Source organism: Staurois parvus, unplaced genomic scaffold (assembly GCF_062004578.1).
Source record: "Staurois parvus isolate SC_StPar_1 unplaced genomic scaffold, SC_StPar_1.0 ptg000023l, whole genome shotgun sequence".
NCBI classification, from domain to species: Eukaryota; Metazoa; Chordata; class Amphibia; order Anura; family Ranidae; genus Staurois; species Staurois parvus.
The window spans coordinates 266,818-802,500 of NW_028317819.1; the positions used below are offsets into that span (position 1 = coordinate 266,818).

The 535,683-nt window shown below is 42.1% G+C and overlaps 1 protein-coding gene and 1 pseudogene across 3 annotated transcripts; both read left to right on the top strand.

Annotated features, from left to right (window-relative positions):
- The first annotated feature begins 53,501 nt into the window (after positions 1–53,501).
- ARHGEF25 (Rho guanine nucleotide exchange factor 25) lies at positions 53,502–482,933 on the top strand. Of its 3 annotated transcripts, XM_089692599.1 has the most exons (17): positions 53,502–53,845; positions 140,143–140,383; positions 370,543–370,862; positions 405,918–406,016; positions 423,835–423,962; positions 432,156–432,222; positions 438,241–438,344; positions 442,272–442,341; positions 443,976–444,065; positions 447,830–447,922; positions 449,269–449,319; positions 455,450–455,527; positions 457,080–457,271; positions 465,504–465,684; positions 469,080–469,294; positions 472,152–472,301; positions 474,832–482,933. In XM_089692599.1, the coding sequence occupies exons 1-17, from the start codon at positions 53,741–53,743 to the stop codon at positions 474,934–474,936; spliced, it is 2,289 nt and encodes a 762-aa protein (XP_089548725.1). In that variant the 5' UTR covers positions 53,502–53,740; the 3' UTR covers positions 474,937–482,933. The 3 variants fall into 3 exon arrangements, with proteins under 3 accessions (XP_089548725.1, XP_089548727.1, XP_089548732.1); XM_089692601.1 differs by lacking the exons at positions 53,502–53,845; positions 140,143–140,383 and adding an exon at positions 214,895–215,211; XM_089692606.1 differs by lacking the exons at positions 53,502–53,845; positions 140,143–140,383 and adding an exon at positions 288,247–288,422.
- A 44,060-nt stretch (positions 482,934–526,993) lies between these two features.
- LOC149472080 (U2 spliceosomal RNA) lies at positions 526,994–527,156 on the top strand (annotated as a pseudogene).
- Positions 527,157–535,683: the final 8,527 nt, after the last annotated feature.

Below are 535,683 nucleotides of genomic sequence, written 5' to 3' on the forward strand. Positions count from 1 at the left end.
TACCAGGGCTTGAAAATTCCGCTGGCCCGCTCGCCAAATGTGAGGTAAAATCCCTTTGTGGCGAGCACAGATGGAGCGGGTGGCTTGCAATGGAGCAGGTGGCTTGCAATGTTATCCCCAGGCCCCGGGGATCGATTTGCGTTCCACTTGCACTCCAAGCCTCATTGTGAAGCCGACTGCTGGTTTCTGATTTCTGGTTTCCGACTTCTGGTTTCTTCTTTGCCGCTGCGGGGGACATGAGGCCCGCTCTCCACCACTTTGGGGGAAAATGACTTGTGTATGGCCAGCTTAAGATGAGCTGCTTGCATGCACACTACAGGTCGTTATTCATTATCACAGTTAGAATGGAGCACCACTCAATTGTTTGAAGTTTTGTATAGAGAGAAAGGGCTAGAACCTATGTATTTTACTGTTGTCTGTGTCTGGGCTGGTGAGATTACGAAGACTAGGAAATTGGGTACAATGCCCCACCATTTACACTGTTTTTGCCAACATCCCAAATATTGAAACAGACAACTATGGAAATATCCCCTGGGACTTTGAAAGGCAAAAAAAGTGTGTACACAGGTATAAAACAATAAATGTTTATTGCAACAAATTATTTTTTGATAAAAAGAATCAAAAGACTCAGTGAGGTTGAGCTGCAGTACAACAATGTATGACTTAAAAGTAGAAAACATACACGGTGTGCATATCCTAACAGTCTGTAATTTGTTACAGACTGTCCGGATATGCACACGTGTATGTTTTCTACTTTTAAGCTTTAAAGGGCATGGTTGGGGGCTGGGGTGGGGTTGGGGGATGGGCCGGGGGTGGGGGTGGGGGACGGGCCGTTGTGGGGTTGGAGGCGGACCTGGGCAAGGTTGGGTGGGGCAACTGGTGGAGACTAAGGTTTGTGCCTGGCTAGTAGGTCTAGACTCAAAAATTTAAGCCCTGAGCTATACGAATTTTAGCAAAATGGGACTTTATTTACCACAGTAATGGCTAAACTAAACAGTATTTACACTGTCCAAACTGTTATAATCTAACAGTATATACCAATTGCATATTTTAAATGGGTAGGTGGGAGAGCCGTAGAGCCATACCTATACTCTAATCCCTCCAAAAAGGAGGTCCATTTCAGTGTTTAGGCCCAAGGGGACCAGTGTCCTCAACTTATATACCCACCATTTCTCTTTCTTAAGCACAATATTAAAGTCCCCTTGTCACTGGGACAATTTAAGGGCATAAATATCTTTAATTATAATACCTTCCAAACTACCCCCATGAAATTTGCGGAAGTGTTTTGCTAATGGCTTTTCAAGACTTTTAGGGTCTTTTTCATTTATCTCTCTCATATGTTCACCTACACAGATTTTTAGTTGTTTTTAGTTTTACCAACGTAAATTTTATCACATGGACAGGTGATCATATAGATTACCCTAGTGGATGAGCAATTGATTAGATCTCTGATTTGAATCCTTTTTTCCTTAAGGGAATCCACAACTTCCACAAGGGAACATTCCCTTGGCTCTTGGAAAGTCTGAGAGCCAAACACTAGCCGGTTTTTTGACAAATTCAAAATTAATTAAGATATCCCCAAGATTCAGTGCCATCTGAGCTACCATTTGGGGGGACTCTCCCACAATTTTAGGGAGTCCTGGGCTATTAATAAGGTATTCCTCCTACATTATCCCATTGGGAACCAAAAGAAGTAATTAGCCTTACGGGGCCAGACAGAGTCATTACCCCCTTTGTGGTGTTTTTGACAATCATAGCTGGCAGCTCTTCGTTTGGCCCTACGTAACAGTCTATGTGAGTATCTCTGTTCCCAAAACCGAGAATAGAGATCTCTTTCCTCCTATTTGTAAACACTAACCTTAGTGCAGTTCCGCTTAATACAAAGGAACTGACCCACTGGTATTACATTTTTAAGCCATATTGGATAGTGGCTGTCAGCATGTAGTAGAGTGTTCACAGCAGTCTCCTTTCAAGAAGCAGGGGCCATTAAAGATTCTTGTTCCACCGAAATCAATAGATCCAAAAAGGAAATTTCTTTTCTATCAAAAATATAGGTCAAATGAATATTTCTGTAATTCTTATTCAGATGACCTATAAATTGATGAAGAGTTTCAATCTCACCCTTTCAAATGACAAATACATGAGGTGTAGATATCCTGTTCTTCCCACATACCCAAATGGAGGCACGCATAGGTCAGAGTCCTTGGTGCGCTCATAGAGGTTCTCCACTTTAACGTCCGGATGTTCAATTAGTGACATTGTTTTTAATGCATTTGTTGTGTGATGCACACTATGGGTATTGAGCACTGTGTGTTTATGAACTTACATGGAAATTAATTTTTTATCTTTTATACTAATGAATACTTTTTGATAATTAAATATTGCCTGTGATAGAAACCCACAGTAAGTCTATGGGTGACGTCATTGCTCAGTTATTGCATCCATTGTTGCTGCTCTCTCTCCTCTCCCCTGAATGAGACTGGACCAGAACATTCTAAGAATAGGTAAGTATAAGCATCTTCCTTTAACAGGGTAGTTAGTATATGACTTAGAAGGGGATAGGAGAAGATTTCGGCTTAGTTGGTACTAGCCTGGACCTCCACTTAAAATGGAAAATGCCACATGTATAGTACAAAACTCTTAATGCAGTGGAAAAAGTGGGACAGGGAGATCATATTGCTTGAGCAATGCTGTTTTAAGACATTGGTGTGTCCGGGACAGTCTTGAATGGGCTACCAGTAAAAACCAGTCATGGGTGGGTCCCATTCCCTGTGCTACCATTTCAGTGGAAAAATTTAAGTTTAAATTATGATGCCTGTCATATGTATTTTTTAGCAACGTAGACAGCAATGCTAGAAAGAGTTGCCATTTTATCAGAGGCATCTGCATTATGGATGAGAATGCCAAATAAACTCCTAAATCAAATGGCCATTCATCAGAATGTAGAACCTCACTGCATAAAGGAGGTCCATCCAAAAGGGGATGTTCCGATTTAAGGACTCTTCCACCATCCCCCATTAAAGATTGGCACCTTTGGGGAGCAGGGGGGGTGGGGGGGCAGGTACCCAATTTTAAAAGGTACTCGCTTCTACTTCTGCTCAGCCTGCCTAAGCGGTCTGAAGCAGAAGTTCTCCTCTGCCCTCCCTCTGCAGTCTTTTGGGACATGTGACAGGTCCCAGAAGATTACAGGACCATTCACAAAGCGCAGCACTGCTCAAACTTGCGCAGTGGGCACCTGACTGTGAAGCTGCAAGCTGTCCCACACTTAACCCCTTGACGCCGACGTAACACAAATATGCGGCCTCACGGACCTGGGCTTTTTTCCGTGGGGCCGCATATTTGCGTACCTGTCTTTGTGCTGGGAGCGTGCCGCTCGGCGCGCTCCCAGCACCAAGACCGCGGTGTCACTGAGAGCCCCGGGTCCCGTTCTAACGATCGGGACCCGGGACTCCCGATTCCGGGTCACGTGATCGCTGTGATAGCCTCTGATTGGCTATCACAGTGATCAATCACTGTGCAGCCCGGCCCCCTTGTTTTCTCTCTCTCTATGAATGGAGAAGAGAGATACATTGTATCTCTCGAACTCCTGACACAGAGAGAGAAAAAAAAGTTTGTAAAAAAAAAAAAAAGATAAATAAATATTAAAAAATAAAAGAAAAAATAAAGAAAAATACCTAGATCAAGGTTTGATCTAGTTCAGTACCAGGGTTAGTGTTTGGGTCAAGGTCAGGGTCAAAGGTCAGGGTCAAAGGTCAAGGGCAAAGGTCAGGGTCAAAGGTCAGGATTTAAAAAAAAAATTGGTATCAGTGTCAGTTAGTGTTAATGTCAATGTCAGTGACAGTGTGTTTTATATAAAAAAAAAAAGACAAAAACAAAATGCGCACTGTTGTTTCTGGACTGTACTACGGGTACAAACAACAAATAACATACACATATGTGGTATCGCTGCGATCGTCAAGAACTGGAGAATGTATTTTGAGTTGTTCTTTGGTGGTAGGTTATGGTCGTAACAAGAAACACACAGTTAAATTTAAAAAAATTATTTTTTTTACTATTTTGGCCCAGTTTTCCTTTAATAATAGAAAAAAAATTAGGAGCTATCCATGACCATTTACCACCAAATGAAAGCCCAATTTGTCCTGAAAAAAACAAGGTATAATCCACCTGGATGTACAAAGTAGTTGTGACGATATGTATGGTTTTACTAACACGTCAACGTTGCAGAATTGTGCTTAGGCATTTAGATTTGTTTTACCCTTAGGCGTAAAGGGGTTAAGATGCCGGTGCCAAGGACACAGGGTGGCCAGTGATCCCAGCTGCAGTGAGCACACATGGCTGGATCAAGGGACAGGGTGGCTGTTTTTTAAAAGTCCTCAACAGTTTTTGTATAGTTTATTTTATTTTTCAAAAGGAGACTGGAGCTCCGTTTTAACAAGCTAAAAGACATATTTCCTTCAAATGATGTGATTATAAAAATGCTCCAATAATGTAGCAACATATTTCATTAAAATCATACATCAAAGAATGAAACCTAAAAGTTGTCAAGGAAGGTTTGTGGGCAGGACCTACCCAGCCCTGTATGCGGAGATACCTTTTGCATGTGTGCACAATCATCAATGCCTGGGACCAGGTGGGGCTGCGTGTGGAAGTCAACATTATGGCGGTACCCTGCATTGTATGTTGCATTTAGGGGGGGGCACTGCTGAGCCTGTGCCAAGCTATAGAGCCTCTGCACCACGGGTTTTGTCCCAGACATTTTCAGGGGAACCAACCGCTAGGGAGGAAGCCAAAACACCAACCCCCTCGCTATCAGAGGACCCGTCACCACGACAGGTACCACACTCATAGATAGGCTGCTGTTCTCTCTCCACCAGTTCTTGGTTACCCACAACAACTGTCCTCTTTCTCTACTGTAGTGGCCTAGCTTCTGTACCCTATGTGTGCTTTATAGGCCCTATTCTTCCCATACAGCAGAGACCATCATGCACTATTTAGAGTAACTTCAGACTAGGATTAGGAACAGTTTAACAAACTTTACTGTAACTTTTTGTAACAGTACAGGATAAGGTATGACATAGTCCAGATCCCTAACTAACTACGTTGTGAGTGCTCGCATGGTACCTGAAAAGTCCATGCATGGTGTTGTCCAGTTCTGGTGATCTCCCTGCAGAACTTAAGATCTTTTTCAGCTTAAATGATGCAGCAGCCCTACTTCAGCAATCCCATGTGTCGGCTTCTCCCCCCTGGACCCCTGCCTTCCCCCTATTTATATCTGGACTGGGAAAGAAGGCAGGACCTGAAAAGCCCAGGAATCTGGCATTTAATACTTAACCCCTTTCCAACCTAGGCAGACTAATTAGCTGGTTTACACACAATCATCCCCCTTGTTGGCACCTGCCTACAGACTTACATAAAATGCTGTCACCTGAATAGAGCCCAACAGGTTGTGACTTCAGTATGCAAAGCTCTGTCCATCCAAATTATAGTGTTAGATCACCTTTACCAGAAACCTTCCTTTGCAGATAAGGGGTTCCTGTGGATAATAACAAACTGCGTGTCTCTGACTAAAGTTCAATAATACCCTTGCTATAGGTGTAGGCCAATTATGTACCCCATGAAGCCTGACTAGAATACTCCAAGGACGTTGCTAGGACATTGCTAAAGTGAAGCGTAGTCATTACTGCTCACCTCCACCATCACAGGAGTGAACATTTTCTTTGATTCAAACCCCTTCTCTCCCCTGATGCAGTAGCTCTTAACTCAGAGTCTGAGAGTTTTCCAGTCAGGCTTCAGGAGGTATGTAAATGTCCTACACCTATAGCAAGGGCATTATTCAAGTTTAGCCAGAGCTGCACAGTTTGTTTTTATCTACAGACACCTCTTATCTGCATAGGCAGCTTTCTGGTAAAGGTGAATAATCCCTTTAAGTCTCATTCCTAGCACATCAGCTTTGTTTTATATTAGTAGCATCCTCCTAGATATCTAGGATGAGATAGAGTTAATTGTTAGTTAGAAGGGCTGAGTAGCAGCCTGGGTGTGATAGCTAGCAGGGTAAAATTTGGGTCAGGACTGAGAGGCTCTGCAGACTGGCTCTCTGAGTCTTCCCTCTTACACTAGAATGTTGGAGAAAGTTCTAGAAGCAGTGGGAGGGGGGTAAGGAGTGGCTAGTCTGCAAGGGATACTGGCCAATCCCCAACATGAGGCTTGGCATGGGACCAGGACAACCCTTAAGAGTGTCAAAGCCTGCTCAGCAGCAGGAGAGTTCGGGTGGAGGATGGATACGAAGTGAGAGGCTGGACAGCAGGAGCCTGGGAGGGGGCCCAGATGGAAAGGGTCTCACCTACAGGCAGTGGATCTAGGTAAGAGGAAAGTTTGGGACCTCACTGGCCCTCAGAGCAAGGACCACCTATGCAGCATGGAAGGAGCGGCCCAGCAGAAGGCCTGAGAGCCACTGACCCAGCAGCAGCATAGGAGTAGGACTGAGTGAGTAGACCTGCACTCCCTGGGCCAGTAAAGGGAAGGAGCACTCTGATGGGAAACTAGATTAGCTGCTACACGAAACTGTTTCACACTGCAGTAGCAGGCACCAGAGTTCCTGCCCAGGGATTCACCCAGTACAGCTGGATGAGGAGGGGATTCATCTAGGGTCTGAGGTGGTACACCAGGACATACTGGCTAACTCTCCAAAAGAGAATGTTTGCTATATGAAGAGAGAAAATTCCAGGGAGGCTGTCCTCGGTTGCCATTCCCTTTGGGCATCCCATACACCCCTTACCCCATCAAAGTTGAAATAAAATAATAAATAAAAAAAGAAGGACTGGTTACTGTCTCCTGGATGCAAGTCTGTGTGGAAAATATGTGTTGCCTGGCTGTGCAGGACTATAGGGGGCCCCAAATATCTAATGACTCCTAAGGGAGTAGTGCTACATATTGTTCAACACAGGGTTACATATATCATTCCTTGTTGCAAGTAGCTTTTAAAACAAAGACTGAAATAATAGAGTGGCCACTGTTTGATTCATAAGAATCCCATTTCTATGGCAGAGAAAAAACAATTTTCCATCAAGCACTTCTATTAATGTACACCTAGAAACACCAGAATTCCTCCATTATCTCAGCAGTTAGTAAACATAACTTGTAATTAATATGATTGTATATATAGGTATAGCAAAGCCTTTTCTAATCTATGGAAACTGCCTAAAACTGACTTGTTTTGAAGTCCCAGGACTGCACTCTACCTTCTGAGTTTGCAGGTTACTAACAGATTTGAATACAACACATTCATATCTGATGTCTAGTGCAAGAAATGCCCATACTTACCAAGTCAGTGACTCACCAAGAGCATTTTCAAATCTATAGCAGCTCCCATATTTCTAATCAGACATGTTCTTTAGAAAATATGCCACTGGTAAAGAAAACCTGTCATACACCTAAAATGGTGCAGTCAACATAACAAGGTAAAAGCAGACAAGGTAGGTACCTGTGCATAACTTGTTTGTCCTATTAAGGGCCATGTCACATTTACAATTTATTTGGAGTATTCCTTTCCAATCCTTCTTCTTTTTTTTTTTTAAGCTGCACTCTGAGAAAGAAAACTTTACCCTTGCAGTGTGTTTCTCCCCATGCTGCAAGTACTTAGGGGATGATGAATAAGGAGATATGATTACCTTAGCTTTCACTCCCGCAGGCCTCCGTTGTGCTGTAAGACCGGTCCTTGGAAGCCACTTCTCGTTGCTACCTGACCAGTTGCATCTCTTTGGCATCATCCTGTGCAATGCAGGACCAGCAGTACCATATTGTATCTGAGGTTACCATGGATCCATTCACAAACCAGGACATTGGACAGCTGCTGGGGGAGTGAGGAATTATATAAGTATTTTACATTAGTCATCATCCCCTAAGCAAAATGAGCAGCTAGCAGTGTGGAGTGGGCTCACTGCATGGGTAAAGTTTTATATTCCCTAGAGTTAAATTTTAAACAATTTCTCAAATGGAAATCTTAGTTATTTTCTATGGAATGGCTAACTTGCTAGTTTCACAGCAATTCGTAGCTCAGTTGCTTAGCAATTGAGCTTGCACAGTTGTTCATGTCAGCGTCAAGCTTGCCTGCAGCTATCACTGTGCATTCACCTCTATGGCTTAAGCTGGCCATACACGAGAAGGTTTTGAAACAGTCAATGACTTAGTTCATTCGCTGACTTGAGGAATCTCGTTTTAAAACGTCTGTCTTTAACAATTGATTTTGGAGTGAATGGACTTTCCTGAACAAAAACCACGTAGACAGTCAAAAATTTGCTCATTCAAGAAAAATATTCCATCCTGCTCCTTCAAATGTTCTCATCACTACATTAAAAAGTGGACATTGATTTGACCACACTAACAATTAGAAACTTAAAGGAATATTCTCAAAATGGCAAATTTAGAATGAAATTCCACTAGTGTAGAGCAAGATTTAGCTACAAATCACTGAAGGAGAGCAATTTGTAGCAAAAACCACTAGTGTAATTATACAGCATGACTGTGACCCACAGCCATGATAAATCACTTCTTAGAGACATTTTACCAGCAACTTTCAGTATGTAAATTTGTGACTTTTATTTCCAAAGTCCAAGACCCTCCCTCAATGCATGGTTTTTCCATAAGTCAAGTAAGAATAGCTCATTAGAGATATGAGGGACAAGTCAGAGCTCTGGCTTTGGAGCTGAAAGTTACAGTTTGCACATTCAGGGCCAAGGTTTGGAGATTCAGGACTCGTTCACACCAGGTGCATTGAGCTGCGCTAATCAACATTGACCAATGCAGGCTCAACACACAACAATGTGTTACAATTCACCACAGCACACTGTTGTACATAGAATTAAGGCAGTAGTAAACTCTGCTGGTACACTTGTAATGAAGCTTACCTGTAGGTACAAGGAATATCTCCTAAACGTGCACTGTTGACATGTTCACTGTTTCTATAGCCTTGCGCATGCGTTCTGAGAACAGTATACTCATGCCATCTCTTCAGAGTTTTGTGCCTCAGCTATGACTTCTGTGCATATGTGCGGATGTGACGTCATCGCGACTTGCCCATTCAAACAGCTGGAGCCTGCAAACCCAAAAAAAAGACCAGGTGAAAATGGAAGCCCTGTCAGTGGTGACAGCGTAAAGCTGGATGGCTTCTTTTTAACCACTTGTCTACTGGGCACTATTACCCCCTTTGTGCCAGGTCAATTTTCAGCTCTCAGCGCTGTCACACTTTAAATGACAATTATGTGGTCCTGCAACATTGCACCCATATGAAGTTTTTATCATTTTTTTCACACAAATAGAGCTTTCTTTTGGTGGTATTTTATTCCCACTGGGAGTTTTATTTTTTGCACTATAAACAAAAAAAAAGCAAAACATTTAAAAATAAAAGGTTTTTCTTTGTTTCTATTATAAAATTTTGCAAACAGGTACTTTTTGTACTGATGTGCGTTGATGAGACTGCACTGATAGGCAGCACTGATGGGCACTGATAGGCTGCACTGATGAGGTGGCAATGATGAGGCTGCACTGGTGGGCATTGATGAGGAGGCACGATGCTGCACTGATATGCAGCAATGATGGGCACTGACTGGCAGCACTGACTGGCGGCACTGATGGGCACCAATGGGCGGCACTGCTGAGCACTGATGGGTGCAACTGCTGTGCGGCACTGATGGGTGGCACTGCTGTGCGGCACTGATGGGTGGCACTGCTGGGAGGCACTGCTCGGCACTGATCATCAATGCCATGATGATCGGTGCAGATATCCTTTGTGTCATTTGTCGGTTATTGGCAGTACTTTCCTCATGCTGTGACTAGCGTTTTAGTAGTGTTCAGAAACGTTTAGGAGCGTTTAGGAGAGTTAGAGTTTTATTAGTGTTTTTACAGTACATGTAGAAAAAAAACTAGAAAAAAAGCTGTTAGTAGCGTTTTAGGATCCATGCACACTAGCTCAGAACACACTGGAAAAAGCGGGATAAAAAACGCTGGTAATAGCGTTTTTTAGTAGAGTTTTAGTAGCATTTAAGAGCATTTAGGAGTGTTAGCATTTTATTAGCATTTTTACAGTACATGTAGGGGAAAAAAAAAGTTAGAAAAAATCTGTTAGGAGGGTTTTAGTAGCATTTAGGAGCATTTCGGAAAGTGTAGGAGCATTTTGTGTTTTTTTCTGCTCGAAAAACCTTCCAAAAAACTTTAGAAAAACAATTCTTTTTCTGCTAATAGACACTGAAGCTCAAAAAATGCTAATAGCCTAAAGTAGTGTGCATGAACACATGGGGTAACACTATTTAGCTTCCAAGAGCAAAAGCTTAAAAAAAACGTAGTGTGCATGGAGCCCTGATTTGCCTGGGTTCTTCCCCAGTGGATTTCCCTGCAGCCAGGCACACAAACACAGTCACTCTTTTCCCTAATAACCAGTCTAGAGGTGTTCTGTTTTTGTTGTATTTATTTTTGGGAAAACTTGGATAAAGTTGGGCATTGATTGGGATACCCCCAAAACAGAATCTATGTACAAATTGAGGACAGTGAGCTCCTTTCCATAAAGCTGAAGCCCTTGTACATAGAAATCTGTGAACTTGACTTGTAGTAGAAATAGTTGAATGCAGAGCTGAAGCAAACGTCTTTGCATGTAGCAAACTGTGGACTTGGCTTGTAATAGAAGCAGTAAACATATACCAAGCGTCTTCTTTTACAGCAAGGGTCTCCAAACTTTATAATCAAAGGGACAGTCTACTGTCTTTCAGACTTTAGGGGGGCTGGACTGAGGTCAGTAAAAGTAGAAAATGTCCCAGTGTCAGAAGGACTAAACTTTTTCTTCAGGCTTGGGGGTCAGTAGGAGTAAAAAAAAACCTACAATGCGCATGTGGTTTGTAGGAGGAGGGATAATGCTCCACCATTGAGAACGCCCTGTGGGAGGGGCGAAACGCGTTGTCGAACTTCCGGTCTGCCATCTATACGCCCTGCGTCACTTCCGGTGAGTGGAACGAACGCTGTCCAGTGCGTTCCAGGCGGCCATTTTTTGCTGTTTGAGTTGTGTCTGATATCCTCTGCAAACCAAAGGCTGTGAGGTTTCTGGTCTCTGGATTGGATTGAAGTAATACGGAGTTGTGTGAGCCAATGGAGGCAATAAACCAATGCTTTTATCTTTCTTTGAACATGTGAGTGGCCTGGTATTATTTAGTACTATAAATGATATTAGCAGTATTACACTATGGTATTTTTCTTTTATGCACCATTATGGAGCTTCTATTGGGAGTAAGTGGAAGGATTACATCAAGCCATACAAAGTGAAAAGGAGCTATGGAAGATTTAGAGGGGGTGTAGGATCCCTAAAATCTAAAGGCACAACACTCACTAACATCGGTTGATGCTGATTTCACACTGGTGATTGGTGGAAGCACATTTCTTTTGGGAGAAGATCATTTTTGATTTTTTATGGGAAGAAAGAATTTTTATTTATGTATACATAATTTCTTGAACAAATTTTTTCATATATTTTATATATATTTTTTGGACATTATTATCACTATTTAATTTATCACAATTTTTAGAATATAATTTTGATTATGTGGTAAGGAGGTTGATTTGCGCTGTTTATATATTATATATTTTATTAATGCTCCACCATTGGTATTAATAGGAGGAATAGTGCCCCATCATTGCTATCAATGGAAGGAATAGTGCCCCATCATAGGTGTCAGTTTGAGGAATAATGCCATATCATTGGTATCAGTAGGAGGAATAGTGCTCCATTATTGATGTCAGTGGGAAGAAAAGTGCTCCATCATTGGTGTCAGTGGGAGGAATAGTCTCATTATTGGTATCGGTGGGAGGAATAGTGCCCCATCATTGGTGTCTGTGGGAGAAATAGTGCTTCATCATTGGTTTTGGTGGGAGGAATAGTGCCCCATCATTGGTATTGGTGGAAGGAATAGTGTCCCATTTTTGGTATTGGTGGAAGGAATAGTGCCCCAGCATTGATATTGGGGGATGAATAGTGCCCCATCATTGATATTGGTAAGAAGAATAATGCCCTATCATTGTTATCAGTGGGAGGAATAGTGCCTCATCATTGGTATCAGTGGGAGGAATAGTGCCTCATCATTGGTATTAGTGGGAGGAATAATGCCCCATTGTTGGTGTCATTGGGAGGAATAGTACCCCATCCTTAGTGTCATTGGGAGGAATAGTGCCCCACTGTTGGTGTGCCTCATCATTGATGTCAGTGGAAGGAATAGTGCCCCATCATTGGTGTCAGTGGGAGGGATAGTGCCACATCGTTGATATTATTGGGAAGAAAAGTGCCCCATCATTGGTGTCAATGGAAAAAATAGTGCCCCATCATTGGTGTCAGTATGAGGAATAGTGCCCCATTGTTAGTGTCATTGGGAGGGATACTGCCCCATTGTTTTTTTCAGTGGAAGAAACAGTGCTGTATTGTTGGTGTCAGTGGGAGGAATTATGCCCCATTACTGGTATCAGTGGAAGGAATAGTGCCCATACCTTGTTGACAATGGGAGAAATAGCGTTTCCTATCATTGGGAGCAATAGTGACCCAAGGGCCAGATAAAGGCAAGCAAGGGGACACATCCAGCCCCCAGGCTGCAGTTTGGAGACCACAGCTTTAGAGCAACAAGAGCAGAGTCCCTTCACAAAGAACTAGGTAGAATAAGCTCTTCAGAACACCAGCTGATGTTCCCTTCAAAGAAACACGCAGCTGACTTTTGCACAAGAGGGGTGGCAGCAGCCCAAAAGTCTCTAAGATCTCTCACAGCAGTCTGTGCTCACAAATGCCCAGGGAAAGTTGGTTAGCCTCCTTCCAACCACCATGCAACACCTTTTTTCTGTGATACCGGACTAGATCTTCAACAGACAACCCCTCATCAGCTCTTTGTAGCTTCAGCATCCAGGCAAGCACATGGCAGCATTGCCCTGGAGGGCAGCAGCCCCCCTAGGTTGGACTGATCCTCAGCAGGAAGAGTCCCAGAAGCTCAGTCTCTCAGAGTATTTATGCAGTTAAGTAGATGTCTTCAGGGCCCTGCTCCCTGGGATTGGCCAGGGCTGCATAAATATTTACACTGCCGACTGCAAAGATACACATAGCTCTGAATTCTATCTCTCTATGGAAGCAGAGTGAGCAAACAGATTAGCAGCAGCTGAGAACACTGAACTGACCTAATTAATCAATTGCACTGTGTACAGTGAGCACAGCTAGATTTACCTAACACACTAATTACAGCCACACTGGTTACACACACAGCTTCACTGAACACAGAGAGCCAGCACTAAATTTACCGAATCCTAGCATGTATCTAGGAAGGTGCTACACACCCCTTTATAATTCCTTCTCAGCACCATATACACCACTACAAACAGCATATATGCTGATCTCCCTAGGGACATGACTATAAATCACAGGGCCCCATAGCAATATTTTGGTGGGGCCCTTATCCCTTGGTAAACTTCTTCTGTGGAATCCACAGTGGTCAGCAGCCTATACTGCAACTGAAATAAAAAAAAACCTTTTTCTATGGATTGTCAGTGGAACTGCCCCTCTGCATTGGCTTTTAGTATAATTTTCCCCTTTACAATAGTTTTTGGTGAAATTCCACGACCTGTAATAGGATTCCTACTTCTATCATCTGGGGATGGTTTTCATGAATTACATATATGTATAGCTGCTGCAGGTACTCAATCAACTAACCAGGTCTTTAAGATCTTGCCACTTATGAGAGGGTCGATTTGCCCTTCACCAATGGGCTGTTCACCTTAATGATTTGGACATCTTATTTAGGTGATTATCTCCAGTTCCTAGGGGGTCTTCTTCCCGCTGCACCACCATCCAGCTCATACTGTATGTTTGGCTCCTTCTGGGTGCCCACTGCACTCATCTAATTTTGTCTTCATCTGGCTCTTCTTTCCTTGGGTTGACCATGTAATGTGGATAACCATCAGTATAGTGCTTCCCCCTCTTTTTGAACCCCTGAAGAAGCCTATCCAGCGAATTGCATTTGGTTTACCACCTTCCCAAATTTCTACATGTCCACTAAGACTATAGTTTTTCTTTACCATTTCTTTGAATAAAGAAGGTGGATTGGGGTCTACTGTGCTGAAGGGATATATTATTGTTTTTATGGAAGGATGAATTACCTTTTGCTTTTATATATTTTTTGAATTTTTTTTTTTCTTTACATCTGTGTGTCTGAGTGTATCATCCTGAGGGAACTATTGCACCTTTAAAGCCCCACATATTTTCTCTTCTTTATTTTTGGAATACTCAGTCAGGGACGTGGTGCAGATGGATCAACTATACCTGTTAATAGGTTTTTGGTGGTAAAAGGGCTCCGCTCACATGAGCTGTTCAGTGGTTAAAAAGGATTCCTTACATGGGTCTTCTGTGGTTAAAAGGGCTGTCTTTACACAGTTGTTCAGTGGTTTAAAGGGTTCTCCTTACACGTGTTCAATGATGGAAGGGCCCTCTATTCAGGCAGTAAAAATGTCCTTTTTTCATTGGTGTCAAGGTGTCTACCCCAGCACTCCACAGTAGAGCTGCTTGTAGTGGGCACTCTGTTTGACAGAGCATTGTATATCATAGAATTTACTAGGAGTCTCATTTCTAATTTGGAGTAACAAAAAATGTAATTCCTTTAAATAGCCAGCAGATGGCACTATTTGCATTTAAACAAACGTAGAAGTCATTGGGTAACGTGATTGTGTCAGTGCACTGGAACAGGACTATATGTGATATTTTATATTTGGACAGTTCAACACAAGCTTTACACAGATATTATTATTATAGAGTATTTATAAAGCGCCAATGGTTCAATCAGCGCTGTACATTACAAAGGGGGACAGAACATGTGACAGAACAATACCAATACAATGCAAAACATGAGGGGATCGAGGGCCCTGCTCTTTCGAGCTTACAAGATATACTGTCTTTATTCACAATCAGTATTAATTCACAAAGCTTTTGTTTTTTTTTCAGGATTGACCCATGTATAGCTATATGTTTATTTAATGGACTAAAATAACTAGAAATTTAAATAATAGAAATATAAATGTTTGAATCCTAAATAATTACAAATTATCACCAGACCAGTGCAGCCAGCCACAGTGTCCAGATCACCACCACACCAGTACAGAGTATCACCAGACCAGTGCAGCCAGCCAGTGTCCCTAATTGCCGCCACACCAGTACACAGTATCACCAGACCAGTGCAGCCAGCCACAGTGTCCAGATCACCACCACACCAGTACACAGTATCACCAGACCAGTGCAGCCAGCCACAGTGTCCAGATCACCACCACACCAGTACACAGTATCACCAGACCAGTGCAGCCAGCCAGTGTCCCTAATTGTCGTCACACCAGTACACAGTATCACCAGACCAGTGCAGCCAGCCACAGTGTCCCTAATTGCCGTCACACCAGTGCACATTATCACCAGACCAGTGCAGCCAGCCACAGTGTCCCAGATCACCACCACACCAGTACACAGTATCACCAGACCAGTGCAGCCAGCCACAGTGTCCCATATCACCACCACACCAGTACACAGTATCACCAGACCAGTGTAGCCAGCCACAGTGTCTCTAATTGCCATCACACCAGTACACAGCGTTACCAATCATAGTCCAAAATATCCAAATATAAACGCTTAAGGGATAATCACATGAATTGAAGTGTCACTGTGCTGAATCCAGGATAGGAACTACCAAATGAGTCTCTGTGACACCAAACTTGTATTGCAAAGCTTAGCGCCTGAACATTGTGGTACACGACACAGTGCTACCAGACCAGTGCAGCCAGCCACTGAGGCTTACCTGACATATTAAAGGAATAGAATGCACAATGTAGAATTTTAAAATGGATTCCCCTCCAGTTCTCACTTAGGATAACTTGCTTGGTGCATAGCCAACTCTGTTGCATAGTTTGCAGAGTCACGTGAGATGTAAGAAGTTTACTGATTTGTTAACAATGTTGGGGCAATGGGGTGGGGGACTCAGAATATGTAGTTTTCCATAGGGTATAGGCAGGGCTTTTTTCAGAAGGAACATGGGGGAACACAGTTCTGGCACCCCCAGCACTGGATGTAATGGCAAGGGTTGCTGGGGTGTGCTGGAGAATCTATTGATGCTTGCTGCTAGAGGATCTGTTGTTGCTGGAGGAAATCTATTTTGAAAGGGGGGGGGTTCTAATGCTTCTGGGGGTTGTCATTTGTTGCTATGCGCATGGCTCTGTTTCCTCTTGTACCCAATTGTATTGTAACTGTAATGTCTACCTTCATTTTGTAAAGCACTGCACAAACGGCTGGCGCTATATAAATCCTGTATAATAATAATCTACCATTGAGGGAGGGGTCTATTATTGCTGGCTGCTGAAGGGTTTAGAGATCTGTTGTTGCTGTCGGGGGTCTATTGTTACTGGAGGATCTATAGTATTGTTGCTGGGGAGATCTAGTGTTGCCAGGGGGGTGTATTGTTGCTGACTGCAGGGGATCTACTTTACGGATTTTCTTGTTATCATTACCAAAATCGAAATTACTTTGCACAGCAATATGATACTTGGTTCTGTATTCTTCAAAGTGGGCAGTACTTTGAGGTGAGCAGGAGGTGGAACCAAGGGATGGTGCTCGGAGGTGGGTAAGGGGTGGAGACAAGGGTGACTCAGAAGGGGGGAGTTCCTGCACCTATTCTCTGATAAAACAAAGCCCTGGATATAGTAGAACCATAACAGGTTGCACTTCTCTTTTGGATCCTCAATGACTCAAAAGAGACCAGCCCAGATGTTAGGGTGAATTTTAGATCCCAGAAAATCTCCCTAACCTGGTCATTTTGAGAAATGTGCATATGGGAGATATCATATTTCTGTTGCAGGGAAGATTATGGCAAAATATTGCCATCATTAACAGCATTTTCCCTTTGAAGTGGAGATAAGCCTGGTGCCAAAGAAGGAGATACAGCTCACTCTCACCACAGATCTTTTTTCTTAGGGTGTAGGACTCAAAAGAAAAAAAATCTACAGTGCTCTCCATAAATTTATGAACACACGCTGACGTCACACCGTCATTTCCGGATTTGGAGCTGGCGGTCATCTTTGTAAGTGCACTTTGTATATGATCTGGTGTTCGCTACTTTCTTGGCAGCTGGATGCTTTTTATTTTTATGTGAAAATTGGGTCATTTTTAAATAAACAGGCTATATACAGTCCCCTAGTGTGGCTCCATGCAGTGAGAGCTTCTCTTCCATACAGGCAATTTGACTGTCTCCGGTGGTGGAAGGTGGTACTACCAGGCAACTTCAGTGTATAGGCGGAGCTGGATGACCATATGTGAGGGACTGGAAACTATTTGATATAAACACGCTGTTTGCTGCTCTCCTTTGGCAGCTTTGGAGCTGGTGAGTGCGGCAGTGGTGTTGGTCACAAGCGGTGGTTTGGATCCTAAAAAGGTGGAAATCACTGACACAAGTGGACACAATTGATACTAGTGGAATTTATTTACTTTGATTTAGTTTGTTTTCATTTATGTTATTTACACATTAATTTTGTGGTATAATATTATTATTTGTAGTTTAGGTACTGCACTATTATTTAATGTTGAATTTAGTCTGTAGTCAGCCAATGCCAATATAGGGTGTGGTTTGCTCAGCTTTCCTCTAAATTCAACCTGGCTGTCAGTTCTCCCTTCTGTCAGTAGGTGGCAATGTCACCTCAGGCATTAGTGTGAGATCACACAGTGGGTACAGATAGGGACAGAATGGGGACCCAGAGGAGGATCCCACTGGAGGTGTCTGGAGTGCTTTTACACTGAAACTTCACAAACCTAAACATGCACAATTTGGGAGATGTCTGTAGCAGCCAGTGATGTCACCGGCACACTCAAGTGTGCTGTCCATTCAGACCACTGTGCAGTGATTGCGGCTCCCATGCACATGTGATGGCATTGCGGCTTGGCCATTCAAATGGCCAGAGCGTGCAAACCCAAAAGAAAGACTGGGTAAAAATGGAAGCCCTCTCAGTGGTGATAGCATGCCACTGATGAGATCCGCTTTATAGGTATGTTTGCCATAATGTGCTAGTGTGCGGTGCATACTAGTACATTATGACATTAACCTACAGGGGGAACTTTTTTTTATACAGACGTATCTACTGCTTTAACCCTCAGGACAGTTGAGGGTAGCTAAAGATGGTATTAAGGGGGCCCACGACAGTAATAGGGGGGGCCCAGGACAGTAATGGAGGGGTTTCAGGACAGTTAAGGGGAGGAGCTCAGGATGGTTAGGCGGGTTCAGGACAGTAACGGGGAACTGACAACAGTAATTGGGGTCTCAGAACAGTAATGGGTGCTCAGAACAGTAGTGGGGGGACTGAGGACAGTAATGGGGGGGCAAAGTGTAGTAATATGGGGGCTCAGGACAATAATGCCGAGGGGCTTAGGACAGTAAGGAGGGGTTGAGGACATTAATGGGGTCACTGAGGACAGTAATGGGGAAGTTCAGGGCAGTAATGGGAGGCTCAGGACAGTTATGGGGGGCTTAGGACAGTTATGGGGGGGCCGAGGACAGTAATGGGGGAGCTCAAGGCAGTTAAGAGACAGGTTCAAGACAGTAATGGGGGGCCTGAGAACAGTAATGGGGGGCTCAGGATAGTAATGGAGGGCTCGGACAGTAATGGGGGCTCAGGACAGTAAAGGCGGGGCTTAATACATTAATGGGTCACTGGGGACAGTAATGGGAGGCTCAGGACAGTAAGGACGGGCTTAGAACATTAATGGGGTCACTGAGGATAGTAATGGGGGGCTAAGGACAATAATGGAGGGGCTCAGAACAGTTAATGGGGGCTGAGGACCGTAATGGGGGGACTAAGAACAGTAATTGGGGGCTCAGGACAGTAATGGAGGGGCTGAGGACAGTAATGGGGGCTCAGAGCAGTAATGAGGGGGCTCATCACAGTAATGGGGGGGGCTTAGGACAGTAATAAGAGACTGAAGACATTAATGGGGTCACTGAGGACAGTAATGAGGAGCTCAGAGCAGCAATGAAAGGCTCAGGACAGTAATGGCAGGGCTTAGGACAGTAATGAGGGGCTGAGGACATTAATGGGGTCACTGGGGGCAGTAATGGGGGGCACAGGATAGTAATGGGGAAGCTTAGAACAGTAATAAGGGGCTGATGACATTAATGGAATAACTGAGAACAGTAAATAATGGGGGGGTCCTAGATCAGTAATGGGGTCACTGAGGACATTAATGGGGTCACTGAGGACTGTAATGGGGGGAGCTGAGGGTAGTTGTCAGGGATCTCCTCGATCCCCGCCGCGATGGTACCGGCGCAGGTGCAGTGCACCGCCCTGTGCAGGGACACGGGCACTAGGTCCGGGCCGGCCACGGCGTTCAAGTTCGCGCATGCGCAGTAGAAGCCGCGGCCGCCCGCTGGGCACCAATGGCAGCGCACGGCGGGATATTTAAATCGCCCTGAGCTGTCATTCAGTGCCTTCTGGTCTTTCCTGCATCCTGTGATTCTGCGAACCTGTACCCTGTAAGTTATTGACCCGGACTGTACCTGACCTTGCTGTTTTCTCCTATTCTGACCCTTGCTTGCCTGACCTCTCTCCTGGATGCCCCCTATTGGATTTGACCTGCTGTTGCTGACCTGGCGTGTGACCCGACCATTCTATGCCCGCTGATTTACCTTACCTTACTGTCCTCTTTGTTACCGACCCGGCCCGTCTGACCATGCTCATCCATCCATCCATCCACCCATCCCTCACAGTGGGGTCTTCTGACCTCCTCATATCAGACTCTTTCCCGTGGGAGCCCTTGGCGCATACCACTACCACTGACGGACGCGCCCAGTAGCCACGACCTGGTCTCGGGGGGCTCCAAGTCCATCCCCACCATCAGGGGCCCTGGTGAACAAGTACCCTGGGACTTAGATTCCGTGCGCTGGGAACGCCTATTCAGTGGAGTGCTAGTGGTACCGCCAGGCGGTCCCTTACAGTACCAGAAGGCCATGACTGAGTCTAGAGGAGGGCCCTCTCTGCTTGAGGAGATCTGCAGGCACCTGTCTAATTTGACACAGGCCATATCGGCCCTGCAGGACGGATGTCTGCAGATTGAGAATCAGTTCCAGACCTGCACTATATTCGCTCCTGCCCCACAGGCCGCGGTCCCTGCACCCCCGGCCGTAGCAGCCCCTGTGCCAGCTTCTGGGGCTTCCGCACCACTCCCGGCGGCCGAACCCCGAGTATCCTTACCAGAACGTTTCCACGGGGACCGCACACGCTTCAGGTCGTTCCGTGAGACTTGCCTTCTCTATTTTGAGTTACAACCACGGACCTTTGTGACTGAATCCGTGAAGGTGGGGTTCGTCATCTCCCTTCTACAGGGTGAACCCCAAGACTGGGCCCACCGACTGCGGGGAAAAAATGACCCTCACCTTAGTTCGGTTGACAATTTCTTTGACGCAATGGCCATCCTATACGACGACCACAGCGGGCAGCTTCTGCCGAAGCTACCTTGTACACGCTCCGGCAAGGCCGTCGAGCGGTGGAGGAGTACGCGTCTGAGTTTAGGCGCTGGATGGGGGACACACGCTGGAACGAATTTGCACTTCTGCATCAGTTCCGTATAGGCCTATCAGAAGGCCTGAAAGATGAGCTCGCCCGGGTGGAGGTGCCTGAGACTTTAGAGGACTTAATTGCACTGACCATTAAGATCGACCATAGACTGCGGGAACGCAGGTTTGAGAGGTCCGGTCAGGGTCATGGAAATCCCTGGGGGTCATTTCAAGGTCCCAGCCAAACAACTAGGCCAAACATCCAGAACCGGCCACCTGGAGATATCCCTGAACCCATGCAACTCGGCCTGGCACGGCCTAAACTTTCTCCAGAGGAACACCAGCACAGACGATCCCAGAACCTGTGCCTCTATTGTGGTGAAGCTGGTCATATGGTACGATCCTGCCCGCAGAAACTGAGTAAGTGCACCTCTTCTTCCTTGTCCATTGGCAATGTTAGTACATCCCAATACTTAGTGGTGCCCCTTTCCTTTCAGCTTCCAGAAAGGACCGTGGAGGTGTCGGCCATAGTTGATTCGGGGGCATGCAGCTACTTCTTGGACATTAACTTTGCTCACCAGCAGGGTATTCCCCTCCAAGTAAAACAGAAAGGGTTCAATATTTATTTGGCCGATTGTTCCCGGATAAAATCGGGGGTAGTGAACCAGGAAACCCCCTCCATCGCCACTGTCATTGCCGGCCAGCACCAGGAACTCCTCCGCCTGGATGCTATAGCTTCACCCCTTTTCCCAGTCATTTTGGGGCTCCCATGGTTACGGGCCCATAACCCCCAAATTGACTGGGAGACCGGAGTAATCTCGTTCCCTTCCCCATACTGTCGGGTACACTGCCGCACTTCGGGCCCGGGGTCCCCCAAATCCTCCTGTGCTCTGAGGGGGATGCCGAATTAAAACAAGTAATCCCTGCAGCCTACCATGAGTTCCTGGATGTGTTCAGCAAATGGGGAGCCGATACTCTACCCCCCCCCCACCGTCCATATGATTGTCCCGTTGACCTGTTACCCGGCTCAGAGATTCCTTTTGGGCGAATCTTCCCCCTTTCGGAGCTCGAATTGGGGGCCCTGAAGGAATATATCGAGGACAGCCTCCAGAAGGGGTTCATCCGCCCTTCCACTTCACTGGCGGGGGCGGTAAATTTCCTTTGTTGAAAAGAAGGACAAAACCTTAAGGCCGTGTATCGATTACCGGGAGTTGAACAGGGTCACAATAAAAAAACGTTACCCACTGCCGTTAGTACCAGAATTATTCCAAAGTTTAAAAGCAGCAGTGGTTTTTACAAAGCTGGATCTGAGGGGAGCGTACAACTTGGTTCGCATAAGGGAGGGGGACGAGTGGAAGACGGCATTCCGCACCCGCTTCGGCCACTTTGAATATTTGGTCATGCCGTTCGGGTTGTGCAATGCTCCGGCCACTTTTCAACACTTTGTGAATGATATTTTTAGGGACTTCCTGGATGTCTTTGTTATTGTCTATTTAGACAACATTTTGATTTTCTCCCCTTCTTTGGAGGAACACAGAATTCATGTAGCAAGGGTATTGGGGTGATTGCGGCAGCATGGGTTGTACGCCAAGGCAGAGAAATGTTGCTTCGAACAATCCAGCATTGCTTTCTTGGGCCTGATTATCTCCACCGCGGGGGTCGCGATGGATCCTCAGAAAGTCGCTGCAATACTGGATTGGCCTGAACCCACGGACAGGAAAGGCGTCCAACGGTTTATCGGTTTTGCAAATTTTTACCGGAAGTTCATCAAGAACTTCTCGGGTCTGGTCTCCCCCATTACTCAGCTAACCAATCTTGGAACCCGGTTCAGATGGACACCAGAGGCTCGGGAAGCTTTTGAAGCCTTGAAGAAGCTGTTCACCTCGTCACCCATTTTGGGTCACCCAGACGCCGCCCTGCCCTACACCTTAGAGGTGGATGCATCGGAGAATGCAGTAGGTTCCATCCTTTCCCAGCGGAAAGGCACCAAGGAATTGCTCCATCCTGTAGCGTTCTTCTCACGAAAGCTTACCCCAGCGGAGAAGAATTATGATATCGGTGATCGAGAACTACTGGGGATCAAAACGGCGTTAGAGGAATGGAGGTACCTGCTGGAAGGCGCTGTGCACCCCATCTTAATATTCACTGACCACAAAAACCTGGAATATCTGAGGACCGCCAAGCGTTTACGCCCACGGCAGGCAAGATGGCCATTATTCTTTTCAAGATTTCACTTCCACATTACGTACCGGCCTGGATCGAAGAACACAAAGCCAGATGCGTTATCGCGTATGTACAAGGACGCCAAGGAGATCCCAGTGCCCGACACCATCCTGTCCTCGGGTAACTTCTTGGCCCTTCAGTCGGACCTTCGTTCCAAGATAATGGAGGCGTCCACAACCGTCTCTACCCCAGTTGGAGGGCCCCTCCAGAACAAGGGGGGACTCCTATGGAGGGAAGATCGGATTGTGGTGCCGAAGGAAGCCCAAACCCTGGTCTTGGGGCATTGCCATGACCACCCGATGGCGGGGCACTTTGGCTCAGAAAAGACCCTGGAACTTCTCCGACGCTCCTTCTGGTGGCTGGACATGGCCAAAGATTGTAAGGGCTATGTAAGATCCTGTATCACCTGCCAGAAGAACAAGCCATCAAGGAACAAAGTGTGGGGTCTGCTGCGACCCTTACCGATTCCTGAGCGACCTTGGCAAAAGATCTCGCTAGACTTCATAGTCGAACTTCCGCCATCGCTAGACCACACGGCAATCCTTGTGGTCGTGGACCGCTTATCCAAGATGGCCCACTTTATTCCGTTGAAGAAAACCCCCTCGGCAGCCGAGACGGCGCTAGTCTTCATTCGTGAGGTGGTAAGGCTGCATGGGGTCCCCGAAGACATTGTCTCGGACCGGGGGGTCCAGTTTACGTCAAGATTTTGGAGGGCACTGTGCAAAGCCCTGGACATCAAGTTGTCCCTCTCCTCTGCGTTCCACCCTCAAACTAACGGACAAACCAAAAGGACAAACCAGACCCTAGAGCAATACTTACGATGCTACACATCGTTTACTCAAGATGACTGGATGCCACTTCTACCCCTAGCGGAATTCGCGTACAACAACGCTTGCCATGCAGCGACGGGACAGTCCCCGTTCTTTGCCAACTATGGGTTTCACCCCTTCTTACTCCCGGATTTGATCTCGGAATGCCCAGTTCCAGCAACGCAAGATGTGGTAACATTTTTCTCCGCGAACAACAAGAAACTTCAAGAGGCCATCAGTCGGGCCCAAGAAGACTACAAGAAGGCATTCAACAGGAAACGGAGGGGAGATCTGGTGTTGCGGCCTGGGGAGAAGGTTTGGTTAGCAACATGCAATTTAAAGATGCTTTGCCCTTCAAAGAAATTGGGGCCCAAATTTATAGGCCCTTTTTGCATTAAGCGGATGGTCAACGAAGTAGCCTACGAACTCGTCCTTCCTGACACACTCAAGATCCACCCAGTCTTCCATGTGTCCCTGCTGAAGCCAGTGATCCCAGATGCCTTCCTTGAACGAGAATCTAGACCCCCGGAGGCCATAACGGTCGAGGGAGAAGAAGAATTTGAGGTAGAAACAATCCTGAAGTGCCAAAGGAGGGGGGGCCAGACCCAATTCCTTATCAAATGGAAGGGCTATGGCCCTGAGGACAATTCTTGGGAACCAGCCCATAATGTCCATGCACCCAGACTTGTCCGGAGGTTTTTTCGCGATCACCCGTGGTGGAGAGATCGGGTGGGCATCCGGAGGTTGCCCGTGGGGGGGGCAATGTCAGGGATCTCCTCGATCCCCGCCGCGATGGTCCCGGTGCAGGCGCAGTGCACCGCCCTGTGCAGGGACACGGGCACTAGGTCCGGGCCGGCCACGGCGTTCGAGTTCGCGCATGCGCAGTAGAAGCCGCGGCCGCCCGCTGGGCACCAATGGCAGCGCACGGCGGGATATTTAAATTGCCCTGAGCTGTCATTCAGTGCCTTCTGGTCTTTCCTGCATCCTGTGATTCTGCGAACCTGTACCCTGTAAGTTATTGACCCGGATTGTACCTGACCTTGCTGTTTTCTCCTATTCTGACCCTTGCTTGCCTGACCTCTCTCCTGGATGCCCCCTATTGGATTTGACCTGCTGTTGCTGACCTGGCGTGTGACCCGACCATTCTATGCCCGCTGCCTTGTACCTTACCGTCCTCTCTTTTACCGACCGGGCCCGTCTGACCTTGCTTATCCATCCATCCATTCGCCCATCCCTCACAGTGGGGTCTTCTGACCTCCTCATATCAGACTCTTTCCCGTGGGAGTCCTTGGCGCATACCACTACCACTGACGGACGCGCCCAGTAGCCACGACCTGGTCTCGGGGGGCTCCAAGTCCATCCACACCATCAGGGGCCCTGGTGAACAAGCACCCTGGGACTTAGATTCCGTGCGCTGGGAACGCCTATTCAGTGGAGTGCTAGTGGTACCACCAGGCGGTCCCTTACAGTAGTAATGTAAGGGGGAGTTGAAGGTAGTAATGTGGGGGGGGCTGAGGGTAGTAATGTTGGGGGGGGGAGCTGAGGGTAGTAATGTGAGGGGGAGCTCAGGACAGTAATGGGGGGCAACGGACAGTAATGTAAGAGGGGCTGAAGACAGTAATGTGAGGGTGGCTGAGAACAGTAATGTGGGGGAGGCTGAGGACAGTAATGTGGGGGAGGCTGAGGACAGTAATTTGAAGGGGGATTCTGATGTGAAGGGGAGTGACTGTGATGTGAAGGAGGGATTTAGGATGCTGATGTAAGAACAGGATTGTAAAATGAGGCTCAATTCAGATTTGTGCATGTATGTTGCAGATAGGGCAACTCATTCATTTTAATGGGCTGCCCTATTTGTGAGAGAAGCAGAGACCCAACCTTTTTTTTGATCACTGATAGATCCAGGGGCGGACTGACAACTCATGGGGCCCCCGGGCAATAGGGGATCATGGGGCCCCTGTGTCCTTGCCCAAACTCAAAAAAGCCTATGAAAAAGGTACCAGGGGCATCTCATGGGGCCCCCTACTGACCCCGGGCCCTCGGGCAGTGCCCAAGTTTCCAAATGGTCAGTCCGCCCCTGGATAGATCATATGGTACTGTATATACACACACACAGTATGATTACCACCCCCTATCTCTTCCAAGGGCAGCTGATCTCCGAACAGCAGGAAATGTGGGTAGGGGGTGGTAATCATAGTGCGTGTGTGTGTGTGTAGGCAGGCTCTCCTCCTGCTGTCTGGGCCCCCTACAGGAATACTGGTGGTATCCCTCTGATGGCGGCCCTGCATGGCTCAGTCCGCTGCTGCTCACCAGGTCCCTTCTTGGGGGGGTTTGTGCCACCCCCTTAAAATTGCCGCCCTTGGCAAATGCCTTGTTTGTCTCACGGTAAATACACCACTGGCTGTAGGTGCTGATGTGTGGGGATGCAAGTAAGAATTAATGGCACCCCCATGTATCTGCTAAAGTGCAGCTTCACACTTGTTCCCCAGTCACAGAGATGTGAACCTACCCTAAGAAGAGAGGGGAGCTGTGATGTGAAGGATCCCAATCATAGGATAAACATGCGATTTAGACCTCTGCTGGAAGAAAGTTTTACTGACTGGCCCCCTGATCTTCAGGTTCATGGCTAGGGACCATGAAGTAGCATGAGGACAGGTAAAAGGCAAATTGAAACAGTCTACAGGTAATTGGCTGTGGATCATGAACAGGGGCGGACTGACCATTTGGAAACTCGGGCACTGCCCGGGGTCAGTAGGGGGCCCTATGAGATGCCCCTGGTACCTTTTTCATATGCTTTTTTGAGTTTGGGCAAGGAAACAGGGGCCTATGATTCCCTATTGCCCGGGGGCCCCATGAGTTATCAGTCTGCCCCTGATCATGAAGTTGCTTGAGCAAATTTAACAGTGGTTCTACTCACAAGATCCTGGCACATAATTATTGCATAAGAGCACTCTCTTGTAAAACAGTTCAGCATCCAGTCCAAAGGGCTCCAAGGGTAAGCTCTCCCTCATCTCAACTCACTGCCAAACAGCACTGTCCAGGGGTTCTGCTCCTACAAGCTTTAACCAGTGCTCTACTGAACACTGATAGAAGTCACAAGACTGTACTAACTGCTGATGAAAAAAAGTATTTAGCAGTTTGTATTTACTAAAATAATTGCATTTTCATGTAGTGTGTACTGTGGGAGACCAGAGGGAGTGAATTCAGGGTCCTGGGTTTAGTAACACTTTAGAGCTAAAATATATTTTATATATTATTTTCGATATAGTAAGTAAGTAGCTCAGGGACAGGACTCAAAAGGGCAAGAAATTAGAATGGGCAGGCACACACACATGAAACTGACTCTCACGGTGACACTGATAGCAGTGTGCAGCAGCACAGTTAATATGACACCTCACTGATATGACGTGTCCGCTCCTGAGTCACAGTGACAGTCTCTCTCCACTCCAGGGGGTCCCTTCAGCCCAATCCAGTCCAAACAGCACAGACAGTCCTGCTTTCAGCTTGCCTTGCTCCCGTTCCTCTGACCCACACATGAGGCTCCAGCCGCTTCGCTCAGCTCCCATTCACCATGACATTACACGACATGCTCCGCCAGACCTGCCTCTCACTGGCACCACCCAAACACAATGTAGGAGTCACACGTGTGGTCTCGGATGGCTCCAGACCAGAACTGTGCATTTGCAGTTCTGAGCCATGCGTCACAGCCACATTTTTAACTGCCAACCTTTTCTGGTCACTCAGAGCCAGTTGAGCAGAGGCTAGCTGAGATTCGATTCATCTATGGGCAGGCTGATTGTACCCAAATCAATACATTGATTGACTAAGGTAAAAACAAGCATGTCTGACTTTTAGTGTGCCATTATTGCCATAGCAGCTAGCAATAATCACTGTGTTCTCCTGTGTTCTGTGAAGGAAACAAGCAATTTTCAGGGTCTCAGGAAAGAAAATCACTCTAATCATTACAGAACTATCTACAGTAAAAAGAAGAAAAATAAATGCTACAAGAGATAGTGTGGTCCCCGAACAGCCCTGATGTCATCCTTGAGCCACAATATGAATAACTGAAACAAACAAGAGGCAAGTAAAGCTAGCCATACACTGGTAGAGTTTTATTAAAATGTTTTTATTTTAAAAACGTTCCTTTGTTTTCTAAAAGCTAGTGGGGTCGAATTGATGTTCGTTTTTGACTGTAGTAACAAGAAAATTCAAAGGAGCAAGATGAAAAATGTTTCTCAAATGAGCGAATTTATAAAAGTGCATGTGGTTTCCATTCATTCCATTACATTAATTCCAAAACTGAATGTTAAAAAGAAACAAAAATTTGAAGTATTTTGGAATGATATTCGTCAAGCCATCAAATGTACTAAGAATTTTGTACAAATGTTTTTACAAATATTCATAGGAACAAACAAACAACAGGCTGGTTGTAATGAAGTCGATCAGTACAACCAGCTTGCCCTTCCCAGCTGTTGCTGAACTTGTTAAATTTCGATCTGTCTATGGGCAGCTTAAAAGAACTGCTGTTGTTTTTTAGGTTTTTTAGGGTTGTCACATAAAATATTGACTTAGTTTATGTTTCTGGACATTCTATGGAATTTATCAATTGATAAAACTATTCATGGCATAATTTTTAAAGCATTTCCACTTTAAAGCATGCCTTAAGTTGACTATACACTATACTACGTAATACAAGGACCTGCCAGAATTGATACAAATCGAATATGCTGTTTGGGTTGTTCTCTTATTACATAGTTATGGTAAATCAAATGCTTTTTTTTCTAAAGCAGGAACGCGGGGGCACCTTCAATACTGAATGTATAATATGTAATGTAAGGGAGGCTGGAGGGTCTATTGATGTAGCTGCTGGAGGATCTATTTTTGCATTGTGGTCTATTGTTGCTGTGGAGGTCTAATGTTGCTTGAGAGGGATCTAATGTTGCTGGGAGGTCAGTTGTTGCTGGAAGGGATCTACTGTTGAGGGAAGGGTATATTGTTGCTTTCTGGTGGGAGATCTGTTGTTGCTGCTGGGAGTCTATTGTTGCTGGAGTGAGATTTTGTTGTGGGGGTCCATTGTTGCTGGGGGAATCTATTGTTCCTGGTTGGGCTATTGTTGCTGGCTACAAGGGATCTATTTAACTGCTTTTCTTCTTATTATTAACAAATTCCAAACTAAATAATACTCTGTGTTTTCTTTTCCCAGTCATTTTGGGGCTCCCATGGTTACGGGCCCATAACCCCCAAATTGACTGGGAGACCGGAGTAATCTCGTTCCCTTCCCCATACTGTCGGGTACACTGCCGCACTTCGGGCCCGGGGTCCCCCAAATCCTCCTGTGCTCTGAGGGGGATGCCGAATTAAAACAAGTAATCCCTGCAGCCTACCATGAGTTCCTGGATGTGTTCAGCAAATGGGGAGCCGATACTCTACCCCCCCCCCACCGTCCATATGATTGTCCCGTTGACCTGTTACCCGGCTCAGAGATTCCTTTTGGGCGAATCTTCCCCCTTTCGGAGCTCGAATTGGGGGCCCTGAAGGAATATATCGAGGACAGCCTCCAGAAGGGGTTCATCCGCCCTTCCACTTCACTGGCGGGGGCGGTAAATTTCCTTTGTTGAAAAGAAGGACAAAACCTTAAGGCCGTGTATCGATTACCGGGAGTTGAACAGGGTCACAATAAAAAAACGTTACCCACTGCCGTTAGTACCAGAATTATTCCAAAGTTTAAAAGCAGCAGTGGTTTTTACAAAGCTGGATCTGAGGGGAGCGTACAACTTGGTTCGCATAAGGGAGGGGGACGAGTGGAAGACGGCATTCCGCACCCGCTTCGGCCACTTTGAATATTTGGTCATGCCGTTCGGGTTGTGCAATGCTCCGGCCACTTTTCAACACTTTGTGAATGATATTTTTAGGGACTTCCTGGATGTCTTTGTTATTGTCTATTTAGACAACATTTTGATTTTCTCCCCTTCTTTGGAGGAACACAGAATTCATGTAGCAAGGGTATTGGGGTGATTGCGGCAGCATGGGTTGTACGCCAAGGCAGAGAAATGTTGCTTCGAACAATCCAGCATTGCTTTCTTGGGCCTGATTATCTCCACCGCGGGGGTCGCGATGGATCCTCAGAAAGTCGCTGCAATACTGGATTGGCCTGAACCCACGGACAGGAAAGGCGTCCAACGGTTTATCGGTTTTGCAAATTTTTACCGGAAGTTCATCAAGAACTTCTCGGGTCTGGTCTCCCCCATTACTCAGCTAACCAATCTTGGAACCCGGTTCAGATGGACACCAGAGGCTCGGGAAGCTTTTGAAGCCTTGAAGAAGCTGTTCACCTCGTCACCCATTTTGGGTCACCCAGACGCCGCCCTGCCCTACACCTTAGAGGTGGATGCATCGGAGAATGCCGTAGGTTCCATCCTTTCCCAGCGGAAAGGCACCAAGGAATTGCTCCATCCTGTAGCGTTCTTCTCACGAAAGCTTACCCCAGCGGAGAAGAATTATGATATCGGTGATCGAGAACTACTGGGGATCAAAACGGCGTTAGAGGAATGGAGGTACCTGCTGGAAGGCGCTGTGCACCCCATCTTAATATTCACTGACCACAAAAACCTGGAATATCTGAGGACCGCCAAGCGTTTACGCCCACGGCAGGCAAGATGGCCATTATTCTTTTCAAGATTTCACTTCCACATTACGTACCGGCCTGGATCGAAGAACACAAAGCCAGATGCGTTATCGCGTATGTACAAGGACGCCAAGGAGATCCCAGTGCCCGACACCATCCTGTCCTCGGGTAACTTCTTGGCCCTTCAGTCGGACCTTCGTTCCAAGATAATGGAGGCGTCCACAACCGTCTCTACCCCAGTTGGAGGGCCCCTCCAGAACAAGGGGGGACTCCTATGGAGGGAAGATCGGATTGTGGTGCCGAAGGAAGCCCAAACCCTGGTCTTGGGGCATTGCCATGACCACCCGATGGCGGGGCACTTTGGCTCAGAAAAGACCCTGGAACTTCTCCGACGCTCCTTCTGGTGGCTGGACATGGCCAAAGATTGTAAGGGCTATGTAAGATCCTGTATCACCTGCCAGAAGAACAAGCCATCAAGGAACAAAGTGTGGGGTCTGCTGCGACCCTTACCGATTCCTGAGCGACCTTGGCAAAAGATCTCGCTAGACTTCATAGTCGAACTTCCGCCATCGCTAGACCACACGGCAATCCTTGTGGTCGTGGACCGCTTATCCAAGATGGCCCACTTTATTCCGTTGAAGAAAACCCCCTCGGCAGCCGAGACGGCGCTAGTCTTCATTCGTGAGGTGGTAAGGCTGCATGGGGTCCCCGAAGACATTGTCTCGGACCGGGGGGTCCAGTTTACGTCAAGATTTTGGAGGGCACTGTGCAAAGCCCTGGACATCAAGTTGTCCCTCTCCTCTGCGTTCCACCCTCAAACTAACGGACAAACCAAAAGGACAAACCAGACCCTAGAGCAATACTTACGATGCTACACATCGTTTACTCAAGATGACTGGATGCCACTTCTACCCCTAGCGGAATTCGCGTACAACAACGCTTGCCATGCAGCGACGGGACAGTCCCCGTTCTTTGCCAACTATGGGTTTCACCCCTTCTTACTCCCGGATTTGATCTCGGAATGCCCAGTTCCAGCAACGCAAGATGTGGTAACATTTTTCTCCGCGAACAACAAGAAACTTCAAGAGGCCATCAGTCGGGCCCAAGAAGACTACAAGAAGGCATTCAACAGGAAACGGAGGGGAGATCTGGTGTTGCGGCCTGGGGAGAAGGTTTGGTTAGCAACATGCAATTTAAAGATGCTTTGCCCTTCAAAGAAATTGGGGCCCAAATTTATAGGCCCTTTTTGCATTAAGCGGATGGTCAACGAAGTAGCCTACGAACTCGTCCTTCCTGACACACTCAAGATCCACCCAGTCTTCCATGTGTCCCTGCTGAAGCCAGTGATCCCAGATGCCTTCCTTGAACGAGAATCTAGACCCCCGGAGGCCATAACGGTCGAGGGAGAAGAAGAATTTGAGGTAGAAACAATCCTGAAGTGCCAAAGGAGGGGGGGCCAGACCCAATTCCTTATCAAATGGAAGGGCTATGGCCCTGAGGACAATTCTTGGGAACCAGCCCATAATGTCCATGCACCCAGACTTGTCCGGAGGTTTTTTCGCGATCACCCGTGGTGGAGAGATCGGGTGGGCATCCGGAGGTTGCCCGTGGGGGGGGCAATGTCAGGGATCTCCTCGATCCCCGCCGCGATGGTCCCGGTGCAGGCGCAGTGCACCGCCCTGTGCAGGGACACGGGCACTAGGTCCGGGCCGGCCACGGCGTTCGAGTTCGCGCATGCGCAGTAGAAGCCGCGGCCGCCCGCTGGGCACCAATGGCAGCGCACGGCGGGATATTTAAATTGCCCTGAGCTGTCATTCAGTGCCTTCTGGTCTTTCCTGCATCCTGTGATTCTGCGAACCTGTACCCTGTAAGTTATTGACCCGGATTGTACCTGACCTTGCTGTTTTCTCCTATTCTGACCCTTGCTTGCCTGACCTCTCTCCTGGATGCCCCCTATTGGATTTGACCTGCTGTTGCTGACCTGGCGTGTGACCCGACCATTCTATGCCCGCTGCCTTGTACCTTACCGTCCTCTCTTTTACCGACCGGGCCCGTCTGACCTTGCTTATCCATCCATCCATTCGCCCATCCCTCACAGTGGGGTCTTCTGACCTCCTCATATCAGACTCTTTCCCGTGGGAGTCCTTGGCGCATACCACTACCACTGACGGACGCGCCCAGTAGCCACGACCTGGTCTCGGGGGGCTCCAAGTCCATCCACACCATCAGGGGCCCTGGTGAACAAGCACCCTGGGACTTAGATTCCGTGCGCTGGGAACGCCTATTCAGTGGAGTGCTAGTGGTACCACCAGGCGGTCCCTTACAGTAGTAATGTAAGGGGGAGTTGAAGGTAGTAATGTGGGGGGGGCTGAGGGTAGTAATGTTGGGGGGGGGAGCTGAGGGTAGTAATGTGAGGGGGAGCTCAGGACAGTAATGGGGGGCAACGGACAGTAATGTAAGAGGGGCTGAAGACAGTAATGTGAGGGTGGCTGAGAACAGTAATGTGGGGGAGGCTGAGGACAGTAATGTGGGGGAGGCTGAGGACAGTAATTTGAAGGGGGATTCTGATGTGAAGGGGAGTGACTGTGATGTGAAGGAGGGATTTAGGATGCTGATGTAAGAACAGGATTGTAAAATGAGGCTCAATTCAGATTTGTGCATGTATGTTGCAGATAGGGCAACTCATTCATTTTAATGGGCTGCCCTATTTGTGAGAGAAGCAGAGACCCAACCTTTTTTTTGATCACTGATAGATCCAGGGGCGGACTGACAACTCATGGGGCCCCCGGGCAATAGGGGATCATGGGGCCCCTGTGTCCTTGCCCAAACTCAAAAAAGCCTATGAAAAAGGTACCAGGGGCATCTCATGGGGCCCCCTACTGACCCCGGGCCCTCGGGCAGTGCCCAAGTTTCCAAATGGTCAGTCCGCCCCTGGATAGATCATATGGTACTGTATATACACACACACAGTATGATTACCACCCCCTATCTCTTCCAAGGGCAGCTGATCTCCGAACAGCAGGAAATGTGGGTAGGGGGTGGTAATCATAGTGCGTGTGTGTGTGTGTAGGCAGGCTCTCCTCCTGCTGTCTGGGCCCCCTACAGGAATACTGGTGGTATCCCTCTGATGGCGGCCCTGCATGGCTCAGTCCGCTGCTGCTCACCAGGTCCCTTCTTGGGGGGGTTTGTGCCACCCCCTTAAAATTGCCGCCCTTGGCAAATGCCTTGTTTGTCTCACGGTAAATACACCACTGGCTGTAGGTGCTGATGTGTGGGGATGCAAGTAAGAATTAATGGCACCCCCATGTATCTGCTAAAGTGCAGCTTCACACTTGTTCCCCAGTCACAGAGATGTGAACCTACCCTAAGAAGAGAGGGGAGCTGTGATGTGAAGGATCCCAATCATAGGATAAACATGCGATTTAGACCTCTGCTGGAAGAAAGTTTTACTGACTGGCCCCCTGATCTTCAGGTTCATGGCTAGGGACCATGAAGTAGCATGAGGACAGGTAAAAGGCAAATTGAAACAGTCTACAGGTAATTGGCTGTGGATCATGAACAGGGGCGGACTGACCATTTGGAAACTCGGGCACTGCCCGGGGTCAGTAGGGGGCCCTATGAGATGCCCCTGGTACCTTTTTCATATGCTTTTTTGAGTTTGGGCAAGGAAACAGGGGCCTATGATTCCCTATTGCCCGGGGGCCCCATGAGTTATCAGTCTGCCCCTGATCATGAAGTTGCTTGAGCAAATTTAACAGTGGTTCTACTCACAAGATCCTGGCACATAATTATTGCATAAGAGCACTCTCTTGTAAAACAGTTCAGCATCCAGTCCAAAGGGCTCCAAGGGTAAGCTCTCCCTCATCTCAACTCACTGCCAAACAGCACTGTCCAGGGGTTCTGCTCCTACAAGCTTTAACCAGTGCTCTACTGAACACTGATAGAAGTCACAAGACTGTACTAACTGCTGATGAAAAAAAGTATTTAGCAGTTTGTATTTACTAAAATAATTGCATTTTCATGTAGTGTGTACTGTGGGAGACCAGAGGGAGTGAATTCAGGGTCCTGGGTTTAGTAACACTTTAGAGCTAAAATATATTTTATATATTATTTTCGATATAGTAAGTAAGTAGCTCAGGGACAGGACTCAAAAGGGCAAGAAATTAGAATGGGCAGGCACACACACATGAAACTGACTCTCACGGTGACACTGATAGCAGTGTGCAGCAGCACAGTTAATATGACACCTCACTGATATGACGTGTCCGCTCCTGAGTCACAGTGACAGTCTCTCTCCACTCCAGGGGGTCCCTTCAGCCCAATCCAGTCCAAACAGCACAGACAGTCCTGCTTTCAGCTTGCCTTGCTCCCGTTCCTCTGACCCACACATGAGGCTCCAGCCGCTTCGCTCAGCTCCCATTCACCATGACATTACACGACATGCTCCGCCAGACCTGCCTCTCACTGGCACCACCCAAACACAATGTAGGAGTCACACGTGTGGTCTCGGATGGCTCCAGACCAGAACTGTGCATTTGCAGTTCTGAGCCATGCGTCACAGCCACATTTTTAACTGCCAACCTTTTCTGGTCACTCAGAGCCAGTTGAGCAGAGGCTAGCTGAGATTCGATTCATCTATGGGCAGGCTGATTGTACCCAAATCAATACATTGATTGACTAAGGTAAAAACAAGCATGTCTGACTTTTAGTGTGCCATTATTGCCATAGCAGCTAGCAATAATCACTGTGTTCTCCTGTGTTCTGTGAAGGAAACAAGCAATTTTCAGGGTCTCAGGAAAGAAAATCACTCTAATCATTACAGAACTATCTACAGTAAAAAGAAGAAAAATAAATGCTACAAGAGATAGTGTGGTCCCCGAACAGCCCTGATGTCATCCTTGAGCCACAATATGAATAACTGAAACAAACAAGAGGCAAGTAAAGCTAGCCATACACTGGTAGAGTTTTATTAAAATGTTTTTATTTTAAAAACGTTCCTTTGTTTTCTAAAAGCTAGTGGGGTCGAATTGATGTTCGTTTTTGACTGTAGTAACAAGAAAATTCAAAGGAGCAAGATGAAAAATGTTTCTCAAATGAGCGAATTTATAAAAGTGCATGTGGTTTCCATTCATTCCATTACATTAATTCCAAAACTGAATGTTAAAAAGAAACAAAAATTTGAAGTATTTTGGAATGATATTCGTCAAGCCATCAAATGTACTAAGAATTTTGTACAAATGTTTTTACAAATATTCATAGGAACAAACAAACAACAGGCTGGTTGTAATGAAGTCGATCAGTACAACCAGCTTGCCCTTCCCAGCTGTTGCTGAACTTGTTAAATTTCGATCTGTCTATGGGCAGCTTAAAAGAACTGCTGTTGTTTTTTAGGTTTTTTAGGGTTGTCACATAAAATATTGACTTAGTTTATGTTTCTGGACATTCTATGGAATTTATCAATTGATAAAACTATTCATGGCATAATTTTTAAAGCATTTCCACTTTAAAGCATGCCTTAAGTTGACTATACACTATACTACGTAATACAAGGACCTGCCAGAATTGATACAAATCGAATATGCTGTTTGGGTTGTTCTCTTATTACATAGTTATGGTAAATCAAATGCTTTTTTTTCTAAAGCAGGAACGCGGGGGCACCTTCAATACTGAATGTATAATATGTAATGTAAGGGAGGCTGGAGGGTCTATTGATGTAGCTGCTGGAGGATCTATTTTTGCATTGTGGTCTATTGTTGCTGTGGAGGTCTAATGTTGCTTGAGAGGGATCTAATGTTGCTGGGAGGTCAGTTGTTGCTGGAAGGGATCTACTGTTGAGGGAAGGGTATATTGTTGCTTTCTGGTGGGAGATCTGTTGTTGCTGCTGGGAGTCTATTGTTGCTGGAGTGAGATTTTGTTGTGGGGGTCCATTGTTGCTGGGGGAATCTATTGTTCCTGGTTGGGCTATTGTTGCTGGCTACAAGGGATCTATTTAACTGCTTTTCTTCTTATTATTAACAAATTCCAAACTAAATAATACTCTGTGTTTTCTTAAAGGAGTGGTACTGGGAGGTGAACAGTGGGTGCAACCAAGGGACGTTGCTCGGAAGTGAGTAGTGGAAGTGGAAACAAGGGGTAGCTCAGGAGAGCGGGGGGGGGGGGGGGGGGGGTCCTGCACCTATTCTCTGAGAAAAAAAAAGCTCTGGGTAAATAAATTTCTAAATTTCTAAATGAAATTGTGTACAATCAGATTGTTTAATATATGGTCAGTTTAGGACCTTTTGCGCAGTACTATAAATACTATAATACAGGGTGGTCCTGACTCACAAAGGCAATGATCTAGGTGGACTATATATGTACAAGTTGTATATGTAGTGAGCAAGTAGCAAGGAACTGCTGAATAGTTATATACTGTACTGGGTTTAAATAAAATCAATGGAAAGACAGTTAGTTCAGGGTACCAAAAGATGGCTCTCACTGACCCATTCCACTTACTGATGCAGAAAATTTGTTGTGAACCCTAGCAAAGTGATATGCAATATTAATCTGATGACTGTTTTGGCATTGTCCAATTAGACAGTGATTCAAAGACCTTTTTGTCAGGGTGTCCAGTGTTGCATGGACAGTAAGCCTCTGGCAATCAAGTCCTTTTCAGTGATAATATGTGTAGGATTCCTCCCCAGCCTGTCAGGCTTGCATCTCATGTAAGGACCTGGAGTTGGATGACTCCTGGGCTGTGGAATTCGAGTTTAGGAGTAGGGAGTCAAATGATTTTTTCCTGGGGAAGAAAAACTCTGGCTTGGGCTATGTCTACACTCACATACTTCATTGTGATGTGTCAATTCCAGCACTGACTTCAGAAGTTTCAGGATCCAACCCAACCAAATCTAAATCTAACATTCTGGACTGCCCACGTAGTATCATCAATCAATATACGCACTGATTTATCCTTCAGTAGGAAATAATCCATGTAGCAAGGGTGCCAGTACCCTGGTAAATGCATGGGTGGGAAAGATAGACCAAATGGTAGGGCTACAAATTAGTAGTGTGCTCCCACAGCAAAACAGAGGTAGCATTGATGCATTGAAAATATGGGGGCATGAAAGTGCACACCTTTGGGGGTTTATTTACTAAAGCTGGAGAGTGCAAAATCAGGCTCACTTCTGCATAGAAACCAATCAGCTTCTAACTTCAGCTTGTTCAGTTAAGCTTTGGCAATAAAACCTGGAAGCTGATTGGTTCCTATGCAGAAGTCAACCTGATTTTTGCACTCTCTAGCTTTAGTAAATAAACTCCTTGGTGTCCACTGAAGCCAAAAAAGTCTCCTTGATAAATGGAGGCTATGACAGACCTGCTGGATTGCATGAAAAAATGTTGGTCTCAAATTAAGATATTTAAAGACTTCAGATTGTAATTGGGTTGAATGTCCCCTTTAGTTTTAGAACAGTGAAAAGGTTGGCGTGAAAGCCATAAAACCTTTCTGCTGTTGCAACAAGGACAAGAACGTCTTGATTTAGAAGATACAAGCAACATGGTGGCCTGCTAGTCTGTGACACAGGTTGGTTGAAGTGGGGATGGGGCAGAGAACAGAAATTTAGTTTGTAGCCCCTGGAGACCACATCTCTCACCCAGACATCTAAGATGCATTCTGATCAGGTGTCTGCAAAGGCCAGGGGTGTCCCTTCATGTTGAAGAGGACTTGTCTGAAGGGAGATTTAGGGGCTCCTGGTTTGGGTCTGGTCTTGGATGTTGAGCCTAGGAGTAACAAAAGTCTTACCAGTTTGTGGATTAGGTTTCTTCAGCTGGGGTAAATGAACAATGCTTAGGATCAAACGTGTTTCACTGAAGGGACCCCTGTGCTAGGGATCCAACTTTTTTCACTGATTAACATAGGCAGGTGAAAATGAGTTACTCACAAACATGCTCCTGAGAGCAGAAGGTCAAAAAGATATAAGCAGGACACTGATGGCAGCAGCAAGCACAAGTTAAGGTGAAACTGCATGCCTTTTGCAAATAGGAGCAATGGCGGAAAGACAATACCTTATACTGCAAAGGGAGGAGCAGAGTACACACTAGTGCCACAGCACTTACTAGCATGTTAATCATTTTGGCGGAGACTAAGGGAAAATGAAGAAATTGATGGCACTCAATGTATAAAATAATTAATTGTGAAATGGAAAAATGCCTAAGAAAAATTGATAACCTTTTCTTAAGAAAAGACATCCATCCTCCTAAGACACTAGCAAACAGAAGCATGCTAATAGTGGGAGGAATCTGGCTGGATGACAGATTTTTTGGTTGATCGGTGTCCTGTTCTTCCTGTTGGTGTCAGTATAACCCAAACATCTAAGAATAAATTAATCTTGTGTCCTTTACCGAACAAGAAAGCATCACATTCACTTTAATATCTAAAACACTGAACAAAAACTATACATTGTCTTTTAAATATATTTCTTCTTTGATAAAAAAAAACAACAAATAAAATGATAGGTGAATATTGAAGTGCCAGACACTAATATAGTTATGATGAAACACGGTAGAAGTTACCTTTCACTGTTAGCAGATATATTTTCTGGACCTTATTTAGTGAGGTAAGGATTAATATTGAATGTACAGTAATCTATGAAAGTCAGTCACCTCTTTTTGTTCAATTTTTACCTGATGAAAATGAATTCTCATTGGCTTTTAGTTTGTTTTTTCATTTAGCACATTATGATTGGTCTTTGATCTGCCTTCCTTTAAAAGCATGAGACATCTTCCCATAGGACATGACTTTTATTATTTTACACACCTCTATAATTTCTTTCTTTGTTCTTGCTTTGTCTTCTCAATTTCTTTCACTGAAAACAGGAAGCTTCTAGCTACAGCTCTAAAAAAAACGCATGAATATGTATTTTTTACTTCTTGTGTAGCACTACCCTCTTGAGGGCTACTAGATTTGTTTTGGTCTCCCTAAGCTCTGCATGGCCAAGCTACATGCATTTTCCGCACTTGCACATTCAGAGTCAGTGAACAGTCCTTGGGCTGTTTTTTTTAGTTGTTTTTCTTAAGGGGTTAACAACTTGGATGGGATCTAGGAACTGTAAACTTGAGGACAAACTTCTTAGCAACAATACTGTACAAGAGAAAGTAGATCAAAAATAGCAACTAACTCTGTTAAGGAGCACTGAAGTCCCCTTGGTGTACCTCTTCAGACCCCAGACGAATCCTTCTCTGCACCCAGCTGCACTGAGGGTTTCCCTGGGAAAGGGATTCCAAGATCTAACAATGAAGTAGTCCCGGATGAGAACTAGCTGGGTCTCACACATGACCGCCCTCTCCCTTTATCTGGGCCCAGGGGGTGTATAAGTACTCACACTGTCCTGTTAGCTTGGTGGGTTGGTGGCTGCCTTCAGGCCTTACGCTGAGCTGGCTCCTTCCCTGATGCACAGGATGTCGTCCTTCGGAGACTTTGGGCAGTGGAGACACTCCTTTTTATCATCCTGCCTGTAGGTAGGCTCCCCTGCCTCGGCCACCCTCTCAGGCTCAACATTCCAGCCTTCTCTCAATCATCTTTCACCCGACTCACCTGATGTTCAGGCTCTTACATATTTAAGGGTTGTCCTTGGTTACCATGCCCAACGTCCTGCCTGGGGATTGGCCAAGTTCCATTAAGCATGCAGATCTAAGCTTTCTTCCCTCCTCCGCTGCTCTTCCAGAAAGTTCAATGAGTTTTTGGAAGGGTGAGAGGGCTCCAGAAGCCCTGACATGTAGAGCCTCCCAGTCTGTACTGAGGTGAACTCCTGTCTCACTCCCAGGCTGACTCATCCCAGGCTGCTACCCAGCCTCTAACTACAAAACAATAAACCTAGCTACCTAGAGGGCGCTACACTTGCACTAATAATTAATAATACAAAATTGTTATTGTTGTAAGTAAAATAAATATCAATACTAATAAAAAGGATACATATTAGGAATATATGGGGTACAGGTCTGGGAAATTGACTGTAATAAGGACATTAAAAGAATCAATGATGTAGATGCAAGTAACACTAATGCCAAAACTTTTTTGTGGCTATATAGAAAATATCTATCTAATATCAACTTTAAAGAGCATCTGTAGAGAAAAACAAACAGTGCAGTTTTGACCAAAATTGAATAATGCCCTTGCTATAGGTGTAGACCAGGAGTCCTCAAACTACGGCCCGCCAAAGACATTAACCTAGACCACCGGGCCAGACAAAGAAAAAAAAATTTTTTAAAAAACTAGACGGCGCCAGCAAATAGGTAGGCTGCTCACTGGGTTATCAGCCGCAAGGACCCAGGGAGCAGCAGCCTGGAAGCTCCGGATTACACCTGCTGCAGCCAGAGGAGAAACAGGAGAGGAGGAGAGGACACCAGGCTCCAGGTACAGTGCATTGCGGTGTCCAGTGTATCAGTGTACAGTGCATTGCGGTGTCCAGTGTATCAATGTACAGTGCATTGCGGTGTCCAGTGTATCAGAGCACAGTGCATTGCGGTGTCCAGTGCATCAGAGTACAGTATATTGCGGTGTCCAGTGTATCAGAGCACAGTGCATTGCGGTGTCCAGTGCATCAGAGTACAGTATATTGCGGTGTCCAGTGTATCAGAGCACAGTGCATTGCGGTGTCCAGTGTATCAGTGTACAGTGCATTGCGTTCTCAAGTGAGTTACAGTGTACTGCGGTGTCCAGTGCATTACAGTGTACTGCAGTGTCCAGTGTGTTACAGTGTACAGTGCACTGCATTCTCAAGTGCGTTACAGTGTACTGCGGTGTCCAGTGTGTTACAGTGTATTGCGGTGTCCAGTGTATTACAGTGTACAGTGCATATTGGTGTCCAGTGCATTACAGTGTACAGTGCATTGCGGTGTCCAGTGTGTTACAGAGTACAGTGCATCGCGGTGTCCAGTGCGTTACAGTGTACAGTGCATCGCAGTGTCCAGTACGTTACAGTGTACAGTGCATCGCGGTGTCCAGTGCGCTACAGAGCACAGTGCATTGCGGTGTCCAGTGCGTTACAGAGTACAGTGCATTGCGGTGTCCAGTGCGTTACAGTGTACAGTGCATTGCGGTGTCCAGTGCGTTACAGTGTACAGTGCATTGTGGTGTCCAGTGCGTTACAGTGTACAGTGTGTTACAGTGTACAGTGCATTGCGGTGTCCAGTGCGTTACAGTGTACAGTGTGTTACAGTGTACAGCGCATTGCGGTGTCCAGTGCGTTACAGTGTACAGTGCATTTTAAATATTGTATTGTTTTTTCCTTTTTTTTGCACTACAAATAAGATATGTGCGGTGTGCACAAGAATTTGTTCATACATTTTTCAAACTATAGTCCGGCCCCCCAACAGTGTGAAGGTCCGTGAACTGGCCCCCCGTTTAAAAAGTTTGAGGACCCCTGGTGTAGACCATTTACATACCTCACGAAGCCTGACCTGAAAACTCCCAGGACATTGCTCAGCAACACCCAGCTCTTACTGTTCACCTTTACTATCACTGAAGTGAGCTCTTTCTCTGACACAAGCCCCCTTACATGCTCTTTCTCTGACACAAGCCCCCTTACATGCTCTTTCTCTGAGACAAGCCCCCTTACATGCTCTTTCTCTGAGACAAGCCCCCTTACATGCTCTTTCTCTGAGACAAGCCCCCTTACATGCTCTTTCTCTGAGACAAGCCCCCTTACATGCTCTTTCTCTGAGACAAGCCCCCTTACATGCTCTTTCTCTGACACAAGCCCCCTTACATGCTCTTTCTCTGAGACAAGCCCCCTTACATGCTCTTTCTCTGACACAAGCCCCCTTACATGCTCTTTCTCTGAGACAAGCCCCCTTACATGCTCTTTCTCTGACACAAGCCCCCTTACATGCTCTTTCTCTGACACAAGCCCCCTTACATGCTCTTTCTCTGACACAAGCCCCCTTACATGCTTTTTCTCTGACGCAAGCCCCCTTACATGCTCTTTCTCTGACGCAAGCCCCCTTACATGCTCTTTCTCTGACGCAAGCCCCCTTACATGCTTTTTCTCTGACGCAAGCCCCCTTACATGCTTTTTCTCTGACACAAGCCCCCTTACATGCTCTTTCTCTGACACAAGCCCCCTTACATGCTCTTTCTCTGACACAAGCCCCCTTACATGCTCTTTCTCTGACACAAGCCCCCTTACATGCTTTTTTTCTCTCCCCTGATGCAGTAGCTTTGAGCTCAGAGCTGATTTCTGTGCTGATGAAGATGAGCAGTAATAGCTAGAGCTGAGCAACCTATTAGCAATGTCCTGGGAGCTTTCAGGCTAGGCTTCATGAGGTACATAAATGGCCTACAACTATGGCAAAGGCATGATTCAATTTTTGTCAAAGCTGCACAACTTGTTTTTATCTACAGACATCCCCTATCTGCATAGGCAGTTTTTGGTAAAGGCGATCTAACCCTTTAAAATATTAATAAACTTTGTATATTTTTTTTTCAAACTGTGTCCCAATGTGGATATTTGCCTTTACTTCCTGTCTGATAAACACAAAAGAAAGAGAGAGTAAATCTCTCTTAGACAGCTGCACACTACCGCCATTCTAGTGACAACTCTAGCTTTTGGATTTTCCTCATTTTCAGTTGATACCCAGTACAGATAGAGAGAGTTATGCAGGCCATAGACGGGTCGAAAATCGGCCGATTTTTGCAGCGTTAGTGGGTTAATTGGTCGGCTGTTTTTCGGGGTTTTGGCACATTTTTTTTATCGGTAAAGTTGGAAAATTTGCGGCCCATTTTGACAATTGGCCGATTTTCCCGGCAATAATGGGCAAATCGGCCGATTGTTTTACCGATAAAAAATCTGTGCATGAGCCGTGACCTGCAAGAAGAAGAAAAAGAAGAATAAAAAGAAAAAGAAGAAAAGAAAAAGAAGAAGAAGAAAAAGAAGAGGAAGAAGAAAAAGAAAAAGAAGAAGAAAAAGGAGAAGAAAAAAGAAGAGGAAAAAAAGAAGAGGAAAAAACGAAGAAAAAAAAGAAGAAAAACAGCAGAAAAAGAGAAGAAGAAAAAGAAGAAGAAGAAGGAGAAGAAGAATTCCAGTCCACTATTATATTTTATATGAAAAGTCTAGCGGTTGCAACAATGTATCTATTTGTATCCGAATAAAAACATCTGTATCCGAAATGGATACATTGTTGCAACCGCAAGACTTTTTCATGTAAAGTATAATAGCTGAGCTCTCTGCAATGGACAGAAGTAAAAATGCCGATTGTAGATGGGACGAAAATCGGCCGATTTTTTTACCGTTGGTGGTAACATCGGCCAATTGAACGACCGATTTTCTGGTTTTGTTTTTAAAAAATGGACAATTTTCGACCCGTCTATGGCCTGCATTAGGGTGCATTCACACCTGCGAATGCACCTTACACTGATTACATGTGAGGACCCCAGTGGGGGTACTCTGTGATTAGCTGCAGAGAGCAGATTCATTAAAGCAATTGGAGGCTAATCATGGCCACTCACATGTAATTGCTCATACAGTGATTGCATGCAAATGATCGGCCCTGGATGCAGGCAGTCTGTGTCCAGGGTTGATCATTCGCATGTGATCTCTGCATGAGCAATTACATGCGAGTGGCTATGATTAACTGTGGGAGCTGGCAGCCTCCTATTGATTACAATGAGGATGCCTCCTGCAGCTAATTGCCAGGAACCCCCCTGAGGGTTCTTCTATGTAATCAGTGCCTTTGTAGTTGTGAATGCACCCTTAAATTCCCAGACCATGCAAACAATAAAAACAGAGGTTCTAATCACTCCCCACTCTGTTCAAAATGGAAAAATAAAAGATTTGACTATAAACTTGAAAGTGTTACTAAACCCAGGACCCTGCATTCACTCTATCTGGTCTCCCACAGTACACACAACATGGAAATGCAATTATTTAGTAAATATAAACTGCTAAATATCTTTTCTCATCAGCAGTTAAAGCAGTCTTGTGACTTCAGCATAGCACTGGTTAAAGCTTGTAGGAGGAGTTTTTTTTCTGCTCTAGGAGGATGTGAAACCCCTGACCTCTGTCTGGACAGTGCTGATTGGCCCTGTGCTGATCACATGCACTCTCCAAAGAAAAAAAAAATCTCTCTAGCAATATACAGCAAACCGAGCATGTGCACGTGACTACGGATTCAGTCTGTATCAGGTGGTCATTTCAACAAGAGGAGGGACAGAGAAGAAAGGATCAAACAGCCATTTTACACAATGCAGAGGATTAACCCCTTAGGTTCCACAGTGAGTATAGCAAGCATGCTTTAATGCATATACAGACTGATTTTACTGTTGTGGGTTTAGTAACACTTTACCTACTAGGATGATTAAATCCATAAAAAGTTACATTTGAAAATCACATAATTTTAATCTTTGGAATGGAACAATGAATGACCCCAGTGCGTCCCTAGGGTTGGTGTCACCCGGTGCGATAACACTTGGTGACACCCCCTCCGACTATCCCTGCAGAATGGATCGGATCTGCGGATTGAGCATAATGGATTGGAGTCCAATCCATTATGCTTCCCAATCCACATATCAGATCCATCCTGCGGGGATCGTCGGCTTGCAACCTATACGGGGTGACACCGGACCCGCTCCACGAAAAGGTAAGTTGTAAAGCAAGCCGACAATCCCCGCGGGATGGATCGGATCCATCCTGCGGGGATTGTCAGCTTGCTTTACAGCTTACCTTTTCATGGAGCGGGTCCGGTGTCACCCCGTGTGGTAGGTGTCACCCAGTGCGGTGCGCACCCCCCGCACCTGCCTCGGGATGCCACTGAATGACCCATTAGTATAAAACTCATGAAATTAATCTAAGTGAAACAACTGATGTTCCAACTAAATTTTTGAACAACCATCAAGTTAATACATGATAGACAAAAGAATTGACAAAAGTATGACAACTAAATAAATAAATATTAAAATTTGTTAAAACACTTTTTAATGCACAACATAAAATACATGGTAGCTGAAAATCGAAAAAACTATTTTACAATGATGCAATAGCATAGTAAAAAAAAGCGACCCCATTTGGCCTCATGCGACAGAACATTGTTATTGTTACTGGAGTAAATTCAGCGAGTCAATACTGCAGGACAACCAAACACTGTAATAAAAAAACATATCGGATATGAAGCAGTGAAAATTATATTCTGCAAAATAACAGGCCTCTTTGTGATGATATAAATATTTATATTCATGAATTTACATTAAACAGACATGTCTGCTCAAAGGTCACAGAGAGTTGTTGGTTTAGGGAAGAACCAGCAGGTGGTCTTCTTAAACCTCTGAAGCTGAAGATGATGAGGACTGGAAACGGTATAAAGACACTTGAACACAGGCAGAGCAGGTGTTTTCTTTTTTTTGGAGTTTTGCCCCCTGGAATAAAAAATAAGATTTTTAAAATGTTTCAGTTTTTTTAAGAAAAATCTTCTTAGAATGTTAAATATTTTTTAGAGAGTCAGAAGGAGAGAGTTGTCTGCCTAGTCTCATTCATACTGATTTTGCATATGCCCAATAAAACTACCTAATTATTTGTAGAAGGGAAACATCCAATGCTTGCTTAAATGATAACTAAGCAATTACATAACTAAGAACAAAAATGTAATATTTTTCCAACACTGCCCCATAACCAATCCTATTAGGCTTTTATCACCTTACCTTGTGAAGCCAGATATGCTCACCTATGTCCCGCCTCCAGAACCCTTGCTGCCAGGTGTGGAAAATGTAAATCCAGAAATGGTCCCCTACCATGCCCATGTGATGAAGACAATTCTCTTCTGCATCCTGAGAGAACTCTGCCCATGTGATGATGACAGTCTCTTCTGCATCCTGAGAAGACTCTGCCCATGTGATGAAAACAGTTTTCTTCTGCATCCTGAGAGGATTCCGCCTGTGTGATAATGACAGTTCTCCTCTGCATCCCAAGAGGACTCTGCCCATGTGATAATTACAGTTCTCTTCTACATCCTGATAGGATTCTGCCCATGTGACGATGACAGGTTTCTTCTGGATCCTGAGAGAACTCTGCCCATGTGATGATGATAGTTCTCCCTTGCATCCTGAGGGAACTCTGCTCATGTGATGAAGACAGTTCTCCTCTACATCCTGACAGAACTCTGCCCATGTGATGAAACCAGTTCTCATCTGCTTCCTGAGAGGATTATGCGCATGTGATGATGACATTTCTCTTCTTTATCCTGAGAGGATTATGCCCATGTGATGATGACAGTTTTCTTCTTAATCCTGAGAGGACTCTGCCCATGTGATGATGACAGTCTCTTCTGCATCCTGAGAAGACTCTGCCCATGTGATGAAAACAGTTCTCTTCTGCATCCTGAGAGGATTCCGCCTGTGTAATGATGACAGTTCTCCTCTGCATCCCAAGAGGACTCTGCCCATGTGCTAATCGCAGTTCTCTTCTCCATATTGAGAGGATTCTGCCCATGTGATGATGACAGGTTTCTTCTGGTTCCTGAGAGGACTCTGCCCATGTGATGATGACAGTTCTCCCTTGGATCCTGAGGGAACTCTGCTCATGTGATGAAGACAGTTCTCTTCTGCATTCTGAGAGGATTCTGCCCATGTGATGATGAGTTCTCTCCTGCATCCAGAGAGGACTCTGCTCATGTAATGATGACAGTCCTCTTTTGCATCCTGAGGGAACTGTGCTCATGTGATGAAGACAGTTCTCCTCTGCATCCTGACAGGACTCTGCCCAAGTGATGAAAACAGTTCTCTTCTGCTTCCTGAGAGGATTATGCCCATGTGACGATGACAGTTCTCTTCTGCTTCCTGAGAGGATTATGCCCATGTGACGATGACAGTTCTCTTCTGCTTCCTGAGAAGATTATGCCCATGTGACGATGACAGTTCTCTTCTTCATCCTGAGAGGACTCTGCCCATGTGATGATGGCAGGTCTCTTCTGCATCCTGACAGGACTCTGCCCATGTGATGATGACAGGTATCTTCTGCATCCTGATAGGACTCTGCCCATATGACGATGACAGGTCTCTTCTTCATCCTGAGAGGACTCTGCCCATGTGATGATGACAGTTCTCTTCTGCATCCTGACAGGACTCCACCACTGAACATCCAAATGGAGGTGTCTACATCATGTACACACCCGATGAAGAATTCATGCAGGAAGTAAAGAGAAGCATATAAGACCTGAGGCTGCGGCCTCATGTGACCATGGGTTAAGATAAATAAAAAAGGGCGTTTAGATAGGGATATTTATTTGATCCAGCTAGAAGGGAGGTGGGAGGGGTGTGTGTGGGGGGCAGGGATTTATCCCAGAGAGGGGCTTTCATTTTTTTTTTTTCAGGCTAAGAATGTTTTCAGCAAGTAAAGGGAATACCTGGCGATCTTGTCAGAGATGCAATGTCCTTGTCAGTTCCTAGGAGCTGACCTAGAAGCATACAATGTTATCTTATTATTATTATGTATTATTATTATTATTGTCCCATTATCCCCTCATACTGGATATGTACAAATGCAGATGTGTTTGAAGCTCAGCCTGAATGGCAACTATGGCTCCCTGCACAGTTACTGATTTGTGCAATGTATTTATGTCTGACACCATCATTACAAGGATACCATCAATACTCCCATTGACACCATGGACACAGGGGCATTTTTTCTTCATACTGCCACCACCTACACATTATAGACTCAAGAATTTTTTTTCCTTTACCACTGTTGACCTTATTTTTTTCCAGGAGACAATATGTACACCACTATTTAAACTTTGACTGTGGGACCCAAAGCATAACACAACCCCTACCATCGCATTGGTACTGTGCAAACCACAGCATTCATTCTTCCAGCACAATGCACTCCTGCCCCCTGCCCTGCCACCAGTCTCAAGCAGTGTGAATTAAATGTTTTTGATTGCACCACTTCATGTTACATGACCCTTTCAAGGGTACAGAAGTTTAAGAAAATGCATGTAATATGTGCATTTCCTTAAGGCTGGCATTTTTTTTCTTACCAAAAAAGAATTTTTATTGGAAGGAAAACAACATGGCACATACAATAAAGCCATACACATAGCATACCAATGACATCATTGGATGGTCAAAAGACAGATATAACACATCCACACAGGGGTGGATAAGAACATATGTGCATTTTTTTATTCACAGCAGGAGCCAAAATACATTATTTTTATTTAATAATGTGTGCTGCAGTTCACTGTGATGCACTGTAACATGTTGCAGTGATTTGTGTTGTGTTTAAACGCAGCATGTTCCATTTTCACAAAGCACATACTAGCTCAACACATTGGTTGAAGCTTGTAATTTCAATGGGCCTGTGTTGAGCAACACAACCAAAGGCTCATAGTGGAAATGAGCCCAGGTGATTTTACATGCTTCAACAAATTCAACATACATTTACATTATTACAATTTTGTATTTTGTATTTTGAATAGACCATCATCCACAAAATAGGCTCTAACGCACCTGCAGCATTTTTGGCAACACAGTGCACCACAACAGTGGAGTCTCTTTATAAAAGGAATTCTGTGTTAATGTATCAGCATTTGCACAAAAGTCACAAATAATACCTTTGTGAATGTTTGTGAATGTATGTTCAAAAGGTCATTTTCTGACATTTAAGTTGTCTCTTGAAGGGCGAATGTAAGTTTCATTTGGCGAACCCTGTTTGTTCCATTATTGTCAAAATCAAATGTATCTAGAATATGACAGCTATTATACATGTTATTGTATAGATTTGTCTGTTGCATGTAAACAGTACTGGATGCAACATATTCTAGGAATATTTAATCCTACGAGAATTAGATCAAAAGAGAAAATAGCCTATGAGCTTTCAATCAGAAGAGCTAATTCCCTTAAGAATATTTATTTTCCCTTTCATACAACAGCCACAACTTACACATTGTGCAAAAATCCATTAAAACTAATGAGTGAACACTGGGTATTTCATATTGGGCAAATGTGAATGTAAATGCAATTTCACTGGATGAATAGCTATGCATTTTTTTTATAAATAGTCCCCTATGGGATGCATTGTACTGTAAGTGTAGTGTCACTGTGGTCAGTGGGGGCAAAAATATCCAGCATTTATGTCAATGGGAAGAAAAAATATCTGGTATTGATGCTCACTGAGAGGAAGACAATGTTTGGTGTCAGTTGAAAAAAAAAATGTCCTCTAATGGTGGTTGGAGGAAGGATACATTTCCCAGACTTGGTGCCAGTGGTAAAAAACCATTGAAATCTGGTGGAAAAAAGCATAGTTGTCCAGTGGCCATACTCTTCCTGTCTCAACATTGGAACTATGCAGATTGTTGGGCAGGAGCTCGCTGGTATAGATTGGCAATGGGACATATCCTGGATTTTGTTGAAATCTTGAACAATCTTGTGGGATTTATGGAGTGGGGGTATGTTATGGTGCCTTCTATGGGAACATGCTATATCTAGTGTAGCACTACCCCCTTAGGGGTTGCTGATGAATTGGGTTCCCTTATAGTCTTGCGCAGCCAGGGAATCTGCATTCTACACAGAAGCTTGCAGAAATCAGTCCTTGAGCTTTTGTTTTGTATTTCATTGAGGGGATTTAACTGGGATAGGGTAAGGGGGGGTATAGGATGCCCAAGGGAACCAATAACCGAGGACAAACTTCCTGGAACTACTAACAAGCTTCTTGTTCTGCAACACAGTCTCTGTTGGAGAGCTAGCCAGCATCTCCTAGTTGTACCACCTCAGACCCTAGATAAAATTCTCCTCTTTACCCAGCAATCTGGAGACTTTTCATGAGCAGGGGATCTGGCCCCTGTCTCTTTAAATGAGGTGAACAGTCACTAGAAGGGGGCTAATCTGGTTTCTGCTTCTACCCTTATCCGCCCAGGGGGTGCAGGTGTACTCACTCAGATCCTTTCCTGTACAGCTTGTGGAATGGCTGATGCTTCCAGGCCTATTAGCTGGGCTGCTCCATCCCTGCCATACAGGTGGTCCTTGCTCAGGAGGTCAGGGAGCGCCAAGTATTCTGCATTTGTAGCTCCAGGCTTGCAGGCAGGCCCCATCCCACTGGGCCTCCTGGCAGCCTTCCTCCTCCAGTCTCACATCTTCCTACTCCTTCTTCCAACGACTCTCCACAATCCTGCTATTGAGCAGGCTCCTATACTTTTAAGGGAGTCCCAGCCCCTTGCCAAGCCTTCTGCTGGGGATTGGCTGAGGTCACTCAAGAGTGCAGCCAACCACTCCTCAGATCCACCCACTGCCTCCAAGGCCCTCCTCCGAAAGCCTTAGAGCAGGGAGAAATTCCAGAGGTCTCTCAGCTCTGACCACAATTTGACCCCTCTGGCTATTACACCTGAACTCTTAACCAGCTCCTGTCTAACCATTAGGATCTAGCTCTCCTAGCTGAACTAGGAGGGTGCTACACTAGTAGGGGCAAACTACTGTCTCTCTTTAAGCTGAGGTATGTCTGTGTATTGGTTAAAGCAGAACTAGATTCACATTCAGTGATGTGACATCACTCCCACACATGCATGGGAGTTCAGTCAGATTCGGCATTGCAGCTCACTGTACGGGGGTAGACAGGCAGGTAAGTAACTTTAGGCCTTTGCTAGCCTTTATCTGGCCCTTAGGGCAATATACCTCTGAAAGATACAAGACATGATTCCTCCTACTGATACCAATGATGGGGCATTATTCCTCCCACTAATACCAATGATAGGGCATTATTCCTCCCACTGACACCAATGATGGGGCACTCTTCCTCCCACTAATACCAATGATGGGGCACTATTCCTCCCACTAATATCAATGATGGGGCACTATTCCTCTCACTAATACCAATGATGGGGCACTATTCCTCCCACTAATACCAATGATGGGGCACTATTCCTCCCACTGATACCAATGATGGGGCACTATTCCTCCGACTGATACCAATGATGGGGCACTATTCCTCCCACTGATACCAATGATGGGGCACTATTCCTCCCACTGATACCAATGATGGGGCACTATTCCTCCCACTGATACCAATGATGGGGCACTATTCCTCCCACTGATACCAATGATGGGGCACTATTCCTCCCACTGATGCCAATAATGGGGCACTATTCCTCCCACTGATACCAATTATGGGGCATTATTCCTCCCACTGATACCAATGATGGGGCACTATTCCTCCCACTAATACCAATGATAGGGCACTATTCCTCCCACTGACACCAATGATGGGACACTATTCCTCGCACTGATACCAATGATGGGGCACTATTCCTCCCACTGATACCAATGATGGGGCACTATTCCTCCCACTAATACCAATGATAGGGCACTAATCCTCCCACTGATACCAATGATGGGGCACTATTCCTCCCACTGATATCAATGATGGGGCACTATTCTTCCCACTAATACCAATGATGGGGCACTATTCCTCCCACTGATACCAATGATGGGGCACTATTCCTCCCACTAATACCAATGATAGGGCACTATTCCTCCCAATGACACCAATGATGGGACACTATTCCTCCCACTGATACCAATGATGGGGCACTATTCCTCCCACTGATACCAATGATGGGGCACTATTCCTCCCACTAATATCAATGATGGGACACTATTCCTCTCACTGATACCAATGATGGGACACTATTCCTCTCACTGACACCAATGATGGGGCACTATTCCTCCCACTGATACCAATGATGGGGCACTATAACTCCCATTGATACCAATAATGGGGCACTATTCCTCCCACTAATAACAATGTTAGGGCACTATTCCTCCCACTAATACCAATGATGGGGCACTAATCCTCCCACTGATACCAATGATGGGGCACTATTCCTCCCACTGATATCAATGATGGGGCACTATTCTTCCCACTAATACCAATGATGGGGCACTATTCCTCCCACTGATATCAATGATGGGGCGCTATTCCTCCCACTGATATCAATGATGGGGCACTATTCTTCCCACTAATACCAATGATGGGGCACTATTCCTCCCACTGACACCAATGATGGGGCACTATTCCTCCCACTAATACCAATGATAGGGCACTATTCCTCCCACTGACACCAATGATGGGACACTATTCCTCCCACTGATACCAATGATGGGGCACTATTCCTCCCACTGATACCAATGATGGGGCACTATTCCTCCCACTAATATCAATGATGGGACACTATTCCTCTCACTGATACCAATGATGGGACACTATTCCTCTCACTGACACCAATGATGGGGCACTATTCCTCCCACTGATACCAATGATGGGGCACTATAACTCCCATTGATACCAATAATGGGGCACTATTCCTCCCACTAATAACAATGTTGGGGCACTATTCCTCCCACTAATATCAATGATGGGGCACTATTCCTCCCGCTAATACCAATGATGGGGCACTACTCATCGTTCTAATGACCACCAACCCTGAGGTGATGTTTATTCTAACTGATCCGGGACATTTTCTACCTTCACTGTCCACAATCTGGCCCCCCTCAAGTCTGAAGTACAGTGAACTGGCCCTTTGACTGAGAAGTTTGGAGACCCCTGGTTTAACCTAAAGTTCCACTTTAAGATAACTCATAATGTGACATAAATAGTAACCCATATCCACAGGAAAACCATCTTCCAGCTTTCATCTGACTAATAAACCGTCAAAATACGCCAATTGATTGGTCGCTATTATTATCACTGTTTGCATTGCCTTTTTATATAAACCCAATGATCAGAAGAGAAATTTCAAGGCAGGTTTTGTCAACTTTCATCTAGTTGTGTTCCTTATCATGTGACAGCCGAAAGCTTGCTACCAAAATAAACACAAGGCCAGAAGATTGTTTTGTAAAGTAATGGTACTCTAGTGGATGGCTGGAGAGTTATCTACTCAGTGGGCCAGACTCCAATATCATCTTCATCAGAAGAGGCTCCGTAAGGCAGCTCGGACATTGCACTAATACATCAGTGTTTATCTGTTAACACAAATTCCAAATATACAGAGGGATTCCCTGGATGTGGACTAAATATTGTGTAACCCATCCATCACTTTTTTTTAAAGGGTAAGTGACAGCATTGATGGTGAGAGAGAGGCCTTAGTGCAGACATTCCTGGCAGTAAAAGTGTTAAGCATCTGCTCCTAATCCCAGCTGTTTCTTGGGATGTTACGGTAACTTACACCAAACATATGGCTGCCTTCCACAACAGAGCAATGAGGCCAGTGAGGCTTGCAGAGGGGAGTTGGTGAAAGGGACTGGCCTTCTAGCTATTGCTGAATTTATCACTGTTTAGCTTGCTGTGCTCAGTGCCTCTCCCAGCCTCTCAGCAGTCTGCTCTTCTATCACAGGCAGCGCTCACACACTCTACAGGCTCTGCTAGGTGACTCTTTAACCTGTCTTCTCCACAACTTTCCAGATTAGACTGCTGCTGACTGCCACTTCAATGGCTGCAGCCCCTGCCTTTGGCTGAGACTGGATCTACTGGACTACAGAACAACAAAGGAACACCTAAAGGACTTGGATGTATAACATGAAGACCCCTCAGCGACATGTTGCCCGGACGGATCAGATGCTTGGAGCTATGGCAGATATCCTGGGATCCTTAGTACTTCCAAGCCACCAATGGGTAAGTTATATATTACCATTTCTCATCTTTATAGGCATTCTGGAAAAACACACAGCAAAGAAAGTCTTACCCACATACTTGCCTATAATAGAACAGTGCCAAAAAGTAAAAAGTACTTAAAAAGCTTTTAGGAAAAATGTGACATTCAAATATAAAATGTGGGGGCTTATTCGTGGAAACCAGAAAAAGACAGAGCACAAAATTGGAGTTATTGCTAATAGCAATCAAAAGTTAAACAGAAAATTCTGATTGATGGTTGTGATCAACAACGTTTCCTTTCCCCAGGTTTCATGGATCTGGCCCATAAAGTTTTACTTAATAGCAGACAGCAATGATGTAGGGCTGTTCATAGAAACCAAACTGATACCAGCGCTAGAAGTTTAGGGTAGTCATGGCATATTATAGCTGTTGTTTGGTTGCTCTCAGTTACCGCACATTTTGCAAATTCAGAATACTCAGATTCAGAATACTTTATTAACCCCAAAGGAAAATTATTGCTAAACAGAAATTATTACATCAGTCTTGAAGATTTGATTACTCTACAGATTGCAAACTAGGGTTCTCTTAATTTCTTTTTTACTTATTGCATTGTTATCCACAACTATTTACACTGTCTCAAAGATAGTGCAGCATAGATGCAAAATAATGATGAAATTAAGATCATTTTTAACCATTGCATTGTTTATAAATTAAAATATCATGTTGAATTTAACAGAAGAGCAGATGATTGTTATAGCAAAGTATTTTTGCTATTTATTTATTCATTTTTGTGTAATTCCTAATTTCATTGTTATATGAGCAGATTTGAGAGAGTTAATTTTTTAAGGTACTTTTTTTTGTGTTTATTTATTTTATTGATTGATTTTATTTATTTATTATGTGTATTGGTATAAGAATAGTATGAAGGAAAAAAAGGCCTTTTTTATTATAAGAAAATACATTTTATATAAGTGTTTAAAAGTCACATTGGTAAATTAGTCACAGACACAAGGATTGTTATGATTTTGTAGAAGTCTTATATAAGCCCACTAATACAGGCTCAATGGTGGAATCATCTGCAAAATAAGATACACACAAGTACAGTTTTTCTTTTAATCTAATTTTTAATATTGTTTTGCTTATTATACATGTACCCCTACATGCACTAATTTTAGAGCTTGCTTGCAATAGAATTAATGTTTATTCACTAATGAATGTGTGCTTAAGCCAAAAACAGAAAAAATAACATTTTACAATACAAAGAGCTCTTAAGATTTTGGCTACTTGGAAAAAAACAGAAAGCAGAAATCCAAACATAGAGCAATGCATGCTAACAGACTTGAATTTAAAGCGACATCACTGAGAACTTGATAGGACATTTTCATAAAGTCTCCTGTATGTGTGCTAGCTATGTGGGAACATATAGGGTACCTTGTGAACAGAGAAAGGTATGCTGCCACCTCTGCATGTTTTTTTCAAGGTGGAGCCCCTGGCATTTAAAAAAAAAACACAATTTAAGGCAGTATTATTAATACATTAGTAAATGCATTTTAAGTGCAAGCAGTGTAAGTAGATTTCACCTGGTAGCCACCAGCCTTTTGCAGTCTCTGTACAGCAAAGCTCTGACTGGAAGAGGAAGAAGCTGCAAAGTGATCCAATCAGTTGTGCTGCAATGCTCATGTGCTAAGAAGGGTCATGCTGATGGGAGAAAACTGCAGCATGACAGAGACGTTAGCTCATCATTCTGCTGCTTCTACTTTCACTGTTCAGACACAGGCTGGGGAAAGAACAATACATGTAAGGGTTAAGTAAAGTGTATGCCAGAAAAAAATAGAAAGCAGCATTCAGTACATTTCTCCAATACATGCGCATTTCCCAATTCCATTAAAAAAAGCTGCAAATAGAGAGAAATACCTGTTACATAGTTACATAGCTAATCTGGCTAAAAAAAAGACAAAAGTCCATCCAGTTCAACCATTAAAAAAAAGTTATAATCCTACACCCACAGTTTATCCAGAGGAAGGCAAAAACCCAGGAAAGCATGATACAGTTTGCTCCTGCAGGGGAAAAAATTCCTTCCTGATCCCCTGAGAGGCAATCGGATATTCCCTGGATCAACTTTACCTATTATTATTATTATACAGTATTTATAAAGCCCCAATAGTTCGCTCAGTGCTGTACATTACAAATAAATGTTAGTATCCAGTTATATTCTGTGTATCCAAGAAAGAATCCAGGACTGAGCTGGCCAGAACTAACTCTTCAGGGAGTCTATTCCACATTTTCACAGCTCTTACTGTGAAGAAACCTTTCCGTGTTTGGAGGTTAAATTCCTTTTCCTCCAGATGTAAAGAGTGTCCCCCTTGTCCTCTGTGATGACCTCAGGGTGAATAACTCTACACCAAATTCACTATATGAACCACTGATGTATTTATACATGTTGATCATATCCCCCCTTAATCTCCTCTTCTCAAGAGAGAATAAATTCATTTCCTCTAATCTTGTTGATCTGCCTGAAATTCAGCAAGCTGTTTCTTCCCACAGAAACAACCTAAAAGATATGCTCTAGGGTCTAGAGAGACAGGGAGGTTTGCAGACAAATATGGGTAAGGCTTGGACATACACCTTAACCCCTTGCCTACCGTGTACTTTTACCCCCTTCCTGCCCAGGTCAATTTTTAGCTTTCAGTGCTGTCGCACTTTGAATGACAATTGCGGGTCATGCAACACTGTACCCAAACAAAATGTTTTATCTTTTTTTTGAGACATATAGAGCTTTCTTTTGGTGGTATTTAATCACTACTGTTTTTTTTATTTTTTGCTAAACAAACTACAAAAGACTGAAAATTAAAAAAAAATAAAGTTTTTTCTTAGTTTCTGTTATAAAATTTTGTAAATAAATAATTTTTCTCTTTCACTGATGTGCGCTAAAGAGGCTGCAGTGATGGGCACTGATAGGCTGCAGTGATGGGCACTGATAGTCAGCACTGATGAGGAGGCACTGATAGGCGGCACTGATGGGCATTGACAGGCATCACTGGTGGGCATTGACAGGCATCACTGATGGGCACTGAAAGGCAGCACTCATAGATGGCACTGATAAGTGGCACTGACTGGCACTGATAGGCGGCACTGATTGGAACTGTTAGGCGGCACTGATGGGCACTGATAGGCGGAACTGATGAACACTGATAGGTGGCACTGACTGGCACTGATAGGCGGCACTGACTGGCACTGATAGGCAGCACTGAGTGGCACTGATAGGCAGCACTGAAAGGCAGCTCTGATGGGCACTGATATGTGGTATTGATGTGCACTGATGGGCACTGGTATGTGGCATTGATGGGCACTGACAGGTGGCACTAATGGGGCTACTCAGATTATCAGGCACTGATGATCAGTGTACATGTCCCCTCTTAGGAATGCCGTTACCCTGGGACACAGCGCACCACTGATTGCTGCGCCCCTGGGGGAGCGCATGCGCAGTTAGAGTGGGAGCACATCATATGTCATCCCCCGAGGAACGAGAGAGCCGCTGCTCTCCTGTCATTTCTTTGTATGGTGGGCGGTTAAAGCGATTCTAAAGGTTCTTTTTTTTTAAATAACAAACATGCTATAATTACCTGCTGTGTGCAGTAGTTTTGCACATAGCAGCCTGGATCCTCCTCTTCTCGGGTCCCCCACAGGCTCTCCTGGCTCCTCCTTTCTGTTGGTTGCCCCCACAGCAAGCAGCTTGCTATGGGGGCACCAGATGCTCTGTGTGTCCATTGGCTGGCTGGCTGTGATTGACAGCAGCGGGATCCAATGGCTTTTTCTTGCTGATCGCAGCCAATGAGGAGGCAGAGACCCGGGACAGCTGAGGCTGTTGTTCACATCGCTGGATCGCAATGAGGCTCAGGTAAGTATTGGGGGGGCTGGGGGGCACTGCTGCACGCAGGTTTTTTACCTTCATGCGTAGAATGCATGAAAGTAAAAACCTTGAGCCTTTATAACCACTTTACCTTCAGCAGAGAAAAATCAGGTCTGTCCCTCCAGACAGGTCTATGCTGTCTGGGAGGGTTGTGGAAATCCCAGGACTGGATGGAAAGAAAAATAATCTCTTGGCAGGTAAAGAAACCCTCATATCCATCTTTTCTGTGAGTTTAGCTGCTTGTCTGGCGTTCAGCTTTAAAGCTCACAAAATCTTTCAGTTAAATATATCCCTAAAGCGGAGTTTCAGCCATTTTTGTGTTTATTAAAAGTCAGCAGTTACAAAAACTGTATCTGTTGACTTTTAATAAACACACACTTACCTGTCCAAGGGTCCAGCAATGTCTTCACCCGTGCTGTCTCTTCTCTCCATAGCGCCGGCATCTCAACTGTGGGCACCAGGATGTGACAGCTTATGGCTTCACAGCCTGGTACTCATAGCGCATGCATGGGTTGCGCTGCGCATCCTGATTGGTCCAGCAGTCTTCTGGGACCTGTGAAAGTTCCCAGGAGACTGCGGGAGGAAGGAGAGGGCAGAATTTCCATCTCACTTTGCCGCGGCGAACTGAGCCAGGAGTGGGAGAGGGTACCTGTCAAAACTAGGTACCCGCTCCCTCCCAAAAGGTGCCAAAGATGACAGTGGAGGGGGGAGTTGGGCAAACAAGTGGAGCTTCCACATTTTGGTGGAACTCCGCTTTAAATAGATATAAATCCACTTTGTGTGCATCAAATGCCTTTGCAGTCAAATGTTAATTGGAAAAGTAGCAGTGGCATCATTACTGTACTGAACAATGAGCAGAGCTGTGGGAGGGGCCCAACAGGCTCCACCTACTGCAGGTTGGCTGCAGAAAACTACAGAAGGGGCGGAGACAGGACCAGTCATCGTGCACAAAAAGGGAGAGCAGCTGTGACTGGATTTTATTACAGGAAGATCTGGAAGAAATACACAAACACTCTAATATTTAGGTAAGAACACACATGCCTCTTGTATGTTGAGAATATTTGTTCAGTTTTAAGGCTGCACACTCAGTGCTGTCATCCTAGTCCTGGCATCTCTACTTTGTAAATTGCTGACCTGGCAGATTTACTGGTTGTCTGACTGGTTCAATGTTTGTTGATTAACCACTTGCCCTCCAGAGGATTTACCCACCTTCCTGACCAGGCCATTTTTTGCACTCGCTGCATCTGACAGGTCTGACAGTTGCCGGTCAGATGTAAACAATTGGGCGGAGCTAGTGGTGATGTCCAGGGGCGGACTGACAACTCATGAGGCCCCCGGGCAATAGGGGATCATGGGGCCCCTGTGTCCTTGCCCAAACTCAAAAAAGCCTATGAAAAAGGTACCAGGGGCATCTCACGGGGCCCCCTACTGACCCCGGGCCCTTGGGCAGTGCCCAAGTTTCCAAATGGTCAGTCCGCCCCTGGTGATGTCACAGACAACTCCACGCTATTGTGCTGTGATTGGCCAAAGCATTGTACCTTGCTTGTGGTGACCTTACCATTCATGTGTTCCCTGAACACATTAATGGACGATGTTCAAGTCGAACTTACGTCCGACTCAAAGATCAAGCCCATCTCTAGTGCTGGGTGACCGAGGTGTGTCATCTTCAGGTGTGCAGAGAAACTGTAAAACAATTCAGCGGTTTCTCTGGAGGGTAGAGTTACAGATGCAAAAAAACACCACTGATCTTGTAGAAAGCTTGTGATCTGATAACTTTCTCTGCTCTCTACCTCTGCTGACGTTTATGAGTTAACATTGTTTCCAGCTCTTTCTGCGGACTACAGAACACCTCCCCATATCATAACGAGAATGGAGGTGTTCTGTAGTCCTAAACCTTTTTCTGTCCTAGGGTGACAATGCTACATCTCCAGAGACACAGTATGGAGAATAAGTGGTCACCCTAGGACAGGAATTGTGTTACTAGTAGGATCACCAGGTGCAAATAAGGAAAAAAAGTCTGAAAAAATCTAATGCAGTCACCACATCTAAGGACTGGTAAGCTACATTACATAATGTTTTTGTTTTTTGGGTCAGATATGCTTTAATGACTTGCCCTCAGGGGCGTATTTGCCGTGAGGCAAACAAGGCGTTTGCCTAGGGCGGCACTTTGTAGAGCAATACAAAACAGCATGCTGGTGCTGACAGGGGAGAGATCTGTGTTGTTTACGCACAGACCTCTTCCCTGTCACTGTTCCTCAGCGATCACTGGGTGCTGGCAGGGAATCTCCGGCCGGGACCTGGTGATCGACAGCTGATGGTGGTACAGGTAGGGCGGCACATGCAAGCCCCCTACCTGGAAATGCAAACTCACATATATACATATACCTGATTTTGTGCAGCCCTAAATATATTGCTATATGGCTGCGGGGAACCAGTTAAAATAACTGATATACAATAAATAAAAGGGGGATTCCCAGAGAGTAAGGTTGGGGAGGAAAGGGCTAGATGAAGCTGAATGTCTTCCAGCCAGGAAATGAGGTGGGCTCCATCTGACATGCTGCACAGTGTGCAATTTAATGCGCACAGTGTGCAATTTCAGTACAGGAGGAGTACAGTACAACTGTGCAAGTCTGAAGGTAAAGCTGGAGTTGTTGGCTGTCCCTCCTCTACACTGAAGCCAGTGCTGAGACCCGATTATGTGACTGGACCAGAACGACTTTACAATAGGTAAGTATAGACATCTTTTCTTTCACAGGGTAGATAGAATTGCTTAGAATGGAGGTGGGAGTGTTACTAAACCCAGGACCCTGCATTCACTATATCCGTTCTCCCACAGTACAGCCAACATGGAAGTGCAATTATTGTAGTAAATATAAACTGCTAAATACCTTTTCTCATCAGCAGTTAGAGCAGTCTTGTGACTTCTATCAGTGTCCAGTAGAGCTTGTAGGAGGAGTTTCCATTCTGCTCTAGGAGGATGCAGAATCCCTGACCTCTGTCTGGACAATACTGATTGGCCCTGTGCTGATCACATGCACTCTCCCAAGAAAAAAAAAACCTCTCTGGCAATACACACCAAACTGAGCATGTGCAGAGTGTCTCTACATGATATGTCTAATTAAGAGAGAAGAGGAGGACACTGGAAGAAGTGGGGATGAGAGAAGGCAGGATCAAACAGCATTTCTAAACAATGCAGAGGATTAACCCCTTAGGTTCCACAGTGAGTATAACAGGCATGCTTTACTGCATATACAGACTGATTTTACTGTTGTAGGTTTAGTAACACTTTAAGCTTAGTTAGGTTTGGACTTGCCTTCTAATTTAATGCAGCCACCACATCTAAGGACTAGTAAAATGAAATGTATTACACTTTTGTCCTTGGATTTAAGCTGAGATTACATCAAAGGGAATATTTAAATGGATAGAATGTGCCCCTGCTTTTAGAGTCATCTAGGTAAATTGACTTCTGTATTTCAGCTTCATATTGTTAGGCAGGTGTCTACGCAGTACCTTTTAAATTTCTTCTTCAAGGCTGTACTATTTTTCATTTATATTTTATTAGCTTTCTTCTGTGTACAGTCACAAAGCAGACAGCAACATGCAGTGTGGAGGAGTGATGTAAATGAGTATGCATTATGTACATTATCTTCTTGTAGACTTCCTCCAAGATACAATATACAGACTTAACTATTACCAGCTGTACCGTCCCCGCAGTTCCAAAACAGAAACAGTCATATGTGGAAATCTTGGAGGCAGTTGCATCACCCAAAAAAAAAGTTTATTTATTTTTTTGACTAAGTAGTTGGCTGTCTTCAGAGCTAAGACACTGAGACAAAACAGAGAATTAGATCAGGGGGAGGGGAATGGAGATCCAGATAAGCACTTGCTGTTCTTGCAAATTAACAACTTCGGTGCTGGCTGAGACACTGGCAGATCTTACAGGGCTGTTGCTGCAATGCATCCATAGATTTCCCATTATAGGGGGATCAAGCACCCAGAGGACTTTTCTCCAACTAAGACAACATTTTGATGTGACTTAGTCAAGGGATTAGTTCTTGTAATGCAGAAATGAGAATTGTTGGAATACAGTTTTTATTTATTCAGTAGAGATATATTCTTCAATCAGTAGATGGCAGTGTTTATAATTTTGTAGCTGCGTCTATGGTAAACTAAATGTCTTTTCTCTGAGTAAGGTCTCCTGTTTCCTTGTTGCAGTGAAGCAGAAAAGCACATGTGGACTGCGCACTGTCTGTCCTGCAGGGCTATATACAGAACAAGAATAAACATTGAGAAATGGCAAAGATTTTGCAGCATATCAGGACACCTTTCTGTGAGATGAGCATAGGTAGGATGAATGCCTTTTAAGTTCAGAACTGGTTTTTACCACCTGGTAGGCAACCCCTTATGTAGCTGTGTTGTTAAGGTGGCCACACACTCTGGGCTAAACAGGAGAAATATGTACAGTGCCTTGAAAAAGTATTCATACCCCTTGAAATTCTCCACATTTTGTCATGTTACAACCAAAAACGTAAATGTATTTTATTGGGAAGTGCGACATGCATTTGTATTCAGCCCCCTTTACTCTGATACTCCTAACTAAAATCTAGTGGAACTAATTGCCTTCAGAAGTCACCTAATTAGTAATTAGAGTCCACCTGTGTGTAATTTAATCTCAGCATAAATACAGCTTTTTTATGTATTCTTCATGCATTTTTATACTACTGCATATTTTGGTCAGAAGGACACTGTAAGCTGGTTGTTAAGGATCCTTAACCACTTCCCGACCGGCCGTTGTGTATAAACGGCCGGACGGTGGCAGTGCAGGGTCGGGTGGCCATTTATAAACGGCCTCCCTGCCCCCTGCTTGTGCGCGCTCCCTGGGAGCTCGCAGCACCGTGATCCGGTGCCCGCTGTGTCCTCCCGATCATGTGATCACTGATTGGCCAATCAGTGATCACATGCAAAGAAGTAAGCAAGATGTCACTTGTGACATCATTGCTTACTACGTGTGAAATCTGTGAATGATCACAGAGGTCACATGGTACAAGGCTATTCACAACAGCCTTGTACCATGTGACAAGCTGTGACCAATCACAGCTCACTCAGTACTTCTCAATGACTGCAAGAATGCAGACAGAGAGAAAGAGAAATGATTGCTTTTACATCCTATATGGGTGTAAAAGCAATCAGTGTAAAAAAAAAAAAATCTTCATCACACCCGACAAGTAGTACAGTGTCACCATGGTGACACTGTACTGCTGGGGCGACAGTATGTAAAAAATAAAAAATAATAATATAAAAAAATAAAATAAAAATGTAAAAAAAAATGTTTACAAATTATTTGTAATTTTTGGTTATAAACTAATTTGGATTTTTTTTTTATACTAAAAAGATAACAGAATAAATGTTGGCCAAGATTTATGATGAAATATTATTTATTTGCAAAATTTTATTTAAAAAAACACTTTTTTTCAAAATTTTTGGACATTTTCATTTACATAGCAAAAAAATAAAAAACCCAGCGGTGAATAAATACCACCAAAATAAAGCTTTATCTGTCTCAAAAAAATGGTAAAAAATTCATTTGGGTACAGTGTTGCATGACCGCGCAATTGTCATTCAAAGTGTGATAGCGCTGAAAGCTGAAAATTGCCCTGGTCAGGAAGGGGGTAAAAGTGTCCGGTCTGGAAGTGGTTAACAACCTGCAAAAATTCATGCACATTTTGTATTTTTGGTGCATTTCCATTGAAATCTGAAAGAACCAAAATTGAACTGCAATTGCACCAAAGTAGCACAGAGCCTTTTTCCAAAAATGCACAATGCTGTGCTGCATTGCTGTGAACAGGCATTGTCATACAATTCTTTGCAACTCACGTCGTATGTAAAATTGTACTAATATGAACCAGGCCTAAGACTGTCCTCTCCTTACCTTTCGGCAGCCTGCAGACATCCTTCTCCTTGCTTTGTATCGTCAGCCAATTGCCGCCAGGATCTATTCAGACTCAGCTAAAATGGCTGCCCCCTGCACTGGAGACACTTCACAGACGAGCATTGCAAAGTGGTCTTCTTGAAGATGACTGCTGCACTTCTGCATGAATTAATATTTGGTTAACCCTGTCCACATTGCAGAAGGATAATACAGCAGCAACAAAGGAAGAAGTTACACAGCAGTTAACAGCTGTAGTTATAGGTTACACACTTATCAAACAGATGTAACAAAGCACTTTCAATGTTATATGTAAAAGACTAAAAGTAAGCAAATAAGATCATTTTAAGAAATTTAACAAGCATACACTAAATTGCTGCTGTTTTTTAAATTTACACATGGATTCCCATCAGTTCCTATTTCCAAGTGCCAAGAGGGATATATCACATGAGCATCACATGAGCAGTCTCAGTATTGCATACTTGCCAACATCTTTGTCCCAACCTCCAGAACACTGTCACCCTTGGCCAAAGCCTGCACATATCAAGCGCTCATTACGGGTGATCCTGACCACTTTCTGTATGGTCCCAGCCAATCCATACCTACTTTCTCTGTAGTCCCAGAAAATTCATGCCCACTTTCTACATGGTTCCAGGCAATGAATGCCTTCTTTCTGGGTGATTTCAGCCAATTCATGCCTACTTTATCTTTAGTCCCAGAAAATTCATGCCTACTTTCTACATGGTTCCAGCCAATTAATGCCTTCTTTCTGGTTGATCTCAGCCAATTCATGCCTACTTTCTCTGTAGTCCCAGAAAATTCATGTCTACTTTCTAGCTGGTTCCAGCTATTTAAAGCCTTCTTTCTGGGTGATCTCAGCCAATTCATGCCTACTTTCTCTGTAGTCCCTGAAAATTCATGTCTACTTTCTAGCTGGTTCCTGCCAATTAATGCCTTCTTTGTGGGTGGTCTCAGCCAATTCATGCCTGCTTTCTCTGTAGTCCCCAAAAATTCATGCCTACTTTCTCTGTAGTCCCAGAAAATTCATGCCTACTTTCTAGATGGTTCCAGCCAATTAATGCCTTCTTTCTGTGTGGTCCCAGCCAATTCATGCCCTCTTTCTGGTTGGTCAAAGCAAATTCTTGCCAACTCTCTGGGTGGTCACAGCCACTTCATGCCTATTTTGTACAATCGCTAATTATGCAGAAACCACCCACTTGTGACCATGAACCACTCAGTAAAACCCTTTTTTGAGCAAATGCATGCTCAGTCACTCAAATAAGAGTGATGCTGTGATCTTGAGGCACGGCTCAATTGGACAGAGCACATAGCTGCAGGACTTTGCCAGAAAATAAGGGACGGTTGCCACCATTGAGTAGGAAATGTCCATTTTAGGGGAGTTTTATAAAAAAAAAGTTGTGTTTTTCTCTCATGGTTCAGGCATGATCTGACTTCTTTCAGCATAGAAAAGCAGATGACAGAGCTAGAGAGGGGGGAAGAGCCAGTAACAGGAGTGGTGCCATCTTATCAATGGTAAACAATAGCAATTAGTATAGGTTTCCTAACCTGCACAATAAATTGTTTCCCGCTGAACTTAGTACTCAGCCAGCTAAAAGGACACAGATACCTAAATAGAAATTGATGAATTGGATGATTGTCATACAATGCCTGTGAGTACCCTAATTTTTCTCTAGATGATTCAGCAGAAAAAAAAGCTTTTTGTTTAGTTTTGGATAAAACAGGGAAGGACTAGCACTAACTTTACATTTTGCCATTTGTGTCTAAGTTGAGGAGATGTCCCTACAATTTGTCGACAAGGAGAATCTCTTCTACAGGGACACATACAGGTTTTATCAATAGAGTGGGGATAGTTTAAAATCATGTGTCCCCTTGAAGGTAATCTACTTGTATCCTGTTGTGTCACTAAAGCGGAATGTGGTGGTAAATCTCTCCCAAAGGCACAGACAGCAGTAAAAACGTTTGAATGTTCTATCCCTTTCCACCCTATCCAACATTGGAAAAAATGTTTGCATACTGAAGTTCTACAATAAGCTTAGATCATCAGGATTCATTGGGGGGGGATTTACAAAAGCAATGAGACTGTGCTCTTTGCAAGTGCAGTTATGCTCGTTTTTCTTAGTAAATGTGGTAATGATTCACTTTGTAAAGAATACTCAATCAGGTACAAAAAAAATAAAAAACAAACAAAAAAAGCATTTTTGCTTGCATATGAATGGATGATGGAAATCAGCAGAGCTTTGCCACATTTACTAACGTCTGGGGAAAACCGCATTTGCAAAGTGCACAGTCTATTTGCCTTCAGTAATTTCGCCTCATTGTTTCCCAGTAGACAATTAGCACACATTCCCATAGGAGGCTGTTCTAAGGTGTTGTCTTCTCATGAACTTTCATACACACAGCCCTTGGGCAAAGTATTTTTACAAAGACTTACCAAAGCCAGCAAAGATGTTGGAAAGAGATATGCATACAAAAAAGGTGGTGAAGGAGGAATGCTTTTTATGGACTGCATCCAAGAGGAATTCTCACAAAATGGTCTTTTAAGGAAAATTGTGATTATAACAGGGATTCCTTCCATAGAGATGAAGGTGTTCTTGCTGCCTAATTAGTGTTTGCTTTCAGATGGACACAGATATGTACTAGGAGCTGTTCTAGCCTCACATGACTGCAACAACAGGAAATATATTTTCTTTTCCACATATGCATTTATATAGTATGTCTTTTTAAAGTGTTGTATGGGTAAGCACAGGCACTAATCCACAATATTTTCATGCTTATGGAAGGAGCAGTTCACTAATAAAGAATGTTGCATTGTAAGTAATTGATAACTGTTGTGGTGACTTCACGGCAGTAGCATGGTCATATCCCGTTAAAGTGCTTTTAAAGGCAGAAAGTCTTTTTTACCTTAATGCATTCTGTTCCTTAAGGTAAAAAATCTTTTGCATGCAGCTCCCCTTCCCCGATACTTACCTGAGCCCACTCTCGATCCAGCGATGTGCACGAGAGCAGAGGCTCTCTTGGCTCTCAACCTCCTCATTGGCTCAGACACAGCAGTGGAGCCATTGGCCAGTAGGGACCTGCCATAAATTGATCGTAATCTGCTGAACCTGTTGAATTTCGATCCATCTATGGCCGGTTTTAGGCAGGCTTTCTCAACCTTATTGCACAAGAAAAAAAATAACAGGTCCAGTTGTATGGCTCAGCTCCTCATCCCAAAGCCGTAAAAAGAATAAACCAAAAGAAGAGTAATCGGGATTTTAAACAGTGCTGAAAATATCCTCCCAGAAAACACTCAAAAAGACAATTTCATAAAAACAAGATTTTTATTGCAAAATATAATTAAAATATTTCAGGGGACACTCCCCTAAATTATCCTCTAAATATTTTATTACAAAATATAATTAAAATATTTTGGGGTACACTCCTGTAATGGAGGTCAGAAATATTGGATTTTTATTTTGTTATGAAATTGACAATCTCTAATACAAGATGCAGTGTGTAATGCATATCACCTATCTTCTGCTCCTGTGTCCCCAACAGGGTGCGGGGGGGGGCATGATTTTAATGATATTTTGTAATAAAAATCTTGGTTTCATGAAAATGTATTTTTGAGTGTTTTATGGGGGGGAGGTTTTCAACGTCATTTAAAATCCCGATTACTCTTGTTTTGGTTTATTTGTCAACCTTTTTAATACTGGAGAACCATGGAAATAACTTTTTGATCTTAGGAACCCCCTGTTAATAATTACTTTAACTACAGATCACTGTACATTAGCATGATGGTCGGTGGGAAGAGTGCTCTCTACATTTGTGGACAGTGAGAAGAATTCCCATCTTACAGATAACTAAAAAGATTATTTATGAGAATAGTTACTTAATGGTTACAGCAATCTCTAGAGCAGAATTAAAATTTACAGAGGTCCAGTCAGCAAAATTTCTTTCCAGGAGAGGTCCAGATCTCGCTAGCGCTATTGCACATCATGATCCCCCCGTACATTATCGTTGTAAGCGTACCTTGCACATTGTAGTCCCCTTTACATTACAGTCCCCCTTTACATTGCAGTGCACTTTACCTCGTAGTGCCCCTTAACACAACACAGCACCCCTTAACACAACACAGCACCCCTTAACACAACACAGCGCCCCTTAACACAACACAGCACCCCTTAACACAACACAGCACCCCTTAACACAACACAGCACCCCTTAACATAACACAGTACCCCTTTTAATGCAAGCCTCCCCCTGCTCATTCCTATAGTACATTTGGCAGGGTAGAGGCACTAATCCTCCTGGGGTGTTCTCTCCCAGGCCTCAGCCCACCACCGATGTCATCCTCACAGTAGGCAGGGGGTGGGAGGAACTGCAGATCAGGACTGAGGTGGGGGGCTGCCCAATTTATCATGTTAATAATCGGGTGATTACATTATCCCGATGTGCAGATAGTGGACGTCTTTTCATAATAACAAGCGGGGTAATCACCTGCTTTTTTTAACATTATAACTTTTGCAGCTCTTCCCCCTCAGTCCCGATCTGAAGCTCCTCACGCCCCCACTCACTGTGAGGATGACATCGGTGGTTGGGCAGGAGGCCACCCAGCCATGGCAGTGGCACAGTCGTGATCCGGACAGGACTGTCACTCAGACCGGTTCGGGACCGCGGTCCGACATTTAGTAACCGCTGCTCTAGAGGAGCACTAGGGTTCTATAGAAACCTTGCTGCTCTAAGGCCTCATCCACAGGGGCATAAACATCAGACATTTGCTTTGCATTAATAAAGCTTTCCAAACATTGAGCAAAGCAAAAACTTCTCCTTTACATGAATGTCAAACAACAATGTTTGCATTCATTCACAATGATTTTGAACTTGCCTACCACATTTGTCAGATGTTTAAACTTACATAGCTTGCCAAATGCCTCAATTCAAGTCAATGGAAGCACACTGCAAACAGAATCTAAATGTTCCTAAAACATTTTGTGTGCGTTTAAGGAGCCCTAAGACAGGGCTTTTCCCTTTTTCTCCCACACTCAAAAAAGGCATTGAAAACACAAACTAACACTTTAAGCTTTTCACAGGTGTTTTATTTTCAATGTCCATGGAAACTTTTAGTGGTTATAAAGGTAGAAGGTTGTTTTACCTTAAAGTGGTTGTAAAGACTCAAGGTTTTTTACCTTCATGCAAGCTATGCATGAAGGTAAAAAACCTTCTGTATGCAGCCCCTCCCCCAGCCCCCCCAATAGTCACCTAAGCCCCCTTTCAAACCAGTGATATGCACTGGAATCTCAGCTATCCCAGGACTCCCTCTCCTCATTGGCTAAGACAACAGAGGGAGCTATTTGCTCCCGCTAATGTCAATCACAGCCAGTGAGCCAATGTAAAGAGAGAGGGGACGAGACCGAGCCACAGCTCTGTGTGTGACTGGACACATGGAGCAGTGGGTGCCCCTGTAGCAAGCTGCTTGCTGTGGGGGCATCCGACAGGAGGGAGAGGCCAGAAGAGCCTGCGGGGGACCCAAGAAGAGGAGGATCCAGGCTGCTCTGTGCAAAACCACTGCACACAGCAGGTATATATAGGCATGTTTGTTATTTTTAGAAAAAAAAATTAAGCCTTTAGTATCCCTTTAATGTATTCTCTGCATTAAGGTAAAAACATTCCAATGTCTGTGTTCCCCTCCCCCCCAACACTTACCTGACACCACTCTTGATCCAGCACTGTCCCTGCCGGCAGCCTCGCTCTGCCCTCTTCTAATATTTACTGAAAGCAGCAGAAGCCATTGATTCCTGCTGATATCAGTCAAATCCTGTGAGGAGGGATTGGGGGGCAGGGCCAAGCCAAACTGTGTGCGTCTATGGACACAACAAAACCGAGCTTGCGAACGTGCCCACCTGAGTGTCTCCATAGAAAGTGGCATAGAAAGAAGGAGCATACAGTGCCAGTGGGGGACCCTAGCAGAGGACGTTTGGGGTCACTCTGTGCAATATGATTGCACAGAGCAGGTAAATATAACATGTTTGTTATTTTATTCTAAAAAATGTAAATTTTTTTTAGCCTAAGAAGTTAAGATACTAAAAGGAGTAGAGAATGTTTGCTTAACAAACTAAAGCTCTTTAATTATACAGTCGCATGCAATGCAAATTCTTGACTCTTTTCTAAATGCAGATTTTGTATATGACAGCTGAATGGTCAATTGATAAGTGTTCTGCTGTTGTGCAGAAAGGGTTAATTTATTACATGTAGCGCTCCAAGAAAGAACGAAGGTCTAGATTTGAGATAGTCCACACTTTGGATAACTAGGCTTGTACTGTATGATATTGAAGGGCAATAATATATAATACAAAAAAGCTGAGTACTAGTCACGCTGCTGATAATCAGGAAAAAAATAAAAATTTAATAATTAAATATACCACTTAAAAAACAACTAATGGGTTCTTAAAAACAGTCCCGTTGTTGTGTAAATTGAGAAAAGGTTATTCATTCTATTGATAAGAAAATAGTTCCACTAAGTATCACCATTTGAGAAAAGAAGTCATGTGTCTGAAGTGTATGAAAGTGATATCCTCATACACTGAATATTGCACAATGCCTCTGTCCACAACATTTAATAGAAACCATATGTTTCTGGTATCTCATAAGTTCATTGTATCAAGCTTTTTTCAAGAGATGTTTTTAATAATAAAATACGATCACACTTCTTGGCTGGTAATCCAGGTATGGACATAAATAGCATACTGTAACTTTCCAATAACTCCAGGGAACCAGTGGACGTTATCTGTTCCTTCTGTACTAGTACCACGCCTTATTGCAGCCATCTGACTAGAGAGCTAGGAACAACCAACGTTTGTCTTGGCTCCAAGCACTTTTCCAAGGAAAGCAGCGGCAAGAGGAATACATAGGGAGGCGTGTCAGTCTCCCATCTCTCTTGCCGCCGATTTTCTCGGGAAAGTGCTTGGTGCCGAGAAAAGCAGATGTTATGAAGAGGCCATCTCCTTCATAGCTATGTTGTTGGAGGGGCACCAAGTCCAATCTAATAGCTAGACTTAGGAAACATCTAGGAACATGTGATAAAGTACTATGTGCAGTTTGTCCCATCGGGGATAGAACAGTGAAAAATAATCTTATAGATGATTCTTTTTTAAGTTGTAAGTGGTAAAGAATTAGTATACTACTAGGAGCAGGGGCGGACTGACAACTCATGGGGCCCCCGGGCAATAGGGGATCATGGGGCCCCTGTGTCCTTGCCCAAACTCAAAAAAGCCTATGAAATAGGTACCAGGGGCATCTCATGGGGCCCCCTAGTGCCCGAGTTTCCAAATGGTCAGTCCGCCCCTGACTAGGAGTAATGCTCCAACCAAAAAATGACTTTCTCCATCAAGGCAGGTCAGTTGTCAGTTTATGTCCAAAACATTGTTCAGTTACCTTGCTGGAAAGATACATATAGCTGGGTAGATACTGACTGGACATGTTTTTAAGCTACCATAAACAAGAAGAGAAGGAAAACAGGCACAGACATTTCTAAGAAACAAGAAGCCTGCATTTTTAGCAGATAATCTTTTCATCACTGCGGATAAGACAAAGATGAATAGACATAATTTGGAATTCCTGATTACTTTCAAGGCAGTAATGTGGAGACCCTACCAACATGCACTGATTAGTGGATGTTCATGGTGGGTAAAAGAAAGATGAACTGAAGGTCTGATCGTTTATTGCTGTACCATCAAATTCTGTTGTGTATAGCCACTTTTATTCTGATTTTTTGAACATACACCCATCACTGTTTGTGTTTGAAAAGTTATACAAGCCCCTCTGAGGGTGCAAGGGCCACATGTTAGGTCAGCTTTAAGTTATCACGTTTCTCATCAGTGAGCTATGTGTGACTGACCTCCAAGCACTGATGTCTGGACTTGTTGTGTTAGGAATGGTTTGTTTAAAGTGACAACCAGCACAGATCTGTTTAACCACTTCAGTCCCAGAGCCTCTTACCTCTTATAGTCCAAGAGTGGGCACTTTGTTTACAGAGATGTCTCGCAATCACAAATACACTGTATATACACATGTTTGTATCCTAAGGTTTAAAAAGGAATAAATACAGTAAGATTAGAAGAAAAAAATGCTTTCCTTTCATTTTTCCACATGGACATTTCATGAGCTTCATGCATGTCCAGATATTTCCTAAAAAATGTAGTAAACACACTTGATATATATATATATATTTTTGCAATTTAGGAAACTATTTTAGCCCTGGTCAACATTATATTTGTTTAAATTGTACCACATAATTTTAAATTGGGTTAGTATGGACAAAATTTAGAACAAGGACAATATTTTTTATAGGTTTGCTAAAATTCCATATGACATTAATTAAAATGACATCCACAGTATGTGATATTTGTACTGGGACCTACTGTAGATAATAAAGGGGATTTTTAATATGTTTATTTATTCTTTGTTTACCTAGGGATCCTGCCAGTAACACATTTCCTGTCCTAGCCACTTAAAACGATAGTAAAGCTGAAAAAAAAGGTTTTCCCCTTGCAAGGCAATATCATAATGTGCTAGTATACATTGCCAAGATGAAGTCACTCCCGCACCAAGCCATGATGACGTTATTCCCGCGCATGAGTGTGAGAGCTTCCGGCATGGCACAGAGCTCTGAAGAAATGACACGGGTATGCTGTTCCTTCAGAGTGCCTCGCCAGTGACGAGCTGCTGCTCGCTGGATTATCTCCTAAGTGGTGCATGTTTAGGAAATATTCATTCTTTATTATAAGCTTACCTGTGGGTAAAAATAACAAAAATTAGTTGACTTTCACTTTAAGGACCAGGCCTATTCTAATACTTCTCACCTACATGTAAAAATCAGTGTTCTTTTGCTAGAAAATTACTCCCAAATATTATATATTATATTATATATTATATTTTTTTTTTTAGCAGAGGCTCCAGAAAATAAAGTGGCGGTCATTGCAATTGTTTTTTTTTTGTTATTATTTGCATAAAAGTTTTTCAATCGCAATTTAAAAAAAATACCCTTTAATGAATTAACAAAAAAAACCCAATATGTAATCAAATCTTTTTGCAAAATATGAAAGATGATGTCACGCCAAGTAAATAGATACTTAACGAGTCATGCTTTAAAATTGAACACACTCGTGGAATGGCTTAAAACTACGATACATAAAAATCTCTATACGCAACGCTTTAAACATTTCCAGAGGTTACCAGTTTAGAGTTATAAAGTAGGTCTAGTGCTAAAATTATTGCCCCTCGCTCTGACGCTCACGGCGATACATCACATGTGTGGTGCGAACAACGTTTACATATGTGGGTGTTACCTACGTATGCGTTCACCACTTGCGCAACAGCACAGGGGGGACAGGGAAGCTTTAAAATTAAAAAAACCTTTTTTACACTGTTACTTTGATCACTTTTATTCCTATCACAAGGGATGTTTACATCCCTGTGACAGGTCCTCTTCATGGAGAGATGTGGGGTCTTATAGACCTCACATCTCTCCTCTGCAATGAAAAGCATTAGATAAAAAAAAAAACATTGATCTAATGCTTTAAAAAAATATGGCATTGTTTACTATGGGCCGGAACTGGAAGTAATGTGATGACGTTGCTTTGGTCCTCCTAGCTCACAGAGATGAGTGGAGGCTGTCTTTCCTCCGCTCTCCTCTGTGGCGAGCCACTGCCAGTGCCGAATCGGTTCCCTGGCTCACCAACCATCCAGGTGAACCCAAGAACCGCCAGAAAGAGGCGGGGGGGGGACCCCTCTTATGTCTATTAAACATGACACAGTGGCTAATTGGCTGCTGGGATCACTTTTGTCAGAAAGACCAGCGCCTGAGGAAAACTTTTATATTGTGGTTATGGCATCTAGCTGCAGCCATAACCCTGGGATTAAATGTCAAAATCATGACGGATTATCCCAGTTAGGTTGTCGGCAAGTGGCTAGGGTGACAACGCTTGCTCACTCATTGTAATGTATACATGACGGAGCAACATTTTAATCATAGGACAGAAGGTATACTAGGGTTCCTATCCCCCTCCTCCTCTCTATAACATAGTGGGAGGTGTTCTGTAGTCTTAATATACTTCTTGATAACTTTGTTTATGATACCACATCAGAGGGCACAGGACAGCACTTAATTTTTGGCAATTACGTATTTCTTTGCACTTCTTGAACAAATATAACAAAAATGTAATGGTATATTTAGCAGACCAAAAGAGAGCAAATAGGAGAAATTAGGGTTTACACCCTAATAGTGGTTTATTGTTCGTTATTATCAGCAGGGCAGGCGAAGGGAGGGCAGGGCTGTACTTATATCTTTATATAAGTTAAGACTGGTACACACAGGTAGTTTTTTTTTCATTGAACCCAACGAGTTGAAAAAAAAAACTGAGGAGCTTGAGAGGAGCTCACTGTAATAACAGCTGTTGTGTTCTGACAGGGGGACAGTGCTCACAGTCATTGGTTGTTGGTTTTCTAGCATGCCCGTTCCACAGAGGCTGGCATCTGTCAGAACAGGCTGCTATACACACTGGCCGAATGTCGAACTGGCCGAATGTCGAACTGGCCGAATGTTGAACTGGCCGATATTCGGCCTGTGTGTACCAGCCTTTAGGAGATTTATTTGCAAATATTACATTAAAAAAGCCAAGGTACAATGAACATAATTCATTGTTTTGAACCTGGAAATGACATTATGTCCACAATATAGTTTGTAATGCCATGCAACCTGCCCACAACAGCTTCTGGGCACTGGAGCAGCACAAACATACACATCAAACCTCAGTGGAGAATTTCAGGAAGGATCTTTGTCTCTGTTTTATCTGAAAACACCACATGAATTTGTTGTTATCAAAATATGCATTTAATGTGGCTTTTGATTTATTGGAACTGTCCATTTAAACTAACATATGATTCATCCCCCAGCTTCTTGTGTCATTCAGGGATCACATTAACAAATCTCTGAAAGTCCATCAACCCCGTCTGTTGAAGTAGAATTACCTCTCCACACTCCACGCTTTAATGCCTGTTCTCTTGTATCAGTATAACTAGACAATTCCTGAAGTGCCAGTTTCCATTCTCTGTATGTAGTTGTAAAGTCCAGCTGTTGGAGCATCATAACAGTAATGCTAAAAATGCAGAAGGACTGAAACTGCCTCACATGGGCCCAAAGCAACAGAATCTTACTGCAGATGTCTCCAGGTTGTGGAGGACAGTTCTCCAGCCCACTTCTCCAGCATCCCCCCGAAAAGAGATTTGTTTAGGGTACACTGACAATTTGAATGCGGTCTAATACTTTTTGCTGTGATGATTAATGTGGGCAAATTCTTTCTAGTTGTGCATCCTGAGGTGGTCCAGATGTATTCCTATATCTCTGTTCAGGTCACACATCTAATGAAGATGCTTTTCGGGTTTATAGGGTTTCCAGAGTTACTGTTGTAGGTTTGATTCATGCATTAATATTATACAGGACTTACAGTCAGGTCCATAAATATTGGGACATCGACACAATTCTAACATTTGTGGCTCTATACACCACCACAATGGATTTGAAATGAAACAAACAAGATGTGCTTTAACTGCTGACTGTCAGCTTTAATTTGAGGGTATTTACATCCAAATCAGGTGAACGGTGTAGGAATTACAACAGTTTGCATATGTGCCTCCCACTTGTTAAGGGACCAAAAGTAATGTGACAATTGGCTTCTCAGCTGTTCCATAGCCAGGTGTGTGTTATTCCCTCATTATCCCAATTACAATGAGCAGATAAAAGGTCCAGAGTTCATTTCAAGTGTGCTGTTTGCATTTGGAATCTGTTGCTGTCAACTCTCAGGATGAGATCCAAAGAGCTGTCACTATCAGTGAAGCAAGCCATCATTAGGCTGAAAAAACAAAACAAACCCATCAGAGAGATAGCAAAAACATTAGGCGTGGCCAAAACAACTGTTTGGAACATTCTTAAAAAGAAGGAACGCACCGGTGAGCTCAGCAACACCAAAAGACCCGGAAGACCACGGAAAACAACTGTGGTGTTTGACTGAAGAATTCTTTCCCTGGTGAAGAAAACACCCTTCACAACAGTTGGCAAGATCAAGAACACTCTCCAGGAGGTAGGTGTATGTGTGTCAAAGTCAACAATCAAGAGAAGACTTCACCAGAGTGAATACAGAGGGTTCACCACAAGATGCAAACCATTGGTGAGCCTCAAAAACAGGAAGACCAGATTAGAGTTTGCCAAACGACATCTAAAAAAGCCTTCACAGTTCTGGAACAACATCCTATGGACAGATGAGACCAAGATCAACTTGTACCAGAGTGATGGGAAGAGAAGAGTATGGAGAAGGAAAGGAACTGCTCATGATCCTAAGCATACCACCTCATCAGTGAAGCATGGTGGTGGTAGTGTCATGGCGTGGGCATGTATGGCTGCCAATGGAACTGGTTCTCTTGTATTTATTGATGATGTGACTGCTGACAAAAGCAGCAGGATGAATTCTGAAGTGTTTCTGGCAATATTATCTGCTCATTTTCAGCCAAATGCTTCAGAACTCATTGGACGCCACTTCACAGTGCAGATGGACAATGACCCAAAGCATACTGCAAAAGCAACCAAAGAGTTTTTTAAGGGAAAGAAGTGGAATGTTATGCAATGGCCAAGTCAATCACCTGACCTGAATCCGATTGAGCATGCATTTCACTTGCTGAAGACAAAACTGAAGGGAAAATGCCCCAAGAACAAGCAGGAACTGAATACAGTTGCAGTAGAGGCCTGGCAGAGCATCACCAGGGATGAAACCTAGCGTCTGGTGATGTCTATGCGTTCCAGACTGCAGGCTGTAATTGACTGCAAAGGATTTGCAACTACAGTAAGTATTAAAAAGTGAAAGTTTGATTTATGATTATTATTCTGTCCCATTACTTTTGGTCCCTTAACAAGTGGGAGGCACATATGCAAACTTGTTATTCCTACACCGTTCACCTGATTTGGATATAAATACCCTCAAATTAAAGCTGACAGTCTGCAGTTAAAGCACATCTTGTTTGTTTCATTTCAAATCCATTGTGGTGGTGTATAGAGCCAAAAATGTTAGAATTGTGTCCATGTCCCAATATTTATGGACCTGACTGTATAAAGCGCCAACAGTTTGCTCAGCGCTGCGCTTTACATTATCCTAGCAAAAAAATTTTATATAAGTTTACAGAGTATATGAAATATTATGGAAATATAATCTATTTCATTTAGCATTACCAGGTGCCCTTTGCTTGGGACACATTGAGAATATGTAACACAGCGTTAAACAATAGGGTGTTTCCCACGCCTGTCTGACATGGATATATTTGGTCTAGGATAAACAAGGGGCTGTTAGCTGTCACAGCTGTCATAACATGTCACCATCAACAAGGCTGTCATGAAGGAAACATTAAAAATTTGCCCTTTCATAGGTAGAGACGTCCCTACAGGCAAAATATAATTGTCAATTTTCTTTGTGTGAAACAATGGAAGACTTACAAGTGTGATGGTATAGGAAGAGTGTTGTTTGGAATCACCACCTCTAGAGTAAATGTATTAAGTTCTACCATGATTTATGTTTCATATTCTTTCTCAGGGGGAGTTGGTAGCTGTTCTAGTAGAATTATGACCTCTATATTTCCAGCTTTTCTTTGATTGCTTTCTCAAGGACAGGAAGTATTTGTGCTAAGAGATTGGCAATAAAACCCAACACTGACTGCTGCAGTTGAGAGGGTGGCCACACACAGCTCAATGGTTGTAAGAGATATGCTTGAATCTTTCCAGCCTATTTACTTCATCACACATTTCCAAGCTGGGGAGAATACAACTGGCCAAACACGTGGAAATTTGAAAAGCCGACTAAAATATTCAGCTCCATTTTTTGGCAACATTGCAAGCTTGTCAAAGATATTAAATGGTGGTTTTGATCAACTGCAAGGAGATGTGATGAAAATGTCCTCAATTGAACACCTGGGAAAAACCTGATAGCTTTTAACAAAATTGCTCTCCTTTGTTCCCATTTCAACTGCATTTCAGTTCGATCTCTCACTAAACTGAATTGAAGATGTCCATTTATTGCTCAGTTTTGACTTCACCATCAAACAAATTGTGTAGTCAGTCGAAATTCATGAGTGGTTTGCATCGTTCTTTGGCAAATACTTGCACTTCCCAGTGGCTTGAAGGTTGTAAAATTGAAAGCTATCCCCTTGTTTAGCTTGCGTAAATCAGAACAAAGGCTATCAATTAACTGTTTCCCAGAACAGTCATATTTAGGGTCCATGCACACTCGGCATAAAAAATCTAGGCGTTTTGCATTGTTTTTTCTTCAGCCTGTAGAAGCTCTATGTTAGCCTATGTCTCCATGCACATTAGGGAGTTTACAGGCATATTTTCAAAGGAGTGTTTAACCACTTGCCTACAGGGCACTTATACCCCTCCTTGTCCAGGCCAATTTTCAGCTTTCAGCGCTATCACACTTTGAATGACAATTGCGCGGTCATGCAACACTGTACGCATTTGAAATTTTTATCATTTTTTTGAGACATATAGAGCTTTCTTTTGGTAGTATTGAATCACCTCTGGGTTTTTTATTTTGTGCTAAACAATCCAAAAACAACTGAAAATCTTTAAAAAAAAAGTTTTTGCTTAGTTTTTGTTATAAAATTTTGTAAATAAGTGATTTTTCTCCTTCACTGATGTGCGCTAATGAGGCTCCAGTGATGGGCACTGATAGGCTGCACTGATGGGCACTGATAGGCACTGATGAGGCACTGGTAGGTGGCACTCATGGGCACTGAAAGGCAGCACTCATATATGGCACTGATAGGTGGCACTGGTAGGCCGCACTGACTGGCACTAATAGGCGGCACTGACTGGCACTGATAGGTGGCACTGATAGGTGGCACTGGCTGGCACTGTTAGGCGGCACTGATAGGCAGCACTGATAGGCGGCACTAATGCGCACTGATAGGCAGCACTGACTGGCACTGATAGGTGGCACTGATTGGCAGTACTGATAGGTGGCACTGACTGGCATTGATAGGTGGCACTGAAAAGCAACTCAGATGGGCACTGATATGTGGCATTGATGTGCACTGGTAGGCACTGATATGTGGCATTAATGTGGCACTGATGAGCACTGGCACCTGGCATTGATGGACACTGAGAGGTGGCACTGCTAGGGCTACACTGATCATCAGGGCACACCACACGGATCATCAGGGCACACTGATCATCAGTGCCCTGATGATCAGTGTAGATGTCCCCTCTGAGGAATGCCGATTACTGGCTCTCCTCTCCTCACGAGCTGCCAGTGTGACAGCTCGTGAGGAGAGAAATGCCGATAATCAGCATTTCCTTATTTACATGCGATCAGCTGTGATTGGACACAGCTGATCACATGACCGAACCGATGTTTTCGGCTCTTCCGTTGACCAGTGATCCACTGTGTCTGAGGGACACAGCACACCACCGATCGCCGCGCTGTGTGCCCCCGCAGCCGCACACGCGTGGTTAGACTGGGAGGACGTCATATGATGTCCTCCCAGAACAAGAGAACCGCCTTGTGCCCGTCATTTCCTCATATGGTGGGCGGGAGGCGGTTAAGGGCAGAAAAAAAACCTAGCAGAATCACATCTTTGGGAGGAGATTTCAAAACAGAAAAAATGCTTAATGCTCATAAAAGCGCATAAATTCAGCGTTCAGAAATGTTCGGTGGTTTCAAGTGCATATTAAATAGGGAAGGGAATGTTTTGGAAAAAAAATGTATGTAAAAGCAATTGCCTATAAACACTCTTGTGCAATATGAGCCATCATATGCTACTTTTTCTGCCAGAGATTCTGGCATTATTTCTGCCCCTAGTGTGCATGGACCCTTAAGGTATGCTGTGAATGGTAATTGTTCAGTTACTTGTGTGCTCAAATGAACTGTTAAACCATCAAATGGCTGGTGTCATAACTTATCACATGTGCAGTACCATGGCAACGCAGATCAAACAGGCCAAGATGTCAGCTTCCTTGGTTGTAAAGGAAGGGAAGTTTAGTTCCGCTTTAAATGCTCATAAAGACAGATGTTGCTTTCCTGCATTTGACATACATTTGAAAACGATTGTCAAATGCTAGTCAGCATATTCCCTTTTACTTCAATGGTGTAGTTTGATGACAGTTTTGAGGTTTTTTTTTACCTGATTTGCTTAAGCTGGTCATATTTGTATTCAATTTCCAAAGATGGCAACACACAGATTGATAATGTTGATTTATCAATTGACTTCTGTCAAAGATGCCAAGTGGAAAATTGTTGGCTGAACAGTGCCTGCATCCAGAATATGATAGCCAGTGGCAGGAGATCAGTTTGTCCATGCTGTTTAGTATGAATGGAGGAACCTTCTAGAACTCCCCATGTGTTTGGCTAACCTTAAGGTCACATTTGTTTGTACACAGTAGGTCTTATTGAAAGGTTTGCATTGCAGGCAAATCAGGTCATATGCAGAGGTTTGCTGCATCTTGCCTTCCAGCAAGTGGGTATAAGTAGTGACACGTTTGCATGCAATACAACACCATCATTCTACATGGGCTCTTACAAGAGACATCTCAGTGTTCCAGAGATTTAAGTGAAGACAGACATATGGTCATTCACAGTGAGAAATATTCTGATATATGGTTAACAATATAAAACAGTTAGGAAGTAAACTCTATAGTTAATCCAAATTTTTCTTCTGTTCCAACTTTAGTCTGGTTAGTGTCAAGGTACCTCACAGTGACCTTTGTAGCTGCAGGCACAGTGGAGCGATTCACTCTAAAAGTTCACCATAGAAGCAGTGAAGTCCTTCAAGTCTTGTGTAAGCACATTCCTTTCTCACCTCTTCTCTCTGCTCCTTTTCTGTGTTTACAATAAAATGTAGAAGTCTGGCAGGTTTCCAACTCACTGCTGACGGGGAAGCCAGCTGCTACAAGAAAGTGAAAGTAAACTTGGCTGCAACTACAGAGGTCAGTGAAGGCTTGCTTACAATTTATTCTACTGCCTGATAATAAATATGTAAATACCTGAATGTGCATAGCCTGGCCACAGTTACACTTTAAATTTTCCTTGCAGCGTTCAAGGCTTTCGGACTCGGTGGATGCCTTTCTGCCCCAGTTATCTTTTGTAATGACTCCATCCAGTTTCACATACAGTATAGCATACAGAACAACCCCTCCTGCTATCATTACAAGGAGGGTGTCAGGGCTCCCAGGTATGACCAGAGATGTGTGACTGACGCTGGGAAACGCAGACTTCAGATATGGGATAAACAATATAATTTATTAACACTAACAATACAAACATAAACGCAGTGCAATACTAAACATAATACAGTGCAAACAAACCAAACCAACCACCCACAGATAACAGTACATACAAGCAAGCGTCGTCAGGCAGGCCGGGTCAATATCAATTGGGCAGGTAGGTACAGGGGGAGCAAGCGGAGAATGGTCGGGGTCACAGGCCAGGTTCAGCAGGTAGCAAGCAGCGTAGTACAGAGGGTCAAGCAGAGGGATGGTCAGGGTCACAAGCCAGGGATCAGAACAGGTAGCAAGCAGCGTAGTACAGAGGGTCAGGCAGAGGGATGGTCAGGGTCACAAGCCAGGGATCAGGACAGGTAGCAAGCAGCGTAGTACAGAGGGTCAGCAAAGGAACAGAAACAGGATGCAGGACAGATACAGGGCCCAGGACAAACACACATCAAGGCAGAGTCTGTGGGTCTGGCCATCCCTTAAATACCCCAGCATAATCAGTTCCAGGTGTTAGCTGGCTGCAAAGTTGAGTCTCTGATTGCTGGGAGCACCCGCTGGCCAGCCCTGGTACTGCAGATCAAAAGGCAGGTGAGTCCCACCATTGCTGGCCAGTCCATTCCTGACAGAGGGAACTTATAAGGTTTTAACATCATTTATTAAAAACAATGGTCTGTGTACCAGTTATTTATGTTTTATCAAGGAACATTACTACCAAAAGGATGGAAAATACAACATTTTATATTTAGGTAGTATTGGATTGCATGTCAATAAAAACTGTGTCAAATGACTTGTTAATCATACAACATAAAATTCACTTTCTGCCTTTCTCAAACTTTTAACCCCAAAGGAAAACCATTTTCAGGTCTTGGGGAACCCTTACTAAATCAATTCATCTATAAAACACAAAATATATGAGCGCTGGGTTAAGGTAAGAGTGAAGAGCTGCCAGCATAAAGAGGGAAACCTCAAAATCTTCCAAAGAAAATATGTAAACAAGTAAAAATATGCAGCGCTAGAATAGCATTGATGAGTAAATAAATGTACATGTAGAAAAGTAGGCAAAAGAGATGCTCAAAACTGGCATATAACACTGTTAACAGATAAGAAGACCAGTTTGAGGTATAATCTCACAGGAGCAGATAATGATAATCATACTTTAGTCCTTATATATGCACATATATGAGAGTAGACACAAATGCAGTAATAATCAGAGAAATGGCGTTTAGCAATGCTACGAGGTGAAAAAGACCAGTCTAGGATATCATCTCTTAGGTGCAAATGGTGACAATAGTGCTCTAGTCCCTATAGTAGATAAAGCAAATAACCGTGATTGCTGTGGCTGTGAGAATAGGTGTACAATGCACTAACCAGATAGCACAAATGATTGTGCATTGGAGTATATAAGACCTACCCGGTACTCCTTGGTACTCAGGGAATGGAACCTTTAACACGGATGAAGGCATCAAGGCTGGATCAGCCACCAGGGGTCATCCATCCAGGACAGGTTACCAGTAGCCAGCAGTATGAATCACAGCCATCAGGACATGTCAGCAGTCTCCAGCAATACCGGTCTCAACCATCGGCGGGGATCATGCAAATATGCATAGGTCAGATATGAAGAAGCACCTTAAGAGAGGGGGGGGGGGGCCCGCCAGTGGAAATAACTAGCCTGAGAGAAAAAAGCTCCAATAGTGTAGTAGTTTTAATGCTTGAGATAAAAATGACATCAGAAAACAAAAAATTCCAAACACTTACATCAATCAATAAAAACGTTGTCAGCCATATGGGAGGCCGTGTGGTGTAATGGTACAGGTTAGGGGCACCTCCCTAAGGCGTTTCGTGTAACACACACTTTGTCAAAGGGAGAGTGCCCTGTAAAATTGCCCCATATAAGTACTAATCGGCGCGCAAGCGCCCTAATCTGTTGCCGCGTTATCGCGGTATTTTCGCGCAGTACAAGTGAGCGGTGGCCATTTTGTTGACTCCGGTCACTAGATACCGATCACCATTCGCGCATGTGCGGTGAGCGCCGGTGGCGTCCATTTTGTTGTAGTTAAAGTATATACATCCTAAGAAGGGAGCACACTGAGTGTGCTATGATGGAGCAACATTCTAAACTGTATAAATACATGGCCAAAAGGAGTCTATACGTCTAACTGGCAATATTGGGTAATAGGGGGGACATTAAAGTAGTAATAAGTGTTAAATATCACATAGTCATGATAATTAAAAAAAAAAAATTAGAAAGAAAAGTGCAATAACAATCCACAGACAACATAGTAATCGCCCCCTATTGACCAAAAACGGTCAGGAAGATATGTGGTTGCTCCATTCACTATAATATATGTACAGTGGGGATCGAAAGTTTGGGCACCCCAGCTAAAAATGTACATAAAGAAGCCAAGGAAAGATGGAAAAATCTCCAAAGGGCATCAAATTACAGATTAGACATTCTTATAATATGTCAACAAAAGTTAGATTTTATTTCCATCATTTACACTTTCAAAATAACAGAAAACAAAAAAATGGCGTCTGCAAAAGTTTGGGCACCCTGCAGAATTTATAGCATGCACTGCCCCCTTTGCCAAGCTGAGACCTGCCAGTGTCATGGATTGTTCTCAATCATCGTCTGGGAAGACCAGGTGATGTCAATCTCAAAGGTTTTAAATGCCCAGACTCATCTGACCTTGCCCCAACAATCAGCACCATGGGTTCTTCTAAGCAGTTGTCTAGAAAACTGAAACTGAAAATAGTTGACACTCACAAAGCTGGAGAAGGCTATAAGAAGATAGCAAAGCGTTTTCAGATGTCAATATCCTCTGTTCGGAATGTAATTAAGAAATGGCAGTCATCAGGAACAGTGGAAGTTAAAGCAAGATCTGGAAGACCAAGAAAAATATCAGACAGAACAGCTCGCAGGATTGTGAGAAAAACAATTCAAAACCCACGTTTGACTGCACGATCCCTCCAGAAAGATCTGGCGGACACTGGAGTTGTGGTACACTATTCCACTATAAAGAGATACTTGTACAAATATGGTCTTCATGGAAGAGTCATCAGAAGAAAACCTCTTCTACGTCCTCACCACAAAAATCATCGTTTGAACTTTGCAAATGAACATATAGACAAGCCTGATGCATTTTGGAAACAAGTTCTGTGGACCGATGAGGTTAAAATTGAACTTTTTGGCCGGAATGAGCAAAGGTACGTTTGGAGAAGAAGGGGCACAGAATTGAATGAAAATAACCTCTGTCCAACTGTAAGTATGGGGTTGGATCAATCATGATTTGGGGTTGTGTTGCAGCCAGTGGCACGGGGAACATCTCACGAGTAGAAGGACAAATGGATTCAATAAAATTTCAGCAAATTTTGGATGGTAACTTGATGCCATCTGTGAAAAAGCTGAAGTTAAAGAGAGGATGGCTTCTACAAATGGATAATGATCCTAAACACACCTCGAAATCCACGGGGGATTACATCAAGAGGCGTAAACTGAAGGTTTTGCCATGGCCTTCACAATCTCCTGACCTCCACATAATTGAAAATCTATGGATAGACCTTAAAAGAGCAGTGCGTGACAGACAGCCCAGAAATCTCAAAGAACTGGAAGACTTTTGTAAGGAAGAATGGGCAAAGATACCTCAAACAAGAATTGAAAGACTCTTTGCTGGCTACAAAAAGCGTTTACAAGCTGTGATACTTGCCAAAGGGGGCAGTACAAGGTATTAACTCTGCAGGGTGCCCAAACTTTTGCAGACACCATTTTTTTGTTTTCTGTTATTTTGAAAGTGTAAATGATGGAAATAAAATCTAACTTTTGTTGACATATAAGAATGTCTAATCTGTAATTTGATGCCTTTTGGAGATTTTTCCATCTTTCCTTGGCTTCTTTATGCACATTAATACAAATTTTTAGCTGGGGTGCCCAAACTTTCGATCCCCACTGTATATTAAACATAGACATATGTATAAATAAAACGGTAAATTAATAAAAATGGATAACAAACACATGGAAAATATATAATAAAATCAAATCCAGAAAGTGAGATCCCCTTGATTATATAAAAATGTATATAATATATTCGATAGATAGAATAAAATTACATTGTAAAGGGTTATGGTGTATCATGATGATGTGGCCTAGTTGTCACAAATTGGAAATGGAGAATGTATATCCATACTAAAATGTATCAATAAAATTAATATAATTGATAAAAATTATTAAATTAAATATATGAACCTCACTCTATTCCTATAGAAATATAATAAATAATTACATTAGTATGGATAGTATGGATAATGATAAAATTGCATAAAAAATTCTCCGTATAAACTATAATATGGCTAAAATCCCGGAGTTATATTAAAAGCCTCACTCGAGTATATGATAGTTCTATAGTAAAATTGAGCCTCACAAAAATAAAACCATAAAGTAACATAGAACATAGGTGGGAAATTGGTCTAGCTGGTGTCAATAAAACAATTGATTGTCTAAATCAATGTTGAGGCTTTGTGAGGAGAGCGTTTGCAATAAAAAAAATCCACTTTGTTTCCAGCATGGAAACTGCCCTCCTTTTAAAAAGACCTCTCCAATGATTATTAATAACATCAATAACTGTGAATTTTAAAGAGTGGGGGTTTCTGTGATGTTGTTGTCTAAAATGCATAGACAAGGAGTGCTCCTTAAAGCCTTTTTTGATGTTGGACAAATGCTCACGTAGTCTGTCCCTAAGTCTCCTAGTCGTTCTACCCACATATTGCTTGCCACATGTGCATTCCAGTAAGTAGACGACATGTGAGGTATTGCATGTGATCGTGGTTTGGATATCAAAAGTTCTACCTGTTATGTTAGATCTGAAGGATTTCACTGGGTTTTTATGTATACCGTTGTGTACGCACAGCATGCACCTATTGCAAGGGTGAAAACCTTTGCGATTGAAAAGGAAGGACAATTGTTTAGGAGGGTTAACTATATTTGGTGCAAGCTTATTCCTTAGTGTGGGTGCTCTGCGGTAAGTGATTTCTGGATAATTAGGTAGTGCACCCCCCAATATGGGGTCGTTTTTCAAAATGATCCAATTTTTCTTGATAATTCTGGCTATGTCCTTGTATTGTGTAGAAAAATTGGTCACAAAAGGACAAAATCTTTCAGTCTGGATCTTGCCTATAGAAGTGAGAAGGTGGTTTTGATCTAGGTCTCCAATCTTTTTTATCTCTGTTTCTAGTATTGTAGCGTCATATCCTTTTTCAATAAATCTATTCTTGTGAATACTAGATTGAATAGCAAAGTCTTCCCTTTTTGCACATTTCTTATGAATGCGTAAAAATTGCCCTCTTGGGATGTTGTCCAGCCATCTTGGTAGGTGGCAATTCATCAGGGATGAATGGAAAACAGCTGCTTACATTAGTGGTCAATTTGAAGAATGCAGCACTTAAAATTATATTAATCCCTCATTTTTAAGCACTTTCAGCATCTGAATTAATCACTTACTAAATATTCAGCTTCTTTATCTTTTAATCCCCGTCTATGTTCCAGTTTAAGCTGGTGTCATGGCTACTGCACTAGGTTTCCTGTTTCAGGGTGACTTCTTTCTCTTGCAGCATCCTATAGAGATACCCTACATGCAGAGCCTAAACTTGTGTCTCACTACACTGTGTACATCAATAGAAACACACAGCCATGTAGCCTAGCATTGCAAGGCACTCCCCTGCCCCCTACTTTGTCCACTGTTAACTCTTTCCTCTAAAGACTGAAAGATCAGGGAAGCAGCACTAAGAAAGCAGGAGCCAGTGGGATTAAAAGCCGCAAGGCCAAGTACCGGGGTAAGCATTTCAACAGTTTCCTGGGGAATGTTTAATTTATTTTGTTCAATGTTTCAAGTTAAAAAGTGTTCAGGGTTTAATACTACTTTAAGTAAGCCATGCTACTGTTGGATTTAATTTAGCAGATTCCCCCATTAATGACATACAGTGCAGATTGAAGAAATTTCTGGATAATCAGGTAGTGCCAGCAGACACCGCTGCTTCTGATTGGATGCAGCTGCTTTTCAGCTGACTATTCTCTGTCCGACAACTGCAATTTTTCAGTTGAAGGATGTTGAGCAAGAGGGTGGTGAAAATGCTACCCATGAACAGTTCATCAGGAACTGGATGAAATTTGCATAGTGGATGGACAGCTTAACAGTGGCAGTCAGAATATCATTCATACTGGAAATTGGAAAGATAATAGCTGTCATGCTACTGACTTTGCCAAGTGCCTTTGGCCCTGGAACTGTGCAAGTACCATCAAATGGGAGTCGCAGCTCAAGTAACCCCTAGCAACCTCTAGAGCAGTCATTCTCAACCAGGGTTCCTCCAGAGGTTGCTAGGGGTTCCTTGAGCTGTGGTTGATTATCTTCCCATCTGATAGCTCCTGCATAGGTTTTTGGACCAGAACCACTAGACAAAGTCAAAAGCATGACACCAGTTCATCTTTTCAGCTATCAGTAATGGTGACATTCTTACCACCACTGTAAGGGTTGTATTCTTCCTATTGACCACCAATGTGGGGGGCATGTTTCCCATTAACCCCCAATAAATTGGTTTTAGTAAGGGTTCCTCAAACTGAAATTTTAGAGGTTCCTCTGGGGGAAAAAAGGTTGAGAAAGACTGCTGTAGGAGAAGGGAATTGGCAGACGTAAATACAAAGAAACTGTAAATTTTTTTTAAAAATGTTCAAAAATGGTTTTACAAATGTTAAATGAAGATGGGGCATAGTTTGTTTTTATCTATGCTGCTTAGTAGAAAAGTACTATGATTTTTTCACTGAAATCAAGTAGGTGTGGCCCTTTGTAAACATAATAATAAACACTTAAATATTTATTGCAGTCAATTGAGTATGACATGCCTGGTCTAGTGTTTTTGAAGAGTCCAATTTTGTAGCACTGATCACAGAATTCTGTCAGCATGTTTGAAAAAATTCTGTAAATCAAGAGCTAGAGGTAAATAAAACTGGAGATGCTTTGTTGAGCAGCACCATGGATAGATAGAGAGGGTAAACAGCAAGTAGAACCTATTACAAACTGCATATAGATGAGCTGTTCAAAATATAGTGTAGACATTTGTGAGCAGGGCCAGGACAAGGGGTGGGCAGAAGGAATACCTGCCCTGGGCATGACTTTATTATGTGGGGGCACTGGGAGCTTTCTGCACAGGACCCGCCATCTTGCTTACAGGTCAGTTTGTGCCTTACACTTCACCCCCCACAATACCGATCCCTTGTGGCTCCCCTACAGCTGCTGGTTACTCTTCACACCAATTTCAGGGCATTGCTCCCTTCACCTCTGTTAGCCAATATATTTCTGCAAGACAGAATGTGCATCACTATTAAGTTCTTGAGTTCCCTGTGTGTGCCGCAACCATTGCATACTTTTCAGCTTGGCACTGCACACAGTTTTTAGTCCATCCACTACTCCGCCCAGGGGTGCAAGTTGACATCTTTGCCCTGGGTACTGGATGAACTTGTCCCGCCACTGTTAATGAGTATACAAAATAATTACATGGTAAAATGGTTAGCACTTCTGCCTGGCAGCACTAGGGTCATCGTTTCAAATGTCAATCACGCCACCAACTGCCTGGAGTTTGCATGTTCTCCCTGTGCCTGCATGGGTTTCCTCCGGGTACTCTGGTTTCCTGCCACACTCCAAAGATATGCTGGTAGATTAATTGGCTCCTGTCCAAATTGACCCTAGTACATGAATGTGAGTACCTTAGATTGTACGCTTCTTGAGGACAGGAACTGATGTGAATGTACAATATATATGTAAAGTGCTATAAAAGTATCTGTAATAAATAAATACATAATATTTAACCACATGTATGCCATGCTATAGCCGAATGATGGCTACAGCGCGGTTGTCCAGTTCTGGGAGGGTGTCATATGACCATCAGTGCCCATCCGTACCGCCTATTAGTTCCTATCAGTGCCACCGATCAGTGCAGCATCATCAGAGCCTCCTCATCAATGCCCACAAGTGCTGTCTCATCAGTGCCACCTCAGCTGTCTCATCAGTGCAGCTTATCAGTGCCCATCAGTGCTGCCTATCAGTGCCCATCAGTGCAGCCTCTTCAACGCACATCAGTGAAGGAGAAAAATTACCTGTTTGCAAAATTTTATAATAGAAACAAAGAAAACTTTTTTGTCCAATTTTTTGCTCTTTTTTTGTTTATAGTGCAAAAAATAAAACACCCAATGGCGATTAAATGCCACCAAAATAAAGCTCTATTTGTGTTAAAAACTGATAAAAATTTCATATGGGTACAGTGTTGAATAATTGTGTGATTTTCATTCAAAGTGCGACAGTAGTGACAGCTGAAAACTGGCCTGGGCACAAAGGGGGTACAAGTGCCCGGTAGGCAAGTGGTTAAAGCTGAACTCTAGGCAAACAGCAAAATACATAAATAGCTATTTTTTCTGCCTGAAAATTTTCAAGACAGAAGACTTGATTACCCAATAGTTTTTAAGACAGAGGACTTGATTACCCAATAGTTTTTAAGACAGAGGACTTGATTACCCAATAGTTTTTAAGACAGAGGACTTGATTACCCAATAGGTTTTAAGAAAGAGGACTTGATTACCCAATAGGTTTTAAGACAGAGGACTTGATTACCCAATAGATTTTAAGACAGAGGACTTGATTACCCAATAGTTTTTAAGACAGAGGACTTGATTACCCAATAGTTTTTAAGACAGAGGACTTGATTACCCAATAGGTTTTAAGAAAGAGGGCTTGATTACCCAATAGATTTTAAGACAGAGGACTTGATTACCCAATAGTTTTTAAGACAGAGGACTTGATTACCCAATAGATTTTAAGACAGGGGACTTGATTACCCAATAGTTTTTAAGACAGGGGACTTGATTACCCAATAGTTTTTAAGACAGGGGACTTGATTACCCAATAGTTTTTAAGACAGGGGACTTGATTACCCAATAGTTTTTAAGACAGGGGACTTGATTACCCAATAGTTTTCAAAACAGAAGACTTGATTTTAATCTTCTGCAGCTAAGTGAAACTAAATTCGGCATCATGGTGGTGTCCTGCTGGGGGTACTGTAATGAGGTTTGGAGACACTGCTTTAATGCATTCTCTGCATTAAGATAAAAAAGGCCCCAACACCATTCTATGAGTCCAGTCAGTCAAATTGTTGGTAGGAGGACTGTGGCTTGCCAGGCGCTGTGTATGTCTATGGACCTACATAGCACCAGCTGGGAGTGTGCACACACAGGAGTATCTTTAGCAGCTGGAAGCTAAGGAAATGGTACAAAGAAATAAAAAAGTTATTTAAAAAAGAAGAAGCCTCATTTACAATAAGCCAAGACCTCTTCATTTAAAAAAATAAAAATTAAGGGTTTGTTATCACTTTAAGTAATTATTACAGATCTCACTCTTATCCCTTGATCATCCTATGACAGGACAGGAAAAGAAGAAACAGCAGAATGATATGCTCATCCATCTGTAATTCTGCTTTCTCCTCTTATCAGCATGTCAGCACAGCTGAATGGCTCCGTGTGCTGGTTCTCCTCCTCGCAATCTGTGCTCTGCTGTACAAGGGATTGCAAGAGACTGTGCTGCCAGCTACTAAGTGCCAGATCAGATCTTTTTGAACTGCCCCAAAAGACCCCAATGTACATGACTGGCATATCATTCTAACAAAGGCTTTTAAAGGCTGACTTTCTCATACGGTGAAAAGTACCATCACATCCTTTAAGCGCCTAAATATGCTACAACTTACAATGCCAGCCAGTAAATGATAACTGTCAAAACTGAGGCAACATGAGCTGTGAAAATAATACATAATTCACTATACAGTATAGGGAACTAGTGATCAGGGAGATGGCAACATAACTGTGCAGGCAGGCATCTGTAGAACATGCTTCTTTACAATGGTTCCATGGAACGCACCAGTTGGCTCTCTCAGTAGAGAATCTATACTCAACATCTGCAGATCATTAAGATGACATCCAGGATTGGAGTATAATTTTGTGATTGTGGTGTGCCAGGTGCTGGTTAGAATCCAATTATGGCTCTCTAAATTCACTAGAGCTTCCTGAGCCTGGACACCAACATTGTCACTGCAACCAGTGTTGTGTTTAGGTTCTGTGCTGCCCTAGACAACACAAAACACCTGTCACACCCCGGCCACCCAAACCTTCACTGCCCCCCCTTCCCGGGAAAAAAGGAGAGAGACTCACCATCAAAGCTCTCCAGAATCCTGGCTCTCTTCCCGGAGTGTCACGGACGTTCCCCTGGCTCCAATCACTCCACTCTTCTGAAGACAAACAAATGAAACCAGCGCTCAAATCTCCATGCAGACCAAGAGGAATTCACAATGGCAAACGAAGAGGTGCAGCCCTTCAAAGATCGGGAAATCCGGGTACTGATGAACAAAAACGAAAAAAGGGCGCACTCTCATCGTGCATTACCGTGGTAAACCACATATAGTCCACAATGGACTATTCTGAGCTCTGAGGAAGGGGGTTCGTCTCCCGAAACGCGTCAGATATCCCCAATTGGGGCACAGCATTGCATTGATCAACAATGCGGACTATTCATACTGCTTATATTATCCTTTGGTGTGTGAGTATATATCTATTTGATTATACAATAAATACATGGTTTATCACGGTAATGCACGATGAGAGTGCGCCCTTTTTTCGTTTTTGTTACTCCGCTCTTCTGCCTGCCGCCGAGCCCCTGTTTCCCCCGGAGCCTCCTCGGCACGACATCACCACACAAGAACTGGATCAGCACAACCAGCGTCCCTTCCTCCAGGGGGCAGGGGTGCCCCTCTGCAAAATGCCGCCCAAGGCAAATGCCTTGTTTGCCTTGCGGTAAATACACCCCCTGACTGCAATTCCAAGGGATGCACAATCATAAAAGTACAATACTGACTGCAAGTTTAGTAAGAAATAATCACATTCAACTGGACTTATTCTGTAATATTGAAGATATTTTGCAGTTGTCCAAGCCACGTTTTTGATTCTAAAGATTATCAGAAAAATACTTTGACTATTAGGCTCCATCCACACTAGCTTAAAAAATGCTCCTAGCAGCAGATTATGAGCATTTTGTTCTGCTTCTAGAAGCAAACAGTGTTATCTTATGTGTCCATGCGCACTATTTTAGTCTAGAAGTGTTTTTGAAGCTTAAGCTTCTAGAAGCAGAAAAAAAAACTTTTTTTTGTCATTTTTGGGAGTGATTTGCCAGCAGAAAAAAAAGCTGAATGCTCCTATGTGCTGCTAACTTCTGATAAAGCTGGCATAAAAATGCTATTATGAGCTTTTTTTATCCAGTGCTTTTCTGGCATTTTTTTGGTTTATAATGTACATGGAGCCTTTAGAATAATTGGCTCAACCGAGTGCACCCAAGAAAGCTGCCTTATCTCCTAAGGCTTGAGTGTCCAGGGAGAAAAATTCTAATGAAATACATACTGTATTGAAAACAAAGTCAAAATGTACAAATCACACCACGACTTCATCAAATGGCTGCAACATTATGCATCATCATTGGCCTTTGCACCATCATGTTGCATATCTATCTATCTATCTATCTATCTATCTATCTATCTATCTATCTATCTATCTATCTATCTATCTATCTATCTATCCATGTGTTTAAATTATATATCTAAAATCCTTTTTTTTTTGGTTTTGGATAAAGTAGTAAAGGTCTTGTTTATACTTGTGGTTGAGAGGTGTAAAGACAAATGGTTGAGCTGCATTTTTAGCAGGCAGTACCGCTGTTGAATGCGACCCATTCAGGTGAATGGGGCTGCCACAATTGCCCTGCAATTGTGTGAAATGTCCATGGTACTACATTTACAGCTTTAAAAAAGGCTGCCCTTTTGCAGATCGCTTTTCAGAAGTGTGGTAATGTTAACCATATGTCTAACATAGCCAAAGGGTTAAATGCCTAAATATCCTGTCTTTTTTGTTTGTTTGTTTTTATTGTCATTGTATCCCATGGAAAAGTTTTCACTTAATTTCCTTTCCTTCAAGTTCGGTTCTTACGACAATGACCATGACCCCCAAAACATAAAAACCTAGCAGGGGTTCTAGTCCTTCCCTACTCTATCGGTTTTCAATAAGTTTTATGTTCTGTTTTGTACAGGAAACAGATCCTCTTCAACCTTAACATATGAAATAATTCCTTACTCTTATAGTATGTGTATCTCACTTAAAGATGCTATTTTATAATTATTTTCATTAGCGTTGGAAGACTTGTTTTCCAAAATGCCACCTGAAGGAAATGAAGAAGAAAATAACAGGAACATTAAACTCATGCTCGACCGTCTGTAGACACTGAGTAGTAATAGAAACAGAGATAGAGGGACCAATGAATTGTGGAGGAGAAAGTATACTTACAGTAGATATATCTAAAAGTAGTCACTGAGGAATTATCTGGAAGAAATTTATTCTCCTTTCATGTGCAATTCAGAGGTGGGACCTAATTACATGTATGGTTTCATGTTTGACACTAGAACGCTGAGTATATCCCTTGTTTAGGAAACACACTGACAGCAGTGTTGTCGGCCAATACAGTGCGTCACTCTTCAGTGTTTACACACAGCTCTGAGCTTCATGAACCATCTTCTCTTTAAATGAGGTTATTGTACTGATTTTCATTTTTTTGGTAATTGGGAGATGCCGATCTAAAAATTACTGGAGGAGGAGAAACTTTGCAGTACAGGTCATTTTCCAATTCCCCTTTAGCTTCTCATCTTCCAAACATTAGAAAACTATGTATTTAGGCAGTTAGGGACTGTATTTGCCAATACAGTGCGTCACTCTTCAGTGTTTACACACAGCTCTGAGCTTCATGAACCATCTTAGCTTTAAATGAGGTTATGTTACTGATTTACATTTTTTTGGTAATTGGGAGATGCCAATCTAAAAATTACTGGAGGAGGAGAAACTTTGCAGTAAAGGTAATTTTCCTATTTCCCTTTAGCCTCTCATCTTCCAAACATTAGACAACTATGTCAATAAATCTGCAGCGCTATAAGATGATAAAAATGAGGAAAAAACCATACAATATGACAAATGAAATGTTAAAATAATAATAATAAAATGGTAAATTTGTAGATTGTACGCCCCTTGAGGGTTAGGGACTGATGTGAATGTACAATATATATGTAAAGCGCTGCATAAACTGACAGTGCTATATAAGTACATGAAATAAATAAATAATAAATAAATAAATGCATAAAAAGAGGCGCTAGGGGGCGCCAAAAATGACAATAGCATGATTTACGTAAGACGGTAATCACGGTGTCAGTGGGAGGAATAGTGCTCCATCATTGGTGTCAGTGGGAGGAATAGTGCCCCATCATTGGTATCAGTGGGAGGAATAGTGCTCCATCATTGGTGTCAGTGGGAGGAATAGTGCCCCATCATTGGTATCAGTGGGAGGAATAGTGCCCCATCATTGGTATCAGTGGGAGGAATAGTGCCCCATCCTTGGTGACAGTGGGAGGAATAGTGCCCCATCATTGGTATCAGTGGGAGGAATAGTGCCCCATCCTTGGTGTCAGTGGGAGGAATAGTGCCCCGTCATTGGTATCAGTGGGAGGAATAGTGCCCCATCATTGGTATCAGTGGGAGGAATAGTGCCCCATCATTGGTGTCAGTGGGAGGAATAGTGCCCCATCATTGGTGTCAGTGGGAGGAATAGTGCCCCGTCATTGGTATCAGTGGGAGGAATAGTGCCCCGTCATTGTTATCAGTGGGAGGAATAGTGCCCCGTCATTGGTATCAGTGGGAGGAATAGTGCCCCATCATTGCGTAAGACATTAATCATGCTATTGTAATTTTTGGTGCCCCCTAGCGCCTCTTTTTATGCATTTACCATTTTATTATTATTTTAACATTTCATTTGTCATATTGTATGTTTTTTCCTCATTTTAATGATCTTATAGCGCTGCATATTTATTGATTTATTTATGTGAAGGATTTGAGCTTTACCTTTATGCTGGCTTCTTGAACTTTACCTTGCACTCGTTTGCTTGCTGTTTTTGAATGAGAAAACTATGTAATTAGGCAGTTAGGGACTTTGGTGTTTTCTCATTAAGCTAATTTTACAGATATTTGTTATGTAAGAGGTGGTTGGGGTTAATTATTCTGTTGTGGCAACATATAGCTATAATCGGGGGTGTTCTGGAGGGTGGAGGGTGGAAAAATGTGTGAATGGCATTTCTATATTTGCTATATAGGAAGTGGTCAGCATACTGTGAAAGGTTGGTCATGTCAGAATGTCCCAAAGACTAGGTGGTGATGAAGGGATTCAAGCCTTAAAAGAAAGACCTGTATGGTGAACAACAGGGCAGCTGACCATGGCTGGCCTTTTTTAAAAGTAGCCAGATTCATTCTGTTTTTACCAGGTCTACCCCCACATGAAGAGCAGAGAGATCATAACAGAGATGTTATTTGTGCAGCCAACTCAACCTGCCAACACACATTAGGGCAGAGAAGACATCTGTCACAGTTTTATCCACGTGTCCGGCAGAGGACTGCAATTTGTATTGGTATTTGAGCAGCAACTTTAAAACCATGTCTGTTGGAGATCTTCTGGAAAGTTTTTTGATAATAGTAGTCACACTTCTGCATAAAAGGGTCCATTCAGGTGAATTGAACTCAGCCAATTAACGCATTTCACTCACAATGAGCTTAAATGTTGAGTATATATATAGTATATTAAAGTAGAAAGTAGAGTTTATTCATAGAGTATATACAGTCATGGCCAGAAATATTGGCACCCCTGCATTTCTGTCAGATAATCAGCTGCACAAACTGTTGGTGCCATATAAATCCTGTATAATTATAATAATAATAATAATAATGCACTACCTTAGCTCAAAACTGTCGCAATTACAAATGTTTAGGCATTCTCCTGTTTATTTCTTTTGTTTGTATTGGTATGACACAAAAAAATTGGAGAAACAAAAAGCCAAATTTGACACATTCCACGCAAAACCCCAAAAATGGAGTGGACAAAATTATTGGGATCCTCAATGTAATCATTGCTAGCACATCCCTTGGAAAATAACTGAAATCAATCGCTTCCTGTAACCATCAATGAGTTTCTTACACCTCTACTGGAATTTTGGCCCACTCTTCTTTCGCCAACTGCTGCAGGTCTCTCAGATTGGAAGGGTTATTTTTCCCAACTGCTGTTTTGAGATCTCTCCACAGGTGCTCTATGGGATTGAGATCTAGACTCATATCTGGTCAGTTCAGTACTCTCCAGCATTTTGTCTGAAACCATTTCTGGGTGCTTTTTGACGTGTGCTTTGGGTCATTGTCCTGCTGTAAGACCCATCACCTCTGATGGAGACCCAACTTTCTGACACTGGGCCCTACATTGCACCCCAGAATTCTTTGGCAGTCTTCAGATTTCATAATGCCATGCACACGGTCAAAACGTCCAGTGCCTGAAGCAGCAAAGCAACCCCAAAACATCAGTGAATGTCCACCATGTTTGACTGTAGGGACTGTATTATTTTCTTTAAAGGCCTCATTTCTTTTTCTGAAAACAGTAGAATGATGGGCTTTGCTAAAAACTGTAATGTTGTTATGTCTGTCCACAGCAAATTCTTGCAAAAGGATTTTGGCTTCCTCCAGGTAAGTTTTGGCAAACTCCAATCTGGCTTTTTTTTATGTTTCTGTGTCAGCAGTGGGGTCCTCCTGGGTCTCCTACCATAGTGTTCCTTTTCATTCAGATGGTGATGTATAGTGAGAGCTGACACCATTGTACCCTGTGCCTGAAGGTCAGCTTGAATTTGTCTGGAAGTTGATTGAGGTACTTTATCCACCATTCGAATAATCCTGCCTTGTAATCTTTGATTATTATTATACAGGATTTATATAGCACCAACAGTTTGCGCAGCGCTTTAAAAAATGAAGGTAGACATTACAGTTGCAATACAATTTGGTACAAGAGGAAACAGAGGGCCCTGCTTGTTGGAGCTTACAATCTAGGAGTCAATTTTTCTCTTTTGTCCGTGTCCAGGGAGATTAGCTACAGTGCCACAGGCTGTAAACCTCTTGACAATGTTGCACACAGTGGACACAAGAACATTAAGATCTCTGTAGATGAACTTGTAACCTTGAGATTGTTTATGCTTTTCTACAATTTTTGTTCTCAAATCCTCAGACAATTCTTTGCTGATCTTTCTCTTCTCTATGCTCCATGTGGCACACAAAGGCACAAAACAGAAAGGTTGAGATATTTTTCACCATTTTAACTGGTTGCCAGTGTGATTTCTATATTGTCAGTGCCTGTTAATTGATACAGGTGAGATTAATTACAAATTGCAGCAGCATCACAAACTTGGAATGCAGTTATTTCTTACAATTTTGAGAAGGTGCCAATAACTTTGTCCAGTCCATTTTTGGAGCTTTGCGTGGAATGTGTCAGATTTGGCTTTTTGTTGCTTCACTTTTTTGTGTCATACCAATACAAACAAAATAAATAAACTTGAGAATGCCTAAACATTTGTATTTGCATCAATTTTCTGGGTGAAGTGGTGCATTATCTGATAGAAATGCAGGGGTGCCAATATTTTTGGTCATGACTGTATTATAATAGAATATGTCTGTAGTAGAGCCTCACCTCTTTTGTATTGTGTCTGTATGAGACCTTGGCATCACCAATCCTAGCTACATAGTTGGCAGGGCAGAGCTCAGTCAAAATGCCTAAACTCTATGGTCATTACATGTACACATACTTATTTTTTTTCTTATTCTCAACCAGGAATTCTAACTAAAGAACATTAGTTTCTTGATTGATCGATTACCATATCTCCAATTGGAATGAAGCTCCAACTTACCTGCAAGTTAGCTGATCCTTTATTAATCTTCAGCATGCTTTCTTCAAAATGTACCATGTCAGCCAGGTCCCTTCACCAAAAGAAAATACGTTATCTTTGTGCTTGTGTTCCAAACCATCTGTTTTCTCATACATAGTCTTACATAATTGTACTTTCAAGTATATTTGCAAAAGCAAAGTACCCCAGCAGGGGACCTCACTCTTTCTTTTTACGCCTGACACTCCATAGTGGTGGTGGAGCCAAGAATTTCAGAAAGAGGATTTTGCTTGCAGAATCCCTCAAAGATATTAGAAAGCAGAAGGCAAGCCTGTCCCTCCGAGCATATTTCATATAAACTCTGAGATCGTAAGGTGTCTTCTTTAAAGTATATGTAAAGTCAACACCTATATGGTATAATTTGGGTAGAATAGGGAATGGTTAAGATTAATAGTATTAATTAACTTCTGTTAGTGTCTGTTTAGTATGTAAAATCAATGATTTTGTTATTGTATTTAATGACACAATTAAATAATATGTGGATAATGTTTTGGGTCACTCGCTAAAGAAAATTTGAATGACCTTGCCTTGAATATGGCATCTTTGATGTGTTATGATATACAGGCAGCAGGTTGGTGCCTGCAGGCAAAGCTGACAGGGTGTATCTATAACTGATGTCATGGGTGTGGAAGATGCACACTTGTTAGTAGGGAATATTAGAGGCATCCTAAGCTCCCACTAGCCAGGCTGTACATCTGTGAAGGGAGTGGCTCTGCTTTATGGGGATTTCAGATTAGGTGGGATGCTGTTAATTCACTGGTGAGAGCATTAGGGTATTTCAGAACTCCCTTATAAACTAATACATTTCTGTGCATTGTCTAGCTGAATCTTCTGGTAATTAAAGTGGTATTAAACCCCAAAAAAACTAAAATTTAATATATTTTAGGGATAAAGGTTTTACATAAATAAGTAAAAGCATATTCATTTTAAGCACCCCTTACGGTGTTACATGGTTTGTTTAATCTCTGTAACTGATATATTCTGCTGGAGAGTTTTTTCTTTTGACAAACAACAGACTTACTGGCTGGATTACCAGATGAAAGCCTAAAAAACGAGAATGAACACAGTCGTCATCACATATAATGGTCAATAAGCTGCAATATATTACATTTTTAGTTTTGGGTTTAATACCACTTTAACCTCCCTAGCGGTCTGATTATGTCTATATTTCTGTGCTCAAAGCAGTACTTTTTTGCATGGAAATATGTATTTTTTTTACTGTAGGCCTGTAATTTTTAGGAATAACTCACTGAAATCTGTCCGAACAAGAGTCTAGTAAACATCCCGGGTATGATAAAATTTGAAACACAAAATTATAAATTATAATTTAATAAATAATCATAAAAAATAATAATATAATAATAAATTTAATTCAATAATATAATCAAACCAAAAACACTGAAATTTGAAATATAGCGCCAAGTTCGCACATCACTGAGCAAAGTCGCAAAATTTTTTTCAGTGTCTGATGATGAATTTCCCCACAAATCATTATCACTCAATTCTGCAAGTGGTTGTAATTTACTATCGCTGTTCTCTAGCTGGTCTAAAACCGCTTTTGACCTAAAGGGACGCTTTTTGGACGCCATGGACATTTCTTAGTTTCCAGGCAGAGAGAACAGTAAAAATGCAGGCAGGGCACAGGACAAAGCACTCGGGACAAAATGTATGTGAAATGGTTTGATACAGTAATGTTTCACTATGTGATTTTATTGTATTTAGTGAATGTCACTTTTTGTCATTTTCAAATTTCCCACCGTTCCGTCCCCGTACGTCCCGTCGTTGCAGGGGACGGAACCCAGAAGACAGATGCCGGCATCCGCCGGAGGACATTACAGGGGACACTGCAGGAGGGACATCGCGGGAGCGCAGGACAAGGTAAGAGAAGAACAGATCCCGGAGCAGCGCCGCATGGTAAGCCCGAGTGTAGCTCGGGGTTACCGCTTGTGGTACTGAAACTTTACCCCGAGCTACACTCGGGAATACCGCCAGGGAGGTTAATAACATGTATGGTACTGAAGATGGCAATGTGTGCTCTTATAGAATTCCAGCCTAAATCCAAAACTCGTCAGGTGGATATGCCACTAGGTTTTCATGAAGATATCATACATTAAACAATACCTGACTGAAGGGGTGTTATGTGGTCAAAATAATGCTCAAAAGCATTCCTTTTTAAATCATTTTCAGAACCCTGGGATACCCCACTCACATCTCCAGACCATTCAGAAAATATTCAATTAATCACTGTGCTCTGGATGCACCCCTGCAACCAGTTTCCTGTCCAGGTATGTACCATGCCATCAATGCCAAAAGACCCCAATTTATAGGTTGTTTGTCGGGTACTGTATCAAATGCCTTAGCGAAATCTAGATACACTATGTCCACAGGACTTCCTCTATTCAAATTACAGCTCATCTCCTCATAGAATGTTAAAAGGTTGATCTGGCAAGAATTTTTCTTCATAAATCCATGTTGGCTACTACTAATGATACCATTTCATCAGACAATTCTTGGATAGGGTCCCTTATCTTTCCTTCTAATAGTTTACATACAATTGACAATAGGCTGACTGTAGTTACCAGGTATACAGTATATCTCGGCCCTTTCTTTAAATATTGTTACCACGTTTGTGTTTTGCCAATCACCTGGTATCATTTAATTTAGTAAGCCGTCCTTAAAGATTACAAGTAATGATCTAGCTATAACAAGTCATGAGTACTTGTGAAAATGCTCCCGATACCTGAAATCGATACTCTGTGGTGTTATTTGCGTAAATGGACGCAAATTGCCCCCCAAAGAATAGCATGCGATTTGAACAGGAATGCGGTACTATTCCTGTCCAAATCCCATGCCGTTTCCCCATTGCTCCTGTATGAACCCAGGCTTGTCATAGCCTGAGTTCACACAGGAGCGGTGCGGGAAGCTGCCCTGCACCAGACCCATGCTGTTACAGCACAGATACAGTGATCAGCATGGGAGGCTGCAACCTCCCCTCCATGTATTCTCTGGTGGAGATCTCTTTGTGAAGGGAAGGGGCAGGGGGATGGAGCACAAGCCTGCAGTGTCCTTTCCAAGTATCATCTCTACAAGTCTGGGGATTTGAAATCCCCCCCAGCTTTCTCTCCTCTCAGTGCAGGGATGACAATATGGGCTAGATGGCTTTTGAGTGGTTAGCACAGTCACAGTGTTGACCAGTCAGAAGCTGTCTAGCCCCTACTGTCATCCCTGCAAGGATAGGCAAGCTTCACTTTACAAAGAATACCCAATCACATGCAAGGAAAAAAAAAAACTGCATTTTTGCTTGCACATGATTAAATGATGGTAGTCAATAGAGCTCCCCCCTCATTTATTAAGCTCTGGAGCAACTTCACTTGCAAAGTGCCTTTAGTAAATCAACCCCATTCATTTAGTATATCCACCCCATTTACATGATGTAAAATGTTCGTATTTTCTCCTGTCATTTTGCCAGATTTTTTAGAGACTTTTTTGTGAATATACAAGAATATACAGTGGATATAAAAAGTCTACACACCCCTGTTAAAATGTCAGGTTTCTGTGATGTAAAATAAGGAGACAAAAATAAATAATTTCAGAACCCATTCCACCTTTAATGTGACCTATAAACTGTACAACTCAGTTGAACAACAAACTGAAATATTTTAGGTGGAGGGAAGAATAAATAAAAAAATAAAATAATATAGTTGCATAAGTGTGCACACCTTTAAACTAATACTTTGTTGAAGCACCTTTTGATTTTATTCCAGCACTCAGTCTTTTTGGGTATGAGTCTATCAGCATGGCACATCTTGACTTGGCAATATTTGCCCACTCTTTCTTGCAAAAACACTTCAAATCTGTCAGATTGCAAGGGCATCTCCTGTGCACAACCCTCATCAGATCACCCCACAGATTTTCGATCAGATTCAGGTCTGGGCTCTGGCTGGGCCATTCCAAAACTTTAATCTTCTTCTGGTGAAGCCATTCCTTTGTTGATTTGGATGTATGCTTTTGGTCGTTGTCATGCTGAAAGATGACATTTTACTTCATGTTCACCTTTCTAGTATAATCCTGAAGGTTTTGTGCCAATATTGACTGGTATTTGGAGTTTTTCATAATTCCCTCTCACTTGACTAAGGCCCCAGTTCCAGCTGAAGAAAAACAGCCCCAAAGCATGATGCTGCCACCACCATGCTTCACTGTGGGTATGGTGTACTTTTGGTGATGTGTAATTTTGTTTTTGTGCCAAACATAACTTTTGGAATTATGACCAAAAAGTTCAACATTGGTTTCATTAGACCATAACACATTTTCCCACATGCTTTCGGGAGACTTCAGATGTGTTTTTGCAAAATTTAGCTGGGCTTGGATGTTTATCTTTGTAAGAAAAGGTTTCCATCTTGCCACTCTACCCCATAGCCCAGACATATGAAGAATACAGGAGATTGTTGTCACATGTACCAACACAGTCAGTACTTGCCAGATATTCCTGCAGCTCCTTTAATGTTGCTGGAGGCCTCTTGGCAGCTTCCCAGACTAGATTTCTTCTGATCTTTTCACCAATTTTGTAGGGACATTCAGTTCTTGGTAATGTCACTGTTGCGCCATATTTTCTCCACTTGATGATAACTGTCTTCTCTGTGTTCCATGGTATATCTAATGCCTTGGAATTCTTTTGTACCCTTCTGCTGACCGATACCTTTTAACAATGAGATCCCTCTAATGCTTTGGAAGCTCTCTCCAGACCATGGCTTTTGCTGTAGGATGCGACTAAGAAAAGGTCAGGAAAGACCTATTAGAACAGCTAAACTTTACCTAGATTGTATGCTCCAAGGAGCAGGACCCTCGAACCCCTCGTGTATCGCATTGTATTGTTTTTGTACTCTCTCATGCATTGTCTCCCATTTTAATGTACAGCGCTGAGCGAACTATTGGCGCTATATAAATACTGTATAATAATAATAATTTGGGGTTAATCAGCGGCACTTTAAATGATGGCAGGTGTGTACTGACTCCTATTTAACATGATTTTGAATGTGATTGCCTAATTCTGAATACAGCTACATCCCCAGTTATAATAATGCAACCACATTATTTTAGTTTTTTATGTTTACTTTTCCCCCTAAACATCACTCTAACCATAATACAATGTACATTGTATCACAATGTGTATCACAATGGTCTAATCCCTTGGTACAACATATGTAGTGAGGATACTTTACTTTTTCACATTTATTTTTAGAGATTTCTTTCTACAGACATGTTCCCACTGACATCATTGATCTTTTTAGATATCTATAAGGGGGTAATTATTCCCACTGACCATCACACGAATGTATCGTGAATTGTAGATATAGTCATTTTTATCAGGGTTTTCCTGAGACTGGAAAGTTACTTCAAGGCTTCTTCTGTGTTGAAAAGGTTGAGAAAGACGGCTTGAAAGTGTAACTATGTGCAATTCTTTTTTTTCATTTTGGATAGAGTAAGGGAGGGTTATAACCCCTGTCGGTTTTTTTTTATGTTTTTGCCATCTGTGTCCCCATTGGAAGATGTACCCTCTAATTTGTTTCTAGGGATAAACCCAAATTTAGGATTTTCTTTTCATTTCACTTTCAATAATAATGACAGGACAAATAGAGGGGTTGAATGTCCCTAATGGGAACAGACAGAAATAAAAAAAACCCTAAAAGGTGTTCTAATACCTCTCCACACTATCCGAAACAAAAAAAAAAGTTTTTTTTCTTCAATTATACTGTGAGTAAATACAAGATATATTTCTAAATGTCAAATATTGAAAGAAAATAGTATAAAAAAATCACACACATACTGTATATAAATACCCTTCTTCCACCAATAAAAAAGACAACAAGACAGCATTGTAGAAAAAAAAGGGTATTTACGATATGTGTGTGATTTTTTTATACTATATTTACTCATTTGACATTTATAAAGATATTTTGTATTTACCTAATTTAACTTAGTTGTTTTTGATACACCACGGGTGTCCTATGGAAGCAGCTTCCCTTTTATTACTATTCTAGTCACCTTTTTTCTTTTGTACTAATACATACTCAGCAGGGACCGACTTGAATCAACTTCAGTACAAGCAACGTGCCCATGGATGGATCAAATTTTAGTATTTAATCCCTCTATGGCCAGCTGAAGTCACAGCAATAGCCACACACAATGTACTTAAACTGTTAACACACAAACAATTCTAATTTCTTGTCTTTATTGAACACACCCATTAAACATTCACAGTGCTGGTTTGGCAGTGGGGTTTGATTGATAAAAGACGCTCAAATATTTTAAGACTGCTGTTCATAAGAAGCATCAGATGATATGAACCCTGACTCACAAAAATAAGCTTGTTGAGGACATATGATCAAGAGTAGTTGATATGCATAAGGCTGGAAAGGGGTACAAAGCAATTTCAGAGTGCTTATGCTTCCATCAGTAAACAAATTGTCTATAAATGAAGACAGCACTGGTCTCTTCCAGGTGCTGGTCATGCATCTTTTCATATGTATACTGGACAGTGTTTTTTTTTCAAGCATTACATAGTGGTCTCTGATTGGATGAGGTGGAGAGGAGAGACAGATAATGCCATGTTCTCTACCTTGTTTAATCAAATAGCACCTTGTATTGCTTCAAGATGGTGGCATAATAAAGTAATTTCCGGAGAATGGAATAACACATGGAAGATAGTTCAGATATTCTGACTCATTACTTTAAGGGGACTTTTACTGGGGTGTGGGGGAGGAGGGTGTAGGTAAGGAATGTTGAAAAAGAAATGAGGCTCTCAACCAGGCTTCGCTTCAAGTCTTTTTTTTCTTTAGTCTGTCATTTATTTCAGTATTGCCTTGTGTTGTTGATCTTGTCTTTTTTATACCCTTCCAATTTCCCTGCATTTCAATCAAGTAGTATGCTTTGTCTGTTCTGTTAACCATCTAAACTTCTGGTTTGTGTTAAATGTTGTGTGATCTCTACTTTCATGACCTACTGTCCCACCTAATTCGGTTTACCATTTTATCTTGCCTATCGGGTCTCTGTTATCTTAACAATATCTCATTCCATATCTCCATCTCTCTCTTTTATGTATCTATTAATCTTCACATCTGCTCAGTGTTCATGACATTTGTTTACTTTTTTTACGGATCACTTTTCAATCGGTCATACATAATATGTACATGCTTCATATTATAAATATTTCATCTAAAAGCTTTCCCATTAACTTGATCATGAAGTCACCTTGTCCAGTCTTAGTATCTATCATCTTTTAGCACAATTTCCATCTTTACTTTCAATAGATTTTTATTAAGGTTTTAACAGAATATAATGAATAGCCTTCAATAATTCCAGTAATGTATAACATAGGATAACAAAAGACAAGGAGCACATAATGAATGCAAAGGAGTACATACAATCCACAAATGTCTGGTTATAACTTATAATTTCAAGATAAAAGCTAATGGAACCATGGTCAACATCCCCTAAGCATCACGTAATAATCTCCCTAAAAGGGAATCTCCTGTACCAGACACCTCAAGCACTCCTTGTAACTGGTAACAGTCTACCAGAAAGAAGGGAGAAAAAGAAAAGAAGAGGAGAAGAAAAGGAGTCACATAGATAGGAAGAAATGCCCGGAGCAAGACAATCAAATGACATACAAACGCTGGCCCCATCAGTCAGTTATAAAGTAATTTTCATAAAATCAGCCCAGGGTTCCCATGTACTTTCAAATCTAGCAACGGTATCATTAAGTATACTAACAGTGTTTTCCTGAATCATATTCCAAGTGATCTTCTTCGCCTGGGCTACTGAAACAGAGGGTTGCTTCCATGCCCTAGCAATAGTTATCTTTGCTCCCAGTAGAACAAAGAAAATCTAGCATTGTAGATGTTGAAGGGCATCCTTCACTCCTGCATTAGGCAAGGCTACTGATGGAATAGATAGCGCTGTGACTCTACGTAAAATAGCAAATATGCCATTTCAAAAGCCTGTGAACCGTGGACATTCCCATCATATATGAAACATGGATTCAGTCATGTCCCATCCTCTAAAACAGAGAGGAGAAGCCAAGGGATACATTTTAGCTAGCCGTATGGCAACCAAGTACCAATGGGTAATTAGTTGAACATTAGCTTCTATCAAAGATACATTCATAATACCAGAGTATGATCTTAAAAAATGTTTGTGCCAAACCTCAATCTCGGTCTCCTCCCCAAGATCTTGTTCCCATGCAAACATATAAGAAAATTCAGAAGGAGAAGTCAGTAGCAGTCCATATATGACAGAAATACCATCTCTATGGCCAGTGTCTTGTGTCTACCATTTTTCATAAGCAGAGACCTTGTATTGTTCCGACTGATTGGGTATGAGTGACTGCAAAAAATGTGAGATTTGAAAAAAATGAAACCGGTCGGTTTGGAGCATTTTTAAAACCTCGATATAACGTAAAGGGTCCTGTATGGGTAAAAAATTGCCCAATCCGATATAGCCCTTTATCAAGCCACCATTTAAATCCCTTAATATCCTATCCCAGCAGAAAGTTTGGATTATTGAAAATATGGGCTAGTGGAGAAAATGGGGAGACCAATGCAGAGTTATCCTTGAGCCTGTCCCAAAGTGAAACCGACTGGGAAGGGGTCGGAGCAGGGGCGGACTGACAACTCATGGGGCCCCTGGGCAATAGGGGATCATGGGGCCCCTGTGTCCTTGCCCAAACTCAAAAAAGCCTATGAAAAAGGTACCAGGGGCATCTCATGGTGCCTTCTACTGACCCCGGGCCCTCGGGCAGTTCCCGAGTTTCCAAATGGTCAGTCCGCCCCTGGGTCGGAGCGAATATTGGTGGACGGCTCCAAAGGGGACACCATTGTAAATAGTCTAGCATAAACCCTAGGACTGCCATTCTTTCCATATAGACCCAATCTGGTTTATCCCTTCTCCTGTTGACCACTGAAACAATTTTCAGCTTTAACCCTCAGATCAGACTCTTCCATACACTAATCTCCTTTGGGCTTCAGCTCCTACTTGATATATTTCAGGCACAGTGACAATGTCTCACGGTCTTTCTACTCACAACTCATATGTAGTACATATCAATGCCAACTTCTTAGTTCCCACATGCTACCTATATATTGTCTTTCAAGTATAACCTCAAAGCTAATTTTATTCTCATTGAAGAGTTATCTATTGATCATTTTTATTTGTACTAACTTTATTGTTCAATTATGAATTTGCCACACAGAGGTGTTCAAGTTTTCCCTGTCTTTACTCTTTAGACTAGCCCTCTCTAGGCTGGAACTCAGTTCTATATAGTTATATGTATATATCCTGATACAACCCTCCCACCTATTTAAACTGACATGCACCATTTTATTTTACCCTTACTATTTTTCCCTTTTCTTGGTCTGCCTTTTTGAAGTTAGGTCAGTCAGTGATTGAATATGTCCCACAGACAACTTTAAACAAGTCACATTTATTTGTATATCTAGTAAACCATTAGAAAAGAAGTTAAAATATGTTTAACCCTCCCGCTCAAATTAAAAAATGAGATCCAAACCAATTACTAAAATCTCATCTAAGATTTAACATTATAAATGTGCGTGTCTATGGAGTGCGGCTCTGTGCGCACACAGCTTGAGAGTGAGCAGACACTCTGTGCCCCCATAGCAAAAGGCTTTCTATGGGAACACACGAAGAAGAGAAGAAGCCAAGATTGCTGGCGAGGGATTAGAGAAGAGGAGGATCAGGGTTGATCTGTGCAATATCACTGCACAGAGCAGGAGAGTATTACATGTTTGATATTTTAATTAAATAATTAGACTTTAGTAACCCTATAAGTCTGCAGCTTTTATTAAAAGAATACCTGGAGATCCTGACATGAAGATCCTAGTTAGAGCACTTTCTCTCAACTTTTAGGCAACAGCATTCTCTCCTTTATGATCCTGATGGAGCTCATGCATTTTTTCCCCCTCTTACTTTGTCTGCTGGCTTATCCTCAAAAAACATATGTATGGAAATAAAAAAGAAATGTAACTGTCTGATTATGTTATGGGAAAGAGTGTGTTAGGTATTGGAGGGGGTGATGGGCAAGAGGAAAGTTATGGAAAATCATTGAAGAGGGTAAAGGTCCACTTTAATATTAATATATGGAAAGGACCTCTACACAGTACCTTGACTGCTGTGTGGGTTTTCCTCTAATAGACCAAATAATAATAATAATAATAAACTTTATTTTATAGAGTGCCTAAAAAGGTAGCTCCTCATAGCACTTTTCAAAGAACCACAAGAAATACACAGGATAAAACAAAAGAAAAAAGGGACCATTAAGTGAAAGCTTTTCTAAAGAAAAAAAACGTTTTTAGGTTTGATCTAAATGAGTTTAGAGAAGATGACTCTCTGATGTTCCTTGGAAGTGAATTCAGAGTTTTGAAGCATAGCAGGAGAAGGCTCTGTCTCCCATCGACTGTAGTAGGGAGGATACACAGAAGACCAGAATTTGAGGAGAGGAGGTTACGAGGGAGGGAGTAAGTTGAAAAATGTTCAGACAGATAATGGGGTGTCAAGACATGAAGGGTGAGCAAAAGGATCATAAAGTCTATGTGAAACCTGACCTGTAGCCAGTGCAAAGACTCCAGGATAGGGTAATATGGTCGCTTGTACTAGACCTAGTGAGGATTCTGGCTGCAGAATTTTGTACATATTTTAGTCAATTAATAGTGGATTTAGGTACATGAGCTGCTGAAGAGTTTCAACAGAAAGAATATTGATTTTAGGTCGGCTTGTACCTAGTCACCAATATTAGTAGACTCTTAGAAATTGGTGATTTGGTGTATAGAATTAGACAACAAATTAGCAACATTTTGTCTTTTCTTTAGACACTTGCAGGATTCTCTGCTCAAACAAGTGATTTTGAATGTCATGTACTGTATCATAAAACAAGAATGTTATGAATGCTCGGAGCTAAAATAACCATCTATGATTTGTGGCATAGTGAACTTATAAGGGCAAAGAATAAAGAGCATAATGATCTTTTAATAAATGAATCCTTTACCGGATGTTGAGGAATTCTGTTGTTTCCATCTGTATTAAAAAAGTAACAACAGAGCATTAAAATTTCATTTAATCTGCCATTAAGAGAGTGAAATAATTTTCCAATGTATTTAAACATACAACAGAAATATTTAATTCAATAATCAGTTCTTATATCACCCCCTACCTGGAAATGCAAATCACGTATATATATATACACGTGATTTTGCGCAGCCCTGCCGCCCTGTAGCAGTACTTCTGCTATAGAGCGGCAGGCAAGTGGTTAATCATGTATGCTCATTCGCACAATATTACATGGATGCCATGTCCTAGTTTCCAAAAATCAAATGGAGTATGTGTGATATTTAGGTGCACTCTGCTTGTATTGGAATTTACTCAACTTGAATAATTAACCTACCTACTTCTTTACAGTTTTAAACAGATGTAGCACCCTCCAAGATAGGTGCTAGTTGTAGATAGATTTAGTTTGTATTTTGATAGGTAAATTTAGTTGTCCCATTGTAAGCAGTATGGATGTAATTGTTGCTAGGTAAAAGCATAACTTGCATGCTGTAATCATTATTTCTGTGTTCTGCTAGTTACGTCTGCTGAGTTTTCTTATGCTGCTGCCAGCCTGATAGTTCACTCTGTGTCCAGACAGCTTGAGATGTTTCTGTATAATAGGTGTGGAGCAATGCAGGTGGCAGTATGAATATTGATACAGCCTCAGCCTATCCCAGAGAGATTGGTTCTGAAGGCATGCTGGGTAACTGTATATATTCAAGGAGCAGACTGAGTTCTGAGTCTTTCTTGCGTAGACTTGTTCCAGCCTGGAAGAGGTAACTTTGCCCTCCCAGGCAACTGTGACCTGAGGGCCTGAATTCTGGGACCAAGCTTCTACTGAATCTGACTGAGGGCCGTCTACTTAAGATGTGGTCTGTTATCATGGAGGAAAGCATCCATATGCTCTTGTGGGTACAGACACCCCTAAAGGATCTTAGAGACTGCGTGCTCCTTAACCCCCTCTGATGCTATGAAGTCAACTGTGGGTCTGGGCTAATGCTGACTGGCTGGTGTTCTGAAGAACTTTGTCCATTTAACCTCTTGCTACAAAAGGAATGTACTCAAGCTTGCTACTACTTTTACTACTACTGCCTTAAAGCTGAAGGCCACTGTTTGCTTCAAGCATGGACTTCGTCATAGCTCATTCAAGAGACTACTTAAAATTCTCAACTGTACATAGTTCTTATTTCTGGAGTATCCCACCTAATTTTCCATCCATATCCAAGTTCTGCAAAATAAAAAAAACAAAAACCCCTTTCCTAGACAGGTTATTTGAGAAACATGTGAATGAGCCTATGTGCTTGGCTGTGGGGCAAAGTATTTGGGAAAGATGTGGACAGTATGTATGTGGCTCCTACGGTAGTAGTGCTACATAGACATCCCCCAATTCACAAGATCAAAGGCTTAGGAATTTTTAAAGTTTGTATGTAGTGTTTATCTAGGCATTATCCAAAGTTACCCCAAAAATTCCCTCTCCTGTCTACAGTATGTCTTAGTATTATTTATGTTTTTATTTTACTCTGTCCCTCTAAGGAGAAACCACTCTTATTTCTCCTTGTGATGTCATCACCAGGCTTGTAAATTCTTTCAGCAGTAGCTGCTGGGAGTTTATTTCCTATCGACATAGAGACATCCCCAAATATATTGGTACCCTTTCATTTCTGTCAGGTCATGCACCACTTTGCCAGAAAATTGTTGCAGGTACAAATGTTTAGGCATTCACATGTTTATTTCTTTTGTTTGTATTGGTATGACACAAAAAAGTGGAGGAAAAAAAAGGCAAATCTGACTCATTCCAAACAAAACCCCAAAAACTTTGTATAATGCCATATCCCCCAGAACTGTATCTTCCAATGGCCTTCTTTCCATACACAGTGGGGTTGATTTAGTAAAGTAAATAAGCTTTTTACTTTGTAAAGGAAATTGCACTTTGTAAGGTAATTTAATCTTAGCTTAGATAATGTATTGAAGCTCTGCTGACTTCTATCATCCAATCATATGCAGGCAAAAATACTCTTTTTTCATATTTTCCGTGCACGTGATTAGGTAATTTGTGCAAAGTAAATTTTCCCCGCTTTCACTAAGCTAAGGTAAAATTCCATTGCAAAGTGAACAGCCTGTTTACTTTTAGTAAATCAATCTCGATGTGTGGACAGGCTCTTGGGAGTATTGGCAGCACAATTTTTTTGCTAGGAAAGAAGTTAAAGTGATTCTAAATCTTTGTTTTATTTTTTTTTAATAATAAATATGTAATACATAATATTAATACTTCTATGCAATGGTTATGCACTTTCCTATGGATCCTTTCTTATTAGCGAGTGCCCTCAGAGCAAGCTGCTTGCTATGGGGGTGCTCATGTGGGCTCAATCCCAAACCACACTGCCTGCGTCCATAGACACAGACAGCGCATCTCAGCCTTGCCCCCCACTCCCACATCACATGATTTGATTGACATCAGCATGCTCCCCCTGCTGCCTCTCTGTAATGTAAGGCAGAAGAGAGACTCTGCTCTAGGGCACAGCACTGGATTGAGATCAGGCTCAGGTAAGAGTTTTGGGCTCTGAGGAAGAGGCAAGTCCTCGAAACACGTCAGCCTTTTGGATGTCTATACTCCCTATTGCGGACTGTTACTCAGCACGTTGTTGACCCTGCTGTTCTTTATGATGTGCCTTGACTATATTGTCGTTTGTGAGTACAACACATACTTTATTTTTTATTAAACATTTTTTATGGTAATGCACTAGGCCTGTGCGCCCTCTCTTTGTTCTTTCCTCAAGAGTTTAGGGGGTGCTGGGGGGATCTGGATCACAGAAGGTTTTTCACCTTAATATAGAGAATGCATTAAAGTAAACAAAAAACCCTTAAAGCAGAGTTCCACCCAAAAGTGGCCTTCTCCCCCCCCCTCAGGTGCCACATTTGGCACCTTTTGGGAGGGAGGGGGGAGCGGGTACCTGATTTTGACAGTGCAAACTGAGCCGGAAGATTGGACTCCCCTCCTACCCCCCACAGCCCTCAACTTTTGATAGTTTTACGCTATAAAGTTCCCTCTTCTCTTCCTTTCATATGGTATATACATGTATGAGGATTCATCCATAAAGGTTGACAAGCTATCAGCATTCCTGCAGATCGTTGCTCCTAGAGTCACTGCTCATTAGCTGGATTATAACATTACCAGCATAGAGCTCTGGTGAGTTCATTTAATTTGGCTAGTGGTGGATTTGTCACTGTGTGTTGGTGTTTTGATAAGAAGCATGAATATTTATGAAGATATCAAAACTGAAAAGGAGATATTTTGCACATTTATATATGGACGTTTTAAAAAAAGGATTGATAATATTGTATGGACACATTGTTATTCACATATAATAGCGATCACGGATATATGACACGTATGTGATAATATTGAAGATTTTTGTTTTTCATTTGTTATAGGATATTATTTCGTAAGTTTCTTTTTGGCACAGTGAGAATATAGTAAGGGGATATGGTCTGTTTATTGATATGATATCATTCATACTCCGAGGGGCACTTGTCTAAATACATTTTTACATTGCTTTTTTCTTGGTTTCAAAGAAATTAGATAGCTGCTCCGCTCCCCTATTTTTTAAATTTTGCTTTTTATTTTATATTCAGGTTCATTGGTGCAGTCCGTTAATAAGGAAACATAGTGTAAACAAAGACAATTTTTAAGCATTAGACCAATGATTTTTTTTTTTTTTTTAGCTAATGCTTTACATTGTAAAGGAGAGACGTTGGGTCATATTGGCCCCAGATCTCTCCATAAAGAGGACTTGTCACTGTTTACATCCCTTGTGATAGGAATAAAAGTGATTAAAAAATGTAATAACATACATTTTAAAAACATTTAAATAGTCTCTGATGACACACAAGTAATTTCCGTGCTCTGTCAAAATAGAAAATGACAGTAGACACAAAAAAAATACATTCCCAAATGAAAAATGTTGATTGCCTAATGGATCTATTGGCAATATATGACTCAGATTTAGAAAATACATATTGTTCCCATCTACACTGAGTGAATGCTGTCATCAGCTGAGTAAGTCGGCTCACCATTCTGGAATGCTGATGAATGTCTTCTAGGCTCCAAATATCTGTTCCAAGTGAATAATACATTCAAAGAACATGTTGTTTTAATAAAAAGATTATCCATTGTTTATGAAATCACCTTTAAAGAGCTACTTATGTTTGAACTTGAGTGAGCTGCTTCTGATTTTGCAGTTCTGATGTAAATGTTGCATTCTTTTTCAGCAAGCCTTTAATTTGTAAAAATACGACTACCATTTGGATCACCTGGACGCTAATTCATATTCAGTATATGAGATTTGTGAGATATATATACTATATATATATTCAAATTCATTACGGCTTATCTCCATTGTGTCTCTATTGTGCTTTTTTCCCTGGTTTTGCATTTTCTCCTCTTGGATGTGCCTGTTTTTCTCTTAGTATTTACAGTTACTTAGCCGGGTTGAAAAAAGAAAAAGTCCATTTAGTCCAACCATCAAGTTTCATTTATATTTTGCTATTTGTGTTGTCCCTCCTTCTCATTTTGCTTTTACTCATTTGCTTTTAACAGATGTGCACAACGTTTGGATTTTAGGGGCCCTTTAAATGATCCCCACATTTAATTTTTAGCTTTTCTCACAAAAAATTGCATTCAGATTTAAAGTGTAACTACTAGCAAAATGTTTATTTTAATTTTCTCGTTTTTTTCACTCATGTTTTGTTTCTGAGGCTTTGTTGGGAGAATTCTCCTTTCTTCCTGTCTTATGAACAGTCATCCAGATAGGAACTGTGGGAAACAAACAGCAATGAGATTATCAGTGACTGCAGACAATGAAATAGAGATTGCCAGAGACTGCGGATATAATACAGGAGAGTGTCAGAGACCGCAGACATAATACAAGAGATTGTCAGAGACTGCAGACAATGAAAAAGAGATGGCCAGAGACTGCGGACATAATACAGGAGATTGTCAGAGACTGCGGACATATTACAGGAGATTGTCAGAGACTGCAGACATAATACAAGAGATTGTCAGAGACTGCGGACACAGTACAGGAGATGACCAGAGACTGCGGACATAATACAGGAGATTGTCAGAGACTGCGGACACAGCACAGGAGATGACCAGAGACTGCGGACACAGCACAGGAGATTGTCAAAGACTGCAGACATAATACAAGAGATTGTCAGAGACTGCAGACAATGAAAAAGAAATGGCCAGAGACTGCAGACATAATACAGTAGATTGTCAGAGACTGCAGACATAACACAGATTGTCAGAGACTGTGGACAATGAAAAAGAGATGGCCAAAGACTGCGGATATAATACAGGAGATTGTCAGAAACTGTGGACATGATAAAAAGAGATGGTCAGACACAGCAAAAATGATATAGGAGATGGTCCAAGACTTTGGATACAGTACAGAACATGGTCAGAGACTGCAAACATGACACAGGAGATGGCCAGAAACTGTGGACATAATACAAGAGATGGTCAAAGACTGCGGACATGATACAGGAACTGGTCAGAGACTGTGGCCCTGCAGGAGACTTTCAATGACTGTGAACATGCAGCAGGAGACTCTCAGAAACTGTGAGCCTGCTATAGGAGTTGTTGACTAAGGACATGCTTCATGAGGCAGTCATAGACATATTACATGGGACTACTAGAAATTGTTGCTATAATAGGGCAATAGGGAAACACGGATCAGTGTTTGCAGGGGCCAAGAGGGTCACACAAAAGGTGGCAAATGCACTGGGGGACGGGGGACGTAAGCCTCTGTCATGTTTTCACTGTTGTCTGTGTCCTAACTAGGAAAACTCACTCTAATTGGCCTTGTGCTTATTGCTCTGGGACAAAAAGTGCTAAAAAAAAAAATCAAAATTTTTGAGTCATCTTTGTTACTAGAATAGACAATGTAGACACTTGTTTGCCTGACAACTGACTAAGACTGGAACCTCCCACTTATTTTGCAGAGATGTCCTTTTTACTTCCTGTTGTGTCTGTAGAACAGGAAGTGAAAGTAATTCTCAATTTGAAACAAATGACAAGAAAAAAACAAACAAACTAGCAATGGTTTTAACAATTACTATCATTTAAAGCTGAATTCCAGGGACCAATGTAACTATGTATATACCATTTCTGGCCGTTGCCCCTGGAAGCTGGGAGAACTATTATTTTTCATTCAATGGTCAGTACTGCTGCCTAATACTACCCATTAGGTAAATGGAGCCACACCGCTATTGCCCTGCAACTGTGTGCAATGACACATTGGTGCAGCATTTACAGGATTAAAACAGGTACAGAGGCAGTGATAAATTGAATCCTCACCACCTTTCAATTGCGACTGAAAAGCGTTCCACTGTAGATCGATTTTCAAAAGGGATGTCAAAGTCTGCTACATGTGTAAACTAAAACTGATAATACATGGATCAAATATTGGTTGGTTCAGCAGGAACTGGCCAGATGTTGATCCATGTATGGGCTAGCTGGTTGTACACAAGTTGATCTGTCGCTAAACTTGTATAGAACCAGCCTGTTAGGTTTTTCCCAAATGATCAGGGCCACCAGCTATTGCTGGCAACACTGATCATTGTATTTTGCCAGCGTGAAGGATCCCCGCCAGTCGATTACAATAGCTCAGCGGAAGCGATTCCTCCATCCACACTAAATAAGGGTCATATATGTGCTGTTTTAGCCTTTCTCTTCCCTACAAGAAGATGTTGTTATTCATTTATGTGTCCCCAAGGGGTGATTTTCCTTACTTCCTGTCTCAGGTGACACAAATCTTCAAAATTGATGGACACACACAGCAATAACAGCTTGTGAAAAGTTTCTAACCTTTACTATCCCTATTTCCATGACATTCCTTTTGAATAAAGTAGCGTGCAAATGAAAGAAAAAAAAAAGATTTCTGGACTACAGTGCAGACTGGGAGAGTTACTTGAATAGGCCATAAGGAGCTCTAAATAGACATTGATACGATGTCTTTTCTTTTTTTTTTTTTAATCCAGCCTTCAACAACGGTTTCTAGATTATCACCTCTCATCAATGGAAAATACGGAACAATGGATGGAGTAGATTAGAATTTACACAGCTGCCTATGGAAAATGAAACCCCTATGTATAGCTGTGTCTTGTCATCGTTCTGTTGATTCATATTCAGGGACGGACTGACCATTTGGAAACTCGGGCACTGCCCGAGGGCCCAGGGTCAGTAGGGGGCCCCATGAGATGCCCCTGGTACCTTTTTTCATAGGCTTTTTTGAGTTTGGGCAAGGACACAGGGGCCCCATGATCCCCTATTGCCCGGGGGGCCCCATAAGTTGTCCCTGTTCCTATTTAATATCCTTACCTTTTCTCTATCTCTTCCTATTTGTTTTATTCTGTCATTAACAGTGTATTGCTTATTTAAGAGGTCTGTGGGTTACTCAGTGTTATATTAAATTAGATTGTGTTTCATTCAATTACAAGGCAATAACCTGTGTAATAGGAGTGCTGGAACTGTAATTGATGCAAATAATACAAAGCTAACATTTTGCACTAACTGATCGTCAGATTTTATTTGATATCTTTTAACTCTTTAAAGCTGTTTAAAATATTTTAGGGTGAACCAAAAATAAAAAGTGTAATGCTCCAGTGTACACTTCAGTGTTTTTTCAGATAAATATTTTATTTACAGTAACTTGCAATGTTCACATGGTTTTCTAATATCGCATAAAAGTGGACCTGGACTTACATCTCCACCAGAAGGCAAACTCTGGTATTGCAGCCTGACCCAGTCTGTCTGAATTTTACCAGAACTATAGTGGAAAAACACATGGAAGACATGGGCCGTTCATACACTCCTAATGAACAGATTTATAAGCTGGCGCAGGCAATTCTGTAAGGGTGAAGATCTACCTGAACAACATGGAAGAAATAAAAGGATCACAAGAGTGCAATGCGCTTTTTTTGTTTCAAGATATCCTATCTAGTTCCTATCCCTATCCCTATTAAAAATTAAAAGACTAACCCGCGTTGAGCCCACCCCACTCATGCCACCCCACAGCTCATTGCTGTGGTACACACAGGCCCAAAACATCTCCCATTCTGCCATCTATTTCACTATACAGTTTGTTATGCTCACCCAAGAAGAACATTTGCCATGTTTTCTATCCACTTTAAGACCAGGCCTATTCTAACACTTTTGTTACATGTAAAAATCAGCATTTTTTCTAGAATTTATTTTTAACCCCCCATTATTATATATTTTTTAAGCAGAGGCCCTAGAGAATAAAATGGTGGTTGTTGCAATTTTATTTATATGTCATACGTTATTTGCACTTTAATTTTAATGCACAAAAAACACAATATAATACCCAGTTGTTTGGAAAAATATAAAAGATTATGTTACGTCATGTAAATAGATACCTAACATGTCAAGCTTTAAAATTGTACACTCTTGTGGAATGGCGCCACACTACAGTACTTAAAAATCTCCATAGGCAATGCTTTAAAAGCCTTTAGAGGCCACCAGGAGGTCTGATGCTAGAATTATTGCTCTTACTATAACGTTCCCAGTGACACCTCACATGCGTGTTGTGTTTTCCATTTACATATGCATGTGCAACCTACATATGTGTTCACCTTTGGGAGCAAGCATGGGGAGACAGGGGCGCTTTACATTTTTTTTATTACACAATACCAAAATCAGAATTGACTAAGTACTTTTCGCTTTAGGTTTCAAACACCATAGAGATTATCGGGAATGTTCTGGTCCCCGTTCACCTCTATGGTAAGCCAGCAGAACTGCCATCTTCAGTGAGGGGAGGGGAAAATCTGGAGAGGCATTGGGGGCAATGTGGGGGGACCCCCTTCTACTGCCTGTAAAAGCAATTCAGTACTGAGTCAGATCTAGAGTTCTCTAATCAGTGGGGAAATTGGCATTTGCTGAAACCTCTACTTTCCCACACAAAGTAAGGCTTCCACTCTGAAACTGTTGACAGGGACAGGCGTTTCTACTCAGGTTATGGCTGCCTTAGAAAAAAGACAGTGAACATCTTTTGTTTTGATGCACCTGTAGTTTATTTAGCTTATTTCACCTGTAATGTATTTACTTGATTTAAACTAAAGGTTCAGTTGGGCTTTAACCACTAGCCGCCAACCCACAATTATTGTACTGCGGGGGGGGGGGGGGGGCAGCACAACCAGGCTAGGCAATGTACCTGTATGTCTCCTAGCACATGTGCACTAGTACCCCTTGGGCTCCTGTGTCCAGGGTATCATGTGATCGCAATCATAGCAATCACATGATATTTATGTAGGCAAACTGTTATTAATATCTTTCATTCATGAACAGCTTGCTTACTGTTGTGATGCTGTGATTGGCGACAGCTATCATATGGTACCTGGCACCCTGTACCATGTGATTAGCTGTAGCCAATCACAGTATGTCAACAGTACGCAGCTGTCCTAAATGGAAAGCCATTTATGACAGTTAACTATAGCTTATAAAAGTGATAATAACTGTTATAAGTAAAAATCCCTAATCACCCTCCCAGCACAAATCCTCAGGCAAGCATTGCACAACCCAGGCTTTATGTTTTTTACTCTTGCCTTGTGGTGAAAGGGTCTTCGTTTTGAAGGGAGAGTGTATGGCATGTGTATATTTTTCAGGTTTCCCAAAAACCAAAAACACGTTTATTGGTTTCTATCCAATTAAGTGTGTAGGTTTGTCTATATGACTTTAGAAGGTACATTAGAATGTAAGCTTTATTATATGTACTATGAAAGCACCATATAAATAAGCAACATTGTAATAGCTGATATACTAAAGGAGTTGAGAATCTCCATGCAATAAATGGTGGATGATGGGTGCAATCTCAGGTTCCTCCAGACTTTTCCTCTAGTTTTCCGCTCATACCTCTATACAGGCTTTAGGCTGGAGAGCTGTCAATGGACTATGAGTGCAGTAATCAATGAGAACTACAAGTCGGTCTGCCGTGGTGGCAGAGCCCTGCAGAGGTACATCAACTTCAAATTTGATAGCTGCTGTGGAGGGAGGATTGCTTAGCAACATGTTACATGTTACACCCTAAATACATAAATACAACCATATGACATGTTGCTAAAAGTGGAGTGAGCCTTTAATATTCACTACAGCTTTTGAAGATTATTATTGTGAAGATTTGGTACCCCTTTAGTAAATCAACCTCTGAGTGCCTAAGTGGAGTAGTAGTCATTTTCTCAGACTCTTCAAGGTTTCAGTGGAGTTCTGCTTTAAATTGACTTGTATTTTTTTTCCGTAATGTTTCATATGTGTAAATTGTGGTACTTTTGGTCTGTTTTATATACTCAGATTCATTATTCAAAGCTTTACTCTTCCTATGTTAACTAATAAGCGCTGAATTGCTTTTCTTATAAAATAGGTAGTAGTGGGGCCAGTAAAATGCATTAGGTAGTGATGAGAGAAATCCATGTAAATGGCCAAAACCTAGACTCTTGATTTCCTCTTGAAGTATTCTGTAATGATGTGTATGATACATTCCAGCTTCTGTTTGACTGGTATATGCTTTTGCATTATGACAATGTATGCGTAATTAGTATTAATACCACTGTAAGCTGTGTGGGAAAATGAAAGGTCTCCAGGTTGCCACCAATGTGATTGCAGAGTCCTGGAACTCCCCAGCTTCCGGTCTTTCTCCTTCTCGTAGAACATTTTCTTTTTTAGGTCTGTTTTATACACTGTCCCCTCCCACATGAAGCTTTTTCCCATGAAAACCCAGACTGCAGAGATGTACTCAGCCAGGCCTGTACGCTTTGGGTTGCTGTTCACAGAGCAATGATCAGATACATTTAACCCTTTCTTTAAGCATAAGTATTTAAACTAAACACATGAATTAGGATATTGGAGAAAAGGTTATGGATAATTGGTGTGATTGCATACTGGATCTATGAATAGGTCGACAGTTTTAACCTTTCTGTTTTAAAAAGTAACCACCACATGCAATTACAAACTAGAATTTGCTATTTTGAGACATCTGAAATAGATTATACACAGAACTTTTAGACTAATGGGTATATTGATACTCTATTCAATAAATGATGTGAAAGCAAAAATCCTGTTTTATTTTTGTATTTTTTTCTTGAACATGATTGGCTATTCAACATGAATCCAGCTTTACTTTATTCACTAACCTAAGTAAACATCCACTTTGAAAGTGAACATTTGTTCCCTCTTTAGTAAATAAACCTAAGTGAGTATTTAGTACATTCACATTCCAAACAAATGCGCAATGTAAGAACTAGTTATTATTGTTATGCACATTTACAATCTGACTGGCTTCAGGTGCCTTTGACAGCTGGCTGAGTGTTCATGTTTATACCCATGGAAAGGGTTAAGTGGAACGATGGCAGACACTTCCAGCGAAGGCATATCTCAGGGTACATTCATGGCCTAAAAAGCTTTTCTTTCGTATGGTAGTAGGTGAACTTATTTATGATGTCCCTGGGAGGACCCTCAGACCTCTTCGAACCCAGGGCCCGATGAATGCAATCGAACTCCATGCGGTCTATCGGTATCGCCAGATCCAACTCTTGAAAAAGCGCATTAGCAGTGGACGTGAGGTCAACGATGGCTTCAGGCAGGCCACGCAGGCAAAGATTACCCCGACGGGACTTATTCTCAAAGTCTTCCAGATGCAAGAAAGCCGTTTCAATCTCTTTTCTCAGATCTGAAAGGTCCTGCTCATGATTTTCTATCACCATAGCCGTGGCGTCCATCTTATTTTCAAGAACATCAGTGCGGCTTTCCAATTCTCAAATCTCCTTAGTGAGATGAGTCGCTAGTCTGGAGGTGGCGGTATGAAGCTCCTGCTGAAGCATGGTCTTAAACCTGGCCAGGAGGTCTGCGTCCCGCAAAGGAGGCTGTGGGAGGTCTGCAGGGATGTCAGGCAGACTCTCCAGGTCCGAGGGTGCATCCGGGTTGCCCGAGGGAAGCTGCCGAAATCGAGGCTGAGGCTTCTGGAGGCCGGTAGGCCACATCACTGGACCAGTGATGCAATCGAGCGCTGGAGGCATGGGAGGCTGCTGATCACTTCCTCATAGGTGGCGGGGGGGGGGGTCAGCGGAGGAGGAGGGCGAGGTGGAGGACAAAATGGGCTGATGTGCCTGGCGGTGGAGGATCGCGGTCACCAAGCGGCCATCCTCATGCGCTGCTCACGAGCGCCCCTCCTAAAAAGCTTTTCTAACTTGTATGATGACCTTGTCACACTGTTTACCTCTTATATTTAGTTGGATCTGTCAGCTGAAACGACGCCCCTCAGTTATCAAAACAGAATCGCTGTGCCGAAGTCTGGCAGCCAATTAGAGTTCATTGTAGGACAATAACCTGCACAGCTAGTGATGAGAATTATTTGAAGAATAAAAAGGAACAAAAAGGATAGAAACAAATTGCTCATTCCATTCTCTGTGGTCTAGAAATCCTAAATGGTTTCCTTTTTTTTTTAAATTGAAAAATAGTTTAAAAAGAGCATTTAAAAAAAAAAAAAATATATATATATATAGAAATGCTTCCATAATAATAGCATCATAATGGGCCCGAAGAATGAAAAATGTGCTACAGGAAAACATTCCTGCTTGCCAACTGTTATTTCTACATGCCAGAATTGCACATGAAACAAAGGATGCTTTCTAGATAAAGTGCATTTTTCCTACAGCATACTTCTCATACATCAATATAAATATATAAATAGTATACAGTTCTATAGAATTTGTTGTCATTACATGGTATCCATCAAGCCTTTTCCTAAAGTACACCTGATTAATGCAGCCCCATAGATTAATAAGTTTTTTTTTCATTCACCCAGCAGGTTGAACTGAAAAAACTGACGCAATTCTTCCATCCACACATTGTGAGTGGATTAGGGAAAACTACCCTGCCTTCAGAATACACAGATCAGTGCTGCAGTCTATAGCCTGCAGCGCTCAATGAGTGGGGGAAATCCAGCAGGGTAGTTGTACATAAGTAGCTTGACTATTGTACAACCATAGGGCCCATGCATGGATCAAAATTTGGCTGGTCCCTGCTGAACCATCTACATTTTAGTCTTGCTGTGGGCTAAAAACACTGCTTTTTTTGTGGACTTGTGGTGTCAGCCCTGTATAGTGGTCTTTTGCTAAATTACTCAATACTATTCTATTGTTTACAATAGACAGGCTTAATCTGTAGTCTAAAATACGAGCAAGAAGGGCTAAATAGGACACTTGGGATAATGCAGGGAATGTGTACAGGACATTTTCATGATATGATCCACGGGTATTTTGTGCACTTATTGAACAGATACAACAGCATGCTTTCATTGGTATACATATTTAACAGACTAAAAGAAAGCTAATGAGGGATTGGGGCGGACTGACCATTTGGAAACTCAGACACTGCCCGAGGGCCCGGGGTCAGTAGGGGGCCCCCATGAGATGCCCCTGGTACCTTTTTCATAGGCTTTGAGTTTGGGCAAGGACACAGGGGCCCCATGATCCCCCATTGCCCAGGGGCCCCATGAGTTGTCAGTCCGCCCCTGTGAGGGAAGTTAATTGGTAGGGTTTACATGGACTTCACATAAAATGCTAATGCTAGTCTGGAGTGTACATGTTTTATTGCTTATTGGACAATGTAGAGGCTGATTTACTGCAGATTTTTTTTTATAGTCCAATCTGTGCTCACTTCTAATGCACATTGAGGTATAACAATAGAGATTACTGCTGATCCCGAGCTGATATTTGATGTGAACACAAGGTGAGGTGAACTTTCTTCCTTTCGTAAATCAGCAGCTTGCTTGGCTTTGTATTATTTGTGACAGGCTGTAAGTATGATTGAGATACCCCCTGCTAGTCATAATGTCTGAATTCAGCACTGTACTGAGATTTGCTATTGGGAGATTATATTATAGGAAGCAATCATCTGCATGTCACCTTGCATCAGCAATCCTTGTGAGAGATTGCATTCAGCGCCACAGCTTTTGAAAGAAATGTAAATTATCTTCACTGTGTAGTTTAAACCAAAGCAGCCAACAGAATTCTGGTCCACTGTTAGATTTTTTTTCCCCTAAAAATACATTTTAAGGGGTAGTTGCACTATACTTACTTTGCCATGGGTCCAGGGGTATAACGTTGTGAGTACAAATTAAAGGCTCTGGTGGTGTGAAAACAAAACACATTGTAGTCATAGTAAAGTGATATCTATATGCTCCATAGAGTCATTTGGTGTCATTCACTCATATTACAGGTAATTTTATAGTGTATGTTGGGGCAATATAAAAATAAAAACATATTTGGTACGTTGATGGTCAAGGGAGGAAAAATGTCTGTCGTCAGTGATCAGAGGGAGTTAAAAAATCCCAGTGTTGGTGGTCAGAAGGAAGTGAAATACCCAGCATTGGTGGTTAATAGGAGTAAAAATGTCTGCCATCAGTGGTTGGGGAAGAAAATAATTCCCAGTTTTGGGGATCAGGGGAAGGAAAAATACTTGAATGTGAAAACCTTCTGAGCTGCTATGCAATCATTTCTAATTTGAAAGCTGCTAGCACCAAACACAATCCCATGTATTAATGTGCATAAAATACCAATAATGTGCAGCACTATTACTATTCTGAAAACACAAAAGTGGATACTCTGCCTTAAAACCAATATTGTAAGGGAAGAGTGACTGAATCTTTGCAGCATATAGAATAGAGGAGAGATTGGAGATTATTCTGGAAGTATCGTCCCTGTGGGAAAAAAGTGCTTACTGATCATGCTATTACAGTGAGATCAGATGCATCCAGGTGAGAGCACACCCAGCGGGGGAAATCACAGTTCTAACACAGTAGAAGAGGACTGCTTGGTGATTTTCACTTATATGAAAAAGAAGAAACTCTATGATTTGAAGCACTGAAGATTTACTTGGGACTTTACCACAAGGACGTGTTCTTTGAGGAATTTTGTATTTGTGCATGCATATATTTTTTGAGTGATGTATTTTGATTTTTGGACTTTCATTTTATTTATTTTAATTCATTTGGTAATAATATTACATTGTAGAATAGTAGGAGCGCGGCACATTATTGGTATCAATTGAGGAAAAATACTTGCTTTCAGTAGACTGCGGGAGAAAAAAAAAGACAGGTGTAAGTAGTCAGTGGGAGAGAAAATGCCTGGCATTTGTGGTTAATGGGAAGAAAGAATACTTGGAGTTGGTGATCAGCAGTAGGAAGTAAAGACTGAGTGTTGATGGTCAATGGAGGAAAATGCCACAGTGGTGGGAAAAGAGGGCACTGGTGCTCAGTGGGGGGTACTGGTCCTTAATGGAGGAAAATGCCCCAGTGGTGGGAAAGAGGGGGAACTGGTGCTCAGCAGGGGTTATTGGTGCTCGGTGGGGAGGGGCATTAGTGCTCATTAAGGGGTCATTGATGCTCTATGGAGGGAAGTGAGGGCCAATATTATGTAGGGGGAAAAGTGGTGCACTTGTATTCTGTGGAGGAAGGGAGGGGCACTGGTACTCTATGGAGGGAGAGGGGGCAGTGATGATCTGTGAAAGGAAAGGGGCACTGGTACTCTATTGGGGAATGGGGAGCCCTGGGTCCCTGTGGAGACAGAGGGGGCACTGACATTCGGTGGTGGAAAAGGGGCACTGGTACTCTGTGGTGGCAAAGGGGAACTGGTACTCTGGGAGAGAGCGGGCACTGATGCTCTGTGGAGGGAAAAGGGGCATGATGCTGTGCAGAGGGAGAGGGGGCATTGATGCTGTGTGGAGGGAGACACGGACACTGATGCTTTGAAGAGGGAGATACTGGTGCTCTGCAAAGGGTGAGGGAAACTGCACAGCAACTAGCAGTTGTTTAGACAATGTACATTTTGGTCAAATATATGTCATGTATGATATAGTGTATATAGTGCAGGCGTCTGTAAGACACAGAGAGCAGGGGTCAGGGATGTGTAATCCCAAGGCTGCAAGGGTCAGGAATGTGTAATGTACTGAGTACAGGGGTCAGAAATAAGTAACACACAGAGTGCAGGGGACAGTACTATGTAATGCACAGAGTGCAGGGTTCAGTAATACATAATACTCAGAGTACAGGGGTCAAGAGTATGTAATGCACAAAATGTAGGGGGCAGGTGTGTGTAAGGTACCATGTGCAGGGGCAGGAGTGTGTAAAACACAAGCCGCAGGGGTCAGGAGTGTGTAATGTGCAGAAGTCAGGAATATGCAATGCACAGAGTGCAGGAGTCAAGAGTACAAAATAAAGAGCATGCATGAGTAGGGGTCAGGAGAGAGCAACCCAGATCTGCAGAATGTTGGGATATTATTATTATTATTATAATACAGGATTTATATAGCACCAACAGTTTGCTCAGCACTTTATAATATTAAAATCCTTGGACAGTCCCGTGTAATCCAGAACTGTAGGAGGTATACTAAGTGTCTACCACGAACCAGACAGCACCTGTTTTGCAAGTATGCCAACACTAATACCTAGAGATATGTCCACATCAACACCATTTGCGCTTTTTTAAATTTTATTCTAATAAATCACAGCAGTCTGTGAGAGAAGAATGAGATTAAAATATATTTTAAATAATGGTTATTTCTTTACTGGTGTCAGAAGGGGGTGCCAAAATAGTACTGAAAGTGGTGGAGAACTATGCGTCTCCCAGTGATGTGCCTTTATATGCATCTTTGATCCTGAAGTGCACAATTGTTCCTTTTCCAAGGATTATGTGTAATTATCACCTCCCTTCCCAAACACTATAAGATGTGTGGCCACAGACCTTTAATGTAAAGCCTGATACTGCTCAAATGTAAAACCATCCTTAGCAGTAGGGAGAGCTCCATGGAAAAGAGAGAGAAGAAGTTGTCATGGCAGCCACAATTACAGTATTGATACATGTCATACGAAGGGCATAAACATACAGCTCACACAGTGACAACAAATGAGAAACGCCACTGACTACTTTCAAACAGAAAAAACCAATGTGTGTGACACAAGTACAAATATTGATTTTAAAAATAATCTTCTAGACTCTTTAGACTATATTTTGAAAAATTACTAATATAACAACATGAAAAATATTTATTTATTGCAGGTATTTATATAGTGCCAACAATTTATGTGGTGCTTTACATATACAGTATCTTCAGATATATACAGTATACATACACACTGATCAGCCGAAACTTTATGTTCACTAACAGGTTAAAATTATATTAAAGCATAATTTTTTATTTTACATACAGTGAGGAACAGAAGTATTTGAACACCCTGCGATTTTGCAAGTTCTCCCACTTAGAAATCATGGAGGGGTCTGAAATTCACATTGTAGGTGCATTCCCACTCTGAGAGACAGAATTTAAGAAAAAAATTCAGGAAATCACATTGTATGATTTTTAAAGAATTTATTTGTCTTGCACTGCTGAACATAAGTATTTGAACACCTAAGAAACAGCAAGAATTCTGTCTCTCAAAGACCTGTTACTGTGCCTTTAAAAAGTCCACCTCTACTCCACTCATTAATCTAACTTAGTAGCACCTGTCTGAGCTCTTTAAAGACACCTGTCCACCCCACAGTCAGTCAGACGCCAACTACTACCATGGGCAAGACCAAAGAGCTGTCAAAAGACACCAGAGACAAAATTGTGGACCTCCACAAGGCTGGAAAGGGCTACGGGGCAATTTACAAGCAGCTTAGTGAAAATAGATCAACTGTTGGAGCAATTGTTAGAAAATGGAAGAGGCTAAAAATGACTGTCAGTCTCCCTTAGACTGGGGCTCCATGCAAGATCTCACCTCGTGGGGTATCACTGATGATAAGAAAGGTGAGGAATCAGCCCAGAACTACAAGGGAGGAGCTGGTCAATGGCATGAAGAGAGCTGGGACCACAGTTTCAAAGGTCACTGTCGGTAGAACACTACGCCGTCATGGTTTCAAATCATGCATTGCACGGAAGGTTCCTCTGCTCAAGTCATCACATGTCCAGGTCCCTCTGAAGTTTGCCAATGACCATCTGGATGATCCAGAGGAGGCATGGGAGAAAGTCATGTGGTCAAATGAGACCAAAGTAGAACTTTTTGGTCTAAACTTCACTCGTCGTGTTTGGAGGAAAAAGAAGGATGAGTTGCATCCCAAGAACACCATCCCTACTGTGAAGAATGGGGGTAGTAACATCATGCTTTGGGGTGCTTTTCTGCAAAGGGGACAGGACGACTGCACTGTATTAAGGAGAGGATGAATGGGGCCATTTATTGTGAGATTTTGAGCAACAACCTCCTTCCCTCAGTCAGAGAATTGAAGATGGGTCGTGGCTGGGTCTTCCAACATGACAGCGACCCGAAGCACACAGCCAGGATAACCAAGGAGTGGCTCCGTAAGAAGCATATCAAGGTTCTGGAGTGGCCTAGCCAGTCTCCAGACCTAAATCCAATAGAACATCTTTGGAGGGAGCTGAAACTCCGTGTTGCTCAGTGACAGCCCCGAATCCTGACAGATCTAGAGGAGATCTGTGTGGAGGAGTGGGCCAAAATTCCTGTTGCAGTGTGTGCAAACCTGGTCAAGAACTACAGGAAACGTTTGACCTCTGTAATTGCAAACAAAGGCTTCTGTACCAAATATTAACACTGATTTTCTCAGGTGTTCAAATACTTATGTTCAGCAGTGCAAGGCAAATAAATTCTTTAAAAATCATACAATGTGATTTCCTGAATTTTTTTTTAATTCTGTCTCTCAGAGTGGGAATGCACCTACAATGTGAATTTCAGACCCCTCCATGATTTCTAAGTGGGAGAACTTGCAAAATCGAAGGGTGTATAAATACTTCTGTTCCTCACTGTATATGTTCCATAAAAATACATCAAAGTAATAAGCCTAACCTTTGGTTGTAAAGCTGTGTCTTTATAGTATTTTTTTGGCTGCTTTTTATTAACTTCCATCAGTGTTCTTTACTAAGTGCCCCCTTTCCTGTGCCGATCCAATGGGGGCACCTGTGCGTGCACACTTCCAGGCATAGGACTACTATCTAGTGTCCTAATGATGCCTGTGCCCAGGCTTTCTGAAATCGGAGGACACCGCAGGATCTGTCTACATTACAACAGAAGCCCCACCTACTGTATGTACCACTTGCTGTGTTGCGACCCACAGTTCTGGCTGCATCAGAAGCACAGAGAAGGGGGGGGGGGGTTGGAAATGGGTGTATCTGGAAGGTGGTGAATGGGCATACCTGGGAAGTGAAGCATAAAAGTTGATTTCTTCTGCTGAGTGAACAGGATGGGTAACTGCGCTCAAGTCAGCTTGTTTAAATAAACCGCAAAGGCTGCTGGGGCATGTAGTCCCGAAAGCAGGCTAAAGTAGTACCTGGGAGCACACTACTCCAAGCAGAAGTTGTGTGAGTTTTGATATAAGTTTGAAGAGGATGCAGACTAAATAGTATGGAATAAATGATGTTTAGAAGATCATTTAAAAAAACTAGTGTAGCAACCGCTAGTGCACTACTAGAATAGTGTATGTTATAGGCAAAATCATTGTGGTTGACTCATGGTAGTTGTGTGAGTCATGTGATTAAGGTCAGGTTATTGCAGGTCAGCTTGATGACTCAACAGGTTATGGCTCTATTGCCTCCTTCTGACTCTGGAGGACCATAGAACCTTCCAGAAGTTGGTAAGAAGGAAGGGGGGTCCGGTCAATCCCAGGTTTGGAGGCCCTGGTAGAGTGGTGGACTGGCCGATAAATATGGGAGAGTCAGGCTGACAGGGGAGTCAGGTGGAAAATGGAGTGCTGCGGAGACTGTCGGTGCCTAGGAGGGGTCCCCTCGTTCTGGGGGGGAGACCGACCTCTAGGTTGGGCTTGGGCTGGCTTAGGAGGATACATTTTGCAGAGAGGCGCTTATGGGATCAAGGCCTGGAGCAGCAGGGAGCAACAAGGACAGTGTGAGTACAGCAGCACACTTTGGGATCTACAAAGGTAAAAACTGCCAATTGTAGCAAGCTTTCTAAGAACAGCACTGGGCTCAATCCTTGATCCTTGTCCCAAAGATCTTCCGAGAAGCCAGGAGCTCTGGTAGTGCATGCAGGCTATTAAGCTGGTAGCAGCTCTATAAGAGGAGAGATGTCTCTGCATGTAGCTACAATTATTATTATTATTATTATACAGTATTTATAAAGCGCCAACAGTTCGCTCAGCGCTGTACATTACAATTGGAGACAGAACATGGGACAGTACAATAAAAATACAATGCAATACATGAGGGGTTCGAGGGCCTACAGAAGTAAAGTGATTTTTGTGGGGCTGCTAGTACCTTGCCTGTAAAGGGAAGCTGCTACTGATCTGCAATGACTGATAGCTTTCTGGAAAAGAACAGTCCAGGATCTGCTTTTGTACATAGGAGGGAAGTATCCCCCTTTTCATTGATTCAAGCCAAATTGGGCATCCCATAATCCTTATTTCCCTATCCAAGTTGAATTCCCCTAATAAAACAACCAAACCAACCACATGGACTGGTCTTTGTCTCTGGATGTAAGTCTGTGTGAGAAATACGCGTTGCCTGGTTGTGCGGAGAGAGGCTTAGGGATACCCACAACACAGCGGCCCTTATGAGGGTAGCGCTACACTATACTTACCAGATATACAGTCATGGCCGAAATTGTTGGCACCCTTGATATTTCTCCAGGAAATCATGTATTTCTCACGAAACGTATTGCATTAACACATGTTTTGCTATACACATGTTTATTCCCTTTGTGTGTATTGGGACAAAACAAAAAAAGGGAGGAAAGAAAGCAAATTCGACATAATGTCACACAAACCTCCAAAAATGGGCTGGACAAAAGTATTGGCACCCTTTCACAACTGCGGATAAATAAGAATGTTACAAGCATGTGATGCTCCTGTAAACTCACCTGGGGCAAGTAACAGGTGTGGGCAATATAGAAATCACACCTGAAAGCAGATAAAAAGGAGAGACGTTCACTTAACCTTTGCATTGTGTGTCTGTCTGTGCCACACTAAGCATGGACAACAGAAAGAGGAGACGAGAACTGTCTGAGGACCTGAGAACCAAAATTGTGGCAAAATATCAACAATCTCAAGGTTACAAGTCCATCTCCAGAGAACTAGATTTGCCTTTGTCCACAGTGCGCAACATTATCAAGAAGTTTGCAACCCATGGCACTGTAGCTAATCTCCCTGGTCGTGGACGGATGAGGAAAATTGATGAAAGATTGCAACGCAGAATAGTCCGGATGGTGGATAAGCAGCCCCAAACATGTTCCAAAGACATTCAAGCTGTCCTGCAGGCTCAGGGAGCATCAGTGTCAGCGCGAACTATCCGTCGACATTTAAATGAAATGAAACGCTATGGCAGGAGACCCAGGAGGACCCCACTGCTGACACAGAGACATAAAAAAGCAAGACTACAGTTTGCCAAAATGTACTTGAGTAAGCCAAAAGCCTTCTGGGAAAACGTCTTGTGGACAGATGAGACCAAGATAGAGCTTTTCGGTAAAGCACATCATTCTACTGTTTACCGAAAACGGAATGAGGCCTACAAAGAACAAAACACAGTACCTACGGTAAAATATGGTGGAGGTTCAATGATGTTTTGGGGTTGTTTTGCTGCCTCTGGCACTGGGTGCCTTGACTGTGTGCAAGGCATCATGAAATCTGAGGATTACCAAAGGATTTTTGGTCGCACTGTAGGGCCCAGTGTCAGAAAGCTGGGTTTGCGTCCAAGATCCTGGGTCTTCCAGCAGGACAATGACCCCAAACATACGTCAAAAAGCACTCAGAAATGGATGGCAAAGAAGCGCTGGAGAGTTCTGAAGTGGCCAGCAATGAGCCCAGATCTAAATCCCATTGAACACCTGTGGAGAGATCTTAAAATTGCTGTTGGGAAAAGGTGTCCTTCCAATAAGAGAGACCTGGAGCTGTTTGCAAAGGAAGAGTGGTCCAAAATTCCGGGTGAGAGGTGTCAGAAGCTTATTGATGGTTATAGGAAGCGACTGATTTCAGTTATGTTTTCCAAAGGGTGTGCAACCAAATATTAAGTTAAGGGTGCCAATACTTTTGTCCAGCCCATTTTTGGGGTTTTGTGTGACATTATGTCATATTTGCTTTTCTGCCTCTGTTTTATATTTGTTCCAATACATACAAAGGGAATAAACATGTGTATAGCAAAACATGTGTTAATGCAATACCTTTTTTGTGTGAAATACTTGATTTTCAGGAAAAATATCAAGGGTGCCAACAATTTCGGCCATGACTGTATTAACTGTAAAAGATGTAAGGCTATATACTGTAATCACTTGAAGTGAATAACATTGATGATCTAATAACAATGGCATCTGAAAGACTTTGAATATATTAAGCAGCAAGAACATGTTGTCCCTAAAGTTGATGTATCAAAAGCAGAAACAATGAGCATTGCATTTTTTTTGCATGTGGTGCTGTGTAGCCGCAGGCCATGTCCACTACTAAAAGCTACTACAGTAAGCACAGGAGCAGCATAAATGGACCACAGAGCAATGGAAGCAGGTGGTCTGGTCTGGTTAATCGCATTTTCTTTTACATCATTTGGATGGCCAGGTGTGTGTGCATCACTTACCTGGAGAAGAGATAGCACCAGGATGCAGTATGGGAAGAAGGCAAGCCGATGGAGGTGGTGTGATGCTTTGGGCAATGTTGTGCTGGGAAACCTTGGGTCCTGCCATTTCTGTGGATGTTACTTGACACGTAACCCCTACTTAAACATTGTTTCTGACCAAGTACACCTCTTCATGGAAACAGTATTCCTTTATGGCAGTAGCCTCTTTCTGCAGGATAATTGCGCCCTGACACACTGCAAATATAGTTCAAGAATGGTTTGAGTGAAGAACACAACAATGAGTTTTTCATATATACACGCGTACATACCCTGCTAGCATCCCTGAGTCTTCAGACTGCTATCTATCTGCTGTACAGTTGTAAGTGGCTCCGGATGGGTAAGCCTCTCCGCCGGACCTGTTTGTACTGTTGACCTACTGTTTCAATACATTGTTCCTCTTTGCAAATTGTGATTTACTAAAGGCTGGAGAGAGGAAAATCAGGTTCACTTCTGCATAGAATCCAACTTCCAGGTTTTATTGCCAAAGCTTAAGTGAACAAGCTAAGGGTAGAAGCACAGGTGCACCAGATTCTGAGTGAACCAGCTTTAGTAAATCTCCCCCAGTGTGCTTGCTGCTCACCACACCATGCCGCAGCTATCCAACGAGTGCATTAAGGTAAAAAAAAAAAACCTCCTGCCTTTACAACCACTTTAAGCATGTACCTGAATGGGAAGGGGGGGGGGGGGTTGATTAGCTTAGTTTATGCAGCTAGGGAGAGGGGCTGAACAATTTTCTTCCAAAAGTGTAGCTGTTTTTTAAGGCACTGGTGACACAAGGAGGTGCACAACTGCTCTGTTGTTTAGTGTTGTCACTCTTCAGGCTATACAGCATGGTTTAGGTGTGTGAAGCATTAGTGCAGATGAACAGATTTACTAAGTACAGGTGAAACTCGAAACATTAGAATATCGTGCAAAAGTTCATTTATTTCAGTAATGCAACTTAAAAGGTAAAACTAATATATGAGATAGACTCATTACATGCAAAGCGAGATAGTTCAAGCCGTGATTTGTCATAATTGTGATGATTATGGCTTACTGCTCATGAAAAACCCCAAATCCACTATTTCCGAAAATTAGAATATTACATGCAATCAATAAAACAAGGATTGTACATAGAACAATATCGGACCTCTGAAAAGTATAAGCATGCATATGTACTCAGTACTTGGTTTGGGCCCCTTTTGCAGCAATTACTGCCTCAATGTGGCGTGGCATGGAAGCTATCAGCCTGTGGAACTGCTGAGGTGTTATGGAAGACCAGGAAGCTTTAATAGCGGCCTTCAGCTCTTCTGCATTGTACATTCTCATGTCTCTCATCTTTCTCTTGGAAATGCCCCATAGATTCTCTATGGGGTTCAGGTCAGGCGGGTTTGCTGTCCAATCAAGCACAGTAATCTCACGGTCATTGAACCAGGTTTTGGTGCTTTTGTCAGTGTGGGCAGGTGCCAAGTCCTGCAGGAAAATGAAGTCAGCATCCCCATAAAGCTGGTCTGCGGAAGGAAGCATGAAGTGCTCCAAAATCTCCTGGTAGACAGCTGCGTTGACCCTGGACTTAATGAAGCACAGTGGACCAACACCAGCAGATGACACGGCTCCCCAAATCAACACAGACTGTGGAAACTTCACACTGGACTTCAAGCATCTTGCAGTGTGTGCCTCTCCATTCTTCCTCCATACTCTGGGTCCTTGGTTTGCAAATGAGATGCAAAAGTTGCTCTCATCAGAAAAGAGGACTTTGGACCACTGAGAAACAGGCCAGGTCTGTTTTTCTTTAGCCCAGGTAAGACGCTTCTGACGTTGTTTGTTGTTCAGGAGTGGCTTGACAAGAGGAATACGGCATTTGAAGCCCATGTCCAGGATCCGTCTGTGTGTGGTGGCTGTTGATGCACTGACTCCAGCCTCAGTCCACTCCTTGTGAAGTCCCCAACACTTTTGAATGGCCTTTTCCTGACAGTCCTCTCCAGGCTTCTTTCATCCTTGCTTCTTGTGCACCTTTTTCTTCCACACTTTTCCCTTCCACATAACTTTCTATTAATGTGCTTTGATACAGCACTTTGGGAACATCCAACTTCTTTTACAATTACCTTTTGAGGCTTTCCCTCCTTATAGAGGGTGTCAATGATGGTTTTCTGCACAACTGTCAGGTCAGCAGTCTTTCACATGATTGTGATTCCTACTGAACCAGACTGAGAGACCATTTAAAAGCTCAGGAACCCTTTGCAGGTTTTTATGGCTTAATTAGCTGATTAGAGTGGGACACTTTGAGCCTAGAATTTTGCACCTTTTCACAATATTCTAATTTTCTGAGATTGTGGATTTGGGGTTTTCATGAGCTGTAAGCCATAATCATCACAATTGTGACAAATCAAAGCTTGAACTATCTTGCTTTGTGTGTAATGAGTCTATCTCATATATTAGTTTCACCTTTTAAGTTGCATTACTGAAATAAATGAACTTTTGCACGATATTCTAATTTTTTGAGTTTAACCTGTATATGGTAAATAAACAGTTCACAAGCAAGTCTCCGACCTATAACAACATAAAGGCAAAGAACCCCAACTTCACCAGCTGTATACTGTGTTCCTGGCAAGTGAACCTAGAGAATCCAACAGCCAAGCAGATAGCATTTTCAGAAGTGGATCAGTCTAAACCCTTTTTGTCACTGGAAAAACACACAAAAGAGCACACACTCCTTGTGCATTACTGTGATAAATACATTTTATTCCTTCAGAGCAGAGAGGAAGGGAGTACAGCTCCGGAAACGCGTCAACATCTACAACCAGTGGGTTCTAGGACAGGACCCCATGATTCCAAACTGAAGCACTTTTGATATATGCCTGTTTATATGTTTAGCTTGTAAGTACCCATATGTCATCTATTTGTAATAAAACATATTTATCACAGTAATGCATGAGACGTGTGTGTTTTTTTAGTGGTTTGAGGATTCCCCAATCTGAGGAGGGCTGCACCAACACGAGTGATTCATTCCGTGAAACTGTATCCAGCATCCTTATGCAAGTGCTGATGTGATTTGCATGGATAAACCCTTTTTGTAATATAGGGGTACATTTTGTTAAAGAGATTTTAGAGTCCCCTTTTCTATAAATATTTCTATAAAAACAGAATACTTTATAAAATAGAGTACTGCTTGGACCTTGAAGAAGGGGACACACCCCAAAAGCCTGTCCTGAAAATCTGGATGTTAGTGCAAATACAAAAAGTATCATGGGCAGTACTCAGTTGTTCTTGTTGAAAGTGCACTAATACGGCTAAATCACCTCAAGTATAAAAGTGTGTGAAAGAACTGTCTGTTTCCATCATCATCTTGGTGAGATCACACATTCAGTTATTAATATCATTAAGTGTCATCTACATGGATAGTATTTCTCCAGAATAATGTCAATGGCATATTCATAATTTCTGTGACTGTATTCATTAATACACCTTTATTGCTGGTCATCTTCTTTTCCCTTTGACTTTTCCAAGCATTATTGGCTTTTCAGTTGGGTCAAGTTGTTTTTCCTTTATTACATGTCCAAATAAGACAGCTTTACTTTAATACTGGGCTTCTAAGGCCCCTTTCACACATAGGGTCCGATCGGGTCCACCTGTTAGTTTTTCAGGAGCACCTGACCAGACGGTCGGTCCATTCACCTCTACGTCTTGGACTTAGAGGTAGGCAGGTGTAAACATACACCGAGTCTGATCCATTCCACTAAAAAAAAAAAAATGGAAGAGGTTCCACTCCCCTATGTCTAGGTGGTTCAGACTGGAGGACAGTCTGGTTTAAACAGAATGCAGAGTCTGTTTACTCCTGGCCACCCATAGAACACTGCGGGCTCTGTCTGTTTCCGCTCTGCATAAATTGAATGGATACAGACTTGTCATCCACCCACTCTGCTCCAATCAGCAGGGGATTAGTGGACAGATCTCCTGCTGATCTTATCAGTGCCCATACCATTGGAAAGGAGCCTAATGAAAAAATGGGCTTGATTTGTATGTTAAAACATACGAAAACAGTCCTATGCATATTGTAAAGCATTGCATTAAATGTCTACACTATAAACCTATCAGAAACAAATAATAAAAATAAGTAAATACAAAAAAGGAAAAGTAGTAATTGTTTACAAGGTTGAATAGTGAAGCTTAGGCTGATGTCAGACAAAAGAAATGATGGCTAAGAACTGAATTGTGACACTGCAATACTACTATTATTTTTTGTGTCTGTGTTTTTAGATATATTTAATTCCTGCACTGTTCAGTATTTACTTGTATACCTTGTGCTTTATTGCTTCAGGAAACTCATATGTTTGGTCTGTTTGTACTTTGTTACAGTTTTGCTTTTAAAAATCTGCATGACAACTATCTCTATAGTTTAACATTTTAACAGGCAGTGTGTTTTTTACTAAGTAGAATTGTTTTCTTTATGCTATTGAGGAGTATGTTTTTTTATGTTTAGGGTGTTTGCAACATTAGGCCACCCCTTTACTCTCTCTTACTTAGTAGGGATGAACAAATCTCTCCACCTAATGTTGGGAGTCCATCCATGTGCTACTGGCTGCCAGGGCCTGATTTATACTTTTTTTTCTAGGCCACCTGTGTTGTTCTCCCTCTCATTAACACACAGATTGCAGAACCAAAACTTATTCACCAGCACACAATATTATAACCAAATGAACACAATCACAAGCTGAAACACGTCCATGGAGACACAAAAACATGATCAGTATCGTACTGACACAACCAGAAATACATACACAGAAACATAAGTGGTACCATACTGACAAAACTATAAACATGTCTGGTATTCATTCATTTGCTTACTGACATAGCTATAAAATTATCTGCCAGTATAATCAGTACCATATTAATATAACTAAAATAATGTCCACAAAAAACCTATACAGTGGTGCTCAAAAGTTTGCATACAAAGGATTATTTGTGATACAAAGAAAAACACACAGGTAACCTCAAGAGAGATAAAGGTTGCTCTGAAAAAAGACGTCTGCTTGTTACACAATACAACGATAGTTGAACAAAAGTGAGCTGTTTAGTCAGCTTGCCAGAAATAAGCCTTTACTGTGCCAATGCCACAAAAAAGCCAGACAACACCTGGACACACCTAATAGCTTCTGGCACACTGCAATCTGGAGTGAGGAGACCAAAATAGAGCTTTATGGTCACAACCATAAGCACTATGTTTGGAGAGGGGTCAACAAGGCCTATAGTGAAGAATTTCCACTGTGAAGTATGGTGGTGGCTCACTTATGTTTTTTTTTTTTTGGGGGGAGGGGGGGGGGGGTTGGGAGCTCTAAAGGTACAGGGAATCTTGTGAAAATTGAATGTCAAGGTGAATGCAGCATGTTATCAGAAAATACTGGCAGATAATTTGCATGCTTCTGCACAAAAACTGCGCATTCGACATTCTTGGACTTTCCAGCACAACAATAATCCTAAGCACAAGGCCAAGTTGACCCTCCAGTGGTTAGAGCAGAAAAAGGTGAAGGTTCTGGAGTGGCTATCACAGTCTCCTATTCTTAATATCATCGAGCCACTTGGGGGAGATCTCAAACATGCAGTTCATGCAAGACGACCAAAGACTTTGCATGACCTGGAGACATTTTGCCAAGATGAATGGGCAGCTATACCACCTGCAAGAATTCGGGGGCCTCATAGACAACTATTACAAAAGACTGCACAATGTCATTGAAGCTAAAGGGGGCAATACACAATATTAAGTACTAAGAGTATGCAGACTTTTGAACAGGGGTCATTTCATTTGTTTGCTTGTTGCCATGTTTTGTTTTAGGATTGTGACATTCTGTTATGACCTACAGTTGAATATGAATCCCATAAGAAGTAAACGAAATGAGTTTTGCCTGCTTACTCATGTTTTCATTAAAAATGGTACATACTGTATACAATTCCCAAGGGAGTGCAAACCTTTGAGCACAACTGTAAGTATTCTACTGACACAAGCAGAACGATGTCCATTGACCTCACTGTAATGTGCAGTCAGCATCATAATGACAGTAGCAATGTCCAGTCAATACCATATTTACAACAGAAATGGATGCAATCCATGTGGTACCTATGCTACAAAAATCCATCTGCGGGCTATGCTGAGCATGTGGGACATGTATCGATGTTGAATAGGTGACACATGGATTGTTGAAGCATGCACTATGAATTTTTAATTTATGCCAATACATGAATTTATGGTAACATTTGTTTTAAATGGCACTGGTTTAAATCTTTGGGCTACATTGACAGACAATGGCTGTTTTATTTATTTACATGCTGTCACCTGTGAAGCTCAAGATCATTAGGCAACCACGTTGGTAAAAGCAATCAATCCATGTTTATTACAAACAAACAGGCACACAGAAAACACTACTTGTCTTCAGCAAACAAAAATAGTCCATACTCAGGTTCAAAATTGCAAAACAAGCTAAAGGCACACCGCCACCACCATACCAGTCCCACTCTGGGGCTTTGGGGTTTCTTATTGGCTTCAATAAGGAGGAGATTATCTCAGTTTAGCAACCGAGACCCAATCTTAAACTCAGTCCACCCTATGCACACAGAAGTCCTGCTTACCCCCCTACAACCAGTGGCCAACTGTTTCCTCTTCCTGCTCTGGACTATGAGGCAATTAGGTTAACCCCTTCCAGACCTAAGGGCCTGTAATCAGTGTTTGGATGTTCTTCCCACCCAAAATTCTTCCAACCTCCAAAATTCTGGGTCCCTAAAAAGGACTATGCAATCCAGAGAATACTCAAAACCACTCCTTTCCTCTCCTGCCAGACTACCCTGGAACCCTTGACCCTGAATGGGTGAGAACCCTGAGTTTATAACATTACCTTCAAATCATCCCCCTCAAAGGGACCACAACCCAAATAATGAGAAAACATGCCTGCCATTCAGGACCCAACCCTGACATCCTGTACAATGCATTATAGGGCCTATAAAAAACAATTGCAGCACATGAAATCATGATCGTTAATAATGCGCATACAAATGCATTAAAGTGCACACAGAGAGATGTAAATCCAGCCTTAGGGAGATTCATGCCTGTAGGAAACATAGAGGGAGATTCAATAAAACTGGAGAACTCAGATTCTGGTGCTGCTGTGCATATTAACATCCAGCTTCTAACTTCAGCTTGTTCAGTGAAGTTTTAACAATAAAACTTGTGCGGGGTCTAAGCCCCAGTCTGCTTGTTCACCAGAGTCCTTGATGGTGGGGATGGACTTGGAGCAGGCTGAGACCAGGTCGCGGCCCCCGGGTACACCCAACCGCGGTAGAGAGGACCGCTGGTGGAACGTAGCTTGGTAAGAGCCTGATGTGAAGAGGCAGGGAAGACCTGAGTGGTAAACGGATAGATCCGTGCAGGATGGATGGATGCGGACACACCGTGAAGCAAGTAGCGGAGACAGACACGCCGGGTTAGTAACCGTGGAGGCAGAACGGATCAGAGCAGCAGGCAAAGGATAGTCGGGTCACAAGCCAAGTTCAGCAACAGGAGGTCAAAAAATCAGGAGCAGGCAGAAGAGTGGTCCAGAGGCAAGCCAGGGGTAGGGCAGGAGACGGTCAGCAGTAATCAGGAGCAGGCTGGGTTCGACAACAAAAGCACACACAGGATCAGAAACACAATCAGAGGATTAGGACCATACAGCAACTTGGATATTGTAATGCCCAGTTTAAATAGCCCGCTCTGCGCCGTCATTGGTGCCAGGCGCGCACCCGTGTGCACGAGTGCGCATGCACGGACGCGAGTGTTGCTGTGGGCGCCTATGTCCTAGCGCCCACATGCTTGTCCATATCGGGATTCCGCGCATGCGCAGATTCGTGCGCCACGGTGATGCTCTCGTTCCCTGACAACTGCATTAGGGTTTCTCTAAGGGGACATTTTGGATGTAAACACAGCTTCCTGAAGCTCTTTTATAAAGCCATATATTTTTACGTGGTAATAGATGTTCCCAGGTGAAGGGATGCTTGATATTAGGGTAGCTGAGCAAGGGGAATACAGTAAACACTGGCTTGCAGAAGGAGATATATACCAATAAATGTAAAAGGACAAGTTCACTTCTCACAGTACTGCACAGCGGAGATTGCCGGAATGTACTCCTTTGCAGCAGCACCCCCTCTCTAAGGGAGGTAAGTATTCTACAGGTCATGCTACATTCAGGGGTGGGATTTAAAAGTAAACTTGTCCTTGAAGAAAAACTGCTGTACACTATAGTCACCAGTCTGTTGTTGCTCCCTGTATGTATTGTACATTTTGTTCTGGTTACACTGTCCTTGGAAAGTCCACACTTTTTGCTACTGTATGATTGCTTGGCTAATTTCTCCCTCCAGGTCACTGGTTACATTGGCAAAAATCAACCCATGGCCAAAACAGGCACACATTTGCTACTATTTTTTATTTAATAGTGATGTATCACTACAGCTACTCTATTGTAACATTTTATATTTACATTTTATCCACTCTACTTAGATTTCAGAAGCCTGTTCAGAGGATTCTGTGGCACCTGAACACAGCAGTAATGAGGAGAACATGGAGGAGCCAGAAACCACAGATGTGGAGGAAGAACACAGTGTGGAGCTCTCAGACACAGCAGCCAGCCAGCTCACCCCTCCCGAAAACACATGCCAAGGAATTGGCAGGACCCGACGCCTCTCAGATTTTCGAGCATGGTTTGCAGAAAGTTTTCGCCACTGCTCAGAATCAGAAGAAGGTAAGCCACTAACATTTCTAGATATGAATTTTGTAAATTTCATTATATGACTTGATAGGCACAAGGTATCAGGGTCTATTTAGATCGAGACTGAGGTAGCCTATTGGTTAGTGAAGCCAGTTATGACACTAGCAAACCAACTGGGAGCCAAGGGTGAGGCCAAGCTTGACTTTAACAGGAAAATTCAAAATGTTCCTACAACTTCAGCTACTTATACCCTTAGATCTAGTGATTGTTTTAAAATGTAGTTTTCTTCTAAAGTAAACCAAATCCTCCTCCTTGGAAACAGGGAACCATAAGGGGCCAGAGATACCTTTACATAATCTGGGAACCTCTTTGAAAAACCCTCCGGGGTATGAGGAAAGTAGGCACACCTCCCTCCCTCACGTGACCAGCAGCAGGTAATGCCTAACCCTATGCACATACCCACACTCAATATATGCATGGAGTATTTGAGAGGTACAGCATAGTTCGACTGTGAGGGACAAATTATCTAAAGATACCTAATCATTCCTTGTATCTGTGGGATATTGGGGCGGTCAAATGAACAGTTTAATTGCCTAGCACAAGTTTATTTTTGAGTGACCTTACACATTTTTGTTCATTATTCTTAGTATGAATTGGCAAGGATGTGATAAATATTATTTTATCTTTTATCTTCTTCACACCTCCCTTTTTATGCTTTAGTAATAGGAATCCTAGCCCAGGTCCCTCTCCATTTACTTTATTAATCATTGGTGTGGGATCTCTTTGTTTTTAGTGTTTTAGAGTTGAAAATAACTTTAAAAAAAAAATTTGCATGGGTGTATCATCTCAAAGCACATAGTATGGTGTGTTTCAGGGAGTCAACAGATCACAAATCACATTTGGAATATATCATTTTTAAATGCATCTCAGTAAAATTATGTGCAAACTTATATGCTTTTCATAAACCCCCACTTTTTCTTGTATAAAACATACACATGCTAACCATATAATAAAGTGCCAGTTATACTGCCTCCATATTTATCCATCCAATATACTTGTCCCCCATTTCGTTTTATCAATCAGGTCATCACAATTTCACTTAGAGGATAGCTGATGGAAAGATATGCAATCAAAAGTGATTCATGATCCCTCTTTTTTGTTCACCTTTTTTCAGTGGAAAGTATACTTTTATCATAGTTAGGCCCCTTTCACATGGGCAAACCAACTGGGTTCACCTGTCCATTTTATTGGTGGATCTAATTGGACCATCCATTACCCTCTATGGAGCTGCGGATGTCAACGGACACTTGCATGCATCTGATCCAATATGATTTGATAAAAACAGATGGATGGGGGATCCGTTACCTATCTGTCCAGCAGATCGGGTCAGATGACAGTTGAATGTAACTGGACAGGTGGGCACTGTCCACTCTGCATAAGCAGACCTGTCATCCACCTGCTCAATGGGGATCAGCGGACAGAGCCCCCCACTGAGCAGGCAAATCCACTTGCTAAGTCTACCTGTGTGAAAGGAGCCTTAGGCTAATTTACTAAAAGGTGTTTTAGAATTTTGCAATCAAAAAATGTGTGAATACTCACTTCAACTATTCATGTGAAAAGCAGATTTTCATTCACCCAATCATATACAGATGCTTTTCAAATGAATGGATAACTGAAGTCAATAATACCCAATTTTTTTTTAATGAAGATTCTTAACTCCTTTAATAAATCCATAAAAGAAGTCGTGGGATCACTGTTTTATTGTGCATGGTTTTCAGAAATTAGACATACATAATAAAGCTTTGAATTCTCCCCTGTACGTACACTTTGTATGGTATGTGGGTGCAGCAAGGGTGTGACATCAAGTAACACAACCAGTGTTATTCTGTAATACAAAAGGGAAAACAAAAGATTGTGCTTGTTCCTGTTTAAAGGATGTTTCACTTTTGGCTCTTAACCTGTAATTAGATGAAATTATAGCTCACTGGGGATTTTAAAGCCACCACATTAATGTCTGACCTGGAATATACCCTGGATTTTATAGCAATAGTAATTACACAGTTATTGTGGTGACAGTTCTTGCTTAGGTATCAATATACAGGCATTGATTTTGGTTTCATGCATGTTGTACTCATTTTGTACTGTATTCTCTGTAAAAAAAATATGTATGCACTACATTTTACTAAATAAGATAATGTTGTTCTGTCTGTATGGGACCTGTGGTGGTCACGTTGCAATTTGTTTCATTACAAATATGTGTAATATATATGTAAATTGGTAAAAATAATTTCTCCCTTGACCCATGAGTCCACCATGAAACTTGGTAGTAATGGGACTTGAATTATGAGGCTGTAAAATAGCTCATATAGTTACATAGTTAGTCTGTCTGAAAAAAAGACAAAAATCCATCCAGTTCAACCATTAAAGGTTATAATCCTATACTCACAGTTGATCAGAGGAAGGCAAAAAACCCAGCAAAGCATGATCCAATTTGCTCCTGCAGGGGAAAAAATTATTTCCTGATTCCCTGAGAGGCATTCAGATACTCCCTGGATCAGGGGTGGACTGACAACTCAAGAGGCCCTGGGCAATAGGGGATCATGGAGCCCCTGTGTCCTTGTCAAAACTCAAAAAAGCCTATGAAAAAGGTACCAGGGGCATCTCATGGGGCCCCCTACTGACCCTGGGCCCTCGGGCAGTGCCCGAGTTTCCAAATGGTCAGTCCACCCCTGCCCTGGATCAACTTTACCTATAAATGTTAGTATCCAGTTATATTCTGTGTATCTAGGAAAGAATCCAGGCCTTTTTTAAAGCAATCCACTGAGCTGGCCAGAACCAACTCTTGAGGGAGTCTATTCCACATTTTCACAGCTCTCACTGTGAAGAAACCTTTCCGTGTGTATATCTTAAAGGGTATGTAAAGCCAACATTTCATATTCCTGATATGTTCCTGCTGTACCATGTACTTGTATGAAAAAGTATCCTGTGCTCTTTGTATTTTTTTGTTCACTCTTTGTGTGAAATCCCTTTTGTTACTACCAGTCCTTCTACTTTCCTATTAAAAAAACGAGCACACTAGATGTGAGAACACAGCAAGGTCAGTTCTCTAGCTGTGCTGGAAACTCAGTGTGCTCTCCTTCAATGATCAGACTTCTGCTGACAACCCCCCTGTCCCTGCACAGTCATTCACTAAGAAGATCAGTGTACTGCTATTTCTCCTCCTTCAGCTTTCTGTTCTCAGCTGCATAAGGAGCTTAGAGTGTGATAAAACAGAAGAAACAAGTATTTATAATGGTTTATATATGTATACACAAATGTTTTGCCTTTCATTTATATTTTAAACTGAATTAGTTGTTTTACAAGGAGTGGTTTTACATATACTTTAACCCTCTGCTACACTAGAAAAGAATAATAGTGTATTTTCAGTGACCATATTTTTTTTGAATCATTACTGCACTATTTAACTTAAAGTAATTTTAAAGTACATTTGCATTTTTCCAAGCTTACTCTTTCATACTTTTGTGTTATAGTATAAATATAGAGAATTGTAGATTAGCCACTAAAGGGAGGATTGCAATTGTTCTTTCTCTTTCCTAACTCTTTCTCTTTCTCTAACTGTCGAGAAAATATATCAGCCACATAGGAAGGGTATTGTTTGTAATATGCCAGTTGACTCTGAGATTAGCATCATCAGAAAAACCATCAAAGTAAAACCATTGTGTTTCTCTGCACTGCAGGATGCAGAGCCTGCATATGTCATTGGCAAATGTGGCTGCCCCATGCACATATGCAGTACATTATAGAATTTTGTTAAAACAATAGCATATAATGGTAACAGTATTTAGATCAAGCTGATCTTTTTTACATACATATCTATACATTCCTTATATATAGGAAAAGCTGTCTTGTTCCATTTATAATCAAAGTAATCTTCAATTCCATTAGTCAAACAAAACACATACATTGATGCATGACTAATCCAACGTTTCCTGCTAGAGATCCTAAATCAGCAATAACATGTTTGCCTCTTTGCAGACACTTAGGGGGAGATTTACTAGGGAGTGAAAATCTGGTGCAGCTCTGCATAGAAACCAATCAGCTTCCATCTTTTATTGTCAAAGCTTAAGCACTTGACTACCGGGCACTTATACCCCCTTCCTGCCCAGGCCAATTTTCAGCTTTCAGCGCTGTCACACTTTGAATGAAAATTGCGCGGTCATGCAACACTGTACCCATACGAAATTTTCATCATTTTTTTTGAGACAGATAGAGCTTTATTTTGGTGGTATTTAATCACCTCTGGGTTTTTTATTTGTTGCTAAACAAACCAAAAACATCTGAAAATTTAGAAAAAAATTTTTTTTTCTTAGTTTTTGTTATAAAATTTTGTAAATAAGTGATTTTTCTCCTTTACTGATGTGTGCTAATGAGGCTTCAGAGATGGGGACTGATAGGCTGCACAAATGGGCACTGATAGGTGGCACTGATGGGCACTGATGAGGAGGCACTGATAGGTGGCACTGATTGGCATTGACAGGCTTCACTGGTGGGCACTGATAGGCGGCACTGATAGGTGGCTTTTTCCATTGATCGGTGATCCGCTCTGTCCGAAGGACACAGCGCACCACCGATCGCCGTGCTGCGCACCCCTGGAGCTGCACAAACGCGGTTAGAGTGGGAGGACGTCATATGATGATGAGAGAATCGCTTTGTGTTCGTCATTACCTTATATGGTGGGCGGGAGGCGGTTAATCAAAAAAGCTGAAGTTAATAGCTGATTGGTTTCTATGCAAAAGTGAGCCTGATTTTGCACTCTCCAGCTTTAGTGAATAAACCCCTTACTGTCTACATGGCTTCATGGAAATTCTCAGGGAGGTTTCCTGAGGGTGACAACATTGGACCATGTCTAAATATTGTGTGTTGTAATGGCCATTTGCAGTCTACATCGGAAGCACGGGTTATAGGGTGATAATGCAGGAGCACAATTGAGAGATAGGGACAGAGTGCTGTAACCCTATGACAGAAATTGTCCTGAAAAGGCCCTCCATGGCAGGGTCACTGGGTACTATTTTAGAGAGTTGCAGTTTTTAAAATACAGGCAGTCCCCGAGTTACAAACATCTGACTTACATACGACTCATACTTAAGATCGGAGGCAGCGTGATGTCACACTGGTCCTCTAAACCACCAGCCATCTTGCTGCTCACTGCATGCTGCCACCTACTGTCTGATGGACCTGTCAGCAATCCCACATCACTGCATGGTCAGTTAACCCTTAGCTATGCTATCAAAAATGTAAAAATAATTAAAGGCCATATGCATATGTTTATGTCCTCTCCTTGTTTGTTTTTCCTTCAATAAAGTTTGTTTTTCAATAAAAAAAAAATTAATTAAAGGCCTACAGGACCTATCTTGTTCGTAACCCAAGGACTTTCAAGGTGATTATAAGCCCCGGTTCACAAATATGCGGCCGTGAGGGCCGCGTTTTGCGTGGGCACGAGAGCCCATTCATTTGAATGGACTCCCGTGCCCCGTGACACGCAGAGAAGAAGTCCCTGCACTTCTTCCGAAAACGCAGCCTGCACGGGAACCTTGGTTCCCGCTATGGTTGTGTTTTCCAGTGCGGGCGGCATGCCATTAGAACTAATGGCACCCGCCCGTGGGTCCACATTCCTCTGTGTGGGTGAACAGATGTGAACCTAGCCTTAGTAGCCCAGTCCTCACCATTTGGGAATGTATCGGTTCATTTTGGTCTAAGTAATTGCAAGAACTTCCATTTGTTAAAAAAGGATGTTATTACTAATGGTAATTTTCCAACTTGTATTATCATGCATTCCTTCCCTCTTAGGGACAAGAGGAAAGGATGGTGTTAAAAGCATGTGGAATGGGCTGTAGGAGAAACATTGATGGCTCCTAGTTTGTGGGCTGTTGTCTCCCTGCCATTGTTTTCAGGTAGACAGTGGCCAGTCCATCATTATCCTTATGTCTTAACTGTATTTCCACATTTGCAGTCTCTGGGCAGACTCAGCTCTGAAAAATTTCACGCAGTGAGTCTATGCCCACACATATTGGGGACACACTGAACTCCCCCTCATTAACATATAGCACAGAGGACCATCTTCTTGCTCTTTAACACATTGTTAGGAAAGACAAGTGTTCAAAGCTAGTTTACAACTGATAATGAGACTTGCCAGTACAGTACAGATAGGGTTTATTTTGGTAAAGAATAACTCCCCCATAAACATTACAGAAAAAGAAAATGAAAGTGGCAAAGGCTAAGGTTTTTTTTTCCCTTAATGCACTCTCTGCAGTAAGGTAAAAAACTTTTATGTAAAACTCCGCCCCTTTCCCAGCCTCCCTAAATACTTAGCTGAGTTTAATCTCAATCCAGCAATATGCCTAAGAGCAGCGGTACTGCTCTTTCTCTTTCTGCCACTGGATTCACTGAGAGCCATTGGCTCCTGCTGCTGTCAATCCAATCCAGTGTTGAGGAAGCAGAGAGCGGGGCCAAAGACACACACAGCCTGGCTCGGGATCAAACACACACATGTGCCACCATAGGAAGCTGGTTCCTGTGGTGGCACACAGAGTAGAGGAGGAGCCAAGAGCACTGGCAGGGGACCCTCAGAAGAAGAGAATTGGGGCTGCTCTGTGCAAAACTATTGCACAGAGCAGGTTAGAATAACATGGTTTTTATTTTTATTTTGTTTTAAAGAACCTTTACAATCACTTTAACCTCTTGCCGACCGCGCATAGCCGAATGACGGCTTCACCGCGGCCGGCCAGTTCTGAGTGGACGTCATATGACGTCCTCCCAGAACGCGCTCTCCTGCGCGCCCCAGGGGGCGCGCACCCGGCGATCTCCGTGATCGCTGTGTCCTACGGACACAGCTGATCACGTGATGTGGTGAAAGGCCGATCCCACCGGCCTTTTACCACGTGATCAGAGGTGTCCAATGACACGCTGATCACAGGGAAATGCAAGTGCCGGTTCTCGGCTGCACTTTCCTCACGCTGTCAGATCGTGAGGAAAGTACTGCCGAGAACCGGCAGTTGTCAGAGCGGGGATCGGCACCGATCATCAGGGCACTGATGATCAGTGCCCTGATGATCGGTGCCCAGCAGTGACACCCGCAAGTTCCGCCCAGCAGTGCGCCCACTAGCCCCGCCCACCCGTTCCCAGCAGTGCCCCCACCTGTGCCCAGCAGTGCCCCCACCTGTGCCCAGCAGTGCACCCACCTGTGCCACTCTGCAGTGCCACCTACCTGTGCCCAGAAGTGCCACCTACATGTGCTCAGCAGTGCCACCCACCTGTGCCCACCCACCTGTGCCCACCAGTGCCACCCACCTGTGCCCACCAGTGCCACCCACCTGTGCCCACCCACCAGTGCTGCCCACCAGTGCCACCCACCAGTGCAGCCCAGCAGTGCTGCCAGTCAGTGCCACCAGTCAGTGCCCAGGGGTTGTGCCAGTCAGTGCCGCCAGTCAGTGCCCAGAAGTGATGCCAGTCAGTGCCGTCTATCAGTACCCATCATCAGTGTCACCTATCAGTGCCGCCTATCAGTGCTGCATATCAGTGCCGCCTATCCGTGACCCCTAATTAGTGCTGTCTATCAGTGCCGCCTATCCGTGCCACCTCATTAGTACTGCCTATCAGTGCCCTTTAGTGCTGCCTATCAGTGCCCATCAGTGCCGCCTATCAGTGCCCATCAGTGCCGCCTCATCAACGCAAATCAGTGAAGGAGAAAAAATACCTGTTTGAAAAATTTTATAAAAGAAACAAATAAACTTTTTTTTTTTTCAAATTTTTTGCACATTTTTTAATTTATAGCGCAAAAAGTAAAGCGCCCAGTGGCGATTAAATACCACCAAAAGAAAGCTCTATTTGTGAGAAAAAAATGATCAAAATTTCATATGGGTACAATGTTGCATGACCACGCAATTGTCAATCAAAGTGCGGCAGCGCTGAAAGCTGAAAATTGGCCTGGTAAGGAAGGGGGTATAAGTGCCTGGTAGGCAAGTGGTTAAGCAGGTTTTTTCAAAGACTAGAATTTTCAGAAAATAGAATTTAAAACTGTAAGAAGCCATTTTGAAATGCCTTTTTTAATGAATGGTATGTGAGGGGAACATGTAACAAATATATAGTAGGTATTATCCCAATTTGGCTACAAAACTGCATATACACTTTAAAGAAACAAATAGGGTTCAGCCTGGTGATCTGAAGGCCCTCTCTGTTCTCTGCAAATAATTAGAAACATACAGTCTCGTTCTTCCTTCCCTAGCATGGTTCCGCTCTGTCCTCCCTCCAGGATAATTCTCATGGTATTCCTTTCTCCTATCTGTACATCACTTCTCCTTTTCTTGGTCTCACCAGTGGGCCTCTGCCTTTTTTATCACATTCTACATCTGCCTCTGCCTATAAGGAACATTCCTAAATTTTGTATAGCCTGAAACCAAGCACTTTATGCACTTTGTTGGAAAGATGCATACTAATAAACCTTACATAAATTGTTTTTTTTTTTAAAGATGACAGTTTCTCTATAATATAGAACATGTGCTTCAATGTTTTTTGCATTTTGGAAAAAAATATATATCTAAGGGCAGTTGTTGTCTGGTTTCTTTAATGGTTTTCTCTTTCACACGCACATCACATCTCATTTACAATTCAACAAATCCCGATTTGCAGGGAGAGTTCCTGGAAACGTCCTGGTTTTCAAAAATGGCCACAGTTACCATACATTCCAACTTTTTTTGCATGTAACAATCAGATTGCATGCCATGTGTTCATTTAGAATGTATATCGACTAGAAGAGGCAGCTACCATTATGTAGACTGTAGTAAATCCTATTTTGTAAAATGTCTCTGTAGACCATTCATGGAGTGGTATTGTATTGTGTATGTTTGTGCACCTGCATGTTGAAGTTCAAGCAGTAGACGGTGTATAAGATTCTGTATGTTGGTGCTTGGAATAGAGAATCCGGTTATAAGAAATGAACATACACTGTCTTTTTTCCTATGACAGCAAAGTATTCGAGGCTTTGTTAGGCTCCATGTACACGGGACGTTTGGAAAACACCTCTGAACGATGGAAACTGACTGCTGGAAAACATAGGTTAAAAAACATCTGTTTAGCCGCGTTTGCATACAGTGTTTATGCGCATTTATGAGTGTTTGCATTTAGAAGCGTTTTTTTAAAGATAACCTCAGGAGACCTTCCAAAATGCCCAAAATGCTTTGAAAAACAGTAAAAAATTAACTATTTCAGACATTTTGAGATAAATAGAGAGAGCAGAAGCAGAGAGAGCAGTATGTGTTGAGATGCCCTGTCTTTTCTGGTTGTATTCACTATGGATCCCATCATGAGCATAATGTGGCGCTTTCTACCATTTTTTCCTTCACGTAAAACCTGGAACTGACTGCGCTGGTGTACCGGGTCCATTTGAATACATGGAAAACACTTTGCATGCATTTCTGTTGATGAAAAAAGGCTCTGGACAGCATCTGGATATGGAACAGTTAAAAAACGCTTCTAAACGCGGTTAGCTTCGTTTACAAGCGTTTGGCGTTTGAAACGCTGATAAAATCTACTCCTGAACGCAAGTTTGGTGCATTCAGAAAAACGACTGCAAACTTAACTGCCTGTAAATGACTGTAAACGACGATGGGGACATGGACACATAGGAAAACATTAGGGAGAGTTCAGGGGCTGCTAAAAAAAAAAAAAACTCAGAAAAGCGTTAGTTGTTAGTTAGTTTTTCAGCTGCAGTGTACAATAATGTGCATTTTCTTTAGTGAACCCTATAGGACTAGAAGGCATTTAAAGTGGTATCAAAACACAAATCCAAAACTGTTATACATTGATGCTTACCAATCATTAGATGTGGTGGCTGCATTAGCTTTCTTTTTTAGGATTTATTCCCTCTGTTTTCACCTGGTGATCTGGTCAGTAACAGTGTATTAGAATGCCCCTGCTGTGGATGAATGAGCATAGGGGGTACAGCAGACAGCAGCATAGCTAGTTTGGGGGGGTAGTGTTAAATGTACTAGCAGATTTAAATACACAAACAGAATGAAGCCAAACTCCAGCTTACACTTTATAATCAGCGGTTTGTTTCCCTATTGGGATAAAGGTTTCACATCAATAAATAAAAGCTGATCTTTGCCAGTGTTGAAGGGTTAGTCTTGTTCCTGTAAACTGATACATCTGGAAGACAGCTTGTTCTTTTGAAAAACAACAAACTTACTGGCCTTATTGCCAGTTGTAAATCGAAGACATAAAGCCCAAGGGTCCATGCGCATTGGCTTAAAAAAATGCTGTTCCTAGAGGGTTTTAGAGTATTGCATGAAGAAGCAGCTCGATGTTATCCTATGTATCATATACTTCAGGACATTTAGAGGCATATTTTAAGCGCAGCATTTAGAGACAGAAAAAAAACTTCTGTTTTGTATTTTTGAGAGCATTTTTTGGCAGAGAAAAAAAAAACGCTAAACACATCTAATCGCAAGTACAAAATTAGCTCTTTATGCTGCCAAGAGCACTGGCATTTTTTAAGCCAGTGTGCATGGATCCTAAAAAAGAAAACTAATGCAGCCATCACACCTGTGAGTTGGTATACTGCAGTATAATGCATTTGCTTTTTGGTTTAATACTGCTTTAAGCAGTATCCACACTGAATATCAGTGTATGATCAGCTAAATAAATTCACTGATATACATATCCATGTGCACATGCGTACCATAACAGTTTAACCCTGTTTTTGCTCATTTGTTTTAGTAAATGAGACCCATTCTCTGTTTCCTTTATATACCATAAACCAAGCCTAAGAATCCAATGGATCCCAGCGGTTCAGGATGCAGTGTTCAGCTTTATTACGTTATGTCCTTTTAAATGTACTATGCTACCTTTCGCAGCTGGATTATATTTTTTAATTTAAGGACAAGGCGGTTTTTTTTCTGTATTTCATTGACAGTATGCCCAGTCTGCCTCCTGGTGGTAGAATACATTTTTGTATTAATCTGTGTGATGAGGGATTACAGGATGCTTTTTGCTCATGTATGCAAGTTGAGTTTGTATGATCTTTAACATCATTTTTCTAAAAACTTGAACTAACTATAAACTGCGTAGTGAATATAACCATGTTTATGGTATGCACAGTACACATCACTTTTTAGTTAACAAAGAATAACAAGACTGTTCCTCTGTCCAGCATATAAGCAGTCTGAAATTTCTGCCCATCCTTCGAATGATAATAGTACACTAGAAAAAAAATAAATAAAAAAGATTTAGGATCTTCACCAGTTTTTACTGTTAAACTGAAACTCTAGAAAAAGAGAGGTTTAACCTTTACCTACTTATCCAAAATTAAAGAAAAAATGGTTGGCTTGGAGTTACACTTTCAGGGGAGTTCAAGGAAGGTGTAATGCATTGGTAAATGTACCATAGGTACAAGCAGACACTTCCAGGCCTACAAATGGGTTAAGGATAACCAGGGGACTCAATGTATTATTTCTGCATCTGATGAGCAGACATCATCCAATGACAACCAAATACTGAAATATTAGTGAAAATATAAGGGCCTTATGCACACTGGACTTTTTTGCTAGCATTCCTGGATGCAGTGGCGTCCCGAGGCAGGTGCGGGGGGAGCGGCCCGCACCGGGTGACACTGACCGCATGGGGAGACTCCGGACCCGCTCCATGAAAAGGTAAGTTGTAAAGCAAGCCGACGATCCCCGCAGGATGGATCGGATCTGCAGATTGAGCATAATGGATCGACACTAATAGGTGGCACTGATGAGCTGGCACTGATGATGGGTACTGATATTCGGCACTGATAGGCGGCACTGACTGGCACAACTGCTGGGCACTGACTGGCGGCACTGCTGGGAGGCACTGACTGGCGGCACTGCTGGGCTGCATTGATGGGCACTGGTGGATGGCACTGGTGGGCACTGTTGAGCACAGGTGGGTGGCACTGCTAGGCACAGGTGGGTGGCACTACTGGGCACAGGTGGGAGGCACTGCTGAGCACCGATCATCAGGGCACTGATCATCAGTGCCCTGATGATCAGTGCTGATCCCTCCTCTGATATTGCCAGTTATCGGCAGTACTTTCCTCATGCTCTGACAGCGTGAGGAAAGTGCAGCCGAGAACTGGCAGTTGCATTTCCTGGTGATCAGCGTGTCATTGGATACGGCTGATCACGTAGTAAAAGGCCGCTTTGATTGGCCTTTTACCACATCATGTGATCAGCTGTGTCTGGCGGACACAGGGATCACAGAGATTGCCGGGGGCTCGCCCCGGGGGTGTGCAGGAGAGTGCATTCTGGAAGGACGTCATATGACGCCTATGACGCCCACCCAGAACTGGCCGGCTGCAGTGCAGCCGTCATTCGGCAACTAGTTAAGTGAGTTAAGTTCTGCATTAATAATATAGATTCAAAGATATATTTTTAAAAAAATGCATTGGTATGGGAAAATATCATGAGCTGAGGACATACTTTATATTTATGAACAATGTTATCGGCCAAAAGATTTAAAAATTCTATTCAGCTAGTATTCCAGGCATCATTTCTACAAAATGAGTGCTGGTGAAGAGCTGGACCCAAATGTAAGCATAAGTTTGCTTGCCAGTTTCAAGAGAGAGCTTGTATCATGCAAGAGAATTGCTAAGAGACCCTGGAGTTGACAGTGATAGAAGCAAATACTGGAAAATGAAAGCAAATGGTTTAAGCTTAGAAGAAATGGGCACTGCAATACTTGTGCGCATTAGGCACATAGAAGGTGTAGGCGACATCTTGTTTAGGCCAAGTTTTTTTCATGAGTCCAGCGATCTTACCCCCTCCCTCCTTCTGCAATCTACAGAATCCATAGACTTAACTTTTAACACACTTCAGAAGAGCCTGTTATCTCAACTTAGAAACAGTAGACACCAGCACACAAGTCTTGGACAGAGCTGTAAACAGCTAATTGAGTCCTGGCAGGATGCCTGTTAGTTTCTAATGCCCATAAAACCTCTACAGATTAACACTTCCCTCTGACCTATCGTAAAACTATGACAAAAGTTGTCAGTTCTGTCATGCATGGTTTGTAGGGCAATTAAAGCACTAGGAACATCTAGCATTCCATAAAAACGTTTACCCAGAAAGCAACCAGGCGTGGGGGCGGCCTCTCCGAGACCTCTGCCCAGTTCACAACTTAACAAAATCCACACACAATTCATAAAATCTAACAGGACCAAGACACATTAATATTAAATACTGTATATATTTGAATGGGGAATATCATACTAAACAAATCAAGGTCATACATGACTAAGCTAGCACATATGAAAGGGGAGAAAGCATTCTCCAACCTCCTGGGTGACAAACCCATCTGAAATACTCCTTGTTTGGTATCCCTGGACACGAAATATAATGCTGAACAATAATCTAACAGTTTCCAGAATGCAACCTGTATGTAGTGGAAGATATTATTATTAGTATTAAACTGAGTGTAAGGGAGGGCCATGACACAGTTATAAACATGGAGACCTCCCAGCCACCACCCCTTAAACTGAGTAATTGGTCAGATGTCTCTGTCAACACCACTTTGATACCACAGAAAAAGGAAATGTCAGGACCCCCTGACAGCTCTCGTTTAACATCAACCAAGGAACACCTAACCGGACTTGAGAGCCACTGTACCATTTTTGCTTGAGCAACTGGACTCTGCTAAAACTAAGGATTTCACAATTCTTCATTTTGACTCCTTTTTAATTCTCTGTTGCTTTATTGTCTCTTTGTTTCCTTGTAACACCTTTTTTCTGTAAATATTTTATTTGCACCATTTTGTCCTTTTCATTATTTAACCCTAAAAAAGTGTTGAAAGTGTCTGTAACTGCGCTAATACAAACTAAAGAATCCCTGTCTCTTGAAGTGCTACTGTATATGACGAATCTCTGAACATACCTGTCTGTGGTGACAGACTGTGTTGCAGACATTTATTTTTCATATTTTTTCTTGCTAATATTGTGAAGGGTTGATAAGCCCAAAGCTGTCTGGTCTAGTGGTAGTTTGGAGTGTAAAGAGTTAATTGCTTAATTAACTTGACCCAGTGACAATTGCTCTCAGACTGCTGGCATCTAGATTGTGGTCCTGCAAGCTGGAAAATATTTGTGCAGGGTGAAGATGAGAGTGGCATTGTTATGTAAGTGACAGCGCAGTGTGAGATTGGCCAGTTCTTTGTCATTAATTGGTGAGAAGGACAGGGATCGGGTACCGCTTTTGTCACAGGCACCAGTGGTGTAAGGCCCTTTTCACACTGGAGATCAGTTTTCCAGGCAGACCTGATTGGATGGTCCATGCATCCCTATAGACAGGCGGGTCTAAATGGACTTGTGTCTGTTTAAACCCACCAACCTCTGGGTCTGATTGGGTCTGCTTAAAAAAAAAAGAAACAGAAGGGGATATGTCCACTTCCGTTTAGGTGTATCAGATCAGAGGGCAGTTGGTGTAAATGGACAGGTAGAGCCCCATAGAGCAGGGTGTGCTCTGTCCTTATCAGCTCTGCATAAACTGAGCAGACATGGATGTGCCATCCACCCATTCTGCTCCAATCAGCAAGGATCTGTGAACTGATCCCCTGCTGATAAGAATGGATTCCACCCAGAATCTGCCCTGTGCAAAAAGAGCCTTAAACTGACAGTACTATGCAATTAGGAAACTATCATAAAACTAGTTTCAGATATTTATATGAACCAGGGGTGGACTGGCAACTCATGGGACCCCCGGGCAATAGGGGATTATGGGGCCCCTGTGTCCTTGCCCTCACTCAAAGCACACCCAAAAAACCTATAAAAAAGATACCAGGGGCATTTCATGAGGCCCCCTACTGACCCTGGGCCCTCGGGCAGTGCCCGAGTGCTCAAATGGTCAGTCCACCCCTGATATGAACTTTACTTAAATTAGTTATTTTCTTCTTTTAATACATTCGTGGGTTACTTTTTTTTTATATCTTGCCAGCAAAACAAATGTTTTTAAGTGAATACAACTCAAGTTTAATGACTTAAATTCTTAAGATGCTTTCTTTAGCTTAATAATATACTATGTATGGCCAGGAATCTCTGACCTGAAAGCTAAACATTTGTCTAAACGAGGACAATAAAACTTCACCAAATACCTTGTTGTTTACTGAGTTGTTTGAATACAAAAAATGCTAGTGGACTTTGGAAAGTGATAAGGTTTTACGTAACGTCTTTAAGAACCCATTATTATTGTGTTCTCTCTACATTTTAGGACATGCTTTTTTCTTCTCTTTAAAGGTATTCAAAAAATGCTAAAAATGTGGTCTCTTATTCAGTGTCATTATTAGGTAAAGGCACATCATTCACAGTGTGACACTTATCTTGATAAACACATTATTTGTTGTCTTTCTTCTTTGTTATCTCCAATTCCTGCTATGTAATTAATTGATCTAAAGATGTGTGTAGTGCTAACTCCTCAGGGGTCACTTGATGATGCTTGTCCTCAGTGGTTGTCCTGACCTTGCAAGCCTTTTGACACTCTGGGTTCAAACATATTTCAACAGTATAGCATAATAATGCAAGAGGCAAAATTCTTTAGTAACACCTCTATATTAGACTTGTTCAAAAGAGTAGGCTACAGGAATAATGGGTTTAGGTTATATAACCCCAGTTAACACATAAAAGCAGAACACTGGTAAAATAGGAATAATCAGTTAGCAACGTTTAACAAATTATACAGTCATAAGTAGTAAGCTTTAACTATTTAATTGAAACACCAGCAGCATGAAGGAGAAGAAAAGGCTTGTTGACCTATCAGCTCCCTCTGTGCCACTGGTGCCGCAACGGGGCATACAGAGAATTATGTAAATGTATACACTGGCATAAATAGATACAAGTACCCTAAGTTGAATAACAACGGCCGTAGAAGAGAAAAGGTCCCTTTAACTAGAGATAGTGACTTGAGTCCTGTGATGTTTAAAGTTCCTGATATGGTGGTATCCACTGTCTTCTGCTAGCAATAGTGGGGCCCGTAAGCATTAGTATATACTGGTAATTCAATGAAGTTATATAGATAAGTCATGGTAATGCTCAAAGCAATGGTGTTCTGGTACTGAGGTGTAAAAGTGTCTGCATGCAGTGTCTCTAGAGTGATGGCAGAAAGAGGTTAGGCCTCTGCCTGCTCACCAATCCCAAGGATAGCATGGCCTCCTAGGAACAGAGTTTTTGCAAAAGCTCTTGGTTTTATGCATGGATGTACAGAGTTACCACCTGACAGCTTGTGAGCGCAGTGAGATGTCTGTGTTAAGACTGGATAGTGACAGTCCCGATGTAGAGAAGACTGATGCGATCCCATGTGTGGCGATCAGCGTCACTGATGTGCAGAGTCCCACAGCAGTTTGCCAGCACTCTGTCTCTGAAGAAGAACGACACACCCTGCGTTCAGTTCTGTGTCCCCCACCAAGAGAGTGTGTAACAATCTGTAATCCCAAAGAATGATAAATAGTGCCAATAATATTATAGAGTGCCAAAGACTTGTAAATGGATGCTGTGCTATACACTTAAAGGTTTTCCACATCACCTAAAATAAGAATAATCAATAAACATAAGGCAATCATATAAACAAAGTGTCCATCTTTTACCCATGTGTTAAAACAAATGGCTACATGTAAAAGAAACATCATGTGCTTGGAGAGGCTACCCAAAGAGGTATTAAGCCCAAAACTAAAAATGTAATATATTGCAGTTAACCAATCAATAGATGTGGTGGCTGCAAGGGTGGACTGACCATTTGGAAACTCAGGCACTGCCCGAGGGCCCAGGGTCAGTAGGGAGCCCCATGAGATGCCCCTGATACCTTTTTCATAGGCTTTTTTGAGTTTGGGCAAGGACACATGGGGCCCCATGATCCCCTATTGCCCGGGGGCTCCATGAGTTGTCAGTCCGCCCCTGGGTGGCTGCATTAGTTTTCTTTTTTAGGCTCCCCCTCTGTTTTCACCTGGTGATCCGGCCAGAAACACACTTTCTGTATTTGAGTCTCCCCAATGTGGATGGAGCACAGCAGACAGCAACAATGTCAGTCTTGGGGGAGGAGAGTATTAAACGTATTAGCAGATTTAAATACACAAACAAATTGAAGTCAAACTCAAGCTCACATGTTATCAGTTACGGCAAACTTTTTTTTTTCTAGTGGGATAAAGGTTTTACATGAATAATGAAAGCTGATCTTGTAAGTACCCCTGTCAGTGGTAAATGGTTTGGCTCAACCCTCTAACTGCTACATCTGCTGGACAGCTTGTTCTGTTGAAAAACAACATACTTACTGGCCAGATCACTAGGCAAAAATAAAGGAAAGAAAGCCAACAAAATTAATATTGCCATCCCACTGAAGAATTGGTAAGTAAAAATAAATTATTATTATTATAATACAGGATTTATATAGCGCCAACAGATTGTTCAGCGCTTTACAATATAACGGGAGACAATACAGCAGCAATACAGTTCAATACAAGAAGGTTAGCAGGGCCCTACCCCTTGGAGCTTACAATCAAATGTTTGCTTTTAAGCTTTATACCGCTTTAACGGCTTCCCGTCCGCCCATTGCCTATAGATGGTGGACGGGAAGCTTTGACAATGCAAGCTAACACACCTGTATGTAAGTCCGCATCGGTGGCTCCTGCGCAGCTCACAGAGCGTGCACCCGGGAGCCCGGCGATCACTATATCGCCTGGACTCAGCAGATCACATGGTGTTTTACCAATCACAGCACGCGCATTGTAAACATTGAAAGTGAAAGTAAAGATCACTTCTCTCTGCTCCCAGTGGGAGAGCAGAGGGAAGCGATCCTGCAGCTTGTGAATGTACAGCAGCCTGTCAGGCTACATGTACTCTTACAAACTGCAGTGCCAGCCACCCAAGTGTCCCAGTTTAGTGCCCCTCTGTCCCTGATCACTGCCCCAGTATATCCATAATAAATAATGTAGCCAGCCATTGTCACCTGTCTCAGTGTGCTCAAAAACACTGCCATACACCAAACCAAGATCCTGATCACTGCCATTATCAGTGTCCTGGTCACCACCATACCCCAGACCAATGCCCTGATCACCGCCATACCCCATACCAACACCCTGACCACCGCCAACCACCATACCAGCACCCTGATCACCGCCAACCACCATACCAGAACCCTGATCACCGCCATATGTCATGCCAGCGTCCAGCATTTTAGCATCTCAACTGATCAATTTTCAAATATATATTCCATAGTTTGTAGACTCTGTAGCTATCAAACAGACTAAATATATACCCCAAAAATATAGCAGAATACATTTTGGCCTAAATGTATGAAGAAAAATTATTTATTTACAAAATTTTATAACAAAAACTAAGCAAAAAATGATAAAGGGGAACTGGAGCTTCGGGATGATGTGACCAGAGCAGAGTAAAAGTAGGTAAGTACATACAACGTTTTAAATACAGGTTAGGCAGGATAGGTAGGAGAAAGGATGAAACATTTTTAAGAATAGTTATGGTTAGGTTTTTTTCCACTTTAAAGAGGAACTTCAGTCCTCTTTGTACTGGCTCAGAACCCCCCCTCCTCCTCCCTTAGCACCGCGAGGGTGCTGCCAGGATTTGTGGGACCTGGCATAGCCCTTCTGCACATTTGCACAAGCACAGGAGATGAACTGCTCATTAATAGCCCTTCTTTGTGCTTGTGCAGGAAACCCGTGCATGCGTAGATGCTCAGGGAAACCTATGCATGCACAGATGTGCTGCAAGGCTCACCCAGGACCTGGAACCTGTGGCACACTGAGCGGGGGGAGTGTGGCCAGGGACTCAAACATCATTCTCGCCTAAGTGTGGAAGTGCAGAAAAAATAACTGTCATACAACACAAAAGAATAATATATTTATATCCAATTGTGAAAGAGAGAGTGGGCAGGAGGCAGGGCAATATGACATGTACAGCATAGTGAAGGTCTGTTTTAATCTTCTACAATGGAATTACTTTAATTAATCAAAGTTCTGTCCCCACAACACTGGTATTCCAGAATTGGATGAGTACAGAGCTATTTTAAGCTGGCCATTGTCAAAAAGAATTTCGTTCAAACTTTGTTTCCAAGGGGATCCCACAGGTATGGCACATACTTACTTACAGTGGCCAAACTGTACCAATGGAACTACGGTATGTAAAAAGAGTAACTACATAAAACTGCCATACCTGAACTTCAGCTTTACAGTGATTCTAAGGCTTCATGTAAACTGCAGCTGATAAACTCGTTTAGGAGCTTTTCTGCATTTTTTTCAGCAGCCCCTGAACTCTCCCTAATGTTTTCCTATGTGTCCATGTACACATAGACATTTACAGTCATTTACAGGCAGTTGAGTTTGCAGTCGTTTATTTGAACGCACCAAACTTGCATTCAGTAGATTTTAGCAGCGTTTCAAACGCCAAACGCTTGTAAACGCGTGTAAACACAGCTAACCGCGTTTATAAGCGTTTGGAAATTTTTTTTAACTCTTCCATTTCCAGATGCTGTCCAGAGCAGCAGTCAGTTTCCATCGTTCAGAAGTGTCCCGTCTACATGGAGCCTAAAGGTTGCAATGCTCGATTTTTAATTTTAATTTATTTTAACCCAGTATAAGGCACAACACTGCCTCTCTACCTCAGCTGATATCTTCAATAAAATGGCGGCCGCACGACCCGCACATGCGCATTTGGGAGTGATCTTACAGGACTTTCTAACCAACAAAATGGCGGCCGGAACACTCGCGCACACGCAGTGTGACACGCGGTGGCCATTTTAGAATTAGGAAATCACCAAAAATATGGCGCTCGCGCATGCGCAGTACGCTGCACTTCGGCAAGATGGCGCTGGCGCAATTGGGTGCATTTTTACCCTATATATATGAGCAATGTGACGTCCGGCCTGCATGGCATCACCCCTACAGCAGACGTGTGTTTACACGAAACGCGTCTAGGAGGAGCCCTTGCACGCCTTGATGTTAGGAGCTCGGGCGGCCCCCCCATGATTTCTACTGGTCAGTGCTTTTCAGGTGCTTTTATCATTATCTACAAGCAGCTTTATACCACTACCTACAGTCATTGTCAGTGTGTATACTCTGCTTAACTCGATTTAATAAACCTTTTATTAACATTACTACACTATGAGCACCTTTATTCTCTATACCTGGCACTGAGCCTCCACACCTCAGCCCCAGTATTTCAGGCATTGGTGCAGACCTGAGGAGTACGTACGTTATGACCACACCAGTATCCTTCCTACACACCATTGAGTGACCATCAGAGGATTGCACCACCAGGCAGCACCCACCCAGGATCCCCAGCTACATGTGATCTTGATATGCGCATTGAGATTGCGCTTCTGGTGAGTAGGCAATCTACCTGTATCTCTACATCAGGATACCAGATCATACCCGCATTGATTGAAGTCGCCTATACATTTTTTGGAATATAATTTCTTTGGACTATCCATTTCACTTGCTATTATTGTATTGGACATTAGTTATTTAATTGCTGAAGATAGGTTCAACTTGTTCATGACTCTTTGTAGCGCTGCACTCCCCATTGATTGATGTTATACTTACCTGCTCTGTGCAATGTTTTCACAGACCAGCCCTGATGCTCTCCTTTTTGGGTCACCCACCTGCGGTCCTGACGCCCTCTCCTGCGGAGTACATCCAGTAGCAAGCCACTTAATCAGGCTTGCTCCCCAGCCAAGCTCCTTTGGATTCACACACAGTGTGGCTCAGCCCTGCCCCCCACTCTCTTCTCATTGGCTCACTGGCTGTGATTGACAGCACCAATGGCTCCTGCTGCCTGTGCAGGCCAATGAGGAGAGCAAGACCCAGGAGAGGCAAGGCTCTTAAGCATATCGCTGGACCGAGATGGGGCTCAGGTAGGGATATGGGGGTGTGAGGGGGGAGCTACACCCTGAAGGTTTTCTACCTTAATATATAGAATGAACTAACGTAAAAAAATTCTCTCTTTAGAACCACTTTAATCATAGATTGACACTTTAAAGAAGAACGGTATCTTAAAAATGGCATATCTCTCATGTAAACTATTTTCATTTTTACACAGCAGATTTTAGGAAAAATGTTTGCCAGGAGTTCTGCTTTAACATTTTGCCCTCTGTCTATATTACAGGACAATATGAGACAATTATCCCTAATAAGTTCTCTCCTTGGCCTGCGTGGAACTCGACTTGTTCCAAAACATAATTATTAGAAGTCGAACTCTAATCCATGATTAACGAACAAACAGTACAAATCACGTGGGCCTTTCCACTAATATGCAGATGGCAATGAATCATTCTTTACACTGCAGTGACTCTACTGAGATAAATTACTTGTCATTGTTGCTTTGATAGGTATGTGCATTTTGCTAAGTCCTCTCAAGACCGTAATACCATACTACCTATTTCAATAATTGTCAAATTACTGCTGGATAAATATTGTTTTGTTGCGGGTTGAAATACCTGTTAATGGACAGACATCATTTTCTACTGTATATTGACACACATCCTCAGTGTTCCTGCAGGCAGTACAATACAAACATGCAGCAATACACAAAGGTTTCATAGCTCATAACAAGCTGTTCCGGATGTCATGCTCATTGATTTGAATAGGATTTATATCTGCAGCAGCTGTGTTAAGGACCCTTGCTCTGCAGTAAATTACCCCCAAATGAGTTGGTTGCAGCTCTGAAACTATCTTTCAGGGGGTTTTATTAGTTTGCCACCTATTTAAAATGGGATTATCATTAAAATTCACAATTCCCATGAATTAATGGGACACATATCAGTATGATTAAATCTCATTATTGTTTTTAATTTAATATAATGTATATTATATTATTGGTCCTGCCCTGCTGTCATCCTGAGCAACCAAGTAGGGTTTCAACCTCATCCCTTTAAACCCGAACACATATTATTTAGAGGTTCTGAGGCTGATTTAATGCAGTTAAAGCACTAAGTGATTTTAATTACCACCTTAATCAGCCACAGAACCTGTGTAATTAATATGTGTTTGGGTTTAAAGGGATGAGGTTGCAACCCTACAACCAAGCCAATCAACTAGTCATTACTGTAGAAAGTCTGTTGTTTTCAGCAATGAGTTAATGCCTCCTTCATATGGTGATTAAAGGCCTACATCAGATTTGAGAGGCATGAATCAGCGAACAGTGGGGGCCGATCATCCTGTAAAAAGTAAATGCTGTTCCCATATATCTACACATGCAGTGGATACCTGTCATTAGCGAAGGATATCCTAGTCTGCATCTTGCTACATCCCGTGGTAATCATCCATCCCTAACAGTAGGCAATCCCTGCATGTGCGTTTTTTCCACAGACAGCCATGGCCAGTATCAGCTTGTTATTCATTCACATAGTCGACTGCAGCTAAACTTAAACACAGGTGATTCCGGCTGCAAGAATCCACTGATTCTTGGCGCCAGAATTTGAAGATTGGCCCTAGTCGCTCGTGTGAATGAGGCCTAAACGTCTGCACTTTGTACATAGATAACTATTCCCTATACATAAAAACGGGTTTTACATTTACAAACATTGATAGGAGTGTTTGTACTAAAAGTTATCTATTGCACACAAATATTTAAAAAAAATTAAACTATCTACAGTTCACTAAGAAGCTTTAATACCCAAATATAAAAATGTTTAAATAATGGGGGGCCACTGGTGATAGATGGTTCTTCCAAATTAGTGCAGAGGCTGCCCGTTCCCACAAGCACCAGTCCATGTCCACTGGCTCCAGTAACTCAGTCTAAGGGTTGTCTCTTCAATATTTAATGCTTAAAGAACTTTAACATCCTGGTCACATCGGGTGTGACTTGACATGCGTGTTACATGCCATGCGTCTGGCAAATTGTATGCCAAGTCGCACGCTATTGTCCGCAATTAGAGCAGTCAAATTGGTGCAATTCCGACTTGGTTGGAGCCGCCCTGATTTCTAAAGTAGTACATGTACTACTTTTGGTGCGATTTGCATAGACATCTGTGTCAGATGGCTTGCAAATCAAATCTGAAATCGGCATCTCACCTGACTTTGAAATAGTACAGCTTCAATGTAAGTCGCACGATTTCAAAGTCGGGCTTGATGTGATCGGGGGGTAAACAGGAGAGGGGTTAGGGCATAGGATACTCCAAAAATGTTCAACTAGTTCTCTTTTCACATCTGTGCAACTACCAATCCCCAGTAAGATCCTCACTCACCATATCCCTGGAGCTGTCTGCCACCCAGCCTCCATAAATAGATCCTTAATGAGGTGAATTAGTAAAAAAAAAGTCCAAGTATGTTTTCACACTGAGGCGTTGTGCTTAAGGTAAAAACTCCTGCTTGCAGCATGTTTGGGGCATGTTTGGTGAATTAAAAAAAAAGCCCCAAAAATGTCTCTTTTCATTGAAATCAATGGAAAGTGCCTGAAAAACACCTGAAAAGTGCCTAAAAAACGCCTCATAAACACCCCTTGGAAGCGTTTTTGGAGCAGTTTTTAAGTCACATGTCCTTTAAAAACGTTTAGAAAGCGTGTGAAAAACGCGGTAAAAACTCCTATGCATTTTTGCGGCAGATCAGTGTGAAAGTAGCCTAAGAGCTGCAAAGATCACTGATAACACTGCCTGGGATTTTAGAGCAGTGTAGTCACTGTATTGTTAGCTCCTTATAGAGCCGAGTACATTTCTGGGAGGGTCGACAAGTATTTTGGGGTATTTGCAGTGTTTTTAAAGGGATTAAAATGTAAAATACTTGCATGGCACATGGATGTACTGAATATGTTTTTTTACTTTAAGATAAATACTGCAGTAATATCCTTTGAAATTTGCTAATAGAAAATACAATGTACTTTCTATTTAACCTACCAGTTCCCAAAATTAATCTGAAATATTAGTTTTGGGTAGAGTTGCTACTTAAAGAGGAACTCCAGCAGTTTTTAGAAAAATGAACAGTTAACAGCTACAAATAATGTAGCTTCTGACTTCTAATAAACAGGTACTCACCAGCCCAGGGATCCAGCACTGTCATCACCCAGGCCACTTCTTCACGAGTCTAGAAAATCGTACGAAAAATTTGGTGGAACCACTGATCGAACAATTTTCTCTTTGTTGATGAGCAGGATGTTTTAACCAATAACAATATTGTGAATTAAAAAATCTAATTAAACAACAGTGAAAAATGTTGTTGTTTCACATACGAATGACCGATTTTCTATGCGGTGGTATGACGGTTGTACGAAAAAAATCTATCAAGCGCTATCATGCATGAGCGGAAACAGAAGATAACCCGGATTTTTATGACCAAGGAATCTTCGTAAACACAAATGAAAAATCCAAATGTTAAAAGTAGATTGGCCTAATTAGATAATGAAACCAGAATGATGCATATTATATTTTATGTATGACTATTTATGTACAGTTGTGTTCAAAATATTAGCAGTGTGTTGAAAAAAGTGAATAAAAGCTCAAAATCCTTCTAATAGCTTTTATTTCCATACACACAAATGCATTGGGAACACTACACATTCTATTCCAAATCAAAACATGAAGAAAAATATATCAAATTTGTGTTGTTCCTCTAAAAAAAATTGAAGAAAAGTGAATATTAGACTGTTCAAAAAAATAGCAGTGTTTGTATTCTTCTTTACAAACTCAAACATTCACTATATAAACTGAAAAATGTTTGAAGATTTTGCTTTCCTTTGAATCACTTAATTAATATTTAGTTGTATAAGCACTGTTTCTGAGAACTGCTGTACATCTGTGTTGCATGGAGTCAATCAACTTCTGGCACCTGTGAACAGGTATTCCAGCCCAGGATGATTGGACTACATTCCACAGTTCTTCTCTATTTCTTGGTTTTGCCTCAGAAACTGCATTTTTGATGTCACCCCACAAGTTTTCTATTGGATTAAGATCCGGGGATTGGGCTGGCCACTCCATAACGTCAATCTTGTTGGTCTGGAACCAAGATGTTGCACGTTTACTGGTGTGTTTGGGGTCGTTGTCTTGTTGGAACACCCATTTCAAGGGCATTTCCTCTTCAGCATAAGGCAGCATGACCTCTTCAAGTATTCTGATGTATTCAAACTGATCCATGATCCCTGGTATGCGATAAATAGGCCCAACACCGTAGTATGAGAAACATTCCCATATCATGATGCTTGCGCAACCATGCTTCACTGTCTTCACAGTGCACTGTGGCTTGAATTCAGTGTTTGGGGGTCATCTGACAAATTGTCTCCGGCCACTAGACCCAAAAAGAACAATCCTACTTTCATCAGTCCACAAAATGTTGCGCCATTTCTCTTTAGGCCAGTCAATGTGCTCTTTGGCAAATTGTAACCTCTTCAGCACGTCTTTTTTTCAACAGTGGGACTTTGCGCGGCTTCTTGCAGATAGCTTGGCTTCACATAGGCGTCTTCTAATTGTAACAGTATTCACAGGTAATTTTACACCTTCTTTGATCTTCCTGGAGCTGATTGTTGGCTGAGTCCTTGCCATTTTGACAATTCTTCTATCCATTCGAATGGTAGTTTTTCACTTTCTTCCACGTCTTTCAGGTTTTGGTTGCCATTTTAAAGCATTTGCGATCATTTTAGCTGAGCAGCCTATCATTTTCTGCACTTCTTTATATGTTTTCCCCTCTCCAATCAACTTTTTAATCAAGGTAAGCTGTTCTGAACAATGTCTGGAACGACCCATTTTCCTCAGAATTTCAAAGAGAAATGCACTGTAACCAGCATGTACAACATTTGCTGCCTTCCTTCCTTAAATAAGGGCAATAATTGCCACCTGTTTTTCAAAGAATGAATGACCTCACTAATAGAACTCCACACTGCTATTATTTTGAACATGCCCCTTTCAATTAATGATTCAATTACACCGAATCAGCAGCATGCATCTTATGACTGTTGGGTCTGTTGGATTTCTATTACTCTACTACACCTGCTAGTAAATTATTTGCCATGTAGAAATATCATTTCTACCAAAAACAGTGATTGACCAGGTTAGTGATGTCTGACTGTTATTATTTTGAACACAACTGTATATGTAATAAACTATAGGTAATGTAATAAACTATATTATACGCATTGTATTATACGCATTGCTGTTAATTGTTGTGTATATCGCTCGTTCTGGCTGGAAGGGCGTGACTACAACCGACGAACTATTTTTTCGTTAATGTGGGCCACGATTTGGACCAACAAACGAACGCCTCTCGGTTGTCGGATGACCGATCGGTCGATTTTATAATCGTGTATTCCCACTTTTAGGGTCCCCGGAACCACCATATTGAGTGTTGGATGCCTGCTGTGGCTTACAGCCAGCTCCCCACTGTGCATGTGGAAGACACACTGAACTTTCTGTGCCATGTCCCAGGAGGTTGTAGGCAGAGAGCAGCCCAGCGGCCCCCCTGCTATTTGAACATTTTATTTTGGGGTATTAAAACTTCTTAGTGAACTGTAGATAGTTTAATATTTTTTTAGATATTTGTGTGCAATAGATAACTTTTAGTACAAACGCGCCTATCAATGTTTGTAAATGTTAAACCCCTGTTTCTATGTATAGGGCATGGTTATCTATGTACATAGTGCAGAACCTCTGCTCAACTCGCCTAGGTGAGTCAAGCAGAAGTGCCTGCCAGAAAAAGGTGCCCACGTCCAAGAGAAAAAAAAACCCCTTTTTTCTACATTATTGGCAGAGGAGGGGAGAAGACTTTCACAAATGTATGTAAAGTTCCAGTTGAAAGCTTATTTTTTTTTATATTAGACTACATTCTTATTATCAACATTGCCTGACCATTGTAGAGAGTTTTCTAAAATACGTAAGGTATCTTTGTTCCAATTTTTTTACACGCCCCTGGTTAAAGTTTTTTTCATTAATGAGAATCTGCTGAATAACGAGAAATTATTTATTTATTTCAGGTACTTACATAGTGCTGTCAATTTACGCAGCGCTTTACATATATATTGTACATTCACATCAGTCCCTAACCCTCAAGGAGTCATTCACACCTGTACAATGTGTTGCACTTCAGCCATCGCTCAACAATGCACAACAGTGGTGCAGCAGATCAGCTTCTAACTTCAGCTTGTTCAATTAAAGGAGAAGTACAGCCATGTTCTTTTGACTGTACTTCTCCTGTGAAACATAGGAGTACAGTCAGTTCTGCACTCCTGTGACCCGTTTTCAACTGACAGTGGGCTGAAGCTCATTGTCAGCTGACGTCACTCAGCCGGTGCAGGCTGGGGAAGGATCCCAACTTTAATGTCGGGTTCCACTCCAGAGTCTGGAGCGACTCCTGGCTCTGCCTCTCAGTGATCCTCTGAGAGCATGAACCCGTTGCTTCCCCCCCCTCCACAGCCCAGGCTCCAGTGAGCGCAGGAAGGGAGGGGGGTAGGGTTGCCACCTCATCCCTTTAAAACCGAACACATATTAATTGCACAGGTTCTGTGGCTGATTTAATGCAGACAAGGCACAAAGTGAGTTTAATTACCACCTTAGTCAGCCAAAGAACCTCAGAAATGAATATGTGTTCAGTTTTAGAGGGATGAGGTGGCAACCCTAGAGAAGCGTGAGAAGTTAGTGGTCAATGGTCATGTAATTGCTATGTTATTTATTTATTTTAGCTACTTATATAGTGCCATCAATTCATGCAGTGCTTTACATATATATATTGGCATACAGTTTATATATATATATATATATATATATTCACATCAGTCCTTAACCCTCAAGGTGTGTACAATCTAAGGTCCCTGACTTACATTCATTCATACACATACTAGGGCCAATTTAGACAGGACCCAATTAACCTACCAGCATGCCTTTGGAGTGTGGAACTAAACCAGTGTACCCGAAGGAAATCCATGCAGGCACAGGGAGAACATGCAAACTCCAGGCAGGTGGTGCTGTGGTTGGGATTCGAACCAATGACCGTAGTACTGTCAGGCGGAAGTGCTAACCATTTAGCCACTGTGCTACCCACCCTTAGAGCTGGGGGACAGGAATGCAGCATCGCTGTGATGCTGCATCCACCTGAGTAAGTATGATTTTTTTAAAATTAAACCAAAGTGTTATATTTCTCTTTTAGGGTTCTTTCACATGGGGCTGACGTGTTTACCGGATTTGCTTGCTCGGTGGGGGACCTCTCCGCTGATCCCCGCTAAGCAAGCGGATGACAGCTCTGTATCTGCTGCAGAACGGACATCAAGTTGCTCCCTCTCCTCAATGGGTGTTTGGATGAAAACAGACTGCCTGTCCGTTTTCATCCGATCTGATCTGACGGACGGAAGGGAAATTGGATCCCCATCTGTCCCTTTTTGACAGATCGAATCAGATATTGGGAGTGTAAACAGACACATGTCCGTTTACACCCACCACTCCATAGTGGAGAATGGAGGTTCCAATCAGGTCCGCCTGAAAAACGGACAGGCGGACCCAGTCAGAACGTTCGTGTGAAAGAGCCCTTTGACAATAAAATCTGGAAACTAATTGGTTTTTATGCAGAGCTGCACCAGATTGCGCACTCTCCAGTTTTAGTAAGCCCCCCGCCACATTGGGTGCGATTTGGTACGCGATTTGCATGCCAGGCAACTTACAAATCGTATGCCAAGTCGCACCCTATTATCCGCTATTAGAGCGGTCATATCGGTGCAATTCAGATTTGGTCGGAGCCACACCAATTTCTAAAGTAGTACATGCACTACTTTTGTTGCGATTTGCATAGACGTCTGTGTCAGATGTCTTGCAAATCGCAAGGAAATCAGCAGGTCACCCGATTTTGAAATCGTGAGACTTCATTGTAAGTTGCACAATTTCAAAATCAGGTTTGATGTGACCGGGGTGTAAACTAACCCCATAGATTTCAATGGGAGTGCATAAAAAACACATAAAATGTACATAAAATGCTAGACACTTGTAAAAACACATGAAAATGCAGACGCATAAGGGTGAACCTAACCAAGATAATTTCAGTAATCAGCAAACTGTAGAGTGCAAAATCTGGTGCAGCTCTGCAGAAAAACCAATCAGCTTCCAGGTTTTATTGTCAAAGCTTAGTTGAAGGAGCTGAAGGTAGTAGCTAATTGGTTACTATGCACAGCTGAACCAGATTCTGAGAGCTCCAGTTTTAGTAAAGCTCCTCCAATGTGTCTGCGGAAATGATTTGAATATTTCATGTCTAGTTTCCTAGTGCAGTACAGCCTAATTTCCACAGAAAGCATTCTTGCTTTTACACCTGCTAATATCAATTTACACCAATTAGCAGCTGGTAGCACCCACTAATTGCAGGGAAGGGCAGTAGAATGATGAAAAGGATGAAAAGTGTCTTTGTAATTGATACTGAGAGCTAACCAGTGTGCCACCATCCCTGGTGCTTTCAAAGCTGCCATTATCTTAACTGACATGTGCTACTAATTAACTCATGGGTGTGTTCCAGTTTGATGTCATGCCACACATTTCCTCGAAGAAATATTTTTTTACACGATGTGATCCCGGCGAGGTTACATAACACAGTGGAAGCTGTGGACGTGTCAGTGACCACTTAGGCAGGCTATTGTATAAAGAGGGGGAGATCACTTTAGCTCTTCTTCCTCTTAAGATCGTGTTGTTAATATATACACAGACAAGCTATGTTTTTAATATTTTACTTGCCACTCTAAGCAGAGTTCATGGTAACAGGATCGATCCATAAACACTAGAGGAGGAAAAATATCTGTGTTTCTGTTAACAACTAATCAAGTGCAGTTCAAGTGCGGACCAGTTATCATAGGCAAGACAAAATATATTCTTTTTTACCCAGCACTTGTATATCAGTTGTGCTGTCAGCAAGTTGGAGGTAGGGGTTTATGGAAGATTATCTTCATGGGCATTGTTCTAAAACAGTGGTCTCCAAACTGTGGCCTGGGTGCTGGCTGTGGCTCTTTGCTTGCCTTTATCTGGCCCTTGTAGCATCATTCTACCAACTGACAAAAATTATGGGGCACCATTCCTCCTACTGACACCAGCAATGTGGTACTATTCACCTCGCTTATATCAACACTGGGACACTATTCCTCCCATTAAAACCAATGATGGGGCACTGATGCCAGCGCATTTTCTGCTCCCACTGGCCACAGTCCATCCCTCCTAAAGCCTGAAAGTCAGTAAACTGGCCCTTTGCTTGGAAACTTTGAAGACCCTTGTTCTAAAAGGTTGGCATCATAACAAAACCAATTTTGGGCCATTTGAAGATTGCCATACACGTTACAATCTGTACAGTTTTCTCTAGATATTCCAAAAATTCCACAGTGTTAGACCTCGCATAAACCTCACAAAGTTTTACCTTGTAATATACAGTATCTCACAGAAGTGAGCACATCCCTCACATTTTTGTAAATATTGTATTATATCTTTTCATGTGACAACACTGAAGAAATGACACTTTGCTACAGTATTAAGTAGTGAGTGTACAGCTTGTATAACAGTGTAAATTTGTTGTCCCCTCAAAATAACTCAACACAGCCATTAATGTCTAAACCGCTGGCAACAAAAGTGAGTACACCCCTAAGTGAAAATGTCCAAATTTGGCCCAATTAGCCATTTTCCCTCCCCGGTGTCATGTGACTCGTTAGTGTTACAAGGTGTTATCACTCTCTCAGACTGGTCACTGGAAGTTCAACATGGCACCTCATGGCAAAGAACTCTCTGAGGATCTGAAAAAAAGAATTGTTGCTCTACATAAAGATGGCCTAGGCTATAAGAGGATTGCCAAGAACCTGAAACTGAGCTGCAGCATGGTGGCCAAGACCATACAATGGTTTACCAAGAGAGGTTCCACTCAGAACAGACAGACTCAAAGTTGAGTGCACGTGCTCAGCGTCATATCCAGAGGTTGTCTTTGGGAAAAAGACGTATGAGTTTTGATGCTGGTTGCTAGGGGATCTATTGTCATAGGAGAGGATATATTTTTGCATAACAGTCTGTTGTTGCTGGGGGGGTCAATTGTTGCAGGAAGAGATCTACTGCTGAGGGAGGGGTCTATTGCTGGCTGTTGGAGAGACTATTGATGCAGGCTGCTGGGAAATCTTTTGTTGCTGCTGAAGGTCTATTGTTGCTGGAGTGGTATTTTGTTGTGGGTTTTCATTGTTGCTAGGGAAATCTGTTGCTTCTGGGGGGAAATCAATTGCTGCTGGCTGGGGGGGATCTATTTAACGGCTTTTCTTGTTATCAATAACATATTCCATAACATATTCCATAAGATTACTACTCAGTCCTCACCTGTAGGCGTACCCTGAAAACCTATCTCTTCAGGGAAGCCTACCCCGCCCTCAGCTAATTACTGAACTCCTCCACTCTTCCTACCACTCCATCCCCCACAGCTATTTCCTCCTGTACCACTCTCCCCTCCCTCCTAGATTGTAAGCTCCAAGGAGCAGGGCCCTCGAACCCCTCGTGTATTGAATCGTATTGTTACTGTACTGTCTCCCATTATAATGTACAGCGCTGAGCAAACTATAAATCCTGTATAATAATAATAATAATACTTAGCACCACAAAATGATACTTGGCTCTGAATTTTATAAAGGAAGCACACTGGCAGGTGGGTAGGGCGCAAAACCAAGGGGCAGTGCTCAGAGGTTGGTAGGGAGCGTAGACAAGAAGTGATTCAGAAGAGGAGATTTCCTGCACCTATTCTCTGAGAAAAAAAGCACTGTCCAGCAGTATATATATATTATAGATATATCTTCAAACATGTTTGTCAAATTATTTTGTTACCTAAAATAATTACACTGTTCAACAAATTTTAATTTTTTGCCAGTTTTGGAAACAAAAGGATCCATTTCTTAATGAATTTCACATTCTGAGTTCAAATATAACAATGAAATTTGTCAATTGGCTCTAGTTTTTCTGTAAACGGAAAGTTTTCTACTATAGACGTAATGACTACATAATGCACAATAATTATATAGATAGATGTCTTTCCACAAATATAAAGCAAGTGATATTGACTACATAACAAAGCCTAAATGGCATAATATATTGCATAGGATTACCAAGAAAAATTATAGCCATAAGCTAAGTTGAATCATTTTAATACTTAGGATTCTCACTAGTTTTGTCTTCAGTTTGTGTCGGTTTTGCTTCTCTTGGCTTTTCTCTTGTATTCGAGGAAAGGGCTATCTCTTACAACTGCACGTGACTACACGCTTCAGGTTCTTCCTCACTTGACTCAACCACGAAGGATTCTGGTGCTTTAGGAATTGGTAGCCCCTCTCCATGAGGAACTGGACGTATTGCCGATGGAATATTTGGATAGTGCACAGATAACTTTTTCTTCTTATTTAGCCCTTTTGTTGGAGGCACCATACAAAAGTAACAATTACTAACAAGATCTGTTGGCTCTCTCCAAATCATTGGCACAGCGAAAGTGATAGATGCCTTTTTTCCATTCAACCATTGCTCCAGTGCCGTCCCACAAGAATTGCAGCATATATGTGGTGCCCAGCTCTTGTCCTGGTCTCCTATCTTGCAGCCAAAATACAAGTTGTAGGCTTTCTTAATCATTCCTGTTATCCTCCTTTTTTGTGAGATAAAAGTTATTTCACCGCAGATATAGCAGAAATTATCTGCTTTATTCACACAAGTTCGAGGCATTACTGAGTAGCCTATATAAGCATAAAACGAAATGTAAAGACGCTGTCGAACTACAATCAGCTACAGATACTGCAGCTTTTATGCAGTGAAGTGATGCAATTAAAGGCTAATATTGCATCATCTCAGTATACATGCAATTTTCTATTGGTCACCAGTATCAATTGCGCAATATGCAGCTGAAGTTGCATCATAATTTTGAATGGCTTACATCATTAGATGGGTGAATATATCATGGAAACTAGAGCCAATCAACATTTTTTAGGGTCATTTTCGTTTTCAGCACCCCAAAATTATGTAAGATTAGCTAATTTTATGCCCAAAACGTTTTACCTGTTGAACAGTGTTATTATCCAGTGACACATCACTGGGCCATTCTGCTGTTTAGCCACATAACAGTTGCACTGCCTGTGGCTGTAGTTATGTCTTTGATTAGTTTAAATCCATAGAGCTACTGAACTTTTGTGGTCTCAAACCTTGAATGCAAAATTTTCTTTAATTATTTAAAGAAGTGAGCAAATAATGAAAAACCTGTTCCAGCAACAGTTCAGCAGATCCATGTGCGTTCAGCTCAGAAAGCACAGACTTAATTTTAAGGAAAGATTACTCCAGTCCCCAGTCTTCCACACCCCATTTACAATTGTGCGACTTGTCATGCAACTCTGGACATCAAGACAAGTCATACCCCATGTTTTCGAATGATAACCATTCATACTGTATATGTGCAACTTAAAGTCGCAGCTACTTCAAAGTAGTTCATGTACTACTTTGGTCCGACTTGAGGGCCATAAACTTCAATGTTAACCCTCAAAAGTTGCAAGAAAGTCATACCTGAATGTTTTGCATGCAACAGTGGTGCAACAGTGGCTCCGACTTTGCAAAAGAACAACAAGCCACATCCAAGTTGCACCCATCCAAAGTTGCGTCAAAGTTGCACTAGTGTGACAAAGTTCTTATTCAAATTTTGAGAAGATTTCATAAAACATTCCATGAACTGGAGGACCTCAGCTATGAGGGTCAATTACAGTTATTCATTACAATGTACAAATACAGTATAATGTGATAAACTGTTTACCCCCTGAAGAGGACATGCGGACACGATTTGAGGTTAGAAGAAAAGAGGCTTAACCCTATACTAAGGAAAGGGTTCTTTACTGTTAGAGCAGTTTCAGGACCATTTGTTTGTTTTTCTGATTATTGGAGTCAAAAGAATGTTCATTTTCACCTGCAGTGATGAGAAAATTCAAAGAAGCAGGGTGGATAATTTGCGTTGAACTAACAAATTACTATGCATGAATGTGGTTTTCATTTGAAAAATTACATTCATTCCAAAATCAGAGTAAAAGCAAATTAAAATATGAAGTGCTTTCAAACAGTATTTAAATGTACTGTGAGAATTTTCATATGAACATTTGTTGGAAAATCTACCAGTGTATGCCCAGCTTTCAGGGGCGAACTGACCATTCGAGCACTAGGGCACTGCCTGAGGGCCCGGGGTCAGTAGGGGCCCTATGAAATGCCTCTGGTACCTTTTTATAGGCTTTTTTGAATGTGGGCAAGGACACAGGGGCCCCATGATCCCCTATTGCCCGGGGGCCCCATGAGTTGTCAGTCCACCCCTGCCAGCTTTAGAGACTGCAGAGGATCATCTTGTACTGTAAGACAGCCCAAAACGTCAAAACGTTACCTTTTTTTTTCTTGTTCAACCAGCAGGTTGAAAAAAAAAAAAAAGATCAGATTCCTCCATACACACATATTTGATTTGGATGGAGGGAATAACTCCTGCTGTGCTATTTTGTTCTGATGGTGGGGAGTCTTCCCCACCTTCAGAATGCATGATCAGTGCTGCCGGCTATAGCCAGTAGAGATGAGCGAATTTCTCAAAAATTCGATTCGGCTGATTCGGCGAATTCCAGTGTGAAATTCGATTCGATGTGAATTTCTTCGCTACGAAGATGACTTATAAAAAGGGTTTCTAGGCTTCAGAGAGCCTTTAAATTAGTGCAGAACACTGTACCTTTAATTTAAATGCCCTTGGAGATGAGGAAAGAGAAGGAGAAGGAGAAGGAGAAGGATGAGAAGAAGGAGAAGGATGAGAAGAAGGAGAAGGAGAAGGATGAGAAGAAGGAGAAGGATGAGAAGAAGGAGAAGGAGAAGGATGAGAAGGAGAAGGATGAGAAGAAGGAGAAGGAGAAGGATGAGAAGAAGGAGAAGGATGAGGAGAAGAAGGATGAGAAGAAGGAGAAGGAGAAGGATGAGAAGAAGGAGAAGGATGAGAAGAAGGAGAAGGATGAGAAGAAAGAGAAGGATGAGAAGGAGAAGGATGAGAAGAAGGAGAAGGAGAAGGATGAGAAGAAGGAGAAGGAGAAGGATGAGAAGAAGGAGAAGGAGAAGGATGAGGAGAAGAAGGATGAGAAGAAGGAGAAGGATGAGAAGAAGGAGAAGGAGAAGGATGAGAAGAAGGAGAAGGAGAAGGATGAGAAGAAGGAGAAGGAGAAGGATGAGAAGAAGGAGAAGGATGAGAAGAAGGATGAGAAGAAGGAGAAGGATGAGAAGAAGGAGAAGGAGAAGGATGAGAAGAAGGAGAAGTATGAGAAGAAGGAGAAGGATGAGAAGAAGGAGAAGGATGAGAAGAAGGAGAAGGATGAGAAGGAGAAGGATGAGAAGAAGGAGAAGGAGAAGGAGAAGCAGAAGGAGAAGGATGAGAAGAAGGAAAAGGAGAAGGATGAGAAGATGGAGAAGGAGAAGGATGAGAAGAAGGAGAAGGATGAGAAGAAGGAGAAGGAGAAGGATGAGAAGAAGGAGAAGGAGAAGGATGAGAAGAAGGAGAAGGAGAAGGATGAGAAGAAGGAGAAGGATGAGAAGAAGGAGAAGGATGAGAAGAAGGAGAAGGATGAGAAGAAGAAGGAGAAGGATGAGAAGAAGGAGAAGGATGAGAAGAAGGAGAAGGATGAGAAGAAGGAGAAGGATGAGAAGAAGGAGAAGGAGAAGGATGAGAAGAAGGAGAAGGATGAGAAGAAGGAGAAGGATGAGAAGAAGGAGAAGGAGAAGGATGAGAAGAAGGAGAAGGATGAGAAGAAGGAGAAGGAGAAGGATGAGGAGAAGGATGAGAAGAAGGAGAAGGATGAGAAGAAGGAGAAGGAGAAGGATGAGAAGAAGGAGAAGGATGAGGAGAAGGAGAAGGATGAGAAGAAGGAGAAGGATGAGAAGAAGGAGAAGGAGAAGGATGAGAAGAAGGAGAAGGATGAGAAGAAGGAGAAGGAGAAGGATGAGAAGATGGAGAAGGAGAAGGATGAGAAGAAGGAGAAGGAGAAGGATGAGAAGAAGGAGAAGGATGAGAAGAAGGAGAAGGATGAGGAGAAGGAGAAGGATGAGAAGAAGGAGAAGGATGAGAAGAAGGAGAAGGATGAGAAGAAGGAGAAGGATGAGAAGAAGGAGAAGGAGAAGGATGAGAAGAAGGAGAAGGATGAGAAGAAGGAGAAGGAGAAGCAGAAGGAGAAGGATGAGAAGAAGGAAAAGGAGAAGGATGAGAAGATGGAGAAGGAGAAGGATGAGAAGAAGGAGAAGGAGAAGGATGAGAAGAAGGAGAAGGAGAAGGATGAGAAGATGGAGAAGGAGAAGGATGAGAAGAAGGAGAAGGAGAAGGATGAGAAGAAGGAGAAGGATGAGAAGAAGGAGAAGGAGAAGGATGAGAAGAAAAAGAAGGAGAAGGATGAGAAGAAGGAGAAGGATGAGAAGAAGGATGAGAAGAAGGAGAAGGATGAGAAGAAGGAGAAGGAGAAGGATGAGAAGAAGGAGAAGGATGAGAAGAAGGAGAAGGATGAGAAGAAGGATGAGAAGAAGGATGAGAAGAAGGATGAGAAGAAGGAGAAGGATGAGAAGAAGGACAGTTCTGTGACAGTTTCTGTCTATTTCTGACAGTTCTGGGACATTCACTCCATACAGCTGTTTCAACCGCTGTATGGAGGGAATGTCATGGAACTGTCAGAAATAGACTATTAATGACAGTTCTGGGACTGTCCTTCCATGCAGCGGTTGAAACATTGTATGTATTTGTTTCCATAAATGGATCCATTTATGGAAACAAATAGATACAATGTTTCAACCGCTGTATGGAAGGACAGTTCCAGAACTGTCATTAATAGTCTATTTCTGACAGTTCTATGACATTCCCTCCATACAGCGGTTGAAACAGCTGTATGGAGTGAATGTCCCAGAACTGTCAGAAATAGACTATTTATGACAGTTCTGGGACATTCCCTCCATACAGCGGTTTCCGGCAAAAAGTGTATGTGCAGAGTTCCTCTATTCTGCAGATACACTTAGAGGAGCTCTGCAGATACACTTAGAGGAGCTCTGCACATACACTTTTTGCCGGCTTGGAATTATTCTTATTTTCATCCTACTTCTTCTTCTTCTTCTTCTTCTTCATCCTCATCCTCATCCTCTTCTTCTTCTTCTGAGGATGAGGATGAAGAAGAAGAAGAAGTAGGATGAAAATAAGATTAATTCCAAGCCGGCAAAAAGTGTATGTGCAGAGCTCCTCTAAGTGTATCTGCAGAGCTCCTCTAAGTGTATCTGCAGAATAGAGGAACTCTGCACATACACTTTTTGCCGGCTTGCAATTATTCTTATTTTCATCCTACTTCTTCTTCTTCTTCTTCTTCATCCTCTTCTTCTTCTTCAGAGGATGAGGATAAAGAAGAAGAAGAAGAAGAAGTAGGATGAAAATAAGATTAATTCCAAACAGGCAAAACGTGTATGTGCAGAGCTCCTCTAAGTGTATCTGCAGAGCTCCTCTAAGTGTATCTGCAGAATAGAGGAACTCTGCACATACACTTTTTGACGGCTTGGAATTATTCTTATTTTCATCCTACTTCTTCTTCTTCTTCTTCTTCATCCTCATCCTCATCCTCAGAAGAAGAGGATGAGGATGAGGATGAAGAAGAAGAAGAAGAAGAAGAAGTAGGATGAAAAGAAGAATAATTCCAAGCCGGCAAAAAGTGTATGTGCAGAGTTCCTCTATTTCTGACAGTTCTCTCACAGCTTCTTCACATGTACAGCGGTTGAAACATCTGTATCCTAAATGGAAACTAATAGATACAAATTGTATCTATTAGTTTCCATTTAGGATACAGATGTTTCAACCGCTGTACATGTGAAGAAGCTGTGAGAGAACTGTCAGAAATAGAGGAACTCTGCACATACACTTTTTGCCGGCTTGGAATTATTCTTCTTTTCATCCTACTTCTTCTTCTTCTTCTTCATCCTCATCCTCATCCTCTTCTTCTGAGGATGAAGATGAAGAAGAAGAAGAAGTAGGATGAAAAGAAGAATAATTCCAAGCCGGCAAAAAGTGTATGTGCAGAGTTCCTCTATTTCTGACAGTTCTCTCACAGCTTCTTCACATGTACAGTGGTTGAAACATCTGTATCCTAAATGTAAACTAATAGATACAATGTTTCAACCGCTAAACATGTGTTCCTTCTGTCAGAGAACTGTCAGAAATAGCGGAGCTCACTGCAGGGACACTTTTACCGGCTGATCGGGAAATGTTCGATTCGCGCACCCGAAGTAGGCAAAATTTCGGTTTCGCCGCGAATCGAATATTTCCTGAAATTCGACTCGAATTCCGGTTCGCCTGGTTCGATTCGCTCATCTCTAATAGCCAGCAGCACTGACTGATCAGAAAAAATTTAACAGGTTGGTTGTACAGAAGTTGATCGGTAGATCGACTTCTGTACCACCAGGGTGCCAATACATGGATTGAAATTCGTCCGCTCCCTGCATAAGTGGCTGAATTTCAATCCATATGTTGCCAGCTTTAGAGGAGCATCATGGCACAACCAGAAAGTACAGCCTATACATGTAATAAGCAATGAGCTCCCATGTGTACATGTATAACTACAAACACAAAGTTTTTGAATTAATATTACACACTTATAACCTTATTTACGTGGATCTAATTTGCAGTTAAAAAAAGCATTAAAAAGCCTATAGTTCCTTTTTGAGATTTAATAGGAAGATTAGCATCCACTGTCAACATTCTTTATCAGTACATTCCAAAGATAAATAAGATAAACTGTTGAAAGGAAAGAATGTGTCCAAGTTCTTAAGTGTATGGTTGTTTTTTCTGACATATGTAATATTTTCAAGTAAAACTGCAGCAACTGTAATCAAAGCTTCAAAAAAATTGGTTGGAGTCTAGCTTTCAGACAACACAGTGAAACAATTAACTTTGTAATTAATATACATTACCTGTTTTGTTTCATTATCCCAGCGACAGACTGGAGTATTCACTTTGCCCAAAGGCAAAGAAGCGGGTTACGGTCAAGCTAATTTACATTTACATGTGTCTATGGAACCTGTATAAATGAAAAATAATTAATAAATTGTTTTTTTGGACTGATTGTGTTGGTGCCCTGAACTAAGTAAAACATTTTTCACAAAGATAGGAATGATAAATAATATGAAAATAACTGGAGTGATGTTCAAAACTAATCTTAGAAAGTATTACTTTAATGAAAGGGTAGATGATGCGTGGTATAGACTTCTAGCATAGATAGTGGGGTTGATTTACTAAAACTGGAGAGTGCAAACTCTGGTTCAGCTCTGCATAGAAACCAATCAGCTTCCACTTTTTATTGTCAAAGCTTAATTGAACAAGCTGACTTTAGAAGCTGATTGGCTACCACGAACAGCTGCACCAGATTCTGAGTGCTCCAGTTTTATATAGACCCCTTTCAAGCAGGCAGAACCTCTCTTCTCTATGGAGCGGTGGGTGTAAACAGATATGTGCCTGGCAGTACTAGGGTCGTTGGTTTGAATCCCAGCCACAGCACCACCTGCCTGGAGTTTGCATGTTCTCCCTGTGCCTGCGTGGGTTTCCTCCGGGTACTCCCGTTTCCTCCCACACTCCAAAGACACTCTGGTAGGTTAATTGGATCCTGTCTAAATTGGCCCTAATATGTGTATGTATGAATGTAAGTTAGGGACCTTAGGTTGTACACCCCTTGAGGGTTGGGGACTGATGTGACTGTACAATATATATGTGTAAAGCGCTGCGTAAATTGACGGTGCTATATAAGTACCTGAAATAAATAAACGTGTCCGTTTACACCTGCCGATATCCAATCCGATCAGCCAAAAAGAGGTGAATGGGGATCCATTCTACTTCCGTCCGTCCGAAGCATCGGATGGGATGGCAACAGACAGGCGATCCTTTTCCATCTGACCGCCCATAGAGGACAGCCAGTTGTGGCCGTGTCTGCTCTGCAGTACCGGAGCGGACACGGAGCTGTCATCTGCTTGCTCAGCGGCGATCAGAGAGAGATCCCTCTTTGAGCAAGTGGATCCGCTGACAGATCCACCAGGTGTGAAAGGGGCCTAAATCAACCTCACAGAGTCAGTCAACAGTAAATGGTTTCCAACATGCTGCAGACAAACATAGATCGATGCTCAGACAAAACAGTTAACAGAAAAAAACCAACAAACAAAAAAAATAGAAAACGTATTATAAAAAACAAAAACGGCAGACTCAATGGATCACTTGGTCTTTTTTCTGCTGTTGCTTTTCTATGTTTCTTTGGGTTGATTTAATAAAACCTGTGCAATATCTGGGTCAGCAGTACACGGTAGCCAATCATCTTCTAACTTCAGCTTGTTCAGTTAAGCTTTGGCAATAAAACCTGCAAGCCAATTGGTTTCTATGCAGAACTGCACCAGATTTTGCACTCTCCAGTTTTAGTAAATTGACCCCAATATTTATATGAAATATAATGTCGGACAAGGGTGAGATGCCATTATAGCTGAGACCCTGATGGGCTGTTATGCTGTGGTCTGAGGCACAGGGATACATGCAGAAAGTCTTCCGAGTATGCAGGGTTAGGTAGGTATGTGCTTGTGGTTTGGACACATCTCTGGATTCAGTCTAGGCACATTGCTTTCTTCTCCATTCGGCATCAAAGTGGTTAAATCTAAGTTAGCTAGAGCTGTTTGGAGGCAGAAATTTTGGCAAGAACTTGCATAGTTTCCAGCAAGGCCCATTATAAAAAGATTCTCTTCCTGCTGCTTTTTTTAACATTGGGTTAGGGTTTCACAGTTGAAAATTGTACATTTTGCGGTTTGGAGTCTGCGTCTTCATTTCATTGGCTTTATTCCTGCCTGTGAGCCATTCACAAGGCTTTTTATCTGTTACTTCTAAACCATAGAGTGCTCTCTGGATCCTGGATGTAAACCTACTTTGTGTTCTGGTGTTAGCTGTAGAGGTGTGGTTGAACAAGACACCTAGTTGTCTGCCCAGAACGACTGTATTATACTTGCTGCTACATGGGGAGAGCAAATGACTTGTTAAAGTGTAACTCCAGTCAAAACAGTTTTATTTTTGTATATAAAAGGTAAGGGTTAAAACCTCTGTAAGGCTTTTATTGGTGTTTGTATTTTCATTAGTGGAATTTCCAAGCAATGAGAGAAGATCCCACCATTGTTAAACTGGCCATACAGGGATTGAAATTCAGCCAGTTCAGCAGGGACCGGATGATTTTTGATCCATATATGGGCACCCTATTTGTACACAAGTCGATGTATTGATCGACTTGTGTACACCAGCTTGTAATTTTTTTTCCTGAACGATTAGTGCTGACAGCTATAGCCAGCAACACTGATCACTGCAATCTGTCGACAGGGAAAGATCCCCACTGGGAAAACACAATAGCGCTGCTGGAGGGATTCTCCCATCTGTGATGGAAGGAAAATAAATTGGATAATCTATGCCCTGCCTTGGTTGTCAATGGTCCCAATTGAAAGATTTTCATCCTGAAGCCATAAAAATCTGTATTCTCCTCAGCAGGGACACACACAACAAAAAAAACAGAGGATTTAAACCTTCCCTTGTCAATATAAATCTAGAAACAATATGCTTTGGCTGGTCTATATCAGGAGAGAACCTCAGACTGTGCGTGCTATATATCTACATCCCGGCAAATCATGCAACCATGAACAAAATATGTAGTCATGTACTTTGTGTGGACATACAGAAGAGAAACTGAGTATCGTAAAAACTACTTTATTATGTACCATTAAAAATCTATTAAACAACATTAAAAATTACTCTCTAAATATGGGTTCACAACATACAAAGATTCCAATTACAATTCACATGTGGGCTAGATGCGTTTCGGTAATCCTTCTTCAGGAGTACATGTGACAGTATAAGTACACAGGAACCCACTTCTAGTCTTTTATAGAGTAATATAAATCAGTAGGGTAGACAGGATTCATAGCATGAGCATATGTCAGGATCATGCCTGGACTGGCACAAAAAATAGGCCTGGACATTTTAGACTGAGCAGCAAATTTTTCTGGGGGGGGGGGGGTGCAAGAGCATTCACAGGGCAGTTGGTGATGGAATATTTAGGGAGTTGCGGAGTCAGTCCTCCGCACTGTAATGTAAAGGAGCACTGTGATATAAAGGGGACTGCACTGTAAAGGAGCATTGATTGATTACAGTGCCCCATTTACAGCGCAGTCTCCTTTGTATCATAGTGCCCCTTTACATTACAGTGCCCCTACAGATCTAATCACAGTGCCCCCTATATGTTCAAAGAGATGGCCCAATCTAGCAAAGAGACGGCCTAGTCCAGCAAACAGACATCCCCATGTAGCAAAGAGATAGCCTAGTCCAGCAAACAGACATCCCCATGTAGCAAAGAGCCAGCCCAGTCCAGCAAACAGACATCCCCATATAGCAAAGAGACATTTGGCCCAGCAAAGAGACAGCCCATCCAGCAAAGAGACAGCCCGTCCAGCAAAGAGACAGCTCATTCAGCAAAGAGACTGCCCATCCAGAAAAGAGACATCCTGCCCAGGAAAGACACAGCTCATACAGCAAAGAGACAGCTCATCCAGCAAAGAGACAGCCTGTCCAGCAAAGAGACAGCCAGTCAATACAAAGACAGCCCGTCCAGCACAGAGACAGCCCATCCAGCAAAGAGGCAACTCAACCAGCAAAGAGACAGCCCATCCAGCAAAGAGACAGCTTAACCAGTAAAGAGACAGCTCAACCAGCAAAGAGACAGCCCACCCAGCAAAGAGACAGCTCATCCAGCAAAGAGACAGCTCATCCAGCAAAGAGACAGACCGTTCAGCAAAGAGACAGCCTGTTTAGGTAAGAGATATTCTGCCCAGCAAAGAGAGAGCCCGTCCAGCAAAGAGACAGCCCTATCCAGCAAAGAGACAGCCCATTCAGCAAAGAGACAGCTCACCCAGCAAAGAGACATCATGCCCATTCAGCAAAGCGACTGCCAGCCCAGCTAAGAGACAGCCTGTCCAGCAAAGAGACATCCTTTCCAGCAAAGAGACAGCCTGTCCATCAAAGAGACAGCCCATCCAGCAAAGAGACATCCTGCCCAGCAAAGATACAGCCTATCCAGCAAAGAGACAGCTCATCCAGCAAAGAGACAGATCGTTCAGCAAAGAGACAGTCTGTTTAGGTAAGAGACATTCTGCCCAGCAAAGAGAGAGCCCATCCAGCAAAGAGACAGCCCATCCAGCAAAGACACAGCCCTATCCAGCAAAGAGACAGCTCACCCAGCAAAGAGACATCCTGCCCAGCAAAGAGACAGCCCAATCCACTGCTGAGCTGTAACAGTGTGCTGGCGGGTGAAGGAGAGAGGCCGCCTCTGTCCCTTCAGTGCGACTTTGTGTGCAGTGGCCAGTCAAAGAGGTGTTTGTGTGTCAGCGGCGCTTCCTGCTTGTCTCTGGAGCTCTCACTGATGCTCCTTCTGTCAGCCCTCCTTTGGGCATAGCTGCACAGCAGGAGGTGAGCGGTGCCCGCGGTCTGTGATAGCTCTGTCCAGATTGGGGTCACCGCTTACCTCCTGCTGTGTGGCCCAGTCATCAACAGGCTGCTCTTCTTAAACCCGGCGGCCCTGGTCCACCGGGCAAATGCCCGGTGTGCCCTATGGCCTGTCCCGGCCTGGTCAGGATCCATAAACCAGGTGGAGACAGAAAGTGCAGTTAAAATTGCACCTTTAATGAAATAGCAATAATAACAAAGTTTAGGAACGTAGTCAAAACTGAAGCCAGGGTTTGGATGCCAGAGCAGGTAACCAGATAAGCCAAGGTCAGGAAACCAGAAGTCAGCATAGTGAGGAGCCAAAAATCATGAACAGGAATTGGAAGATAAGTCAGGAAGACCGAGCAGTGCACAGGAACGCAGGCAGGAACACACTGGAGATCATAGACCATGCAAGGAGGAAATGAGCTAAGCTGCTAAAATAGCAAAAAGGGCTGGCTGTAGGCTGAACTAATGAGGCAGGTGATTGTATCCAGGTGAGTCACTCTAGAGACAATGAGTGGCTGGTAATTAACCGACAGTTGTGCAGCTTCTGAGCACTGAAAGAAAAGAGTTGCTCGTTAAGTAGCAGGAGCCCAGCCCTGACAGCATGTTGCCCATATAGGTGCAAATAAGTAGACCAAGGTGAAGCCACTGTCTCTCAGGTGGGAAATTCTGGTACAATTAGTAAACAGCCAATGGTCTTGTACACATAATCTTAAATTAAAAGGACCAACTTCCCAAAGGGGAACCATCCAGACCCAATGTAAGTAAGTCACCATCAAGACAGCATGGTAGTCAATATACATATATTCTAAAGAGGGAGCTATTGATAAGTATCTTAAAAGCAAACTCAATTCACATCAATCCAGCCTTTCACAGACAGCCGCTCTCATGGTCAGGGGCGGACTGACCATTTGGAAACTCGGGCACTGCCCGAGGGCCGGGGGTCAGTAGGGGGCCCCATGAGATGCCCCTGGTACCTTTTTCATAGGCTTTTTTGAGTTTGGGCAAGGACACGGGCCCCATGATCCCCTATTGCCCGGGGGCTCCATGAGTTGTCAGTCCGCCCCTGCTCATGGCACATGGACAGTACCTGCATGTTCTAGCACAAACAAGTCCAGGGTCAGATAAACACATGTAGCCTTAAAAATAGTCTTTTGTTTGCGTGTGACATTGCCATTAATTGGAGCAAGGAACATCAATATAAAGTACTACAGTTAGGTCCATATATATTTGGACACAGGCACAATTTTAGTTTTTTTCAGATATTTACCAAAATATATTCAAGCTATAGTTATATAATGGATATGGGCTGAAAGTGCACACTCTTAAGGTTAATTTGAGGGTATGTACATCCACATTGGAGGAAGGGTTTAGGAATTACAGCTCTTAAGAGTAGCCATCCCCCCTTTTTCAAGGGACCAAAAGTAATTGGACAATTGAATCAAAAGCTGTTTCATGGCCAGGCGTGGGCTGCTCCGTCATTATTTCTTCATCAATTAGGCAGGCAAAAGGTCTGGAGTTGATTGTAATTGTGGTTTGTGCATTTGGAATCTATTGCTGTGAACTTACATCATGTGTTCAAAGGAGCTGTCCATGCAAGTGAAAAAGGCCATTGTAAGGCTTCAAAAACAAAACAAATCCATCAGAGAGATAGCAGCAACATTAGGAGTGGCCAAATCAACATTCTGTGGAAAGAAGAACGCACTGTTGAGCTCAGCAACATAAAAAGGCATGGACTTCCACGGAAGACAACAGTGGTGGATGATCGTAGGATCCTCTCTATGGTAAAGAAAAATCCATTCACAACATCCAAACAAGTGAAGGACACTATTCAGGAGGTGGGCATATCATTGTTAAAGTCTACAATGAAGAGAAGACTTCACGAGAGCAAATACACAGGGGTTCACCACAAGGTGAAGAATAGAAAAGCCAGATTGGACTTTGCCAAAAAACATCTAAAAAAGCCAGACCAGTTCTGTAAAAGCATTCTTTGGATGGATGAAACTAGGATTAATCTGTACCAGACTGCACCCAGTCCCACCCTATCCATAACTAGACACTGTTGGTTTTAAAAACAAAAAACTCTCCTGCATTTGCTATCAGGTGATTTCTTCTCATCTTTTCCAGGAGTGGCACCTTTTTCAGTAGTGGCGACCAGTGATCGGGGTATGCTCTCAGATGCTTGGCTGACTGGTCTTTTGAAATTGAAAGCTTCACAACCTTATATGGACCCATTTAGGACCCTTTGAGGGCTCCATTGAGGATCCAGTGATGGATACTTGTGGCAGCAAATGGGCATCATCCACATAAAAAAAATAAAATCGAGCATGTTACATGACCAGGTATTTGGGGCAGTTAAATAAAAAGGATTGGTTAGGTAAAGGGAGTGGTGGAGTAAAAGAGGACCTTTTTAACCTGCAGAGATTTTAATGGCAAAGCATTGAATGACTTATTTTGCTGAGTTGTACCAGCTCTCTATAGGAATGAAGTTCTCTGTTTGCTTTGTTTTTAAAATTTGATCACTCACCTACTCTCATGTGACAATTATTTTCTCTGCTGAGCAAGGAAAAACATGTACCACTTTTCTGTCAAGAAAAGCAAATCTGACCTCAACCAAGTAGCGTTTGGTAAAGTGTCAGGTGATTTTAATTAGCGAATGGGAATGTCAGAAACAGAATGTTTTATTGTTTTATGGGCTGACTTTTGGGATATGCTAGTATAGACACTTTAAATCTGCCATGTCAAAATACATGCCCACAGCTGACTGCTTTATTACATTAGGAAATATGCTTATAAAGCAGATCTCGGAAAGAACATAATGTGCGTGGATGTTATAGGCCTCATAAAGAAAAATGTTTTCTTTTCATTTTTCCATTTTATCCTCGACTGTACATTTATTCTGAACTACAGTGGCTAATGTCTCTGATTTTCCTATGAACTGCAAAATCTGAAACATTGTACCCATACCTCTTGGCATTTGATGTATCTGGATTTTAGGTTGTACCTACCCGTGTAGATGTGTGGGAACCACCTGAGACCTTACTTACAAAAGGCAGAGGTATGCTTGAGTGCAGCTCAAGAGACTGATAGCAGATGTAGTTGTGTTCCTCATTCTTCCTGCAGGTAGCTTGTACCTTGTTTCCTATTAAGTATTTAGGGTCTGAGCATATCAGCACCAACATTCAGTACATGTAGGATCTAAACATTAAAAGTTTTATATTTGTATACTGCCAAACAGACAGCTGTAAAATTGTACAGGAAAACCAAGACAAATATTAATTAGAAAGATGTAGGTTATTATTAGCATTGTGATTTTCTTAGGTGGGCTAAACAGCATGCAACATGTGCAGGCCACAGGTCTAGATTCATCATAGCTTGGGGCAATTGGGCCATTTAAGAGGTTAACTCCCAAGCATTTGTGAAAGCTGGGAGTTTTATATCTTCCAAATATTTTCTATGTTGGAAAATACATGTTATTAATGAGTGTTTTCTCCATAGAAACTGCAACAGTTCCTTCATTATGTATGCTCTCCACCTGAGGACAGCTATGGTGCTTCAGTGATCTTTTGCAGTATGATGATCTGATCAGAGTGGGCACATTGCTTAGAGCGATCTGCTGCAGGCGGATCATGACAACTACAAATTAGTCAGTTGGCCCAAATCTTTATGCAAATGGCCAAACCTACCCAATCTAGTCATAAAGCATACTTTGCCAAACCTCCAGATTGTTCAGGAGATAAAGCAAAATGTACACAAAATACACCAAAAGCCTTCACTATGGTTAATAAGTGAAAAGGTTTACATTTAAATAGACATAAAAAATGTGAAAGAAGTCTGTCTTGGGGTGTCCACTCCCCCACATGTGGCCCTCGACCTCAGACTGAATGTTGGAGTTTGGTGCACCACACACGCATGATGATATAATAAAAGTCTATGTCAAAGCACAACTAACCCACAGGAAAACTGCGGGTGCACTGTGCTGCATCCACAGTGCCTCAGCGTGATAGCAGCCTTATTGGGGGCTCAGGACACCCCCCCAACCACTGATGTAGCACCAGGGGTCACTGATTCGCTGTATGCCCAGTGCATCAGCGTGATAGCAGCCTTATAGGGGGCTCAGGACACCCCCCCAACCACTGATGTAGCACCAGGGGTCCCTGATGCACAGTATGCCCAGTGCATCAACGTGATAACAGCATTATAGGGGCCTCAGGACACCCCCCTCAACCACTGATGTAACGCCAGGGGTCGCAATGGCGACCTTGCCCCATGCTCCATGGAACCCATGTGGCCTCCCTGCCACAAACTGTTTTATGTTTTTAAGGGAACCAGTCTTCCATTTTCCTCCTGAACTGCTGAAAGCAGGCTTCTCCTCTCCCTCCCGCCAGCATTCAGCGGCTGCAGGAGGAAATTGTTCATTATGCTATTCAAAATGTAAAAAATTGAAATTCTGAACCAATTAATTTTATTGTGGCCCACTATCAGTTACCAATCACTTACGTGGCCCTCACTCTTCAAAAGGTTGAGCACCCCTGCACTACAGAATCCCTCCCTGTCCCCTCATCATCACATCATAGTGGTAAAGCGTTTGTAGTCCAAGAAAAGACCTGTAAGGGCTGCTTACATTCCTTGAGATAACAGGAATCCTGCAGAGGACAGAGGGCAGCTCTGAATTTCTGACAGGATCAGTGGCTATTTTTGGCACTTGAAAAGCTATACCAAAATGTTTCCAATGGTAAATTTAACAGACCAAAAGCAAGCAAATGATAGAAGTTCACTGTTTAGTACTTCCATACACTTTAAGGACAGTCAGATATCTCCTATCCATGGCCTCCCAAATACAGGCAGAAATATATCTGATGTCCTGTCTTTACCAGACAAGTAATTGATACAAAGGGGGAGATTTACTGGTAGCCAATCAGCTTCTAACTTCAGCTTGTTCAATTAAGCTTTGTCAATAAAACCTGGAATCTGATAGGTTTCTATGCAGAGCTGCACCAGCTTTTACACTCTGTAATTTTAGTAAATAAACCACAAGGTGTTTTTATTCTGATGTAAGCGACAAAAGAAGACACAAACATTTTGGAGAAATACTGTAGCTTATTTGTTCAACTACTCTAGTTTGGATGAATCTTCTAGTAGATAATATCGCGGTCAAAATTGTGTAATCTTCTGGGGCAACCCCCTTTATTTACTGTTGTTTGCCTTCATTTTATCTCCTATGCCTTGGTGTCCTTATAACAATCCATCAATGTCATCTGCCAACCTCTCATCATTTCCAATTGCCAGCACGCTGATTTTTTCACTAATTGTTTGGCACAAGATACTTCCAAAACCTTCACGTCTACTCCCGGAGCATTATCTCCTAATTAGAAATGCTGCACGCTTTTTAAGTTATTAATAATAGTGATAACTTTACATCATTTTCTTGTCAGCTTAGCCTATACTTTTCTAGCACCCATCCATTTAATATTATAAAATATTAATACTTCAATTTGTACTCTTCTCTAGAAGAGTTAGCTGTGATATGAAATTAGATGGAAATATTCCAGCACAGCAAGGGTTATTTACTAAAGTGTAAAATGTACCCATTCGCGCATGCATGCAGCCATCTGTGTATCTCTGAGTCCGGAAATGCTTAGGCATATGAATTTGCCAAGAGTTTTGTCCATATATAACAGTTTTGTCCCTGGGATGTGAAAGGTTAAGAAGATTGCAAGCATTCCTTTCTTACTCTTGAAGGGTAAGTCCACCCAAAAGTTTTTGGTAAATGTTGGAGAATTAAAGTATAACGAAAAAGCAAAACTTTTTTTTTTAGTTTTAGATAAGAGTGTAGATGGGTTTTACCACCTGTCATTTTTAATTGCTGTCTGTGTCCCTGTTAGGGAGATTCATCCTCTCTCATTGTCCTGTTTACCATTATCATTGAAAATGAAAGTAAAAGAAACCACAATTTTTGGGGAGTCCCTGGAAAAGTAATAGAATGAACATTTTCCAATGGTGACCTGGGTGTCCCCAAGGAACTCCCTATAATTTGCAGGGATTTTCTCTCACTTTTTGTTTCGGCTATAGGAGAAGTGGTGAAGGTAAATCCCCCCAATGAGACAGAGATGGCAAAAAATAAACTGGCAGGGGTTATAACCCTCCCTTACTCTATCCAAAATGAAAAAGCTTTGCCTATAGTTAAACTTTAAGTCAGCTGACAGTTTCTTACTTCTCCCATGAACTGTATTAATAAGATTTCTGTGCTTGGGTTCCTGGGTCTACATACTTGCTGTGGCAATTATGATGGGTTTCTATTCTTCTTGATTAATGTTTTTTTGTGTTATGAAAGATGCAACAGAAGATGCTGGGACATGCAAAGCGATGGTGGCTCAGACCACCAGGTTTAACGTAGAGCTTAATCCCTTCTCATCTGCCATATGAAGATATGTGGCAGCATGGAGTGGGCCTTATTGCTGCATTGCTGCAGCACTGTGACATCACTGCCATCAACAGCTCCCAGTGACATAGTAGCCATTGGGAGCCAGCAGGACAGGTTCCCAATCATGTGATCCCTGTGACAGCCAATCATATTGAAGCCCATGAATGCAAAATGTTGTGCAATGTGGTTTCTGGACTCTATTATGGGTACAGAGAACAAACAACACATATGTACTATCCCCATACACATCAGGAGCAGAAAAATGTTTTTCGGGCTGTTTTTTATGTATGTTAATGGCAAGAAATAAACAGATAAAACTAAAAACAAAGTACACCTTTGAGCCACTTTTCCTTTCCTTCTGCTACTATAGCTCTTCCAACCCACCGGGAGACCTGTGCAATCAGCCGGTGCATCCGCTGGCTGGACGGACAGCTGAACAAAGCCGGGATCAACTTTGATCAGCTATTCACTATAGTAACCCAGAAGAGATGACCTGACATCATGTCCGGTTTACTCGGTACTAAACAGCACCCTTTTAAAAAAATTAAAGCATTCACACAGATCTTGGTGTTTTGGATGCTTTTAAGTACAGGAGGGATTTTGGGTCTTTTAGACCCCAGATTCCTCCATAAAGAATACCTATCACATGTCTATTGCTGTCACAAGGGATGTTTACATTCCTTGTGACAGCAATAAAAGTGATCCAAGAAAAAAAACTATTAAAGCCACAGTGTAAAAAAAAAATAATTTTATAAAAAAAAATAAAGTGCCCCCGTTCCCCCTGTGCTCGCGTGCAAAAAGCAAGTGCAGACGTCGGTCCCTCCACGCGCAAACAGCGATTGTCCTACACATGTAAGGTATGATCACGACTGTCAGATCATGGGCAGTAATTTTAGCACCAGACCTCCTTTGTGAATCTAAAGTGGTAACCTGTAAAGGCTTTTAAAGAGACAACTTTGGAATGCAAAATTTACTTTGTTCGTAAAAAACTGGGTTATGTATTGTGTTTTATTGCATTAAAATTGAAAAATGTGTATTTTTTGCCAAAAAATTTCGTTTGAAAAACCGTTGTGCAAATACCATGTGACTTTAAAAAAATGCCAAACCCACCATTTTATTCTCTAGGGTCTTTGCTTTAAAATATATATTTAATGTTTGGGGGTTCTAACTAATTTTATAGCAAAAACATTGGTTTTTACATTTAAACAAAAGTGTCATAAAAAGGACTGGAGATCAAGTGGTGAATGTAAGACATGGGCCTTCCTGTGGCCATAAACATGAAATAGCTGTTGACAAAACAGGGCAGCTTCAGGCAAGGTGACTTATGTCTACAGGCTCCCATTTAATATGCCAGACACCCCTGCCTAACTGATCTTGAGAGAAAAATAGCTATCTACCATGTTGGATAATTTTAGATGAAATATTTCTTCCAATAAGAAGGAGGTTGTCTGGATGTACTCCATCTCCTGTCTCTCTAAGCTTACATTGAGTGATCAGAATGTGCATAATCATGTGATTTTGGTAAGTCAGATTGGTCTTATACTTTTAACCACCCTAATGTCTATTGTCAGCCTTCAATGGATGAATGAATTCCAAGGATTGAAGAAGGTAGACTGATGGAATAAAAAACCTTTACAGACACTATAGACACTCGCCGACCACTTTATTAGGTACACCTTGCTAGTACCCGGTTGGGCCTCCTTTTGCCTTCAGAACTGCCTTAATTCTTCATGGCATAAATTCAACAAGGTGTTGGAAACCTTCCTCAGAGATTTTGGTCCATATTGACATGATAGCATCACGCAGTTGCTGCAGATTTGGTGGCTGCACATCCATGATGCATATCTCCCATTTCACCACATCCCAAAGATGCTCTATTGGATTGAGATCTGGTGACTGTGGAGGCCATCGGCATACAGTGAACTCATTGTCATGTTCAAGAAACCAGTTTGAGATGATTTGAGCTTTGTGACATGGTGCATTATCCTGCTGGAAGTAGCCATCACAAGATGGGTACACTGTACTCATAAAAGGATGGTCAGCAACAATACTCAGGTAGTCCGTGACATTTAAACGATGTTCAATTGGTACTAGGGGGCCCAAAGTGTGCCAAGAAAATATTCCCCACACCATTACACTACCACCACCTGTCTGAACCGTTGATACAAGGCAGAATGACCCATGCTTTTGTGTTGTTTATGCCATATTTGGACCCTACCATCTGAATGTCGCAGCAACCAGTCTGCCCATTCTCCTCTGACCTCTGACATCAACAAGGCATTTTTGTCCACATAACTGCCTCTTACTGGATATTTTATCTTTTTCGGACCATTCTCTGTAAACCTTAGAGATGGTAGTGCGTGAAAATCCCAGTAGATCAGCAGTTTCCAAAATACTCAGTCAAGCCCATCTAGCAACAACAACCATACCATGTTCAGAGTCACTTAAATCCCCTTTCTTCCCCATTCTGATGCTTGGTTTGGACTTCAGCAAGTCGTCTTCACCATGTCTACATGCCTAAATGCATTGAGTTGCTGCCATGTGATTGGCTAATTAGCAATTTGTGTTACCAAGCAATTGAACAGGTGTATCTAATAAAGTGGCCCGTGAGTGTGTACACACACCTATCAATGCCATGTAGATTGAATGCAACAATTAAAAAAATATTTCCTAGCAGTTGTTATCTCATCCGTCTATTTGTAAAGCGCTTGCTTTTTCCTGAACACTCTTGCCCTGAAGTATAGGGCTGTAGAGTTTGCTTTCCACCAGGTAATTTGATTACTGCTCTCAGTACAAAAACATATCGCTATGTTAACTGACTTCCTTTAGTTGTAGCCCTAGTGTGTGTCTATACAACTGTGGTACAGAGTCTGGATTGTCTCCTGCATGGGATGATGTGAATAATTTAGTGTTCTCTGTAAGTACTGCATAATCTGTGTGAGCAATATAAATGAGTCATATAAATAAACCAGTTCTATTAGTGTCCCCATACTGTTACTGATTTACCATGGAAAGCATGACCACAACATCCAGGCTGCAGTAACTTCTTTGTATAGTCAGCACCTTGCCTTGCCTTGCCTCCTGCTGTGTGCTAACTATACAACTGCTCTACCATATCTATGCTTCCAAAACTTTCAACTGTCAACGCAACTTATAGCGAAACTTTACTTCAAGGAACATACATTCCATTATAATAATTATGCTACCAAAATGAGGGTGCGCTGCATGCCTCCAGCATTGTTCCTGTTTCTTCTTGCTGGAGGCTGCCATTTTCGCTAAAGTCCAGGGCCCCTGAGCAGAATTAAATCTTTAGGCTATCAGCAGATGGGTCTCTAGTGGCTCTGATTTTAGGCACGGTGCCGAAAAATAGAGAGCAGGGTTACACAGTGTATTACTAGATTCTAAACAGTATAGGCCAGTGGTCTTCAAACTGCAGCCTGAAGGCAGATTGTGGTCCTTTGCTAGCTCTTATCTGGCCCTTGGGGCACTATTGCTCCCACTGATTTGAGACACTATTCCTAACACTGACACCAATGATGGGACACAGTTCCATCTACTGACACCAGAGATGAAGCAATTTTCCATTCACTCACATCAACGATGGGGCACTATTCCATCCCCTGATACCAATGATGGGGCACTATTAAATCTAGTGACACCAATGGTGGGGAACTATTCCATCCACTGACATCAATGATGAGGCACTATTCCATCCACTGATACCAATGATGGGGCCCAATTACATCCACAGACCACAGAGATAGAGATGAAGCAATATTCCATTCACTGACACCAACAATGGGGCACTATTCCTCCCACTAATATCAATGATGGGGCACTATTCCATCCTGACACCAGTGATGGGACACAGTTCCATCTCATGACACCAATGATGGGGCACTATTTCATCTACTGACACCAATGGTGGGGCACTTTTCCATCCACTTACACCAGAGATGAGGCACTATCCTATCCACTGACACCAATGATGGGGCACTATTTCATCCACTGATACCATTGATGAGGAGCTATTCCATCCACAGACACCAATGATGGGGCACTATTCCATCCACTGACACCAGAGATGGGGCACTATTTCTCAGCCTACTGACCACAGGCACTATGCAACTGAACACTATGCCTGAGGCATTGTTTACTATCACTGATGCCAGGCCTAGGACATTTTCTCCCCCCACTGGCCACAATCCGGCCCTCCCCCAAAGTCTAAAGGACAGTAAACTGGCCCTTTGTTTGGAAAGTTTGGAGACGCCTGGTATAGGCACTTATGTTCAATGTCAGTCCATTTAACATGGTTTCCTATAGGAAGTGTTCACATTTGTTTTTCAACCCCTTTTTTGGAAAGGGTCAGGGACTATTTAAAGGCAAAAAGCAGCATTTTTGCTACAATAGAGTTCAATTAAGATGCTGCTGAAACACATGTAGTGCATTTTTGCCATGTTTTGAATTTTTATTCTGCCCAGCAATGAAAAACATTACCGCTTTAACAAAAAACAACAAAATAAAATACAAAATGCGTGAGCAAAACCACAAAGCAAAATGCAAAAAGCATTGCAAAAACGGATCAAGAGCAAACTGCGTTAGAGTGAAGCAGGCCTTACCTGCAAAAGGGGCCAGCCTGAAGTGATCTAGCAGGACTTCATTTTCTGACTAATGTTCCACTTTAAAGTACAATGCAATAACTGACAGCAACTAATCAGAATTTATACTTCAGTGATCTGTCATAAGGAAAAAGAATTAACATCTGCATGGAGTTTGCATGTTCTCTCTTTACTTGCATGAGGGTACACCACACTCCAAAGACATGCTGGTTGGTGAATTGGCCCCAGTATGTGTATGTATGTTTGTGAGATAGGGATTTTATATTGTAGCTCCTGAAGTACAGGGCTGATGTGAATGTATGTGAATTGGCGCTGAAGAAGGGTAATGTATAACTGCTTACAGGAAAGTTTAAAAAACTGATTTTTTAAAATCAAAACTTGCTCTACATTGAAAAAAAAACCCAACTAATTGACTTCATGAACTATTTGTACTAATGGAATACTTTGAATATGTTGAAAAAAAAAAAACTCACGTGACAACATCAATACAACCCTCTGGGTATGTTGATGGGTTTTTTTTATGCTTTTGTGGTACAAATTGAATCTCTTGCCATGAATAAAACAAAGCCTTTATGCTTCAAGATGTCTTTGTTGGTTGAGTGCAACAGTTTATGGCAGTTATGCATTTACTAGCAAATGGCAAGAGAATTCTTCAATCACTAAGGCTTGGGAAGTTTTGGAATGGTTCCAGAAAGTTGAGAAAATTCTGCCTGATGGAGTGGGCTGACAAATTTTTTAAAGGAAAATGTATACCGTTATTACAGACAATGGTGAAGACAGAGGCAATAGCATATTGGCCAACCATCCCAGATTAACAGAACAGACTACAGTAAAAGAGACAGTGTATTGCATGAAAGTGGGCAAAGTTAGTAAGATACCCCAACATTCCATATTGCTGATATCTGCCTGCTGTCCCATGTACTTGTGCTAAAACATGTTTTGTTCTCTTTGTATTGCTTCCTTTGTGTGAAATACCTGGTGATCCTGCCAGTCCCCCTGCTTTCCTATTTAAAGCTGAACATGCTAGGCATGAGGGTACATCAATCGCAGTATGATCGATTTTCTGTTTGTAAGGGGAGCCCAGCCTGCCTGTCCTCCAATGATCAGACGTGTGCTGACACGTCCCCCTGTGCAGTTATTCACTGGGAAGATCGGTGTACTGCTTTCTCCTTGCCTGCTAGTGACACAGACCCCTTGCAGTCTCAATCCACAGCTCTCTAAGCCCCTTATGCAGCTGAGAACAAAGGTCATGTGATCACTTATAGAAAAATTGAAAAGGCTTTTATAATTTTTGTATATATACTGTGCATATACAGTTGCAAGAAAAAGTATGTGAACCCCTTGGGATTACGTGGAGTTTTGCATGAATTGGGCATAAAATGTGCTCTGAACGTCATCTAAGTCACAACAATAGAAGAACACAGTCTGCTGAACATAATACTACACAAACATTAGATGTTGCCATGGTTTAATTGCACATAACATGTAAACATTCACAGTGCAGGGAGGAAAAAGTATATGAACCTTTGGACTTAATAACTGGTTGACCCTCCTTTGGCAGCAATAACCTCAACCAAACGTTTCTTGTAGTTGAAGATCAGACCTGCACAATGATCTGGAGTAATTTTAGACCACTCCTCTTCACAAAACTGTTTCAGTGTAGCAATATTCTTGGGATGTCTGGTGTGAATTGCTCTCTTAAGGGCATGCCACAGCATTTCAATCGGGTTGAGGTCAGGACTCTGACTGGGCCACTCCAGAAGGCGTATTCTGTGCTGTTGCAGCCATTGTTTTGTTGAATTACTTGTATGCTTTGGGTCATTGTCCTGTTGCATCACCCATCCTCTGCTTCAGTTGGAGGACAGATGGGCGTACGTTTTCCTGCAAAATGTCTTGATAAACTCTGGAATTCATTTTCCCATCAATGACAACAATCCGTCCAGGCCCTGAGGCAGCAAAGCAGCCCCAAACCATGATGCTCCCTCCACGATGTTTTACAGTGGGAATGAGGTTTTGATGTTGGTGTGCTGTGCTTTTTTTTCTCCACACATAGTGTTGTGTGTTCTTCCCAAACAACTCAATCTTGGTTTCATCTGTCCACAGTATATTTTGCCAGTAGTGCTATGGAACATCCAGGTGGTCTTTTGCAAACTTCAAACGTGCTGCAATATTCTTTTTGGATAGCAATGGCTTCCTCCGTGGTGTCCTCCCATGTATTCCATTCTTGTTTAATGTTTTCCTTATTGTAGATGTGTCAACAAAAATGTTAGCATGTGCCAGAGATTTCTGTAGGTCTTTAGCTGACACTCTGGGATTCTTCTTTACCTCATGCAGCATTCTGCGCTGTGCTCTTGCAGTCATTTTTACAGGACGACCACGCCTAGGGAGAGTAGCAACAGTGCTAAACTTTCTCCATTTGTAGACAGTCTGTTTTACCGTGGACACATGAACATCAAGGCTTTTGGAGATCCTTTTGTAACCCTTTCCAGCTTCATGCAAGTCAACAATTCTTGATCGTAGGTCTTCTGAGAGATCTTTTCTGCGAGGCATGGTTCACATCAGACAGTGCTTCTTGAAACCAGTAAACCCAAAACAGGTGTGTGTTTTTTAAGGGCAGGACAGCTGTCAGCAACACATCCAATATCATCACACTGATTGGAGTCAAGGTTGGCTCACTCCTGGCTCCAATTAGCTCTGGGAGAAGTCATTAAGCTAGGGCCTCACATACTTTTTCCTTCCTGCACTGTGAATGTTTACATGTTATGTGCAATTAAACCATGGCAACATCTAATGTTTGTGTAGTATTATGTTCAGCAGACTGTGTTCTTCTATTGTTGTGACTTAGATGACGTTCAGAGCACATTTTATGCCCAATTCATGCAAAACTCCACGTAATCCCAAGGGGTTCACATACTTTTTCTTGCAACTGTATATATATATATATATATATATATATATATATATATATATATATATATATATATGTATATATATATATATATATATATATATACACAGTTGTGTTCAAAATAATAGCAGTGTGTTGAAAAAAGTGAATAAAGCTCAAAATCCTTCTAATAGCTTTTATTTCCATACACACAAATGCATTGGGAACACTACAAAAAACATATCAAATTTGTGTTGTTCCTCTAAAAAAATTGAAGAAAAGTGAATATTAGACTGTTCAAAAAAATAGCAGTGTTTGTATTCTTCTTTACAAACTTAAACATTCACTATATAAACTGAAAAATGTTTGAAGATTTTGCTTTTCTTTGAATCACTTAATGAATATTTAGTTGTATAAGCACTGTTTCTGAGAACTGCTGTACATCTGTGTTGCATGGAGTCAACCAACTTCTGGCACCTGTGAACAGGTATTCCAGCCCAGGATGATTGGACTACATTCCACAGTTCTTCTCTATTTCTTGGTTTTGCCTCAGAAACTGCATTTGTGATGTCACCCCACAAGTTTTCTATTGGATTAAGATCCGGGGATTTGGCTGGCCACTCCATAACGTCAATCTTGTTGGTCTGGAACCAAGATGTTGCATGTTTACTGGTGTGTTTGGGGTCGTTGTCTTGTTGGAACACCCATTTCAAGGGCATTTCCTCTTCAGCATAAGGCAGTATGACCTCTTCAATTATTCTGATGTATTCAAACTGATCCATGATCCCTGGTATGCGATAAATAGGCCCAACACCGTAGTATGAGAAACATCCCCATATCATGATGCTTGCTCAACCATGCTTCACTGTCTTTACAGTGTACTGTGGCTTGAATTCAGTGTTTGGGGGTCGTCTGACAAACTGTCTCCGGCCACTAGACCCAAAAAGAACAATCTTACTTCATCAGTCCACAAAATGTTGCGCCATTTCTCTTTAGGCCAGTCAATGTGCTCTTTGGCAAATTGTAACCTCTTCAGCACATGTCTTTTTTTCAACAGTGGGACTTTGCGGGGGCTTCTTGCAGATAGCTTGGCTTCACATAGGCGTCTTCTAATTGTAACAGAACTCCCAGGTAACTTTAGACCTTCTTTGATCTTCCTGGAGCTGATTGTTGGCTGAGTCCTTGCCATTTTGGCTATTCTTCTATCCATTCGAATGGTAGTTTTTCGCTTTCTTCCACATCTTTCAGGTTTTGGTTGCCATTTTAAAGCATTTGCGATCATTTTAGCTAAGCAGCCTATCATTTTCTGCACTTCTTTATATGTTTCCCCTCTCCAATCAACTTTTTAATCAAGGTACGCTGTTCTTCTGAACAATGTCTGGAACGACCCATTTTCCTCAGAATTTCAGAGAGAAATGCACTGTAACCAGCATGTACAACATTTGCTGCCTTCCTTCCTTAAATAAGGGCAATAATTGTCACCTGTTTTTCAAAGAATGAATGACCTCACTAATAGAACTCCACACTGCTATTATTTTGAACATGCCCCTTTCAATGAGTGATTCAATTACACAGAATCACTGCTATTATTTTGAACACAACTGTATATATTCACACGCACATACACACACACACACACACACACACACACACACACACACACACACACACACACACACACACACACACCAGTTTTTGCCTTGCATATCTTAAACTGAATGAGTTGTCTTACAAGGTAAACACACTTTTTTAAAGCAAAACTGAGAGGATGTAGTTGTCACAGCCTAAGATCTACCCAACCGTGGTATCAAAGCTTTTGGTGGATGCTGGAAATGTAACCCAATTTAGATCATCCTATATCTCTCAGTGGGCTCCGTGAGGGAAATCTCAGTGCTTGATTTCCTAGAATCTGTACACAAGCAAGTGTCATTACAATAGTACCTGTTGGGTGGTATTAGATTCAATTTGCACTAGGTGAATATAGCAGAAGTGGAATTTCCCTTAGGTGGGCTGTAATAAAGCCGGAAACAAAAATGGGTAAGACAATGCATAACATTCAGATAATTCCTACTAAATCAGCCATAATTCGAGCTGTGGGTGGGCCTGTCCGCACCCCATCCCCCTACAAAAGTCGATTATTTAAGTGGCTTTTATGGAAGAAGTGGATTCAAAACCTCTTGGTTAGACAGCACTTGCATACAATCGGATGCTGAAAGCAATAGTTTAGTGTGATCTAGGGGATTGATGGATTTCTGGATGAACTGAACAAGGCAAATTCAAAGTGTCTATGATCAACCTAAAGTGGAAGTAAAGGCAAATCCTAACTAACTCCAAGGCCCCAATCATACCTGAGCATTTTGTAGCGCAAGGTTCGAAGCTCCAAAACTCTCAGGGAGAAAAAAAATCAACATTACCCTATGGGAATGGTTCACATCTCCACTCCAAGATGCCTGAAGCTCAAAAAAATTTTGGAGCAACTTTTGTAGATCCATTAGGGCAGACCGATGCATTTTTGGCGCATTTTCATTCCCATAGAAATACATGGAAACGTGCATTTTGTGCACTTTTTTTGGCATGGCAAAACATGGCCACAATTGATGGCACAGATGATTTTTTTTTCTGTTAGCTAATACAAAAATACCAGAACTCAAAAATCCCCAAAACACCTGAGCAAATTGCGTAATAAACGTTTGCAAACAAGCATAAAAAACGTTACAAAACACATTAAAAAATGCACAAAAATGCTATACTCAGGTGTGTATGGGGCCTTAACCTACTCTCAGCTACATTCTATGCCTAATCTACTGTATCTAGCCCTGTAATGGAAAAATCGCTATACTTACCTGTTCTGTAGCCACTCTGATCTGGTCTCCAGTGGTGCCCTCTGTGTGCAGGAGAAAGCTGACAATGGCTGGGAAATACCTGGGTTGTGACGTCACCCACAGAATTACTATGGGTCTTCCGTTGGGCCTGCCTCTCCTGCACATACCTACATGCTGAAGCTGCTGCTGACAGCTCAGTATGGGACTGGACCGGAACTTGTAAATATAGTAATTTTTTTCTTTTCTTTTCTACAGGGCTAGATAGATTAGGCTTAGAATGTGGCTGATAGTAGGTTTAGAGTTAGTTAGGATTTGTCTTTACTTCCACCTTAAAGCCTAACTCCAGCTTTGTTATCACTTTAAATAGTTTGTTTGGGCCAAGCTGGCCTACATAAGCTATTTCCTATATGCTCCATTCACATCTAGGTATTTCTGCCTGCAATCCCAAAATTCTCTGCAAAACTGACAAATCACACCTTGCTTGACCAGGTGCCATTCATTTTCAATGGCACCTAAAACACAGTGTGATTCTGCCACAATTGTTGCACGATAAATCACGCTGCAATCTTGCACACCACATCATGGGAAGCTCGTCAGCTCAAAAGAAGCTCCTGCTCATTTTTGGGCCACAACCTTTGCTAGATGCACTTTGTCGTGCAGCGGAATCGCACTTTAGGTGCCATTGAAAATGAATGGCACCTGAACAAGTGTGTGCGATTTGTCAGTTTTGCAGAGCACTTTGGATCGCGGGCAGAATCGCACTTTAGGTGCCATTGAAAATGAATGGCACCTGAACAAGTTAGTACGATTTGTCAGTTTTGCAGAGCACTTTGGGATCGCGGGCAGAATCGCACTTTAGTTGCCATTGAAAATGAATGGCATCTGAACAAGTGTGGTGCGAATTGTCAGTTTTGCAGAGCGCTTTGAGATTGCGAACAGAATTGCTGTGATTTTGCCCATGATACAAAACACCTAGATGTAAACGGAGCCTTACCAATATGTGTTGCCGCTGTCAGCACTGCATAAACACTAAGTGGCATGCAACTACATACAGTATACAGTGCACTTTCGGCAGTGGTACAGGTACTTTCCATCCCACTCCCAGAACAAAATTGATTGATTGGCTTCGGGCAGGCAGATGACGTCTGCCTCAGCCATTCAGAGGAAGCCTTGCATTCACTGATAAAAATACAAAGCTTCCTGTGAATGGCTGAGCACTGCTCAGCCAAATTAGATGTTGTTCCAGGAACGGGACAGAAAGTTTCCATACCGCTGCCATAACACTGCACTGTACTGTATATTATATGTAGATGATGCTACATCCAGTTTATACAATGCTGACAAAAATTGCATATGCTAGAAAAAGAAATAGTTCATTTGGACCAACTTGACGCAAACTAAGTAAAGTGATAACAAAGCTGGAGTTAGGCTTTATGACAGGGATCTCACCTATGGGCTTTTTAAGAGACATCACAGGTTTAGCCAACCAAACTCCTCCTAGTGAAATATCATGTTGGGTGAACTGACCATTTAAACAGACTTAGAAGTTCACTTTTCAATTTTGGTACATATGTTGGAGCTTGCAATGGGTGGAAAAGTAGGCATTGGAAACTATGGATGCTGCATAGTTTTTTCTGGTAACTATAGATGCTGCATAGTTTTTCTGGTAACTATGGATTCTGCATAGTTTTTCTGGTAACTGTGGATGCTGCTTAGTTTTTCTGGTAACTATGGATGCTGCATAGTTTTTCTGGTAATTATGGGTGCTGCATAGCTTTTCTGGTAACTATAGATGCTGCATAGTTTTTCTGGTAATTATGGATGCTGCATAGTTTTCTGGTAACTATGAATGCTGAATAGGTTTTCTGGTAACTATGGATGCTGCATAGTTTTTTTCTGGTAACTGTGGATGCTGCATAGTTTTTCTGGTACTTATGGGTGCTGCATAGCTTTTCTGGTAACTATGGATGCTGCATAGCTTTTCTGGTAACTATGGATGCTGCATAGTTTTTCTGGTAATTATGGATGCTACATAGCTTTTCTGGTAATTATGGATGCTGCATAGCTTTTCTGGTAACTATGGATGCTGCATAGCTTTTCTGGTAACTATGGATGCTGCATAGCTTTTCTGGTAACTATGGATGCTGCATAGTTTTTATGGTAACTATGGATGCTGCATAGTTTTTTTCTGGTAACTATGGATGCTGCATAGTTTTTATGGTAACTATGGATGCTGTATAGTTTTTCTGGTAACTATGGATGCTGCATAGTTTTTCTGGTAACTATGGATGCTGTATAGTTTTTCTGGTAACTATGGATGCTGCAGTTTTTCTCTGGTAACTATGGATGCTGTATAGTTTTTATGGTAACTATGGATGCTGCATAGTTTTTTTCTGGTAACTATAGATGCTGTATAGTTTTTCTGGTAACTATGGATGCTGTATAGTTTTTTTCTGGTAACTATGGATGCTGTATAGTTTTTATGGTAACTATGGATGCTGCATAGTTTTTTTCTGGTAACTATGGATGCTGTATAGTTTTTATGGTAACTATGGATGCTGTATAGTTTTTATGGTAACTATGGATGCTGCATAGTTTTTTTCTGGTAACTATGGATGCTGCATAGTTTTTCTGGTAATTATGGATGCTGCATAGCTTTTCTGGGAACTATGGATGATGAATAGTTTTTCTGGTCTGCAGTAAACAAATAACATTTGAAGATGTAGCTGTATTTTTAATCCGTGAAAGCATAGACTGTAATTTAATGAAAGGACTAATGAGAAGAAAAAAACTAAACACATAGTAATCACCAAACTTAGAATGTACAACACTCAGAACCATATAAACACGGAACATTCCTTTCATACATAAGATACAATTTAGCCAAAAACAAATAAATAGGAGCAATAAAAGAATGACACTGCTTCTAAACAAAACCAGCATGGAGCCACCACTGGTAATGCATCTCATAATAGAGTCAGAGCCATGCGAATACTCCATGCCTGCCATAACCCGATGTGATGAATGCTGTGTAGGCCCTTTTTAGTGATGAAGCAGTCACATGCTATTTATACTATTTCCTAACTTTCCGATCCTTGTGTACAGCTAGAAGATTCCAGGCCTACTGTAGGAGGAACAGATGTCTGGTAAAGCACTAGTACTATGAAGAATACTAAAGCAAAATAATTTGGAGGACCACAATGCATTGGGTATAATTCATGTAAGGGTCCCGCCACACCGGAAAGCTTCAAGCAGTCATGTACAGAAGAAATAAGAAGACAGGGATTTGCTTTTTAATTGAGTGGATATGAAAGTGAATCTTCAAAGTTATTGCATGAACATCCTCAGTTCCTTTAGTACATCAGCCTTATTTACAGGGCATTTATTGACAGCTAGATAGAAGCGAGCAGTTTCTAAGTTTATGTAATAGCAGAGAGGGATCCCAGTGCCATTCTGACCCACATCTAATAAAAATAGACCCCTTGGTTCCAGGGGCCCCTTGAGCTGCTGCACAGTCTCAACAAATGGTATGTCTAACCCTTTCCCGCTCTATACTGACTCACTTTATGTATATTTTCAGGGCTTTTTATCACTTGAACTCTGTAGGCTCATAACTTTCGGCACCATAATACCTTATGTACACTTGCGGCCAAGGTGTGGTAAAATTAGGCGGTTGAATTGCAGTTTTACAGCCCTCCGTGACTACCCACCTTAAGCTAATTTTGTGGCTGTGGTACACATGCCATAGCAAAAATAACATCCCACGTTGCATTTGGCGGTTAGTACTGCCACCAAACAACCCATTCAAGTGCGCTGCTGCAAGCCTTCAAGGGTCAAAACAATCATCCTCTTGAAGATTTTTCCCATTTACCTTTACTACTTCTTAGGTTCTAAACAGTGGTAAACACAGAAGTAAAAGCACAAGCAGTCAGATAACAGCTTTCAGTACTAGTAAGTACTAACTCAATAGAGGTATCCTCTGTATGGCCATATGTGGTCAATGATGTCACCAGAATTCCCACTGCAGTTAGGGGGTGGGGATTTCCCTAGCCACAGCTATTTGGTTCGGTGCCCTGCCGAATTTGTAGAGGCCGATCTGCTGAAAGCCTAAAGATTTACTGCTTCTCAGGGGCTCTGGGCTTCAGCAAAAAGGCAACAGCCTCCAGCAAGAAGAAACAGGAACAATGCTGGAGGCAATTTACAGCGCACAATAATTTTGGTAGCATACAGTTATTATTAATGTGGGGTATATGTTCCTTGCTAAAGTGATAAAGTGGCTTGTTCAGAGGATATCACAGGTAAAAATACCTCCAGTGGAACACCGGGTCACACCAACAGATGCTGAAGACTCTTCTGCTAGGAAGCCAGCATCAGAAGATAAGAGATGTGATCAGAGATTGAATGTTCTGGAGTGAACAATACAGCAACCATGGGGTGGACATGTACAAGAACATTCCCAAAGTATAGCAAGTGAGGAATGGACTTGAACCCTGGGTATAATTACATGGTAGGTAGGTAGAGTAACTCTACTAACATTTTTTGGCTCTCATACCTCTTCATCGGAGCTGAGAATGAGGTACTATGGTAGCCTTTTACTAGGCTAGGGGAAAACAAAAACGGTTCCAGAATGCTGGCTTCCTAGTGACAGTGTATTCAGCATCTATCTGCCGGTTGTGGTCTGGTGTTTTTTTGTAAGTACAATCAGGGCCAGGACAAGGAGGGGGGGCCAAGAGAATACCTGCCCTGGGCGCTGCTGAGTTGGCCACTCGTTCCGCTCCTTACTGACAGGAGTGACTGCAGTGTCACTCCTGCTGAAAGGAGAAGCGGCCGATAGCTGCTGCAGAAGGGAGGATTCGGCTTTCTCCTCTCTCCAGCCTGCATGGGGCAAATAAGAGCTGGCACTGAGAGAGAGAACTGTCCTCAGTCTCCGTGCGGTACTAAGGAAGGAGGACAGACTGTGTCCTTTGTCCTCACTCCCTCTGTCATGTAACATGTCACATGACTGGAGAGAGGAAGGAGACACTATGGGTATCTATCCGCCAGTACAAGGGGGCAAGGGGGGGGACCTGAACTCAGAAGCATGGGGACACCTGATGTAAAGAGGGACTCTACTGATGCAAAGGGGGACTCTACTGGGGACACCGGATGTAAAGGGGGACTCTACTGGGGACACCTGATGTAAAGGGGGACTCTACTGGGGAGGTCTGATGTAAAATTAGACTCTACTGGGGACAGCTGATGTAAAGGGAGACTCATGGGGATACATAATGTAAAGGTGGGCTCTACTGAGGACACCTGATGTAAAAGAGGAACTCTACTGGGGCACACCTAATGTAAAGGGGAACTCTACTGGGCCACATCTGATGTAAAAGGGGAAATCTACTCGGGCACACCTAATGTAAAGGGGGCCCTACTGGGGGCTCTACCTAATGGGGGGTGCAATTCACCATTTTCACACTGGACGCTGGATGACCTCATCCTGGCACTGAGTGCAATTTTACCTTTCCAGTTTATTAAATAGTACTTATGCCTTGGCCATAGCAGTATTACAGGTGTATGGATTATTCAAACAGAAGAATATAGCTGATGTGTGTGGATGGGATCGGTGCTGTGATGGGGGGGGCATTGTATGGAAGGTGATGTGTGTGGATGGGATAAGTTGGTGCGGGATCAGTGCAGTGATGGGGGGGGGGGCACTGTAAGGAAGGTGTTGTGTGTGGATGGGATCGGAGCAGTGATTGGGGGGGGGGCACTGTGAGAAAAGTGATGTGTGTGATGGGATAAGTCGGTGCGGCATCAGTGCAGTGATTGGGGGGGACACTGTATGGAAGGTGATGTGTGTGGATGGGATAAGTCGGTGCTGGACTGGTGCAGTGATGGTGGTGGGGGCACTGTATGGAAGGTGATGTATGTGGATGGGATCAGTGCAGTGATGGGGGGGGGGACAAACTGTATGGTAGGTGCTAAAAAAACCCCATTCAGGAACACTCACAGTATTCACACATGCAGCCTATGGCTACCTGTATACCACTTCCCTGAACTTATGGTCACTTCATAGATCCCCTGATCTCCCTGTTATGTCCATAATTCCAAGGGTCACCATGGCCACTACACCTACCAGTCCGTAAGTCGGTGCGGGATCAGTGCAGTGATGTGGGGGGATGGGGGGGGACTGTATGGAGGGTGATGTGTGTGGATGGGATAAGTAGGTGCTGGACTGGTGCAGTGATGGTGGTGGGGGCACTGTATGGAAGGTGATGTATGTGGATGGGATCAGTGCAGTGATGGGAGGGGCACACTGTATGGTAAGTGCTAAAAAAAACGTTCAGAAGCACTCACAGTATTTAAACATGCAGCCTATGGCTACCTGTATACCACTTCCCTGAACTTCTGGTCACTTCATAGATCCCCCTGATCTCCCTGTTATGTCCATAATTCCAAGGGTCACCATGGCCACTACATCTACCAGTCCTCCCTGGCCACCTGTGCATGATGATGCAGGCAGAGTTATGGCATGGGCTCATCGGTGCAGTGATGGGGGGGCACTGTATGGAAGGTGATGTGTGTGGATAAGATGAGTCAGTGCAGGACTGGTGCAGTGATGAGGGGGCACTGTATGGAAGGTGATGTGTGTGGATGGGATCAGTGCAGTGATGGGATGGGGGGCACTGTTTGGAAGGTGATGTGTGTGGATGGGATCAGTCGGTGTGGGATCAGAGCAGTGATGGGGGGGCACTGTATGGAAGGTGATGTGTGGATGGGATAAGTTGGTACGGGATCGGTGCAGTGATGGGGGGCACTATATGGAAGGTGATGTGTGTGGATGGGATAAGTTGGTGCGGGATCAGTCCAGTGGCACTGTATGGAAGGTGATGTGTGTGGATGGGATCGGTGCAGTGATGGGGGCATTGTATGGAAGGTGATGTGTGTGGATGGGATCGGTGCAGTGAAGGGGGGGGGGGCACTGTTTGGAAGGTGATGTGTGTGGATGGGATAGTTGGTGTGGGATCGGATCGGAGCAGTGGTGGGTGGGGGGGTCACTGTATGGAAGGTGATGTGTGTGGATGGGATAAGTTGGTATGGGATCGGTGCAGTGATGGGGGGCACTGTATGGAAGGTGATGTGTGTGGATGGGATCATGCAGTGATGGTGGGCACTGTATGGAAGGTGATGTATGTGGATGGGAGCAGTGCAGTGATGGGGGGGGGGGCACTGTATGAAAGGTGATATGTGTGGATGGGATAAGTTGGTGCGGGATCGGTGCAGTGATGGGGGTCACTGTATCGAAGGTGATGTGTGTGGATGGGATCGCTGCTGTGATGGGGGGGGGGGGCATTGTATGGAAGCAGATGTGTGTGGATGGGATAAGTTGGTGCGGGATCAGTGCAGTGATGGGGGGGCACTGTAAAGAGGTGCTGTGTGGATGGGATCGGTGCAGTGATTGGGGGGGGAGGCACTGTGAGAAAGGAGATGTGTGTGGATGGGATATGTCGGTGCGGGATCAGTGCAGTGATGTGGGGTGACACTGTATGGAAGGTGACGTGTGTGGATGGGATAAGTCGGTGCTGGACTGGTGCAGTGATGGTGGTGGGGGCACTATATGGAAGGTGATGTATGTGGATTGGATCAGTGCAGTGATGGGGGGGACACACTGTATGGTAGGTGATGTGTGTGGACGGGATGTCTGTGCGGGATCTGTGCAATGATGGGGGTGGGTGGGGGGGGGGCACTGTATGGAATGTGATGTGTGTGGAGTGTGGATGAGATAAGTTGGTGCGGGATCGGTGCAGTGATGGGAGGGGGGACACTGTATGGAAGGTGATGTGTGTGGACTGGATGTCAGTGCGGGATCGGTGCAGTGATGGGGTCGGGTGGGGGGGGAGCTGTATGGAAGGTGATGTGTGTGGATGGGATAAGTCAGTGAGGGATCGGTGCAGTGATGGGGGGACACTGTATGGAAGGTGATGTGTGTGGATGGGATAAGTCAGTGAGGGATCAGTGCAGTGATGTGGGGGGACACTGTATGGAAGGTGATGTGTGTGGATGGGATAAGTCGGTGAGGGATCGGTGCAGTGATGGGGGGGGGGGGGGCACTGTATGGAAGGTGATGTGTGTGGATGAGATCAGTCAGCGTGGGATCAGTGCAGTGATGGGGTGGGCACTGTATCGAAGGTGATGTGTGTGGATGGGATCAGTTGGTGTGGGATCGGTGCAGTTATGGGGAGGGGGGGACACTGTATGGAAGGTGATGTGTGTGGATGGGATCAGTCGGTGCGGGATCGGTGCAGTTATGGGGGGACACTGTATGTAAGGTGATGTGTGTGGATGGGATAAGTCGGTGCGGGATCGGTGCAGTGATGGGAGTGCACTGTATGGAAGGTGATGTGTGGATGGGATCAGTCGGTGCGGGATCGGTGCAGTGATGGGGAGGCACTGTATGGATAGTGATGTGTGTGGATGGGATAAGTCGGTGCGGGATCGGTGCAGTGATGGGAGTGCACTGTATGGAAGGTGATGTGTGGATGGTATCAGTCGATGCGGGATCGGTGCAGTGATGGGGAGGCACTGTATGGATAGTGGTGTGTGTGGATGGGATCAGTCGGTGTGGGATCGGTGCAGTGATTTGAGTGCACTGTATGGAAGGTGATGTTTGGATGGGATCAGTCGGTGCGGGATCGGTGCAGTGATGGGAGTGCACTGTATGGAAGGTGATGTGTGGATAGGATCAGTTGGTGCGGGATCGGTGCAGTGATGGGGAAGCACTGTATGGATAGTGATGTTCCCAGATTGTACGCTCGAAAGAGTAGGGCCCTCTTACCCCTCGTGTGCTGTTCGTAGCTGCTGTAATGTTTCATGTATTGTCCCCCCCTCTATTGTACAGCGCTGAGCAAACCCTTTGGCGCTATATAAACTCAATGTAATGTAATGTAATGTAATGTGTGTGGATGGGATAAGTCGGTGCGGGATCGGTGCAGTGATGGGAGTGCACTGTATGGAAGGTGATGTGTGGATGGGATAAGTCGGTGCGGGATCGGTGCAGTGATGGAAGTGCACTGTATGGAAGGTGATGTGTGGATGGTATCAGTCGATGCGGGATCGGTGCAGTGATGGGAGTGCACAGTATGGAAGGTGATGTGTGGATGGGATCAGTCGATGCAGGATCGGTGCAGTGATGGGAGTGCACAGTATGGAAGGTGATGTGTGGATGGGATCAGTCTGTGCGGGATCGGTGCAGTGATGGGGAGGCACTGTATGGATAGTGATGTGTGTGGATGGGATCAGTCGGTGCGGGATCGGTGCAGTGATGGGAGTGCACAGTATGGAAGGTGATGTGTGGATGGGATCAGTCTGTGCGGGATCGGTGCAGTGATGGGGAGGCACTGTATGGATAGTGATGTGTGTGGATGGGATCAGTCGGTGCGGGATCGGTGCAGTGATGGGGGGGCACTGTATGGATGGTGATGTGTGTGGATGGGATCAGTCGGTGCGGGATCGGTGCAGTGATGGGAGTGCACTGTGTGGAAGGTGATGTGTGTGGATGGGATCAGTCGGTGTGGGATCGGTGCAGTGATGGGCGTGCACTGTGTGGAAGGTGATGTGTGGATGGGATCAGTCGGTGCGGGATCGGTGCAGTGATGGGGAGGCACTGTATGGAAGGTGATGTGTGTGGATGGGATCAGTTGGTGCGGGATCGGTGCAGTGATGGGGAGGCACTGTATGGATAGTGATGTGTGTGGATGGGATCAGTCGGTGCGGGATCGGTGCAGTGATGGGGAGGCACTGTATGGATAATGATGTGTGTGGATGGGATCAGTCGGTGCAGTGATGGGAGAGCACTGTGTGGAAGGTGATGTGTGTGGATGGGATCAGTCGGTGCGGGATCGGTGCAGTGATGTGAGTGCACTGTATGGAAGGTGATGTGTGTGGATGGGATCAGTTGGCGCGGGATCGGTGCAGTGATGGGAATGCACTGTATGGAAGGTGATGTGTGAATGGGATCAGTCGGTGCGGGATCGGTGCAGTGATGGGGAGGCACTGTATGGATAGTGATGTGTGTGGATGGGATCAGTCGGTGCGGGATTGGTGCAGTGAGCAGTGATGGGGGGAAGAGGCACTGTATGGATAGTGATGTGTGTGGATGGGATCAGTCGGTGCGGGATCGGTGCAGTGATGGGAGTGCACTGTATGGATAGTGATGTGTGTGGATGGGATCAGTCGGTGCGGGATCGGTGCAGTGATGGGGAGGCACTGTATGGAATGTGATGTGTGTGGATGGGATCAGTCGGTGCGGTATCGGTGCAGTGATGGGAGAGCACTGTATGGAAGGTGATGTGATGTGTGTGGATGGGATCAGTCGGTGCGGGATCGGTGCAGTGATGGGGAGGCACTGTATGGATTGTGATGTGTGTGGATGGGATCAGTCGGTGCGGGATCGGTGCAGTGATGGGAGTGCACTGTATGGAAGGTGATGTGTGGATGGGATCAGTCGGTGCGGAAACGGTGCAGTGATGGGAGTGCACTGTATGGATAGTGATGTGTGTGGATGGGATCAGTCGGTGCGGGATCGGTGCAGTGATGGGGAGGCACTGTATGGATTGTGATGTGTGTGGATGGGATCAGTCGGTGTGGGATCGGTGCAGTGATGGGAGAGCACTGTATGGAAGGTGATGTGATGTGTGTGGATGGGATCAGTCGGTGCGGGATCGGTGCAGTGATGGGGAGGCACTGTATGGATTGTGATGTGTGTGGATGGGATCAGTCGGTGCGGGATCGGTGCAGTGATGGGAGTGCACTGTATGGAAGGTGATGTGTGGATGGGATCAGTCGGTGCGGGATCGGTGCAGTGATGGGAGTGCACTGTATGGATAGTGATGTGTGTGGATGGGATCAGTCGGTGCGGGATCGGTGCAGTGATGGGGAGGCACTGTATGGATTGTGATGTGTGTGGATGGGATCAGTCGGTGCGGGATCGGTGCAGTGATGGGAGAGCACTGTATGGAAGGTGATGTGATGTGTGTGGATGGGATCAGTCGGTGCGGGATCGGTGCAGTGATGGGGAGGCACTGTATGGATTGTGATGTGTGTGGATGGGATCAGTCGGTGCGGGATTGGTGCAGTGATGGGAAGGCACTGTATGGAAGGTGATGTGTGGATGGGATCAGTCGGTGCGGGATCGTTGCAGTGATGGGAGTGCACTGTATGGATAGTGATGTGTGTGGATGGGATCAGTCGGTGCGGGATCGGTGCAGTGATGGGAGTGCACAGTATGGAAGGTGATGTGTGGATGGGATCAGTCGATGCAGGATCGGTGCAGTGATGGGAGTGCACAGTATGGAAGGTGATGTGTGGATGGGATCAGTCTGTGCGGGATTGGTGCAGTGATGGGAGTGCACTGTATGGAAGGTGATGTGTGGATGGGATCAGTCGGTGCGGGATCGTTGCAGTGATGGGAGTGCACTGTATGGATAGTGATGTGTGTGGATGGGATCAGTCGGTGCGGGATCGGTGCAGTGATGGGGAGGCACTGTATGGATTGTGATGTGTGTGGATGGGATCAGTCGGTGCGGGATCGGTGCAGTGATGGGAGAGCACTGTATGGAAGGTGATGTGATGTGTGTGGATGGGATCAGTCGGTGCGGGATCAGTGCAGTGATGGGGAGGCACTGTATGGATAGTGATGTGTGTGGATGGGATCAGTCGGTGCGGGATCGGTGCAGTGATGGGGAGGCACTGTATGGATAGTGATGTGTGTGGATGGGATCAGTCGGTGCGGGATCGGTGCAGTGATGGGGAGGCACTGTATGGATAATGATGTGTGTGGATGGGATCAGTCGGTGCGGGATCGGTGCAGTGATGGGGAGGCACTGTATGGATTGTGATGTGTGTGGATGGGATCAGTCGGTGCGGGATCGGTGCAGTGATGGGGAGGCACTGTATGGATTGTGATGTGTGTGGATGGGATCAGTCGGTGCGGGATCGGTGCAGTGATGGGAGTGCACTGTATGGAAGGTGATGTGTGGATGGGATCAGTCGGTGCGGGATCGGTGCAGTGATGGGAGTGCACTGTATGGATAGTGATGTGTGTGGATGGGATCAGTCGGTGCGGGATCGGTGCAGTGATGGGGAGGCACTGTATGGATTGTGATGTGTGTGGATGGGATCAGTCGGTGCGGGATCGGTGCAGTGATGGGAGAGCACTGTATGGAAGGTGATGTGATGTGTGTGGATGGGATCAGTCGGTGCGGGATCGGTGCAGTGATGGGGAGGCACTGTATGGATAGTGATGTGTGTGGATGGGATCAGTCGGTGCGGGATCGGTGCAGTAATGGGGAGGCACTGTATGGATAATGATGTGTGTGGATGGGATCAGTCGGTGCGGGATCGGTGTAGTGATGGGGAGGCTCTGTATGGATTGTGATGTGTGTGGATGGGATCAGTCGGTGCGGGATCGGTGCAGTGATGGGAGTGCACTGTATGGAAGGTGATGTGTGGATGGGATCAGTCGGTGCGGGATCGGTGCAGTGATGGGAGTGCACTGTATGGATAGTGATGTGTGTGGATGGGATCAGTCGGTGCGGGATCGGTGCAGTGATGGGGAGGCACTGTATGGATTGTGATGTGTGTGGATGGGATCAGTCGGTGTGGGATCGGTGCAGTGATGGGAGAGCACTGTATGGAAGGTGATGTGATGTGTGTGGATGGGATCAGTCGGTGCGGGATCAGTGCAGTGATGGGGAGGCACTGTATGGATTGTGATGTGTGTGGATGGGATCAGTCGGTGCGGGATCGGTGCAGTGATGGGAGTGCACTGTATGGAAGGTGATGTGTGGATGGGATCAGTCGGTGCGGGATCGGTGCAGTGATGGCAGTGCACTGTATGGATAGTGATGTGTGTGGATGGGATCAGTCGGTGCGGGATCGGTGCAGTGATGGGGAGGCACTGTATGGATTGTGATGTGTGTGTATGGGATCAGTCGGTGCGGGATCGGTGCAGTGATGGGGAGGCACTGTATGGATAGTGATGTGTGTGGATGGGATCAGTCGGTGCGGGATCGGTGCAGTGATGGGGAGGCACTGTATGGATTGTGATGTGTGTGGATGGGATCAGTCGGTGCGGGATCGGTGCAGTGATGGGGAGGCACTGTATGGATTGTGATGTGTGTGGATGGGATCAGTCGGTGCGGGATCGGTGCAGTGATGGGAGAGCACTGTATGGAAGGTGATGTGATGTGTGTGGATGGGATCAGTCGGTGCGGGATCGGTGCAGTGATGGGGAGGCACTGTATGGATTGTGATGTGTGTGTATGGGATCAGTCGGTGCGGGATCGGTGCAGTGATGGGGAGGCACTGTATGGATTGTGATGTGTGTGGATGGGATCAGTCGGTGCGGGATCGGTGCAGTGATGGGAGAGCACTGTATGGAAGGTGATGTGATGTGTGTGGATGGGATCAGTCGGTGCGGGATCGGTGCAGTGATGGGGAGGCACTGTATGGATTGTGATGTGTGTGGATGGGATCAGTCGGTGCGGGATCGGTGCAGTGATGGGAGTGCACTGTATGGAAGGTGATGTGTGGATGGGATCAGTCGGTGCGGGATCGGTGCAGTGATGGGAGTGCACTGTATGGATAGTGATGTGTGTGGATGGGATCAGTCGGTGCGGGATCGGTGCAGTGATGGGGAGGCACTGTATGGATTGTGATGTGTGTGGATGGGATCAGTCGGTGCGGGATCGGTGCAGTGAGCAGTGATGGGGGGAAGAGGCACTGTATGGATAGTGATGTGTGTGGATGGGATCAGTCGGTGCGGGATCGGTGCAGTGATGGGGAGGCACTGTATGGATAGTGATGTGTGTGGATGGGATCAGTCGGTGCGGGATCGGTGCAGTGATGGGGAGGCACTGTATGGATTGTGATGTGTGTGGATGGGATCAGTCGGTGCGGGATCGGTGCAGTGATGGGGAGGCACTGTATGGATAGTGATGTGTGTGGATGGGATCAGTCCGTGCGGGATCAGTGCAGTGATGGGAGTGCACTGTATGGATAGTGATGTGTGTGGATGGGATCAGTCGGTGCGGGATCGGTGCAGTGATGGGAGAGCACTGTATGGAAGGTGATGTGATGTGTGTGGATGGGATCAGTCGGTGCGGGATCGGTGCAGTGATGGGGAGGCACTGTATGGATTGTGATGTGTGTGGATGGGATCAGTCGGTGCGGGATCGGTGCAGTGAGCAGTGATGGGGGGAAGAGGCACTGTATGGAAGAGCCGCACTGACTCCTCCTAGAGCTCAGCTCTCAGTGACAGCTCTGTACAGCTCTGAGCTCCTCTCCAGCATTAGGGCAGCAGCTGGCTCGTCTCTGGGCTCTAGTGGAGATCAGTTGGCGCTCCGCTCCTCCCTGCGCTCCGTCCCTCCCCGCTCCTCTTCTCCAGGGGGGCACAGCGGGGGCGCATCCTCATCACCGGCATGCTCTGGACCGGGGGGCTCGGCATCGCCATGCCTGGGGAGCAATGAGAGGGGGCAAACCACGCCACGGCTGTGCTTGCCAAAACCTCTTCCGCAAAGTCTTGTCTCAGTGCAGCTGCTGCTACGCCCGGGTGAGAGGTTAGTGCAAGCCCTGCTAGATCACTCCTCTGTCTGTGTGTGTGTGTCACCGATCTCCAGTGTACCCCGATCTCCTGCTGTACCCCGATCTCCTGCTGTACCCCGATCTCCCAGTGTACCTTGATCTCTGATTGTTCCCCGATGTCTTGGTGTACCCTGGTTCTGTGCTCTTCTAGTGTTCCCAGACTTTCTCCCCCCCAGCAGTCTCTGGTGTTTTCCTGCTGATGTCTTTATAACATTCCGATGTGTGCATTCTCTATGAAGCTAGCAGAGCTCCAGCATGCAGTCATAAATAGATCTACATGATGGAATAGTTTCCGACTTGGATTGCACAGAGCCGAGAACTTGCATTGTGTGTTGCCCTGTCTGTAGTGTTTGGTGTGATGCTGGCTGTGCTGCTGCTGGCCCCTGTATACACTTTACAATGTCTATATATGTATGATGTTGCTGGGATGTGTACATTTTCCCATGGGGATCTAAAGTGTGCAGACAGACTGAACCCCTGGATGGTCAGTGCCCCCCCCCCTTCCCCTATCATAGTCCACTAGCACCCCTGATCATTAGGATGCCAAGTGACCATCAATGATGGAATCGCCATCGCCAACATGATAAACCAGCCCCTTCTACAAATGTCACATTTTTCTCTCTCTTATGGGAAGGAGGTTGGCTGGAAGCAGTGATTTCCCTTGAAAGGAATTTGCATTGTCTACATCCATCACTGAATATTTTTATGTGTGTCAAATGGGCCTGTGCTGGGGAGTAGACCATGGGGAACCATCAAGGTGTGGAGGGTTGATGGGTCTGTACAGGCTGAGCTCATAGCCTGTACAGACCCATCAAGATTAGCCTGAAATTATGTTTGGCATCAAGAAGTAGGTTAAAGTAGCTGGAAATTAGTTTGGTTGAAGGATGTCATCCAGCAGTAAGATAGTGGTGTGATGGCAAAGAACATAGGTTATGATGGCATCAAGGAGTAGGAGCTGGAAACCAGTTTGGTTGGAGGATGTCAACCAACAGTAAGATGATGGTGTGATAGCAAAGAACGTAAGTTGTGATGGCATCAAAGAGTAGGAGCTGGAAACCAGTTTGGTTGGAGGATGTCATCAAACAGTAAGATGGTCTTGTGATGACAAAGAACGTAAGTTGTGATGGCATCAAGGAGTAGGAGCTGGAAACCAGTTTGGTTGGAGGATGTCATTCAACAGTAAGATGATGGTGTGATGTCAAAGAACGTAAGTTGTGATGGCATCAAGGAGTAGGAGCTGGAAACCAGTTTGGTTGGAGGATGTCATCCAACAGTAAGATGGTCTTGTGATGGCAAAGAACGTAAGTTGTGATGGCATCAAGGAGTAGGAGCTGGAAACCAGTTTGGTTGGAGGATGTCATCCAACAGTAAGATGATCTTGTGATGGCAAAGAACGTAAGTTGTGATGGCATCAAGGAGTAGGAGCTGGAAACCAGTTTGGTTGGAGGATGTCATCCAACAGTAAGATGATGGTGTGATGGCAAAGAACGTAAGTTGTGATGGCATCAAGGAGTAGGAGCTGGAAACCAGTTTGGTTGGAGGATATCATCCAACAGTAAGATGGTCTTGTGATGGCAAAGAACGTAAGTTGTGATGGCATCAAGGAGTAGGAGCTGAAAACCAGTTTGGTTGAAGGATGTCATCCAACAGCAAGATGATGGGTTTTCAGCTTCTGCACACCCAAAGATTTTCCACAGTTATCTGGGGATGTGATTGAGGTAAATTTAGAATCAGTTCTCTACACCATAATATTCGAGTCCAAAAGATAGGTTTATACCAGATATATTGTATGTGAATGCCAGTGCATTTTTGGGTATCTACTTCATCTCCTTCAACTGAGCTTGATAATAGGGTATGTCAATGGCATGAACCAATTGCTCACTGTTGCTGTGCCAGGCCACTGATGGTAAAACATGTGCACTATTTCTTGAGTCCACATGCCTTGTTTCTATCTTTATATCTTCAATTCCAGTTGAAGGGAGAGGAGTATACAATGATATATACAATTTGGAATAAACCTATCCTTTGGATTTGAGTATTGTGGCATGATTCTTTAATTCTAGATTTACCTACCATGTAAGAGTTGTCTGAAGGCTGGTCTGGAAAGGCTCTGTGTTAGCTCTTTTCTTGTAAATTGTGACTTGGACAATTTAAAGAAACCTGTCCCCAAACTAAATAAAATGCAGGTAAAAGCACAAAATAGAAGTATTTTCAATGCTTACCTACAGCATTCTTCCCTTCCACAAATATTTTTTTATTCACTTGCAGTGTGCTTCTGAATTAGCAACTGCTTCACTTTCCTAGCACAGTCAGCATAACCATCTCCTGATAGAAGGGGAGTACTATAGACCAGTGGTCCCCAAACTGTGGCCCATGGACCAGATAAGGCCCTTTGCTTGCCTTTAACCAACCCACACATTCCTCCCACAGATATAAATGTTGAAAAGTTATTTATTTCACTGGCAGTTATGAAGGGGCATTATTCTTTACACTGATACCAATGATGGGGCACTACTGCTCCCACTGACACCAATAATGGGGCACTGTTCCTTCCACTGACACAGACGATGAAGCACCATTTCTTCTTCTGACACTAATGATGTTTCCCTGTGGTTCTTGGCATGTCAAGGTTGTCTGAGAATAGGCCTGGAAAGACTTTGTATTTTCTCTTGCTCTTTTCTTGTGAATGGGTACTTTTTTTAAGTGATGTGTATCTGTGATAAAACTTCATGGGCCTTGTTGCATTCATTTTTCTGGCAATCAAAACTTGATCAAACTGAGCCAACACACTAGTGAATACAAACAACTTCTCTACTACTAGTTTACTTACCCTGTGATATACATATATGAGACATGGATATATGGAGAATACCCTGTAGATCATATTCTTAGGCTTGGTGTGTATTGTTGTAATTAGTTTTGTTTGAGAATGTTGATGCTGTAATACTTTAAAGTGGTTGTAAACCTCAGACATGACATATGAACAAAGCATATACCTCTATAGTGTATATTTCTCAAAATTCAGGGCACTATATGTAATTTCTGTCTGCTGCCTCATTCTTCTGCTATTTGCATGAGTCACTTCTGACAAGTTTTCCTGACACCAAGAGAAAAAAGGTGACAGGGGAGGGACCTCCAGCAGATTGACAGCATCAGCTCTGTTCCTGTGAGCTGTGTGGTAGGGATGTGTTTCTTCCCTCCAGTCAGAATTTTGCTCACAGTTGTAACTTCAGCTCCCCGCCCCCTGCTTTTTGGAGCTGAGAGATCCTGTGTAAGTTCTGGAATTTGAACAGCTCTAGACAAGCGATGATTGCAAATAAATAGGTACAACTTGCGTAGAATGATTTGTTTCATCTTTGTGTATCACCTGGCCAATCACTTCACTGGGTATATGTAAGGGTTTACATATACTGTAAGTGCCAGTTCACACTGATGCAGTGCAAATCTGATGTGGTTTCACAGTGCAGTATCACAGTTCCTGCTGTGACAGGTTCAAATTGAATGTGATTTCTGAGGGGACTGGGCATTGTAGGCGATGAAAATCACACCACACCCATACTAAACTTGAAGAGCACCCTTTTTTGGGCCGGATAAAATTCACCCTGCATGTATGTGAACAGCCTGCATTGGAAATAATGCTTTTGTAGATTACATGCGAATCTATGCTTTTCGGATTGCATTTGCACTAAGGCTAGGTTAACTTTTTCAACCAAATTGCCTTTCCAGGTAAGGCTAGGTGCACACCCGTGCAGCTGTGCAGGCCGCAATTTGCGCAGGCACAAGAGCCCATTCTTTTGTATAAATAGTAGGTGCAGCGCTAAACCTTGAATACCATAAAAATCAATAAAGTACAAAATGAATCAAAAGTGCTAATGCGGTTATGGAAGCATAACCCCAAAAAACCATATAAACAAAATATAAATAAATCACTGTTTCAAATGATAATCAACATGACTGCTATTATGTATAAAGTGACCATGTAATGATGACACCTAATATGTCCATAAAGTGACAAGGTGGTTGTGATGACACTATATACTGTCACTGAAAGGTGACTAATAGTGCTTAATAAAGTGACAATTGTGATAAATATAAATAAATGTCCAAAAAGAAGTGATAAATTGGAGATCCAATGTTATGATCTCAGAGGTTGGTGATCCACACTTTACATCCAATGGTATGGTGATGTGCCAGGTAATAATAGAATTACGCACTCACCAGATGCACAATTAAATCACGCATTTGAGATATATACTCTCTGTGGTCAGCCGGAGGTCCATTTAAGGATATTGACAGCCTGGTCTGGAGCCCCCTCTCTGAGTCGACCGCAGTACCTCTGCCTTTCTCCTTATAAAGCTCTGTGGGTTAGAAAGCTCACAAAGAGCCCAAAGAAAGGATGCCAATAGTGTGATACTGCTTCAAAACGCATTTATTCCTTCCAATTAAGTGAATAATACAGAGAAAGACACTGACCATATAGGAATCCAAGATGGCCACTGGACCTCCTCGAGGCTCCGGCGGCGTGACGTCTCGACGTTACAGCTCTGCCCATTTATTTGAATAGGCTGCCATGCCCAAGGACACGCAGGAAAGAAGCCCCTGCACTCTTTTTTAAATCGCAGCCCCCACGGGAACCAAGGTTCCCACTACGATTGCAATTTCCAGTACAGTACCATTAGGATTAATGGCACCCACCTGCAGGTCCCACAATCCTCTATGTAGGTGGTTGCGGCTGCCAGTATTTGTGTGGGTCCCACAGTGGCACCACCCGAACAGATGTGAACCAAGCCTTAGGGCCCCAGTAGGTACAAAAAACCCAGTGTATCAGTGATGGTCAATGTAATTGCTATACCTGTAGGCCATATGGTCTCTGAACCCCCAAAACCTGGCTGAAACCAACTGTAGTTAGCATTCCTTTGCCCGATCTTGCTGAGAAGCTCCAGCCATTGGGTGCTTGGCTGTCTTTCTTGTTCAAAACTCTGCGCCTGCTAGGTGCACTCTCTCTTGCCGTAGCAGCGGCCTGGCTTTGCTGCAACAATGGATAGGCAGGACAAAGGAGAACACTTACTGATGCGATACTGGGTCCAAGCACTCAATGGATGGAGCTTCCTAGCAGAAAGAAAAGATGAAGGAACTAACTCTGAGGGCTTTTCAGTCAAGCTTTGGGAGTTGGGGGGTTAGGGGACCAAATAACCTACAAATATGGCAGTTGCATTAATCAACATTTTTTGCATAGCCAGAAATAACTTCCTTTCAGAAAGCAGTGATATAACTAAAAAATTGGAAAATAATGTGAGTGTGTAAACATAAACCTAAGTTTTTATATGCAAGCTGTATATGCCGTCCACTTGTTATTGGTATCTTGTGCACAGACATTTTAATCAGATACTGTATAATGCATTTACGTAACCTGTATACTGTGCTGTTTGTCTTTCATCTAAAATGTCTTCTGTGGTTTCAACGAATTTTATCAAGGTGCTTTCAAGATGGATGCAGGATGCTATGAAAGTCAAGGTCCTATTTATAAGACATTAATGAAGTCACATGCTTTAGTTTTACCTGACCACTAAATTTTAACTTAACGATGGCCACGGTTTTGGGATTATTTATCAAACATCTCAAGCTGGCCATACATACAGAAGATTGAATTTCTGCCCTGATGACATCACCAGGCTCAAAGTCAATTGACTTTTCTAGAAGGAGCTCGTAAGAAAATCCTAAACTGAACAGCACCTGCATTCAGGGCCAGTTCACACTACATGCATTTCAGTTGCTTCTTTTCTGCATCCAAAACGCACAGAAAGTAGGTTATATGGTTGTTAATGTCATAGTTCACATTCGTGCTTGCAGTTCCAGTGCATTCCAGTTGCAGAAAAAGTAGAACCAGCTGCATTTTTCCTGCACAGAACCGTACTGAAATGCGGTAAAACGCATAAAAAATGCACCGAACCGCACTGGAACAGACATGTCCCTATTTAAATAGAAGAAATAGAGGGGGAAAAAATGAACTGGAATGCATAAAAAAGCACTGGAACGTGTAAAAAATGCATCAAAAAAGCACCGAAACGTGTCAAAAACACGCATGCAAAAAGGCATCCAGAACGCATCTGGACTGCGTTTCTATAGTGTGAACTGGCCCTCAGTCCTAAGCAGGCACTCTGCGCATTCTGACAGCCACAGGTACTGGCTCTTAGAATACAATAGCCTATATTGCAGATTTATCCATCGGCACTGTTTAACATGGGTAGGGGGTTTAAGTGACTGAACTCATTCAATTCACAGGCTAAACAAGAGAAATCCCAATTTATATGACCAGCTTAATTCAAAGACATAATTTTCAGACAAGCACGGTGAATAGATAAAAAACCAACCTTTTTACTTTGATGCTCTTGGCAGCTTTTTCACAGGATGTACCCTTAAACAATCAACTGGAACCCTTACGCCTAGTTTACACTTCTGGTCAGTGGGCAGTAAAGATAGGCAGTTGAGATGTGTTTTTATTTAAGCGATTTCTCGGCAAAATAAGGTATGGGGACATGGATGGATGAGAGAGTTTGCTTTGAATTTTAAAAATGAATTAATCAGCGTTTTTGGCTTGTGATGCTCAGATGCAGTGCAGGTCCACTTTATAAGTTAATTGCAATATCCCTAAAGCTAGAGTCTAACTAGAATTTTCAAGGGCTGATTTTAGTGGTTGTGAGGTCCAAGAAAACTGGTCATATGTGGCAATTTAATTCAATCTCCTTCTATAAAATCTCCTTTAGATTTCCCAACAAGTCTGTAACCCAAGAACCTCTTTGATAGGATATAAATTGAAGAGTATAATGTGAATATTATAACCAATTTTGTATACACCTTTACACTGTATTCATATTTATGATAGCCGTATACACAAGTACAGTAGTACATAGCCATTCATGTCAATGACAGACTGTACACTGCAGCTGCTTGGTATAGGATCTGGAATCCCGAGGCAATCACTGTAGTAGCCGCAACTACTACAGTGAATCTCTGCATCCCCAGCAGTCTCTCAAGTGTGTCATAGGCATAATTACATTGATATTCATACTTACATTGATCTAAGTCAACATAAATATGTAGTCAAAGCCATACCTGGAATTCAATTTGTGACACAGAACTGACAAGTGAATAGCAAACCTCTTAAGCACTGCTGAAAGATACAAGAGCCTGCATTCAAAAAGAAATCAGCCTCTTAATGGTAGTAACTGCTCTGTAATCTGATAAATGGGAGAGGTATCTACTTGGGTGAGTTTGGAGGAGAGAGCTCTGAGTGGGCAACACCAAGTACAATGATTGGAGAGAAGTGAAGGAAATCAGTGAATGAAAATGATTTTATTTCTCCCAAATCCATTCATGCAGGTACATCAAATCTGCTGAGCTTTGTGCAATGCGTGAATCAAAATTGTCTGCATTCCTGACTTGTATAATTCTCCACAGAGCAGACAGATGGAAGTGGCTTACTGTAAAATTTTATTCTCCATAATATCCATGCAGATCTGCCTGATGGACAGAGAATCAAGTAATTCTCTAATCCTCAAAATCATGATTTATAGATTATATGATTTTCAAAAGAAGTCTTCATGAATACATTTAAACAGTTTCTTTAAAAAAAAAAAAAATCAATGCACCTGATTTGCAAATCAGTTCACTAATTCAAATGACGGCCATAAGGAGTCCAAAGAAGATGGGGCAGCTGCATGGAGTCAGGAGAATGAAATATTCTGAATAATATTATGATCCTCTTGTTATGTAGACGTTTGGTTTATAACAAGTGTAGGTGCATTGCAAGGCAAACTGCAGGTAAAAGTTACCATGCTTTTTGTATCACCTTTGCATTTAGCTGTCTGGTTAGAGGTGCCTGCTGAGACCTGGACTAGACTAGGGGTTCATAACAGGATATGAATGCCTACAAATAAAAAGTGGTCTGAAAGAATTACCTGAGCAATAAGAATTTGTGTCTAAGGCTCGGTTCACACTGCTGCAACTTGGGATCCGACTTGTGAGACCCCAAGTCGCATGACACATGAGATCCCATGTTAGTCTTAATTAGCACTGAAGTTGCTCCGACTTTAGAAAAGGTTCTGTACTACTTCAGGGAGACTTCTTTCCGACTTGTGCCCATAGACCTTAATGGAAGTCGCCTCCATGTCGGATCTTCATCTATATTGATGTGATTTAGATTCGACATTACAGTAATATTTATTTGTTTATTACAGGTACTTATATAGCACCATCAATTTACGCAGTGTTTTACATATATATTATACATTCAGTATCAGTCCCTAACCCTCAAGGGGCGTACAATCTAAGGTCCCAAACTTACATTCATACATACACCTACTAGGGCCAATTTAGACAGGATCCAGTTAACCGACCAGCATGTCTTTGGAGTGTGAGAGGAAACCAGATATCCGGAGGAAACCCACACAGGCACTGGGAGAACATGCAAACTCCAGGCAGGTGGTGCCGTGGTTAGGATTTGAACCAACGACCGTATTACCCAGGCATTCCCTGAAAGTCACTTCAAAGTCACATCAAGTTGCATCAAAGTTGTACTCAAGTCGCCAGGAAGTCTCCTGGCAAAGTCACACTGTAAGTCACGCGACTTTCAGGTTGCAGTACTGTGAACCGAGACTTATATTTTGCCAGATCTTTTTGATTGCAGAGAACATTGTGTAGCGAGGCAGTACAGGGTCCTGTAGCAGTTGCAAGGTCTTCTATGGCAAGTCATGCCCTTTATTAGGAACTGAGGTGCAAAAAGTCCTGTGACTGTGTTTGTACATATTAGGGATGCACCGAAATTTCGGTGGCCGAAACGTTTTGCCGAAAACACCCCTTTCGGCTGTCGGCCGATACGAAAAAAAAGCACCGATACAGGTGCTGAAAAAACCCCACCCCTCACCGCCGTCGCTGCCACCCCTCGCTGCCGCCCGCCCGCTGCTGCTGCCACCACCGCAAGCTGCTCGGTAGTTCTCAGCCTTACCTGAGAAACCATTGAACGATCCCGACTCTGGGCATAGAGATTAGTGAAGGAAAGATGGCCTCCACTCATCTCTATGCCCTTGGAGGCCCCGAGCAATGTCACTTTTGGTTTCGGCCATTTTTTTTTAAAGCACTAGATCAATGCTTTTTTTTGATCCAGTGCTTTACATTGACCCCATATCTCTCCATAAAGAGGGCCTGTCACTAATTATTTCTATCACAAGGGATGCATGCATTTCTTGTGATAAAAATAAAAGTGATTACATTTTTTTTAAAGAGACAATGCAAAATAAATAAATATAAAAAAAAAGTTTAAAGTGCCCCCAGAGTTTACAATAGCATAAGTATGCCCTAGTATAACTAGCAACAAGGGGTGATTGTCATAGAAAAAAAACATTTTTGGAAATACATGTCAGTGACCAAATCCTAGAATGCCAAATGAAAGTAAGAGATTCTCTGTAGTGGTGAGGTTGCACCTTGGTAGACTAAATAACCATAAGATTGGGGGTTATTTACTAAAACTGGAAAGTGCAAAACCTGGTGCAGCTCTGCAGAGAAACCAATCAGCTTCCACTTTTTTTGGCAAGACTTATTTGAACTAATAACTAGACTCTCCGATTTTAGTAAATCAACCTCTATGAGACTAAACCAACATGATCCAGGGGATAAAGAGGCAAGACTGTCTGAGCTGGAGAAGCAGATTCAGCAAGGTGGCCAACAATTATAAGCTGTACTGGGTGATAATCAAGAGACTAAATCAGGAAACAGGCCTGAAGTGGACACCAGGAACCTCTAGTACAAGGTCATTTTTGTTCCTAAAAAGGTCCCCCAAGTAGTTTTAAAAACAAGTGAGGTTGTAATACTCACCTTCAGTCTGGAGCTGTCCCCTTCAGTCGTCTGAGTTGTATGGTGCCTACCATTACTTAATCTTCAAGACTAGAGACATACTGTGAATGCAGGGCATTATATCACCACTGCATCCGTGTTGTGATACGGTACTGCGGACATCATCCTGCCAGTGCTACTTTCAGTGGGAACTGCCCAGCTGGGACAAGAAGCAACGAGGAGGAAGACCCTAGACTCTAGCTACTTCAGATTGTTCATCACTGGTGTCCAGAATGTTGACTTATACAGAGAGAGGCGTATGGCTGGGCATCATACCTTGTAACCAGACTACCTTTATTGAAATCTCAATGTCACACATACACCAGGAGAAGAGTTTAGGATTCTGTGCATCCTGTGCTAGTGATATTTTTGTTATTTTTTACGCGTCCTCAAGTGATTAGAGGCCAAGAAAAATGGATCAGAGATGTATTTATATAGCACATTCAAGACCACCAGACTGGAGAGAAATTTTTAATATGATTTCCTACATGCTGTTAACAAGGCTCTCTACAATTCAAAAGAGGTGATGGTTCATGCCTTTGAAATAATGACTTTACAGTTAAACAACTGTTAGCTGAATACGAGAGGCCCATGAAAATGGATAGTAGGTGGTAAATATTATTGTAATCAGAAACATATTTCACTCCCTATACATCATATACAGACCTTGGCACAAATATGGATATGTAGCTTGAAAAAATGGAATCAAGGACTCCAGTTGCTACAGCTCTGCGTCCTGTAGAGTTCAATTTTAGACAGAAGTATATTTTGTTATTTCAGGTACTTATATAGCGCCATCAATTTTACACAGCACGTTATATATATATATTTGTACATTCACATCAGTCAATAACCCTCAAGGGGTGTACAATCTAAAGTCTCTAACTCACATTCATGCATACATGGGCCAATTTAGACCTACCAGCATGTCTTTGGATTGTGGGAGGAAACCCGAGTACCTGGAGGAAACCCACGCAGGCACAAAGAAAACAAGCGAACTCTAGGCAGGGGGTGCTGTAACTGGGATTTGAACCAACAAACCTAGTACTGCCAGATGGAAGTGCTAAACATTTAGCCACTGTGCTGCCCAGACTGTTTTGCCATGTTTTAGGTGATCTTTGCTTTTACTGGTTCTATTTCTGCACTTATTGTATGGTGTACAATGACTGGCAAACCAAAGATATATATATATATATATATATATATATATAGTCCGGGCCACTGTGAGTGACTCCTGGGGGTAATCAGGACTATCCTACCTACTGTTTCTCTGTTGGGCACCTGAGTCTCAGGCCTAGAACAATACTATGCGTGATTGTCGCTCCAAAGAAGCTCAGGGACCAAATTTTGGCCCTATGTCATGTACCATTTTACACCCTTGTTTTTCTGCCATTCTCGTGCTATTTGTCATACGAGAGTCATAGAAAATCTTGCTTTGTTTGGCGCGCAATTCAGGATGAATGGTACCCAAATACACATCATGCGTTTTGCTGTGATTTGGAATTCGCAGTGATTCTGCCCGTGATTCTAATTGCCCATATGTGAACAAGGCCTAAGGGAAAATCTGCAACAGGGATCCAGAAATATAAGTCTACCATGGTCTCCAGCCTTCCCCTACTCTACTGAGTTCATGTTGGCTTTGGAGATTTCCCCTTCACTTCCTATGTGGTGAATCAGCTGCCTGTCAACTAGCAAGTGAAGGGAAGTCTCAGATAGCACTAAAACTCAACAGAGGTTTCAACCTATCCAAAATTAAAAAAAAAAGTTTTGAAAGCGACTTGGAATAGCATCAATGACTAAGTTCCCCCTGTGTTCTGTGGGGGGGGAGGGGGAGAACTGGATAAATGGATGATTGAGTGTGGGGGGTTTATATACACCTGCTCTGGGGGGTTAAAAACGTAATATGTGACTGCTGTTTTAGGAAGGTGTGAGAAATGTATTTGTGGCTGCTCTACTTGTATGGGAGGGGGGTTCGTGGTGGGACTGTTGTAGGGGATGTTGTTAATCCTCAAAAATATGAAGTTTGTAGGTATATTTTCATTTTAGTTGAATTTTTTCTTTTTTTAAGAACACAGTAGAGTTGATTTACTCTAGGCAAACAGACTGCGCACTTTGCAAGTGCAGTTGCTACAAAGCTTAGTAAATGAGGGGAAGCTCTGCTGACTTCCATCATCCAATCGTGTGCAAGGAAAAATATTTTTTTTTCATTTGCCAGAGTGCAACTGAACTTGCAAAGTGCACAGTCAATTTGCCTTTAATAAATTCACTCCAATGTCACCTCAAAAAATGCAAGTAAAAGCACAGAAAATAAAAGCTCAATTGCAGTGTTTTTTCTTTTTCATGTCTGATATTTCATTCACTTGCAGTGTGCCTTTGAACTTGCTAAAAAAATTGACTAGTCAGTTCTGTAGCACAGCCCCCTCCCTCCTTGCACATCATAGCCCTCACTATTTCCGGATGTGTCTAAGTACTATCTGTGCTGGCCAGGCTCCTCTACCCCTCCCCTTACCTTCTTACATAATCTTTTATGTAGCTGCTGGGGCAGAATCAAAGGCAAATATTATAATGTGTCACTTGGGTGACAATGGTCTGATGGGTGCCCAGCCGCAGTCTCTGGCCTTTTAGATGTGTACACAGGTGAGGATTTTACAAGTAAAATGCATGTATAAAATATGTAGAATGCACATATACCCTGAAATTCATAAAGACTGGCACAGATAGATTTTGCAAAAGTGTGCCAAAGTCATATACCTATCTAGAACTTTTAGAATTCCACTTTTAGAATGCATACAAGACACTTTTGCAAAATCTACCTCTGTACATTGGTCGTAATTATCTCCCCTTTCGTAAGATACAAACTGTCGGAATTTTACTTTGAATTTGGCTCAGGTGTTGCACAACTTAGGCCGGCCATACATGGGTCGAAATTCAACCGATTTTTCGTCCGAAAATCTCACCTAAGAATAATTTTCGCTTTGTTAGTGGGTCAATGGCACTGTCCGATTTTCGTAGTTTGTCCCCTTTCGGTGATTGGGCATGTTGGAAAATTTATGAAAAACGACCGATTTTCGACTCAATGATGGTCAAATCACATGAGCCATGACCTGGAAGGAACAGACGTTTCGCCTGCTATATGGGGTGAACTTTATGAATTGGTCGGAAGATTTTAGAAATCAATGATGGCGCCATCGGATTACCGAGCAAATGATGTTTTCGATTTTTGGACGAAAAATCATTTGGAATTTGAACCATGTATTTTATAAGTGATTAAATTAGAACTACCTGAATTTGGAGCATGAATTGCTGTCAGATCCGAAACTGTTGCAGATGTTTTTTGAATTAGGAGCCAGAAAAGTGGCGCAGCAGCTTTATCAAATCCCCCCTCATAGCCTTTTAGAAGGATTTTTGTTGAAATGAATAGTCTGGTGACAGATAAGTTAGCAGATACATGTTTTGTGGGTAAGTTACTGTAGCTAGTGCTACATATAATTGCTCGTGAGTAAAGCATGGATTTCCAGAATCAAGTTTGTGCCTGGGATTTGTCTCCGTACTGTAGTTGCACAGGGAATAGTCTTTTACACTATATAAAGTAATCTGAGGGTATTAATAGTATCCTTTGGATGTGCATTGTCTGGGCTGCTTGCCTCCCTCCCTGTCTGCTAATGCTGCTCCTTATCACACACACCCAGCCCCCATAAAGGCAGTTTGCTCCCACACACATTTCGTCTGGTCTGTACAGAATGCAAATAGGGAAACCATGCACAGAGACATGTGTAGCATTGCTGGCAGACATCAGTTCCCAATATTTTATCAGTATCTCACTAAAGCCTAGTGCACACAATCAGAAAATTGTAGGAAAATACCGCTTTCAAAGCAATTGTTCGATAATCTGATTGTTAGTACACAGCTTTCGTCTGAAATTATTTAAAGGGACAAGCAGGGAAAATACAATACCAGATCATATGATTTTAAACCATTCCTGTTTTGTGGGTTATCTCATTGTTGCCCATCTAGTGCACCTGTTGTTAATTTCATTATCTCCAAAGCAGCTGAAAATGATTAACAACCCCCTCTGCTACTTAACTGACCAGATCAATATCCCAGGAGTTTAATTGACTTGATGGTGCAATTTTTTTGAGCAGTGTGTAATATATATTATTATTATTATACAGTATTTATAAAGCGCCAGTAGTTCGCTCAGTGCTGTACATTACAAATGGGGGACAGAACATATGACAGAACAATACCAATACAATGCAAAACATGAGGGGATTGATGGCCCTGCTCTTTCGAGCTTACAATCTAGGATAGATATATATATATATATACACACAGTACATATACATGCACACACATTATTTTAATAGTGTATATGTTTGGAGGCCTTCAAGGTCATGTAATGGGAGAACACATCATGTCATGTGAATCCTGGTGCCTATATAGTTCGTGATTGTGTTCATAAATGTCTGACACTAATTTACAGTGTTGTAGTCTGCTCACTAATAAAAATAAAAAGAACTCTCAGCGCACTAATGGCTTATATCCAGTATAACAAGTCCATAAGTCCCAATGAAGTCAATAACTTGATAACTGCTTTAGGTGGCAGCTGTCCCAGAGTGAGCCAACTCTATATGCATGCTAAGGAAAAAAGAGAGGCGCCTTCTAAGTGCATGTTTGTGCCTCCCTTCTGTCTGTCGAGCTTCCTCCTGCGTGAAGTCATGTCCACCCGGTTTGGAGTTCACAGGTACTTCTGGTTCCGGTCGGACAACGGTGCCTGGGACTCCTGACTTTCCACAGTAGTCTGAGACCCCCTCTACCACCTATGACAGCCATTACCCCATGGGACGGATCCCTGCAGGACGTGGATAACAGCATTTTTGATTAGCTTTTTTAATACTTCCACATTGTGAGTTTTACCATTTGTGGCTCATTAAATATCTTTGTAATACTGCACTTAGAAGGTGCCTTTCTTTCTTTCCTTAGTCTGCTCACTAGAAGACAGGATTTAATTATTTAAGTTTTGGATAGAATGCATAAGGGCCATGTTTTTGTTTCTGTCTGTTATCCAATTGAGGATATTTGTCCAATTCTTTCTACCCTGTAATGTACATACAAGAAATGAGGGTTTAAGTTATCATGGGACAGAAAGGCGCATACCACAATAAGAACATTGTCAAAAGTTTGAAAACATGTTTTTCTGTGAGGGAGATTTCACATGACTACCTGTCCTGTCAGGAAGTGAAGGGAAACTTTTTCAGATAAGAATGAAGACAACAATTAAAACCTGTACAACAGAGATAGTAGTAGAAGCAACCGTTCTATTTGCTGTTCCTGTAAGTTATACAGTGGATATAGAAAAGAATCGCCCCCCTTTGAAATAATCACATTTGTTGCTTTGCAGCCTGAAATGAAGACAGACACAGTTTTTGTTTTATCCAGCTGTATTTACTCAGTGCAACCTATAACATTCTAGTGAATGACATAACACCAACATGTCAGAAAAACAAATAAATAAAAATAATCACCCCCTTGCTGAACCACCCTTTGCTTTAATTACAGCTTTAGCACATCTAGACTTTGCAATGTTTGCCCACCCTTCTTTGCAGAACTGCTCAAGTTCGGTTACATTTGATGGTGACCATTTGTGGACTGCAGTCTTCAAGCCATTCCACAGATTTTCAATGGGGTTTAAATCTGGGCTCTGACTAGGCCATGCAAGGACATTCACCTTTTTCTCCTTCAACCACTGTGTGGTCATTTTTGCTGTGTGCTTTGGGTCATTGTCATGTTGGAAGGTAAACCTTCTTCCCCTTGACGACTTTCTAGCAGAGGGCTGAAGAATTTCCTCAACAATTTTATATTATTTTTTCCCATCCATTTTTCCTTCTATCCTGACAAGTGCTCCAGTCCCTGCTGCAGAGAAACACCCCATAACAGGATATTACCACCTCCATGCTTTACTGTAGAAATGGTGTTATTTGTATGGTGAGCTGTACTGGTTTTCCACCAGACATATTGTATAGTGTTGAAGCCAAATCATTCAATTTTAGTCTCATCTGACCTGAACACCTTTTTCCATGTGGCCTCAGAATCCTCAAGGTGTGTTTTAGCAAAGCTCAGTCGTGACCTTTCTTGAGGAGTGGCTTTATTCTTGCAGTCCTCCCATACAAGCCACATTTGTTGAGAATGTGTGAGAATTTGTTTCCTGCAACTGCTTCAGAGTTGCTGTAGGCCTCTTTTTAGCCTCTCTGACCAGTTTCCTCCTGGCTCTTTCATCCACTTTGGAGCGACGTTCTGATCCAGGGAGGGTCTGTATTGTACCTTCCACTTCTTAATAATAGACTTCACTGTGCTTGTAGGCATTGATAAAGCCTTTGAAATTGTTTTGTATCCATCTCCTGACTTGTGCCTGTCCACAACTTTATCCCGGAGATCTTCTGACATGTCTTGCCACCCATAGTTGACTGTTTGCCTCAGTTGTGCTTCTAGGAACTGAAATGTTCCAGGAAAGCTCTTTTCATGCTGAGCTAATCAAAATGACCACAGATGATCACAGTTGAAAGTCAAATGGTTTTGTGTGCCATTGAGAAGATGATTAGCTACACCTGATTGCCTTTACAAGTTATTTCTAGGAGGGGGCGATCTTTTTTCCAACTCAATGATTCTGTTTCTGAATTAAAAAAAAAATTCTGGCATGTTGGTGTTATGTCTTTCACTTGGATGCGTAAATACAGCTGGGTAAAACAAAAAACTGTGCCTGTCTTCATTTCAGGCTGCAAAGCAACAAAATGTGATTATTTTAAAGGTGGGTGATTCTTTTCTATACATACTGTATATCAAATGAACTGTATTAGGAGCTCCTACAGAATAGACTATAAGGCCTCTTGATGCCTAAAAACGTAACATTTGTAGGTATACATTTTTTTTACTGATGTAAATGCAGCCATTGTTTTCAATGTGCCTGTACATACAGGACCATAAACATGTGCTGTGTATAGATCAGTAAAAAAAAAAAATACAAAACTCTGCATTGCTGGATAGTATTTTAAATTTTTTTCTAAAATAATCATTTTATTCCTACCTTCTCTTTGCAATATTATTGCATGCAGCGGTCCCAAACCTCCTCTTCTTGTGTTCCCTGGCAGCGCTCTAGCCTTCTCTCCTTAGGGTGCTCCTGTGCGCTTGCTCCCAAGCCATGCTGTGTGCGTCCATAGACACACACAGTGCAGCTCGGTCCCATCCCTTTGCTCTCTTGCCACAGGATTAAATTGACAGCAACTGGAGTCAATGGCTCTCGCTGCTCTCACTGACTCCTGTGAGGAGAGAGAGTGAAAGATAGCAGAGCTGCTGAACTCTGGCATAGCGCTGGATTGAGACAGACCTCAGGTAAGTATAAAGACAGGTAAGAGGGTGATACAAATACTGAGATAGTTTTTACTTTAATGCAGAGGATGCATTAAAGTGGAATTTTAACTATAACATCTGGATAAAAAAATAATGTTCTTTAGCAAGGCACATACATTCCACATTAATAATCATGCTACCAAATGTAGTGTGTGCTGTAATGGGCCAGCATTGCTCCTGTTTCTTCTTGCTGGAGGCTGCCATTTTGCTGAAGCCCATAGCCCATGAGCAGCAGTGAATCTTTAGGCTGTTAGCAGATCAGCCTCTACATTTTTACAACAGGGCCAAAAAATAAAGAGCATCTGAGCATGTGCAAAGCAGGGAGAGACAGTGGGGTAGATTTACTAAAACTGGCGCACTGTGCTTTGTTGCCAATCAGCTTCTAAGGTCATCTTGTTTAATTAAGTGCTGGCAATAAAACCTGGAACCTGATTGGTTTCTGTGCACAGCTACCCCAGATTTTGCACTCACCAGTTTTAGTAAATAAGCCTCAGTGTATTGCTGGATTTTAAACATTATAGGCACTTATTTTAATGTTGTATTTAGCTATACCATCAAAGAAGGGCCAGCTTGAAGTGATCTAGCAGGACTAAATTTTCTGACTAAAGTTCCACTTTAAGGTAAAAATTGTCCTGCCTTTAAAACCACTCCTGGACCATTCCAAACATGAATTGCACTATTACATGTCACACAAATGATGAGCTGCACCATTGTCAGCATTTGGTGCAATGTAGGTGTGTAGAATTGTGCCAGGAGGATGACGTTGCAATAGAGTCCAGATTTCGGTTGCTGTACCTAGTAACCTATACACATTGTGACATAATATTTTATGTGAATTGCAGTGTGCCACAATTGGATGTGACGTATGACACTTCACATTCCTCTACCACTGCCAATCATAGTTTATCTGGCCTGTTATGTTTTATTAGTACTGCACTTGGAGCTAACACCCTATTTAATTCTATCTCTTTTACACAACCATAAATCCTGACAGTTCGGTTTGAAACCTCCTTATTCTATTTGAAGCAAAATAAAATATTTTATCTAGAATTGGGCTTCAAGCTCAAGGATGGCTTTGAATTTCTAAAAGGTAGAGATTTAAAAAAAAATAATAATAAATGAATAATAAATAAAATAATTGCTGTGTATTGTGACATGTTAGGAATGTTATGTTAAATTACAGAGAGGACCAGTTGTGCACAAAGGTACACTTATCCTTTTTAAACAGAGTAATTACATGTCCTTCTTGTAAAGAATGAAGATATTCAATTTAGAAAAGCCTTGCTTCAAGTATATATGACAGCCACAAAATACTTTATTTTTACAATCAGCCAGCCCTTTGTTATGCCCTTGTCAGCTTTATCCTGAATCCTGAGGCTCCTTTGAGCTCATGTTTTAGAGGAACTCAGCTCTTCTTCTCAAACATTATTTATTTCAGGTACTTATATAGTGCTTTACACAGCATTTTACATACAGTCAGGTCCATAAATATTGGGACATCAACAGAATTCTAATATTTTTGGCTCTATACACCACCACAATGGATTTGAAATGAAACAAACAAGATGTGTTTTAACTGCAGACTGTCAGCTTTAATTTGAGGGTATTTACATCCAAATCAGGGGAACGGTGTAGGAATTACAACAGTTTGTATATGTGCCTCCCACTTGTTAAGGGACCAAAAGTAATGGGACAATTGGCTTCTCAGTTTTTCCATGACTAGGTGTGTGTTATTCCCTCATTATCCCAATTACAATGAGCAGATAAAAGGTCCAGAGTTCATTTCAAGTGTGCTATTTGCATTTGGAATCTGTTGCTGTCAACTCTCAAGATGAGATCAAAAGAGCTGTCACTATCAGTGAAGCAAGCCATCATTAGGCTGAAAAAACAAAACAAACCCATCAGATAGATAGCAAAAACATTAGGCGTGGCCAAAACAACTGTTTGGAAAATTCCTAAAAAGAAGGAACGCTCTTTAGGAGCTCAGCAACACCAAAAGACCCGGAAGACCATGGAAAACAACTGTGGTGGATGACCGAAGAATTCTTTCCCTGGTGAAGAAAACACCCTTCACAACAGTTGGCCAGATCAAGAACACTCTCCAGGAGGTAGGTGTATGTGTGTCAAAGTCAACAATCAAGAGAAGACTTCACCAGAGTGAATACAGAGGGTTCACCACAAGATGTAAACCATTGGTGAGCTTCAAAAACAGGAAGGCCAATTTACAGTTTACCAAACAACATCTAAAAAAGCCTTCACAGTTCTGGAACAACATCCTATGGACAGATGAGACCAAGATCAACTTGTGCCAGAGTGATGGGAAGAGAAGAGTATGGAGAAGGAAAGGAACTGCTCATGATCCTAAGCATACCACCTCATCAGTGAAGCATGGTGGTGGTAGTGTCATGGCGTGGGCATGTATGGCTGCCAATGGAACTGGTTCTCTTGTATTTATTGATGATGTGACTGCTGACAAAAGCAGCAGGATGAATTCTGAAGTGTTTCGGGCAATATTATCTGCTCATATTCAGCCAAATGCTTCAGAACTCATTGGACGCCGCTTCACAGTGCAGATAGACAATGACCCAAAGCATACTGCAAAAGCAACCAAAGAGTTTTTTAAGGGAAAGAAGTGGAATGTTATGCAATGGCCAAGTCAATCACCTGACCTGAATCCGATTGAGCATGCATTTCACTTGCTGAAGACAAAACTGAAGAGAAAATGCCCCAAGAACAAGCAGGAACTGAAGACAGTTGCAGTAGAGGCCTGGCAGAGCATCACCAGGGATGAAACCCAGCGTCTGGTGATGTCTATGCGTTCCAGACTTCAGGCTGTAATTGACTGCAAAGGATTTGCAACCAAGTATTAAAAAGTGAAAGTTTGATTTATGATTATTATTCTGTCCCATTACTTTTGGTCCCTTAACAAGTGGGAAGCACATATGCAAACTGTTGTAATTCCTACACCGTTCACCTGATTTGGATGTAAATACACTCAAATTAAAGCTGACAGTCTGCAGTTAAAGCACATCTTGTTTGTTTCATTTCAAATCCATTGTGGTGGTGTATAGAGCCAAAAATGTTAGAATTGTGTTGATGTCCCAATATTTATGGACCTGACTGTACATATATTGTACATTCACATCAGTCCCTAACCCTCAAGGGGTGTACAATCTGAAGTCCCTAACTCATATTCATACATACACATACTAGGGCCAATTTAGACAGGATCCAATTAACCTACCAGCATGTCTTTGGAGTGTAGGAGGAAACTGGAGTACCCGGAGGAAACCCATGCAGGCACAGGGAGAACATACAAACTCTAGGTAGGTGGTGCCATGGTTGGGATCCGAACCAGCAATCCTAGTACTGCCAGGTGGAAGTGCCAACCTTTAAGCCACTGTGCTGACCACAAACAGAATTGTAGTACATTGTATGTACAAACTTCGTAGGCTGCCTAAACATCCCTCTACCTATTTCATACTTTTACACAGTTGATTAAAGCAGCCCATAGATGAGTCATTTTTGGAATGTAAAAAAAAAAAATGATTTGATTGCCCTCATCCACATATTTGTGCATGGGGGAATCCTGCCCGCTGAGCTATTGTGTTTGAATAATGGGGAGACTGCGCCATCAGAGTATATTAAGCAGCACTGCAGGCTATAGCATGAGACACTGATCAAGGGTGGAAAACCTGACAGGGTGGTTGTATAGAAGTCAATTAGTAGTCCATCGGTTGGTGTTTGTTGTGTAGGGGTGGTGCTTTGGGTTGTTACAAGGCATGGCACTGTTTACTTTTTTTTTGTTTTACGTGGGGTACACACTATAAGAAAATCAGACGACTGGTCGTCCAATTTTCATGGAGGTGCATATGATGATGTAACCGACAATGGAATTATGAAAATTCTTGAACGGCAAAGGCAACATTCTTTCTTGTGTATGGTTTCTATGTTCGTTGCCACGTTCTTCTGGGTCATTCTTTGCTTCTGATCATGTGGGTTTTTCTCTTCTCCATTATTTATGTATGATTACTGTACACATTGAATGAAAATTGGATTGTGTGTTCACATACAGTAAAAAAATTTCTAGTTTGAACCTTTGCTTTTTTCCATCTGAAAAGTCAGAATCGGCTGTCAAAAGCACTATTCTAACGATCATATAATCATCCGATCGTTCCTCGTATGGCATTTTTCTTCCGATTTTCTTATAGTGTGTACCCAGCTTTACTTTATTGAAGTGTCACAAAATGTAACATGCCTGTATGTGTCCTTGCATTGTGCAGCTCAATGGAGATGGCGTGAATGAGCTCTAATAACCCATTCAAAATGGCCACATTAACAAAATGGGCCTCAACACTCAAAAAGCATGTAGGTTACAGGGTACACAGGTGATGAGGGTCTCACAAAGTAAAGAATTGCCAATTGGCAGGCAATTTGATTGTCGTGCAACTTGCAAATCACATGCCAAATCGCAATTATAGTGGTCAAATCGGTGCGGTTCCGACTTGGTCAGAGCCGCACCGATTTCTAAAGTAGTACATGCACTACTTTTGGTGCGATTTGCATAAATATCTGTATCAGATGTCTTGCAAATCGCACCTGAAATGAGCAGGTCATCCGACTTTGAAATCGTGAGACTTCACTGTAAGTCGCACGATTTCAAAGTAGTGTTTGATGTGACCCGGGGGTAAAGGTTGTGAGATTTGTTTTCTCTCTAAATCTCTGTTAGGGTCATAATTCCCTCCTCCTTGTCTGTCTCACACAAACACCACACATGTTGACACACTCACTGACATGTACAAACACACACTCACTGTCTGCGACAATTACAGAGAGTGTGTAAACACTGCCAGCTATTTATTTACTGATGCAAGACAGCGTGCTTGAAATCCGCACTAGGCTTTTATGGGAACAGAATTCTGCTAATGACAGAGATGTTCCTGCCATTGTTATACCAAACCAACAAGGATAACAACTCATGTAATATTGGAAGAAATGTAACACGTGTCTGACCTCGATTTTTAAAGTGGAAGAAAAGTCTAAAGCTGGCCAGAGGTAGAGCAATTTTCTTTCCTGCAACCACTGACTCTGTTGATAGGGGAATCCCTCCACCGGAGCCATTGTGTTCTCCTGGCAGGGTGGCGAGGGGAGCCTCCCCCACTGGGAAAAACAGTCAGAGTCGCTAGGAATATATGCATGTAAAATCCCACAGACTGGTTGCACCCAAGTTGATCGATCAATCAACTTGGTTACATTCAGCTTGCCCATACATGGTTTGAATCTCTGCCGGTTCCGTCTATAGCCAGCTTAAGTGTAACTAGTCTTAACCCCTTGGCGCCGTCGCCTCCCGGCCCTTTAAGAGTTTCAGAAGCCTGGAGGTGGGGCGGGGCTGTAGGGTCATGTGACCGCTGTGATTTGCCGTCACGGCGGTCACATGATCGGGAAAGGTCACAATCAAAAGAGGAGATCGGGACCTTTCTGTGAGTACCGGACATGTGTGCTGGGAACGCGCGCTCTCAGCACATTTGTTTTTCTTAATTTCACGCAAATGTGCGGCTGCTCGGCATCAAGTCCCAGACGCCGTGAGGCTGCACATTTGCATGCGGCCAGCGCCAAGAGGTTAAAAATGATCCCTCCTCTCTTCCTACCTATCCTGCTTAAAGGGTTAGTTCACCATTACCAAAAAATGCATATAAGGGGTGTCTGTAGATAAAATTAAGCTGTGCAACTTTAACTAAAGCTGAATAATGTCCTTGCTATAGGTGCTGGTCATTTATGTACCTCCTGAAACCTGACTGGAATATTACCAGGACTTTGCTAAGAAAGGCCTAGACATTACTGCACATCTGCACCATCACAGGATCCAGCTCTCAAACGCTGAGCTCAGAACTACTACTGAGGAGAGAAAGTGCACATGAGGGGGTCTGCATCCGAGAACAAGCTCACTCCTGTGTTGGTGAATGTGAGCAGTAATGGTTAGGCCTCTCTTTTGTCCTAGCAATGTCCTGGGAGTATTCCAGTCAGGCTTCAGGAGCTACATAAATGGCCTACTCCCCTAGCAAGGACATTATTCAACTTTAATCAAAGCTGCACAGTTTGTTTTTATCTACAGGTGCCCTTACCGGCTGAGGCATTTTTTTTTTAAAACTGAACTAACCATTTAACTCAGCCTTTCTCAGTCTTTGCAGCACGGGAGAACCCCTAAAATAATGTTCCAGTCTTAGGGAACCCCTGCTAAATATTTTATCTACAACTCCTAGTACATTAGTGTGATAGTGGGAAGAATGCTTCTTTAACTTGTGGTCGTTGGGAAAAATGACCTCCTTACAGATAGCTAAAAAAATCAACGGTGTTAGTGGGAACTTATCTGAGAAGACGAAATTGCTCAAGGAACCCCTATCAACCTCTGGAGGAACCCTGGTTGAGAATCCCTGCTTGAACCTGTATGAAAAAGAAGTTTGTATCCATTTTTAATCTGCTCAGGTCTGGTCTTGTGATTCTGCCACTCTGGGTCAGGGAGCACTCAACAATAGCTGGGAATTCCAAGAGCAGTGACGTGACCCATAGGTTCCAATGGCCCAGCCATTGTTGGTGCTCCTCTCCCTTGCAGCTGCTGCTTACTGACAGAGGAGAGCCAAAGCTGCAGGATCACATGACCAGACAAAATGGGTAAGTACACAGATCTTTTTTTGTATATGTTAGGCAGAATAGGTAGGAGGAGGTGGAAGAAACATTTTTTAGAATAGGTAAACTTATGCTTTTCTTCTACTTTAACCACTTCCTGCTGGAGGTACACATATATGGGGCCAATTGGTGGGTGGGCTATAACTCCGAGAGGCTTCATAAATGTGGCCCTATGTAAACACTTTTCTGTGCTGGAAGCACGCGCCCTGTGCACTCCCAACACAGTTGCCAGTGGGGACCGGAAAGCTCTCAATGTATACTTCCAGTAGGGAGCTTTCTGATTATGTGACTGCTGTGACTGGCAATAACAGCAGGTACATGATCGGAATGCCCTCCTCCACCTCCCGACATTTAAAACCTCTTAAAGGGCCCGGAGGCGGTGGCGAGAAGGGGTTAGCTGGGTAAAAGGAAAACTGTATATGTTCCACATTGGCTTTTTAGGATAGATGAGAAGACTGACAGGTAGAGGGAAAGGACTAGTCACCTGTATTGCATGAGTTACAATGCCTTGTTATGCACTGTGTAGAGGCAGCCATCTTGGCAGAGGCAGGACTTTGATTCGTGTCAGAGCCTCCAGTAAGGAGAACAGTGAGCAGCAAATTAGTGACAATGCTAAATCTCCTGAGACTAGCAGTCAGAGAAAGCAGTGCCATAGATCTCTAACTGCAGATATACAGCTATAAGGTTGTAGGCACAGGAGTGCCTAGGCACCCTCACATACCAGGAAGTGCTCTGATGTTTCAGGAGCAATTCATGACAAAAAATATTTTTATCCTGGATACTGCTTAGGCACAATAACATTTCTAAATGTTTCATGTAACATAATAAATCTTTACTTTTTGAGTTCACTTCCACTTTAGGATATACCTTTAGCCCTTATCCACACAGGCCTCTTCAGTTTGTTTTATGTAAAGGCAGGTGAAATAGATCCAGGATCTGGTCTTCATACATCTCAGAGCCATTTCTCCTGTGTTTAAATGTACTTGTGCGTACATGCGTTCACATGCATAAAACCAGGCTACATGGTCCTGGGATGCATATATAGCTTATGTGAACCCAGCTAGACTGAATGTACCTGGATGCTGCTAAATGTCTAGGTGTGCATTCAGCCATAGAAAAGCATTATGTGTTTCCAGATGCATTTGGTAATTACTGGTAGCTTCAAACATCTGGATACATGTATTTTGACACCTATATGTATGAAGACTTAATCTAAAATATACACTTGCTATGCTCTTTGTCTTACTCTGAACACTCTAATATACAAATATATTTGCATAATCTTGTTTCAAGCTGTTTCCAGCGCTTTGTTCCACCACCATAACATCTTACTGCAAGTTTGTGGATGTCGTGTGATGTGCTCTATCTTTGCTGCTACAATATAAGTGCCACTCTTGGTGCTCTCATAGAATAGGATGGCGAGGTAGAGAGGTGCCATGATACAGCAAGCAGCTGGCACGTGTTTGGAAATGTATGCAAGTGACACATTTGTTTGTTTCCACTTCAGCTCTTGGGCCTCTTCACTCCTTGTGCATCAGCATAGTTTTCACAGTTCAGTTATTGATTTACTAATAACTGTCATTACTTTTATATATATATATATATATATATAATTTTTTTATTTATTTACAAGGACAAGCAATCAACAAGGCAAACCAAGGTGACTGCCTCAAGTGGCATTCCATGTGATGCTGCACTGAGGCCAGAGTGTCTGCACTAGATTCTTGTCCTCACTGCAGCTCAGTGCCATTGCCCTGTTATTACTGAGCGGATTGCTAGGATGCTGGTGCCACCTACACCATAACATCCAATGATACTGTGCATGGCTTAGCTGCCTGCATCCTAGCAACCAGGGACATTGTGCAGAACAGCATCCTAGTAACCAGTGATGCTGTTCAGTGTCTTTGGTTGCTGGATGCTGGTGGCTAGACCACAGCGTCATTTGTTGCTGTGTCAGCATCCTAACAACCAAAGGGGAATGGAGGAGGGGAGCAAAATAGCTGCATTCGGTGACACAAATAGGGTGGCATCCAGAGTGTCCATAGGACACAGTATAGCCAGTATGAGCTCCTGTGGGTATCCTCCATGACAACTCACCTAACAATGTTTCTGCTTGTTGGGGGTTGGTTGCTGTCCGCTCAGTTGGTCCCTGCAAATGTTACATCACCAAAAGTCCAGGATCCAACAAATAAAATAAACATGAAATTAAGGACACTTACAGGCCTCGATAAGCATGGGCTGGGACCCACTATAATTTCAGTTGATGATGTCTTTATTTATTTAACATTTTTTTAAGTATGGAGTGTATATAAATATATATATATATATATATATATTGTGACAGGACAAGACTCACTGTGAAACGTGTCAAAGGACACAGGGTGTGCACATTAGCTGAGTGCAGGGCTATGGAGTATAGCTGTTGAGTGTAGAAAACTGCTTTTGCAGCTTTCTCCAGGTTTGGTATTCTTGAAAGGGACTCTGTAGTTTGGAGATTCCATTGTGTGTTGGGTGGGATGGAATCTCCAACCCAGTGTCTGGATTTTGTGGAGGAACCGGCAGGGTGTGGACCCAGGTGCTCACAGCCCTTATAATGATGGTCTGCTGAGAGTTGCAGGGGGGAGTGGAGTGCAGCTGGAGCAGTAGCTGCCATTGAGAGTCTCTGCATGAGACAGAAGCTGTGTGCGTTAAATGACTCAAAGCTGTGTGTGTTAAAGGGCTCAAGGCTGTGTGTGTTAAAGGGCTCAAGGCTGTGTGTGTTAAAGGGCTCAAGGCTGTGTGTGTCCGAGAAGCTTGAAGCTGTGTGCCTGGAAGAGCTGGTCGTCAGAAGGACCAGTATCTATAGCAGCAGTGCTGCTGAAGAGTAACCAGGTGGGCTGGTATTTTCATTTTACTGGAGAAGAACCCCTGCATGGGAAACCTTATTTTGGACTTTTGTTTTTGCCTTTTCCTTAAATAAAAGTGGGCTACCAAGCCCTGAAATATACTGTAGTTCCTGACTGGCATGCACTCACTTGAAAACGCATCTACCACTAAACATACATATATATATATATATATATATATATATAAAAAAAAAAAAAAATATATATATATATATATATATACACATACACTGGCCACATGGTAGCAACTCAATGCATTTAGGCGTCTATACGAGGTGAAGACGAATTGCTGAAGTTCAAACTGAGCATCAGAATGGGGAAAAAAGGGGATTTAAGTGACTTTGAGCATGGCATGGTTGTTGGTGCCAGGTGGGCTGGTCTGAGTTTTTTAAAGACTGCTGATCTACTGGGATTTTCACGCACAACCATCTCTAGGGTTTACAGAGAATGGCCCGAAAAAGAGAAAATATCCAGTGAGTGGCAGTTGTGTGGACAAAAATGCCTTGTTGATGACAAAGGTCAGAGGAGAATGGGCAGCCTGGTTCAAGATGATAGAAAGGCAACAGTAACTCAAATAACCACTCGTTACAACCAAGGTATGCAAAATACCTTCTGTGAATGCACAACACTTTGAACCTTGAAGCAGATGGGCTACAGCAGCAGAAGACCACACCAGGTGCCACTCCTTTCAGCTAAGAACAGAAAATAGAGGCTACAATTCACATAGGCTCACCAAAATTGGACAGTAGAAAACAAACGTTGCCTGGTCTGATGGGTTTCAATTTCCCTAGAGATGGTTGTGCTTGAAAATCCCAGTAGATTAGCAGTTTTTTAAATACTCAGACTAGCCCATCTGGCACCAACATCCATGCCACATTCAAAGTTACCTAAATCCCTTTACTTCCCCATTCTGATGCTCAATTTGAACTTCAGTAAGTCGTCATTACCATGTCTAGATGCCTAAATGCAATGAGTTGCTGCCATGTGATTGGCTGATTAGCAATTTGTGTTGCTAAGCAATAGAACAGGTGTACCTAATAAAGAGGCCAGTGTGTATATATATATATATATATATATATATATATATATATATACACAGAGTTCCAAGACAGCCTGAATTTTCTTGGGAATTGACAAATATAAGTCTTGGATGGTGGATAATGGAATCTGATACCCCTTCCAGTTCTCACAGATGCCGGAGGTGGAAAACAAGCATGGACCGTGTCCTCCTAAATTTACCATAGTGGCTCTATGATATTGAGGTCCAGTGATTGTGGCACCCAGGGAAGGTGCAAGACTTAGTCTGCATGTTCATCAAACCATTATTTGACAACACCAGTTGTGTGAACCTGAGTATTATTGTCTTAAATGGCGCTGTCTTTGGGAAGCAATGTCTGCACCATGGGGTGAACATGGTCGGCAAATATTTGTACAGTCTCTGGCAGTGACTCTACCTTTCAAGGTGATGATGGGGCCTGCAGAATACCAAGATGTGGCTGCTCAAACCGTGATTGTGTATCACCATGATTTACCGTTGGCACAAGACAGCCCTGGTCGTAAGCTTGGGATGGTGTTCGCCACACGTAAACACATCCTGTGGTTGGGAACAGTGTGAAGCTCTATTCATCAGATCATATTACATTCTTCCATTAATTATTAGTCCATGATTTATGGGTGTTGCTCAACTCTTTCCTCTTCTGGACATTAATATCCATCACTAGTGGTTTGGCAATTGCAGCTCGCCTGTGAATGTTTTGCTTATGGGCTTTGCGAGACTGAGATTGAGCTCTGGAGTAACATTTGCAGCAGTTGCTCTCTTATTCTATCCTGCGCAATGTCTTTTTGTCTCTTTCAGTCAGTTGGCCATGTTGACTACACTTGTGCTTATCACACAATGTTTTCCCAGAAACTGTATATGCTGTCATAACCTTTAATACTGTAGTGCAACTTCAGTAACAGAGGCACCAGCTAAGCGGGCACCAACAATTTGCCCTCTTTGAAACTCAATAAGCTCTGACATGACTCCGTAATACTAGCAGTATACGAAATGAATGGAAAAAGTGAGGCTTCCCACCTGTTAGCTAGGTGTCTCATCACACAGCGGAAGCAAAAAGAATGTTACATCACTTCCGCTTCCAACGCAAAACATGTCGTCCCTGTCTCACCTGCAAATCATTTAGCGTTACATAATTTTGTCCAACCCCTTGGCTGTTAAAAAATACATATTTTCTTCTAACACAGAACAACACAAAAGTGCAGGTATGAACAGTAAGGGTCCATTCATACAATACGTTTGACAAGCGCCCTGTGTGATTGGATCCTAAAACAAAATAAAAATAGCCAACAATAGTATAGACAGAAATTATATACATTAACAAATCAATTAGCCTATCTAGGCAAAACATATAAATAATCTGGAATAATTTAAACAAAAACTTTTTATTGAAGGGCTTTGCTGCAGCTGATGGTCAGAATAGGGAAGAAGTCTGAGAGCTACAGTTGTAACAAGTCCGTTACAATGACTGATAATTGTAACTGTAAATTGTTACATTGAAACATGAGCAATCTGAGATTGGCTTTTGCATACAGATCAGGGCTCTGGCTGTCAAACTGAAGGAAGTCCTGGCAGGAGCTGTGGTGATGGTTGGGAGACAATCCTAGGGCATACATATACCCTGGAGGTGTGCCATAAGTGAGGCAGGGTTTATATATAGAACCCTACCCAAATTTAAAGTGAAACTTTACCCATTTTTTCAAGGTCCGCTGTCCTGTCTTCTCCCCCTCCCTCTTAGAGCCCATTCACACTACAACACTCATAAAAACGGGCCTTCATTTAATTGCACTTCCATGCATTTTATGCACATTTCTAGTGTTCGACTCGAACATCGGCCATTCGTGTGTTTGGCAGACACACGAACGGCAAGGGCGTTCTGTGAGCGAAAACGCTCTGACAGTGCATTGTGATTGGCCAAAGCAACGCACCTGACCATAGGTCAAACATTTGAAGAGGGGGGACCACCTATGTCCCAAAGCACCCCCCCCCATATTGAAGGAGCCCCGCTGACAGCTGAAACATTAAAGAATGTTTTTAGTATCTGTGCGATAACTTACTGCATACTCTGATGCAGTAAGATACTGCTTTTTGAATTGTCCCCTCTGTTCGAAGTTGCGGTCAAACTTTTGTTGAGTTCAAATGTTCGATCGCGAACCTAACGGGGGTGTTCGGGCCATCACTATGCATTTCCATGAGTTTTTATGTGCAGCACGCTGTGATATTATGTAAGCATGTTGCATAAAATTGTACAGCTATAGAATGCAGATAGGCACTACATTCTAGTTTGCTTTCTATGTGTCATTGCAGTTATCTGTGTTTTTCCTCATGCACATAGTGAGTGCAGACCCTTACGCATTGGCCCTTTTTTTTTTTTTTTTAAGCAAAAATTTTTTTATTGTTTGTTTTTACTTCCTAAATCCCTTCCTAGGCCAGGATGATGTCACACATCCAAGTCCCCCTCCCCACCTTCACCCCTTACCCAACCCAGGAATTGGTGGATCTGTTGCATGCACACACACGCTGAGGATAATGGTGCATATGGGGATGATGTTGGGGATATATGCACAGATGGGGGATCTGATGTATGTGCACACATTGTGGGCATTTCTGTCAGCCATGTTTCCATTAAAGATGGTGGTGTTGGAGAAGAGGGGCAAAGGGAGAACTTTTGTGTTAACCACTTGCCCTCCAGAAGATTTACCCCCTTCATGACCAGGCCAGGACTGCGGTGGCCATTCTGACACTGACTAACTGCCACTGACATCCCCAGTGACAATAATAAAGTGATCAGTGCTAATAAAAAGCACTGACACTGTACTATTGACACTGGGCAGGAAGGGGTTAACATCTGGGGCAATCAAAGGGTTAACTGTGTGCTGTGTTATGTTTTACTATGTGGCCTGTGTGTGTTTTAAGTTGTAAGCATGCTGCTTTGTATTGCTCTGCTATGCTGGAGTTGACAGGGGAGAGATCTGCATTGTTTATATACAGACCTCTCCCCTGTCAGTGTTCCTCAGCGATCGCCGGGCGCTGGTGGAAATTTCCGTCCGGGACCCGGTGATCAATACCTGTAGCCGCCAATGGTGGCGTGGGTAGGGCGGTGAGCACTATAGCGTTTGGCAAGCATTGGTCCAGCGTTTGCGAAGCATTTTTGAACACACGGCAAACGCTCCGCAAACGCCGCATGCACGGTTTAGCGGGGGTTGCTAGGTGTTTCCCGAGCGTTAAAAACGCCCCACAAACGCCTATAACGCAGTTTGAATGGTGTTAGCACTCCGCAAACGCCCCTCAACCACACCGCAAACGCCGGCCAGGCGTTTGTGGAGTGGCACTATAGACTAGAATAGGAGGCTTCAACACCTCCTGACTCGACCAGAGGCGTCCATTTTGCCGCGATGCAACGCGATGTAACGCAAACGCTCCTGTTAGAACAGCACCATGTGCTGTAACGTGCAGAATTGGCAGAGGCGTTTGGGAAGCGGTGCCGCCTGCACACAATGCTAGTGTGAACGTAGCCTTAGGGAATTTTATTTAGGGGGGTGGCTGTGGTGGGGATTAAGCAGAGTGAAGCTCCACTTTACTGACATACAAGGTTGATCTCTTATGTATTGTTTTCTACAGCTGGTGTGCTTTATATGCCAGGGTTGATTTTGCTCCCTGCCTGGCTCTGATCGTTGCTATGTATGGTGGAAATGGGATTTTCCTGCGGTCTATTTGCTCCATTTGGAACTGTAGAAACATAAAACAGATTAGTGATTCTGAAGCTGGCTGTAATGCACTTCATATAGCTATTCATTGTTCTAAATACTGCTCTCACCTTGCAGATATTTATCCAGCCTGTCACTGTTCGGACTGGTCTTAAATCAGGGCATAAGGACATTGTTTTATAAACACTAGATCAGTGGGAAAAGCTTTATATAGATGTGTGTGGGATGTGGATGGGGGTGGAAGGGAAAGTACAAACCAAAATTACAAAGTACAAATAGAGTCTGTAAATGTGTCTTTTGAATTGGAAGGATCCAATATATCTAACCTGGTGGAACAGATATAAACACTACATAGACAACAGCAAGGGCTAAATAGTAATCACACCTCAAGCTGGGAAGGAGGGTTACAAACTTACTGACACCATATGAGACATACAAATGCACAGCGTCTAACAGGTTAATATAACCAGCATGCTGTATGAACATAAGAGTACCGAGCTGGCAGATGCGGGGCTGTGCTGAGTCAGTGGCCATTGATCTCAGAGTAGCTTCCTGCTGATCTCATTCTGAATGCCATCCAGGAATCACCACCTAAACAACTGCCAAATCAATGGCCACTCATTTGACAGCAAGTGAGGAAAACTGTCAATATCACTGTTTACTACAGTTCAATTAATGTTCACTACCTGCAGGTAGACTGAGAAAGTAAAGGTGTAGTCCACTAGAGTGGCTTCAGGTGGTGGGGGTTTACAGTCAGGAGCAAGGGCCCCTCTGTGAAAGGTGGAAGACGGCTGCTTGAGCACAGTCTGTGAATGAGATTACTGTGATTCTATAGCATAGCATGTTCCTTAGTCATTATAAAATGGAGCTTTTTCCGGAAAACACAGTGGAGGCAGCTGTTTTCTGTGCTTGACCTTTATTCTGATAATTGCTTTGATTTATTAATTACCAGTACTTATATAGTGCCGTCAGTTTATGCAGCACTTTATCTATTTTGTACATTCGCATCAGCCCCTAGTCCTCAAGGTGCTTAAAATCTAAGGTCCCTGTGACGGACCCAACTAGGACAGGGGCTTTTGGAGGGGACTGCAGGCTAGCCTCTTGCCTACTGATCATGGCCCTGGCATCTGAGGGGGCTCTATCCTGTGGGAGGTGTGTGCCTGCGGGGTTCTTTGGAGTAGTTTAATTCAGATTCAAGCCCATGTCTCCCCAAAGCACACAGATTCTGAGAACTGGAGGACCAGGATACAGATTTGGGGTCTCTGTGCCCAACCCAGCATTGTCTGCTTCAGCTCCTCTTCCTAGAATCATAAACTCTAGGAAGATGTTGATATAATCAGCTCAAGACAACCTGATGCTGAGGACTCTTGGTGTAATCGGTTTATTAAGGTGTTATGTGTTTACTGTCTTTCTACCATCGTGTTCCTCCTAGGTGTGCATTCCCATTGTTAAGTGAGTTACCTATTGTTTCTGCCTGTCTGCTAGTCCTCCTGGAGATGTGATTAGTATTATGTCCACTTTACTTTGTTACCAAACCGTCGTGGGGTGTTTATCCTAATGTATAATATTTGTTTTATTGTTCATGTGGGGACTGTCCCTATTCCTGAAGTATAAACAAATTGGTATTTCTGTTCAATAAACAGTTCCAGTTGTACCTCAGCTAGTGTCACCTAGTCTTGGGTGCAATGCTATAATACCCTGGTCCTGTGAAGAAGCAGTTCTCTGATGAAGTCACCCAATTGGGGTGACAGGCATTCTGTCACAGTCCCTAACTCACATTCATATATATACATACTAGGGCCAATTTAGATAGGAGCCAATTAACCTACCAGCATGTCTTTAGAGTGTGGGAGGAAACCCAGCCGCAGGAAGAACATGCAAACTCCAGGCAGGTGGTGCCATGGTTGAGATTCGAACCAACAACGCTAGTGCTGCCAGGCAGAAGTTCTAATCATTTAGGCACTGTGGTGCCCAACCATTAAGTCACTGTGCTGCCATTTAGACTTTTTATACATGGGCATTAACGGATATGCAAACCCAGTTATTAAAATAATCAGGAAACCTACCCTGACAAAAGCCAAAAGGCCATACAGCTATCACTGGGGTGCAGGTAGATTAGGAGGGGCTGTAAAGAAGCTGCAGGGGATTGGTAGAAAATGTGTTCTTTAGTCCAGCAGGGAAGAACTGGTCAGAGCTGATAGCTCCTCTTCTGCCTCTGATATGAGACCCAGAGTAGATGTTGATTCTTTGCTGAAGAGGTGAATTCATTCTTAAATGTTATTAATAATGGAAGAAACTAATGACTGCTAGATTAACACTAAGCATACAGTTCATGGGCACAGATAATGGGATGTAAAATCTCTGGAGGGGTAAAATATAATTAGTGTGATTTCTTCTGTAGTGTCAGCTCTTAAAGAAGATTTGTCATTATAGGAAATGAAAGCCAGCAACCATTACTACAGAAGCTATTTATCACTGAATATCTGCCTTCCTTCTCATACAAGTAGCATCATCTGGGGTCCCAAATTCTGCAACATGGTTGGACCAGGGGACTCCAAGGAATGGAATATGTAGGGACAGTAGGAGATTATTATTATACAGGATTTATATAGCCCCAACAGTTTGCGCAGTGCTTTACAATATAAGGGAGACAGTACAATTACAATACTTTCAGTACAGAAGGAATGTGAGGGCCCTGCTCGTGGAGCTTACAATCTAAAGGAAGGGGGAGGTGATACAAAAGTTGATGGATGTGGGGGATGATCTGGTGGAGGTGATTAAAGTACAGTTCTTAGGTGGAGGTGGGGTAGGCTTCCCTGAAGAAGTGAGTTTTCAAAGATCGCCTAAAGGCACACAGGGTGGGGTCTGACCGGACATGCTGTGGTAGGGAGTTCCAGAGGATGGGGGAGGTTCTGGAGAAGTCCTGGAGGTAAGCGTGGGAGGAGGTGATCTAATTTGCTCTTTGCACCAGCCCGGTCTGCTCTGAAGCGTGAAACGAATGTGCGTTAATGTGTGCTGTGTTAGGGCGGGCCATGGATTTAAATGGGCTGCCTAGCACACCACAATAGACAAAAAAGGTTCAAGCGGCACCAAAATGCATGCTAATTTGTTGCTGCACATTGCTCTGCAACCCCAGTGTGCTGAGTAGGTGCCATTCAGATTGAATGGAGCCACCTCGCATCAACTTCTGTAAATTGCATTACTGTGTTCAACAAGCTATGGCTTGAATGGTCTCTAAGGCGGCAAGTGTTCCTGCTGCACAATAAAACATGATGCCACCTGGGTAGAAATCCCTCACTGGAGTGCACGATGGTAACTGCATGAAATAATATTACAAAAGTTCCTCTCATTAGTGCACACATCAGATTGTGGGATGACATAGGTGTGCGCAAGCTCTGACTTTCTAAAAAGTCTAAATTTTCATATGGATTTGGGAGACTCCCAGCATGCAGTGTGATGAAACATCAAACCAATAGAGAAAAAAATATATATGTTTGTGTGACTTGCGAGCCAAACTAAATTATTTCAGATGGATCGCCAACGTTAAACACATAACTTCAACTGTGCACAAAAAATAATATACCTTTAAATGTTGCGCTCCTTAATACCACAATATCAAAATATTATATTCTTCCTATAATGTGACACCCCTTAAATTTTAAAGGGATCAACATTCATAAGTGACCAAGTTATATAAAAAATATATTATACCATCAAACCAATTTAATATATATAATAATAGTCCCATCAATCAAATATAGTCCAATATTTGTGACAGAGTGATTATCAATCTTCAATTTGTGACTTTCAGTGAATCCTCCAATTTGTAAAGATGTATGCTCACCTCCTTTAATGCTTGTAATTAGGCTATACACACTTGTGGTTCACCCTCCTTGGAACCTGCCACAATTAACTCTATATGGATAAGTTGTAACAGCCTTCCTTTTGGATTAATACAGATATCCTGTGTGGGCTGCTTATCCCTGCAGGGATTGATCCCTCCTTTAGCTGTAATATACCACCTATTGATCCTCTTTATAAGTTCCTCCGCATGTAATATTTTGATATTGTGGTATTAAGGAGCGCAACATTTAAAGGTATATTATCAAACCAATAGAGGTCATACAGAACTAAGTATACACACACCAAGATTATTTTTAATATTTGCTTTTTTGTCAGGTGCACTTTATTATACTGGTATAGGCAGTCTGTTAGGAGTGGAACATTATTGTCACTAAAGAACAAAGTGGCTTTCACACGTTGAGCTAAATTTGTATTGTAGACAATTTTTAACAATGTAGCAACTGCTTTACCTTTTATATTATGCTGCTGTTGCCGAGTTGGAGATTCAGCACCTTGTAATTAAGCTTTTGATATGAAAGCCGCATGGAGTCAGAGGTTCTTGACATCACTGGCTCATGGTTCAGCATTATGTTGTAAAGCAAGTCTAAATACCGTTTCTATCTCTGCTTTAAAGAAACCCTGTCAATTCTCTTTACTCTTTCCAGTCCCCCAGCTGACAGCCAAATGGGGCTAACTGGGACATTGTCACATACATGACAGCTTCTCAGCACATACATGCCCCACTCTGAGCGCTGGCATACCTCTGAACTTAGAACTGCTCTTAATTACTGATGTTTTCCTAATCTGCAAACTGGTAGAAATTCTTTAGGAATCTGTTGCTACCAAAGCGATAAAGTTGTTAAAGTGGAGGTAGAAAGAAGTCCCTGAATTTGTCTCATATGTTGGTAATTTTACCAGAACTGCCTGAATCAGGTGCAGGTAGTTTTTAAAGGCGTTGTTAATGGTTTATTGGCATCCCCGGACTGTACGTGTACAGCTGTTTGGGGCATGGCAGTGCCTACCTTTTTAGTTTTGGGATTAATACTGCTTTAGGATGAATTTTCCCCAGAAAACATAACCTTTCCCATCCTTTTTTGGTAATTTATCCATAGATAAGGACCACAAAATCCCAAACATGGATATCTGTAGACATAGCTCCTGAGCCTGTCTCTCCACCCAGTCCCACGAAACAATATGGAGCAAACCCTGCACACTAGATTCAGTCTTTACTCCACATGGAAGAATTCAGTGATCACCCCACCAGGAATCCTGAGAGAGTAAAGCCCCGTACACACACGAGTAGAATATTGTCTGAAATCAGCCATTACAGTACAAACCGACGGACTTTAAGCACGTGTACAGCTGCTTGTCCGACAACAGGCAATCTCACAACTGGCTTCTGTCAAATGGGCATACTGGAAAACCAGCAGCTGATCAGCATCTGATCAGTACTCTCAGCCAATGGCTGCAAGTGTTTTGGTGGGGGGCAGTCCCCATGTCAGAACACAATAGCACGGCAGGGAGATCGCTGCACTAACATCGCATAGTTAGTACAGAGAGCTCCTCGTTTTTTTTTACCACCCCGCTTAGTTGAATGAATAGAAGAAAAAATCAGGTATGTACCAGGCATAAGGATCCCAGGTGGGCCAAAACTAGATTCCACATGGAAGACATATTAAACTGAACCTGGTGTGCAGTATTTGCTCCATATTGTTTGGTATATTATTTTATCTCATTAGTAAAATTGTGTATGTTAAAGTGCTTTTTTGTTAGAGAGTCCCCTTAAAGAGGTATTAAACCCAAAAGCAAGCATTTATTTTATTACAGCTTACCAATTCTTAGATGTGATGGCTGCATTCATTCTCTTTTTTGGCTTTCTTTTTTCCATTTTAATCTGGCCATTAGATTGTAAGCTCCATGAGCAGGACCCTCTGTTTCCTCTTGTACCAACTTGTATGGTAACTGTAATGTCTGCCTTCATTTTGTAAAGCGCTGTGCAAACTGTTGGCGCTATATAAATCCTGTATAATAATAATAATTAAAGCGATTGTAAAGGCTCAAGGTTTTATTTATAAATAAAGGTTTATACCTTCTGTGTGCAGCAGTTCCCCCAACCCCCTCATTACTTACCTGAGCCCCATCGAGATTCAGTGATGTGCATGACAGACTCAGCTGTCCCAGGTCTCTGCCTCCTTATTGGCTGAGACAGCAAGTGGGAGCCATTGGCTCCCACTGCTGTCAATCACAGTCAGTCAGCCAATGAGGAGAGAAGGGGCGGGGCCAATCTGCGGCTCCGTGTGTGAATGGACACACGGAGCAGTGGGTGCTGCCATAGCAAGCTAGGAGAGTCTGCAGGGGGACCCGAGAAGAGGAGGCTGCTCTGTGCAAAACCACTACACAGAGCAGGTAAGTATAGACATGTTTGTTATTTTACAAAAAAAAAGAACCTTTAGTATCGCATTAAGGTTCCATGTACACTAGCATTTTTTTAAGCTCCTAGAAGCTGTTATTAGCATTTTTTTCTGCTCCTAGATGCTAAATAGTGTTATCCTATGTGTCCATGCACACTACTTTAGACCGTCAGCATTTTTTGAGCTTCAGCATCTAAGAACAGAAAAAAATTAGTTTTTGTAGAGTATTTTGGAGCATTTTTCCAGCAGAAAAACTCCTTAATGCTGCTACACGCTACTAAAATGCTCCTAACAGCTTTTTTTCCCCTCTACATATACTGTAAAAATGCTAATTAAAACTCTAATGCTTCTGAATGTTACTAAAATGCTACTAAAAATGCTATTACCAGCATTTTTTCCAGCATTTATTGAGCTTAAAAAAACCAAAATGTGTGTGTACATGGAGACTAAGCCCTCTTTCACATGGGCACTTGTTCTGCCACTTGTAAATGCAGGTTTTTTTATTTTGAAATTCCAACACTCCTGGCACAGAGATCACTTGTGTTTGTATGTGCGTTTGCATGCAGCTGCGTTTAGCTGCGGTAGTAAATTCTTGCCTTTTCTAATGCAGCTGTTTACTTATTTTCTCTGTGTACTGCGATTAACTGCATTTATGTACAGATAGCTGCGGTACATCGCTCCTGGACACAGTCAACTTTATTTTTCCTAAACGCATAAAACCGTATGTTATGAAAACGTTGCTAAACGCAGTGTGTGAAAGGAGCCATAGGAATGCACTGTCTGCATTTAGCTGCGGTAAGTAAGTTCCTCTAACTGCAGCTAAAAGCTGAAATCTAACTGCCCGTGTGAAAGGGGCCTAAGTCTGTTGTTTTTCAAAAGAACAAGATGTACTGTCCTGGAAAGTTTAATGTTGGTGCAAATAAAAAGTATGAAGTATTGAGTATTAGTATTCAATTGTTTTTTTTCTTTCAAGCGGTAGTAGAAATAATTTTTTTAACTGCAGCAAAGATTATACTCGGGCAATATTGTTGAAAGCTCATATTGTAAATGTACAAATAAGTCAGTGTATTTGCTTACAGAATTTTAATTTACAGGAAATTGTGAGAATGGGTTACTAAGTAAATTTGAAGAAAATGTAAACAGCTAATTATCTGCTACTTCACACCTTTCAGCAGCAGAGATCTTTGGAACACACTGGAGCATAGAGTTTACACTATCAATTAAGATGCTTGAATGCTTTGGGATGTAAGTTGGCTGGAATTATCTGCCACTGAACAGATGGCCATAGTAATATTATATGCTCTACCTTTGCTAAGGCTGGCCATACATTATACAATTTTCTTCAGAATTTTGCTTTAGATTTACCAAAAACCATATAATATGAGGTCAAACCTAAACAACACTTTCAATTGTATCCAATTAGGCAGGCCCTTGCTCTACATAGTTGAGGGTAAATCTAAAGGTAATTGGGCAGAAATTGAACAGAAAATTGTAAGAAAAATGTATAGTGTATGGCCAGCCTAACACTTCAAAAGTCATTGTATAGACCACCTTTACTGATGAGCAGCAGTTACATTGTACATGAATCTATTTGGATAGCGCAGCGGTCTCCAAACTGTGTTCCACAGGTCAGATGTGGCCCTTTCCTTGCCTTCATCCAGCCCTTTAGGCATTGTTCCTTCCGTTGATACAAGGCACTACTCCTTCCACTGACACTCACCATGGGGCACTATTCCAATGACACCAACAAATGGGATCTGTTTCTTTCACTGACAACAACAAATGGGTAAAATTTATTCCACTGATATCAACAATGGGCCACTATTCCTCCTCCTACTGACCACTTTGAAATTTTTTTGACCACCAAGCCTGGGACATTGTCTACTCCCACTAATCCAGGGGGATTTTCTACTCCCACTGGCCACTGTCTGGCCCTCCTAAAGTCTGGAGGGCAGTAAACCTGCCGTTTGTTTAGAAAGTTTGGAGACCCCTGGGATAGCAATTCAGAATTCAGGGGTTGATTTTACTAAAACTGGAGAATGCAAAATCTGGTGCAGTTGTACATGGTGGCCAATCAGCTTCTAACTTCACCTTGTTCAATTAAGCGTTGACCAAAAAACCTGGAAGCTGATTGGTTTCAATGCAGAACTGCACCAGATTTTGCACTCCCTAGTTTTAATAAATCAACCCTACTATATCCATCTCTGCTTCAGGCCGTATGCACACTGGGCATTATAAAAACGCCAACAGTGTTAGCTGCAGAATGCCGTGTTAAAAATGTCAAATTTTTTGCATTCGTGTTTTTTGGCATTTTAGGAAAACTATACCCCCACAAAAGCCTGAGGCTCAAAAACGCTCATAAACACTGAATAGCCACATTTTTCAGTGTTTTTACAGCTTCAAATACAGTAGATCAGTAGCCTGAAAATGCCCCTGCCAAAAACACCGATAAAAACCTATGTGTGCATAAACACATAGGATAATATGCTGGGGAGTTTACTGGCTGTAGAAAAAACGGCCTGACACCCAAAACGACAAAAAACTGTAAAAACGTCCAGTGCGCATGAGACCTTAGGGCCGGTTCACACTATAGAAATGCAGTCCAGATGTGTTCCGGATGCATTTTTGCATGCACGTTCTGGTGCGTTTTTGACGCGTTCCAGTACATTTCATGCAATCCAGTTCATTTTTTTCCCTCTCTTTTTCTTCAATTTAAATGGGGATAGTGCGGTTTTTAGTGCGTTCCGGTGCGTTTTTGATGCGTTTTACTGCATCCCAATACAGTTCTGTGCAGAAAAAATGCAGCATGTTCTACTTTTTTTTCTGCAACTGGAACTCACTGGAACTGCAAGCACTGATGTGAACTATGACACTGACAACCATGTAACCTACTTTCTGTGCGTTTGGATGCAGAAAAAACGCAACTGAAATGCATGCAGTGTGAACTGACCCTAAAAGAAACCCTGTCCGTTCTCTTTACTCTCTAATCTCCCAGCTGACAGCTGACTATCTTTGCTGTTAAGCAGAAGTTGCATTGTACATGAATCTATCTAGACAGCACAATGGTCTCCAAACTGTGGCCCGTGGGCCAAATATGGCCCTTTGCTTGCCTTCACCTGGCCTTTGGGGCACTGTTCCTCCCACTGATACAAAGCACTATTCCTTCCAATGACACCAACCATGTAGCACTATTCACCTATTCATTTCACTGACACCAACGATGGGTTACCACTCCTTCCACTGACACCAAAAAAGGGTATAGTGTAAGGGAGGTTACTTTTTGGGTTACTTTTGCTACATGTGTCCCATTGGAGTGATTACCCTCCACATCCTGTCCCATAGTCAAAACAGAAAGTGAGTGGAAAGCCCTGCAGAGTATCCATGGTAGTCACCAGAAATAATGTCTACATAATAAGAATTCCTTCTATTCCTGTTCTGGTGACAACCCAAAATGTGGGTTTTCTTTTACTTTTACTCTTGGTGATAATGTTAAACGGAACAAATACTGAGAGCAATTCTCCCTAATTGGGACACAGGCAGCAATAACAACCACTCTATCCAAAAATAAAAAGGTTTAGCCTTTAGTTATACTTTAAAGCCAAAGCTCTCTCTGAAATCCAGCTTTTTTTTATGACTCTAGATAGCCATCATACTGACACCAACAATATCCAGGCAGTCCCCAAGGTACGAATATCCGAGTTACGAACAACTCGTACTTAAAGAGGAGTTCCTCCCCCTCCTCCCAAAAAATAAAAGTCAGCAGCTATATTGTCCAGGGATCCAGCGGTGTCCTCACCCCAAGCCAATTCTTCAGTTGGGTGCTGGCACTGCTATCTTGACTGAGGGAAACTGGCAGTGAAGCCTTGTGGCTTCACAGCTGGTCTCCTACAGTACATGCGTGAATCGCACTGCACTTTATGAATGGGCCGCAGTCCTCAAATGGAAAGTGGGAGCGGGTACCTGTCAACCCTCTCCCCAAAAGGTGCCAAATGTGGCAGCAGGGGGGGGTTAGAGGCAGATAAGCTGAGCTTCGACTTTTGGGTGGATCTCCACTTTAACAATGAAGGGAGAAACAAGTAGTGAGAGGAAATCTACCCCTAGAAAGGGAAATTCACTCCTGTAAAAGTTATCAAGGGAAAAAGGTGTCCCCACTGAGGGTTTATCACCAATCCTTGTTTCCATGGCGGTGTCCCCACTGAGGGTTTATCACCAATCCTTGTTTCCATGGCAACCCAAAATGTTCAAAATCCAATTTTCACAGGGACATAAAGTGAGGTGAAATCCTCTGAACAATAGCACAGACAGCAAAATAAAAGTTACAGGGGTGTTAAACCTTCCCTATGCTATCCAAAATACTTAAAAATAGTTTTTTTCTTGGCTTGAGCTATGTACCTGTTCCAACTTACATTCAAATTCAACTTAAAGGGGAGTTCCAGTCATATTGTGAAAAAATAACATCAGCGGTTACAAAAACTGTAGCTACTGACTTTTAAAAAATAGCCACTCACCTGTCCCTCGGTCCCATGGGGGTTTATTTACTAAAGCTGGAGAGTCCAAAATCAGACTCCCTTCTGCATAGAAACCAATCAGCTTCTAACCTCAGCTTGTTCAATGAAGCTTTGGCAATGAAACCTGGAAGCTGATTGGTTTCTATGCAGAAGGGAGTCTGATTTTGGACTCTCCAGCTTTAGTAAATAAACCCCATGGTGTCCTCCCCGCAGCCCGTTTCATCCGTGTTCCCAGCGCCAGCATCTTCAGTGTGGGTACCCGGCTGTGACAGCTTGCAGCTTCATAGCCAGGTGCCCACTACACATGCGCAAGAAGCACTGTGCTTTGTGAATGGTCCCGTAGTCTTCTGGGATCTGTCACATTTCCCAAAAGACTTCGCAGAGGGAGGACAACAACTTCAGCTTCTGATTGCCTAGGCGATCACAGGGGAAGTGGGAGTGGGTACCTGTCAATTTTGGGTACCTGCTCCCCAGAGGTGGCAATCCTTACTGGGGAGTGGAGGACCAGTCTTCCCAGAACTTCCCTTTTTGGGTGGAGCTCCACTTTAAGGACAAACCTACAGACTTTATCATGTTCATAACCTGGGGACTGCCTGTAAATAGCAGCAAAATAAAAATAAAAACATAATCAGTAAATCTCTTCAATACATATACATTTCCCCTCTTTACAAATGATGTAAGTAAATAAAAATAACTGTCAACCCGCCAGATCCACTGAGCGACTAACGACAGGTGCGCTTTGTCAGTGCAGGCGATGTACTGAAATCTCAAGCAGTGTTTTCAGCAATTCCTAAGTTACCCCTGTGGACTACAGAACACCTCCCTCTATGCTTTGTTCTGTAGTCCTAACACACTTCCTGTCTTAAGCCTGGGATCATATATGTGCGGTGTGGTATATCGCATGTGATTCGCACAGGAACCGCACCACATTCCTGTGCAAATCACATGCGATTTGTGTGTGGTGCGATTGGAGCCATACATTTTGTATGGCTCTTATCACACCGCACCCGCACCAAAAACGTGCAGGACCCTTTTTTTGGTCCGCACTAGAATCGGATCGCATAGGTATTCACACCTATGCGATCTGATTCTGTACATCGCGCCGCGTTTAGCGGTCTCTTTCAGGGTGTTGTTAACCATTTGCCGCCCGCCCTATGGCCGAATGGCGGCCGGCAAATGTCATCAGCGTTCCGGGTGGACGCCATATGGCGTCCTACCGCACATGCGCAGATTGCACACCTGCAGAGCGGAGCAGCGGCGCGATCTGTCACCTCAGACACGGCCGATGACAGATCTGAGTATCGGCCCCCGTTACCGGTACCATGTGACCTGCTGTGACCAATCACAGCAGATCACATGACAGTTGTATACAATGGATGGCTTCATTCATGCCATCCATTGTATACTAGTGGCTAGCTGTGAATGGTCACAGCTAATCACATGCACATATCATGTGATTAGATGTGGCCAAATCACAGCTAAGCACACAAAAAAAAAAAAAAACCCTTAATGAATCGATGTCATTCAGGTAAATGCTTGCTTATAGCAAAGTAATTCTTTGCTATAAGCAAATTGTGTAAAAAAAAAAAAAATACTGATCACTTCCCCAAAGTAGTACAATGTTACTATGGTAACATTGTACTAGTTTGGTCATAGTGAAATATGAAAAAAAATCTTAAAAAAAAGAAATAAAAATTAATAAAAAATAAAAAAAAACACCGCCATGCCAGTTATATGATGACGCTGTACTGCACTGGTGACAATATGTAAAAAAAAAATAGTGAAACTAATTTTTTTAATTTTTTCATTTTCCGAAAAATTATGACAAAAAAAATACAACTTCAAAAAACTCGCCATACCTCTTATGAAGTACGTCTCACTGTCTACTCTGCAAAAAGGGGTCATTTGGGGGATATCTGTACTGTTCTGACATTCTTGGACCTCAAGAAATTAGACTGGCTGTCAGTACTTCAGGATTGATCAATATTCAGATCTATACCATAGTTTGTGAACTCTATAACTTTCCTGCAAACTAAAACATACGTCCTAATTTGGGTTATTTTCTCCAAAGACATGTAGCAGAATACATCTTGGCCTAAATTTATGAAGAACAATTATTTATTTGCAAACTTTTATAACAGAAACAAAGAAAAACGTGTTTTTTTCAAACGTTTTGGTCTTTTTTTGTTAATTTAGCAAAAAATAAAAACCCTAGCGGTGATTAAATACCACCAAAAGAAAGCTCTAGTTGTGTGAAGAAAATGATAAAATTTTAGTTTGGGTACAGTGTTGTATGACTGCGCAATTGTCATTCAAAATGTGAGAGCGCTGAAACCTGAAAACTGGCCTGGGCAGGAAGGGGGTAAAATTGCCCGGTATTGAATTGGTTAAGTTAACATACACACCCGCAGCAGTTCGCATGAACTGGGTGTGATTCTGATGTGATGTGGAATTTGATCAGAAAACGTTGCAAATTCCACAACGCATCATTGTGAACCCAGGCTTAGAATGACAACACTGCTCCTCCATATGCTGCCCAATACACACCGTAAAGTGGTTGTAAACCCAGTGAAGTGACTGGCCTCAGGTGACACACAGAGTTGAAACAAATCCTCCTACATAAGTAGTACTTGTCTGTCTGCAGTCTTCACTTCTCTGCATCATTCAAAATCCAGAATTTATAAAGCTTGTCTAAATTGTCAGAAAAAGAGGGGGTGGAGAGCTGATTTGAGAGAAGAGGCACACCCCCTTCACACAGCACACAGGAACAGAGCTGGGGCTGTCAATCTGCTGGAGCTCCCTCCCCTGTCACCTTTTTTTCTGTTGGTGTCAAGAATACTTGTCAGAAGTGGTTCATGCTGATAGCAGAGGTACAAAGCAGCAGACAGAAATGACACTTAGTGCTCTGAACTGAGACAAGTAGACACTATAGAGGGATATGCTTTGTTTATATTTCATATTTGAGGTTTACAACCACTTTAAATGTCAACTGAATCCTGTTGATTCAGCCAAAATTTGCCCCATGGCTCAAGATACTTTGATGTAAAAATCAAAGAAGCTAGGCGGAAAAATTCATTCTTGAACAGTGACTGCAGCCATTCAGATGCAGTCACTGTTTGGACATTCTGACAGCCAAGGGTGCCAGCTGTCAAAGTACAATAGCTGGAATTTCCTGCATCCATATTTAATATGGATGGAGGCATCTGTTGAGCTAGAGAAATCAGAACGTATATGGCTAGCCAAATATAAAGTAGAGGGAGTAAACGTTGTCACTCTAGAGCAAGAAATGTGTAACTTGTAGGATCACCTGGTGAAAATAAAGAGAAAAAAGCCTCAAAAAAAGAAAATGAATGCAGCTGCCACATCTATTTACTAGTAAGGTGCAATATATTATGCATTTATTATTGGGTTTAGGTTTACTTTAACAAAACAGTATGTACATAGTTGGCTGGAGAGAAATGTAATTTTCACTTGAAGATTAAAACATTTGTGCTGTGAACTGTAAAGAAAAGCAATAGAAACAATGTTACTGGAATTTAATTTGGAGTGACAAAATGAAATTAACAGATATTCTTCTCTCTTTTCAACTGCAGGCAGCATACTGAAAGTGTGTTCCTTTATATCAATAACCACTTGTATATCTGTTAATCTGACGTATATTATTAGTCAATTTGTAGTCTGATAGGAGATGAGCGACTGCAGCGAGTCATTGCTCTGGCTCATTCACTATCTCATTATTGAACAGTTTAAAAAATTTCAGCCAAAAGTATGGACAAAGCGGAAACACATGAAAAGAAGTGCCCACCTGTTGGTGCAAAAGGAGAATATAAAATAGTAACGTAAACCTTCATATTTACCTACATATATTTTTATATTACATTTTTTAAAAAATGTACAAAGCCATTAAACATTTCCTCGCACCAGATATGATTGAAAATCATACAGTATCGTGTGTGATTCAACATGTCGATATGTTGAAATGCAATTTTGAATGTCAACACCCTCAAAACTGCAATATGCAAGACATTTTCAAACTTAGTCACTCTACAGCACCAGGCGGCTGATCTATACGCCTGGCATTGTTGTATGCACTGACATGTTGCTGTGCCATTCATTTTAAATATCATCCAAATGCACGTACCATAATGCATTGCTTTAAAAAATGTTTTGGCATGTCTGACTTTTGTGATGTTTTGCTACATTGGCAGATCATTATTTTAATCATTTTAGCTTTTTGGATGTACAGCCCATGGCTGCAGTGGCAAATGCACTCCTGTGATAGAGCATCTTTTCAAAAGATTTGTGATCCTTCGTTTTTCCAGGATTTTGCAATACCCTTGCATAGTCAAAGAGGGCAGAAACCAGGCTGTAAGATGAGTAACTTTTACTTTTTTCTTCTAGGCATTGCTTTTTCTTTCTCAATTTAACTGTGCAATTTTTATTTAGGAAGGAGGGCCTGCAAGATAAGTGAATCTTTCATTTTCATGCAATGTCCCCTTTAAATGATAACTGCATGTGTAATCCACATGCTGTAAATATCCTTGTCCTTGTAGCCTGATGAAGTAATAAGCACTACTTACATTACTTGGCTGTTTTACTAACGCTTGCCAAATGCCCCTATAGCGTTTGGCAAGCGTTGGTCTGGTGTTTGCGGAGGGTTTTTTAACGCTCGGCAAACGCTCCGCAAACGCCGCATGCGCGGTTTAGTGGCTGTTGCTAGACATTTGCCGAGCATTAAAAACGCCCCACAAACCCCTATAATACAGTTTGAATGGTGTTACCGCTCCACAAATGCCCCGCAACCACGTCGCAACTGCACTGCAAACGCCAGCCGGGCGTTTGCGGAGCGGCACCATAGACTAGAATAGGAGGCTTCAACGCCTCCTGACTTGACCAGAGGCGTCCGTTTTGCCGCGACGCAACGAGACACGATGCAAACGCTCCCGTTAGAACAGCACCATGTGCTGTAATGTGCAGAATTGGCAGAGGCGTTTGGGAAGCGGTAAAAACGCTTCCCAAACGCCTCTCTGCCGCCTGCACACAACACTAGTGTGAATGTAGCCTTAGTGTACCACCATGGCTTTCAACCTCCTAGGGCACACATGTCGAACACAAGGCTCGCCAGGCCATGTCATGTGGTCCTCATACCTCTTCTGCAGCTGTAGCACCCTCCTCTCTGTGCAGCTACAGCACCCCCTTGTCTCCACCTCCCCTGGTGTCAACATTTAGCAGACTACAGCAGATGACTCCAGCCCTCCTCTGGTCCTCCTCCAGACCCTGCTCTGGTCCTCCTCCAGACCCTGCACTTTCTGCTTCTAAGCTTCATCCCCTGTTACCAAAACTAATTTTTTAAGAAATTGTACAATAGCTGTACAGTTAAATATCTGCTTGCCATTGTTTTTACTAGACGTCTACTTTTAGAGCTAGTTTTTACTTAAAGTGTTACTAAACCCAGGACCCTGCATTCACCATATCCGGTCTTCCACAGTACACAGAACATGGAAATGCAATTATTTTAGTAAATTTAAACTGCTTAATATCTTTTCTCATCAGCAGTTAGAGCAGTTTTGTGACTTCTATCAGTGTTCAGCAGAGCACTGGTTAATCTTGTAGGAGGCGTTTTCTCCTCTGACTGTCCTGTGAGGCTGCATGACCCCTGACCCTCTGTCTGGACAGTGCTGATTGGCCCTGTGCTGATCACATGTACCCTCCCAAGAAAAAAAAAACACTAATGATACATACCCCACTGAGCATGTGCAGCTTGCCCCCAAAGCTCAGTTCTTTCAGTAGATGGATTGGGGACAGTAGAAGAAGGAGGAGATCAAAGAATAAACTGAGCATGTGCAAAATGCCTATGGTTCACACTGTCTTATCAGGAGGAAACACGTGAACATTTGAACAAAAGGAGGAACAGAGAAGTCAGGATCAAATGTTATTTTTACACAATGCAGAAGGTTAACCCCATAGATTTCACAGTGAGTATAGCAAGCATGTTTTACTGCATATATAGACTGATGTTACTGTTGTGGGTTTAGTAACACTTTAAGGTATTACTAAAACCAGTGATATTCAAATGCAGAGGCAATTATTTAATGATAAAGAGTAGATACATTTATATCTCCAAGATTGTAAGCTCCATGGAGCAGGGCCCTCCTAACCCTCTTGTATTGAACTGTATTGTTGCTGTATTGTCTCCTGTTATATTGTAAAACGCTGAGCAAACTGTTTGCGCTATATAAATCCTGTATAATAATAATAATATAGTCTTACAGATACAACCAGCCCTTCGAGGGCAACCATAATGCTGATGTGGCCCACCATGAAATTGAGTTTGATATTCCTACCCTAGGGACTGTTTGCTGCTGGAAAATCTGTCCATTCAGTCCTTCTGTTATTTCTCTTTAATTAGAGAGAATGTGGAAACTTCTGTTTTGACTACTGCTCCTGAAAATGCTGGCTGCCTGGATGTCATACCAGTCCATTGGCTTTAGTCATTTCTGGATAGCTAACCTAGAAAAAGTATGCAGATTAGGATTTTGACTTTCTAATGTGTATGCCTGTATTGATGCCAAAGACAGATCTTCAACTACGGGTCGGAGGTCCGCAATTTGTCCAGAGTTTTTTGGAGCTTAGGTACCCAAACCTAGTTTAGCAGTGCTGGTATGCATCAGTAAACTTGACAATAAATATGACCAAGGCTTTGTATAGACTTGTGGTTGGGGGGTGGTAAAAATGCACAATTAAGCTGCGTTTCCACTGCCTGCCAACTGCCCCTTCCCCTCCTTAAGCTGCAATAGACAGCAGAAGAGGGTGTTTATATGCTGCGTCCACAATGCTTTCCTTCAGAGACAAAGTTCACCTGAACATTACATAGTCTAGCAAATGGAGAAGTGCCGCAAACGCCCTAGAACCATGTGCAATACACACAGTTAGGGCGTGATTGTGGGCAGGGGCGGACTGACCATTTGAAAACTCGGGCACTGCCCGAGGGCCCGGGGTCATTAGGGGGCCCCATGAGATGCCCCTGGTACCTTTTTCATAGGCTTTTATGAGTTTGGGCAAGGACACAGGGGCCCCATGATCCCCTATTTCCCGGGGGCCCCATGAGTTGTCGGTCCACCACTAATTGTCGGCAAAAATGGGGTTAAAACAGGTGGTGAGGAGGCGTCACACCTCTTAACGTCTTTCGGTAGCCTCTGGAGTGCAATCAGAACACAGATCGGGCTTCAGAGGCAAGGGAGGTTTAGACGCAATTATCTGATTGACAGCGGGTCTGAGAACTGGGAACACACACAACTGCACATTCTTAGTTCTTTGCTGCAAGGGTAATTAAAGGTCTTTGGACTTATAAAGTCATACTGCTTTTACAAGGGGGTAAGTAGAAGTCAGTAGTGGCTGAAAATGAAAAAGGAAACAAATGCCTAGCTGATGCAGTCCATGGTGTACTAATGCAATGATCTGGCAAACTAAGATAAGTAGCACCATTTACTTTCTTCTCAGCCTGCAGGGCAATTTAAGTGATGTGCACTATAAATACCAGTTATCCATCAAAACTTTTTTTATTATTTATTATTGTTATTATTATTATTATACAGGATTTATATAGCACCAACAGTTTGCGCAGCGCTTTACAAATTGAAGGTAGACATTACAGTTACAATACAATTTGGTACAAGAGGAAACAGAGGGCCCTGCTCGTTAGAGCTTACAATCTAGGAGGAAGGGTGGAGTGATACAAAAGATAGTAGCTGTGGGGGATGAGCTGATGGAGGAAATAAATGGCAGTTTACTAGGAAGAAGCAAGATAGGCTTCTTTAATGAGAAAGGTTTTCAGGGATCGTCTAAAGGTGGATAGATTAGAAGAAAGCCAGACAGATTGGGGTAGGGAGTTCCATAGGATGGAAGAAGATTGGGAGAAGTCCTGGAAGCAAGCATGAGAGGAGGTGACATGGGAACTAGAGAGCAGAAGGTCTTGGGAGGACCGAAGAGAGCGGTTTGGTTGATATTTTGAGACCAGGTTAGTGATGTAGCTTGGGATGTGGATATGAGTTGTTAGTATTTTGAATTTTATATGCTGGGCGAGTGGAAGCCAGTGGACGGATTGGCAGAGAGGGGTAGCAGACACTGAACGGTTGGTAAGGTGGATGAGTCTGGCAGCAGTATTCATGATGGACTGTTTTGCGGTCATGCTCCAATTATAGCAAATGAAAGTGGTTCTAAAGCCTGAAAGTTTTCTTTACCTTCATGCATTCTATGCATGAAGGTAAAAAACCTTCTGTGTTCAGCTCCCCCCTCAGCCCCCAATACTTACCTGAGTCCCCTCTCAATCCACCGACATGCACAGGAGCCTTGGCTATCCCGGGTCTCTCTCTCCTCATTGGTTGAGACACAGCAGGGGGATGATTGGCTCCCACTGTTGGCAATCACAGCCAGTAAGCCAATGAGGAAAGAGCGGGGGGTGTCTTATGGACTCATTGAGCGGGGCTCGGGAGCGAGCACTCACCAGTGCCCCCATAGCAAGAAGCATGCTATTGGGGGGCACTGTTCAAGGGGGAGGAGCCAGGAGCGCTGGCGGGGGACCTGAGAAGAAGAGGATAGGGGCTGCGCTGTGCAGTATGACATGTTTATTTTTGTAAAATAAGTAATCAAACCTTGAATATCACTTTAAATACTTGATGGGCCATTTTAATTGTATATGTATCAGGACTCCTCTATTCCATTGTGAAGAGGTCCATTGTTTGCCTTTTTCATAGCTCAAATGCTTCTTGAGCTCCCAGAGATGCTTGGACATTTCCCATTCAGTACAGCATCAGACCCTGAAACCTGTTGCTTTTCTGTTAATAAACGTTTTAAATAAAACAATATCTTTGGGTTCATTCTATAATCAGTAAGCATGCTGCAAAGTCTATTAATCCAACAAGGCAACAAGGCATTACATTTCACTGACCCGAGTGGTCACTGTGTTGCTGTACATCATTGTTCGTATTTTTCGAACAGTTGTAATGAATAAAGCTGATTGTGTATGCACCCTCCCAATGTGAGAAAATGCCATCCGGCATGTCACATCTTCTTTCTTTGTCATTTGATTTCCTCGTGACACTGCACTTAAAATGGGAACATATGATTTTGTGTTGTTCCTGGCCTTTTTCGCATTCCCAAGGTGAGGGAAGATCAGAATACAGTATCTGTCCACACATTATAGGCACATCTGGTTTAGATTCAGCACATTGCAGCAACATTGAGTCACACCACCCCATCATCTAAGGAATATATAGATCCTTAAAGCTGAAGTTTAATCTATATTTGCCTTTCATGGTTTCAACTTTCCACCCTAAACAACATGCTGATAAAATATTTAAATAAAACCTTTCGATTTTCATGACATACCTTATTTAAGACCAAGTAACGTGTCTCTCTACTTTTCTGTGCAATTCAGGCAGATAATGGCTGGTGGGAGCAGCTGGTACATAGCTTCCTGAAAACTTCTCATTATTCAGTACTCCACTCAAGAGTCTGTAGCCCTGATGCAAGCAATGGGCTGATTCTTGAAAATGCTTTGATGGGTAGATGACAGTCTGGAGGAGTGGACAATCCTAGAAGACCGCATTTGCATGCATACTGCCCTTGGTAATGACCACATGTGAATCAGAACTGAAATCTCACAAATGAAGGGACAGGCCAGGGATAAATAGGAAGGGGAGGAAAAGGCTAGATCAGGGTTCTTAACCTGGGGATCCCCTAAGCAGTCTATGGATGTTTCAGGGGGTCTGTGAGGGTCAGATACAAATATATAAGTCTTGGAGAATTCTGGTGTGCGTTGACTCAAGCCTACCCTCGTTTGGTAGAGCGAGCTATGAGTGTTTCCCTTTGCCACTACATACCTTTGTGAACAAGGGTTTTCATCAGGGCCACTGCCAGAATAACGCTGCTTAGGCAGCTTCTTTAGGGCGCTAGAATGGGGGATCCAGATTCCCAGCCACTTGCTATGGATTTAGATTTTATCCACTTTAAGTCCAGCACTGTCTGCAGACATGTTTTTTTTTTTACATACTCCTGACTACTATACCAGCCGAGATTGTGTGTATTTTTGTAAAGCCAGCTTTCAGCTTTCAATGTGGAAGTGATAGTAGTGGCTTCAAAGTCGCCAATTCCCCCCCCCCCTCATGTTTATCATGATCCGCGGGCCTGGTGTGGACATTGTAGGTGTCACTAGGAAGGGCGGTGGGAGCTTAACAGACATCTGTCCTCTGAGCCTCCCTCCTGGGCACAGACCAGGAAGTGACGTGTGTGACGTCACTTTCTGGATCGGCACTGTCATTCTCCATTATTGGTGCCTGAGGAAGTGGCTGATAGCACACAAATTGTGTTCTATCAACAAAAAAATGTAAAAATTGAAAACAATTACTCTAGGACTCAAGTGGTTAAAATACCTGCCTAACAGCACACCCTCTCCTGCTGGGCGCAGCATGGAAGTTTCACTTTGCCTCACCTGCCAGCTGCCTGTAGCTAGTAAGGTGAAGCGAGAAATGCATAACCCTCCCCACGTGACTGGCATAGTACCACTGGATTGGTGTAAGGCCAATGTGGTGTCAATATTTAAAAAGGGGTTAAAATCTTTACCAAGTAATTACAGACCTGTTAGTTTAACTTCTATAGTTGGGAAGATACTGGAGAGTTTAATAAAAGACCACAGAGATGAGTTTTTGCTGGAAAAAAATATTTTAAGCAACAGACAGCATGGATTCATGAAAGACAGAAATTGTCAAACAAATCTGATTTCTTTTTATGAGGGGGTGAGCAAAACCTAGGACAGGGTGGTGGCGGTGGATGTTGTATACTTGGATTTTGCAAAAACGTTTGACACAGTTCCCCACACATGGCTCATGTGTAAGGTAAAGTCTGCAGGCTTGGAAAAATCTGCATGTAAATGGTTAGAAAACTGGCTAAAAGATCGTATTCAGAGAGTAGTGGTTAATGATTCATACTCTGAATGGTCTGGGGTCATCAGTGGTGTACCCCAAGGTTCAGTGTTGGGACCCTTACTTTTTAATATATTTATAAATGATATAGGGTCTAGGATTAAAGATCCCATTTCAGTCTTTGCAGATGACACCAAGGTGTGCAGTGGAACTGGATAGACTTTTGTCTTTTTTCAGCCAGACTATGTAATTATGTAACTATGTAATTACACACTGCCATTGGGGAGGACAGTAGTGGGCAGCAAAATGCACCTTCACTTGTATAGAAAAAAATCCTTGAACCAGCCATGGTTTTTAGTACTTGTTTTTACTAAAACGAAAAGTCTAAATAGATTGGATGTCAAAGATGACATGCGTGTCACCTTGTCGAAAAAGTTTAATATCCTTATTCAAGGCAGAAGAACAACCTTCTCATTGATATAGACTAGATAACGGGACGGAGAGAAAGAGGGCGGAGAGCGAGAGTAGTAGCAGTAATGGTAGTAAAAAATATAGTAGTTACTAGTAGTAGTAGTAGGTTTCAACAGAATTAAAATGATTTTGTTTAATTTGCACAAGGTGATTTTGTAAGTGGCCATTACTTTTTGCATGAGGTGTGAGTTTTTTTGTTAGGCTTGATTCTCACCTTTGCGGGTTTTTTTATAGCTTTTTGCAGAAACGCACTACAGTCCATTTAACATGGTTTCCTATGGAACACATTCACATCTATACGTTTCTCAGCCACTGTGTTTTTGGAAAGAAGACTTTTTTTGGTTTCAATAGACATGTGGCAGAAACACATGCAGTGTGTTTTATTATACGATTTGCGTTTTTAACTTGCATAACAACAACAACAAAAAAAGAAAAAGGCATAAAAAAACACAAGTGCAAAAAGCAAAGCGCACTGCAGAAATGGGTCGAGCAAAGTGCACAAGTGTGAACCAGACCTTAAAGTGGAGTTCCAGCTCCAGAGTTCCAGAAATAAAAATGTCAGCAGCTACAAGAACTGTAGCTGCGGACTTTCAAAATACAGTCACTTACCTGTCCCTCAGTTCAGCGGTGTCCTCACCACGGCTGGTTTCACTGGACATCCTCTCTCCCTGGTGCCGGCATCTTCAGTGTGAACACCCGGCTGTGACAGCTTGCGGCTTCACAGCTGGGTACCCACTGCACATGTGCGAGGAGCGCTGCACTTTGTGAATGGACCTGTCTCATGTCGCAGAAGACTACAGGGAGGGAGGGGGAGGACAACTTCCACTTCCGATCACCTAGGCGATCGCAGCGGAAGTGGGAACGGGTACCTGTCAAATTCGGGTACCCACTTCACAAAGGTGCCAATCCTTAATGGGGAGCGGGGGACAAAGCATTAAAGCGGAACTTTTCCTTTTTGGTGGAACTCTGCTTTTATTATTATTATACAGGATTTATATAGCACCAACAGTTTGCTCAGCTCTTTACAATATAACGGGAGACAATACAGCAACAATACAGTTCAATACAAGAGGGATTTGAGGAACCTGCACCTTGGAGCTTGCAATCTAGGAGGGAGGGGCTAGTGGTACAAAAGGTAGTAACTGTGGGGGATGTACTGGTTGGAAGAGTAGAAGATTCCAGTATTAGCTGAGGGCAGGATAGGCTTCCCTGAAGAGATAGGTTTTCAGAGATTGCCTAAAAGTGAGCAGAGTAGGCGATAGTCTGATAAATTGGGGTAGAGAGTTCCAGAGGATGGGGGAAGCTCTGGAGAAGTCCAGGAGACGAGCATGGGAGGAGGAGACAAGGGAGCTAGAGAGTAGAAGGTCTTGCGAGGAGTGGAGATTACGGTTTGGGTGATATTTAGAGAGAAGATTGGTGATGTAATTTGGGGCAGAGTTATAAATGGCTTTATACGTTATTGTTAGTGTTTTGAATTTTATCCGTTGGGCAATGGGAAGCCAGTGGAGGGATTGGCAGAGAGGGGTGGCAGATACAGAACGGTTAGTAAGGTGGATGAGTCTGGCAGCAGCATTCATGATAGACTGAAGAGGGGATAGCCTGCGATTAGGTAGGCCAATGAGGAGGGAGTTACAATAGTCAAGGCGAGATATAACACGGGAGTGAATAAGTTGCTTAGTGGTTTCCGAGGTTAGGAACGGGCGTATCTTGGAGATGTTGCGGAGGTGAAGTCTACAAGATTTGGACAGTGATTGGATTTGGGGGTGAAAGGACAGATGGGAGTATAGGATTACACCTAGTAACTTAGCGTGAGGGGTGGGGCTGATGGTTGTGTTATTGATCTTGATGGAGAAGTCAGGGGAGGGGGCACGGGCTGGAGGGAATACTAAGAGCTCAGTTTTGGAAAGATTGAGTTTGAGGAAGTGGAGTGACATCCATGCCGATATGTCACTTAGTAGGTTAGTAATGCGAGTGGAGACTGAAGGGGTGAGGTGAGGGGTAGACAGATAGATTTGTGTGTCATCAGCATAGAGATGGTACTTAAACCCATGGGAGTTTATCAAGTGACCAAGGGTGTAGATGGAGAAGAGAAGAGAAGGGGTCCAATGACAGAACCTTGAGGGACCCCTACAGAAAGAGGGAGTGAAGAGGAAGAGGCAGCGTTATAGGTAACACTGATCGTTTACTTTGTTCAAAGTTTGTGCGTGTCATATACTGTATGTATGAGACAAGCAAACATCAATAAAATAAAGTACATATATGCAAAGTTGTTTTTATGGAAATATTTCTGGGAAGGGGGTCCATAGCTGTCATCAGATTCTCAAAGGGGTCCACAACTCAAAAAAGGTTAAGAACCACTGAGCCAGATAACGCTAGGTGTCCTCCAGCCAGGAAAGGAGGCAAGTTCAATCTGACTTGCTTCAGCTTCTATTGGGAGAAGCTCACAGAGTGTAGTGGAATGGGAGTAAGCAATTTCAGTACGGGGGGGAGCCCCTGCACAACTGTGCAGGACTGGAAACAAGGCTGGTGTTCAACTTTGACACATTCAAGGCATACATATGGGGCACTGTATACCTTGCTGCGCTGCAACAGTAGTGTCTGGGGGGGTTAAATGCTAAAGAGTAGTACTATGGATGATGCCGGTGGCTGATGCACTAATTGCACAAGTGATAAAAAACAGTATATTTTGCAAAAGGGTGTTTTCCTGCAGTAATTTGTTTTTGGGGAACATGCCAAATCTGTCTCTTCATCACTCCTCCCCCTGCTTTCTTCTCATCTCAGGCTCCCTGCTGTTCTCTGTGTTTATATAACCCCTACGCATTGCTAGCCTCTCCTGTAGTGGAGGGGGGTAATTTTCTGCTCCCATGTGCTGCTTCTACACAATATCATATGTGAAGTCATCTACAAATTCACACCGGCTCTATGCTGTGAGATGTCTGTTTCCTATTTATGTTTTTTTTCATTGTTTTTGTTTTCTTATCATTCTCTTTTGATATAAACAAGCTGTGGCCTACCTAAATCCCCGTATACACAATAAGAATATCAGACGAATGGTCATCTGTTTTTTTGGGCATGCTAGTCTCATATGGAAAGTGAAGAGATTACTAAACTTACGAAAATTCTTGTATAAGAATCAAAAGTGATGTAATGTATTTGTATTGTATTCTCGGGACAAAAAATCTCGGGAACCTTAAAGTTTTACTAAACCCAGGACCCTGCATTCACTATATCTGGTCTCCCACAGTACACAGAACATGGAAGTACAATTATTCTAATAAATATAAACTGCTAAATACCTTTTCTCATCAGCAGTTAGGGCAGTCTTGTGACTTTTATCAGTGTTCAGCAGAGCACTGATTAAAGCTTTTAGGAGGAGTTTTCTTTCTGCTCTAAGAGGATGCAAAACAGTGCTGATTGACCCTGAGCTGATCACATGCACTCTCCCAAGAAAAAAAATACACACTAAACTGAGCATGTGCAAAATTCCTATGGTTCACACTGTCTTATCAGGAGGTAAGACGTGAATATTTGAACAAGAGTAGGAACAGAGAGGTCAGGATCAAATGGCCTTTTTACACAATGCAGAGGATTAACCCCTTAGGTTTCACAGTGAATATAATAAACATGCTTTACTGCATATACAGACTGATTTTACTGTTGTGGGTTTAACACTTGGAAATGTGGAAATGATGGGAAAAATTTATCCCATTAAAGGCAGAGACAATAAAAAAAAACATTTTTACCAGAGTGTGAAAGTAATTTTTTGTTATTATACTGTGTGTTTCCTGTCCTGTGTCCTTTGCCTTTTTTTGGTGTCCTGGTGTCACAGGGGAACGAAAAGCAGAAATATCCCCAGTGAGAACCTGACAAACGTTCTGGCCCTTCCTCATGGGAGGATATGTACTTCTTAGTAGCTGTATCCAAAGATGAAAGTTATCTTTTATTGAAAAGCCATCTTCACAATACTTCATTGATTGAAGCTAATTATGAGGTCTTCATGCGATGGTATCTGGTGCCCTCCCGCTTGCCTTCCTTTGTTCAGGGGGCCTGTTTCCGAGGTTGCGGACAGGAGGGCAGAGTTTTCCATATATGGTGGACCTTTAGCAAAGTCAAGCGATTTTGGATTCGCACATACTTTCGTACAACATTATATACTCACTGACTCAGGTCAATCTTACCAAATCACCACTCAAGGCTCTCCTGGGGTAGCCGGTGGAGGGTGTACGCAGACATGTGAAACGCCTGATCGCATTTATATTTACTGCTCGCAGGATATCTATTGCACACTCTTGGTGATCCCCCTTGGTCTCCCTTGATCTTCTGAAGGCTAAGTTGACTTGGATAATGGTCAACGAATGTTTCACCGCTATTCTTTAAGACAGGATGGTATATTTTGAAAAAACCTGGGAACCTTGGATGCAATATCTTTCAGCATCATCCTTGGATGGAGGATACTTGACATGGGATGTCGATAAACATAAACCGTCTTGCTCCCTGCACCCGACTGTTGGTCGGACCCTTCTTCAACAAGCGTCCTTTGTTTCTTCCTTTTTTCTTTCCTTTACTTCCCCTATCTCTATTCTCACTCTTCCCTTTCTAGTTTAACTCGCCTCCTCTTTCCCTTCCCTGGATTTATCTTCTATCTACAGGTTCCTAAGGGACCCCTTTGGTTACCATCAACAGAGATTTATTTTTCTTATTGGAACATTGTATTCTGCGCATTGCCTGTTCCGGCCCGAATGGGCTGCAGTTTGTATGGGATGGAGGGGGAGCATAGATGTATATCTTCTCTGTACTGATTTGTAATTTCTTATGAAAAACCGAATAAACACTATTGGAAAACAAAAGCCATCTTCACTAAAACTGGCAAAAGGCTATATGTTATATCATCTTATAAAAATACATTAGATCAGATTATTTGTTGTATGTACTGGTATATCCTGTAATTTCTCAAGGCTGTGCTGGAATGTGCTGGAATGTATGTTAGTGATATATAAAAGGAACCATAAGTGTAATAAAAACTAGTGCTTTAATTATTTTAATAGAGCCATCTGTATTTTAAACTGTTCCCTAAGGGAATGCATCAGTGATTATTTAAGTGGCATATAGCATTTTTTAAAGCTATGATAATGAAAGCACATGCTGGGACAACCGCTAAGTGAAATTACTTTTGCTGATCACATACTTACCTAAGTGGTTTTGCGTCCTGATACTAGGAATATGCTGTGGTTGCCTTCTTTTGATGCTTGTGTGTCCAGGCCATCCCAGTTTAAAGGATATGTGAAATTTCCGATAAAGTACACTTATCCAGTCTCCACTGCCACTGGTCACAACTGGGTTCTTCTTCTGATTCTGGAGATGCTCAGGAGACTGTCCCATAGATGTCAAAGAAATAGCAGGTTGGAGTCTTGTTAGCGTCAGGTTGACTGGAAAGTTAAAAGTTGACAGCCCCCCCCCCCATCCCCGCCATGTATTCCAGACTCCACTGACCCTCTGTGTTCAATAAGCAGCAGGACAGCCCCTTGGCATGGGACCCAGAAGCTACCAGCAATCACTGTGGTAGAGGTGACTACTGTAGTGATTTCCAGCTTCCACGGAATTTAGGTTTAAAGTGTAACTAAAGGCAAAACTTTTTTCCTTGCGTCAACATGGCAGCATACATGTGGTAGTATAATACCATGGATTGTCACCAGGAAAGGAAAATTACAGTGAGCATTTGATCCAATTTTCAGGTTTTTTTTCATTTTGGATAGGGTCAGGGAGGGTTATAATCCCTGTCCATTTTTTTGTTTTTTGTTTGCCATCTGTGTCCCATAGGAGAGATTTCCCTTCCCTTCCTGTTTCATCACCAAAAGAGAGGAAGGAATTCCTTCCAAATTGAGATAATCCTGGAATGTCACTAGAACTAGCGTCCCATTAGAAGATTTTTTCTCTGTTACTGTGTTGGTGTCAACCCAAAATTTGGGATTTCCTTTCACTTTCAATGATAATAGTAAAGTTTTTGCCCTTAGTTAGGCTTTAGTTACACTTTAAAGTGGAGTTCCACTCACGCTGTCAAAAAATAAAAGTCAGCAGCTACAAAAACACACACTCACCTGTCCCTCGGTCTCGCAGTGTGTCCCCTGCAGCCCGTTTTATGTCTTCCATCCCTGGGTGCTGGCATCTTCAGTGTGGGCACCAGGCTGTGACAGCTTGCGGCTTCATAGCTGGGTGCCCACTGCGCATGTGCAAGAAGCGCTGCACTTTGTGAATGGCCCAGTAGTCTTCTGGGACCTGTCACGTGTCCCAGAAGACTATGGGGAGGGGGGGGGGGACAACGTCCGCTTCCGATCACCTAGGCAATCGCAGCGGAAGCAGGAGCGTGTACCTGTAAAATTTGGGTACCCGCTCCCCAAAGGTGCCAATCCTTAATGGGGAGCGGGGGACAAAGGCTTAAAGTTTTGGGTGGAGCTCCGCTTTAAGTACTACTGTAGGTATTTCTCCAAGTATTTGCTGCCTGACTTCGGGGAATTATATGACACAGTATTGTAGTGAATTGAGCTCAGAAACACCACCAGATTGGTTTGTGGTTACAATAAATCCTTGTGATCTAACCTTTTATTCACAATCTGTACAATACTTGAGGGGGCACTGCAGTAGTAATTGCCTGCAGCACTTCCTTTTCAACATTTCGTCATGTGAGAATTAGAACGGCAAATACATTTTCTAACCAAGTGCATGTCATCCTTTACCGGTAGAGAGATCTTCCTCACTACAAGATATGTCAGAGGTGTTTCTGCAGCCGCTGCTGGTAATTGGCTCTACAGCTGGTATTTCTTCCTATTTAGCAGTGCCAGTCTCAATAATAACATTTAAATTTCACTTGACAGAAAAAGGGTACAAGACTTCCACCCACTCAATGTTCCCCGAATCAATACTAATTGGAATAAGCTGTCCTTCCTGTAGCACACAGACAAAACATTGAGGTGATGGCAAACAAAAAAAGCTATTTTCACTTTTCATAAAGGTGTTTTCCTTGGAAAAAAAAAAGTAAGGCGATTTTCTGAGATGAAGGTAGCAGCTGAAATATGATATGATGCAGGAAATCTAAGGACCCTCATCTAGTGTGAGCACTCGGCATTTCCCATGCAGAGATATCGATCTGTATGGTAAGGGCATTTTCACTGCTCACTGACACTTGTTTAAAGTGTGAACAAGGCTGTATTGGCTTGTTTTCCATAGAGATCAATATTGTCTATTTTGGCATCTTTTAAAGTTGCAGTCATCACTGAGCGTGTACTAGTGTAGAAGATGGTATGTGTATATCAACATACAGTTTTTTAGCCAATTAGTTATATCCCAGGGAGTATTACTGACGGATACATTTTAAGTAGGGGAAAAAAGTGATCCAAGAGAGAGAATTTTAGTATTCTTCTTTTTTTTTTTTTAACATAAAGGGTTGTTTGAAGAACTGCAAGACACAAGGAACAGAGGGTGCACCAGCCTAGCGCATTATCTCAGCAGTACCTTTAAAAACAGATATATACTCACAAGCAACATAGATTTAATGGCACATCGATCAAACAATGAATAAGAACGACCTGGTTCCCTGTACAAATCCATTTAGAGGATAGGTGATCCAAAACGCTGACTCGTTTTGAGGGGTGATCCCCTCTTCTTCAAAGCCTCAGAGGTGGCTCTTTATTTTAACACCCCCCCATATTCACCTATGTGTCCATGCACACTAAGGCGTTTACAGGAGTTTAGAGGCAAAAAAAAAGCCATCATTTGTGCATTCAAGAGAGGAGCATTCTGGTGGCTTGTTTCAAAACGCGTGTAAATGGGCCTAAGCACTAGGCTCGTTTAGCGCTTGAGCTTTTGGGCATTTTTTTTATTTCTGTGGCCAAAATAAATTATTATTTAGATCAGTTAAATAAATACCCAAGTGCTTGATGTGCCTAAAAGCATTTGCAAAAACACAGCTTATGCACGTTTTTTAAGCATTTACAAAAGCCTCAATGTGCATGAAGGCTAACAATGATGCTTATTTGGTGCCTTTTGATCTGATAAATAAATAAATGGGTTCTGCTATATCTGTTTAATAATTGCAAAACATAACCTGTTGATTCTAAAAGACTTGTCAGCTAATAACTTCTTGTACTCTCTGCCTGTGCTGTATTCTTATCAGTTAAACCATTCCCTTTATATTGTGGAGTAGTTTATAGTCCTGTCCTATGGTGACAATTCTGCTTCTAAATAGAAATGGTATGGTAAATTAGCATTGTCACCCTAGCACAGGAGGTATGTTACTGGCAGGATCACCAGAAAAATGAAAGAAAAAAAATGTGTTGGACAATCTGTTAATGTGTTCAGGTCCACCTATCAGTTTTTGAGGCAGACATGATCAGATCCATTCACCCTTTTGGACTGACAGGTGTAAAAGGAATTTTGTCTGTTTATACCTTCTGACCTCTGATCCGATCTGTTGAAAATGTAAAAAAAAAGAAATATATCTGTCCTCCTCCATCTAGGCAGATCAGATCAGAGGGCAGTTGGGTGTAAACAGACAGCTGGTCTGTTTACACCCTGCCAACCATAGAGCAGGGTGGCCCTGTCTGTGTTCACTCTGCATAAATTGAGCAGACACGGACTTGTCTTCCCCTGTTCTGTTCTGATCAGCAGGGGATCAGTGGACAGATCCCCTGCTGATCATAACAGAGTCCTCCCATTGTGAAAGGGGCCTAAGCCCTCATTCACATCAAGCCTGACTTTGAAATTGTGTGACTTACAGTGAAGTCGCACGATTTCAAAGTTGGGGGGATCTGCCGATTTCAGGTACGATTTGGAAGACATCTGATACAGATGTCTATGCAAATCGCACCAAAAGTAGTGCATGTACTACTTTAGAAATCAGTGCGGCTCCGACCAAGTCGGAACCGCACCGATATGACCGCTCCAATTGCGGAAAACAGGGTGCGACTTGGCATGCAAGTCGCAGGGCGTGCAAATCGGATGCCAAGTCGCACTGATGTGAACGGGGGGTAAAGATTGCACTAGTAAAGGTATACAGGTGTACATAAAGTGAAATCAAAGGCAATTAAAAAAAATAACAAACACATCTTACTTACCTGTTCTGTGCAGTGGTTATGCACAGAGCAGTCCTGATCCTCCTCTTCTCAGGTCCCCAGCTGGCAGTCCTGGCCCCTCCCTCCTGCCAAGTCCCCCCACAGCACCCAAGCAGGCTTGCTCCCGAGCCGCTGCTCTGCGTGTCCATTCACACACAGAGCTGTGGCTTGGCCCCACCCCTTTCCCTCCTCATTGGCTTACTGTCTGTGATTGACAGCCAGTGGTTCCCACTGCTGTCTCAGCCAATGAGGAGGGAGAGTTGAGGCCCTTGGGCACATCACTGAATCCCAATGGGGCTCAGGGGGTTGGGGGGTCTGCTGCACACAGAATAGAATAGAATGCATGAAGGTTAAAAAACCTTGGGCCTTTACAACCACTTTAAAACAACCCAGTCTCCACATCAAAATGTCAAGCTATAAAGCTGAACTTCAGCAATTATGTATTTTGCAAATTTAGTTTGGGCAAGCTTGGTAAGTATGCATATAGTATGTGATCTGATTGGCCTCTGTGGGGGCTGTAAATCACTGTAGTAGCCTGAGCTACTACAGTGATGGTGGCGATCTTCTTTAAATAGTAACCACATGGGGCGCTTGCTTTGGCACAGCCACCATTCAGAACATGCCTTGCATTTTTCTCAATTAATGTAAAGCTTTCTGGAATGAAAATTACATATACTGTTAGAAATTCCTTCCTTCGAGAAAAACAAATTACACCCTGCACCTAATTTTCCCATCACTATGACCAAAAACAAACATGATTTGACCCCACTCATGATTAGAAAATTGAACAAATGTTCTTAAAACAAGAAAAAAATACTGAACTTCTGCTAGTGTATATAGCCAGTTGTTTTTCCATCTCTAAGTGTAGAGGTGACAGTTAATGGTAGACAATTGTCACCAGACCATTCCGATCTCATATCTAAGTGCACTGTCATACCGCCAAACATCACCTGGCTCACTGATCTTGGGGAGAGAATCGATTGGCCATGATGGATTTTTCTATCCAAGCATTATTGTTTCTCCAAGGATGATCTGGTGCTGCCAATGTCCTACTCTTCTCCTGCCCTTCTAAGACAACATAAGCTCCCAGTCTTTGCCTTTTGGAGCTTGCGTGTTCTGAAAAGAGTTTTTCAAAGACTGATCTTTCTACCTCTGTTTTGTGCAAGCATTTCTGGCCTACATCTGGTGTCTACTACAAACCCAACAGAGTTAGTAAGATTTCAATGAATATATTTTTGTGCCTCATCCTAAGATTTCAGCAGGTAGAAAGAACCTACAAATGTGTATATGATACACAGTCATGAATTTATGAAACAGAATGTGTTTGGATGAAATTTTAAAATCCAGATTATTTGTTATAAAGGCTAGTTTTTGAAGCAAAGGGTGGTAACTCAAGGCAGATGCAGATTTTTCTTTTATGTTGGCCCTATAATCAGAATAATTGTACAGTAAGATGTGTTCAGACAATGTGGCTTGTTTCTCAAAGGTGTGTAGAGTAAAGATGCATAAAATATTTAACAAGGTTTTATAGAATATACTATATACTTGAACTCACTGAAGTCCATTTAATGCCTACCAGTGTTTTAACCTAATGCTCTCTCAAGTGAACCAGGAGATTTTACATTTTTTTTCATGCTCCAGGTGAGCTCAGTTCACAGTGATATAGCCTCTCTTCCACTCTTCCAAATTTCCATTGATTAGCTGACTGCCTGCTTGTAGTATAGCCATCTACAATGGGGATGCTAACAATGTGTCAGAGCCTTGAAAATTCTTGTTTTTGGCCTGTAAACATTATGATTCCCCTATTCTGTTACATTTTATCCACAAGAAGAGAGAGAAAACTAAATATATTGCCAACTGACAGTGGTGGCTTGATGGCATCAAAGTACATTGTATGTACATATTCTTAAAAAGCAATAAAAGAGCTTTAAAACAAGTCATCACTGACCTCCATAGCAGCAGGCACCATGGAGCAGTTTATCCTCAAACTTTACAGCCAAAACACGCACTGTTTTCTCAGCAGCTCCAACTTCCCATGCCCCTCCCCCCCTTCCCCAGTAATTACTTGAAAGCCTACCAGCCTTCTAATGTAAACACAAAGCAGGAGCTGGGCCAGAAGGCTGCCAGTTCCCTGTTGGTAGGTGGAGTAAGATGAACTAAAACTACTGACAAACTGGCTAGAAGTGACTGCTGTGCCGCTGCTATGAACTTTGAGAATGAGTTACTCCACATTGCCTTCAGCTACAGAGGTCAGTGAGAGCTTGTTTTAAAGTTAGTTTACTGTTACTGCTAATGATATGTAAATGCTTAAAGTGTTACTATACCCAGGACCCTGCATTTTCTATATCTGGTCTCCCACAGTACACAGAACGTGGAAGTGCAATTATTTTAGTAAATAGAAACTGATGAATACCTTTTATCATCAGCAGTATATAGCAGTCTTTTGACATATCAGTGTCCAGCCGAGCACTGGTTAAAACAAGAAGGAGGAGTTTTCATTTTGCTCTAGGAGGATGCAGAACCCCTGACCTCTGTCTGGACAGTGCTGATTGGCCCTGTGCTGATCACATGAACTCTCCCAAGAAAAAAAAAACCTCTCTAGTAATACACACCAAACTGAGAATGTGCAGAGTGACTCCACAGGATATGTCTTATCAGGAGATAAGAGGGGGAAACTAGAAGAAGGGAAGGATCAGTGAAGTCAGGATCAAGCAGAGTTTTTATACAATGCTGAGGATTAACCCCTTAGTGAGTATATCAAGCATGCTTTACTGCATATACAGACTGATTTTACTGTTGTGGATTTAGTAACACTTTACATGCCCATAGCCTGGCCACAGGTTTACTTTACATTGTATCTTTGCATTCTGCATAATATATAATAATAAATTATGAATGGAACAGGGACAATAAGATGTCCTTATATGACTGGGGTATGTGCAGATTTAGGAGATCACGAGTTGAGATTTTGCTGTTGAAATACTTGAGATAGATAAAAATTACTGTTAGGTTATTTTAAGGCATAGTTCAAAAAACTGCCTGTGCAGGTAAGGGGTGTCTGTGAATGGAGGAGGAACTGTTTAACGCCAGGACATTTACCGCCATTCACAGAATGTGATGCACTGTGGGAGTCTAATAAGATTAGTCCTGTGAATGGCAGAGTGGCGAAGCTTTTCTCAGTAGCAACCTCGGCTGTTCATTTTCATGGCACAGGAAGACGGTGACTATGAAGGAGATGCTGCAAGGAAGAGTTTTAGCAAAAGCAAACACCTGTAGATAATGAGATACATACCATTACACATAACTAATGTGTTTGGTGTTGTGTCCCCCCCCCCCCCAAAAAGATTAAAATAAACTTCAACTTTATGCAAACTGGGTTTTTTGTAAACGCTTTCCTCCTAGCAGGAAAAAAGAAGCTTCAAAAATGCTGCGTTTTTGCAAATGTGTATAGGCACGCCAAACACTTGGGCATTTGTATTTATTCTGACCACTGAAATTAAAAAATGCTCAAGCACTAAACAGGCCTAGCGCTTAGGCACTTTTAGATGTGTTTACACGTGTTTAGACGCGTCAGGAGTTTTATCTGCCCAAAAGCTCCTCTCCTGAACGTGATTTTGGTGTGTTCAGATTGCTGCCCCTAATCACCCCTGCTTCTAAACTACTCTAAACGCCTATGTGTGCATGGACACATAGGCTAACATAGAGGGCATAATGGCAGAAATAAGGGGCAGAAAAAGAACAAAAAGTCATACACCCTTAAAACAGGCATTTGACAGCTGCAGTGTTCATGAGGCCTTAAGCTATGGTTCAAACTGGTGCGGAATTCGCAGCGTTTTCAGTGCAAATTCCGCACCGCATCACAATCCCACCCCGTTCATACGAACTAATGCGGGTGTGTATGGTAAGCTAACAACACCCAGACATCGGTCCACAAAACGTGGTGCAATGTGCAGAATCAGATTGCATAGGTGTGAATACCTATGCGATCTGATGCTAGTGCGGACTAAAAAAGGGTCCTGCACGTTTTTGCTGCAGGTGCAGTGCGAATAGAGCCATGCAAAATGTATGGCTCTAATCGCAACGCGTTCAATGTGCATGTGATTTGCACAGGAATGCGGTGTGGTTCCTGTGCAAATCACATGGGATTTACCACACCGCTGTAGTGTGAACTTAGGCTAACTCACATTTTGGTTGAAAATGCCAGTTCAAAAAAAAAAAAAATCCAATATCACAGCACAGTGGCTAAATGGTTACCACTTCCGCCTGGCAGTACTAGGGTCATTGGTTCGAATCCCAGCCACGGCACCTCCTGCCTGGAGTTTGCATGTTCTCCCTGTGCCTGCGTAGGTTTTCTCCAGGTACTCTGGTTTCCTCCCACACTCCAAAGACATGCTGGTAGGGGAATTGGATCCTGTCTAAATTGTCCCTAGTATGTGTATGTATGAATGTAAGTTAGGGACCTTAGATTGTACACCCCTTGAGGGTTAGGGACTGATGTGAATGTACAATATATATGTAAAGTGCTGTGTAAATTGATGGCGCTATATAAGTATCTAAAATAAATAAATTAGGCTATATTCTGGCAGGTTGAATCCAAGGAATGAGAATGGCTGTAGGTAGGACAGATTAGACAGAAATGTCAGCAGGGAGATCTCACCTCTAAAGTCCTTGAAAGATATGGGTAGCCAGTCAATGATTCAAGCCACCACCATCTCTCTATTGCCGAACAATCATCCTTTCCTTCTCCTGTGTCTGCCTCAGCTTAATAGCGATGAGAATAACAAATACGGTCTTGCAGAGGAAATGATTATCCTTTATGCAGTTACAGCTGCATACAATATCCAAGAGAAGTTGCAGTACCACCATTGCAATGCTCTTTTCTTTATCGGAACAACGTACTAACATAACAGGCAATATTTCATCTCTATGTGAGTCTTAATAAAAGTATATGTTTGACTTGAAAAGACCCATCGGGGCTGAAGTGTTGTCTATTATGCCTGCACCCCCTTTCCTATTATTAGGCCACATAGCTCATTTAATATCATTTCTTTCTGTCTACAGTTTCAGGTATTATTAGTGCAATAATACCGCTGTACTTGCCCACACACCCTTTTATCTGATGTATTATTACAAAGATGTTAAAGGACCCTAAATCCTTTAACAGTGGGAAATCTTAAACACTCTTTAGTAAGTTTATTCATTGTGCTCTTATTCCTCCATCTCCCCGCTCTCAGATGTACACAACATAAATATGAGAAAATGCTCCCAGGTTAGAGCAGATAAAGCAAGAATGAAGTGGGAAAGAGAGAGTTCTTAGTACACAGTGTATATGGGGTAGAGTCATTTCATCTTAATTAGGATCTGTCTACATTATTCCCATGTGCGACTATTATAAATCTTCAGGAGTAAATGAAGGCATTTAATCACAGCTGTATTGATGGGTCCCTATAAAAAGAATAAAAAATACAGATCTGCTCAGAAAGATTGCACAGTATATCCTACAGATAGAAAAACACATTAATGGTTAAAAGCAAGGGCTACACAAGCAATTAAAGGCATAGTCCCCATTTTGAAAAAATGAAATATATGTGCCTACATTAATAAAGTCAAGCGTGCATTTATTACATTTTTGGATTGGATCCCGCAGAGCATTGCAACAGCTATCAGTGGGTTGTGGATGCAATGTACAATCTCCTGCAGAATCTTCCCCTAGCCCTTTAGTATTGACCTTTGGTATGGGGCTGTAGAAAGTTGACAATGGAGTACAATTGTGGTCACGGCACTTGTGCTTGACTGCAAACTATGAATTCTTCTAGCAGTGGTAGATGGGGATTGTAGTCTTTCAATTCACACATCTCTTTGAATGGATGACTCAGCTCTGCAAGCCAAAAACAAATGTAATACATTAGCAGGGGTATCAAACACCTTTCATCATGGGATGAATCAGCATTATAGTTGCCCCCAAAGAGCCGATTGTATCTGTAAGACTATAGAAATGTATCTTCTCTTTATCATAGTAAATAATTGCCTCTGCGTTCAATTATTACTGATTTTAGTAATAAGAATTCGGCTCCATGTACACTGCAACTGATAAACTCACATTTAGGGAGCTTTTCTGCGTTTTTTTCAGCAGCCCCTGAACTCTCCCTAATGTTTTCCTATGTGTCCATGTGCACATAGTCGTTTAGAATCGTTTACAGTAGTTCTTTTTAACGCACCAAACTTGCGTTCAGGAGTAGATTTTATCAGCGTTTCAAAAACCAAACGTTTGCTAACCGCGTTTAAAAGCGTTTTCATTCGGAATTTTTTTTTTAACTCTTCCATTTCCAGATGCTGTCCAGAGCCTTTTTTATCATGAAAAATGCATACAAAGTGTTTTCCCGGTACTCAAATGGACCTGGTACACCATACTTTGAGGTTTCACATGAAAGAAAATATGCTGCAATAATTTCTGCACAGAAATGAGCTGGAACACATCCAAACACCACAAAAAAAAGACAGCTAATCTTAACAAATACTGCTCTCTCTGCTTCTGCTCTCTCTATTTCTCTCAAAATGTCTAAAATAGTTAATTTTTTACTGTTTTCCAGTGCATTCTGGGCATTTTCGAAGGTCTCCTGAGGTTATCTTTAAAAAACACTTCTAAACGCAAACACGGATAAATGCGTATAAATGCGGTATGCAAACAGACGTTTTTGAACCTACATTTTCCAGCAGTCAGTTTCCATCGTTCAAAAGTGTCCTGTGTACATGGGGCCTTAAGGTGTAAAGGGCAGGTGCAGATCAGCATGCAGCCCACTCACACTCCTCTGGTAGACGATGCAAGCTTGAAATTGAGGATCACGCACCGCTGGTATCATCCACAAGAAGCTTTATTGGCATCTGCTGTGAAAGAACATGGGTCTGCTATGGTGTTCTGTCTGAGCAGTCTCCAATAAAGTTTCATGTGGATGATATGTGCAACCCTCCTTTTCAGCTGGTATAGAATTGTATTATTCCCATAATAATTATAAGCAGATGTCCAGAGCTCCCCTTATGTCAAGATCCCCCCACCACCATCAGAAGTCAAAAGCCCCCTGTCACAGAAACCACTGTGACTTGGGCCCCTGGAGGGACCTGGGAGCCAACCTCCTTCCCACTGACTATGGACCCAGGACTAAGGAGACCCCCCCTCTTGGGGTTACAAGGAACCTTTTCCCCAAGAGGAATATATCACTTCCCTGGGCACTTGACTGGCTGTGAATTATACTAGCTACCCTTTCCATGCAAGGGCTGGAGGGACTGTTTCTGGGACCCCTAGGCATACTGGGCATAGTAGAACTACACCCTGTTCCAAATTATTATGCAAATTCTATTTAAGTGTCACAAAGATTAAATATTTTGTTTTTCAGTATAACTCATGGATGGCATTGTGTGTCAGGGCTCTTTTGATCACTGAAAACAATCTCGGACACCTGTGATAATTAGATTGGCCGGTGAGCCCAATTTAAGGAAAAACTACTAAAGGAGGGTGTTCCACATTATTAAGCAGAACACCATTTTCAAGCAATATGGGGAAGAAAAAGGATCTCTCTGCTGCCGAAAAGAGTGAAATAGTTCAATGCCTTGGACGAGGTTTGAAAACATTAGATATTTCACGAAAACGTAAGTGTGATCATTGCACTATTAAGAGATTTGCGGCTGATTCAGAGCACAGACGGGTTTGTGCAGATAAAGGCACATTGAGGAAGATTTCTGCCAGATCCATGCATCGGATCAAGAGAGCAGCTACTAAAATACCATTACATAGCAGCAAACAGATATTTGAAGCTGCTGGTGCCTCTGGAGTCCCACGGACATCAAGGTGTAGAGTCCTCCAGAGTCTTGCAACTGTGCATAAACCTTCTATTCAGCCACCACTAACAAATGCTCACAAGCAGAAACGGCTGCATTGGGCAGAAAAATACATGAAGACTAATTTTCAAACAGTCCTGTTCACTGATGAGTGCTGTGCAACCCTGGATGGTCCAGATGGATGGAGTAGCGGATGGTTGGTGGACGGCCACCCTGTTCCAACAGGCTGTGACGTCAGCAAGGCGGTGGTGGAGTCATGTTTTGGGCCAGAATCATGGGAACAGAGCTGGTCGGCCCCTTTAGGGTCCCCGAAGGTGTAAAGATGACCTCTGCAAAGTATGTGGAGTTTATGACTGACCACTTTCTTCCCTGGTACAGAAGGAAGAACTATGCTTTCTGTAATAAAATCATCTTCATGCATGACAATGCACCATCTCATGCTGCAAAGAATACCTCTGCATCAATGGCTGCTATGGGGATAAAAGGAGAGAAAGTCATGGTGTGGCCTCCATCCTCCCCTGACCTCAATCCTATTGAGTACCTTTGGAGCATTCTCAAGCAAAAGATCTATGAGGGTGGGAGGCAGTTTACATCCAAACAGCAGCTCTGGGAAGCTATTCTGACATCTGCCAAACAAATTCAAGCAGAAACTGTCCATAAACTCACAAGTTCAATGGAAGCAAGACTTGTGAAGCTGCTATCAAATAAGGGGTCCTATGTTACAATGTAACGTGACCTGTTAAAATGTTTAAAAAGTTAAAATGTTGTTAAAAGTTTGATTTTAGCTTTTGATTTCAGTAAATATGCTGCAAACACAACAAATGACAATTTTCAGTTCTTTACAATCTATAAAGTGTTTTGAAACTTACTGTGCGTAATAATTTGGAACATTGCATTGTAAGTGTTTTATGTTTAAAAAAATATACTGTTATCATTAGTGCAGGCTCTCCCCGCTCCAGACCATCCTGAACTCAGCTGCCAGACTCATCCACCTCACCACCCGCTCCACCTCTGCCACCCCCCTCTGCCTCTCCCTCCACTGGCTCCCGATTGCCCAACGCATCAAATTTAAACTCCTAACCCTGACCTACAAAGCCGTTCACAACACTGCCCCTGACTACCTCACCAACCTGATCACCAAGTACCACCCTACCCGTACCCTTCGCTCCTCACAGGACCTCCTTCTATCCTGCTCCCTGGTCTCCTCCTCCCATGCACGACTGCAGGACTTCTCCAGGTCCTCCCCCATCCTCTGGAACTCACTGCCCCAATCCATCAGACTGTCGCCTTCCCTATTCACATTCAGGCGCTCCCTCAAAACCCATCTCTTCAGGGAAGCCTACCCCACCCTCACCTAACGGCCATCCTCCCTCATTCCTCCCACCACTTCATCCCCCTCAGCCACTTCCTACTGTACCTTTACCCCCTCCCTCCTAGATTGTAAGCTCGTAAGAGTAGGGCCCTCTTACCCCTCGTACGTTGTTTGTTGTTGTACTGTGCCATGTATTGTCCCCCCTATTGTACAGCGCTGAGCAAACCCTTTGGCGCTATATAAACTCGTAGTAATAATAATAATAAGTAATAATAATTAGGAGGTTTGTTCAATAAAATTTGCATTGTACTCTTAATAGTTGATAACATGAGAATTGTGCTGACTGTTATTTACATCAATTATTTAGGTAAATGAGAAAAATATCATTTGCATAATAATTTGGAACATGATGTATGTGCAGGGTGTAAATTCCAGCATATGAGGGGTTAAGAAACTTTATTTTCTGTGACAGGTTTCATGGCATCAACTATTGTTTGCTATTTTCGGTTTAGGTGATAAGGTCTCACTTTGTTTAATCACCTCCAGAGTCCAGACTGCTAGGTGCCGGGAAGCAATCCATTGTTTTCTTGTGTTTGGTTGTTTATTTATGTAATGTCATTTTCTCCTGGGACTTGTAGTGTGGCCCATACCTGTCTAGGGGGAAGGTTTTTGTGTATAATTGTAATAACCCCTGTATATTGCCTGCATATTTTTCTCAGGCAGGGTAGGGATTGTGGGCCACACCCTGGCTGATTATTCGTAAATATAGGGATTGGTAAATTTGGAGCATTTCAGTGCACAGAATTGATGCTGCAATAAAAAGAAGCCTCTTCTGTTCTTTTCATGTAAACATTCTGTACTTGAAATATTATAAGAGACTGTATATGTTACATGAGACATGTAGCGCAATACAGAATCCATTGTATGTGAGGTTGTTGCTAGGATACTAGAGGAATCATATACAAATTCTCTGATCCCTCGCTAACTGAGCTCGCTCTGCAGAAGATGACAGACACAGCAGACAGTTGGAGAATTCCCCTTTTATCAAGTGTTGAGTATGAATGAATCGGACAAGCCTAACTGGGGATGACCCGGAGAGGTATGTCTGAAGATCTCGGAGGAGGGAGCAGGATCCAGAGCAACAGCAGCTGCTATGGCAACAGGTTAGTTTAAATATTTAACTCCTACACATCCAGTGGGATATCATACAGCTAGTGCTGGTACTGAGGTGGGAAGGTGAAGGCTATATGTGTCTAGCAGTGTAACGTGGATATCAGATTTTAGAAGGTGTCACTGGGTTTGGGTCAGCCCGAGTGTAGTTTGCCAGTGGGGTTCCCTCAATGTTAGGTACTTAATGTTTACTGTCGTATTGGAAGATTGCTACAGTGCTGCTGGCGTATTTAATAGAGTCATACGGGTACAAGTAATGAGGATACATAAAATGGGAAAATCCACTGGTCTCATTGTATTGCTAGGGTTGGATTCAAGGGGTATTTGTGCTTGCTAAAAAAATTGTTGTAACAGTTCCTTAGAATCTGAACTCTTGCACTTGTTTACCATGAGCCCATTCAACACAAAACTGTGGTGTAATTCCCCCTCCTGGGAAGCCCTGGGGTACAGCTGCCCAGTGATATGAATGGTTGTACACCGCTAGACTTGGGTATATGCTGGTCTCCTAGATTGTAAGTTCGAAAGAGCAGGGCCCCCGAACCCCTCGTGTATTGTATTGTTACTGTCTTGTCTCATGTTCTGTCCCCCTTGCTATTGTACAGCGCTGAGCAAACCCTTTGGCGCTATATAAATACAGTATAATAATAATAATAATACTATCGTAAACGCTCGTATGGTGTACAGGCATATTATGAAAATGTGCTATATTTATTCATTTCAGCTACTTATATAGCGCTGTCAATTTACGCAGCGCTTTACATATATATTGTACATTCACATCAGTCCCTAACCCTTAAGGAGCTTAAAATCTCAGGTTCCTAACTCACATTCATACATACACAAACGGGGTGCAATTTCAACAGGATCCAATTAACCTACCAGCATGTCTTGAAATGTGGGAGAAAACCAGAGTATCCAGAGGAAACCAACACAGGCACAGGGAGGACAGCCCCAGTGCTTCTAGGCAGACGTGCTAACCACTTAGCAACTATGCTATTTGAGTGTATATCACATGTGTACCAAAGTACAGCCATGCACAGCCATTCATGTCACCCCTTTCAGTAAATATTAAATCATATAGCACAATCTATAGTCTCTATAAATGTATGATATATTGTGTGTATATATATATATATAATTATTATCATTATACAGGATTTATATAGCACCAACAGTTTGCACAGCGCTTTACAGAATGAAGGTAGACATTACAGTTACAATACAATTTGGTACAAGAAGAAACAGAGGGCCCTGCTCGTTAGAGCTTACAATATAGGAATATTTATATATATATATACACTGTATACTATATAAATTAAAATCTATACACATTTTTATGTATATAAATGTTACAGAACTATAACTAACTAGTTATGGTTATTCACAAACACTGTTTGGGATAACAATGAACATGTTAGGGTTTATTATTAAAGGATAAACACTGGGTTTTATAAAAGTGGGCATGCTTCAAAGAATACTTGTTTTATTGAAATGCTAGTTGCCTGGCTGTTAGGCTAACCCCCTGGCTCCAGTGTTTTGTAATGATAGTTGCCTGGCTCCTGTGCTAACCCCTGGCTTTAGTATTGTAAATCATTGACTAGGAAGAAGTGTGCCGATCAGCACTTCTGATTTCCCTAATTGGCATGCTTGTTTCAGTTTAGTATCTTAGAAAATGCTGATGCCAGAGGGTCATCATAATAGCTCTTTCTAGCATCTTTAGAAGAAGGCCGGCAATGGCCGTGGTTCCCTCATGACAGGTTTACTTAAAGTGGTTCTAAAGCCTAAACATTTTTTACCTTAAAGTGGTTGTAAACCTCAGACAAGAAATATGAACAAAGCATATCCCCCTATAGTGTGTATTTGTCTCAATCCAGAGCACTAAGTGTCATTTTTGTCTGCTGCTTTGTTCCTCTGCTATCAGAATGAATCACTTCTGACAAGTTTTCCTGACACCAAGAGAAAAATGGTGACAGGGGAGCGACCTCCAGCAGATTGACAGCCTCAGTTCTGTTCCTGTGTGCTTTGTGAAGGGGGTGGTTGTGTCTCTTCCATCCAATCAGCTCTCAGAACTCTCCTTACTGAGCTCTGCAGTGTGTGATTTCAATTATACACCCTTTTTTTCTGAACTCTCAGACAAGCTTTATAAATTTTGAATGGATGTAGAGAAGAGAATACTTCAGATAAACAGGTACAACGTATGTAAGAGGATTTATTACATCTCTGTGTACCACCGGAGGCTAGTCACTTCACTGGGTATATGTAAGGGTTTACAACCACAATGCATTTGTTGCATGAAGGTAAAAAATATTTAGGCATCAATATCCCCCCTCACCCCTATACTTACCTGAACCCTCATTCGATGCCGCACTGCGCCTGCCTGCAGCTCTTCTCTTCCCTCAATTCAAGATCTATTTGCCATTGCTAAGGCAACGGGAGCTATTGGCTCACACTGCTGTGAATCAAAGCTAGTGACGAGGGAGCAGGGGGCAGGGCCAAGTCCCAATGTCTGTGCCAATAGATGCAGACAGCAAGGCTTGGGAGCAAGCCCACACAAGTTCCCCCACAGAAAGTGGCTTTCTATGGGGAAACTTGCCTGAGAGGAATAGCCAGGAGCACTAGTGGGAGACCCAAGAAGAGGAGAATCTGCAATTCCACTGCACAGGGCAGGTAAGTATAAATCTGTTTATTATTGAAAAAATATATACATTTGCAATCACTGTAAGTAAGCCCAATAATAACCTATAGGAACCAATCAAATTTTGGTGTGCTAAAGACATTTTGATATGTTAAGAGACTAAACAGGAGCAAATAAGAGACATTCCTTGTTAGGATTTACATAATGTCTACTAAACCAGGCATGACAAACTCGAGTGAAAGAGTGGGTCAAATTGAGAGGACTAAATCTTCAAGAGGACTGCATTATGACTATTGGTGGTTGCACCTTCTGATTTCCAGAAAAATCATTATGACACTAGAGAAGGGAACATTTTAGTAAAGTTGCAACTCAAAACATTTAATTACCAAGAAAGGGGCTATGCAACATTTCTGGATGTACAAAATATGAGAGAAATATATTTATCTGCTCGAGATTCACTGGGGGCACATTACATTTTTCTTCTCTTTAAACCAATGAGAGCTGAATATGGTCCAATAAGCTCCAGTTTGCCATGCCTGCGTTAATGGGGTTTTTTTTGTTTTTTTTAATTTCATATGTGTATCTATAGGACTTTTTCACCTTCAGTGAATTGCCATTTAATAAACTCTTGCTTAGTGCAGTGTGTAATATACAGAGCACAGGGATTAAGACCATGTAATAAACAGAGAACAGGGATCAGGAAAGCAGAACACAGAGTGGAGGGGTCAGGAGGATGCAACCCACAGAGTGCAGGGATCAGGAGTGCTTAACACAACGAGTGCAGGGGTCAGGAGTGTGCAACACACAGAGTGCAGGGGTCAGGAAAGCAGAACACAGAGTGCAGGGGTCAGGAGGGTGCAACACACAGAGTGCAGGGGTCAGGAGTGTGTAACACACAGAGTGCAGGGATCAGGAGTGCTTAACACAAAGAGTGCAAGGGTCAGAAGTAACACACAGATAAGGTCTCATATGGGCGTACCTATCTGTACATTTGTGCCAGAGGTAGTTTTTTCCCACATTGCGCGGTTGTTCCATACATCCACGTGCAGGCAGTTCCATTCATATCTGTTGGGACGCAGTGGATGCATGGACACAACCATTGGTCCCAATTTGACAGTCATGTGGGTGCATGCTCCTTAAAGGGTAAGTTCACCTTTGGGAACATGTTTCATGTTCCACCCTTTTTTAGCATGGAACATGTTCCCACCGCTGCCCAATCCCCCACCCCCATCCTCAGTGTGACAGCAGTACGGGGAGAAGTTCCCTATACTAGCTGTCACTTTCTGAAAACAGCACGGATGGCCGCGAATGAATGAGAATGAATGAGAACTACAAGCCATTGCAGCTGTCGGCATGTAGTTCTCAATGAACTACCATGACGCTGTTGAGCACCGTGGTACTTCATTGAGTCTTCCAGTCAGACTGCATCTGCTTGCCTGTATGAGATGTACAGGCACTGTCAGTTTGCAGGAGTCCTGTATGGCACCAACAATCTGCACATGCACATTTTTACCTATAAAAAAAGGATTTTTTTTTTAAAGTGAGCTTATCCTTTAAAATGGAATCTCGGCTCAGCCATTCAAAGGACCGGAGCTAGCAAACCCGGAAGGAAGAACGGGGGCAGACATGGCTTCTTTCTTTCTATGGTAAGTATTTTATAATGTGTTAGTATGTGATGCATACTAGCACATTATGCCATTTCCTTGCAGGGGATTTTTCTTCTCTAAAAGGTTTACTAACGCTTTAACTCACACTGTCTACTTTTTTTTACATTTTATTGCATCACAGAGATTACAGGTCAATGACTGACCTTAGTTCACACTTCCTGAAGACTATGAACATTTCTAGCTGCCCAAGAAATTGATAAAACTATAAATATAAAATGTTGGCCTATCGAAGACATTGTACAAGTGTACACTGGGTGCTCATACTTGTCATTATTATCTTTTGCTATATTGTGGTGTGTAGGCATGGCAACTGAGCCTTCTAGTTGTCGACTGGATGAGAACAAAGTGTACAATGTATTCCAGCTCAATTGATATAAACCTACCTATCGATTCTGTGTGAGGTATTCAGAAAATCGCAAAAATACACTACTGTAGTAATGAGACTGGATATTGCTTTTTACATACAGATGAGGAAAGTTTGCTATATTTTACGTTTTTTTTGATGAGGGAAGCAATTGTTTACAAAAACGTTTAGCCTGCCTTTCCATTTTTATACTTTAATTGCCAAAAATATGTCTGGGGCCTGTATACACAAAACACCATACACTGCATCCTAATAACATATTCTTCTTATACTGAAATGCTGCTGTGGTAGTAATATTAAACACTCAGCATTTTTTAAGCCTAAAGCTGAAAAGGATGCAGTGGTTTTGCACAGAGCAGCCCTGATCCTCCTCTTCTCTGGTCCCCCGCTGGCGCTCCTGGCCCCTCCTTCCTTCAAGCAACTTTCTTTGGGGGCATCCAAATAGTCTTGCTCCTGAGCTGCTGCTCTGCGTATCCATTCACAATCTAGCATTGTTTGGCACGCCCTTGCTCTCTTCTCATTGGCTCACTGGCTGTGAATGACAGTAGCAGGAGCCAATGAGGAGGGAGATTCCCAGGAGAGAATCTGCTTTCGTGCACATCACTGGATTGAGAGGAGGCTCAGTTAAGTATTGGGAGGGGCTGGGGCTACTACACACAGAAGGTTTTTTTGTACCTTCATACATACAATGCTTAAAAGTAAAAAAAACTTTAGCCTTTACAACCAGTTGAAGTTTTGCCATAAAAAAAAATTATTTAGTGACATAATTTGCCTATAATGAAGTATGTCCCTTGTTGTGCAGGCAGCTGGATCCTGTAGAAATATTTCCCTCCTCCTCCTTCTCCTCCCTCCAATAAAGCATAGCACCACTCAACAGGGGAAGTTCTGCTTTAAGGCCTCGTCCCTAGCTCCATGTTAAGGATGGGCACCTTTGGGGTTTGAGGGGGAGAGTAGGTACCCAATTTTGACAGGTACCCGCTCCCACTTCTGCTGCGATTGCCTAGGCCAGGGGTCTCCAAACTGCGGCCTGAGGGCTGGATGTGGCCCTTTGCTACACTTTATCTGGCCGTTGGGGCACTATTCCTCCCACTGAGAACAAAAACGGGGCAGTACTTCTTCCCATGAAACCAATGATGGTGTACTATTCTTCCCACCATGACCAATTGTGGGGCACTACTCCTCCTCCTACTGACCAACAACCCTGAGGCCATGTTTATTCTTACTGAAGCTGGGGCCAGGATATTTTCTATCCTCACTAGCCCTAATCTGGCCCTCCTAAAGTCTGAAAGACAGTATACTGGCCCTTTGTTTGTAAAGTTTGGAGACCCCTGGCCTAGGCGATTGGAAGCAGAAGATTTCTTCCCTCCCTCTAGTCTGGGACACGTGACAGGTCCCAGAAGACTGCGGGACCATTCACAAGTCACAGCACTACTTGCGCATGCGCAGTGGGTACCCAGCTGTGAAGCTGCAAGCTGTCACAGCTTGGCTCCCACACATAAGATGCTAGCAAGAGAGGACAGCTGGTGAAACCGGCTGCGGTGAGTACAACACTGGAATGAGGGACAGGTTGATGTCAGTTTTTAAAAGTCATCAGCTACAGTTTTTGTAGCTGCTGACTTTTATTTTTTTAGATTTTGACTGAACCTCCGCTTTAAGAAATGTTCTTCCATTGCTTTCACTGCATGTAACATGATCTGTGAATAGGGGAGAGAATCTTGTGGCTCATCATCTTCCCCCTATTCACAGATGGTGTCATAGGCAGTGAAAGCAGTGGCAGAATGTGTATCATTCAAGGAGGAGGGGTAGGGTCCTTGTCAGGAACTTTTTTTATAGCTGTTTGCAGTTGGGTTATTCCAGTAGTGGCAAGACCAGCCTAAAGTGGTATACAATAAACATTCCCCAATAAACTATTTATTAAAATTCTTACCCCAGGAGTGGGAGGTGCTAAATGTCCTTAGACCTGTTGCCCCTCTTACAGTGGTAGTCATAGGTATGTCTTTACTGTGCCGTATGATCAATCTGCCTCCAGTTATATAAGCCGATGGCTTTTATAACTATTTATATCACACTGGGCAGAAAGTGAGGGAGGATGGATGGCCTATACATACATCCAGACATCGTATTCACCTTGAGGACCGTTGTAGTGATCTCTCATGCTGTTCTGCCTTGTTGCATTGTCTGTGATCAGTAGCTCATTGTTCTGTGGTTTGTGCTTTGCCTTTACCCTACATACAAATTTATTTCATAATCTGTTCCAAGTACAGTAACACATAGCAACAATCCACAGTGGCTAAGTGGTTAGCACTTCTGTCTAGCAGGACCAGGTCACCAAATTGAATCCCAGCCACGGTACTACCTGCACAGAGTGTTCATGTTGTCCATGTTATGCTGGTAGGTAAATTGGCCCTAGTATGTGTATGTATGAATGTGCATTAGGGACCTTGTTGAAGTTCAAACTGAGTGTCAGAATGGGGAATAAAGGGGATTTAAGTGATTTGAACGTGGCATGGTTGTTGGTACTAGACGGGCTTGTCTTGAGTATTTCAAAAACTGCTGATCTACCTGAATTTTTATACACAATCATTTCTAGGGTTTACAGAGAATGGTCCGAAAAAGAGAAAATATCCAGGGAGCAGCAGTTGTGTGTACGAATGCCTTGTTGAGGTCAGAGGAGATGGGTAGACTGGTTCAAGATGATAAAAAAGCCACAGTAACTCAAATAACCACAAATGTTGCCTGGTCTGATGAGTCTTGATTTCACTTGCAACGTTCAGATTGTATGGTCAGAATTTGACATAAACAACATGAAAGCACGGATCCATCTTGCCTTATATAAGTGGTTCAGGCTGGTGGTGTAATGGTGGATATTTTCTTGGTACACGTTGGGCCCCCTAGTACCAACTGAGCATTGTTTAAATGCCAAGACCTGAGTATTGTTGCTGACCATGTCCATCCCTTTATGACTACAGTGTACCCATCTTCTGACGGCTGTTTCCATCAGGATGATGCCCCACGTCACAAAGCTCAAATCATCTCAAACTGGTTTCTTGAACATGACAATGAGTTCACTGTACTCCAATGGCCTCCACAGTCACCAGATCTCAATCCAATACAGAACCTTTGGGATGTGGTGGAACAGGAGATTCACATCATTGATGTGCAGCCAACAAATCTGCAGCAACTGTGTGATGCTATCATGTCAATATGGACCATGAAGGCAAAAGGGGGTCCAACCCGGTACTAGCAAGGTGTACCTAATAAAGTGACCAGTGTGTGTATATATTTACATAGACGTTACCTGTAATAAATAAATAACCAGGGTTTAACTTAAAGGTTAGATCGTGATCCACAACTGTAGGTACTACACTGCTTTTCTTTCTCTTTTTCAATATATAAGCCTGTTGGGCCTCATTTACACAGATGCATTCAGGAGTCCAGTGTAAATTGCAGGCACATTTCCGTACTGGGAGGGACAGCTCCAGCATACAGCAGCCTATAGTTATGATTTCTGCTTATGTGTGTTCAGGGATTTACTCCCATGTGTGAATTTATTCAAGCATAATTTATACCTGTGAACAGCTAGCGTGTAGGCAGGTTGCCTACTGTAGGAATTTAGTTATGGCTGCCTCACCCGGGGGAAGCAGTTGATGTTTTTACTGCCTTACCTGGGCTAAGGTCTCAGTTTTTTGGGAGGTCCAGCCCATCTGTTTTATGTGATTATAAATAGGAGAAGGGGATTGAATCCTGAAGAGAGTCTTCCACTGAATGCTTAGGGAACCGCATGAATACCATCATGTAGACGATCTGCTGGGATTTTTAGTCTGCTCTGAAGGCAGCGACTCGTCGGGACACCATCATCATGGACCACTACCACTGTGGACTTGCCATTATTGGACTCCACCTATGCAGATATGTGGGGGTAGCCACAGTCAGTTAGATAAAGACTCATTGCCTATTTAAGTTGTTATGCTGAAGTTTTCTCAGTAAAGGCTTTGAAACATTGTCCTGCTAGACCTGAAGTTATTCTAAAGAGTAACGAGCGACTAGTAACCAGTACAAGCAGCTTGTCATGAAGCTTGGTACCTGTGCTAGGTGAGATGTCATCCGGTAGTGAGAAGTCTCTGTATTGGGCTCCTTCCCCAGTGGTCCGTCTCCCATAGCAACAGGTGCAGATCAGCATTGGCAAGGCCCTTGGCCTGGCCATCAAGTATGGAGAGTAAAAAGAACATAGTTCACGCTTGAGGTCCACACTATGTGTACGGCTCATCATGTTCTTCCTAATTGCCAACAGTTAGGGCTCACACTTGCCTCAACTTTAACACACATTAAAGTGCCTGCCTCTTCAACATGCTTTTTGTATGTGTTTGTGATGCTTCTGTGATGCTTCAGTGATGTTTCGATCATGTTTCGATAATGCTTCAGTGATGCGTTTATGAAGCTTTAATAAAGTTTTGCAAATGCCCTGTGTGTGTTGATTTTCAATTTGTTTTAAAGGGGCCCAATAGAACCCAAGCTAAGTAGCACCCCCCACTCAGCAGATCCCCAGCTCATTTGTACCAACATTCAGCAGATCCCCAGCTTATTAGTCCCCTCATTCAGCAGATCCCCTGCTCAGTAGTACCCCACTCTTCTGATCCCCCACTCAATAGTAAGCCCCAGCTCTGCTGATCCTCTGGTTTGCTGATCCTTGTCTCTCTCCAGTCCCTGCTCACCTCCCACTTTATTGCTCCCATGCTGCGTGCCATATGTAATATCTTCTAGTTTCTCCTGCTCTGGTTCCCCAGCTCTGCTGATTTTGTGCCGCTGAGTCCTCTCTCCCTGATCCCCACTCACCTTCCGCTACTGCATTCCCATGTTGCACATCATAAGTGCCATCAGCTAGTTGCTCCACTCCAATCCGAACTCTGCTCACCTTCCTGCTGTTCCACGCTGCACACCATATGTGACGTCTGGACCAGACACTTCCAGAATATATATACATGAACCAGAAGTGACTGCTAATGACGTCTTTCCGGTTCGCTTGTTGGTTTACTGGTGCATCCTGGGATATCTCATACCTGCAAAACCTATAAAACAAAGTGAAGCTAAAACCGAATAAAAGCCTTGCAAAAGCTGCAGGTGCTGTAAGCAAGCTTTGTCTTAGACTTCTATGGAGTCCTTTAAGATGCTTTGAAGCACCAAGAAAGCGACGTGGTATAATATTTGAAGCGAAGCAAAGCAAACACAACGTTTAAACAGGATTGTAAGCTTACCTGTTTATTTAGCGACAGAGGCTTTAACTGGCATTCAAAGCACTTCAAAAGAGTGTGTCCAATGCTACATTTTGAAGCATGTGTAAATGAGCCCTTACAGTCAAGTTGTGCATTGATACAGTACCAGAAGGTTAGATGGAATTCAACTTATTCACTCAAAGTATACAGTGTACAGCCCATCTCTAAGTTGGAGTACCACTTTAAGGTTGACTTCCCCTGAAAGTCGTCCCGGGGCATTGATGAAAATGGCACAACAGTTACCCATTGTGCAGGGCAAGTGACCCCATTCACTGTGCCTATCATGGCTCAGAAGAACCCAACCTAGGGTAGGCCTCTTATGCCACCCTACAACTTGGTGTTCAATGAAGGGGACATAAGACCCACCACCACCAGCCCACTGTGGGTAGCTTCACTTTGCAGCTGTCCCTTCCTGGCAGAGAATTATGCACAGAAATTTTGTCCGATGCTCGTAAGTATCTGTATGCATGAGGCCTTAGAGTTGTTTTGTGGTTTTAAGTTACTTTATACCATTTTGCACTCTTGTTTGAGGAAAATCTGTAATTAGAGAAGTAATTAGAGAAGTATGGAGATGGCAAATGCTGACCCGCCTTTTACTGACCCTGAACAACTATTGAAGCAAGAGAGAGACAAAGAACTAGGATCTTCAGGAAGAGGTCACCAATGGTAGCCCCACTTATTTATTTCTTTCAGTACAGGCTTGTTAATTACATGTGCAAGAAGTGCAAAAGTACATATTTCATATATTGCATTTCACATGTCTGTAAACTAAACTAGATTTTTTGTGCATTTGTCTTTTAGTGGCAAAACTTGATTGATTCGACATTGGTCCAAGGTCCAACATCGCATTCAACATTTTGCTAGGCTCCATCATTAACTTTGTATTTCTGAAATGTTTTTATATATTGTGGCCACTTTCTGTCACTCCTTTCTTGTCATATTTCTGGTTGCCTAACATGAAACAAACTATGTTTTATATTGCATAACACATAGATTCTGTAACCTTTACAAGTGTTGAGGAATGGAATGATTTTTCTTTTTAACTTACATTTCACCATTACCAGCTGTGATGAGTTGATAATTATCTTTGATCAGGATGTAACATACTGAGAGATGCATTTTTATTTCCACCAATATAATTTCTGTTGACATCAGTTTCCTTTGTTTTGGAATGACAGTATGTCCCAGTTCATCATTAACCACTTGAACTCCGGGAGATTTAACCCCCTTCATGACCAGGCCATTTTTTGCTCTTCGGCACTGCTTTACTTTAACTGGTGATTGTGCAGTCATGCAGTGCTGCACTCATACAAAATTTATGTAATGGTTTTCACACAAATAAAGCTTTTTTGGTGGTATTTGATCACTACTTTTTTTTTTTTGCCAAACATTTTGAGAAAAAAAAATACTTTATGGTATAAAGCAAATTAAAAAAACTAATTTCTGCATAAATTTTGACCAAAATGTATTCTGATACATGTTGTTGAAAAAAACAAAATCCCCATAAGTGTATATTTATTGGTTTGCGTGAAAGTTATCCAAACTATGGTATATATACTGGAATTAATTTTTTTTATACTACTAATGGCGGCGATCAGCGACTTATAACAGGCCTGCAATACTGCGGTGGGCAATTCTGACACTGACATCACCAGTGACACTAATACAGTGATCAGTGATAATACTATACACTGTCACTGTACAAATGACACTGGCTGGGAAGGGGTTAACATCTAGGGCAATCAAGGGGTTAAATATAAGCCTAACTATTTGTAATGTGTATACAGTGTGCTGCTTTTACTAGCTGATCTCTCAGTTTCCCATGCCTGCATTGCAGTATAGAAAATGCCTAATGATCCTGGCAGAAATGCACTCAGGTACTAGTTTTCATCTTGTGAGCTGATAGCACAGTGTCTTTTCTTGACTGAAATTCTAAGAAATGGTGTCAGTTCTGTCCAGTTTTCTCTTGCTAAACTACATTATACCTTCCCACCTCCTCATCTCCACAACATGGTGGGGGGGGTGAAGTATTTTGTAGTCCAAGATAATAACTGGGATAGCTGATTAGACTCTTTGAGACAACACAGGGAGAACAGGTAACAGGACAGCTCCAAATTTCTGACAGAATGAACGATTATTTTTTAGTACTTATTGAACCAATATAACAAAATGTTTTCAACTGTATATTTAACAGTTTAAAAAGAAGAGAAGTCCATTTTGGGGTTTATATACACTTTAAATGACCTTTATACAGAGATAAGTACAGTTATTTATGGGGAATTTAGTCTAATAAGTTCATCCCTTACACTAGATAATATTTTATCCTTTAATAGGTTTAAGAAAAGTTGTTTAAGAGTTGTATATATAGAAAGTTGGTGATGTAATCTGCTGGGATGCCTGGAGATTTGCTGGCATGCGCAGGATTAACTATTTCCATTTTCCACTGCTTAACCACAGTCATCAAATGTACTTTAACTGGGGGTCCTGGCGGTCCAAAGTACATAATGCACACACGGTGTAGGGATTTGAGCTAATCGGGTACAAGGCGGGTTGCTTTAGTGTGTACTATTAGATCACAGATGTAGGCCTTAGTAATGAGTATTTCTGAATGACGATAATAATAAAATAGTATTGTATGTGTGATGTATGTATCCTAGTGATCATAGCATTCATAGATAAGTGGATTCAGAAGGAAGGGTCTAAGACCAGCTTTACATTCTTCTACAGTACTGCTGCCACATTACATAATGTTAACTTTCTCATGAAAACAGCGAGACCAAATTAAAGATGACTGGTTCTACAGTTCACTCCTCGGGATCATTTCACAGGCACACTCGCAATATAAAGTAACTGGAAAACCTTTACTATAAACCAGTGGGTTTTGCCTGTGTTTTTTATATATAGCTTTAACAGCCTGGATTCAACACAGAGATTTACAAAAGAATTTAGGAGTGAAATTGGAAATAGAGTTGCAACATTTAATACCTGCCACTTCTGCATTAACTCCTCTGTAAACCAAAAAAGCATTTATTATGGTTTTTTTAGGTTAAAGTGATTGTAAAGGCTCAGCTTCTTTTTAATTAAAATAACAAACGTTATACTTACCTGCTCTCTGCAATGACTTTGTACAGAGCAACCCTGGACCTCCTCTTCTGGGGTCCCCCACTGGTGCTCCTTCTCTTCTGTGTCTGCCCCCATAGTAAATGGTTGCTATGGGGGCAGACATGTGGGCTCGAACCCGAGGTGGACAAAACAGTGCAGCTTAGCCCTGCCCCCACTCCCTCCTCACAAGATTTGATTGACAGCAGCAGGAGCCAATGGCTTCCCCTGCTGCCTCTGTGACTATGAGCAGAGAGAGAGGCACAGCGGTGGATTGGAAGAGAAGCCAGGTAAGTATTTGGGGATTTAAGCCTATGAAAAGCAGGCTAGTCTGTTTAATGGTTTCAGCACTGCCCTCTCGCTGAGCTTAAAGTGTAAGTAAACTCGTTTTTGCATATTTTACTTACAGGTAATCCTTTAATAAGGCTTACCAGTAGGTACTGTAAATATCTCCTAAATGTGCACCGTTTAGGAGATATTTACTCTAGAAGCGCCAGTGATGTCACCAGCACACATGCACTGCACTCTCAATGGACTGCGTGTTGTCTATTGAGAGAGCCGTGCCACGGCCGAAACTCCCTTCACGCATGTGCAGGAGTGACATCTTCACGGCTCGGCCAATCAAATGGCCGCAACTCGTGAACCCAGAAGGTAGTCCGGGTGAAGATGGAAGCCTTGAGGAGCCATAACAGCACTCTGCTGGAGGGCTTCGTTTTCAAGTAAGTCTTTCATAATGTGCTAGTATGCGATGCAAGCTAGCACATTATGCTATTAGCTTGCAGAAGATTGCTTAGAAGATTTTTTTAGAATTTTTTTTCAAGCTTAACTACCGCTTTAATGTAGCTTCAACCATTTATATATGAGCAAGAGAGGGTGGTTGCACAGTGCAGAATTGCATAAGATGCTTTAGTCTCTGCCTAAGCACCTGTGATGATTACAGAATTTGACAGCAAGAATTTATATAAAAGGCTAATATACTTCTTTGACATAAAGCCTAACTAAGGGCAAAAATATTATTTTTTTTTAATAAATCGAAGCCATGTCAGGTTTTTAAAATAGGAAAAAAACCACCCAAACTGTGAATACCGACTTTCAATCTGGAGTTGTCTTGTGCAGGAGCTCCTCTTTGTTTGGCATGACTCAAGTGAGAAGACTGAGTACTATGAGTGAGGGTTGTCATGCACTTTCCACCCTTTATTCACTATGTAATAATTCAAATAGCAGCACTTACATCTACATTGCTCTTTGCATCCTTGAGGACCACCCACTACCGGTAGAAATCTGAAGAGGACCCAGTAAGGTAGGCCATAGTTTATGTGATTTGCAGGAAAGAAAATAGTTTGATTCCCACTGTTCACTGATTGTGTTGATGGGAGAATTCCTTCCGTGGAGCTATTGTGTACTCCTGGTGGGGGGGCGCGGGAAGCCGTTCCTTGCGGGAGAACACAGTGATTACTGCTAGCGGCTATAGCCACCGACAATAATTGCATGCTAGAAATCTGACATGCTGGTTGTACCCAAGTCGATCCATCAATTCAGCCTGCACATAGATAGATCAAATCTCAGCTGGTCCCTTCTGAACTGGACGAGATGGGGGAGAAAATCAGAGCAACTGTCATTTTTGGGTCAACTTTAATTCTATTTTGCCTGAAGTTGCTGTTTGAATTAGAAAAAAATATCCTTCTGCTAGCTTGTGTCATTTCACAACTCCTGTTTGCCATATGCCAGACTTCTTGGTTGTGTTATCTGTTTGTGGAAGGTGCCTGAATATAGTATGTACAGCCACTGCGTGCCCTTCCTGTTCCAGCTTTGAGCTTTAGCTGCATGCAGTGTGTCTGGAATTTACGTCTCTGTCTGCTGAGCAGGGAACATAGTAAGGTGATAAGAGACGGATATTAAACAGACAGCAGTGCTGCCTTTTTTTACGGATAATGTTCCAGAGAAGGGTAGCCCCCTGTAACTCCCTCATTCTAATTCAGAAGTTATGTAAGCTTGAAATAATATACCATTCCACACTTTGTACATGAAGTGCCTTTTATAAATACTGTTGCAAGTCCACCAACTTTATTAATGGTTTATATTATTTTTAAATAATTTTGTGTAGCTCCCAACAATTGGATGAACCTTTGCAGCAAAGGCAGGTTCCATCCTTCCCAGGGGAGGACTGACCATTTGAGCACTCGGGCACTGCCCGAGGGCCCGGGGTCAGTAGGGGGCCCTATGAAATGCCCCTGGTACCTTTTATAGGCATTTTTGGGTGTGCTTTGAGTGCGGGCAAGGACACAGGGGCCCCATGATCCCTTATTGCCCAGGGGCCCCATGAGTTGTCAGTCTGCCCCTGATCCTTCCCCTGCATTTTTGTAAGGTGATTTGCCTGTGTTGTGGTTCTGTGTCTGTTCGTGGTATTAGAGGTACATCTAAGCTGGAAGATCACAAAGATCATATCAACTGCTCATAATCAAAGACAGATGTGATGATAATCAGAAAACAATTGATATACTACAGGATGCAAATATGTCCTTTTTCCAGTATGCCCAACCCTTAAAGGAAGTATCACCAGCTCATGTTTTTGAGTACAAAGCTGGTATCACCATACCAGGCCAATGAATTTGAGCAAGCAAATATATAGCAATATATAGCAAAAAGATACTGTATATAGATAGGAACATATAACATATTTACTTGTTTTTAACAATTTTTTTACATTTCTTTATGTACTTGGCTTGACTTGGCTTATTGCCTAGGCAAATGATTTCATACATCCCTGGAGTCTTCTGAAGGGGAGGAGGGGTTTTCCCAGCTAAGCCCACCCTCCTGCTTGTATGCCTGAACTAAGGGCAAATGGATTCCAAGAAGTCAATGCTACATGAATCATCTGCCTTTACTCAAAATGGCCCAGGCCAGAAATGCTAGGGAGTGTCTTGAAAAGTGATTTCTCAGCAAAATAAAGCATGGAGATATAGCTGGATGGGGAGTTTGCTTTGAAAAATTAAAAATGAGTTAAATAACATTTTGCTTTGTGGTGCTCAAATGCAGTGTAGTTCCGTTTTAAACTAAGGATCATAAAGTTTTGAACATGCAGAAGTCTACATATAGGCTGGATTCACAACAGTACATTTTTGGTTCACTTCAATACAATTCATTCTTAATGGCACCCTAGCATACCAATGCAACTGAACTTCAGTATATTACAGTATATTTTCAGTATACGGACCGACGTATCAGTTTGGTTGTCACACCACTACCTCAAATTCAATCTATTCAAAACCATGCTCCTAATATTTCCCGCACCATGTGTCCTTTCCCCTGACTTCTCTATCAAGATCGATGGCACAACTATCAACTTGTCCCCCCATGCCAGGGTGCTATGTGTAATCCTGGATGTGTAATCCTGGACTCTGAACACTCCTTTCAGCCTCACAGCCTATCCTGCCTCCACCTAACAACTTTACATGTATTTTCTCCATTAGCTCATCACAGTTATTACCTTTTGTATCACTTGACCCTCCCCTTTTAGATTGTAAGCTCTAAGGAGCAGGGCCCTCTGATTGCTCTTGTATTGAATTGTATTGTAACTGTACTGTCTGTGGTAAAGTGCTGTGCAAACTGTTGGCTCTATATACAGGTGAAACTCGAAAAATTAGAATATCAATCAAAAGTTCATTTATTTCAGTAATGCAACTTAAAAGGTGAAACTAATATATGAGATAAGCTCATTACATGCAAAGCAAGATAGTTCAAGCCGTGATTTGTCATAATTGTGATGATTATGGATTACAGATCATGAAAACCCCAAATCCACAATCTCAGAAAATTAGAATATTATGAAAAGGTGCAATATTCTAGGCTCAAAGTGTCCCACTCTAATCAGCTAATTAAGCCATAACACCGGCAAAGGGTTCCTGCGCCTTTAAATGGTCTCTCAGTCTGGTTCAGTAGGAATCAAAATCATGGGAAAGACTGCTGACCTGACAGTTGTGCAGAAAACCATCACTGACACCCTCTATAAGGAGGGAAAACCTCAAAAGGTAATTGCAAAAGAAGTTGGATGTTCCCAAAGTGCTGTATCAAAGCACATTAATAGAAAGTTATGTGGAAGGGGAAAGTGTGGAAGAAAAAGGTGCACAAGCAGCAGGGAGCACCGCAGCCTGGAGAAGATTGTCAGGAAAAGGCCATTCAAAAGTGTTGGGGACTTTCACAAAGAATGGACTGAGGCTGGAGTCAGTGAATCAAGAGCCACCACACACAGACGAATCCTGGACATGGGCTTCAAATGTCGTATTCCTCTTGACAAGCTGCTCCTGAACAATAAACAACGTCAGAAGTGTCTTACCTGGGCTAAAGAAAAACAGACCTGGTCTGTTGCTCAGTGGTCCAAAGTCCTCTTTTCTGATGAGAGCAACTTTTGCATCTCATTTGGAAACCAAGGACCCAGAGTATGGAGGAAGATTGGAGAGGCACACACTGCAAGATGCTTGAAGTCCAGTGTGAAGTTTCCACAGTCTGTGTTGATTTGGGGAGCCATGTCATCTGCTGGTGTTTTTCCACTGTGCTTCATTAAGTCCAAGGTCAACGCAGCAGTCTACCAGGAGATTTTGGAGCACTTCATACTTCCTTCCCCAGCTTTATGGGGATGCTGACTTCATTTTCCAGCAGGACTTGGCACCTGCCCACACTGCCAAAAGCACCAAAACCTGGTTCAATGACCGTGGAATTACTGTGCTTGATTGGCCAGCAAACTCGCCTGACCTGAACCCCATAGAGAATCTATGGGGCATTGCCAAGAGAAAGATGAGAGATATGAGAACGAACAATGCAGAAGAGCTGAAGGCCGCTATTGAAGCATCCTGGTCTTCCATACCACCTCAGCAGTGCCACAGGCTGATAGCTTCCATGCCACGCCGCATTGAGGCAGTAATTGCTGCAAAAAGGGCCCAAACCAAGTACTGAGTACATATGCATGCTTATACTTTTCAGAGGTCCGATATTGTTCTATGTACAATCCTTGTTTTATTGATTGCATGTAATATTCTAATTTTCTGAGATTGTGGATTTGGGGTTTTCATGAGCTGTAAGCCATAATCATCACAATTATGACAAATCACGGCTTGAACTATCTTGCTTTGCATGTAATGAGTCTATCTCATATCTTAGTTTCACCTTTTAAGTTGCATTACTGAAATAAATGAACTTTTGCACTATATTCTAATTTTTCGAGTTTCACCTGTAAATCCTGTATATTAAATACACTGTTTTGGGGGCTGAATGGAATGCAAATGAAAGATCAAACTTAAAGTGTATCGAACGCCAACACTTTTTTCACTTTTGGACTGAGTGAAGATGGGGGGGGTTTAGAATCCCTGTTCAGTTTTTATTACTGCCTCTTTCCCAGTTAGGAAGATTCAGTCTCTCAATTTGTCCCAATGACCATTGTCACGGGGACTGAAAGTAATGTGAAATCTAAAATTTTAGGTTGTCACTAAAAAAGGAATAGAAGGGAAATCTTCCAACAAGGATACTTGTTCTAGTGACAGCTGTCGAGGTACACACATCAGCTAGAGAGTGCTACGTGAGTGAACAAAATAGCCGTTAGTGCTATAAGAGTGCTAGTGAAAAATACAAAATAGAGTGATCTGCTACTAGTTTCAACACTTCCAGGAAGGGGAGAACCACTCTCACCAGTTTTAGTAAATCAACCCCATAGAGACTTTTTCTGACGTTGATTGTCTTGTTGGCTACTTACTGTATCTTGAAGTGTAGGTATACAGCCAGTCATTTGTTAGGAAACCCTTATGAATTCTAACTGGAGATTTAAACAGAGACACCTGTGAACCAGACCAGTGGATTTTCTGTACCTTAGATTCAACTTGACATCATTACTGAAGCACGAGCACAAGCTGAATAGCAAAGGATCGTTAAATTGCAGAGAACATTTAGATGCAGCATAATACTAAAAGTTCCACTTCATGTATGTATTTCTCATTTAGGTAATTGCACATCCCTATCAAACTTTTTGACAGTGTCTGAGAATTAGAATTGACTAGAAATGCTTAGAATGTCTAAAATACTGATATTTCTTTCTATTACACGTGCATGTTCTGAGTAGGCTAATCAGCCAACATTTGTATCGGCTGCCAAGGAGTCCTAAGGGATAGTGGAAAAGTAATTCTCAAACTTAATCCTCTCTGGAGTCAAATGACACATAAATAAATCTCGTTCTGCCTTCCACATTGTTTTAACTCTTCTGCTGGTGCTTCCTTTGTCTTCAGTATTTAATCCTTGCCTCTTTTACCACTTATCACATTTTTTTGTCCTTCACTGGCACTAATGGAGGTAGTGCATGATATTCATCAAAGTGCACACACTGTGTAACCATTGACCTCGCTTTGTTGAGCCGTGTCTGATGGGAATTGTCTGCTAGAACAGTGAAGTTTCTGAACACTACTCTGTCAGCAGGGAACTTTGAGTTCATGTGGTTTTATTCAGTAGGCAAATCAGGGAGAGATATGTAGTTATCCATACAAACCAGTTAGTAGTCATCTCTAAACTGAGCTGACTGCAGTAATCTGACGTTGATTGATGATAGTGGGCTAGTGGCTGTGGTTATTGTACTGCTTGACAGAATAATTTCCACTCATATTCCATGTTTACAGCCACTAACACATTTGAGTACCAGAGTAAAATAGACATCAACTGTAAACAGACATCCTGCAAGAAATGTAATGGCTTACTGCAAGGGTAACATACTTAAACTGTCACATTGTAAACATTTTGAATCACCTCCTCTGGCTCATCAGCCATTGTCAGGGGTGTTTATTTTTAAGAAAGAATACACAATGGCATAGAGTAGAAAACCATTACAACATCAGATCCCTAAAGTAAATCTGATGCATTAGTAAACAAGCTGCAGAGGTTCTTTCTCATAACTTGTAGAGCAGCTAGAAAGGTCAGAAATCTGAGGAACTTTTGTTTTTGTGCTCACCGACTCTAGCTGTCCTGTTTCTGTCTCCCATGCTTTTCTGTTGGTTTACACCAGTAGTCTCCAAACTTTCAAAACAAAGGACCAGTTTACTGCCCTTCAAACTTTAGGTGGGCAGACTGTGGCCAGTGGGAGTAGAAACTGCCCTGGCATTGGTAGGGGGTAAACAGTGCCATAAGTTTGGTGGTCAGTGGGAGTAAAAAAATTACATCATTGGTGTTAGTGGAAGTAATAGTACCCCATCACTGGTGTCAGTGGGAAAATTCATTCCAGATCTCTGGTGTCAGTGCGAGGAATAGTACCCCATTGTTGGTGTCAGTGGGAGGAATAGTGTTCCGTCTTTGGTGCTAGTGGAAGTAATAGTTCCCAAAGACCAGATAAAGGCAAGCAATGGGCCACAGTTTGGAGTCCCCCGGTCTACGGTGATACAAGGCCTTGCTGCTCAATAATAGGACAGTGGAAGCTGGCTAATAATATTATATAGATTCCAACTCTGGGTAAATGTTATTCCTCATTCCTCTTATAGCCACCTAAAAACATAAGATATATCTAAAGCCCTTTTTTTAACGTACCTGAGTCCATTGTCACATGAGTCTAGGCATTACCTCTTCTAGAAGCAAAGACCAGGAATCCACCAATGGGGTTCATGCATGCCACTGACCATAGGTGTTGCTGATCCTCATCTTGATATCATCACACTGCCACTGGAGTCTTCAGTTCATGTGAAGACAGTCCTGATAGCCAATGGGAAGTGTCCACATCCCCGGGCAGCAACTTTGGCACCTGAAAAAGGACCCTCCCACTCTCACTCCCAGAAGACAAGAGGACTTGGGATTTGGTACATCACGCAATAACATATTCAGTATTTATAGTATATTTTTCTAGGGTATTACCTAGAGTGGTTGGGGGATAAAGTTTAGCGGAGGTGGGATATTGGCTGGAGATCAGCTTTGGTAAACTAAAGTGATGCTTAATAGTACACTTCAGATTACATGGCTTTTAGTGCACTAAACTACATGCAATCTTTACTCAAAGCCTGCTTTCCATTTATACTCTTGGTTTACTATTTCTTAAGATGACAGTAGGTTTACTAGAATTGAGAATGCAAAAGTTCACAATAGCTGACCAATTTGAACTCAGCATGAAGCAACTTTAAGAAATCATCTTTAACCATTATAATAAGTATATAAATGACAGATTTATTATGAGCAGCTCAATTTTGACCTACTGGATTTCCAGCATTTTCAGCTTGAGGCTAGGAGACAACAGGGTTAAAGTATGAAGGTCTGGCACAGACTTTTATACACAGACTAGGTCATATCCTGAGGGGAGCAATCAAGCAAGATAAAACTGCCTTCCCTTTCTAATTCCATTAAATTGGAGTAAGACAAATGCCACTGGCACTGGTAAGATAGATTGTCCTGTATGCCCTGGTGACAGCAAGTGGCATGAGAAGAAATAGAACTGAACAAATATAGAACAAAGGGGCACAAGTCGGGGCTCTGCAAATACAAGGAAACAGATTAGCTTTGTTTCATATGTTCATGATTGATTCAATATATTTTTGATTGGACCGCCATGGCTGCATGGAGTATTAAATTGACCTGCTCTTAATGAAGGTTTGACAGGTGTCTCCTTTTGTCCTTCTAAACAAAAAATGTTTGGATAGTTTGAATTTGAATCGCTGTCCTGATTCAGTTTAGTAGATTAGCTCATGTTGTCAGTTATTGGCTTTGCTGCTTGTGCTTGAAATTATTCAGAACTAACTGAAAACAACGAAAGAGTATCAAATTGTAAAAAATCTGGGTACGCCAAAATTCTCTAAAGCTGACCATAGATGGTTCGAATCTTGGCTGGTTCAGGAACTGGTCAAGATTCGAACCATCTATGAGCAGGCTAATTGTACCTAATTCAATAGTTTTACAACTTGGGTACAACCAGCCTGTTGGATTTTTCATGTGATTGTTGCCAGCATCTATAGCTGCTAGCAATAATCACTGTGTTCTCCGGCTGGGATGACTCCCCCCCCCCCCCCCCCTTGAGCCCCCGTGCCGGGAGAACACCCTGACTGTGTTGATGGGGGAATAAAGCAATTTTGCATCATCTATGGCTGGCTTAAAACAAAGCCCCTAAAAAGACCATCCTCGCACATTATATTCACAGCCTTATCTTCTCCATAGCAGTTTGTTTTCTGAGACTTCTTAGGATGTTCTCCAGATTAAAGTTGCAATACACGGCTCAACTCTTTCTTGTTCAGTCCATAGGTTGAATGGGAGAAAATAAGTTGATTCCTCCATTTACACTACACAGCGTAGAAAGAGTCTTCACTATCAACTACTATATTCAGGCAAATGCAGCACATGCAGCTACCTGAATACAATGGCACTGCTAGACAGTACCTGAATCTGATGGGACGAACACAAGTAACATGTATGTCTTTGAAACGTCCAGACAAATACAGCTACAAACCACAGCCAATGCTCTACTCTTATTACAAAGTTCAATAATAAATATAAAGAAATAAGAAATATAATCTCCAGACATTGACATATACTTTCCATGACCTCTCTCCTCAAAAACACCTACTGGTAACATTACCTAGAATTACATTCCATAGAGCAGGGGTAGGCAACCTTTGAGAGGTAAATCACATAAAAATCCTCCTGCGCTCTTATGGTGAGTGGTGAATAAAGAACTAAAAAGCAGCCAGCATCTGTCCCATACCAAATAAGGGCAATATGAATAGAATGTAAAGTTGATGCAGCGCTAAAAGACTAAAACCTAAATGCAGTATATAACCAGATAGTGAGTAATAACATGACCCAAAACCACCTAGGGATACACAGAAAACAATAGCCCTTAATAGACTAGTAACAGTGGTTAAGTGGTTAAGTGCAGGATAAGGTGTCCATAATAAATACAGGGGTGTAAGTGAATCACAGCACACTTCAAGGAACGTGACCCCGGGCAGTCTTGCTGCAGTGGCCTCTCACCTCCACTCTACGACCCTACAGGGCCATAAAGCGTAATGTAGATCACCACGGAATCCTCCAATTCAGGATTCCGGAGAATCCGGTGCACCTTTTTGATCCTGCTGTACACCCAGCATTGCATCTCCATACAAGCCATCTGTTATGTAAGTGGATTACCTTCCCTCTTTGTTTGTTGCCTGTATTCAAATAAAACGGTAATACACTATGAGGATTGTGTTTATCTCCTCATTTATGGGCATATGAGCGGCTGTGACATCGGAGGAGAGTGCCTTCTATTCATCCACTGGCCTGGAGGAATTCTGTCCCTGTTTATTTATCCATCTAAAGAGTCCCTGAATTGGAGGATTCCGTGGTGATCTACATTACGCTTTATGGCCCTGTAGGGTCGTAGAGTGGAGGTGAGAGGCCACTGCAGCAAGACTGCCCGGGGTCACGTTCCTTGAAGTGTGCTGTGATTCACTTACACCCCTGTATTTATTATGGACACCTTATCCTGCACTTAACCACTTAACCACTGTTACTAGTCTATTAAGGGCTATTGTTTTCTGTGTATCCCTAGGTGGTTTTGGGTCATGTTATTACTCACTATCTGGTTATATACTGCATTTAGGTTTTAGTCTTTTAGCGCTGCATCAACTTTACATTCTAACCTTTGAGAGGTAGAGATCTACCTGAATAACATGAAAGATATCAAAGATCACCGGGGTTTGACACCTGTTTTTTTAAGACATTAACTAGCAAGGCCTAACTAAATATATAATAAATATAATAAAACAAATGTCACTGTGTAAAAGTATAAACTTAAACTACTTTAAAAGTGGACAGTGTTAGTCAGTAAAGCAATGGACAGTGTCAGTAGTGTAAAGGAAGGTTCTGAATGGACACGATCACTCCCTGTGTTCATTCATAAAAGAAAGAGGCCGGTAATTGACATATTCACAGGCCCCTTCCCCTGTTCTCCATCCTGAAATGATCCCCCTGAAGCATCTGGGGGACAAGGAGAGGATGGAAAGCCAGCAGCACTGCGGGGGTGGGTGTCGGAGGGGAGCACACAGGGGGACCCAGGCAGCAGCAGGAATTGGCAGCTGAAATCTGGCTTCTCCTCCTCCTCCTAGTAAATGCTGCTCCTGTCCAGGTTCTGGGGGTCAGCAGAGAAAGGATGCAATCTACCCATTACCTGTCTGCAATCCATGAGTAGGTAGCGATTGATAGGTTGCCAACCCTTACCCTAGAGCATCAACAATGAAGAACCTATTGGCTCCCTCTTCTGACACCCTCTATTGTCAGATGTTTTAAATGTGGAACCACCAGATGTCTGAGTTGCCAAACACTCAGATAAAAGACCACTAGTATCACCTCTGATCGAGTGAAGTCATTGGTGTTTTCCACCCATTTCAGCTGATTATTAAATCGACTTTTGTCAAGCTGGGTGATGCTTGCAGGGCCACTGACAGCTCAAACCTTGGCCAATTCAGTAGGATTGAGCCAAAATTTGAGCCAGTCTATGAGGGACCTTTAGTTGTTCCCTATAGTTGAATTGTAAAATAATAAGTGAAATATACAGATACCTGCTAAAGCTTATACTTTGATGATGTTGTGTTAATTTACTTCTTTTATAAAACTTTATGCGTAACTGTATTAGTAAACGTTTGTGAAAATCTCTTGCACCATATTTTTTTTTCTGTTTATTTTTTTTAGTATGTTACTTTTATGTAACATACGTTTTATCCTTTTTTCCTCTAACTTGCTAGGCTTATCCAGTCACTGGGAATAACATGCTTTAGTTTTATACAGGGAAGAAAAAGAAGTATAAAGTACATTCAGTGTGAGTCTTTTGCAGTCAGCCAATAATGTGATAGCCAGGAGTTTAGAAGAGCACCATGCCAATGGATTTACAGTCCAGAATAATTTATTTCATCCTGGATATCCATGGCAAAACTGCTAACTCATATTGGGGGTTTGTACAGTCTCTGTTCATCAAGACCTGAGAAGCTGTTTGTGAATAAAAATGTTGACTCTGTGGGGCTTAGAAATGCTCCACATTAAAGCAGTCATTTGTGAAGATCATACCCTTTTGGTTGTGTTTATCCTAGATATTTGTGATTAAGTAAATTGTTCTGAAATAGAAAAACATTGTCTCTTCTGATCTCTTGGACTCTACGCAAGGTGCTGTTGAAAGAATGGTAATGATCAAGAGTGGCCAACGGATGTTACCATGCTCTATACCAGTGTTTCTCAACCTTTTTTCAGTCAAGGCACCCTTTAAAAATATGGACAGTTTTGAGGCACCCCATTCTAAAATAGGGTGCCTCAAAACTGTCCATAATTTTAAAAGGGCAACCCATTCTAAAATGTGAAAAACTTTTCTAAGAGTTTTATATAACGCAGCAACATCCACACATGTAGGACACCCAACATTCGAGGTGATTTATTCTTCCAAAGCAAATACACTTTTGCACACTGGTACTGAGCAGTATTCCAGTGTTTCTCTGGTCCCTCAGTTTTTATCCGTCACTGAGCTAATGTGACCCCAGCACTGATGGAGAGGAGCAGGGGAGGGTCATACTAGGATTGCTGTACAGGCAGCTGACATCTTCTTTATCAACTGATGATGTCATTAGTTGTAAGAATGCCAGCAGATAGAAGGGCGTAATTGTGCACAATGAAAAGTTATGGCTTTGTGTAACTAAGAGGCAGGCTTGTTCCACCCTCTGGCTTGTATACAGGTTTTGGGCAATTTATAGACATTTTGCCAAGGCACCCCTGAAAAAACCTCAAGATACCCCAGGGTCCCTGGGCACCCTGGTTGAGAATGGCTGCTCTTTACAATAATCTCCACTTTACACTGAGCAATGATGGATCCATTGCCTCCCATCAATATCTTTTGAATAGTGTGAGGCTGGTAGGAAACGTGTATCCCCTCAAAAAGTCAACCCTGCACTGAAAGTTATTTTAAGGACTGTGCTAACAGGTTTTTATTCAAGGCAGAGGGGTTTTGCATTCTCAAAGACAAGTATAGGGATGCATAACCCCTCTGCCTTGAATACAAACCTTGAAGCCGGTCAGAAGAAGGCCAACTGTAGATGAAATGTACCAGTGATTCAAATATGAATGATCCCAGAAGCATCTCAATCTGATGGCATCGAAACAGGAGTAAATTCTGGATAGGCACAAAAGGAAAATGTTCTCTTCTAAAAATCACGTGTGCATTTGCTCATTGTAAGAGAAAATATCAGATATGTTATTTTTCGTTGTAAATAAACTTTCTTTTAAAGTTGAAATGCACCACAATGTCATGTTAAGCTGTAACTTTTATGAATAATCTTTTGTGATCACTCCTCTAGCACTGTACAGTAACATACTGTAAGTAGAAGTTACAGCTTATCTTGGAACTCCAAACTTGGTAAATCCTTTACTCTTGGAATAAGTTGCCACATTTTATAAGTAGTTTCTCAGACTTTTTCCACCCATTCCTAAGAATAGCTAAGTACATATTTTAATTTTTTTTCCCCACTATTTTTAAAGTCCAGCTCCCTTTTTTAGCATTGGTGGTTCTTTAAATAGTATATACTTATATGAAGTTTGGAAAGAATATAGCTAAAGAGACAGACTGTGCTATACTGAATATGGTGAGGAAAATACATTTGTTATGTCACAAGGGATGTGGACTATGTTGCTTGCCCTGCAGCTTTGAATCTGGTTGGTGCCTGTGAGGAAATAAATCCAGTGTTTATTACTGACACCTTGACAAATCACACCCATGGTTTTTTTTTTCAAAAATGGAAGGAAGAGTAGGTGTATTGCCAAACACAACCAGTCAGATTCACTTTATTTTTCTAGGTAAAGTTTTAAAATGTTAAAATGTCATCTGCGTGTTACTAGCAGTGCAGATACTTTAGGGTAATTCCACCTAAAACATACACTGTGAAACACACAAGTGATTCTTGGATTTGATTACCTGCTGTAAGATGCCTTACTGTAAATACAAGTTCCAGCAAGTAGCACATATGAGTGTAGTATATTGTTTTTTCCACCCAAACTACTGTTATTAGAGTCAGGAAAAGTGCTGGACTTTTCGCTGGACTACTCGCCATAGATGGATCAAATTTTGGCCGGGTCAGCAGGGCTGTGAGCAGGCTGATTGTATTCAAGTCTATCCATCGATCATACAACCAGCATTTCAGCTCTTTAGCATGCTATTATTGACAGTGGCAATAGCCACTAACGGTAAACGTTGTGTTCTGCCAGCTGGGAAAGCTCCCCTCCAAAGAACACAATAGCTCCATGGGAAGGATTCCCCCATCAACAATGACTGTGTTGATGGGGCAATCGAAAGATTTTCTTTCCTGCAACTCATGGTTACAGGAAATAAAATCGCATAATCTGTTTCCTGCCTTACATTTCTCCAGCAAGGAGATGTCGGCCCACCCATCTTTGGCATGTCTTTGAGAGACCAAGGTTTTTATCTGATTACATAGGTGAGACCTATAAGTACAGTGCCTTAAAAAAGTATTCATACCCGTTGAAATTTTGTCATGTTACAACCAAAAACGTAAATGTATTTTATTGGGATTTTATGTGATAGACCAATACAAAGTGACACATAATTGTGAAGTGGAAGGAAAATGATAAATAGTTTTCAAACTTATTTACAAATAAATACAGTATGTGAAAAGTGTGGTGTGCATTTGTATTCAGCCCCCCTGAGTCAATACTTTGTAGGACCGCCTTTCACTGCAATTATAGCTGCAAGTCTTTTTGAGTATGTCTTTACCAGCTTTGCACATCTAGAGCGTGACATTTTTGCCCATCCTTCTTTGCAAAATATCTCAAGTTCTGTCAGATTGGATGGAGAGCATCTGTGAACAGCGATTTTCAATTCTTGCCACAGATTCTCAATTGGATTTAGGTCTGGACTTTAATTGGCCATTCTAAAAAATGAATATACTTTCATCTTAACCATTCCATTGTAGCTCTGGCTGTATGTTTAGGGTCGTTGTCCTGCTGGAAGGTGAATATCCACCTCAGTCTCAAATCTTTTGCATACTCTAATAGGTTTTCTTCCAAGATTACCCTGTGTTTGGCTTCATCCATCTTTCCATCAACTCTGACCAGCTTCCCTGCCCCTGCTGAAAAAAAGCACCCCCACAACATGATGCTGCCACCACCATGTTTCGCAGTGGGGATGGTGTGTTCAGGGTGATGTGCGGTTAGTTTTCCGCCACACATAGCGTTTTGCTTTTAGGCTAATTTTGGTTTCATCAGACCAGAGCACCTTCTTCCACATATTTGCTGTGTCTCTCAAGTCATTCTCGCTAACTGCAAACGGGACTTCTTTTAGCTTTCTTTCAACAATGGCTTTCTTCTTGCCACTCTACCATGAAAGCTAGATTTGTGCCGTGCACGACTAATAGTTGTCCTGTGGACAGATTCTCTCCCACTTGAGCTGTGGATCTCTGCAGCTTCCCCAGAGTTACCATGAGCCTCTTGGCTTCTTCTCTGATTAATGCTTTCCTTGCCTGGCCTGTCAATTTAGGTGGATGGCCATGTCTTGGTAGGTTTGCAGTTGTGCCATACTCTTTCCATTTTCCAATGATGGATTGAACAGCGCTCTGTGAGATGTTCAAAGCTTGATATATTTTTTGATAGCCTAACCTGGCTTTAAACTTCTCCACAACTTTATCCCTGACCTGTCTGGTGTGTTCCTTTACCTTCCTGATGCTGTTTGTTCACTAATGTTCTCTAACAAACCTCTGAGGTCTTCACAGAACAGCTGTATTTATACTGAGATTATATTACACACAGGTGGACTCTATTTACTAATTAGGTGACTTCTGAAGGTAATTGGTTCCACTAGATTTTAGTTAGGGGTATCAAAGTAAAGGGGTTTAGATACAAATGCACGACACACAATTTTAAATATTTATTTGTAAAAAAACCATTTATCATTTTCCTTCCAATTCACAATTATGTGCCACTTTGTGATGGTCTATCATATAATATCTCAACAAAATACATTTACGTTTTTGGTTGTAACATGACAAAATGTGGAAAATTTCAAGGACTATGAATACTTTTTCAAGGCACTGTAATGCTATGCTGAGTTTCTATACAGTGTATTGTATGTGTGCCACAAAGAAGGCATGGTACAACATAGCAGTACTGGCACAGTACTTGAAGTCTTAAATCAGTTTTGTTCTGTTCTCTGCTGGGCCTCAAGCCCGTATGGAACTTTTCAGATTTTTTTTTTACTCTTCTAAAAGTAGACTGTTTATGTAATCCTAAAATCAAGCTTTCTGTCAGAGCCATATATAAACACTGTGTAATGAGAGAAAGGCTTGAGCGAACTCCCATCAGGGAAGTCAGGAAAAGGGACTGTAAAATTTTATACAGGGCTACCTTGCAAAGTTCATATGTAGTTTCAGAGCTGCTGTATATTAAAATTATACTTCACTGGACATTGGAAACAGTATATCTGGTAATACATTGAACAAGTGTAGTTGAAGGAGATTTTCTGCTTAAATAAATAACATGGGTGATACGCCCTGCAGGTAAAGTTTATTTTTTTCAGCTGTTGAAATAAACTGGATATAAATCACATGTGCACCTTGATCCTAGGTTCACACCTAAGCCTTTTTCGCAGTGTTTTGCAGAAATGCACTACAGTCCATTTAACATGATTTCCTATGGGACACGTTCACATCTCTGCATTTTCACTCTGTGTTTTTTCGAAAGGATCAAGGACTTTTTTTAATGCAAAAAGTTGCGTTTATGGTTCTATAGACATCAATGTAAACACTGCAGAAAAGCATGTGGTGCGTTTTTGATGCATTTTAATCTACCTAGCGACAAGAAAAAAAACACAACGCATCAAAAACTCATGTGCAAAACCGCACCGCAAAAAGCACTGCAGAAATGGCTCATACGCAAACTGCATAGGTGTGAACCTAGGCTTAGACTGTGTAGACATGTTTGTGTGGATGTCAAAATATATATCAAAACAAAACAATGTTTGCAGTACATCTCTGCAATACATGCACTTGTTGACCTAGAAATACACTTTCCTCCTACATCCTATTTTGGACTGTCAACACACAGGGGGGGATTCATCAAAACTGAAGCAGACAGAAACTGAAACAGCTGTGCATGGCAACCAATCAGCTTCTATCTTCAGCTTGTTCATTTAGGGCTCGTTCACACTTGACTAATTTCGAACTCTTGTCAAATGCCCTTACAGCATTTGACAGGAGTTAGACAGGCATTTGGGAAGTGTTTTTAACGCTCCTCAAACGCTCCCCAAACGCCCTATGTGCATTTTTGAGGCGTTTGATAGGCGTTTTCCAAGCATTACAACTGCACCACAAACACCTGTAATGAAGTTTAATAGTATTAACGCTCCGCAACCACCTAGCAAATATTCCGCACAAGTGTGCGTATACACAGTGGTAAATGACAGCTCACTCCCTTCCTCCTCCATACCCAATAACCAGCAAAACACAATGAGGGTGGGATACATGCAGATTGATGGAGGCTTCACCTCCCTCTTATTCTAAGACACAGGCTGGAGGGCCGTGACACAGCCTGTGACTGGCAGAAATCCGCCCACATTATGTTATTGCCCAAAAATAATAAAGATTTGATTTCAAATATATATTTGTATGACAATTTAAAACAGTTTATTGATATTAATTATTTATTTTTACTCTATATTCCAAATGCTGTTTTTTGTTATTTTGAACATGTGACCAGTAGCAGAGGACTAGACGTTCCTCCTGCTTATGTTTCCCTGCAGACAGGCTGGAAAAGAGCTGGATCACGTGACAGCTGTATATCAATTAGGAAAAAGGTACTTAGATGGGGTTTTTTAAATTAAAATAACTACAGTGCGATCACGTACAGAAATAGAAGTGACAATGTAAATTAAACAGTGTGTGTGATTAGTATCACTTTAAGTTGTCGTTTAGCCAGGCAAAAAAAAAACACCTAAAGCGAATTTCCAGTTTTGCAGTCAAATTGGAGAAAACTCCACTATTAAGTTCGTTATGCTTTCCTATTCACACAGCATGCTTAAATATGTTTAAAAAAATATTTATCACCTTTTAGATGTTTCTCAGCAGAAGGTGTCATGGCTGCACAATGTCAGAATAGCCCTGTCTTAAGTCTGTTTACATTAACCTCTTCCCTCCAAACATACACATATATGTGGCCTCATGGAAGTGGACCTTTATCCGTGGGTCTGCACAAACGCATACCTGTTCTTGTGCTGGGAGCGCAATGCACAGTGCCCGGAGAGTCCGGGCTCTCACCAAGCTCACTGGGTCTCGTACTAACAATGAGGACCCAGGACTCGTGGTTCTGGGTCACCTGATCACCATGATAGCTTCTGATTATCTGACTATCACAGTGATAAGTCACCTTGCAGCCCGCCCATTTGTATACTTCCTCTTCTAAAGGAAGATACATTGTATCTTTCTCTCCTTGTAGGAGAGGAAGATGTAAACAAACAAAAGTGTAAAATAATAATAATAAATATAAAAATGAAGAAAAAATAGCTAAATCAAGGTTTGATCTAGGTCAGTGCCAGGGTTAGGGTCAAAAGTCAGGGTCAGTATATTTAAAAAAAAAATAATTAATTGGTATCAGTGTCAGTGGGATTGATACCAATTAATTTTTTTTTTTAAATATACTGACCCTGACTTTTGACCCTAACCCTGGCACTGACCTAGATCAAACCTTGATTTAGCTATTTTTTCTTCATTTTTATATTTATTATTATTATTTTACACTTTTGTTTGTTTACATCTTCCTCTCCTACAAGGAGAGAAAGATACAAAGAGTATACAATCTAAGGTCCCTAACTTACATTCATACATACACATACTAGGGCCAATTTTTACAGAATACAGTTAGCCTACCAGCAAGTCTTTTGAATGTGAGAGGAAATCAGTATCCGGAGGAAACCCACGCAGGCACAGGGAGAACATGCAAACTCCAGGCATATAGTGCCATGGTTGGGATTCAAACTAATCACCCTAGTGCTTCTAGGTGGAAGAACTAACCACTTAGCCATTGTGCTAAGGGCTCATTCATACTTGCAGCCAATGATCTGCATTGTGAAGGGAGTAATGCTGGTGCTTTAAAAATGATGATATTGCACTTTTTTCTTTATCATTCATTTATATACAGTGCAGCAAGTTGTGACGTGGTCTACTGCTTGGTAGTATACTGCACTGAGAAAAAATACAGAATGCCTTACTTTTTTTGCACAGTGGTATGAACATTAATGTGAACTAAACTAATAGGTCATAAGGAATATTGCCTTGTCTATGTGTTATAACTGCATTGGACATGGCTGTCCATCGCAGCCCTGTCTATATGGTGCAGTCCAACCCTAAAAGTGTTACTAAACCCCGGACTCTGCATTCACTATATCTGGTCTTCTTCAGTACACAGAACATGGAAATGCAGTTATTTTAGTAAAAATAAACTGCTAAGTACCTTTTCTCATAAGCAGTATATAGCAATTTTGTGACTTCTATCAGTGTCTGGTCAAGCACTAGTTAAAGCTTGTAGGAAGAGTTTTCATTCTCTTCTGACTGTCCTATAAGGCTGCATAACCCCTTACCCTCAGTCTGGACAGTGCTGGTTGTCCCTATGACGATCACATGCAAACAGAGCATGTGCAGAGTATCTCCTAGGGCTCTGTACTATCAGCAGATGGATTGGAGGCTGTGGAAGAAGGGGAGGATCAGAGCTCTTTACACATTGCGGAGATTTACCTCTTAGGTTCCACAGTGAGTATAAGAAGCATGTTTTACTGCATACACAGACTGATTTTACAGTTGTGAGTTTAGTAAAACGTTAATCTGGAAACTGTAAAGGAGATGTGTTGTCATGTGAAGTTACTGTCTCTTTCAGCTTTAGTAATTATATAGTATAATATAGTTTTCAGGGAAAGCTTGCACCTGTTTCATCTGACCTGTGCTCGTATCAAGGATAATCTGCAACTCATGCATTTGTATATTCTTTGAAAGATGATGACTACATATAATACGTATAAATATACCAGTTCTCTGATAGTATACTTTGAAGCATCAAATTAGTCATAGTGCTGACTACAGACCAGCATATGGGCAAGTATTTGGTCCATTACCTTTGTCTTTCATGTACAATGCACACAAATCTAAAATCTAAAATGTACAATGCACACAGAACAATTCTGTTGTATAAAAGAAGGCCTATATCATTTTATCTTTTTTTTATTTGTAAATCTGAAAAAAATCAGTTAAATTTAGGTAATCTTTTTACTGTGTGAATGTGTTTAAAAAACATTTTCCTATTTACAGTTGTATTTATCTAGGTAAATTTGGGCATCCATATTTACTCATTATGTAAGCAGGCTTTGCTTCCTGCTGATCCTCTTATCTTTTGATGGACAAACAATGGACTGCAGTCTCAACTGGTGTCAAAAGCTACAATGCATCTGATAGTCACTAACCATGTTACCTTTGTCTAGGTTGTAAGTTACAAAATGGAACTCAGACTCAATAACATAAAGTAATTTGGTAACTCACAGGTGCCAAATTGGGTTATTTGAAGTGTGATTTTAACAAAAGGTCCACTTTAAAGTTGTTTACAGAAATCTATACTACTTGAAATAAAATCAGTACGAAGAGGGGGAGGAAAGTACTTTTCATGTCGATTACTAGTGCAAAGCTTCTGCAATAATACAAAATGACATCTTTACTAGAAGTGTTGCTAAGCTAATTTGGCAATAATGGCGCATGAGAAAAATTCCAGCATATACAGTACAATGTTGCTTTCAAACATTTCAAAAGTATTAAAACTGTATATTTGCAATATACTGTTAGGTCCACATATATTTGGACAGAGGCACAATTTTCATTCTTTTGGCTTTGTATGCCACCAGAATAAATTAAAGCAAAACAATCCAAATGAATTTGAAGTGCAGACTTTCAGCTTTAACTCAAAGGGTTGAACATAAATAGCAAGTACAAATTTTAGGAACTGCAACCATTTTTATACACAGTCTCTCCATTTTCAGGGGCTCAAATGTAATTGGACAAATGAATATAATCATAAATAAAATGTTCATTTTTAATATTTTATTGAGAATCCGTTACAGGCAATGACTGCCTGAAGTCTGGAACCCATAGACATTACTAAAGACTGGGTTTCCTCCTTTCTGATGCTTTGCCAGACTCTAACTGCAGCTGTTCTTTGTTTGTGGGTCTTTCTGCCTTTAGTTTTGCCTTCAGCAAGTGAAATGCATGCTCAATTGGGTTGAGATCAGGTGATTGAATCAGCCATTGCAGAATATTTCACTTTTTTTCCTTCAAAAGCTCTTTGGTTGCTTTTGCAGTGTGTTTTGGATCATTGTCCATCTGTACTGTGAAGCGCCATCCAATCAACTTTGCTGCATTTGGCTGAATCTGGGCTGACAGTATATCTCTAAACACTGCAGAATTCATCCGGCTGCTTCTGTCTTCTGTCACATCATCAATAACCACCAATGACCCAGTGCCACTTTAAGCCATGCATGCCCATGCCATCACACTGCCTCCACCATGTTTTACAGATGACGTTGTGTGCTTTGGATCATGAGCTGTTCCAAGCTTTCTCTACACTTTTTTCTGCCCATCATTCTGGTACAGATTAATGTTAGTTTCATCCATCCAAAGATTGCTTTTCCAGAACTGGTCTGGCTTTTTTAGATCTTTTTTGGCAAAGTCTAATGTGGCTTTTCTATTCTTCAGGCTTATGATTGGTTTGCACCTTGTGGTGAACCCTCTGTATTTGCTCTCGTGAAGTCTTCTCTTGATTTTAGACTTTGACAATGATACGCCCACCTCCTGGAGAGTGTCCTTCACTTGTCTGGATGTTGCGAATGGGTTTTTCTTTAGCATAGAGAGGATCCTGCGATCATCCACCACTGTTGTCTTCCGTGGACGTCCATGCCTTTTTATGTTGCTGAACTCACCAGTGCATTCTTCTTTCTTCTTTAGAATGTACCAAACTATTGATTTGGCCACTCCTAATGTTGCTGCTATCTCTCTGATTGATTTATTTTGTTTTTTAAACCTTACAATGGCCTGTTTCACTTGCATGGAAAGCTCCTTTGAACGCATAATGTAGGTTCACAGCAATAGATTTGAAATGTAAATACCACACTTGGAATCAACTCCAGACCTTTTACCTGCTTAATAGATGAAATAATGGAGTAGCCCACACCTGGCCATGAAACAGCTTTGATTCAATTGTCCAATTACTTTTGGTCCCTTGAAAACAGGGGGATGGCTACTCTTAAGAGCTGTAATTCCTAAACCCTTCCTCCAATTTGGATGTACATACCCTCAAATTAAACCTGAGAGCGTGCACTTTCAGCCCATATCCATTATATAACTATAGCTTGAATATGTTTTGGTAAATATGTGAAAAAATCTAAAAATTGTGTCCAAATATATATAGACCTAACTGTATATGTTGTTAAAGCAAAGGGAGATGTGAGATGCATTATACATTAGAGTACAGTTTATATTGCTGTTGGTATCCATCCACACCATCTACATATGTCTTTTGACATATTATAAAATATATATATTATTTATAAAATAATCACTCACGGGGATCTACAATATAGTAAAGTAGATAGAAAATTGCTCGATTCCCCCATCAACACAGTCAATGTCAATCCGGAAATTACTTCTGCTGTGCTATTGTATTCTGACAATGGGAGGTTTCCTAATCTTCAGAATACAGTGAGCACTGCTGGCGGCTATAGCCAGCGGCAGTGATCAAATGAAAAAAAAAAAGACATACATGTTGATAGATCTACTTCAGTACAACCAGCCTGCCCACAGATGGATCGACATCTAAACTACAGAAAAGTAAAAGGCACCATAAGGCGCATGCTTTTGCCTTACCTTCACCCAATGTGCCACAGATGGTCTCCAAAATGTTTATGTAAAACTATTAAGGTTCTGAACACATGGTTATTCACACTTGCTCACATGTCAACACTCGGACTTGGGGATTGGCCACTCAAGCATGCAGTATAAAATTGTGAAATGTCCTGTTTCCCCATCTAAGGTAGAACAAGCTCTCCTTACCTTTGGCTACGGGGTCTCTAAACCTTGCAGTGCCTGCTGCCATGCTGCCACGTGACTTTCTTTGCAGTAAAGAGCCACTTTAAAGGAGTCTCAGATGCACTGGACGTCACATGGATCTTCAATGCTTTGAAACTCCCGTGAAGACTGAGACTGAGCTCTGCAGTCACTTTTGCAGCAGTTGTTTTCTTATTCCAGGTCACAATCCTGCACAATTTCCTTTTGTCTCTTTCGGTCAGCGGACCATGTCGACCACGCTTATGCTTATCAGATGACATTTTCCCCAGAAACTGTATATGCCGTCATAACCTTTGATACGGTACCTCGCGAAACAGCAAATAAATTGGCAACTCAGTCACAGAGGCACCAGCTAAGTGGGCATTAACAATTTGCCCTCTTTGAGGCTCAGTAAGCTCTGACATGACTCCGTATTACTAGCAGCGCACGCAGTGAATGACAAAATTGAGGATTCCCTCCTGTTAGCTAGGTGTCTCATCACACAGTGGAAGCAAAAGACTGTTACATCACGTCCGCTTTCAATGCGAAACATGTCGTCACGTTCACACCTATAGCTCATGTAGTGTTTCCATTTTCTTATCTAACCCGTGTGTGTGTGTATGTATGTGTGTATATATATATATATATATATATATATATATATCAATCATATTAATGTGAGTCATGCACAGCTGCAACTTGAGGGAAAGTTGGAGCAGGTAAAAAAAAATGCCTATCCCCAAGGCTATTGTTTGCTTCTCTGATAAACCTTCTCCTTCCTCTATGCACTAATTTGATACTGTACTACACAGACTACACACGAAATCCATGGATTCCTTTGTACATGCTAAACAGTGTGGGTGGAGGAATCTGTAATACTTACTATTGCATTCTGACTGCTGTGGATTGGCTGCAGTCAATGTTTGGCCGAGAACTTTCCACCCGACTCCTTCAAATCTCAGATCAAAGGATGATAAGCCAGATGGTATTAGCAGGACCACCCAATACATCAGTTTTGATCAATTCATCAGGAAACTGCCGAAATTCAAGACATGTATAGCCAAAATAACAATAGCCTAAGCTAATGGTGTCAGTGGCTGTTCAAATTATTCAACTACCATCCAATCTCTATTGGCAGGCTTCTAAAATCTGTCTTTGGGAAAGAAACATGTTTTATCCTCCTTCTATTATTGATTTATTAACACATATTTTTCTGTTAAACAGTGACTTGTATTGGCAATAAATCAACACCAATCACTATGAAAGCCTATATATGTCTTTGTATATAAAATGTATCTCATTCAGTGGCTTGTGAAACCAACATCAGGCATTTCATACCAAAGGCTGAAAAATATAATTTATGCGTATTAGTGAGATCTTTCTTTAACTTTATCACTGCCTGTTTTCTGATTGGCTGTTCATTAGAAGGCTTGCTTTTGCTTCATGCCCCATAGGACTGAGCAGTTAATCTTAAATATGCTGCTAAAGTATAAATATCTTCTTTGTTTTATCGCGGGTTAATTGGAGAACACCATTAAACATGATTTGGATCATTTAGAAGGCTCCACATGGAATACATTGCATGCTTCAGTGGTGTTCTTGGTTTTGATTGTAAAATAAGATCTCTCTTCACAATCATAATGGAAGACAGATGGAACATTGTATACTCTTTAGGATCATAATGTTCTTGTTATGTGCCAACCATCTTATCAATGCACATGTATCCCTTCTGTCTGTGGCAGTGGTCACTGTATGTCTCTTTTTTACATCAATGTACTAACTGACCATGGTAAATTAAAATGGATCCACCACTTGATGTATAAGATAAAGCTTTTCCTGGAACAAATCAGAAAGTAGAATCTCAGTCTTTCATTTTATATTGGTCATGTGATAAAATTACATTACTGTGAATTAAAAAATGCAATTGCTGCTATTGATGATACAAGTGCCATTATTCGTTTTCTACCATATAAAAGACTGAATCTTTAGCTTTTCTGTGCCTTTATGATAAAACCAAGACAACATTTAATTTATTAAAATATATTTGTTACTTTCTGCAAAACGAAAAATAAATTATTTTTACTCACCATCCACACATCGGGGAAGCAGCTAATATACAGTTTTGTGTTTGGCACCCTCTCTGCTTTTGGACTTATCTAATGAATGACATGTACAACGTTTTATGTGCTGTCCCCTAAGCAATATATTCTATCTTTACTATACATATATACAAAACAGGAATTTTATATTCAATGACACACGTTGAAAGGAGTGTGCTTAGCAATCTAATATAAGTATCTGAATATATATATATATATATATATATATATAAACTTTGAAAGGCCATTCACTTTAAACAGGGCAGAAGTGAAGCAATAGCCAGGCTTTAGACTAGCAAACCTATGACCTGCTGAAGAGTCACGTATGCCCCTGTTACACAATTCCACATATATTGCAGATTATGGTCAACAGTAAATTTTTTTCTACTTAATGTGTTTTCTCTATTCTAAAAATTTTATAAGGGTTACAATATGTTACCAGTTAAGTTTTTAAGGGTGCTTAGTGGAGGTCTTTTTCTTTAAATGTATTTTATCTACCATTGGTTGATAGAATATTATCACCCCTTCTCCAGAGCTTCATGTTCTTGCCAGTTAAGGCAGCTATTAAGACCACCATAGATCGTTCGAATCTCGGCCAGTTCAGTTGATTTATCGATAAGGCTAACATTCTAAACCAAGTTTACAAAGATTTCAAGAAGAATATATATATATATATATATGTATATATATATATATTGTTATTCAATATTTTTTATTTATTTTCTTAAGAAATTACAAAAATACCCAAACATTTCAGACAGGTTATCTTAGAGACATACAAATGTGTCATACAGGGCGAGGCCACTTTATTAGGTACACCTTGCTGGTATTGGGTTGCACCCCCTTTTGCCTTCAGCCTTTGCCTTAATTCCTCGAGGCATAGATTCAACAAGGTGCATGGATTTTGGTCCATATTGACATGATAGCATCACACAGTTGCTGCATATTTGTTGGCTGCACATCCATGATGTGAATCTCCCATTCCACCACATCCCAAAGCTGCTCGGTTGGATTGAGATTTGGTGACTGTGGAGGCCATTGAAGTACTGTCTACTCATTGTCATTTTCAAGAAGCTAGTTTGAGTTTATTTGAGCTTTGTGACATGGTGCATTATCCTGCTGGAAACAGCCATCAGAAGATGGGTACACTGTAGTCATAAAGGGATGGACATGGTCAGCAACAATACTGAGGTAGGCCGTGGTGTTTAAACAGTGTTCAGTTAGTATTAAGGGGCACAAAGTGTGCCAAGACAATATCCCCCACATCATTATACCACCATCACCAGTCTGAACCATTGATACAAGGCAGAATGGATGCATGCTTTCATGTTGTTTATGTCAAATTCTGACCCTACCATATGAATGTTGCAGCTGAAATCGAGACTCTTCAGACCAGGCAATGCTTTTCTAATCTTCTATTGTCCAATTTTGGTGAGCCTGTGCGAATTGTAGCCTCCGTTTCCTGTTCTTAACTGACAGGAGTGGCACCCGATGTGATCTTTTGCTGCTGTAGCCCATCTGCTTAAAGATTCAACGTGTTATGTGTTCAGAGATGGTATTCTGCATACCATGGTTGTAACAAGTGGTTATTTGAGTTACTGTTGCCTTTCTATCATCTTGAACCAGGCTGCCCATTCACCTCTGACCTCCTGACATCAACAAGGCATTTTTGTCCACAAAACTGCCGCTCACTGGATATTTTATCTTTTTCAGACCATTCTCTGTAAATCCTAGAGATGGCTGTGCGTAAAAATTCCAGTATATCAGCAGTTTTTGAAATACTCAGACCAGCCCGTCTGGCACCAACAACCATACCATGGGCAAAGTCACTTAAATTTTGTTTCTTCCCCATTTGGATACTCAGTTTGAACTTCAGCAAGTCATCTTTATCATGTCTAGATGCCTAAATGCATTTAGTTGCTACCATGTGATTGGCTGTTAGCAATTTGTGTTGCCAAACAATTGAACAGGTGTACCTAATAAAGAGACCGGCGTGTGTGTGTGTTTCTTGCATGAGCAATGCACATCATCCAAAACATTTTAAGGACCTTCCAGGTGAATTTGGGAGGATAGAGTGATTAGAGGGGTTCCCCTATTCATGCAAATGCAGCTGTAAAGTGGGCTGGTGGTGTATGATGAGCAGTGGGTCCGCCCATTACTACTGATACTGCTGAGGAATGAGATAGATATATTATCATACATTGATTGCATTGCTGCAAAGTTTTATCAAAAGTCACCCTTTCACTCAAACCTGTCATGGTCGTTTCCATTGTTGTTGACTGGCATTTCAAAGTGGTGGATAAAGTCATTCAAACACCCAATAGTGTCAGCTTGAGCCATTATTTACAGGCACTTTATTACATATATAAAAATAGGAAGTTATTGTATTTTCCTATATTCCAAATGGACTACATCCAACTCTGGGTTGTTGCAGCAAAGAACTATTATTTGTATATTGTTACCTTGAGATGGATGACGCATGCTACACTGGTGCTGTGTAAATGCCTTTAGGTCTAGGCACATTTGTGTATGTATATACTGTTTCTGTGTCTTAAATGTAGTCATAGAATGTGCCAGGTGGGAAGGGGGTGGGGTAAAGCTCATGGGAGATGAGCTAGAAACAGTTCACAATAAACCATTCTCTACTGCGGATTGCTTGGGAGACTGGGAACCGGTGCTCTAGCCCAAGTGCCTTTGAAATGTAGCAATAATCCTCTGATACAATTAAGCTACTTGGTTGTTTTTACTGTATCCTGCTATGTAGGCAATAAAGAATTGTTCAGTTGGATGACACTGAGTGACCGGCTTCATTGTATCAGAAGATCAGCTAGAGAGGTGAGGATGACTGAAAGGTGGAGTGGGGGGGGGGGGTAGAGGAGTCAGGTTGTCCTTCAGGTGGGACCCAGAGTGCATTTCTAGGATTCAGAGACTTCTAAGAAGCAGGGCATTACCTTCATCGGAGAGCATGAATTAAATCCAGTAATATCACATTGATGTCATGCTTTTTATGGGAAGAGGGAATCAGATCCTCTATCCTTGTGTAACCAACTGAGATATGAATATTTCCATTTGAGGGGTATGCAAGGATTTGGCAGCATTTAGGAGGTGATGGAGGATGCATTGCTTTTGTGCTTTGATGGGTATAGTTGAATGCTGCAGTTAAAAAACAAAAACAAAAAAAAGACCGGTTTTTGGGAATAGTAAAGTTTGTGATTTTTTGGCAGGTTTCTATGACCCTATTCAAAAAGGTCCGATTATCGAGCAGGACCAGAAAATATCTAAGTTGCAGCACCAGCATTTGTCGGAGGTCTCTGGATAGAACTTTCCCAGGCCAAAGGAATGCAGAAAGAGGAGGCTGACAAACCCCCCTCATCCTCTGCATTACTCTTATCTCAGGAAAGTGCTCAAGACAAGCTGTAGTTAAGATGAATCCGTCTCCTTCCAAGTCGTTGTCAGACTTGCAGTGTTGGCATGGGATGGGGCAGATCGGACATCATAACTAGATTTAGGAAGCACCATACACTGAATCCAAAGTATGTCTTATTAGCTATACCTTATTTGTGTTTTCACATAGGACTTAGCATGGATACAAAAAGCTCAAGGAAATAACATTGGCTTTTTGACGATAATTTAATGTGCAGAACAGGTTAAAAGTACAGGCACACTTTAAATCCTATTTATTCAAGTAAGCATATAATCTGAGCTAGGTTATTCTCTTCATCAACCGAAGAGAAGATGATTTAGTTCATATCAAGAGTTAACAGTCTAGGATGATAAAGTTGTCTTTTCATAGATACCTATGGATAGGAAGACCGAATCACCAGGTGACCATAAAGGATAAAAGCCAGAGGAAAGAAAAAAATTGTTTGTATCTGCCCATAGTCCACTCTGAACTCCTGTTTCTACTTCTTGTTCCTCTACTTTGTAGCTGTGAATAGGAAGGGCCCTCTCTCCTATTGTTCTGTGTTATTGCTATGTTTTGGTAAACAACTGTTTGCACTAGTTTTTGGAACATTCTTTGTACTGTATCCCTTGCTCCTCCTTCCTTTGTTATTTCTATTACTTTGTACAGAACACTATTGTTTGAATTCATCATCATTATCATCTTGGTGAAAAAAAGGCTATATTAAAGGGTTAAGTGTAAGGGTCAAATTAAATGCTAAGGGTTAGGTTAAAGGTTTAATACCTAGGGGAAGATAATGGTTAAAGATTTATATTAAGTAATTATAAAGGTTTAGTGAGGAAGACAGAACAAACTTGCAATTAGTTTTAAAGCTGTAATTTTCCCACACTCTCCTATTGCTCTGTTCAGCTGCCCAGAGAGAATAAAGTACTTGGTACTCCTTGTGACAGTGCTGGGACTATCACCAAGCACCAAGGTTTTCACATGGGAAGATTCCATAGCCCTGTATAAGGTATGACTTGAAGGACTCATAGCTTAAACGGGCAGATTTTCCTGCTTCTGGTAGCTGAACAGAGCTGTGGTAGGTGAGAGGTTAGGGATATTTTATTGGAAATGCTAATGTACCAGCAGAGGTGGGCGAGGAGTGCAGTATTTTACAAAGAAGACATCAAATTAGCTCCAGAACAGGCACAGTAGCAAGTCACTCATTTTTCCTTCAGCTATGAAAACTGCCGATGTCTAAAGAGAAGACACAGGCAATAAAACATAATGCATATAATTGCTCATTGTTTAAAATGAAAACAGTACAATAACCTGATTTATACATCCGTCAGCCATAATCTGCTGTAAATTCTCTCTGATTCATGACTAACAGGAAATGGCCTAAACCTCACTGGAATCCTACTGCTGAAATGATTTGCATAGGCTAACACATGTTTTTTTCAGAAGCTATATGCAGTATTGAAGTGTTTATTATAATTCTTTCTTGTTTCTCCATATCCTGTGTCTATTATTTGGTTCCAAAGGACCTGTCGGCCTTTTTCAGTTATGGGTGTATTCTGACATTGTCTAAACTTTACTGGCTCTTCATATCTCCCCTAGGTTTCAGGCAGGGGCTAGATTCCTTTAACAAAGTTTCTAGTGGACATGAGATAAGTCTCACGGTCCATCTGTTTTTGGTCAGATCTGGAGAAGATTTTTTTGACTGTCATTAGCAACAAACGGTGCTACCCAACAAATCTTGAGGAAGAAGTGATTGGACAGTCTAGGAAATTATGTCCATTTTGATTGTTGCCGGCCTCATTATTAGGTACATTTGTTCAATTGCTTGGTCACACAAATTGCTAATCAGCCAATCATATGGCAGCAACTCAAAGAATTTAGGCATCTAGACGTGCTGAATACGACTTGCTGCAGTTCAAGTTGAGCATCAGAATGGGGAAGAAAGGGGATTTAAGTGATTTTGAATGTTGCATGATTGTTGGTGCCAGACGGGCTGATCTAAGTATTTAAAAAACTGCTGAGTGCTGATCTACTGGGACTCTCACACACAACCATTTCCAGGGCAGAATGGTCCGAAAAAGAGAAAATATCCAGTGAGTGGCAGTTGTGTGGACAAAAATGCCTTGTTGATGTCAGAGGTCAGAGGAAAATGGGCAAATTGGTTTGAGATGATAGAAAGGGAACAGTAACTCAAATAACCACTTGTTAAAAGGTATGCAGAATACCACCTCTGAAAGCACAACACATCGAACCTTGAAGCAGATGGGCTATAGCAGCAGAGGACTACACCGTCTTGATATTCAATGCACTGACTCTCTTTCTTTTGCAACTTCTGCTGGCATCACTCTCTGGGCTGCTAAACAGGTCCAATGTGAAGTGCACTTGGTATCAATCTGCCTGGGACAAGAGCCTGAGCTACAGAGGAAACACCGGTTCATGCGGCTCCTGCTCCATCTGCAGCCGCCTGCTACCTCGGCTGTCGGTTCTAGCTCCATACACTTCATTGATTGTGATCTGGGCTTGCAGACCCACCATCCCAGAGCGTAGGCACACACTTCCCTGGTTTGAGGTCATAAACCAAATCAGAGGGCTTGAGCACACCTGCCCCTGCTTTAAGCAATATCTGCACCCTGGAATATCAATTATTAGTTTTTACCTGACATAGTAATTGTTGAAACTATTTTGTTTAGACCTGGTCCAACATTATGAAGAAAAACCTCCTGTCATTTATACTGTTTAATAGTCCACAAAAAAAATCCCTGGTTCACCTCATTTGAACAAGAAACTGAGCATGAAGTGTGGATGTACTAAAGGGACTTGAATGTATTTTGGTGTTAGAACTTATATTTGTGGTGTATTTTACAGCAAGCTAGTCACAGTTCTTTTCTGAGTCTCTTGACATGAAAAGATGTGAATTTTGCCTCGACTGTTCTAGTAAGTGGAGACGCACTGCATGGAATTATCACTGTTTGCAGCCTGTTTTACAGAAAGGGTTTTTTCCCCGGTTTCTTTTCTGCATGTGATTGTGGGGAAGCAGTGTTAACTCTTGCAGCAATTGTTAGAATGTTCATGATAAGTAATACTGTGTTGATGGGCTTATGTTTATTTCAGAGCTGCTTCTATCCCTATAGAAGTCTATTGGAGTGTAAAAACAGCTGAAGCAGGTCAGATGCTTATCAACTAACTGCACACACCTGCCATTAATTCTGAATGATCTGAGAAGTCAAAAGTACTCTGCATTTGTCCATTCATGGCCATGGAGACAGGCCATTACAGTGTCATGCAGTTGTGACATTTTGGGATGATGGGAAATATAATAGATACTAGGACTTGTGGCTTGGTGGGGCCTGTGCTTCTAATTCCTTTGGCCTGCTTGGGGAAAAACCAGACATGGATAGACCTCTAATAAATGGGCCCTAATGGTTCTGAGGTGAACATAAGCCACCAGATGTCTAAACTTAACAAAGGCATCAATTTAGAGGCTGGGTCAAAGATTTAATGTGATTTTAAAGTTAAAAAAAAAATAATATGTCATACTTACATGGTCTGTGCAGTGGTTTTCCGCAGAGCATCCCCGATCCTCCTCTTCTCAGGTCCACCACTAGCACTCCTGGCTCCTCCCCCCTGCCGAATGCCCCTGTAGTAAACCTCTTTTTATGGGGGCACTTGTGCATGCTCATTCCAATGCTGGATCTGTGTGTCTATTGGTACGCAGAGCATGGCCCAGCCCCTCCTCCTCCTCACTGGCTGTGATTGACAGCAGTAGAAGTCAATGGCTCCCACTGCTGTCTCTCTGTCCAGTGAGGAGAGAGCTCCGGCAGAGTCGCTTCTCTCGTGCAAATCACTGTAACGAGATCAGGCTCAGGTAAGTTTAAGGGGGGGGGGGGCTGGAGGAGGGAGTTGCTTCTAGAAGGTGTTTTACCTTAATGCATTGCATAGAATGCATTAAGGTAAAAAAAACCCTGCTGCCTCTAGAATCACTTTAAAGTGGAATGAAAAGTACATTTTTTATAGATGTGTATCTACATCAGAGAGGAAGATGAGGGGGAAAGAGGGACAGAGGAATTTGTTCCCCAAAGAGGGATAGTCCCTCAAAATTAGGGACAGTTGAGAGCTACATACAAGTGCAATAGCAACATTTATTTTAACCACTTACGGTATATAGGAACTAATTGACAGAAACCATTGAATCATTTGATAACCACAAAACAACTGACAATGTTATGTCTCTACAGATGTATGCTCACAGTATAATGTACATTTCTCATGTCCTTTCCTGGTGTCCTAGGGACACAAATTTAAGAAAAAATTCCCAAGTGGGGTCACAGACAGCAATAAAAACACTTTCCCACACTATTCAAAACTAAAAAGGAAATGTTGCCTGGAGATCGGCTTAACTAAGTAATTAGATTTTTACTAATATATCCAATATCTGTATATATTATATATAATAATTGTTTAGTAGAGATGTGCATGTAGTATTTTGGATCGGCTTGACAGCCCATATGGGAGAGAGTATAGGATGCAAGTACAAGCTCTTGGCAATTAATATCTGTAAATGTACTAGTGGGAGGGAAGCTCCCATATGTCTAGCCATTTCAAATGCTTCGCTTGGTATTTCCTCCAGGTTTTTATTAACATCTGTAAAGTAATGGTTGTGCTGAAAAAGCTGAACCTTTATAAATAGAGTGCTGTTACTTCCGCTGAGAAAACTGTTTATTTTTATTTGTGAAGGCACCTGTGATATAAAAGCACATGATATGTTTAATTGGAGAATCAGCAAAGCAAATAAAATAAAAGGCTGTTGTTTTTTTTTTTTTTTTTTCTTTAAATAGAAGAGTCAAGTACGAGATACCCTTTCTTGGTTACTTTAAGCTGTTAAAGTCCAGCTCCACTTTTTTTATTTTACATGTTCTTCATTAAGGTTTACATTTACTTTAATCTACTGACTACTTACTGTAACTCTGTAAAACTTCATTGGAGAGGTATCCCCACGAGAGTTCTCTACAATTCCAGAGACCATTACAAACGAATTACTGTATAGTCTACTACCTGCAGTGGATTTTGTATATTGTACAACAGCCTTTCTAAACATTTTTACCACGGATGGAACCCTTGAAAAAATGTTTCATTCTTGGGGAAACCCTAATAAAAATGATTATATTTACAGCTAATGATAGATACACCAATGTGATTAGAAATTTATTGTAGCTATAATAGAGAATAAAAATTGTGGGACATCTAGAGAGAGGCTTTGTTAACACACCCCTGCTCTGTAGGAAAAACATATTTTCTGTAATACTCAAGAAATGAATAATAAATTACAATGAAAATGTTATCACTTTACTTGCTGTTCAGTAGAAAAATGCCAAACTTCTTACATCGGGGGTCCATGTATTTCTTTCTTATCCTGGTTGTCAAAGGATACTGTGTTCCCTTACATTGGTGATTAGTGGGAGACTTATCTCCTTTGGTAGCCACTGGGGAAAAAGGCCCCCTTACATTGGTGGTCATTGAAAAGAATGCCATGATACATCAGTAGTCTGTGGGAATATGCCTCCCTTATAGACTGCTAAAGCAATACTATTTTCATTGTTTAAAGAAAGAGGAGAAAATTAACTGGCTCCATGCCACTGGCTTTGGGTGACACGCTGTTGGAGCTGCACTGGCTTGTTCAGGCAGAAGATAACTCTGCCATTGCTTACTACTCAAGAAACCCTTAGCAAGTCCAGGTGAAACCTGACACATGGCAACTTTTAAATAAGTTCAACTGCTTTTGATTGATTGATTTCAATCAAGCATAGGAAAGTGGTCGCCTGAAAATAAACAATTTACCACCTGAAAGTTTGATTGATCACCTGAATTTGATTAATTGGTCTAACTGCGCTTTAAAAGCAATGTTTAGCAAAAGTTTTTTTTGGCTTTACTTCTCTTGTGGATCACAGGAGTGTACCTACTTGTGCTCTCCTGTGACCCAGAATCAGCCACGAGTGGGCTAAAGTCAGCTTCCAGCTGATGTCACAGAGCCGATTCAGGCTGTGGAAGGATCCTGACAATATTGTTGGGATCCTCCAAGATGCCTCATTGCCAGTTGGCATTAGCCTAGTACACAAGTACATATGTTTTTTTTTTCTTGTTCAACCCAGAGGACTGAAGAGAAAAAAAAATTGAAAGGTTGCCATACTATGTGATGTTAGTGCGTCGATCTTCCCCCACTGTGCTATTGTGTTCTGACAGGCCAACTGCCCCCCTGCCAGAACACACTGATCAGTGCTCACAGCCATTAGCTGCCAGCATTGATCGGCTGCTGTTTAGATGCTGGTTTTCCAGCATGTCCCTTCAACATTAGTCTCTCTGAGTCAGGTACTCCCGCCTCCTTTCCTGCCTGGTACTCAAATGAGCTGACAGTCACCAATCTCTGTTTAGAATGGACCGAGAACTGAATAATCAGCAGTCATGTGAGCACTCAGTTCTTGGGCTTAGAGCTGGCAGGGGACAGCTGCAGCATCATACTGGTGCTGCAGCATGGAGGTGATTATGAATGGTTGTTTTTTTAGTCACCCCAAACCTCTCCTTTAAATTGACACCTTCAATACAGGTTTTTGTAAAACAAAAGATCAAAATAAAAAAAGCAGCAATTTCAGCTAAAGCTATTAGATTGCTTTAACAAATTTAATCAAGGCAATTTTGATCTCATTTCCATTTAGTCAATTGAAACCATCAATTTTCATGTTTAATTGTATAGTATTTTGGTTCAAGCTTAATTGAAATTGGTTGAAAATGCTGGAAAGCTGACCAATTCTAAGGCCAGCTTTAGGGTGCCATGAAAAGCTAGTTGTGAACGATTGGTGCAGAATGAACACATAATTTCAGATCCCAATTGCAAGAGTGAGAGCAATTTTATAGCCTTGTGCAAATTGCATAGAAACAAACTACTGCAGGATGCCTCATAAAAGTGTCGCCCCAATTATGCATAACCTCTACAGTTAAGCTCAATAGGGGTTACATGCATTAGAAGGTTGTGGCCACAGGTATGGACTGTCCAGGTAGTCAACTTGAAAAAATATAAAATACAGTGTGTGATGTCATCAATGTGTGGCTTCGCTTTCGTGTTTGCTGCACTATGCTGAAAAAGGACAAGCTTCCTGAAGATGGTACCTGGCTCACTGTGAACCAGAGATACACATGAGGTATTTGAGTGCCGCTGAATCTCTGAAATTCCTATTGCAGGGCAATCTTGCATTTGGAGTCTTTAGGAATAAAAGAACCCAAAATAGAACCAAAATCTCAGCTTTGAGTAAAGTTGAACTTTTAGAGCTTTTTAGAATGTATTTCTTGTCTCTTAGTAGTAAAAAGGGGGTTAATATATGTTTTACTTCTTCCACCTACTCATAAAGACACTGTGGAATGATTATACGAGAAACTGTGACCCAGAAAAGTCACCTGCTCCAGAACAGAATAGCTAAGTAATATGCGGGTGTGTTCCTCCTGTTAAAAATCCCAGCCTTTCACAAAAGCCAGCTTGCTAGATAAAGAACGTCACTGCAGGAGTCAAATGAACATACCAAAGTAATACTAATGAAAAGATGCTTAGTGTAAGTGCTGCATTTTCACCTGGGATTTCACACATAGAAGAAGATGCTTGACAAATATTGAATGCAATACTTTTCTAGATAGAGAAAGAGCTGTTGGTAATTGGTACAGAAGTGATACATTCTTGAGTCAAGTATAGTTGGAGAATCAAATTGTGCACACAGCTACTCTGGAACATTTGTCACAGAACCTTGCTTGAAATTTGTTGTTGAAGCAGAATACTGCTTGCAGAGGGAGCTCTTTGAAATACTTGTGACTTTGCTATTGATTGTTATGTTGTCAACATTTGTGTCTTTTTAGAATGGGAACATTTCTTTGTAAAATTACCTACTGAATTCTACAGAATACAGAAAAATGAATCATTAATAAATTTTAATTATTCTCCCTAAAAGAAAAAGGCTTTTTAGTCCAAATGCCATTTTTGGCTGTATGAGTTCCAACAGTTAGTACAGTCAGGTCCATAAATATTGGGACATCAACACAATTCTAACATTTTTGGCTCTATACCCCAACACAATGGATTTGAAATGAAATGAACAAGATGTGCTTTAACTGCAGACTGTCAGCTTTAATTTGAGGGTATTTACATCCAAATCAGGTGAACGGTGTAGGAATTACAACAGTTTGCATATGTGCCTCCCACTTGTTAAGGGACCAAAAGTAATGGGACAGAATAATAATCATAAATAAAACTTTCACTTTTTAATACTTGGTTGCAAATCCTTTGCAGTCAATTACAGCCTAATGTCTGGAATGCATAGACATCACCAGACGCTGGGTTTCATCCCTGGTGATGCTCTGCCAGGCCTCTACTGCAACTGTCTTCAGTTCCTGCTTGTTCTTGGGGCATTTTCCCTTCAGTTTTGTCTTCAGCAAGTGAAATGCATGCTCAATCGGATTCAGGTCAGGTGATTGACTTGTCCATTGCATAACATTCCACTTCTTTCCCTTAAAAAACTCTTTGGTTGCTTTTGCAGTATGCTTTGGGTCATTGTCCACCTGCACTGTGAAGTGGCGTCCAATGAGTTCTGAAGCATTTGGCTGAATATGAGCAGATAATATTGCCCGAAACACTTCAGAATTCATCCGGCTGCTTTTGTCAGCAGTCACATCATCAATAAATACAAGAGAACCAGTTCCATTGGCAGCCATACATGCCCACGCCAGGACACTACCACCACCATGCTTCACTGATGAGGTGGTATGCTTAGGATCATGAGCAGTTCCTTTCCTTCTCCATACTCTTCTCTTCCCATCACTCTGGTACAAGTTGATCTCGGTCTCATCTGTCCATAGGATGTTGTTCCAGAACTGTGAAGGCTTTTTTAGATGTCGTTTGGCAAACTCTAATCTGGCCTTCCTGTTTTTGAGGCTCACCAATGGTTTACATCTTGTGGTGAACCCTCTGTATTCACTCTGGTGAAGTCTTCTCTTGATTGTTGACTTTGACACACATACACCTACCTCCTGGAGAGTGTTCTTGATCTGGCCAACTGCTGTGAAGGGTGTTTTCTTCACCAGGGAAAGAATTCTTCGGTCATCCACCACTGTTGTTTTCCGTGGTCTTCCGGGTCTTTTGGTGTTGCTTAGCTCACTGGTGCGTTCCTTCTTTTTAAGAATGTTCCAAACAGTTGTTTTGGCCACGCCTAATGTTTTTGCTATCTCTCTGATGGGTTTGTTTTGTTTTTTCAGCCTAATGATGGCTTGCTTCACTGATAGTGACAGCTCTTTGGATCATCTTGAGAGTTGACATCAATTTCATCTTGAGAGTTGACAGCAACAGATTTCAAATGCAAATAGCACGCTTGAAATGAACTCTGGACCTTTTATCTGCTCATTGTAATTGGGATAATGAGGGAATAACACACACCTGGCCATGGAACAGCTGAGAAGCCAATTGTCCCATTACTTTTGGTCTCTTAACAAGTGGGAGGCACATATGCAAACTGTTGTAATTCCTACACCGTTCACCTGATTTGGATGTAAATACCCTCAAATTAAAGCTGACAGTCTGCAGTTAAAGCACATCTTGTTCGTTTCATTTCAAATCCATTATGGTGGTGTACAGAGCCAAAAATGTTAGAATTGTGTCGATGTCCCAATATTTATGGACCTGACTGTATGTAAATATGTCAAAAGAACATGCAGCGCTAATAAATTCAATATTACATGCATATATTCTTAAAGTGCATATTATCAAACAATGGTATTGTGAGCACCACTTGATCATAGGATTGATCTAAACATATCTAAACATCCAGAAATGGTGATAATGGTAAATAAATATCTCCAACAAGAGTGTTCTTGCGGTGCATCGTGCAAAATTGCAAGGCAAGGTGGTAAAAAAATGTATTAGTGACTTCTGTGACCGTATTCCTCCCACAGAGATGAGTGTAGATTGCACTAACCAGAAAGCGCAATGGTACTGCGCATTTGAGTGTTAACCAACTCCTGGTCATCCGCCTATTGAAACTGGATCACAGAGAGGGTCGTCTGGCCTACGTCAGCTGGGCAAGTATCGCAACCTCAGGGTCTCCAGATATCAGGGGATATGCAATCGTCTCATCAGCAGGGGGAGTTTAACCATTCCTTATGTGGCCACCAGATCATCCCAAGCAAGCCTTGAAGGAGGGGGGGCTCGGAAGTAACGAGCCAGAACAACAGAAAGATCTGATAGTGGATCTGATAGTGTAGTACTTTATTTCCCACAGGGGTAAAACATACAGAGTACTTGAACTAGGTACTCACATGCAGTAGTAGGCAGTTGATGTTGGGGAATTCCAAAATGGCCGCCGGCCGTCTACAGGAGCCCTGCGTGTGACGTCACAGGATGTAGGGCACCTCCCTAATGCGTTTCGTGCGCTTGGTTAAACTCCCCCTGCTGATGAGACGATTGCATATCCCCTGATATCTGGAGACCCTGAGGTTGCGATACTTGCCCAGCTGACGTAGGCCAGACGACCCTCTCTGTGATCCAGTTTCAATAGGCGGATGACCAGGAGTTGGTTAACACTCAAATGCGCAGTACCATTGCGCTTTCTGGTTAGTGCAATCTACACTCATCTCTGTGGGAGGAATACGGTCACAGAAGTCACTAATACATTTTTTTACCACCTTGCCTTGCAATTTTGCACGATGCACCGCAAGAACACTCTTGTTGGAGATATTTATTTACCATTATCACCATTTCTGGATGTTTAGATATGTTTAGATCAATCCTATGATCAAGTGGTGCTCACAATACCATTGTTTGATAATATGCACTTTAAGAATATATGCATGTAATATTGAATTTATTAGCGCTGCATGTTCTTTTGACATATTTACATACAGTCAGGTCCATAAATATTGGGACATCGACACAATTCTAACATTTTTGGCTCTATACACCACCATAATGGATTTGAAATGAAACGAACAAGATGTGCTTTAACTGCAGACTGTCAGCTTTAATTTGAGGGTATTTACATCCAAATCAGGTGAACGGTGTAGGAATTACTTATATGCACTTTAAGAATATATGCATGTAATATTGAATTTATTAGCGCTGCATGTTCTTTTGACATATGTACTTTGGAGGCTCCTGGTGTTCGCCTTTCATGCTAGTCGCTTTTTCATTTTCATCCAGCGCTCGTATCATTTCTTCTTTTTTGAGTTAGTATGTAAAGGCACACATCAGTCAGAAATGCAGCCCTACAATACATACACACAGGGGATGTTTTACTAAAACCAGAGAGTGCAAAATCTGGTGCAGCTCTGCATAGAAACCAATCAGCTTTCAGGTTTTTTTGTCAAAGCTTAATTGAGAAAGCTGACGTTAGAAGCTGATTGGCTAGCAAGCACTGCTGCATCGGATTTTGTACTCTCCAGTTTAAGTAAATCTACCCCACAATGTACAATGTACCAGCTCAGAGCTTCGATAATCTGGTGTTCTGGAAACCTGTTTTGCTTATCTGTAATGCAGGAGACACATATCCAAATATAACCACTGCAGGCTTCTTGCTATCACTCACATAGAGAAAACCTGACAAAGTTGGGTGCCTATGACAGACATTAGCCATAAACCAGTAGAATGCCCTTTGAATGTTTATATGGAAATTCTAACAAAATCATTCACTAGAGCACTTGATCTTGTCATTATTGAGTCAGCGAATTTAGTTCAAAAGCTCCTAAAATTTAGTCCAGACCTGCTACTTCAATAGTATCCCAGATGTAGTAAACAAGTTATTAAATGCCCAGACCCATACACATTACAAAGCACAAACTGCATTTACAGTTAGAATTTAATTTGTTCAAGAAAAATTTTACATCCAGCTCCTTCATATTTCCTTGTCACTGTCTTCGAAAAAGGTTGTCGATTTGACCCCACTAACAATTAGAAAATCAAACAAACATTCCTAAAATAAAATTTTTCTAACAAAGTTGTACTGGTCTATAGCCAGATTAGATGCTTGTTCACACCATACATGCAGAAAAAGTGATGGAAACCGATGCACAGAATTCATTTGCAGAGACATCAGTTTACATCAGTTTTCATGCATGCTTCAATGAGTTTTATACATGTTGCAGATTCCTGCGCAGAAAAAAAATCTGCACGTAATACTAGTGTTATGAACAGGACACGTTGAGAACAATTGATTTCATTGTGCCCTTGCAGAACGCATGCAGAAAAACTTACCATGGTGTGAATGAGCCCTTAGTCATAGCCATCTATCAACTTTATGAACAAATCAGAGTGGTAGTTTTGTGTAGCTTTGGGGATGTGTAAGACACCTTTTCTGCTGCTCCGTTGGCTGCTTACTTCCAGTTTCTGTACTCTGGAGGCTGGGGAATCCCTGTCGAGTTCTATGGGTCTGAGTACTTCAACTTTAATGATATAAAAACAAAGTGCTGGGATCAGACGTCAGTGGGCACCATGGTAACAAATTGGACAGCTAAAATATGAACAAGTATGCCTGTTTTGTATGGGCAATCTTTCTTTGGGCCTCAAATCCTACTATCCCTCTTTAAAGCCCAGCTCAGACCTCTACTCTCTAATCATTAGTCATGTGATATGTTGAGTCCACTTCATCAACTGTTCTTTGTGCCTAGGGCAGTGCTCTGGTGATGTAAAGAATCCATCACATTAGAGCCTCAGGGGGCAGTCCCATGATGTCCTACATTCATAGTATCGGTCCTTGGTCTTGCAGGCTAAGACCCAACGTACACAGGACGTTTCTGAACGATGGAAACTGACTGCTGGAAAACTTAGGTTAAAAAACGTCTGTTTAGCCGCGTTTGCATAACACGTTTATGCATGTTTGCATTTAGAAACGTTTTTTAAAGATAAGCACAGGAGAACCTCCCAAATGCCCAGAATGCTCTGAAAAGTGGTAAATTATTAACTATTTCAGACTGTTTCAGAGAAATACACAGAGTAGAAGCAGAAACAGCAGTATGTGTTGAAATAATTAGTTGTGAGTTGCTCCTTAACATTTCTTTTGTTTCCAAGGGTGTCTGGTGGAGTGAGTCATTAAGTCCACCTGGCAAGGGGTCTTAATGAAGAATTTGAGGTGTGAATGGGCATTAACATATCTTTTGTTTCCAAGAGTGGGAGAGGTCTAAGGTGTGAATTGATCAGTACAATGTGTGACAAGCTTGGTAGGAACATCCTGTGTGCAGTGTTTTGTCCATCTGAGCACCTTGAAAACTCTTTGCATGCATTTTTCATGATGAAAAAAAGGCTGTGGACAGCATTGGGAACTGCAAGAGTTAAAAAAAAATTTCAAACGCAAATGCTTATAAACAAGATTTGCCCTGTTTAGCCTCGTTTACAAGCGTTTTGTGGTTGAAACGCTGATAAAATCGACGTTTGTTGCGTTAAAAAAAATGACCGTAAACTCAACTGCCTATAAACGACTGTAAATTAAGGTGTGTACATGGACACATAGGAAAACATTAGGGTGAGTTCAGGGGCTGCTGAAAAAAACGCTGAACAGCTCCTAAACGTGAGTTTAGCAGCTGCAGTGTACGTGAGCCCTAAATGATGCCCAGCATCTTTCAACCTGGAAGACTGAGGCAATCTTATGGCTAAAAGGAAGTACTTCTATTTTATTGAATACACACTGGCTGGGGGTACTATTATATAAAAAAAAATGCTCAGTTTGGCACTTAAGCTCTGGTGTGCACATCTTTAAAACGATGTACTGTTTATAATACCAAGGTGTTTATTGCTCGTAATTTTATGTATTTAATTGTACTGCTTTGCTTTATGCATTGCTTTGCCTGTCTTCAAACAAGTAGTGATGTTGCTTACAGTTCAGTTGTTGAGTTGGTCAAAAGTTTGTGTCCATATATAAATGTTCTCCAGAAGCAAAATAAAATTTGCGTATGGCTTACACAACTACTTATAAATTATCAGCAAAAAAAAATTGAATGGTTTGTTTCCGCTATTACCTGTTGTAAGTGCCAGTAAAAAGATAAACATATTTAGTTTGTATATTACAGAACGCCTGTCATATAAAAAAAAAATGAATCTAGACATGTATTGTATCTGTTTGATAAATATAATTCAATGCATCTATTTGAAGGGCAGCTACCCCCAAACAGCTGGTCACACAATTAAAACACATAGACAGGGACTGTTTTACCCTCCGAACTTGAAGCGTGTATATAGTACCCCCCTTACCCCTGGAGGCATGGTGATACCTCCAAAGACGGGTGGGCCAGCATTTCACGCCAGGACTGGCTAAAAAAGGGGATTGGAAGAACACTGGCAGCAGTCACTGTCTTTTCCAGGGTTTGATTGGTCATCACACACAAGGAGGAGAGGGTTAGGGATCCCAGATACTCAAGCATATCACTTATAGACTTCTCCAGATCCATGTCCAGCTTTACAGTGTCAGAACCTTTAAGCCAACTCAGCAACACTGTAGGTAGCACCTCAGCTGGTTCACAAACTTCTTCCTGTCTTGCTGGTTCCAGAGCCCTCTGTACTGTTGCATAAGCCTCAATGACTCCTCTCCTAGAGAGGCACCAGGCCCTTCTGAGAAGCCAGTCTTCATCCTGGCTTTCTCCATCAAGGTCCTCCTCCTGTGTCCCGATCTTGCAAAGCTTCCCCCATCAACAGGCAGGGCAGCCTCCAGGACCACTATAGGCCTATCTCCACATCCAGAGCACATAGTAAACCCCATACAGTCAATGAACCTAACAGGATAGATCAGTCCAGCAGTGACTCGCCAGGCCACAGCCTGAGGGAAGGGAAAGACCACATGGCCTGCCCCAAATATTTATTCCTATCCTGGCATGCACCAGTGGCAATGAACCTTGTACTGGTTGACTGAAGAAAATATAAATATTCATAATTCAGTCTTGCTGTGGAATTTCATACTGTTTCCAGAGGTACAGTGACACCTACTGGCAGCAGTGAGAAACAAAAGAAAATATTCATAGGGTGCATCTGTGGAGGAGACGGTGGATGAGGAGATGACAGCCAGGTGTTGGTAGTAGGATGGAAACGTGCACTGGGCAGCACTTCTGAGAGTATGAAGCAAACTCTGAGTGAAGGAGAGAAGAGACAAGAAGGCGCTTCTAAGTGCAATAACTCCAAAGTTGGCTTTAATAGGTACGGTTAAAAACACTTACAGAATAGAAGAAATAACAGGCTCATAATGGTACATCAATGTGCAGGGCTCTATCCACTGTATAGCATCCCGCTGTGCTGACCAGCAGCTTCAGGGGGAGCTCAGGCTGAGGTGCCAAGATGGCCACCACTCTTTCGGGAACGCTGTAGCGCACGCTGGAACGCACGCTATCCAGATGGAACCCAAACCAGAAGTGACATGAGCGTGGGGCGGTGATGCATTTCAGATCACGCGTAGTTCTCCTTTTTCAAGACCCCTGAGCTCCCCCTGCAACTGAGCTCCCCCTGCAGCTGCTGGTCGACACAGCGGGATGCTATACAGTGGATAGAGTCCCACACATTGTCGTACCATTATGAGCTTGTTATTTTTTCTATATTGTAAGTGTTTTTAACCGTACCTATTACAGCCAACTTTGGCGCGCCTTCTTGTCTCTTCTTTCCTTCACTCAGCGGTGAGAAACAACAGTTTCTCTGAGTTTATGGGAAAATCAAGTGATGAAATAAACTACAAAATTCAGCTTGGGCTGACTACCACCCTGGATAGCTAAATTTAGGTAGTAGTCTTTGTTAAGGAGTGCTACACATACACATAATTCTTGCTGGGTCTTATGGCTGTCCAGATTGAAGCTTGTTACATTTTTCAGAAGTTAGTGATTGTGCCAATGGCCCACCACTTGTTCTTTGACACACAACGTCCTCCCCTCCCTGAACTCTTGTCTCACATAAGTAGCTCTACTACCTGCATGTCAGATGATACAGTTAACAGTCCCATTCCAGGCTTGCTTCTAATTTCCAACTGTTGTGTGGCAAAACAATATAAATCAGATTTCAGGTAATTATATTAGGTGAACTGGAAAATGATGTACTGACTTTAGCAGGAATAGAAAATCGAATGATGTTGCTTATATTTGCACAGATTTCTTTGATGTGGTTTATAACCAGCTATTAGATGGTAAGGCTGTGTACTGCAATGTGGCAATCATCTGTACAGAGCAGAATATGTTTCTGATCCATTAAAATGACACCTAATTCATTTTGTTCCAAATTCATGACATTATTGAAGTCATTCATGTCAGAGATGATAGTATTGTGTAATCTGGAGGAGTGAGGGGAGATTTTCTCATTTGTTCAGATTAAAATGCAAAGCTGCCTTATTGCCTAATGCTATGACATTCCCTTCCGTTAAATGTACTCAGTGTAATGAATTGAAGACAAGTGTCATTTTCCTTTTTTGTATAACTAATCTATGCGGGTTATCCGCTTTGTGATCACCAGTATGCTTTCTTTCCCTGGAAGTCTGGCACAGACTCTGTTCACGATTTGTAATTCTGGCAAATGGAATTTTCCATATCTACTCTTCTGTAATTCATAGAACGTCTGGCAGTGGGCAATTGAATCATTTGCCCACAGAGCCAAGAAAACAGGCCCTGTATGGCACAATATTAAACTGAGTTTCCAGTACCATTGTTAATAGTCAGGTCTGCCGCATGCTGCTTGTAACTAAGGTAGCAGAAAAAAGTTTAGCACTTAAATAAAAAGAACCAATGGCTTTAAGATCTAACCCCAGCCAAGAAAGGAGATGTGAAGGCTAACAGTGCTGAAATCTCTCCACTTCCTGTCTATTTCCCAGTTGGAAGACACAACAGGAAGTAAGGGAAAATCTTTTCAGAAGAGCTGCAGACCACATACATAACCTGGCAGCCGTTCTAAGACTCCCTATATCCAAAACAAACAAATATTTAAACAAGACTGTAATTTTCTCATAATGTATTTTTGGTTCTGTTTTTTCAACTGTTACTTATGAAAATATAGCTAACCAGTTTTGGATGCCATTCACACTTGCGTTTGAGCATTTTCAGGCAATTTTGAAGCATTTTTTTAAAGCTTGAGCAATTTTGTTGTAGCTAATGGAAAACAAATTATTAGGAGGAGGAGAGACAAGAAATTGTGGAAAAAAAATTCTATACATGTTTTTTTTTAGACGTTCTCATTCAAGGCTATAGAGGCCAAAACTATTTGTATGCCCCAAAGAAGCTCACGTACATTTTTGAGCTTCAAGCAAGAAACTTCAAGCAACAAAATGCTCAGGTGTGAATGGACACCACTGAATACAATTGGAATCTTGATGTTAAAAGAGAAGTATGGGAATTGAAAAAACAAACTTACATGCTCACCTAGGTGGATACTGTATCTCTCCCGAGAACCGAGTGATCAAAGACTGCTGATCTTCAGTGAGCAGAGAGTCGGTGACTTACAGTCACCGGCTCTCTGCTCTGCCCCTCCAGCTCTGCCCCTCCTCTCACTGGAAAACCAGGCTGAGGAGGGGGCGGAAGCAGCTGGCTCAGTCTCTTAACAGCTGCCAGTCAGACATCTGGGTGGATCCTGACATTAATGTCTGGATCCCTCCAGAGTCTGGACCAGTAAATGATGTCAGCCAATAGCGGACCTTAGCCCAATGTTGGCTGAATACCGGTCACAGAAGTGCAGAACTAAGTGCACTCCTGTGACCCACAGGAGAAGTAGGGCCATAAGAGCTGCGGCCCTACTTCTCCTTTAAGCATTGAAGCACTTCAGGAAACACACTTCAAATCACTCAGGTGAGAATGGGGTCTCAAGATCCAGAACCTGGCAACCCCATCCTAAATGAACCTTGTATTAATTTTTCCTAAAATTTTGTTTTATCGTACAGATTTAGATCTGTAAGGCAAGCCTTAAAAAAGGTTGAAGATCCATATATTAGGCCCTTTTTGGAAGGAAAGGACTCACACCTGTGATTCATTAAAAGCAAATGTTTAAAAAAATAAAATGTTTTAACAAAAAATGTTTTAAATCCTTCTTTTTTAACTTTATTTCCTAGGTCACATGATCTTTTTTTACAGCTTATCATGTCAGGGCTAGGCCTTAGCATGTCACATGTTTTGGGGTCATTGCTTTACCTTTTAATTGACCCTCCCCCATCCCACCACTCTGCAGAATGTAGTGCGCTGTCAGTCAAACATCTGATCCGCCCCAAGCTGCAGGTGGATCAGATGCTTGACTGACAGAACACTCTGCTCTGCATGGCCAGCATGAAAGGTGTGAAGCGACATCACCAGGACAAGTGATGCACTGAGGTTTAGCCCAGCCCAGGATATGATCTGTAACAATGAAACAATTCTTACAAGAAGAAATGGAACATGCACACTGTGATTTGAAAAAACCCTGCAGAGTTGCTATGAGCCTGCAGATCATTGCCACCAAGAATAAATTATGGCTGGCAGAGTTAAAGCAGTTGCAAACCTTAATTTTTTGTTTCCTAAAATACAGTGGGAAAATAAATATTTGACCCCCTGCAGACTTTGTAAGTTTGCCCACCTATACAGAAATGAAGGGTCTATAATTTTTATCATAGGTGTAGTTTAATGATAGAGACAGAATATCAACCAAAAATGCAGAAACAAAACACATGATACAAATGCTATAAATTGATTTGCACTTCAGTGAGTAAAATAAGTATTTGATCCCCAAGCAAATCATGACTTAGTACTTGGTGGAGAAACCCTTGCTGACAAGCACATAAGTAAGATATTTCTTGTAGTTGGTTACCAGGTTGGCACACATCTCAGGAGGGATTTTGGTCCAATCTTAACATCCTTAAGGTTTCTTGGTTGTCGTTTGGCAACTCAAAGTTTCAGCTCCCTCCATAAGTTTTCTATAGGATTAAGGTCTGGAGACTGGCTAGGCTACTCCATGACCTTAATGTGCTTCTTCTTGAGACACTCCTTTGTTGCTTTGGTGGCATGTTTTGAGTCAGTGTCATGCTGGAAGACTGTGGTCCCAACTGCCTTGAGATTATTCACAAGCTTCTCCTGTGTAGTTCTGGGCTGATTCCTCACTTTTCTCATGATCATCCTTACCCCATGAGGGCAAAACTTCACATGGAGCTCCAGACTGAGGGCCTTCTCACCAAGCTTCTTGCTGATGGTCTTGTAGCCCATTCCAGCCTTGTGCAGATCTAAAATCTTGTCTCTGACATCCTTTGACAGCTCTTTGGACTTCCTCATGGTGGTGTCGTTTGAATGGAAAAAAGAGATTCTGTGGACAGGTGTCTTTTATACACATAATGAGTTGTCATTAGGACCACCTTCTTAAATTGACAGGACTAACCTGTGTACCACATGAGTACATAGCCAGTCTTTGGGAGCCAGATTTATTGTTGGTTGGTAGGGGGATCAAATATTTATTTTACTCACTGAACTGCAACTCAGTTTATAACATTTGTATCATGTGTTTTCTCTGGATTTATGGTTGATATTCTGTCTCTATAATTTAAAATACACATATGATAAAAATTATATTTTTTATTTCTTTGTAAGTGGGCAAACTTACAAAATCTGCAGGGGATCAAATAATTATTTTCCCCACTGTAAAAAAGATGTTATACTTACTTGCCCTGTGCAATGGTTTTGCACAGAGCAGCCCCTTACCTTTTCTGGCATCCCCAGCCAATGCTCTCTTCCCCTCCTTTTCTCTGAGTTTGCTTGTGTGAGTGTGCTCCCGAGCCAGGTTGTGTGCGTCCAAAGACACACAAAGTGTGTCTTGGCCCTGACCCCCCCCCCTCCTCACCGGACTTTATGTATTCACAGGACCCCAGCTGCTATCAGTGCCTCCTGTGATTAGAGAAAGAGCTACTGCAGACAAAACAGTGCTGGATAGAGTAAAGACTCAATAGTTTAAGGTAGGTAGGACTAGGGGGAACTGCTATTAAAAGGTTTCTTACCTTAATGCAGAGAATGCATTATGGTAAATACGTTTGCCTTTAGAACCACTTCAACGGGTACATTGTATAAGAGGAAAGCTTAAATTTAAAACAGCATGGTTTGCGTTGCACGTTTTGACGCGTTTTTGACTGCTACCCTTGTTTGGAGTGCCATTAAGAAATAATGGCACCGCAAGTGAGATATGCATTTTGCTGTGTTTTTTCACGTGTTTCTGGAAACGCTGGCAGAAACGTGCATTTCTGCCTGTGTTCTTGGAATGCTTAGGTGTGAATTTAGCCTTAATGATTTTATGAGGGAGGTTTACAAACATTTGTCTTGTGAAAATCAACTTCACTACAAAACTGTGTCATTTGTGACATACTCTGTGCTGTCTCATGCTTGAAGTTGCTCATTTTGACATCAGTTTCACATCAGTTTTCACCTTCCTCTATGTAAGGGTGTCCATACAGTTGCAGATCAAATTATCACATGCAATTCATGTTGAACTTTTTTGTTAGGTAGAAAATAGCCATGGTCCTTCATGGACCATATACCTTTGCTGATACAACTTACATACTACAGCCAGAGAGATGTCAGAATAACCCAATTATTGGCACATTAAGTCTACAACTGCTAAACTGCCCGATAAAGTGTTTCCATTTTGTAGGAAAACTTCCATTTCCTAACGATTCTTGACAAGTATTGATCCCATTGTTTCCTTTGTTTGATAGGACAGCATTAAATATAAGCAATTAGCTCATCTCCTGTTCTATACTTCTTTGTTTCACCAGTCCCAGCACAACAGGATGCATCCACTCAGCTGTGGTAAATTCAATTTGCAATTAAAATATTAGATTTCATAGCATTTTACCATATTCAAGATTTAACATTCATAAAGGGAAAAATGCAATGAAGAGCCTGTTTTATATCTTAGTTGATTTTAATTAAATATCTTATCATAAAATATGTGTGTGATCCTTATTATCCTGCAGTGACCTTCCCAAAAATGACATCCACGGCATTTTGTTACAGTGACGTGTATGAAAAACATCATTTCAGATTTAAAGTAAACCCTTTCTATGAGAAAAAGTGAGTTTTTGTCCTTTTTACACAAGCACCTATGCCAGCAGAATCTTAGTACTTGATCCTAGCATCACCTTTCCTATCCTGGATTGAGGAATGCAGCACTATGTTTATGTATTAGGTGACCAATTCCAGGTACTTGTTTGTGAAATAACTAATTTTAAGCCCCTGCATTTACTGAATGTTTATTTCTGCATTAAACTGTGAGCACAGAGACTTTTGTAAATCCTGACGTGTAAAGAAATGACATACAGTAGAACCTTAACCTGGTAAAAGACAAGGCCAAATGGAAAGCAATGCCCCCACTTCCATTGGCCATTCACAGAATGCCTTGTATGCTATGAATGGGTAACAGAATACACAGCCTTCTGTGAATAGCCAAGGGGGAAGGAAGGAAAATCAATACTAATACTGAAGTTTGTGAGACCAGCAGCATTCGTATATGGATTGGGCTGGAAGTGCAAAAGGAGCTCTACCCTCCGGCAGAATGAAAAGTGTTGATTGTAACAAATTTTGAAGCAATCTAGTAATTTATTATAACTTAAGAAAAGATAACTTCTTTACTCACCAGAATTTAAAAAAAAGCTCTGTGCCTGGTGTTGCACTTTAGTGTGTATCTAAAGCCAAAACCTCTTTTACATTTTTGATCAGAGGGGAAATCTTCTGATGGGGACACTTGGTCCAGTGAAAACTCTGCAAGAGAGGATTTCCTTGAGTTTGGAAAGTTTTTTCTCATTTCCTATTGTGCCTATGGGAAGGAAGTGAAGGGAGATCTCCTCAATAGGACACAGATACCAGACAAAAATTATGGGTTTTAACTCAAATCTAAAACAAAAAAAATAATTTAGATATACTTCATTGTGACATCATCGCAGTACTCAGTACAACAGCTCCACCTATCAAGTACCTTTGGTTTTCTTTTTGTCCTCAAACCTGTCTCTTTGTGGAGTTTGCAGTTGCTTTGGTTCATAAAAAAAATACAAAAAAAAACAGACCATCTACTTGGTCTTAGTAGATGCTCTCCAGTAGAGAGATGTAAGAGGACCAGGATCTGGCCCCCTGTGGTGGTACATTCCTAAAATTGCTGTCCCAGTTAAGAGAATCTCTATTGCATTGTCTTATTTGGATATAAAAATGTCTAACTACAAAGAAGCTTATTATCGTAACATCTCATAGTGCTATTTTAGTTCAACATCAGCTAAAACATTTTTATTACAAGACAATGGGAAAGAGTTAGAATCCTTGACAGTTCTGTATTGCTGGGTCTCCATTGGGGAGATTCACCCTCACTTCCTGTTCCAAAGACAGAAGGACAGGAATTGACTTATAAGCATAAACACAGCAGCAAAAACATTCTTAGTAGAAAATAGGAGGGTTCAATTTTCTGTTACTTGATAGGGACTTGAGGGCTATTGCCTAGTGGTGTAGCACAAAAGTTGTAGCTATTTCAGTATCTCCTGGACCCCATGGAGTCATTGGAGTTGTTCTGTTTCTTTTTTCTGGTTTTTGCCTCTGACTTTTTGTTTAGTCAGTGGACCTGCCTAGGCCCAAAGACCAGTATTTTGCCTTTTTATGCATATATTTTTAATTTGTTTTTTCTTATTTCTGGGTTTAAAAATGTATATGCAGAGGGGTTAATTAATTTCTTAATCAGTCACCTGGAAATCTCATATTCCAAGTATTGAGATAGATGTTCCCCTAATTCCAGTGACTTATATTTTTGGAAGCTGATCCAAAGCAGAATGAAGTTAAATTACACATATTCAAAATCTAATTATCATGGTGCAGGACAGGACATATTGGCAAATTGACATTGGCCCCCTAATGATGAGGAGTGGTCCGATGTTCTTAATAATGTAGGACAACTATCTCTTTCTCAGAGACTTACCCAACGTTTTATTATACATTGTGCATATTATACTCTTCAGAAACTTTTTAAGTGGCACAAGAGGGGTATGCCTTTATGTCCACGATCAAGGATGTGGACATTGTTTTTAAAAACTACTTGTCCAAGTGACTAAAGTGGGGTCCCAGTCTACTTGTCCTGATATAAACATTTTTTAACCAAAACCATATTTAAATCTAGAGTGCTTTTAGAAATTTCTGGGGCTTTTATAAACAAAAGGGGCTTTATGGCAACTTAAACTTTTAATATGTTTAACATTGAATTGTTTCTGTCCTTATCACCTCCGTAACTGTCTCCAGCACTGCACCTGGGGAATAGCAGGGAGGGGAGAGACCTTGCAGTGTGGCGAGCAAAGATTGGGTGCTCGTCTGGAAAAGGGAATGTCGGGCTATCTTAACATTCAGCAGAAGCTCATCTGCTGAGCACCCCAATGAGAACAAAAAAGCACTTAGGTGCTCGGTACAAGCATAGGCTGAGTAGCCAAATCAAGCTCTGGTGTCCGCGCTGTTCACCTTTTTAAAAAAATATTAAAAATGCAATTTTTTTTTGCAGGTAAAAAAATGTGTATTTACGGTTTTCTTTTTTTTAGAAGCCTTGAAAGCATTGCACCAGCAATCAGCAGATCGTGGGTGTAATGCAAGGCTCCTGCAGACTGTCAGTGTAATCTGTCTGTGTAATCTGTCTGCCTATACATCGTACATCATACATTGTACAGGCAGAGAGTTTCAAACTGACAGGAAAACTCAGTGCACTACTGAGTTCTCAACAGCGCCGTCGTAGTTCACAGAGAGCTACAAGCCGACATCTGCAAAGGCTATCAGTACTTGTAGTTGATTCTGTGATGATCGCTGCGTCAGACCCCAGCCCCCACCAAACTCGTGACCGAAAGACTAGCCAATCTAAAACCGCGTGTTTTAAAATTCATTTTAGGCCTGAAGATTATATAAAACCTCCAAAATGTTATATATTTTCTGAAAGCAACTTACTCTTTATGGGTAAAATCAGTAAATGAAGTTTTACAAAGAGAACACATGGTTTATATAGGGAATAGTTTACATAGGGAATGGTTGGACACTCCAGAATTGATCCTGTCACAGATAGGTTTTTAGGGTGCAAAATGGGATACTGCCTTTTTGGGAGGGAATAGTATACAAGTAGAGTTTATGGAAACTAAAAGATGTATTTTTTGTAGGATTATCACTGATATAAAAGGGGTGGTGGGATAGGTTACACAAGGAGGTTATATTAATCAATGAATACCAAATGGAATATGGCAAATTATGGATAATCTCTCAGATATTTAGAGAGTCATAAATAGATGGTGTATTTATAAAAGGAGACAGTTATAAGAGGGTATATATATATTTGTAAGTAGATTATTGTTTATAAATATTTAAATATTCACTGTATGTTAATGAAATGTCCAACTATTAAGATAACTGGAGACAAGAGTTTTGTTTAACAAATTATACTGCATGTATGTGTTGTGTAAAAAGGAAAAAGGAACAAGAAAAGTTTAATAAAGATTATCATATTTACAAAAAAATCACAAATAATTATTAGAGATGGTTGCATGATAGCTTGATGGAAACAAGTAGATCTAGTTGGATTGGTGCAGGAGGTCCAGAGCTACAGTGGTTGTTAACGCTGCTCTGTAGTGGATGAATGCTTAATAAGAAGTGGTTGACAGCGCCATCACAACAAGAGCGTAGGGAGGGGGTGTCAGCCAGGGGACAGAGTGGATGGAAGTAGAAGAGGACAGAGTAGGGGAGATGGAGCAGAGGGCATCAATAAAATAACAAGTTATATTTCATTATACACTGTTCTGGAGTAATGGTAGGTGTGCACAGAGGGGCTCCAATGGCTTTATTATTTTTTAAATGTTTTGATCTGGAAAAAGTATCATTTTATTTTTACCATCTTATCTGCATGCTTGTTTAGAGAAATATAAAATCTGATGTGTTCCTCTGTGCAATTTTTACACACTTGCTCCAGTTTTATTTATACAATTCTTTGTGAATCAGTCCCACAGTATAACATTTGTAAATGCTGAAAAACTCTCACGCACTCAATACCAAGCCTGTACTTTGCTTTTTCTTTTGTTGCTTAGAAACCACAACTGCCGTCAGCCAACTAAGAACACCATTGAAATGCATTTATGGGAACAGTTTTACCTATGAAAAGAATTTGTAATTTTGTTCTGCAAGTCTTGTGATCCTGGAACCCCTGCCAAACAGTAGAAGGAAGTCCTCACCTCCTTATGACTTCTGAAGATTACACTAAAATTGAGCAATAAAGCCTGGTGATGGCCTGCCCTAATCTCTGAATGGACAATGAATGGGAAGTAGGACATTGCTGAGATTATCTCTCTGCAACCTGCTTTTAGAACTCCCTGGGCCTCATTCACTTAGGCATAAAAATAGGAGGTTGGGTCCCATTTTTACCAATTCCAGACCACCTATCAACATCAGCTACAGTTGTTAAATGGAGTAGATGGAGGTGTAAGCATGACATCAGTAGCATTGCCTCGGGGCATGGAAAAAATAGTTTTGCATGCAAAGTTTGACAAGTGTCGCACCATAGGTAAAATAAGCTTTGCAACCAGCGCTATTCACTTCAGTCAACCCTTTGATCACCCCAGATGCTTCCTGCCCTGTGTCATTAGTACAGTGTCATTGCTTTTTATTAGCACTGATCACTGTATTAGTGTCATTGCAATGTCAGTGACAGTTAATCAGTTCCCCCACCCAGTGTCAGAATGCCCGCCGCAGTCTCTGATCGCCGCCATTACTAGTATTGAAAAAAAAAGTCCAGTATATATACTGCCGTTTGTAGACTCTATAACTTTCCTGTAGACCAATTAAGTTACACGTATTGGGATTTTTTTTAACAAAGACATGCAGCAGAATACATTTTGGCCTAAATTTATGACAAAATTTAATTTTTTTACATTTTTTTACTGGATATGTTTTATAGCAAAAAGTCAAAAATATTGGGGGATTTTTTTTTCAAAATTGTCGGGTTTTTTTATAGCGCAAAAAATAAAAAAAGCACCACCAAAATACCACCAAAAGAAACCCCTTTTTGTGGGAGAAAGGACATAAATTTAATTTATGTACAGTGTTGCATGACCGCGCAATTGTCAGTTAAAATAACGCAGCGCCGTATCGCAAAAAATAGCCTGTCAGGAAGGGGAAAAAAAAACCTCTGGAGGGCAAGTGGTTAATGGCACCCCAAACATGGTCAGCAGTCTGTAAACGTGATAAAATCAAATCTCAAAAAACGTGCTTGGCTCGGTGCCAAAAAAAAGTCACGCGTTGGGCAGCCCATTCAAGTGAAAAAACTTGGTAAAGTTAAAGCAGGATATTCATGTTCAGTTTTTTTTTCATTCAACCAGTGAGTTGGACGAAAAAAAAAGACTGATAGATCCCTGCATCAACACAAATTATATGTGAAGCAGGGATTTCCTTTGCGCTTTTGTATTCTGACACGGGAGACTCCCCCATCAGGATACCCCATCTATAGCTGAAAAACTGGTTGCTTTTATTATCTGCATGGAGCTCATATTAATATAAACTACAGAAAGTTGATAGCAATAAATATTAAGCTAATCATGCGTCAGGTTACGGCAGGTCTGTACATCAGAGTGAACGTTGTTCCACCTAGCAGATCCACTGCAAAAATAATCACAAGCAAAACTAATGTGCTTAACAGTCTCCATTTAGAAACCGGATCTAATGAAGACCATTTATGAGTCTTTTGGATCCCGTGAGGAACATTGCTGTTGCTGACAGCTTGGCAGTTTTCATCTTTCATTACCCAGCTTCACAGAACAGTTTTATAACATCAGTAAAATGGGCAGTGAATCACTAACTAATTGAATGTTCTCATATCATCTTTTGGCGGATGTTGCATTCCACATACACGCGCCTGCATACTCACCCAGCACACATCCTTTGCACTGAGAGGCGTTTTTGAGATGAGATTTTTTAAGGATGTGATTATCAAAACATATCTACAGCAATCCATCATTGTACTGTATATAATGTGCACACACAATACAGATTTGGGGTTACAACAATCTAGAGGTCACGTTATAAAACAATGGGTGGTGTTAGGGAGTATCTGTGTCAGGAATGGACTTGCCAATAATGGTGGGACTCACCTGCCTTGTGGGCTGCAGTACCAGGGCTGGCCAGCGGGTGCTCTCAGCAATCAGAGACTCACCCCTGCAATCAGACAAACACCTGAAGCTGATTGCAGGGGTTGTATTTAAGGAATGACCAGACTCACAGTCAGGGCCTTGGTGTGTGTTTTTCCATGGGCCCCTGTACCTTGTATCCTGTATTCCTGTTCCTGTCTGACTTGTTGCCGACCCTGCCTGATCCTGACCTCTGCTGACTTCTCCTGCTTGATCCCTGGCTTGGGACCCTGACCATTCTCTGCCTGACCCTCTGTACCACGCTGCCCGTGAGTTACTGAACCCAGCTTGTGACCCTGACCACTCTCCCGCCTGTTCCTGGTACTCCGTTTGCCCGTTTGCTACTGACCCGGCCTGCCTGACTACTCTTTGTACTGTATGTATTGTTATCGGTGGGTGGTTTGGTTTGGTTTGTTTGCACTGTGTTTATGTTTAGTTTTGCACTGCGTTTTGTATTGTTAGTCTTAATAAATTATATTGTTTATACCATATCTGAAGCCTGCATTTCCCTGTGTCAGTCCACACACCTCTGGTCATACCTGGAGACCTGACATTCTGGATGCATTTGTGCATATTATTGGTTACAGTCAGGGAAGCCAATATTAGGACCTAGATATTGTTGATTAATGTTCACAAAGTACATGTCTGTGTATTGTAATTATTACCTTTTGTGAATGCATGGTCCACCCTGTATGGGTTCTTGCTTCTTTTGATTGGAAGATTTGCACATCTCTGCTTAAAGGAGAACATAAGCAAACTCCAAGGATTCAGCCACTTTGTAAAATGTAAAAAAAGGCATACTGTGAGTTAAACCCAATGAGGTACATGCCACATCCTGGACCTATCACTTTTATTTACATCTGACAGTTTTTTTTGATCTCCAGGAGGATAGCTATTACTAGACTCTGGGTCACTGACAAGTGAGTTGCTGCTTTCTTGCACACAGCATCTCTGCCTATTCCTCCCCTCCACTGTTCATTCACAGAAGCCTTTGTTTTTTGTGAATAGGTTTACATAATATAAAGCGCTCTGTGAATGGACAGGAGGAAGGGAGTTTCAGGCACAGCAGCTGCTCTCGGTGAAGGAACTGGGACCAAAAGCTCCCGTGCCAGAGCTTCAGAATATAGCAATAGCTATCCTCCCAGAGCTCTATAAAACGGTCTGTTTTAGGGCATACCCACATGTGTATTACACTTTGATTACACTCTGTGCTGATGATTGGCCTGCTTTAGTTACTTTGTAAGGACTAAAAATCATTAATGCTTACTTTTATTAAAAATAGCAATGGGTGAATGGCGAAGATTTTGTAAAGATGCCTGATAAAATGCCCTTGATACAGTAGTTTTTAATTGCATTTGGTGAAGATTTAATGTCTGTAGGGCAACCATAGACAGCCTAGCATTATCGTTTTTAGGAGAGAAAGCAATTTGAAAGGTTGGAGAACATTGTTCATGTACTTTTGTTTTCCCATGAGACAAGCTGGTAGTAGGAGTGAACATGTCTCTATTGCGTAAACTTGGAACACTTTTTGTGACTCAAGTCTTGCAATTTAGGGCAGAAGCTGTGACTCTTGACAATGTAAGGCAGTCTGATCATGCATGCACATCTTACCATTCCGTGAAGACATCAGGGAGTCTCAATTATCTCATGTTTTGTGCCCGGTTCACACCTATGTGTTTTTTAGTGCTTTTTGTGTTCTGCAGAAACTCACTACAGTCCATTTAACATGGTGTCCTATGGGACATGTTCACGTCTATGTGTGTTCAGTTGCTGCGTTTTTGAATAGAGTCAGGGACTTTCTTTCCCGCAGCAGATTGCAACATACACAGGCGTGAGCCAGGCAAACCCAGTGACTTTAAATAGAGCTGTGTTTCCCATGTTAACCAAATGTGATCAGTTAGTTTTACATTAGAGCCCTGCACCTAATTCTAAATTAAGGGATCCAATGCAGTGCTACAAGTGAAACTCTACCTAAAACCAAATGTGATAAAAATAAAAAAAATAATACATTTATAATAATTATATACTTAAAAAAAAACAAAAAATAAGTCCAAAAGAATATATCCAAAAAATATATCTCAAAAAAATATTTCTATGTGTTTTCTTCTTAGTGACACTCTTTTTCTTCTATAATAACCAAGTACTTCAAACACAAAAGGGCATCCTACCACCACCAGATGTCTGCTCATCTCCAGCAGTGTGACCTCACATAATACTATGTTTTGGTCTGACTGCACTTGTGATTCCACAATGGACTCTGAAGATCACTTAATGGATTATCAGTTGTAATTCCCACCTCGTTCGGGATGTTAGATCTCACCGCCAATTCACCTCATCAATGAAAAAGTCCAGAGTGCGTAAAGCTTTATAACATTTTAATATAAAAAATAATATACAAATGCACACTCACATCTAAATGGTGCCTCACCACACCAGGTGTGTACCGCTTTTGGTTATAATAGCTTGGCAATCTGAGAAAACTATGCCATGAAGAGTCAGCTGTATCTGCCTACAACAGTGTGCACTTCAATATTGACAACCTTCCAATATAGGAGTAACATCCACTGCCGATTCCACATCTGGTGGTGGAAGGATGCACTTTTGTGTTTTAAGTACTTGGTGATTATAGAAGGAAAAGAGTGTCACTAAGAAGAAAACACTTTTTTGGGATAGATTTTTTTGGACATATTCTTTTGGTCTTATTTTTTGTTTTTTTAAGTATTACATTACATTGAGTTTATATAGTAAGTATATAATTATTATAAATATAATGTTTTTTTTTGTATTTTTATCACAATTGGTTTTAGGTAGAGTTTTCTCTTGTAGCGCTGCATTGGTTTACTTATTCTTCACATAATCTTTTGGATTATTTTTTGTTTTTTTAAGTATATAATTATTATAAATATATTATTATTTTTGTATTATTATCATAATTGGTTTTAGGTAGAGTTTTCACTTGTATCGCTGCATTGGTTCACTTAATTTATTCAATATGCCTTATATGAGATAGGGGTTTTGTGAATAAGCGGCTACATAATTGCATATGTTATATTAATTAATTTTCACTATTTATCATGATTTGGTTTGTTGTTCATAGAAGCATGCAAGATTTATTGTTAAAATTGACCTGTTTAATTCTAAAATCATACACTGACATAAATCCACAACCTGACCTATACCTGCATCCTACTGAATTCCACTTTAAAGTGGTAATAAACTCCGAACCAAAAATGTAATATATTGCAGCTTACCAATCATTAGATGCATTTGTTAGGCTTTTTTCCCTCTGTTTTCACCTGGTGATCTGATCAGTAACACACCTCCTGTGTTAGAGTGCCCCAACTCTGGATGAAGGAGCACAGAGGCACTTTTGGACAGCAGCATTGTCAGTCTGGGAGGAGGGTAGTGTTAGATGTACTAACAAATTCGGTCTAACACTTTAAAAGCAGTTACAGCAACAGTTGTGCTCCTTTCGTTATTAAGGTTGTACATAAATAAAAGCTGACCATTGTAAGCACCCCTGTCAGTGGTAAAAGGTTTGTCTCAGCCCTTTAACAGCTATAGCTGCAGGTTAACTTGTTCTGCTGAAAAACAACAGACTTACTGGCAGGATCACCTGGTGAAAAAAGGAAAGATAGCCTTAAAAAAAGAAAACTAATGTAGCCACCACATCAAAGAATTGGTAAGCTGCAATATAATAAATGATTGTTTTTGGTTTAATACCTGCTATGTTATAAAAGACAGCTGCAATTTTCCCAAGTACAGTAGACTATACTACAATTGGACCTGTGATCTGATTTATAGCCTATGTTGTACAAGATACATGCTCTGTATTGCAAATAACCTACCAGTGACTTACTTGCTGCAGAACCCTATTACGTTTCCCTGTATAATAAAATAAAATTAATACAAACCCCTCATGGGAACCAGTCAGAAGGTTTAATACTAAGCATATATTTCCCCTATTTTCTTCTCAATCATTGCTGTTCATGTTGAGCAGATTACAGGAGATTACATAAACCTTAAAACAAACATTACATAGCGTAATGTGAAAGACCTACTAGAAATATTCACAAATATAAAAGTACTAACACCGTCCTTTACAGAAATTGAGATATCTGATACTTACAAAAGTATGTCGTACAAGTTGTTGTATGTTAGGTCTCATTTTTTCACTATAAGAAGGAAAAAATAAATTTACTTTACAGTTTGTGGTACTACTTGACAGGAAGTAAACTGGGTGTTTAAAAATATTTGGTATGCCCGCAGGAATTTTCTTTTAGCTAGTTTGGATGAGGAAATAGCCATGAAGTTGTGCAAGGGGGTTCACAGGTTTGACAAAATAACAGATTCTTTGTCGGAAAGTGTATTCCCATACACTGATCAACACTACCCCCACATCACATTGTCATATCACATCTCTGTTTGCATCCATTGCGATGTTGACAGATGCTAGCAATGACCAAATTGAGGGGATGGAGCTGGCTTCAAAAGAAGTCTGATGCTGGGTAGTAGAGTTCTTGGAGCAGCAGTGGACTCATACCATAAGACAGGGAAATTCAGTTTCGAGACTATTTTAAACACCTTACTCATTACTACTATATTAACCTTAAAGGCTAAGTCCACCTTCTTATGAAATTAAACTATGCAGTTGTTACAGGAGTATTGGTGATCTGAGTGTGAGGTATGACAAAGATGGAGCCTGCAGTATCTTTACCAATGAGGAGAGTACAAACACATGTTGATCGCTTGCTTATTCCAAGTTTAATGTGTTAAACAGAAATATATCACATTACACAAATAATTACTTTCTTTATAGTGACAGCACAGGTCACATGGAAAAGTCCATCAATTTTTATTAGAGAATTACTATTACTAACATATAGGATACTAAACAGAGAAAGTGAATGTCAGAACAAACACAAAACTGAACAAATTTAGCCTAAACAAAGTGTGACTATCCTGTCTTAAGAGAAGAACAGAAACACATTGCTCACTTTTTCTGAGTTCACTGTGAGCTTGTTGGTATTAGTCTCCTGAAGTCATACTACAAATCATTAGCGCTCTCTTTAGCTGCAGCCTAGCAATAGTATTACTGGGAGGCTTATTCATTTACTTGCTACACAGTCTAGGGGCTCCATTGTGTTGAAAACACTGGGCAGTATTGCTATATTGTTCTTTAGACCATGAGGTACATCCCCAAAACCTGCTAGAAAAACTCCCACTGATGTGATCTGCCTGTCCTGCCAAATCTATGAAATTCCAACCATTAGGAGATTGCTTCCAGCATCTCGAGAGAGTGAGTGTGCTTCCTTTTAGCAGTAGAGGCTTGGGGAGATTGCACTGAGTGCGCTCCTGTTTGGAAAGCAGAAGTGTGCTCGCTACTGGGACAGTGAGTGAGCTCCTAAATATGTCAGAATGTCCCAGAATTTAGTCAGGATGGGTTGATCCTCACAGTGAGAGTTTTCTGCCAGGCTTTGGGGATGTCCAACATTACTAATAAGGCTTTAAACTAGGAACAATATTGTAATGCCACACAGTGATTTTAACACACTGAGGCCCCTAGTCTATTTTCTAAAAATGTTGGTGGACTTAGCCTTTAATTTTGAAGAGCTTTGGTTTTTGTATTCTGGCACTTAGCCATACGTTTCCATGATCCTTCTTTTAATTCCTGTTTAGTGGCCCCAGGGTTACAAGACTTTTTCCCACTGTTTTTAGCTTCATTGTCCATCATTGTTTCACGAGGTGTCATCTTTTCCCCTGCTGGCTGTCTAGTCTATCTAATCTTTCACTGTCTTTCCATCACTATCTGGATAAATATTACATGACAGCAGCATGCTGTGCTTGATGCTTAAATGTCCCTTGTCATTCTCACCAGTGATGAACACATGGTACTTCTCCATCGTCACTGGTTACCATGGAGATATGTTTCTTGCAGTGGAATTCAACCCACACAGACATGAGTCAGTCATTTCATGACCCAGGCCTGGCACCCTGTCCTTTAACCCCATTAAGTTTGTATACTACATGTGCATTTAAACATCCCACGTTTTGTGATTCATTTCATAATTGCTCAAAGTTTTCTCAGCTTTAGCTATTAAAAAAAATCAATTTCTTCTTTGTTCATTAATGTTATACCAGGTGGTATGAAGGGTGGCAGTACCCTGAAGCATTGAGGTGTACTGGAGCTCAGTGTACACAAGGCTCTCTGTTTGTTATACAAAGCTAAATAGTAGTTTATGTACATATGTCTCATCTCATATATATTTTGGTATTGCACTAAGCATAGTTAAAGCGGTATTAAACCCCTAAATAAAAATGTAATATATTGCAGTCTACCAATCCTTAAATGTGGTGGCTGCATTTGTTTATTTTTAGGCTTTTTTCCCTTTAATTTAACCTCTTGATCCAGCCTTAGGGTGTCTCCACTCTGGATGGAGGAGCAGTGGAGACATATTTGGACACAATGGACAACAACAACATTATCAATCTGGCAAGAAAGTACTGCTAGATGCCACCAGATTTACAGCACAGATGACCTTGACTTAATGAATTAAAGACAAATTTCAGCTCACACTTTGTGAGCGGTTACAGCAGCAGGTTTTTAAAGAAGTTCATAAAAGTTGACCATTTTGAGCATCCGTGTTAGTGTTAAAGTGGAACTAAACCTTCCTACCCTTTACAGCCAAGAAAGCTGCCGCCTTAGCCTCTGTTTGATCTGCAGTTGCCATGGTGCTGCACATGTGATCAGTTATGACATCAGCCATTTGATGGCTTGACATTTCAGTTGACAGAAAAAGCAACTATCACTTTAATCATTCACAACATGGCTTGACACTAACTGGTTTGGGAAATAGTTAAATTCATGAGTTTAGTTCAGTTCCACTTTAGACCACGCTATGCGGTGTGGGTTACCGCATGTAATTTGCACAGAACTTGCACCGCATCCCTGTGCGAATTACATGCAAATGTCTGTGCGGTGCTATTTGAGCTATACATTTTGTATGGCTCAAATCATGTCACATCCACACCAAAAAGGTGCCGGACCCTTTTTTAAATCCGCACCTGAATCGCATCGCATGGGTTTTCTGGCAATCACATTGCGTTTTGTAATCTGTTTTGGGGTGTCATTAATTTATCATTGACACCCACACCAAATCGCATGAACGTGATGTGATTGCAATGCGGTGTGGGAAACACACAGGATTCGCAGAGTTTCCTGCACTGCATTTGTGTGAACCGGGCCTTAATGGTTTGTCTCAACCCTCTAACTGCCATTTTTGCTGGACAGTTTGGACTGTTAAAGGAAGTTGAATATGAACAGATTACTGGCTGAATCACCAGGTTAAGATAAAGCAAAATAAGCCTAAAAACAGAAAACTAATTCATCCACCACGTCCATGAATGAAAATAATATTAATATAGTAAACTTTTAGTTTTGGATTTAATACTGCTTTATAGTAGTATTTGTAGTTGCGAGACAATTCCATTATTTACCGTTAGGTTTGTTTAGGAGTTAAAGTGTTAAACAGTTTGACAAAAAGTGATGTTAAATTCAACAACTTACAGTTGTCACCAGAATGGAAAGGCGTATTTTTCCCAAATGCGAAAACTGACAACTGTCCAAAGAGGGTTTCTTCTCTCAATACGTTTGTGTTTTGTGGACAGAAAGTGAAGTTAAACAAAAATTTTTGGTTTCACAGATACACTTGTAGGTGGTGTAAAGTGGAATATCCTATTTCCTTCCAATACAGAGGGCTCATTTCCTATTGTTCACTAGCAGCAGGTTCATAGCTTTTTAAAGTGTATCTAAATTCAAAAACAATATATACTGTATTTTTCGCTCCATAAGACGCACCTGACCATAAGACGCACCTAGGTTTTAGAGGCAGAAAACAGGAAAAAAAATATTCTAAACCAATGGACTGCAGAAATAGTAGAGGAGATGACCAGAGACTACGGACATAGTACAGGAGATGACCAGAGACTGCGGACACGGTACAGGAGATGACCAGAGACTGCGGACAGTACAAGAGATGACCAGAGACTGCGGACAGTACAGGAGATGACCAGAGACTGCGGACAGTACAGGAGATGACCAGAGGCTGCGGACAGTACAGGAGATGACCAGAGACTGCGGACAGTACAGGAGATGACTACTGACCTTTGGGGAGGGGGGGGAGCGGGTCCCTGAATTTGACAGGTACCCGCTCTTACTTCTGTGGAGTTGTTCTTTGGTTATTGTGCGCTCTGCAGTCCGCTCTGCAGTAGGACCTTACCTGTTCCTCTATCCAGCGCCGCGCTGTCTTCCCGGCTTCTGTAGTGTGGGCGCTCAGCTTGACAGCCGGGTGCCCAGTGAGCATGAGCGAGAAGCGCTGCGCTCTGTGATTGGTCCGGCGGCTTCTGGGACCTGTCATGCGCATGCGCACTGGGCACCCAGCTGTCAAGCCGAGCGCCCACACTACAGAAGCCAGGAAGACAGCGCGGCGCTGGATAGAGGAACAGGTAAGGTCCTACTGCAGAGCGGACTGCAGAGCGCACAATAACCAAAGAACAACTCCACAGAAGTAAGAGCGGGTACCTGTCAAATTCAGGTATCTGTGAAACCAAAACTTTTTGTTTAACTTCACTTTCTGTCCACAAAACACAAACGTATTGAGAGAAGAAACCCTCTTTGGACAGTTGTCAGTTTTCGCATAGAGAAACAGGTAAGGTCCCACTGCAGAGCTGAGCAGCCGGCCCTGTATTCTGACACGGCGGCGGTGGAAATACCGGACCGGCCGCTCCATATTCGCTCCATAAGACGCACTGATATTTCCCCCCCTTTTTGGAGGGAAAAAAGTGCGTCTTATGGAGCGAAAAATACGGTATACCATGAAGGAAATCAGTATTTTATCCCCTGCTGAATTTGAATGTTTGCCCACTCACAAAGAAATGATCAGTCTAAAAATCAAATGGTAGGTGTATTGTAACACTGACAGACAGAATAGTAACAAAACATTCAAACGAAATGCATGTCTAACAAATGATGCACTGATTTGCATGTTCATGAGGGAAATAAGTATTTGATCCCCTTCACAAAACATGACTTAGTACTTGGTGGCAAATCCCTTGTTGGCAATCACAGAGGTCAGACGTTTTCTGTAGTTGGCCACCAGGTTTGCACACCTCTCAGGAGGGATTTTGGCCCACTCTTCTTGGCAGATCCTCTCCAATTCATTAAGGTTTGGTGGCTGACGTTTGTCAACTCAAACTTTCAGCTCCCTCCACAGTTTTTCAATCGGATTAAGGTCTGGAGACTGGCCAGGCCACTCCAGGACCTTAATGTGCTTCTTCTTGAGCCACTCCTTTGTTGCCTTTTGGGTCATTGTCATGCTGGAACACCCATCCATGACCCATTTTCAATGCCCTGGCTGAGGGAAGAAGATTCTCACCCAAGATTTGACGATACATTGCCCCGTCCATCGTCCCTTTGATGCAGTGCAGTTGTCCTGTCCCCTTAGCAGAAAAACACCCCCAAAGCAGAATGCTTCCACCACCATGTTTGACAGTTGGGATGGTGTTCTTAGGGTCATAGGCAGCATTCCTCCTCCTCCAAACACGGCGAGTTGAGTTGAGGCCAAAGAGCTCGATTTTGGTCTCATCTGACCACAACACTTTCAGCCAGTCCTCCTCTGCATCATTCAGATGTTCAGTGGCACACTTCAGACGGGCCTGGACATGTGCTTTCTTGAGCAGAGGGACCTTGCAAGCACTGTAGGATTTCAATCCTTGTCGGCGTAGTGTGTTACCAATTGTTTTCTTGGTGACTTTGGTCCCAGCTGCCTGGAGATCATTGAAAAGATCCTCACGTGTAGTTCTGGGATGATTTCTCACTGTTCTCATGATCATTCACACTCCACAAGGTGAAATCTTGCATGGTGCATCAGACCTAGGGAGACTGACAGTTGTTTTGTGTTTCTTTCATTTGCGAATGATTGCACCAACTGTTGTCACCTTCTCACCAAGCTGCTTGGCGATAGTTTTGTAGTCCAGTCAAGCCTTGTGTAGGTTTACAATCTTGTCCCTGACATCTTTGGACAGCTCTTTGGTCTTTGCCATGGTGGAGAGTTTGGAATCTGATTGTTTGATTGCTCTTGTGGACAGATGTCTTTTATACAGGTAACAAAATGAGATTAGCAGCACTCCCTTTAGGCGACTGCTTCAAATCTCAGCTTGTTACCTGTATGGAAGACACATGGTAGCCAGAAATCCTGCTGAATGATAGGGGATCAAATACTTATTTCCGTCATGAACATGCAAATCAGTGTATAATTTGTTCGACATGCATTCCTTTTGATTTTTTTGTTACTATTCTGTCTCTCAGTGTTACAATACACCTACCGTTTGTTTTTTAGACTGGTCATTTCTTTGTGAGTGGGCAAACATTCAAAATCAGCAGGGAATATACTTATTTCCTTCACTGTGTGTATATATATATATATATATATATATACACACACACTGTATATTTCTTTTTGCCAGTCCTTAGATTAGATGCCTATATTATTTTTTCCTTGATTTTCACTTGCAAATCATCCTGCAAAACACTTCATGTGCCTGGGTGGCTACTCTCACTTCACTGGACATGAAAAATTAGACCTTTATTTATCTCCATTACACTAGGGCAGATGGGATTAGTCATTTATAAAAGAAAGTTAAGGTTGTTTGTATTTTCATTTTAGCTCACAAAAAGTGACAATCACACTGTGCTTTTTTTGTGATCAAAATATATTTTCTGTCGATAATGTTTTTAGCACACAAAAAAGGAAATGAATGCAGCCACCACACCTAAGGACTGATAAACCACACTATCTCACAGTTTTGTTTTTGGCATTCCAGTATATTCCATAACATGTTACAAGTACATACAATTAGCCAAATCAGCCTCTGCTTATAGTCTAAAGCAGTAGTCTCCAAACTGCAGCCCGTGGGTAGAATGCTGCCCTTTGCTTTGCCTCTATCCGGCCCTCGCGGTACTATTCCTCCCACCCAACAAGGAGCCACCGTTCCGTCCACTAGCACCAACTATGGGGCATTTTTCCTTCCACTGACACCAATGATGGGGCACAATTCCTCCCACTGATGTAAACAATTAGGTACTATTCCGCCAACTAATAACGAGGATGGGGAACTATTCTTTCCTCTGGTACCAATGATGGTGCACTATTCCTCCCACTGACACCAATGATGGGGTACTATTCCTGCCACTGACACCAATGATGGGGCACTATTCCTCCCACTAACGCCAATGATGGGGAACTATTCCTCCCCCTGCCACCAATGATGGGGCACTATTCCTCCAACTGACACCAATGAGGGGGCACTATTCTTCCCACGAATTCCAATGATGGGGAACTATTCCTCCTAGTAATACCAATGATGGGGCACTGTTCCTCCATCTAATACCAGTGATGGGGCACTATTCCTCCTAGTAATACCAATGATGGAGCACTATTCCTTCCACTGATACCAATGATGGGGCACTATTCCTCACACTAATACCAATGATAAGGCAATATTTCTCCCACTAATACCAATGATGGGTCACTGTTCCTCCAACTAATACCAATGACTGGGAAATATTCCTCCTCCTGCAACCAATGATGGGGAACTATTCCTCCCCCTACCACCAATGATGGGGCATTATTCCCCCCAAGAATATCAATGATGGGGAACTATTCCTCCTAGTAATACCAATGATGGGGCACTGTTCCTCCAACTAATACCAATGATTTGACACTTTTCCTCCTTCCACTGTCTACCAGCACTATGTAATTGTTTTTACTCCTACTGACGCTGGGACATTTTCTACTCCAACTGGACACTCCAGCCCTCCTAAAGTCTGAAGGACAGTAAACCGGCCCTTTATTTAGAAAGTTTGGAGACCACTGGTCTAAAGCATACAGTAGATAGCTAAAATGTTGTTGATGGTTAAGTAACCAGAGGCAGAAATAACTCACTGCTCAGGGAACTCCTAGCAACCTTTGGAGAAAACCTTGGTTTTTATGAAACCCTGGTTGAAGATGGCTGGTCTAAAGACTCAAGACACCCTACCATTGTTATTTGGTCACTAAGTGCAGTATGAGTAGAAGGCTATTAAAGTATATGTAAACCCTCACCATGTAAAACAGCTCATTCTGTTTAAAATAGAAATAGTATTTAAACATTTGTGTATTGATATAAAAAGCAAAAATAATACCTTTCCCCCCTTTTTTTATAAGTGATCACAAATCCTTTGATCTCAGCTGCATAGAGAGGTGAGGGGGGAGAAACAGCATCAAGTTTGATAATTAAAGGAGAAAAAACTGAGCTAACAGCTCTTCTGCCTAGTGTAGTCAGTTTTTAATAGGAAAGCAGAGGGACTGGCGAGAAATTCAGGGACTTTAAGCTACCAATATATTGTTTAGATTCTAGGAAGAAATTGAAGCCTGGTCTCCCATTAAAAGTACAAACATGGGGAGAATGTACATATTTATTGCAGATAATGTTCTTGGTGTGAACAGAAGTCAGGACCCTAGTGCTGCAAGACAGAAGTGCTAATGACTTAATGATTTACCTTCAATTTGAAAATCTTTCTCAATGCTGGACAAGGTGAAATACGCACCTGTTGAGCTTATTTGATAAAGCAGGGAAAATGACAGTTATCCTTAGTAAAGTTAGTTAGAATTCTGTTTAGAGAATGCATTTTAGAAACAGAGTCTAATGTAATAATACCAGGAAGAGTGGCAAAGTGAAGGTGATGTTCAGAGCAGTCAATCACTTTCTAAGCTGAACTGGAAAAACTGTAGTTTGATTGTAACTGGTTGCCCTGGGTTGGTGGTATAAGCTAATACATGGCCACACGTTATCAAGCTAATGAGCTACATGGTGTTGGATCTAGATTTGGCATTCTCCTTCACTTTACATGTATTAACCTACTTACTTAAATATGATTAGGTAAAGCAGTAGTTCTTGTTGGCTATAGGTAGAACTTATAGGATTTCTGTGGTGTTCAGCCTTTGAAGAAAGTTGCATGTTATAAATACGATCCTGCAGCTGTCAGACTAACAAGTACTTTTGCTTATGACAAAATATCAACCAATATTTTGATTGGTTCCATAACACATTCTTCCATACAACCAACTGTCTAATTTTTTCCTCTAAACTCTGGGTAATACAGAAGTCATGGATGTGTTAAATAAATATTTTAAAGCTGTTTATCAATTAAGAAAGTAAAAAAATATTATAAAAGAGCCAATTCATGAAAAATTACGTTATGGGCTAATACTGATATCTATTTTTTTCTCTTCTAGAATCCTATTCTATTGCTGGCAGTGATGGCAGCATTTCAGCTTCCGTGGCTTCCATCCAACCTCAGCCCTCCACTAGCTCTGCACCTAGTTCCCCTGGATCCAGGAGGTCTGTCAGTACTCTGAAGAAATGGCTGACAAATCCAGTGAGAAAACTGAGCAGCGGCAGCCGCCTTGATCAGAGGCAAAAGAAGATTGAAAGTCGGCCAAAACGAGGCTTACCTGGCCGAAGAAGGAGTGCGGATGATGGCGGCAGGGGGAGCTTTGACCTTGGAGTGTTGCGGAAGATGGAGGACTTCACCCGGCCAGAAGATAAGAGTTTGGTTAGAGCATTTCTGTATTTATATCTTAAGAAAAGCAAGTGTAACTCGTTTCTGTAGTTTCTTTATTTTGTGTTACATAATTATATGTTGATGTCCCACCAAACTTTTATTTGAGTGGAGAAACATTAGAATTTTACAGCTGTTTGTTTGATTCCTGAGGAGATTCACCTTTTTGTCCTGGTGGCAATTGTCATCAAAACTGGACTTGAGGAGGAAATCATGAGTCTGTTTCTTCACCCTGAAAAGCAGGTAGAAAAAACAGCCAGTTTTTTTTAAGATTTTTGTAAGATTTGTAAGTGAAAGTAGCACATATTACACACATTACACTTGCTAGGCACACAGTAACCTCTTTGAGTGCCCCTAGATGTTAACCCCTTCCCAGCCAGTGTCATTAGTATAGTGTATAGCATTATCACTAAGAGATTGTATTAGTGTCACTAGTGACATCAGAGTCAGTGTTTGTTTCTGCCACATTGCCCACCACACTATCACAGTCCCACTGTATAAAACTTTAGATTGTGCGCCTCTTGAGGGTTGAATGATAATAAAGTTATATTGTCAATAATACAGAGAAGTATAGATTCATTTTTAAGGTATAACCGTCATTCTACTAACATGTTGTAGATGTGAAGGTCAAGGATAAGTGAAAGGGAAAAGAAAAAAGAAGGGGAGGGCCAGAAAGGAATGGAATTCAGGAAGGAGGACCAAGAGAGTGGACATCAATAGAGCAAGTAATTAGATCATAAATATAGCAAGAATTTATCAAAGTCTCGTGGGAAGTATGACTTAATCCAAGGAGACCAGATTTTCTCAAATTTATGAGTTTTATCTTGAAGAATGGCAGCAAGTTTAACATTGGTCATATGCCACATCATTTTGTTCTTAGCTAAGGTAGAACTAGCCAACCTGCTCTTTTCCTATTAATTTGTTTATATCAGTATTTAGATGGGTTGCTAATATCTTAGCAAAAATTGTAGCGTCATAATTAAGTAAGGAGGTTGGATGGAAATTAGACCATGATGTAGTGTCACTATTTGGTTTGTGTATCATACATATAGAGGCAAGGAGTATATTGGAATCCCAAGTATCCCTTTTTAGTAGAGCATTGTAATAAGATGATAAATGTGGAGCTAAAATGTCTGCCAATTTTTTATAATAGAGAGCAGATAGGCCATCCGGACCAGGTTTTTTTTGTATTTTGAATGATTTAATAGCCAATTTAATATCGACAATTGGCACTGTATTGGGTTTTCGAGAGTTTGATAATGTGATTTTGGTAAAGCATGTAATTGTATTAAGGTAAAGTATTCTTCAGTAGTAGAGGCCTGGTAAAGTTTAGCCAATTGGTTTCGGAATGTTTCTAAAGTTATAATTGGATTACTAGTCATGTTGGATGAGTTGATCTTTAATCTAATTGGTTTAAATATAGGGTTAGATTTGTGTAATCTGTTAGCTAAAAGAGTATGGGGTATATTACCAAATATGTAGAATTAGTTTTCTTTCCATCAAAGATATTATTATTATACAGTATTTATATGGCGCCAGAAGGTTTGCTCAGCGCTGTACATTATAGTTGGGGACAGAACATGAGACAATACAGTAACAATACAATACACGAGGGGTTCGAGGGCCCTGCTCTTTCGAGTTTACAATCTAGGAAGGAGGTGATAGTGGTACAGGAGGAGAAAGCTGTGGGGGATGGAGTGGTAGGAGGAGTGGAGGAGATCGGCTGTTAAGTGAGGGTGGGGTAGGCTTCCCTAAAGAGATGGGTTTTCAGGGTGCGCCTAAAGGTGAGGAGGGTAGGTGACACTCTGATGGATTGGGCTAGTGAGTTCCAGAGGATGGGGGAAGTCCTGGAGAAGTCCTGCAGTCGGGTGTGGGAGGAGGAGACCAGGTAGCTAGAAAAAGGAGGTCTTGTGAGGAGCGAAGAGTACGGGTTGGGTGGTATTTGGGTATCAGGTCGGTGAGGTAGTTTGGGGCAGTGTTATGGATAGCTTTGTATGTCAGTGTTAGTATTTTGAATTTAAGATATTTTTCAGCCTGTGCGGATAGGCACAAATTTAATTGCGTAATCGTACAAGACACTGGATTTTTTGAATGGATATCTTTTATAACAGAAAGTAGAAAATATAATTGTTTTCAAAATTTTTGGTCTTATGGTTTATATAATAAGAACAAAAAAAAAATCCAATGGTGATCAAATACCAACAAAAGAAAGACCTATTTGTGTGAAAAAAATGATATAAATTTAATTTGGGTACAGTGTTGCGTGCAATTGCCAGTTAACCTCCCTAGCGGTATTCCGGAGTGTAGCTCGGGGTAAAGTTTCAGTACCACAAGTGGTAACCCCGAGCTACACTTGGGCTTACCATGCGGCGTTGCTCAGGGATTGCCTGCAGCACTTACCTTGTCCTTCGCTCCCACGATGCGTCCCCTGCAGCGCCCCCTGGCCATCTCCTCCGGCCGATGCCGGCATCCGGCTTCCGTGTTCCGGTCCCTGTGACGTCAGGACGTACGTGCGCCAGAACCGGCGGCAAATTTGAAATTTTTTTAAAAATTTCATTTTTTAAAAAATGATTATTACATAGTAAAACATTGCTGTTTCAAAATATTTCACATACATTTTGTCCCTACTGCTTTGTCCTGTGCCCTGCCTGCATTTTGACTGTTCTTTCTGCCTGGAAACTTAGAAGAGTCCATGGCGTCCACAAAGCGTCTCTTTATGTCAAAAGTGGTTTTAGATCAGCTAGAGATCAGCGATAGTAAATCAGAACCACTTGCAGAATTGAGTGATAATGATTTGTGGGGAAATTCGGCATCAGACACTGAAAACGATTCTGCGACTTTGCTCAGTGATGTGCGAACTTGGCGCTATATTGCAAATTTCAGTGTTTTTGGTTTGATTATATTATTTAATTACATTTATTATTATTATATTATTATTTTTTATGATTATTTATTAAATTATAATTTATGATTTTGTGTTTCAAGTTTTATCATATCCGGAATGTTTACTAGACTCTTGCTCGGACAGATTTCAGTGAGTTATTCCTAAATTACAGGCCTTCAATAAAAAAAAAATACATATTTCCAGCACCAAAAATCTGAAATAATCATACCGCTAGGGAGGTTAAAGTAGCACAGTGCTGAATAGCAAAAATGCCCTGGTCATGAAAGGGGTAAAACCTTCAGGAAGTCAAGTGGTCAAACTCTAATAATACGCTGTCTCACCCCGTTTTGTACATGCTCAGTTGCTCTCTGTTTTTGGCTTTGTGCCGAAAAATGTAGAGGCCAATTTGCTGACAGTTTAAAGATTTACTGCTGCTCAGGGGCTCTGGACTTCAACAAAATGGCAGCCTCCAGCAAGAAGAGACAGTAACAATGCTGGAGGCAATTTACAGCACACACTCATTTTGTAGCATAATTATTAATGTGGAATGTATGTTCCTTGCTAAAGAACATCATTTTTTTCAAGTTTTTATGGGTAAAGTTCTGCTTTAAAAATAAGATATTCATGCAAAATAAGCTGTTAGAATGACTAAACACATCCAGTTAAAGAAAAAAAAACCTGACCAGTCTTCATTCCTTGCAGTGGAAGAGCTAATATCCAGCCCACTATCTAAAACCCTTAAAATGTGTCTGTGCCCACCCCCTTCCACTACATCATCACGTAGTCAGTGTACTCAGGGGCGGACTGACCATTTGGAAACTCGGGCACTGCCTGGGGGCCCGGGGTCAGTAGGGGGTCCCATGAGATGCCCCTGGTACCTTTTTCATAGGCTTTTTTGAGTTTTGGCAAGAACACAGGGGCCCCATGATCCCCTATTGCCCGGGGGCCCCATGAGTTGTCAGTCCACCCCCGAGTGTACTCAGATCAGAGAAACCCCTGTTTCAGCTCCTCAGTAGCAGCTCATTTTTTTTCCTGGTTCCAATCTGCTCACTGACGACAACATATAACCATATTATGTACTGGTAGGAGAAAGCCAAACTCCAAATTTTCAGCCACATGGTTTTCAGCTAACATGAACATTTGAGTACTGAGAATGTCTGCTCCATCTGTGACCAAAGTATTCATGTATGGTTTATTCTATAATGATAGGACACAGACAATGACTATAAAAAGGGAGTACCTTTCTATAAAGACGTGTCTTTCTGACACAGCTGAAATGTTATGTGCTTTATACAGCGCCAGTAGCTATTTATACTTGGCTATTTCCATATCTGCAGATATGAACGTGAAGCTTTCCTGTCTGATCCCAGAAGACAGAGGATTAGGGCTAGTCATCTTCTAGATGTTTGAGATATATTTAATATGCATATGCACAAGTTTACCATACATTTTCAGATGTGTGTGCCATACATTCTCATGGGCGTGTATGGAGCAATAAAAGCAAAGCACAAACCCCACACTGAAGGAAACTGATCTCCAAAGTCCATATACCTAAGGCATTGTAGATGATTTCCATGTGCTCATACCTTTAACCACTTTGTGCCAAGAGTACGCATATATGCAGCCTCTCGGCAGGTGGGCCTTGACATCAAGAGGCCATATATATGCATACCTAAATGTAAACAAACCCGTGCCCCACCCGGCACAGTTCTTGGCGCCTAACGGAAAGCTCTTGAATGCTACTTGCAATCGGGAGCTTTCCGCTCATGTGACCGCTGTGACACCCAATCACAGCGGTCACATGATCATAAACCCGTCCTGCCTCCTGCCATCAGAAGTCCCTTAAAGGGCCAGGAGGCGCCTGCATTAAAGGGTTACAAATCTGCTCCTTCTAGTTGCCTTTGGCTTTTATAATAATTTTTTGTAAAATAAATTCTTCTCTAAAGTCTGGGGAAGCATAGTTGCTAAATGGTTAGCACTTCCACCTGGTAGTACTGGGGTTGTTGGTTTGAACCCCAGCCACGGCACCTCCTGCCTGGAGTTTGCATATTCTGCCTGTGCCTGTGTGGGTTTCCTCTGGGTACTCCGGTTTCCTCCCACACTCCAAAGACATGCTGGTAGGTTAATTGGATCCTGTCTAAATTGGCCCTTGTATATGAATGTGAGTTAGGGACCTTAGATTGTACGCTCCTTGAGGGTTAGGGACTGATGTGAATGTACAATATATATGTAAAGTGCTGCATAATTTGATGGCGCTATAGAAGTACCTGTAATAAATAAAGTCTATATAAAGAAATTTTTGGATAGAGTATGGAAGGATTAGAGTATGTTTAATTTTTTTACTGCTGTCTGTGATCCTGGTAGGAAGATTCATCCCTCTTTTTTGTCCTGATGTCCATTGTCACTGACACAGAAATTTTGGGGAAATAAAGAAATCCTGTAATGGGGACACTTTTTTCCCGGGACTACTTTCTTTTGTTCACTCTTGAGAGATTTCTTCTAACTTCCTGCTGCATCTCCTGGAAGAAAGGGGAAATCTCCCCTACAGGACACAGACAACAAAAAATATCATGGCTTGAATTTGAACCTTTATTTATATAAAGCTAAAATTCATATACCTTAGAGGGATAGTAAAGGCTCATTTTTTAAAAAAAAAATAGATGTGTCATACTTACCTGCTCTGTTTTACACAGATCAGCCATGATCCTCTTTTCCTCAGATCCCCCCCACCCAGCTGTCTGGGCTCCTCCTCCACCCTCACTGAGTGCCCCCATAGCAAGCCGCTTGCTATGTGGACATTCGTGTATGTTTGCTCCCCAGCCACGGGGTGTGTCTCGCTTCTCACTGGCTGTAATTAACAGCAGAGGGAGCCAGTGGCTACCGCTGCTGTCTCTGAGTCATTGAGGAGGGAAAGAGCCAGGACAGCAGCTGCTCTTGTGCACATCGCTGGATCGCGATCAGCCTCAGGTAAGTACAAGTGGGTCTGCGGGGGAAAGCTGCATACTGAAGGTTTTTTACTTTCATTCATAGAATCCAAGAAGGTTAAAAACCATCAGCCTTTTCAACTATTTTAGCCTAAATTTTTTATGATTCTGATCCTAGGTGTGCTGAGTTAAGATTTCTCATAATCGTTTGCTTCTCCCTAGGCTAGTATGGTATCCTGTACTCATTACTGTACATATAAGTGATTCTAGTACCGTAATGGCTGTAGATCCAACAACACCAAAAAACTTCACGGGGAGCATTAGATGTACTAGCAGATTTAGAGACACAAATTAGCAAATTGAAGCTAAACTCCAGCTTACACTGCAGTAGCAGCAAACAGTTTTGTTCCTTTTGTTATAAACAGGGGCGGACCGACAACTTATGGGGCCCCCGGGCAATAAGGAATCATGGGGCCCCTGTGTCCTTGCCCACACTCAAAGCACACCCAAAAAACCCTATAAAAGGTACCAGGGGCATTTCATGGGGCCCCCTACTGACCCCGAACCCTCAGGCAGTGCTCGAGTGCTCAAATGGTCAGTCCGCCCCTGGTTATAAATAAATAAAAGCTGATCACTGTAAGCATCCCTGTCAGTGGTAAATGTTTTTTCTCATCCATCTAACTGCTACATATACATGACAGCTTTTTCTGCTGAAAAACAACAGACTTACTGGCCAGATCATCAGGTGAAAATAAAGGAAAAAATAATGAATCCGTCACATCTAAGTATTAGTAAACTGTCATATAGATTGTATGCTCTGAAGAGCAGGGCCCTCTGATTCCTTGTGTACCAAATTGTATTGTAACTATAATGTCTGCCTTCATTTTGTAAAGTGCGGTGCAAACTGCTGGCGCTATATAAATTCTCTGCACTAATAATAATATAGTGAATGTTTGCTTTTGGGTTTAATACCACTTTAAAATATTTTGAAGTGCTGAACATACAGTATACAGCATATGTAGCCATTTGCAGCCAGATAATAATAGAAATGCCTTTACCCTTCCAGTGCACAGTACATTTTCTTTTTTACGGCTACATTTAGTTACTGGCATATGAATCTCATTGCACTAGCTCTGGCACTTCTGCATTGTTTAAAAACAATTCATGTGGAATTTCTCTGGAAGCATCGTGCTGTGGTTTTTTTTCCACAAAAAGGAAGGGGGGCTTTTTAGATCTGGGCTCCAGACAAACTGCTAAAGACACAGATGAAATAAATACAAAGAAGCAGTTAAACCAGCCAAAAGATTTGTATTTCTGTCCATCCGATCCTGAGATTTAAACAGCTCTGCCACACAGCCAAGCCCTGTCTGTCAGGGGAGGGGACATGATTTCTCTCTGCTGCAATTAAAGCATATTTAAACCCGAGAACAAAAATATAATGCATTGCAGCTTACCAGTCATTAGATGTAGTGGCTGCATTTATTTTCTTTTTTCAGATTTTCTTCCTATTTTTTTTTTAATACCTACTGATTCTGCCAGTGACACACTTCCCATCCCTGGATGACAACGCTCACTCTCACCCAGGGGTGGACTGACCATTTGGAAACTCGGGCACCGCCCGAGGGCCCGGGTCAGTAGGGGGCCCCATGAGATGCCCCTGGTACCTTCTCAACAAATGCAGTGCTCTCTGATCAGATGAGGTGAAGATGGTGAAGTCACCGCCCAGCCTCTCCACCTCATCCAATCAGAGAATGTTTTGCATTCATTGAGAAAATCTAAATTGTTCCCTAAATGGCGCTTATGCTGAGTGAGCAAGTTCCTGTGGGCAAAAAACATCAGGGCAGCCTCTTTGCATGGGACCCAGAAGCTAGCAGAGATCACTGGAGCAGCAGTACCTATTACAGTGATTTCCAGCTCCTAGGGGCATCAGCCAGGTATGGCACATACAGTACATACTTACATTGGTCCAAGCTGAACCAATGTAACTATGCAAAAATAGCCATACCTGGGGTTCATCTTTAGTCCTCATGCACACTGGACATTTTTACAGCGGCTGTTTTTGGCTTTTGGTGTTTTTTTCTACAGCCAGTAAACTCCATGCACATGGGCTTTAATCATCGTTTTTGGCAGAGCCATTTTTTGGGTGGAAAAAACTCCCCAGAACTAGTGGGTTTTAGAGGAGTTTTTTAGCTGTACAAACGTTCTAGCACTTTGAAATGCAGTAAAACACGGCAAACTGGCGTTTATGGACTTTTTTTGAGTAAAAAATATTTTTGGGTGTAAAAAAATGCTAAAAAATGCAGACGCAGAAAACGCGACTAAACGCTAATGCAAAAACGCTAAAAAACTCAAGTTTTTAATGCAACTTTACACAGCTAACGCTACCAGTACTATACATTCACAATCTGACCATACAACCTTAGTGCAATCAATGTAATATAGGGACCTACCTAAGCCATCCAATCAATCAATCTGTATCTAAACAGACAGGCTCTTGCACTATTGTACAGTCAGATAGTAAGACGTATGGTGAGCTTTAGAACCCCTGTCAGGTTTTTACTGCTCTCTGAGGCTGTTTTAGAGATATTATGCTTCAATTTCTGTCCTGCTGACAAAGTCTCTATCTGCAACACAGACAGAATTAAAATGGTTTTCAGTAGAGTAGGGGAAGGTTACAACCCCAGTCAGATTTTCACTTCTGTCTGTGTCCCTGTTGCAAATTTCTCCTCACTTCCTGTCTGGTAAAATCATTGTCACAGACCAAAAAGGAGCAAATAAGAAAAGTTCCATGTTAGGATTCACATTCATGTTAAATAATAAGGTCTTGCTTCTCCCCCAGCCTTCAATGGGACAGTGTAAGGATAAGCAGCAGGCTGGAGAGCTCATCTCTCTGTCACTCTGCACTCTCCTCCTATCAACATGTTTCTTTGTTAGCAGATTAACACTGCAGAACAACTAATTTGTTCTTTTTGTTGCTTTTCCCTCAGCCAGTCTGAGATCTGTTTTACTGTGGAATGAGTGAGGCTCTTACTGCGACAAATCATGTAGATACTCTGCTTGCATTTTAAAAATCTATATTTATGATGTATTAATGAACACAAGCTGAAATGTAGGCAAAAATATTATAGGTACATTAGCTATAAGCTACTTATAACAATTTTTGCCCCACTGGTGGCTGCCGCTTCGTTATTGAAAAATGTTAGGCAGGGTATATATGGACAGTTTTTTTTTTTTCATTTAACCAGTGGGTTGAAGGAAAAGAAACTAACAGATTCAAGTGATGTAGATGTGGGGATCTCCACTACCACAGTGTTGTATTCTGACAGCGGAGACTGTCAGAATACACAGAACATCGCTGCTGCAGCCATTGGTTGCAAGCACTGATCAAATGTTGGTTTTCCAGCAAGACCTTTTGACTAAAGACCACCTTCTGAACAGACAGGGGTACACGTGGACCAAAATTCAGCTGATTCCTGCTGAACTAGCCAAATTTCGATACGTATACACAATGTCCAGTTTTACTTACCTTCAGCCTCTGATGGTGATGTCACCGCTGAAGTTCCGATGGTGAAACGGACAGTCAGGAATGGAGCAAAGCAATCACAGCGGGTAATTTGCTATGCAGCTCCTCCATTTAGAAAAAAATCTTGTGTTCTTTTCTCAAGTTTGAACGTTTTATTAGGTTTTAAACATATCAGCTTACACTTAGCCATAAAGTAATGGGGTATCGAAAATCTGCGTGCAGGGAGACACTCACAAGAGTAGACAGCTAGAAATACAGGCATCACTGTTGGATCAGCTAAACAAAATGCAACAAAAAATTGCATAGACGGTCTAATTGTAGATAACACCCACAAACAGTAGAGTGTAGTAAGAAAAAAAGGAAGAGTAGCTGGTTGGCATTCGCTTGGCTCACCTCAGCCATAGCCAGGTTGTGTCGTGAGAATGTCCAGAGTGCAATGAAGGGGAAAGAGAAGAAGAACAAGACAGGGGAAAAGAGGGGAGGAGGAAGGAGATGGATCTGGGGATCCTCTGGTAGCACCCTGGGGGATGTTAGTAAAAGACATAGGCAATAGCGAAGTCACAGTTCCAAGGCATTAAAGTTGGGAGTAAGCATTTATTCATCCAGGGCTGCCAAACGTTAAAGTATCGTCTCACCTTGTCTTGCAGGGTTGCCTCTGTCTTAACGTGTATCATCGTCTGGGTAACTCTATTTTTAATAGCAATAACACAAAGTGAAGATGTCTTTCAGGACCTGGCAATGGTTGGTTTTGCAGCTGTCATGATATAAAAGAGGAGGCAAGATTGGTTCCGGATCAGTTCCAAGGGTACAATGTTCAGTAGGGCTATCTAAGGGTCGGGTTGCAGGTGTTTATCATCTTGGATTCTTTTCAAAGGTGTTCTGTGTATGGACTGTAGGAGATAATGACATTTATATGCCTCTTGTCCAATTTTTGCCCATACTTCAACTTTAATTTGTGCATTTTTCCTTGTAATTCAGCCTTAAAAATGCACAAATCAAGAAGAAAAATGGGCACAGTGGGTGTATGCCAATAAATACAATGAACAGTTCTCTCATCCTTTGCCAATATAGATTAGGGATTTGCCCATATATAGGCAGATTATTCTTCTATGTCATTTTTTAAAGCCTGGAAAATACATGCAGATGGTTATCTTGGAATTCATATGTATGTGATTGAAGGACAGCCTGTGTTGTAAGTGCTGCATGGTTGGGTGTACACCAATATTCAGAAACACTTGATAAAGGAAGCTGCATAAACGTGAAGTGGAATGAGACAGTTCCTACTCTTTAGATCTCAGAATAAGCTGTACGCGACGTGAATGTAACGCAGAGTACTAATCCTTCAGTGTAACGATTCACAGCTTGCGGAAGACTGAGTTCCCTACAGCTTCCACAATACATTATTCATGTGCCGAGAAAGCCTCTCCTGTCATTCTCCCTGACTGTGGAGACCTTCCTAATATTACCATGCTAAAGTTATTTATTCCGTATTTTTCCACTTCTCTTTTTCTATTCATAAATAGCATACATGTGGTTATTGAGAGCAAAGATTTTCCACATTTCATGTTGTTTTATGAAATCCCTGCTCTCCACATCAGATTGGCTGCTAAACCCAGAAACCCCTTGCTGTCAGGTCTTCTCATGTCTCAGGCTGTTACCAGATACTCAATCACTGTTGTCTGACTGGAGGATTTTTCTCAGAGGCTCTGACAAGAAGCTGATACCCTACATTCAGCTAAAGTGACAGTCAGTGCTTCTCTTAAAAAAAAAAAAATCAAGCATCTATGAAATGTAATTACAGAGGCAGGGAAATAGGAACTTCATTAAATTAAGTGAATTGTGAAAGTTTAATTGTTCATTCACATATGAATATATTGTACAGAGTACTGGAAAGTTTTAGGACTTTAAGATAATGAAGTATAATAAAATATAAATTGCATTTTGCAAAGGAGTATTAATTCCAATTTAATGCATGTTTAGTTTTGGGTGGGCGTAAGCCTGTTCAGGCATGGTCAGCTTCTAATGAGTGGGATTCTTGAGAGGAGGATTACAGTGTATGTAAACCGTAACAATCAACTTCCCATATTTGCTCCCTTTTGGTCTGTTAAATATAATGTGGGGGTCTACTCAAATGTAGTTCTTTTCATGTACATATCAGGGGTTTTGACTACTTTGATTCAAAAATAAAGTTCAAAATCTCACACAGAAGGTTACCCTTGCAGGAGTTTTCAGCGACACAACGAAAATAGAAATTTTCCAGCCTCCTGGATGGGATAGTTTCTGAGTCTGCCTCTGCAAAGACTCACTGCGTTAAGTCTTTCAGCCTTCTGACAAACCAGCTGGCCAGCTTGGGCTGCACAGGCTGAATTAAACGCAGTCTCATAGGCGACAGCCTACTCTGATCAGATTGCCTGTCTGTGAGCCCAGAACAGATACTCTCCCGCTTCTCCATCCCTCCGTGTTCCTGTAGCAGCTTGTCTCCAGGGCTCTGAACCATAGACAGCCCCTATGGCTAATAATCAGGATGCTGGTTTCTAATAAAATGTGGACACAGGGTTATAGGTTTCATTCATCCTTTCCAAATTGCTACAAAACCTCTGGAATCCAAAATCCAATCCAGGAGATGCCAATGCTGGAGAAAACTGCAAAACCCTTTTTTCTCACTGTTACTGGCCGGATCACCAGGTAAACATGAATGCAGCCAACAAATCTAAGGAGTTGCAATTTATTAAATGTTTGCTCTTCAGTTTTAATCCACTTATCATATTAATCTCTAAGTATATAGCCAAGCATGTTTTTAAAGCCCAATTAAAAAAGTATCCCCTGCAATGGGGTTGTGCCTGCACTGCAGTGGTTAATTGCTTATTTTGATCTAGAGGAACAAAAAAAAAATATTTATTTACCCAATCTGCTGCTCATACTTGCAGCTTCTTCTTCTCCATGCACCAGAGGTCTAGTGTCCTGACGTCATCAAGACCAACGCAGAGTCCATAGCCCTTCACTGGACATGATGATGCTTAACCCCTTCACACCTAAGGGTAAAACAAATCTAAATGCCTAAGCACAATTCTGCAATGTTGACATGTGATAGTAAAACCGTACATATCACCACAACTACTTTGTACATCCAGGTGAATTATACCTTGATTTTTTTCAAGACAAATTGGGCTTTCATTTGGTGGTAAATGATAATGGATATCTCCTGATTTTTTTTTATCAAAGGAAAACTGGCCCAAAATAGTAAAAAAAAACATTTTTTTTTATTTAGCTGTGTGTTTCTTGTTACGACCATAACCTACCACCAAAGAACAACCCAAAATAAATTCTCCAGCTCTTGACGATCGCAGCAATACCATATATGTGTCTGTTATTTGTTGTTTGTACCTGTAGTACACCCCAGAAACAATAGTGTGCGTTTTGTTTTTGTCTTTTTTTTTTTTACCTAAAACACACTGACACTGACATTAACACTAACTGACACCAAATTTTTTTTAAAATCCTGACCTTTGACCCTGACCTTGATCTAAACACTAACTCTGGCACTGAACTAGATCAAACCTTGATCTAGGTCTTTTTCTTAATTTTTTCTTTTATTTTTTAATATTTATTTATTAATCTTTTTTTTTTTCTCTCTGTATGCCAGGAGTTAGAGAGAGATACAATGTATCTCTCTTCTCCATTCATAGAGAGAGAAAAAAACAAGGGGGCTGGACTGCACAATGACTGATCACTGTGATAGCCAATCAGAGGCTATCACAGCGATCATGTGACCGGGAGTCCCGCATCCTGATTGTTAAAACGGGACCCGGTGCTCTCAGTGACACCGTGGTCTCAGTGCGGCATGCTCCCAGCACAAAGACAGGTACGCAAATATGCGGCCCCAAGGAAAAAAGCCCAGTTCCGTGAGGCCCGATATTTGTGTGACGTCGGCGGAAAGGGGTTAAGGACAGGCCACTGCCAGAGCTTGGGGGAACGCTTTCTGCTGAGGGAGCAGAGGATCAAGTAAATAAAACAGTTTCTCCTCTTCCCTGGAAAAAAACAAGCTTTCAACTCTTGCAGTGCAGACGCAACTCCACTGCAAGGGATAATTGAAAATTTTCCCAGAGTTGAGCTTTAAGTTTTCTATAAATCAGTGAGGGCTTAGACGCTCTGTCTGGTTTTGAATGCTGAGAGAGTCTGAGATGAAAGCACCACAAATGTTAATTGTCCAAATATAGATTCATTCTGAAATAAGATAAAATACTTAATCACAAAGCCAACATTTTTTCAGGGGCTCGAAGCATATATATAGTGAGATTTTTGAAGCACAACCTACACAATACAATATAAAATTCCAAACATTTTATTGCATGATTCCATCAGTTTAAAACAATTATAAAATATCCTAGAATCAATCATACAAAAGCACCCCCAATTATCATATTTTTTCAACTATCACAACAACTTAGTGGATCAAATCTCCTCTGATGTTCTTTAAATTCACCAACAGATCATTTAGGATGGACTCAGTGTAGCTTTATGTGTTTCTTGGATAATAATCCACTTCTTCAGGAGTGGACATAGGAGGAAGAGAATAAAGTAGCTGCTCTGGAATCCTCCAATGGCAGTGACTACCATCCAGCTCGAAAGGTCCAAGAAAGGGACCATGATAGGGAACCAAGCATGCAAACCCCCAAAGGGACAGCCCCCGATAACACAACAGGTAAGTATATTCTTTTGTTACATCCATTCCACCAGATGGTAGGTAGCACCCTTTCATCATCTTCGACTGATGCATGCCCATTTTCTAATTTTCATAAAAAAATTAAGGTACATTAGTTCTTATTTAAGGTAGCAGATAATTTACTAATTTACTATATGTTGGTACGAAGCATTGGGGAATGGAAGGAGGTATGTCGTTGATAGGGATTATATAAATTTACATGTTTCAAAATTTTGAGACATTAGCATGCTTGAAGTAACATTTTTTTCTATAAAGGAACAACATATCCTTCCATGGAAATGTGTTAACAAATTTTCCTAGAATAAACATCCATCTCCCCGCAGGTACTTGGAATGTGCAAAGGTGTTGAAGCAGATGTGAATTGGGTATATATACATTTTCCACCACAAGGAAACTAGTTTTGTGTGAGAACAGCCTTCCTGATCAAGATGAAACACCCTTTCCTAATAGATTTCACACAGCCTATCTGTACTGAAGTATAAATTGCTTTGGCTCAAGCTCCAACATGATATCAGAATGTACAGACTGAGTGAAAGAGAAACAATTGTTGTGGTTTATGCTACAACACAATCTCTTGTTTGTTCATCCCTTCCTCTCTGTACCATTTGCTGCTAAATGCTGTTGGGAAAGCTCTAGCTAAAACAAGTAAACAAGATCACATAATCGGATTATTGTCAGATAACAGCCGCATTTACGACAGGGAGTATGGTTCTACAAGCAGTCAAAATGTCAAGAAATCCTTGTGGTGTGTCAGGAAAGGCAGACTTTCATTCTAGAAGCCTGAAAAAAGACAGATGAGAAAAATAAGTATATAGCATGATTTTCCATATACATAAATCCTTCCACAACAGTGGTGATTATTCTGATGCAGTTATTATGGTACATCGAGCAATGACCATTTATGAACATTGGAGATATAATTGATTTATAAGCCATCACAGAACAACTATCTTTGAATGTCCTGGGAACAATTGCACCTTAGAGAACATTGTCATCTCTTTGGCTGTGGCAGATACCCATGACTGATTGCCGCCAGAAAGAAGTGATTGGATGTGGGATTTTTATCTGATCACTGTTGTGCAAGACACACCTTAGGGGTGCCTGGCCAGAGTCCTTCAGATGGGCAATGTGAAATGGATCATTATTATTATTATACAGTATTTATAAAGCGCCAATGGTTCGCTCAGCGCTGTACATTACAAAGGGGGACAGAACATGTGACAGAACAATACCAATACAATGCAAAACATGAGGGGATCGAGGGCCCTGCTCTTTCAAGCTTACAATCTAGGAGGGAGGGGATGGTGGCACAGGAGGAGATAGCTGTGAGGGATGGAGTGGTAGGAAGAGTAGAGGAGGTCGGCAAGTTAGCAGGGGGTGGGGTAGGCTTCCCTGAAGAGATGGGTTTTCAGGGTGCGCCTAAAGGAGAGGAGAGTAGGTGATAATCTGATGGGTTGGGGCAGGGAGTTCCAGAGGATGGGTGACATTCTGGAGAAGTCTTGGAGGCGGTCATGGGAGGAGGAGACCAGGGAACTAGAGAAAAGGAGGTCTTGTGAGGAGCGGAGTGTGCGTGCTGGGCGGTACTTGGATATTAGGTCGGTGATGTAGTATGGGGCAGTATGGTGGACAGCTTTGTACATCAGTGTTAGGATTTTGAATTTGATCCGTTGCGCAATCGGAAGCCAGTGAAGGGATTGGCAGAGGGGGGTGGCGGAAATGGAGCGGTTGGAAAGGTGAATGAGTCTGGCAGCCGTATTCAGGATCGACGGAAGCGGCGATAGCCAGCGGCAAGGCAGGCCAGTGAGGAGGGAGTTGCAGTAGTCGAGTCGTGATATGATGAGGGAGTGGATGAGCTGTTTAGTGGTTTCTGGGGTTAGGAACGTGCGTATTTTGGCGATGTTGCGGAGGTGGAGTCTGCACGAGTTTGTTAAAGATTGGATTTGGGGCTGGAAGGATAGGTTGGAGTCCAGAATGACACCAAGTACTCTGGCCTGCGGGGCGGGTTTGATGGTGGCGTTGTTGGATGTGATGGAGAAGTCAATGGGCGTGGTGTCCGGGCTGGGGGGAAGACAAGAAACTCGGTTTTGGAGAGGTTCAATTTAAGGAAGTGGAGCGACATCCAGTCGGATATGTCGCTCAGTAGGTGTGTGATTCGGGCGGAGACCGAGGGGGTGAGGTTGGGGGTTGAGAGATAGATTTGTGTGTCGTCGGCATAGAGGTGGTAGTTAAAGCCGTGAGAGTGTATGAGTTGGCCAAGGGAGGAGGTGTAGATGGAGAAGAGAAGGGGCATGAGGATGGAGCCTTGAGGGACCCCAACAGAGAGGGGGAGTGAGGGGGAGGTGGTAGCATTATAGGTAACGCAGAAAGAGCGCTGTGACAGGTAGGATGAGAGCCAGGAGAGAGCAGAATCTCTGAGGCCGAGGGAGTGTAGTTTTTTAAGGAGGAGGGGGTGGTCGACTGTGTCGAAGGCCGCAGAGAGGTCAAGGAGTAGGAGCACTGAATAGTGGCCATTAGCTTTGTCGGTTAGCAGGTCATTGGAGAGTTTGAGTAAGGCAGTTTCGGTGGGATTGTTTGAATAAGGTGGCTAACTCTACATATAGAATCCAAAGGCAGATTATAAAGTGCCTGATTATCTGTGGCAAACCACAGTTGATTTGTGGGTCACCAGCAATGCAAGGCAGAGCTTAAATTTTTCTGATGTGCTAACCAGTAAGCCTTGGGTGCAAGTATAATTTCCTAGGATATGAATACACATGTATTTGTGAGGGTCAGGTGATGCAGGATCTCTGACAATCTGGCAATCCCACATTTGTGTGATGTGTGTTCTTTGGAAATCAATTCATATTCAAGTATCCAAATTTCCAAACTTTTAATGTTGGTTGTTGAATTTTTAAAAGCAATGGGACTGATCAGAAATTCTCGCTCAATTTCCATTTCATGGCTGTTGTGCCATAAACAATGGATGTACATGTGTTGGGTTGGCAAGAAGATATGGAGATGCTGAAATTGATTGCAAAGAAATGGTTAGCTTATATACACTGCTCAAAGAATGAAAGGAACACTTTTTCATTAGAGTATAGCATCAAGTCCATTAAACATCTTGGGATATTGATCTGACCTCATTATTAGCCTTAGCTTTCCACAATGTGAATAACTCGTATACCAAATAGTATCAGATGAATGTGAAAAATAAATTAAATAATTTTTTTTTCTTTCAAATCAGTGAAAAAATATATAAATAAGCGTCCAACAAAAAGTCCATTAATTATATAAATAAAAATAATGGTTCGTGCACCAGTAATTCTTCTTTAGACTTCTCATACAATGTGAATAAAAAACCTTGAATATCCACCACTACATGAATTGGATCCACTCACCAGAGCTCCATGCTGGTAAGATTATAAACATGCTCTTGGAGCAACGATCTGCAGCAGTACACACAAAATGATAGAACTCCTTCAGATAGCAATTGGCTCCTCATATAATCAGAATGGGACATGAAGGAAGAAAAAAAGGAAACCACATAGTGTAAAACCATCCAGGCTTTATTCAATGCAAAAATGTGTTAAAACCACTTGCAGTAATCAGTGTCAGAGCCAACACTAACATAACAAGCATAAGACATGGATCTATTAGGTATTGCTCTGGTCTATACAGACAATGGCAGCTCACCCATACGTGGTGACATCACTTTCAAGGTATGAGAGAGTGAGCGATTACACCAAATTTAAACACCTGCTCCCAATTCACACCTGAGACCTTGTAATACTAATGAGTCACATGACAACAGGGAGAGAACATGGCTAATTGGACCCAATTTGGACATTTTCACTTAGGGGTATACTCACTTTTGTTGCCAGCAGTTTAGACAGTAATGGCTGTGTGTTGAGTTATTTTGAGGGGACATCACATTTACACTGTTATACAAGCAGTACACTCACTACTTTACATTGTAGCAAAGTGTCATTTGTGCTGTCACATGAAAAGATAGAATAAAATATTTACAAAAATGTGAGGGGTGTACCCACTTCTGTGAGACACTATATATATATATATATATATAGACACACTTCTCAACAAAAATTAAAGTAATTAAAGGAGCTGGAAAGGGCTGTAGAAGGTCCTTAAACCATCAGCAAGACCAGTATCTGCTCCTTTTGTGCAAGGAGGAACAGGATGAGCACTGCTAGAGCCCTACAAAATGACCTCCAGCAGGCCACTGGTGTGAATGTCTCAGACCAAACAGTCTGAAACAGACTTCATGAGGGTGGTCTGAGGGCCCGACATCCTCTAGTGGGCTCTGTGCTCACTGCCCGGCACTATAGAGCTCGATTGGCATTTGCCATTGGACACAAGATTTGGCAGATCCGCCAATGGCATCCTATGCTTTTCACAGATGAGAGCAGGTTCACCCTGAGCACATGTGACAGACGTGTAAGGGTCTAATGAAGCCGTGGAGAAAGTTATGCTGCTTGCAGCATAATTCAGCATGACCATTTTGGTGGTGGGTCAGTGATGGTCTGGAGAGGCATATCCATGGAGGGATGCACAGACCTCTACAGGCTGGACAATGGCACCCTGACTGCCATTAGATATTGGGATGAAATCCTTGGACCCATTGTCAAACCCTACGCTGGTGCAGTGAGTCCTGGGTTCTCTTGGTGCACAAAAATGCAAGGCCTCATGTGGCAAGAGTATGCAGGCAGTTCCTGGAGGATGAAAGAATTGATACAATTGAATTGTCCCCATGCTCACCTGACCTAAATCCAATAGAACACCTCTGGGATATCATGTTTCGGTCCATCTGATGACGCCAGGTTGCACATCAGACTGTCCAGGAGCTCAGTGATGCCCTGGTCCAGATCTGGGAAGAAATACCCCAGGACACCATCTGTCGTCTCATTAGGAGCATGCCCCGACATTGTCAGGCAAGCATACAAGCACATGAGGGCCATACAAACTACTGAGTACCATTTTGAATTGCTGCAATGGATTTCATCAAAATGGACTAGCTTGTTGCATCATTTTTTCAGTTTGATTTTCGGGGGAGCTTTGAATGCTGTCCTCTGTAGGTTGATAATTTTCATTTCCATCAAATGATGGGGCATCTTTATGTTCCTAACACATTACCCAGTCCATATCAGAATAGATATCCAGCATGATATTTTTCCCCATTGAGATCTGATGTGTTTTCAAAGTGTTCCTTTCATTTTTTTGAGCAGTGTATATACTGTGTATATATGAGTGTGTGTGTATATATACAGTTGCAAGAAAAAGTATGTGAACCCCTTGGGATTACATGGAGTTTTGCATGAATTGGGCATAAAATGTGCTCTGAACGTCATCTAAGTCACAATAGAAGAACACAGTCTGCTGAACATAATACTACACAAACATTAGATGTTGCCATGGTTTAATTGCACATAACATGTAAACATTCACAGTGCAGGGAGGAAAAAGTATGTGAACCTTTGGACTTAATAACTGGTTGACCCTCCTTTGGCAGCAATCACCTCAACCAAACATTTCCTGTAGTTGCAGATCAGACCTGCACAACGATCTGGAGTCATTTTGGACCAGTCCTCTTCACAAAACTGTTTCAGTGTAGCAATATTCTTGGGATGTCTGGTGTGAATTGCTCTCTTAAGGTCATGCCACAGCATTTCAATCGGGTTGAGGTCAGGACTCTGACTGGGCCACTCCAGAAGGCGTATTCTGTGCTGTTGCAGCCATTGTTTTGTTTAATTACTTGTATGCTTTGGGTCATTGTCCTGTTGCATCACCCATCCTCTGCGGAGCTTCAGTTGGCGGACAGATGGTCGTACGTTTTCCTGCAAAATGTCTTCATAAACTCTGGAATTCATTTCCCCATCAATGACAACAATCCGTCCAGGCCCTGAGGCAGCAAAGCAGCCCCAAACCATGATGCTCCCTCCACCATGTTTTACAGTGGGGATGAGGTTTTGATGTTGGTGTGCTGTGCCTTTTTTTTCTCCACACATAGTGTTGTGTGTTCTTCCCAAACAACTCAATCTTGGTTTCATCTGTCCACAGTATATTTTGCCAGTAGTGCTGTGGAACATCCAGGTGCTCTTTTGCAAACTTCAAACGTGCTGCAATATTCTTTTTGGACAGCAATGGCTTCCTCCGTGGTGTCCTCCCATGTACTCCATTCTTGTTTAATGTTTTCCTTATTGTAGATGTGTCAACAAAAATGTTAGCATGTGCCAGAGATTTCTGTAGGTCTTTAGCTGACACTCTGGGATTCTTCTTTACCTCATGCTGCATTCTGCACTGTGCTCTTGCAGTCATTTTTACAGGACGACCACGCCTAGGGAGAGTAGCAACAGTGCTAAACTTTCTCCATTTGTAGACAGTCTGTCTTACCATGGACACATGAACAGCAAGGCTTTTGGAGATACTTTTGTAACCCTTTCCAGCTTCATGCAAGTCAACAATTCTTGATCGTAGGTCTTCTGAGAGCTCTTTTCTGCGAGGCATGGTTCACATTAGACAGTGCTTCTTGAAACCAGTAAACCCAACACAGGTGTGTTTTTTAAGGGCAGGACAGCTGTCAGAAACACATCCAATATCATCACACTGATTGAAGTCAAGGTTGGCTCACTCCTGGCTCCAATTAGCTCTGGGAGAAGTCATTAAGCTAGGGCCTCACATACTTTTTCCTCCCTGCACTGTGAATGTTTACATGTTATGTGCAATTAAACCATGGCAATATCTAATGTTTGTGTAGTATTATGTTCAGCAGACTGTGTTCTTCTATTGTTGTGACTTAGATGACATTCAGAGCACATTTTATGCCCAATTCATGCAAAACTCCACGTAATCCCAAGGGGTTCACATACTTTTTCTTGCAACTGTATATATATATATATATATATATATTTTATTGTTTTTAATAAAATGCTGTGTCGGTACCTAGCCTAATTGTAAGTAACAGTAGAAAAGTGGAAATTTGTGTTCCCATTTGTGCCATATATAGCATATTCCATCTTAAAGGTTCTTATACAGTCCTTCACTGGAACACTTTTCTTTTCTGTAATCACTTCCCTTTTTAGGGAGAATTATCCCCTAGTCAGGCATTTACTCATTTTAGGTAGCCAGAAGGGATATTGCAATGTAAAACACAGACTTGTTAAAAAAAGAAATGAGTCATAAGAGGCCTCAGAGGTATGATGGGCTGGTTCATCTGTAGGGCAATATAGATTAGATAGTCTGAACTAACAGCCTGAAAAGCTGTTTTTAGGGTCATGAACTATCTTAATGACAGGAGATAATCCTTTCTTCTTGCTAACTGTGTGTAGTGAGGATAAACTGTTTTACAAAATGTAGAATACAGTTAATTATATAGTGAATATATAAAGAGTATACTGTATATATAATATAAATATATATATACAGTTAGGTCCATATATATTTGGACACAGGCACAATTTTAGTTTTTTTCAGGTATTTACCAAAACGTATTCAAGCTATAGTTATACAATGGATATGGGCTGAAAGTGCACACTCTCAGGTTTAATTTCAGGGTATGTACATCCAAATTGGAGGAAGGGTTTAGGAATTACAGCTCTTAAGAGTAGCCATCCCCCTGTTTTCAAGGGACCAAAACTAATTGGACAATTGAATCAAAAGCTGTTTCATGACCAGGTGTGGGCTACTCCTTCGTTATTTTTCATCAATTAAGCAGGTAAAAGGTCTGGAGTTGATTTGAAGTGTCGTATTTGCATTTCAAACCTATTTCTGTGAACCTACATCATGCGTTCAAACGAGCTGTCCAAGCAAGTGAAACAGGCTATTGTAAGGCTTCAAAAATGAAACAAATCCATCAGAGAGATAGCAGCAACTTTAGGAGTGGCCAGATCAACAGTTTGGTACATTCTGAGGAAAGAAGAATGCTCTGGTGAGCTCAGCAACATAAAAAGAAGATAACAGTGGTGGATGATCGCAGGATCCTCTATATGGTAAAGAAAAACCCATTCACAACATCCAGACAAGTGAAGGACACTCTCCAGGAGGTGGGCGTATCATTGTCAAAGTCTACAATCAAGAGAAGATTTCAGGAGAGCAAATACACAGGGTCAATCACCTGATCTCAACCCAGTTGAGCATGCATTTCACCTGCTGAAGGCAAAACTAAAGGCAGAAATACCCACAAACAAAGAACAACTGAAGACAGCTGCAGTTAGAGCCTCTCAAAGGATCAGAAAGGAGGAAACCCAGCCTTTGGTAATATCCATGGGTTCCAGACTTCAGGCAGTCATTGCCAGTAAAGGATTCTCAACAACATATTAAACATTTTATTTATGATTATATTCATTTGTCCAATTACATTTGAACCCCTGAAAATGGAGGGACTGTGTATAAAAATGTTTGCAGTTCCTAAAATTTGTACTTGATGTTTATGTTCAACCCCTTAAATTAAAGCTGAAAGTCTGCATTTCAAATTCATTTGGCTTGTTTAGTTTGAATTTATTCTGGTGTCATACAAAGCCAAAACTATGAAAAGTGTGCCTGTGTTCAAATATATATATTGTAAGCTCGAAAGAGCAGGGCCCTCGATCCCCTCATGTTTAGCATTGTATTGGTATTGTTCTGTCACATGTTCTGTCCCCCTTTGTAATGTACAGCGCTGAGCGAACCATTGGCGCTTTATAAATACTGTATAATAATAATAATATTATATATGGACCTAGCTGTATATACAGGTGAAACTCGAAAAATTAGAATATCGTGCAAAAGTTCATTTATTTCAGTAATGCAATTTAAAAGGTGAAACTAATATATGAGATAGACTCATTACATGCAAAGCAAGATAGTTCAAGCTGTGATTTGTCATAATTGTGATGACTATGTCTTACAGCTCATGAAAACCCCAAATCCACAATCTCAGAAAATTAGAATATGACATGCAATCAATAAATTAAGGATTGTACATAGAACAATACCGGACCTCTGAAAAGTATAAGCATGCATATGTACTCAGTACTTGGTTTGTGCCCCTTTTGCAGCAATTACTGCCTCAATGCGGCGTGGCATGGAAGCTATCAGCCTGTGGCACTGCTGAGGTGTTATGGAAGACTTCCTCCATACTCTGGGTCCTTGGTTTCCAAATGAGATGAAAAGTTGCTCTCATCAGAAAAGAGGACTTTGGACCACTGAGCACCAGACCAGATTTGTTTTTCTTTAGCCCAAGTAAGACGTTTCTGATATTGTTTGTTGTTCAGGAGCGGCTTGACAAGAGGAACACGACATTTGAAGCCCTTTTCCAGGATCCGTCTTTGTGTGGTGGCTCTTGATGCACTGACTCCAGCCTCAGTCCACTCCTTGTGAAAGTCCCCAACACTTTTGAATGGCCTTTTCCTAACAATCCTCTCCAGGCTGCGGTCATCCCTGCTGCTTGTGCACCTTTTTCTTCCACACTTCTCCCTTCCACATAACTATTAATGTGCTTTGATACAGCACTTTGGGAACATCCAACTTCTTTTGCAATTACCTTTTGAGGCTTTCCCTCCTTATGGAGGGTGTCAATGATTGCCCTTATTTAAGGAAGGAAGGCAGCAAATTTTGTACATACTGGTTACAGTGCATTTCTCTCTGAAATTCTGAGGAAAATGGGTCGTTCCAGACATTGTTCAGAAGAACAGCGTACGGTGATTAAAAAGTTGATTGGAGAGGGGAAAACATATAAAGAAGTGCAGAAAATGATAGGCTGCTCAGCTAAAATGATCGCAAATGCTTTAAAATGGCAACCAAAACCTGAAAGACGTGGACGAAAGCAAAAAACTACCATTTGAATGGATAGAAGAATAGCCAAAATGGCAAGGACTCAACCAACAATCAGCTCTAGGAAGATCAAGGAAGGTCTAAAGTTACCTGTGAGTACTGTTACAATTAGAAGACGCCTATGTGAAGCCAAACTATCTGCAAGAAGCCCCCGCAAAGTCCCACTGTTGAAAAAAAGACATGTGCTGAAGAGGTTACAATTTGCCAAAGAGCACATTGACTGGCCTAAAGAGAAATGGCGCAACATTTTGTGGACTGATGAAAGTAAGATTGTTCTTTTTGGGTCTAGTGGCTGGAGACAGTTTGTCAGACGACCCCCAAACACTGAATTCAAGCCACAGTACACTGTGAAGACAGTGAAGCATGGTTGCGCAAGCATCATGATATGGGGATGTTTCTCATACTACGGTGTTGGGCCTATTTGTCGCATACCAGGGATCATGGATCAGTTTGAATACATCAGAATACTTGAAGAGATCATGCTGCCTTATGCTGAAGAGGAAATGCCCTTGAAATGGGTGTTCCAACAAGACAACGACCCCAAACACACCAGTAAACATAGGGTAAAATATACAGTAAGCGCTCAACAATAGTGGCAGCAGCTGAACATAAAGGAAAACGCATATAAAGTCCCACAATTCATATATATAAAAATGCAGCGCTTAAAAAAAAGTGATAATAAAACACAGTCCAGTGAAAAAAGTGCTCCGTGTTTCCTAGTGCAAATGGTAAAAATTTACACTAACCAGACAGCGTAAAAATATACGCATGTGTATATGTATCCTGTAGAATCCCCTTCTCCACTCAGATCTGGTCAAATGAATAGCCGGAAAAGATAGACATCCTACGCCCTCATGTGGTGAAAGAGTGGTCCAGCAGATCAGAGCGATGCCAATCAGAGTAAGCCTCCCCCTTCACAGGAGTTGACAAGGAGATCCCTTGGGGCTGTAAAAGTTGAGGAAGCTCCTCACAGGGGACACAGGGAAGTATTCATAGTGTAGTAGGTAAGGCTTTATTATAAAAACATAGGTGCACAGTGAACAGGGTATAGGCAGGTATGGATGAACACACTGACCCCTTGGTATTAAAGATGGCCGCCGGGCCTCCTCGTGGCACCGGCGGCTTAGTGTCAACGGCGTCCTGGGTCCCACCTGACGCGTTTCGTGCGCACGCACTTCTTCAGAGGTGGATCAAGGACCGCCGTGACCGTCTCCTCTAACGTATATACCGTATCTGGCGCATGCGCACTAATGCGGCGCCATCTTGCCGAGGTCCGAGCGTCCGCAATCATCAAGTGCGCATGCGCGGGTGCCATTTTACCATGGGCAAAGATGAATGCAGGCATCTAAACAGCGGCTCCCTACTAGTGGAGTCCGGGCGTCCGTATTGCGCAAGCGCGCATGCGCGGGCGCCATTTTGCCATATGCCAAAAGACAAAATACCCAGCGCTGACAGAGACAATATTAATAATATCGGACGTCATATACGCTGTGATAGAATTAAATATTAGATGGTATTGTGTGGGAAACCCCCACAGGAGGCATCCAATGTGGAATAATGTTTAGGAGAGGAGAATTTAAACGAATTCCCAAAGAATGTGAACTGGCCGGGACAAGGGCTCATAGGGTTGATAATAAATGAACCGGTGTCCTAAATAGGGGGCCAATGGGTCCATAAACCCCATAGAGTGAACCAATTGTTAAAATGTAAATTTTAATCTAATAGGGTGTCGAGCCCTATACATAGGTAATAATACACCAGTAAACATGCAACATCTTGGTTCCAGACCAACAAGATTGACGTTATGGAGTGGCCAGCCCAATCCCCGGATCTTAATCCAATAGAAAACTTGTGGGGTCACATCAAAAAATGCAGTTTCTGAGGCAAAACTAAGAAATAGAGAAGAACTGTGGAATGTAGTCCAATCATCCTGGGCTGGAATACCTGTTCACAGGTGCCAGAAGTTGGTTGACTCCATGCAACACAGATGTACAGCAGTTCTCAGAAATAGTGCTTATACAACTAAATATTAATTAAGTGATTCAAAGGAAAGCAAAATCTTCAAACATTTTTCAGTTTATATAGTGAATGTTTGAGTTTGTAAAGAAGAATACAAACACTGCTATTTTTTTGAACAGTCTAATATTCACTTTTCTTCAATTTTTTTAGAGGAACAACACAAATTTGATATGTTTTTCTTCATGTTTTGATTTGGAATAGAATGTGTAGTGTTCCCAATGCATTTGTGTGTATGGAAATAAAAGCTATTAGAAGGATTTTGAGCTTTATTCACTTTTTTCAACACACTACTATTATTTTGAACACAACTGTATATATATATTTATATATACAGTGGGGATCGAAAGTTTGGGCACCCCAGCTAAACATTTGTATTAATGTGCATAAAGAAGCCAAGGAAAGATGGAAAAATCTCCAAAAGGCAGCAAATTACAGATTAGACATTCTTATAATATGTCAACAAAAGTTAGATTTTATTTCCATCATTTACACTTTCAAAATAACAGAAAACAAAAAAATGGCGTCTGCAAAAGTTTGGGCACCCTACAGAGTTAATATCTTGTACTGCCCCCTTTGGCAAGTATCACAGCTTGTAAATGCTTTTTGTAGCCAGCCAAGAGTCTTTCAATTCTTGTTTGAGGTATCTTTGCCCATTCTTCCTTACAAAAGTCTTCCAGTTCTTTGAGATTTCTGGGCTGTCTGTCACGCACTGCTCTTTTAAGGTCTAACCATAGATTTTCAATTATGTTGAGGTCAGGAGATTGTGAAGGCCATGGCAAAACCTTCAGTTTACGCCTCTTGATGTAATCCCCCGTGGATTTCGAGGTGTGTTTAGGATCATTATTCATTTGTAGAAGCCATCCTCTCTTTAACTTCAGCTTTTTCACAGATTTGTTGAAATTTTATTGAATCCATTTTTCCTTCTACTCGTGAGATGTTCCCTGTGCCACTGGCTGCAACACAACCCCAAAGCATGATTGATCCAACCCCATGCTTAACAGTTGGACAGAGGTTCTTTTCATTCAATTCTGTGCCCCTTCTTCTCCAAACGTACCTTTGCTCATTCCGGCCAAAAAGTTCAATTTTAACCTCATCGGTCCACAGAACTTGTTTCCAAAATGCATTAGGCTTGTCTATATGTTCATTTGCAAAGTTCAAACGATGATTTTTGTGGTGAGGACGTAGAAGAGGTTTTCTTCTGATGACTCTTCCATGAAGATCATATTTGTACAAGTATCTCTTTATAGTGGAATAGTGTACCACAACTCCAGTGTCTGCCAGATCTTTCTGGAGGGATCGTGCAGTCAAACTTGGGTTTTGAATTGTTTTTCTCACAATCCTGCGAGCTGTTCTGTCTGATATTTTTCTTGGTCTTCCAGATCTTGCTTTAACTTCCACTGTTCCTGATGACTGCCATTTCTTAATTACATTCCGAACAGAAGATATTGACATCTGAAAACGCTTTGCTATCTTCTTATAGCCTTCCCCGGCTTTGTGAGCGTCAACTATTTTCAGTTTCAGTTTTCTAGACAACTGCTTAGAAGAACCCATGGTGCTGACTGTTGGGGCAAGGTCAGATGAGTCTGGGCATTTAAAACCTTTGAGATTGACATCACCTGGTCTTCTCAGACGATGATTGAGAACAATCCATGACACTGGCAGGTCTCAGCTTGGCAAAGGGGGCAGTGCATGCTATAAATTCTGCAGGGTGCCCAAACTTTTGCAGACGCCATTTTTTTGTTTTCTATTATTTTGAAAGTGTAAATGATGGAAATAAAATCTAACTTTTGTTGACATATTATAAGAATGTCTAATCTTTAATTTGATGCCTTTTGGTGATTTTTCCATCTTTCCTTGGCTTCTTTATGCACATTAATACAAATTTTTAGCTGGGGTGCCCAAACTTTCGATCCCCACTGTATATATATATATATACACACACACATTATATTTTCTAAAGTATTGGAACACCCCTCCAAATCATTGGATTCAGGTGTTCCAATCACTTCCATGGCCACAGGTGTATTAAATCAAGCACCTAGGCATGCAGACTGCTTCTACAAACATTTGTGAAAGAATGGGATGCTTTTAGGAGCTCAGTGAATTCAAGCATGGCACCGTGATAGGTTGCCACCTGTGCAATAGGTCCATCCATGAAATTTCCTTGCTACTAAATATTCCACGGTCAACTGTTAATGGTATTATAACAAAGTGGAAGCAACTGGGAACAACAGCAACTCAGCCACAATGTGGTAGGCCATGTAAAACGACAGAGCGGGGTCAGCGTATACTGAAGTACCCAGTGCGCAGAAATCACCAACTGTCTGCAGAGTCAATATCTAAAGACCTCCAAACTGCATGTGGCCTTCAGATTAGCACAACAACAGTGCTTAGAGAGCTTCATGGAATGGGTTACATGGCTGAACAGCTGCATCCAAGCCTTACATCACCAAGTGCAATGCAAAGCGTCGGATGCAGTGGTGTAAAACACGCCGCCACTGGACTCTAGAGCAATGGAGACATGTTCTCTGGAGTGACTAATCACGTTTCTCTGTCTGGCAATCTGATGGACGTGTCTAGGTTTGGTGGTTGCCAGGAGAACGGTACTTGACTGATGGCATTGTGTCAGGTGTAAGGTTCTGTGGAAGGGGATTGTGGTGTGCGGTTGTTTTTTTGGGGTTTGGCTTGGCCCCTTAGTTCCATGAAGGGAACTTTTAAGGCGTCAGGATACCAAGAGATTTTGGACAATTTCATGCTCCCAGCTTTGTGGGAACAGTTTGGGGATGGCCCCTTCCTGATCCAACATGACTACGCACCAGTGCACAAAGTAAGGTCCATAAAGACATGGATGAGTGAGTTTGGGGTGGAGGAACTTGACTAGCCTACACAGAGTCCTGACCTCAACCCGATAGAACACCTTTGGGATGAATTAGAGCGGATACTGCAAGCCAAAAGCAGTGCCTGACCTCACAAATGTGCTTCTGGAAGAATGGTCAAACATTCCCATAGACACACTCCTAAACCTTGTGGACAGCCTTCCCAGAAGAGTTGAAGCTGTTATAGTTCCAAAGGGTGGGCCAACTCAATATTGAACCCTACGGACTAAGACTGGGATGCCATTAAAGTTCATGTGCGTGTAAAGGCAGGTGCCCCAATGCTATTGGCAATATAGTGTGTGTGTATGTGTATATATATATATATATATATATATATATATTAGTGGTGCACCAAAATTAAAATTCTGGTGCCGAAACCGAAAATTCAAATGTACTTGGCCAAAAACCGAAACTGAAACCGAAATGCGCAGTTTTTAAAAATTAATATATATTTTTTGGAAGAAAATACACTTTGATTAAAAAAAACAAAAAGAAAAACAATATATACCCCAATTTTTTTGTAAAATATGAAAGAGGATGTTACGGCGAGTAAATAGATACCCAACATGTCACATGTCACGCTTTGAAATTGCGCACGATCGTGGAATGGCGTGAAACTGTGGTACTTAAAAATCTTCATGGGTGATGCTTTATACTTTGCACTGCTAACCTGTAGAATTTTTTAGTGGAGGTCTAAAGCAAGAATTATTGCTCTTGGTCTGACATTTGTGGCGATACCTCACGTGTGTGGTTTGAACACCATTTACATATGTGGGCATGGCCTACGTATGCGTTCACCACTACGTGCGAGCACAGGGGGATGGGGGCACTTTAAATTTAAAAAAAAAATTATGTTTTTGGGGTTTTTTTGCACTGTTCCTTTAAAAAAAATGTTGATCACTTTAATTCTTATCACAAGAAATGCATGCATCCCTTGTGATAGAAATAATTAGTGACAGGTCCTCTTTATGGAGAGATATGGGGTCAATAAGACCCCACATCTCTCCTCTGCAATTGATCTACTGCTTTAAAAGAAAAAAAAAATGTCCGGAACCAGAAGCAACATCACTCCAGTCCTCCAAGGACATAGAGATGAGTGGAGGCCATCTTTCCTTCACTAAACTCTATGCCCAGCGCCGTGATCGTTCAATGGTTTCTCAGTAAGGCTGAGAACTACCTAGTGGTGGCCGGTGGCGGCAGCAGCGGGCGGGCTGCGGCAAGGGGTTGGGGTTTTTCAGCATCTGTATCTGTGCTATTTTTTCATATTGGCTGATGGCAGAAAGGGATGTTTTCGGCCGAAACGTTTCTGCCCCCGAAATTTTGGTGCATCTCTAATATACAGTGGGGATCGAAAGTTTGGGCACCCCAGCTAAAAATTTGTATTAATGTGCATAAAGAAGCCAAGGAAAGATGGAAAAATCTCCAAAAGGCATCAAATTACAGATTAGACATTCTTATAATATGTCAACAAAAGTTAGATTTTATTTCCATCATTTACACTTTCAAAATAACAGAAAACAAAAAAATGGCGTCTGCAAAAGTTTGGGAACCCTGCAGAATTTATAGCATGCACTGCCCCCTTTGCCAAGCTGAGACCTGCCAGTGTCATGGATTGTTCTCAATCATCGTCTGGGAAGACCAGGTGATGTCAATCTCAAAGGTTTTAAATGCCCAGACTCATCTGACCTTGCCCCAGCAATCAGCACCATGGGTTCTTCTAAGCAGTTGTCTAGAAAACTGAAACTGAAAATAGTTGACGCTCACAAAGCTGGAGAAGGCTATAAGAAGATAGCAAAGCGTTTTCAGATGTCAATATCCTCTGTTCGGAATGTAATTAAGAAATGGCAGTCATCAGGAACAGTGGAAGTTAAAGCAAGATCTGGAAGACCAAGAAAAATATCAGACAGAACAGCTCGCAGGATTGTGAGAAAAACAATTCAAAACCCACGTTTGACTGCATGATCCCTCCAGAAAGATCTGGCAGACACTGGAGTTGTGGTACACTATTCCACTATAAAGAGATACTTGTACAAATATGGTCTTCATGGAAGAGTCATCAGAAGAAAACCTCTTCTGCGTCCTCACCACAAAAATCATCGTTTGAACTTTGCAAATGAACATATAGACAAGCCTAATGCATTTTGGAAACAAGTTCTGTGGACCGATGAGGTTAAACTTGAACTTTTTGGCCGGAATGAGCAAATGTACGTTTGGAGAAGAAGGGGCACAGAATTGAATGAAAAGAACCTCTGTCCAACTGTTAAGCATGGGGTTGGATCAATCATGCTTTGGGGTTGTGTTGCAGCCAGTGGCACAGGGAACATCTCACGAGTAGAAGGAAAAATGGATTCAATAAAATTTCAGCAAATTTTGGATGGTAACTTGATGCCATCTGTGAAAAAGCTGAAGTTAAAGAGAGGATGGCTTCTACAAATGGATAATGATCCTAAACACACTTCGAAATCCACGGGGGATTACATCAAGAGGCGTAAACTGAAGGTTTTGCCATGGCCTTCACAATCTCCTGACCTCAACATAATTGAAAATCTATGGTTAGACCTTAAAAGAGCAGTGCGTGACAGACAGCCCAGAAATCTCAAAGAACTGGAAGACTTTTGTAAGGAAGAATGGGCAAAGATACCTCAAACAAGAATTGAAAGACTCTTGGCTGGCTACAAAAAGCGTTTACAAGCTGTGATACTTGTCAAAGGGGGCAGTACAAGATATTAACTCTGCAGGGTGCCCAAACTTTTGCAGACGCCATTTTTTTGTTTTCTGTTATTTTGAAAGTGTAAATGATGGAAATAAAATCTAACTTTTGTTGACATATTATAAGAATGTCTAATCTGTAATTTGATGCCTTTTGGAGATTTCTCCATCTTTCCTTGGCTTCTTTATGCACATTAATACAAATTTTTAGCTGGGGTGCCCAAACTTTCAATCCCCACTGTATATATATATATGTGTATATATATATATATATATATATACAGTGAATGAAATAAGGGGATCAAATACTTATTTCCCTCATGAACATGCAAATCAGTGCAGAATTTGTAAGACATGCATTTCTTGTTGCTATTCTGTCTCTCAGTGTTACAATACACCTACCATTCGATTTTTAGACTGATCATTTCTTTGTGAGTGGGCAAACATTCAAAATCAGCAGGGGATCAAATACTTATTTCCTTCACTGTAAGTATGTGTGTATATATACACTTTGAAAACACATCAGATCTCAATGGGGAAAAATATCATGCTGGATATCTATACTGATATGGACTGGGTAATGTGTTAGGAACGTAAGGATGCCCCATTGTTTGATGGAAATGAAAATTATCAACGTACAGAGGACTGAATTCAAAGACACCCCAAAAATCAAACTGAAAAAATGATGCAGCAGGCTAGTCCATTTTTCTGAAATTCATTGGAGCAATTCAAAATGGTACTCAGTCATTTGTATGGCCCCCACGTGCTTGTATGCATGCCATGTCAGGGCATGCTCCTAATGAGATGACGGATGGTGTCCTGGGGTATGTCCTCCCAGATCTGGACCAGGGCATCACTGAGCTCTGCTGAGGTGCGACCTGGCGGCGTCAGATAGACCGAAACATGATTTCCCAGAGGTTTTCTATTGGATTGAGATCAGGCGTGCATGGGGGCCATTCAGTGGTAACAATTTCTTCATCCTCCAGGAACTGCCTGCATACTCTCGCCACATTAGGCCGGGCATTGTCGTGCACCAGGAGGAACCCAGGACCCACTGCACCAGTGTAGGTTCTGACAATGAGTGCAGGGACTTCATCTCGATACCTAATGGCAGTCAAGGTGCCATTGTCTAGCCTGTAGAGGTCTGTGCATCCCTTCATGGATATTCCTCCCCAGACAGTCACTGACCAACCACCAAAACAGTCATGCTAAATGATGTTACAGGTAGCATAACGTTCTGCACAGCTTCACCACACCCTTTCACATCTGTCACATGTGCTCAGGGTGAACCTGCTCTCATCTGTGAAAAGCACAGGGTGCCAGTAGCAAACCTGCTAAATCTGGTGTTCAATGGCAAATGCCAATCGAGCTCTATGGTGCTGGTTAGTGAGCACAGGGCCCACTAGAGGACGTCAGGCCCTCAGGCCACCCTCATAAAGTCTGTTTCTGATTGTTTGGTCTGAGACATTCATACCAGTGGCTTACTGGAGGTCATTTTTTAGGGCTCTAGCAGTGCTTATCCTGTTCCTCCTTGTACAAAAGAGCAGATACTGGTCTTGCTAATGGGTTAAGGACCTTCTAAGGCCTCTCCAGCTCTCCTAGAGTAACTGCCTGTCTCTTGGAATCTCCTCCATGCTGTTTAGGCTCTGTTGGGAGACACAGCAAACCTTCTGGCAATGGCATCTATTGATCTGCCATCCTGGAGGAGTTGGAATGCCTGTGCAACCTCTGAAGGGTCCAGGTATTGCCTCATGCTACCAGTAGTGACACTGACCCTAGTCAAATGCAAAACTAGTGAAAAACAGTCAGAAAAGATGAGTAGGGAAAAAAATGTCAGTGGCCTCCACCTGTGAAACCATTCCTGTTTTGGGGGTCGTCTCATGTATCTAGAGCAACTGTTGTTAATTTCATTAACACCAAAGCAACTGAAACCGATCAACAACCAGCTCTGCTACTTAACTGACCAGATCAATATCCCAGGAGTTTAATTGACTGGATGCTATACTCTGATTAATAAGAGTTCCTTTATTTTTTTTTGAGAAGTGTGTCTAGCTATCTATCTATCTATCTATTAATATATATATATATATATATATATATATATATATATATTGTCCCCTAATTGGTTCCCCAAAGAAATAGGCAGCATATGTACAGTTGTATTTTCTGTCAGTACTTAGCCTTTTCACCCAGCAGCAAGCTCTGGGTTCTTAGCAGAGAAAGCAAGAGAGAGAGCCTCATACATCAGTCAGCTCACATATATAAAGGCTTGTGGAAGACTGAGGCTAATAATGAGGTCAGGCTCCTAGGTAAGATGTTTACTTGAAGATTTATCCCCCCAAAAACTCTGCAAAACTTTGGACCCAGAACATGAATTGATACAACATGTTTGTTTTCTTCATATCAGTTATTAACCCTGGAGTACCTCGCCATGTGTATGTGAGAAAATTAGGTGGCTAGGTATGGATAGTGTATGTGTCCTTTCATATTGACTTGATGTCATCACACAGGTAAACTACCTGTCCCACCTTGTTCCCTAGGGATTTCATATTGACTTGTTCCCAAGGGATTTCATATTGACTTGATGTCATCACACAGGTAAACTATCTGTCCCACCTTGTTCCCAAGGGATTTATGCTGTGTAGTCAAAAATCTGACCCTGTGATATTAACCTATTTATTTTAGAAAACCTCATTAGCTAGAGCATTCACCTTAAGCAGGAGAAGATTATATCCCTGCCAGTGTCTAACACAAGCAAAAGTCATATCCAAACAAAGCCTGCCACCTCCTGCATTACTTCTGGTCTTTGTGGTCACGGTTTACTTCTGTGAGCCTAGGAGCTCTGTCATCAGGATTCCACCCATTAAGAGATGAAATCCAGCTTGCCTATGTATCCTTCCCTGTCCTCCCCCCCCCCAACTGCTACTTCCTTCTGACGTTCAGTGGGGGGAGGTTCTGGGCTTCAGTCATGTACTAACACTATATAGCCAAAAGTACATGGACACCTTTCCAAATTACTGAGTTCAGTTGTTCCCAGCAAAGAGCAATCTGAATGCTACCACGTAAAAAGACATATTAGACAACTGTGCCACTTTCGACCTTGTGGGAACAGTATAAGGAAGGTCTCTTTATGTTTCACCATGACTGTACCACCGTATACAAAGCCAGGTCTAAAAATACATGGTTGGACAAGTTTTGTGTGCAAGAACTCAAGTAGTCTGCACAGAACCCTGACCTAAACCCTAATAAACACTTTGGTATGATATGGAACACAGTTTGTGAGCTAAGTCTTCTCTTCCAATATCAGTACCTGATCTGAAATGGCTAAATTAACACAATTTCCCACAGATACACTCCAAAATCTTGTAGAATGCCTTCCCAGAAAAGTGGAGGCTGTTATATCTGCAGTGGAAGGCCCAGCTCCATATTTATGCCATGGTTTTGGAAAGAATGTCCAACAAACTCTTATAGGAGTAATAGTTATCCACAAACTTTTGGCTGTAGTGTAGAAGTGAACAATACTACTGTCCTTATTTTTTATTATAATAAAATTGTCTCTTGAATTTGTTTGTCTTTTCTTTTTTTAGGAATGGAAAGAACACGATAATCCTGAAAAACATCAATTGCCTGACATATCTTTCCTGTGTGACCTGCTGCAGGGGGCAAGCACAGAGCCCGACAATAAGGTGTGTAAATGAAGTAAAATAAAAGGTGGCTTTAGTCAGTGTTGCTTTATAATTGCATTTGCTGCAAAGAAAGTACATCTCAAAGCTCTTTTTCTAAAATATTTTAGACATATCACAAACTTGATGTATAGCAACAATACAGTTTGTCCTAATAAACTGCTGTAGGACCAAATTCTTCTCTGTCTCCCTCTCCTTCATAGCTGTCCCTCTTTTGGGCTTGTGTAGACAAGTGTTTTGTTATTCTGTGTTTGATGTGCATTTGCAAAGTAGATATCTGTTTACCTCAATAGTGTAATATGAATAAGAGCTTTGAGGCTGCATTTGACCTGCTATGCATTGCATTTGTTTTCTTTCTCTAATTTGCTATAGCCAAAACCAATGGAATTTGATTCCTGTTGGCCACAACCTATTTTAGGTAATAGTTCACGTGTGCTTAAATGATTTGCAGTTGGGTCGTTTTTAGCTGATTGTAATGGATGGTCTGCTTTAATTTTTACTGCAACTCTTTGAACCATTTATGTTAGTCCATAACCACCAAGGAGTTTACAGTTAATTGTCCCTACCGCTGTCATTCTTATTTACTAATACAGTAGGGTTTGTTTTTATTCAGAACTTCATTTTTAGAGATTTCAGTAAGTAAAATGCTTGAGGTGATTGTACTGCTTGGACCTTGAAGAAGGGGACATTCCCCGAAAGCTTGTCCTCAAAATTGTATGTTAGTGCAAATGAAAAAAGTATCACGGACAGTACTCAATTGTTTCAGTAAGTAAAACATAAGCAAAAATGTTCATTTTTTTAAATTATGCTATTTGAAAGAAAACATGTAACAAATACAAAGTAGATGTTATCCCATTTGTACTTTAAAAGTGAAAATACACTCTGATATTCTTTAATTGTGCTATTACAGTTTAAAGCGGAACTAAACCCTTTGATTTAATGGTTTTCCAAAGTAGTTACATTTAAGGCATACAGTGAATGATAATTGCTAGCGGTTTGTGCTTTCAACCAAGCTGTCAAGCCATCAAATAGCTGATGTCATACCTGATCATATGCAGAACACCATAGCAAATGCAGATCAATGTAGGCAAAGATGGCAGCTTTCTAGGCTGTAAAGGACAGGAGGACTTAGTTCTGCTTTAAATGCAGTATTGCTAAGACTAGTATTCTTAGCTTGGAGTTTCTGTGTACATGCATGCTGTCTGATATTATTTACCAGTTAAAATTTAATTCCATCCAGCACTAAAGAAGCTCACAATCCCTTTCTGATTCAAACATCCCCTGTGAAGATTGGCTAAAGTCTAACTCCAGGATTTTGCAACACTTCCTCCCACCTTCCCTGACACCCCCTCTAACTGCTGGTATGAAAAAAAACAATTTAAATGCCCATTTTACTTGCTTGAAACCATAGACAAGTGACGTCCTAGCCTGATTCTTCCATCTTCTGTTTATTCTGGGGGTCCTTCTTTGGGTGTCCACATCGCTGCTTGCATGATGCAGACACCTCCTATTGGTGGAGGCAAGCCTTCCAGTGGCCAAGTCTTCTCTCATAGGCTCCAGAGGCAGGGGAACGGGGCCCAAAAAGATAATGCCTAGTCCCCAGGGAATTAAGTTTGCTGGTCTCATAGAGAAAACTGTGACTTTGATCCATAATGGCTGAGGAAAAGGTGTTTGTTATTAAGACTGAAGAGCAAGGCAATTGGTGCAGAATGCACTTTTTACATTTCATTTTTGGCTGGTGTTGGGCTTTAACCGCTTCCCACCCGCCATATAGTACAATGATGGGTGCAAGGCGGTTCTCTCATTCTGGGAGGACGTCTTATGATGTCCTCCCATTCTAACTGCGCATGCGCGGCTCCGGGAGCGTGCAGCGTGGCGATCGGTGGTGCACTGTGTCCCTCGGACACAGCAGATCACCGTTCAACAGAAAGAGCCGAAGATGTCAGCTTGGTCATGTGATCAGCTGTGTCCAATCACAGCTGATCACATGTAAATAGGGAAATGCTGGTTATCGGCATTTCTCTCCTCATGAGCTGTCACAGTCATGTGCATTGATCATCAGGGCAATGATGATCAGTGTGCCCTGATGATTTGTGTAGCCCCAGCAGTGCCACCTGTCAGTGTCCATCAGTGCCAGCTGTCAGTACTCATCCATGCCGACTGCCAGTGCCCATCAGTGCCACATCAATGCCACATATCAGTGCCTACCAGTGCACATCATGCCACATAGCAGTGCCCATCTGAGCTGCCTTTCAGTGTCACCCATCAGTGCCAGTCAGTGCCACCTATCAATTCCAGTCAGTGCCACCTATCAGTGCTGCCAATCAGTGCCACCTATCAGTGCCAGTCAGTGCCGCCTATCAGTGTGCATCAGTGCCGCCTCTCAGTGCCCGTTAGTGCTGCCTATCAGTGCTGCCTAACAGTGCCAATCAGTGCCACCTAACAGTGCCAGTCAGTGCCACCTATCAGTGCCAGTCAGTGTCACCTATCAGTGCCGCCTATCAGTGCCATATATGAGTGCTGCCTTTCAGTGCCCATCAGTGATGCCTGTCAATGCCCATCAGTGCCACCTACCTGTGCCTCCTCATCAGTGCAAATCAGTGCCACCTATCAGTGTCCATCAGTGCAGCCTATCAGTGCCCATCACTGCAGCCTCATTAGCACACATCAGTGAAGGAGAAAAATCACTTATTTACAAAATTTTATAACAAAAACTAGGAAAAAACTTTTTTTTTTCAAAACTTTCAGTGGTTTTTGGTTTGTTTAAGAAAAAATAAAAATCCCAGAGGTGATTAAATACCACTGAAAGAAAGCTCTATCTGTCTCAAAAAAAATTATAAAAATTTCATATGGGTAGAGTGTTGTATGACCGAGCAATTGTCATTCAAATTGCAACATTGCTGAAAGCTGGAAATTGGCCTGGGCAGGAAGGAGGTATAAGTGCCCTGTAGGCTAGTGGTTAATATAGGTCTTCCATAGGTGGAAATTAACTGACCATTGGAAGCACGTTGCACAGTAGTTTGGTTGCTGTAGAAACATTTTTTGAATATTGTTCACTGAGCATGCCATTGGGCATGCTATTGTTGAGCATTACTGTTATTTTCATCTCGTGGTTTGTAAGGAAACTTCCTTCTTTACTGGTGTTTTTTCAAGTTCTGTTGTCTTTTTCATTTAAATCCATTGGAATCTGCCACACTCTCTAATATCTAGAATATTCGATGGCAGTAGTCATGGTAAGGGTTTCATTATGCAAAGAGCAACTAAGAAAGTGTGTTAACTTAGAGCAAAAAACTTATTGGATAAATTCACTTTTGTTACAAAAAAATAGTGCCTTTTTGGACTTGGCAGAATTAAAATCAGTAGATAAAAATATTTTTGTCCAATGTATATATAGCGACTTACACTGCCTGGCATCCCAACATTTACAAACCCTTCATTTCTTTCCTCCGCTTTTGGAACAAGCACTGGGATAATGCCAGGGACTGGACATGGAGAATAAAGGCACCTTTGCCCGACCCCTTCTTATGAAAGATTGCTCCTACAAACAATTTAAAATGCAGCTGATGGATCAGAGATGCTTTGTAGCAGCAAATATGCAAAAGGGAAACTTTTAAAGAGTTCAAAAACTTGTACTTCCGAGGTCACATTTGGATAGGGTGGGGACATTTCGAACCTGCAGGTTTTTATTGGTATCTTGGGGTTGATTTTTCCTTCTATAGGTGACTACATGGATGTCAGGTTAAGGTAAACCAAGTGAACTTTCTGATTTTAGCTCTGTCGCTTTGTTTGAGGGATAGCATTAGCAACTCAATGAGTGCCTTCATTGGTTGTCTGAAAGAGTGTGTATTGACCTGGACAGGAAGGGAGTAGAATCCAATGGAATTGTAATAAAAGCACTTATTTTATTGCTGTCTGTTGGTGAGATTCTCTATATTTCCTGTAATTCCCAACTGGGGCATGGACAACAATTACAAAATAAAGAGATATAAACTTTTCCCTACTATTTGCAAAAAAAATATGAAAAAAATGTTTTGGCTAATTGGACTTGGAATTATGTAATGAAAAGATTTGTTTTTACATTTATAGTATTGTGGATGATATAATACTCATCGCAAGCCTCACTGGTGAAATGTCAAAGTGAAAGTGGGACTGGGATTGTTTGCATACACAACTCCTCTTGCTTTTTATAACTCTGCTTCAATCTATGTGCATTAATAATTCACAATATAGGTCCAAGGCCAGTAAGATACTCTACTTTTTCCAGACAGACAGTCTGTCTCTGGCACATCCCACATTCCATCCTTAACCTTTCCCTAATGTTTACACCTTTTCAAGATACTTAATTTTACATAGGTCAGATTTGTGGAATGGCGGGACCTGCCTTGACACATTTGGCTGTGTCATCCTGGCAGTGAGGGAAGGTTTCAGGAAAAGGTCCCTTCTCTGCCACACATAGGGTAAGAAACAGGGTCATTTTAAAAGATCATGAAAACCCACTATGAATATATTATGAAATGTATGAATACTTGGTTAATGGTTTTACCTGTAATATGTATTCATTCTTTTTAAACTAAAGGTGACTATGACAAAATCAGCTCATCAGGCTGCAATCTATGTACTTTAAAAGTGCAGAAATGGATTCACAAATGTTCGGTTGCTTGTCGAATACCTGTGAAGTAACTAGATGTCTTCTTGGTAATTAGCTCATTTACAGCTATCAATTGAAAAGAATATCCTGACCTCCTTTGATTTCCCAACACTGTGAAGGAGACTTAGAGTCCTCACTGAATATGATCCATAACAGTTTCTTAAAGTAGACGAAAACTTCAGTGGCAGAGGGGGGGGGGGCTTTAATCTGCAAGCATTTACAGCACAGTTGCTGATTGTGTCAAACACCTACCTCCTTCTGTGTGCTGTCCTCCAGCGATGACAAGTCAAGGCACCTGCTACCATTGTGTCCCATACCACCACCATCTCCACCGCTGATTATTTCTGTAGCAATCCTCTTTGGCCATTTGGTGGCCACAGTACCTGGCCCATTCCTGGCAACTTACAACTGCCAGGAATGGATCAAGAGTGTACACTGGGTGATGCATGTGCTGTCCAGTGTACACAGAAAAAAAATTGCTAGGGGGAGAATAAGAATTTTTGTGACAGGTGTCTTCTGCCAGAAATCCCTAGCTTCAATCAGTTTTGTATTTTTAGAGTTTAATTCTGCTTTAACAGTGAAATAGTACAGAGAGTGTATTTGCTTTAACCACTTCAATGCCAGGCACTTTTACCCCTTTCCTGTCCAGGCCAATTTTCAGCTTTTGCACTTTGAATGACAATTGCGCAGTCATGCACCACTGCACCCAAATTAACTATTTATATTTTTTTTCACACAAATAGAGATTTTTTTTTCGACAATTTTGAAAAAAAAGGTTTTCTTCGTTTATGTTATAAAATTTTGCAAATAAATAACTTCTCTTCATAAATTTAGCAAGAAGCATGGCGAGTTTTTTGAAGTTGTCATTTTTTTTGTCACAATTTGGAAAATGAAGAAATAAAAAAAACATTTTCACAATTTTATTTTCACATTTTGTCACCAGTCCAGTACAGTGTTATCATATAACTGGCATGGCCGTGATCAGGGATACTGACTGGTGATGGCAGGTAATTAAAAAAAAAACTTAAAATTTGTTTTCATTTTTGTGACCAGAGCAATACAGTGTTACCATAGTAACACTGTACTACTCTGGGGAAGTAGTCAAGATTTTTTTTTTTATACACACACATTATTATTACTTATACCATTGTATTTCATTGATATAGGAAACCATTTTTACTGAATGAAACTGATTTATTCAGTGTCTATTGTGATTAGCTGCAAATGGCAAAAGCTAACCACATGGTAAAGATGGACTGTGATTGGCCCTGTCTGTACTATGTGATCGCTGTGACCAATCACAGCTAACAAAACAATTGTATACAATGGATGGCATGAAAGGAAGCCATCCATTGTTTACAATTGTTATGTGATCTGCTGTGATTGTTCACAGCAATCACATGACACTAGCAGCGGGCCTGTAGTGATCAGTCATCGGCCGTGTCCAGTGGATCATATGATGTCCACTCAGAAGGAGGAACGTTCCACACGGTCGTCAATCTGCTATAGGCCGGGTGGGAACTTGTTAAAGTAGGTCTAGCTACAGTTGGGTTGATGTGTCTAGTTGAAGGGGACAGACTAATTTGACTTAGGAGTGTATTTATAAAATATTTGCAAAGCTATTTGTCTTGCAAAACTGCATGTACTTTCATTACTATGGTCATCTAGTAGCTATAATGTGGTATTTTCCCAATTAATGCTATTATTATCAATGAAGAATGCCTGATCTGGAATGAAAACGGCCTAGTAACATTTGATTTTACCAGCATTTGCAGATAATGCATGCAGTTTCACAGGATAAATTAGCGCTGCAATTTATTTTTTTCTTATATAAATACACCCCGTAGCCAAGGTCAGGAGTCTCTAAACGTTCTAAACAAAGGACCAGTTTACTGTTCTTTAGACTTTAGGGGGCCATATTGTTGCCACTGGGAGTAGAAAAGGAGCCGACATCAGTGGGAATAAACCATGCCCTTTCTTTGATGTCAGTGGGAGGAAGGGCACCCCATCCTTGGTGTTATTGTGAGGAACTGTGTCCCATTGTTGGTGTCATTGGGAGGAATTGTACCCCATTATTGATGTCAGTGGAGGGAATTAGGCCCAATTTTTGGCATAAGTGGATGAAATAGTGCCCCAAGGGATGGGTAACAGCAAGCAAAGGGCCGCAGTTTGGAGACCACTGGCCTAGGTTCACATTTGTGTGTGTGATTACTGCTGCGGGGACATGCCTGTTCCCACAGCCTCAACCACCCGCACAGACAAATGCAGGAGCTGTGTGCGGGTTCCAGTAATGCCAATGGCATGCTGCACGCAATTTAAATCACTTCCGCCCTGGGAACCGCATTGCACTTGTGGTTCTCGTGCAGGCTGCAATTTCTGAAATGCTGCAGGGATCTTCTCTCTGTGTTTCAGGAGGCTTGGCAGCCCATTCAAATGAATGGGCTGCTGTGCCTGCGCAAATTGCGGCTTGTAGTGCTGCACAGATGTGAACCTGGACAGTGTTGCTCTGGAATTCTGATAAATATACAACTTTATGAACTAAAATGTTTAATTGGTCAGCTCACAACTGCATACCTGCCAAGTTTTAGAGAAGTGGTGGCAGTTGGCTTTTGTTTTTGTTTTTTTAAAATTTTCTAACTAATTTAGGTGTGTTCTGGGACTATACACTAAGAAATGGGTCTTCTGTTTTTTTTTTTTATATGAGAAGATATAGTCTGGCCTAACAGACAGGTGGGGTATATGTGATTGTCTGAGATCTTTTCCACTATGATAATTTTAATTGGCTTTCACTGTGTACATGTGACCAGAGACTATACTGGCACCATGATTGGATGCCTCTAAATCATAGATCCCCCAAAAACAATAAAGTAAGTATACATTTTATCTGAGATAGAAATGTTCTCCTGATGTAAAGCTGCTGTAAACAGTTATGAAACGGTTAAACACAAAGATGAGTTCAATGGTAAGAGGTTTTCATAGAAAACCACTTAGAGAATTGATTTCATGGGTGCCATGGTCTTAGGCATTTGTATTTTTAAATGTGTTTAATCACAAGATGATAGAGTATCTGGAGAAGTAATGAAAACGGGAGTCCTTACTTTTGGACTTGTGAAAGTCTGACTTATGAAACAGTGAGGAGTGGTCCTCAGAGGTAACTGATATTTACACAGTTTGCTTTCTTCATCCCCTTACATGTAGGGGCTCAAAAGTGCACATAAAAAAATTCACTGCATCAGCGTTTACTTATAACAAATTTACGTACGTGCACAAGGGCATCAGTGTTTACATGAGTATTGTTGTATACAGCAGCCATTCAAATGAATTGACAGTAGTATGCAACATCCTAGGCTCACCGGGTGCAGGAAATTTTACTCTTGATTGTAAGACTTTGAGCATGTAAAAATCTGTGTACATGAGGCCTAAATTAAACACACCAGTCAAAATGTAAAATAAAACCTTGAAATGCATTCAGGGGGCACAATTTACCTGCTCAGTGTTTTTAATCTTTAATCCAGGTATTGCTATAGTGCCAAAGTACACTCTGTTTCTTTTGTTAATAATCTGGTGATCTTCCAACCTCAGCTTTGTGATGTAGTAGAGTATTCCTAAACATAGACACTCTTTGCTGTCTCTCACAGAAAGCAAGATGTAAGAATTATCATTACTAAGAAATTTCTCACATCCGCCAATCAACTTGCGCTAGAACTTTACATGTGATTGGTGAAACAGGAAGCACAGGGGGAAGGTACATAGCACAGGCATCAGGAAGTATAGCACAGGCATCAGGAAGTACACTCTAATTCAACTTGTGAGGTGCTTTCTGGATTCTTGCTGCAGAGAATTAATAGCTCACTGATTGATTTGACTAGTTGCTTGCCTTTCCCTTTAATGTGATTTTGGGTATAAGATAAGTGGCTCACTGAGACTCCGATGTGAACCAGCTTCACCTTTTTGATTTCCTTCTTATCACTGAGTGGCTCGTCAAAATTTTTTTTAGTAACAATACAATTATAATTGTTATGCAATTTGCAGTTAAAGATAAATGCACTAACATTACAGTTACAGTGCCTTGAAAAAGTATTCATACCCCTTGATATTTTCCACATTTTGTCATGTTACAACCTAAAACATAAATGTATCTTATTGGGATTTTATGTGATAGACCAACACAAAGGGGCACATAATTGTGAAGTGGAAGGAAAATAATAAATGGTTTTCAAAATTGTTTACAAATAAATATCTGAAAAGTGTGGCGTGCATTTGTAATCAGCCCCCCTTAGTCAATCCTTTGTAGAACCACCTTTTGCTGCAATTACAGCTGCAATTCTTTTTGGGGATGTCTCTACCAGCTTTCCACATCTAGAGAGGGACATTCTTTTGTGCAAAATAGCTCAAGCTCTGTCAGATTGGATGGAGTGTGTCTGTGAACAGCATTTTGCAAGTCTTGCCACAGATTCTCAATTGGATTTAGGTCTGGATTTTGACAGGGTCCTTCAAACACATAAATATGCTTTGATCTAAGCCATTCCATTGTAGCTCTGGCTGTATGTTTAGGGTCGTTGTCCTGCTGGAAGGTGAACTTCTGCCCCAGTCTCAAGTCTTTTGAAGACTCTAATAGGTTTTCTTCTAAGGTTGACCTGTATTTGGCTCCATCCATCTTCCCATCAACTCTGAGCAGCTTCCATGCCACAGCAAAAATTCTATGGGTAAGTATATGCTATTACAAAAAAAAATCTCACTGTGGGTTGGGGCACCACTAGAGGTAAGTGTGCATCATCAGTTCTGAACACTCCATCTACTGCATTAAAGCTAAACTCCGGACACAAAAAACTTTCCTGCATTCCAGCAGTTATATATTCCATTCCCTAAAAAAAGCAACCACCCCAAACATCACACATAATTTCTTCTACATTAGGCATCAGTTAGGCTTTAAGTGGAAATAGTTTTAATGGGAGGACAACAATCTCTCAGACAGTTATTACTGGAACAAGTTATCCCAACTGGAAGATTTAATCTCACTTTTTCCAGAAGCAACATAACTTTCTGTCCTGCTGACAAAAGTACCCAGGACAGACAGAGAAAATAAATCTTCCAAGTAGAGCCCAGACAGCAATAAAAGCCTTATAGTGGTTCTATGTCTTCCCTATTCTATTCACTAGATTAACTTTAAAAAAGAAAACATTTGGCCTATTGATGACCTTTATAAATATACGTAGTATGTAAACAGCAACAAAAACTATAACTGCACAAAAGAGCAGGTGCAAACCTTATCACACTGTTAATAAATCTGCCCACGTATGTTAGTGACATTTACTATGCTGGCCAGATGAATGACGTTTGTTGACTTAGTGCCCAGGTTGTCTAGGTATCAGCCAGTCTTGGATCTTTAAGCTGAATTTTATGGAAAAGCTAGCTGCACAATTCCCAGAGCTTTCAGCTTGTTCTTCTATGAGAAAGGCTATTATGGCATTGATGGATGCTTTTTACCAGAATGTCTCCACTGGCAGCATTTCTTCTGCTGATCAATAATATATGGAACGGAGAGGCACTTAAGCTGTACACCTCATGTACAGTTTTCTATGTTACTGTACCAAATGATAAACAGTGCAATACAATCACATATCCTAACGAATACATTCACTACACAGACTAATAAATATATTATTGTGCAGAGGAAGCAGTGCATTCACAAATACAAAAAAAAAGACACTTACTAAAATGTATTTCTTTCTTGGAACATAGAAGCTTCTGTTCTGACAGAAACAAAAATAAACATTTATAATAATTTATCAGTGAGTGCAGAAAATGTTATAGCAGTGAGTTGTGAATGATTATCTTTTCTAAAAAGGAACTTTTGAACACATCTTTTCCCCTTGGGCACATTAGCGGCCCACTCCATTCTTCAGTGCATGATGAGACTTGACAGCCGTCAGTATATGCCGGCTTCTAAATACTGTTATAATGTGAATACACCTGTGCTCAGATTATGGACATTAAACTATTCTTAACAATCAGTAAAAAAGATCTAAAACAAATCTCTGAACAATCTAGCTGCCCTAATGTGAAGTTATTCATTCTCAAAGAACACAACAGAGACAGAGAAATAGTGATGAGCAAATCTGCTTGGGTTCAATTCGAGGGCAGGTTCAGCAAGCACGTCCAAAAATCCAAAAGTTGCAAACTTCAAGGCAAACCCCACTGAGGTCAATGATAGGAGAATCTTGAAAAATTCTCTCTACTATTAGGATTAACAAACAAAGAGCAGATGAACACCCTATTTAGTTCACCTGTTTTTTGACAGCGAACACCCAGTCTGCATGACTTCTATATGGCCACAAACCCGAACTCCAGCCCTAACTCTAAAGGCAGGTTGTAGTTGGTATACGAGGGCTTATTTAGATGTGTGGCCATCATTACCGCCCTAATGAAAAGTGATCAGCAAGAATCACTTTAGAAATATAAATGTTTATGATGTGGTCATTCTGGTATGAGTGCCTCTCTGATTTATGACATACTCCAGTTAGCTGGCCATACGCTAGTAAATTGTGGAATGAACAAAAATTCTCAGTGCTCTGTGAATGTCCTTTGAATGTACTTTAAAATTTTGTTTGCTTTTAACATGTGATTATGGAATTAATGTAATTTATCCGAACAAAAACCACATACACAGGAGACCGACCTGAGACTCTAGAACTCTATGTGTGCGGCTGTGAACTGAACATCCGTGAGACCAGGGTACACTTTTTTAAAGCACTGTGGCTATGGAGTTTGTTTGCTCCTTGGAAATTTCAATGTGGTAAAGGGATGTACCCAGAGGGACAATACTGATGGATGTTGCTGAAAGTTTGAAAATTCCATCACAGGGTCTATATATTTTCAGCTACTCTGCCGTTGCCCATTATTTTCTTACGCATACACTAAATATAAAAAGTCTACACACCCCTGTTAAAATGTCAGATTTCTGTGATGTAAAAAAAGAGACAAAGATAAATAATTTCATAACGTTTTCCACCTTTAATGTGACCTATAAACTGTACAACTCAGTTGAACAACAAACTGAAAACTTTTAGGTGGAGGGAAGTAAAAATAAAAAACTAAAATAGTATGGTTGCATAAGTGTGCACACCCTTAAACTAATACTTTGTTGAAGCACCTTTTGATTTTATTACAGCACTCAGTCTTTTTGGGTATGAGTCTATCAGCATGGTATATCTTGTTTTGGCAATATTTGCTCACTCTTCCTTGCAAAAACACTCCAAATCTGTCAGATTGCGAGGGCATTTCCTGTGCGCAGCTCTCTTCAGATCACCCCACAGATTTTCAATCTGATTCAGTTCTGGGCTCTGGCTGGTCCATTCCAAAACTTTAATCTTCTGGTGAAGCCATTCCTTTGTTGATTTGGATGTATGCTTTGGGTCGTTGTCATGCTGAAAGATGAAGTTCCTCTTTATGTTCAGCTTTGTAGCAGACGCCTGAAGGTTTGATGCCAATATTGACTGGCATTTAGAACTGTTCATAATTCCCTCTACCTTGACTAAGGCCCCGGTTCCAGCCGAAGAAAAACAGCCCCAAAGCTGCCACCACCATGCTTCACTGTGGGTATGGTGTTCTTTTGGTGATGTGCAGTGTTGTTTTTTGCGCCAAACATATCTTTTGGAATTATGGCCAAAAAGTTCAACCTTCGTTTCATCAGACCATAACACATTTTTCCACTTGCTTTTGGAAGACTTCAGATATGTTTTTGCAAAACTTAGCTGGGCTTGGATGTTTTTCTTTGTAAAAAAGGCTTCCGTCTTGCCACTGCAACTCCTTTAATTTTGCTGTAGGCCTCCTGACAGCCTCAGAGACCAGTTTTCTTCTCGTCTTTTCATCAATTTTACAAGGACGTCCAGTTCTTGGTAATGTCACTGTTGCACCATATTTTCTCCACTTGATATTGACTGTCTTCACTGTGTTCCATGGTATATCTAATGCCTTCGAAATTATTTTGAACCCTTCTCCTGACTGATACCTTTTAACAGTGGGATCCCTCTGATGCTTTGGAAGCTCTCTGCGGACCATGGCTTTTGCTGTAGGATGTGACTAAGAAAAGGTCAGGAAAGACCTACCAGAACAGCTGAACTTTATTTGGGGTTAATCAGAGGCACTTTAAATGATGGAAGGCGTGTACTAACTCCTATTTAACATGATATTGAATGTGATTGTTTAATTCTGAACACAGCTACATCCCCATTTATAAGAGAGTGTGCACACTTATGCAATCACATTATTTTAGTTTTTTTATGTTTACTTCCCCACCCCCCCAAAAAAAAGATTTCAGTTTGTTTTTCAATTGAGTTGTACAGTTTATACGTCACATTAAAGGTGGAAAAGTTTTTATACATCACAGAAACCTGACATTTTAACAGGGGTCTGTAGACCTTTAATATCTACTGTATTATTGACTCAGACCCTTCTATGTCATCTTTATAACAGAGTCCTGGTTGTTGCCCAACTTTGGTCCTCCTTGTTGTCTCAGTGCACACCCAGGGAGTTTCCTGTGCTTAGCCATACACACATATTCCAGTTTCCACTGTTAATTTCCTCTATAGTCCTGAAGAAGCAGAATTGAGAACCACATTGACCTATAAGGATTTAATCACACAGAATATTCTAATGTAGTAATAAGGGAGTAAGTCATGTTTATTTCTATGACAAACGCAATACGTTATTGTGGAGCATGTGTCATAGGTGGTCATTGAATTTATAAATATATGTGAGCTTTGTTTTTATGACCCTTAATGGGTACCCCCTGTGATTTTAAGAACACTTTTGTAATAAACATTTTTCTACATTTTTATATTTTGTAATGAATGTTCTTTTTTGTGCCAGTAAAGTCTGATGTGTTTTGTTTTTGCTGTAATTGAGTTTCACTGCATGAAAAATAAAAATGTTATGACTGGATTTACATTTAAAGCCCAACTCCAGAAAACATGTAAACCTTCCCTTGCAGTGGAGCTGCAACTATATTGCAAGGGTTAAATGCTTGCTTATGTCTAGGGGAGAGTAAAAGGATGTTTTCTTACCTGATCCTCAACTACCCTGGCAGACAACACTCCCCCATGCTCCAGTGGTGGACTGTCCCATGGGCCATGGGGGAGAAGATGTGCAGGGACCATTCTATCAGTGTAGGTAAACCTACTTTTCCATGCCTCCTAGACTTAAACAAGGCATTGACGCTTGTAGTACAGGCACAATCCCACTGCAAGGAAAAATTTTCAGGTTTCCTGGAGATGGGCTTGAATGTTTAAATAGGAACTATGGATTGATGTGTACTCTATAGCAGGGGTTGGCAAACTGCCGATCGGGATCAATTGCGGGCAGGTGACGGGTAGATCGCACACCTTGAAAGCAAACCCCAGAACCTGGAGAGTAGCCTGCATTCAGCTGCTGCAGGGAGAAAAATACAGCCTTTGGTTCCACTTAATGCTGCCCCCACCACCCCTCCTCTCCAGGTTCCTGTTCCTGGTGTTGCTCTGCCCCCCATGTGCTCCTTTGCCCCCTCACTCCCCCACAGCGTGTTCCCCTCCTCACATCTTCCACCGGCTGCTGTGGGGGATGCTTTCAGGATGGAGAGTGGAGAAGGGGGTGGCAAATGTGTCACTTACTGGCTCCTTCCTTTTCTGAGCGAACACAGTCAGTAATCCGTACCGATCACTAACTCATTCATAACTGAAGCATACTAAACTGTGTTTACTGTGCTTCAGTTATGAATGAACAGGAAGCTGCTCAGCACAGAGCACTTCCCATTCATTTACTGTGCAGTGCAGCTGAGGCTGCAGAGAAAGAAACTGAGGTATCCCTTCCTCTGTCTCAAAAGTCAGACATCAGGGGTCTGTTTGACCCCTGACATTTCATCAAAGCCCCCCAATGAGGCTCCTAAAAAAATTGTAAACAAAAAAAAAATTCTAAAAAAAATACAAAAATACAATATTACAAATAAAAAGCTACTGACAGCAGCCTCTGCCTTACTGAAACCTTCCACTGCTCAACTGACACTGTCCACTGCCCTACTGACACTGTCCACACATGATCTACTACCCTATTGACACCATCCACTGCCCTGCTGACACCATCCACTGCTCTACTGACACTATCCACACACCATCCACTTCCCTACTGGCACTGTCCACTGCTCTACTAACTGTGCTCTGTTAGGGTAGGATAATTTTTTAGTTTTACAGTGACGCTTATTTTATTATATTTGTCAAAGTTTTCCTTGTTATTTAATTAGGCTTTGTTACTTAATTTCATTTAAAAAAAGGGCATTGAACCCTAGTGATCTTTGATCTCATTAATGTTGTTCAGGTAGGATCCAGTTATATTCTTACTGTCATTTACAGTGCCTTGAAAAAGTATTCATACCCCTTGAAATTTTGTTACAACAAAAAACGTAAATTTATTTTATTAGGATTTTATCTGATAGATCAGCACAAAGTGGCATATAATTGTGAAGTGGTAAGAAAATGATAAATGATTTTCAAACTTTTTTACAAATAAATATCTGAAAAATGTGGCATGCATTTGCATTCAGCCCCCCTTAGATAGTGAAATTGTTGCCCATTCTTTGCAAAATAGCTCAAGCTATGTTAGATTGGATGGAGAGCATCTGTGAACAGCAATTTTCAGGCCTTGCCACAGATTCTCAATTAGATTTAGGTCTGGACTTTGACTGTGCCATTCCAACACATGAATATGCTGTGATCTAAACCATTCCATTGTAGCTCTGGCTGTATGTTTAGGGTCGTTGTCCTGCTGGAAGGTGAACCTCACCCCAGTGTCAAGTCTTTTGCAGACTGACAGGTTTTCTTTTAAGATTGCCCTGTATTTGTCTCCATCCATCTTCCCATCAACTCTGATCAGCTTCCCTGTCCCTGCTCAAGAGAAGCATCCCCACAACATGATGCTGCCACCACCATGTTTCACAGGGGGGATGGTGTGTTTAGGGTGATGTGCATTGTTAGTTTTCCGCCACATATAGCATTTTGCTTTGAGGCCAGAAAGTTAAATTTTGGTCTCTTGTGACCAGAGCACCTTCTTCCACATGTTTGTTGTGTGCCCCACATGGCTTCTCACAAACTACAAACGCAACTTCTTATGGCTTTCTTTCAACAATGGCTTTCTTCTTGCCACTCTTCCACAAAAGCTAGATTTGTGGAGTGCACAACTAATAGTTGTCCTGTGGACAGATTCTCCCACCTGAGCTGTGGATCTCTGAAGCTCCTCCAGAGTTACCATGGACCTCTTGGCTAATTATCTGATTAATGCTCTCCTCGCCTCTCAGTTTAGGTGGACGGCCATGTCTTGATAGGTTTGCAGTTGTGCCATACCCTTTCCATTTTTGGATGATGGATTGAACAGTGCTCCGTGAGATGTTTAAAGCTTGGGATATTTTTTATAACCTAACCCTGCTTTAAACATATCCACAACTTTATCCCTGACCTGTCTGGTGTGTTCCCTGGCCTTCATGATGCTGTTTGTTCACTAGTGTTCTCTAAAAAACCTCTGAGGGCTTCACAGAACAGCTGTGTTTATACTGTGATTAAATTACACACAGTTGGACTCTGTTTACTAACTAGGTGACTGCTGAAAGCAAATGGCTCCATTAGATTTTAGTTAGGGGTATCAGAGTAAAGGGGGCTGAATACAAATGCACACCACACTTTTCAGATATTTATTTGTAAAAAGTTTTGAAAACCATTTATCATTTTCCTACCACTTCACAATTATGTGCCACTTTGTGTTGGTCTATCACATAAAATCCCAGTAAAATACATTTATGTTTTTGGCTGTAACTGTACTCTAATTTACACTAACACCCCCTTGCTTTCAGGGTAACAGATCACCAGGAAGTATGATATCCCCATATTGAATCAATCATTCTATTGTAGGTGTGTGTACATTTTTTTTAGAACCATGACTGCAAATAATGACCTTTTTATCGACACAATTCAAAACCAAAGTGGGTTTCTTGATTAAGTAGGGTAAGCCAGAGCCATATACTTTACTGGTGCTTTACTGCTATTTGCAACATTTGTTCTGAACTTTAAACAACCATAACAAGCCTTTTTACTTGATTGACATTATTTTGTTTAGAATTACTCATTGCGAATTCCCACTAGAAACACAGATACCTTACTCAAAACAGCAAACATTTGATCTTGTGGTTGTCTTCTGACCACGGTGATGTGTCATGTACCTTGGTTGGAGGCTGATTTGACAAGAAGGCTTTCCTTGTGGCTCTGGTCCAAGCACCCTGAATGTGGTGACAGAGGTACAAGATTCAAAGAAGCATGGGTGCCTGTAGCTTGATAGCAGGTGACTGCCAAGGTCAGGGACATAGTCAAGGTGAGCCAGGGACATATACAGTAAGACAGCAGCATAGTCAGGAAGCAGGCTGAGGTCATTACCAGGGAAGCAGTAATAGCAATGTCCAGTAGCAGGCCAAGTTCAGTGCTAGTGAAGCAGGCAGAGAATAGAGACAAGCAGAAGTCAGTATCTAGAAGCCACAGAACAAGGTCAGGAACAAGCTGGGTCAGCAACAGAGGATCAGTCAGCAAAAGCCAGTACACAAACTATGGTGAAGCTGAAAAACAATGATTAGCACACATCAGAATCCCCTTTAAATAGACAAGTTGGCACCAATGCACTTGGAGGTATGTGCCTATGTGCGCAGTCGCACACAAATGCACCTACGTGCCAGTGCAGGCTGGATACTAGCCCAAGCTCATCTGTGTGCTGGTACATATGCACGAGCATTAGCTGCACGGAAATGAACATTAGCTGCGTGAAAAATGAGCATTATCTGCATGAGAATGAGAATTAGCTGCATTAGTTTCCTGACATGATGCTTCCATTTCTACAGTAAGAGAAAAGCATTCTCAAATAAGGAAAGCCATTTCTGGGTCCCTTAGAGTTGTGGGCTGGGTAGTGATTGGAACCTCTGTCATCTCAGCTGCTATGAACCTGCTATATATTAGGAGGTTGCCACCCAGGCCCTCTGTTCTCGATACATGAAACCCCTGCCAGCTCTTTGTGTTAATCTTTATAACTGATCACAGCAATTCATTCATTCATACAAAAGACAAAGATGGATTTGTTTATAGAAGATGGGTTAATTATTTTCTTTTTCAGGATCCGCACACACCCTACCTCCCAGACTCCAGAAAGAAAGAATCTATAGCTTCTGAAACGTCTGTTGTTTCCTCCTATTCCCCTGAAGAAACAGAAGAAGAAAGGAAGAGTGCCTTAGAAAAGAGTATGTAAGTGAGTCCTTTTTGGGGCTTATGGGAAATGGGCTTTTATTCATCTTTCTTCCCAAATTAGTTGATGGCCCTTATAGGTAGAAGCCATTTTTAAACAATGACAGACATTCACTTGCCTCTCCTATCTTAATATGTGTATATGTATTTAGGTAATCTGAATATACATGTTAATGTGCTGGCCAGATTAAAAAAGTTGCAATGTCTGATTAAAGCAGTGGAACTGTGCCTGCATGTACAGCACTTTCCAAAGTTAAATAAGTGAGAAAGGGACTCATATTTTCAGTAATGCCTTTGATGATAGGAATGCTGGGCCATTGGAGATATGGCTAAGTTCATGGATGATAACGTCTGTGGTGAGGAAAAATGCTGGCCCACTGATAAGTCCAAAGGAAAAGAAACATAGACTTGTAAGAAGGCTTTCTCCAGCACCTGACAATAGAAGTGCATTCCGAGGGATGTGACCAATCAGTAGCTGCTTCCTACATTATCAGCTCTTTGATTTAGAGTGGGTCTAGAGTCTGCTTGCAGTGATTACTGAGCTGTTTATGTTTAATGGGTGGTGTCCCTGTAGCAAAACATTACTCATTAATCCAGCAAGTGATGACATTCATGTACTATATCTATTTTAAGTAAAAAGAATGGGGTTTAGCATTCCAGAAATCAGTGCCTTGCCAGTGCCAGTAAACGCTTCAATGTACGTACACATAATTAATGGAATTTAAGATCTACAGTATCTGCATATAAAATAAATTTAGGGTAGGATTTATAAATTTGATTTGTTACTGGAAACATATGGCATGGCTATTTATTGCATTTGTGCATCACTTTATTATCCAATAAAAAACACAGGAAGTCTTAAAACTTTTGGTTTACTGCCGCCTACAGGAGGATTAAACACTGTCAAACAAACGGAAAAAAAACTAAGGGCCAGCCCAGTTATATCCCCTCCCACTACCAGACTGTCGCTGTTTACTTGCTGTTGTTAATATTAACCTGCGGTTTTTTTTTCTACCTTTTTTTTCTTTTAATTTTGTTTCTTCAGTTAGGACTCTTTTTTACATCACTGCTAGAGGTTTCCACTATGATCAGCAGCTATCTGGTACAGCCATTCTCAGCCTGGTTTTTGGACATTACCAGGACCCTCTGGACTGGACATTGAGAGGCTAACCTGAAATTGTTCTTCAGGCACTGGGTTCTACATGGCATGCTTTCCAGTTCTGGTTAAATTATCTGCAGACTTTTTCCAGGTCCAGAGCCGATGACATTGCCTCTGCACTTACTGTGTCTCTGAAGTAAGTCAAGTTGGGCCGAGCACTGAGCACTCTTTCACTGTCATTGGCTGCTGGGCGCTATTATTCCCCATTTAATGCCAGCTTTGCCATGAAAGGGGTTAATAATGTTTGAATGTGTGCTGGTGTCATTCACTGGGTGGAGTGTCTCATGTACTCCAAACTATTTTCTTCTACAACGAATTGAGGAGACATCTCCCCACTGCTGCTCTTGTTGCAAAGAGCTACATGGAACCCTAATCTTTGATCTTTTGCTACTGCTTACCTGCATTGATGTTGGTTCCCTCTGACCATTCAATCCTCCGGTCACTGACCCTTTCCTGCTACCAGCTGTCTAGTTTTAAAAATATTGAGTCCTAACCTTTTACCCTAAGCTAGTATGTTGTCTAAATGCTATGCGACTGCAGCATATTTGATTATAGACATGAGGTACAATTCCGCTGTAATGGGTGCTCTCAGCTAATTTTATGCTAACAGGTCAGGAGCTGCTTGCAGCACACCTACTGGGAATGAAGTCGTGTTGTGTTCTACTAATAAAGTACTTCTTGTCTTCATAGTACTCCTTGGCTTTGTTGAATTTAGCTGGGTCCTCTGCCCTCTTGTCTGAGGTTTTTACTACTGTCATGCATGATATAGTTATTTGTTGAATCTGAGGCCATAGGTGTACTCTGGCAGATTCAGTATCTATTTTGCCAGTGGCTATAGCAGCTTCTGAGCCAGTCTACTGCTATCACTCCCAAATTAACAGAGACCATTTTGGCCATTATTTATACTGTGTGCACCCTGTTTAAAGTAAAGGATCAGCCTGTTGCTTCTACCAGTGCTGTTTCTGACCTTGGGTCTTTCCCTTTCCACCCACTATTCAGTTTTATACGAAGATTGGGATCACCCTGACAGGTTGTTTGCTTCCTCTAAGTTCTTGATGGCCTTATATCTATTTTGGTGAGGATTTTGATGAAAAGTGGTCACTTCCCTCTGGATCCGGCCATATCTTGTCTTATCTAAGTGTGACGGGAGTCACTTTGGGTGGGGGGGCCCATGGAACACAGCCCCCTTTAGAGAGGTGGGGAGACTCCTGTCTCAGCTCCCCATATCCCTCTTATGTGTAAGTCACCCTGTGCCTGTTAGGGGTACAGGGTGGAATGTCCTGATATTGTGTAGACATGTATAGGTGGGGGTTGTTCATTGTTCACTGCCATGTGGCTGCATCCCATTGTTCTATTGTGTGTCTTGCTTGGGAGCAAACTATTATGGGATGTGTTTATGTATTGGCTTGGTGGGGGGTGTTTCCAGCAGTCCTCCCTCCTGATGGGACTGCCTGCTGATGTGTTTCCTGTTACTGAGTGTGTATTTCCCCACCCTGTGTATATATCTTGTATCTATGTTAAAAAAAAAAGCAGTCTATCTCCTGGAATCCTTCAAGTCTGGTGCTGTCTCCTCTTGTATGGTCAGCGGTGGTGTCCGTGGATCTGTGTTCGGACAGGGAAGCGGGAGTCTAACGGAAATACCCTAGTGCAGTCGGGGTCCGGTTCCGTTACACTAAGCAACTAATATTCCAATGAAGATGTGATTTTACTTTGCCAGACCAAGTCTGAGTGGACAAAATCCCTTAAAAGGGATCTAACTTTCAATTCCATTGACCCTCTGTTTGTGGATGCATGTCAGCTATGATGGCTTGCTGGAAGCCTCACTCCTTCTCTCTCACATACATCTACTATCGGTGCATATGCATATTGCAGTTTGGCTAAGATGTTGGACTGAGGAGTCCCTTTCCCCGCCAAGCTTGGCTTCACATCCACCCACAAAGTTTGGCACTCTAAGCCTGCCAAATCCTCAGACAAGCCTTTGAAGGTGTGTCCCCACTTTAAAGAGGGGGATATCTATTGTCCTTTACAGACATTTGAGCTTCGTGCTTTCTAGATGCTTGGATGATGTAGGAGGTGCTTCAGAGCTATAACCTTGAGTTTCATTCCCAGCCCCCTCTGCACTCTCCCTCTTCTACCGTTCATGTGTCTCCTCTAGCATGCATTTGGTACCACAAGCAGACTGATGCCTGAGAAATGCATAACACAGTGCCATCATTCTATCAACAGGTATTGGTGCTTTCTGAAAGAAAAAAAAATGGATTGTGTCAAAAACTGATTTTAGAAACCTATGTAGTGGATGGTACAAGACATACCTATAGGTAGAACATATATTCATCATTACAATGTGACCATGTGTAGATCCACAAAATTTAGGATGTTTTATAAAATGTGATTCTTAAAATAATTGAAAGTAAAAATATTTTTTTTTTATACTTCAATGGTTATTCTAAAACAAAGTTCTATTTTTCTACAATAATGACACCTTAAAGTTCCTAAAGTGATGGTTTTGCATTTTGTAGTATAAAGGTGGGATGTGGTGTACTGATTTCCTGATCTAGTAATAGTTCATGTGGCATCCTGCTGCTTGCTCACTTGCTTTAATGGCATGGCTCTTGAAGCTCGGGTACTAAGCCTATGGGGTTCCTCCACCAAAAGAAAATAGATTGTTCACTTTGCAAGGCAAGTTGCACATTGCATGGGAATTTCCGCAGAGCTTAGGGTATGAGGCAAAGTTCTACTGACTTAAATTATTCAATCATGTGCAAGCAAAAATTTTCTTTTTTTCTTTTCATTGCACATTAAAGGGTATTCTTGGCAAAGTGAAATTTTACCGTATTCACTAAGATCTTGGGAAAATTATCTTGCAAAGTGAACAGACTATCTGCTTTTAGTAAGGATTACTATAATTCTCATTCTAGAACGTCCACTTCATGCAAGGTTCATCACCCCAGGAATTTCTCCGTGGGACAAATCCCCTCCTTCCTGCAGTTGTGTCTGGACCAACGTTTGTTTCTCAGAACCATCTAATGTGAAGTCTCTACTCTTTCCATTCTATTTCAGAGACTGTTTGCTTTTCACTCTTTTATAAAGACCCTTGTGTAGGGGGTTTACCATTTAGTTAACCCTGTCAGTTCCTGTGTGACTCCACAGGATCTGAATTTGTTTCTCTCTGCTTCAGAAGCTGCCATTTGATCCCACTAGAGACATGCCTCTCCCCCCACACAGACACATACTTTCCTTGTAGCTATTTCCTCTTTGAGGCAAGTGTCTGAAGTGGGGCCTTATTTTGCAAAGAACCTTTTTTTGGTTTTTCATAGGGAGAAAGTGGTGTTGAGGCCCAGGGCTTCCTTATTGCCCATGGTAGCCTCTGCCGTTTATTCTAACCAGGACATTGTTCCCCCATCCCTTAGTCTGGCTGGGGTTCATCCATAGGAAAATGCCTTTCATTGTCTGGATGTGGTTCAGACAGTGCAAGTCTATTTTTCAGTCACTTTTTTGTCATTCCTGATGGGCCCCAGGAGGGTGCCCTGTCTTCTCTTGGCACCATTTCTATGGCTCAGACAGACCATCATTTAAACTAATGGTCTCAAGGATCGGGTTCTCCCATTTCGTGTTTAAGTGGAACCTTAGTCAGGCTGGCCCTCTTTTCCAGTATAGTTATGTAAAGCATTAAAATACTGTTTAAAATCCAGTAATACACTGTCTCACCCTGCTGTACACATGCTCAGCAGTTGCTCTCTATTTTTTGGCACTATGTCAAAACTGTAGAGGCCGATCTGTTGATAACCTAAAGATTTCCTTCTGCTCAGGGGCTCTGGGCTTCAGCAGAAAGAAACAAGAATTATGCTGGAGGCAATTTACAGCACACACTAATTTTGGTAGCATAATTATTCATGTGGAATGTATGTTCCTTGCTAAAGGACATTACTTATTATTATTATTATCATTATACAGGATTTATATAGCGCCAACAGTTTGCTCAGTGCTTTCTTTATAAAATTGTTATGGGTAAAGTTCTGTTTTAAGGCTCACTTTGCTAGATCTGTGAATAGATCTGGACTGCTTTTGGTTTTCATGAAAGTTTAGGACTTCCTGTGTCTTCCACAATGGATGCGAAAGAACATAGGATTTTTGTACAGTACAATCTTTTTTCCTGGAATCCATTAAAGGACTGTTTTGTTGCAGAAATGAGGCCTACTGATAATGGGAGGGGTTATACTCTGGGATAGCCTACAGTTTTTGTTTTGCTAGTGTCCAGCCCTCTTGCAGGTGGCAGTATAGCTCAAAGGTTTAGGACTTCTATTGACCCTTCATGGACTCCAGGAAAAGCAATTTATGGTGAGCACAAAAATCCTATTTTTTTAAGGAACAGTTAGAAATGTTACCAGGTTTTATATGTTCTCTTTGAGCCCATTAAGGAAGTTGAACTTTAAATGCTGTCTAGGTTACTTTAGAGGGGATTTCTGTTTTATTTCTATCCTGTCTGAATCCTTTCATCTGGATTGGAGGTGGGGGAAGATTTCTAACATAGGGATGTAGATTGAAAAAACTCCTTACAGAGATTCTAAATATTTCTTACTTACTGTAAATATAACTTTTTTTTATTTTTCCTCTTTTCCCCATTCTTTCTGACTCCTAACAAATACACAGGATATGAGGAGAGATTTCCCAAAACAAAAGTGGCTTTAAAGTGGAAGTGGATATGCCAGAAGAAAGACATAGTCTATTAGAAAAAGTCCCACTATGATTATTATTATTATTATATAGGATTTATGTAGCGCCAGCAGTTTGCTCAGCACTTTACAATATAATGGGAGACAATACAGCAACAATACAGTTCAATACAAGAGGGATAGTAGGGCCCTGTTCCTTGGAGCTTATTAAAATGTTAATGTATGAAAATGTAACATATTATAAAATGATCAACTTAAGTCAGTTAACACAGTGACACTTTTATTGCTTCTGATTTTAAACTTTGTAGTCTAGGCGGCGGGGGGGGGGGTGGCTACAGAGTGGTTGGGTGATGTAGATTTTCTCTGAAAAACACTTAATTGGCGTGACACAGAAAGAAACTCTGCCATCAATTAAGCCTGGTACACGCAGTGAGAATATTGGACGAGCGATCCTCCTTCTTTTTTTTTCTTGTATGCTAGTCTAATATCAAAAATAAAGAGGTTACTAAAGTTATGAAAATTCTTGTATGAGAGAATACAGCTTCGGAAGTGATGTAATGTGTTGTATTACGTAATTGTAATATATTCTTTTGTTTCTGAGCATGCATGGTTTTGCTCTTTCGATTTGTTTCGGATGACTACTGTACTGATTAAAGGAAAATCGTATGATCTGGTACCATACAAAAAAAAATTGTGCTTGTCCATTCGAATAATTTTGGACAAAAGCACTAACAATCAGATTATCGTACGATTGTTTCAAAAGCGGTATTTTTCATCTGATTTTCTGATTGTGTGTACTAGGCTTTACACTGTGTGGGTGTGGGGGAGAGTTGGAAAAGCACTGACGTTACTGGAGAGTTCCACCTCCAAGCATACCTTGTACCATGGTGAAGTTGCGGTAATATTTTTGCTGTGCCACCATTACAGCGTATAGATACAGATTGTGTTGTCTGTGTACATGTAGCTTCATGCAGCTTCATGTAGCTCCAGCTGGTGTTACTTAAATACTTTTAATAAGCAAGGAAGATTTGAAAGAGCAGTAAAATCTTGTAAATTTGCATTTACAATTGATTAAACTAGAAATTATAGGCAAGCGCCACTAAATAGTTTGTGATTAAATGTAGTTTTATTTATACCAACAACATTTCATCCAGATTTCTCCTTTCATCCAATGAATAGTAAGCCCATTTTAAAATGATATATTTTCTTGAAAATGTGCATTCTATTAGTAATTAAGTTACCCTTTTTTCATGTTTATAGTAAAATTGCCTAATAACTGCAATTTCTGTTGTAACGTAACTTTTACTGGTTATAATAGTAAATGAGGTAATAGTGTATATAGAGTTTGCAGTTTTTACAAGCTGTCCTTTACATTAAAGTTCAAAACAATCATTAATATTTAGCCAAATAGCATAATGCTTTGTTCAGACCATTGCATAGAAATCATGGGTTTAAAGCAGCCTTTTTCAACCAGGGTGCCTTCAGATTTCTGCAGGGTTGTCTGGGCAAATTTCCTAAAAATTGGCCAAAAACTGTATACAAGCCAGTGGGTGGCTGAAATCTGCCTTTTAGTTACACAAAACCAATGGTTTTCATTGTGCACCATTATGGTCTTCTAGCTGCTGGTGTTCTAACAACCAATGATGTCACTGGTTAGTAAGGTGCTTGAACAACATCATCCTTGTTTGCCCTCCCCTTCCTCTAATCATCAGCACTGGGATCACATTAGTTGAGTGAGGTATAGAAACTGAAGGGGGAAAGAGAAACACTGGTATACTAGTCAGAACCAGTGTTCAAAGGTGCATTTGTTTTGGAAGAATAAATCACCTCTAACGTTGGGTTTCCTATGTTTGAGGATGTTGCTGCGTTCTGTAAAACTATTTGTTTTCTTTTTTTTACATTTTTAATGGGTGCCTCAAGATTGCACGGAATTTTAAAGGGTTCCTCAAGACTATGCAGAATTTTAAAGGGTGCCTTGACTAAAAAAAAAGTTGAGAAACACTGTTTGGGATCATATTTTTCTTGTTCAAATATAGGGATCATATTTTTCAAAGTATAGAATTCTGGGCAGATGTCTACCACTGAATACTATGGAAAACACATCCAAACTAATGCACACAGTATTGTGGTAGTACACTGGAGAACTCAGTTCATATCCGTCCTTAAGGCTATTCTGTTACCAAATGGAAGCAGGAGTTTTAATTGTTCTCTTTCCAGTGCTAATGTGTTTACAAACCTTGGAAAATCCAGGATTGCTTTCCCTTCTGAAAACTGACCTTGTGAACAGCAATTGTAATATCAATCCAGTAGTTACAGTATATATTTATTAATAACTACTTCTACTTTTTCTACACCGTACAGGTATGTTCTAATGGAGTTAGTAGAAACTGAGAAGATGTATGTGGAAGACTTGGGCCAAATAGTAGAGGTAACACTGTATATTCTTTTTTAAAAAGCAAACTATATTGGTTTGGGTTTTGTTTATTATAATGTTTTCTATGTACAGTAAGTTGCACAGTATACATAGTATGCCAGGCTATGCAGTCAATGTAAAGAATAAACTAAATTAAATGTCATTGTTAAATGCTCTAGACTAGAGCATGCTAAAAAAAAATGAAAGAAGATGTCTGAGTAATTTCTCTTGGTAGGACCTCTGTGTTACTTGGGTTTCATTCACATATATAGTTTTCCTTTTCTAAAACAGATTCTATAGTCAGCATTATTTGAAAAGTCTACAAAAAAAGAAATTAAGATCTTGGATTTTTTTTATGTCAGAGCTATATTGGGAAAGAAAGATTACTTCTATTATAGCGGTTATGTTTAGGCCTTAAATTTGTCAGTTATGTATTTATTTTATGCAGTGAGTTCATTACAGCCTGAAAAGTTCATTGTGAGGATACTTATTACCCGTCACAAAGAGAAATAAACAGAACCCAGCTGATATAACACAAGCAGGAAATTGTGCTTCTTAGGCTGAGGGAGTTCAGAAATACTGAGGAGGAACTTGTACAACTCAGGTCCTCTGGGATATGTGTATCCTCATGCTGGTAAAGGGGTATTGGTGAGCCTTTGTTCCCAAGTCACGCTCTCATCGGCTAGGTCAGTCTTAACACGAAACATTAGAGGGTGCTTCTCCTACACGGCCGTATCAAAGCCAGTTCATTAATGAGGGATCATCATCTGAAATAACAGTGACTAATAGCGTAATGGCTCTCAGGCTCCCATTAAGTCATATTTTTATCCTCTGTAAGTGTAAAACAGCAGTATCATCAATGTGCTGTTTACTATATGTACTCTAATTACATCAATATGTTTTCTGAGAACGCAGCAGTGCGTCAAAGGCAATGTTTAACAATCACTGGACAGTATTATTATACAGTAATATGTATCTGGTCTTATTTCACTCTCATCTCCTGTTGGTTACTGAAGACCTGTCTGAAAATGATAGGATCATCATATTGCAGTAATGGCTACCTGTCGTTAGGCTAAGTAATATGACAAGATGATGGAGCATCACTTTTTCAAAGAGAGCCTTAACTGTCCTTTTTCTGTATATTTGGCTTAAAGGATGACTGTACTTTAACCCTTTCACTGCCCAAACATATATTTTATAAAAGCAGACACCCTAGAGAATAACGTAGTGGTAGTTCCCATTTCTTATATCACACATTCTTAACACAGCAGTTTATGAAACATAAAATCTCCATTAAAAATACACTTATGTTTTAGGGCACACAGTTCATTATATTGTTATTTTTTGGTAAAATATAAAAGATGATGTTGCACTAAGTAAATAGATACCCAACATTTTAAAGGCCCCTACAGGTAATCAGTTTAGAGTTAATTGTGAATAATATTCCTAGAATTATTGATCGCAATTGATGTTTTTTTGTGTAGGTGCCCCCAATATGTTCAATTACCTATGCGCATGTATGTGGGGGGGTTTAAACATTTTTGGGGGGGGGGTTTAAGTGCTTGGGTGGAACTTCAATTTTTACACCTTTTTTCCACAAAACTTTACTGTTCACCACATAGGGGACAAAAAGTCCCCTACGTGATTTTTTTTTTTTAGTGTCAGGTTCTCTTTGATGGGCCATCAGGGGTTTAAAAGACCCCTGATCTCACCTGCCCTCCATTGAAGCTAATGGAGTGCAGATCACATTTCATTAGCTTTTTCCACAGCCATACTGACTGGCGATAGTGACACTGGGACCTGGAAGTGACATTTTACATGTTACTTTCAGGTCATTAGCAGAAAGGGCAGATCAGCAAATAGACATTCGCTAATGAAATTGCAGCTTTGAGGAGCTTGGAGAGGAGGCTGCGGGGACCTGGTAACACAGATAGAAGGAGCCTACAAGACCAAGGAATATGTTAAGAACTACTTGTTATCTCTGTACCCCCCAGAATTACTTGGAATTACTTGTAATCCCTGTACCCTGCAGAGTAAATGTGCACTCACACTGGGTATGATTTAATCGAAACCTGCCTTAGCTTTGCTGTCCACCCCCCCCCCCCCCCCCCACACACACACACCTGATGGTCTGCACTTACATTGTGCTTTAAATTAAGTGTTTCTAGACACACTTGCGTCATCCAGACCACAGTGATCCCTGGTTCTGTGCTCACACTGAAATGTGATTCTGTATAATGTACTTGTATGAAAAAAATATATTTTTCTTTGTATTGCTTTTTTATGTGAAATCCCTGGTCTTCCTGACAGCCCCCCTGCTTACCTATTAAAAACTAACCACACTAAACAGGAAAACACACCATGGGCAATTATCTAGGTGTGCTGGGAAATCAGCCTGCTCTCCTTCAACGATCAGACTTGTCCTGACACTCCCCACCCCGCACAGCCTTTCGCTAGGAAAACCAGTTTTTCTGCGGTTTCTCCTCCCCCAGCTCTTGTGCAGCTGAGAACAGAGGGTATGTGATCACTTATATAAAAGGGGAAAAATGTAATGTTTATTACATTTAGAATGCAAGTGTCCAATCCAAACGCACACCTTCCTGTGTTAAAAATGGCTGTGTGTATAAATAAGTGCTGCAGCAACTGTCGGCTGGAAACAAACAGCATCAGCAAGGGAGAATGTCACCAGCACACCGAGGATCACCAATCTTGGTCCAAAAGTTTTAATGAATGATCACATAGTTACAGCAAGGCAACATTTAGGAGTCTTGCAGGATCCCTCCATCAGGCATGTGACCCATATTGGTGATCCTCGGTGTGCTGGTGACATTATTTCTTGCTAATTCCTCCATTCACACACGTGATGTGGATGGAGGAATCCTCCACGCTGAGCTATTGAGACTTCCCAGCTCTCAGAACACACTGATATGTGCTTCCGGCTATTGCCTGCAGCACTGCTTGAGCAGAGAAAATCATTCAGGGCAGTTGTACAGAAGTCAATCAGTAGATCGACTTCCATAAAACCTCCCTGCCCATACATGGAACTAAATGTGTCCAGTGCCTGCTGAGCTGCAAAATAGAACAGGGTGCCCCCTCCAGGCTGGGCACATGGCTGTCAGACACAGCTAGCAAAGAAACAGAAATAGGCTGTTTTCACAGCTGTGGTTTTTCTGGCTTCCAGCACTTGCCTAAGCCTGGGTTCACACTGATGTCACATGCCTGATGAAGGGGTCCTGTGAGACTCCGAAACGTTGTCTTGCTGTAACTATGTGATCGTTCATTAAAACTTTTGGACCCATATTGGTGATTCTTGGTGAGCTTGTGACATTCTCCCTTGTTTATTACATCTAGACACAAATGTTTTGCCTTTCATTTCCATTTTAAGCTGAATGGGTTGTTCTACAAGGTGAGGATTTACAATCACTTTAACTGTTCCTGAGCATGGTTTGGAGCACTCATTACACAAACCAAAGAACCAAGGGGGTGAACCTTACCTAAGTACAGGTAAAACTGCCATTGTGAGTGCATTTCACTTTTCAGCGTGGAGAACCCTACTCCAAGGGTATTGTTTTCAAGCCTTAACACAAATATAAACTCTTTAATGTCAGTTTGGAGTTGAAAGTGTTACTAGACACACAACAGTAAAATCAGTCTGTCTAAGCAATTAAGCATGCCTGTTATACTCACTGTGGAACCTTAGGGGTTAATACTCTGCATTGTGTAAAAAGGCTGTTTGATCCTGTCTTCTTTGATCCTCTTCTTCTTTTATTGTCCCCAGTCCATCTACTGATGGTACAGAGCTTCTGTGGCAAATCTGCACATGCTCTGTTTGTTGTGTATTGCTAGAGCATTTTTGGGGGGGGGAGGGTGCATGTGATCAGCACAGGGCCAATCAGCGCTGTCCAGACAGAGGGTGAGGGGTCATGCAGCCTCATAGGACAGTTAGAGGAGAATGAAAACTCCTCCTACAACATTATCCAGTGCTTGGCCAGACACTGATAGAAGTCACAAGACTGCTATATACTGCTGATGAAAAAAGGTATTTAGAAGTTTATATTTACTAAAATAATTGCATTTCCATGTAGTGTGTACTGTGGGAGAACAGATATAGTGAATGCCGGGTCCTGGGTTTAGTAACACTTTAAGTGATACGATTTATTGTATTATCTAAATTAAACTATTAAATATGCAAGCTTTCAGGATGCCTTAAATCCTTTCTTCGGGTTACAATTCTGAAAATTGTTCTGAAACCTACACTTGTGTAGTATTGGCTATCCTGAAGGTTTAGGCTATAAAGAGATTAGAGTTTAGATGTTATCGGAATAATGAACTCAGAAATAAGATGTTCAGGCACAATCCTCACCTCAGATGTCCTTTTGAAATGTTCATTAATGACTTTCTGCATTAATCAATGGCTTACATAGTATAGTATTCTACTACTGCAATGAAAAACACAAAATAACTGACTACATACTTGCATAATGCAGATGGAGCTCCTCCATTTCCATTTGTTTCCTTTATAACTTTGTTGTAAGAAGTATTTTGTTAGTGGAGCTCAATAGCTCAAGACACATTTTTTTGAATACAGGTACCTCAACTGCATTGCTGAAACACGAATTACTCATCCAGACACATGGGGGTTTATTTACTAAAGCTGGAGAGTCCAAAATCAGACTCCCTTCTGCATAGAAACCAATCAGCTTCCAGGTTTCATTGCCAAAGCTTCATTGAACAAGCTGAGGTTAGAAGCTGATTGGTTTCTATGCAGAAGGGAGTCTGATTTTGGACTCTCCAGCTTTAGTAAATAAACCCCATGATGTCCCCTTCAAAACATGCACTATTGGTGGGTTTAAGGACAGGTGTGGGAAGGATAAATTGAACCCAAAAAAAAATTAATTATACAGTTATATAAGTTACAATCACATAGAAAAACAGAAAATGTTATTACCTTCCCATATAGTTCCTTTTCAGTCCATTCTCATGGCTTCATTTTATACAGTCTGAAAAAGTGTTCCCCCTTTACTGCAACAAATTCAGATACTAAATGCCTTTGTCAGAATCAATTACAAAATAAATATAGAAATGTACCATGAAATAATGAGGGATAAAACTGTTGGACCTGCCTGCAAGCACTTACAAGATCTAATGAAGAACAAGTGGTTATTTTGTACTAAGGACCATCCGTGTTTAATTAAACTTCACCATCATTTTAATTTATTTAACATTACACAGGGCTCCGGTTCATCGAAAACACTTAATTAAAATTGGTTGATTAAATAGAGTTTGATTACAATGAATGGAATGGAATATGTTTTAAAGAAGAATGTCTGTCTAATAAAGAATCTAGATGTTTTAAAAGGTTTGAAATGACTATGAACCCTTTTTGCTTGTATTTCTTGTAATGGCAGAGAATCTAATATTTATCCTAGAATTGTACACCCTATAACTAACCCATAACTTACAGTACATAGAAGGGAGCTGTATCATAGACTGAGCATTTTTTATCTTGGTCCATACCAGCTTAGATATGGTATGTTGATTCAGAGAACCATTTACAGAATACAAGGCATTTTGCGAATAGACAAGGGGGAGTGTGGATAAAAAGTGCGGATGTGTTTAACCTGACTAGCTATGTAACCATGTAACAATACTGTCTCCCTATACAAGAGCCGTAGGTCTCATAACCACAGCTTGCTAAAAGTACAGTGCGATTGTACATGAATGAAAGTGTACATTTTACATTACACAGAAGTGATCCAGACATGGCATAAACCTTAGCTGCGTCACCTTTTTTCCAGCAGATATGACCAAAATATCTGCCTGGAGTTCCCCTTTAATGTCTATTAGGTGATTTGCTATATGCAGCACAGCCTGCAGACTTCAGTGACCATGCCAGATCCAATCAGTTAGCAAACTGTACATATTATATTTATTGTTCATTAACACTTTATAATTCTGTGAAAGACACATGGTACATATTGAACGTTAGTACTGTATAGTGTATTACATTGAACATGTCAACTTTTTCCACAGGGTTACATGGCAACCATGACTGCTCAAGGAGTTCCCGAGGACATGAAGGGAAAAGACAAAATTGTCTTCGGAAACATACACCAGATATTTGACTGGCACAAAGAGTAAGTGGCATGATCTTGTAGATCTACAATATTACAAATTATTATCCATTTACAGTCATGTTAATGTCAGGGGAATTGCAGCATGTCTCCTGCATACAATGTATGTATTCATATTATGTACGCCTTTGCATCTGTTGAAGTGAAGACACTTTTACTGGTGTGAAGTTTAGTATACACACTGGCTTTAAACGTCTTTAACAAAAAGCTATGCTGTCTCAGTTGCATTCAGGGCCAGTGGAATGCATTACTAAAAGAAACAATGCTTTAAAAGCAAAGTTCACCTTTTCTAGAAGGTAGCCTATGCATTAAAGGGGCCCAAAAGATATAAACAAGCTGTGCAAGTTTGTAAAATGTTCATTTATTTTAACATTATGCTTGTAGGCAGGGCCGGTGCTAGACTTTTTTGTGCCCTAGGCAAGATCAGATACCCCCCCCCCCCGCAATAATAAATATATGATTTTAAAAACAGTTGAAAATATTAACTCATCAAAACATGAAACAGCTAAATTTATTTAAACATGAAACTGCTTAATTTGCAAAATTAGTGCCATAAGATGCCACCAGCACCAATATTAAAGACAAAATATGTATTAACCAAATATAAGTTAACTGTATTAACCAATCAGACAGAGAAACAAAAAAAAAAAAAAAGAGTCAAGAGTTGCAAAACTCCACAGTGATCATCAGCCGCCAGTTGGCTTGCAGTAAAGGACTGAGTCTGAGATGAACACTGGAAGGAGCTACACTGGCCCCAGACACCTGGCATCTTCCTCTGTCCTTTCTTCCTCCCCCTCTGCCGCCCCTCTCCTCAGCTAAAGGATCACTCAAGATGTGGCAGTGTCCCACATGATCAATCAGCATCCGCTCTCCGCACCCCAATCATTGTCCGCCTGCCTTCACCTCCTGTCACCTCCTTGACCCTCCATCCTCCTAGGCTTAGCTCACCTCTGATGTGTCCTGCCAGGGTGCGGAGTCCAGGCTGCAGCTCTCAGTGAGGACAGGCAGCCTCCCAGCACTACACTGCTTCCCTCTCATACACACCGGGCTCCAATCATCCTACTCACATAGGGCTAACCCTGCAACCGAAGCACACCCCGCCTATTGATTAGCTCTAGCTGTGTAAAAGAAGGCGGAGCCAGTGCTGGACACACACCATTCGCTCACTAGTGGGCTCCCTGTTACAGCTTGAAGATCGTGTGTGCCAGTGTATGTACCGGAGATGTACAGACCGCTGACCACCCTGGGTCCTGGGTTAATGTCATCACTTCACTGCTACCTTTAATACTGTTATATTTATATATATATATATATATATATATATATATACTAAATGCTCATGTGTGTGGACAGGCTGTGAGACAATTGTACAGAGTAAATATACCCCTCCCTCGTCATTCCCTGGGTATGAGAAGAGGGGGACTCTGGAGAGAAATGAAGAATTCATACAAGAGGTCCATAGACCACATGGAGAGAGTGCAGGCCTGTGCTGCACACAGGTGCCCCTAGGTGGCAGTGCACCCTAGGTGGCTGCCTAGTGTGCCTAGTGGAAGCATCGGCCTTGCTTGTAGGCTGTTTAGGTCCCCCTGTAATGCTGGGACTAAGTGTCCAGTGGCTTTCACATCCTAGCAGCAAGGTATTTGGGTGGTTGGGGGTGCCAACTTACATAACTTACCTACAGGTATGACAATAAAAATTAAGAACATTTTACAAAGCTGCACAGTTTTTTTTAAATCTGCTTGGCCCCTCGACTGCATAGGCTATTTTTTTGACTTAGGCCCCGTACACACAATGAGAATATCTGGCGAATGATCATCTGGGGTTTTTTTTTGGTATATCAAAAGTGAAGAGGTTACTAAAGTTACAAAAATTCTTGTACGACGGAATAAAAATTCAAAAGTGATGGAATGTATTGTATTTTTGGACGAAAACTGTATTAATTAAACGAAAATCATACAATCTGATATCATACGAAAAAAAATTTGTGCTTGTCTCTTCGAATAATTTCGGACAAAAGCTCTGTACTAATGATCAGATTATCGTACGATCGCCTTGAAAGTGGTATCTTTCATACAGTTTTCTGATTGTGTGTTACAGGCTTAAGTCTTTAAAGCATTGCTACTGTAAGTAATGCATTCCACTGGTCCTGAGTGTGATTGAGACAGCATGGCCTTTTTGTTAAAGACATTTAAAACCAATGTATATACTGAAGCTGGAACATGCAGGTGTATGATATGAAATATATCTCTCATTCAGGAGAATAATATAATGGGGCTAGTTATTTAAACTGTAACTATAGGAAAAATTAAAAATGACATACTGAATATGAAACAGTCTCTCAATTGCATTAGCAAATCAATTTTTGTTTTTCTCCCCTCTCTCACCCCTATAATATAGTTTATTACCTGTGGATCCTACCAGTAGTTCCATTTATGATTCTGCTTCCCTTACCAGGCCAAGTGGTCCAGCAATAGTGGCAGTTATAGGGTTGATAAAAAACAATTTGCACACTCAGGGGCTTACAACTGCCCATTCTTATTCCTAAGGCTTCAAGCCTAAATCCACCTGAAAAAAAATATACAAAATAAGGTCAAGGGATATTACTTATCTTCAATGTAATGTGTTCCTTGTGCTTCTCCACGCCTGCTGCTGTACTATTCTAGTGTGGTGGGGGTTAATAGACCTAAGGGGCTGTCACAGGGTCTCATTAAAGTGGTTCTAAGACCTCAATGTTTTTTACTTCACTGCATGCTATACATTAAGATCTGTGTCTCAGACTCCCCCCTCACCTCCCTTATACTTACCTGAGCCCCATCACGATCCAGCTCTGTGCATGAGAGCTGTGGCTCTCCTGGCTTTGTCCCTCCTCGCTGGGCAGATTGATATCAGTGGGAGCCATCAACTTCAGTTACGAGGGGGTGGGGCCAAGTCCGCTATCTATGTCAATGGACACAGCAGCAGGACTTGGAAGAGAGCCCGCACGAGTGCCCCATGGGAATCAGCTTCCTTTTGGGGGCACCAGCAGGAGAGGAGGAGGCAGGGACACTGGCGGAGGACCCGAAAAGTGGAGGATCAGGGCAAATTGCACAGAGCAGGTAAGTATAGACATTGTTATTTTAAAAAAATTCTTTACAACCACTTTAAGCACGCTCGACTATGCCCTCCCACTCCTACATTCATAGAAGCTGTACTAGAGCTTTAATGAATGAAACAGCATCTGTGAATGGAGGATGGTGGACGATTGATTGAAAGGCTCATCCCCTTCATTCATAGATCCTGTTTCATTCATAAAAGCTGTAGTATGGTTTCTATGAATAGAAGAAATGGGGGGAAAGGAGCGAGCATAGTCAAGCACTCTTGATAAGAGCCTGTGACAGCTCCTCAGTTCTATTGCCCCCACCGCACCAGAAGGTCACAGCAACTGGAGTTGGGGATACATTGGAGGAGAAAAATTGCTACTGAACTAGAAGACAGACGCAAAGGGACACATCACAATGAAGGTAAGTAGCATTTCTTGTGCTTATTTTGTTCCGACTTGTTGACAAAACTGCCTAAATGTGTTAGCTGGAGTTGGGTGTTAATTTGTCCTGTCTCTCTTAAAGTCTTTTTATAAGTACATGTTCATCTAAGACTACCCTCTCCACAGAGTGAGAATGCTGTTATGTGATTTCATTGCAGAATGAACAGCATTGTCACCCTATAACCGGAAGTAGAAATCCTTGTCAGATCCACTGGCGAGATCAAAATTTAATAAAACTATGTCACATAATTACATAATGGTTTTCCCCAGCCATTCCAAATATCTAGTCAGGTTCAGGGAAAAGTTCTAATACATTCCTGTAATTCTGATTGGGTTTTTGATGTGAAAAAGTTGTTGTAGAAGTTCACATCAGTTAGGAAGATGAGATTTAATACACTGCACCTCTACAGCTATTTTCTAGGTGAGCTACAAAAGTGCCTTGAGGATCCAAGCCGATTAGCACATCTCTTCATAAAGCACGTGAGTCTTTCTGTTTTGTATAAACACTATGAGGTTGATTTACTAAAGAAACATGTTCACTTTGCAAGGGAGCTTAGTGTATGTGGTGCAAATTCATGTTGCAAAGAAAATTCAACCCTGAGCAAGGAAATGAAAAAGAAAACAGTAGTTTTCTTGCAAATGATTAGATGGTGGCATTCAGGAGAACTTCACCTCATTCGCTAAGCTAAGGGAAAATTCAATTTGCTAAGTTAACAGCGTATTTGATTTTAGTAAATTAACCTCTACCTGTGTCTATGCTATTTGCTGACATACATTTGTGGCAACTAGAACTGAAAATGTAAAGTTTTGAATGCTTGGAAAATTAAGGGGCTACACTGTAACAAAATATAGAGGGGTTCTGTGATATCAGCTAAGTTGTAAGGGGTGCAAGGTGGGGTTTGATCCCCTATCTAGTCTTTACTGCTGTTTCTGACCCTGATGAAGAGCTTACTGTCCAACCTAAATCCTACTGTCATAGCCAGAGCTTTGCTGTGAATCCCTTTGGCCTCATAGTGGTTTCTGCACAGGGAGATATGGAAGAATGCCCCCTGGAGAGGGAAATCAGAAATTCTACTTAAAAACACTCTGTCACCAAATTAAAAATTTGCAGATGAAAGCACAGAAAAAGGTCTAATATCATAAGTGCTTAATTGCAGAAATGTTCTTTCTCTATTTTTTTAACTTAATTGCAATTTGCCTTTGAACCTGCTAAAACTTGGACCACATTAGGAGGACTCCCTAGCACAGCCACATTTACCCCCTTGCTGCTATATCATAGCCCTCTCCTCTTCTAAGTGTCTCTAATTGCTGTCTATGCTGACCCAGCTTCTCCAATCTTACACATATCTCCCTACATAACTTTTTATGTCTGGCCGAGAGATAAATGAAGGAGAATACTATAGAGCACAGATGTCAAACTGGCGGCCCTCCAGCTGTTGTCAAACTACAAGTCCCATGAGGCATTGCAAGACTGACAGTTACAAGCATGACTCCCAAAGGCAGAGGCATGATGGGACTTGTAGATTCTTAACAGCTGGAGGCCCGCTAGTTTGACATCCCTGCTATAGAGTGTCATTTGAGTGACAGCTCTAAGTCATCTAGGGCTGCAGATATTGCATCCAAAATGGCTGCACCCAGCAGTATTCTCATATCTACACGAGGGAGGTGTATACAGGTTGATAACATGGAGAAAAATGTTAGATATAGGTATAATCTAATAGGAAAGTTGTTGAAACGATTGGTCTGGCGACAGAGTTCCTTGTGTGTCCCGAACTGCATTCAAAACACACTGCAGTTGCGACCTGCAGTCTGTGTCAATGGTAACTTAACACCCCAAACACAGGTCACAAGCTTAGTGTGTTTACCTGCACCGCATCATGCATAAACTACTTATGGTGCGGTCTGGCGCAATTCCAGCCCATTTAAATGAAGTCGCACTGCACCTGGATCTTATGTGCATCACATAGGAATGCACAGTGTGTTCCTGTGTAATTCATGGTGTGAACCAGCCCTAAGGGAAGAACTTCTTGTCAAGACCCAACTGGGAAATAAAACTTGTAAGTTTCTTTTTAATTCACTGGTCTATTAATTATTTTCAATTGTTGTTTGTTTAGGAGCGCAGGTTGCACATGTACGTGGTATATTGTCAAAACAAGCCCAAGTCTGAGCACATTGTATCCGAGTATATCGATACCTACTTTGAGGTAAGTAAAAAAGTCTACATTATTTATTGTCATTGCTATTGTAAAAGTTTAGTGAACTGAAGCCAAAACTTTTTTTCCATTGTGGACAAGAGAAAAACCTGTGTTACCATTAAGGAGATTCCCCTACACTTCCTGTTCCATAGCCACAACAGGAAGTATGAGGATATCTCTCCAAAATGAAGGAAATCCCTCATAGTCACCAGGGTCATCAGAATTGACAACTCAACATTTGGGATTTTCTTTCACATTTACTTTTAGTGATAATGATCACCAGGACAAATAGAGATTGTGAATTTCCCTAACAAGTGTGCACCACCCTAAGTAAAGCTGAAAACAAAGTTTTGCTTTCATTATTGTACTTTAAGATTCTAAATTGAGAATTAAGCCCTCATTAACATGGGCATACTACAGCATACACCCATGAGAGGGCTATGTTTGCCTGCATGGGGATGCACCATGCGAGGGCCATGTTTGTCTGCATGGGGATGCACAAGTGTTTCATGCATGCTGTGCAGGCAGTCTCATTATTGTAAATTGGGAAGCAGTGGCTACATGGGCACAGCCACTGGTCCCAATTTGACAGCTGTGTAGGTACGGACGCATGGCCCCGTAAGCACACTGCTTGCATTCGGGGCCATGCCCCTCCATGGATGTCAATTTGAGGGCAGTGGCTGTGTTCTTGCAGCCACTGTGTCCCAATTGAAATGAAAGAGACTTCCTGCAGAGGGATGCATGGAACACCTGTGCATCCCCCGTGCAGGCAAACATGGCCCCACACAGGTGTACGCTGTAGTACGCCCATGTGAATGAGGCCATAATGTAAATAGGAAAAAAAGACATTACAAACATAGTACTTGTCTTGATTTAATTGTTGTGGTTTTCCCCTACTACTACTTGAAGGTTCTCATTTATTCAGGTCATGGCTAGTAGTAGTTAGTCACATTCAACTTCACTTATAATGTAATGTTCAAGATATTTTGCAGGTTAACTTGTTGCTCGTGCCAACTAGTTACAACCCCGCTCCTAACTTTTCCTTTATTTTAACTACTTGCCCTCCAGAGGATTTACCCCCATTCCTGACCAGGCCATTTTTTGCAATATGGCACTGCGTTATTTTAACTGACAAGTGTGTGGTCATGCAACGTTGCACCCAAATGAAATTTATGTACTTTTTTCCCCCACAAATAGAGCTTCATTTGGTGGTATTTGAACACCTTTGCGGTTTTTTTTTTTTACGCTATAAACAAAAAAAGACCGAAAATTATGAAAAAAAACTATTTTTTACTTTTTGCTACTAAACATGTCCAGTAAAAAAATTTTAAAAAATCAAATTTCATCATAAATTTATGCCAAAATGTACTCTGCTACATGTTTTTTGCTAAAAAAAATCCCAATACCTGTAAATTAATTGGTTTACGTGAAAGTTATAGCGCTTATATATATACTGGGATTTTTTTTACTAATAATGGCGGCGATCAGCGACTTATACCAGGACTGTGGCGGACATTCTGACCCTGGGGGAACTGACTTGGTGTCACTGACATCCCAAGTGACACCAATACAGTGATTAGAACTAATAGAAAGCACTGACACTGTACTAATGGCGGGAAGGGGTTAACATATGGGGTGAACAAAGGGTTAACTGTGTGCTGTGTGTGTGCTTTACATTGTAAGTACACTGCTTTGTATGGCTCTGCTATGCAGGAACTGACACAGGAGAGATCTGTATTGTTTATACACAGTTCTGTCCCCCGTCTGTAATACACAGATATTGCCAGGTGCTGGCAGGGAATCACCGTCCAGGACCCAGTGATTGATAGCCAGGGCCACGAATGATGGCGCGGAACTGCAAAATCACACATATATATATATATATATATATATATACTGTATATATATACAGGTGAAACTCAAAAAATTTGAATACCTTGCAAAAGTTCATTTATTTCAGTAATGCAACTTAAAAGGTGAAACTAATATATAAGATAGACTCATTACATGCAAAGCAAGATAGTTCAAGCCGTGATTTGTCATAATTGTGATGATTATGGCTTACAGCTCATGAAAACCCCAAATCCACAATCTCAGAAAATGAGAATATTACATGCAATCAATAAAACAAGGATTGTACATAGAACAATATCGGACCTCTGAAAAGTATAAGCAGCATATGTACTCATTACTTGGTTTGGGCCCCTTTTGCAGCAATTAATGCGGCGTGGCATGGAAGCTATCAGCCTGTGGCACTGCTGAGGTGTTATGGAAGACCAGGATGCTTCAATAGCGGCCTTCAGCTCTTCTGCATTATTCGGTCTCATGTCTCTCATCTTTCTCTTGGCAATGCCCCATAGATTCTCTGTGGGGTTCAGGTCAGGCGAGTTTGCTGGCCAATCAAGCACAGTAATCTCACGGTCATTGAACCAGGTTTTGGTGCTTTTGGCAGTGTGGGCAGGTGCCAAGTCCTGCTGGAAAATGGTCCATCATCCCCATAAAGCTCGTCTGCGGAAGGAAGCATGAAGTGCTTCAAAATCTCCTGGTAGACGGCTGTGGTGACCCTGGACTTAATGAAGAACAGTGAACCAACACCAGCAGATGACATGGCTCCCCAAATCAACACAAACTGTGGAAACTTCACACTGGACTTCAAGTATCTTGCAGTGTGTGCCTCTCCATTTTTCCTCCATACTCTGGGTCCTTGGTTTCAAAATGAGATGCAAAAGTTGCTCTCTAATCAGAAAAGAAGACTTTGGACCACTGAGCAACAGACCAGGCCTGTTTTTCTTTAGCCCAGGTAAGACGCTTCTGACGTTGTTTGTTGTTCAGGAGCGGCTTGGCAAGAGGAATACAACATTTGAAGCCCATGTCCAGGATCCGTCTGTGTGTGGTGGCTCTTGATGCACTGACTCCAGCCTCAGTCCACTCCTTGTGAAAATCCACAACACTTTTGAATGGCCCTTTCCTGACAATCCTCTCCAGGCTGCGGTCATCCCTGCTGCTTGGCACCTTTTTCTTCCACACTTTTCCCTTCCACATAACTTTCTATTAATGTGCTTTGATACAGCACTTTGGGAACATCCAACTTCTTTTGCAATTACCTTTTGAGGCTTTCCCTCCTTATGGAGGGTGTCAGTGATGGTTTTCTGCACAACTGTCAGGTCAGCAGTCTTTCCCATGATTGTGATTCCTACTGAACCAGACTGAGAGACCATTTAAAGGCTCAGGAACCTTTGCAGGTGTTATAGCTTAATTAGCTGATTAGAGTGGGACACTTTAAGCCTAGAATATTGCACCTTTTCACAATATTCTAATTGTCTGAGATTGTGGATTTGGGGTTTTTATGAGCTGATAATCATCACAATTATGACAAATCACAGCTTGAACTATCTTGCTTTGTGTGTAATGAGTCTATCTCATATATTAGTTTCACCTTTTAAGTTGCATTTATTAAATAAATGAACTTTTATAATTTTTTGAGTTTCACCTGTATATATATGATTTTGCGCACCCGTGCCGCCCTGTAGCAGTATTTCTGCTATAGGGTGGTGCGGAAGTGGTTAATAATTCACCCTTTCTTTGTCTTGTTTGTGGACAAAGCATAATCTTAGGGTGAATTCCTGCAGAAAATAGAGAGACCTAGACAAAATGTACTGTTACCTGCAGATAAACTAGTGTATGTAATAGACATTGGATTTACTAGTGCATAAAGGCTAATGAACTCTTTCTGTCACCAATAACATCCTCTCTTTGTGACCATGTTGCTGTAGGAGTTGAGGCAACAGCTGTCACATCGCCTGCAACTCAATGACCTACTTATTAAACCGGTGCAGAGGATCATGAAGTACCAGCTGCTGCTAAAGGTATGGGACACTTTAATCACTCAAAAATAGTTTGCCTAATGCAACTAACTTTATATTTCTTTCTTTTGGTGGTGTTTGATCACCACTGTTTTTTTTTTTTTTTTTTTATATATAAATGAAAAAAATTCTGAAAAATAAAATATTTTTGTTCTAAAACATTTCCAATAAATAAAATCAAATTTCTACATAAATTTAGGCCAAAATGTATTCTGCTACTTGTCTTTGTTAAAAAAATCCCAATATGTGTATGATAATTGGTTGGTGCGAAAGTTATAGCATCTACAAAAATGGTATATATACAGTCAGGTCCATAAATATTGGGACATCGACACAATTCTTTTTGCATTCAGCTGTCAGCTGAAACATCAAAGAATGTTTTTAGTAACTGTGCTGTACTGTACATGTATGTATTCCATACAAGACTAGTCATATTATCATTTATTCATTTATTTATTCATTGACTTATGTATTCATTGACTCACCAACAGCTATCTACAATTAGCTGAGACGGATCATTTTTGCTGCTATCACAAGGGGCCAGGTTGAATTGAGTATTAATCAATATTATTCAATTTTAAATTTAATTTCACATCTTTTATCAATGTATAACCACACCTTTTTTATTGTATATTTGTATCATAAATGTATTTATTACTTTTTGCATTCCTTCTAATGGTCCCCTCCCACGCTGATTTTGGGGGAATGAGTTTTCTCTTGAGGCGGTTATTGTTATGCACTTGTCATACACATACACATATATATATATATATATATATATATATATATATATATATATATATATATATATATATATATTAGGGCATCTTCACTTGTCGGCTTCAGCTCTGAGGAAGGGAATACTTTCCCAAAACACGTCAGAGGGGCTGACCGCACCACCAGTCGGACACTCTGCCATCATTGTGGGCCATCATTGTGGCGTTTAGGCTTTTGCATGTACTTCATTTTGTAAGCATGTTTTTTGTCTTTTTCTTTTCTAATAAACCTTGGATAATGCGCTAGGTGTTTGCGCCACCTGTGTGCTTCCTTTCCAATTTTTGACGATTTCCCAGTCTGAGGAGGGCTGCACCACCAAGAAATTATCCATAGGCTATCAACTCATTGAACTTCCTGGTCTTTTCCTGGCATTCACCCCTTTTTGAGGCGCTGGAGAGATAGTGCTTTTTATCCAGATAAAATTATTTATATCAAGGTGTTCTCTTTTACATGTAGAGAATATTTAAAAACAAATTAGGATGTAAGATTAAAATGCAGCAACAAATCATTCAATAAATGTAGATCATTGTAACTAACTATACACTAATTTTTCTTCTTTTATCCTTTTTCAGGACTTTCTTAAGTATTTCAGTAAAGCCGGACAAGATACAACAGAACTGGAGGTGGGTAAAATTCCTTGATTGTATAGCATGTTCAGGTTAAGGCACATCGGAGAAATTACTGTATGTTATTACAGACTATGGTTTGCTGCTTTAAAATAGAGAAAAGCATACTTCCTTCCTGGACCATCCTGTTTTTTTATGAACAAACTATAAATATTTGATACCTTTATGTACCCATTTCAGTTCAATTTGACATGAACCAACATTTTTTGACAATGTTGAATAGAGTGGGTTGGGTTACAATTTACAAGGGCTTTATTGCTGCCTATATCATGGCTGGGGGGATTCAACCTCTTTATTTATCCTGGTCAGCATTGTAACCTGGACAGAAAGCGAAGAAAAATCCAAAATGTTATTGCTGCCAAAGTAACAAGAATAGAGTGGAAATCATCTGATGGAGACACCCATTCTGGTGGCAACTAAGTTGTGTTTTACTGGTTTCTGAAAAAAAGGCACACCTAATGGAAGCACTAATTCACAACCACAAAAATACCCAAGATAATTATTGATAGATATGGGTTGTCTGGACAGCTTTCAAAACTACATGCTCTTAAATGGAGGCTTTGTTAACCTCTAATGATTAATTAGTAAATGATTCACAATGTTGTATGGTTATTTTTATGCATCTAATTCCCACTGGAACAAGGACTAGACCTTGTCTTCACTTCTGCCCCCCTTTTCTTTCTCCCGTGTACACCCTAACCATTCTCCAAACCCCTGGCCAGTGGTTATGTACTTGTTTGTACATCTGATACATCATAATATGCCCCTTCACCAATGTTGGATATGTTTAAAAGTGTGAACAATTAATGTACCTACTCTACCTTTTTATTATACTGCTTTTTGTTAAACATTTTTAACAAAGCATTTACGACATGCCATTGGAATGGAATAAAATCCATAACCTACTCTTTCTTTGCTTGTACATACTACTTTGCTTATATTAGTTTGGCATGTATATTTTCACTTGGAAACCTGAAAAAAAGTAAATAAATAAAAAATGGTTTCTATCCATTTCCTACACCATCCAAAAGAAAAGGAAAAAAATGACTTTAGTTGTATTTGTACTTCAACTGTTGATCTACAGTATAGAATCATTTGAAAATATATAGTGCTGGTCAAATGTGTTAAACATACAGGGTGCTTATTCCAAAATTGCAGAGCCATAAAAAAACATACAGAGAAAAAAAAGGGACTTTTTAAGCACCAAAACCACAAAAAGAAAAAAAGATCTAATATAAAAAAACAAATTTATTGAACATACTGTAGTACATCAATGAAAAAACATAGACACAATACATAAAACTCAACATTATGTTTTATGTACCGTATTTTCCGGCGTATAAGACGACTGGGCGTATAAGACGACCCCCTACTTTTCCTGTTAAAATATAGGGTTTGAGCTATACTCGCCGTATAAGACTACCCCTCTTCCAACACACATCAAATAAAAATGAAAAAACATCAAATTTGATTTCAATATGGTATGCTATTTCAGTATGGTATTCCAATGATGGGGTGCTATTCCTCCCACTGACACCAATGATGAGGCACTACTCCTCCCACTGACACCAATGATGGGGTGCTATTCCTCCCACTGACACCAATGATGAGGCACTACTCCTCCCACTGACACCAATGATGGGGCACTATTTCATCCACTGACACCAATGATGGGGCACTATTCCTCCCACTGATACCAATGATGGGACACTATTCCTCCCACTGACACCAATGATGGTGCCCCATCATTAGTGTCAGTGTGTGAGGAATAGTGCCCCATCATTAGTCAGTGGATGAAATAGTGCCCCATCATTGGTGTCAGTGGGAGGAGTAGTGCCTCTTCATTGGTGTCAGTGGGAGGAATAGTGCCCCATCATTGGTGTCAGTGGGAGGAATAGTGCCTCTTCATTGGTGTCAGTGGGAGGAATAGTGCCCCATCATTAGTCAGTGGGAGGAATAGTGCCCCATCATTGGTGTCAGTGGGAAGAATCGTGCCCCATCATTGGTGTCAGTGGGAGGAATTGTGCCCCATCATTGGTGTCAGTGGGAGGAATAGCAGCCCATCATTGGTATCAGTGGGAGGAATAGTGCCCCATCATTGGTGTCAGTGGGAGGAATAGCACCCCATCATTGGTGTCAGTGGGAGGAATAGCACCCCATCATTGGTGTCAGTGGGAGGAATAGCACCCCATCATTGGTGTCAGTGGCAGGAATTGCGCCCCATCATTGGTGTCAGTGGGAGGAATAGTGCCCCATCATTGGTGTCAGTGGGGAGGAATAGTGCCCCATCATTGGTGTCAGTGGGGAGAATAGTGCCCCATCGTTGGTATCAGTGGGAGGAATAGTGCCCCATCATTGGTATCAGTGGGGAGAATAGTACCCCATCATTGGTGTCAGTGGAGAGGAGGAATAGTGCCCCATCATTGGTATCAGTGGGGAGAACAGTGCCTCATCGTTGGTGTCAGTGGGGGAGGAACAGTGCCTCATCGTTGGTGTCAGTGGGGGAGGAACAGTAAATAAATAATTTGCGCTAGTAAATGTGTATAAATATATAAATATATATAAAGAAATCATCAAATCATAAGTCCAGAAAAATATATATATATGCCAATACCACAAAAAAATATATAAAAAAAAAAACTTTTAAGTGCAAAAAACTTTTGTGCAAAAAAAGTGTCTAAATATGAAAAATTTCACCAAAAAACCTTGATAATAGCAGATCATCCATAAATATATCTTCAGAAACGGAAACTCTGCAACACACCGATCCTCATCGATCGAAATAACAGGATGAAAAACTTTGTAGTTAATCGAAAATCCACTTCTCCATTAGATAAAGGACCACCTTCAAACGTATCCATGGGGGGAAATGCCAAGCACTCGAGAGAAACAGAAAGACTTCATGGTGCAATATTATAAAAACCAATTCCTTTATTAGGTACTCATTGCACTTACTCAAGAGGTGTCCCAGCCAACACCAGCATCAACAGCATAACAGCAATCACATAAACGAGCCTGGCTACTCAGCACATGCGCAGTAGCTGGCAGCCAAAAACGTAATGACGTCACATCAATCAAGCTCCGCCCTACGCGTTTCGTCATCGACGTCCTCACGGAGCGGATAGATGTGAGACGTCTCAACCTCCTTAAATATTCACTCACAGGAAACGAACAGCTGACATCAATGGGGAATCAAGCAAAGCAAGCCGCCCCACAGATGACAGGAGTCCACAAAGGATATACAATGTATCCAATATATTTGCCATCACAAGCAAAAAAACTTTAAAACAAGAGAACAAAAATAGAATAAAAAGAAATTTAAATAAAACACTAATGATAAATAAATTAAATAAATAAATACATTAACGGGCCAGCACCCTCTAAGACTGTGTTTCAAAAAGGGAACTTAAAGGGCCAGTAACACTTTAAACACAAATAAAGGGGAACTCTAGTAATAATACAAAAATAATGCAAAAATTGTACAAAAAGCATACAATCTCCCATATATCATCTTTAAACAGTTGCCTATATAAAAATATACTTAAAATAACATAAAAATTAAAAATTAAAAATTTGTGAGAAAACAATTCAAATCTATATCGACATTTAACCCAAATGGTTGCAAGGAATTTAGTTCATAAATCCAAAACGTCTCTTTTTTTTGAGGAACAGTGCCTCATCGTTGGTGTCAGTGGAGGAGGAACAGTGCCTCATCGTTGGTGTCAGTGGGGAGGAGCAGTAGTGCCCCATCGTTAGTGTCAGTGGGGGAGAGGAGCGGCTGCTCCTTCTTCCAGTTCGGCCGCTCGATTTTCGCGGGGCCGCTCGGCTCCGCCTCCTCGCAGGTGATTGGTCGCCTCTGTGCCTTTCCAGTGCTGGCGCCCAATCACCGGTGAGGAGGCGGAGCCGAGTGGCCGCGTGACCATCGAGCGGCCGAACTGAAAGAAGGAGCAGCCGCGCTTCCTGGACCGGATCGTCGTGGGACCGGAGCCAGGTAAGGTACAGCAGCCCCTCTGCCCACCCCTGTACTTTGTGTCCTTTGGAGGAGGAGGGGGCGGCGCCGCGCCGCCCCTCGAAAAAGTGCCGCCCTGACACCGGCTCGCACCGGCGTATAAGACGACCCCCGACTTTTTAGAAGATTTTCAGGGGTTGAAAAGTCGTTTTATACGCCGGAAAATACGGTATTTTGTCTATGTTTTTCATTGATGTACTATGTTCAATAAATTTGTATTTTTTTATATAAGATCTTTTTATCTTTTTGTAGTTTTGGTGCTTAAAAAGTCCCTTTTTCTTCTCTGTATGTTTTTATGGCTCTACAGTATAGAATCAGCAGGTCTGAATTTGAGTGTAGATAGGACCTAAAGCAACAAGTTGTTTGGAGGGAATGTTAGGGTTCATAGGTGTTCAGGCATAAGAGGTGATGATCTAATGTCTGTGAAGTACCTGTGTCCATGGTTCTGTGGGGCAGATGGCAATTGGACAAGTTAGCAAACCATGTCTAGCTACTAATGTGTTGCTCCTGGTAAGTCTGCAGTATGGTTCATTGCCTCATAGATTAAACAAAAATGCTGCTCACCCAAGACATGAGGACAGCCAGACATGTCTATTTAACTTTAATTTGTCCACTGCACTGCCCAGCCATTTCTCACATGTGTTACTTGTGGAAGTTCGGAGCTACATAATTAGAAAATTAAATTACATTATTTGTGATGTATAGAACTGTGCGACTACAACGACTTTGTTATTGGAGGAGAGAGCGCAATACAGATAGCCTGGGGAAGCAAATAATGGATTTATTACATTTCACAGCATATAGGGAAATAGTTGCAGTATCCCACAGCATTGGTAACAAATATGATTTGCATAGTTCTCAGAAAAAAAGGCAAACATATAATTGTTGCCGCTAAATCTAACAAAACCACAGAAGATCACCTTGTTTATTAAACAAGTTATAAGTAACATTTAAGGTCAAATTTCACACCAAGAATAATTAGTTTACAGAGCATGCCACAAGCGATCTATCGCCTTTTTCAGCCGGTATTACATAATAATGCATTTGTGGTTTGAGGAATACCAACCACTTATGGAGAAGCAAAGCAACAAATGTCTGACAACTGTTTTGCATAGATTTTCCAGCATGTCAGAAAATATCGGTGTGCTTTTCTGGTGGCATAAGAAAGAACAAGTGGTCCATTGAGTCTGTCCCATATTTTAAATTTATATATGTGTGTGTGTTTTGTTTTTTTATTTTGTATTTTTTTGTCTGAGCATAGATCTGTGTTTGTCGTAAACATGTTCAAATTTACTTTCTGTTGACTGACTCATTCCCTTTGCTGGAAGCCTGTTCCAAACATTAACTACCCTTTAAGATAAATAATACTTTCTAAGATTAGTTTTGAACTTTCCTCCTGCAAATATGAAGTCAGGTCTCAGTGTTCTTGATCTTGGTTTATATATTAAAAATACTGCCTTCCTAAACCTTATTCACCCCCTTGATGTATTTAAAGGTTTCAATCATGTCTCCCCTTTCCCTTCTTTCCTCCAGCCTGTATATAGTAGGTTCTTGAAGTCTCTGTTGATATGTATTATTCATCAGACCTTTCACTATTTTTGTTGCCTGTCTCCAGACTAGTTCTGTTCTAAACTATATAATTCTATACTAAAGATCAGTATAGGGAAATTAGGACCTCTATTCTCCTGCTGGTGACACCTCTAGTGATCCATCCTAGAATTCTGTTCTGCATTGTCCACGCTGTTTGCTCAAAATCATCTGAAATATGTACTTCCAAATCTTTTTCCTCTGTAGTGTTGGCCAACACTGTACCCCCAATATTGTACTCTATCAAGGGATCTTTTTTCCCTAGGTGTTTTATTTTATTACATCATAGGCTATACTCCGATCTGTTGCACTAATTTCTTTTATCAAACTATATATAGGCACCCTTGGCTACATGTGGACTTTCAGCTGTAAACATGTTTGCAGAATATAGTGATTATGGGAGTGAAAACATTATTCAATGGGACATGCTTTTACTTCTCTGTGCTGAAATGTTTACGTGTTTTTGGTATAGACTTAAATCCCTCTGAATCTACCTGCCTGTATAGTCATGCTGTATGTTGGTGTTTACAGAAAGCTGTGGAAGTGATGTGCTTTGTCCCCAAACGATGCAATGACATGATGAACCTTGGCCGATTGCAAGGGTTTGAGGTATGTCGTTATTTACTATAAAGCATAGGGCATAAACTGGACTAAAATTATGTTTTGTTGGCTGAAATTTCTCTCATGTCCATCTGTTTTTATGTTGAATCATTGGCATCACTACTTTTCAAGGCAAGCTGGACCAATGTAAGGCAGCCCATAAATGAGTTATTTTCTTCATTCAACCAGTGGTTGATGTGGATATTCCCCCAGCTGAGCTATTGTATTCTATTGTATCTCTCGCCTCATTGGAGTAGACACAGCAGCGGGTGTCAATTACAGCTAGTGAGGAGAGAGCGGGGGGGGGGGGAGATATCTGAGTATTATGGATGCATAGAGCGGGGTTTAGGAGTGAGCATGCACCAGTGCCCCTGTGGAAAGCAACTTGCTGTTGGGGGCATTGGTCAAGGGGGAGGAGCCAGGAGCACCGGCGGGGGACCCAAGAAGAGGATGATTGGGGCTGCTTTGTGTAAAACCATTACACAGAGCAGGTAAGTATGAAGTGGTTGTTATTTTTTAACAACAAACGTTTGATATCACTTTAAGATTGCAAACCCAGAGCTGCTGGTCTAATGGCAATACAATTTGAAACTTACATGTTTTTATGGGATATGTTCTCCTGTATATTCATAATTGTCTCAATGCACAAGCTATGGTGCATGAACCTAAATAAAATGTATAGGCTGCGTCATGCCTATTTATTTCCAAATTATTTGAATACCCATTCTTTCTTATCAAGTTCGCAGTCCATGTAGCTTAGGCTTCTCTGTTCTTCATTTTTGTTCTTCACCTTTGCTCTTCTGATTCCACTTTCACTAACTACAGCAGCTACTTGCTGGTAAGGTATGTCCAGAATTAGAGTAGAGGACATGGTTATCTTGTATAATCCAAGATACGCTCATTTATATAGAATAACTACTTGTTTAATGCTATATGCACTATATGAGAGTGGCACTCCATAGTAAAATCGACTTATTGCCTTATTTTATGAAAAATTAGAGATGGCTGCATACTTATATAGTGTCTCCATCCAACAAACCACACTCTCCAGACGCATTTCACCTACAACGGGCTTGCTCACAGGCATGGAGCATCAACATTTGCTGCTCCATGCATATCCACCAGGACAGGAGGCCAACTGAGAAACATGCTAGTAATAGGGCTATCCCTGTCATTTTAAACCCTGAAAGTGAAAAACCTGTTCAGATATTTGCTGTTACGTTCCTAGACCTACACAGTTGCTGCTGCCTTCATAGGGAGGTCCCACACGGCTTGTCAGATTTTTAAAAGATGTGAGAGACACAGGGTTTATTAATACCCAGAGGTTGTTGGGAACAAACACAATTCCTAGGTAGGCAAAAGCAGAGCCAGACGCTGGAGTCCGCAATCACCAAACCTGCCCCTCCCACCCCCAGTCTAAGTGCTGCTGTAAATAGGATTTTAAGATGCTAATTTAAAGATATATTATTGAATACATTAGTTATTATTATGTGTCTTTTATATCTGCTGAAACGTCAAAAACGTTTAACAACTGTTAACAATGTGTTTGTTTTTTGTTTAGGGAAAGATCACAGCTCAGGGGAAGCTTCTCCAGCAAGACACCTTTTTGGTGATGGAACAAGAGTGCAGTTTTCTGACCCGGGGTAAAGAACGCAGGATCTTCCTCTTTGAGCAGCTTATCATCTTTAGTGAACCCATTGACAAGAAGAAGGGTTTCTCATTGCCTGGGTACATCTTTAAAAACAGCATCAAGGTAAATGCTGGGCTTCACTCAGCAGTCAAAATTGCCTTACGTTTTTAATATAATTAATGGAATCTTGTTATTTGTTTTATTTACTACAAACCCTCTTAAAATACAGTTATTAAATTAGGAATTGATAAAAAATTATTACATTTATTATTTAAATGCTAATATAACTACCTGAGATCTGTTTTATTTTATCTTCCCACATAACTTGCAGATATCAGACTGAGAGTGGGAGCTTTTGCATGGTGTGTGAATCATTGCACAGTGCTGTATCTTTAAATCAATATTAAACCCAAAAGCAAACATTTATTATATTGCAGCTTATCAGTTCTTAGATGTGATAGCTGCATTATTATTATACAGGATTTATATAGCGCCAACAGTTTGCGCAGCTCTTTACAAAATGAATGTAGACATTGCAGAGAGGACACAGATGGCCCTGCACGTTAAAGCTTACAATCTAGGAGGCGTTAGTTTCCTTTCCTTTATTTTCATCTGCTGATGCAGCCAGTAAATCTGTTGTTTTTCAACAGAACAAGCTCTCTTCCAGAGGTATCAGTGTACAGGGATAAGACAAACCATTTACAACTGACATGAGAAATTGCAATGATCAGCTTTTATTTTCTTAAAAGGAAAAAACGCTTTGCTGTAAGTGATTATAAAATGTGAGCTGGCATTTTCCTTTATTTTGTTAATATATCTAAATGTGCTGGTACATATAACACTACCCCCCACCCCCCAAACTGAAAATGCTGCGCTCCCTGTGTAGGCACTTTAATACAGGGGGTGTGTTACTGGTAAGATCACCAGGTAAAAACAGAGGGGAAAGAACTAAAAAAAGAAAACTAATGGAGCCACAACATCTAATGATTGGCAAGCTGCAATATATAACATTATTGATTTTGGGTTTAATACCGCTTTAATATGTATTCACTGGTAGCTGGAGATATATTTTTAGGCAGAAAGAGGCAGACAGAGGGCCTTAATGTCTGATAAAGTTCATTCGTAGTCCAATAAGCAGTATAATCTACTGGTGCTGAATTAAATGACAAATATTTGGTTGGTAAAACAGTAGTCACATATGCATCTCAACTGTGTGTAATTAATGATTTGGACAGAACTTTATTTTTCACCTCTACTGCAAGGAGTACAATGTGATATGATCTGTCCTCTCAGGACTGTGGAACCTGCCAGCAAATTGAAAGGTTACCATCAATTGAAGTAGTTTATTATCTAACATTGAAAAGCCTAATTTTTTTTCACTGTTGGACAGTGGAAGATCTGCTTAACATCAGGATTGTAGTAGGGTCTGCCTGGACCTCTTAGCAATTCATGTTCACCAGAGTACATGGGTATTGGAGATTTGAAGGCAAGCCTCCCATGAAGATAAACTGCTGCTGCAGTACACTGTGCACTCTTGGCACTGCTAGAGTAACCTGCAATATACAAAGTCCCAAAGATAATGGGCATGTGCACCAGGATTCCATCTCTTCCAGACTGTGACAGATGAAAATTGAATGGTCCGTCTGGTATCACCTCCTGGATTCCTATATGTATTAAACAGTAACATTCCAACAGTGAGACAATTCCCAACTCTGCTCTCGTTCATCTGGGAATGTTGGATGTCTCAATCATCCTTTCATTAGCAGCATCTTCTGTTGCACTCTCCACATAATAAAATATATACAAAATCCAGCCAATAGTGTGGGACCCCCTTATTATGCCACAACTAGAAGATAAAATGTGTCCTCAAGGACCAGGGTCTCTTACTAATTCTCAGAAAGATTTTTAATAAAAAAAACCCACAAATATGTCAATAGCGAGCTGCTGGTATACACCGTATTTTTCGCTCCATAAGACGCACTTTGTTCCCCCAAAAAAGGGGGGAAAATGTCAGTGCGTCTTATGGTGCGAATATAAAGCGGCCGGTCCGGTATTTCCGCTGCCACCATGTCAGAATACCGGGCCGGTATTCACCTGTTCCTCAGTCCAGCACTGTAGTCTTTGTGAATGGTCCGGTGTCTTCTGGGACACATGACAGGTCCCAAAAGACGCCGGGCCATTCACAAAGTGCAGAGCTTCTTGCGGCTGTCAAAGTCGGGTGCCCACAGTATAGGAAGGAGAACTCCGCGGACGTGGGAGTGGGTACCTGTCAAATTCAGGTACCCGCTCCCCCTCCCTCCCTAAAGGTCCGCAGTGTCTGGTCATGCCCTATACTGTCCGCAGTCTCTGTTCATCCCCTATACTGTCCGCAGTCTCTGGTCCTCCCCTATACTGTCCACAGTCTCTGGTCATTCCCTATACTGTCCGCAGTCTCTGGTCATCCCCTATACTGTCTGCAGTCTCTGGTCATCCCCTATACTGTCTGCAGTCTCTGGTCATCCCCTATACTGTCCGCAGTCTCTGGTCATCTCTTGTACTGTCCACAGTCTCTGGTCATCCCCTGTACTGTCCGCAGTCTCTGGTCATCCCCTGTACTGTCTGCAGTCTCTGGTCATCCCCTGCACTGTGTCTCCAGTCTCTGGTCATCTCCTGTACTGTGTCTGCAGTCTCTGGTCATCCCCTGCACTGTGTCCGCAGTCTCTGGTCATCTCCTGTACTATGTCTGCAGTCTCTGGTCATCTCCTGTACTATGTCCGCTGTCTCTGGTCATCTCCTGTAGTATGTCCGCAGTCTCTGGTCCATTTCCTGTACTGTGTCCGCAGTCTCTGGTCCTTCTCCTATACTGTGTCCATAGCCTTTGGTCATCTCCTGTAGTATGTCCGCAGTCTCTGGTCATCTCCTGTAGTATGTCCGCAGTCTCTGGTCATCTCATGTACTGTTTCCGCAGTCTCTGGTCATTCCCTGTACTATGTCTGCAGTCCATTGGTTTAGAATATTTTTTTTCTTGTTTTTCTCCTCTAAAACCTAGGCGCGTCTTATGGTCAGGTGCGTCTTATGGAGCGAAAAATATGGTATGCTTGAAATGATATTCCAAATTGTGGAATATCAACCCTCTTATAATGGCCACAGCAGATGTACAAACTCAGGAATTCAAGCACAAGTGCCTCTCCCACTGGAGTTCCCTAGTGATATGAGAAGCTATTGGGTGGTTTCACTCTCCAGTGTCTAGTGGGATTAAAATTTTGGATTGACCATTTTAAAAGCTTTTTAGGCTATATTTATCCTGTAGATCACAGGAGCGCAGTCTGTTCTGCACTCCTGATACCCGTTTTCAGCTGACAGCAGGCTAAAGCCCACAGTTGGCTGCTGTCACAGAGGCGGTCCAAGCTTTGAAAAGATCCTGATTATATGGTCAGCATCCACCCAGAAGCCTGGGCCGGTACTTGGATCAGCCTCTCTGCGATCTACCAAGAGCTTAAGACAGACCCTCCTGCCCCCTCCACAGCCCAGCGCTCCAATGAGTGCTGGAGGGGCAGAGCAGACAGCTGGTGCCTAAGAGTTCTCAGAGTGGAGGAGGAGAATATTTTTTCCATACTCTTTTAAAGAATGTGCTTGATGGGGTCTGTTGATTAACATCTCGTGATGATTGATGATTCTTTAGAAAAAGCTGAACTTGTGTCGGAACTGCACAGAGTACAAGTCTGAATGGGGCCTGGTAGAGACTGTTGTTGCTAATCACAGAGAATAGTCTGGAGGTCTTTATGTATGGTTGTTGTTGTCTGAGGCATGTTCAGTGATGTCATCACAGTAAAGGTGTCAATGCCATTGCCTGTGACTCAGTGCTGCTGACCCTATTGTAAGATAGCACAAATTAAAATATGATTGTGTCAGCAGAAAGTATGATCTTCCAGTGTTTGCACCATTTTATTGCAAATAACCAAACATTTCATACTGTGTCTTGCTTTATCCTTTTCTTTTTTTCTACAAGTTGTGGATGCAGGTGTGGATATGTCTGTATTATTGAACCAATTCTGTAATTAGTGCCTAGGCAATCCCGCCAAATGATTATCATCCAGTGTTGATCAAACAATGCATTATCCGCCTACTGCTTCTAGGATCCGATTACTGCTGTGTGTCCTACTGTGCCAACAATATGCTTCAGTGCTCTCCAGTGGTGCTGAAGGAAAGATAGTGCAGATTTTATTGATACTAAACAAGGAGATCTACAGTGTATTGTGTCCTGTGTATTAGGATAATAATTACCAGTAAAATGACATACTTCGGTCTCATGTTATGTACCCTTTTTGGGTAATGTGAGCTGCAGCAGTGCCTGCATACAGAGAATTGTAGTTCATTAATAATATCTGGGGGGGGAGGGGTGAAATGGGATACTGCTGGATTAAACAGCACTTTGCATTACAGTTAGTAGATTGTCTGTTTCCCTCATCCTGATGTTATCTATGACAGGTGATAGACCACAAGTATAACAGAACACAATGTTTTCTTTCCAGCAGTGTATCCAGATAAATAAAGACTTAATAATATTGGTGTACTGTTTGATTTGTCGAGGTAGACTTCCTTCAGCTCACAGCATGTGTGTTAAAATGCGGCTACCATTAAAATTCACATTTCGCTTGAATAAACAGGACACATGTTAATCACATTGTTAAGTTCTTTTTCTTGCTGGGATCGAAGACTAGGCACACTAGATCACACGATCTGTGGGTACTGTCATTACTGCAGAGAATCAGTTGTGAGCTAGAAAGAAAGAAGCAAAATGGCTGCGCCAATGTCCGTAGATAGTTCCAAACTATGCATACAAATTATTTTTTTAAGACCGTATAATTTATTAATGCACACGACAAGTTGATCTCCTTCACTCATATAGCTAAGGAACATTGGAAAGGCTATGTGTGCCTTAAATCCATCCCTGTAGTGCATAGAGGTAATGCTGCACCTATTTTAAGGAAACTACTACTAACCAAAGTACAAGTAAAAATATTGTAACGATTACCTTCTGTAAATGCTAGTTACTTGGTTGTCCTCTGACTATAATACTTTTGGACTCTGAACAAGAATACAAATCAGAAGTTCTAATTTTACTGGATGCATACTTGTTTTGGATATGTGACTCAGAAAGTACTGATGATAAACACAACCAAGCAACTAACATTTACTGAAACGAGATGGCACTGGCAGCCCACTGATTTCTTTGAGCACAGGTTTCCCCTAAAATGTGGATTAAAACTGATCTTGTAGTGTGTAAGTAGGTTGAAAGTAGCTAGATAGATGCTGCCATGTTTGGGAGGGTATGGGTAATGCCTCTTCTGGTTCTTTGACTTTTGGCAGGGTCTTTGGGTAGGACCCTCTGCACCTGTGCATATAAAAAAGAGGACAGTGGTTCGAGCCCGAGAGATTAGGTGTAGCCGTTGCTGCTGTTGTCATTGTCTAGCCCTGCTTCTTTTCCACAATTCTTCCCATCTCCCTGGTTCCCCAAAGAAAGCTGTACTCGGGAGAGGTACAAAAATGCAACTATTTGTCACCCAGATGTGACTCTCAGATGTGACTCTGTAATGACATGGGCTCTACCTTTGCAGGTACATCGGAGCAGCACATAGCCTGGTTAGGAGTAGCAATTAGGAAATTAGGTAGAGACTGTGTCTATGCGATTGTTCTATTTATGTTTGCCCTTTATTCAGTAAAGCGTTGAAACTTTGCCTTCTTGCCTGGTCTGAAGTTACTAAAAAAATGCGTGCACTGCAAGTAACTGGCACTATCACGCACTTAGTCTATAGCTTGGGTCACTTCACATAGGTTATGAAGAGTTAACAAAGGGGTTGATTTACTAAAGGCAAATAGGCTGTGCACCATACCGCAAGTGCAATTGCTCCAGAGCTTTGTAAATGAGATAAAGATTCACTTTGCAAGGAATACTCAATCACATGCAAAGAAAATTGAAAAAAAAAACACTTTTGCTTGCACATAATTGGATGATTGAAGTCAGCAGAGCTTCTGCTCATTTACTAAGCTCCGGAACAACTGCTCTTCCAGAGTGCAACTGCACTTTGCGAAGTGCACAGTCTATTTGCCTTTAGTAAATCAACCCCTAAGAGTCACCTTAATGCAAGGTATACATGTAGTTGCCACAAACAACAGAAGTTACAGTCAGCAAACAGCCTGTTGCAAACGTGTGCCTGCCATAGGTGGAATTGCCTCTTGCCGTAAGGGAGATATTGTTGGCACTCTCTATGCCACATTCCATCTCCCCGAGCAACCAAAGTGAAACTGCTTTGCAGTGGTGCCCAACCTTTACCGAGGTACGGAAGTATAAGAGTTAAAGTCATGACCACGTTGGATTCTGCACTGTGCTCGGTGAAGGTCCATGCTGCTACCATAGTGAGAAGCATTGGATGGGTGGCTGTGGTCGGCACAACGTGCCTAATTGCAAGCTACAGTAGGAAGATGTACATTTACAAGGGGATCCAAGAATTAAATGGGGAACAGTCGTTGTGCAAGTGCACGCGGTGAACATTCATCTGTAAGGGTAGAGGCTCGACTTAAGGTTGAGTATTCCATCATAGCAACCTCAGCCTTGTCCCAGAACATTGGAGAAAATGGCACTAAAGCAAAGGTACCCCATGTGCATGAAGTAGAGAGAGAAATCCTATACAAGGTGCCTAGAATAGGCCAGAATAACCCACCCCGGGGTAGGCCTCTCATGTTTCCCAGACTTGGCGCTCAAAGAGTAAATTGGAAAACAAGGAGAACGTGACAAAACACCACCCTTCCCTTGCAACAATTGCAATTCAAGCTCTCTATATACTGTCCAGCCCCTTACCTTTGTCTAAGTTCCCTGCTGATTGAAAGTCCAAATGTTACCTGTAAAAAGAAAAATTGTTGATATATTTTCCTTAGCCCCATCTTCTGCAGCACTAAGATCAGTGCAAAATGCCACAGACAACGTTCAACTAGCAAAGATCTGCATAATCAAAAAAAAATATTGCAAAGATAAATAATTTGCCATTGGATGTGGATGGTACTGTATCCTTGTTAATCCTTATCACCTCTTAGAATCTGAACCTTTACTGTCCTTTTTTTTTTTTCAGCATTAGCTGTACAAAGTGAAAGATCCAGTTTTAATGCCGAGTGTTATGCTATTTAATAGTTGCCAGGTCTATTTCAGTTTTCAATAGAGTAAGCATTTTAAAATGTTAAATCAGTGTTTATTATCCTCACATGCATCTTAAATAATGTTTTGGACACATGACCTGCACTGTAGCAGAATATTAAGTAGGAGAGAACAAATGAACCTGTCCATTGAAACAATGGCTATGTTATTGTGCCTGTAATTACCTATATCTTGGCTAAACAAGAAGCTCTTCCAGCAATTTGTAACACATCCAGGCTTACATGGGCCAGGAAAGGTGAACAAATGCATTATGCAGATGTTGCACAACATTGGCATACTACTTAGATGGAAGCCACAACAAAATGCATTTTTGTATAGTAAGGTTGCTTGCAAAGGGAGAGTGACTGCCTGTTCTGGGTCCATGTGCTGCTGCACAGGAACCAAGAGGGGCAAGAAGGCCCATTAGTGGAGAGCGAAAGACAGGGTGATGCAATTGACAAAGGTGGAAGAGGACCTCCCTTCCACTGGTGATCATCAAGGCCCCTTTGTGTAGTGATCACAACCCAGTGCAAATGCTGAACTGTTTAAATGGGCAGTTTAATGGTTAATGACCACAATTGTTATATATTGCTTCTAATTTTACAGTCCCTGAACCCATATGTTTTTTTGTTGTTTTTTTTTTTTTTAAATAAAAACTTTATAGAAAACAGAGAAAGAAAACTTAATAAATATTTAAACTTTGTACATTGGGTACATTCTTGGCACTCAAAGTGCAAAGGATAGCCCACTGCTGCCTGCATACTTGTGGCAGGCTGTGTATTACAGAATAATACAGATGCTTTACACGACTTTTATCTGAGGAGCTTGGTACCTGCTGGCTGAAAGCGGTAAATATAAATTTATGTGCAGTTTTTCACTTCTACTTTACGAAATGTTATTTAAGATAATACTGAAAATAAGTTAAAATGACATTACATACACATGCCTTTTAATGGATTTAACTTTATTATGGAACCATAGATACTGGTAACATCACTGAGGGGTTGGCAGTGATGCTGGAGGTGGTATATCCATAGTAATGAGACAACAGTAAGCATATAAAGGAGTTCTGAATGTCTTCTTTGCACAGGGATCCTCTGTAGTCTGTGCCTGCCATGTGTAGTGTGAGTCGCCATAACAGGCTACTGAAATTGATGTTTAACGTGATCTGTCATTCTCTTTTGTAGATCAGCTGTCTGGGCATTGAGGAATCTGTGGATAATGACCCTTGTAAGTTTGCACTGACATCCCGTGGTACAGATCGCAGTCTAGTGCGTTACATTCTGCAGGCCTCGACTGCTGAGATCAGACTGGCCTGGGTCCATGACATTGGACAAATATTGGATAGCCAGCGTAACTTCCTCAATGGTGAGTGGCAATCATGTTATAGACTTAAACTACATTAGGCATGAATGGCTCATCAGTGCTGAGAAATAGCAGTACTGAAGTCTACAGTATCAACAACATGAGGGTTAAAAAAATAAGAATTCCAGTAACAATATCAAATCCTGATTTAGGCACTTTTGTTACCAGAACACTCATCCTTATCTCTTCTTGAGAGGCTGGTTGTACTTAATCAGAAAATGCAAATTACTCTCAGTCTTCTTCCTTAAATCTAATATGTAAATTAAGATTCATGTGCAGTTTGATGTTTGGGCAGTATCATATCTAAATTACTTTATTATTTATAAGATTTTCCAGCTAAATCCTTAAAGGCAAGCTATGTAGAGCAGTGGGAAATGTTTGATCCATCTACAGGTTTTTCAAGATCCCTGTGTGGGCGGTGGAGAAATTCTGCCTCTCTGGACACAACAATGCTCTGTCTTATACCCTCTCGTGGATTCTTCATAGGAGGATCAACCTAAACCATTGACATTGAAAGCACAGCTTTAGGGGGTCACTAAATTTAAATCAAAACTGTTACCAAAGATGACATCAAAGATCTAGTGATAAAATTATGAGATGAGAGATGTGTGATAATTATGTAATTGCTGTACAGCCTATTTCTGATTTGATTGCCATATTAATCAAGCAGAGACACTGAAATAAAATGACAAATGGTATTGTTTTCCATATAATTGTTGAACCGGAAAAAACTGCTGTATGTTCTAATACATTGCCCTGTGTTAACATTATACCTTCTTTTTAGTTTTTCTCTTATTAACACCTCCCCGCCTGGCCTGTAGCAGATTGACGGCTGGGCGGGACACTCACCGTTGTGACTGGGCGTCATATGACGTCCTGTCAAAATGAGCGGCTCACGGGACACAGCCGATGACATATCACTACACTGGCCCATTGCCAGTGTCATGTGACCGCTGTGACCAATCACAGCAGATCACATGTCGATTGTATACAATGGATGGCTTCATGTCATGCCATTCATTGTATACAATTATGTTGTTAGCTGTGACTGGTCAAGGCAGTCACATGATACAGACAGGGCCAATCACATCCCATCTGTATCCTGTGATCAGCTTTGCCCAATCACAGCTAATCACAACAAAAGACTGAATTAATCAGTTTTATTCAGTAACAATGATTGCAAATATCAATGAAATGTCTTAACAAAAAAAAAAATCCTGACCCCTTGCCCAGATTAGTTCAATTTTACTATGGTAACATTTTATTGCTTTGGTCACAGTGTGCTGAAAAATAAAATAGTAAAAAAAAGAAAAAATGTAATAAAAAAAAAATGATAGAAACATTTGAAAGAAAAATACAAATTCAATTATTATTATTATTTTCACCAAAGAAATGTAGCAGAATACATTTTGCACTAAATTTATGAAAAAATGTTATTCATTTGCAAAATTTTATAACAGAAATGAAGAAAAGTGTGTTTTTTATCAAAAGTTTCAAGTGTTCTTTGTTTTATTTAGCAAAAAATAAAAAAACTCAGTGGTGATTAAATACCACCAAAAGAAAGCTCTATTTGTGTGAAAAAATGACAAAAATCTCATATGGGTGCAGTGTTGCATGACCGCGCAATTGTCATTCAAAGTGCAACAGCACTGAAAGCTGAAAATTGGTCTAGACAGGAAGGGGGGTACAAGTGCTCGGTATTGAAGTGGTTAAAAAAACAAATATGGTATACTTACCTGCAGCTCCAGTCCTCCTTTTCTGGAGTCCCCAGTTGGCATTCCAGCTCCCTCTTTTTTGGCAAGTTTCCCCTTGAAAAGCTGCTTTCAATGGGGGGCACCCATTCAGGCTTTCTCTTGAGACACCCAGTCTGTTTCTATTGACACAGACCAGAAGGCTTGGCCCTGCCCCCCACTCCCTTGTCACAGCATTTGATTGACAGCAGCAGGAGCCAATGGATCCCGCTGCTATCAATTTTCCCAATGAGGAGGGAGTCAGCAGCAAGAGCGAGCTCAGGTAAGAATAATGTGGTCGTAGTGGGGGGATCCTACAGCACAGAGGGTTTTTTAACTGAATGTGTAGAATGCATTAAGGTAAAAAAACGTAAGGCTTTAGAACCACTTTAAAGTGTCTGCCATATGCAAAGAAACAACATTAATTCTCTCTACAACCTTAACACTAACTCTCCCTTTAACCATAAATAGTAGACATTCGTAGAAAAAAATAGCAAATAAAAAAATATATAATATATACGATTACTACACAAGCTTACTAGATTACCTTTCTATTTCACTCCAATTTTTCTGTAAAATGCCATACAATTTGGCAACCTGGAGGCATTCTGTATACATATGGTGTACAACCCCCCCACCCCCAAATGTTATTCCCTGCTTGTGTGATTTGCTCACTCATTTTCTCACATACAAGCAAGATTTTGTGCATCTTCTGCAATACAAAATTTCCTTTTTTGGTGAGATATTCTTAAAGGGAGATCACTTCTACAGGGATGCAGACCCTGCAGTTTTCCTCACTAGAACCCTGCAAATGCAGCAGCTGATCAATAATTATAAAGTCGCTCCCAAATACATTCACTTTCCACATGGATACAGGCGAACAAACAAACAACCTTTTCTTCAGAATAACAAAAGTTGGGAATCTGCAACAAAGTTTGTTAAAATTCTTGCAATGTACATAGATTGCTCAAAGGGGAAAGTTTTTTTCCTCAACAAAACACTAACCCTTCCTGTAATCCTAACACTAGCTTGCCTTGTAACCTGAACCTTAGCCCTCCCTGTAACCCTGACACTAACCCTCTATTTGGTAAATGGAAGCCCTTGTTTGCATACTGACCTCTTTTGCATCAGGATGCTCTGTTCTGTAGATGCTTTCTAATTCAGATGAGCCATGCTAAACAAAATAGCTGCAAATGCACACTAACTATAGTATATAAATATTATTATACAGGATTGATATAGTCCAATAGCTTACGCAGTGCTTTACAACATGAGGGCAGACAGTACAATTGCAATACAATTTATTACAGGAGGAATCGGGGTCATGCTTGTTAGAGCTTACAATCTAAGATACACTGATGATCAGACTGCTACATAGCAGCTTATTCTGTGCATTGTGCAAGCACTTGGCTGTACATCTCTGTGTGCATTATGTAGGAATTGATTCAAGAAAAGCTGCTATTCACTGTCTTGAATATGACAGAATTGCATACAGTTATTTTTGTTGTATGTGACAGGAGGATGAATAGAAAACAGAAAAACTTTGGCTTCGAAGTCTCACAAATAAAAACTGCTAGAGAGAACAGAAAAATGTGACAGGTTAGGTAGAAAAGGAACATGATATACTGTAATAATGGTGGGTAAGATCACATCTGTGTCTTTTCCCAGCACTTCAATCACCTATTGAGTATCAACGAAGAGAAAGCAAGTCCAACAGTCTTGGAAGATCTACCAACAGCCATACGATAGAATCTACCCGTGGCGGCCTCAGGCCCCATTCCTCTGCCTCTATGGATAGAAACAAAGTGCCCAACCTCAAATCCTACAATACTTCTCTGCCATCCCTTTATTTACCCAGCAACTCTAGAGAGAGTCGAAACAAGGTAAGTTTTCTACCATTATTTATGTTATGCCGCGTACACACGATGAGAATATCGGACGAATGATCAGCCGTTCAGCCGTTTTTTTTCGTCTGCTAGTCTCACATCGAAAGTGAAGAGTTTACTAAAGATACGAAAATTCTCCTATGAAAGAAAAGAATTTCGAAAGTGATATCATGTATTGTATTGTATTTGCATTGTGTTTTCAGACGACTACTGTACTGATTAAACAAAAATCGTACGATCTGGTATTGTACGAGAAAAATGTTTGCGCTTGTCCCTTCGGATATTGTCATACGAATTGTCGTGATTGGCTCTCAAAAGTTGTGTACTAACGATCCGATTATCGGACAATCAGGTCCTTGTACGAAAATTTTCGTACGATTTTCTTATACTGTATACGAGGCATTAGTTCATTGAGTTATGTTAACTAGTTCTCATATCAAAATATTGGAAAATAAATATCACATTGATCCTTTGTTTTGTTTTTTTACCAAATAAGTACTGAAAGCCTTTGTTTTTCATGATTCATTTGATATCTCCCTATAACTTACTTTGCTTCAAGAGGAACTTCATTTTTTTTTCAAATACTGAAGCTGGTGCCTTCTTCTTCTTAGCACTGTGGGTCTCGGGTGCTACCATCTTGGATATGGGAGCTGGCTGTGGCTTTCTGATGAACTACAGCTGGCTCTTCACTGTGCTCCCCCCATACTGTCTGTAAGGAAAAGGCACTTGGTACTTGCAGTTCTTGGAGGGGGGGGGGTGCCTTTGTGAATATGAACTGATTTTTCAGCAGCTGCCACTTCAAGAAATTTACAGTCCAGGTGATTTTGTCTCAGGGAATAATAAAAGCTGCTTCTCACTAGAGGAACAGGGCAAAAGAAATGTATGTAAAGAAACATAGGGTACACGTGCCTAGTGCATTACCTTTTAAAAGATAATTTATTGTACAAAAAAAAGTGGTAATATACTCACAAAGGAACAAATGTCAAAGGCACATCATATAAAGTACAGCAAGGTCCAGTCACACTGGATGATATCCATAATGGGACTCCTAGACCTCCAAATGGCTGACGCGTTTCGAGGACTTGCTTCTTCCTCAGAGCCATCTGAGTAATGACTTGACATACAGCCGATATTTACACTCATCGGCCACTTTCTTAGGTACACCTTGCTAGTACCGGGTTGGACCCCCTTTTGCCTTCAGAACTTCTTTAATTCTTGGTAGCATAGATTCAACAAGGTGTTGGAAATATTCCTCTGAGATTTTGGTCCATATCAACATGAGTTACTATTGCCTTTCTATCATCTCAAGCCAGTCTGCCCATTCTCCTCTGACCTCTGACATCAACAAAGCGAGCAAAACCCTCTCTTGTAATAAAGGAGGTATAGACTCCAGAGGGAGAGATATTTTACCCCTGTACAAATCATTAGTAATACCTCATCTGGAATATGCAGTTCAGTTTTGGGCACCAATTCACCTTGCGGACAACACAGAGGACAAGGGGGCACTCTTTACATCTGGAGGAAAAGAAATTTAATCTCCAAACACAGAAAGGTTTCTTCACAGTGAGAGCTGTGAAAATGTGGAATAGACTCCCTCAAGAGTTGTTTCTGCCCAGCTCAGTGGATTGCTTTAAAAAAAAGGCCTGGATTATTTCTTGGGTACACAGAATATAACTGGATACTAACATTTATAGGTAAAGTTGATCTAGGGAATATCCGATTGCCTGTTGGGGGATCAGGAAGGATTTTTTTCCTCCTGCAGGAGCAAATTGGGTCATGGTTTGCTGGGGGGGGGTTGCCTTCCTCTGGATCAACTGTGGGTGTAGGATTATAACTTTTTTTTTTTTTTAACTGGTTGAACTGGATGGACTTGTCTTTTTTCTGTCAGACTAACTAAGTAACTATGTAACAAGGCATTTTTGTCCACACAACTGCCACTCACTGGATACTTTCTCTTTTTCGGACCATTCTCTGTAAACTCCAAGAGATGGTTGTGCTTGAAAATCCCAGAAGATCATAAATACTCAGACCAGCACGTATGGCACCAACAACCATGCCACATTCAAAGTCACTTAAATCCCCTTTCTTCCCCATTCTGATGCTTGGTTTGAACTTCAGCAAGTCGTCTTCACTATGTCTAGATGCTTAAATGCATTGAGTTGCTGCTATGTGATTGGCTGATTAGCAATCTATTACCCAGCAATTGAACAGGTGTACCTTATAAAGTGCCCGGTGAGTGAATATTTAAAGTGATTGTAAAGGCAGATTTTTTTCAATAACAAACATGCTATACTTACCAGATCTGTGCAGTGGTTGTGCACAAAGCAGTCCCAATCCTCCTCTTCTTGGGTCCCCCACAAGCGCTCCTGTTCCTCAGGCGGCTTGCTATGGGGGCACCTGGCTTGCTCCCATGCCACTGCCCTGTGTGTCCATTCACACACAGACGCTGCTCAGCCCTGGCCCTGCTCTCTTCTCATTGGCTCAGTGGCTGTGATTGACAGTAGTGAGAGCCAGTGGCTAACGCAGCTGTCTCAGCCAATGAGGAGGGAGAGACTTCGCTGTATCAACAGGGGCTCAAATAGATATTTATCTAGAGCAAAATAATGTAATAATTGTGGTTTCAGATATAAAATCGGGTGTCCTAGAATCCCTTTTTTGGGATTCTCGTTTTATCAAATATTAGGCTCTAATGTTAACGACATATTTTGCTATTCGTAAAACAATAGCAAACTGCCAGGGTCTAAATAGACACTGTTTTCTTGTGGCCTGATCACAAAAACGTATTTTTATGATTTACCATCAGTGTTGATAGTTTAGTGCTCCTAACCTTGTTTTTATGTTTATAATTTTACAGGTTCACCCTCCTCGAAAGAGTTCTCACTCAGATGTTCTACCCCCAGCAACTCTGACCCCAGCACACATCAATCTTAATTTAAATCATTATCCAGAGTCCTCCACCTCTACTGTGTCCAATGGAACCCCACAAAGCGACCCTACCAGTCGTGTAAGAATACATTATTGTTGTTATTGTCAGAAAATAAAAGGAGTGCAGGACAGGTAGATTGAAGGTTACATTGAGGATCTACAAGCCATATCTTGTCATATCATACAATTCAGTTCAATAGCAATCTAGAAAACTTTACCTTAAAGTTTAGTTGTAGGTGAAATAAAAAAAATATAATGATAAGGCCTGACACTTATATTTTTAGTGACTCGCTTTTAAAAACACTTTTAAAACTAACACTGTTCAAACCACTTCTTTCTATAGATTGTATAGAAAATAACAATATCTGTATCACGTTTATGTTAGGTAATGACTAGGTTATGCCAAATCAATAGGGCACATAGCTAAAATGTAAAAATTGCTCTAGTCCATAAAGGGTATACAGGTGTGAGAGTTAAAACAAAAATTGTTACCTGGCATTGTTCTTTCATTTTTTATTTTTTTTTGTATTTTACTTATGTTACAGGGGAACGTGAAAAAAAACAAAAATACTGGTGTCAAAGTGGAACTGCACTGCATGTGAGCACCACAAACCAAAAAATACAATTTAATTAAATTTTAATATTTCGAACAAACTCCTCCATTCATGTCTCCCTTCTTTATTTTGCTGAGAAATCATTTTGAAAAACACCCCCTGGCATTTCTGGCAGTGTCCATCTTGAGTAAGGGGAGATGATTCATGTATCATTTACTTCCTGGAATCCATCTGCCCTTAGCTCAGGCAGTGGCTGAGCTGAGAACCCTCCCTTTCCTCCTGAAGACTGCTGGGATGTATGATATCATTTGCCTAGGCATGGAAACCAGGAAGTAATGGAAGAAATGTAAAAAAAATGTTTAAAACAAGTAAATATAATATACTTTCCTATCTACTTACTATAACTAGCAGCTTCAGGATTAAAATTAGTCCTTGTTGATTGGGAGAGTGGAGTTCCGCTTTTATGCTAGTGCAGACTGCATCCTATGTAATTTCTGATTTTGCCTAAAGTTACATTTTATTTTCCTAACTGCACATTAAAATCTTAGTTGTAAGTAGATTGATTGCTTTGGGTTACACCCTGTTTTTTTAAACAGCTCCAAAGTGTTTCATGATGTAATGATGATCTTGATCTAGATCTTGAGAAGTTTCTACAATGAATACTGGATCAGGCAAAAAAAAACAGCTTGGGCACAAATATTTACCTTTTAAAGAAATATCATGAACCATGTTTACAAATAGGAACCCCAGCTCTCCAGTTTCCCTGTAAACAACTGTGGGTTCTCTTTTCTGCCATCGTGTACCGTTCTTTTGTGCAGCAGTGCTGCCATTCCATGGATAATGGTTGCAGGCTACCCTAAAACTGAAGAGCAGTACATCATAGAAAACTCTGGTACATGCAATATCAGATGTTACCAGCAGGTGGTGCTGCAGATGAAATCTGTAAGCGCAGTTCTGCACTATTCAGGGGATTTCCAGAATTACTAAAAATACTTTTTCAAAAGAGCAACAGGATGCTGGATCTAAGCATGCTCAGTCCATGCTTTTATTTATTGAATTTTTTAATGACACACCATACAAAAGTATAAATTGTACACAGTATCCCATATACAGTACGTATAAATAAGTGATGACTTAAAGAACATAACTGTTCATATCTGATCATATAGAAGAAACAGTAATTATACATGGTGTGAGCCTTTTTCCTTTTGTAGCAATGTATTCATCAGACTAAATGACAATCAGGCCAAATCCCCCCCCCTTTTCCCACCATAATTGTAAATACCTTGAAACAAGGATTGCATATATTATATTATATTATATTTATTATTTATGACCTATGTATTGAAAATATACCTTTTTTGGTGTAAAGTAGAGATAGACCATAGTAATAGTTACTCATCAACTAAAACATGCAACATGTTCCCTAAAAAGTCAGTAAGGTAGGCTCAGTGGTTAGCATTTCTGCCTCGCAGCAGTGGTGGGGTCCCTTGTTTGATTCCTGGTCAGGACACTATCTGAATGGAGTTTGCTCTCCCTATGCTTACACTCTCCAAAGGCTTGCTGGCATGTTAATTGGCTATCCAACTGGGTGTCCAAACAGGCCCTAGTACTTCCTTAGGGAAGGGAACTGATGTGAATATGCAGTATGTGCAGCACTAAATAAATTGTCAGCACTATATAAATACTTATAATAATTACATTTGAAATAGTCACAAAAAGTATTTTCATTTTGTCCATGTATGTTCTTAATGTATGGGGTCATTCATATGGGCGCTAAGGCCTATGCAATGGGTAGAGAGTCCATAGAAAGTGCATTGGCATGCATTGCTTGTGTGGGTTCACCCACACAACCGCATCCCTGCGTAACTGTCTACCCCTTGTGCAGGTGAGTCCACACAGCCATTGCACACCAATTCAATTTCTATGGGTTGCCTTCACACTGCTCAGCTGTTGGGAAAACAGTAAGGAAAGGGATCTGGTTGGATGTGAATGAGCCTTATCTGATTAATGTTGTTGCTGAAGTAAGTCTTATTCTTTGTCTCTATCCTCCAGAAACTGAAAACATTGGGCCGAGAACTCCCTGGCTACTCCTCTACGTCTGATGAAATGGGTGTACCTGTCCCCCGGCTGGCCAAGCTGGATGAGGATGAACTTTGAACTTTGGCCATGTGTACAGGGTTGAATTATTTAAATCATCCTGGACTTTCCAGGTTGCAGCTGTTGTCCGAGACCAGTGGATAGAAGGCTATTGTGCTTGGATAAACCATGAGAGGAAACTTACCTTTATGCCTTTTTATCCACAGCCAACACAGTCTGCAAATCTGCAGTGTGATGCCTGCTCTATGAGGAGCAATGTTTATATGAGGACTTTGAGCTCCAGAACTGCTTGGGAGACTTTATGGTGTTCACTTTTTGTCCACTATGTGCTCCAACAACTAAAGACTTGACTTAAGCCTGACTTGAGATAGACTGAAGGAAACAAGTGAAAGAGAAACATGTCATGAAAGGATGAAAATGAAAAATTGTATTTTTCCGAACCTTAGACAAACATGTAACCATTTCACAACTCCACAAATTCTGCAGAGAACCATCTTCACTTTCTATCACTTTACTTGACAATCATGAAGCTCAGTGAAATGGAAAGGATTTTGACTGTCACATGCTTAGGGCTCTCTATAAGCAGTCTGGGTGAGATACGTATGCAAGAGCTCACTAAATGGATCAAACTGGGGAGGCCTTTTGTGAACTGAATTAGGTGTGGGCCTTGTCTTTTCTGTAATGAAGGTATTATGATGTAATGATAGATGATTGCACCTCAATGGCAAAATCTGTAGAGGGCCCTCTTGTGCTCACTAAATCTACATCTTATAAGGAATCTGTTAGGAAAGCATGATATCTCTCATTTTATTTTAATAACATGATACGAGCCACTCACAAGGTTCATATTAGTTTCAGGGTAGTAAAATGTACCTATTCAGCTTTAAGTGAGGTCAATTACATGGACCAAGTATGTGTTTTATGTGTCTAGGAAACACATTTTCCATTTGGGTCTTCAGAGACAAGTATTTTACTTTGTTACATATCATAAAATGGCAATCCCACAACAGAGGCCTGTGTCATCCCAAAAATATTGGTAGTAAATATTGTTTTCCAAAGCTCATGACAAAAGTTTCTCAGCTGCATATGCATTTATTTTTTTTCTACTGTACATTTCACAGATGCTGCATGGATAAATCACTATACCATCAGAGAGGGCCTTAGACACATGTCCCTTGTGCACTGAATGCCCAGTCTTGCTGGGACCCATAGTAGCCACATAGGTCACTACAGCTGTAGTTATGCTTTTGGGCATATGCTGTGTTTTAATAGGCAGAAATTAACTACCTGGTAATGTGTCTTTATGTAGTTATTAGATTCTGGCTGTCATATAAAATAAAGCAGCTTGGAAAGTAACATCAGTTATCTGATTGTTTCTATTGGCAACCCTTCATTACACCATTTATACAACTCTCCATCCTATTATCGCCTCATTCTTGCACAAAATGTATGAGGATCTTGCATCACAGCCACCAAAAAAGCAATCTACAAGTACAGTACTTGTAGAGTGTATTGCAGTTTTACATTTTACAATGTATCATGACCTGCCACTACAACACACCTATGATTCTTGTTCAGCAAGTGTATATGAACACATCACTGAACTCCATCAATGGTTCATGTCTTTAAATGTAGGATTTATTTTTTTAGAATAGGGTTCCTCTTCTCTTGGAAATATATGAAATACTTGCAAGGCTCTACACAGGTGTATTAATGGCTTGAGGTCCTCAGCATGCTTTCCTTGCCGTTCTTACATCCCCTGTATTACATTGGGTTCACTGGTATACGAATGTGTTGCATCAGATACAATCTTAAGTAATATGTTTACAATACAATTCTTATGTAATGTTGGTGATGTTTTCTATATGTATGTATAAATCATGTATATGGTTATATCAGTCTATATTATGACCAGACATTGTATACAAAAGTTGTTAAGTAAATGATCACACAGGACTGAAATAGTTACGATATTAGTACTTGCAGATATTTCTAACTTAGAAAAGTGTTGTAATAAAAAAAACTATAAATTATTTTGTTACTATCCCAAAGGTTTCGCAGTTGGGATTGCTATTGATCAAGGCTCCCATCTGTTAGGAATGTCAAAGAATGAATGCAGCTGCCAAAGACACAGGTAATAATAATCCAAAGGTTACAGAGGGCTGCCAAAAAAGGGCCAAATGCCCACAAACCATTCTTACTTTGACAAATTAAAGCAAGCAGTTTGAGGATGAAAGGGTCTTCTTAATTGTTTTGCATTAGACAACAGCACAGTACAGCCTAGTACACACAATCAGAAAATCATATGAAAAATACAGTACAATACATTACATCACTTCCGAATTTTTATTCTGTTAAACAAGAATTTTCATAACTTTAGTAACTTCTTCATTTTCGATATTGAGAGACTAGCATGCAAAAAAACTCCCCAAAAAATGAACAATCATTCGTCCAATATTCTCATCGTGAGTACAGGGCTTAAGAGCTCAGCGACCACACAGATGCTTGATTGATCTTCATGGACATGCCAACAATTATTTCATAGGTTTTAGGTCAATGTTTTTTAAAGAAGAAAACGTGTATACAAGTGCTGTATTATCATCCAAATTTTATTCTTAATTCCTTCTCAGTCTAGTGCTCAACTCTGGCCTAAAATAGCAGAACTGCCATAGTTACAACAACCACCTACAGTAGGTGATTGTTGGCCTGGACACTATTTTTTGCATTATGAGAGTTCTGCTTGGACTTTATGGTCTCTAGGAATACACGTTTTGGGCACTGCAGTGACCTCTGTCATATTAGACCCCCCAGCTGGTGAGGGCTACTGTTAAAGAGTTTGCAAAATAATGAAAAGGTTTATTGCATAAGGAACCTAAAACCTGGGTGACACCTTTAGTTATCTTTGTACCCTTATTTACAACTAGGCCCATACATTGTCCGTGATTATTCAGTAAAGAAAGTCATATATTTATGTGATGCAGCTGGTAACAGTTGGCTGGATGCATTTATAGTAGATTGACAGGTGTCATTAAAATATTCTGGTAACAAAACCAGCATGGAAGATATCTAAAGGTCACCAATCCCCCCTGCACCTCTCCATTTTCCTGTACCAAGACCTGTAGTGTCACATCTGTATTGCAGTGCTGTTCATGATTAGTCTGATAATGTGCTAGTTCATCCACTCAGGTATATTGTTGGTCTGTGAGCACCTTTTATTACTGAACGATAGACTTAATCTGCAAAGGTGGTATGTATAACAATAGGAGAATTATCCTAATGCTGTTCTCAATAGTACTGGGTTAGGGTTAGTAGACCCTTTATGAACCTATAACAAAAGAACCTAGTAATCAAATTGCTTTACTGAAGTCACATATGTCACACATTTAGTCCCACAATTACTTTAGCAAGTAATATCGCAGTTCCTACTTTTAAAATAAAAGCCATAGTCTTGATATGTAATAAGTGCAATATCTTAAGGCCTTTCCTGAAAGACAAGTATATATTGATTCTAACCCCTAAGCCATACTTCTAGAAGCATTATACCAAATAGCATGAAATATGCAATTTGATTGTAGATAACAATCACACTATGGGGTTAATTTACTAAAACTGGAGAGTGCAAAATCTGGTGCAGCTCTGCATAGAACCCAGTCAGCTTCCATTTTTTTTTGTCAAAGCTCAACTGAACAAGCTGAAGTTAGAAACTGATTGGCTACCATGCACGGCTGCACCAGATTTTGCACTCTCCAGTCTTAGTAAATCAGTCCCATGTTTTATGATATGACTCAGCAAAGTTGCGCAGATCTTTATAAAATGCACTGCAAATCTTTCTATTCTTTACCTTAGAAATCTAAGACAAGATATAATTTTCTGAAACTTTGGGTAGGGATGATATATTAGAATGTTGCTTAAGGTAAACTTATCAGAAACTTGGGAAATATCAACTGAGCATATAGAGAAAATATGTCTATGCATAGCCTACCGAACAATCAGTGCAGCCAGCTGAATTCATTGACTTTTTGAATTCGCAGCTAAATCTGGATTTTATTGTAAAGGTCACACATGGCCCCATTAATTCCTAATTCTTGATCCCTCCTATTGGATAGCAAGCTCTCCCTATATGATAACAAGGCCACCCATCATAAAGAACTGAAAAAGTTGAGATGCATATAGTATATATGCATATAGGCATAAATCATTAGCTGCTCAAATCTCTGGGTCTGCAGGCAGTTTTGACATGCAGTTTCACTGGAGGTAGTCTCTGATTATTATACTTTCATGACAGGCTTGTTATTGGCTGATTTCCTTTCAAGTTTCCAGATTTGAGCTTTTAGTGATGAGAAGTTTGTTGAGAGAATCAAAGTTGCCAGTTTGGTCTTTCCATTGATTCTTGTAGTTAAAAGGCAGAGTCTAATGTTGTGGCTTGCACAGACAGTGCCCATCTCACAGGCTGCTGACAGTATACAAGGCTTGCTACAGTTAGAGTAGGTCAGGCAAGACCAGATTTTAGAAAAGTGACTCTGCAGTGCACCCCCAATGAATAGCACAGTGATTCAATTTCATCTGTACATTTTACAATAATGTACACTTATACTAAAATATTCAGTCAGTTTTGCAGGGGCACATAAATTAAAAGTAAAATAAGGGCTGAAATTCTTACCTTACCTGAAGTATATGTTGCCCTGTGCTCCATTCAATGCTAGCTACATATCAGAAGGATTAGGTATTTGATCAGATGAGCTGTGATGAAAAGTAAAATAAGTCAAATCTCCCCTCCCATGCTTTCTTAAGCAGAGGTCACTTACTCAGTCTAGGCTAACCAATAAAATGTCCCCTTTCCCCTACTGTGGCAATCGCCAAAAACAACAAGGTGAGCAGGAACAAACTTTGGACCAATGGCAAATAGGTTTAATCTCCAGAGTCCTTAGGAAATATATGCAAACAGAGAATAACTCATCATGGCTTACAATTGAAATATTACTTGTTGCTCAAGTGGCTGTTTAAATTAACTATGCCCCAATGGGGCAATGAAGATTTAGTACTCATATAATAGCCTCCACTCTCTGACCTTCAGGCTGCACTGTATTGAGAATGCCCCAGACCTAGTATTTAACTACAAAAAGTATGGCAGCAAGAGGTTTACCATAACATAAGCACCTTAATGTTTGTATGAATAGCTATATATTGCCTATGGCAGGGGTGTCAAACTAGCAGCCCTCCAACTATTGCAGAACTATAAGTCCCATAAGGCATTGAAGGCTGACAGTTACAAGTGTGACTGCCACAGGCAGAGGCAGTGGTGTATTTAGGCTTTGTGCTGCCTAAGTGCCCCCCCTACGGAGAATGCCTGACCAATAACACCCCTGCTCACCCTCCACCTGAGAGAGCTTTCCAATACCACCCCCTCCCCGGCGATAGAGAGAAAGACACTCCCATTCACAGCTCCGGAAATCCCCAGGAAGGAGAGTCGGGCTCTCCATACACCATCAAGTTGCCTGCAACCTCTCTCGGATCCCACCTGGTCCCAATGCTGCATATGTCCTCTCTTCCATAACTTCTTCTGGGGGGCGATGCTGCCCCCCCTGAAAAATGCTGCCCTATGCAAATGCCTTGTTTGCCTTGTGGTAAATACGGCCCTGGGCAGAGGCATGTTGGGACTCGCAACAGCTGGAAGGCCTCCAGTTTGACACCCCTGGCCTATGACGATCAATCAGATTTCTACTTGTATGTGTATTAAACTGCATCACTGACCCTTTATGCTAACTAAATACATTTTGAGAGCTAAAACAAGTTATTAGCTACTAAATCTTCTCACAAACTATCTGCATGTATCAGGAAACAAAGCTAAAAAAAATCTCTTTCTTCAGTATGTATAGGTGTAGACATCGAGTATCTACACATAATATGTAAAATATTAATAAAATAAAATAAAAACAGCATACAACAAAAGTTCATTGAGAGAATTAATTTTGATGCAAAATGTTTTTCACTATTGTCCCTACACTGTGTCTATCTTTAGAACTTTGCATGACATGGTAATGGAATTTGTATTGCATGGGGTTGGTTAAGTGCCTCGTGTCAGCTGTTTAATAAGTGATGAAAATGCTTTTCTCAGAATTTGTTTTCATATTTCTATGTGAGAGGAAATCAGAGACCGTGTATATATTGAATTCTTTATAGATACAAGATGGGTGTTTTTTTCCCCACTGAATACTGTGAATGGCAGAGCACCAATACAAAATGGTATGGGAGCATCTAAACCCTATGTGGGTCATATGCATGCAGAACTCTGTTGTCTCTGCTCTATGCAGACTTACACGGCCTGTGGCTGTACAGTTGTGCTGGAATGAAAGGCTGCAGTGGTAGCAGCGATTAGTATAGGATTCTGTGATATGTAGTTTCACATCAGCCAAGAGTCACAGGTCACTTTCTTCTTTTGTAAGTAACTGTCTAAGAATGGACCATTAATGCAATTTCACCATCTTTAGTTCACCAATGATTAGCAGGCCATCAATAGGCTACCCCTGAGTTAAAGGACAATTTCATTCAACATTGTAGTTAATGTAATGCAAAAGTGAAGGGTTGTCAATACCTAATTTACAAGGATTCACACATATATTGAAGATTTGGTGCTGCAAATTTTGCCCCCTTAAAATATTTTAGGCTTTCAGTATTTAAACAATTAAACTCCAGATTTGCTTCACAACGGTTCACTGAACTTGTGATAACAAGCCTATTACCCCATTTGCTGATGAAAGTACCAATCAAAACCATTCCTCCCCATGCTTGTCTTGGGGGTTTTACATTCAGCTCATAATGTTATTTTATTATCTTACCCTTTAGGTAGTAACTATTAAATAATAAAAATATTGTATTATCAAATTAATCAACACGTTGGGGTTTATTTACTAAAGCTGGAAAGTGCAAAATCAGGCTCACTTCTGTAAAGAAACCAGTCAGCTTCCAGGTTTTGTAGCCAAAGCTTAATTGAACAAGCTGAGGTTAGAAGCTGATTTGTTTCTATGCAGAAGTGAGACTGAATTTACACTCTTCAACTTTAGTAAATAAACCCCATTGGGAATTATGTCTAGCAAGGTCCTTCAAGGTGATATAATAACTAGGTTAAGTACACCAATTCAGCAATAAATGTCTTTTAAAAGCTACTTTTAAATAGCTGGTAGTGGAAGAGTAGGGACATTGGGTAAGCAGTGTCCACCTTCTTGTTCAATTTAGCCAGTTGCTTAATTTGGTTTGTCTTGATCCAAGCAACTTCATGGACTTAGTCGCCTTCACTTTCCTCTAGCTGGCTGCCAAAGGTTTTCTGCTTCCTTTAATTGGGATGACTTATAGAATAGCCAGAAAGTGTGGGCCTAAAGGTTTCCACAGCAGCTTGGTCCAGAGCCTTAAAGCATCAGAAGAGGAAAATGGCAGTAGTTGCAGAACAATGGGTTTCCAGATCCCATAGCCTTGATCTTTCGGCAACACCATTTTTTGGAACCTTAACCACCTTGGTGTTAAGCTCCATGTTCCCTGCCTGCAAATCCCTATGTTGTGTGCCAGCCACAGTGAGATAGTGTACTTGTTGAATTTTTCCTACTCCACTTGCTGGCCAGTAGTGGACTTGTTATTTAACATGAATTTATGCCATAAGATATATTGTTAGCTATATACAATTTCTATAATTTAAAATTAAATGATTTGTGGTGTCAAGGCACAGCCACCTCTCTGTTAATTTCAAAATATTTGGGTGCCATGGGATGTTCATCTATTTAATGCACATGGTCTTAGATGGAAAGTCAGTTTCTCCTGGGATGCTCACAGAGTGGCACACATAGGGTGCCAATTGTTGTTTCCTTCTACTACCTGTCTCTGCTCTATCCTTCTGGAGACAGGTCATTGTATTATACTCTTGTATATGCATGTTTTATGGAATACTGTCTGATCTCAGCACTATGTTGTACAATATAAAATGGAAGCTGTGTGTGGGGAGGACAGTAGGGGTTGAGGGGTAGAATATGAGATGTTTTGTTTACTAATAAAGCTTTTGGTATATCAAAGATGGACTTTCAATTTATTGTCTGTTGCTCCTTATTTCCTTATGTGTACCATATCTACTTAAAGAGGAGTTTCACTCTGCTTTTCTGCTCCCCCCCCCCCACCTCCGCTGCCACATTTGGCACCTTTTGGGGGGAGCAGGTCCCTGGTTTTGACAGGTATCCGCTCCCATTTCCAGCTGCGTCCGCCTTTACTGCCAGTTTCTCTTGAAGAATTGAAGAATCGGCTCGGGATGAGGGCACCGCTGGATGCATGGTCAGGTAAGCGCCCTAATATTAAAAGTTAGCAGCTACAGTATTTGTGAATGCTGACTTTTAATTTTTTTCTTCTCTTGGGGGGAGGTGGCGGGGAACTTAGCTTTATGGATGTTTATCAAAACAAGTAAAATACCTTTGGTTTTTTTTTCCTTCTAGCTTAAGGCCTCTTTTAACACAGGGTGGACTCCGTTTTGGTCAGCAGCGGATCTGTTCGCTGAATTCCCTGCTAATTACAGCAGAGTGGGTGGATGACAGGTCCATGTCCATTCAGTTTCTGCAAAGTGGACATAGACAGAGCCCACTCTGCTCTTTGGGCGGTATGGTGTAAACAGATTCTGTTGTCCATTTACACCCGACTGCACCTTGGGAGCTGCCACTTGTTACTTTTAATAAAGTCTTATCCTATATACTGCACTTAACTTGCGCCCTCTGCTGTTTCCTTTAGTAGGAAAAGACAGGCAATCCTAACCAGTGGAAGAAAAAATACAAGGCGTAGAAAGTCAGGTTAGAGGAGAAACTAATGTCCAGTGACCTACACTGTCTGGTGAGTGATCTTATTCACCTAATATGGGAGTTTCAAGGACACCAAGAGAGATCTAATAAAAGCACTGAAACTGTTTGTAAGTGTATTTCTCACACAGACAGTGACCAAAAGCACAACAGGATGGCCTAACTGAACCATTACACAGATTTGGAATGAATAACTTCCATGACTCTTAAAGTGATGTGTTAAAATTTCATTGAGATATTGCTCTCTATTAACAACAAGCTTTGTTCAGCAGCAGGCATCTGAAAAAGAAGCAGAGTTGATATTTGCTTTCAGGAAATATCACATAATTATGCAATGTTTCATATTTACCCAACTACAAAAATATTTTTTTTTTAGTCCTGACCATAGTAAAGAAATAAAATAGTGGAAAACCACATTCTCTTTAATGCAATATGACAGTTCTTAACAGATGCGTGTATGTTATATTTGTTTTCTAAATCTTTTCTTTTATACAGTATTAAACCCAAAAGCAAAGCTGTACTGCAGCCTACCAATTATAGTGTAGTAGCTGCATTAAGATTTCTTTTTTTAGGCTTTCTTTCCTTTATTTTCATCTGGTATAAGTTTTTAAGTCTGTTGTTTTTCATAGAACAAGCTCTCCCTCTCCTGCAAATGAGTGTTGAGACAAACCATTTACTACTGACACCGGTGCGTCCAATGATGAACTTTTATTTGTTTATCTAAGACCTAGATTCCAAAAGGAAAAAAACCTGTTTCTCTAACACATGGGTGCTAAACCTGTGGCCCTCCAACTGTTGTGGAACTACAAGTCCCATCATGTCTCTGCCTTTTGGTCATGCTTGTAACTGTCAGCATTGCAATGCCGCATGGGATTTGTAGTTCCGCAACACATGGAGGGCCACAGGTTGAGCACCCTTGCTCTATCAGCTTCTGTAACTGCAGTGTGAGCTGGAGTTTGGCAGCAATGCGTTAATGTATCTAAATCTACTAGTACATTTAACACTCCTCTCCCCCCAGACTGACAATGCTGCTGTCCAAAGGTGTCTCTGTTGCTCCTACATCTGGAGTGGGGGCACTCTAAAATGGGAGGTGTGTTACTGACCACCAGATCACCAGGTGAAAACAGGGGAAAAAGCCTAAAAAAGAAAACTAGTGCAGTCCTCACATCTAATGATTGATAAGCTGTAAGGCCCCATGTACACGGGACACTTCTGAATGATGGAAACTGACTGCTGAAAAACGTAGATTAAAAACCGTCTGTTTAGCTGCATTTGCATAACGCGTTTATGTGCGTTTGGAAGCGTTTTTTAAAGATAAGCACAGGAGACCCTCCCAAATGCCCAGAATGCACTGAAAAGAGGTAAATTATTAACTATTTCAGACTGTTTCAGAGAAATACAGAGAGTAGAAGCAGAGACAGCAGTATGTGTTGACATTAGCTAGGTGTGAGTTGCTTTGTTTCCAAGGGTGGGATGGTATCTGGTGGAGTAGGTCATTAAGGCCACCTGGCAGGGGGTCTTCATGAGGAATTTGAGGTGTTAATGGTCATTAACATATCTTTTGTTTCCAAGGGTGGGAGAGGTGTGAATTGGTCATTACTATGTGTGCCAAGCTTGGTAGGAACATCCTGTGTTTAGTGTTTTGCTTTGCATGCATTTTGCATGATGAAAAAAAGGCTCTGGACAGCATGGGGAACTGGAAAAGTTAAAAAAAAAATTCAAACGCTTATAAAAGAGATTTGACGCGTTTACAAGCGTTTTACATTCGAAACCTTGGATAAAATCGACTGCTGAACGCAAGTTTTGGGCGTTCAAAAAAACGACTGTAAACTCAAATGACTGTAAATGAAGATGTGTACATGGACACATAGGAAAACATTAGCGTGAGTTCAGGGGCTGCTGAAAAAAATGCTGAACAGTTCCTAAATGTGAGTTTATCAGCTGCAGTGTACATGAGCCCTAACATATTGCATTTTCTGGTTTTGGGTTTAACCACTTGCCCTCCAGAGGATTTACCCCCCTTCCTGACCAGGCCACTTATTGCGATACGGCGATGCGTTACATTAACTGATAATTACACGGTCATGCAATGCTTTCTTAGAGCTTTCTTTTGGTGGTATTTGATCACCTCTGCGTTTTTTATTTTTTGTGCTATAAACAAAACGACCAAAAAAAACAATCTATTTGACTTTTTGCTATAAAATATATCTAACAAAAAAAATTCTAAAATAAAATGTCTTCATAAATTTAGGCCAAAATGTATTCTGCTACATGTCTTTGCTTCAAAGTGAACCTGCTCTGAGAGGAAGATGGAGACTTTCATTGCTGACTTCCCTCAGAATATGCAGGTTGCCTGGCTGTCTTGCTTTAGTACATTGACTTAGAGAAAACACGCAGATCAAAAAGTGACATAAGAAAAAAGCATATTAACAAGGAAAGGATACTCACACACACTGCACAAATCGCACCCTGTTATATTAGCCGGATCTGTCCTTGCCCACTCTGTTCACTCTATTTTCTGCTACTCTGTCCACTCTCTCTTCTATGTCAGTTTCACCTTCTATCCACCCTGTCCAGGAAGAAAAGTATTCTGTGGTCCTGTCCTAAGATGACAGTACTGCTTCTTCCTAGAGTACAGTGAGTGAGTGTTGTCACCCTTCGACAGGAAGTGTGTTTCTGGCAGGATCACCAGGTAACAATTAAGCCAAAGGAGCCTGAAAAAAGGCCCATCTGCTACATCTAAGGGCTGGTAAAGTGCTATATATTACATTATTGTTTAGATACGCTTTAACCTTCAACTGCAGAAAGGATTCTTTATTGTAAGAGTAGTAAAAATATGGAATTGTTTTGTTCAGAAACTGGTTCTACCAGATGATGATCATTGAAAAAAATGCATTCTCTCCTAAATTACCAAAATATATAGTTAGGTCCATATATATTTGGATACAGGCACAATTTTAGTTCTTTTCAAAACATATTCAAGCTATAGTTATATGATGGATATGGGCTGAAAGTGCACAGATTTAATTTGAGTGTATGTACATCCAAATTGGAGGAAGGGTTTAGGAATTACAGCTCTTAAGAGTAGCTACCCCCCCTTTTTCAAGGGACCAGAAGTAATTGGACAATTGAATCAAAAGCTGTTTCATGGCCAGGTGTGGGCTACTCCTTCGTTATTTCTTCATCAATTAAGCAGGTAAAAGGTCTGGAGTTGATTCTAAGTGTGTCATTTGCATTTGGAATCTATTGCTGTGAACTTACATCGTGCGTTCAAAGGAGCTGTCCATGCAAGGGAAACAGGCCATTGTAAGGCTTCAAAAACTAAACAAATCCATCAGAGAGATAGCAGCAACATTAGGAGTGGCCAAATCAACAGTTTGGTACATTCTGAGGAAAGAAGAACGCACTAGTGAGCTCAGCAACATAAAAAGGCATGGACGTTGTAAGGGACCGCCTGGCGGTACCACTAGCACTCCACTGAATAGGCGTCCCCAGCGCACGGAATCTAAGTCCCAGGGTGCTTGTTCACCAGGGCCCCTGATGGTGGGGATGGACTTGGAGCCCCCCGAGACCAGGTCGTGGCTACTGGGTGCGTCCGGCAGTGGTAGTGGTATGAGCCAAGGGCTCCCGCGGGGAAGAGTCTGATGTGAGGAGGTCAGAAGACCCCACTGCAAGGGATGGATGGATGGATGAGCAAGGTCAGAAGGGCCGGGTCGGTAACAGAGAGGACGGCAAGGTACAAGGCAGCGGGCATAGAATGGTCGGGTCACACGCCAGGTCAGCAACAGCAGGTCAAATCCAATCAGGGGCATTCAGGAGAGAGGTCAGGCAAAGCAAGGGTCAGGATAGGAGAAAACAGCAAACACATCTAGAAACTCATGGTAGACTGCAGGGATTACTTGTTTTAGTTCAGCTTCCCCCTCAGAGCACAGGAGGATTTGGGGGATCCCCGGGCCCGAAGTGCGGCAGTATACCCGACAGTATGGGGAAGGGAACGAGATTACTCCGGTTTCCCAGTCAATCTGGGGGTTATGGGCCCGTAACCATGGGAGCCCCAGAATGACTGGGAAGAGGGGTGAAGCTATAGCGTCCAGGCGGAGGAGTTCCTGGTGCTGGCCGGCAATGACAGTGGTGATGGAGGGGGTTTCCTGGTTCACTACCCCCGATTTTATTCGGGAACCGTCGGCCAAATAAATATTGAACCCCTTCTGTTTAAATTGGAGAGGAATACCCTGCTGGTGAGCAAAATTAATGTCCAAGAAGCAGCTGCATGCCCCCGAATCAATTATGGCCGATACTTCCACGGTCCTTTCTGGAAGCTGAAAGGAAAGGGGCACCACTAAGTATTGGGATGGACCAACATTGCCAATGGATAAGGAAGAAGAGGTGCACTTACTCAGTTTCTGCGGGCAGGATCGTACCATATGGCCAGCTTCACCACAGTAAAGGCACAGGTTCTGGGATCGTCTGCGCTGATATTCCTCTGGAGATAGTTTAGGCCGTGCCAGGCCGAGTTGCATGGGTTCAGGGATATCTCCAGGTGGCCGGTTCTGGATGTTTGGCCTAGGTGCTTGACTGGGACCTTGAAAAGACCCCCAGGAATTTCCATGACCCTGGCCGGACCTCTCAAACCTGCGTTCCCGCAGTCTACGGTCAATTTTAATGGTCAGTGCTATTAAGTCCTCTAAAGTCTCAGGCACCTCCACCCGGGCGAGCTCATCCTTCAGACCTTCTGATAGGCCTATACGGAACTGATGCAGGAGTGCGAATTCTTTCCAGCGTGTGTCCCCCATCCAGCGCCTAAACTCAGACGCGTACTCCTCCGCCGCTCGGCGGCCTTGCCGGAGCGTGTACAAAGTAGCTTCAGCAGAAGCTGCCCGCTGTGGGTCATCATACAGGATGGCCATGGCGTCAAAAAAAATGTCAACCGAACTAAGGTGAGGGTCATTTTTTCCCCGTAATCGGTGGGCCCAGTCTTGGGGTTCACCCTGCAGGAGGGAGATGACGAACCCCACCTTCATGGATTCAGTCACGAAGGTCCGGGGTTGTAACTCAAAATAAAGAAGACAGGACTCACGGAATGACCTGAAGCGTTTGCGGTCCCCGTGAAAACGTTCCGGTAAGGGTACTCGGGGGTCGGCCGCCGGGAGTGGTGCGGATGCCCCAGAAACCAGCACAGGGGCTGCTACGGCTGGGGGTGCGGGGACCGCGGCCTGTGGGGCAGGAAAGGATATAGTGCAGGTCTGGAATTGGGTTTCAATCTGCTGACATCTATCCTGCAGGGCCGATACGGCCTGAGTCAAATTAGACAGGTGCCTGCAGATCTCCTCAAGCGGCGAGGGCCCTCCTCTAGACTCGGTCATGGCCTTCTGGTACTGTAAGGGACCGCCTGGCGGTACCACTAGCACTCCACTGAATAGGCGTCCCCAGCGCACGGAATCTAAGTCCCAGGGTGCTTGTTCACCAGGGCCCCTGATGGTGGGGATGGACTTGGAGCCCCCCGAGACCAGGTCGTGGCTACTGGGTGCGTCCGGCAGTGGTAGTGGTATGCGCCAAGGGCTCCCGCGGGGAAGAGTCTGATGTGAGGAGGTCAGAAGACCCCACTGCAAGGGATGGATGAGCAAGGTCAGACGGGCCGGGTCGGTAACAGAGAGGACGGCAAGGTACAAGGCAGCGGGCATAGAATGGTCGGGTCACACGCCAGGTCAGCAACAGCAGGTCAAATCCAATCAGGGGCATTCAGGAGAGAGGTCAGGCAAAGCAAGGGTCAGGATAGGAGAAAACAGCAAGGTCAGGTACAATCCGGGTCACAACTTACAAGGTACAGGTTCACAGGATGCAGGGAAGACCAGAAGGCACTGAATGACAGCTCAGGGCCATTTAAATATCCCGCCCTGCGCTGCCATTGGTGCCCAGCGGGCGGCCGCGGCTTCTACTGCGCATGCGCGAACTCGAACGCCGCGGCCGGCCCGGACCTAGTGCCCGTGTCCCTGCACAGGGCGGTGCACTGCGCCTGCGCCGGGACCATCGCGGCGGGGATCGGAGAGATCCCTGACAGACGTCCATGGGAGACAACAGTGGTGGATGATCGCAGGATCCTCTCTATGGTAAAGAAAAACTCATTCACAACATCCTGACAAATGAAGGACACTCTCTAGGGGAGTGGGCATATCACTGTGAAAGTATACAATCAAGAGAAGACTTCACGAGAGCAAATACAGAGGGTTCACCACAAGGTGCAAACCAATCATAAGCCTGAAGAATATAAAAGCCAGATTAGACTTTGCCAAAAAACATCTAAAAAAGCCAGACCAGTTCTGGAAAAGCATTCTTTGGACGGATGAAACTAAGATTAATCTGTACCAGAATGATAGGAAAAAAAGTGTGGAGAAGGCTTGGAACAGCTCATGATCCAAATGTCAAGGTCCTACCTTTTCCCTGAGGTTATGTTACTCCATGTGCTGGCGTCCATCTTGGATTCTGCTGTGCATGGTGGGAATCCTTTTATGCCTTCAGGTCTCTGAGGTCCATCCCCCAGAGGGGCGTGGCTGATGACATATAAGCCTGTGGCCCACACATGCTCTTTGCACTGGTGTCTTGTGTCTTTGTGTTGCTATTACTCTGTTCTGACTCTCGTGACTCTCCTGGTATCTGATTCGGCTTGTGACTTGACTATTCTTTGTATTCTCCTTTGATCTGACCCTCTGTTGCTGAACCCGGCTTGTGACCTGTGATTCTCGTCTGCTGTCCTGTACTGTTTGTCCTGTTGTTGTTGACCCCGGCCTGTCTGACTACTCTTTTGTCTCTTCCACCAGCTACACGCCATTGGCGGTGGCCATTACCGCAGCTGAGGTGTCTCGGGGGCCGCGACCTGGTTCCTGGCTGCGTCAAGTCCATCCCCACCATCAGGGGCCCTGGTGAAGGGCAGCCTGGGACTTAGACTCCGCGCCCTGAGGGACTTCGGTCTGTGTGTGGTGGTTGTCGTCAGCCAGTGCGTTACATTGTTAGGCCTGCCTGTCCGTTCCTCGGCTCCTGCCCTGACACCAAAGCACACAACATCATCTGTAAAACATGGAGGAGGCAGTGTGATGGCATGGGCATTCATGGCTTCCAGTGGTATTGGGTCATTGGTGTTTAGAGATATACTGTCAGGCCAGATTCAGCCAAATGCAGCAAAGTTGCTTGGGCGGCACTGCACAGTACAGATTGACAAAACACACTGCAAAAGCAACCCAGGAGCTTTTGAAGGAAAAGAAGTGGAATATTCTGCAATGGTCAATCACCTGATCTCAACCCAGCTGAGCATGCATTTGACTTGCTGAAGGCAAAACTAAAGGCAGAAAGACCCACAAACAAAGAACAACTGAAGATAGCTGCAGTTAGAGCCTGGCAAAGCATCAGAAAGGAGGAAACCCAGTCTTTGGTAATGTCAATGGGTTCCAGACTTCAGACAGTCATTGTCAGTAGGATTCTCATCAAAATATTAAAAATTAACATTTTATTTATGATTATATTCATTTGTCCAATTACATTTGAGCCCCTGAAAATGGAGGGACTGTGTACAAAAATGATTGCAGTTCCTAAAATTTGTACTTGATATTTATGTTCAACCCCTTGAATTAAAGTTGAAAAGTCTGCACTTCAAATTCATTTGGATTGTTTCGTTTTAATTTACTTTGATGGCATACAGAGTATGAAAATTGTGCCTGTGTCTAAATATATATGTACCTAACTGTATAGGTTGGATTCACAACGTTCTATAAGTGCATGTGAATGGGCTCATATAGTTTTCTTTTCCCTTTCACTCTAAACAGCAGCGAGTAAATATGAACTAGCCACATAGGGAAAAAAAACTGTAATATTTGGATAAAGTCCTGAATGAAAATTCCACTATATAATTTTATACATGTATGTAATCCTCTGCACACATGTCCATATGCCCAAGCCTGATGTTGAAATATTATATATTACATGTTTAGCCCTATCATCTACCTGTAAAACCCATGGTTTGCAAAATAATAAATATGATTTTATAGTTAGAATTATTTTTGTTCTGTTAGACAATCTTTTTTTTATCTAATTAATGAACTAGATCTTGGTATTGTTAAAAAAGCATAGCCTTTGAGAGACCCCTTATTGTGTTGCCCAATCTCAACCAACCTCACCTTTTTTCCTGTTTCTGTTTCTTACTACTGAACATACTTTTTATACAAAAATAGTACACACAGGGAGGTTTACATGTACAGTCCACTTTATTCTATTACTTATATTCACACAAGCTGCAAGTATACAGTTGTACTCAAAAGTTTGCACACGCTGGCAGAAATCGTGAATTTTTGGCATTTGTATTGAAAATATGACTGATCGTGCCAAAAATTGTCTTTTATTTAATATTAGTGATCATATGAAGCCATTTATTATCACATTTTTGTTTCACTCCTTTTTAAATCAGAAATCACCCAAATGGCCCTGATCAAAAGTTTATATACCCTGGAATGTTTGTCGGTGGTACAGACACACAAGGTGACACACGGGTTAAAATGGCAATTAAAGGTAATTTCCCACATCTGTGGCTTTATAAATTGCAATTAGTGTCTGTGTATAAATAGTATGAGTTTGTTAGCTCTCACATGGATGTACTAAGTAGGCTAGATACTGATCCATGGGGAGCAGAAAAGAACTATCTAAATACCTGCTAATGGAACTTTATAAAGATGGAAAAGCATATAAAAAGATATCCAAAGCCTTAATATGCCAGTCAGTACTGTAAAATCACTTCTTGTCTATAAGTGGAAAATTCAGGGATCTCTTGATACCAATCCAAGGTCAGGTAGACCAATGATGTTTGTAGCCACAACTGCCAGAAGAATTGCTTGGGATACAAAGAAAAACCCACAAGTAACCTCAGGAATACAGGCTGCTCTGGAAAAAGATGGTGTGGTTGTTTCAAGGAGCACAGTACGACTAAGAAGCCTTTACTGCACCAATGCCACAGAAAAGCCTGGTTACAATATGCCTGACAACACATTGACATACTTCTGAACACTGTAATCTTGAGTGACAAAGCCAAAATAGAGCTTTATGGTCACAACCATAAGCACTATGTTTGAAGAGTGGTGAACAAGGCCTATAGCGACAAGAATACCATCCCCACTGTGAAGCATGGTGGTGGCTCACTGATGTTTATGGGGGGAGCTATAAAGGCCCAGGGAATCTTGTGAAAACTGATGGTAAGATGAATGCAGAATGTTATTAGAAAATACTGGCAGACAATTTGTATTTTTCTGCACGAAAGCCGCACATTGGACGCTCTCGAACTTTCCAGCATGGAATAAGCACAAGGCCAAGTTGACCCTCCAGTGGCTACAGCAGAAGAAAGGTGAAGGTTCTAGAATGGTCATCAATGTCTCCTGACCTTAAAATCATCAAGCCAAAAAAACTAAAAATGGCTCATGCAAGACGACCAAAGATTTTTCATAATCTGGAGGCATTTTGCCAAGACGAATGGGCAGCTATACCACCTGCAAGAATTCGGGGCCTTATAGACAACCATTACAAAATACTGCACTATGTCATTGATGCCAAAGGAGACAATACACAGTATTAAGAACTAAGAGTATGTAGACTTTTCAACAGGGGTCATTTCATTTGTTTACTTGTTGGCATTTTTTGTTTTGTGATTGTAACATTCTGTTATGACCTACAGCTGAATATGAATCCCATATCGTCAAGAAATTAAAGAAACTTGTTTTGCCTGCTCACTCATGTTTTCTTTAAAAATGGTACATACTGTATACAATTCTCCAATGGTGTGCAAACCTTTAGGCACAACTGTACATGCTGGGTAATCATGAGTACAAATGTCCTGATATGATCTTGACAGATTGATGTTATGCCAGACCTTGTGATGTACTTTCTTTCTATGCAAAAAAAATCCCATAGCCTTATAAAAAAAAAATGCTAGATTGCACATTTCTCATATTAATATTTTTGTAATACTGATACATTTAATGACAACTACTAAAATGATTGGTCTGCTGCTTACCTTTTTCCAGTAGGTAGTGCTACAGAGCTCTGCTGTTCATTCTTCAGTTAATGCATTGTAGCAAGTTAACATGAGTAAAATAATCTAACTAATGAAATACTAGTGAAAGATATCAGCACACATCACAATACATGTCTCCTATGTTTACCCAGTTGAGTGGAAAACCTGCCAGTCTGCATATTGAACATTAATTGCTGCTAGGCTATCTCCATGCTACTCATATCCCTGCTAGTCATAATTAAGATGCAGATGGAGGAGGTTTTCTACATTATTGAAGGATATGGAAACTGAAGAAATGTAATCATCTGTAACTGAAAATCATTTAGTGAACTTTAAGAGCTAACTTCTCATTAAAGGTCATGTGGTATGCTACATTTAAGGTGTAACGTGCTGCCGAGAGCCCCCCCCCCATCCTTTTCCCCCCACAGCAGCCGTCAGATTTGAAATGAGCATTGCTGTGCAAAGCTCTGCCCACACAGCCATGTCATTCATTCACAGAGATCTGTAAATCAATAAAGTACCACCGCAGCATATTTGTAGTTCTCAATGGAACATGAATGTGGTATTCACTCGTAATCTATGGACACTTTCGTCAACCTCGGTACAGAGTCTGCAAGAGCCTACTGATCGCAGTTATAATGCTTTACAGGCTCATTTGCAAAAAATAATAATTGGACTTGTTTTTTTAAAAATATTTGTGCATTTATTAGTTTTTTGCAAAAGGTGGACTACGCCTTTAAGGGCAGGGGCGTAGATAAGGGGGAGGGTTAAGGGGGGTCTGAACTTCCCCCCAGAGCACTGTGTCCTAATTCCCAGTTAGTCTCTGCTACTGCATGGAGCTGCACCACTCATCCTCAGCAACAGCAATCAGATCTGTGGAGAAAATAGGCTGAGCGACAGCAGCATCCATCATTAGCGCTAGTAGTCCCCACACTTCGCCCTACTCCTCTGAATGTAGGAGCCTGAGGCGGGGCAAGTATGTGATTGGTTGCTAGGGCTGCCAATGCCCTAGCAATCAATCACATGCTTGCCCCGCCCCAGGCCCCAACATCCAGAGAAGAAGGAAGACAAGGATGGAACATCCTGCTCCAGATCTACCCAGACATGACTAAAGGCAGAAAACTGGGACACAGGGCAGGCTCCGCACAGATTTTCCAGGCTGACCAGCAGCACTGAGGTGAACATCTGGATACCTGTAAAAATATCTTTCCACCTACCCCCTTATACCACTTCACCCACCCCCAATACCACCTCAACCACCACCTCACCTACCCCCCCATAATGCTTCAGCCACCCCCCATACTGCCTCACCTACTCCTCCATACCTCCTCACCTACCCCCCATACCATCTCACCTCCCCTCCTCACCTTCTCCTACCACTTCACCTTGTCTCTTCCAGATATAGCGCCTCCCTCCATCCCTTCCTAATCACTGCACCTTCCCGTCACCCACCTAACCCCCCCAAGTTACAGCAACTCCCACCCACCTACCCCTCATTCCACTTCTTACCTACCCACCTAAACCTTCCTTCCAAATCAAAGTACCTTACACATGCTTCATTCTGCCATTCTTGTCACATTGGAAATGTTTTAGTCTGTTGACCCATTTGGAAACGATGCACTCCCTATGTGGTTGGCATATTCTTTCATTTGTTCTTAAAGTAGAATTCCTGTCTAACCATAACTTATCTCAAACATGTCTTACTACTGACACCTGAACTCTGCATCACTTACTACTGACCCATGAACTCTGTGTCCATTTAAGCTCCAATCAATATTCAGCACAATGAGAACCACATCCAATATTTGCTGTGCACACTACATTTTTCACAGGCAGGAGATATTATGTTGCACAAAGGACCACTGCTTTCAAAAAACACCGCTTTAGCCAACCTTACTGAGCAGTGCAGGAAGCGCCATCTTGTATCGCTCTTGCAGTTGGAAAGCTGAACCCCCCAGGAAAAAAAATGATCTACAGCCCTGTTTAAGGGGCTCGTTCACCTTGTATATCACCCTTTCAATAACATTAAGTATGCATTCCAGCTTCTCTATTATTTTAAAAATTAGTTCTCAAGTTTTCAAAAAGTTGCTTACTTTCTAAGTCAAACCTGTAGGATGGCAGCCCCATCAGTGCACGAACAAACGCTCTGGCTCCATCAAAACCTGTGCATGAGCATTGTGCTCTTCCTCTCCTTCTGCTGCTCAATTCTGACCTCAGCCATTGTTGTGACAGTGGGAGACAGTGATTACTACCCTCTGAAATGCAATCCATAGTGGCAATAATGCAACGGTTGGCAAGCATTCAGGAGGTGATCCTGCTAAGTGTAAGGCTTAGCAGAGAGACCATTAAATCTGTAAAGAAAGCAGGGAGGTCAGAGGAAGGTAGGAATTCATAATTAGCCCTCCATGGAAAAATGTGTGTTGTGCACATGCTGAATTTAAATTAAATTGAAGAAGTGGTAGGACTGCCTCCTGGAAGTGCAATGTCCTTGGGTGAATGGTAAGGGGCCTGTGTTAAAGTGTTACTAAACCCACAACAGTAAAATGAGTCTGTATATGCAGTAAAGCAAGCTTGTTATACTCACTGTGGAACCTAAGAGGTTAATCCTCTGCAGTGTGTAGAAACGCTGTTTGATCCTGTCTTCTCTGATCCTCCCCTTCTTCCAGTGCCTTCCTCTTATCTCCTGATAAGACATATTGCGTGGAGTCACTCTGCACATGCTCAGTTTGGTGTATATTGCTGGAGAGGGTTTTTTTTTCCTTGGGATAGTGCATGTGATCAGCACAGGGCCAATCAGCGCTGTCCAGACAGAGGTCAGGGATCCTGCATCCTCCTAGAGCAGAATGAAAACTCCTCCTACAAGCTTCAACCAGTGTTCTGCTAGACACTGATAGAAGTCACAAGCCTGCTCTAACTGCTGATGAGAAAAGGTTTTTAGCAGTTTATATTTACTAAAATAATTGCACGTCCATGTTCTGTGTACTGTGTGAGACCAGATATAGTAAATGCAGGGTCGTGGGTTTTAGTAACACTTTAAGACTGGCTTGGCTGCTTAAGGGGCCCTGTACCTGGATGAACTTAGCTTTACTAGCTTAAATAGAATATTTTCGCCCTTCTAATCATGGCTTTTTTAAATCCAAAGCTAATTTTGTCTGGTGAGGCCCCTTCAATTGGGCTCCTAAATTTAGTCAAATGTGTTTGTACTTGGCTATCTGGGCAAAAGTGAAAAAAGTTTGACACTAAATTTTATGTTCATTGTTAATCAGGAGGACAGGGTTAGAGAGCAGGTAAGTATTCACCCCTTGGGCCAACACTAGTTTGGTGTTTGGTGACCCAAAGTAGAGATAGGTATACAATCAGGAGTGGGAGCCACAGTCTGTGACACATGCTGGGTAATACACGGTTACCTGCTCCCTGACTTGTGATTACAGTGTCTGAAAGAAGGACGTCTGCCAGCACCAATCTCCTTTGCTCTAAGATGTCTTGTAACCAAATGATGAGGACCACATTGGAAGCTGATGCTGGGAGATAATAAACCATGTAATTTGGCACTAACTGGATCCGAGAAAGGAGGAGGCCGCTCAGCTCAGCCTACCCCCAATTAATCCACCTCTCCATCCCCTCTAGCCTATACCTTCATCCACACCCCCACACCCCTTTTTTCCACTCCCCTTTCCTTTCTCTTTAGTTCTGTCAATCCTCTTCATAGGCCTTGAGCCCTGACATCAAAAGATATTAGATTACACCCTTGACCCACTAAGGTCTTCTATGTCTCCTCAAAGAAGGAACATGGTTCTTTGGTACTTTGTTCAGTATGGACTAATTAAGCCACTGTATTCTTTACAATGAATGTCCAGATCCTTCTGAACTTTCACACTACCTGTGTTGTTAAGATGTACTACCTCTTACTTAATGTACGTACTTATGATACTGAATGATAGGTTGTATTCATGGGGATGGTTACCCCACTCTATTTGTAACATTCCTGATTTACCCCAGTTCCCTCTCTTGAGGATTTTTCTGTATTTGTTGTAAGGTTACATACTTTAAAAACCCTAATAAAACTTTGTGGAACTAAACCATGTAATTTGGGAACACCCACCTTTCAACATGTTTTCCAACCACAAAAGCACCATGGCACACATTACGTGGCACTCTTCCTTTAGTCCACACAAATATATCCCTACCATTAAAGGGCCGCTTCATTGTATTTACCCCAAGGGCCAGAGCTCCCAGTCTTTCCCTGGATTGCCTCAGATTGCCCTGCTGCCCAGACCACTGGCCTAGAAGCATTTTATGTTAAATACAGCGCCTTGAAAAAATATTCCTACCCCTTGAAATTTTCCACAATTTGACATGTTACAACCGAAAACTTAAATGTATTTTATTGGGATTTTATGTGATAGACCAACACAAAGTGGCACATAATTGTGAAGTGGAAGGAAAATAATAAATGGTTTTCAAAATGTTTTACAAATAAAAATATGACAAGTGTGGTGTGCATTTGTATTCAGCCCCCCAGAGTCAATACTTTGTAGAACCACCTTTCGCTGCAATTACAGCTGCAAGTCTTTTTGGGTATGTCTCTACTAGTTTTGCACATCTAGAGAGGGACATTTTTGCCCCCATTCGTCTTTGCAAAATAGCTCAAGCTCTGTCAGATTGGATGGAGAGTGTCTTTGAACAGCAATTTTCAAGTCTTGCCACAAATTCTCAATTGGATTTAGATCTGGACTTTGACTGGGCCATTCTAACACATGAATATGTTTTGATCTTCCACAATTTGACATGTTACAACCGAAAACTTAAATGTATTTTATTGGGATTTTATGTGATAGACCAACACAAAGTGGCACATAATTGTGAAGTGGAAGGAAAATGATAAATGGTTTTCAAAATTTTTTACAAATAAATATCTGAAAAGTGCGACGTGCATTTGTATTCAGCCCCCTTTACTCTGATACCCCTAACTAAAATCTAGTGGAGCCAATTGCCTTCGGAAGTCACCTAATTAGTAAATTAGAGTCCACCTGTGTGTCATTTAATCTCAGTATAAATACAGCCGTTCTGTGAAGCCTACAGAAGTGTGTTAAAGAACATTAGTGAACAATCAGCATCATTAAGACCAAGGAACGCACTTGACAGGTCAGGGATAACGTTGTGGAGAAGTTTAAAGCAGGGTTAGGTTATAAAAAAAATCCCAGGTTTTGAACATGTCACGAAGCTGCTGTTCAATCCATCATCCAAAAATTGAAAGAGTATGGAACAACTGCAAACCTACCAAGACATGGTCATCCACCTAAACTGACAGGCCAGGCAAGGAGAGCATTAATCAGAGAAGCAGCTAAGAGGTCCGTGGTAACTCTGAAGGAGCTGCAGAGATCCACAGCTCAGTTGGAAGAATCTGTCCACAGGACAACTATTAGGTGTGCATGCCACAAATCTGACCTTTATGGAAGAGTGGCAAGAAGAAAGCCATTGTTGAAGGAAAGCCATAAGAAGTCTCGTTTGCAATTTCTGAGAAGCCATGTGGGGGACACAGCAAACATGTGGAAGAAGGTGCTCTGGTTAGATGAGACCAAAATGGAACGTTTTGGCCTAAAAGCAAAATGCTGTGTGGCGGAAAAGTAATACTGCACATCACCCTGAACATGCCATCCTCACCGTGAAACATGGTAGTGGCAGCATCATGTTGTGGGGATGCTTTTTTCAGCAGGGACAGGGAAGCTGGTCGGTGTTGTTGGGAAGATGAGCCAAATACAAGGCAATCTTACAAGAAAATCTGCTAGAGTCTGCAAAAGACTTGAGACTGGGGTGGATGTTCACCTTCCAGCAGGACAACAACCCTAAACATACAGCCATAGCTACAATGGAATGGTTTAGATCAAAACATATTCTTGTTCAAACTTTTTATTGGAGTTTAAAGTTACATGGCATACAAACAATATGCAGAGTACATTCACAGTAGAAAAGAATTAAGGCATGAGGCCTAGTGGCCAATGTTAAAGTTCCAACTTTTGTAAACATAGGAGAAACTGCAATGAGCGGGAGAGAGTAATACAAAATAAAGGGAGCAGGGTATTGATAAATGGAAACAAATGGGTGGTACTCCTAGGACATATGGATGGGTTCATTGGAAAGCAAACAAAAAACAATTGGAATAGTGTGAACGGTCAGAGTAAGAGAAAAAGAGCAAGAAAAGGGGGGGGGGAGGACAGAGCGTGTGACTACCAGAATAGGGAGGGGGACTTGGGACCGGACCAAGGCTCAGGACTACCGTCAGATGGGGGAGATTATTAAGGGAGGAGCAATGATTCATCAAAGCTCGAGGGGAGGAAGTGTTCCACCCAGGGGGACCACACTGACAAAAATTTAGGGACAGTGTCTGTAATGGCAGCTTCCACTTTAGCATATATCATTGCCTGTGTCACCTTATTCCGAACCGCCAGTATGCACAGGGATGGAGTTTTCAAAGATTTAGCTATAATTTGTTTGGCAGCTGTAGTGATCTGTAAGAGAAGTTTGAATTGGGACTTGGATTTTGAGGGGTGTCGCAAATTTAGCAAGGCAATGTCTGGGGTAGGTGACAGTGTTTGTGCAAAAAGAGTAGAGAGCATATGGAAGATTCCGACCCAGAAAACTTGAACTGCTGGGCAGGACCACCAGATATGGAGATACGTTCCCGCCATCGCACAGCCCCGAAAACAGTCTGGAGAGTAACCCGGAGTGTATTTAACAATTCTTACTGGGACTAGGTACCGTCGAGTCAAGACCTTGTAATTAGTCTTGACCGCTACAATGTTCTGTGAGGAGGATTTGGTTGGCAACCAAATGCAGTCCCATTCATCAGAGCTCAGCTTGGAACCTAGGTCCCTCTCCCACTTAGCGACATATGAAGGGCCAGGGGAAGACTTGAGAGTCAATCATAGAGTATAAACAGCAGAGATGAGGCCCTGCCTGTGTGGGTCTTTCTTGCACGCGCTTTGGAAGAAGGTCATGGAGCGGAAGGAGCATGAAGTGGTTGATAAGGGGGTACAGAAGTGCTTCAGTTGAAAGTATCAAAAGATTTCAGATGCTGGTAGAGAATGTGCTTCTCGAAGGGAGGGGAAGGATTTGATACCTGTGTTGGTCAAAAAGTGATGGGCTCAAAGAAGGTTTGCTGAGGACAAATGTGCGAAAGAACATGCAGAAGACCAGGCCGGAGGGAAGGCCGGGTTTCGAAGATGGGAGAGAAGAGGGTTATGCGGCAATTGGAGGGGATATCGGGATTTGAATCTATCCCAAAGGGAAATAAAGTGGGAAGTAATTGGATTCTGAATTGTACGACGGTTGGATGGTCAGAGCCATAGTAGGTTGGCTAGTGAGAGAGGATCGCTATCAACTGATTCAAGAACAACCCATTGTGGGATCTCATGGTTCGCATGGTATTTTGGGAGTTGCGCAAGATGTGCTGCTTGATAATATTTAGCAAAATCTGGGAGGCCCAGACCTCCCATTAATTTAGACTTGTGAATGGTAGAACGGGATACTTGAGGGTGAATAGGACCCCAAATATATGCTTATGTGCGCCGTTGCAGATTGTGGAGAAAATGTGCCAGGACAGGGATGGGAAGAACTCTAAATAGGTATAGTATCTTAGGCAAAATAGACATTTTAACCACTGTGATTCTTCCCATCCATGCCAGTGGTAGTGAAGACCAGTTATGCATAAGACCAGTAAGATGAGTGAGCATTGGTAAGTAGTTAGCGGAGTATAGGTCAGATAAGGAGGCCATCAGCTTAATGCCTAGATATGGGATGAACTGGTGGGACCACGAAAATGGGAGAACCTGTTGCAAATGCGAGATCTCCTGAGAAGAGAGGGAGATATTCAATGCTGTAGATTTTTGGGGGTTAACATGAAGGCCGGAGATGTGGCCAAAGTCTTGTAAAAGCCGGAGTAGGGTAGGGGCAGAGGTGAGTGGCGAGTGAAAAAGAGGAGTGCACCATCCACGAAAAGGCAAAGTTTGTGGTGATACCTGCCGACCTCGAGGTCACATATGTCAGGATCCGCTCCAATCAAGAGGGCTAGGGGTTCAATTGCTAGGGCGAAGAGTATTGGCATCCTTGGCGAGTGCCTCGAGCTATTGGGAAAGGGGCCGATTTGTGGCCTAGATAATGGACATGAGCTGAGGGGTTACAGTATAGAGAAGAAATCCAGGTTAGGAAGTGAGTTCCAAAGCCCTAGCATTGTAGAATAAAATTAAGGTAAGGCCATGAGACTGTGTCAAAGGCTTTCTTAATGTCCAGTGACAGGAAACAAGTGGGGATATTGCGGGTACGAGCAATGTGCGAAAGAAGAGCAGCACGTCGTATGTTGTCACCGGCTTGACATGAAGGGATAAAACCTACTTGATCGTTATGTATTAGAGAGCCTATAATCGGATTCAGACGGGTAGAGAGGATTTTTGGGAAGAAGCTTGATATCAATGTTGAGTAGGGAGATAGGTCTATAGTTAAACAAAGCAGAGTCGTCGGAGTTCGGTTTCAAGGGCATAGTTATAGTAGCCGATACTGCTTCGGGCTTAAAAGATTGGCCTGTCAGGGTGGCATTGAAGGCATTGGTCAGCACAGGAGAAAGATCAAAACATATTCATGTGTTAGAATGGCCCAGTCAAAGTCCAGATCTAAATCCAATTGAGAATCTGTGGCAAGACTTGAAAATTGCTGTTCAAAGACATTCTCCATCCAATCTGACAGAGCTTGAGCTATTTTGCAAAGACGAATGGGGGCAAGAATGTCCCTCTCTAGATATGCAAAACTAGTAGAGACATACCCAAAAAGACTTGCAGCTGTAATTGCAGCGAAAAGTGGTTCTACAAAGTATTGACTCTGGGGGGCTGAATACAAATGCAAACCACACTTTTCATATTTTTATTTGTAAAACATTTTGAAAACCATTTATTATTTTCCATCCACTTCACAATTATGTGCCACTTTGTGTTGGTCTATCACATAAAATCCCAATAAAGTACATTTATGTTTTTGGTTGTAACTAGAGATGAGCGAATCGAAGTATCCGAAGTGGAATTCGAGTCGAATTTCGGAAAAATTTCGATTCGTGCCGAATCCGAAAAACAGCCTAATTCGGACGCGCGAATCGAAATTTTTCCGAAAATGGCGGCTGACATGTGCGGCGACGGAGCGGGGATGTCGGGGAAGGCGCGCAGACAAGGCGCGCTGCCCCATAATGCATTCCTCAACGACATGTGATCGCATCAGCCAATCAGCAGCCAGCCAGCCAGCACTGTGTAATGGTCGAGGTATATATAGCGGCCATTTTGGAAATCTTCATTTGCCTGCAGTCATTGAACAGAGGCAGACCGCTCTGTACTAGGGACAGGGACAGAGTTAGGGCCACAGAAACGAGAATTGGGGACAGAGAGAAGTTACTTAGGGACAGAGAACCATTACTCAGGGACACAGACTTGTTAATGAGGGCCACAGAATCGTTATTTAGGGACAAAGAAACGCTAGTTAGGGCCACAGAATTCATACTCAGGGACAGACAGAATTGTTACTCAGTGCCAGAGAATTGTTACTTAGGGCCACAGAAACGTTATTAGGGCCACAGAATTTTTACTCAGGGACAGACAGAATTGTTACTGAGTGCCAGAGAATTGTTACTCAGGGACAGACAGAATTGTTACTGAGTGCCAGAGAATTCTTACTCAGGGCCACAGAATTCATTCTCAGGGACAGACAGAATTGTTACTCAGGGACAGACAGAATTGTTACTGAGTGCCAGAGAATTGTTACTCTCACAGACACAAAATTGTTACTTGCACAGACACAGAATTGTTACTTGCACAGACACACAATTGTTACTCAGGGCCACAGAATTCATACTCAGGGACAGACAGAATTGTTACTGAGTGCCAGAGAATTCTTACTCAGGGCCACAGAATTCATACTCAGGGACAGACAGAATTGTTACTCAGGGACAGACAGAATTGTTACTGAGTGCCAGAGAATTGTTACTCAGGGACAGACAGAATTGTTACTGAGTGCCAGAGAATTGTTACTCAGGGACAGACAGAATTGTTACTGAGTGCCAGAGAATTGTTACTCTCACAGACACAAAATTGTTACTTGCACAGACACAGAATTGTTACTCGCACAGAGACAGAATTGTTACTCAGGGCCACAGAATTCATACTCAGGGACAGACAGAATTGTTACTGAGTGCCAGAGAATTGTTACTCAGGGACAGACAGAATTGTTACTGAGTGCCAGAGAATTGTTACTCTCACAGACACAAAATTGTTACTTGCACAGACACAGAATTGTTACTTGCACAGACACACAATTGTTACTCAGGGCCACAGAATTCATACTCAGGGACAGACAGAATTGTTACTGAGTGCCAGAGAATTCTTACTCAGGGCCACAGAATTCATACTCAGGGACAGACAGAATTGTTACTCAGGGACAGACAGAATTGTTACTGAGTGCCAGAGAATTGTTACTCAGGGACAGACAGAATTGTTACTGAGTGCCAGAGAATTGTTACTCTCACAGACACAAAATTGTTACTTGCACAGACACAGAATTGTTACTTGCACAGACACACAATTGTTACTCAGGGCCACAGAATTCATACTCAGGGACAGACAGAATTGTTACTGAGTGCCAGAGAATTGTTACTCAGGGACAGACAGAATTGTTACTGAGTGCCAGAGAATTGTTACTCTCACAGACACAAAATTGTTACTTGCACAGACACAGAATTGTTACTCGCACAGAGACAGAATTGTTACTCAGGGCCACAGAATTCATACTCAGGGACAGACAGAATTGTTACTGAGTGCCAGAGAATTGTTACTCAGGGAAGACAGAATTGTTACTGAGTGCCATAGAATTGTTACTCAGGGACAGACAGAATTGTTACTGAGTGCCAGAGAATTGTTACTCTCACAGACACAAAATTGTTACTTGCACAGACACAGAATTGTTACTCGCACAGAGACAGAATTGTTACTCAGGGCCACAGAATTCATACTCAGGGACAGACAGAATTGTTACTGAGTGCCAGAGAATTGTTACTCAGGGACAGACAGAATTGTTACTGAGTGCCAGAGAATTGTTACTCTCACAGACACAAAATTGTTACTTGCACAGACACAGAATTGTTACTTGCACAGACACACAATTGTTACTGAGTGCCAGAGAATTGTTACTCAGGGACAGACAGAATTGTTACTGAGTGCCAGAGAATTGTTACTCAGGGACAGACAGAATTGTTACTGAGTGCCAGAGAATTGTTACTCAGGGACAGACAGAATTGTTACTGAGTGCCAGAGAATTGTTACTCGCACAGACACAAAATTGTTACTTGCACAGACACAGAATTGTTACTCGCACAGAGACAGAATTGTTACTCAGGGCCACAGAATTCATACTCAGGGACAGACAGAATTGTTACTGAGTGCCAGAGAATTGTTACTCAGGGACAGACAGAATTGTTACTGAGTGCCAGAGAATTGTTACTCTCACAGACACAAAATTGTTACTTGCACAGACACAGAATTGTTACTTGCACAGACACACAATTGTTACTCAGGGCCACAGAATTCATACTCAGGGACAGACAGAATTGTTACTGAGTGCCAGAGAATTCTTACTCAGGGCCACAGAATTCATACTCAGGGACAGACAGAATTGTTACTCAGGGACAGACAGAATTGTTACTGAGTGCCAGAGAATTGTTACTCAGGGACAGACAGAATTTTTACTGAGTGCCAGAGAATTGTTACTCTCACAGACACAAAATTGTTACTTGCACAGACACAGAATTGTTACTTGCACAGACACACAATTGTTACTCAGGGCCACAGAATTCATACTCAGGGACAGACAGAATTGTTACTGAGTGCCAGAGAATTGTTACTCAGGGACACCTAATCGTTGAATTAAATAGTATGTCAGACAACATGCAGAGGAGTGGCAGAGGAGGCAATGTTTTAGGAGCGAGCAGACGTGGCAGCAGAGGAAGGGGTCGAGGCAGCAGTATTCGCAGCCAGAGGCCAGTGCTCCCGGTGTCATCCAGCGGTCGTGTCTCCACCGACAACCCTGCCGTCATTGATTGGTTGGCTCGGTCGTCTTCCTCTTCCCAGGTCACCTCTGACACCTACAGCCAACGGTCGGTGGGTACGTCAGACACAACCGTTAGTTGGCATGGCCCGGGACCAAGCCCACTGAAATCACGTGTCCTCTACCTGCCCCTGTCCTTTGCTGTTCCCTCACCAAGCGAAGTATCGCATGCTGTGGGCTCAGCCCCACTGTACAGTGAGGAAGAGCTAACAGAGGGCGGTCAGGAACGGGGGGAGACATCGGCCTTTTCAGCAGCCAAGCGAACAAGTACTGGCGAGGAGAGTGGCTCGGTAGCCGGTCTAGAGACAGGTCTGTCTCCTGTCTCATGTGCCACTTTCAGGTCTCTTCACACTGCTGGTGTGTTTAATTTTTTGACATAGGGTGCAGGCAGATTACGGGCCTCACATAGCTGCTGCCAGGCCCCTAATCTGCCATGGGCCCCTATATACCGCCTCCTCATGCTGCTGCCAAGTCCAGAGTCTGTCATGGTCCCTGTACGGCCTCCCATTGCTGCTGTCTCCATCGCCACACTCTGCTGCCATGTGCCACTTTCAGGTCTCTTCACACTGCTGGTGTGTTAAATTTTTTGACATAGGGTGCTGCAAGATAACGGGCCTCACATAGCTGCTGCCAGTCCCCTAATCAGCCATGGGCCCCTATACCGCCTCCTCCTGCTGCTGCCAGGTCCAGAGTCTCTCATGCCATGTGCCACTTTCAGGTCTCTTCACACTGCTGGTGTGTTAAATTTTTTGACATAGGGTGCTGCAAGATAACGGGCCTCACATAGCTGCTGCCAGGCCCCTAATCTGCCATGGGCCCCTATATACCGCCTCCTCATGCTGCTGCCAAGTCCAGAGTCTGTCATGGTCCCTGTACGGCCTCCCATTGCTGCTGTCTCCATCGCCACACTCTGCTGCCATGTGCCACTTTCAGGTCTCTTCACACTGCTGGTGTGTTAAATTTTTTGACATAGGGTGCAGGCAGATTACGGGCCTCACATAGCTGCTGCCAGGCCCCTAATCTGCCATGGGCCCCTATATACCGCCTCCTCATGCTGCTGCCAAGTCTAGAGTCTGTCATGGGTCCCTGTACGGCCTCCCATTGCTGCTGTCTCCATCGCCACACTCTGCTGCCATGTGCCACTTTCAGGTCTCTTCACACTGCTGGTGTGTTAAATTTTTTGACATAGGGTGCAGGCAGATTACGGGCCTCACATAGCTGCTGCCAGGCCCCTAATCTGCCATGGGCCCCTATATACCGCCTCCTCATGCTGCTGCCAAGTCCAGAGTCTCTCATGGGTCCCTGTACGGCCTCCCATTGCTGCTGTCTCCATCGCCACACTCTGCTGCCATGTGCCACTTTCAGGTCTCTTCACACTGCTGGTGTGTTAAATTTTTTGACATAGGGTGCTGCAAGATAACGGGCCTCACATAGCTGCTGCCAGGCCCCTAATCTGCCATGGGCCCCTATATACCGCCTCCTCATGCTGCTGCCAAGTCCAGAGTCTGTCATGGTCCCTGTACGGCCTCCCATTGCTGCTGTCTCCATCGCCACACTCTGCTGCCATGTGCCACTTTCAGGTCTCTTCACACTGCTGGTGTGTTAAATTTTTTGACATAGGGTGCAGGCAGATTACGGGCCTCACATAGCTGCTGCCAGGCCCCTAATCTGCCATGGGCCCCTATATACCGCCTCCTCCTGCTGCTGCCAGGTCCAGAGTCTCTCATGGGTCCCTGTACGGCCTCCCATTGCTGCTGTCTCCATCGCCACACTCTGCTGCCATGTGCCACTTTCAGGTCTCTTCACACTGCTGGTGTGTTAAATTTTTTGACATAGGGTGCTGCAAGATAACGGGCCTCACATAGCTGCTGCCAGGCCCCTAATCTGCCATGGGCCCCTATATACCGCCTCCTCATGCTGCTGCCAAGTCCAGAGTCTGTCATGGTCCCTGTACGGCCTCCCATTGCTGCTGTCTCCATCGCCACACTCTGCTGCCATGTGCCACTTTCAGGTCTCTTCACACTGCTGGTGTGTTAAATTTTTTGACATAGGGTGCAGGCAGATTACGGGCCTCACATAGCTGCTGCCAGGCCCCTAATCTGCCATGGGCCCCTATATACCGCCTCCTCCTGCTGCTGCCAGGTCCAGAGTCTCTCATGGGTCCCTGTACGGCCTCCCATTGCTGCTGTCTCCATCGCCACACTCTGCTGCCATGTGCCACTTTCAGGTCTCTTCACACTGCTGGTGTGTTAAATTTTTTGACATAGGGTGCTGCAAGATAACGGGCCTCACATAGCTGCTGCCAGGCCCCTAATCTGCCATGGGCCCCTATATACCGCCTCCTCATGCTGCTGCCAAGTCCAGAGTCTGTCATGGTCCCTGTACGGCCTCCCATTGCTGCTGTCTCCATCGCCACACTCTGCTGCCATGTGCCACTTTCAGGTCTCTTCACACTGCTGGTGTGTTAAATTTTTTGACATAGGGTGCTGCAAGATAACGGGCCTCACATAGCTGCTGCCAGGCCCCTAATCTGCCATGGGCCCCTATATACCGCCTCCTCATGCTGCTGCCAAGTCCAGAGTCTGTCATGGTCCCTGTACGGCCTCCCATTGCTGCTGTCTCCATCGCCACACTCTGCTGCCATGTGCCACTTTCAGGTCTCTTCACACTGCTGGTGTGTTAAATTTTTTGACATAGGGTGCAGGCAGATTACGGGCCTCACATAGCTGCTGCCAGGCCCCTAATCTGCCATGGGCCCCTATATACCGCCTCCTCATGCTGCTGCCAAGTCCAGAGTCTCTCATGGGTCCCTGTACGGCCTCCCATTGCTGCTGTCTCCATCGCCACACTCTGCTGCCATGTGCCACTTTCAGGTCTCTTCACACTGCTGGTGTGTTAAATTTTTTGACATAGGGTGCAGGCAGATTACGGGCCTCACATAGCTGCTGCCAGGCCCCTAATCTGCCATGGGCCCCTATATACCGCCTCCTCCTGCTGCTGCCAGGTCCAGAGTCTCTCATGGGTCCCTGTACGGCCTCCCATTGCTGCTGTCTCCATCGCCACACTCTGCTGCCATGTGCCACTTTCAGGTCTCTTCACACTGCTGGTGTGTTAAATTTTTTGACATAGGGTGCTGCAAGATAACGGGCCTCACATAGCTGCTGCCAGGCCCCTAATCTGCCATGGGCCCCTATATACCGCCTCCTCATGCTGCTGCCAAGTCCAGAGTCTGTCATGGTCCCTGTACGGCCTCCCATTGCTGCTGTCTCCATCGCCACACTCTGCTGCCATGTGCCACTTTCAGGTCTCTTCACACTGCTGGTGTGTTAAATTTTTTGACATAGGGTGCTGCAAGATAACGGGCCTCACATAGCTGCTGCCAGGCCCCTAATCTGCCATGGGCCCCTATATACCGCCTCCTCATGCTGCTGCCAAGTCCAGAGTCTGTCATGGTCCCTGTACGGCCTCCCATTGCTGCTGTCTCCATCGCCACACTCTGCTGCCATGTGCCACTTTCAGGTCTCTTCACACTGCTGGTGTGTTAAATTTTTTGACATAGGGTGCTGCAAGATAACGGGCCTCACATAGCTGCTGCCAGGCCCCTAATCTGCCATGGGCCCCTATATACCGCCTCCTCATGCTGCTGCCAAGTCCAGAGTCTGTCATGGTCCCTGTACGGCCTCCCATTGCTGCTGTCTCCATCGCCACACTCTGCTGCCATGTGCCACTTTCAGGTCTCTTCACACTGCTGGTGTGTTAAATTTTTTGACATAGGGTGCAGGCAGATTACGGGCCTCACATAGCTGCTGCCAGGCCCCTAATCTGCCATGGGCCCCTATATACCGCCTCCTCCTGCTGCTGCCAGGTCCAGAGTCTCTCATGGGTCCCTGTACGGCCTCCCATTGCTGCTGTCTCCATCGCCACACTCTGCTGCCATGTGCCACTTTCAGGTCTCTTCACACTGCTGGTGTGTTAAATTTTTTGACATAGGGTGCTGCAAGATAACGGGCCTCACATAGCTGCTGCCAGGCCCCTAATCTGCCATGGGCCCCTATATACCGCCTCCTCATGCTGCTGCCAAGTCCAGAGTCTGTCATGGTCCCTGTACGGCCTCCCATTGCTGCTGTCTCCATCGCCACACTCTGCTGCCATGTGCCACTTTCAGGTCTCTTCACACTGCTGGTGTGTTAAATTTTTTGACATAGGGTGCTGCAAGATAACGGGCCTCACATAGCTGCTGCCAGGCCCCTAATCTGCCATGGGCCCCTATATACCGCCTCCTCATGCTGCTGCCAAGTCCAGAGTCTGTCATGGTCCCTGTACGGCCTCCCATTGCTGCTGTCTCCATCGCCACACTCTGCTGCCATGTGCCACTTTCAGGTCTCTTCACACTGCTGGTGTGTTAAATTTTTTGACATAGGGTGCAGGCAGATTACGGGCCTCACATAGCTGCTGCCAGGCCCCTAATCTGCCATGGGCCCCTATATACCGCCTCCTCCTGCTGCTGCCAGGTCCAGAGTCTCTCATGGGTCCCTGTACGGCCTCCCATTGCTGCTGTCTCCATCGCCACACTCTGCTGCCATGTGCCACTTTCAGGTCTCTTCACACTGCTGGTGTGTTAAATTTTTTGACATAGGGTGCTGCAAGATAACGGGCCTCACATAGCTGCTGCCAGGCCCCTAATCTGCCATGGGCCCCTATATACCGCCTCCTCATGCTGCTGCCAAGTCCAGAGTCTGTCATGGTCCCTGTACGGCCTCCCATTGCTGCTGTCTCCATCGCCACACTCTGCTGCCATGTGCCACTTTCAGGTCTCTTCACACTGCTGGTGTGTTAAATTTTTTGACATAGGGTGCTGCAAGATAACGGGCCTCACATAGCTGCTGCCAGGCCCCTAATCTGCCATGGGCCCCTATATACCGCCTCCTCATGCTGCTGCCAAGTCCAGAGTCTGTCATGGTCCCTGTACGGCCTCCCATTGCTGCTGTCTCCATCGCCACACTCTGCTGCCATGTGCCACTTTCAGGTCTCTTCACACTGCTGGTGTGTTAAATTTTTTGACATAGGGTGCAGGCAGATTACGGGCCTCACATAGCTGCTGCCAGGCCCCTAATCTGCCATGGGCCCCTATATACCGCCTCCTCATGCTGCTGCCAAGTCCAGAGTCTGTCATGGTCCCTGTACGGCCTCCCATTGCTGCTGTCTCCATCGCCACACTCTGCTGCCATGTGCCACTTTCAGGTCTCTTCACACTGCTGGTGTGTTAAATTTTTTGACATAGGGTGCAGGCAGATTACGGGCCTCACATAGCTGCTGCCAGGCCCCTAATCTGCCATGGGCCCCTATATACCACCTCCTCCTGCTGCTGCCAGGTCCAGAGTCTCTCATGGGTCCCTGTACGGCCTCCCATTGCTGCTGTCTCCATCGCCACACTCTGCTGCCATGTGCCACTTTCAGGTCTCTTCACACTGCTGGTGTGTTAAATTTTTTGACATAGGGTGCTGCAAGATAACGGGCCTCACATAGCTGCTGCCAGGCCCCTAATCTGCCATGGGCCCCTATATACCGCCTCCTCATGCTGCTGCCAAGTCCAGAGTCTGTCATGGTCCCTGTACGGCCTCCCATTGCTGCTGTCTCCATCGCCACACTCTGCTGCCATGTGCCACTTTCAGGTCTCTTCACACTGCTGGTGTGTTAAATTTTTTGACATAGGGTGCTGCAAGATAACGGGCCTCACATAGCTGCTGCCAGGCCCCTAATCAGCCATGGGCCCCTATACCGCCTCCTCCTGCTGCTGCCAGGTCCAGAGTCTCTCATGCCATGTGCCACTTTCAGGTCTCTTCACACTGCTGGTGTGTTTAATTTTTTGACATAGGGTGCAGGCAGATTACGGGCCTCACATAGCTGCTGCCAGGCCCCTAATCTGCCATGGGCCCCTATATACCGCCTCCTCATGCTGCTGCCAAGTCTAGAGTCTCTCATGGGTCCCTGTACGGCCTCCCATTGCTGCTGTCTCCATCGCCACACTCTGCTGCCATGTGCCACTTTCAGGTCTCTTCACACTGCTGGTGTGTTAAATTTTTTGACATAGGGTGCTGGCAGATTACGGGCCTCCTATAGCTGCTGCCAGGCCCCTAATCTGCCGTAGGCCCCTATATACCGCCTCCTCATGCTGCTGCCAGGTCCAGAGTCTCTCATGGGTCCCTGTACGGCCTCCCATTGCTGCTGTCTCCATCGCCACACTCTGCCATGTGCCACTTTCAGGTCTCCTCACACTGCTGGTGTGTTCCATTTTTTGTCATAGGGTGCTGGCAGATTATGGGCCTCCCATAACTGCTGCCAGGCCCCTAATCTGCCATGGGCCCCTATACCGACTCCTCATGCTGTGACGTTGCAACAAGGTGGAATTCAACCCTACATATGTTAGACCGCCTTTACGAACAGCAAAAGGCCATCACAGATTTCCTGATGTTAAAAGCAGATAAAGGTACTCCCTGTGTAACTTAGATGTCAGCCATTGGCAGCTCATGCGTGACACCTGCGCTTGCTCAGGCCCTTTGAGGAGGCCACGCTATTCGTGAGTCGGCAGGACTATGGGATGAACGACGTCATTCCTCTGTTGCACGTCCTGGAACAAATGCTGTTAACAATGGCTGGTCAGGGTGCGGTAGACGTGGCGCACAGATCTCAACGCCACATGGCCCCTGTGGGGGCAGGACTGGAAGAAGAGGAGGAGGTAGAGGAGGACATTGGTGCTCAGGAATTATTGAGTGAAATGGGTGGTTTTTCCACTCAGCGGACAGGAGTGGAGGAGCAGGAGCATCTGGTAGAGGAGGAGGAAGAGGAGACAGAGGACCTAGACGCACCGTGGCAGTATGCTGTGGAGATGGAGGCAGGGAGTCCCTCGCATTCCTTGGCACAAATGGCCCATAGCATGCTCGGTTGCTTGCGTAGCGACAGCCGAATAATAACCATCAGACAGAGGGATGACTTTTGGCTGTCCACCTTGTTGGACCCTCGCTACCGTTCAAAAATGGTGGCCTTTTTCACACCTGCTGAGAGGGAGGCCAAAATAACGTACTATAAAAAACACCTATGTAGTCAGCTGGTCTCTGCCTGTCTGCGCCAACGTCCATCCTCAGACACTGTGGGCCCTGTGCGCTCGTGTTCCGCTGCCATGGCAGCAGGGGAGGGGTGGGGTGGTAGGAGCAGTGGCAGCTCCACCAGCAGCGGCTGCCTCAGTCTGCAGTCGATGATGAGTAGCTTTCTTCACCAGCGCAGTGAGGAAACTACTAACCAGCCGCAGCAGCAGCAGCAGCATCAGGTGGACCTGGAGCAGGACCTCAAACAACAGGCTTAGGCCTACTTGGACAGCACCCTGCCAACCGAGGTAGACAATCCCCTTGACTACTGGGCAACGAAACTTGACCTTTGGCCCCAACTAGCTGAATTTGCCCTTGAAAGGCTGTCATGCCCGGCCAGTAGCGTGGCATCGGAGCGCGTGTTTAGTGCGGCAGGAGGTATTGCAACTCCGCGGAGGACACGACTGTCCACCCAAAGTGTGGAGAGACTCACGTTTGTGAAAATGAATCAGGCGTGGATTAGTCTGGATTTCAAACCACCAGTTCCTGACACAACTGACTAAATCCGCCATGAATCATGCCCCAAACATGTGCCACTTTCAGGTCTCCTCACACTGCTGGTGTGTTCCATTTTTTGTCATAGGGTGCTGGCAGATTACGGGCCTCCCATAGCTGCTGCCAGGCCCCTAATCTGCCATGGGCCCCTATACCGCCTCCTCATGCTGCTGCCAAGTCCAGAGTCTCTCATGGGTCCCTGTACGGCCTCCCATTGCTGCTGCCTCCATCGCCACACTCTGCCATGTGCCACTTTCAGGTCTCCTCACACTGCTGGTGTGTTCCATTTTTTGTCATAGGGTGCTGGCAGATTACGGGCCTCCCATAGCTGCTGCCAGGCCCCTAATCTGCCATGGGCCCCTATACCGCCTCCTCATGCTGCTGCCAGGTCCAGAGTCTCTCATGGGTCCCTGTACGGCCTCCCATTGCTGCTGTCTCCATCGCCACACTCTGCCATGTGCCACTTTCAGGTCTCCTCACACTGCTGGTGGGTTCCATTTTTTGTCATAGGGTGCTGGCAGATTACGGGCCTCCCATAGCTGCTGCCAGGCCCGTAATCTGCCATGGGCCCCCGTACCGACTCCTCATGCTGCTGCCAGGCCCGTAATCTGTCATGGGCCACTGTTGTCGCTTGTTGGCATATTCCGCTCGTTCAGATGCTCCTTCTCCTGCTACTCCTCTTCACGGATTCCGTCAGCAGTCTTTCTTGGAATCCGTTTCCAAGAGACAACAGTTTGCGAGCACGCACCCGACGGTGCAGAAGCTGAACGTCCTCCTGTCCAAGTTGCTGCTGCCAGGCTCGTAATCTGTCATGCGCCCCTGTACCGCCTCCTCATGCTGCTGCCAGGTCCAGAGTGTGTCATGGGCCCCCGTACCGACTCCTCATGCTGCTGCCAGGCCCGTAATCTGTCATGGGCCCCTGTACCGCCTCCCCATGCTGCTGCCAGGTCCAGAGTGTGTCATGGGTCCCTGTACGGCCTCCCATTGCTGCTGCCAGGCCCGTAATCTGCCATGGGCCCCTGTACCGACTCCTCATGCTGCTGCCAGGCCCGTAATCTGTCATGGGCCCCTGTACCGCCTCCTCATGCTGCTGCCAGGTCCAGAGTGTGTCATGGGTCCCTGTACGGCCTCCCATTGCTGCTGTCTCTATCGCCACACTCTGCCATGTGCCACTTTCAGGTCTCCTCACACTGCTGGTGGTTTCCATTTTTGTCATAGGGTGCTGTATGGCCTCCCATTGCTGCTGCCTCCACCGCCACACTGTGGCTCCACACTCTGGTTTTGGCCCCGTGACTGCCCAAATGAGTGAAGTGTGCGGTGATTCTAAGATCGACGGCACTCATCTGCATGTCATACTGACTGACAGTATTATTTCTCTTCCCCAGCAGACTCCAAGGGCATTTAAATTAAAGGTACAGTGTTCTGCACTAATATTAAGTCTCTCTGAAGCCTAGAAACACCCTTTTTTAAGTTAAATTCACAGCGAATTTATTCGACTCGAATCGAATATTGTCCACGAATTCGCCGAATCAGTCGAATCGAATTTTTCATTTCTTCGCTCATCTCTAGTTGTAACATGACAAAATGTGGAAAATGTCAAGGGGTAGGAATACTTTTTCAAGGCACTGTACAGCTTTGTAAGAAGGAAAGCTTTAGTGATAATGATTGTCCCTTCAGAAAAGAAAATCTGCGCAGTGACCCAGAGGCAGCAGGAAAGACCAATGACTCACAACTAATTTAATACAAATTTCATAATGCTTGGTCTGCTCTCCCAAGAGTGCGCTAAGCAATCATAGCTATCTTGCTCAATGCCAATTCTATTAACAGTTTTAATTGTAGGCAATTTCCTATAGTTTTAGCTAAAACAATATTAGAACAAAGGATATTGACTTATTGGATCCTTACTGAAACTAAACCTGTCTCGACTTATTAACAAATGAAACTTGCAGGACAAACACGACTGCTCCATGGGAATTACATTCTCTTCTTGGGTTACACATACTAGGAAACCGTTTTCTAGGAAGATTATCTTAAACATACGTTTATGATGCATAAAAAGAAGTTATTTGATGTGCATATGAATGTTTATATTTCATTGGGAAGAAGGGCCTTCATTTAAAGAAAGCTCTGGTGACCTCTAGTGTTCTACTGCTATGATTACAATTCTGTGTAGGATTGTTTTCAAAGGGAAATACACTCACTGGCCACTTTATTAGGTACATCTGTTCAATTGCTTGGTAACACAAACTGCTAATCAGCCAATCACATGACAGCAACTCAATGCATTTAGGTATCTAGACGTGGTGAAGACGACTTGCTGAAGTTCAAACTGAGCATTAGAATGGAGAAGAAAGGGGATTTAAGTGACTTTGATCGTGACATGGTTGTTGGTGCCAGATGAGCTGATCTGAGCATTTCAAAAACTGCTGATCTACTGGGATTTGCATGCACAGCCATCTCTAGGGAAATCAAGGCTCATCAGACCAGACAACATTTTTCCAATCTTCTATTGTCCAATTTAGGTGAGCCTGTGCGAATTGTAGCCTCTGTTTCCTGTTCTTAGCTGACAGCAGTGGCACCCAGAGTGGTCTTCTGCTGCTGTAGCCCATCTGCTTCAAGGTTTGACGTGCTGTGCATTCAGAGATGGTATTCTGTATACCTTGGCTGTAACGAGTGGTTATTTGAGTTACTGTTGCCTTTCTATAATCTTGAACCAGTCTGCAAAATCTCCTCTGACATCACAAGGCATTTTCATCCACACAACTTGTGCTCACTGGATATTTTCTCTTTTTTGGACCATTCTCTGTAAACCCTCGAGAAGGTTGTGCTTGAAAATCCCAGTACATCAGCAGTTTTTGAAATACTCAGACCAGTCTGTCTGGCACCAACAACCATACCCCATTCTGATGCTCGTTTTGAACTTCAGCTAGTTGTCTTCACCAGGGGCAGACTGACCATTCGAGCACTCGGACACTGCCCAAGGGCCCTGGGTCAGTAGGGGGCCCCATGAAATGCCCCTGGTACCTTTTATATGCTTTTTTGGGTGTGCTTTGAGTGTGGGCAAGGACACAGGGGCCTCATGATCCCCTATTGCCCAGGGGCCCCATGAGTTGTCAATCTGCCTCTGGTCTTCACCATGCCAAGATGCCTAGATGCATTGAGGTGCTGCCATGTGATTGGCTGATTAGAAACTTGTGTTACCAAGCAATAGAACAGGTGTACCTAATAAAGTGGCCGGTGAGTATATATTGAATTAGAGGAATTACATCTGGACATGATGCAGAGCATTACAAAGACAGCAGCATGGCCTTTATGGCCTTACTGCAGTTATATTACTTTTTTTTAAAAAGGGTAACTCCACTTTTGTGGGAAAAAAAATTAGCAAGTAAAAACAAAAATACTATAGCATATACAATTGCGACACAACTCATATTGTAATTGAATGTTATTGAAAATTACCTTTCCTTTTCAATCTGCAGCTCCATCATTTTCGATAAAATGCAATGCAATATGGCTAGCTGGAGGTGTTTGTGTACACAGATTATGTACAGAACACCTTCCAGAACATCATTTCCCGTTTGTGTGATTGGCTTACTGATTTTCCCAGACGTCTGCACTGAGATTCAAATCAGATTTCAGGCATCCCCTGCAACAAAAATGTCATTTTTAGTGAGATAGTCCCAATAGGAAATCACATCTAAAGGAATGCAGACCCTGCAATTTTCCCCATTAGAGCCCTGCAGCTGATTGAAAATTATGAAACCACTCCCACTAGGTTCACTTTCCACATGGATACAGACAGACAAATAGTGATTTCTTCAGAATAAAAAAAGGTAGTAATCACTAGAGTCGTTGGTTGGGATTCGAACTAACGACCCTAGTACTGCCAGGCAGAAGTGCTAACCACTAAGCCACTGTGCCGCCCGTATATAAATGGCTGGACGGGAGCAGTATAGGAGTGGATTGCCGTTCATAAATGGTGCCTGTGCGCGCTTCCTGGGAGAACAAAGCACCGCAATCCAGTACCCGCTGTGTGAAGTCCCGATCATGTGATCATTGATTGGCCAATCAGTGATCACATGAATAGTAGTAAGCAAGATCATTGCTTACTACTTGTGAAATCTGTGAATGATCACACAAGTCACATGGTACAAGGCTATTCACAACAGCCTTGTACCATGTGATAAGCTGTGACCAATCACAGCTTGCACATTATTTCTCAATGGCTGCAAGAATGCAGCCAGAGAGAAGAAGAAATTATTGCTTTTACAGCCTTTATGTGTGTAAAAGCAATCAGTGGAAAAAAAAAAAAAATTCATCACCCCCCACAAGTAGTACAGTGTCACTGTACTGCTAGGGTGACAGTATGTTACACAAAAAAATAAATAATAATATAAAACAAAAAATGTAAAAACATTTTTCAAAAATTATAATTTTGGTTATAACCTAATTTGGGTTATTTTTTTTTACTAAAAAGATAGCTGAATACATTTGGACGAGATTTATGAAGAAAGATTGTTTATTTGCAAAATTTTATAAGAAAAACACTTTTTTTCTAAATTTGTGAACATTTTCATGTATATAGCAAAAAAATAAAAATCCCAGTGGTGAATAAATACCAATATAAAGTTTTATCTGTCTCAAAAAAATGCTAAAAAATTCATATAGGTACAGTGTTGCATGACCGCACAATTGTCATTCAAAATGTGACAGCGCTGAAAGCTGAAAATTGGCCTGGGCAGGATTGGGTTAAAAGTAGCAGGACTTGAAGTGGTTAAAGCAAGTAAAAAGCCCCATTCAATTCAATGAGTGGTGGAAAAAACGTTTAGTCATGTGGGTGGCCTCTCCTCCATTCACAAAGTGATGCAAAGAACGTCGCATGGAATACCATGGGCTCAACAAGTTCATGTGTCCTGCAGTTCATGAATAAAGCATTTTGGTGTAAAAACACTGTTAGCAGTATCTACTTTCTGCCATAAAGGGACCCCTATGTTTTACAGCTGAGGCTCCTATGCAGTGCTAGGAGGGCTGCTGATCAGTTTCAATAAGTATTACTACTTCCAAGGCAGATGACCCCTCTTCAGCATTGTGCATTGTGATGACATGTCTGCCCTGTAACTAGCATTGTTCCCATGTAGGCAGCTGCACACTACAGCATTTCAGGGTGTCTCGGTCTAAACATTTACTTCCTAAACTATTCCTTATTGAATATGTGTGATGAACTCTGAGGATCGGCATGTGAATGGGATAGATACAGAGCAGGGCACTTTTATTTGTATTCTCTACTATGACAGATAACTGTACTTGTGGTTGTTTGTGTACAATGTAGTTGTGGCTTTAGTAAATGTATAGTTACAGTGTGTTTTATATTACAGTTATTTATATAGTGCCAAATTGTATACAATGTTGTACATACTGTATATCCACCTCTGTCCTGCCCGCGAGGAACTTACAGTCTAAGTTCCCTATCTCACATGCATACACATACACATACCAGGGCTAATCCAGACAGGGATCAATTAATCAACAAACATGTTTTTAGAGTGTGGGAGGAAATAGACATACCCAAAGGAAACCCACGCAAGCACAGGGGACACACAGACTTGGCTGTCAAATTAGGAGCAACAACTACATCCGCACAGCTGCTGCATCCTAGTTGACATGACTGGGACTGCCTGCATGCAGATGCAATGAACACCTCTGCAGCAAAAGTGGCAGTTGGAGGGTTGAGACAAACTATCTCCTAGATTGTAAGCTCGAAAGAGTTGGGCCCTCTAACCCCTCGTGTGCGGTTTGTTGTTGCTGTACTGTTTCATGTATTGTCCCCCCCTCTATTGTACAGCGCTGAGCAAACCCTTTGGCACTCTATAAACTCGATGTAATAATAATAATAATAATTTAGCACTGACATTGGGTGCTTACAAGTCAGATTTATTCATTTAGGTATAACCTTTATTTCAAAAGTAAAAAATAAAATCTTGTTGCTGCCACTGCTTAAAAGTGTTAGCTGGAGTATGACTTTATTTGATAGTCAAGTCTACCTAAATTTGTCATTCAACTGCATTTAACATTACCCTCTTCCCAGATTGAGAATACTGTAGTCTACAGATGTCTCCAATGCTCCTCCATCCAGAGTGGAGACACCCTATGACAGGAGGTGTATTACAGGTGAGATTACCAGGAAAAAATACAGTTTAAAAAGCCTTCAAAAAGAAAACCAATACAGCCACCATATTTAAAGTTGAATTCTAGGATTTCAACCACTTTCTAAAATTTACTGGCTTAGTATTGGTCAAGTCCAATGAGGTGCATGGATTTATCTCTTTCCTTTACAAATGACAGTTTTACTGAGTGCTGGGAGTACAGAGGGTGAAGTTCCTCTTTGACGTTTTGGGTTTAAAGTGTTAGTTTACCCTTAAAGAAAAAATGTAAAGGTAAACAAAAATGTTATAACCCCTCCCCCCAAACCAACCCCCCCCCCCCCACCCGCCAGCTCCGACTCCTTCCTGGTTTGTGCTGTACTTCCTCTGGGAAAGCTGTGCTGTCAGTGCCCACACAGCCTTTCTAGTGTCCCAGGGATTTGAAAACATTTGCTCTTCTCCCTCTACTCTGTGCATCGCTTCCAGGATGGATCAGAGCACTGCTGATTGGTAAGTCCTGTCACAGAGCATCATCATAATAAACTGCACAGAGAAGAAGAAAAAGAGTTTTAAATCCCTGGACTGCTGGCCCGGGTGTGGGAGTGCAGACAGTTCAGCTTTCAGTAAGTACATCAGGGTCAGGGGTGGGGAGGGTGTACGGTGTTAGCTCACCTTCAATTGTTTTCTGTAAAGGTGAACTAACACTTTAAATACGCTTTAAGTATGAAAGTAGATAAAAATGACTTTTAAAAACAAATACCACACTTGTTGGATGCTTTACTAAATGGAGAACAAAAAGAAATGACAGAAAGCTACATCACTTAAATATACTGGTTTTCTTGACTGAAGCCGGCAATACATGGATCAAACTTTGGATGGTTTGGCAGAGACCGGCCAAATTTCAATCCATGTGTGGGCTAGCTGGTCGTACATGTAGCACCCTCCAGGTAGATAGGATTTTTGTTTGTTAGACAGAGGCTTGCTAGAAGCCTGGGATGAGTCAGCCTGGAAATGAGGCAGTGAAGTTACTTCAGGTTAGGCTGGGAGACTCTACAATTCAGGGCTTCTGGAACCCTCCCACCCTTCTAGAAAGGCTCTCTGGCACTTTCTAGGAGAAGGGCGGAGGAGACCTGGATTTGCATGTTTGAGGAAACCTGACGAATCCCCAGGCAGGAGGCCTGGACTGGTGACTAGGACAGCCCTTATATATGGGAGAGCCAGCACAGGAAGGTGCTGGTGTGTGGAGCCTGGGAGGGGGCCCCAGGAGGACCTATCTACAGGCTGAAACTGGACAGAAGGATCTCCACTGTCACACAGTTTACTAGGAAAAACAGCTTGTCAGCAAGCAGGGAAGGAGTCAGCCCAGCATAAGGCCTGAAAACAGCTGTAACCTATTAAGCTACAAGAACAGGTCAGTGTGAGTACTTCTAAATCAATTAGGCCAAAAGAAGGGAGATGGCAGTTAGGTGCAATACCCAACTAGTTCTCCCTGGGACTACTTCATTGTAGATCTCGGAATCCTTTGCTCAGGGACACTCTCAGTACAGTTGCTGTTTCCGGCTGACAGCTGAATGTATAAAGAAGTTCCGGCATTGCCTGGCAATTAAATATTTGTTTTAATAAATGCATGGGGTCCCCCCTTCAGGTCTGGTATGGACTTTGAGCACCATGTTGATGGGGACAAGGGCCTCTTCTCCACAACCGTGGCCTGTGCTTGTGGAGCTCTGCGGGCTTATCGGAATCTGGAAGCCCTCTTTAATAAGGGGACCACCAGATCCCGGCTTCCTCCCTATGTGAATGAGTATGGGGTACATGGCATCACTACTCATTCACAAAAAAAAGTGTGGTGTACAAAATGATAGTAGACAGCCTTTGACAAGTCCTTTATTAAAAACAAAAATAAAAAAATGTCCCCCGAAATAGATACAATGTCAATCATGATGCGTGTCGCCATCGCTGACCCAAAAAAAGAAAAGAAAAAACCCCAATCCGCTCTCTTTGCTGGCTCCCGCCATCTGACCGCTGCACCAGGATGACAATTCTTAAATATTGTGATTTAAGGCCCCCTTGTGACGTCATCATGTGCTGTGATTCACCAAAGGATTGCACCTGTCATGTCAGGTGCATCGCTTTGGCCAATCACAATGCACCCTCAGGGCACAGTGCATTGTGTGGTGTGGTGGGCAAACAGCCCGCCGAACACCCTTATTGTTTGTATGTTCGCCAAACACACGAACAGCCGATGTTCGAGTCGAACTTATGTTTGACTCGAACATCATAGCCAACACTACTGCACAGTGCATTTTGGGATCTGTAGTGTAAGGAATCTATTTGTCCCATTATATGGCTGCCTTCTCAAACTACAACTCCTAGGATTTTCAATGCTCTGCATAGAAGTCTATGGGCTTGCTTGGCAGGAGGAGAATGGTACTGCATAACATTAGTATCTCAGTAGAAGGAGAGAAGAACATAAAAGTAATGGCTCCTTTTCCATATTGATGTATACAAGCACCATACAACCCCTACCAAGACTCTTTAATCCCCAAAGATGGAACAAAGTACTTCAAGTATATAGCATCTATAACATCAACCTTACTGGAACAGGTAACTTGCCCTCCTGAGGATATACCCCCCTTCCTGACCAGGCCATTTTTTGCATTACGGCACTGCGTTACTTTAACTAACAATTGCGCGGTCATGCAACGCTGCACCCAAATAAAATTTACATCCTTTTTTCCCACAAATTGAGCTTTCTTTCAGTGGTATTTGATCGCCTGTGCGCTTTTTATTTTTTGCGCTATAAAAAAAAGGCCGACAATTTTGATAAAAAAACAATATTTTAGACTTTTTGCTATTAAACATGTCCAGTAAAAAAATTTTAAAAATCTAATTTTGTCATAAATGTATGCTAAAATGTATTTTGCTACGTCTGTGCTAAAAAAAAATCCCAATAGTGTAAATTAATTGCTTTACATGAAAGTTATAGCATCTACAAATGGCGGCATACAGGTGAAACTTGAAAAATTAGAATATCGTGCAAAAGTTCATTTATTTCCGTAATGCAACTTAAAAGGTGAAACTAATATATGAGATAGACTCATTACATGCAAAGCAAGATAGTTCAAGCCGTGATTTGTCATAATTGTGATGATTATGGCTTACAGCTCATGAAAACCCCAAATCCACAATCTCAGAAAATTAGAATATTACATGTAATCAATAAAACAAGGATAGTACATAGAACAATATCGGACCTCTGAAAAGTATAAGCATGCATATGTACTCAGTACTTGGTTTGGGCCCTTTTGCAGCAATTACTGCCTCAATGCGGTGTGGCATGGAAGCTATCAGCCTGTGGCACTGCTGAGGTGTTATGGAAGACCAGGATGCTTCAATAGCGGCCTTCAGCTCTTCTGCATTGTTCGGTCTCATGTCTCTCATCTTTCTCTTGGCAATGCCCCATAGATTCTCTATGGGGTTCAGGTCAGGCGAGTTTGCTGGCCAATCAAGCACAGTAATCCCACGGTCATTGAACCAGGTTTTGGTGCTTTTGGCAGTGTGGGCAGGTGCCAAGTCCTGCTGGAAAAAAAAGTCAGCATCCCCATAAAGCTGGTCTGCGGAAGGAAGCATGAAGTGCTCCAAAATCTCCCGGTAGACGGCTGCGTTGACCCTGGACTTAATGAAGCACAGTGGACCAACACCAGCAGATAACATGGCTCCCTAAATCAACACAGACTGTGGAAACTTCACACTGGACTTCAAGCATCTTGCAGTGTGTGCCTCTCCATTCTTCCTCCATACTCTAAGTCCTTGGTTTCCAAATGAGATGCAAAAGTTGCTCTCATCAGAAAAGAGGACTTTGGACCACTGAGCAGCAAACCAGGTCTGTTTTTCTTTAGCCCAAGTAAGATGCTTCTGACGTTGTTTGTTGTTCAGCAGCGGCTTTGACAAGAGGAATACGACATTTGAAGCCCATATCCAGGATCCATCTGTGTGTGGTGGCTCTTGATGCACTGACTCCAGCCCAGCCTCAGTCCACTCCTTGTGAAAGCCCCCAACACTTTTGAATGGCCTTTTCCTGACAATCCTTTCCAAGCTGCGGTCATCCCTGCTGCTTGTGCACCTTTTTGTTCCACACTTTTCCCTTCCACATAACTTTCTATTAATGTGCTTTGATACAGTACTTTGGGAACATCCAACATCTTTTGCAATTACCTTTTGAGGCTTTCCCTCCTTATGGAGGGTGTCAATGATGGCGTCAGGTCAGCAGTCTTTCCCATGATTGTGATTCCTACTGAACCAGACTGAGAGACCATTTAAAGGCTCAGGAACCCTTTGCAGGTGTTATGGCTTAATTAGCTGATTAGAGTGGGACACTTTGAGCCTAGAATATTGCACCTTTTCACAATATTCTAATTTTCTGAGACTGTGGATTTGGGGTTTTCATGAGCTGTAAGTCATAATCATCACAATTATGACAAATCACAGTTTGAACTATCTTGCTTTGCATGTAACAAGTCTATCTCATATATTAGTTTCACCTTTTAAGTTGCATTACTGAAATAAATTAACTTTTGCATGATATTCAAATTTTTGTGAGTTTCACCTGTATATACTGGGATTTATTTTTTTATTTTTACTAGTAATGGCAGCGATCAGCGACTTATAGCGGGACTGCATTCTGACACTGGAGGGAACTGACTTGGTATCACTGACATCCGTAGAGACACCAATATAGTGATCAGTGCTAAAAAAAAAGCACTGACATTATACTAATTGCACTGGGCAGGAAGGTAACCCCTTAGGGGTGATCAAAGGGTTAACTCTGTGCAGGGAGTGTTTTTCCGGGGGGCGGTGTGTTGGTGCTTCACTGTAAGCACACTGCTCTGGATGGCTTTGATGTGCACAGCCATCCAGAGCAGTATGTCTGAGCCAACAGGGAGGACTGTTAGTAAACAAAGCAGCCCTCCTCCCCATCAGAGATCCTCGGTAATCACCGGGCGCCGGCGGGTAATCACTCTGCTGATTAACAGCCGTGGCCCCTAATGGTGACGCGGGTAGGGCATGCGCAACTCACGCATGTCTTCTACGTGGGAATACAAAATTGCTGCAGGGAAATGGTTAAAGTGGTTGTAAAGGCTGAAGGTTTTCTCCCCCCCTCCAGCCCCACCCCCCCATTACTCCCCTTAGGCCTCTCTCAATCAAGCGATGTGCACTGGAGTCTTGGCCAGGGTCGGACTGACCATTGGGAAACTCAGGCACTGCCCAAGGGCCCGGGGTCAGTAGGGGGCCCCATGAGATGTCCCTGGTACCTTTCATAGGCATTTTTGGGTGTGGTTTGAGTGTGGGTGAGGACACAGGGGCCCCATGATCCCCTATTGCCCGGGGGCCCCATGAGTTGTCAGTCCGCCCCTGGTCTTGGCTATCCCAAGACTCCCTCTCCTCTCTGGCTGAGACAGTAGTGGGAACCATTGGCTCCTGCTGCTGTCAATCACAGCCAGTGAGCCAATAAGAAGAGAGAGGGAAGAAGGGCGAAGCTGCAGCTCCGTGTCTGAATGCACACAGGAAATCAACAAGGAAGCCTCCCACCAATTGTTGGGGGGGGGGGGTGCAAGGTTATATTTTTTTATTGGAATGTAGGTGTAGGAATGGCCCACCTGGATGTGTCAGGGGGTGAGTGCAGGTTACCTTCTACTAAAGTTGTAATAAGGAGGGTCAGCTTTTCATTAGTCCATTCTGTGGTTTTGGCATCATTTATTTCTGTTGTTACCTCTATGTGGTCTTCAGTTTCTACATCTTCTGCTTATGGTGACATTATGAGGACCTCTGGGGCTTCCAACAGCTGACTCTGAGTTTTGGCTTCTCAAATCTGGGGACCACTAGGTCTGTTTCTTTAGTTAGAACAGATGTAGTAGTCTCTTCATGTGAAGAGGGCCACAGTCAGCCAGTCTATGCCCATCTCTTCTTCCTCACTGTCCAGTGACTGAGGTCTGCAAGAAACCATCCTGTGGGGCTAACGACAGTTTGGGAAGACATCCGAACTGCTTCCACTATGGGCAAGAGATGATTCTGGTGCATATCTTTAATGGACCCGTCTTCCCTTCTGGGTGGGTCTGATAGGCCTGCAGCCAGGGGCGGACTGACCATTTGGAAACTCGAGGGTCAGTAGGGGGCCCCATGAGATGCCCCTGGTACCTTTTTCATAGGCTTTTTTGAGTTTGGGCAAGGACACAGGGGCCCCATGATCCCCTATTGCCGGGGGGCCCCATGAGTTGTCAGTCCGCCCCTGCCTGCAGCTGTTTGCAGTCTATAAAAGGGTGAGACTTCCAGTGTCTCTGATCTAAAAAGTGAAAAAAAACCAGATAGGCAGTTAGTCGAACTTCCCTCATGAACTTCAGCAAGTATGGTGAATAACCTGTAGTGTCATTTTCAGTGCTGTTATAAGCATGTACTATATTTGCAATATGCCTACAACAATGCTGTTCCTTTTCAGCCAAGAGACTCCCAAACATATCTAGAAGGGTGTCCTGCTCTCAGTGGCTCAGTCGTCACTAGCAGTATCAGCAATGAATGAATAGCCCTCTTACCAGTCCCCAGGATGCTGTGGTGACCTCTTGCTGTAGAAGGGGGGCCCCATCAGTCTCTTCCCAAAAGCCTCCCAAGCAGTGAGATACAGAGGGTGAGTGGATGCTCCAGTCTCCCTGCGGCAGTGGTGCAGGTCTTGGGCAGGCAGGGGCGGACTGACAACTCATCGGGCCCCCGGGAAATAGGGGATCATGGGGCCCCTGTGTCCTTGCCCAAACTCAAAAAAGCCTATGAAAAAGTTACCAGGGGCATCTCATGGGGCCCCCTACTGACCCCGAGCCCTCAGGCATTGCCAGAGTTTCCAAATGGTCAGTCCGCCCCTGTGGGCAGAGCTACACTGCTAATGGGTGTCCTTACCCCCGGTCTCAGACTTGAATCTCTGTTGGTATGGACTCCCGTGGACAAGCAAATATCCACACAGAGGTGATTTCTCTCTCTAACTCCCCCAGTGCCAAGTGGAAGAACTTTCCCAGGCAGTTTAATAAAAATCATCCCTCCACTCCAACTACTGCACAGTGTCTATTTGGATTTTTAGTGTAAGGAGTCTATATTTGTCCCATTTTATGGCTTCCGTCTCAAACTGTAACTCCCAGAATTCTCAGTGCTCTGTGTAGAAGTCTATGGGCTTGCTTGGTTTAGCTCTCCCTCTGCTGGCCAGAGGAGAATGTTGCCGCATGACATAAGTTTCTCAGTAGAGGGAGAAAAGTAAGATCTGTGAATCACTGCTGCTGTCAGTATATTAGTGGTTTATGAAACATCGCTTCTCGGCCTTTTGGCTAAGATCAAGTGTAGTATCTGTTCTTATCAGTGTCCAGTAGGGGTGCTCCACCGTCATTCTAGCTTTGCGGGGATGACTGGTTGTATAGTACCCCTGCTGGTATGATGGGGGTCCTGATGGTTAGTACAGGCTGGAACAGAAACCGAGGCGCCCACAGGCTGCTGGGGCCCGGGAGTAATTCCCCCTGAAAAACCGGAGGGGCCCAGTTCCTCCTGATTTGAACGGATCTACCTTGTCTGGCCAGGGGCCGGGAAGGCAGAAAGTCTGCGAACCAGTGCCCCCTGAGTGGTCGTCTCAGAGGTGCTCTTAGTAACCCTTGGGTGTGGGACCTCAACGTGTGAAAAGGCACATGGTCACTGTGTTCAAACACTTTTCTTGCACTGCGCCTTTTAGGGCTAGGCTTTTTGGCTAAGTTCTGGGCAATTTTTGCTACAGGCCTCAGGGCCTGGCCAGTGCACAATCTGCACGGCCACTTATTTATTTTATTTATTTATTTTTCTCCCACGTTTGTCACTCTTCACTTTTGTGTGTGTTTTATTTCTCACTAGGATAGAGGGTGTGGGTCCTCGGGTCTACCCTGAAGTCTAGGGGGAGGATATGTGGCCTTTTGGTTCCTTCCTCCCCTGTCCCTAGGGGGTTTTCTCCTCGGGAGAACCCCCTTACCAAGTACTGAGTGGCTGGCTTCGGCTGGCCACAAGGAACGGGGTCCGCCAGGCCTTTTGGCTAGGTGGACCAAATGGGATCCTTGTCCCTGTCAGGAGCTTTGTACCCCGGGGGATCAGGGTAGAGGTCCATCCCCTTTGAGGGAAGGACAAAGCACACCCCTAAGTGCACTTTTTTGTGTGGTGTTTTGCACTTGCACGTTTTTTGTGAACACTTACGGGTTTTTCGTTTTTTCGCACGTTCGCGGACTTAAAAAAAAATTAGCGGTTTATGAAACAGACATGATCAGCGGAGAACGTTATTCACTGATCTTCTCAGCACACAGAGAATCTGTCATTGACAGTCACAGAAACGGATAGTTTATGAAGGAGCTATGTCACTCCTTCAATGGCAATCTGTGTGAAAATTCTCCCTCCCAGATTCTTCAGCCCTGAGGTGGAGAATCGGGGAGAGAAGAGAGAATCGCTGGACTACTGGAGAGGAAGGAGAAAGTTTTTGGACTTTCTTTATCTTCCTTCAGAGCCTCCAAGACAGTGGGAAAGCCCCCCTGCCTTTCGCAACACCCCCAAAAACCTAGAGCAGTTTAGAACTACATATATATATATATATATATATATACACACACACACAAATAATACACACACACTATACTGTATATATGTGTGTGTATTATTTGTGTTCATTTATATATATACAGTTGTGTTCAAAATAATAGCAGTCAGACATCACTAACCTGATCAATCACTGTTTTTGGTAGAAATGATATTTCTGCATGGCACATAATTTACTAGCTTACTAGCAGGTGTAGTAGAGTAATAGAAATCCAACATACCCAACAGTCATGACATGCATGCTGCTGATTCTGTGTAATTGAATCACTAATTGAAAGGGGCATGTTCAAAATAATAGCAGTGTGGAGTTCTATTAGTGAGGTCATTCATTCTTTGAAAAACAGGTGGCAATTATTGCCCTTAATTAAGGAAGGAAGGCAGCAAATGTTGTACATGCTGGTTACAGTGCATTTCTCTCTGAAATTCTGACGAAAATGGGTCGTTCCAGACAGTGTTCAGAAGAACAGCGTACCTTGATTAAAAAGTTGATTGGAGAGGGGAAAACATATAAAGAAGTGCAGAAAATGATAGGCTGCTCAGCTAAAATGATCGCAAATGCTTTAAAATGGCAACCAAAACCTGAAAGACGTGGAAGAAAGCGAAAAACTACCATTCGAATGGATAGAGGAATAGCCAAAATGGCAAGGACTCAGCCAACAATCAGCTCCAGGAAGATCAAAGAAGGTCTAAAGTTACCTGTGAGTACTGTTACAATTAGAAGACGCCTATGTGAAGCCAAGCTATCTGCAAGAAGCCCCCACAAAGTCCCACTGTTGAAAAAAAAAGACGTGCTGAAGAGGTTACATTTTGCCAAGAACACATTGACTGGCCTAAAGAGAAATGGCGCAACATTTTGTGGATTGATGAAAGTAAGATTGTTCTTTTTGGGTCTAGTGGCCGGAGACAGTTTGTCAGACGACCCCCAAACACTGAATTCAAGCCACAGTACACTGTGAAGACAGTGAAGCATGGTTGCGCAAGCATCATGATATGGGGATGTTTCTCATACTACGGTGTTGGGCCTATTTATCGCATACCAGGGATCATGGATCAGTTTGAATACATCAGAATACTTGAAGAGGTCATGCTGCCTTATGCTGAAGAGGAAATGCCCTTGAAATGGGTGTTCCAACAAGACAACGACCCCAAACACACCAGTAAACGTGCAACATCTTGGTTCCAGACCAACAAGATTGACGTTATGGAGTGGCCAGCCCAATCCCCGGATCTTAATCCAATAGAAAACTTGTGGGGTGACATCAAAAATGCAGTTTCTGAGGCAAAACCAAGGAATAGAGAAGAACTGTGGAATGTAGTCCAATCATCCTGGGCTGGAATACCTGTTCACAGGTGCCAGAAGTTGGTTGACTCCATGCAACACAGATGTACAGCAGTTCTCAGAAACATTGCTTATTCAACTAAATATTAATTAAGTGATTCAAAGGAAAGCAAAATCTTCAAACAATTTTCAGTTTATATAGCGAATGTTTGCGTTTGTAAAAAAGAATACAAACACTGCTATTTTTTTGAACAGTCTAATATTCACTTTTCTTCAATTTTTTTAGAGGAACAACAGAAATGTGATATATTTTTCTTCATGTTTTGATTTGGAATAGAATGTGTAGTGTTCCCAATGCATTTGTGTGTATGGAAATAAAAGCTATTAGAAGGATTTTGAGCTTTTTTCACTTTTTTCAACACACTGCTATTATTTTGAACACAACTGTATATATATATATATATATATATATATATATATATACATACTGCAGGGGTGTGGACTTTTTTTTTTTTTAAAAAACTACTTGTTCAAGGGAGTTAATCGAGGTCCCGCTCTACTTGTCCCTCACTGCAATCTACTTGTCCTGATACGAAAAAAAAACCACAAAATACACAGAATGGAAAATACAAAGGGTTGTTTTTCTTTTGTTTTTTTTAGGCAGAGGTGCTTTTAGGAATGTCTAAGGCTTTTAGAAATGAAAGGGGCTATATTGCGACTTAAACTTTTAATGTTATTTTTTGCTAGAAAATTTATTAGAATTCCCAAACATTTTTTTTGAAGCAGAGGCCCTAAAGAATTGGTTTTTGCTATTTTTTTTATGTCACACGGCATTTGCACAGCAGTTTTTTAAACACTTTTTTTTTAAAACACTTTTTGGAATTTTAATGCAAAAAAACCGCAATACACGACCCATTTTTAGGGTAAAATATAAAAGATGATGTTACACCAAGTAAACAGATACCAAACATGTCATGCTTTAAAATTGCACATGCCCATGCAACGGCAATAAATGGCGTAAATTTTACTATCCATAGGTGACGATTTACCACTTTAGATTTACACAGGAGGTCTGGTGATAGAATTACAGCCCCTGATCTGAAGTGCACATTGATTTCTCATGTGTGTGTGTGACAATCGCTGTTTGCATGCATGCAGGACTGACTCGTTTTTGCACACCAGCACGGGGGGACAGTTTTTTTTTTTAATTAATTTACTTATTTTTGACACTGTCTCTTTTATTTTTTAAAGTTGCTTTTATTGATGTAGTAGAGCCGACTGGGTGCTTCATTTTAATACGACAACAAAACTAAGATATGTGGAAGATGGTTGTCATTTTTCACATGACTGTCATATTGACTGTCATATGCCTTTAAGTGTTTTCTATATTTTGACTCTACTCTTCCTTTTCCTTTGGTTTAGTTAATGCTGTATAGATAGCCCACCTTTTTTCCCAGAAATGCATTGCAGCTCTAGCCTCATGTCATGAAGCAGGACACATTATGATCTTTTGACCTATCAGATGTTCATTATTGTAATATTCTATCAGTTTATGGAATAAACTTCACAAGATCTACAAGATATCATCTTGATTGAGTCACTGGCTGTGGTATCCAACTGAGATTGGAGTTATCGTTATCTCATCACAACTGTAAGTTACAGAGATCACACTTTCAATGCTTAGATTGGAGAGACAGAACAATGGTGAAGAGAAGAGGACAGTGGAGGAGGGTTAAGAGTAGAGGTCAGAGCTGAAGAGAGATGAAAGTGAGATTTGGTGGGGCATGCAGAAGCAAGCAGCTGTAGAAGAAGCCTGAACTCTGCACTCTGTATGTAGTGCACCCCTGAGCTCTACATTCTGTGTGTAGCATACCCATGAACTCTACACTCTGTACATAGCATAGCGCACTCCTGAACTCTGCACACTGTGTGTAAAACACTCCTGAACTCTGCACTCTGTGTGTAGCACACCCCATAACTGTACATTCTGTGTGTAGAGTACCCATGAACTCTACATTCTGTGTGTAGTGCACCCATGAACTCTGCACTCTGTACATAGTGCACTCCTGAACTCTGCACTCTGTGTGTAGCACACCCCTGAACTCTGCATGCTGAACATAATGCACTCTTGTTATTTAAGATCCTCCCACTGTTAGTGAAAATTGACTATACCTACTATTTGATGGTTGAGTTCCTGCATCTATTCTCTGAGAAAAAAGCCCTGCTCTTAGTAAGTAATACTACTAAAAAAATAGATATAAAATATTAAACATAAAATGATCATTTATTCACTATAACAATTCATTCTGTGGATTGGATAATTACCATTGCCAAAACTGGATCCTGCTAAAAGGTACAAGAAAACATTTTCTTTTTCCACAAATATTATGTAAGAGCATTGTTGATTTATAAAAATATATGGGACCTTATTCAGTTGATTAAGTTCTTAAACTGGCTGATGGTCGAAAGGAATACATAAGAACAAAACACAACTTTGACATGCAAACTCATGTGAAATCACCTTTCAAGTTTATTCTGAATATGGGATTGAACACAACAGACAAGGCTGAGAATACAGGCTGGTTAATATATGGACAAGTTAAATGGTTTCACAGAAGGATGAGACCAAAGAGATGGGCATGAGCCTAGTGGGGGATCTTTGACATCAAATGGGCAAGCACTCTTGCTTCCTGTGCTGTATTGTTCTTCTTTTGTTTGTCTATTTGCTCCTTTTATACACTTCAAACTGTGAAGCACCATGTTACTGATAAAGGTTAACTCCTCCACTGCTATTACAGGAGTGGACAAATGCTCACCAGGCTTTTTCACCAGCAAAGGGTTTTCAAAGCACAGTATCACTCTTTTATAGAACATAAATCCCTCTTCTAACGTGCCATGACCTTGTGGTAACCTGATAATCCTATGTATGCAAAGCCGGGATAAAGTTTAGATTCAGTTTTTCTGCAATTGACATATCTACAGTGTTTGTGGTCCTTATTACAAAAGCCAAAAGATCTGAGTGACCTATAAAACACCCTGAGGTCTTATGTTAATTTTCTTTTTTTCCTATTATTCTGGAAACCTGGCTTTGTTCCGGAATATGGGACTATGGGATTTTGGGTCATAGTTGAGTTGGGTCATCCAGTTTAAAGCTGGGTATACACTAGTAAAATTCTGTTTGAAATTTTTCTTTTTAAGAACATTTGTTCCGTTTGCTAAATGTTAGTGGGGTCAAATAGATGTTTTTAACCACAGCAAACAAATTTCTAACAACGTATGCGGTTTTTATTTAGGAAGTGACATTTATTCCAAAATTGAATGTTTAAAGCAAAGGAAATTTTAAATGACATTTGTCAAGCCATTGCATGTATGGAGAATTTCTGCACACATTTTTGTGCAAGTTTTCTTACGAATTTCCAGTAAAAAATTGAATTGAAAAATTGTAGAGTCAGCTTTACATTTTTCTAGCCCTGATAACTACTAGATAAAATGGCCCATGATTAAGTCCGGGGCAGGGAAAAACAAGCTAGGGGGGCATGGCTTAGGTGAATCAATCTGAGGCTGCTTTTACTTGGTAACCTCTGGGGCTGGGCGAGGTGTGCTTTATCCAGGCTGTCTATTTCTACAGCATTTTTTTTTATACAGGCAGTCCCCGGGTTACGAGCACACTATGGTTTTTAGGTTTGTTCTTAAAGCGGAGCTCCACCTAAAAGAGGATGTCCGCTTTAAGGACTGCTCTAAGGACTGCTGCCCATTAAGGATTGGCATCTTTGGGGAGCGGGTACCCGAATTTGACAGGTACTCGCTCTCACTTCCGGTCCGATCACCTAGGCGACCGGAAGAGGAAGGTGTCCTTCCTCCCTCCCTGTAATCTTTTGGGACACGTGACAGGTCCCAGAAGACTACAGGACCATTCATGAAGCGCAGAGCTACTCGCACATGCGCAGTGGGTACCCGGATGTGAAGCCGCAAGCTGTCACAGCTGGGTGCCCACACTGAAGATGCCAGCCTCCTGCAATACAGGACGGCCGGTGAAATGGGCTGCGGGGGACACACCGCATAACCGAGGGACAGGTAAGTGGCTGTTTTTTAAAAGTCAGCAGCTATAGTTTTTGTAGCTGCTGACTCTTATTTTTTGACAGCGTGAGTGGAACTCCGGTTTAAGTTGAATTTGCGTGTAAGTTGGAACAGGTACATTTTCTAGCTCCAGCCAAAAAAAATATTTTTGCATTTTTTTGGATAGCATAGGGAAGGGTTACCACCCCTGTAACATTTATTTTGCTGTCTATGCTTCTGTTCAGAAGATTGTTACCTCAATTTCTGTCCCTGTGACAACTGGACTTTGAAAATTTTGGGTTGTCGTGGAAACAAGAATTGATGATAAACCTTCAGTGGAGACACCTTTTTCCCATAACGGTTACAGGAGTGAATTTCCCTTCCTAGTGGTAGATTTCCTTTCACTTCTTTTGCAAGTAGGAGTCATTCGTAACTCAGATGTTCATAACTCAGGGACTGCCTGTATAGTTTGTGGCTTATGAACTGTATATCTAATGCACTATGCACAGTATTTGACAGTAAAATTAAACATTGGTAAGGCACAAATATTAAAATATTTAATCCAAAATGTATCTCTCTCTCTCTATCTCAGGGGTAAACTGACCATTCGGGCACTGCCTGAGGGTCCAGGGTCAGAAGGGGGCCCCATGAAATGCCCCTGGTACTTTTTATAGGCTTTTTAGGATGTGCTTTGAGTGTGGGCAAGGACACAGGGGCCCCATGATCCCCTATTTCCCGGGGGCCCCATGAGCTGTCTGTCTGCCCCTGATTATATCTCCTAGATTGTAAGCTCCTAGGAGCAGGGCCCTCCTATCCCTCTTGTATTGAACTGTATTGTCTCCCATTATATCGTAAAGCGCTGAGCAAACTGTTGGCGCTATATAAATACTGTATAATAATAATATATAAATAAAATGGCTACTCCATTCCCCATGGGATAGCTCTTTAAAGTTCTTCAGCTGCACATTTTGGCTGATAATCCAGGATCTCTTTGAACACACATTACCAGCTGTCAAGCCCTTGCCCAAAGCAGTGTGATAAATGTATGCCAAGGGCATGAGTGGTCTCTGAAGCTTGGCCTGGAGGGCACCCTGGGATAGAAAGCATCATTTAGTTAAATAGTAAGTAAATCCTAACAAAAAATATCTTATTTGATGCTTTTTAAACTCTATTATACCTTTAAAAGTGTTTTGCTATATCTGCTAGATAAGTGCAAAAAATACCTGTTTATTCTGCGAAAACTCTTGTCAACTGATACCTTCCTGTGTTTTCTGTATGTGCTGACTTATGAGTTACATTGACTATGGCCATCTCTGAGGACTACAAACCCCTTACTGTTATGGAGAACATGAGAGGGAGAGGAGTTTGTAGTCCTGTTTTAGGGTGACAGCACTAGATGCAGTACAATGAGTGAGCATTTTCACCCTAGGGCAGGAATTTTGTTACTGTCAGGATCACCAAGTTAAAAACCAAAAAAGGAGAAAAACCTGAAAAAAATAAAAGAAAATAAATAAATAAAAAACAAAAAAAAAACAAATGCAGCCACCAAATCGAAGAACTGCTAAGCTGAAATATAGGGCTTTCTTGATTACATGTAATGGCTACAGCAACACAATATGAAATATTTAACTGGACCTGTGGTTCTGTAACAGACAAAAAAAAAATGTCATGAGAAGATACTATCCTTTATCTTCCATTTATAAAGATTACAATGTATTTTTGAAGTATGTTGTCAAAGGATAAATTCACCTTTTAACAAAAAAAGAAAAATGCACTTTTTCAGGTAAAAAATAAATAAAAAGTGCATTTATTTTTTGTTTCTGGAGCCTGTAAAGCATTGCACCAGCGATCAGCAGATCACTGATGCCATGCAGGTCTCCCTCTGACCTGTGAGTGTATGCTTGCCCGTACATCCTGTATGGGCAAGCAGGTACCTACTGACAGGAAGGCTCAATGAACTACCATGGCGCTGTGGAGCTTGTAGTGTTCCCATTTACAGAATACTGTGAATGAGTGACGCTGCCGGGCAAGAAATGCCCCACATGGCTGTATTTTTTTT

Excerpts from the sequence above, each read along its gene's own strand:
- ARHGEF25 (XM_089692599.1), top strand. The coding sequence starts at position 53,741 with ATGTATAACATGAAGACCCCTCAGCGACATGTTGCCCGGACGGATCAG. Across the intron at positions 432,223-438,240 it reads ACTTGGGCCAAATAGTAGAG|GGTTACATGGCAACCATGAC; the intron begins GTAACACTGTAT and ends CTTTTTCCACAG. Across the intron at positions 469,295-472,151 it reads CTAGAGAGAGTCGAAACAAG|GTTCACCCTCCTCGAAAGAG; the intron begins GTAAGTTTTCTA and ends ATAATTTTACAG.